Genomic DNA, 414670 nt, shown 5'->3' with positions numbered 1-414670 from the left:
CCCTTGCTGATTCTAATCTATGGACTGGAAAAGTGAGATGAAGCTTGTTAGCACCGGTAGCTCCACTCAAGTCTGGGAAGCATAGTGCTGGACTTTGTTCTGCCTGCTCAGGCTATTTTAACCGCGTCTCTCCTTTGGTTCTGGATGGGTGAGCTTGTTGGAAAGCAGTATATCGCGGGCCAGATGTGCTTAGCAAAGGAGAGCTTCCTACAAGAGTCCCTTCCTGTGGCACATTTTTCCCCCTGACGTTTTGTTCCTCATGGTTTCCCTGTTTTTAAAATAAGTGTTTTGGGCCCTGTGCTTGCCCGTCCTCCCTCTGGCAGTGGCCCATGAGGCTTGGGGAGACTGGGCAGGCAGTGTGGCTCAGTTGTGGTAAGGAAGAGGCAATGTGGGGAAAAGGCAGGCTGGCTGACGTCTGGCCCAGCAGGGGGCGGCTGGTCAAGGGCCAGGAGTATGTCCCTGGCTGACTCACTCCTGTGCCCCTCTATGACTCAGCTACCCCAGGTGTGACCAAGGCTGCCAGCTGACAGAGCTGCTCTGAGAGCCTCAACAGTTGTGATTAAGAAATAAAGAGGCTTGTAGCTTCAGTCATCCTTTGTAACTCCCTTCTAGGTCACTCTGTGTGTAGACACCTCTGGCTCCTGCCTCTCCTGCATCAGAGCACCCAAGGCAGGGCTGAGGTTGGGGCCAGAACTGGCTGGCGGGAAGGTGGGCACATTGGTCAGACAGGCTACCAGCCACCTTTTCCTTCTGTCTCCTTTGCAGCTGCCTTGGGGTTGCGGCGTGGGGGGCACAGAGCCATGTCGGACCTGCTACTCCTGGGCCTGATTGGGGGCCTGACTCTGCTGCTGCTGCTGACGCTGCTGGGCCTTTGCTGGGTACTCAGGGCTGCTGGCCGGGGTGGCAGTGAGTGCTGGCTCACCCCCTGTCCGCAACGTCACCGTGGCCTACAAGTTCCACGTGGGGGCCCTATGGTGAGACTGGGCGGCTTTTCACAGAGAGCTGCAGTGTCTCCCCCAAGCTCCGCTCCGTTGCCGTCTACTATGACAACCCCCGCACGGTAAGGAGCCTCCTGGGCGCTGGCTGGGGTTCTACCCCATGGACAGACATGGGGCAGGGTTTGTTGGGCAAGGGGGTGTTTTGGTTTCTGAGGAAGGGGTGGGAAAATCGTTGAGCTGGCTGTGCACACCACCTCCTCTCTGAGCTTGAAGCTCCTTCCAGATTTAATCTGGACTTCTGCTCCAGACATCCATATGCTGGCTTTCTACTTGTCCCGGTCTAATTTTCCTGGCTTGTCTCTGCCCATGGACTTCTGAGTGCAGGTGGCCACACCACTGTGAGTCCCTAGCCTCTGAGGGGGCCTTGGTCTGTTGCCTCCTCTTCTGTCCCTCCCTCAGCCCCATTTGAAGCCAGCACTCTAAGACCAGGCCATTTCAGATGCTGCCCTCTCTTTGGGGTCATATTTTGTTTCTTTGCCTTCCCTCTTTCAGCTCTCATGCTGAAAGAAGGTGGAATCTTCCAGCCATTATGGTGTCCCCTGGCCCAAGGATAAGGCATTTCTTTGGACATCAAGCTGCCTGGTTGGGAGAGTGCTTTGGGGGCAGGTGGAGCCAGGTGAGCTGTCCAGAATGTCCAAGATGCTGGGGTCAGAGACTAACCTGACATCAGTGGCACCCTGTGGGCATATGGCTGTATTTACAGCCTGTGGTGAATCAGGACTCACCAATGTAGCCTCCTGCCACGCCATGAAGTGGTGCTGCCCACAGCTGCATGGGCTGGCAGCTCTGCCAAGGGTTCTCCAGCCTCCAGCTGGAGCCTCCAGCTCTGAGCCTTGGCACACCAGGCATTGAGAATCCCCAGCTCTGGTTTTCTTGCCTGGAGAGCTCAAGTGGGCAAGGCCTATAGCCTCCATACCATGTGCTGAACAGGCCTCAATGGGGTACTCAGTCGAAACAAGGCTGTGCTGACTCCCTCTCTGTGCCAGGTTCTGCTTGACACCTGCACTCTGGAGATGAACAGACATGGCCCTGCCCTCAGGAAGCTTTGTGTGGTTGGCAAGTCAGCCCTATACAGATGCATCTCCAGCAAGATACTGTGTTCGATGCTCACAGAACTTTGAGCGAGCTGTGGGTTTGCCTCAAGTCTGCCATGGAGGCTCAGAGAGGAGGTCTTCTGTCATAAGTAGAATTTTGCTCTACTGGGAAGGGCCTCCTGGCTAAGGGGAACTGCAAAGTGCAGGCCTGCAGATGTCGGATGACAGAGGAAATGTGGCAAGTGAACACGTGGTGGGCAGAGAAAGATGTAGAAGGGTTTGCTGGGCCAGGTGGTGGGAGGTACAGTAGGTTGGGAGGAAAAGTACAGCACAATTTGCCACCTTTGATTTAGGGAACTAAGCGGATGGCAGGTGGAGGAGAGAAGGAGACGAGGCAGGGGGCCATCGAGGAGATTGGGCTGGGTCTGGGTGAGAGGTGATATGGCCTGGTTGAGGGATGAGTAGGCATTGAGGTTTTGAGGTCACATGGCTCGGAGGTGGCACTAAGTGACAGTCAAGAACACTGGGACCCAAGTGGGATGGGGCAGGCACAGGGCTATGGGAAGCTCCTAGACCAGATGCCGGGCCCCCACCCTTGCAGGGGTCTCTTGTGTAAGTCCCTGTCCCTCCTCTACCCTCCCCTGGTCCCTGCCCCTCCTTCCACATCTGACCCAGTTGGAACCCTCTGCAAGACCTCAGTGGGAGGGATGAGGGTCCTTGCAGCTGCCTCTTTCCTCACCAGCATGTCCTGATCCAGAAGCAGTACATCACCTCTTGAATTGGAGGTGCTAATTCCAGAATGGGAAAGGGCCAAGGCAGCACCGTACCTTTGGGTTATTGCTGGAGGCTGGCTCAGGGAAGAGTGAGATAGAAAAATCCTGGCATGGGACACTCTCCCTATGGCCTCCTGACCCAGCCACCTCCAAGCAGCCCACCATACAGCTCTCCTGGAGGTGTGGTGGACTGTCTGAGATGGTGGGACTTGGGTTTCCAGGGTTGGCTGGGCACAGCCCGACTTGGATACCAGTCTGGGGGCCCATGGCCTGAGAGGACAGACTCAAGGTTAGTAGTCCTGGGTTTTGATTCTGTCTCACCACTGTCCTGCTGTGTGATATTGGGCATACCACATACCCTCTCTGAGCCTCCATTTCCTCATCTGCAGAGTAATGTTAAAAATACCTGCTTATAGGTAGGCTGGCAAGGGTTAAATTAAGTGACATAGGTGAGGCATTCACCCCAGTACCTTGCCCTCAAGAAGTTGTTGTAACAACAACAAAAAATGTGTGGAAAAAACACTCATGCTAATCAGGTGTGATGAGGGGTTGTTAGGCTGGGCACTCATAACCCAGGCTTAGACCCTAGGCCTGGCTGTGACCGTCTGGTTGGCACAGAGAATGAATATATATGTTAAAGTGGCCCCTCTGATCCTGTCCATCCCAGTCCTGGGTCACTCTGGAAGAAACTTGTGTCCCTATTCAGAGCTGGGTCACACCCTCACACCTGCGATGGCTCACCTGCCTGGCAGAGATCCTAAAAGGTTCAGGGAACCCTGGACCCCCAGGCTTCAGGTGCTCATGGCTATCACAGACTATCTGGTCCATAAGGACCTGAAGCCTCTGGGTCCACACTGCTGATATTATAGAGGAGGAGACTTAAGGAGCAGTTAGCAGGAGGTGCGGTACTATCTGAGTTTACTCATGCTTTTTTATTTTCATTTAGCAAATATTTGAGCACCTTGTCTGTGCCACTCTGTCCTGGGTACTGCTGCACAGTGGGGACCAAGGGGCCCAGCCCTCAGGCCGTCTCAGTCGGGGTGGGGGGTGTCAGGGAAGCCTGAAGGACAGGCCTCATCCAGTCCTGGGGAAGGCCAAGAAGCCAAGCTTTCTGCTCCCTAGCTGCCTCCTACAGCGGTGTCCAGCATGGGGCCCTGCGTATTATGGTTCACAGAAGGAAGGGACAGGATATAGGCTGAGCTGTGGAGTGTCCCATCCCCATTCCACCCTCCCCAGCACAGCACAACAGGAGCCAGAACCTGCTTCTCTGAGTGTGGGAGGAAGTGAGGCTATTTCAGGTTCTGTGAGTGGGGCAGTGAGTGACCAGGTGAGAGGTGGCCATGTGCTGTGGGTGCCGCCCACCCCCGTGAGATATAAGACTGACAGCTCCCCAGCCACACCCCTTCCAGGTCTCAGCTGGACAGAAGGAGGCTGGTTCCTGAGAAAGGCCTGGTGAGGCTCCCCTGGTCTGGCTCTGGGCTCAGGAAGTGACACAGAAAAGGGTACCAACAAGGCAAGATTGTGGCGATTGCAGTGGACCATTTCATATGAGATGCTGCTTGAGCATATATATCCTGGAGATGCATATGTATGTCTGTATGTCAGCCAGCCAGCCCTATATTTTGGAGTTCTCATGGGATAAGCCTGTAAGATCTGGGCGAGTGGTTCTTGTGGTGCAGGAGGAAGGATTCCGTTCTTCATCCCTGAGGACCTTGGTGGAGGTGGAGGGAAGGAAGGAAGGAGCATGTGGCAAGAAGTTGACAGACCCTGGCAGTGGCTCATAGGTGTCCCTCTCCTCTCCAGGACACCGCCTTCATGGAGTGTGGCCATTTCCTCTTTTTTTTTTTAAGTCAATGATTTTTTTAAAAATATTTATTTGTTTGTTTGGCTGCACCAGGTCTTAGTTGCGGCACACAGGCTCCCAGTCTCAGCATTCAGGATCTAGTTCCCTGACCAGGGATTGAACCCGGGCCCCCTGCATTGGGAGTGCTGGGTCTTAACCACTGGACCACCAGGGAAGTCTTGTCATTTCCTCTTCTAAGTGCCAAGGGAAGGGGGTGATTCCAGAGTCAGTCAAGGATCTGTCCCCACCTCTCCACCCCTCTTCCCTCAGCGCACGCACACACACACACACACACACACACACACACACACACACACACACACACACACACACACACACACACACACACACACACACACACACACACACACACACACACACACACACACACACACACACACACACACACACACACACCCAGTTCTGTCCTGCCCTTGTATAGTTCTGCCCTCTCTCTCCTGCTTGGACAGTGACTTTTGCCTCTCCTCCTGGGCCTAGTTCCTCTGGGAGCCTTGGGTGTTGGGAAGGAGGTGGAGAGGACCCTGAGCACCTTATTTGATCCTAACCAGTTCTGACCTGTGAACAGGCCCTCGTGGCTGGGCTTCTGTTGCCGTGCCCATGGGTGTGTCCTGTCTGCCAGCCTGGCCCTCCTCCTTCTGCCCCACCCTCTGCTGCCACCGCCTCCACTGCTGTGTTTGGGGCTTAAGTAACCTGCCTGCTTGCCTGCCCTTGTGGGGAGCTCGGCTGAGGCCGGTGGAGCATGGCAGCCTGTTCAGCTCACCTGGGCAAGGCCTAGGAGGGGGTGCTGCCTCCAGGCATGGAGGGGTTTGGGGAGGGGACTGGTGGCGGTTGGGTACTGCCTTTAGTGAACTAGACCACACTGAAGTTTCTTTTTCCCCCTAGTCCACTGAGAATTGGTTTACGGTCACCACGTCTGCAGGGGCTGAGACCAGTAAGAGTTTTCTGACATAGGCCTGTGCCGTACTTCCCCTTCAGTATATGTGGGGATGGTGCCCCCTCCTCTCCCTGGAGGCACTGAGGTCACATGGAGCCTGGGAAGGGGTGGGGTGAGGGAGTAAGATTTCCCAGGATTGAGCCCTCAACTAAGGGCAATGGGAATGTGAGCTGAGCTGATGCTTCCTGGAGGCCCAGGCCATCGCCTACCCCAGGTACCCCATGATTATTTTCTGCTAGATGGAGTCTAGGTTTCTGCTCACAGCAGGTTAACTGTGGGCCCCTGTGGAAAGGTGGGCTGGGTAGTCTGGCCAGGGGGGAGTCAAGGTATCCCTCTGGGTCTGGGATTGGCAGACAGTGCAGCTGTCCCAGTCAGATTATGCAGGTTATGGACCTGGGGTGGCCCATTTCTAGTGAACCCAAAGGCTGGGTTTGGTCTGGGCTAGCTGACACCATTTTTTTCTTCCTGGACCCTGGAATTTATTGATCTTGTCCAGTTTCCAGATTCATTGAGGTCTTGGCCAGGCAGAGACCCTCTCTTCGCTATGACCTCACACAGCAGGGTCAGCAAGGTACTGCAAGGCCTCTCCGGAAGGGGCAGTAGGGCCAGCTTGTACCCGGAAGCTGTAGGTTCCAAGTAGATTGTCCTCTTCTTAGAATGCTAGGACTCAAGAGGCCTCACAGCCTGAAGGAGATAACTCTGGTATCTCTTTCCTAGCACTTTTGCTCTGAGGGCAGATTCTGGATGGGCCTACCTTACTGAAATTGGTGGTGGGTCTGGCCACTGCCCTGTCTCCCTGGTATGGTTCCTTGCTGGTGCTAGTTCTGGTCCAGCTCTTGTTCTGGTCATAGGTACCCAGAGAAATGACTGATACAGGGAAGAAAGGGAGAAGGCAGCTAGAACTAGAAGGCCCAGCCTGCCCTTCGAAGGTCAGGCCCAAATAAAGACATTGTATTGAACCAAGGTGGGTGGGGTTTCTAGCCATCAAGACGCTCCTCCTTTCTGGGCCCTTGACCATCTCATTGGGCCATTCCCCTGGAGGTAGGCCTGGGCTCTCCTGGGAGCCCAGGAAAGCCTTCCCCTGCTCTGAGACCAGCATTGCCACTCCCCAGCCTGTCTTAGGCCCTGTCCTATCTCTTCCTTGCTGGTGCCTGGTTCAGCTGTCTCCCAGCTCCCGCTTGGTATGGGGCTGCTTAGCAGGTGGTGGGCTTGCTGGGTAACCTCTGAGTCTGCCCCTTAGCCACTTGGACAAGGGAAGGGGCAGGAAGTGTTCTCACTTCTGGAATTGAAAAGTTGCTCAGGCAGGAAGGGAGTCCCCGTGCCCAAGATCTCAGGAGCCCTGTCTTCTTATTAGCTGCTTCCCTCCTCCATGACAAGAGTTCCTCCTTTTTCAAGGTAGAGGGAGAGGAGGTTTGCTCATGATGCAGAGCCTGTGCGAGCAGGTTTATGCATGCATGCCTGTACTATCGCTGAAGAACTTATGTGCACAGGATCCTGGACCTTTCCCCCTAGAGGCCTGGAGTGGTGGGGAGGAGGAGAGGCCACCTCCTTACAGTGCAGCACAAGACTGCTCCCTCTGGTGGGCATTTTGGGATCAGAGGGGAGGGGCTGCTTAGTGAGGAGCAACAGAGGCTTTCAGGAGGAGGGTTGAGCTGAGTCTTGAAGGATGGTTGAGTTTCCCAGGCAGAAAGGACTCTGCGGTAGGGTTACGAGGACATTCCAGGCAGAGGAAGTAGCCTACGCAAAGGGAGGAAGCATGGGAGGATGTGGCATGTTTGGGGAGCTGCAAATAGTTCTGTGTGGGGGTGTGGTAGGAGAGGAGGCTGGTAAGGCTGGCTTGCCAGAGCCCGGATTTGTCTCTCCCTCTGCCACTCACATGATTAGTGGGCGCCTGCCCACCTGGGTCTTGGCCCCTACTCAGGCCTAGGGATGCAGAAAAGGAGTGCTAGGTGAGTGTGTGGACAAATCCAGGCAGTGTGTTGTGTGGGCCACCCTGAGACAGCCTTGCATGCTGGCCTCGGGAGTTTCGTCATAGAGGTGAATTGGGATCCATTGAAAGGTTCTAAGCAGAATGATCACAGGTGTTCTGATGCCTTTGGGGGACTGAGAAGGATGTGGAGCTGGAAGGTCTGTGAGGGCTGCTGAGGTGATCAAGACCCTGGGACCCAAACCCGGGCAGGCCAGGTGTTGGAGAGGAGATTATCAATTGACCTTCCATCCATTTCTCTGTTTAACCTGTATTGGATGTTTTGTATAGCATAGGTCGCTAGGGTTAGTTAGGAACATGAAGATGGGCTTTGCCGCAGACACTGTCCCTTGGTCTGTCAGCAGGAGGCCTGCCAGAACCACCTGCCTCTCTGGCCATCCTCAAGTCTTGGGTGTGAATGGGGCAGTTGCACCATCTAGAGACAACAGGTGGTACTGCAGTGCTCTCCAGCACCTCTGGGTAGGGTGGGAGGAGCGTGAGGTTGAGAGAAGTGACTGAGCTGTAAGATTGACTTGATGTGGGTAAGAGTTTACAGCACAGTATTGGAGTCTGTGGGGGTTGCCATTGAGCCACCCTGAGAGGCTCTCCAAGAGGGTGTTTGGACCTGAAGGATGGGCAGGGAGGAGCTACATGTTCAGAGGTTTGGGTAGATGGGCATCCTGGGCCAGTGGTTACTTGTTTGGCCGGTGTCATAGCTACTAATAACTGACAACAAGTATGGAGCACTTGCTGAACCATGATCAGTCCTCATGTGAAGCATCTTACAATTCTGTAAGTTGATATCAAGGAACTGGGGCTTCAGGAAACCAAGGGACTCATCCAAAGCACAGGACTCAAGATTCACACCCAGGCCTGCCTCTCCCAGAGTTGTGGTCCTGACCACTGCACCATATTGCCTGCCACGAAAGCCCTGAGTTATGCTTAATGACATAGGATTCAAGGGGATCAGGGCTGCAGAGAGTGGGAGGTGACCCCCAGGAACTACGCAGAGGTGGGAGTCAGTTCCCAAGTTTCAGGCAAAGTGAGACTCCAAGGACAGGGCTGAATTGGCCAGAGTAGAAAGGCAGAGCAGGGCTGAGACACCCCTGGGGGATTGTTGACAGGACTTGGAAAAGGCCAATGGGAGGGCAGAGACAGGTAAAAATGACTTCACGGTACTGGGAAAGTATGCTGAGGAGAAGAGCAAGTGGAGGTAGAAGGAGTTTAAATTTAGGGATCAGTGGCCCCTGAGTAGGGCCTTCAGATTGAGGAAAACCCAGGATGGAGAGCAAAAGGTCTGTGGTAAGTCTCTTGGATTTAGGAAGAGATACCCCTGGGGGCTGGTACAGATTCAGGTGGCAGGAGGTGAGACAAACTGGGACCCCTTGATACCAGAAGGAAAAGCAAGTGCTGGCCCTTTCAGGCCTGGAGTCAGGCCTAGGAAGTGTTGGAGACTCACGTAGGAGCCCTTACCTGGCTGGGGTTTGTGGGAGCCAGGGGAGGGAGGGGAGCAGAGTGAAGTGAAGTGTAGGTACTAGGGGTCCAGGGAGACTTAGGGGCAACCAGCAGTCTCAGCCAAGAAGGGGCTTGGGAAGTGGGGCAGGGTTTAGGATAGGGTGTGGGTTGGAGAGGAGGTATTGAGGCCCTGTTGATGATGGCTGGCCCTGCCTAAGAGCCTGGGGAAGAGGATCTCACACAGTTTGATCAGCAACCCAGAGTTCAGTTCTGCTTCCTGACCAGCCCTTCTGTGGCCCCTCCACAGCCGGCAGGGGCCTGCCCTGTGCAATGGAGGGATGGATGAGTCCTGCAGCGGGATGCCACAGGCCGGGTTTCAGCAGGAAATTGTCATCTCCATTATGGTGTCTGGGGCTGCGTGGCTTGTTGGAGCTAGTGGTTCTGCCAGGCCCACGCTGGCAAGAAGCCAGGAAGCAGGAGGTCTGTGGGCCTCCTTCCTTTGCCCAACCCTGACACCCCTGCTCTGCTTCCCCAGGTGCCCCCTGAGAAGTGCCGCTGTGCGGTGGGCAGCATTCTGAGTGAAGGTGAGGAGTCACCCTCCCCTGAGCTCATCCGACTCTATCAGAAATTTGGCTTCAAGGTGTTCTCTTTCCCGGCACCCAGCCATGTGGTGATGGCCACCTTCCCCTACACCACACCCCTGTCCATCTGGCTGGCTACCCGCCGTGTCCATCCTGCCCTGGACACCTACATCAAGGTGAGACACAAGTCTGGTGTGTGTGTCAGGGGGCAGCCAGTCCTTTGAGTGGGTTCTGGGGAGGCCTGCCTAGCCTGGGAGGAAAAGGCCATTTTGGGAGGGCAGCACGTCATGGAGCAGGTGCCTGTGGAGCTAGGAAGATGGGCAGAGGCTGCTGGCATTTCTTCCATACACCTGAGACCTCCTGGGCCCCAAGCATCTCCCAGGAGTACGGGTAGTTTGTTCAGAAACCCAGTCCTGTCATTTAAGCTCTGACTTGGAACAAAGACATCCTTAGTGCTCAGCCCCCACTCCAGACCCACCCTGTCCCTATCCTGCTGGGCCCTGCAGAGCAAGGGCCCTGAGACAAACTTTCCCTGTTGTAAATTACTCCTCCTCTAAAACATTTTGTAAACTTGGGTGCTAGGGAAATGACCCCAATTTGGGCTTGGAAGTGATTGTTTATTCATCTGTTCAGCTTGTATTTATTGAGTGTCTGTGCTAGGTGCTATGCTGGATGTGGTGTGAGATATTGGTGCATGAAATAGGCATTTACAGTGAGGTGTGGAGATAGGTAATAACGTCAAACAAAAACGGGACACATGCTAGGAAAGTACAGGGTGAGAAAAGGCGGGGAACCAAGTGCACAGAGTGGTCAGGGACAGCCTCTCGGAGGAGGTAACCTCTCAGGCAAAATCCTAGAAGAGCCCTTGGAGGGGCGGTAAGAATGTTCTAGGCAGAGCTAGGGTGAGGAGCGTGGGTTTGATCTAAAGGCAGTGGGAAGTCACTGCAGAGTTCCAGCCAGGATCCGAGCTGTGCCTGTGCAAGATGGGCTCTGCTGTCATTGGGCAGGGTAAGGCTGGACCGTGGCTCATGGGGGCCGGGTGGAGGTGCTTTGAAGCTGTTATGAATCCTGCCGTGCATGGCGGCAGCTTGGGCTGGGGCAGTAGCTGTAGAGATGCAGACGAGGGTGGAGACTGACAATTTGTTTTGGAGGTAGAACTGATGGATTTATGGATGGGTTGGATGATGGGAAGGGGAAGGAGTGGGAGGAGTCACAGGTTGCAGTCCCCTCTGGGCAGGGCAGGTGGGTGAGCATGTAGTGGTGCTTTCTACTGAGGTATGGAGGACGGAGGGAGGAACTGGTTTGGGGGGCCAGCTCTGTGGGCTGTGTCGGGGGATCTGCCTGAGGGACATCTTAGTTGGGGTGTGGAGTCCACAGTGATGTGTGTAGTCTGGAGCTCAGAGAGGATTGGGCTGGTGAATATGTTTGGTGACATGAACCTATTGACAGTATTTGCCCTGGAGGATGGCTGAGGCAGCAGAGTGTACAGAGGGCATGGCCATTGTGGCTGGGATCAGGGAACAGGAGAAAAAAGTTAGCAAGAATGTGAACTTGGCGGTTTTGGAAGAACCTGGTGGCTTGTTCTCCAGAGCAGCTTGGGAAAAGGGACAGGGCCTTGGTGATGGAAATGGGAGCTCAGACATGTCCTGGTTAAGTGTCTGGTATCAGGGCTTGGGAATGAATAAATGGGGCCCTGGGTCACCAGCTGTGGCCTTTGTGGGCAGAGACAGGAAAAAGAAACAGGAGGGCTGCTGTGGTAGGGAAGGGGCATGGGGAGGATGGAGGAGGATTTCCTTTGTGAGCTGGAGGTTGGCAGCCAGAAGGGTGCTGGGTGTGGGGTCGGGCCGGAGGCTAAGGGTCAGGGTGAGGCAGGAGGTGGGGGAGCTGGCTGGTGTTGAGGGCAGGAAGAGAGACATCAGTGCCTAAGGCCTGCTCATCATTTCACCCAAGGAAGGGCTGGTGTGTGGTGTCTCTGGTCCTGTCTGTGTCATCCTCAGCTTCAAGGGCCAGTCTGGAGGAGCACCCCTGGGAAGAGACTTTCTGGGTTCCAGACCTCAGAACAGGACATGTGGTGTGGTGGCGAGCAACTCAGCCACCACAGCCTTTTCTTGGCTTCAGGGATTTATTTTTAGACACCTTTGTCCAAATTTCCTGGCCCCTGACAGCTTCACAAGTTGCCTGGTTTTGACGTCACCTCTTTGATGAAAGCCCTTCCTCCTACCTCCTCCTCCCGTGGGAGCTTGTCAGCTGTGCTCTGGGCTTGATTTTCTTGGAGTTGGGGCTGCAGCAGGGGGCGTACCATCCTCTCTCCTGCCTGTGATGAGGAAGCCACAGGTGCGGGGCAATGCAAGGGGCTTCTCAGGGATGTCTGCGAGGCGTGCTGTGTGGGCTTGACCACCAGCTGGGAGAGTGAGACAGATGCCGGGCTGCCCTCAGTGGAGGCATGGCCCAGGTGCTCTGCTGGTTTTGGGGGTGGGGAACAAACCCAGGTGAAAGACGAGGAAGGGGCCGGTTCTCTTTGTTGGTCTCAGCCTGCAGTGGACAGGGGGTGGCCCTGTGCCTCTCTTGGCCTAGGTGACAGAGAGAAGAGAATGTAAGGCTCGCTCTCACACCTGCCCTCTTCCTCACTGCCCTGAGACCAGAGAAAAGAGGCTGCTAATGAGACTCTGGGTGCTCCTGACTCTCCCAACCGTGACAGCTGGCTGCCTTTAACCATGCGTGCGTGCGTGTATGTACATGTTACGTACATGTGCGCGTGTCTTTTTTCTCCACCCCACTGGCTTCTCTCTGGATCTGAGGCTGGGTCTGCTGTGGAGTTGCTTCAAACGCAGTGACAGCAGCCCGTCGGCTTTCTATTTCAGGAGGGGTGAGGGAGGCAGTAGCCAAGAGGAGGGGAGGGAGGACTTGGCAGGCTCACCTGCTTCCCCAGAGGCTGGGGCGAGGGGTGGAGGTGAATGATCTCAGAGCTTTGGATGAGGGCGGTGGAGAGCAGCTGCTGTTCCGGCAGTGGCAGATGTCTGAGACTGGGACAGGATTGGTCTCACGGGACAGCAAGGTCCTGGGGGCTCTCTGTGAGGAACCAAAGACAAGCATTTGTCAGGGCTCTTGTGGGGATTCTGGAAGGATGGCTGGATCCCAGCTTTGTGGTCTGTGTGGCAGCCCCTGGCTCTCTGGCCAGGCTTCCCCAGCTTGGCAGCCTGGCAAGCTATAGGGGCTGGAACTCTGCCTTTCTCCATGTAAACCACTGGGGGCCCCAGGCCAAGCACTCTGGGACAGCAGGTGTGTGAGGGTTCCCTGCGTTCTGTGTGACTGTTCGTCTATGTGGAAGATGCCCCAGCTTTGTCAGGCCGCTCCACCAGGGTCCAAGGAGTTAGCCTCCAGGGCAAGAGGAGACCACTCCCTGAGCCCCAGGAAGGGGGTTCTTCTGGCAGCTGAAGGAGGGAACTGAGCTTCCTTGAAATTGCAAGGCCACAGAGGAGGTGGGACCCAGATGTCAGCCCAGAACAATAGGCAAAGGCCTCAAAATTCACCACAAGGTGAGACCAGTCTTAATGAGCAGCCAGGGAAGTCTTGGGGTACATGGAGCAGACCAGAGCTGAGTGCGAGGCCTGGGGTCCCACATGTGAGATTGTGTGTGAGGTCCCTGAGCTCGGTACTTGGCTCATATCTGTCTGCAGTTGGCGAGGAGATCACTGAGAGTGTTAGACTGGCCAGCCAAGACCCCCGTGCCTGACTTCCTTCCAACAGGATCTATGATCTTTTCCATAAACCCCCTTCCCCAGGGTCTCTGCTTTCCCCAAGTTTTCAACGGAGGTCTCCTTGTGATGTTTGGGCATCTCCTGAGTTTAGGGAGACACAGGGCATTGTCTGTGTGGAGGCTGGTTGGCTGGGTAAATGCAGGCAGGCCCTGGAGGTCAGATAGTGGCTCTTTCTCCATAGAATTGGAGAGGTGTGGTAGGCAGAGCAGGTACAGTGAGCCAGTGGGGGAACCTTGGTGGTAGAGTTCAGGGATAGCTGGGTTGATAGGGCTGTTCTACTAGGGACAGCTGTGAGCAGGGACCCCAGACCTTAGTTCTCAGACTGCTCTGGGGGCCGGAGCCTAGGGGCTGTGCTAAGGTGCCCCCGTGGCTGGCAGCCAGGGATAGGGGGCTGCACTCAGACCTTTACCTGCCTCAGCTGGAGTAGCTCTGCGTCTGGGTTTTACACATCAGATGACCTCCTGAGCTTTTGTTTGGAGGAGGATGTTTGAGACTTAACTGGTTTGAAAACCTCTGTCCTAAGAGGGGTACACCATTGGGCAGATGCCTCCTCCACCCCTGGCCAACTGTATGTCTGTTCTAGATGCTGAGGACGCCGTGGCAGTTGCAGTGTGAGTGGAGCTGGGAGGTGCCAGGGCTCATCCCTTGTGTAGGCAGGGGCAGGAGGGGTTCCCAGAAGAGGCACTTTCTGGGGGAGCTGGAAGCTGGACCTGGAGGAAGCCCTGGGGAGTGTCACGGTGGAGATTTCCCTGGAGTGGATGTGACTGAATTCCCGAGTGGTGGGTGATAGGCTGGCAGTGTCAAGGGACAGCCAGCTGGAAACTAAGGAGCGGGGGCCTCAGCTGCCTCAGCAGGGTGCCTGCAGAAGTGGGTCATCCTGTTGAGCGTGAGCGGGGAGGAAGCTCCCAGTAGCATGGTCAGAGTCTGGGTCCTGCCCAGTGCCTCACAATCTCCTGTGTTTGTTTTCCCTCAACCTGTCTGGGTGACTTTGAGGGAGTCAGTGATGGGGGTGGTTTGAGTCCACACTGAGGCCAAAACACCAGTAGGGAGCAGGATGGTCCTGGCAGTGGGAATGCAGGTAAGGAAGCCCCCATGGGATATGAAATTTGGGGTCATCTCTTTCCCTGCCCATCACCTTTGCTGAGCTAATGTGGGAGAGTTCCCGAGCTTTATTTTTTATTTTTTTAAATTTATTTATTTTATTTATTTTTGGCTGCGTTGGGTCTTCATTGCTGCGCGGGCTTTCTCTAGTTGTGGCGAGCGGGGGCTACTCTTTGTTGCGGTGCGTGGGCTACTCATCGCGGTGGCTTCTGTTGTTGCAGAGCACGGGCTCTAGGGCGCACGGGCTTCAGTAGTTGTGGCACGCAGGCTCAGCAGTTGTGGCTCGTGGACTCTAGAGCGCAGGCTCAGTAGTTGCGGCGCACGGGCTTAGTTGCTCCGCGGCATGTGGGATCTTCCCGGACCAGGGCTCGAACCCATGTCCCCTGCATTGGCAGGCAGATTCTTAACCACTGTGCTACCAGGGAAGCCCCCCGAGCTTTATTTTTAATAAGGAAGGCTTTCCTGGTATCTCAGCTCAGTCACTTACTCTGCAGTTATTTACTGGGCCCTCTTTTGTGTGGCATTGTTTGGGGCATGGAGGAACCAGCTAGGAGGCAGGCATAGGGTCCTAATCAAAGCCAGCATCCCCATTGTTTTACCAGTAAGGACAGTGAGACCTAGGGAGGGGAGGTTACCCAAGGTCAAGGGTTGAAGCAGTGGCCAAGTCCAGACTGGATCCCCTGGGCAGAGAATCACTGATGGCTACATGCCTTTTGCCACTCTGCCCTGTCCATGATTGGGGCTGGGCCCAAGAGGCTGAGGACTGTCATGAACTTGGGATGCACTGGGAGTGGTACCCAGAGTGGGCCTGGGATAGCAGCACTGTGTCCTAACACCCACTTGACCCTCTGTTTCCAGCCCTGCTGGGCAGAGTCAGGGGCTGAGGCTGTCGATTTGGGAGCCTGCGGGGGGAGCCAGAAGCAAAGGGCAGGAAGAGCCTGGCTGCCCATTTTCCCAGCAGGGACTCATTAAGGTTTACCTTGGCAGCTGTTCTGGGCACAGGAAACAGCTGCTGCAGGTGCCTTATTGGTCCTCATGTCCTTACCCTCAGTGAGGTAGAGACGGCTCCAGGGCCAGCTTACCTGCCAGGGCTGTGACCTGCTAATTGGCCTGCCCCAGTTCAGGGAGGAGGGTGTGCTCAGTAGCACCAGGACCTAGGGCTGAATGATAAGCCCCCAGAACTCTTTCCTCCCACCATCTCTCCCAGCCACAGGGCTTAGCCTAGGGGGAGTGGGGTGGGGAGGGGAGAGATGGATTCACTGGGAAAGGCAAAGCAACCTTTGGGGGTGGGGAAATTTGGGCTGAGCCTTGAAGGATGGATAGTGTTCTCCAAGTAGGAAGGCAGGTCAGGCAGAGGCACTGACGTGGGCATGGCTTTGTGTATCCATTGTGGCTGGAGTGCAGGGGAGGAGCAAGAATTTGGGCCCAAGAGATGAGGCTGGGTCCTGCAGGTTTTAGGGAGCCACTAATGGTATGTGATCAGATGAGTGACAGCATCCAGGCTGGCTTTGGAACAGGACTTGAGCACTGGGGGATGGAGAGGAAGAGCCAGAGGCCACAGTCAAACTCTGAACGAGAGTAACAGAAGTTAGCAGAGAGTAGCAGTGACTCTCCATTCCCAGATTTCCCTGGGCCAGGAGGAGACCCCCCACCCCAATTCCACAAACACACACCAAGGCTTGGCTTCCCTGACTCCCCTTAGGAAGTTGCCCCTGGATGTTGAGGTGTGGGGACCCGCACAGGAGGCTAAGGCTTTCCCCTCTGCCGGCCTGGGGCCCTGGATCTTGTTCCTCAGCCTCTCAGGCTTCACCCCTCCCCACTCCCCTATCCCAGTAATGAAAGCACAAAGCCAGCCTTTGCTGGGGCGGGCGTGGGAGCCACCACTCTCGAAATACCAGCTCAGATATGGTAGCTTGGCAGCCCTGCAGGACCCTGGGGGCTGAGGCTTGTCTGGATGGTGCTGTGGGCTTGGGCCATCACCAATCCAGAGAGAGCCTTTTTCCCCAGGCAGATGGGCCTTACCAAGGAAGGATTCTTTTGCTCTTTTCCAGAGAGCTTGGGATTTCAGGAACAAGGAAGGAGGAGAGATTCTGAGGAGGGAGATCCCTCCAGAGCAGAACAACTCTGCCTTTTAGTGGAGCCCTCAGATCGGGAGAGGCTGTCTGTCTGGTTATGCAGACAGGAAACCTAAGGCTCCAGAGGGAAGGTCTTTCCTGAGCAGCAAGTGGAGGTACCAGTCAGAGATGAGAAGTTCAGGGCCTTCTCCTCCTCCCCTACCTTCTGTCTTTCTCCCCACCTCTCCGTCCCCACTTGCCCAGCTGTCCTTCCCTCTGGCACTTCCTGATTCCTCTGGCTCCCAGGTGCTTGACTTCATGGCTCCATCTGCACCAAGCAGCCTTCCTGCTGCTGGATAATCAATCAGCAACATTTTCGTTGGCTTATAAGCCGGACTGGGCTCAAGGTCCTTGACTGCACAGATGCTGCAGACAGCAGCAGGATCTCAGAGAGGGATGGGCTGTGGAGCCTGCCATGGCAGCAGTGTCGTCTGGGAGGCTGTGGCTCCCCTTCCAGATTTGGAAGGGAGAGTGTTAGGATCCCAGGTCTGAGCCCCCGAGCTCCCCGTGTGGGTACTCACCCCCACACTCCCCAGCCCTCTGCTCTTGCTCCACAAGGGCTCAGAAGGCCAGAGCAGGGCTGAGCTGGGGTTGAGTATTGGCCTTCTGGACCCTGGGGAAAGGCTGGGTATGGCTGCAGATCAGGACCTGCCCGGCCCACCCAGGTATTAGGATGCTTAAGGGCCTGTGCCCCCTGTGCCTGCTTAGAGGGAACTACTCTCCCCCCTTCTCAGTGCCCCAGCCCACCCTGGTCTCCACTGCTGCTGAGGCCCCCCTCTTGGGCTGCCCAGGAAGCCAGGGCCTGGGTGAGCAGGAATATGAGCAGAGGTGTAAATTGCATGGCAAGCTGCCGGCTCTGAGGTGAAAATGAAAAGTCTTCAGGCAGCGGCGGCAGCAGGCACAGCAGCTGGGGTGCCAGGCACAGCGCCCTGCTCTCCCTCACACCTTCCCCCTTCTGCAGTCTTCCCCAGACTCCCACCCAAGCCTTGCTTCTCTGCCATCCCCTCCGCTGCCATTTGGGGTTGGGGTGGGCTCCCAGTTCGGCCCTGGGCTAGACCTGACCCCAAGAGGGCCTTCATCTCTTTCTTCCATTATATCTTCTAACTGGCTGATCAGTGCACAGAAAAATGGGCTGTGCTTTTGTTAATTTTGTGAGCTTAATATTTTTGGTAGTTTCTCCGTTGATTCTGTTTGGGTTTTTCAAGTGTACAATTGTTTTATCTTTAAGTAATGGGGGTTTTATTCATCTTTTCCAATTCCTCACTTATTTTAAGATCATCTATTCCAATCTCTTTATTTTACAGTTGGGGAGATTGAGACCCAGGGAGAAGCCACCCATTTGTCAATAGCTAGGCCAAGGCTCTGGGCTCCTGCCTGGAGCTCTTTCTGCCACTTCCTTCCCCCTCTGTCCTGTCCCTGGCAGCCCCATCTCATTCCTTTTCTCCTTTGCCTCTCATTTGCAGAGCTTTGGGCCGTCCTGCTCCAAGGGGGAAGGATACTCACCATCCCTTCTGCAGGCTCTCCCTTGCTAGCACTGCAGCATCCCCAGAGCTGTCTCCTGCTGTCACTTCCTGCCCCACAGACAGGCTTAGGTTTTGGTCCAGAGGCTGTTGAAAGGCCCGTTGGGTATGAGAGGGAGTCTGGGAGAGGGAAGTTGACGGAAGTTCCTGGGCAGAATAATAACAATGTGCCACATTCCAGCAGCAGCCCCCGCTGCGCCTCCCCCATCACTTTGCACATTCGATGCAGACCAGCTGCCTAAGGGGCCTCCAGGGTCTGAGCCCCCACTTGCAGGGACTGCTATGTGCAGGCGGGTGCACATCAGTGTCTGTGTAATTAAAAATGAGCATGCCTCACTTCACCCAGTGAAGAGATGCCATCACCTCGGGTGGGATGCAACAGCTGTTTGCTGGCTGTGTGGCTGCCCAGCTCTCCAGCCTGGCGTGGAGGGACAGGTAGGACTGGGCCACTCAGAGTGAACAGGAAGACCCAGGACCCCTCACTTCAGTGAGACAGGAAGTAGAGGGCTGTGACGGGGTGGAGATTGATAGAGCAGACCTCATCCCTTTCTGGGCCTAGAGCTCATCTAGGAGATGCATGACCCAGACCTTGGCCTGCACCCATTGCCTTGTCCTTTTGGGGATTTGAGGCCACATAGCTCTGAGCAAACCCAGGATCTGGGCAGCCTGGGAATGGGATCCACCCTGTCTCCCGCCCTGGGTCTGACCTCTTCTGCACGTCGCACTCTCCCCACCCCTAGTCCAGGCCAGGGCACAGGTTGATGGTTTGAGAGCAGAACACCAAACGAGAGTAGTTCAAGTCCTCTCTCTTTCTTCCCTCCTCCCCTCTCCTAATTCAGTAAGAACTACCAGGGGAGGCACTGTGGGTCCTGTAGGGAAACCTTGGCTCGGCATATGCCAATCTGGTGCCTTTGCAGGAGCCCTGAGCTGCACCCCACCCAGGACATGAGCTCAGCCTGAGGTGAGGAGGGAGTGTGTGGTGTGTTCCCAAGGTAGCCAGGGCAGTGACACCATGGCAGCCTTTTGTGTGCTGCTCCTTCCCTTGTCTGCCAGCACCCCTGTGGGGGGTGTGAGCTGGTGTTGGTGCAGGAGTGGCAGGGGGAGTGCTGGTGACTGAGGTCTCCTGGAAATCCCTGCATTATGGGTGGGTCCCAAGTCCAACTGTTGTTTCTGTTTGTGGAAGCCCCGGGGGGAGGGAGGCCTTGGAGCTGTGTCTGAGGGACTGGAACTCTGGAATCCAGTTTCTGGCAGTTCCTAGTGGCACCTTGGCATGATTAGCTAACTTCTTCCTGTCAGGCGGGGAGGATTATAGACATCTGCATCTCTCCCACCTTGGAGCAGGGCTTTGTGATCCCCTTGAGTCTGCGTGTGGGAATGAGTTGCCCTGGCTTGTGGCCTCATCAGATAGCCCATGGCTTCAGTGGCCAGAGCAGGTTCCCCTGTCCTGGTGATGCTTCCTCAAGCCTCTGGCTGTCTGGTCTGTGGGAGGGGTTGTGCCCAGGGCTGGGAAGACTCCAGGCCCATCCAGTCCCCTTTCCCCAGCAGTACCAGCCCAGTGTGGCATTGGCCTGGTGTCCTTGGCAGTCAGTTCTCCAAGGGCTCCCTGAGGCTAGCTGAGGGAGAGGCAGCTGGCCTTGCCTTACTTCGATGATTTTCCAGTATTTACCAGGTCATCAACACGCTGCCCGGGCCACAGCTCCTGCTGTGCAGAGAGGACCTGAGAGCTGGCCCATGGCTATCCTCTCTTCCCTCAGAGACTGCACCTGGCTGGGAGGGAAAGGGCTTGTTCTCTCCGCCTGATCACTTAGGGACAGGGCATATGGCTAGTCCTGCCCCCACGCTCCATCCCCAGCCCCGCACTGAACTCATTCTTGGTCAGTAAACAGAGCGTGGAGAGGGATCTCAAGGAGAGGCTACAGGGACAGTTATAAGCCCCTCCCCCTGTCTATGGGCCTGGGTTGGAAGTTTCTGCCTTTGCCTTCTTCCTGCCCCTTCTCTGCCCCTGAGTCTGAATTTTGACAGGATCCGGCATGTGTTAAAATGATTTGGGCTGAGCTGTCAATGAGATTTTAATTAGCTCCATGCCTCTCTCCAGTAGGGAGGGCCAGGGTCCCCCAGGTGGCTTGGGTAGGACTGGGCTGGGCTCAGATATTAGGCTGCCCCTCCAGGGGCCTGGGGACAGGCTTGGGCAGCTGGCATTCTCTGTGTGGGATGCTGTGAGGAGGAAGGGCTGGGCAGGGAAGGAAGGGCTGGGTAGCCCCAGGCCACAGTTTTCTCTCCCTCCTCTGTCTCCCCTGTTCCTCTGTTCTCCCGGATGGCTTTGAGATGAAGGCGACGGCAAGGATGGAGGATGCAGTTTCCATGGCAACGGGGCTGTCCACAGCCAGGCAACTTCAGAACCGGGCTCTCCGGAGGAGGCAGATGCACAGAGCAGCCACAGAGAGCTGCCTCCCGCCTGCCAATGAGGGGGCTGGCAGAGCAGTTGGCAAGGGTGGCTGCTTGGTGCTACCCACCCTGATGCCTGGCCTCCAGGAGAGGGTGGAAAGGGCACTGCTCCCTCTTATCATCCCTGTTACTTCCAAAAGGAAAGCTAGGCAGGTGGCTTGAGTGTTGGCGAGGGTTGTCCCTGGAATTTCTGGGTGGGCACAGGCTCTGATTCCTGGAAGCATCCCCAAAAGCCAACTGTCTTCAGCCCTTGAGAGATGGGCCTCCGGGTAGCTGATCGCCTCTCAGCAGCTTCCTTTTGGACCCTTTGAATGCCCAGAACATGGAATGCTGGTGAAGGCCATGCCCTGATTGGGTTCGGGGGCCCTTTCCCTCTAGCTATCAGGGAATGACCTGGACCTTCTTCAGGGAGCCTCCCTGACCCTGGCCTCGTGACCCAGTTCACTGAGTGGGGTTCAGGTTTGGCAGATGCTCGCTCCCAGGTGCTGGCATTAGAGGGGCCCCAGAGCCTGGTAGCTACTCATTCCTGACGTCGTGTTCTTGTTCACCCTCCTCCTGAAGACCAGGGCTGGGGTGGGTGTGTGGGCAGGTGGAAAAGCAGAGGCAGCCATTGATGTGTTTGGAGATGGGAAGAGCTGGGGGCATGGCCTCATTAGATGGCCAAAAGAGCACCCATGTTAGCAAAGAAGGTCAGACTCAAACTATCAAAAATAATGACTTTCCTTCACTGCCCCTGGAGGTGTGAGGGCTAGGGTGTCCCACTCTGTTCGAGCGCACAGAGACTTAGGACGAAAGGCCTTGCCTCGGTCACCCGTGGAGTCAGAGGCCGAGCTGCAGCTAGACCTTGGGCCAGGACATCCACCCCCATGTGGCCTCCAACCGACTGCTGAGGGCCCTGGCTGGATAAAATAAACCTTCCTTCCCTCTCTCTCCCGGGGGCTCATTTTTCTCTCTCTTCACTTGCTTCAATTGGAGGGGGGTTCCTCAACCCTAAGCGTGGCCAGGCAGGCAGACAAGTGGAGTCCTGGAGTGGCTTCTCCCCACCAGGCAGTAAGTCTCTCATTACCGCTAAGTGGAAGGCTCATTTCAGAGCTCTTGGTGAGAGCCGGGCGGGTGCTATAAATAGCCGTGTTGTGAAGGTTGGCGGGTGAGCAGTGACAGGGCAAGGTCCTTGCAGTCATCTTAGTGGATAATTGTGCTCCATTGCAGGAAGAGGGGCAGGCTCAGGAGCAAGATGCACTTGACCCCTGTTCTGGTTTGTCTGCCTGTCTCAGGGCAGCTCTGGCATGTGTCTGTGCCCCTTTCACACACACTGGGGGCTACAGAGCACTGGGTTCTGTGTTCAGGCAGAAGGGAGTGGAGTGCCTGTCTACACGTGGGGCCCTATAAGCTGGCACTTCAGCCCATGGGGAGTTGGGCAGTGTCCAATATTAGATCTACTTGTCTTGTCTGTTCCTCCAGCCTAGAGTCTGCCACCTCCCCCTCGGCTGAAACTCAGGACCCAGGTCTGAGAAGGGGTGGGAACCAACCACATCTGATAGTCTCGGAGGTTGGAATAGACCTGAACCAGCAGGGGAATGGGAGTAAGAGAGAGGTTTAGCTGGCCTGGAGCTGCTATTCAGGGTTAGTCAGTAACATGTCTGCAAGGGCAGGGGCTAGAGGCCTGAGAGGCAGGGGCACTGCCTCTCCTGATATTGGCGGGTCAGTCAGCATTGTCCAGGGCAGAGAGGAGGTCAGGGCCATGGGATCCTGAGATGGCAAGTCTGGCAGGTCAGACCTTGGCTTGGCTTGGGTGCCTGGGGCCAAAGACTGTGGGGTCCCTGTCCTAGGGTAGTCTGGGGTACTAAGCTTCATGGCTCTGTGAGACCAGTGCTTTCTGGAACAGCCTTTTGGTCCCAGGATTAGCAGTGCCAGGCTCCTGGGTTCTTTTAGCACCTGTCCTAGGACTCCCAGGTCCTCAGACCACTGCCCCCTGGAGTATGAGGCCCTGCCCTTAGGATGCTGTGTGGGTGCCTCCGGGAGATTGGGGCAGGAAGAGGAGCCAGCCCCCTGGGAGGGAATAAACAATAGACAGTTCCTGGGGCCACTCAGGGACGTGTGGGTCAGAGGCCATGTAGGGCTCATTCCGCCTTTCGCGCTCTCCCACAAGGAGCGGAAGTTGTGTGCCCACCCACGGCTGGAGATCTACCAGCAAGACCAGATCTATTTCATGTGCCCACTGGCACGGCAGGGAGACTTCTATGTGCCTGAGGTGAAGGAGACAGAACGGAAATTCCGGGGCCCTGCGGAGGCCAGTGATGCCCAGGTGGATGGCACAGGTACGGGGCAGGGGTGTTGCAGGGGGAAGAGGGTGGGGCCTCCTCCCTGGCTGGGTGGCACTGTGGGTGTCCAGGCAAAGCTTGACAGAGGTGGAAGAAGGGACCCGTCTACCCACGTGCTGAGTTACCTGTTCTTAGACACGCAGATCCATGTAGGTGTGGCTTCACACGTTACCCCTGGCAATGCAGATACAAAGACCCTGCCTGGATTCCCTTCAGATGCAGCAGGAGTACCCTTGGAAACACAGATCACAGACAGCTGGATGCTCATGGGAGGGGGCTGAGGCTGCTCAGGAAAGGCATCACTTGGGTGGGCTCATCAGGAAGTGAGATTGGCTCTGGATATGGAAGGTAAGGAGAGGAACAAGGTGTCCCCCAATATGGGGCCCCACCCAGAGCCAGCTGCTTTCTTCCTTCCAAAGAGGAACAGGGGGACTTCCCTGGTGGCCCAGTGGTTAAGAATCCACCTGCCAATACAGGGGACATGGGTTCGAGCCCTGGTCCGGGAAGATCCCACATGCCGCGGAACAACTAAGCCCATGCGCCACAACTACTGAGCCTGCGCTCTAGAGCCCACGAGCCACAGCTACTGAAGCCCATGTGCCTAGAGCCCGTGCTCTGCAACAAGAGAAGCCACCGCAATGAGAAACCTGCACACCACAACGAAGAGCAGCCCCTGCTCGCCACAACCAGAGAAAGCCCACGCGCAGCAGCTAAGACCCAACGCAGCCAAGAATAAATAAATCAATGAATCAGTCAAAGAGGAACCAGAGAGCATGCAGAGGGGAGCCAGGAGATCAGCGCCCTGCCCCTTCCATCAGAGCCAGCCTTCCTACCCCAGGTCCAGGCCAGTAGGTTGCTTGCCTGCTCTCAGCCCACCCCCTTTCGTGACCTCTCGTGACCCTGAGCTGTCCCCAGGGGCAAGGGGACCTGCTGGTAACATCCCAAGTGGTCTTAGAGGGTCTAAGGCTTGGCCATGCTTCTGGAGCCTCATGTCACTCTGGAGGTCCATGACCTGTGGGAGTGGTACAGGGCTGGGAGGAGAGTGACTGTCCCTCTTCACCTCCTGCTTTAGGAGACTCCCTCTGTCCATCCAATCTTCAACAGCCAAGGTCACCCTGAGAGACATGTGTTGGTGGGGGCAGGGGGCGGGTACTGGGAGGCAGCCTTCACTCCCTAGGGGCCATGTCCAACAGAGTTAACTTCATCTGCCACTTAATTACCTCCATGGGGCACTGCTTCCACCAGCCTGGTAGTGCCTGGCAGACACTCTTCAGTGCCCCTACTGTGGGCACAGGACACGCTACAAGGTCAGCAGGCCAAGGCAGTCCCCAGGGCAGGAGGGGAGCACCTTGACCTTCTTTCAACCTCCCTTGGCTGCCTGCACCCCCTTTCTTGTCCCCCCCCCCCCAGCTCCCCTTCCAAACACCACCTGCCAGGGTGTTGAAGGACTGCTTGGCACCCACTACAGCTGGCTGCAGCCTAGCTCCCATGCCCCCAGCAACTTGGCCTGTCCTACCCACCAGCCTGCCCATGCACTCCCTGGAGTGGAGGCAAGGGGTCTGCCCTCCTCTGATAGGGTCTGCCCTGGCACCTGGGGTGGACTCTGGGTGTCTGCCTGCCAGGTGCATGCCACTTGCGCAGCGGTGTACGGTGGATGCCTGTCTGCCCAAGGCTTGGCCTGTCCCTGTCTGCCTCCCTGCTGTGGCCCCCGCTTGGGCTGGAGGTGAAAGGGGGTGATTAGCTGCCTTGCGCCTGTTATTACATTGATGTATTATTTAGCTCCAGAGAGACGATGAATATTTGATCTTCTTGCACTGGCTGTGGGCAGTGGAGGAGGGAGGGACTGGGGTGAGGTGGCAGCTTCATTCTCTGCCTCAGCAGCCTTCGAGATGTAGGTGCTACCCTACCTTGCCTGGCCTCTTCTGCCCTGGGACACAGACCCAGGACTCTGGACTTCCTCCTGTGCAGACCTTGATGGAGCTGGAGGGTTGCCACTTCCCTGCCTTGGACTCCTTTGCCAGAAGTGTCCACATGTGCCCAGGGGCTGTCCTCATCCCAGCATGCTGGTCCCTGGCCTGAAGGGGCACCCCTGGGCTCCTTCCTCTGATCATTCCTAGCCTAGGAACTGGGAGAGGGAGGAGGCAGCTAGCTGGCAAGCAGGCAGGTTCCCATACCTGGGTCCCAAGAGAGCCATTTGGGTGGGTGGGAGGATTGAACTTAATGGGGCCAGGGAGAAATTATCCCCTTCCTTTGCTCCTTTCAGGCCTGTAGCCTCTGGGGCACCAATCATTATTTAAGGCAAGAAAGAGGGGCTGGATTCCTGCCCCAGGGTCAGAGGGAACCACCTATAATTCAGGGAGTAGTCCTGGCTCACTCTTGAATACCTCCACTCTGGGAGCCATGACTGAGGCCCCAGCAAGAAGAGGGCCCTGGGCCAGCAACCTGGCACTTACAGGGCTCATCTCATCTCTGTCAGTAGGTCCCAGAGGTAATCTTGGGGCCGAGGAGGCTGAGGGAGCAGATCCCACCCCACCCCACCCCACCCCTCACCCTGGGCTCCAGCTGAGGTTCAGTGAAAGTTCCAGGCCAAGTCCCAAATGCCAAGCAGTCCCCAGCTGTGCCGGGCTCGGGGCTCAGTCACCATGGAGACAGGATCTGAGGAAGCTGGCCCACCCGTCACTTTCTGTGATGTTTGATAGCTGCCCCCTTCCCTCTCACACAGGAAGGAAGGCATATCCACCTTCTCCCAATCTGGATTCCTACGCACAGTAGGCCTGAGCTCTTTGCTCCTCCTTGCCACCCCCAACTACTGTCAGTGCCTCTGACCTGAGGAGGTGAATTGAGGGGCTGCTCCTGAACAGGGCAGATGAACCTGCCCTGGAGGACGTGTTGGGGGTGGGAGGAGCAGGCTGGGAGAGATCTCAGGGCTCTCCAACCACTTGCAGAGTGCTCCCATGGTCCCTTCTGCTGCTTTGTGGCTCAGGAGCCACTAGTGGTTGGGGATGGGTAAGGACTCCTCTGGGGTGACCCAGGCATAGAGGAAGGAAGTCCTTAAAATGCTTTGTCCCAACACCATCCTCCCATGTAATTGGTCGAGGATTTCTCAGGACTTCTCCATCCCACTCCTGCCCCAGCCTCCTCCTCAAACTGGGGCTCAGTGTGGGCCAGAGGCAGGGATATGGCTGCCCCTTGGGGAGCCCTGCATGGGGGAGGGACACAGGAGAGCAGTCCTCCTGGTCAGTTCTGCTGTCCTCAGGCCTTATGGGCAGTGTTCTGGCCTTGGAGAAACCTCTCTCCAAGCCTGAAATGGGGGATGGAGGAGGGGACACTACTTAAATCTCTTTGTCCTACCCTCAGCTCCTCAGGTTGGGGCTGAATGGTCCCTAATGGACTGTTGGGGGCTGGGGGGCAGCAGGCTTTGTGGGAGTGCAGGGAGCTGAGGCTAATTCAGCGTAGGGAGAGGAGTATACAGCAGGCTGTCCTCCTCCCTCCCTCCCTGTTCTCTCCCTCTGCCCTGCCAGTGCAGCTCAAGTCAGGGCAGAGGGCAGCTGGAATGAGCCTCTTGAGCCAGGGGCAGCTTTATTATTCATGAGCACACTGTGTATGCTGAGTTGCTGGGCTGGTGGGAGAGCCTCAGTCCTCTCCCTGGAGGAGGGGGTGGGGGCCGTAGCTAACCTGTGCTCCCTCTTCCTCCAGGAACTGACACGATGAGTGACACGAGTTCTGTAAGCCTGGAGGTGGGTCCTGGCAGCCGGGAGACTTCAGCTGCCACACTGTCCCTTGGGGTGAGCAGCCGTGGCTGGGATGATGGTGACACCCACAGTGAGCACAGCTACAGCGAGTCAGGTGCCAGTGGCTCCTCCTTTGAGGAGCTGGACCTGGAGGGCGAGGGACCCCTGGGGGAGCCAAGGGTCGGCCCTGAGGCTGAACCCCTGGGGGTTGCCAAGTGGCCCCGGGAGCCCAGTACCCCTGAGAAGGGCGAGGAGTAACCCACAGCCTGCACATTCCTGTGGTGCAGTTGCTAAGGAACTGAGCAGCCTCTTCAGTCCTCTTCTTCCTCCACCTCCCGGGCTCAGGCTGGGGCCAGGGGTCTCAAGCGGACCTGACTTCTACTGCCCTGGGCCTCTGGCTAAGCCTTCTCCTCACTGCCCTCTCAGCTCCCAGAGCCAAAGGAGCTGGGACTGTTGTCGGCACCCAGCCCCCGGGCCTGCCACCCCTGTTACATCTTTTTTTCAGATTCACATTGGAGTTTCCAGGACCCAGAATAAAGCAAATGCTTTTCTTTGTTTCACCTGGATTTGTACTGTGCATTTGTTTGTTCCACCTTGGGGAACCCAGAGTGGGCAGGAGCACCCCCAACCTGAGGAGAGGAAGGAACTTGGCCAGGTACCCTGGGGTGGGGTGGGGTAGGGGGAATTGGAGGCCTTTCACTCCCTGTTCTTTGGCCCCACTTGACAGCTGCCCCTCCATTGCAGCAGCCCCAGAGGCTCCCCCAGGCTGCTGGAGAGCAGGCAGATCAGGACAAGGGGTGTGAAAGCTGAGCATGGGGTGCCCTCTGGGGCTTAGGAGTGGGGAGCTCACAGCCTGCCTCAGTCTGCTTCCAAGGGATGCCTTTGTGTCTGTGGCTAGAGTGTGCCTGTGCTGACACTGTTATCTGTCCAGCCAGTGAGGACATCCCCACCGTGCCTGCCAGTGGCTGTGTATCTGTGTGTGTGCATGCGAACACACGCATGCCTTTGGTCTTTTATGTGTAACCATGGATGGGTTGGGTCATGGTGGTCCTGGGTGAGGCTTTGCCCAAGTGGGCATCAGGATGTGATTGTGGCTGGGCGTGGCTGTATTTGTGTGGATGGCTATGTGACTCTGTGCACATGTTGCTGTGCTTAGTGTCTAACTTTGGTTGTATTATAGGGGTGTGAGGCTGGCTATCTGGGAGCATCACTCGGGGGGCTTTGTCCATATACAGCTGTCTGTGTGTAGTTATGTGTCTGTGTACAACTATGTTTGGCGGGATGTGTTCATGTGTAAAGCTGTGTGTTTTTCTGTGTCCATATGTAAAGCTATAGGTCTTTGCAGCTGTGTGTCCATGAGTATAGCTATATATGTGTGGACATGTTCACCTGTACAGCTACGTATATGTGTCCATGTGTACAGCTGTGTGTCCACGTGTAGAGCTATGAATTACGGCTGTGTCTGTGTGTACAGCTGTGTGTGCAGTTGTGTGTTTATGTGTACTGCTATGTGTGTGGCTGTGTCCACATGTACAGCTCTGCATGTAAGGCTGGGTGTGTGTTTGTGCATAGCTGGGATTGGTGGCTGCATAGCTGGGTGTGTAACTGCATGTCCATGTGCTGTGGCGGGACCATGCAGCTCACTTGCTGCCGGCCATATAATGGCCACTTGGGCTTGTGCTGTGTTTAAAGCCCCTTGTCTTTTGTGAGGCTGCCTTGGTGAGTGGGCTGGAACTGCTGTGCAGCTCCTCTCACCTCAGAACCCTGCTACTGTCAGCCCCTCTGCTCCAGGGGCCCAGCCCATCACTCACCTATCCCAGGGAGCAGTTGCTCTGAGACAGCGGAGAGGGTGGGAACAGCAGGAGCTGGAAGACAGCATGTCTGTCTCTCCAGCCTTGTCTGACAGCTCTTAACCCTCATCCTGCTGCCACCTTGCCTCACATTAGTGATGGAGTTTGTTTGTGTTTGATGTCTTGGTCTGTTGTACAGCTGTGCTCTTTCCAGAGCAGTGGAGCGTCCAGTTTCTGTGTCCGGGGAAAAAGCCTGTCCTTCCTTGGTGGCAACCCCCTGCTCCCCAACCCCCAACGCCAAGCCCACATGTAGGTGTGTGTACCAGAGGGACCTGGGATTAGCATGTGCTCATTGGCATGCGTCTGAGCTAGCCTTACCTCTACTGACACCTGTGGAAGAAAGGGCAGCACCAGGGGAACGTGTAGAGATGCTGTGCCCCTTAGTACATGTTAGTGTGTGCGTTGTGGCTCGGGGGCTAAATCTGGGTGCAGCCCCCCTCTCCAAATCCCTCAGTACAGTGTGGCGATGCAGATTATCCACCACCCCTACCCAGGGGTATCCTTCCTCACTCTGCTGCAGGAGGGAAGAAGACTCAAGAATATCTTCTCAGAGCTGTCCTCCCTCTGCTGGGGCTCCAGCTCCCGCTCCCTCCTACGCAGCAGCCAGTTTCAGGAGCCTCTTCCCCAGCCCCCTCCCTCCCAGATCCCCCTGCCAGCCCCAGCCTGTCCCTCAGGGTTGACCCTGAGTCCCTGGTCCTGCAACCCCACCCCCCACCCCAGATTGGTATCTCTTTGCCATTAATGCCCTTTGCACATGAGAGTGGAGATTAATGGAGGGGTGGGGGGAGGTCAGGGCTGGATGTGTGGGGGGTGTAGTGGCTTTAAAGGTCATCTGCAGGAAGGAGGAGAATGTCCCATCCTCCTCTGATCCTTCTCCCTCCCCCCCACTCCATCTCTTCCTTCTAGTGACTCAGGCCCCAGCTCGCACTTGGGGCTGAAGACACGTTCCCCCACCCCAGGCCTGGCATGTGGATGGAACTGCAGTTCATGGATAGGGAGAATCAGTGTGAGGACAGGGATGCAGCAAGCTAAGCGCTCCACCTATCTCCTACGTGCCCCTTTACCTATCTCCCAGTGGACCCCACTACCCTAGGGCCAGCCCTCCCGCTCTCGTAGATGGGAACCCATAGCACTGTGCGCACCTCCCGGGGCTCAGTGACCTTCCCAGCCCAGTGCCTCATGCCCGCTGCTCTCTGGGATGCAGTCTGACTTGGGGCGGAGGGGGCCAAGAGACACCTGCTCCAGCACAGGGCGGGAGAGCCCGAGGATTCAGCACCACGCGGCGGACAGCGCCGAGCCGGTGCGCCTGAAGAGGGGAGCGTTGGAGGAGTCTGGAGGGAGGCGGAGGCCCGGTTGGGCGCGGGAGATCGGGAATGGGGAGGAATGGAGGAGGGGCTGAGGGCGGGCCGGGGCCAGGGGCGGGGCGGGCCGCGATTGAAAGCTGCAGGTTGAGCGGGCGGGCAGAGAGCGCAGAGCTGCCGAGCCAGCCAGCGAGCGAGCGAGCGCGCTAGCGGGAGCTGGAACCCCGCGCCCCCGGCTCCTCTCCGTTTTTCTCCGCACCAGAGCCGGGCGCGCAAGGTAGGGTAAGCCTGGTGGTGCCGCGGCCGCCACCGACCTTATCGATCCTGACCCCACGTCCTGGGGTCCCACGGGCCCTCGAGTTCTGGGGCTCCTGGGGCTGCGACTGGCCAGGGCGTCCAGACAACGCTTGCCAGGAGCTCCGGGAAGCGGGAAGACAGCCCTAGGCGTCCCGCCTTTCCTCCCCAAAGAACGCACGCCCTGCATCTCGATCCCTCGTTCTTCCTGCTTCTCCGTCCTTTGGTCAGTCTTTCTGTCTGTGCCTCTGTCTTTGTCTCAGCCTCTCAGGCTCCATGGCTCCCTCCCTGAATTTTGTGGCCCAGGCCCCCAGGTTGCCCCCTTCTAGGGTTCTCTCTCCCTTCAGGGTTCTGTCCCTTGTTGGAGCTTTGGTCCCAGCCACCCCTGTGGGAGTATCGTGGTCTTGACCAGTTTGGGCCTCAGCCCCCATCTGGGTCCGTGTCCCCATCTGTGTTGGTCTTCATGCTTACCTCTCTCTCCTGTTTGCCTGCTTGAGCTGCTTCTTTCTGGGTATGCACAGGATCGCAGTTCTTCTGTCCTAGCCCCAATGGCAGATTAACCCTGGGGAGCTGAGGGGGCAAAGTGAAGAGCCCCAGTCTCTGTGGCCAGGATATAGGGTCCTTCAACTAGTACTGCCCTTCTTCAGGCTCAGTTTCCCTCTGCTAGCCTTCCCAAGCCTGTGTGATTGTGAGAGCCTGTGTGGGATGGGTGTCTGGGAGGGCAGCTGGGGCACAAATATAGGGTGCAGAGTGGAAGAGGGAGGCAGGGTCTCTGAGGGCCAGGGCCAGGATGGACAGGGCCCTGAGACCAAGGATGGGGAGACTGGAGATGGTGACTTTCTCTGCTTGGTTCTGAGCTGAAGAGAAAACGAAAGCAAAAAGTCCCAAACGGCAGTCTACACAGTGCTAGGGTGTCCAAAATCTCACCTTGAGCCCTGTTTTGAGATTTTGACCAGATGGACTGCCCCACCCCCACCCCTGACACACACATACACTCACATCTACTTTCCCTGTTGACTTCAGGACCTGTGGTCACTTCGGTGTCCCTCCCTAGGGCCAGCCTCTCTACCTTGCTATCTAACTTCCAAAGCCTAGAGTCTATTACTTCCCCAGTCAGGGGGCGTTGGGGATGGCTTTTTAAGAACAAGAGGCTGGGAACCTTGGGTGCTCACCTGGGCTTCAGTTTCCCTAGAGGTTGGAGACTAACTACCCTTTAGAGACTCTTCCTTCCCTCTTCCCTGGTGGGTTCTCAGCCAGCAATGGCTCCTCTCTGGAAATCCAAGGCTCAGGATAGGGACTGGACTCCCAAGTTTGTAACTGTGACCTTCTGCTGCAAAGCTGTTGACTTTGGAGTCCCGGGAGGTTTGTGCAGGGTGTTGGACATTCTTCTGGGTCTTCTGTTTTCTGTTTGAGCCTCTACTCTCTGTAATCCTCCATCTCTGCTAAATTTGGGATGAGCACAGAGCCCATCTCCAGCCCCAGATCTGGGCAGGGCTGAGAGACAGGCCAAAGGAGTGTCCCAGGAGTTTCTCATCCTAGTTAGGGGCACCACCTCTCCCTGGCTCCTCAGTCCCTGGGAAAGGAGTTTGCGGGAGGCAGAGTCAGAAGGGGTAGCCACTCTCAGGTTCCACTGTTCCCTACCTGTTTGTCTGTCTGTCTGTCTGTCTCTCTCTCTCTCTCTCTGCAGGAGCTGGGTCCCTCCTCATCCTTTTCCTGTCTGTCCTTTCCTGGTCTATTTACACCTCTCTTTGCCTTTGCTGCTTCTGCCCTCACCCCCTGGAGGCCCAGGTCTGCTGGACCCATCCATCCCCTTTGGGGCCATGGGATCACTGCTTGGGTTCCTGGCTCTGCTGCTGCTGTGGGGCGCTGTGGCTGAGGGCCCAGCCAAGAAGGTGCTGACCCTGGAGGGGGACCTGATTCTGGGTGGGCTGTTTCCGGTACACCAGAAGGGCGGCCCAGCAGAGGAGTGTGGTCCTGTCAATGAACATCGTGGCATCCAGCGCCTGGAGGCCATGCTTTTTGCACTGGATCGTATCAACCATGACCCGAGCCTGCTGCCGGGCGTGCGCCTGGGTGCGCACATACTCGACAGTTGCTCCAAGGACACACATGCCCTGGAGCAGGCACTTGACTTCGTGCGTGCATCACTCAGCCATGGTGCCGATGGCTCACGCCACGTTTGCCCCGATGGTTCTTATGCCACCCATGGTGATGCTCCCACTGCCATCACTGGTGTCATTGGCGGCTCCTACAGCGATGTCTCCATCCAGGTACATGGGGGCTGTTTAAATGGGGGCTGGGGAGGGAGGCCAGAGGTGGGGACCTGGAATTCCTGCTGAGCAGGGGCTCTGGGCTACCATGCATTAGAAGAGGGACTAGAAGCTTCCTTTGAGTAGCTTTTTACAGAAGACTAAGAAAGTGCCCCTGCGGCAAAATGGGAGTAGAATTTTAGAGACTGTGCAAGGAAAGCATCCCACTTCCAACACATACACACACGCACACACACGTCTGATGTTATACAGCCCTAAGAAACTTAATAGGCGTTTTGTGTCAGAACTCTAGTTTTGAATCCTGGCTCTCCCACTTACTGTGTGACTCTGGACATTATTTCTCTCTTCTGTGCCTCAGTTTCATCCTTATAAAATGGGACTCATAATACTTACCACTCTTAGGGGTGTGGTGGAAATTTAATGAGGTAATACATGCAAAGCATGAATCGGGGCCTGGCAGATCGTAATGGCATAATCAACATTAGCTGCTATTGTTATTAAGCCATTTCATAGATGAGGAAACTGAGGCTTGGAGAGAGGCAAGACACAAGTCCAGGTGCTCACAAAGTGGAGACGTGAACCTAGGGCTCTCAGCCAAGGACTTCCGGGACTGTCAGATCATCTCTCTTTGGATTGGAAAGGGGTGGAAGATAGAAGCCAAGAGCAAACCAGAGAAGAGAAACAGGGGTTGGGGGCCCAGAAGGAAGAGAAGCAGGATGTGTGTGGAGGTGAGGAGGAGGGTACCCAAGGGTCTTCAGTGGGTGTAGGATTTGAAGGGGTGGGAAGGGGAGGGAACCAGGTCCTCCCTCCTCCTGTTCTCCCACAAGGGGTCAGCAGAGGGTACTGGCTCAGCTAATGTCCCTTGCCACACCTGGCTGCTTTAGCCCAGGTGGGATCCTCCCTGTCCCTGACTGGGTTCCTCCTCTTGCTTGGACCCTTACCATCCTGGTGCCTGACATAGGCTGCTGGAAGGTGAGGCCAGAGCTGGGACTGGGGTTGGGAGTTGCAAGGAGGGCCTTGTCTGGGGCCTCAGCTTCCTTTAGGAGGCCAGCAGAGGGCATTGCCATCAGAAGCAGGGCCAGGACCCCTGACCTGGAAGGCTTGTTTAGGAGAAAGGAAGCAGGAGTCTAAACCATGAAGGCAGCTTCTGTCCTGGGGTTGGGGAGGCCTGCTCATACCCCTATTGCAGGGAATGAATTACCGGTCCTGCTAGTCCCAGCTACTGGAAGTGGCCAGCAGTAGCTTGGACAGGTGTGGCTGTACCAGCACCTACATCTGCAGCCCTGGGGTGGGGGCAAGGATGGGTAGGCAGCCTCCCACCTGCTGATGTCTGCAGGGGCCTCTGGGGTGCTTTCCCAGCACCCGCTCTTCACAATTCTCTTCAGGGCCCCATGTATTCATCTCCAGGAGCCCAATTACCTCTCTCCAACCCCAAGTTGCCTGCCTCCTGCAGCAGGGCCCACACCTCAACATCAGTCTGCTTTTTCCTTGTCTGGGTCAAAGCAGAGCTCAGTCCTTTATCCATAGGCTGCACCTGCCTGTTAATGATTCCTCCATATTCTGGCCTCTTCTCTCTTGCCAAAACCCCTATCATCTTCCAGGCATTGTGGCTTCACATACATCATTTTTATCTGCTCATCAACCTTGTAAGGCAGGAATGAGAAACTGAGGCTCAGGGAGGTTTGCTAACTTGCCCAGGGGCACAGAGTTAGAAAGTACAGGGAAGGCATTGACACTGTCAGAGTAAAAACCTGTGTCCCACTTGCAAATACAGGACCTAACTCCCGCTTGTGGAACCTGGGCCATGCCCTGCTCTCACCTACCCACCATCCCACCTGGTCCTTGGCTGGACCCCACTCTTAGGGGCAGGTCCCAGGGATCTGGGGGTGGGAGATCGGCTGCCAGGCAGGCAGTGGTAGGCAGGAAGCCTTGTTTATTTCTGGCTCAGGCATCCAGTGGAGACCAACTCTTGGGCTCTCAGGGCTATGAAGCCCTCAAATCTGGGTCTTCCTGGGGGAGTCTTTTCCTTCTTTCTCCATCATCCCATCAGAATTGACTCCGGGGTAGAGAGCTTAAGAGCCCTGAGCATCCCACTTGCCATCTAGGGACTCCTTTTCCCTGTGCAGCCAGTGGCCAACCTCTCTCCACCCAGGACTTGGGCCTTCCCTTAGCTCTCTCTTTTTGTTACTGCCATGAGTCTGAAGGGAAACAGCAAAGGGGTTCAGGTGTGGCTCAGGACCCTGGTGCCTTGGCCCTGGGTCTTTCTCAGCCCTTGGGAAGGGATAGAAAACTCCCTGCCACCAGGGGGAAGACACATCAAGACAAGATATAGGTCTTTTGGGAGAGGGAGACCTCAGGGCCAACCACATGGGCACTTGTTCCCAAGGTCCGATAGCTGTGGGGGCACATCTGTCTCCAGCATTTGACTTGGTCTCTATCTTCGCCCTCTCTACCCCTCCCCCAGGTGGCCAACCTCCTGCGGCTATTTCAGATCCCTCAGATCAGCTATGCATCCACCAGTGCCAAGCTGAGTGACAAGTCCCGCTATGACTACTTTGCCCGCACGGTGCCCCCTGACTTCTTCCAAGCCAAAGCCATGGCTGAGATTCTCCGCTTCTTCAACTGGACCTACGTGTCCACTGTGGCATCCGAGGGCGACTATGGCGAGACAGGCATCGAAGCCTTTGAGCTAGAGGCCCGTGCCCGCAACATCTGCGTGGCCACCTCGGAGAAGGTGGGCCGTGCTATGAGCCGCGCAGCCTTCGAGGGCGTGGTGCGAGCCCTGCTGCAGAAACCCAGTGCCCGCGTGGCTGTCCTGTTCACCCGTTCCGAGGACGCCCGCGAGCTCCTCGCTGCCACCCAGCGTCTCAATGCCAGCTTCACCTGGGTGGCCAGCGATGGCTGGGGGGCCCTGGAGAGCGTGGTGGCAGGTAGCGAGGGCGCTGCTGAAGGTGCCATCACCATAGAGCTGGCTTCCTACCCCATCAGCGACTTTGCCTCCTACTTCCGGAGCCTGGACCCGTGGAATAACAGCCGGAACCCCTGGTTCCGTGAGTTCTGGGAGCAGAGGTTCCGCTGCAGCTTCCGGCAGAGAGACTGTGCAGCCCACTCCCTGCAGGCTGTGCCCTTTGAGCAAGAGTCCAAGATCATGTTTGTGGTCAATGCGGTGTATGCCATGGCCCACGCACTGCACAACATGCATCGTGCCCTCTGCCCCAACACCACCCGCCTCTGTGATGCAATGCGGCCTGTCAACGGGCGCCGCCTCTACAAAGACTTCGTGCTCAACGTCAAGTTCGATGGTAATGGTGCTGGCCAGTGTCCACCAGGCAGCTTGCCCTCGGAGGGTGAAAGGGAACAGGCCCTCATGTTCTAGTACATGGCTAAGAAAACATAGCCCATAGCAAATAAGGGCATTACCCAAGGGGCTGGTGTCAGAGCCAGGACAAGGACAGCTAGGCAGAGAGGACTCCAACAGGAGCCAGGACTAAGGTTCCACTTTCTGAGTTCCTTCCAGAGAGTAGACGTCTGGCCTGGTCCTTCACTGTGAGGATCTCTGGTTCCTGCTTGGGCCTTGCCCTTTATCTCCTGTCTCTTTATCATGCAGAGAGTAGGGATCAGGAGACCTCAAGCCTATTGTCAGGCAGCAAAATATCAGTGAGAGTCAGAAGAAAAGTGCATCAGTATGACACTCTATTTTCCAGGAAAATTTCTCTCCCTAATCTTGGTTTTCCACTCAAGGTGGCCACAGTCTCTTCAAACCAAAAGTTATTTTAATAGAAGTTCCAGCTTCAAGAAAAATAAATGCCTCAGAATCATCGTTGTGCTTCAGGAAGAAACACTGTGGGAACAGTGAGAGAGGGTGCCAGGGCTGACAAAGCTTGGAGTACTGGACCAGGATCAAGAGGAATAGTAATTCCAATAAGACTGACATTCAGGGTTGGGAGAATCAGAGTGGGGGTTAGTGTTGCATTTGGGTCTGATTGGGTTGACATTAGAACAAGGCTAAATTTAGCCCGCTGGGCTAAGTGGAATTTACGGTAGGGCTCAAGTTGGATTTTGAGGACTTTTTTGGGTAGAAAGGGTAGGGGCTGTGGGGGACCTGCATTCAACACCAGGCTGCACCATTCACCACGGGGCCTTAAGTACATGATCTGCTAACTTGAACACCATTTCTCACTGGGACCTGGGATGACAGGGGTACCTGCCTTCTGAGCCTGGCTGAGAGATGTGAGGTTCACAGGGGAAGGGGGATGGGGAGTAGAGTGATTTGTGAGCTGCCTGCCAAGCATATTATGGTGAACATTGGTGGTCCCAGGTGACCACTGAGGTTGGGATTCAGCTTGCACTGGGATCCGTGTTAGGATTGCCCAGGGCTGGAGCTGGGGATGTCATTGATGGGATTAAAAGTAGGACCAGGACTAGACCTAAGGTCGAGTTTAGCCTTAGGGGGTCTCCATGGTAGGTTTGGGGAAAGGGCTGTGGTGTGTGTTGGGATAAAGTTGGGGTCTGGGGTCTGGGTTGGAAGGTCTAAGGCTGGGTTTTGGGAGTCATGGTTGGGGATTGGTGTGGGCATTAGGTTTGTGGAGGTGCCTGGATTTTAAGGTTGGGGTTCTATTTGGGGCTTAGGGTTGGGGTTTGTTGTAGCCTCTCATTTAGAAAAATGGCTGGGGTTAGGCTGGCTTTAGTGCTGGGATGAGGATCAGAAGGATGAGGACTGACCTAAGCTTTGGGGTTTGAGTTCTATGTTAGGGTTGAGGTCACATCAGGATGACCCACCAATCCAACCCTCTCTTCCTTCCCTCCCCGACCCCAGCCCCCTTCCGCCCAGCTGACACCCACAGTGAGGTCCGCTTCGACCGCTTTGGGGACGGTATTGGTCGCTACAATATCTTCACCTATCTGCGGGCAGGCAGTGGGCGCTATCGCTACCAGAAGGTGGGCTACTGGGCAGAAGGCCTGACCCTGGACACCAGCCTCATCCCATGGGCCTCCCTCTCAGCCGGGCCCCTGCCCGCCTCTCGCTGCAGTGAGCCCTGCCTCCAGAATGAGGTGAAAAGCATGCAGCCGGGGGAGGTCTGCTGCTGGCTCTGCATCCCCTGCCAGCCCTACGAGTACCGGCTGGATGAGTTCACCTGTGCTGACTGTGGCCTGGGCTACTGGCCCAATGCCAGCCTGACTGGCTGCTTTGAGCTGCCCCAGGAGTACATCCGCTGGGGCGATGCCTGGGCCGTGGGACCTGTCACCATTGCCTGCCTAGGCGCCCTGGTCACCCTCTTTGTACTGGGCGTCTTCGTGCGGCACAATGCCACCCCAGTGGTCAAGGCCTCTGGCCGGGAGCTCTGCTACATCCTGCTGGGTGGTGTCTTCCTCTGCTACTGCATGACCTTCGTCTTCATTGCCAAGCCGTCCACAGTGGTGTGCACCTTACGGCGCCTCGGTTTGGGCACTGCCTTCTCCATCTGCTACTCGGCCCTGCTCACCAAGACCAACCGCATTGCGCGCATCTTCGGTGGGGCCCGGGAGGGAGCCCAGCGGCCACGCTTCATCAGCCCTGCCTCGCAGGTGGCCATCTGTCTGGCCCTTATCTCGGGCCAGCTGCTCATCGTGGCTGCCTGGCTGGTGGTGGAGGCACCAGGCACGGGCAAGGAGACAGCCCCTGAGCGGCGGGAGGTAGTGACATTGCGCTGCAACCACCGCGATGCAAGCATGCTGGGCTCGCTGGCCTACAATGTGCTCCTCATTGCGCTCTGCACACTCTATGCCTTCAAGACCCGCAAGTGCCCTGAAAACTTCAATGAGGCCAAGTTCATCGGCTTCACCATGTACACCACCTGCATCATCTGGCTGGCCTTCCTGCCCATCTTCTATGTCACCTCCAGTGACTACCGGGTGAGCTACCTGCTCCAGGGTGGGCTGAGGCTGGGGGGGGTGGGGGGCAGGGTGGAGTGGGACACAGGACCTTCTATTTCCTGATATCTCATTTAATCTTCTGGTAACTCTGAGGCTCCAACAGGTTAAATCCTCACCCAGGAGCACACAGCTTGTGGTGGCCCAGTTAGGAGTGGACCCCAGGGGAAGGTGGGAAGGCTGAGTGGGGCCTGGGGAAATGGCCATGGAGGTGGAGGAATTAGAGCTGAGAAGAGATTTCAGGACTCAGATGTTATCTCCTAACCTGGGTGGAGGTGGAGGTGCCGAAATATGTCCAAATGAGCAGAGGCTCTACCCTGCTCCACTGAGGGCTTGGCTGCAGAAGGGCAGCCCTGGTCTCTGCTCTTGTGGAGCTCCGGGCTAGCAGGGTGATTGACCAAAGAGCTGCTGACTGGTTTAGGTTGACAAAAGGCCCCAGTGAGAATACAGAAGAGGGAGGTGTGTGTGTGGTGGTGGTGGTGGTGGTGGTGTGTGTATGAGTGTGTAGGAAGTCAGAGAGGGCTTTTTGGAAGACGGGTCCTTGAACTGGACTCTGCAGCACAGGCAGGTGGGAATAGGTAGGGTGGAGGAGGTGGGGAGGGCAGCCAATACGGAAGCTGATTGGAGCAGAGGGTCTGCATTGCCCTCCCCCTCACCTGGAGTTGAGGTGGCGGGGTGTACATGGTGGAAAGGTAGGCAGAGGTGAGAGTGAAGCAGGAATGGGAATGGCAGGGCTATTAAACCAGCAGCCCCAGAGGGTACAATGCTTTGATGCCCCTTGGAGCTGTGCAGTGTGGCATGGTGCCCCCAGAGCTGTGCGACTCTGGGGTTGAGAGATGAAACCAGGGAGGTCAGGAAAGGTGAAGCAAAGAGGGGGAGGAGATCTGGGGTGTAGGGTTCAGGAAGGTCAAAGCAGGTGAAAACTGTACCCCAGTTGGTGGCTTCCTAGCAAAATTCCAACTGGCACTGAGTGCTCCATGGGTCTCCTCAGCTTCAAGGGGCAATGGCTGCTTCAGATGGAGTGGTCAGGGCAGGCCTCCCCAAGGAGGTGACAGGTGAGCTGAGCTCTGAACAATCAGAGGATAATCTTGGGTAATCCTCACAACTCTGGAGTAAATTCTGTGGCTCTCCCCATTTTACAGATGAAGAAATGGAGACTCAGGGAGGTTCAATTCCTTGCCTAAGGTCGCTCAGCTTGGAAGTATAGAGCAGGGTCTGAGCTGACAATTTTAACAATTAAAGGAACAGGAAAATAGAGGCAAGAGCCCCTGCAAAAGCCCTTTCCCTCAGGACAGAAGTATGGTGGGCAGTGCCGGTGGCCAGGGACGGCTGGGCTTGGCTGCTCTTGCACCTGCTGGGCCACCAGCCTGGGCAGTGGAGGCCAGAGCTGGGGAGGGAATCTGCTCTGACTCAGCCTGCATTTGCATATGATTTGCATTTGCATGCCAATCATAGGTGGCTAAGGACTTACCTGGCATGTACACACACAGTACCCACACACACATACGCGCACACACGTATCCCTACACTCACACACGTGCACATACCAGCACACCTGGCAAACATCCACATCTTCCCACACATCCATATACATGCATCCTATACTTGCACACACAGCTGCACACTCTCACCACCCCCTACATACACACCCCCCGTACAGATATTCATGCCCTTACATGCATGCACTCCATACCTGCACCCCTACACACACCCGCACACACACACATGCCTGCACACGCACTCCCACATGCACCCTGCATGTTCACCCCCACAGCTAGAACTCTGGTCGTCCTGGAAGACAGTGCACTGGGGCTGATGCTGGGACTGTGCCCAACCTTCCTAAAAATTCTTTGGAGCTTGGCAGACGGACCAAGGTCCAGTGTTGGATGCTTACGGTCTCCCCTGCTCCTTACCCCACCTCCTGGGCAGGGTTCCTGGGTCCAGGCCCAGGCCTGTGGGATAGACTCATCCTTGACCTCTCCCGTTACAGGTGCAGACCACCACCATGTGCGTGTCGGTCAGCCTCAGCGGCTCTGTGGTGCTTGGCTGTCTCTTCGCGCCCAAGCTGCACATCATCCTGTTCCAGCCACAGAAGAACGTGGTTAGCCACCGCGCACCCACCAGCCGCTTCAGCAGTGCAGCTGCCAGAGCCAGCTCCAGCCTCGGCCAAGGTCAGCGTCCATCTATTTCTAAGACCCCTCTCCACCTGTGCCCCCTCTCCCCACCTTAGTTCCTCATCATGGGGGCAACTCCCTGGGTTGCTGAGATTCCTTGGCTGGGGGTAAAGTGCCCCCTAGATGAGGCTGGACAGGAGAGGGTGGGGGGAGGTGATGGTGAGCTGCTCTCCGCAGCCCTGCTTCCCCGCTGCCTGCCCTACTGTATAAGGGACCTTGGGACTGGCCCCAACCTCCAGCTTCCTTTCCCTAGGGTCTGGCTCGCAGTTTGTCCCCACTGTTTGCAACGGCCGCGAGGTGGTGGACTCAACAACATCATCGCTTTGAGGATCCCCACACTCCTGCCCCGACATGGCTGCTCCCCAGAAGCCGGTGCAGACCCGTGTCCAGGGCCAGGAGGAAGATGGCTGGAGCACTGCAATAATGCCAACCCCATGCCCACCCCCAACGCCACTTACCAACCTATTCACTCCAACCCTTCAGAGTCAGAAGTCAGGGTCCTTGGTCTGGGAGCCTCTATAACGACCACCAACTGCCCTTGCAGCTGTGTCCCCTCCTTGCCTGGCCCAGGACTTGGAAGGGAGCAAGCCAGGGTCCACTCTGCACTGGAACCGGCTGGCTGAGGACTGAAGGCCCCAATCCCCAATCAGCAAAGGTGCTTCCAGCCCTGCCCCTCCCTCCTTCTAGAACCTTTTAAATTTTTTATATAAGTTATTCTGGGATGGGGAGGGGGGTCAAAATGGGGGCTGTCGCTCCCCCTGCACAGTAGTTTGTCCTGTGGTTTATTTTGTATTATCTGTAAATAAAGTGTCTTTATTAAAAAAAAAATCACTCTTTGCCTCTGATCCAGGGAGGCCCCTCACCCCCACCACAGCCTCTCAACCTTCATTTTGCTAGTATTTGTTCACTCTGCTCTGTGCCTATGCTAGGAGGATCTGGTGGCCACAAGACAGACACAGTCCTGCCTGGTGGAGACACAGAAAATGAGTAAGCCATCCTTCCTTGAAAGGAGCTGCTACAGACAGGCCAAGGCACTACTGGGGTGAGGATGGGAGATTTAAATGGACACAAGCTCACCTGGCAGTCTGGGGGAGGACGTGGACGATGTGGGTGATGGAGCAGGCGAGGCAGCTGACTGTGACCTTGGGAACTGTGGGCTTTTCCATTGTCTGCCCTGCCTGGCACTTGGAGGAGCCTTTGGTCAGCTCAGAGCCAGGCTGAGCGTTTGGGGTGGAGGGAGCCAAGAGGAGGCACAGGCTGGAGCATCGCCTGTTCACGTGGCGCGAACAAAGCCAGGAAGAGGGCGTGAGGAGGGAGGAGGTGAGGTAGGGAGGGCAGTTGGAGAGACCATCTGCTGTCGGACCCGGTGAGAGGTGGGAGAAGGGGACCTTTTTCCCATCCCTGGAGGCGCTCGCCCCGCCGTGGGATTGTGGAGCCCGGCGCCCTCCAGCAGCCCCCGCGTTTGCAGTCTGGGACTCACCAGCAGAGGGCGCCGAGGCACAGGCTCGGACACGACTCAGCCAAGCAACCGCTGCCCTCCTGTGGCCTAGCGGGCAGTGGGCACCCAGCTACCACAGGAGCAGAGGAACCTGACTTTTTGGGCGAGGCCCCAGACTGCGGTATCTTAGAGGGACGAGGTCCTGCACTGGGAGACGGGCAGACCAGGGACATTTGTTTTTTGTTTTTTAAATTTATTTTTACTTTGGCAGCGCCGGGTCTTAGTTACGGCACGTGGGCTCTTCTTTGTGGCATGTGGGATCTTTTAGTTGCGGCATGCACGTGGGATCTAGTTCCCACCGAGCCCCCTGCATTGGAAGCGCGGAGTCTTACCCACTGGACCACCAGGGAAGTCCCGACATTTGTTATTTTTAAGTGAATTCATTTGCATCTATAGTCTGGTAAGGCTGTGGAAATTTGGGTTAACAATTTAAGAAATGAAAACAGAAAACTGAAAAAAGAAAATTGCAAGAGTGGCTTTTCCTCTCCAGCCAATATTTGGGGTGTAGGGATGCCAAATAAAATACAGAATGCCCAGTCAAGTTTGAATGTCATATGAACAATGGAAACCTTTTTGGTATAAGTATATCTCATGCGATGTTTGGGACATAGTTACACTAAACATTTTTATTGTTTATGTGACATTCCAATTTAACTGGGCAGCCTGTATTTTCATTTGCTCATTTTGGCAACACTACTGGGGTGTCTCTGCCCCAGATCCCTGCCCTGAATGACCCAGGCCTGGGTGCAGCCCCTAGTGACCAGGCATCAGGGCGCTGCGCCCCATGGGACCTGTGGTGCTGTTCCCTGCTTCCAGTGTGGCCTTTTCTGGGTCTTCATGCTAAACTGGATCCAAGGAACATTTGCCCACCCTCCCAGGCCCTGGGCAGGCCAAGACAGGGCTCTGCAACTGAGCAATTCTGCAACTCCTCTTGCAACTGAAAAGCAACCCTCCTTCGCATGGCTCAAGTGTATTTTCCTTAAAATGTAATAATAATAATAATAAGTTTTAAAAGGTAGTAATTAACATGGTTCACAGCTAAAAAGGTACAAAGTGTATTCAGTGAAGACTCTCCTTCTATCCCTGCCACCCATCCAAGGAGAGGGCCCAGAGGCCTGAGAGCTGGGGAGGAGAGCAGGAGGTGGGTGAAGACTTCCTAAAGGTCAGTCCTCAAGTCTGTGGACCACATCCCTTTCCCCCCTCCCTCGCCATCCCCACTCCCCGACAGTGTTGAAGGTGGAGAATCTCTTGTCCTTCACTCCTTAGCTCTCAGTCCTTATCACACATTACTAAGACCAAGCCCCCAGTTCTCCTCCCAATCCTGAGTGTTCTGGGTTTATGTCCCTGCTCTCTTCTCCAATGCCACATTCATGTCCACAAAGCCCTGAAAGGGATGGGGGCTCAGAGGTCCCTGCCCTTTCCGGATGTTACTGGAGAGTAGGTTCTTGTCTCATGGCAGAAAGAATTCGAAGACGAGACAGGGAGGTCAAGAAAGCAAAGCCAGGATTTACTTAAGCAACAGAACGCTCTGAGAGCGAGCAGGCTCAAGTGAGTAGCTGGGCTGAGCTTCTTTGGCAAGCCAGTTATGTGGGGTATAGAAATGAAGGAACGGAATATTCATTGGGGAGGATTCCCTGATTTTCATCCCAGCTCCACATTCCCGAGGGGAGGAGGGATTTTTGTCCTTTAGTCTTGATCAGAAGTGTCATGGTGTTGGTGCATGATGGGAACTTCTTATCTGCAAGGCTAATTTTATTGTAATGAGAGCATAATGAGCAAAATGTTACCTTCAGACTCCAGAGAGTCACGCCTTTTCCCACCTTTCTTTGTCTGGCTTCAGGACACTTATCACCCCAAATGTGTGGTTTCCTGTCAGTCCGGAAGTTCCTGCTTTTCTTTGTCTGCCCAAGGACCCCCACTGTTTACAAGATGTATGGTTTCCTGCCATTTGGCCTGTGTCCGCCTTTCTCTGTTCACATCTAGCTATCTACCTGCTCTAACATTCCCCCTTCAAGGAATCTGGACCCTTAAAGTCTTTCAAGGGGCAAAGGGTTGATGGTCCATCTCCTGTAACTGCTTCAAGCTGAGCATGGGTGTTGTCCCTACCTATGGGTCCAGGTCTCCTTGCTATCTGTCAGAGATAGGGGTTTGGGGGTTGTTTACAGTGGCGGATATGGAGAGTGGGGAGTAGGAGGCAGCATGCTTATCCAGTGGATGTTGATAGTCCTCATCTTCAAGTGGGATGGTTTGAAATCGCTGACGTATCATCATTTGAAGCTGGAGTTTTCTGAAGCTGTGGGATCTTTTCCCTTGGCACCTCAGGTTTTGATATAGCAGCTAACAGGGAGAAACTGGAGTATATCTGAGTGTATTCATTATATTAAACATTAGTCCGGAATATTGTCCAATCCCTCTGCTGGCCTTCTCTTGTGTATTGTTAACTATTATTATGCTTTTATTGTGAGTTTTAGATTTATTTATTCCAGTCACTAGGTTCTTCCACCAGATAGTGACGCTCCCCACATATTAGATATTGGCAGTCTGGTTGGTGTCTGTCACCTAACTGTGATTACTAAACATTAGAGTGTGATTGTAGTATGTTTCATTAAGCCATCGTAATTCTTGTCTCCAGATGCTAATACCAGTAAAACAGAGGCTAACTTTGTCTAAGAGCTGAAATACCTTCCCTCTGATTTGGAGGAGGGTGTCTGTTCCAGAGAGTTTGGCCTCCAACTGGTTCCTGCCCCAGTCCTTCCTTCCTTACTGCACTGGGTGATAAATGAGAACCCAAAATATCTTGCTGTTAGCCCCATCAAGTCCCTCAAGGAGGTAGGGAGTCCTAAAAGATGTAGGTCCTCTGGGGAGGTACAGCTGTGGGGGCAGATCCAACAGTCAGAAGAGTTAGTAACTTTAGCAATGGCATTCATGGTGTCGGATAGCGGATGTTTGTAAGCTGGAGCTGTGACTATGTGAATAACAAGGGACTTCCCTGGTGGTGCAGTGGATAAGACTCTGGGCTCCCAATGCAGGGGGCCCGGGTTTGATCCTGATCAGGGAACTAGATCCCACATGCATGCCGCAACTAAGAGTTCACATGCCACAACTAAGGAGCCCACCTGCCACAACTAAGACCCGGTGCAACCAAATAAATAAATATTAAAAAAAAAAAAGTGACGCTGGGTCTGTCAGACCTCATGGTTGGAAGTTGCTAGAAAGATGTGAGGGGATGTTTTTTTAAAAAAAAAAGGAGGACCATTAGGATGGGTGTGGTTAAAGGAGACATGACTTCATGAGAAGCAAAAGAGCAGAGATGCAGGGAGTTTACTGGAAAGGGAGAGTATTGACACCTGGAAGGGAAGCCATTAGCCTCCTTTAAGGTGATTTTTTAAAGGAGTGACAAACTTTGTTTTCCCTGGGATTCCCTGATTCGAGACCTGTGGATCTATAGGTTTTTTTGTTTGTTTTTAATTTGGGGGGAATATTTGGGGCTGGACTGTCCATAATGCATAATCCAGCCAAAAGTAGGCCTTGCTTTTGGTTTTCAGGGAGAGTAAGAGTTGCCCCCAAGGCTGAGAGAAAATCCCTTCCCAGTAAATGGACTGGGTTATTTAGGCATGAAAAGAAACTTGTAAGTTATACGGGTCTTTCCCTGGGTGCAAGTGAGAGGGGTGGTGAAATGCTTTAGCTTAGGCATTCCTTCTACCCCAACAATAGAGCAGGTTTCAAGGGCAAGGGGCCCAGTGTGAGAAGTCAGGACAGAATACGCGGCTCCCGTGTTCACTAGAAACTGGACAAGCTTACCTGCCACATCAGTGGTCACCCGCGGTTCCTCCCATGTGATGACTGTCTTCTAGGAAGCCTTGGGAGGTCCCAGATCCCATCAATCAACCACTGCCATGACTGGCATGGGGGAATTTCCTCACTCCCTTCAGAGCTGGGGGCATTCCCTTCTCCAGTGGCCCATCTTCTTACAGATTGGGCATGGCGTCTGGGTAGAGGTTGGGACCTGTTTCCTGGCCATTCCTTGCTCCAGTGTTTGGAGCTCCCACAGGTAAAACAGGCTCCCTTTCCTGGCAGGGGTCTTCTGAGAGTACTTTTGGGGTGACCAGGAGGTGGATTAGATCTTGTCATGACAACTGCCAAAAGCCTGGCTTGCCATTTCTTTTTTTTTTAAAGATGGATTTTTTTTTTAATTGTTACTTTTATTTATTTATGGCTGCGTTGGGTCTTCGTTGCTGCACGTGGGCTTTCTCTAGTTGTGGCGAGTGGGGGCTACTCTTCGTTGTGGTGCGCGGGCTTCTCATTGCGATGGCTTCTCTTTGTTGCAGAGCACGGGCTCTAGGCGTGCAGGCTTCAGTATTTGCGGCACGTGGGCTCAGTAGTTGTGGCACACGGGCTTAGTTGCTCCGTGGCATGTGGGATCTTCCCAGACCAGGACTCGAACCCGCGTTCCCTGCATTGGCAGAAGGATTCTTAACCACTCTGCCACCAGGGAATTCCCTGGCTTGCCATTTCTTAAGTCATGCTGTTCCTTCCTTTCTTCCTCTATTAAAGACACTGAAAACCCTGTATCAACAAGAAGGTTGAGAGGGGTTTGGGGCCCCATGGCAAGCTTTGAAGCTTCCGACGGATGTCAGGGGCTGATTGCCTAGTGAAGTGGGTTGCAAACACAATGTGTCCCTCAAAAGTGTTTGGGTCTACATTCGTATACTTTCTGAGGGCAACTGCCAATTGGGCCTGAAATAGGGCTGGATTTCCATCTTGGCCTTGGGTGATCTCTTTAACCTTATAGTTAACAGGTTTAATTATGCATCCCTTCAATGAGGCAAAGGCTCATGTGGCCCCCTCTAGTGATACCAAGCTGGCCTGGCTGATAGTCCCAATTGGGATCCATTAGGGGCACTGCTGTCATGCCCACAGGGTATTGATGAGGTTGGGCAACGTGTAATACATCAGCATATGTTTGATGCTGTGCCCAAATACAGGTCTTTTTCTCAGTGGTGCAGCAGTGGGAAAGAACAATATTTAGGTCCTTCCAGGTAAAGTCAGGGGAGAGAGTCAGTCCCTGGAATTCTTGGGTGAACCGGCTAGAGTCCTCCCAGAATCCACCCAAGGGAGCGCGGCACTGGTTGAGGTCAGACAAAGAAAAAGGAAGGTGGACTCTGGTAATTTCCTGAGGCCCACCTACTACTTCCTGAAGGGGGCAAAGAAGCTCTGGCTGTGCTTTTGGTACAGAAGGGTAAAGAGGCTTTTAGGTCGGGGGAGGGGCTGACGATGGTGAGTGTTGGGGCTAGGGTCTTCTTTTTTTTTTTTTAATTAATTTATTTATTTATTTTTGGCTGTGTTGGGTCTTCGTTTCTGTGCGAGGGCTTTCTCTAGTTGTGGCAAGCGGGGGCCACTCTTCATCGCGGTGCGCGGGCCTCTCACTATCGCGGCCTCTCTTGTTGCGGAACACAGGCTCCAGACGCGCAGGCTCAGTAGTTGTGGCTCACAGGCCTAGTTGCTCCACGGCATGTGGGATCCTCCCAGACCAGGGCTCGAACCCGTGTGCCCTGCATTGGCAGGCAGATTCTCAACCACTGCGCCACCAGGGAAGCCCCGGGGCTAGGGTCTTCTGCCTGGGGGCTTGGGTTCCTCCAGGAATGCCAATAGAGAGGGCTTTTGTGTAGCCTGAAGGGGTCCCAGCCAGCAAGGTTCCCTTACATAGGACTTGCATAGCTCCGGGTTTTCTCTTATGGTCATAAAAGCCTGAACATAAGGAACTTCTGTCCATCTTCCCTGCCTTCTGCAAAAGTGTCTAACTGTAGGATGGTATTATAGTTGAGGATTCCATTCTCTGACCAGGCCTGATGGTCCTCAAGTTTATGTTGGTGTCAGGCTGTTTTACAAAAGAAAACGAGATTTCTTCGTTTTAAAGAATATAGAGGGACTTCCCTGGTGGTCCAGTGGTTGAGAATCCGCCTTCCAATGTGGGGGATGTGGGTTTGATCCCTGGTTGGGCAACTAGGCCCGAGTGCTGCAACTACTGAGCCCATGTGCTCCGACTAGAGAGCCCACGAGCTCTGGTGCCAGAGCGCTGCAGCTGGAGAGAAGCCCGTGCGCGCTGGGAGAGATTATGCATGCTGCAGCAAGGATTCCGCCTGCTGCAACTAAGACCGGAGGCAGCCTAATTAATTAATTAACTAATTAATTTTAAAAAAGAAAGTAATGTTAATTTCAAAAAAAAATAATAAAATAAAAACGTTTGCATTTAAGCAATTGATGTTGTCTGATACCGATATCATCTTCAATATTTGTAATAATAATAAAAGAAATCTAGAGAAAACTTGTTCCATTGACTCAGAATGATCCCAAGGGGTTAGGCCTTGGGGATGGAGGAGATGTTTCCCATTGTTCCTTCAGGGAGAGAGTGCTCCTGTAACAGAGAGGAGCACTAGCGTTAGGAGGTCCTGTGGGGGCTCCCTAAGACAGGATTGGTTCCAGAGGTCCCCGTTCACCTAGTCCCCTGGACCCTAGCCAAAATAGGGGTTATCTCCTTCCCCATATGGCGGTCCTGCTGGCCCCAGCGTCCTGAGGCCGTGTCCTAACCTGGCGTCCATGGCACCCTGGATGAGCAACCTTCCTGAAGGCTTCTCTATAGCTTCTATGGCCAATGATTAATTCCTGTGTTCCAGGGTTTGCTCCCCTGGAACGGACATCCTCATAGTTCTAGGACGTATTTGGTCGGGGAACCACCCTTTCTCGAAAAGCGTGATAAGTTTCTGAAAACAGGCATTGGCTATTAAGGGAGGTGGTTTGTGAAAAAGCTTCTCTTTTCCCTTCCTTATTGTGGGCGGCGCCCCCATCGCCAGGCTGCCCTCCCTTCCCCGCCGCGGGCTCGCACCGGCAAGCGGCGGGGGGCGGGCGGCGGGCGGCGGGCGGGGCAGGGAGGGGATACCGCGGCGCCAGGCGGAGGCACCCTGTCTGCACTTAAGCAGACGGAGAGTCTCGGAGCCTCCCAATCCCGCAACCCTGGTGAGCCAATGGCACCAGCAGACGCGGGTTACCTCTGGGGCACGTACGCCGGGGGCGTGGCCCCAAGGGCAACGCAGCCCCGCCCGAGCTCCCTTGCCGTTAAGGCGAGGCGGGGGCGGACCCCCGCCAAGAGGCAGCTCACTGAGGCGGTGCGCAACTAATGATGGCGGCCTGGGCGCGGTCCCACCACCCTGGGCCCTGACTGAGGGGCGCGGGACGGCCCCCCCTCCCAACACGCAGACCGCTTGTGGCACGAGGGAACTCGCGAAGGGACCGCGGCAAGACCACAGCACGAAGTCTCTTACAGTCTATTTAAGTAAGGCTACATTTTATATTTCCACACGGTTGTAGCTGATGACTGTTAATTAAGTGGTGGATAAGCCAAACCCCTGAGGGCAAAGCTCCTGTAGTTGCGGTCTGTAGCTGCCTCTGAGAAGGGCTGGAAACTTTTCCTGACGTGCCCTGCGCAATGAGAAGTTCCAAGCGGGAGCGGCGAGGTTGGAAAATGTCTGGCAGAGTTCTTTTCCCCCATTTCCAGCGCAGTAAGGCGCGAAAGTAAGAGTGAGGTAGGGACGAAGAGAGGAGACAAGGATAGTGAGGCATAGATGCACCAGTAAATCTGTAAGGGAAGCCGGGGGTGGAGGTGGGGGCGGTGTTATCCTTTTAACTGTGCGCCTAAAACGTTGCGTGGAAGTTTCCTTGAGGTGGGTGGGCAGACCTATCGTCTCTCTAGTCCAGTCCACGACCCAGCCCTCCTCTGGAGGGAGATTTCTTGTGGTAAACTGCAGGTAGCCCTCAGCCTGTCTGGGTGGTCCTGGAGCTCCCTCTCAACAGGGGGTCCCTGGGCTTGGGCGCAGGTGGTTCCGGCCACTCTGCTCACTGATCCTCCTGGCGCGGCGCAGGGGATAGTGAGTCCTCTGCAGAGGCAGACCCTTGAGAGAATATCGCAACCCAAGAAGTTGGGATGTATTAAGCAAAGGTATTGGGGGCAAAAAATGGAGCTGAGGGGATGACACAGAGACGGGAAGAAGATTCAAGCTCGCCCACAGGGCGGAATCGTGTGGAGAGCCTTGCCCCAGAGCTCTATTCAGCCAGAGCGCTCTCTCTCCGTTCCTCCCGACCCACTGTGGCTGCTCTCACCTCCTTTCCTGGTGTGGGGGGTCCTGAGAGGTTGAGGGGTCGCTGAGGGTCTGAAAAGAATGTGCCCACCCCAGCCTCCTGCAGAAAAAGGGAAGGAGCCTACCATTGCCACCCCTGTGGGCCAGCGGGGCATCAGCAGTCTGGGGAAGAGGGACTGGAACTGGGGAAAGCAAGGGAAGGAGAGAGGTGGGGGGTTAAAGGGAAGTGAAAAGGGAGGGAGGAGGGAAATGGAGGAGACTTGGGGTGGGGGAGGGGGGAAGAGGAAGAGAGTAAAACAGAGAAGTTTTATACCTGAGGACTCTTGCCAAGATATCAGGGTTTGTTTGTTTTTAAGAAAAATCACTTTATTCTTTCTGTGAAAACAGTACATGTTCCCCATGAACAGTTTAAGCAGAAAAGTACAAAAAGAAAATAAATTACCTCTTGGACTTCCCTGCTGGCGCAGTGGTTAAGAATCTGCCTGCCAATGCAGGGGACACCGGTTCTATCCCTGGTCCTGGAAGATCCCACATGCCCCAGAGCAACTAAGCCCGTGCCATGCGCCACAACTACTGATCCCGCGTGCCACAACTACTGAAGCCCCCATGCCTAGAGCCTGTGCTCTGCAACAAGAGAAGCCACTGCAGTGAGAAGACCGCGCACCACAATGAAGAGTAGGCCTCGCTCACCACAACTAGAGAAAGCCCGCGCACAGCAATGAAGAGACAATGCAGCCAAAAAGAAATCAATAAATAACCTCAAGTTTCATCATTCAAATATAACCATCATTGACATTTCTGGTATAGCATCCTAGACATATTTCTATGCGTTTTTACAGAAAGAATGGGAGATAGAAATACTCTCATAAAAATGGGATCATGCCATATGTTTATTGTTTTTAGTTAAGATTTAATTTTACTTGATTCTAATTGAAGAAAATGAATATGAAGTGAAACTGAAGAAACAGAACTTCACATACATTTCTTCACCACTAAAGATATTTTTTCCCCCTGAAAGATCCCTGTACGTTTAAAAAAAGAGACAGTGACATTTAGAGGTAAACATTCCTTTAGTCTCAGGGAATGGGAGGAGAGTTTGACCTGTGGTCAACCTTCTTACAACATGAACAAGAGGAGGGTGAGCTGATGCTAGCTCTTCCTGAAGCACACTGCACCTGGTCTGGGGGTTGCTGACTAATGCGTCATTGATGCACTGCCAATGCACGGATGGGTGCGAGGCAGACACCCACAGGTGCTAGGGGGCTAGCGAGGTATTTCAGGGGAGGGAGCCCAGGCGCTGCAGCTTCTCTGTGGTGATGTGGTCTGCACTCATGTCGGTTCCCATTCCTCAGGGATGGTGGCTTGACAGACTGTGTCTGGGTCTCACAGGCCCTGGGACACTGGGCTCCCTGTTCTGGATCCTTTCTCCAAGCGAAATAACTTTGGTGCTGGGACAGCCTCTTGTGTCTCGTAAGTTTGATTCACAAAATGTAAAACTCACACTGGTGGTCTTGCAGCATTATGCTTCTTTTTATTAACCATATTTTCATTGTAGACCATATTGATTGATTAATTCCTTGTTGAGAAATTGAGAATGTTTCTCATTAATTAATTAGTATTTTTACACTGCATTAAAATGGTAATTAGAGCATTGATTAATAGTTTTACACTGTCCAATTTCATCAATTTAATCATGTTTAAATTCTGTTCTGTAACATTAATTTACTTAGTTACTTAATATTCATTCCATATCTAATGCATGCACAAGACACCACCAGTCCTTTTACGTCAGCTTTTTCATTCCTGAGCTTAAAGTTTTTTGGTTTTTTTTTTAAAGATTTATTTATTGATTGATTGATTGATTGATTGCTATGTTGGGTCTTCGTTTCTGTGCCAGGGCTTTCTCTAGTTGCGGCAAGCGGGGGCCGCTCTTCATCGTGGTGTGCGGGCCTCTCACCATCGCGGCCTCTCCCGTTGCGGAGCACAGGCTCCAGACGCGCAGGCTCAGTAGCTGTGGCTCACGGGCCCAGTTGCTCTGCGGCATGTGGGATCCTCCCAGACCAGGGCTCGAACCCGTGTCCCCTGCATTAGCAGGCAGATTCTCAACCACTGCGCCACCAGGGAAGCCCCTGAGCTTAAAGTTTTGATTTACTTTTTTTTGTTTGTTTGTTTGTTTTTTTTGCCTCCCTCCCTCCCGAAAGTTTTTTTTTTTTACATTTATTTTATTATTTATTTATTTATTTTGGCTGCACCGGGTCTTAGTTGCAGCATGCAGGATCTTTATTTATTTTTGGCTGCGTTGGGTCTTCGTTGCTGTGCGCGGGCTTTCTCTAGATGCAGCAAGCGGGGGCTACTGTTTGTTGCGGTGCACGGGCTTCTCACTGTGGTGGCTTCTCTTGTTGCAGAGCACAGGCTCTAGGCGTATGGGCTTCAGTAGTTACATCATGTGGGCTCAGTGGTTGTAGCATGTGGGCTCAGTAGTTGTGGTGCACGGGCTTAATTTCTCTGTGGCATGTGGGATCTTCCGGGACCAGGGCTTGAACCTGTGTCCCCTGCATTGGCAGGTGGATTCTTAACCACTGCATCACCAGGGAAGTCCTGTAAACGTTTTAATGATGGCCATTCTGACCGGTGTGAGGTGGTACCTCATTATAGTTTTGATTTGCATCTCTCTAATAATTAGTGATGTTGAGCATCTTTTCATGTGCCTACTGGTCATCTGTATGTCTTCTTTGGAGAAATGTCTATTAAGGTCTTCTGCCCATTTTTTGATTGGGTTGTTTATTTTTGTTGTTGTTGAGTTGTATGAGCTGTTTGTATATTTTGGAGATTAAGCCCTTGTCTGTCACATCATTTGCAAGTATTTTCTCCCATTCCATAGATTGTCTTTTCGATTTTTTTTTTATGGTTTCCTTTGCTGTGCAAAAGCTTGTAAGTTTGGTTAGGTCCCATTTGTTTATTTTTGTTTTTATTTCTATTGCCTTGGGAGACTGACCTAAGAAAACGTTGGTACGATTTACGTCAGAGAATGTTTTGCCTATGCTCTCTTCTAGGAGTTTTATGGTGTCATGTCTTATGTTTAAGTCTTTAAGCCATTTTGAGTTTATTTTTGTGCATGGTAGTACCACACTTTTTATTACTGTAGTTTTGTAGTAAATTTTGAAACCAGAAAATGTGAGCCTTCCAAATTTGTTCTTATTTTTTTAAAGATTGTTTTGGCTATTCAAGCTTCATTGCAATTCCATAATAATTTGAAGATCTGCTTTTTCATTTCTGTAAATAAGATTATTGGAATTTTGATAGGAATTGTATTGGATGTGTAGATCACTTTGTGGAGTACAATTGTCCCTTGGTATCTGCGGGTGATTGGTTCCAGGACCTCCCTTGTATACTAAAATCCACAGATGCTCAAGTCCCTTATATAAGATGGCAAAGTATAGTGGATATGTAGTGTATCCATGGATATATCCTCTGTATCCATGGATGTGGAAACTGTGGATAGGGAGGGCCAACTGTATCGCCATCTTAACAAAAATGATTAAGTCCTCAAATCCATGAACACAAGATGTTTTCCCATTTGTTTGGGTCTTCTATAATTTCTTTCAGCAATGTTTTGTAGTTTCCACGTACAAGTCTTTCACCTCCTTGAGTAAATTTATTCCTAGATGTATTATTCTTTTTGATAGTATTGTGAATTGTGGAATTGTTTTCTTAATTTCCTTTTCAGATTGTTCATTGCTGATGTACAATAACACAGCTGGTTTTTTTTTTTAAACAGTTTTTTAAATTTTTATTTATTTATGGCTGTGTTGGGTCTTAGTTTCTGTGCGAGGGCTTTCTCCAGTTGTGGCAAGCGGGGGCCACTCTTCATCGCGGTGCGTGGGCCTCTCACCATCGCGGCCTCTCTTGTTGCGGAGCACAGGCTACAGACGCGCAGGCTCAGTAATTGTGGCTCACGGGCCCAGTTGCTCCACGGCATGTGGGATCTTCCCAGACCAGGGCTCGAACCCGTGTCCCCTGCATTGGCAGGCAGATTCTCAACCACTGCACCACCAGGGAAGCCCCCACAGCTGGTTTTTGTGCATGGATTTGGTATCTACAACTTTGCTGAATTCATTTATTAGCTCTAATAGTTAAAAGAATTATTTGGGATGTTCCTTTTTTTGGCCACGCCACATGACATGCCAGATCTTAGTTCCCTGACCAGGGGTTGAACCCATGCCCCCTTCAGTGGAAGCGTGGAGTTCTAACCATTGGACCACCAGGGAATTCCCTATTTGGGATGTTCTATATGTAGGATCATGTCATCTGTGAACAGAGATAACTTTACTCTTTCCTTTCCAATTTGGATGCATTTAATTTCTTTTTTCTTACCTAATTGCTGGTTAGAATTTCAATACAGTGTTGAAAAACAGTGAAGTGGGCATTCTTGTCTGTTCCTAATCTTGGTGGAGAGGAAACCCTCAGTCTTTCACCTTTGAGTTTGATGTTAGCTGGGGTTTTTTTCATAAATGCTCTTTGTCATGTTGAGGATCTTCCATATTTTGTTTGTGTGTTTGTTTTCTGAGTGTTTTTATCCTGAAAGGATGTTGGATTTTGTCAAAAACTTTCACTGCATCAATTGAGAGGATCATGTGAATTTCCCCCCTTTGTTCTATTGATGTGTTGTATTACTTTGGATGGTTTTGTATGTTGAACCTTAAATCCTGGGGGAAAACCCCACTTGGTCATGGTGTACAATCCTTTTAACATGCTGTAGGATCTTCTTTATTAATATTTTGTTGAGGATTTTTGCATCTACATTCATAAGGGATATTGATACGCAGTTTTCTTTTCCTGTAATGTCCCTCTCTGGCTTTGCTATGACGGTGGCCTCATAGAATGACTAAGAAGTGTTCTCTCCTATTTTCTGGAAGAGTTTGAAAAGGATTGATATTAATTCTTCTTTAAATATTCATTTAGAATTCAATGGCAATGGCACCTGATCCTAAACTTTTTTGGTTGGGAAGTTTTTGATTAGTGATTCAGTCTCTTTGTTATAGGTCTATTCAGATTTCCTGTTTCTTCTTGGGTCAGGTTTCATAATTTGTGTGTTTCTAGGAATTTGTCCATTTCATCTATGTTATCCATTTCATTAGGGTACAGTCGTTCCTAGTATTCTCTTATAATTCTTTAAAAAACCACTATATTGAGACATGATTGACATACAAAAAGCTGTACATATTTAACATATACAACTTGATGAGTTTGGAGATAAGTATACTCCCATAAGATCGCCAGAATCAAGACCATGAAGGTATTCATCAGATCCAAAAGATTCCTTCCATCCCTTTATTTATTTATTAAGTTAAATAATTTTTTCTTTTGTGGTAAGGGCTCTTAACATAAGATATACCTTATTAGCAAATTTTAAGTATACAATACAGTATTGTTTAATTAACATAGGCTCTATGTTTACAGTAGACCTCCAGAATTTACTCAGACACTTCTCCATTTCTCTCTCCTCCCAGCCCTGGTAATCATTATTCTACTCTCTGTGAGTTCGACTGGTTTAGATTCCTCATAAAGGTGGGATCATGCAGTATTTGTCCTTCTATGTCTTGCTTATTTCATGTGGTGTAATGTCCTCCAGGTCCATCCATGTTGTTGCAAGTGGAAGGATTTCACTCTTTTTCATGACTGAATAATATTCCAATGTATATATATGTGTGTGTGTGCACACATTTTCTTTATATATATCATTTTCTTTTTTTTTTAATTTTTAAATTTTATATTGGAGCATAGCTGACTGACAATGTTGTGATAGTTTCAGGTGCACAGCAAAGGGACTCAACCATACATATACATGTATCCATTCTCCCCTAGACTCCCCTCCCATCCAGGCTGCCACATAACATTGAGCAGAGTTCCCTGTGCTGTACAGTAGGTCCTTGTTGGTTATCTATTTTATTTTATTTATTTATTTATTTTAAAAACCAGTTTATTGTTTCTATTTTTATTTATTTATTTATTTATTTATTGGCTGTGTTGGGTCTTCGTTGCTGTATGCGGACTTTCTCTAGTTGTGGCAGAGTGGGGGCTACTCTTTGTTGCGGTGTGCGGGCTTCTCATTGCGGTGGCTTCTCTTGTTGCAGAGCACGGGCTTCTAGGCATGCGGGCTTCAGTAGTTGCAGCATGCAGGCTCAGTAGTTGTGGCTTGCCGGCTCTAGAGAACAGGCTCAGTAGTTGTGGCGCAGGGGCTTAGTTGCTCTGCGGCATGTGGGATCTTCCCGGACCAGGGATCGAACTCGTGTCCCCTGCATTGGCAGGCGGATTCTTAACCACTGCACCACCAGGGAAGTCTCTGGTTATCTAATATAGCAGTGTGTACATGTCGATCCCAACTCCATAACTATCCCTTCCTGCATCCTTCCCCCCTGGTAACCACAAGTTCTGTCTCTAAGTCTGTGAGTCTGTTTCGTTTTGTAAATAAGTTCATTTGTATCCTTTCTTTTTAGATTCTACATGTAAGTGATATCATACTTGTATATATAATTTTCTTTATCCATTCATCTGTTGATGGATATTTAGGTTGTGTGTATATCTCGGTTACTGTGAATAATGCTGCAATGAACATGGGAGTGCAGATATCTCTTTGAGACCCTGGCTTCAATTCCTTTAGATTATATACCCAGAAGTGGGATTTCTGGATCAAATGGTAATTCTGTTTTTAATTCTTTGAGGAAACTTCATAGTGTTTTCCATAGTGGCTGCACCAATTTACATTCCCACCAGCAGTGCACAGGGGTTCCCTTTTCTTACATCTTTGCCAGAATTTATTATCTTGTGTTTTTGTTAATAGCCACTCCAACAGATGTGAGGTGCTATCTCATCATGGTTTTGACTTGAATTTCCCTGAGCGCCATATGCAGCAATGTCCAGCACATCAGTGTACTTCATCACTGGGCTTGTTGCCTTCATGGATGCTCTTGCTCTTTTTGTGTTTTTTTCTAGGCAGAGACAGAACTTCTTGCCACCCTTCTCAGCCCCAGGGTCTCTCTCTGGAACAGCCTGGATTCTTCTTTTTAACAATCAGTCCTTGCTCAAAGTTAAGGAAAGTTAGCAGGACACTGACTTGGAGCCAGGACACCTGAGTAGTAACCTCTCTCCCCCTAAGGGCATATCACCTTGTTCTTTGAGTTTGGGCTTCCTGTTCTTTTTATTTTTTGCATGTTACATCTGGAGGATGCCATATGAGTTTCAGGAATTTCCTTGTGCCAGCCTTCATAATTTCAGGTCACATCCCTTCCCTCTAGATTCCACCCATGTAGTGACCCTCCTGCTCTTTTATGGCTAACCCTGCCAGTCCCAGCCCAAGGCTTGTGGCTTCCTATATGCTGCCACCTCTTCACCCAGAAGACTTTGGGCCTTTCTTATCTTTTCTCCAGCTTCTCTTTTCTTTTCTTTTTTTTTTTTTTAATTTATTTATTTTATTTATTTATTTATTTTTTATTTTTGGCTGTGCTGGGTCTTCGGTTCGTGCGAGGGCTTTCTCTAGTTGCGGCAAGTGGGGGCCACTCCTCATCGCGGTGCGGGGACCGCTCTTCATCGCGGTGCGCGGGCCTCTCACCATCGCGGCCCCTCCCGCTGCGGGGCACTGTGAATAATGCTCCAGACGCGCAGGCTCAGCAGCTGTGGCTCACGGGCCCAGCTGCTCCGTGGCATGTGGGATCTTCCCAGACCAGGGCTCGAACCCGTGTCTCCTGCATTAGCAGGCAGATTCTCAACCACTGCGCCACCAGGGAAGCCCCCAGCTTCTCTTTTCTTGATCCTCACCCGTTTACTCTTATTCCCTAACCATGTATTTCTAGTCCAGGTTTTCCATATACAGCTCCTTCTAATCCCTAGTCTGGTCCTCCCCTCCCACTCCTTGTTCACACTTTGCTGATTCTTCTTCCCACCATTCATTCTCCATCTCTCATCCAGAAACTACCCTCCCCCTAGTCTGGAAAGGGGAAGATAAGAGGGAGCAAGAGAACAATGTCAAGCTCTGGATATGGAAGACTCTGTATCCAACAAAAAGACCAGATTCTCTGCCCTGGGATACCAAGGGTTCATATTTAAATAGTTAAGATTCTATTTATTCCTGTGGAGCTCCCATGTATCTTTTGCTTCTGTTTTAATAAATACGCTTACCTACTCCTGCTGCCATAGGATTGTGTCTTTGATGTCTTCAATTCTAATACATTGGCCACTTTTCTGTTCTTATTACATGGATGAGTAGAAGATGTGGTGTTTTATTCCTTGTGGCTTCCTATCCTATCTCAGGACATATGAAGGCACATGATACCCCAAGTCTTGTGGAAACCACCAGAGTGGATCTGGCCATGGCTCTGGATGACAGCTAACACTCATGTGGTTGCTGAGAGTCCTGGCACTGGTAGGAAGGGAGAGGTGAGTTACAAGATCATAATCATAACTGTGACATAGGGGGTTTTATACCTACCACACAGCTGTGTCTTCTATAACAAGTGCCATGGAGCAGGTTGTGACAGCTGTCCACTCCACATCCATCAGAGATAGAGCAGAGCCCAGGATGGAAATATAGGGTCTCTGAGTCCCATCCACACCAGGATTCTCTTCTTTTGTAGCCCATCTATAATCCTTCCCTGTTACCAGCTACTTAGAAGAGCAGGGATATTGGTGCCACATATCCTCTCTCAGGCCTTATTAGGCTCAGGCCTTTTCTGTCTCCTCTCGCTCTGGGTTTCACAACTTGCATCTGTTCCTTCCTCCTTCTGTGGCTACCAGCACCCTCTAAGTCTGTGTCCTTATATTTGTACAATAAATTAATGACTTTTTGTTTTCTGGATTTTGTACACTGCTATGTTGGGGGTCCTCAGGAGCATCCTCAGATTTAGTGGTTCCCTAGGATTCCACATATAGATGTAACTGTGGCTAAGATTTATTCCAGTAAAATGATATAGGCAAAATCAGCAAAGGAAAAAGACAAAGTAGGTGAAGTGTAGAGGAAACCAGATGTAAGCTTCTAAGAGTGCTCTCCTATTAGAGTCAACACAGGAAGTGCTTGATTCCTCCAACAATGACTTATGACAACACATATGCCAGGGAGGATAACTTGAATCTAGGAGTCTAGGGTTTTATTGGGGTTCAGACACATAGGCACCCTCTGGATAGCATATACCAAAATTCCAGAGCCCCATAAGAAAAGCGGGTATTCAGCATAAACTACATTGCTTGTACAAACAGTTTAGATGAAGTAAATGACCTTATCAGTTAGGGAATTGTGGGAATACTGTCAAAATCTGAATTCCTTGACACCAGTGAATGGCTGACTTTTCAAGCATGCCTTCCTAAGGATAAGATTCTCAGGGCTGCTATGTTAACTCTTCTTCACAACTGGGAATAAAAAGATAGCAACCTAGGGGACATGTCAAACATATAGTGTTCATATAGCATATATCCCAAGACTTTGGGTTATTAGTCCCCTTGATATAGTAGCAGGACCTAAGACTTCTACTTGCTTGTTTAATCACCTTATGGATGGTGCTTGCATTGCCTTCCAGAGGAAGTGAAATCATACCAAGATTATATGTAACTCAGCTAGTTCAGGTGGAGGGACAAGTCCTGCAAGGACTTCCTTGCTTACCATGTTCTCCTGGACTTTTATGTGCTCAACATAAAAGTTGTATTACATCATGGCAGTGATGAAGTAGTCAGGAGGTTTTTACTGTTTCCATTAGCTTCAAGGAGTGTCACAAAAGGTAGCATGCATGATGAGAGACCATTCCAGGGATCAAGGAGAGGGTAGATAAGTCCTGGGGATCAAAGTAATGGAATTGTAGAAAGACCGGCATCCCAGAAACCTGAACTGGATGGGATGCTTCTCCAGAACTCAGGACTTTGTGGACCTGACCTCTTGGGTTCCTGTGGGTTTCTCTGCTTCTGTTACCTTCTCCTCCTGTCAACTAACTAGTGTCCTCATCTTCTCTCTATGGGCCTTCTCTATTTCATACCTTTTGTTTTCTCCAAATGTTCATGTTCTGTTCTCTATCTGATGGACTCTAAGACATGTGAAGCCTCAGCACATGTTCAATGATTTGCTCCCTATTTACTGTCAAATTCTAGCTCATGAGACTTTGACTGATTCAGATCTTCCTTGTTGGGCAGAGGTTTTTCATGCCATGCCATCTCGTAATGGATCAGGTTTTATGTGCTCTGATTGACATGAGAAATATAGCACAGAATGTAGATGCTGTGGGATATTTCTATCTGCAGGGTCTATTGACCAAGATATATCTATTAAAAACAGTTATGGATCTGGCCAAATTGGGTTTAAAAATGATGTACATTAGGCTATTAGGTTTCCAGCAATCTAGTGGCCTAGGAATCCTGATCAGTCTCCATGCTGAAAACAATTTAAAATGTTGAATAAAATTTAAAAACTATATTTTAAAAGCATTGATAGTATGGCAAGATGGAAAAGAATACTGAAACTCAAAACCAAATCAAGATGGGAGTTCAGAGAGTAACTGGAGTTCTAAAGTTTCCTTTTTGTCTTGAGGACATTTGCTAAAGTATGTGATTTTGAGCTCTGGTTGTCACAGCATTACAGGGATCAGGGGACAAGAAGACATGCCCAAGGTGGGAAGTCAAATAGGAGATCCTCTCCCTATATCTGGGACCCCCCAAATACCATCCCCCCCTCTCCAACCCTTGAACATGGCAGAGAACATTTCTTGAGTAGATTTTTGGGACTGTATAGAGGAAGAAAAATAGCTCCTGAGGATTTAAAACCAAAGACATCCCTCTTGCAGATTTTCAGCCAACCTCTTGCAGGTTTTCAGCCAAAATTCACACTACATAGATTATCCAAAAACATGCAAGCTGAGATTTTAGTTTGCAGTCCTTCTGGACTAATTGTCTGCCCAACCATCTGAGAGGAAAACCAAAATCCTCTCTGTAGGAACCTATATTCATCCCAGGAATCAAGTAATTCTCACAGGTAAAATGAGCAGATCACATTTTAAAAACCCTACCAAACACAAAAGGAAAGAAGGCACCATGAGAGTGAGAATTAGCAGGAATGGATCTGCAGAGACTTAAGATATTGATATGGTCAAGCCCAGAAATGAAGTAACTATTGCAATATTTTGAGATAAGTGAAAGACAAATATAAAAAATTCATCAGGAAACAAGAAACTATGCATAATAATCAAGCAAATTTAGAAACAAGCCAAATAAAACTTATAGAAATGAAATACAATAACTAGAATAAAAAATTAATGATAGGATTTATGGTTTCCAGTCCATCATGTGAGGACTTTAGAAGTCTTCACTCCATCCTAACAACAAGTAAAAAACTGAACAAACTAAAAAATCAAAATCTCTTCTTATTCTGTCAGAGAAGTAAGGTCACAGGGCAAACCATTGCCCCCCAAATTGAAGATACAGATAGATGGATACAGAGAATCATAACTTATCAGAGCAGAAACCTCCATGGGAACCAGTGTGAGTGTAGGAAAACCTGAACTATAATTGAGGAATTGCTGGAGGTTCAGTGTGGACAAGCATGAGAGATAAAAACACCAGAGGGGCCTAGCCATAGTGGAGCTCTCACATTTTGTGAGTTTAATCTCCAGAAACTCTACCAGGCCCTCACAGTGAATATCAGAGAAATATACCCTTGTGCTTCTGAAAGGGGGAGGGGAAATAAATCATTTTGAAGTATGTAAGAGCATTCTGTTTCCTTAACAAGGCCTGTCCTCGGGAGAAACTATTTTTACCAGAGCCTAACCTGCTGGCATTACATCACAGTCTAACCTACAAGGGGGAAGAGAAACACTCAACTCTGGTTGGCTCTGCTAACACATGTGGGAAGAGAAATACACAACTCCAGTCCCTCCAGCCAATCTGTTCCATGCAAGGAGGAAAAAACTTAGAAGCACTGGTGAACTTTACAGTCCAGGGACACAGCATCACCAAAAGACTGGGACATAATCACAGAACTATAGAATGCTTTACCTCCCTCCACACCTTACCACTACATTACTAAAGCCCTATTTACTGCAATTCCTTTTACCCAATACATCACATCTATCTTTCAACAAAAAAAATTACAAGGCATGCTAAAAGGCAAAAACAAACAAAAAAAAACCCCAAAGAAACAACAACAAAAAACAGTTTGAAGAGCCTAAACAAGCATCAGAACCAGAGCCAGATATGGCAGGAATGTTGGAATTATCAGACCAAGAATTTAAAAAAATATATTATTAATATGCTGTTGGCTTTAATGAAAAAACATCCAAGACAGATGGATAATGTAAACAGAAAGATGGAAATTCTAAGAAAAAATTAAAAAAAGAAATTCTAGGCTTCTGGGCTGGTGAACACATGAAGATTCTTGGAGAGTGGTACCTGAAGAGAAAGCTCCACCCTCCATCCCCCTACCTCACCCTGTGCATCTCTTCCATCTCTTCCTGAATTATATCCTTTTATAATAAAGCAGTAATCTAATAAGTAAAAAAAAAAGAAAGAAAAATTCTACACATTAAAAAAAAATTGTAACAGAAATGAAGAATGGCTTTGATGGATTCATTAGTAGAATGGACATGGCTGAGGAAAGAGTCTCTGAGCTTAGGATATGATAATAGACTTTCCAAACTAAAAAGCAAAGAGAAAAAGTCTGAAAAGAAAAAAACCAGAAAATTCAAGAATGGTGGGACAACTACAAAAGGTGTAAAATACGCATAATGGGAATGCCAGAAGGAGAAGGAACAGAAGCCATATTTGAAGCAATAATGTCTGATAATTGCCCCAAACTAATGTCAGATACCACATTAATGTCATCATTACAGATACTATGGTCATTAAAAACACAATAAAGGAATACTTTGAACAACTCTGTGCTCCCAAATTTGAACCTAGATGAAACAAACCAATTCCTTAAAAGACACAATCTGCCAAAACACACAGAGGAAGAAATAGATAATCTGGTAGGTCCATATCTATTATTTAAATTGAGTCAATAATTAATAACTTTCTAAATATAAAGTACTAGGCTCAAATGGGTTCACTGGTGAGTTCTACCAAACATTTAAAAAAGAAATTATATCAATACTCTATAATTTCTTCAGATAGAAACAGATGGAATACTTCCTAACTCATTCTGTGAGACCAGCATTACCCTAATACCAAAGCCAAAGACATTATAAGAAATGAAAAGTACAGACCAACATTTTTCCCAAACATAGATTTAAAAATTCGCAACAAAATATTAACAAAATCAAATCTCACAGTGTAGGGGCTTCCCTGGTGGTGCAGTGATTAAGAATCCACCTGCCAATGCAGGGGACATGGGTTCAAGCCCTGGTCCGGGGAGATCCCACATGCCACGGAGCATCTAAGCCCATGCGCCACAACTACCGAGCCTGTTCTCTAGAGCCCACAAGCCACAACTACTGAGCCTGCGTGCCACAGCTACTGAAACCCACGTGCCTAGAGCCTGTGCTCCGCAACAAGAGAAGCCACAACAATGAGAAGCCTGTGCACTGCAACGAAGAGTAGCCCCCGCTCGCCACAACTAGAGAAAGCCCGCGCGCAGCAATGAAGACCCAACACAGCCAAAAATAAATAAATTAATTAATTAATTTTAAAAAAAATCTCACAGTGTGTAAAAAGAATTGTACCACAATTAAGTGGAATGTATTTCAGCTATGTAAGGCTGGTTCAAATTTTAAAATCAGTTAATGTAATTCATAACTTCAACAGGCTAAGGAAAAAAATCACGTGATCATATCAAGATGTAGAAAAATACTTTGACAAAACCCAACATCCATGATGAAAAACTCTCAGCAAAATATAAATAGAGGGAAACTTCTTCAACTAGATAAAGAACAGCTACAAAAGAACCACAGCTAACATCATACTTAATCAAACTCAAAGCTTTTCTGCTAAGATCAGGACCAAGATCACTGCTTTTCAACACCATTAGCTAAAGCAACAGGACAAGAAAAGGAAAGAAAAGGTATACAAACTGGGAAGGAAGAAATAAAACCGTTTTTGTTCTCAGATGACATGATCATCTATGTAGAAAATCTGAAAGAACGAATACAAAAGCTCCTGGAACTAAGTGATTATAGGAAGGTTGACGAATACAAAGTTAATATACAAAGGTCAATTGTTTTCCTACGTAAAAGCAATAAAAAGCGGGGATTTGACATTAAAAGGACATTACCATTTACACAGCATCCTCCAAAGTGAAATACTTGATATAACTCTAACCAAATATGTACAAGCTCTATATGAGGAAAACTATAAATCCCTGATGAAGATATAAACGATAATAATAAATAGAATATGTATATGAATAGAAAGACACGATATTGCAAGATGTTAGTTCTTCCCAGCTTGATCTACAGATTCAACACAATTCCAAACAAAATCCCAGAAAGTTGTTTTGTGGACATCCACAAACTGATTTTAAGTTTGTATGGAGAGTCGAAAGACCCAAAATAGCCAAAACAATATTGTTTTTATTCATTCATCTGTCAATGGACACTTCGGTGGTTTCCATGTCTTGGCTGTTATGAATAATGCTGCAATGAATATGGGGGTGCAGATATCTCTTTGAGATGATGATTTTATTTCCTTCCCAAATATATCCAAAAGTGGGATTGCTGGATCATACAGTAGTTCTCTTTTTAATTTTTTGAGGAAACTCCATACTGTTTTCCATTGTGGCTGTAACAACTTACATTCCCACTAACAGTGCACAAGGGTTCCCTTTTTTCCACATCCTCACCAACGCTTGTTATTTCTTGTCTTTTTGATAATAGGCATTCTAATAGGTTTGAGGTGGTATCTCACTGTGGTTTTGATTTGCCCTGATGACTAGTGATGTTGAGCACCTTTTCATGGACCTGATGGCCATTTGTATGTTTTCTTTGAAAAAATTGTCTATTAAGCCCTTGGTCCATTTTTAAATCAGGTTGCTTGGTTTTTACGCTATTGAGTTATGTGAGATCCTTATAGATTTTTTATTGTTTGGATCCTTAGTATAGTTTCTTTTCTTTACACTTTACTAGTAATTTTTTTAAAAATGAGAATGAGTGCTTAATTTTAATCATATGATCTTTTTCTTCTTTGAATTAATCAGTTACAATGATGGATTTTTCAGTGTTGAACCATCATTGGTTTCCTGGCCTATTTTGTCATTATGTATATACATTTAAATATTGATGTTTGGGGAATTCGCTGGTGGTCCTGTGGTTAGGACTCTGCTTTCACTGCTGAGGGCCAGGGTTCAATCCCTGGTTGGGGAACTAAGATCCCACAATCCACATGGTGTGGCCAAAAAATACAAACACAAACACAGACAAACAAATGAAGAAAAAAAAATTGATGTTTGTAATTTGCTAATATTCTATTTAGGGTTTTAACAGTCCACCATTATGGACAGTGGTCTTAATTTACCTCTCTGGGGGTTTTTTTTTTTGAGTAAATTCTCATCATATTTTCCATTATAACTTTATTATTAAAGCAATGTTTTATACATCATGCTTACCTTCTTGGGTTTTTTTTTAACATCTTTATTGGAGTATAATTGCTTTACAATGGTGTGTTAGTTTCTGCTTTATAACAAAGTGAATCAGTTATACATATACATATGTTCCCATATCTCTTCCCTCTGCTGCTTCTGTGCTGGCCTTCCCCAGGGGCTGGCTTTGGCTGGCCATCCCCCATTGAGGCACAGTGCCTGTCCTGCTGTTACTCAGCTGGGGTACCCTGTCCTCCTGGCTCCCTGCTAAGCTCTGTGCTGGCCCTGAGGGCCCTGCCAATCACAGACCTGTGGAATCCTGGCCTTCCCAGCTGGCTCTGACTGCAGCCAGTCCTACCCTGAACGGAGATGGCTAGGCAGGGGCTGCAGAAAATAAAGCCCAATGCCTACCCCAACTTGTGGAGGGAGCTCTGATCAGGCTGGCTGAGGTGTCAGAGACTGACCTGGGCCCTGAGGTTTCTTTTGGGTGCAGGATTGGTCAGGTTTGCATTAGGAACAAGGGCCTAGTATGAGTTGCCCTGGCATGGGCTTTAAGACGATGCCAGGAAATCTTTTTTTTTGGGTGAAAGGCAGGAAGATAAGGGGCTGATCCCTCATCTATGGGTCTGATTTCCAAAGGGCAAGACCATGGTCAGTAAATGTCTTTATTGGAAGAGAGATCCAGTCTCCTTGGCTCTGCCAGCACCCTAGGTCATGAGGATTTCAATGTCGAGCTCCAGCCGGCTGGCTCTGACCTCATAGCGGCCCTGGATCAGGCCTCGGGTTTGGCTGGCATGCCAGCGCCAGTGAGACTGGATGATGCAGGCCGCTTGGTGTGCCTGGAGAAACCGTCTGCGGGCTTGCCACGTTCGAACCTGTGCCTGCACCTTCACCACTGCCCACTCCTGGCAGGTGTAGAGTCTTAGTGCCAGGCGCCGTCTTTGCTCCAGCATCTTGGCCTGCATCGACCTCCACCAGCACTGGATGACCCAGGCCCTGAGTGCTGCATGCAGTAACGTCCAGCGTACCATGTTGCCACGCCACCATGACTGAATCTTTATGGCTGCCTTCTCTAACTGATCGGGGGAAGGAAGAACATGGAGATGCTCAGTGGGGTACCCTCCCACTCCTAGACCCACCTCTGGTGCTGGGAGGAAAGGGGGCCTGGCCCAGGTAGCCCTGGCCTCTCATTTCTGGGCCCCATCCATCTTATTTCCAAACCCCTACTCACCTTTAGACACTGCTCATTATCCGCTGGGCAGATCCCTTCTATATGGGCCTCACTCACATTTTGTGTGTCCATGGCCCTGGTCTTTAGGGTCCACTCATCTATCACTTAGGCCACCCTAGTCTTTAGCCCCGCCCTCAACTGTTAGGCACCCCCATCACTAGACTCCGCCCACCTGCACACAAGGCTCCCCTCATCAGGTCCTGTCCATCCACATTTTGCCCACATCTCTTTCTCCTCTTCTTTTGTTTGTATCTCCTTAGGGATTGACCAGTCACCTTATTTATTGATTCCCATCATTTTGGGGGGCCTGCCGTTATCTCTTGCTTTCAGTTTATTTCTCAGACTTAACTGGTGTCTTAAGTCTTGCTCTTTCTACACCTTCCAGTCACTTATGTCTGTTCCTGCTGGTGGCAGTGAAGAGAGAGATTCATGCGGCTTTCCTTCAAGTAAGGGATTTTACTTAGGACTACTCATCACCAGTGTGGATTTATGGAAACTTAAGTGTCAGAGCCTTTGGGAGGGATCCAAGCAGTGTGTTCATGGGCTAGTATGTTTTTTGTTAAATTTGTGAAAGCAAGATACTTTAGCTGCAATTGGAGGGGGCCTCTGTCTCCACCTCTCTGACCCCCTCTGTCACCCTTTTCTTGTCGGGTGCCATGGAATGGCTGCAGTTTCTTTTGGAATGTGACTGAGGGGAAGCTGAGTTGGAATATACTTAGTTTGGGTTAATGTGATAGATTTATGTGGTTCACAGTCACCCCTGGGAATAGGTAAATTCTTGCTAGCGATTCTGCTAGCAATGGCTTCCAGGAGTTCTCCTTCCAGTTACGTCATCCATTCACCTGTATCATGGTATGAGGATACTGGCACAGAAGTGCTGCTATGGTGATATGGAGACTCCCTACTGTGCCCGGCAGCAGAAGTATACGTACAGGGGAGGAAAAGCAAGATTTGAAAAGTATGGAGACAAAAACCAGTCTGTAGAAAATTCTTCCTTTTATCAGGCATGTTAAACCGTAAGAGGTAGATTCTGTTCTCATTGATGCCTGATTAAAATTGAAGTTTTGTCTTGTCAGGAATATATTTGATAATGCAGTGACACAGTTATAAACATTCTAAGCTTTTTTTTCTTTTTTTGGTATAAATTTTCTGAAGTAGAATTTATCAGAATTCCAGCGATTATAGGGAACCAACCAGAACCGCTGTGAATGGTGCATATGTTGGCACAAGAAATCACATTTTATATATCTCGAATGTCAATAATAAACAAGTTTCTATAGAAAATCATATTGTAAAATCATCATACGAAGAAGTAATCAAAGGTTATGCAGCAAAAAATGTAGGAAAAATATTATAGAGGTAGGACACTTAAGTAATATATACATTGTTACGTTTGTGATATTTGCCAACTTTTTAAAATGTGTAATTTGATGTGATTTCTTTACTTGTCCTAAATATTCACTTGCCTAATTTTAAGTCTGTAATTTTGTATTCTTTTTCTTAAAGTAGGCCTTCCAAATTATATAAGCTTCAGTTCCCACAAAACCTGGGTCTGCCCTGCTGTGCTGTAAGAATGCAACTGTGTGGCAAGGGCCCATGGGAGCTCACAGAGAGCTGTGTTTCTAGGATTCAGAGTTAGGACTGGAACTGCAGACGCAGGTGATGCAGAGATGCTGTGAGTCCTTTGGGATTTGGGAGGCCATTCTGGCTCTGCCTTTAGCATGTATGGTATTGCTCATTTTTCTGCATGAGGATTTGCTGGGTGCCCACTGCTCGTGGGGCCACGCGCTGTGGCTCCTGTTTATGTGTTTTCGAGCCCTCTTACCATGACTCATACTAGTTGCCATGGCACTGTCCATTGGCATGTCTTACAGGTTCTGGCCCCATTGTCAAGCAAGCAACCTCTTTGCATCACATTAAAAGTCCTCAAGAGTGGACCCTGTTGCTTCCTTTAACGTCTGCAATCTGGGTGAGCAGAGTGCTAGTATCAGCCATCTCAAAGGCCTCTATCACTGCATTGAACCTTTGCTCCTGTTGTCAGATGTCTACTTCCAGCCCAATCTGCTGGATTCCGAAGAAGGGATCACTTAGAAGGGGGCTGTGGTTGTGGCCAGCACAATGAGGCTCAGTCCATCCAGGCTGGGTTGCCATGGTCAGAACACTAGATCCCACTGTTCCTTGTGGATCTCTCCCCTGCCCCACTCTGGCCTGGCTGTTTGTTGCCAGAATATCCTGGCTTTGTCTCCTTCTTAAAAGTCCCTGAAAAAACCTGCCAGCCCCTTTTATGTTCATGCTTTTGTAGTTATTCACAAAGTGGCAGCATATGGGGCCAAAGGGGAAGATGCATTCCCTGAATCCTACTAAGCATTCACAGACGGCACTCCTTGGTCTCTATTTCCTCACTGCTCCCCTCTCCAGCTTCTGCTTTTCTTTTTCTTGCTTAATTTTTTCCCCTGATTATAAATATAGTATGTCTGTTTCTAAAATTTCAAAAAATGCAGAGACATATAAGGTGGAAAGGGAATTTCCCTTGAAATTTACCCCCAGAGCTATTCTTTCAGACCTTATGCCATGCACAGACTTAAATTTTTTATTAAAAATTATTTACTTTTTTATTGAAGTATAGTTGATTTACAATGTTGTGTTAGTTTTTGGTGTGTAGCAAATCGATTCAGTTTTATCCATATATATATTCTTTCTAGATTCTTTTCCATTATAGTTTATATAATTTATTTTTAATTCATACATTTCAAAATAAATTTTGCTTGGCAATCAGTGTTTTCTGCCTTACATTATTACCGCTCCCAGCTTGGAGGGTATCCTGGACAATTAGCTGTGCATTTATGGACACAGAATATCCATGTACCTAAAGAAATAGAAAACTGTGTGTTTCTGTGTATCTTTTTTTTTTTTTTAATTTTTTTTAAAAAAGTAAAGTGTCTATTTATTTATTTATATTTATTTTTGGCTGTGTTGGGTCTTCGTTTCTGTGCGAGGGCTTTCTCTAGTTGCGGCAAGCGGGGGCCACTCTTCATCGCGGTGCGTGGGCCTCTCACTGTCGCGGCCTGTCCTGTTGCGGAGCACAAGCTCCAGACGCGCAGGCTCAGTAGTTGTGGCTCACGGGCCTAGTTGCTCCGTGGCATGTGGGATCTTCCCAGACCAGGACTCGAACCCGTGTCCCCTGCATTGGCAGGCAGATTCTCAACCGCTGCGCCACCAGGGAAGCCCCTGTGTATCTTTTTAAATTAATTGAGGTAAAAATCATATAATGTAAAATTAACCATTTTAACTATTTTAAAGTGTACAATTCGGTTGCTTTTAGTGCATTCACAATGTTGTACTACCATCACTACTATCTAAGTCCAGTTTCTAATTTCATCTAATTTTAATTCTAATTTCATCATCCCCAAAAGAAACCCTGTACCCGTTAAGTAGTCACTTGCCATTTTCTTTCCCTTGCCCCACACCCTTGCAGCCACTAGTCTGCTTTTAGTCTCTATGGATTTGCCTATCCTGGACATTTCGTATAAATAGAATCATATATTATATGGCCTTTTGTGTCTGGCTTCTTTCACTTAGCATGTTTTCAAGGTTCATCCATGTTGTAGAATGTATCAGTAACTTCATTCTTTTTTATGGCTAAATAATATTCCATTGTATAGATACATTTTGTTTATAAATTCATAAATTGACAGATATTTGAATTGTTTTCACTCTTTGGTGATTGTGAATCGTACTGTTGTGAGCATTTGTGTACAGGTATTTGTTTGAACACCTGTTTTCAATTCTTTTAGGTATATACCTAGGAGTGGAATTGCTGGGTCCCCTGGTAATTCTCTGTTTAACTTTTGAGGAACCACCAAACTGTTTTCCACAGCAGCTATACCATTTTACATTCCTACCAATCTCTACATCTCCACTTGTTGTTTTCCATTTATTTTTTATTATAGCCATGCTAGTGTGAAGTGGTGTTTCATTGTGGTTCTGATTTGCATTTCTCTAAGACTAATGATGTTGAGCATCTTTTCATGTGCTTCTTGGGTATTTATATATGTTTCTTTGGAGAAATGTCTATTCAAACAATTTTCCACTTTTTAATTGGCTTATTTTTAATTGGCTTACTTGTCTTTTTTGTTGTTGAATTGTGAGTCTTTTATATATTCTGGACACTATATCCTAACCAGATATATGATTTGAAAATATTTTCTCCCATCCTTCTGGTTGTCTTTTCACTTTCTTTGTTATGTTCTATGATGCATAAAAGTTTTAAATTTTGATGAAGTCCAATTTATCTATTTTTCTTTTGTTGCTTGTGCTTTGGTGTCATAGCTAAGAATCCATTGCCAAATCCAAGGTTATAAAGGTTTACCCCTGTGTTTTTTATTCTAAGAGTTTTTTAGTTTTATCTCTTACACTTAGGACTTCAGTCGATTATGCATTAATATTTGTAAATGTTGTGAGGTAAGAGTTCACCTTCATTCTTTTGCATGGGCTTTTCCAGTTGTCCCAGCACCATCTGTTGAAGAGATTATTCTTTCCCTTGTCTTGGTACCCTTGTTGAAATCAATTGAACATAGATCTGTAGGTTTACTTCTGGTCTCTCAATTCTAATCCATTGATTTATATATCTATCCTCCAACTTTATCTTTTTCAAGACTTTTATTCTGGGACCCTTGCAATTCCATATGAACGTCAAGATTAGCTTGTCCATTTCTGAAAAAAATAGGGGAGGCAGTGGGAATTTTAATAGGATTGCATTGAATCTGTAGGTCAACTGGGGGAGTATTAAGTCTTCTGACACATGAACATAAAATATCTTTCCATATATTTAGGTCTCCTTTAATTTATTTCAACAGTGTTTTATAGTTTTAAGTGTCCAAGTCTTGCACCTGCTTGGTTAATTTTTTCCCTAAGTAATTCTTTTTGATGCTATTATAGAATTGTTTTCTTAATTTCATTTTTAAAATCTCCATTGCTATTGTATAGAATTACAAATGATTTTTTAAAAATATTTATTTATTTATTTTGGCTGCACCGGGTCTTAGTTGCGGCATGCGAGATCTTTGTTGTGGCACATGGGATCTTTTAGTTGCAGCATGCAGACTTCTTAGTTGCGGCATGCATGCGGGATCTAGTTCCCCGACCAGGGATTGAACCTGGGCCACATGCATTGGGAGCGCGGAGTCTTAGCCACTGGACCACCAGGGAAGTGCCTAATTTTTTTTTTAATGAAGAATTTTATTAAATGTTTTTCTTTTTGCAACTGTAGAGAGGATTACATGGTTTTCCTCTTATATCTGTTAATATTGTACATTACATCAATAGATTTTTTTTACTGTGGAAATTTCCTCACAGTGGTGGGCCTTGGCCATATTTAAGACTACCTGGCACCTGAGCCCCTTCCCTGTGTTTGGGGACTACCTTTCTTATCTCTCTTGGTGGGAAACAGCTTGCTTCTAATTATAGAGCTGTAAATGCCAATTTCTTGCTTTCCCAGCTTCCCTGGCTGCTGGGCAGACATGTGACAGGTTTGGCCAGTCAAATGTACCCACTAGGGATTTTCAACTTGCGGCTTGGGATCCAGAAAACCAAGAGAGCATCTTTTGTGCCCATGGTGGAGTCTTCATCAGGCTGGTTCTAGGGTGAGGCGTTTTCTGTGGTTCTGGATATGTAGCTTTTCTTTGCTCTGTCTGTTTCTGAGCCTACTGTTCAGGCTTCCTGAAAATCTGGTGAGCTAGTAAGTATTGTTTCAGTACCTTTATTTTCTGCTTAAATGAATATGAATCAGCTTGTGTTGTTTGTAGTTAAGGACAGTGATTGGGCTGCCTTGGTGGTGCAGTGGCTAAGAGTCCACCTGCCAATGCAGGGGGACAGGGATTCGAGCCCTGGTCTGGGAGGATCCCACATTCCGCAGAGCAACTAAGCCCGTGTGCCACAACTGCTGAGTCTGCCCTCTGGAGCCCGCAAGCCATAACTACTGAAGCCCTCGTGCCTAGAGCCTGTGCTCTGCAACAAGAGAAGCCACCGCAATGAGAAGCCCACGCACTGTGACACAGAGTGGCCCCTGCTGGTGGCAACTAGAGAGGGCTCGCGCGCAGCAGCAAAGACCCAATGCAGCCAAAAATAAATAAATAAAATAAATAAATTTAAAAAAAAAGAACAATGATCAATACACTTGCATTCATGAGATAAATTCTACTCATTTAAGTATTATTTGAAATCATCACTGGATTCAGTTTTTTAATATTTGCCATGTGGGTTCACCAGTCAGATTGGCCTGTAGTTTTCTCATCCTGTGCTGACCTAATCTGATTTTGATGTCAAGTGGATGCTAACTTTTGGGAGTATTTCTGTAGAAAAAAATTCCCAGAGTAGAATTGCTGGATCAAGGGGTCTGTGCATTTTTTGTTTTGATGGATTTTGTTAAATTGTTACTCAAAGAGAGGTTTTGCCAGTTTACATTCTAACCAACAACATATAATAGTTTCTCTTCACCCTTACCAACCTGGAGGACCTGTCATCACCAATCAACTTTTTATTTCTTTTTTATGTGTGAGTTGAGCATCTTTGCATATGTTCAGAATCTGCCCCCCCCCACCCCCCGCTGCCCCACTGTTTCTTTTTCTATGACCTGTCTGTTCATGTCCTTTGCTGGGTGATTGGTTTTCTTATTTGGGCGAAGTCCTGGTTTAACCTTTTGTCCTGCAGTGATATGCTGGTCTGGAATTTAAGCTCACTTCCCTCTGATGTTGATTTTAATGGCTGCTGAAACTGGAAAAGATCATCACAAAGCCCTGACGCTTGGAGGGAAGTTGGCATTCTTGTTTCTGCCTCCTAATTCAATACACTTTCCAGTTGTATCCAGCAATTATGCAAAGGTTTTATTGGCTTTAAAATGTCTATATTTCCTAATGACAAACAGCTATTCTACAAACAAATCAGAAGGTGTTGCATTTTAATATTTTTAACAAATAGATCCAAAACCAATACAATTTGGTGGGGGGAGGGGAGGATAAGTAAGTGACAAGTAGGTGAGGAAATTATATTTCCAAAGTTTTAAGTGTTAAAACTATAAGAATTTTTATGAGTGAACTACTTTCCTTTTTGCAACCAAATCACATGAAGAAGAAAACGTTTCAAAACAGGTATTTTAAAAGCATTTTCCAAGGCGTTGTATTTTGGCTGATGAGGAGCTCCCTCTAGAGGGAGGAAAAATATCAGCACCAGAGTTTCTTTTGGTTCCACTAAAATACTGTTATAACTAATAAATGAATTCAGCAAGGTAGCAGGATACAAAATTGAAGACAAAATCAGTTGCTAACAATGAACAATCCTAAAAGAAAATTATCCCCCCAAATGTATTTACAATAGCATCAAAAACAATAAAATACTTAGGAACAAACTTAACCAAGAAAGTGAAAGACTTGTACAATGAAAACTACAAAACACTGCTGAAAATAATTAAAGAAAACATAAAAATATAGAAATATATCCCATGTTAATGGATTGAAAGACAACATTGTAAAGATGTCAGTACTACCCAAAGTAATCTATAGATTCAGTGCAGTCCCTATCAAAATCCTGATGACGTTTTTTGTGGAAATAGAAATTTCCTAAAATTCATATGAAATCTCTAGAAACTCTGAATAGCCAAAACAATCTTGAAAAAGAAGAATAAATAAAGCTGAAGGACTCACACTTCATAATTTCAAAACTTACTGCAACATTACAGTAATCAAAACAGTGTGGTACTGGCATAAAGACAGACATAGAGACCAATGGAATAGAAAAGAGAGCCCAGACATGGGCTCTGTTCAAGTTATTTTTTACAAGGATGCCAAAACCATTCAGTGGGGGAAAGGACAGTGTTTTCAACAATTGGTATGGGGAAAACTGGATATCTACATGCATAAGTATGAAATTGGACCCATATCCAACACCATATAAAAAATAAATTCAAAGTGGTTCAAAGACCTAAAACTCTTAGAGGAAAACATAGGGCAAAAATTGTACAGCATTGGATTTCACAATGATTTCTTGGATATGACATCGAAGGCACAGGCAACAAAAGAAAAAATAGACAAATTGGACTACATGAAATTAAAAAATTTTTATGCATCAGAAGACACTGTTGAGGGCTTCCCTGGTGAGCAGTGGTTGGGAATCCACCTGCCAGTGCAGGGGACATGAGTTTGAGCCCTGGTCCGGGAAGATCCCACATGCCGTGGAGCAGCTGGGCCCGTGTGCCACAACTACTGAGCCTGCGCTCTAGAGCCCGTGAGTCACAACTACTGAAGCCTGCGCACCTAGAGCTCGTGCTCCGCAACAGGAGAAGCCACCGCAATGAGAAGCCCACGCACCACAACAAAGAGTAGCCCCCACTCGCCACAACTGGAGAGAGCCCGCGCACAGCAACGAAGACCCAACACAGCCAAAAATAAATAAATAAATTAATTAACTAACAACAACAAAAAAAGACACTGTTGACAGGGCAGAAAGGCAATCCACAGAATGGGACAAAATATTTGAAATAATATATCTGATAAGAAATTAATATCCAGAATACAGAGAAACTTCTAAATCTTGACGACAACAACAACAACAAAACAATTAAAAAATGAGCAAAGGACTTGAATAGACATTTGTCCAAAGAAGATATACAAATGGCCAATAAGTACATATAAAAATGCTCAGCATTACTGATCATTAGGGAAATGCAAATCAAAACTACAATGAGATACCACCTCACACCCATTAGGTTGGATACTATTTTTTTTAAAAAACCCAGATAATAACAAGTGTTGATGAGAATATGGAGAAATTGGAACCCTTGTACACTGTTGCTGGGAAAGTAAGATGGTATAGCTGCTGTGGAAAACAGCATGGTGGTTTCTCAAAAATTAAAGATAGAATTATTATATGGCAATTGCATTCCAGGTATATACTCAAAATAATTGAAAACAGAGTCTTGAAGAATATTTGTACACCTATGTTCATAGCAGCATTATTCACAATAGCTAAAATATCAAAGCACCCATGTGTCCATCGATGGAAAATTGGATAAGCAAAATGTGGTATATACATACAATGGAATATTATCTAGCCTTAAAAAGGAAGGTAATTCTGATTTATGCCACAACATTGATGAAACTTCAGGACGTTATGCTGAGTGAAATAAGTCAGTCACAAAACAACAAATACTAAATGACTCCACTTATAGAAAGTACTTAGAGTAGTTAAAATCATAGAGGCAGGGCTTCCCTGGTGGCGCAGTGGTTGAGAACCTGCCTGCCAATGCAGGGCACACGGGTTCGAGCCCTGGTCTGGGAAGATCCCACATGCCACGGAGCAACTGGGCCCGTGAGCCACAATTACTGAGCCTGCGCGTCTGGAGCCTGTGCTCCGCAACAAGAGAGGCTGTGATAGTGAGAAGCCCGCGCACCGCGATGAAGAGATGGCCCCCACTTGCCACAACTAGAGAAAGCCCTCGCACAGAAACGAAGACCCAACACAGCCATAAATAAATAAATAAATAAATAAATAAAGACTTTAAAATCATAGAGGCAGAAAGTAGAATTGTGGTTGCCTGGAGCTGGAGGTGGAGGAATGGGTGGTTATTGTTTTAATGGCACAGAGTTTCAATTTTACAAGAAGAAAAGAGTTATGGAGATGAATGATGGTGACAGTTGTACAACGTTATGAACATATTTAATAGCACTGAACTGTACACTTAAAAGTGGTTAAGATGGTAAGTTTTATGTGTATCTTATGTCAATAAAAAAGTAAACGGTAACTAGAATTAAAGCTGAGAAAGTTGAAGAAACATTTTAGGGAAGCAGAAGATAGACGGATGTCCTATATAAATGAGAGAAACTAGATTATTGAGGTCACAAGCATCCAGTGTTCTGGACACAGAATTCAAAAATTAAAAAGGTCAACTCAACATTGGCATCTTATTATTCACCTCCCTGGTTAGTGGTAGAGGTGGTGCTAGGGATGGTGAAGAGGCAGTTGGAAAGTCAACAAGCTGAAATTTTGAGCAGAATTTTTTTCTTTTTAACTTTTGGGTTTATTTAATTTATTTATTTATTTATGGCTGTGTTGGGTCTTCGTTTCTGCGCGAGGGCTTTCTCTAGTTGTGGCAAGCGGGGGCCACTCTTCATCGCGGTGCGCGGGCCTCTCATCGCGGCCTCTCTTGTTGCGGAGCACAGGCTCCAGATGCGCAGGCTCAGTAACTGTGGCTCACGGGCCCAGCTGCTCTGCGGCACGTGGGATCCTCCCAGACCAGGGCTCAAACCTGTGTCCCCTGCATTGGCAGGCAGACTCTCAACCACTGCGCCACCAGGGAAGCCCCTGAGCAGAATTTTTGACAGTTTCTTTGTGAGGAGGCACAGAATTTGGAGACCAGGACTGCCAAGAATGAGGGCATCCTGGTAAATCCCCAATGTTTAGTGTTGGAAGGCAAGAGGGCTTACAATACTCAGAAAAAAGTGAATTAGAAATAGACTAGCATTTCCAATGATGGAAGGTCAGTTTCACATCATCTCAATCTCTGAAATTAGATTAAGGCAACCCAGGATTTCTAATGCTCCAGTCACCTACCAGAGCAAATGTAAATCATCTCTGAAGAAAGAGAACTTCATCTCAGACTTCAACTTATTTTGAAGAATCTTCTTATACAGCATCCATCACTCAATAAAAAATAGCCAAACTCAAGACCAAAAAAAAAAAAAAAAACCCCACCTTGAAAACAAGAGAAATAGCTGACAACAGAAAGAAACTCACAGAGACTTCCCTGGTGGTCCAGTGGCTAAGACTTCATGCTCCCAATGCAGTGGGCCTGGGTTTGATCCCTGGTCAGAGAACTAGATCCCACATGCTGCAACTAAAAGATCCCACATGCCACAACTGAAGATCCCAAATGCCACAACTAAAGATCCTGCATGCCTCAACTGAAGATCCCACGTGCAGCAACGAAGACCCAGCGTGCCACAACTAAGACCCGGCACAGCCAAATTAAAAACAAACAAAAAAAAGACAGTGGAGACAGATAACGAAGGTACAGATACAAGTTTTAAAATAAATATTCTTAATATGTTAATGAAAATAAGAGACAAAATGAGAATTCAGCAGAAAACTGAAATTTATTTTAAAACTATCAAACAGAATTTTAGAACAGAAAAACACAACAACCAATTAGAAATTCAATGCATAAGTTTAACAGAAGATTGTACAAGGATGAAGAGATAATTACTTAACTGAAAAATCAAGAGAAAATATATACAGTGAAGCACAGAGGGACATAAAGATGGAAATACAAAAGAGAGGATTGGGAACACTGGGGATACAGTGAAAAGTCAAATATATAATTAGATTCCTATCCTAGTAGAAGAGGATAGAGAATGAGGTGAAAGCCACATATGAAGAGAGAACAGCTGAAAACTTTCCAAAAATGAGGAAAGATAGAAAACCACAGATTCAAGAAGCCCAATAGGAAAAAATAAAAAGAAAACCACACATAGGCACATAATTGGAAAACTGGTGAAAACCAAAGACAAAGAGAAAACTCTCAGAAAGAGAACAAGATTACTTCAAAATAGCAACAGTTAGACTAACAGCTGACTCCTTAGCAGAAGGAATGGAAGACAGTAAAATTATATTATTAAAGTATTGAAAGAAAATAAATAACTACTGACTTACCTGTTGAAACCATCTTTCAATAGTGAGGGATATACAGAACTTTTTAGACAAAAACAGAAAATTGATCACCAGCAGACCAACACTAAAATAAATACTAAAGGGTATCCTATAGGCAGAAGGAAAATGAGCCTAGGTGGCAGGCAGAGATGCAACAGAAATGAAAATAGAGAATATTGGGGAAATCTAAATGAATGTGGACTGTGCAAAACAGTAATTATTTAACTTGCAAAGGGAGTTAACCAAAGTTAAAATGTTCTGAAGTCCTTGAATTGTCTGGTACTAAATTTATATTACACTTTGATAAGTTAAGGATATATATTGTATTCCCTAAGGTTGCTCTGTTCAATGTGGTAGCCAGTAACCACATGTGGCTGTTGATGCTTAGAAATATGACTAGTCCTAATTGAGAAGTGCTATAAATGTAAAATATACATCAGATTTCAAATCCTTAGTGCAAAGAAAGAGAAAATAATACCATTAATAAATACACAAAATGTCAGGCCACCCTGTGTGGATATCCTCCTCATTGTATTCAAATTCAGACTTGAATATACCACTAAGGATGCCCTCCTCATCCCACTAGTTATGATGCACATCACTGGCATGACTTTGGATCCCTGTGTGGACTCTTCCTACCCCTGCCTGGGTTCCATGCTGGGTAGACCTTTCATGCCAACACCTTCCTCATCCTCTTGGGATCCATGTCCTGCTCTGTGCCATGGGGATTCTCTTCCCCACTCCCCCCAGTACACCTATGTCGCACTGCCCAGCCTAATGACTTTCAGACTGAAATGTTCAGGAGAGAAAGTGAGGAAATAGAAAGGAAGAACAAGAAGAAACTAAGTTTACATTTTTAATTTTAAAAAAATAGAGACATACCATCTGTAGAGGAAATTCTTCATCACTGGCTAAAATCTACTTCAACATTTTTACCCCAAACTTCAAGGAAACATGAACACAAAGAAAACTCAGAAAATGTCCATAAGAAAATGGATTAAAATATTTGAGCACAGGTTCAGATCTTCCTCTCCCACTGCAAATTCCTGGGAATAACAGAAAAGGAATACTTTTTTTTTTTTTTTTTTTTGGCTGCTTTGGGTCTTTTGTTGCTGTGCCCGGGCTTTCTCTAGTTATAGCAAGCGGGGGCTACTCTTCAGTGCGATGCACGGGCTTCTCATCGCGGTGACTTCTCTTGTTGCAGAGCAAGAGAACGGGCTCTAGGCACACGGGCTCAGTAGTTGTGGCTCACGGGCTTAGTTGCTCCGCAGCATGTGGGATCTTCCCGGACCAGGGCTCAAACACGTGTCCCCTGCATTGGCAGGTGGATTCTTAACCACTGCGCCACCAGGGAAATCCAGGAATACATTTTAAAAAATCTCTAATAGTACCTTAAAAAAATAGGAAGAGATCTTCAGTGGACAGAAATTATATGGACACTTTAAAGCAGGGGTCCCCGACCCCCAGGCCGCGGACCAGTAGCGGTCCACGGCCTGTTAGGAAATGGGCCACACAGCAGGAGGTCAGTAGTGGGTGAGTGAGCGAAGCTTCATCTGCTGCTCCCCATCGCTTGCGTTACCTCCTGAACTGTCCCTCCCCAACCCCTGGTCTGTGGAAAAATTGTCTTCCATGAAACTGGTACCTGGTGCCAAAAAGGTTAGGGACTGCTGCTTTAAAGGACAGAGGCAGATATGAAAAGACTGAAAGAAAATGAATCAAAGCTCTAAAAAAGATCTCATACAAAAGTGCAGAGCCGTGCAGTCCCTTCAAGCTAGGAGGTAGGTCGTGCAGGGGGCAGCAGAGGCTGTGGGCTACCACAGGGACTAGTTAGAATATATCTGTAGGAGGAGGAGCCAACTTTCCAGTTGAGTCATGCAGTTGGCAAGAGAGGGTCCGTCATGCAGTTGGCAAGAAAGGGCCTGTCTTCAGGGAGGAACTGTGACTGGCTTGGGAAGGAGAGGCAGGGCCTGCTACCATGTGACACTCTTGTACAGGAAGACTCCTCCCAGGTGACCACCGACTGACACCTCACCCCAACAGTTTATCCCACACCGCCCATGTAATCTGTAGAGTCAGGGACTAAGCATTCATCGACAGGCTAAAGAGAATCTCAGAACAAAGATGAGTACGCAACCAGGAGTCATCAAGCTTTAGGGGAAACCAGCAGCATGAAAAAACCTCCCTAAACCCAACAGGCAGAAGCACAATAGCTAAAGGGAAGATTTAAGAAGACAATTTAGGGCTTCCCTGGTGGTGCAGTGGTTGAGAGTCTGCCTGCCAATGCAGGAGACATGGGTTCGAGCCCTGGTCTGGGAAGATCCCACATGCCGCGGAGCAACTAGGCCCATGAGCCACAACTACTGAGCCTGCGCGTCTGGAGCCTGTGCTCCGCAACAAGAGAGGCCGCGATAGTGAAAGGCCCACACACCGTGATGAAGAGTGGCCCCCATTTGCCGCAACAAGAGAAAGCCCTCGCACAGAAACGAAGACCCAACACAGCCATAAATAAATAAATAATTAATTTTTTTAAAAAAACAACCAAGAAATAATAAACCAAACAACCAACCAGCCAACCAGCCTACCACCACCACCAACAGCATAACTGACAAACAAACCTAGCTCACAGGGGCTGGGGAGCTCCGGAAAAAAAAAAGAAGAAGAAGACAATTTAAAGAAATAAAGTTAATATTTTTCACAGAAGACCACTTAGCCTTAAAAAAAGAACAACACATTATTTGAAAGAGCCACTTATGGATCTTCAAGAGGAACAACATAGTTATCAATATTAATACCTGCGGGGTGGGTTTAGGCCAAGATAGCAGAATAGGAAGACCCTGAACTCACCTCCTACCACAGGCACACCAAAATTACAACTACTTACAGAGAAACTATCTATGAGAATGACCTGAAGACTAGCAGAAAGTATTTTCCACAACTAAAGACATAAAAGGGAAACCACAACAAAATGGGCAGGGGGCCAGAAATGCAGTATAGTCAGAACCCAAACCCCTGGGAAGGTGACCCACAAATGGAAGAAATATCACAACTGTAGAGGTCCTCCCCAAGGATCAAGGAGTCTCAGCCCTACATCAGGCTCTGCAGACCAGGGACCCTGCACTGGGAAGATGAGCTCCCAGAACGTCTGGCTTTGAAAACCAGTGGGGCTTATTTTGGGGAGAGCCAGAGGTCTATAGGAAACAGAAACTTCACTCTTAAAAGGGTGAATGCAAAATCTCAAACATTCCAAGTCCAGGTACAGAAGCAGTAGTTTGAAAAGAGCCTGGGTCAGACCCACTTGCTGATTTTGGAGAGCATCTTGGAGGGGCAGGATGCAACTGGGGATCTTCTTGTGGATGGAGATGCTGGCAGCAGCCAATTTGGGGAGCTAATTCTACCATGATAATACCTGCATTGGTAAGTGTCATTTTGGAATCCTTTCTCTAGCCTGTTAGCACCAGGAACCCAGCCCCCTCGGACCATGTAGATAGGCACAGTTAGAATTTCAACAAAGAGTTAGAAAATATAAAGAAGAAACAAACAGAGCTGAAGAATACAGTAACTGAAATGAAAAATACACCAGAGGTATCAACAGTAGATTAATGATACAGAGGAATGGATCAGAAAACTGGAAACAGATTAGTGAAAATAATCCTGGTGAGACTTAAAAAAAAAAAAGAATTTTTAAAAAACGAGGATACTTTTAAGAGACCTCTGGGACAACATTAAGCATACTAACATTCACGTTATAGGGATCCTGGAAGGAGAAGAAAGAGAAAAGGGCAGAGAACTTATTTGAAGAAATACTAGCTGAAAATTCCCCTATCTTGTGAAAGGAAACAGCCAGCCAGGTCCAAGAAGTACAGAGAGTCCCAAACAAGATGAACCCTAAAATGTTCACACCAAGACACATTATAATTAAAATGGCAAAAATTAAATATAAGGAGAGAATCTCAAAAGCAGCAAGAGAAAGCTACAAGTTACATACAAGGGAACTCCCATAAGACTATCAGCTGACTTTTCAGCAGAAACTCGCAGGACAGAAGGGAGTAGTAGCACAATATATTCAATGTGATGAAAGAGAGAAAGAAAAAAAACTTACCACCATGAATACTGTACCCAGCAAGGCTATCCTTCAGATTTGAAGGAGAGATAAAGAGTTTTACAGATAAGCAAAAGCTAAAATAATTCAGCACCACTAAACCGGCTTTACAAGAAATGTAAAAGGAACTTCTCAAAGTGGAAAAGAAAAGGCCACAACTAGAAATATGAAAATTACGAAAGAAAAATCTCATTGGTAAAGGTAAACATATAGTAAAAGTAGTAGATCAACCACTTACAGAGCTAGTAGGAAGGTTAAAAGACAAAAGTAGTAAAACCATCTATATCCACAATAAGTAGTTAAGGGATACACAAAACATGTCCTCTGAGATCAGGAGCAAGACAAGGATGCCCACTCTCGCCACTTTTATTCAACAAAGTATTGGAAGTCCTAGCCACGGCAATCAGATAAGGAAAATAAATAAAAGGAATCCAAACTGGAAAGAAACCTAGACAATAGTCACTCAAACAAATGAGAGAATTCTTTTTTTTTAATAAATTTATTTATTTATTTTTGGCTGAGTTGGGTCTTTGTTGCTGGGCGCGGGCTTTCTCTAGGTGCGGCAAGCGGGGCTACTCTTTGTTGTGGTGCGCGGGCTTCTCACTGTGGTGGCTTCTCTTGTTGTGGAGCACGGGCTCTAGGCGTGCAGGCTTCAGTAGTTGTGGCGCACAGGCTTAGTTGCTCCGCAGCGTGTGGGGTCTTCCCGGACCAGGGCTCGAATCCGTATCCCCTGCATTGGCAGGCGGATTCTTTTTTTTTTTTTTTTCACACACACACACTGTATTTTATTTTTACAAGAGATAAGTAGACTGACACCAAGCATTGTACATGGATGACCACAACAAAAGCAACAATGATTGCAATTACCAAATATGAAACACACTCATACTATGTCATAATATTGACATTCAATCCAGTAATCCTCCACTGTAACAGCTGCTTTACTTTGCAGTGAAAATTGATTTGTATATTCTTTGGGCAGGCGGATTCCTAACCATTGCGCCACCAAGGAAGCCTGAGAGTTCTTTTTGTCTCACATACAAAAAGCCTAGATGTGGGAAGTCCCTGGCTGGTATTCAGACTTCTTCTATTACTCTTCTTTCCCATGCTCATGATTGGTCCCTTTTCCTCCTACTCTCAATATGGCTACCAGAGTGCCAGCCATCATGTGAACATTTCCGGAAAGAAAAGAGGTAAAGGCAAAGGGCAAGAAAGCCATTCTGTCCTGAGCCAGCCTTTTTATAAGCTTTCCCAAAAGACCCACCCTGTGACTTATGCTGACATCTCATTGGCCAGTGAGTGCCACATGACCAGCCCTAGCTACAGGTGAGGCTTTGGAAGGTTGTCTTTTCCTCCTCCCTGCTCTGGACACATTGCTACTCCAAATTATCACAGTTCTGTTAGTTAGGAAAATGAATACTGGCTAGGCAATTAGCAGTCTCTGTCTCAACTTCGAGATAGTAAAAGGGGGCTTCCCTGGTGGCGCAGTGGTTGAGAATCTGCCTGCCGATGCAGGGGACACGGGTTCGAGCCCTGGTCTGGGAGGATCCCACATGCCGCGGAGCAACTAGGCCTGTGAGCCACAACTACTGAGCCTGCGCGTCTGGAGCCTGTGCTCCGCAACAAGAGAGGCTGCGATAGTGAGAGGCCCGTGCATCGTGATGAAGATTGGCCCCCGCTTGCCTCAACTAGAGAAAGCCCTTGCACAGAAACGAAGATCCAACACAGCCAAAAATAAAAATAATAAATAAGTAATAAATAAAAATTAAAAAAAAAAGATAGTAAAAGGGATAAAATTTCAAAGAAAATTCAACCAATCCAAAAAAGAAAGAGAAACTAAAAAAAAAAAAGATAAATGGAAACCATTAAACAATACGGCAATATATTCAGGCATAATAGAAATCATAATAAATATGAATTTGCAGTATTCATCTATTAAAAATACATAGACTTTCCTGCTGGATCAAAATGGACACACCTGAATTGTGTTAACAAAAGGAGATAAGAAGTTGAATATAAAGTGGTAGAAAAAAATATAGCGTGGAGAGAGCCCCCGCTTCTGATGATGGTGTGCTAAGTAGTTAGGATTAATCCTTTAAGAATAACTGGAAAAGCTGATCAAAATATTTTTTAAATTTCTGATTGAAGGAATTGAAAAGTAATAATATAGTAGTAAAAATTTTCTGGGCCATGGTCTGAACTAAGAAACAAATCCAGAGATGCAAGCCTGGCATCTGGGGATTGTCTGACACTTTTATGTTCAGATGCTTCCCATGCCTTCACTGTCCCATGCATTGCACCCATCACTTCCCCCATCTTCCAACTTACTCTTATCTTCCCCACTGCCTTAATTCCATTAACTTCACACTTACACCTTGGCCGTAAATAGCCTCCTCCTCTTCTCTACACACCCCCTGTAGCTCATACTGGCCTCCCCCATACTCACCCTCCTCACTCCAAATATGCTCCTTAGTGACCCTTGGGTCTGTGCCTCGGAGAGGGAAACAGGGCCTCTCAATAACTGCCAGGGCTTGGCCAGGGGCCTCTCTGCTTAGCATTGATCTTTTGGCTCCGGGTGGGTCCTCTGAGGCCAGAAGTAGGCAGAGGTGGGCCCTGCTTGTGCAGTGGCTGGCCCTCCCCCATCTCCTGATTGTGACTTCCTCTTCAGGTGAAGAGGAAGACAGGAGAGTGCTTGAGGCCACTAGAGCCTGAGATGGGTACTCTATGTGGGTCTGTCTCTCCCAGGAGGCTGATAACTGGGTACCTGGCAGAAGGGCCAGACACAGGGGATTCAGCCACAGTGAAAGAGTTTATTCTGTCTCCCCAGCTACACTATCCTCATCAAAGATGATTGTTGCTAAATTTTTATAGTGTGAGGACTTCCCTGGTGGTCCAGTGGTTAAGGCTCTGTGCTTCCAATGCTGGGAGCGCGGGTTTGATCCCTGGTCAGGGAACTAAGATCCCACATGCTGCGTGGCACAACCAAAAAATTAAAAAAAAAAATTTTTTTTTTAATTTTTTTAGTGTGTAACTCCCTAATCCCCTCCTTTTAAAAATAATGCCTTTATAGCAATACATATAAATATGTACCTAGATAGGGATGGTATTGTTCTTCAATTCAATTGGTTTTACTTTCACCTTCCATGTCGGTACATAGCAAACAAACTCATTCTTTGTAGTTTTATTAAGCGCTTTTTTTAAAATTGAAATATAGTTGATTTACAATGTTGTGCCAATCTCTGCTGTACAGCAAAGTGATTCAGTTATACACATTCAGACATTCTTTTTTGTTATATTCTTTTCCATTATGGTTTATCACAGGATATTGAATATAGTTCCCTGTGCTATATAGTAGGACCTTGTTGTTTATCCATCCTATATATAATAGTTTGCATCTGCTAATCCCACACTCCTAGTCCTTCCCTCCCCCACTCCCCTTCTCCTTGGCAGCCACAAGCCTGTTCTCTATCTCTGTGAGTCTGTTTCTGTTTTATAGACAGGTTCATTTGTGCCATATTTTAGATTCCACTTGTAAGTGATACCATATGGTATTTGTCTTTCTCTGTCTGACTTACTTCACTTAGTATGATAATCTCTAGTTGCATCCATGTTGCTGCAAATGGCATGATTTCGTTCTTTTTTATGGCTGAGTAGTATTCCATTGTATATATGTATCACATCTTCTTTATCCATTCATCCATCAATGGACACTTAGATTGTTTCCATGACTTGGCTATTGTGAATAATGCTGCTATGAACATAGGAGTGCATGTATCTTTTTGAATTATAGTTTTGTCTGGGTGTATACGCAGGAGTGGGATTGCTGGATCATAGGGTAATTCTATTTTTAGTTTTCTGAGGAACCTCCACATTGTTTTCCATAGTGGCTGCACCAACTTACATTCCCACGAGCAGTGTAGGAGGGTGCCCTTTTCTCCACATCCTCTCCAGCATTTATTATTTGTAGACTTTTTAATGATGGCCATTCTGACCAGTGTGAGGTGGTACCTCATTGTAGTTTTGATTCACATTTCTCTAATAATTAGTGATGTTGAGCATCTTTTCATATGTCTACTGAGCATCTGTATGTCTTCTTTGGAGAAATGTCTGTTAAGGTCTTCCACCCATTTTTCGATTGTGTTCTTTGTTTTTTCGTTGTTGAGTTGTATGAGCTGTTTGTATATTTTAGAGATTAAGCCCTTGTCTGTCACATAATTTGCAAATATTTTCCCCACGTTCTGTAGGTTGTCTTTTTTTTTTAATGGTTTCTTTTGTTGTGCAAAAGCTTGTAAGTTTGATTAGGATCCATTTGTTTATTTTTGTTTTTATTTCTATTGCCTTGGGAGACTGACCTAAGAAAACAATGGTATGATTTATGTCAGAGAATGTTTTGCCTATGCGCTCTTCTAGGAGTTTTATGGTGTCATGTCTTATGTTTGAGTCTTTAAGCCATTTAGAGTTTATTTTTGTGCATGGTGTGAGGGTGCATTCTAACTTCATTGATTTACATGCAGCTGTCCAACTTACCCTGCACCACTTGCTGAAGAGACTGTCTTTTTCTGATTTTATATCCATGCCTCCTTTGTCGAAGAGTAATTGACCGTAGATGTGTGGGTTTATTTCTGGGCTCTCTATTCTGTTCCATAGATCCATATGTCTGTTTCTGTACCAATATCACACTGTTTTGATTACTGTTGCTTTGTAGTATTGTCTGAAGTCTGGGAGAGTTATGCCTACTGCTTTTTAAAAAATATTTATTTATTTATTTGATGGCATTGGGTCTTAGTTGCAGCAGGTGGGCTCCTTAGTTGTGGCTCGTGGGCTCCTTAGTTGTGGCCCACAGGCTTCTTAGTTGTGGCATGTAGGCTCCTTAATTTCGGCTCACCAGCTCCTTAGTTGTGGCATGTGAACTCTTATTTGCAGCATGCATGTGGGATCTGGTTCCTGGACCAGGGATCTAACCTGGGCCCCCTGCATTGGGAGCATGTAGTCTTAACCACTGTGCCACCAGGGAAGTCCCACCTCCTGCTTTGTTTTTTTTCCTCAGGATTGCTTTGGAAATTCTGGATCTTTTATGGTTCCATATAAATTTTTGGATTATTTGTTCTAGTTCTGTGAAAAATGTCTTGGGTATTTTGATAGGGATTGCATTAAATCTGTAGATTGCTTTGGGTAGTAGTGCCATTTTAACAACATTAATTCTTCCAATCCAAGAGCATAGGATATCTTTCCATTTCTTTGAATCCTCTTTAATTTCCTTTATTAATGTTTTATAGTTCTCAGCATATAAGTCTTTCATCTCCTTGGTCAGGTTTATTCCTGGGTTTTTGTTTCGTTTTGTTTTGTTTTGTTTTTGGTGGTATTTTAAAAGGTAGCATGTGGGATTAACCAAGATGGCGGAGTAGAAGGACGTGCTCTCACTCCCTCTTGCGAGAGCACCAGAATCACAGCTGGCTGCTGGACAATCATCCACAGGAAGACACTGGGCTTCACCAAGGAGGATACCCCACGTCCAAGGACAGAGCAGAAGCCACAGTGAGATGGTAGGAGGGGCGCAATCAGAGTAAAATCAAATCCCATAACTGCTGGGTGGGTGACTCACAGACTGGTGAACACTTATACCACAGAAGTCCACCCACTGGAGTGAAGGTTCTGAGCCCCATGTCAGGCTTCCCAACCTGGGGGTCTGGCAACGGGAGGAGGAATTCATAGAGAATCAGACTTTGAAGCCTAGTGGGAATTGATTGCAGGACTTCGACAGGACTGGGGGAAACAGAGACCTCACTCTTGGAGGGCGCACACAGAATAGTGTGCGCATCGGGACCCAGGGGAAGGAGCAGTGGCCCTGGGGGAGACTGAACCAGACCTACCTGCTAGTGTTGGAGGGTCTCCTGCAGAGGTGGGGGCTGGCTCTGTTTCACCGTGGGGACAAGGACATTGGCAGCGGAGGTTCTGGGAGGTACTCCTTGGTGTGAGCCCTCCCAGAGTCTGCCATTAGCCCCACCGAAGAGCCCAGGTAGGCTCCAGTGTTGGGTTGTCTCAGGCAAAACAACCAACAGGGAGGGAACCCAGCCCCACCCATCAACAGTCAAGTGGATTAAAGTTTTACAGAGCTCTGACCACCACAGCAACAGTCAGCTCTACCCACCACCAGAGCCTCCCATCAAGCCTCTTAGGTAGCCTCAACCACCAGAGGGCAGACAGCAGAAGCAAGAAAAACTACAGTCCTGCAGCCTGTGGAACAAAAACCACATTTACAGAAAGATAGACAAGATGAAAAGGCAGAGGGCTATATACCAGATGAACAACAAGAAAAAAACCCAGAAAAACAACTAAATGAAGTGGAGATAGGCAACCTTCCAGAAAAAGAATTCAGAATAATGATAGTGAAGATGATCCAGGACCTCGGAATAAGAATGGAGGCAAAGATTGAGAAGATGCAAGAAATGTTTAACAAAGACCTAGAAGAATTAAAGAACAAACAAACAGAGATGACCAATACAATAACTGAAATGAAAACTACACTAGAAGGAATCAATAGCAGAAAAACTGAGGCAGAAGAACGGATAAGTGACCTGGAAGACAGAATGGTGGAATTCACTGCTGTGGAACAGACTAAAGAAAAAAGAATGAAAAGAAATGAAGACAGCCTAAGAGACCTCTGGGACAACATTAAACGCAACAACATTCGCATTATAGGGGTCCCAGAAGGAGAAGAGAGAGAGAAAAGACCCGAGAAAATATTTGAAGAGATTATAGTCGAAAACTTCCCTAACATGGGAAAGGAAATAGCCACCCAAGTTCAGGAAGCGCAGAGAGTCCCATACAGGATAAACCCAAGGAGAAACATGCCGAGACACATAGTAATCAAAGTGGCAAAAATTAAAGACAAAGAAAAATTATTGAAAGCAGCAAGGGAAAAATGACAAATAACATACAAGGGAACTCCCATAAGGTTAACAGCTGATTTCTCAGCAGAAACTCTACAAGCCAGAAGGGAGTGGCATGATATACTTCAAGTGATGAAAGGGAAGAACCTACAACCAAGATTACTCTACCCGGCAAGGATCTCATTTAGATTTGATGGAGAAATCAAAAGCTTTACAGACAAGCAAAAGCTAAGAGAATTCAGCACCACCAAACCAGCTCTACAACAAACACTAAAGGAACTTCTCTAAGTGGGAAACACAAGAGAAGAAAAGGACCTACAAAAACAAACCCAAAACAATTAAGAAAATGGTCATAGGAACATACATATTGATAATTACCTTAAACGTGAATGGATTAAATGCTCCAACCAAAAGACACAGGCTTGCTGAATGGATATAAAAAAACAAGACCCATATATATGCTGTCTACAAGAGACCCACTTCAGACCTAGGGACACATACAGACTGAAAGTGAGGGGATGGAAAAAGATATTCCATGCAAATGGAAATCAAAAGAAAGCTGGAGTAGCTATACTCATATCAGATAAAATAGACTTTAAAATAAAGAATGTTACAAGAGACAAGGAAGGACACTACATAATGATCAAGGGATCAATCCAAGAAGAAGATATGACAATTATAAATATATATGCACCCAACAAAGGAGCACCTCAGTACATAAGGCGACTGCTAACAGCTATAAAAGAGGAAATTGACAGTAACACAATAATAGTGGGGGACTTTAACACCTCACTTATACCAATGGACAGATCATCCAAAATGAAAATAAATAAGGAAACAGAAGCTTTAAATGACACAATAGACCAGATAGATTTAATTGATATTTATAGGACATTCCATCCAAAACCAGCAGATTACACTTTCTTCTCAAGTGCACATGGAACATTCTCCAGGATAGATCACATCTTGGGTCACAAATCAAGCCTCAGTAAATTTAAGAAAATTGAAATCATATCAAGCATCTTTTCTGACCACAATGCTATGAGATTAGAAATGAATTACAGGGAACAAAATGTAAAAAACACAAACACATGGAGGCTAAACAATACGTTACTAAATAACCAAGAGATCACTGAAGAAATCAAAGAGGAAATCAAAAAATACCTAGAGACAAATGACAATGAAAACACGACGACCCAAAACCTATGGGATGCCGCAAAAGCAGTTCTAAGAGGGAAGTTTATAGCTATACAAGCCTACCTCAAGAAACAAGAAAAATCTCAAGTAAACAATCTAACCTTACACCTAAAGAAACTAGAGAAAGAAGAACAAACAAAACCCAAAGTTAGCAGAAGGAAAGAAATCATAAAGATCAGAGCGGAAATAAATGAAATAGAAACAAAGAAAACAATAGCAAAGATCAATAAAACTAAAAGCTGGTTCTTTGAGAAGATAAACAAAATTGATAAGCCATTAGCCAGACTCATCAAGAAAAAGAGGGAGAGGACTCAAATCAATAAAATCAGAAATGAAAAAGGAGAAGTTACAATAGACACTGCAGAAATACAAAGCATCCTAAGAGACTACTACAAGCAACTCTATGCCAATAAAATGGACAACCTGGAAGAAATGGACAAATTCATAGAAAGGTATAACCTTCCAAGACTGAATCAGGAAGAAACAGAAAATATGAACAGACCAATCACAAGTAATGAAATTGAAACTGTGATTAAAAATCTTCCAACAAACAAAAGTCCAGGACCAGATGGCTTCACAGGTGAATTCTATCAAACATTTGGAGAAGAGCTAACACCTATCCTTCTCAAACTCTTCCAAAAAATTGCAGAGGAAGTAACACTCCCAAACTCATTCTATGAGGCCGCCATCACCCTGATCCCAAAACCAGACAAAGACACTACAGAAATAGAAAATTACAGACCAATATCACTGATGAATATAGATGCAAAAATCCTCAACAAAATACTAGCAAACAGAATCCAACAACACATTAAAAGGATCATACACCACGGTCAAGTGGGATTTATCCGAGGGATGCAAGGATTCTTCAATATATGCAAATCAATCAATGTGATACACCATATTAACAAATTGAAGAAGAAAAACCATATGATCATCTCCATAGATGCAGAAAAAGCTTTTGACAAAATTCAACACCCATTTATGATAAAAACTCTCCAGAAAGTGGGCATAGAGGGAACCTACCTCAACATAATAAAGGCCGTATATGACAAACCCACAGCAAACATCATTCTCAATGGTGAAAAACTGAAAGCATTTCCTCTAAGATCAGGAACGAGACAAGGATGTCCACTCTCACCACTATTATTCAACATAGTTCTGGAAGTCCTAGCCACGGCAATCAGAGAAGAAAAAGAAATAAAAGGAATACAAATTGGAAAAGAAGAAGTAAAACTGTCAGTGTTTGCAGATGACATGATACTATACATAGAGATTCCTAAAACTGCCACCAGAAAACTGCTAGAGCTAATCAATGAATATGGTAAAGTTGCAGGATACAAAATTAATGCACAGAAATCTCTTGCATTCCTATACACTGATGATGAAAAATCTGAAAGAGAAATTATGGAAACACTCCCATTTACCATTGTAACAAAAAGAATAAAATACCTAGGAATAAACCTACCTAGGGAGACAAAAGACCTGTATGCAGAAAACTATAAGACACTGATGAAAAAAATTAAAGATGATACCAACAGATGGAGAGATATACCATGTTCTTGGATTGGAAGAATCAACATTGTGAAAATGACTATACTACCCAAAGCAATCTACAGATTCAATGCAATCCCTATCAAATTACCAATGGCATTTTTTACGGAACTAGAACAAATCATCTTAAAATTTTTATGGAGACACAAAAGATCCCGAATAGCCAAAGCAGTTTTGAGGGAAAAAAACGGAGCTGGAGGAATCAGATTCCCTGACTTCAGACTATACTACAAAGCTACAGTAATCAAGACAATATGGTACTGGCACAAAAACAGAAACATAGATCAATGGAACAAGATAGAAAGCCCAGAGATAAACCCACACACCTATGGTCAACTAATCTATGACAAAGGAGGCAAAGATATACAATGGAGAAAAGACAGTCTCTTCAATAAGTGGTGCTGGGAAAACTGGACAGCTACATGTAAAAGAATGAAATTAGAATACTCCCTAACACCATACACAAAAATAAACTCAAAATGGATTAGAGACCTAAATGTAAGACTGGACACTATAAAACTCTTAGAGGAAAACATAGGCAGAACACTCTTTGACATAAATCACAGCAAGATCTTTTTTGACCCAGCTTCTAGAGAAATGGAAATAAAACCAAAAATAAACAAATGGGACCTAATGAAACTTCAAAGCTTTTGCACAGCAAAGGAAACCATAAACAAGACAAAAAGACAACCCTCAGAATGGGAGAAAATATTTGCAAACGAATCAATGGACAAAGGATTAATCTCCAAAATATATAAACAGCTCATGCAGCTCAATATTAAAGAAACAAACACCCCAATCCAAAAATGGGCAGAAGACCTAAATAGACATTTCTCCAAAGAAGACATACAGACAGCCACGAAGCACATGGAAAGATGCTCAACATCACTAATTATTAGAGAAATGCAAATCAAAACTACAATGAGGTATCACCTCACACAAGTTAGAATGGGCATCATCAGAAAATCTACAAACAGCAAATGCTGGAGATGGTGTGGAGAAAAGGGAACCCTCTTGCACTGTTGGTGGGAATGTAAATTGATACAGCCACTATGGAGAACAATATGGAGGTTCCTTAAAAAACTACAAATAGAATTACCATATGACCCAGCAATCCCACTACTGGGCATATACCCAGAGAAAACCATAATTCAAAAGGACACATGCACCCCAATGTTCACTGCAGCACTATTTACAATAGCCAGGTCACGGAAGCAACGTTAATGCCCATCGACAGACGAATGGATAAAGAAGATGTGGTACATATATACAATGGAATATTACTCAGCCATAAAAAGGAACGAAATTGAGTCATTTGTTGAGACGTGGATGGATCTAGAGACTGTCATACAGAGTGAAGTAAGTCAGAAAGAGAAAAACAAATATCGTATATTAATGCATATATATGTGGAACCTAGAAAAATGGTACAGATGAGCCAGTTTGCAGGGCAGAAGTTGAGACAAAGATGTAGAGAACAGACATATGGACACCAAGGGAGGAAAACTGCAGTGGGGTGGGGATGGTTGTGTGCTGAATTGGGCGATTGGGATTGACATGTATACACTGATGTGTATAAAATTGATGACTAATAAGAACCTGCAGTATAAAAAAACAAAGAAACAAAACAACTAATACTAAACTTTCATTGGGTTATTTGTATGGAAATATGTTAATATAAATGTTTCAGACATTACATGAAATTTCTAAAAATCTTATATATTCTGGTATAACGTTATAAGTCATAATCCTAGTTATTACTTTAAAATGTATATCTCAGAAATAACTAATTTTCATGTCAACTGCATTATTATGAACTTTCATCAAATCTTTAACCATGGTCATTTTTAAGTCTTTTGTCATTTACAGACAGTTCTGGGTGTACTCTGATGCTTTTGCAAATATATTCCTATAAAAGGGTTTCATCTTCAAGAAATTCATGGAAAAGACTCTGACAAGTACAGGTTTCTGGTAACTGACTGTACTGCTGGACTGAATGAATAAGCATTTTCAGAACTCTAATGAAAAACTGATGGACTCATAAAAGTGCTAACAAAAGATCAAGATAAAAAAAAATTAATTACATGGGACTGAGTGAACTGATGAGGATGAGTATAATTTTTGTGACTTTCTGTTTGAATTAAAAAAAAATCCCACAAGGACTCAGAGGCAAAGAATATACAAATCAATTTTCACTGCAAAGTAAAGGAGCTGTTACAGTGGAGGATTACTGGACTGAATATCAATATTATGACATAGTATGAGTGTGTTTCATGTTTGGTAATTGCAATCATTGTTGCTTTTGTTGTGGTCATCCATGTACAATGCTTGGTGTCAGTCTATTTATCTCTTGTAAAAATAAAATACAGTGTGTGTGTGTGAAAAAAAAAAGTAGCGTGCGCTCACCCCTTCTTATCAGAACACTGGAATCACAACTAGCTGCTGAACAACCATAGACAAAAAAACACTGGTACCTACCAAAAAAAAATACGCCACATCCAAAGACAGAGGAGAAGCCACAATGAGACAGTAGGAGGGGCGCAATTGTGATAAAATCAAATCCCATGCCCGCTGGGTGGGCGACCCACAAACTGGAAAACAGTTATACCACAGAAATTCTCCCACTGGAGTGAAGGTTCTGAGCCCCACATCAGGCTTCCTAGCCTGGAGGTCCAGTGATGGGAGGAAGAGTCCCCAGAGAATCTGGCTTTGAAGGCCAGTGAGATTTGATTGCAGAACTTCCATAGGACTGGGGAAAAGAGAAACTCTGCTCTTCGAGGGCACACACAAAAGCAAAGTCTTGTGCACACCAGGACCCAGGGGTAAACCAGCGGTCCTACAAGAGACTGGGCCAGAACTACCTGCTAGTATTGGAGGGTCTCCTGCAGAGGTTTTGGGCGGCTGTGGCTCACTGCGAGGATAAAGACACTGGCAGCATCAGTTCTGGGAAATATTCATTGGGGTGAGCCCTCCTGGAGGCCGCCATTAGCCCCATTAGTCTAGGCTGTAGACTTCAGTGCTGGGTCACCTCAGGACGGACAACCAACAGGAAGGGAACACAGCCCCACCCATCAGCAGGCAAGTGGATTAAACTTTTACTGAGCACGGCCCTGCCCACCAGAGGGACAAGACCCAGCCCTACCCACCACCAGTCCCTCCCATCAGGAAGCTTTCACAAGCCTATTAGGTAACCTAATCCACCAGAGGGCAGACAGCAGAAGCAAGAAGAACTACAGTCCTACAGCCTGCGGAATGAAAAACACAATCACAGTAAGTTAGACGAAATGAAACGGGAGAGGATTATGTCCCAGATAAAGGAACAAGATAAAACCACAGGAAAACAACTAAATGAAGTGGAGATAGGCAACGTTCCGGAAAAAGAATTCCGAATAATGATAGTGAAGATGATCCAGATCTCAGAAAAAGAATGGAGGCAAGGATTGAGAAGATGCAAGAAATGTTTATCAAAGACCTAGAAGAACTAAAGAACAAACAAACAGAGATGAACAAGACAATAAATGAAATGAAAAATACACTAGAAGAAATCAATAGCAGAATAGCTGAGGCAGAAGAACGGATAAGTGACCTGGAAAACAGAATGGTGGAAATCAGTGCCGTGGAACAGAATAAAGAAAAAAGAATGAAAAGAAATGAAGACAGTCAGAGACCTCTGGGACAACATTAAACACACCAACATTCGCATTATAGGCATCCCAAAAAGAGAAAAGAGAGAGAAAGGACCTGAGAAAATATTTGAAGAGATAATAGCTGAAAACTTCCCTAACATGGGAAAGGACAGTCACCCAAGTCCAGGAAGCCCAGAGAGCCCCCGGCAGGATAAACCCAAGGAGGAACATGCCAAGACACATAGTAATCAAATTGACAAATATTAAAGACTAAAAAGATTTTTAAAGCAACTAGGGAAAAACGACAAATAACATACAAGGGAACTCCCATAAGGTTATCAGCTGATTTCTCAGCAGAAACTCTGCAGGCCAAAAAGGAGTGGCACAATATATTTAAAGTGATGAAAGGGAAGAACCTACAACCAAGAATACTGTACCCAGCAAGGCTCTCATTCAGATTTGATGGAGAAATCAAAAGCTTTACAGACAAGCAAAAGCTAAGAGAATTCAGCACCACCAAACCAGCTTTGCAACTAATGATAAAGGAGCTCCTCTAGGCGGGAAAGAGACCAGCAACTTAAAACAACCTTGTACACATATACACTGCTATATCAAAACCTCATGGGAACAGCAAAGCCAAAAACTACAGTAGATAAACACATAAAAAAGAAAAAGCAACCCAAACACAACACTAAAGATGGTCATCATGGATGATGGTGAGAGTTGCACAACAATGTGAATGTACTTAGTGCCACTGAACTGTACAGTTAAATATGGTTAAAATAGTATGTTTTATATTATGTGACTTTTACCACAATTAAAGAAAAAAAATTTTTTAACTGGAACTTCCCTGGCAGTCCAGTGGTTAAGACTCTGCATTCCATTGCAGGGGGCCTGGGTTCGATCCCTCGTCAGGGAACTAAGATCCCACGTGCCCCATGGTGCAGCCAAAAAAAAAAAAAAAAGGAAGAAGAAGAAGAAATCAACTACAAGAAAAAAACTGTAGAAAACACGAACAGGTGGAGGCTAAACAATATGCTACTAACAACCAATGGATTGCTGAAGAAATCAAAGAGGAAATAAAAAAATACCCATAGACAAATGAAAATGAAAGCACAACGATCCAAAACCTATGGGATGCAGCAAAAGCAGTTATCACAGGGAAGTTTATAGCAATACAAGCCTACCTCAAGAAACAAGAAAAATCTCAAACAATCTAACCTTACACCTAAAGGAACTAGAGAAAGAAGAACAAACAAAACCTAAAGTTAGTAGAAGGAAAGAAATCATAAAGATCAAAGCAGAAATATGAAATAGAGACAAAGAAGACAATAAAAAAGATCAATGAAACTAAAAGCTGGTTCTTTGAAAAGATAAACAAAGTTGATAAGCCTTTAGCCAGACTCATCAAGAAAAAAAGGGAGAGGACTCAAATCAATAAAATTAGAAATGATAAGGGAGAAGTTACACCTGACACCACAAAAATACAAAGGATCATAAGACTACTACAAACAACTGTATGCCAATAAAATGGACAACCTGAAAGAAATGGACAAATTCTTAGAAAGGTACAATCTCCTAAGACTGAACCAGGAAGAAATAGAAAATATGAACAGACCAATCACAAGTGCTGAAATTGAAACTGTGATTTAAAAAGTCCAAACAAACAAAAGTCCAGGACCAGATGGCTTCACATGTGAATTCCATCAAACATTTAGAGAAGAATTAACACCTATCCCTCAGAAACTGTTCCCAAAAATTGCAGAGGAGGAAATCTCCAAAACTCATTCTATGAGGCCACCATCACCATGATACCAAAACCAGACAAAGATACCACACACACAAAAAAGAAAATTACAGGCCAATATCACTGACGCATATAGACGCAAAAATCCTCAACAAAATACTAGCAATCCGAATCCGACAATACATTAAAAGGATCATACACCATGATCAAGTAAGATTTATCCCAGCGATGCAAGAATTTTCCAGTATCTGCAAATCAGTCAGTGTGATACACTACAACAACAAACTGAAGAATAAAAACCACATGATCATCTCAGTAGATGCAGAAAAAGCTTTTGACAAAATTCAGCACCCATTTATGATAAAAACACTCCAGAAATTGAGCATAGAGGGAACATATCTCAACATAATAAAGGTCATATGCAATAAACCTACAGCTAACATCGTACTTAATGGTGAAAAGCTGAAAGCATTTCCTCTGAGATCAGGAACAAGACAAGGATGTCCACTCTTTCCATCTTTATTCAACATAGTTTTGGAAGTCCTAGCTATGGCAATCAGAGAAGAAAAAGAAATAAAAAGAATCCAAATGGGAAAAGAAGAACTTAAACTGTAACTGTTTGCTGATGACATGATACTATACATAGAAAATCCTAAAAGATGCTACCAGAAAACTACTAGAGCTCATCAATGAATTTGGTAAAGTTGCATGTTACAGAATTAATACACAGAAATCTGTTGATTTCTATACACTAACAACGAAAGATCAGAAAGAGAAATTGAGGAAACAATCCCATTTACCATCACATCAAAAAGAATAAAATACCTAGTAATAAACCTACCTAAGGAGACAAAAGACCTGCACTCCGAAAACTATAAGATGCTGATGAAAGAAATCAAAGACGTCACAAACAGATGGAAAGATATACCATGTTCTTGGATTGGAAGAATCAATATTGCCAAAATAACTATACTACCCAAGACAATCCACAGATTCAGTGCAACTCCTATCAAAGTACCAATGGCATTTTTCACAGAACTAGGACAAAAAAATCTTAAAATTTCTATGAAGACACAAAGGACCCCGAATAGCTAAAGCAATCTTGAGAAAGAAAAACAGAGCTGGAGGAATCAGGCTCCCTGACTTCAGAGTATACTACAAAGCTATAGTCATCAAAACAGTATGGTACTGGCACAAAAATAGAAATATAGATAAATCAATGGAACAGGATAGAAAACCCAGAAATAAACCCATGCACCTATGATCAATTAATCTATGACAAAGGAGGCAAGACTGTACAATGGTGGAAAGACAGTGTCTTCAATGGTCCTGGGAAAACTGGACAGCCACATGTCAAAAAAATGAAATTAGATCATTCTTTAACACCATACACAAAAATAAGCTCAAAATGGATTAAAGACCTAAATGTGAGACTCAACACTGTAAAACTCTTAGAGGAAAACATAGGCAGAACACTCTCTGACATGAATTGCAGCAATATCTTTTTCAATCCATCTCCTAGAGTAATGGAAATAAAAACAAAAATAAACAAATGGGACCCAATTAAACTCAAAAGCTTTTGCATAGCAAAGGAAACTATAAATAAAACGAAAAGACAACCCACAGAGTGGGAGAAAATATTTGCAAATGATGTGACCAACAAGGGATTAGTCTCCAAAATTTGCAAACAGCTGATGCGGCTTAATATCATCAAAACAAACAACCCAATCAAAAAGTGGGCAGAAGACTTAAATAAAGATTTCTCCAAAGAAGACATACAGATGGCCAAGAGGCACATGAAAAGATGTTCAACATCGCTAATTATTACAGAAATGCAAGTCAAAACTACGAGATACCACCTCACACCAGTCAGAATGGCTATCATCAAAAAAATCCACAAACAGTAAATCCTGGAGAGGGTGTGGAGAGAAGAGAACCCTCCTACACTGTTGGTGGGAATGTAAATTGATGCAGCCACTGTGGAGAACAATATGGAGGTTCCTTAAAAAACTGGAAACAGAGCTACCATATGATCCTGCAATCTCACTTCTGGGCATATATCTGGAGAAAAACATGGTCCCAGTGGATACATGCACCCCAGTATTCATTGCAGCACTGTTTTCAATAGCCAAGACATGGACACAACCTAAATGTCCATCGACAGAGGAATGGATAAAGAAGATGTGGTACATATATACAATGGAATATTATCCAGCCATTAAAAAGAATGAAATAGTGCCATTTGCAGCAACATGGATGGCTCTAGAGCAGTGGTCCCCAACCTTTGTGGCACCAGGGACCGGTTTCGTGGAAGACAATTTTTCCTCAGATCAGAGTGGGGGGGGATGGTTTCCGGATGATTCAAGTGCATTACATTTATTGTGCACTTTATTTCTATTATTATTACATTGTAATATATAATGAAATAATTATACAACTCACCATAATGCAGAATCAGTGGGAGCCCTGAGCTTCTTTTCACTTGCCACTCACTGATAGGGTTTTGATATGAGTCTGCTAGCAATCAATTTATTATGGTCTCTTTGCAGTCAAACCTCTCTGCTAATGATAGTCAGTATTTGCAGCTGCTCCCCAGCACTAGCATCCCTACCTCAGCTCCACATCAGATCATCAGGCATTAGATTCCCATAAGGAGCACGCAACCTAGATCCCTCACATGCACAGTTCTCAGTAGGGTTCACACTCCTGTGAGAATCTAATGCCGCGGCTGATCTCACAGGAGGCAGAGTTCAGGTGGTAATGCAAGAGATGGGGAGCAGCTGTAAATACAGATGAAGCTTCACTCGCTTGCCCACCACTCACCTCCTGCTGTGCGGCCCAGTTCCTAACATGCCACAGACCGGTACCAGTCCATGGCCTGGGGGTTGGGGACCCCTGATCTAGAGACTGTCATACTGAGTGAAGTAAGTCAGACAGAGAAAGAAAGTATCATTTTATGCAGAATCTAAAAAGAAATGATACAAATGAACTTATTTACAAAACAGAAACTCACAGACTTAGAGAAGAAACATGGTTACCAGGGGGAAAGGGTGGGGGGAAAGGATAGTTAAGGAGTTTGGGATTGACATGTACACACTGCTAGATTTAAAATGGATAACCAAAGAGGACATACTGTATAACACAGGGAACTCTGCTCAATATTATGTAACAACCTAAATGGGAAAATGTATAACTGAATCACTTTGCTGTACACCTGAAACTATCACAGCATTGTTAATCAATATGAAATAAAAAGTTTTTTAAAAATAAGAGGTTTTTTTTTTTTACATTCCCTTTCTGATGTTTCACTGTTAGTGTAAAGAAATGCAACAGATTTTTTTTTTAATTTATTTATGGCTGTGTTGGGTCTTCGCTTCCGCGCGAGGGCCTTCTCCAGTTGCGGCAAGCAGAGGCCACCCTTCATCGCGGTGCGCGGGTGTCTCACCATCGCGGCCTCTCTTGCTGCAGAGCACAGGCTCTAGACGTGCAGGCCCAGCAATTGTGGCTCACGGGCCCAGCCGCTCCGCGGCACGTGGGATCCTCCCAGACCAGGGCTCGAACCCATGTCCCCTGCACTAGCAGGCAGATTCTCAACCACTGCACCACCAGGGAAGCCCCTGCAACAGATTTTTGAATGTTAATCTTATATCCTGCTAGTTTGCTGAATTCATTCATTAGAACTAGTATTTTTTGTGTTGAGTCCTCAGAGTTTTCTATATAAAGTATCATGTCATCCTCATGTAGTGACAATTATACCTTTTCCTTTCCAATTTGGATACCTTTTATTTCTTTTTCTTGTCTGATTTCTCTGGCTAGGACTTCCAATACTATGTTGAATAGAAGTGGTGAGAGTGGGCATCCTTGTCTTGTTCCAGATATTAGTGGGAAGGCTAAAGCTGTTCACCACTGAGTATTATATTGGCTGTGGGTTTGTCAGAAATGGCTTTTGTTATGCTGAGATATGTTCCCTCTATTCCCACTTTGGTAAGAGTTTTTTATAATGAATGGATGTTGAATTTTGTCAAATGCTTTTTCTGCATCTATTGAGATGATCATGTGATTTTTTAACTTTTCTTTTGTTAATGTGGTGTATTACATTGATTGATTTGCAAATGTTGAACCATCCTTGTGAACTTGAGATGAATCCCACTTGGTCGTGGTGTATGATCTTTTTTGTGTGTTGTTGGATTTGGTTTGCTAATATTTTGTTGAGAATTTTTGAATCTATATTCATCAAAGATACTGGCCTGTAATTTTCTTTTTTGGTGGTATCTGTCTGGTTTTGGCATCAAGGGGATGTTGGCTTCATAGAATGTCTTTGGGAGTGTTTCCTCCTCTTCAGTCTTTTGGAATAGTTTGAGAAGAATCGGTGTAAATTCTTCTTTGTATGTTTGGTAGAATTTGCCTGTGAAGCCACCTGGTCCTGGACTTTTGTTTGTAGGGAGTTTTTTAAATTACAGATTCTACTTCTAGTGATCAGTCTGTTCAAATCATCTGTTTCTTCTTGATTCAATTTTGGTGGGCTGTATGTTTCTAGAAATTTGTCCATTTCTTCTAGGTTATCAAATTTGTTGGCATATAATTGTTTATAGTATTCTCTTATGGTTTTTTGTATTTCTGCGGTATCAGTTGAGATTTCTCCTTTTTCATTTCTTATTTTGTTTATTTGGGGTTCTCTCTTTTCTTCTTGGTTGAGCCTGGCCAGAGGTTTGTCAATTTTGTTTACACTTTCAAAGAACCAGCTCTTGGTTTTATTGATCTTTTCTATTTTTTAAAAATATCTATTTTATTGATTTCCTCCCTGATCTTTATTATTTCCTTCCTTCTGCTGACTTTAGGTTTTCTTTGTTCTTTTACTAACTCTTTTAGATGGTAGGTTAGGTTGTTGACTTGAGATTTTTCTTGTTTTTTTGATGAAGGCCTGTATCACTATGAACTTCCTTCTAAGAACTGCTTTTGCTGCATTGCATAGATTTTGTATGGTTATGTTTTCGTTGTTGTTTGTCTCAAGGTATTTTTAAATTATTTTTTTACTTCCTCATTGACCCATTGGTTTTTTAGTAGCATGTCTATTCTCCATGGAGTCCTTTTTTTGTCTGGTCTCCATGTAGTCGTTTTTTTCTCATTTCTTTTCCTGTGGTGGATTTCTGGTTTCATGCCATTGTGGTCAGAGAAGATGCTTGAAATAACTTCAGTACTCTTAAATTTGTTGAGGTTAGTTTTGTGCCCAAGTATGTGGTCAATCCTAGAGAATGTTCCATGTGTCCTTGAAAAGAACGTATATCCTTTTTTTTTTTCTTGGATATAATGTCCTGAAAATATCAATTAAATCTAACTGTTCTGTTGTATCATTTAGGATCTCTTTTGCCTTATTGATTCTCTCTCTGGAAGATCTATCCATTGATGTGAGTGGGGTGTTAAAGTCTCCTACTATTATTGTATTCCCATCAATTTCTCCCTTTATGTCTGTTAGTATTTGTTTTATGTATTTGGGTCCTCCTATATTAGGTGCATATAAGTTGATGAGTGTAATATCCTTTTCTTGTATTGATTCTTTTATCATTATATAGTGTTCTTCTTTATCTTTCTTTATAGTCTTTACCTTAAAGTCTCTTTTGTCTAGTATGAGTATTGCAACTCCCGCTTTCTTGTCATTTCCGTTTGCCTGAAATATCTTTTTCCATCCCCTCACTTTCAGTCTATGTGTGTCCTTTGCCCTAAGGTGGTCTATTGTAGGCAGCATATTGTAGGCTCGTGTTTTTTAATCCAGTCTGCCATGCTGTGTCTTATTTATTTATTTATTTATTTATTTATTTATTTATTTATTTGGCTGTGTTGGGTCTTCGTTGCTGCACGTGGGCTTTCTCCAGTTACAGCAAGCGGGGGCGACTTCTCATTGCGGTGGCTTCTCTTGTTGTGGAGCATAGGCCCTAGGCATGTGGGCTTCAATAGGTGCAGCACGCGGGCTCAGTAGTTGCAGCATGTGGACCCTAGAGCACATGGACTTCAGTAGTTGTGGCACGTGGGCTTCAGTAGTTGTGGTTCGTGGGCTCTAGAGCACAGGCTCAGTAGTTGTGGCACACAGGCTTAGTTGCTCCATGGCATGTGGGATCTTCCCAGACCAGGGATCAAACCCGTGTCCCCTGCATTAGCAGGCGGATTCTTAACCACTGCACCACCAGAGAAGTCCCACGCTGTGTCTTTTGATTGGAGCATTCCGTCCATTGACATTTAAGGTAATTATGATACATATGTATTTATTGCCATTTCAAACCTTATTTTCCAGTTGGTTCTTTGTTTCTCGGTTGTTCCTTTCTTTTCCTTTTTGTTTTTCTTTTTGTGGTTTGATGATTTCCTTTTTTATGCTTGTGTTCTCTTTTTAGTTTTTGTGAATCTATTGTATGTTTTTGATTTGTGGTTGCCCTGGTTTTCCAAGTATGTTAACCCCTTCCTATATCTGCTTGCTTTAGACTGATAGTCTTATACGCTCACATTTTAGAAAAAGAAAAAGAAAAAAAATCTGCATTTTCTTACTCTCCTTCCCCACATTTTATGATTTTGATGTCCCTTTTTATATCTTCTTGTTTATCCTTTTGCTGTTCCTTGTGTTTATCATTGCTTTCACAAGTAGGTTTTTCTTTTTTTCTTTTTGATCTGTATACTAAGTGATTTACTTTCCAATTTTTATTTCCTTCTTCCTATATCTTCTTGCTTCTTTTTTATTTAGAGAATACCTGTCAATATTTCTTTTAGGGTAGGTTTAGTATTGCTGTATTCTTTTGGTTTTGGCTTGTCTGAGAAATTCTTTATTTCTCCTCCTATTCTAAATGATAATCTTGCCTGGTAGAGTATTCTAGGTTGCAGATTTTTCTCTTTCAAGACTTTGAATATATTTTGCCACTCCCTTCTGTCCTGCAGTGTTTCTGTAGAGAAATCAGCTGATAGCCTTATGGGGGTTTCCTTGTAATTAACTCTTTGTTTTTCTCTTGTGGCCTTTAGAATCCATTTTTAACTTTTGCCATTTTTATTATAATATGTCTGTTGTAGGTCTGTTGGTGTAGGTCTGTTTGGGTTCATCATGTTTGGGACCCTCTGTGCCTCCTGTATCTGGATATCTGTTTCCTTCTTTAGGTTTGGGAAGTTTTCAGCCGTAATTTCTTCAAATACATTTTCAATCCTCTTTTCTCTTTCTTCTCCTTCTGAAATCCCTATTATGCATAGATTGGCCCGCTTTACATTATCCCATATGCCTCTTATATTGCTTTCATTTTTTTTCATTTGGCTTTCTGTCTGCTCTTTTTTTAAACTAATTTTTTTTCTTTTAATGTGGACCATTTTTAAAGTCTATATTGAATTTGTTACAGTATTGCTTCTGTTTTATGTTTTTTTGGCCACGAGGCATTTGGGATCTTAGCTCCCCGACCAGGGATTGAATACACACCCCCTGCCTTGGAAGGTGAAGTCTTAACCACTGGACCACCAGGGAAGTCCCCTGTCTGCTCTTTTGATTGGGTAATTTCCATTCTAGTTTCCAGTTCACTTCTTCTTTCTTCTGCATTATGCATTCTGCTATTCTTTGCTTTGAGCTCAGCTTTCATCTCAACAAATGAATTTTCTAATTTTTCCTGGCTCCTCCTTATAGTTTCTAGTTCCTTTTTACAGTAATCTGCATTTCTGTTGATAGCTTTTCTTAATTCCTTCAGTATTTTCATTACCTCCTTTTTAAAAAAAATTATTTGTTTATTTATTATTATGAAAAATTATTTTATTTATTTATTTTATGGGCTGTGTCGGGTCTTAGTTGCGGCACGCAGGACCTTTGTTGCCACTTTTGGGATCTTTAGTTGTGGCCTGTGGGATCTTTGCTGAGGCATGTGGGATCTTTTGTTGCGGTGCGCAGGTTCTTTGTTGTGTCACGCAGTCTTCTCTAGTTGCAGTGCGTGGGCTTCTTTCTAGCTGTGATGTGTGAGCTCCAGAGCGCGCAGGCTCAGTAGTTGTGGTGCGCAGGCTCCAGAGTATGCCGGGTCAGTAGTTGTGGCATGCGGGCTCTCTAGTTGTGGCGCACGGGCTCAGTAGTTGCAGTGCGTGGGCTTAGTTGCCCTGCAGCATTTAGGGTCTTAGTTCCCCTGCAGCATTTAGGGTCTTAGTTCCCCAACCAGGGATCAAACCCATGTCCCCTGCATTGGAAGGCCGATTCTTAACCACTGGACCACCAGGGAAATCCCTCATTACGTTCTTTTTGAACTTGGTGTCTATTAGACTAAAGAGGTCTGTTTCATTGTTTGTTCCTTCAGGGGAATTCTCTTGGTCTTTTAACTCAGAGTGGTTCCTCTCCTTCTTCATTTTGCTTATATTTCTCTTACTCTGTGAGTTTAGGAGAAACAAATACCTACTGTCATCTTGTAGGGCTATTTATATGTGGGAGTGTCCCTGCATAGCTTGTGTGGGTTTAATATTTTTTTGGTGTGAGGGCTGTTTTTGGTTTGGATGCTTCCTGTCTCCTCAGCATGTGCTGCCCGGTATCCCCTTGATAGGGGGTGTGCAGGTGCACAGCCCATGCACACGCTTCTAGGAAGTCAGGGGCAGCGGTTGGCTCCTGGTCACAGATCCCCTGTCAGAGGGAGCTGACTGCATATCCTCCAGGAGAGGCGGGGACAGCAGTTGGCGCCTGTTAGTGGGACCCTTGGCACTGGCGGGCTGTGCACACTCCTGGGAAGTTAGGGACAGTGACCTACATCCACTCACAGAACCCTCAGCAGGGTAATGGTCAGCGCCTGACTCTGGAGTCCAAGATGGCAGTGGTGGCTTGCACCCCACCCCTCGCCCCCACCCCCGTAGCTTGTGTAGGCGGTGTCCTGCCCCCTGAGAGCGAGCGAGACAGAAGCTCCTATGGTGTGCCCACCCCTCTCCTCACTCGCCCCTCAACAATGGCGCCTTGCCTCTCTGGCGGTCCCAGGCTTCTTCCCGGACTCCTTCCGTTGTGGCGCACCACACCCTAGCCCCCTCAGGCTGCCTTCGAGCAGCCAACCCCAGTCCTCTCCCCAGGGTCTGACCTCCAAAGCCCGAGCCTCAGCACCCAGCCCCCACCAGCCCCAATGGCCAAGCGTCTCAGGCTAGGGAGTGCCGGTCGGCACCGAATGTCTGTACAGGTCTCTCTCTACTTTGCCCTCTGCAGGCCTGTTGCCATGCTCTCCTGCTGTCCTCTGAGGCTCTGAAGCTCCCCCTCTGTCCTGTCTGATCTCCCCTCCAGTGAGAGGACTTCCGCATATGTGGAAACCTTTCCTCTTTCACAGCTCCCTCCCAGGGGTGCAGGTCCCGTCCCAATTCCTTTCTCTCTTTTTTTTTTCTTTTTTCTTTTGTCCTACCCAGTTGGGTGGAGATTGTCTTGCCCTTTGGGAGGTCTGAGGTCTTCTGCCAGTGTTCAGTAGATGTTCTATGAGAGTCGTTCCACATGTAGATGTATTTTTGATGCATCTGTGGGGAAAAGGTGAGCTCCACGTCCTACTCCTCTGCCATTTTGATCCTTCCCCTTTAAGCACTTCTTAATAGATCATTTAGGTGAATTTTCACAATTCAATATTCCACAGTAAGCACCACCCAAAACAAGATACAGCACATTTCTCTTTGTTTCTGTGTTGTTTGCAAGCAGTACATCTTATACCTCTACTCTAGGTGTAATCTCTGTTCTGAATCATTTCACCTATATTTTAATTTTGCTTGTTTTAAAATTTTGTGTAAATGAATCATCCTGTAAATACTCTTTTATGTCTGGCTTCTTTCGTTTAGCATAATGTCTTTGAGATTCACCTGTGTTATTGTGTTTCAGTAGTTTGTTCATTTTTATTACTGTATATTATTTCATTATATAAACAGAGTACAGTTGCTTTCTCTAGTCACCTTTGGTGAACATTTCAGTTGTTTCCAGTTTTGACCTATCTGAATAAATTTGCTATGAACATTTTTGCACAAATCTTTTGTAGACACATGTTTTCATTTTTCTGTGTAAATACCTAGGAGTAGAATTGCTGAGTTATAGGGTGGAGATATCCTTAACTTTATTAGAAACTGCCAAACCATTTTCCGGAGTATTTCTTCTGTTTTATATGTTACCACCAGCAGTGTATAAGAGATTCAGCTGTTGTACATCCTTGTCAATATTTAATGTTGTCAGTATTTTTTATTTTAGCCATTCTCTAGGGTGTCTAGAAAATATCTCATTGTGGTTCTAATTTTATTTCCATCATGAATAATGATGTTGGGCATCATTTCATGTGCTTCTTAGCCATCATAAATCTTTTGTAAAGAACCTGTTTAAGATTTTGCTCCAAACTCATTCTTTCTGTATATTACTTGGTTCCATTGTTTGATTGAACTAAAGTCGATGAAATTGAATTCCCTATTGACGAATATTTAAATCGTCTCAAATTTATGTTTTTATCAACCAGCCTGATATGACCAACTTCATACAATTCTGTGCCAATGGGCCAGTATTTTCAGTGTCCTGCCATTTTAGCCAAATTTTGGTCATTTATGGCAGGAAGAAGGGACAGGATTTCCAGATTCTCACAAAAAGGGCTCAATGGTGGGGAACCATTCTGATGCCTGAGTCATAGGTGCCCTTATGACATCATTTCTGTCTTCGCTTCCCTCTTCCTGCCAGAGCTGTGGCTGGAAGAGTACAGACCTGAGAGCAATGGAACCATCTACCTCCTAACTATGGGAAATTTAAGGGATCACAGACCTGAGGGATTTGAACCATCTATTTCCAAGTCATGGGCATTCAATGTTGTGTAAGAGAGAGCCAGTCCACCCAAAGTTACAGCAGGGGAAGGTGGATTTCCACAGTTGTTAAGGATATAAGTCCTATATCTGTGGTCTCTGGGCAAGGCAGGAGGTTGAGCATGTGGTGGACTCGGCACACAATTTACAGAGAACAACCTACCTATATCTTTCCCCTCTGAACTCTGATTATAGAAAGATGGCCACGTTTGTCAAATCGTGATAGAAGACCTTGATGAAACCACATTAGTAGAAGAGAGAGAGAAGAAAAAAGAGCGTCCACCTTCACCCTCTCCGTCCCCTGCACCAAAGGTAGGCCAATAGAAAGCCTCAAAGTTGAGGGGCACCCCAACCTGCAACATGTCTAAACAAAGTCAGCCAGGAGTCACGGTTGTCTTCGCTATGGTCCATAGCATGGGATGATCAGGGAATTTGTCATCCAAAGCAGGATACATTTGTGAGTGAAAGATAGTGCTATGAATTATTGCTCAGGAGCAACAGTCATGAACTGATAGTGTGTCCCAGGCCAACCAGGGTGAGTGGTTGTCCTATCCAGAACTGGAATGAACAGGAATTGACTCATCCTTGTTGTCCTTTTGTCCTAGTTCCTTCTCGGCCTGAGAAAGGTGGGTGTGACTGAGATATGGAGATTTGGTTGTAGGGAAAAGAAACCCTGACAAGTGGGAACCAGACTATGCCAAAGTTGGGGAGCGGGGTGGGAGGGCTGTGTTTGGGGGATGCAGAGTCAACTACAGGGAAACCCAAGTCTAGAACTGTGTGGCAGTGTGTGTGTGTTTACATGAGTACATGTATGTGTGTTAACTGAAGTTCAAGATGTGAGAACCAAAAGAAGTGAAAGTGAGGAATAAATGAGAAAGGTTCCAAACTGTGTGGGGCAGACAAACTTCTTTATTTATTTATATATAAATTTATTGATTGATTTTTGACTGAATTGGGTCTCTGTTGCTGCGCCCGGGCTTTCTCTAGTTGCGGCAAGCGGGGGCTACTCTTCGTTGCGGTGCGCAGGCTTCTCATTGTGGTGGCTTCTCTTGTTGCGGAGCACAGGCTCTAGAGCGCAGGCTCAGTAGTTGTGGCAAACAGGCTTAGTTGCTCCATGGCATGTTGGATCTTCCCGGACCAGGGCTCGAACCCGTGTCCCCTGCATTGGCAGGTGGATTCTTAACCACTGTGCCACCAAGGAAGTCACAAACTTCTAATCCTGTGAGTTGACAGAGGGAGACAGCAGGTTGTGCATTGGAGCTGGAGTCAGGCATGAAAGGAGAGCAAAGGATGTCCTTTCTCCAGCCTGTGGGTGAGGTCTGAAGGGAAGTGATATGCTTCCCAGGTAGGTGGTCAGGCCCAGGCACAACAGAATAACCCTTTGACCCATAGATCGTGGTGTTCTTGTTCTAGACTGGCCAACCAGGTCCAAGGAACCAGGTGACAGCTAGGGCAGTTGTGCCCCATGTTACAGTTGAGGACCCTGAGACTCAGAGTTCAACTGTGATGTGTCTGTTAACCAAGAGTGGCAGAGACGGGAAACCTGTCTGGTCTCTGGCTCCAGCCAATGGTCTGCCCAGTGCCCACAAACTTCTGAGGAAGGTGCCATTGTTGATAAAGGATCAGGACCCCTTTCTGGCTCACACCAGGGCTCAGGTGGGTCGGGAATGTTTCCTAAATGTCCCTTCTTTTTCCTTGCAGCCCCACCCCCCGGTGGAAGCGCCCCCCTCTGACAAAGAGTTGCAAGCAATAAAGATCCAGGCCTGGTGGCGGGGCACCCTGGTGCGCCGGACGCTGCTGCATGCAGCCCTCAGAGCATGTATTATTCAGTACTGGTGGAAACAGAAGCTGGCAGAGCTGCTGGAGAAGAAGCGGCGGGCTGTGCTGGATCATTATGCTCAGCAAAAATGGGCAGTGGTCAGGCTACAGTCTTGGGTCCGCATGTGGCGCGTCCGCCTTCGTTATTGCCGTTTGCTCCATGCTGCCCGCATTATCCAGGTCTATTGGCGCTGGCATAATTGCCATACCCGTGGCTTTTTCAGGGGCAGCTATGAACTCACAGCAAGCCAACTAGGACTTGAGCTTGAGATCTTTCTGGGGTCACAGGTCTGTCGGATTACAGACTGCATCCCCTTCCCAATAAAGAACTGATTGGGTCTGCTCCAACACTGTGTCACAAGATCTCAGACAATCTTCAGGAGGTCACTGTCTCAGTGAAGGGTCACGGTAAATGATGGCAGATATTGGGCATCTCACAGGTCAGCTCTGAGGTTGTCTGGGGTCGCATATAAAGGAGGATTTTAAGAGCCAGGTGCTGGATGACTGGGGTCTGTGGTTGATTAGTAATGTCTGCCATGGGTAGGAGACATGAAGTTGCAGAGCTGCCAAGGCAGCCAGCTCCAGGGAAACTCCTTCATAGTGTGGTGTATGGTTGTGTTTTCATTTTGCTCATGGTTTCCTTTGCTGTGCAAAAAGCTTGTAAGTTTGATTAGGTCCCATTTGTTTATTTTTGCTTTTATTTCTATTGCCTGGGGAGACTGACTTAAGAAAACAGTGGTACAGAGAATGTTTTACCTATGTTCCATTCTAGGAGTTTTATGGTGTCGTGTCTTATATTTAAGTCTTTAAGCCATTTGGAGTTCATTTTTGTGTATGGTGTGAGGGTGTGTTCTAACTTCATTGATTTACATGGGGCTGCCCAACTTTTCCAGCACCACTTGCTGAAGAGACTGTCTTTTCCTCATTATATATTCTTGCCTCCTTTGTCGAAATTTAATTGACTGTAGGTGTATAGGTTTCTTTCTAGGCTCTCTATTATGTTCCTATGATCCATATGTCTGTTTTTGTTCCTATACCATGGGTTTTTTGGGGGGTTTTTTAAGATTTTTTTTTTCCATATGTGAACCATTTTTAAAGTCTTTATTGAATTTGCTACGGTATTGCTTCTGTTTTATGTTTTGGTTTTTTGGCTGCGAGGCATGTGGGATCTTTGCTCCCCAACCAGGGATCAAACCCACACTCTCTGCATTGGAAGCCAAGTCTTAACCACTGGACTGCAAAGGAAGTCCCCATGTGGTTTTTTTTTGTTTTTATTTTTTAATAGTAATCCTTTATTTATTTATTTATTTTTATATTTATTTTTGGCTGTGTTGGGTCTTCGTTTCTGTGCGAGGGCTTTCTCTAGTTGCGGCAAGCGGGGGCCACTCTTCATCGTGGTGCGTGGGCCTCTTCACTATCACGGCCTCTCTTGTTGCGGAGCACAGGTTGCGGAGCACAGGCTCCAGACGCGCAGGCTCAATAGTTGTGGCTCACGGGCCTAGTTGCTCCGCGGCATGTGGGATCTTCCCAGACCAGGGCTCGAACCCGTGTCCCCTGCATTAGCAGGCAGATTCTCAACCACTGTGCCACCAGGGAAGCCCCCCCCATGTTGTTTTGATTATTGTAGTTTTGTAGTATTGTTTGAAGTCTAGCAGGGTTATGCTTCCTGCTTTGTTCTTTTTCCTCAGGATTGCTTTGGCAATCCTGGGTCTTTTATAATTCCATATAAATTTTAGGATTATTTGCTCTAGTTCTGTGAAAAATCTCATGGGTAATTTGATAGGGATTGAGTTAAATCTATAGATTGTTTTGGGTGGCATGGCCATTTTAACAATGTTAATTCTTCCAATCCAAGAGCATTCTCATTCAATTTAGACCAATTCCAAAATACCCCCACCCGCCTGGGGACTACATAAGCCTACACAGTCTGGCCTTGGCCGTCTCACTCTCTCAATGCCCTCCCTGGCAGCTCTGCTAATATCAAAAAAAACCCCAGCACCCTCCCATCGCAGCACTTTGCTCTTGCTGCCACCTTTCCTTGGATTGTCTTCTTGCAGGTGGAGCCCTCACTCCATTCAGGTTTGTCTCTGCTCCATGTTCCTTCCAGGGAGGCCTCCTTTGATTTGATCACCTTATTGAAATAGCTTTCCCACCCACTACTGTATACTCTAGCTCCTGACTCTGCTTTCCTATTTCAGTCCTCATCCCTACCAAGGTTATCTTACCTCTCTGTTTTCTGTCCCCTCCCCCACGAGAGGTGAGCTCCAAAAGAGCAGGGACTCTGGGTTCAGTGCTGTGTTCCCAGGATCTAGAACAGTTGGTTCTCTCTCCCTCTCTCTCTCTTTCAATATGTTATTGGCTATACATTTTAACTTTCTGTATATTATGACATTTTGACATCATTTTTGAACATTCCTTTCTGGCTTGGGTAGACTACCCCTCCCAGGGCTGGCCAATTCTTTGAGATGGCAAAGGACTCAGCCTGGAGCATGCCTACGATTTGCAAACCAACCAATCCAGAGCCTTACCTCCTCTCTCGGGCCTGTGCACCCCCAGAGGGCAATATTCCAGTGCCTTAATCATCGCAGGTCCAGATTCCAGATCCAAGGTCCAGGTACCGGGCATCTGGGGACCACCCCTATAACGTAGAGCCCACCTGAATTACTCAAACTAGCCAATCCTGAACTGTTTACCCTGCCCAACCTTGTCTTTCCTGCTTCAAGAAAGACCATGGCGGGCTTCCCTGGTGGCGCAGTGGTTGAGAGTCTGCCTGCCAATGCAGGGTACACGGGTTCGAGCCCTGGTCTGGGAGGATCCCACATTCCGCAGAGCAACTGGGCCCGTGAGCCATAATTACTGAGCCTGCGCGTCTGGAGCCTGTGCTCCGCAGCAAGAGAGGTCGCGATAGTGAGAGGCCTGCGCACCGCGATGAAGAGTGGCCCCCGCTTGCCGCAACTAGAGAGAGCCCTCGCACAGAAACGAAGACCCAACACAACCATAAATAAATAAATTAAAAAAAAAAAAAGATCATGGCAAAAGTTCTTTTCTCACCCCTGTCTTCTGCCACTTGCCCAGTACCTGATGCTTCTCCTCTGACCCTGTGTGACATGAGGTGGTGACCTCTTCTCCAGCATCTGTAAGTACATTAAACCTTGTTTCCTGTGCCTCTCCTATTCTCATGTGGCCTCACCTGACTGACCATCACATCGCACAAATAAGTGAAATCCACATAACCATTTTTATATTAACCACATAACATTCAGTGGCATTTAGTACGTTCAGAGTGTTAAGCAACCACTATTATGTATATCAGTTTCTAAAATATTTTTATTGTCCTAAAAGAAAACCCCATACCCAAAAAGCAATCACTCCCCAGTACCTGCTCCTCCAGCCACTGGCAGCCACCAATCTGCATTCTGTCTCCATAGATTTACCTAGTGTGGAATCATGAGATATTTTGTGTCTGGTTTCTTTCACTTAACATGATGTTTTCAAGGTTCATCCACGTTGTAGCCATGCATCAGTACTTCATTACTTTTTATAGTAAAGTATATATCCATTGTATGGATACGCTACATTTTGTTTATCCACTCTTGATACGTATTTGGACTGTCTGCACCTTTTGGCTGTTGTGAATAATGCCACTATAAATACTTAGTAGCTACCGCATTTTACATCCCATCAGCAATATACAAGTGTTCCAATATTTCTATATCCTTGCCAACTCTTGTTATTTTCCTTTAAAGAAAATTCTAGCCATCCTAGTGAGTGTGAAGTGGTGTCTCATTGTGTTTTCTTTTGCATTTCTCTTATGATGAGTGATGTTGGGCATCTCAATGTGCTTGTTGGTCATTTGTGTATCTTCTCTAGAAGAAAATTCTATTCAAATTTTGAAAAAAATTTTTAATTGGGTTGTGGTTGTCTTTTTGTTGTTTCAGTAAATATTTAGGTAATGAATGAATACACAGTTCTATCCAGGCCCTGGATTTGTGGCTTTACCATGACTCAAGTCTTTCTCCCTAGAAACAACTGTCCCACCATCCCTGAATGAATGGTTCTCTCATCAACCACCCCAAATCCCTCATACCCAAAAGACATGTCTTTCTCAGCCTCTTTGAATTTTTATTTCTCTCTGGCGGTGTTTCTCTGTGTGTGTGTGTGTGTGTGTGTGTGTGTGTGTGTGTGTGTGTGCTGGGTGGTGGAAGGAGGAGCTGTTATTGTGTCTCCATTCATCTGGGCATACTGTTCTCTAGCTTTGTTGGTCTTCATTGCTGTCTCTGTGTCTCCCTCTCTGTCTGTTCTTCATAATCTTATCTTTCACTGTAACTATAATTATCTCTTTATGTTCCCCAGTATCTTTCTCCCTCAGTCTCTGCCTTCCTCTATCAACTCTTATAATGTCATGTCTCCTTGTAGCTGTTTCTCTAACTCACGGGATTTTCTGATCCGTAAATTGCTGGCAGAGATCATTTTCTTTAACCTGTCCATCCTCAGACACAGCTCTGCTCTTCTGAGCCCTGATTACCCCTCATCCCTAGAAGCTCCACAAGGATGGGTGGAGAATTCCCATGCAGGGCACCCACATGATTGCTCCTGGGTGATGGAGGCACCAGCCTAGGATGTACAACTACTTAGAGGAATGTTGGAATAATTTATGTATATAGCCACAGTGATCGGTTCAGAGATGTGCACATGATGCAAACCAGGCCCCTGAGTTTCAGTTCTCATGCCATGGTGGAACTACTAGGATTGATGACTGTGAGAATTACGAAACCAGAGCTGCTGGGGGACACCACATGGAAATAGCTTGCTGAGAATGGAGCCAACACAGAGGAAAGTAGAACCAAAAGATGGAAAGAGAGGGACTAAGTCCTAAAGATTCCTTTGGGCCTCTGAATCCAGCCATGCCTGAAGCTACCACCCACTATACTATGGGAATTCTTACTTTTGTGAGCCAATAAATCTCCATTTTCACTGAAGTCGGCTTGCTAAGACAGATAGCAAGAGTAGGAGATCTCTGCAAATTAAGAAACACTTAAAGGAGATTGAATTTTATGTAAGTTGCTTTTCCGGAATGGGTTTTCAAAAATTGGTTTTTGAGTTAGAAACTTGGCAGAAGGTATGCCTAGGAAATTCTTACAATAAACATAGGATTATCTCTCACTTAATGCACCCAGAAGATCAGAACATTCTTGTAATGCTGTGTAGTGTGGTGAAAAAGGAAAGTGCTGTGGAGTTATGAATAAATCAGCTAATCATCTATAATTAGAATGGCCTGAGTGTGAATCTAATCATGGATTGGTCACCTGTGAGCCAGTGTGGCATTTTATCATTTGCGTAGTTCAGCAAGTCAGCAGGAGGAAGCCATGGGCAATAATCATCAGTCATTCTTGAAACAACTGTGTGAGGAATAGATGAACCAGTCAGGTCCTTCTCTTGCCCTCTACTCCACTTATGCAAAGCATATGTGTGGCAGCCTTTACTCCAGGATGACCTCTGAGCTCTGCCCCCTAAAGAAATCTTCCCATGAAGAAATTCTATTGTGGGTGTTGAACCTAAGAGGGAAATAGGGTAATGTTTTTCAAACTTTATCAACAGTCCCAATGAGGTGGAGGGTCTCATTAAAGCAGATTGCTGGGCCCCACCCATCATTTCTGATTCAGTATATCACGTTCCCAAGAATGAGTATTTCTAACAAGTTTCCAGGTGATTCTGTGACTACTGCTTTAGGGAACTCCACTATGCGAATCACTGGGGTAGAGTTTAGCTATATGGTGGCTGTAAATGAAAGCAGAACCAAAGTAGCAGTGGTTTAAACAAATTGAGGTTTAAGTTTAGAAACATGTTCCAGGCCTGGCATGGTACCCACAGATTAAGAAATCCTTTCCCCTTCCAACTTTTTACTTTGCTATATATGGCCTCTAGTCCCAAGGTTACTTCATGATCCAAGATGGCAGCTTTAAGATCAATAATTACATCCCTAATCTAGCCAGTAAGGATGAAAGAGAAGGAGAAAGGCATGCTACTTCTCTTTAAGGGCATGTCCTTGAAGTTACATATACCACTTCTGTCCACAGCTCAAAAGGGCATAAAAGAAGATCTAAATAAATAGGAAAAATAGTAAATAGTCATTGATGAAACAACTTAATGTTGTAAAGTTGTCAATTATTTCTAAGTTAATCTGTAAATTAAACTCAATTCCAATAAAAATCTCATTAGGAGTTTTTGGTAAATTAGCACACTGAGGCAAGAGAATCATAATGAAGAATAAATAAATATCCACAATTAAGACAATTTTGCAAAAAGAGACTGAGATAATGATCAGTCACATTAAAATGCATTACAAACCTGTAATAATAACATCTGTGAAATTGGGGCACCAGCTATTAAGAATCTGTAGGTGAGGATTAAACATTTATTTAAGGATTTGTTGGAATTCCCCCTTCCTTTGTGGGAATTACCCTATTCCCCTCCTTCATGTGTACTGCTGGGCAATAGCCCCTGCTCCAGGCCTGGCAAGAGATTTATTTATTTTCCAGATAAGTTAAAGCAAAGGGCATCTGGACTCAGGGATTTCAGGCATGCTGAAGGCAGAGGTGACGTGCTATACTAAAACGGAGGGATTGATTGGAAGTGTGTAGGGTGAACATTGAGACCTCCAAACCTCTTTGCCAACTCAGCTCCCTGAAGGCCTGCAGTCAAGTTTCATTTTCCTACTCTCTGGCTCAAGGTTCTGGGATTCTTCTCTGGGGAATCAGTCCATTATTGCTACACAAATGCTGCATAACAAACTGCCACAAGCCTCAGTGGCATGCAACAGTAAGCCTGCTGACCTAGCCTGCGTTGAACTGGGGTGGCTTGGCCGGGGAAGCTCTGCTCCACGTTTCTCTTCCTCCTCCTCATACCAGCAGGCTACTTTCTCTTCCTCCTCCTCATACCAGCAGGCTACCCGGGGTTTTTCTTGTCTTGGCAATGGCAGAAGTGCAAAAGGGCAAATATAAATGGGCAAAGCCTTTCAAAGCCAAAGTCAAACTTGCATGTCATCATTCCACCTTATTCTACTGGGCAAAGCAAGTCACATAGCCAAACCCAAGACACAGGAAGATAGATTCTGTTCCCTTATGGGAAGAAACTTCAAAGTCCCATAGCAAAAGTTGTCAGTATAAGGCCACTAATGCAATCTACCACAAGCTCCAAAGAATAAAACAAATGAATACTGATGTTTGAAACAAAACCCAACTCTGCCTTATTAACCCTTACTGAATGGCATCATAAGCTCCACCCATGGACGCTGAGCTTCCTTTCGATTTTTTAGCATTCTCCTCTTACACTTAAATACGGAACATTTAACGTAAATCGTTGACATTTGCATAAAGCTTCTAACATGAAAGACTGAAACAAAAACAAAAACAGGAAAAAAAAGGCTTAAAAGAAATAGAGGCAATACTGGGAACAGAAGAAAAATGTTAAAAAAAAACAACCCCAAACTAGCAACTATAACTAACATTCTAGACTGATAAGAGATGATAAATCAGTGAAACAAGAATGGTGTGCCATTAAAAGAATATTCAGAAGACAGGAAAGAGCTCTTGAAAGTTAAGACTCTTAAAAAAATGGAGAAAATCTTCCAAAAAAGTAGAACAAAAAAAGTTAGAAGATAATGTAGAAAATATTGAAAAGTTAGAGGATCAATCTATGATCTTACTAATAGGATTTGTATAAGTATTAAATAGAGAAAATTGAAGGGTAGAAATTATTTTTTTTAAAAAACGAATACAATAAAGTTTTCCAGAGTTTGATGACATGAGTTTTCTAAACTAAAAGGCTAATCAAGCACCCAACACAATGAATAAGAAAAAAAATCTTGGAGAGGTTGAGAACAACATGTCTATTAGGGATGAGGGACCTGGGATGGTTAGCTGAGAGAATCGTCAGGGATGGTGGGACAGTCATTTCTAGAGAGTAGGATTTGAATCATCTAAGACCTGGATAGAATCGTGTACTAATTACATAAGTATTTATTGAAACAACAATAAACTCATAACATCAGAGATAAAGAGAAGATTTTAAAGCTTCCAAAAAGTAAAAAAATAGGTTACATCCCATGGACTAAAGAATCAGAGTAGCATTAGACTTCTAGAAGAAAGTGGAACAAAGTCCTCAAAATTCTGAAGAAAATTATTTTCAATCTACAATTCTATACTAAGCAAAACTATCAATCAGATTTGAGCATAAAGTCATTTTCAACCATGCATCTCTCTGCAAATTTGTGTCAATGCACCTTTTCTTAGGAAACTAAGATAGGATGTGCTCTATCAAAATGAGGGACTAAATCCTAGAAAGAGGGCGACACGGTGTGCAGAATCATGTTCCTGTCACTTGGTGAAGACCTCAATGTAAAACATAAACCAGAATCTAATAGAAAAAATGTGTGAGTTTGGATGAGAAAGCACGATTATAAAGGGGGAAATGAATGGAAAGATATCTGTGCAATGAAAGACACCATGGGAAAGGTTAACAGGCAGATGATGTCTGGGAAGGATATTTGCAACATTTCTGTCCAGCAAAGGGTTATCCAAGGAAGTCATACAAGAGAATGCTGGAGGTCCAGGGACTTCCCTGGTGGCGCAGTGGTCAAGAAACAGCCTGCCAATGCAGGGGACACATGTTTGAGCCCTGGTCCAGAAAGATCCCACATGCCGCAGAGCAACTAAGCCCGTGTGCCACAACTACTGAGCCTGCACTCTAGAGCCCACAAGCCACAACTACTGAGCCCACGTGCCACAACTCCTGAAGCCTGCACGCCTAGAGCCTGTGCTCCGCAACAAGAGAAGCCACCGCAATGAGAAGCCCGTGCACCACAACAAACAGTAACCCCCGCTAGTAGCCACTAGACCACGAAGACCAGTGGCCAGTGACAAGGCCCTGGCCCGTTGGCTTTGTAGAATTTCCACAAAGAAATTTCCACAGAAAGTAGTGAAACAAGTAAAGTGTTTATTAGGAGGAAAAATGGTATGTGTGAATAGACATACTCTCACTCGGGCGGGCTCCAAGAGAGTCATGCCCTCGTGGTAGTTTGAATCACTTATATGGAGCATACTTCCAGGTTTCCTCTGGCAATCATCTTGCTTTGCTTGGCTCTGAGTCTGCATTTGGTTTAACTCAGGGTCCTTCCCTGTGTGCGCATAGGAAGAGGCCTATGGGTAGGTTGACATCACCTATCATGGGGTGATGCCCCCTCTGTTTTTGGCACCCAAGGAGCCTTTCTGCACATGTGTAGTAGAAAGGTCTCCTTGACTTCAAGAATGAGAAATATGGGGCTTCCCTGGTGGCGCAGTGGTTGAGAATCTGCCTGCCAATGCAAGGGACACGGGTTCAAGCCCTGGTCTGGGAAGATCCCACATGCCGCGGAGCAACTAGGCCCGTGAGCCACAACTACTGAGCCTGCACGTTTGGAGCCGGTGCTCCGCAACAAGAGAGGCCGCGATAATGAGAGGCCTGTGCACCGCGATGAAGAGTGGCCCCCACTTGCTGAAACTAGAGAAAGCCCTTGCACAGAAACGAAGACCCAACACAGCCATAAATAAATAAATAAAATAAATTAAAAAAAAAAAAAGAATGAGAAATATGTGGTCTCTATCTTTTATCTGGGCAGGGCTCAGCTCCTCTCTTGTTCCTGCTGTTATCTTCATCTTGGAGTATCTGACCACAGGGGACAAACTCCAGCTACTCACCCTGGGGCCCATCTATCTCCTGCCTCAAGTTCACACAGCCAGAAAGGGTCTGTGTCAAGACTGGAACCCAGGTACTCACTCTTAAGAGTCACACTCTGCTCAAGTCTCTTTTCAGAGAAATGCAAAGTAAAATAGCAAGGCAACACCACTTTACATCTTTCAGTTCAGGAAAAATTAGTAAGTGATTGACATAGGTTAAACTTGGGGCTGCCACTTTGGAGAGCAGTTTGTCAGGATTTAGTGGCGTGGAGGAGCCAACTGTCCTATGACTCAGCAAGCCACCCTGTGTGTATCTCTGGAGAATGCCTTGCACAGCTGCAAAGAGACAGAAAGATGCTCCTTGCAGCATTGTCTGCTGTAGAGAATCATTGGAGGTCACTTAGAAATGAATTCAGAGGAGGAAGACAGGTTATGCTGGGTCATGAGTACATTTGGAGTCACTGTTATCAAATTATATATATTTTTAACATTTTCATAATAAAAGCTTCTATGAAACTGTGCAGGGAGAGGAAGGGAATCAGAGTTTGCTCCTTGGCACGGCTGTCAGTAGCACTCACATGGTCATGATAATGTAAACACTAAATCATGATTGGACCTAAAGCAAATAACCTCATGGGGAAGATGAGGAGAAGAAAAAGTGGGGTTGTTTGGAGTGGGACAGAAAAATTAAATCCTCATCTTCTTTGGTGGGAAGTTGATAGATAATGCCTTAAAATGAAGAGGCAATGTCAGTGTCAGCATGTTACTGAGATCTGGAGGGAGAGAGAATGTGAACATAGCTGGGAAATGGTGGTGGGGACAGCTAGAAGACAGCTGGCTTTTGAAGCAAGCCTGAATACCTAATTGACTTTTTTTTTTAAAGATTTTTTTTGATGTGGACCATTTTTAAAGTGTTTATTGAATTTATTACAATATTGCTTTTTTTTTTTTACATCTCTGTTGGCGTATAATTGCTTTACAATGTTGTGTTAGTTTCTGCTGTACAACAAAGTGAATTAGCTATATGTATACATATATCTCCATATCCCCTCCCTCTTGAGCCTCCTTCCCACCCTGCCTATCCCACTCCTCTAGATTGTCACAAACCATCGAGCTGATCTCCCTGTGCTATGCAGCACCTTCCCACTAGCCATCCATTTTACATTCGGTTTGCTTCTGTTTTATGTTTTGGTTTTTTGGCCGCGAGGCATGTGGGATCTTAGCTCCCTGACCATGGATCGAACCCACAACCCCTGCACTGGAAGGCGAAGTCTTAAGCCCTGGACCACCGGGGAAGTCCCCCTAATTGACTTTAAAGTATGACCACTGCCACTACCAGAGGAGTCTGGGATATTACCTGTCTCCTAGGTAATGACCATTTGGGAAATTCCTCCAACCCACTGTTTCAGACAGGATGAAAAGTCTTGTTTTGTTATAAGGAACATATATTGACTTGCTAAGTGGAACCCAACAGCTACAGAAGGACAGGGGATTACAGCAGCTGGAGGGAGGGAGTAGAAATTGGCTGAGGTACATCCATCCCAAACCTTCCTTGGCCCCTTCTGCTCACCATCCATACCCACACTGCTCCCCATTAAAGAAGGACTTTCTCACCCACTGAAGAAGGGCACCATGGCAGAGAAAGCAGGAGGGCATGGGGAGCAGCCTGAGCCCATGCACCTTCCTCTGCACTGTGTGAGCTGCTCTACTCAGCGGCTGAGGACAGGACAATCTTGTGGGTGGACCAGACCAGAGATCACTCTTGGGACAAGACAGACTCTCAGGGGCTGTGGTTCTACCAAAGACCCTGGTCCATCCCTGGCAGGAGGGAAATGGGCAGGTGTTTCCACTTTATCCAACAAGTTTGAGCCTGGAGAAGGCAATATGGTCCCTGGGTCATAGTTGCCCTTGTGACATCATGGCTATCTTCTCATCTACCATCCTGCCTGCCTCTGCCAGGGCCAATGGAGCAGCGACCAGAGGGGGATGTGAACACCTGAACCACTGCCCCCAAACCATGGGCAGTAAATGCTGTGTAAGACTTAGACACTCCCTTCCCCGGGCGTGGGGAGTTGTCCCATGGCAGAGGGAAGCACTAGATGACTTCAAAGGACCAAGGGAAGGAACGGGGAGCTGGGGCTATGGAGACTTTGCCCAGAGGCTAGTCCTCACTCATGCTTTCTCCCTATATTCTGATTGCAGAAGTCTGAGCCAGATAATGATGCTCTAGAGAAAGAGAGGCAAAAAAAGGTAGGTGGGACCCAGGAGCATGAGAGAACCACAGATCATTGGCCCTCTGACCCCAGGGTCCTTGGAAGTAAAGGCTCCATCGCTAGTCTCATAGGAGTCAGCCCAGTGTTGCCCTCCTGTCCTTGTAAATTCCTTCCCTATTCTGGGTGATCTGTGTTAAGGATGCAGGGGAGAGAGACAGCAGAGAAGCAAGGAATCGGGATACCCACAGGCAACCTGGAAGGTGGGACACAGCACAGTGAGAACTGGAGAGCTGGAGAAAGGGCAGTCTGGGCCTAGAAGTATATGAGGGTGACTGAGAGATAGTAGTGGAAGTCAAAAGAATTGAGGATGGGAAGACGCCAAGGGGCTGTGACATGGTGTGAGACGTCAGGAGGCAGCATCACAGGCTGGAATTTGGGCTGAGGTGCAAGCTACAAATGCACAGGTTCATCCTTATGAGGACCCTTTGGTTCCTCACATCCATGGTGGGTCTCCTGGATCAGAAAGTGTTTCCACTGATTCCATGAACTTGTGAAGACCACAGGGCAAGCATATGCCCATTTTATAGACAAAAACACTGTGACTCAGAGGGTGAGCAGATGTGTTCATGGCCACAGACAAGATAGAATTAGAGCCAAAACCCCACCCGGGTCTCCTGGGTCCTCAGAACCACCAGGGAAAAGGCTGATTGTTAAGAGGGGAGATCAGAGGTCCTTTGTGGCAGACACCAGAGCTGTGGTTGATGGTGACAAATTCACTGGGAGTCCTCTGCTTTGCTTGGTTAGTTGCTTCTTGCAAAACAACGCCAGAGAGCAAGAGAGAAGGCGGCTGGGAAGATCCAGGCCTGGTGGCGTGGCAACCTGGTGCGTAGGACCCTGCTGGCAGCCGCCCTCAGGGCCTGGATGATTCAGTCCTGGTGGAGAACAGTCCTGTGGAGGCAGGTGTATAAGCGGCGGCAGATCTCATTGAAGATCTATGTAATCCAGGAGCAGGCGGCAGTCAAGCTCCAGTCCTGGGTTCGCATGTGGCAGTGCCATCAACGTTATTGCCAAGTGTGCAATGCTGTCTGCATACTCCAAGCTCCAAAGAGCTGCTTCACCTTTCAGACCAGTGATGTTTCACAGGCACAATATGAAGGCACTTTCAACCAGCTGGAGTTCCATATTGAAATCCTATCAGTCTAAGAGTACTATAAGGTGGAGAGCTGGTTCCACCGCCCCAATAAATGTCTGACCAGGTTTTGTGTGTTTCAGTGACTCCCACAGGATGGGGACCCCAAAGATTCAGGCCCTGCCCCTCCTCTTCTACTTGGGGAAATACTTCAATATAGGTGTCTCTCCCTCCCATCCCCACCCCGACCCCTCAGTACCTATGGCCCCTGTTCTGGACTCACAGTGGCCGTATGCCACTCACTCTATGCAAATCAGAAATTGCTGCCTGAGGCTGACCTCATATATGCAGAGCCAGGTGTCTCATTCCACAGTCCCAGCATCAGTCTTGTCTCCTAAACTTGCAATTGGGAGGCATTGGGCTTTATATTCCTGAAGACTCTGGATACCTCCTCTTATTGAGAGTGAGGCCATGCCACACTCTCTCAGCCTACTGTCGGGGCCCAGCTGGGGTTACACCCACTGGCTTTCTGTTTGGCAAGCCCCAGACAGAAGTTAGACACTTGTCTGGCTCTCCTGGGAACAGAGAAAGCACAGGAGGCTGGCCTGAGTGATGACTGGACACAAGGTTTTGCAACCTTCATGCTAATTTGGATGCTGTTTTCTTTGGGAAATAGCGGATATCGTTATCTTAAGGAACCTCAGTTCTGTCTCCATCCTCCCTCCTCAGTGCTAGCTTCTCTAGGGTGCTGAACACAAATAGGGCTCCCACTGATATCAACCACCTCCACCCTATGTATGACACCATTCTTAGTGACTTCAACATTGACCGGATGATGCCCCCAAGCCCCTTGCCTTCACCTCCAGTGATTTTGACTTCCACCCTAGCTTAGTCCTTCACTCCTATGATCGCACTAAAGACCATTGCTTCTGAAGCTGTCTGTGGGGAAGGACCATTTTTTTAAATGTCCAATCCATCATAGACTGATTGTTTTGTAAAACAAAGAAATAAATTATGATAAAAATAAATGGAAAAGGCATACAGAATACAAGGCTTGTTTTTAATTATTAAAACAGACATAAAATTACTATTTCAAATTGCTTTAAAAGTGTCTAAATGCTTATTCTCAATCTCTGTGCTTATCTCGGTGGTAACAAATGCTCACCACACTTGGGTGGTATTCCCCTAGTGCTTGTGTTATCAAACTTAGGTTCAGCTGCTTGTCGTTTAAAAATCCAATACTGAGAGACAAGGGACTTCCCTGGTGGCACAGTGGTTAAAAATCCACCTGCCAATACAGGGGACACGAGTTCGATCCCTGGTCTGGGAAGATCCCACATGCCGCGAAGCAGCTAAGCCCGTGCGCCACAACTACTGAGCCTGCACTCTAGAGCCCGCAAGCCACAACTACTGAGCCTGCACTCTAGAGCCCGCAAGCCACAACTACTGAGCCTATGTGCCACAACTACTGAAGCTCACACACCTAGAGCTGGTGCTCTGCAACAAGAGAAGCCACCACAATGAGAAGCCCACGCACCGCAACAAAGAGTAGCCCCCCTTCCCTGGTGGTGCAGTGGTTGAGAGTCTGCCTGCCAATGCAGGGGACACGGGTTCGAGCCCTCATTAGGGAGGATCCCACGTGCCGTGGAGCGGCTGGGCCCGTGAGCCACGGCTGCTGAGCCTGCGCGTCTGGAGCCTGTGCTCCGCAATGGGAGGGGCCGCGACAGTGAGGGGCCTGCGCGCCGCGATGAAGAGTGGCCCCCGCTCTCCACAACTAGAGAAAGCCCTCGCACAGAAACAAAGACCCAACACAGCCAAAAATAAATAAATAAATAATTTAAAAAAAAAAAAAAAAAAAAAAGAGTAGCCCCTGCTCGCCACAACTAGAGAAAGCCAATGTGCAGCAACAAAGACCCAACACAGCCAAAAAAAAAAAAAAAAAAATCCAATACTGAGAGACAAGTGTTAGGTAAAAAGAAAGATAGCTTTACTGAGGAAGTTTGCAACCCTGGGGGGAAGGTGGACACATATCCCAAAGAACCAATTCCCCACTCTTTAGATTTTGTTCAAAGACAGTATGGGGAAAAGAGGAAGGGGCTACATGCTGAGGAGAGGGTTGCAGGGTACATGATCAGATCATGGGCATTCTATTGATTAGTTGGTGGTGAGAAACCAGGAGTCAACCTCATGAACCTTTTGGTTCCAACCAGTCTGGGGTCTACGTGCTTGTGGGCAGCATACAGTTAACTTCTTCCACCTGGTGGGGGTTTCAGTATCTGTAAAACAGATCAAAAGATATGGCTCAGAATATTATCTCTAGCCCTGGAGGAGGAACTAAAGGCCCTTGACTTTGTTTAATGGCTAAACTATTACTATTTTGTCTTGTTTGACTGCTTGCCTTTGTTTTTGCATTTTTAAAAATTTTCTGATTAAATTTATTCTTTTTTTAAAATAAATTTATTTATTTATTTATTTATTTATTTATTTATTTATTTATTTATTTATTTATTTATTTGGCTGCGTTCGGTCTTTGCTGCTGCACGCAGGCTTCCTCTGGTTGCAGCGAGCAGGGGCTACTCTTTGTTGTGGTGCGCGGGCTTCACATTGCAGTGGCTTCTCTTGTTGCAGAGCACAGGCTCTAGGCGCATGGGCTTCAGCAGTTGTGGCACGCAGGCTCAGTAGTTGTGGCTCGTGGGCTCTAGAGCGCAGGCTCAGTAGTTGTGGCGCATGGGCCTAGTTGCTCCATGGCATGTGGGATCTTCCCAGACCAGGGCTCGAACCCGTGTCCCCTGCATTGGCAGGCAGATTCTTAACTACTGTGCCACCAGGGAAGCCCTAAATTTATTCTTTAGCTAAAGTTGTTTTTACAGACAAGAGGCGGGCAAAGGACATGGGTGTGTGTGGGGGTCTGTCCCAGGAAGGCCCCAGGGGGTCCTGTTTAGTGACACTTGTCATCACTCAAAACTGATCACAGCAATAATAATAATTTCAGTCACCCCGATCTCTGAGTTTTGCCTTCTATCCTTTAGAGCAGAGGTCAGAAAACTATGACCTACATTTGAGTGGTTTTGACAGAGACTGTACAGACAACAAGCCTAAGATACTATTTGGCCCTTTATAGAATAAGTTTGTCAACCCCTGTGTTAGAGCCATTGATTCTTATGCATCACTCCAAATGTTTCTTCAGCCCTAAGAACTTCCCAGAGATTGACCTTACCAGTATTTTACTGCCCATCATGCCGTCATGCTCTCACCCCTTGCCCCAGCTTAGATCCATTGTCTATTAAGCATTCTTTTACAATTTTACCACCATTTGCCCTCTCTCTCTCCACCTTTGGATGAATGCAACCCTTCACCTGCTTCATCTTGCACCAGAGGAGCTGAACTTCCCTGAAGATAAACAAACCACCATACTGCATGGTTGGGGTTTCTATTCAGGACAACAGATGGACAAACTTCTCAAGATACTTCTCTATAAGCTTGCCTTTTTTTTTTAAATTAATTTTTATTGGAGTATAGTTGATTTACAATGTTGTGTTAGTTTCTGCTGTACAGCAAAGTGAATCAGCCATACATATACATATACCCACTCTTTTTTAGATTCTCTTCCCATATAGGTCATGACAGTATTGAGCAGAGTTCCCTGTGCAATACAGTAGGTTCTTATTAGTTATCTGTTTTATATATAATAGTGTGTATATGTCAACCCCAATCTCCCAATTTATCCCTCCCCCCCTTACCCCTTGGTAACCATAAGTTTGTTTTCTATATCTGTGACTGTATTTCTGTTTTGAAAATAGGTTATAAGCTTGCTTCTTGACCTGAAGATCTTGCATTCTTGCATACAAGTCTCTTCAAATGGTCAGTTCTCCCTCTTTTTCCTCTTAACCTCAAATGATGATGTTACCACACACTTAACCGAGGAAATAGCAGCAGACTGGAACCCCATCTTCCTATCCTCTCATCCTCCACCTCAGAATCATTTGCACCACACTTTTTGCCTTTCTTGAGTTGAAATGAATTCTTTGCCCCATCTGAGGCCACCCTCTCCACTTTGCTCTTCTTGCACTCTTCTTTTACTTTTGCTCCCTATCACCTCTTCCCTTTACAATGATGTCATCCTGTAATTTCATTTCTTTCTCTAAATCAGTTTCCCATCAGCGTACAAACTGTCCCCCATATTTAAAAAGTCCATCCTTGACTAACTCCTATTCCAATTCTTATATCTCCTCATAGCAAAATATGTTGTCACTGTCTCCCCCTCCACTCCTCCCATTCTCTCCTAAACTCACTTCAGTGGGCATCCCTTACCCCCAACTCCACAGAAACAATATTCATCAAGAGTACTTAATGAGAGACTGTTGGCAAAAATGACCAAAATTAGGGACTTCCCTGGCAGTCCAGTGGCTAAGAATCTGCACTTCGACTGCAGGGGGCACAGGTTTGATCCCTGGTCAGGGAACTAAGATCCCACATGCTGCGCAGTGCGGAAAAAAAAAAAAAAGACCAAAATTACTTCACTTGACCATTCACCCAATCTGTTTGATTCAAATTCCTCTCTGAATACTCCTTTTTACTTACCTCCATTCATTTCCCTCCCACATCAATCCATCATGAAATGCTGTTGGTTCCATCTCTGCAATACAGCAATATCTATGATATAGCAGATAGCGAAGATTGGAAAAACTAGATTTCTCACACATGGCTCATAGGAATGTAAAATGGGGTAACTGCTGTGGAAAACAGTTTAATGGTCTCTTAAAAGTTAATTATAGAATTACCAATAACCCACACTTCTAGACATATACCCAAGAGAATTGAAAACCTATGTTCAAACAAAAACATGTACAATATTTCAAAGTTGGATAATAGCCAAAAACTTGGAAACAACCCAAATGGGTGAATGGCTAAATAACTTGTACATTCATACCATGGTATACTGCTCAGCAATAAAAAGAAATGAACTGGACTTCCCTGGTGGTGCAGTGGTTAAGAATCCACCTGCCAGAAAGAGAAATTAAGGAAACACTCCCATTCACCATTGCAACAAAAAGAATAAAATACCTAGGAATAAACCTACCTAAGGAGGTGAAAGACCTGTACTCAGAAAACTATAAGACACTGAGGAGAGAAATCAAAGATGACACAAACAGATGGAGAGATATACTATGTTCTTGGATTGGAAGAATCAATATTATGAAAATGTCTATACTACCCAAAGCGATCTACAGATTCAATGCAATCCCTATCAAATTACCAGTGGCATTTTTTACAGAACTAGAACAAAAAATCTTAAAATTTGTGTGGAGACACAAAAGACCCCAAATAGCCAAAGCAGTCTTGAGGGAAAAAAACGGAGCTGGAGGAATCAGCTGACTTCAGTCAGGAATCCCTGACTTCAGACTATACTACATAGCTACAGTAATCAAGACAATATGGTACTGGCACAAAAAGAGAAATATAGATAAATGGAACAGGATAGAAAGCCCAGAGATAAACCCATGCACCTATGGTCAACTAATCTATGACAAAGGAGGCAAGGATATACAATGGAGAAAAGACAGTCTTTTCAATAAGTGGTGCTGGGAAAACTGGACAGCTACATGTAAAAGAATGAAATTAGAACACTCCCTAACATCATACACAAAAATAAACTCAAAATGGATTAGAGACCTAAATGTAAGACCGGACACTATAAAACTCTTAGAGGAAAACACAGGAAGAACACTCTTTGAAATAAATCACAGCAAGATCTTTTTTGACCCACTTCCTAGAGTAATGGAAATAAAAATAAACAAATGGGACCTAATGAAACTTCAAAGCTTTTGCAAAGCAAAGGAAACTACAGACAAGACAAAAAGACAACCCTCAGGATGGGAGAAAATATTTGCAAACGAATCAAAGGACAAAGGATTAATCTCCAAAATATATAAACAGCTCATGCAGTTCAACATTGAAAAAACAAACAATGCAATCCAAAAATGGGCAGAAGACCTAAATAGACATTTCTCCAAAGAAGACATACAGATGGCTAAGAAGCATATAAAAAGCTGCTCACCATCACTAATTATTAGAGAAATGCAAATTAAAACTACAATGCGGTATCACACCAGTTAGAATGGGCATCATCAGAAAATCTATAAACAACAAATGCTGGAGAGGGTGTGGAGAAAAAGGAGCCCTCTTGCACTGTTGGTGGGAATGTAAATTGATACAGCCACTATGGAGAACAGTATGGAGGTTCCTTAAAAAACTACAAATAGAATTACCATATGACCCAGCAATCCCACTACTGGGCATATACCCAGAGAAAACCATAATTCTCTGACACATGCACCCCAGTGTTCATTGCAGCACCATTTTACAATAGCCAGGTCATGGAAGCAACCGAAATGCCCATCGACAGATGAATGGATAAAGAAGTTGTGGTACATATATACAATGGAATATTACTGAGCCATAAAAAGGAACGAAATTGGGTCATTTGTAGAGACGTGGATGAAACTAGAGACTGTCATGCAGAGTGAAGTAAGTAAGAAAGAGAAAAACAAATGTCATATAAACGCATATATGTGGAACCTAGAAAAATGGTACAGATGAACCAGTTTGCAGGGCAGAAATAGAGACACAGATGTAGAGAACAAATATATGGACACCAAGGTGGGAAAGTGGCGGGTCAGGTGGTGGTGGTGGGATGAACTGGGAGATTGAGATTGACATATATACACTAATATGTATAAAATAGATAACTAATAAGAACGGCTGTGTAAAAATAAAATAAAATTCAAAAAAAAAGCAAGTAAAATAAACAGCATGTTGTAAGACAATAGAAAATGTCTGTATCAATAATCACAATAAATGTACAAATAAATGGAGAAAAAAAAAAAAGAATCCACCTGCCAATGCAGGGGACACAGGTTCGAGCCCTGGTCCAGGAAGATCCCACATGCCATGGAGCAACTAAGCCTGTGCGCCACAACTACTGAGCCTGCGCTCTAGATCACGCGACCCACAACTAGTGAGCCCACGTGCCACAACTACTGAAGCCCGCATGCCTAGAGCCTGTGCTCCACAACAAGAGAAGCCACCGCAATGAGAAGCCCGCGCACTGCAATGAAGAGTAGCACCCACTCTCCAAAAGTAGAGAAAGCCCACATGCAGCAACAAAGACCCAACACAGCCATAAATAAATAAATAAATAAATTTATTTTTAAAAATGAAATAAACTACTGATATATACAACAACTTGTATGGATCTCAAGGAAGAGTACAGCCCTCAGAGCGATAGAAGCATCTACCTCCTAACTCTGGGAAATTTAGGGGATCGCAGACCTGAGGAATTTGAACCATCTATTTCCAAGTCATGGGCATTTGATGTTGCATAAGAGAGAGCCAGTCTACCCAAAGTTGCAGGAAGGGGAAGGTGGATTTGCACATTTGATTAAGGATACACAGCCTACATCTAGGGTCTTTGGGCAAGGCAGGAGGTTAAAGTATGTGGTGGACTCGGCACAGAATTTTACAAAGAACAACCTACCCATATCTTTCCCCTCTAAACTCTGATTACAGAAGAATGTTGATGAAACCCCACTGATGAACAAAAAAGAAAAAAAGACAAAGAGAAAAGAGCCTCCACCTTCACCCCTTCCATCCCCTCCACCAAAGGTAAGCCGATAGAAAGCCTCAAAGTTGAGGGGCACCCCAACCTGCAACATGTCTAAACAAAGTCAGCCAGGAGTCATGGTTGTCTTTGCTATGGTCCATAGCATGGGATGATCAGGGAATTTGTCATCCAAAACGGATACATTTGTGAGTGAAAGATAGTGCTATGAGTTATTGCTCAGGAGCAACAATCATGAACTGAGAGTGTCCCAGGCCAACCATGATGAGTGGTTGTCCTATCCAGAACTGGAATGAATAGGAATTGACTCATCCCTGGTTGTCCTTTTGTCCTAGTTCCTTCTCAGTCTGAGAAAGGTGGGTGTGACTGAGATACGGAGACTTGGTTGTAGGGAGAAGAAACCCTGGCAATTGGGAACCAGACTATGCCAAGTTGGGGAGCGGGGTGGGAGGGCTGTGTTTGGGGGATGCAGAGTCAACTACAGGGAAACCCAAGTCTAGAACCGAGTGGGAGCGTGTGTGTGTTTACATGAGTACATGTATGTGTGTTAACTGAAGTTCAAGATGTGAGAACCAAAAGAAGTGAAAGTGAGGAATAAATGAGAAAGGTGCCAAACTGTGTGGGGCAGACAAACTTCTTTTTTTTTTTTTAATAAATTTATTTATTTATTTATTTATTTATTTTTGGCTGTGTTGGGTCTCTGTTGCTGCGCTCGGGCTTTCTGTAGTTGCGGCGAGCAGGGGCTACTCTTCATTGTGGTGCGCAGGCTTCTCATTGTGGTGGCTTCTCTCATTGTGGAGCACGGGCTCTAGAGCACAGGCTCAGTACTTGTGGCACACGGGCTTAGTTGCTCTGCGGCATGTGGGATCTTCCCGGACCAGGGCTCGAACTCGTGTGCCCTGCATTGGCAGGTGGAGTCTTAACCACTGCACCACCAGGGAAGTCCCAAACTTCTAATCCTGTGACTTGACAGAGGGAGACAGCAGGTCGTGCATTGGAGCTGGAGTCAGGCATGAAAGAAGAGCAAAGAATGCCCCTTCTCCAGCCTGTGAGTGAGGTCTGAAGGGAAGTGATATGCTTCCCAGGTAGGTGGTCAGGCCCAGGCACAACAGAATAACCCTTTGACCCATAGATCGTGGTGTTCTTGTTCTAGACTGGCCAACCAGGTCCAAGGAACCAGGTGACAGCTAGGGCAGTTGTGCCCCATGTTACATTTGAGGACCCTGAGACTCAAGAGTTTAACTGTGATGTGTCTGTTAACCAAGAGTGGCAGAGACAGGACACCTGTCTGGTCTTCAGGCTCCAGCCAGTGGCCTGCCCAGTGCCCACAAACTTCTGAGGAAGGTGCCATTGTTGTTAAAGGATCAGGACCCCTTTCTGGCTCACACCAGGGCTCAGGTGGGCCGGGAACATTTCCTGAGTGTCCCTTCTTTTTCCTGAAGGCCCTCCCTCAAAAGGGAGGCGAAGAGCAGAAAACCATAAAGATTCAGGCCTGGTGGCGGGGCACCCTGGTGCGCCAGACGCTGCTGCACGCGGCACTCAGACTGTGTATCATTCAGTACTGGTGGAAACAGAAGCTGGCAGAGCTGCTGGAGAAGAAGCGGCAGGCTGCACTGGAGTATTATGCTCGGCAAAAATGGGCAGTGGTCAGGCTACAGTCCTGGTCGCATGTGGCGCATCCACCTTTGTTACTGCCGTTTGCTCCATGCTTCCCACATCATCCAGGTCTACTGGCGCTGGCATACATGTCAAAACCGTGGCTTTTTCCAGGGCAGCTATGACCTCACAGCAAGCTAGCTAGGACTTGAGCTTGAGGTCTCTCTGGGATCACAGATCTGTCGGATTAGAGACTGCATCCCCTTCCCAATAAAGAATTGATCAGGTCGGCTCCAACACTGTGTCACAAGATCTCTGTCAGAAAAGCTTCAAGAGGTCCTTATCTCAGTGAAGCGTCAAGGTAAATGATGGCAGATATTGGGCATCTCACAGGTCAGCTCTGAGGTTGTCTGGGGTCCCATATGAAGGAGGATTCTAAGAGCCAGGTGCAGGATGAGCGGGGTCTGTGGTTGATTAGTAATGTCTGCCATGGGTAAGAGACATGAAGTTGCAAAGCTGCCAAGCCAGCCAGCTCCAGGGAAACTCCTTCATAGTGTGGTGTATGGTTGTGATTTCATTTTGCTCATGGTTTCCTTTGCTGTGCAAAAGATTGTAAGTTTGATTAGGTCCCATTTGTTTATTTTTGCTTTTATTTCTATTGCCTGGGGAGACTGACCTAAGAAAACAGTGGTACAGAGAACGTTTTACCTATGTTCCATTCTAAGAGTTTTATGGTGTCGTGTCTTATATTTAAGTCTTTAGCCATTTGGAGTTTATTTTTGTGTATGGTGTGAGGGTGTGTTCAAACTTCGTTGATTTACATGGGCTGTGCAACTTTCTCAACACTGCTTGCTGAAGAGACTGTCTTTTCCCCCTTATATATTCTTGCCTACTTTGTCAAAGATTAATTGACCTTAGGTGTATGGGTTTATTTCTGGGTTCTCTATTCTGTTCCCTTGCTCCATAGGTCTGTTTTTGTGTCAATACCATGTTGGTTTTTGTTTTTTTTGGTTTTTTTTTAATTTTTTATTTATTATTTATTTATTATTTTTATTTTTGGCTGTGTTGGGTCTTCGTTTCTGTGTGAGGGCTTTCTCCAGTTGCGGCGAGTGGGGGCCACTCTTCATCGCGGTGCGCGAGCCTCTCACTATCGTGGCCTCTCTTGTTGCAGAGCACAGGCTCCAGACGTGCAGGCTCAGTAATTGTGGCTCACGGGCCCAGTTGCTCCACGGCATGTGGGATCTTCCCAGACCAGGGCTCGAACCCATGTCCCCTGCATTGGCAGGCAGATTCTCAACCACTGCGCCACCAGGGAAGCCCTACCATGTTGTTTTGATTATTGTAGCTTTGTAGTATTGTCTGAAGTCTGGCAGGGTTATGCTTCCTGCTTTGTTCTTTTTCCTCAGGATTGCTTTGGCAATCCTGGGTCTTTTATAATTCCATATAAATTTTAGGATTATTTGCTCTAGTTCTGTGAAAAATGTCATGAGTAATTTGATAGGGATTGAGTTAAATCTGTAGATTGTTTTGGGTAGCATGGCCATTTTAACAATGTTAATTCTTCCAATCCAAGAGCATTCTCATTCAATTTAGACCATTCAATTCCAAAATGCCCCCACCCGCCTGGGGACTACATAAGCCCACACAGTCTGGCCTTGGCCATCTCACTCTCTCAATGCCCTCCCTGGCGGCTCTGCTAATATCAAAAAAACCCAGCACCCTCCCATCGCAGCACTTTGCTCTTGCTGCCACCTTTCCTTGGATTGTCTTCTTGCAGGTGGAGCCCTCACTCCATTCAGGTTTGTCTCTGCTCCATGTTCCTTCCAGGGAGGCCTCCTTTGATTTGATCACCTTATTGAAATAGCTTTCCCACCCACTACTGTATACTCTAGCTCCTGACTCTGCTTTCCTATTTCAGTCCTCATCCCTACCAAGGTTATCTTACCTCTCTGTTTTCTGTCCCCTCCCCCACGAGAGGTGAGCTCCAAAAGAGCAGGGACTCTGGGTTCAGTGCTGTGTTCCCAGGATCTAGAACAGTTGGTTCTCTCTCCCTCTCTCTCTCTTTCAATATGTTATTGGCTATACATTTTAACTTTCTGTATATTATGACATTTTGACATCATTTTTGAACATTCCTTTCTGGCTTGGGTAGACTACCCCTCCCAGGGCTGGCCAATTCTTTGAGATGGCAAAGGACTCAGCCTGGAGCATGCCTACGATTTGCAAACCAACCAATCCAGAGCCTTACCTCCTCTCTCGGGCCTGTGCACCCCCAGAGGGCAATATTCCAGTGCCTTAATCATCGCAGGTCCAGATTCCAGATCCAAGGTCCAGGTACCGGGCATCTGGGGACCACCCCTATAACGTAGAGCCCACCTGAATTACTCAAACTAGCCAATCCTGAACTGTTTACCCTGCCCAACCTTGTCTTTCCTACTTCAAGAAAGACCATGGCAAAAGTTCTTTTCTCACCCCTGTCTTCTGCCACTTGCCCAGTACCTGATGCTTCTCCTCTGACCCTGTGTGACATGAGGTGGTGACCTCTTCTCCAGCATCTGTAAGCACAGTAAACCTTGTTTCCTGTGCTCTCCTATTCTCATGTGGCCTCACCTGACTGACCATCACGTTGCACAAATAAGTGAAATCCACGTAACCATTTTTATATTAACCACATAATATTCAGTGGCATTTAGTACATTCAGAGTGTTAAGCAACCACTATTATGTATATCAATTTCTAAAATATTTTTATTGTCCTAAAAGAAACCCCATACCCAAAAAGCAATCACTCCCCAGTACCTGCTCCTCCAGCCACGGGCAGCCACCAATCTGCATTCTGTCTCCATAGATTTACCTAGTGTGGAATCATGCGATATTTTGTGTCTGGTTTCTTTCACTTAACATGATGTTTTCAAGGTTCATCCACGTTGTAGCCATGCATCAGTACTTCATTACTTTTTATAGTAAAGTATATACCCATTGTATGGATACGCTACATTTTGTTTATCCACTCTTGATACGTATTTGGACTGTCTGCACCTTTTGGCTGTTGTAAATAATGCCACTATAAATACTTAGTAGCTACCGCATTTTACATCCCATCAGTAATATACAAGTGTTCCAATATTTCTATATCCTTGCCAACTCTTGTTATTTTCCTTTAAAGAATATTCTAGCCATCCTAGTGAGTGTGAAGTGGTGTCTCATTGTGTTTTCTTTTGCATTTCTCTTATGATGAGTGATGTTGGGCATCTCAATGTGCTTGTTGGTCATTTGTGTATCTTCTCTAGAAGAAAATTCTATTCAAGTTTTGAAAAAAATTTTTAATTGGGTTGTGGTTGTCTTTTTGTTGTTTCAGTAAATATTTAGGTAATGAATGAATACACAGTTCTATCCAGGCCCTGGATTTGTGGCTTTACCATGACTCAAATCTTTCTCCCTAGAAACAACTGTCCCACCATCCCTGAATAAATGGTTCTCTCATCAACCACCCCAAATCCCTCATACCCAAAAGACATGTCTTTCTCAGCCTCTTTGAATTTTTATTTCTCTCTGGCGGTGTTTCTCTGTGTGTGTGTGTGTGTGCGTGTGCGTGTGTGTGTGTCTGTGTGTGTGTGTGCTGGGTGGTGGAAGGAGGAGCTGTTATTGTGTCTCCATTCATCTGGGCATACTGTTCTCTAACTTTGTTGGTCTTCATTGCTGTCTCTGTGTCTCCCTCTCTGTCTGTCCTTCATAATCTTGTCTTTCACTGTAATTATAATTATCTCTTTATGTTCCCCAGTATCTTTCTCCCTCAGTCTCTGCCTTCCTCTATCAACTCTTATAATGTCATGTCTCCTTGTAGCTGTTTCTCTAACTCACGGGATTTTCTGATCCGTAAATTGCTGGCAGAGATCATTTTCTTTAACCTGTCCATCCTCAGACACAGCTCTGCTCTTCTGAGCCCTGATTACCCCTCATCCCTAGAAGCTCCACAAGGATGGGTGGAGAATTCCCATGCAGGGCACCCACATGATTGCTCCTGGGTGATGGAGGCACCAGCCTAGGATGTACAACTACTTAGAGGAATGTTGGAATAATTTATGTATATGGCCACAGTGATTGGTTCAGGGATATGCACATGATGCAAGCCAAGCCACTGGAACTTAGTTCTGGTGCCGTGGTGGAACTACTAGGATTGATGACTGTAAGAATTATGAAACCAGAGCTGCTGGGGGACACCACATGGAAATAGCTTGCTGAGAATGGAGCCAACACAGAGGAAAGTAGAACCAAAAGATGGAAAGAGAGGGACTAAGTCCTAAGGATTCCTTTGGGCCTCTGGACCCAGCCATGCCTGAGGCTACCACCCACTATACTATGGGAATTCTTACCTTTGTGAGCCAATAAACCTCCATTCTCACTGATGTTGGCTTGCTAATAAGACAGATAGCAAAGGAGTAGGAAAGGAGTAGGAGATCTCTGCAAATTAAGAAACACTTAAAGGAGATTGAATTTTACGTAAGTTGCTTTTCCGGAATGGGTTTTCAAAAATTGGTTTTTGAGTTAGAAACTTGGCAGAAGGTATGCCTAGGAAATTCTTACAATAAACATAGGATTATCTCTCACTTAATGCACCCAGAAGATCAGAACATTCTTGTAATGCTGTGTAGTGTGGTAAAAAAGAGAAGTGCTGTGGAATAATGAATAAATCAGCTAATCATCTAGAATTAGAATGGCCTGAGTGTGAATCTAATCATGGATTGGTCACCTGTGAACCAATATGGCATTTTATCATTTGCCTAGTTTAACAAGTCAGCAGGAGGAAACCATGGGCAATCATCAGCCATTCATGAAACAACTGCATGAGGAGAATAGATGAACTAGTCAGGTCCTTCCCTTGCTCTCCAGTCCACTTATGCAAAGCATGTCTGTGGTAACTTTCACTTCAAGATAACCTCTTAGCTCTGCCCCCTGAAGAAAGTGGTCAATCTTCTCATGAAGAGATCCTATCGTGGGTGTTGAACCTAAGAGGGAAATAGGGCAATGTTTTTCGAACTTTATCAGCAGTCCCAATGATGTGGAGAGTCTCATTAAAGCAGATTGCTGGGCCCCACTCACCATTTCTGTGTGTGTTTTTTTTAATTAATTAATTTATTTTTGGCTGCATTGGGTCTTCGTTGCTGCGCATGGGCTTTCTCTAGTTGCGGTGAGCGGGGGCTACTCTTCATTGCGGTGCACGGGCTTCTCATTTTGGTGGCTTCTCTTGTTGTGGAGCACGGACTCTAGGTGTGCGGGCTTCAGTAGTTGTGGCGCGCAGGCTCAGTAGTGTGGTGCACAGGCTTAGTTGCTCCATGGCATGTGGGATCTTCCCGGACCAGGACTCGAACCCTAAAACCAGACTCCTAAGCTCAGTCCCAGAGAGAGGACCAGGGTTAGGTGCAGAAAGAGCCTGAACAGGTTGGGCCACAGCAACTGAGGGTGTACTAGGAAGAAGCCTGGGCCCACCAGAGAGGCAAGGGACCATTATTGGGAGGCGCATGAGAAGAGGAGAGGGAACACCATAAGAACTTATATCCCTGTGAGCGCTCCCAGGCAACAGCACACCGCCTACAGGAGTTCTGGGGGCAGGTGCGAGTAGCCACCGCCATCTTGGGCTCCAGAGGTGGGCACTGGCTGCCTCTTCCAGACCCGCAGGCAGACAACAGGCCCCACCCCTACTGACCCAGGAGCGCGCGGACAGCTCCCAAAACTAGGAATTCTGCCAGCGGGTAACAGAACCCGCCCCTGCTGACCTGGAAGGGTGTGGACAGCTCCTGAAACTAGGAATTCTGTCAACGGGCCACAGGACCTACCCCACTGTCCCAGGAGGGCACGGATAGCTCTCGCTACTAGGAAATTCACCAGTGGGTGTCAGGACCAGCTCTGCTGTCCCAGGAGGATGTGGATAACTACCCCCACTAGGAAATCCACCCAGAGGAGGGGCTGAAACCACAGCTGATCCCCAGGGGCTGTGTGACTAAGGAAGAAGAGCTAAAATTTCTCCTTGCTGCTGCACAAACTGCGGAGTTACACCTCCACTGATGCCTTCCCTAATTCAGTGTCTGTGAAACATCCGAAAGGACAAGTGCTCTTGCAGCTGCGACGGGTCTGGCTTTAGCAACTGTGGGCTCTGTGGGCATGTACTCATGGGGGTTGGGCCAGACCAGAGTTTGAGCTGCCTCCTTAGCTCCCACAGCAGGTCCAGGTGCACAACTACTGCAGTCCTAGGACCTGACTTCAGTGGACCTGTGCCGGTGGCCGGGTGAAAATGACACTTGATAGTCAACAGGGCTGATCGCCGGCGTACCCACAGTTAAGGTGGGACTGAGAGCAGTGCCAACAATATACTTTGTGAGCCCTCACAATGGGCAGAAGGGGATACAACAGAGCATACTCACAGGTAAACAGCTTCAGAGGAGGAATACACAGTGACTTCTCTCCCAGTGGGACTGCTCCAGTCCCACATACCTCGCACTGCAGATCAGAATCACAGCTAAGAAACAGATCTTTGGGCCTCTACGCAAACAGCTAGGGAGCAGACCCCATCCCTGACAGGTCAGTGACAACCACAGAGCAAAGGGGAGGCCCCGCTCAATTTCTAGGGCAGGCTCTGATCACCACAACACCAATCAAACTCCCTATCAAGGGGAAAATGGCACAAGCCTCTGGACCAACCTCACCCACCAAGGGGGCAGACACCAGAAGCAAGAGGAAGTACAATTCTGCAGCCTGTGAAAGGGAGACCACAAACACAGTAAGTTTGACAAAATGAGATGACAAATATGTTGCAGACGAAGGAGCAAGATAAAAACCTACAAAAACAACTAAGTGAAGAGAAGATAAGCAATCTACCTGAAAAAGAATTCAGAGTGATGATAGTAAAGATGATCCAAGATCTCAGAAAAAGAATGGAGGCATGGATAGCGAAGATACAAGAAAATTTTAACAAAGACCTAGAAGAACTAAAGAACAAGCAAACAGAGATGAGCAATAACTGAAATGAAAAATACACTAGAAGGAATCAATAGCAGAATAACTGAAGCAAAAGAACGGATAAGTGACCTGGAAGGCAGAATGGTGGAAATCTCTGCCATGGAACAGGATAAAGACAAAAGAGGGAATTCCCTGGTGGTTGAGTGGTTAGGATGCCATGCTTTCATTGCTGAGGGCCTGGTTTGGGAACTAAGATCCCACAAGCTGTGCAGTGTGGCCAAATTTTTTTTTAAACATAAAAAAAAAAAAAAAGAAGAAATGAGGACAGTCTCAGAGACCTCTGGGACAACATTAAATGCACTAACATTCAAATTATAGGGATCCCAGAAGAAGAAGAAAAAGAGAAATGGCCTGAGAAAGTATTTGAAGAGATTATAGTCAAAAATTTCTCTAACATGGGAAAGGACATAGTCACCAAAGTCCAGGAAATGCAGAGAGTCCCATACAGGATAAACCCAAGGAGGAATTCTCTGAGACACATATCAATAAAACTAACAAAAATTAAATACAAAGAAAAACTATTAAAAGCAACAAGGGAAAAGTAACAAATAATATACAAGGGAATCCCCATAAGGCTATCAGCTGATTTTTCAGCAGAAACTCTTCAAGCCAGAAGAGAATGGCAGGATATATTTAAAACGATGAAAGGGAAAAACCTACAACCAAGAATACTCTACCCACCAAGGCTCTCATTCAGATTCGAAGGAGAAACCAAAAGCTTTCCAGACAAGCAAAAGTTAAAAGAATTCAGCACCACCAAACCAGCTTTACAACAAATGCTAAAGGAACTTCTCTAGACAAGAAACACAAGAGAAGAGAACAAAAGAGGAAGGGGGAAAAAAAGACCTACAAAAACAAACCCAAAACAGTTAAGAAAATGGCACTAGGAACATACATATCGATAACTACCTTAAATGCAAATGGATTAAATGCTCCAACCAAAAGACATAGACCAGCTGAATGGATACTGAAACAAGACCCATATATATGCTGTCTACAATAGACCCATTTCAGACCTAGGGCCACATAGAGACTGAAAGTGAGGGGATGGAAAAAGGTATTCCATGCAAATGAAAATCAAAACAAAATGAGAGTAGCAATACCCGTATAAGACAAAATAGACTTTAAAATAAAGACTGTTATGAGAGACAAAGAAGGAAACTACACAATGATCAAGGATCAATCCAAGAAGAAGGTATAACAATTGTAAATATATATGCACCCAGCATAAGAGCACCTCAATATATAAGACAAATACTAACAGCCATAAAGGAGAAATCGACAGTAGCACAATAATAGTGGGGGACTTTAACACCCCACTTTCATCAATGGACAGATCATCCAGACATAAAATTAATAGAGGAACACAGGCCTTAAATGACACATTAGACCAGATAGACATTTTTTTAACAACTTTATTGGTATATAATTGCTTTGCAATGGTGTGTTAGTTTCTGCTTTATAACATAGTGAATCAGCTATACATATACATATATCCCCATCTCCTCCCTCTTGTGTCTCCCTCCCACCCTCCCTATCCCACCCCTCTAGGTGGTCACAAAGCACCGAGTTGATCTCCCTGTGCTATGTGGCTGCTTCCCACTAGCTATCTATTTTACATTTGGTAGTGTATATCTGTCCATGCCACTCTCTCACTTCATCCCAGCTTACCCTTCCCCCTCCCCGTGTCCTCAACTCCATTCTCTACATCTGCGTCTTTAGTCCCGTCCTGCCCCTAATTCATCAGAACCATTTTTTTTTAGATTCCATATATATGTGTTAGCATATGATATTTGTTTTTCTCTTTCTGACTTACTTCACTCTGTATGACAGACTCTAGGTCCATCCAGCTCACAACAAATAACTCAGTTTCGTTTCTTTTTATGGCTGAGTAATAATATCCCACTGTATATATGTGCCACATCTTCTTTATCCATTCATCTGTTGATAGACACTTAGGCTGCTTCCATGTCCTGGCTATTGTAAATAGTGCTGCAATGAACATTGTGGTACATGTCTCTCTTTGAACTATGGTTTTCTCAGGGTATATGCCCAGTAGTGGGATTGCTGGGTCATATGGTAGTTCTACTTTTAGTTTTTTAAGGAAACTCCATACTGTTCTCCATAGTGGCTGTATCAATTTACATTCCCACCAACAGTGCAAGAGGGTTCCCTTTTCTCCACACCCTCTCCAGCATTTATTGTTTGTAGATTTTTTATAGGGTTTTTTTTGAACTTTTGAATTTATTTTATTTGCTTTTTTATACAGCAGGTTCTTATTAGTTATCCATTTTATACATATTAGTGTATACATGTCAATCCCAATCTCCCAATTCATCACACCACCACCACCACCACACCCCACTGCTTTCCCCCCTTGGTGTCCATACATTTGTCCTCTACATCTGTGTCTCAATTTCTGCCCTGCAAACTGGTTCATCTGTACCATTTTTCTAGGTTCCACATATATGCATTAATATACGATATTTGTTTTTCTCTTTCTGACTTACTCTGTATGACAGTCTCTAGATTCAACCACATCTCTACAAATGACCCAATTTTGTTCCTTTCTATGGCCGAGTAATATTCCATTGTATATATATGTACCACATCTTCTTTATCCATTTGTCTGTCGATGGGCATTTAGGATGCTTCCATGACCTGGCTATTGTAAACAGTACTGCAATGAACATTGGGATGTGTGTGTCATTTTGAATTATGGTTTTCTCTTGGTATATGCCCAGTAGTGGGATTACTGGGTCATATAGTAATTCTATTTTTAGTTTTTTAAAGAACCTCCATACTGTTCTCCGTAGTGGCTGTATCAATTTACATTCCCATCAACAGTGCAAGAGGGTTCCCTTTTCTCCACACCCTCTCCAGCATTTGTTGTTTGTAGATTTTCTAATGATGCCCATTCTAACTGGTGTGAGCTGATATCTCATTATAGTTTTAATTTGCATTTCTCTAATAATTAGTGATGTTGAGCAGCTTTTCATGTGCTTCTTGGCCATCTGTATGTCTTCTTGGAGAAATGGCTATTTAGGTCTTCTGCCCATTTTTGGATTGGGTTGTTTGTTTTTTTAATATTGAGCTGCACGAGCTGTTTATATATTTTGGAGATTAATCCTTTGTCTGTTGATTTGTTTGCAAATATTTTCTCCCATTCTGAGGGTTGTCTTTTCATCTTGTTTGTAGTTTCCTTTGCTTTGCAAAAGCTTTTAAGTTTCATTAGGTCCCATTTGTTTATTTTTGTTTTTATTTCCATTTCTCTAGGAGGTGGATCAAAAAAGATCTTGCTGTGATTTATGTCAAAGAGTGTTCTGCCTATGTTTTCCTCTAAGAGTTTTATAGTGTCCGGTCTCACATTTAGGTCTCTAATCCATTTTGAGTTTATTTTTGTGTATGGTGTCAGGGAATGTTCGAATTTCATTATTTTACATGTAGCTGTCCAGCTTTCCCAGCACCACTTATTGAAGAGACTGTCTTTTCTCTGTTATATATCCTTGCCTCCTTTGTCATAGATTAGTTGACCATAGGTGCGTGGGTTTATCTCTGGGCTTTCTATCCTGTTCCATTGATCTATATTTCTCTTTTGTGCCAGTACCATATTGTCTTGATTACTGTAGCTTTGTAGTATAGTCTGAAGTCAGGGAGTCTGATTCCTCCAGCTCTGTTTTTTCCCCTCAAGGCTGCTTTGGCTGTTCGGGGTCTTTTGTGTCTCCATACAGATTTTAAGATTTTTTGTTCTAGTTCTGTAAAAAAAAATGCCATTGCTAATTTGATAGGGATTGCATTGAATCTGTAGTTTGCTTTGGGTAGTGTAGTCATTTTCACAATATTGATTCTTCCAATCCAAGAACATGGTGTATTTCTTTGTTTGTATCATCTTTAATTTCTTTCATCAGTGTCTTATAGTTTTTTGCATACAGGTCTTTTGTCTCCCTAGGTAGGTTTATTCCTAGGTATTTTATTCTTTTTGTTGCAGTGGTAAATGGGAGTGTTTCCTTAATTTCTCTTTCAGATTTTTCATCATTAATGTATAGGAATGCAAGAGATTTCTGTGCATTAATTTTGTACCCTGCAACTTTCCCAAATTCATTGATTAGCTCTAGTAGTTTTCTGGTGGCATTTTTAGGATTCTCTATGTATAGTATCATGTCATCTGCAAACAGTGACAGTTTTACTTCTTCATTTCCAATTTGGATTCCTTTTATTTCTTTTTCTTCTCTGATTGCCGTGGCTATGACTTCCAAAACTATGTTGAATAATAGTGGTGAGAGTGGACATCCTTGTCTTGTTCCTGATCTTAGAGGAAATGCTTTCAGTTTTTCACCATTGAGAATGATGTTTGCTGTGGGTTTGTCATATATAACCTTTATTATGTTGAGGTAGGTTCCCTCTTTGCCCACTTTCTGGAGAGTTTTTATCATATATGGGTGTTGAATTTTGTCAAAAGCATTTTCTGCATCTATGGAGATGATCATATGGTTTTTATTCTTCAGTTTGTTAATATGGTGTATCATATTGATTGATTTGCATATATTGAAGAATCCTTGCATCCCTGGGATAAATCCCACTTGATCGTGGTGTATGATCCTTTTAATGTGTTGCTGGATTCTGTTTGGTAGTATTTTGTTGAGGATTTTTGCATCTATATTCATCAGTGATATTGGTCTTTAATTTTCTTTTTTTTTTAGTATCTTTGACTGGTTTTGGTATCAGGGTGATGGTGGCCTCATAGAATGAGTTTGGGAGTGTTCCTTCCTCTGCAATTTTTTGGAAGAGTTTGAGAAGGATGGGTGTTAACTCTTCTCTAAATGTTTGATAGAATTCACCTGTGAAGCCATGTTGTCCTGGACTTTTGTTTGTTGGAAGATTTTTAATCACAGTTTCAATTTCATTACTTGTGATTGGTCTGTTCATATTTTCTATTTCTTCCTGGTTCAGTCTTAGAAGGTTACACCTTTCTAAGAATTTGTCCATTTCTTCCAGGTTGTCCATTTTATTGGCATAGAGTTGCTTGTAGTAGTCTCTTAGGATGCTTTGTATTTCTGCGGTGTCTGTTGTAACTTCTCCTTTTTCATTTCTAATTTTATTGATTTGAGTCCTCTCCCTCTTTTTCTTGATGAGTCTGGCTAATGGTTTATCAATTTTGTTTATCTTCTCAAAGAACCAACTTTTAGTTTTATTGATCTTTGCTATTGTTTTCTTTGTTTCTATTTCATTTATTTCTGCTCTGATCTTTATGATTTCTTTCCTTCTGCTAACTTTGGGTTTTGTTTGTTCTTCTTTCTCTAGTTCCTTTTGGTGTAAGGTTAGATTGTTTGAGATTTTTCTTGTTTCTTGAGGTAAGCTTGTATTGCTATAAACTTCCCTCTTAGAACTGTTTTTGCTGCATCCCATAGGTTTTGGATCGTCGTGTTTTCATTGTCATTTGTCTCTAGGTATTTTTTGATTTCTGCTTTGATTTCTTCAGTGATCTCTTGGTTATTTAGTAACATATTGTTTAGCCTCCATGTGTTTGTGTTTTTTATGGTTTTTTTTCCCTGTAATTGATTTCTAATCTCATAGCGTTGTGATCAGAAAAGGTACTTGGTATGATTTCAATTTTCTTAAATTTACTGAGACTTGATTTGTGACCCAAGATGTAATCTCTCCTGGAGAATGTTCCATGCGCACTTGAGAAGAAAGTGTAATCTGTTTTGGGATGGAATGTCCTATAAATATCAATTAAATCTGTCTGGTCTATTGTGTCATTTAAAGCTTGTGTTTCCTTATGAATTTTCTGTTTGGATGATCTGTCCATTGGTGTAAGTGAGGTGTTAAAGTCCCCCACTATTATTATGTTACTGTCAATTTCCTCTTTTATAGCTGTTAGCAGTTGCCTTATGTATTGAGGTGTTCCTATGTTGCGTGCATAAATATTTATAATTTTTATATCTTCTTCTTGGATTGATCCTTTGATCATTATGTAGTGTCCTTCCTTGTCTCTTGAAACATTCTGTATTTTAAAGTCTATTTTATCTGATATGAGTATTGCTACTCCAGCTTTCTTTTGATTTCCATTTGCATGGAATATCTTTTTCCATCCCCTCACTTTCAGTCTGAATGTGTCCCTAGGTCTGAAGTGGGTCTCTTGTAGACAGCATATATATGGGCCTTGTTTTTGTATCCATTCAGCGAGCCTGTGTCTTTTGTGTGGAGCATTTAATCCATTCACATTTAAGGTAATTATCGATATGTATGTTCCTATGACCATTTTCTTAATTGTTTTGGGTTTGTTTTTGTAGGTCCTTTTCTTCTCTTGTGTTTCCCACTTAGAGAAGTTCCTTTAGCATTTGTTGTAGAGCTGGTTTGGTGGTGCTGAATTCTCTTAGCTTTTGCTTGTCTGTAAAGCTTTTGATTTCTCCATTGAATCTGAATGAGATCCTTGCTGGGTAGAGTAATCTTGGCTGTAGGTTGTTCCCTTTCATCACTTTAAATATGTCATGCCACTCCCTTCTGCCTTGTAGAGTTTCTGCTGAGAAATCAGCTGTTAACCTTATGGGAGTTCCCTTGTATGTTATTTGTCATTTTTCCCTTGCTGCTTTCAGTCATTTTTCTTTGTCTTTAATTTCTGCCACTTTGATTAGTATGGGTTTCGGCGTGTTTCTCCTTGGGTTTATCCTGTATGGGACTCTCTGTGCTTCCTGGACTTGGGTGGCTATTTCCTTTCCCATGTTAGGGAAGTTTTCGACTATAATCTCTTCAAATATTTTCTCGGGTCCTTTTTCTCTCTCTTCTCCTTCTGGGACCCCTATAGCGCGAATGTTGTTGCATTTAATGTTGTCCCAGAGGTCTCTTAGGCTGTCTTCATTTCTTTTCATTGTTTTTTCTTTATTCTGTTCCATGGCAGTGAATTCCACCATTCTTTCTTCCAGGTCACTTATCCGTTCTTCTGCCTTCGTTATTCTGCTATTGATTCTCTCTAGTGTATTTTTCATTTCAGTTATTGTATTGGTCATCTCTGTTTGTTTGTTCTTTAATTCTTCTAGGTCTTTGTTAAACATTTCTTGCATCTTCTCAATCTTTGCCTCCATTCTTTTTCCAAGGTCCCGGATCATCTTCACTATCATTTTTCTGAATTCTTTTTCTGGAAGGTTGCCTATCTCAACTTCATTTAGTTGTTTTTCTGGGGTTTTTTCTTGTTCCTTCATCTGGTACATAGCCCTCTGCCTTTTCATCTTGTCTATCTTTCTGTTAATGTGGTTTTCGTTCCACAGGCTGCAGGATTGTATTGTTTGTAGATTTTTTGATGATGGCCATTCTGACTGGAGTGAGGTGATAACCTCATTGTAGTTTCGATTTGCATTTCTCTAATGATTACTGATGTTGAGCATCCTTTCATGTATTTGTCGGCAATCTGTATATCTTCTTTGGAGAAATGTCTATTTAGGTCTTCTGCCCATTTTTGGATTGGGTTGTTTGTTTTTTTGATATTGAGCTGCATGAGCTGCTTCTAAATTTTGGAGATTAATCTTTTGTCAGTTTCTTCAATTGCAAATATTTTCTCCCATTCTGAGGGTTGTCTTTTCGTCTTGTTTAGGTTTTCCTTTGCTTTGCAAAAGGTTTTAAGTTTCACTAGGTCCCATTTGTTTACTTTTGTTTTTATTTCCATTTCTCTAGGAAGTGGGTCAAAAAGGATCTTGCTGTGATTTATGTCATAGAGTGTTCTGCCTATGTTTTCATCTAAGAGTTTTATAGTGTCTGGCCTTACATTTAGTTAGACCAGATAGACTTAATTGATATTTATAGGACATTCCATCCGAAAGCAGCAGAATACACTTTCTTCTCAAGTGCACACAGAACATTCTCCTGGATAGATCACATCTTGGGTCACAAATCAAACCTCAGTAAATTTAAGAAAATTGAAATCATATCATGCATCTTTTCCAACCCCAATGCTATGAGATTAGAAATCAATTACAGTGAAAAAAAACTGTAAAAAACACAAACACATGGAAGCTAAACAGTATGCTACTAAATAACCAATGGATCACTGAAGAAATCAAAGAGGAAATAAAAAATACGTAGAAACACATGACAATGAAAACACGATGACCCAAAACCTATGGGATGCAGCAAAAGCAGTTCTAAGAGGGAACTTTACAGCAATACAATCTTACCTCAAGAAACAAGAAAATGTCAAATAAATAACCTAACCTTACACCTAAAGGAACTAGAGAAAGAAGAACAAACAAAACCCAAAGTTAGTAGAAGGAAAGAAATCATAAAGATCAGAGCAGAAATAAATGAAAGAGACAAAGAAAACAATAAAAAAAAAAGATTCGTGAAACTAAAAGCTGGTTCTTTCATAAGATAAACAAAATTGATAAACCTTTAGCCATACTCATCAAGAAAAGAAGGGAGAGGACTCAAATCAATAAAATTAAAAATGAAAAAGAAGTTACAACTGACACCACAGAAATACAAAGGATCATAAGAGACTACTACAAGCAATTATATGCCAATAAAATGGACAACCTGGAAGAAATGGACAAATTCTTAGAAAGGTACAGCCTTCCAAGATTGAACCAGGAAGAAATAGAAAATATGAACAGACCAATCACAAGTAATGAAATTGAAACTGTGATTAAAAATCTTCCAACAAACAAAAGTCCAGGACCAGATGGCTTCACAGGTGAATTCTATCAAACATTTAGAGAAGAGCTAGCACCTATCCTTCTCAAACTCTTCCAAAAAATTGCAGAGAAAGGAACACTCCCAAGCTCATTCTACGAGACCACTATCACACTGATACCAAAACCAGACAAAGATATCACAAAAAAAGAAAATTACAGGCCAATATCACTGACAAACATAGACACAAAAATTCTCAACAAAATACTAGCAAACAGAATCCAGCAACACATCAAAAGGATCATACCCCATGATCAAGTGGGATTTATCCCAGGGATGCAAGGATTCTTCAATATATGCAAATCAATCAATGTGATACACCATATTAACAAATTGAAGAATAAAAACCATATGATCATCTCCATAGATGCAGAAAAAGCTTTTAACAAAATTCAACACCCATGTATGATAAAAAACTCTCCAGAAAGTGGGCATAGAGGGAACCTACCTCAACATAATAAAGGCCATATACAACAAACCCACAGCAAACATCATTCTCAATGGTGAAAAACTGAAAGCATTTCCTTTAAGATCAGGAACAAGACAAGGATGTCCACTCTCACCACTATTATTCAACATAGTTTTGGAAGTCATAGCCACGGCAATCAGAGAAGAAAAAGAAATAAAAGGAATCCAAATTGGAAATGAAGAAGTAAAACTGTCACTGTTTGCAGATGACATGATACTATACATAGAGAATCCTAAAAATGCCACCAGAAAACTACTAGAGCTAATCAATGAATTTGGGAAAGTTGCAGGGTACAAAATTAATGCACAGAAATCTCTTGCATTCCTATACACTAATGATGAAAAATCTGAAAGAGAAATTAAGGAAACACTCCCATTTACCATCACAACAAAAACAATAAAATACCTAGGAATAAACCTACTTAAGGAGACAAAAGACCTGTACTCAGAAAAGTATAAGACACTGACGAAAGAAATCAAAGATGACACAAACAGATGGAGAGATATACCATGTTCTTGGATTGGAAGAATCAATATTGTGAAAATGACTATACTACCCAAAGCAATCTACAGATTCAGTGCAATCCCTATCAAATTACCAGTGGCATTTTTCACAGAATTAGAACAAAAAAATTTTACAATTTGTATGGAAACAAAAAAGACCCCAAATAGCCAAAGCAATCTTGAGAAAGAAAAATGGAACTGGAGGAATCAGGCTCCCTGACTTCAGAGTATACTATGAAGCTACAGTAATCAAACCAGTATGGTACAGGCACAAAAACAGAAATATAGATCAATGGAACAGGATGGAAAGCCCAGAGATAAACCCATACACCTTTGGTCACCTAATCTATGACAAAGGAGGCAAGAATATACCATGGAGAAAAGGCAGTTTCTTCAATAAGTGGTGCTGGGAAAATAAGACAGCTACATGTAAAAGAATGAAATTAGAACACTCCCTACACCATACACAAAAATAAACTCAAAATGGATTAAAGGCCTAAATGTAAGGCCGGACACTATAATACTTTTAGAGGAGAACATAGGCAGAACACTCTTTGACATAAATCACAGCAAGATCTTTTTTGATCCACCTCCTAGAGTGATGAAAATAAAAAACAAAAAAAAATAAATGGCATCTAATTAAACTTAAAATCTTTTGCACAGCAAAGGAAAGCATAAACAAAACAAAAAGACAACCTTCAGAATGGGAGAAAATATTTGCAAATGAAGCAACCAACAAGGGATTAATCTCCAAAATATACAAACAACTTGTGCAGCTTAATATCAAAAAAACAAGTAACCCAATCAAAAAATGGGCGGAAGATCTAAATAGACATTTCTACAAAGAAGACATACAGGTGGCCAAAAAGCACATGAAAGGCTGCTCAACATCACTAATTATTAGAGGAATGCAAATCAAAACTACAATGAGGTATCACCTCACACCAGTCAGAATGACCATCATCAAAAAATCTATGAACAATAAATGCTGGAGAGGGTGTGGAGAAAAGAGAACCCTCCTACACTTTTGGTGGGAATGTAAATTGGTGCAGCCACTATGGAGAACAGTATGGATTTTCCTTAAAAAACTAAAAATAGAACTACCATATGACCCAGCAATCCCACACCTAGGCATATACCTGGAGAAAACCATAGTTCAAAAAGATACATGCAAGGACTTCCCTGGCGGTTGAGTGGTTAAGACTTTGCCTTCCAATGTAGGGGGTGTGGGTTTGATCCCTGGTCAGGGAACTAAGATCCCACATGCCTCGCAGCCAAAAAACCAAAACATAAAACAGAAGCAATATTGTAACAAATTCAATAAAGACTTTAACAATGGTCCACATCAAAAAAATCTTTAAAAAAAAAAAAAGATACATGCACGCAACTGTTCATTGCAGTACTGTTTACAATAGCGAGGACATGGAAGCAACCTAAATGTCCATCAACAGAGGAATGGATAAAGAAGATATGGTACATATATACAATGGAATATTATTCAGCCATAAAAAAAACAAAATAATGCAATTTGCAGCAACATGGATGGACCTAGAGATTGTCATACTGAGTGAAGTAAGTCAGACACAGAAAGACAAATATCATATGATATCCCTTATATGTGGAATCTTAAAAAAAGGGGGTAAAAGTCACAGATGTAGAAAACAAACTTATGGTTACCAGGGGATAAGGGGGAGGGGAGGATAAATTGGGAGATTGGGACTGACATATACACACGACTATATATAAAATAGATAATAAGGACCTACTGCATAGCACAGGGAACTCTACTCAATACTCTGTGATGGCCTATATGGGAAAAGAATCTTAAAAAAAAAAAAGGAGTGGGTATATATATATGTATAACTGATTCACTTTGCTGTACACCTGAAAGTAACACAACATTGTAAATCAACTATACTCCAATAAAAATTTTTTAAAAAAGAAATTCTCTGCTTAGAAATAATCATAGTAATAAATAACTCAGGCAATAAACATTAAGAAATGCTAATCTGAAGGTGTGACCAAGATGGTGAAGTAGGAAGACCCTGTGCTCACCTCCTCCCACAAGAATACCAAAATTACAACTATTTACAAAGCAACTATCTATGAGAATGACCTAAAGACTGGCAGAAACGATTTTCCACAACTAAAGATATGAAGAAGGAACCACAACGAGATGGGTGGGAGGAGTGGAGTCAGTATAGTCAAGACCCACACCCCAGGGTGACAACCCACAAACAAAAGGATAATAATGATTACAGAGGTTCTCCCCAAGGAGTGAGGGGCCTGAGCCCCACACTGGGCTCCTTCGCCTGGGGATCCTGCACCGGGATGATGAGCCCCCAGAATTTCTGGCTTTGAAGTCCAGCGGGGCTTGTGTGGGGGAAAGCTGGAGGGCTGTGGAAAACAGAGACTGTTCTTAAAGGGCTCACGAAAAATCTCACATGCTCTGAGACCCCGCACAGAGGCAGTAATTTGAAAAATATCAGCTTTTAAATTTATCTTCCACCACTCATTTTTGTTTTCTATTTAATTTTAAGCTTTTTTTAAAAAAATTTACTGCTTTCTAGATTCATCTAGTCTCTCTAGTTTCCTATGGCTCACTGAGGTACTGAAACTTGAATCCAGGGAAGACAGGAAGTGCTAAGTCTGAGGGGACACTAGAGAGCTGTATGGAGCTATCCTGCCATGGTCCCTCCTGCCCTCCTGTGTGACTGATAATGAGAAAGGATGTGGATGGGCCTCACTGGAGGAACGGCACCCAAGTGCCCTATCTTTCCACTCTGAGCTCAGATACGTCTCTGACAGAAGGGAAGTGGACAGGTAATACAAGTTCCCATGGAGCTTGTTTGTGAGGAAGACTCAACTTAGGTGGCATATATCCTAATCCTGATGTCATAAAGCAATTGTTAACTCATAGCTCTCCCCCTCATATTACTCATGTCAGACCTTGGGAAGTGGAGAAATAAAGGAACCATCTAGAGACAAGCCATGGGGGTTCGATTTTGTGTAAGAGACATGGCCATATCCACTAGGCAGGCTTGAGGGTGGGTGGGAATCACTCTGGACTTCACAGCTTTTGGGAAAAAAGAGGATGCTGAGGCAGGGGTATCTTTGTGCAGAGCCATAGAGAGAAACAGTACTCTTAGCTCATCCATTCATTTCCCGTTTAATTCTCATGACAGACAGACGGCAATTTAATTTTAATTGTGGTTGAGGATTCCGAAGAAGAAATTAGGTTGAAGCAGAAGCAGCAGCAGCAGAAAAAAGAGGTAGGTAAAATCTCCATATAATTAAGATATCCAGAACATTTATGTCAGTGTCATGAGGGTGTGGAATTGTGCCTCTTAGGGATCCAGAGTTTAAAGTAATCAGGAGTCAATTCAATACTGGCTTATTTTTCCTCCACTTCCTTCTCAGCATGAACTCTGGGTCTGGGTTTGACTGTGACACGAAGAGTGAATAGAGAGAAGGAAAGCCATCAAGAAATGCATGAGCTGGGAGATGAAGATGTGAGGACTCTGAATTAGAAAGTAGAATGTTCACAGTACGGGGAGGCTGGGAGTAGAATATGTGATGAGGGTGTTAAAAACTCACCGCCATATTGAAATACATTGTTGTGGCAGAAAGAAATCAGCCAATGGGACTAGAATTAGCAGAGAATACCAGGCAAAAGCATTATGAGGCCAAACCTCCCAAACCCAATAAGCACTGAAGAGGCAGAGTATACCTAAGTCCCTCACATTCCTAATGCACCCTCCTAGTTACTAATGGTTCTTCTCTTGATCCATGCACCTGTGAGGTAGTCAAGAGGAGGATGCTATGACCTGAGGGCAAGGTGATGTGTCCGTATTGGCAGAGGAGGACTCACCACCCAGGACTTCTGCCTCTTAGTCAGTGTCCTGCTAATCCCCTGGAGTCTCCAAAGAAGGGCTGACTGTTAAAAGAATCTAGGCCCTTTCCAGGAATATCCTAGAAGTTGGTGGCAGGAAGTTCCCTGAGTGGTCTCTCTTATCTCTGCCTAGAAAAATATAAAAGAAAGAATAAAAGCAGCCAAGAAGATTCAGGCCTGGTGGCGTGGCACCCTAGTACGCCAGACATTGTTACACGCAGCCCTCAGGGCCTGGATCATTCAGTGCTGGTGGAGAATGACAATGGACAGGCTGCGGCAGAAGAAGCGGAGGGCAGCCCTGATTTCCTACGCACACACAGAGAGGGCAGTGGTCAAGCTCCAGTCTTTGGTCCGTATGTGGCGCATCCACTGGCGATACTGCCAGGTGCTCAACGCCATTTACATCATCCAGTACCACTGGCAATGCCACAACTGCCAGACCTGTGCTCTTCTCCGGGGCCACTGTGTAGTCACAGCCACTCACCTGCAGTTCCACATTGAAATCATCAACCCCTAAGGGATGGCAAGAAGCGGCACTGTCTCCTGTCCTCAGTAAAGGTCTAACCTGATCTGGTATGTCTCATGGTCTCCCGCCAGCTAATGGAAATTTTAGGACTTAAGCCATGCTGCCTCCTCTTCTCCCTGGCAAAGAACTTTAGTGAGGTTTTCCCCTTGTGCCCATGAACCCTGTTCTGGACTGACAATTCCATATGCTACTTACTTAGTTGTCAAAACAGAAACCGAGGTCCTAATCTAATATAACAGAGCCAGAAGTCCAAGTTCCCATCCCCAGCCCCATTCCTTTCTTCTCGCCGGGAATCTGCGAGACAGGTGAGCTACATCTTCCTGAAGACTTTGGGTACCTCTGCACATGAGAACAGATAGTGAGGGTCTTCTCTTTCCGCCTGCAGTTGGGGATTGACTGGGATCTCAGATGCCTCAGACAAGGTATCTTTGGCAATCACCTAGTGAAAAGGCCAGCATGTGGCTGACTCTTCTGGTAGCAGTGCAGTGCAGCCCCAGGTAAAGGACAGGAGGCCGGCCTTAGTGACAGATGTGACTGGGCATGCTGACGAGCAGGTGATGACCCTGGGGACTGGTAGAAAACAGGAGTTCGTGGCACTTCAACTCCATCTTCACAATTCCCTTACCAGAACTCCTCTCCCTGAGGGCTGTGTAGCAAACAGGGCTCCCCCTGATATTACCCCCATCCCTACTCTTGTCTCCATTCTCACTCCCATGGTCATACTAAAGCAGTGCTATACTCGGTAGCAATTTCTGTGATGATGGAAATGTTCTGTATCAGTGCTGTCCAATGTGCTAGCCACTAGCCACACATGGTTGTGGAGCACTTGAAATGTCCCTGGTGCAACTAAAGAATTGAATTTTAAATTTTATTTAAATTAATTTATGTTTAAATAACCACATATGGCTAGTGGCTATTCCATTGAATAGTGTGGCTCTGGACCTTACCATTACCAATCAGTGTACTGTTGCCCAAATTGCTTTTTCTAGAGTTCCATTCTCTTTTTACTTTATTCTCTCCTTCCAGTTCACCTTTCAAATACCCCTAATAGGATGTTTCTTCAGATGTGATAAGGTCTTCCAATCTATTGACCCTACCAATTTTTTTTACAGCCATCACCCCTGACAAACCCTTGTATCTTTCTTTACCCAGTTCAGATTCTATACTTAATTATTGTAATCTCTCCCCTGAACAACTTGACTTCTCTTGGCCCTCTCTCTGCAATTGTGTGTGGGATGAACTTAATTATCTACCTGCTCTGTGCCTGCAGAAGAGTGGCATGGCTAGAGCAAAACAACCATGAGGCATGGTCTCGGTTCGTATTCATGACTGCAAATCTCCATTGGACAAATTTCCCAATAAATTTCTCTGGTGTGTTTGCATTTCTTTTTTCTGAATTGAATAATTCATACCACCTCCTCTCCAAATGCCCAATTCTACTTCTCCCCTTGAACTCCATAATGATGATATATGTCACCACACACTTAACAGAAGAAATGGAAGCAGACTGGACCTCCATCTTCCTACCACCTCATTCTCCATCCCAGCTCCGTCTGGACCACACTTGCTGCCTTCCCTCCAGTTGAAAAAAATGAAGGGTCTTTGATCCCGTCAAAGGTTAACTCCTCCATTATCCTGCTGCCATCTCAAGGTGTTTGATCCTGCATTCATAACCCCACTATCCAAATTATCAATGTCTACCTCTTCCATCTTTAAAAAATACGATCTTAATCCATTTCTTTTCCAGTTCTCTGTTTCTCCTCATAGCAAATCATGCCATCACTGTTTCCACTTCTGTTCTTACTATTTTCTCTTCAGCCCATTCCAATCAGGCTTCTACTCCTCTTACTTCACTGACACTGCACTCATCAACATCACCAACATTCCAACTGACCAAATCCAATGGTTATTTCTCCATTCTTATGCATTCTCTCTACATTAGGCTACAGAGTTAATTACTCCCTTCTTATTGAAATACGTAATTTTTTAAAGGCAAACAACAAAAATCATACTACTTAATCCATAATACTTTAATATATATCTTTAATAGATGAGACCTTTGTAAAAATATAACCTCAATATTATCATATCTATCAACAGCCACAATAATTCATAGAATATATATGTAACATCATATATCTTAATATCATAGAATATATATGTACCTAATAACTGAGCTTCAAGATACATAAAGTAGAATTCCCTTGTGCCCCTTTGTGGTCACCCACTACTCTCCACCAAACCCTAGCAACCACTGGTCTGTGATATGTACGTATTGTTTTCCCTTTTCCAGAATGTCATATAGAAGGAATAATAATTTGTAGCCTTTTGAGTCTGGCTTCTTTCATTTAGCATAATGTGTCTGAGACCTGTGATGTTGTGGGTACTCATTTGTTTTAATTGCTGAGTGGTATTCCATTGTATGGATGTTATCAGAAATTTTTACCAGTTGAAGGGTCTTGGAGTTGTTTCCAGTTTTGGGTGATTACAAATTAATCTGCTATGTATATTTGTATGTTTTTTTGTGTGAACCTAAGTTTTGCACTTTATTTGGTTAAAAACCTAGGAGTGAGAGCTTCCAATTATGGTACAAGATGGTGTCAACTAATTTTCCCTTCTCCTCCCCTCTAAATACAAACTAAATACTCTGAAAATAATTCAACAATCATAATAGGACTCTGAAATATGGAGAGATGGCGGATCATCTAGGAGTCTCAAGATTTTAAAAGGTACACCTAGATGAATTCTTGTTTTATCTGTCATACATCTCAGACTGGACACCAGATATGTCTGCAACCTAGAACCAACAACAGGCATAGGGAAAGCTAAACAAAACAAACAAAACGGGCTTCCCTGGTGGCGCAGTGGTTGAGAATCTGCCTGCCAATGCGGGGGACACGGGTTCGAGCCCTGGTCTGGGAAGATCCCACATGCCGCGGAGCAGCTGGGCCCGTGAGCCACAATTACTGAGCCTGCGCGTCTGGAGCCTGTGCTCCGCAACAAGAGAGGCCGCGATAGTGAGAGGCCGGCGCACCGCGATGAGGAGTGGCCCTCGCTCGCCGCAACTAGAGAAAGCCCTCGCACAGAAACAAAGACCCAACACAGCTAAAAATAAATAAATAAATTAAAAAACAAACAAACAAACAAACAAAACAAGAAAAGCATGCTCTCTCTGGTCAAAAGAAGGGGAAGCCCAGCAGAGACTAAGCAGGGAGACCCATGCCTAGTGGCAACAGCAGACTGAATTGCCTACGGTACCCTTATAAGCCAACCCATCCCATGCCCCACACGCACTGGCAGCAACAGGCATGATCTGCTCACAACAGCAGCAACAGTGGAACCCAGGCTTATCCACCCACTACGCACCCCACATCCGCTAGCAGTGGTGACCCAGTCTGTCCTCAGCAGCAGTAAAAGCAGAACCCATGTGGGCCAACCCACTTCATTTCTCATCTGCTAACAGAAGCAGGCTTGATCTACCCACAGCAGCAACAGCAGAACCTGAGCAGATCAACCCATCTCCTACCCCAAACTAAATGGTGGGAGAGAGGGGATCCTCCTGTACCTCAGCTCCAACAGGCCTAGTATCTCCTGGCCTTCAGTCAGTGGCAGAGGCAATCCAGACTAGCAGCCCCTGGCCATCCAGCCAGCCACAGAAGAAGATCCAGAACAGGAACTTCCTGGCCCTCCACCCAACAGCAAAATGCAGTCCAGGTATCCCTTCTCTCCTCCAGTGGCACCAGCAGAGACAGAGTGGGAAACCCACTGGCACCAGGTGGCCAGTGAACAGGCCAGAGTATTGCTCTGTACCTCAGAAGTCCAACATCCTAAACACTCCATCTAATGGCAAGAGGGAACCCAGGAAAATGGCTTCTACCTTGTAGGTGGCACCAGAAGGGATCCAGTGGAACCAAAAGAATAAAGCAGACCAGAATTGCATTGAAAGAGCCCAGAAAAGAAAATTCTCATTGGAAACAGGGCCCACAAAAGTAGGCCAGCATCTACATACTAAACCTAAATAGGATGCTGCCTTCTAGAATAGAAGATTTAAATAGCATCGAGAGCCTCCTAATATAATATCCAAAATGTCCAGCATACAACAGAAAATCACTCGTCATACCAAGAACCAATAAAAGTATGATGTTAGATGTGGATTCTCTTTATCAAGTTAAAGTTAGGTAGTTCCCTCTATTCCTAACTTGCTAAGAGTTTCCTTTTTATCATGAATGGGTGTTGGATTTTGTCAAATGGTTTTTCTGTTTCTGACTATATATAGTCATATGATTTTTCTTCTTTAGCCTGTTGATATGGTGGATTGATTAATTTTTGAATGTTTGAAGTAGCCTTGCTTACCTGGAATAAATTTCTACTTGGTGCTAGTGTATAATTTCTTTTGTACCTTGTTGGGTTTGATTTTTACCTCTAAGTTCCTGAGAGATACTAATCTACACTTTTTAAAAAATTCCCTTTGTCTGATTTTGATATCAAGGTAATACTGACCTCATAAAAATTGGGAGCATTCTCGCCTTTTCTATTTCCTAGAAGACATTATGTAAAATTGGTGTGAAAATTCTTCTTTAAATATTTTGTAAAAATTATTTAGTGAAGCCATCTGGGCCTGGAGATCTCTTTTTAGAGAGCTTTTAAATTACAAATTCAATTTCTTTAATGGCCAAGGGACTATTCAGGTACCTGTTTCATCTGATTGGGTTGGTATTGTGTAATTTTCAAACAGTTGATCAATTTGTTTTAAGTTGTTGAATTTATGAGAATAAAGTTGCTCATAGTGTGTTCCCTTATGCTTTTTTAAATATTTTTTTAATACAGCAGGTTTTTATTAGTTATCCATTTTATACATTTTAGTGTATATATGTCAATCCCAATCTCCCAATTCATCCCACCACCACCACCACCACCCCAATTTCCCCCCTTGGTTCCATACATTTGTTCTGTACATCTGTGTCTCTACTTCTGCCTTGCAAACCAGTTCATCTGTACCATTTTTCTAGATTCCACATATATGCGTTAATATACGATATTTGTTTTTCTCTTTCTGACTTACTTCACTCTGTATGACAGTCTCTATGTCCATCAGTGTCTCTACAAATGACCCAATTTTGTTCCTTTTTATGGCTGAGTAATATTCCATTGTACATATGTACCACATCTTCTTTATCCATTCGTCTGTCGATGGGCGTTTAGGTTGCTTCCATGGCCTGGCTATTGTAAATAGTGCTGCAATGAACATTGTGGTACATGACTCTTTTTTTTTTTTTTTTTAAGTCAGTGATCTTTTTTTTTTTTTAATTTATTTATTTATGGCTGTGTTGGGTCTTCGTTTCTGTGCGAGGGCTTTCTCTAGTTGCGGCAAGTGGGGGCCACTCTTCATCGCGGTGCACGGGCCTCTCATTATCGCGGCCTCTCTTGTTGCGGAGCACAGGCTCCAGATGCGGAGGCTCAGTAGTTGTGGCTCACGGGCGTAGTTGCTCCGCGGCATGTGGGATCTTCCCAGACCAGGGCTCGAACGCATGTGCCCTGCATTGGCAGGCAGATTCTCAACCACTGCGCCACCAGGGAAGCCCTGGTACATGACTCTTTTTGAATTATGGTTTTCTCTGGGTATATGCCCAGTAGTGGGATTACTGGGTCATATGGTAATTCTATTTTTAGTTTTTTAAGGAACCTCCATATTGTTCTCCATAGTGGCTGTATCAATTTACATTCCCACCAACAGTGCAAGAGGGTTCCCTTTTCTCCACACCCTCTCCAGCATTTGTTGTTTGTAGATTTTCTGATGATGGCCCTTCTGACTGGTGTGAGGTGATACCTCATTGTAGTTTTGATTTGCATTTCTTTGTTCCCTTATGCTTTTAATGGCTGCCAGATCTATAGTGGGGGGAATGGGAGAAAGTCTAGGCAAAAAGTTCTTAGACTTGACTGCAAACGTACAATCCATAAAAGGAAAATTGATACATTAGACTTGATCAAATTTAAAACTTTTGCTCTATGAAAGACCCTGTTAAGAGAATGAAAAGACAAGTTGCATGACAGGAGAAAATATTTGCAAACCACATATTTGATGGACTTGTATCTAGAATATATTTTTATCATTTTTCCAGTTTTATTGAGGTGTAATTACAAATAAAAATTGTATATATTTAAGTTGTACAACATGATGGTTTGATATATGTATACATTGTGAAATGATTACCACAATCAAGTTAACACATCCATTACCTCGCAGTTACCTTTTCTTTAAAACAAGAACCCTTAAAAACCACTCTCAGCAAATTTCAAGTATACAGTTCAATATTATTATTATATTCACCATGCTGTCCATTAGATCCCCAAACTTATCATATAACTGAAAGTTTTTACCATTTAATAAACAGCCCCCCATTTTCCCCACCTCCCAGCCCCTAGTAACCACTGTTCAACTCTGTTAGATTCCACTTTGTGAGATTGTACAGTATTTGTCTTTCTCTGTTGGGCTTATTTTACTTATGTCCTCCATAAGGTCCTCCAGGTTCATCTATGTTGTCACAAATGTAAGGATTTCTTTCTCTTTTTATGGCTGAAAAATATTTCATTTTATATGTGTATCCATTCTTCCTTTGATAGAAAGAGGGTATTTCCATAGCTTGGCTATTATGAATAATGCTACAGTAAACATGAGAATGCAGATATCTCTTTGATAAGTGATTTTATTTCCTTTGGATATATACCCAGAAGTAGGATTGCTAGATCATATGGTAGTTTTATTTTGAATGTGTTGAGGAACCTCCATACTGATTAACATAATGACTGTACCAACTTACATCCCACCAGCAGTGTATACAAGGATTCCCTTATCTCTACACCCTCACCAACACTTGTTATCATTTGTCTTTTTTTTTTTTAATTTTTTTTTTATTATTTATTTATTTATTTATGGCTGTGTTGGGTCTTCGTTTCTGTGCGAGGGCCTTCTCCAGTTGCGGCAAGTGGGGGCCACTCTTCATCACGGTGCGCGGGCCTCTTCACTATCACGGCCTCTCTTGTTGCGGAGCGCAGGCTCCAGACGCGCAGGCTCAGTAGTTGTGGTTCACGGGCCCAGTTGCTCTGCGGCATGTGGGATCTTCCCAGACCAGGGCTCGAACCCGTGTCCCCTGCATTGGCAGGCAGATTCTCAACCACTGCGCCACCAGGGAAGCCCCATTTGTCTTTTTGATAATAGCCATTCTAACAGGTGTGAGGTTATATCACATGTGGTTTTGACTTGCATTTCCATTATTAGTGGTGTTGAGTAATTTTTCATCTACCTGTTGGCCATTTGTATGTCTTCTTTGGAAAAATGTCTATTCAGGTCACTGGCCATTTTTTGATTAGGTTTGGTTTTGTTGTTGTTGTTATTGTTTGTTTTTGTTTTTCTTCATTATTGGATTATATGAATTCCTTGTATATTTTGGCAATTAATCCCTTATCAGACACACGTTTTACAAATATTTTCTCTTGTGCTGTAGGGTGTTTTTTTATATTGCTGATTGTTTCCTTTGCTGTGCAGAAGTTTTTAATTTGCTGTAGTCTCACTTGTTTATTTTTGCTTTTGTTGCCTGTGCTTTTGAGGTCATATCCAAAAAAATCATTGCCAAGACCAATGTCAAGCAGTTTTTCCCTTGTTTTCTTCTAGGAGTTTTGTGGTTTTAGGTCTTGCACTTAAGTCTTTGATCCACTTTAAGTTGATTTTTGCATGTGGTGTAAGGGAAGGGCCCAATTTCATTCTTTTGCATGTGGATATACAGTTTTCCCACCAGTTGTTGAAGAGACCATTCTTTACCAATTGTATATTCTCAGCTCCCTTGTCAAATATTAATTCACCCTACATATATGTATGTGTTTATTACTGGGCTCTCAATTCTGTCCAGTTGGTCTGTGTCTGTTTTTATGTCAGTTCCATACTGTTCTGATTATTATAGGTTTGTAATATATTTTGTAATCAGGAAGTGTGATTCCTCCAGCTTTGTTCTTTTTTTCTCAAGAATACTTTGGGTATTTAGGGTCTTTTACAGTTATATACAAATTTTAGGAATTTTTCCATTTCTGTGAAAAATGCCATTGGAATTATGATAGGGATTACACTGAATCTATAGATTGCTTTGGCTGGTAAGGATATTTTAACAATGTTAACTTTTCTGAACCCTGAACATGGGATATCTTTCCATTTATTTGTATCTTCTTCAATTTATTTAGTTTTCAATGTATATATCTTTCACCTCCTTGGTTAAATTTATTCCTAGGTATTTTATTGTTTTTGATGCTGTTGTAAATGAGACTTTTTAAAATTACTTTTTTCAGATAGGTTATTTTTATTATATAGAAATGCAACTGATTTTTGTATGTTGATTTTATATCCTGCAGCTTTACTGAATTTGTTTATTAGTTCAAACAGTTTATTGGTAGAGTCTTTAGGGTCTAATTGAAGGCATCATTCCAGAAACTTGGACAGTAAACTGTCATTAATTTTGGTTAATTTCAGCTTTTATGGTGCTGGCTATCCATCCCTGACACCCTAGCCCCCAGCGCTATTCCAGGAAGCTGTGAATGAGTTCTGGAGAAATTTGTATGAAGCTTGCAGAATCCAAGGTGAGCAATAAAGAATCTGTCCTTCAAATATTAGGGATCTGTGCTCATTTTGCTGATGACTGCTTGTGATCACAGAGGTGCAGAAACAGAGGCAAGGGCCATTGTTGCAATCCCCACCACAATTGTTGCAACACCCTCCCCTTCCAGCTGAAGTGGCTTACAGGGGATTTAAAGAGATGGAACCTCTCCTTCCTCCCCCACCCCTTTTCTCTTTTTCCCTTTTTGGGAGCCAGACACTTAAGGACTAGGACACTTAAAAGTAACCACATATACAGGGGAATTTAAAAAGTCACCATGTATGCCCAGGGAAAGGTGGAGGCCCAGAAAAGACCAGAGAAGACCTTAAGTTTACGCCTATACAGATCCCCAGCACAGAGACACCCTACAACGAACCAACAACAACAGCAAAAACAGCAAAATCAGGGAAAGAGTGAAAAATTGACCTCTAGAATAACCACATTATGAGATTCAAATGTCCAATCCTCAACAACAACAAAAAAATTACAAAGCATACAAAGAAAGAGGAAAATTATGGCCCATTCAAAGGAAAATAGTAAATCAATAGAAACTGTCCCTGAGAAAGACAAGATGGTGGACTTAATGTAAAAATACTCTAAAACAACTAAACCTTGAAGACCTTATGTTAAGTGAAATAAGGACAAATATTGTATGATTCCACTCATACAAGGCATTTAGAGTAATCGAATTCATAGAGACAGAAAATAGAATAGTGGTTGCCAGAGGCTGGGGAAGGGGAGAATGAAGAATTATTGTTCTATGTGTACAGAGTTTCAATTTTGCAAGATAAATGAAGTTCTGGAGATGGATGGTGGTGATAGTTGCACAACAATTTGAATATGCTTAATGTTTCTGAGCTGTTTACTCAAAAATGGTAAATTTTATGTTATGTGTATTTACCACATTTTTAAAAGACTTTGGGGAAAAGAGCGAAAGATGACACAGGACTTCACGTTGCACAACTACATCGGGGCACCATTTACATAGACCACACTGTGAAGGAGTCTCCCTGGAGTTGGAAGACTTGACAGCCCTGCAACCCCAACTCTCCTACCCATGGCAGACATTGCTAATCAATCACAGGCCCTGCTCACAGAGCACCAGACTCTCAGAATCCTCCACACTGGACCCCAGGCAACCCCTGCCACTTCCTTAGAGCTGATTTATGAGATTAACTCAATGACCTCCTTGAAGTATGTCTGACAAAGAGCTGGGGACACAGATATAGCAGACCTGGTCATTCCTTTATTGGAAGGGATATGCAGTATTGTACTCTACAAGCTTGCGAGCCCAAAGAGATTTCAAGTTGAAGATTCAGTTGGTTTTCTTTGAGGTCGTAATGGCCCTGAATAAAGCCACGGGTGTGGCAACTATGCCAGCGCCAATAGACCTGAATGATGCGGACAGCATGGAGCAAACGGCAGTAACGAAGGCGGATGCACCACATGCGGAACCAGGATTGTAGCTTGACAGCTGCCCATTCTTGCCGCGCGTAGAATTCTAGGGACGTCCGCCGCCTCTTCTCTTGCAGCTTCACCAGCTTCTGTTTCCACCAGCATTGAATGATCCACACTCTGAGAGCCGCGTGCAGCAGATTCCTGCGCACCAGGGTGCCCCGCCACCAGGCTTGGATGAAAACAGCCGCTTTCTGTTCTTCCATCATCATGATTCTTACTTTGGGGCCTTGCAAGAGAAAACAGGGGATACTTAAGAAACTCATACAGGGACTTCCCTGGTGGCTCAGTAGTTAAGAATCCGCTTGCCAATGCAGGGGACATGGGTTTGAGCCCTGGTCTGGGAAGATCCCACGTGCCGTGGAGCAACTAAGCCCCTGCACCACAACTACTGAGCCTGCGTTCTAGAGCCCGCGAGCCACAACTACTGAGCCCGAGTGCCACAACTACTGAAGCCTGCATGCCTAGAGCCCTTGCTCCACAACATGAGAAGCCACCACAATGAGAAGCCCGTGCACCACAACAAAGAGTAGCCCCCACTCGCCCCAACTAGAGAAAGCCTGCCGACAGCAACGAAGACCCAATGCAGCCAAAAATAAATAAATAAATAGATTTATTTAAAAAAGAAAGAAAGAAACATACATTTCGGCCCTAAGGTGTGGCAGGAGAGCTGTTGTGGGCAGCAGCTGGACCTCAGAGATCAAGTAAGTGTCCTGCTTCCGCACACATGCGCGCACACACAAAGATACATGTGCACACATGCGCACATGCACACAGGATCCAGTCTTCCTGTACCTTGGCCTTTGCATTCCCCAAACACAATCCCCACTTTGTAGCTCTCAACCGTGTGTGGTCTGGGTTCAAACTCTTTGCGCTTCTCCTTGGCACACACCTTGGCTAGACCCACAGCTCTCAGCCTAAGGAGAAAATAGGGGGAAAGGACAGCCAAGGAGGAGTGGATCCCTGTTCATTTCCTGCTCTGTGTATGTATGGTGGCCATTCATCCCAGTTTGCCTGGCACACCCTGGGTTTATGCCTGTTGTCCTGGTATAATTTTGATGTGTCTCTTTCACTCCCTGAAGCATTTCTCTTTGGACAATAAGTTGCATGGTCACAGACCTTTGGGTCACTCCACTGGACCACAAGGGTCAGAGATGTCACAAGTCAAGGCTCTCCCCAACACAGTACAGCCTGGATCCATCTACCCAGGGAGGGGTGGGAAGGCAGAGGCAGTGGTGTGGGTAGGGAGTTGGAGGTGGAGTCCCTTGCTCTCCTCTCCTTTGCTCCTTCAAGCTCTCTTCTATCAATGCGACTTCATCATTATCTTTGATTATAATTTGGAAGGTTTGCTGTCCTTATCAGAGTTTAGAGAGAAAAACATGAAAGTAAGGGTGGTCTCCCCACCACCGGGTGCCAAGTCAACCACACACTAGGCTTCATGGACTTTCCTGGGATCTCAAACATGAGAAGGGATCCCCTCCTGAGGAAACTATGGGAAATGTACTGCCCTCCAGAAAGCTTGGGTAAATCTGACTGTCTCTTTTTTTTTTTTTTTTTTTTTTTTTTTTTTTTTTTTTAAAGTTTTACTTGATTTTATTTATTTATTTATTTTATTTTTGGCTGTGTTGGGTCTTCGGTTCGTGCGAGGGCTTTCTCCAGTTGCGGCAAGCGGGGGCCACTCTTCATCGCGGTGCGGGGACCGCTCTTCATCGCGGTGCGCGGGCCTTTCTCTATCGCGGCCCCTCCCGTCGCGGGGCACAGGCTCCAGACGCGCAGGCTCAGCAATTGTGGCTCACGGGCCCAGCTGCTCCGTGGCATGTGGGATCTTCCCAGACCAGGGCTCGAACCCGTGTCCCCTGCATTAGCAGGCAGATTCTCAACCACTGCGCCACCAGGGAAGCCCCTGACTGTCTCTTATAAAACATTAAATGCCCATGGCCTTGGGGGGATGCTCAAATCCCCTCAGGTCTACACTCTACTAAATTACCCATGGTTAGGGTCTAGATGTTCCCATCGCTCTCAAGTCTGTTCTCCTTCAGCCACTGCTCTGGCAAGAAGAGAAGAGGAGGGGAGAGAGCCATGATGTCATAAGGGCACCTATGACTCAGGCACCAGGATGGCTCCCAATAGCTGAGCCCCTTCTAAGGAAAACCTAGAGGACCTGTCCTTTCTTTCCTATGTAAATGGCTACAAAGAAGAATACCCCAAGGGCTTCCCTGGTGGCGCAGTGGTTGGGAGTCTGCCTGCTAGTGCAGGGGACACGGGTTCGAGCCCTGGTCTGGGAAGATCCCACATGCCGTGGAGCAACTGGGCCCGTGAGCCACAACTGCTGAGCCTGCGCGTCTGGAGCCTGTGCTCCGCAGCAAGAGAGGCCGCAATAGTGAGAGGCCTGCGCAGAGCGATGAAGAGTAGCCCCCGCTTGCCGCAGCTGGAGAAGGCCCTCGCACAGAGACGAAGACCCAACACAGCCATAAATAAATAAATAATTTAAAAAAAAAAAAAAAAAAAAGAAGAATACCCCAAATACTGACCCATTGACACAGCTGTGTATAGTGATACTCATTAAAGCCTGGCTGGTATTCATTAAAGGGATTTCAATTCATTTATTTTATTGAAGTATAATTGATTTACAATGTTGTGTTAATTTCTGCTGTACAGCAAAGTGATTCAGTTATATATATATATTCTTTTTCATATTCTTTTCCATTGTGGTTTATCACAGGTTATAGACTATCCTGTGCTACACAGCAGGACCTTGTTGTTTATCCATTCTATATATAGTAGTTTGCATCTGCTGATTCCAAACTCCCAGTCCATCTCTCCCCCACTGCCCCCTCTTGACAACCACAAGTCTGTTATCTATGTGAGTCTGTTTCTGTTTCATCGATAAGTTCATTTTTGTCATATTTTAGATTCCACATGTAAGTGATACCATATGGTGTTTATCTTTCTTTCTGACTTACTTTACTTAGTATGATGGATTTCAATTCATTTAAATAATGGTATACCAAATTACAATTAGAAGGAATGGGTGTGCTCTCTATCTACTAATATAGAAGCATGTACAAGATTTAGCAAGATTAGCAAGTTCATCAAATCAAGATCAACTAAATATAAGCATAGATTTACACACATGTCTTATAAAGTCATTATTTTAAAAGGCGGTGGAAATTCGGAAGATATCCACAAAAATTAACAATGATCATCTCTGATGAGGATATCAGAGTTGGGGGAACAGAGTAAACTCCCTTGCTGTGGCTAAACCTCCTATGTCTTGCCTATCTGTAAGTCACCTAGTTATCAGGCCCCTGGGAGAGCAAGACCCACACAGGCCAGAAAGCCCATAAGCCCCCAGGACCAGCCCAGGACCCCCATCTCAGGCTCAAGTGGACTTAAGCACTCTCGTATCTTCTTCCCCTGAGGCCTCAAGGTCACAGTGAGGAGATGGGTGAAGGTCAGCCACTGCACAAGCAGGACCCCACCTCTGCCTGCTCCTGGCCTCTGAAAAGCCACCGGGCTATCGTGAGGCCCTGGTCCCCTCTCAGGGTCGCAGCCCCAGGGGTCACTGAGAAATGCATTTGCAATGTGTAGAGTGAGTATGGAGGAAGTCAGTGTGGGGCTAGGGGAAGAGCAGATGTAGAGAAGAGGAGGAGGCCATTTAAGGCTGGAGGGGGGTGTCAATGTGAAGTTAATGGGATGGGGGAGTGGAAAGGATAAGAGTAAATTGGAGAATGGGGAAATAGTGGAGTACAATGCATGGGACAGTGAAGGTACAAGAAGCACCTGTTTGAAGATAAAGGTGTTTGGCCAGGCCCCTGGGAGACCCACATCTGTTTAATGCCCCCATTAGTCTGGCTCCAGAGTCTAGTCCCTAGTCACCATTGTCCCTGCTGTCCCTGGTAATAATCATGGAGTGATGACATTCATCCCACTTCACAGATGAGTAGACTGAGGTGCAGAGACCTTACATGGCTTAGTCTGATCTCACAGCAGATTAGGGAGGATGCCAGGGACTGGGGTGTTGGTGGATGTGGCGACCCTAGGGGCAGGGAGGGTGCTGAGGCTTTGAATGCCACCAGGACCTGCTCGGACTGAAGCCAGTGGGAAGGGAGGAACCTCCCCGGGGGCTAAGGAACAGAGGGGTGACACCATCCAAGGGAATTTTTTGTGGGTATGCTGGCCAAGGGGCCTGGGGTGAGCATGATGGGGTGCATCTCCTGGGGCTAGAGTAAGGGACACAGGGAACAAAATACAAGCACCCCTCATGATCACTGTGGGTGACCCACAGAAGTACCAGCATTCTGGGGTCTCCCTATTCTCCCACCCCACCCCACCATTCTCTGCCACCTCTACCAGAATTTCCCCCTAGAGGTTCTCAGTAGACCCCTTCAGGGAGGGACGGAAAGAAGAAAGGAGGGGTCAGTGAGGGTGTCAATGGGATCAGCCCTCTGAATATTCTCCCAGCCCCAGAGTCTGCAGGGGAAGGAAAGCAGGTCTGCTGGGAGTGGCCTGTGCTGAGAGAGCCCTTCCCTATCAGCCCCTGCCTGGGTCATTTCTTTGGCCTCCACCCCCACACTACAGCTAGGTTACCCTTGAATGAAGACCCCACCACAGCTGTCTTCCTTGCAGCCCCTAACGGAGTGACTTGGTAGATCTGCACCCTGAGAAATCCCAAACCCCCTTATAGATCTCCACTATGGTCCTCATTGGATCCTACTGTAGTCACCTGTTTACTGACCAGCCTCTTTCCTCACTGGTTCCTAGAGGACAGAGCCTGAGCCGCTTTCACGTTTGTGACCCCAGAGGCTGCACAATATCAGGACGTAGTAGGTTAAAAATAATTGTTCATTGAATGAGTAATAAATGGATGAATGAATGGACTCCACCCCTAGCCCACTCCTCTGGAGACCCAAAGGCCTCAGGGCCTGCAACCCTTCTCTTCATGACTAGGGACAGATCCTGCCATGCCCTGCCTTGTCCGCTCTGCTTGGGGTGGGCTGAAAATCCCCAGGTCTGAGACGAGGAGCCTAGAGCGTTTGGGGGCTAGGAGAGAAGGGTAACACTGGGAAAGCCTGGAAGAGAGAAAGGGAGAAAACTGGAGGCGGGGCAGGGGGCACATGGGGACTTGGAGGCTGAGAGAGAAATGTAGAGAGAAGGGCAGAAGAAACTGAGACAGAATGTGACTTTTTCAGGTGATACCCAGTGGCAGCCCTGAATCCTCAGGCTCTCCCCACTAAACAGTCTTGTTGCTGCTCTCTTCTGTCCACGAATGTCCACTGTCCCTGTGAGGAGGTCCTGACAGGTGGATTCTGAGAATGAATACAAAACCCCTTAGTGGGGCTTCCCTGGTGGCGCAGTGGTTGAGAGTCTGCCTGCTAATGCGGGAGACACGGGTTCGAGCCCTGGTCTGGGAAGATCCCACATGCCGCGGAGCGGCTGGGCCCGTGAGCCACAGCTGCTGAGCCTGCGCGTCTGGAGCCTGTGCCCCGCAACGGGAGGGGCCGCGATGGTGAGTGGCCCGCGCACCGCGATGAGGAGTGGCCCCCGCTTGCCGCAACTGGAGAAAGCCCTCGCACGAACCGAAGACCCAGCACAGCCAAAAATAAATAAATTAATTAATTAAATAAATGAATTTAAAAAAAAAAAAAAAAAAAAAAAAAACCCTTAGTGGCCCAGCTTGGATTCTTGCTCCAGGGCTGTGGGTGGGATGGTTGCCCACAAAAGACTCTTCTTCTTCTTAGTGGTCCCCAGCCCAACTCTGACCTCACCGTGGGCGTTTAAGACCTGGAGCCACAAGAGAACCCCTGAGTGTACCTCAATGAGAGGCCCTGGTCCAAGAGGCACATTTGCTTTCACCCTGGGTCTCAGATCTGGGAGTTCTGTAGGGTCTCCATATTGCTTGTTCAGGGTATTGTGGGGTTGGGGAAGTTCAAGACTGGATAATCCTGTGTGGCTGGCGTAATTCAACTCATAACACCAATGATAAGTCACTAGCTATAGGCTTCCCCTTAGGAAAGGGCATGCCTTGGTCAAATCCCTTCCCTATGGCCAAAGGCAATTCCTAGTACGGGACATAGCAGTGACCCAGCAGTAGCCAGTATTCCCAGTAGCTGTGGGATGAGTCATCAGCTAAGAAGAGTGGATCTACTACGTCCACATATTCACTACAGCCCACCCCTTCATGTCACTCACATATACTTGCTTCCCATAGCAAGCTTTTACCATTAAAAAATAGCTTCTTCAGGATTCATGTAGGTCTTTTCTCCTGGGAAAACTTAAAAGAGAAGGGTCAGAGAGACAAACTTCAGTCCCTACTGCTACAGTTTATTCTGAGGCCATTACTCACACTCCTCTCCCCCTTCCTCTACCACCCTTTCTAAATTCCTTTCACCTTTGACTAGCATGTCTGCTGGTCTAGGCAGTTTGCCTGAAGGGAAGCAGCAATTCAGACCCTCATCCTTGAGGCACCTGGTTCTCTGGTTAGCATGTACTTCTCAGGCCATGATTGTGTTCATCTACCATTATACCTGGGCAGCAAAGCAACAAGACATCTTCCAGTGAATCACCCAAGCAGCACTCATAGTCTTCCCTGCTCCCATAGTGTAGCAGCAGGCCCTTCACCTTCTCCTCATGATATCAGGGTTAATTATCCCTGCCAGAGTGGTGACCCCTTTCATCACCTGCTTAACTCTTGGCAAAAGGAGTCAAGTGACCAGATCACAGCTGTAGCTTTAAGTTTAGTGGAACTCTTACAGTGACCCCTGATGTGTGCCTTCCAACTCTAGAAACTAGAACCTCCAGTGACATGGAGCCTGAAGGTGCAGGGACAGAAAACACAAACACCCAAGCATGTAACTAGAAGGGGTGGTCACAGGTGCAGTACCATTTCCACACATTGGTTCTGAGACGCGTACATTGTACCTACTGGGGACTCAGAACCATGTAATGGACATTGATTTAGGGCTTGGGTTGGCAAACTACAGCCTGTGGGCTACACCCAGCCCACTGTTTTTGTACATCCTGCAAAGAATGGTTTTTACATTTTTCAGTGGTTGAAAAAACTCAAAATAATAATATTTCATGACACATGAAAATTATATGAAATTCAAATTTCAGTGTTCATAAATAAAATTTTATTGGAACACAGCCATGTTTACTTGTTGATATGTTGGCTATAGCCACGTGTACACTACAATGACAGATTTGAATAGTTGTGACAGACTATATGTGGCACTCATCACTTCCCACTGCTGCTCAGCACACAACAAATTGCAGTGGTACAGTTATAACTGAATGGTGTTTTGAGTACCACACATATTGCTGTGCTGTGACTTATTTTTTATTACCAGTACATATCCATAATGTCAAAACAATGGAAAAAGGAGAAAAGTGGACTTTAAGTATCGCACTTTTAAGAAAATGGCAAAGCATTGTGCTCATTATGCAATGACGCTATATAGCTGTGCTAAAAGAATATAATATTGGGACTTCCCTGGTGGCGCAGTGGTTAAGAATCCGCCTGCCAATGCAGGGGACATTTAAATTTAAAAAGATTTAAATGGAGTATCTCATCACAGCAGAATTTCTCCACAAAAATAAAAAAAATGAAAATGAGGCTGCAAGCAAAGTACGTTTCCAACTTGCTCATTTGTTAGCCAAGCAAGAAAAGATGTTTACTAATGATGAATTAATTAAATCAAGTTTAATTGCAGCAGCTGAAAAAAATGTGTCCGGAGAAAATAAATTTAACTGTTAGCCTTTCAATGAGAATAGCTGCTCCAAGAGTTGAAGACATTGGGAACAAAATCAAAAGTCAATTAAAGACAGGGCAAATGACTTCAAGTGGATTTCCTTGGCTCTTAATGAGTTGACAGATGGTACCAGTACAGTTCAGCTGTTGTTCAATGAAGGGGTAAATGCCAAGTTTGAAGACTGAAGAATTGAGTTCTATGAATAGTCTGCATGAAACAAATACAGTTGAGAGTATTTGTTAAAGTTGAGAAAACACTAATTCAGTACAACCTGAAGTGGAATCTGCTAAGATGTGATAAAAATGATAGTGGTGAAAATATGTGTGGAGCAGGGGGAAAAAAGGCTTTGTTGAACAAATTTACAACGTTTATGAAAATATAAAGTGCTTAAAGCCTGTATTTATTCATTTTATTATTCATCACTAGGTACTCTGTGGAAAATATTTGAATCTATCGTGTTACTGAACCAGTAATGTCAATGATAAATTTCACTTGCCACTATTGACAACCATCATTGGTTCCATGAATTTTGGTCAGAAATAGAAGCTGAATATTCTGACTTATCAACCGCACAGCAGTTCTATGGCTTAGCAGTGATAAAGTTTTATTGAGGACTTTTAAGCTCAGGGTCAAGATTGAAATTTTTCTGAGCAAGAAAAACTGCCTTAAACTACTATTATCAAACACTGAATGGCAGGGACTTCCCTGGTGGCGCAGTGGTTAGGAATCCGCCTGCCAATGCAGGGGAAACGGGTTCAAGCCCTGGTCTGGGAAGATCCCACATGCCGTGGAGCAGCTCAGCCCGTGCACCACAACTACTGAGCCCGCGTGCCACAACTGCTGAAGCCTGCGTGCCTAGAGCCCATGCTCTGCAACAAGAGAAGCCACCGCAGTGAGAAGCCCGTGCACCACAACAAAGAGTAGCCCCCTGCTCGCCGCAACTAGAGAAAACCCACGTGCAGCAACGAAGACCTAATGCAGCCAAAAATAAATAAAATTTAAAAAAAAAATCCTGAATGGCATTGGAAATGAGCTTTTGCTGCAGTCTTCATGTTTTTTAATGAATTAAACCTGAAATTAATGAGCAAAGCAATGTTTTATGTGAAACATACTGAAGTAAAGTCATTTTGGCAAATAATTTTATTTATTTTTTTAAGATTATTTTATTTTTATTTTATTTTATTTTATTAAAAAATTTTTAAAATTTATTTATTTTTGGCTGCATTGGGTCTTCGTTGCTGTGCTCGGGCTTTCTCTAGTTGTGGCGAGCAGGGGGCTACTCTTTGTTGCGGTGCACGGGCTTCTTACTGCGGTGGCTTCTCTTGTTGTGGAGCACAGGCTGTAGGCGCGCAGGTTTCAGCAGTTGTGGCACACGGGCTCAGTAGTTGTGGCGCATGGGCTGAGCTGCTCCACGGCATGTGGGATCTTCCCAGACCAGGGCTCGAACCCGTTTCCCCTGCATTGGCAGGCGGATTCCTAACCACTGCACCACCAAGGAAGCCCCTTGACAAATAATTTTAAATCATAAGTAATGTCAAGCTGCTTTATGCACTTCCTGAGCTGTCAAAAGTTAAAACAAGAAGCAAGATAACCATTCTCATACAAATTTTCAGTGGATATATTCTCTGAGTTCAAACTAGAGTTCCAGCAGCAAGCACTTTTCAGACTTCCATGTAAGTACAAGAGGAGTTTCCGTATTTCTAAACTTTTTTATCTAAGCAATTGAGGAACAACCACCTGAACTTCAGTTGGAAGTAATTAATCTGCAATGTAATGACATGCTTAAAGGCAAATATCAAGAAAAGAATCTCATAGAAGTCTACAAATATCTTCCAAGTGATGACTAGTCTCGATTATAATCCTATGCTCAGGAATTTATATCAGTATTTGGCGGTGCCAGATATTTCACTTCATACCTATGTGAATGAAAAGACATTTTCAGAGATGACATTTGTAAATTTTCATTACAGACAAGCATTAACAGATAAACATTTGCAATTGATTTTGATGGTAGGGAACACTAACTTTTGGTCTTCTTAATTGGGCTAAACATTATTCCCCTCCCACCCTGACTGCCAATTTTTAAGGTTTGTGGGTGTGACCCCTCTTTCCTTGTTTTGTTGCTGAGGCTGAATTTTTATGCTACTTGACATTGACACTGAAAGATAAGGATCATTAGCCCCACTTCACAGCTCAGGAAACTGGGGCTCAGAGAGGGAAAATGACATGTCTGCAGCCACACAGCAGTGAGTGGGGAAGCCAGGGTTGGTGTGACCTAGCTTGGTCTGGCTCCAAAGTCCTTGCTCTTTACTCTGAGACACTGAACACAAGAGAGAGAAGCAAGGAGAGAGGAGACAGAAGTCCTTCAGAGCAAGAGCGAGAGACTAGGACCTGAGTGAGACAGGGCAGGACACAGAAGGACAAAGCAAGAAAGACAGAGCTCAAGCCCTAGTGCAAGACAGAGAGCTGGAGCATGAGATCTCTGGGCAATGTGAGCTGAGGGACCAACTTGCCAGGGCAGAGGAGATGGAGCTGGGCTGGACATAGGGCTTCTGAGTTTGCAGCTTTGATGGGGAATAACCCAAGACCTCAGACCCCTCTCTCTGCAGGAAACCATGGAACAGCAGTGCCCAGATGGGCAGAAGGACAGCCTAACCTTGACCTCTTAATTGGCCCTTTATCATCACTTAGGCGCCAGTCTCACCCCAGGTGGCAGCTTTTCACAAGAAGGGACTGTCAGAGGTCTCAGCTCCACCTGGATCAGTTCTTGCAGAGACTGGGGAGAGGGAGAGGGAGACACAACTGATGGCTTCTCAGCTCTAGGTCTGTGATAGCCTAGGGGATGACACTCACCAGAAGGTTTGGCTAGAAGCGGGTTGCCTTCTTTCCCCACCTCCACACCTGTGGAACCTCCCACACCAACCAGGTCTGGAGGGGAATGAGTCCTAGCCTGCATTCGGGGTCAGAGAGTGAGGGACAGAGTTTGAGGTAGGAGTGAGGACAGGGGCTATGCAGTCTAACCATTTTCAGTTTGGAGCTCAGACTCTGACTTGGAGGTCAAGTATGAAGATACAGCAGGGAGCTGTTGGAGGTCACTGAAAGGATGTGACCGCCAGCTGGACTCACAAGCTAGACCCAGACAATTAGATGCCCCTCACCCCCTCCCCTGTCCTTGGAATGTATGTTCTGCCTGCCATTCCCACAGTGGGAGGCATTTTCAGGGATGCAGCCTTGAGAGAGTAATGTGTTCTCGAGAACATCTGGATGGTATATGTGGCTGAACCTCATTAAGGCCTCTAGATAAACTTTCAAGAGTCTGGCAAGCAAGTACGGAGATCTACTTGTCTGTGGCCGCCCAAGACAAGTCTTGTAAATAAGTCCCCTTGCTTACTAAACCTGCCACCTACTAATCTGGTGTAGTCTGCCTCTTTCTTTGGTCTTTTCTTGCCCTCCATGTACAGGGGCCAGTTTACGAACCAACAGGAGCCAGGATCAAGAGCTTGGGGTGGGTGTGCCCCTCTCAGCCATGGGGGTGGGAGATCACTCCCAGAGCAACTAGACCTGGTGAGTGAATTCCTGGCAAAAGTGCTGCTGTGCGCAACAACCCCACCCCTGCCCCAGGCTTCCATTATACACAGCCTTGGGGAGAGGCACCATTTCCATAGACTGAACATGAGTGATGCTCCCTGAGTTGGCAACATGGCAGATCTGTACCCCCAACTTTCCTACCTATGTCAGACATTGCTAATCAATCACAGTCTCTGCTCAGTCTGGACAGTGGCTCAAAATTCTCCTCCTCAGACAACCACTGCCAATTCCTCAGAGCTAGCATATGAGATGCTAACTATTTGCCATCATTGGCCCTGACCTCCTGGAGCTTATCAAGCAGAGAGAGGCTGGGGAAAGACCACTTCACTGCTTTATTGGAAGGGGAACACACTCTGTCACAATGCAAGGCCCTGAGCCCAGCAAGACCTCGAGTTCGAGATGCAGCTGGTTGGCCGTGACTCTGTAGTGGCCCTTGGTGAAACCCTGGGAAGCGCAGGATTGGCATCTCCAGTAGGCCTGGATGATGCGGGCAGCGTTGAGCAAACGGCAGTAGCGCCAACGGATGCGCCACATGCGGACCCAGGACTGCAGCCTGACTGCCGCCCACTCCTTCCGTGTAAAGTTCTCCAGAGCTGTCCGCCGCCTATTCTCAAGCAGCTTCACCAGCTTATGCCTCCACCAGCCCTGAATGATCCACACCCTGAAAGCCACGTACAGCAGTGTGCTACGCACCAGGGTGCCCCGCCACCAGGCCTGGACCTTTACTACTTCTGGATTACTGATGGGAGGCCTATTTTGGGTTCTTGGGATCTAACAAGAAAAAAGACGAGACATTTGGAGGATATTCCCCACCCACTTCAGCCCCCGGGTGTGCCAGGAAGGGACCCTGATGCCCTATCAACAATCACCCCTTCTTCTGAACCTCAGGAGCACTGGGCAAGGCACTGGCTAGAACCAGAAGACCAGGTAGGTGTCCTTTCTCTGCCCCCCTCTGGTTAATGGACATGGATACATCACATTGACCTCTGAATCTCAGCGCTCCCATCTGTAGAATGGTAGTATATCTGTCCTGGCTACGTAGTTTTACATGGGTCAAGTTGGCCAGCCTAGAGCAAGAATACCGTGATCAAAGGGTTATCATAGTCCACCTGAGCCTGTCCACCTGACCAGGATCCACGATCCTTCCCTTCAGACCCCGCCCACCTACTGGAGAAGTGGCTTCCTCTGCTAATCCTGCCCTTTCATCCCTGACTGCAGCTCCAATCCACAACCTGCTCTCTTCCTCTGTGATATCAGTGTTAAAAGTTCCCACATCCCATAAAATTCTACCTCTCTTATCTCTTCCCCATCTTCACTCCTCTTGACTTTCAAACTTTAAATCTTAATTAGCAAGCAAACATACATGCACATGCTCAAACACACACACACACCATTGATTAAGCCCAGCTTCCCATATGTTGGCCATTCCACTCCACAAACACGACTCCCACATTCCCACCCCCAGCCCCGTGTCATCTGGGTGGGGGGATCATACTGCTCTGGGTCTCTTATTAGCATCATCTACTCCCTTTGTCGCAGCTATATTCTCTTGTTTAGCCTAGAAAAAAATGGGGAAAGAGGACAGACAAGAATGAGTTTATTCCTGTTCTTAGCACTGGAACATACAAAAGACACTAGCCACAAGCATTAGGACACAAAGACCAGAGACATCCAAGTCCAGGCTCCTCCTACCTCTGCCTTCTCTAAGTTCGGTGATGGTGCTGGCGGTAAAGATTTCAAGATCAGCTCCTCATTCTGCTGAGGCTCATTTTTAGTGTGTTCATTAATTGTTTTGGGCTGGTCCTTCTCCTGCAATCAGCAGTTAGGGGAAAGGCAAGAGGGAGGCTGCTCTCCCTCCCTCTCCATTAAGTAACCCACACATCCCCAGCGTACAGGGCTTCCCAGAGTAGTCAGATGTCAGGGAGATCCCCTCACCCCGAGAGATTTATGGGGACATCCCTAAAAAAGCCTAGTGTGTCAGTCTCTCTCTTACTCACCATTGGTCCCACATGGATTGGGTGTAGATGGTTCAAATCCCCTCAGGTCTGTGTTCCTCTAGTCATGGCATGGAGAGAAAGAGTGGGGAGGGAGACCTGTGATGTCATAAGGGCATTTATGACTCAAGCACCAGGATGGCTCCCAATAGTTAAGCCCCCTCCAAAGAAAAGACAGAAGTGCTGTCCATTCTTTTCTGCTGGAAATGGCCAAAGCCCTAGCTACAAAAGCAAGACACCAGAAATAGTGGCCCATTGATGTAAAGGTGTATAAAGATAGTCATTGGTGATATCCCCAATGGGTAAAATAGGGCGTTGCTTTAATGGTTTATAGTCCATTCAAACTATATAATACAACATAACTGTTGAAAAATAATGAATTTGATCTATGTGTACTGATGAGAAAGTATACCCAAGATGTATTTGTAAGTGAAAAAGCTGAACATCATTATGATCCCATTGGATGGGATATAAAACCATCATTGGATGGGATGGTAAAAAACCGTCAAGATATATAATCATACACGTACGCTATAAACGCAGATAAAGAGGGAGAAAGGTATATAGACCAAACTGCTACCAACCATTACCTTAGGAGAGAAGAGTTGAATTGCTGACCCATTCATACAATACCAGGGAACTCTGTGAGGCCCCCAGGACGAGCAGTACTGCTTTCCTTCCCCAGCAGGCTCTGGGGCTGGGAGCATATTCAGAGGGCTGATCCTATTGACACCCTCACTGACCCCTCCTTTCTTCTCTTCTTCCCACTCTTCCCTGAAGGGGTCTACTGAGAGCCTCTGGGGTGAAACTCTGGTAGAGGGGGAGAAGAATGGTGGAGAAGAATGGGGTTGGAGAAGGAGGCTCACCCGCATCATGCTCACCCCAGGCCCCTTGCCCAGCACACCCTCAAAACCTTCGCTTAGATGGTGTCACCCCTCTGCTCCTCAGCCCCTCGGGCAGCTCCTCCCTGCCCACTGGATTGAGTCTGAGCAGGTTCTGGTGGCATTCAAAGCCCCAGCACCCTCCCTGCCCCTAGGGTCACCACATTCACCAACACCCCAGTCTCTGGCCTCTTTCCTGTCTGAGTCTGCCTCCATCCTGGGACCCAGCCCAGGCTCATTTACCCAGGCTCCATATGTGGGATCTTTCCTGTGCCCTTAGAGTGCAGGGACTTTAATTTCTCCCTTCACTCCTCAAGTGCTCATGGATCCAATTATGAGGAGCATGTGTTTAGTGGCCATTCGTATATCTTCTTTTATGAAATATTGGTTTAAGCCTTTTGTCCACTTTTATTGGATTGTCTTTATTACTGATTTCTAGAAGTTCTTATACTCGATATGAGCCCTTTGTCAGATACATGTATTGTAAATACTCTTTTCCCCGGCCTGTGACTTTTTAAAATGCTGTCTTTTGATGAACAGATGGTTTTAATTTGGATGAAGTCCAGTCTATCAATATTTTATACTTAGTACTTTCTCTGTCCTAGGAAATCTTTGTCAACTCCAGGGTCACAAAATAATTCTCATGGGTTTTCTTCTAGAAGCTTTATATAGGTTTAGCTTTAGTTTTTGTTTAGGTCTGTGATCCATCTTGAATTAATTTTTTTTTTTTTTTTTGGCTATGATGTTAGGGGTCAAGATTTTTTTTTTCCATTGAAAAATGTATTTCCTTTCTGCATTGAATTATCTTGGTACATTAAAAAAATCAATAGACTGTGTAAATGCGAGTCTATTTCTGGCTTCTCTATTCTGTATCATTGATCTGTTTGTCTCTTCTTACTCTAACACCACCTGTCCTGATTACTGTAACTTTATAGTTTTTCAAGACAGTAAGTCTTGAAATCAGATAATGTAAATCCTTCAACTTTGCACTTCTATATCAAGAATTCCTCAACTGCTCATACAGTTGATTTTTGTGTATTGCCCTTGAATCTTTCAGTTTCGGGGGTGCTTTTGATTTTTATTTATAAACAGCTTTGTTGGAATATAATTCACATGCCATACTATTCACCCCCTTAAAGTGCACAATTCAATGGTTTTTAGTATATTCAGATATTTGCACACAATACCATAGGTATCTTGCCTGCTTGCTAAATTTTCTTATTCCAGTAGTTTTTTGGGTAGATTGGGGGTGCCTGTATGCCAGTTGCGGGATCTGGAGGTGAGGTATCCTCAGTGGCTTGCGGTGGGCTTCCTGGTGGGGTCTGCAAAGTGGTTAGTAGGATCCGCATCCCTTTGATGTTTTGAACCCTACCTGCTGTTCTCTCAGTTCCTCCCCACTCCTCAGTCATGCTGCTCACCTCAGTGTTTTGAAAGGAGTGAGAAATGCACACCTCAGTGACCCCTGGGGCTGTGACTCTGAGAGGGTACCAGGGCCTCATGATGACCAGGGGGTCTTCAGAGGACAGAAACAGGCAGAGATGGGGAGGGCCCCACCTAGTGTCTTTGCATGGTTCAGAGCTACGAACAGAGCTAAGCGCTTCTACAGTGGCTGCCCCTCACCCATCTAATTGTGGCCTTGAGTCCATCAGGCGAGAAGACAGGAGAGCACTTGAGCCCACTGGAGTGTGAGGTGGGAGGTGTAATTCTGCACCCCAGAATCACATGGCTTCATATTTGTTATAAAACATATAGCAGTGAGCTCATTGCCTACTCAACTTCCCTACATCTACTAGACACTGCAAACTAAACTGTTGATCCTTCTCATCCTGCTTTCCTCACCTGGTCTTTCTCATCTTGGTAAATGTCACCACTGTCTATGGTGGCCACATTCATCTCATCCCGCAATCAACAGATCAGCAAGATCTGTTGGCATCACCTCCAAACACAACCCAACCATAGCTCTGCCTCCCCACTTCTGCTGCTGGCCCTCTCACACCACCATCACCTCTTACCTGCTATTACTATAGCTTCCTAAGTGGATGCCCTTCTTCCCCCAAACCTTTGCTAATTAATTCTCCACAGAGCAGTGACTTGTTTTTTCTTTTTATTGTGAACCAGATCCTATTACTTTTCTGCTTTCAACCCTCTCATGGCTTCCCATTGCTTGGAAGGAAGGGAGGAAGGGAGGAAGAGCCCAACTACAGCGGAAGTCTCAGCTGACCAAGGCTGAGACTAGAAGCCATAAGAGGGATTATTTTCAGTTTCAATTCCAAAGGCATTTATTTTCAAACTTTCCTTTCTCCCTGGGAATGTGCTAATGGAAAAGGGGTTTGTGTATTAAGGGGCATTTCCGTGTTACTTGCAATATTATTCAGGAGGTATGTGTGTGCTGTCGTTGAGCTCAATTTAAGGCGGGACATAGGGAGTGAATTCTAGTAACATCCTCTGATCCACAACAGGGTTTTCAGGGGTTCAATCTGAACCTGACCCTTCTGGCCCCAGGATAATGAAGGTAGGAGCAGGTCTGTCCAAGGGGGAGGCCTCATGAGCAGGGGAGCAGGAGGGAAGCCCTGTAGCTTCCTCCCCCAAGGGGACCACGTTGCTGCTTGAGAACCATCGGCTCAGCTGTTGGGTCCAAGGCATTAAGGGAAAGTTCAGAGCAGAATCCTTAACACACCTTGCTCATTTTCCATTGAGAAGAGGACACTTCACTGCACTGCTACCTCTCCAATCAGCCTCTCCACCTCCTCTTTACTTCACTCCATGGCAGAAGCTGAATTATCCAGTTGGTGGAATCAGGAGAACACATTAACCTGGCAGGGTCACTGCTGTGAGGAATCGTGCAGCCTGGCTGTCATTCGGACCAAGGGCAGAGCTGTTCCCACCTCTGACCCTGTCCCCAAGCAGTGAGCAATGCAGGGTCCCAACTCCACCCCGACCCCCACTCCAAGGGCAGTCTGGCTCCTAAAGCTTCCTAACCTGGCCTGGGTGGTGCAGGTCAACCTGACTTGTAGGTCTAACTGTCTTCCTTTCGGTCCTCAGACCCCGCAGCCAGCCCTTACACACACTGGACAGCCACAGCTTCTTAGCTGAGGGATCAGCAGCTTCCGACCCCAACCAGCCCGGAGCACTGGGTGGAAAGCTGGCCTAACAAAGTCGTAGAGGATACTCAGGGTCTAGGAACCAGAAGCCAGCTGAGGGCTCCATCCCCAAATTCGCTGCAAAGGATAAAGGCCCCAGGCCTTTACTAAGCCATCCCCTGCCATCCCCCTGCCCTCCCCAATCAAGAAGCTAGAGGAGACAAGGCCCAAAAGAGGAGGCTTTTAATACAAAGAAGGCAGGGGATGGCCTGGGAATAACTTAAATAAAGGGGATGAGAGTGTCAGGAGCCAGCAGCAGGGGGCCTGGGGGCCCTGTGGAGAGGGATGATGCAGACGGAGTTCCGGGCCTCTTTGATCCGCCACCACCGGCCAAGCCTGCAGGGGCGAGAGGAGCAGCTGAGGGCGGGCCCAGCCCCACCTGGTATCCACCCCATTCCCAGCCAGCCACCCACCCTATGCCATTTGCCCCACCCGCACCCCTCGAGAAGTGCCTCATACCTGTGCTCCTGCCCTACCCCAGCCACCAGGAAGTCCCCAGCACTGGAGAACTTGAGGCTATTGATAAAGCCCACCTAAGAAGAGGGAGGGACAAGGCAGTAAGATGTGAGAACAGATCCCTCACCACAGCCCCAGCTTCACAGTCAAAGGCCCAGCCTGGGTTAAATCCCTGCTCTGCCTCCTGCCACCTGGGCCGGCGCTCTACCCCTCAGGGCCTCAGCATCCGCCTCTGTGAGATGGGGAAAGTAGAGCGCAGGCCTCACAGAGAGTTTGTGGGGATGGAGGAGACAGTGTATGCCAAGCAGGGCCTGGCTCCTGGTCCTGGCTCTGGAGACTCTGTGACCATCACCATTGACCCAAGCCCTGAACTGTCACTAGAAGTCACTGACAGATCCTGCCACTCTGCCCTAGGTTGCACCAAGTCCACACACCCTAGCCTGGCATTCAGTCTGGCACCAGTCATGCAGAACCCATCACAGGGCCAGGCCCTCCATGCCTTTGCCCACACTTCCCTGCCTTGTATCCCAGTAACCAGGACAGGGCCTAGGACAAGGAGGGGAGTGGAGGCGGGGAAGGGAGAGGAAGAAAGGAGGGTTCCTGCAGGCCCTGTGCTAGAAGCTGGGGCTAGAAAGAGAAGTCATAGCTGGCCCTGCTCTGAGGAACCGCCCTCTGGCAGGAAAACACTGTAACGGGCCCTGGGAGTGTGGTAAAGACAGGCTGGGTATTCAAGCCTCACTCACCAGGGGGATGTCGCAGAGAAGGTCAAGCTGCCGGAAGCCCTCCCCGCATTGCCAGAGCCGCACAGAGTTGCTGTGAGAGCCTGGGGGACAGGGAGACAGTGAGCACCCCCCCCCGACCAGCCCACCCTGAGATCCCCTCCTTTCTGCCACACAGGGCACCCACCTGTGGCCACGAGGTCTGTGTTGAGCAGGGCTGCCACCGATGACACCCAGAAGGGCTGCTCCAAGCCCAGCTCCCCCCGCAGCCCATGGGCCTCACGCTGCAGGGCAAGTGGCCGCTTCTTAGAGAGGCCCCACAAGGCTACAGAACTGTGGACAGGGAGCAGGGTCAGTGAGGGGGCCAGGGGAGGGCAGAAGGGCCACACGGCAGGAAGGGACCAAGTGCACACCAGCCACAGGAAGGAGACAAGGTCCCCTGCGCTCTCTGCCTCAATGTCCTCATCTATGGAAAAGGGTTACTACAGCTCCCGAGCAGGAGGATCCTACGTGGCAAGTCCAGGGGCAGTGGCGGAAGGCAGCTCTTACCCATCATCTGCACCTGACACCATGTGCTCCTCATTGATGAGCTGGATGCTGTCGATGGAGCCCCTGGAGAAAGGCACCATGAGGGGCGTGGCCCAACCTCACCCCTAGCCCATGCGGGTGGCCCCCTCAATGCCTGGTGCAGCAGGCCGCCTTACTGGTGGCCGTAGAAGACAAGCTGGGACTCCTCGGGGATCTTCCACACACGCACGGTCCCATCCCGGCCCCCGGCGGTCACGCAGCACTCCCTGCTCAGAGCATCCAGTGCAGCCACAGCATCCTGGTGCCCGAAGCTGGAGAGGGGGACAGAGGGAGGATGGGGTCACCCGTGAACCTGCACGCGCACATCCGCGTGCCCTCTGCCCGCGCATACTCACAGCGTCTCCACGTAGGAGTTCTCCGCCACATTCCACACCTTCACAGAGCGGTCGTGGGACGTGCTGTAGAGCTGGTGGGTGCCTCTGCGGAATGCCAGCCCCTAAGAGTGCATGGAAAGAGGGCAAAAGGAACCTGGACTGGGCTTCCCTGGTGGCGCAGTGGTTGAGAATCCGCCTGCCAATGCAGGGGACATGGGTTCGATCCCTGCTCCGGGAAGATCCCACATGCCGCGGAGCAACTAAGCTCGTGTGCCACAACTACTGAGCCTGCGCTGTAGAGCCCGTGAGCCACAACTACTGAGCCCGCGTGCCACAACTACTGAAGCCCACGCACCTAGAGCCTGTGCTCCACAATGAGAGAAGCCACTGCAATGAGAAGCCCGCGCACCGCAACGAAGAGTAGCCCCCGCTCGCTGCAACTAGAGAAAGCCCGCGTGCAGCAACGAAGACCCAACACAGCCAAAATTAAATAAATAAATAAATTAAAAAAAAAAAAAAAAAAAAAAAAAAGAACCTGGACTACAGCAGGCAAGACAGAGGTCAGGCCCAGGGAGGACGTCCTGAAAGCAGGTCACGTGGCACAGGGAGCCAGCCCCCATCAAGAGCGCTCTGTGGGGCTCTACGTGGAGCCAGGGGCACACTTGCCTGCCCTCAAGCAAGTACAGACTTCTCAGAGGCCTCCCTCTCCCTAGGCAAGCTCGACTCAGTCTCCCCCAGCTCTTCCCTATTGCTTCACCCTGTTTCTGTCCTGTTCACCAAAGTGCAGATTCCCTGAGGATGGGGACCCGCTGCCTCATTCACACCATTACCCGGATCCCAGTACCATGCCTGGCCCACTCGGGTGCTCGAGAAACGTCCACTAAAGGAGGCCCAGCTTCTCACCGACACAGCATCCCGGTGTCCTGTGAAGGTGTACAGGTGCTGGCAGCTCTGGGCCTCCCAAATGAGAATGAGCTTGCTGCGGTCACCTGAGGCCTATGGAGACAAGGGCAATGGCCACGGGCACCCACCATGTGCCCACACCTCTCACCTACTCCCGGGGCCAACCCTGCCTTACCAGGTACTTGCCATCGGAGGAGATGGCCATGCAGAGGACGTGGCTACTGTGGCCGGAGGGCTGCCCCTCGGCACCCTTCTTGGCTCGAGGGATCACATGAAGCTTCCATCCACTTTCCACGCTCCCTGACACCAAGGGGGAAGAGAGATGCTACTGGGACAGAAGGTAGGACTATCTGGCAACCCACCTCAAGGGCAGCGTGGCACCACGGAAAAAGTCCTGGCCTCAGGTCAGAAGATCTGGCTCAGCCACTGTGAGCCCCTGGACAAGTCACCTCAGTTTCCTCATCTGTTAAGTGGTGACAATAATCCCAAAGGGCAGCCACGAAACCCGGAAGAAAAGGGACAGGAAAGTGCATGGGACTGATGGTATGGGCTCTTCCTGTTAGTACTCTGGGCGGATGAGGACAGCCCTCAGTGGTCAAAGGCCAGGAACCCAAGAGGACCAGGAACTCAATCCCAGGACTGTGCAGAGCCTCGAGTGTCCTCTAGTCCAACTGCCCACCTGAAGCATCAATTCCCATTAAATCATCATCCTGCCTCCACTCCATCATCTCCAATGACATTGACAGGGAGCTCACAAGTCCCACTCCTGGGCAGAAGCTTCCACTGTCATCCAGAAAACACTTCTTCGGAAGCAAACCTGTCTCCGGAAGCTTCCCCCATCGGGTCTCAGTTTTCCCTGATTATTCCCTCCTCCCCAGACCAGCCGGCCCAGATGATCCCTCGCGGCTGCACCCCCACCCAGGCACTCACTCACACTTAATAATGGTGCAGTCTTTGGAGGCAGAAAAGATGGCCAGGTCGTCAGGGGTGATAACCAAACATGTGATGGACAGCTGGTGACCCCGTAGGATTCGAAAGTCAGCAGGGTCTGGGGCCTGGATCTAGGCAGGCAGGGGCCGGGTCACCGTGACTGGGGGCAGGAAGGCCCCCCTCCACACACACGCATGCCATCCTTTCCCACCACACCGCCCAGAAGGAAAACCGGACCCAGGGCTGCCAGGACCAGGCCGTTACCTGACCCTGTCTGCCCAAGTGCCCACTATGTTCCACAGCAAAGACCCCACAGCCTGAGTCCCCAGTTGGGCCACCTGCCCACCAACCCAGGTGATTCCCTCCAATCTGACACCAAAGTGCCCTGTCTGCTCACCTCCTTTGCCACCGACTTCTGCAGCCTGCCTCTCTGCTCAAGCTGCATGGAGAGGAGAGGGGTGAGATCCCAGGAGCAGGACCAGCCCCATCCCTCCCCTCCCACCACCCTCCCTCCACACTCACCACGTCCTCCTTCAGCCTCCCCGCCACCTGGTCCTCCTCAAATTCGCGGGCCTCGGCCTTCTCCTCCTCTGTGTAGGACAGACCAAGCCAAGTAAACCCAGGCCAACACCCCACTTTTCCCTTCCCATCCCCACCCACCACCTCAGTCCTGGGCCCTGAACATTTGGGCTGTGTCCCATGGAAGTTCAGGCCACCTCAGCCAAAGGGAAGGGAGGGCTGTATGGTCTCCTCCTGCCCACCCCCTGCCTTTACTTATCAGATCAGTCTGAAGCCCCCTGAAGGCCTGGCCCACCCCAGGAGATCCATTAGAGCTCCTAGCCACCCTCCCACAGGGCCGCCAGCAGCAGCAGCCCCAGCAGCCCACCGGCTACCTGCATCAGTCACCCACCAGGTGGCTGGGGCCACAGCAGGCAGTCTCAGGCATAGGCCCCGCCCCTCACCTGCCCAGTCCACAGGCTCACCTTGCTGCTTAAGCTGTTCAAGGTAGAGCTTGGCCAAGCGCAGCTTCTTCTCCTGTGCGGTCTCCTCCAGCTCCTCCTCCTCCTCAGTCCTCCTGGGAACTAGGCTGTGAGCGGGAGGGGGCTAGGCTTCAGGGGGCTTGGCCCGCTCCTCTGGCCACTAGGACTGTGCTCCTCGCTGCTTCCCCAGCCACTTGACACCCCCATCCCTGCTAGCCCTCATGGCCAATGGTCTCACACACAGAAAACTGAAAGATGTGACTTACCAAACTGAAAGGGCCCACCCAGGGTCCAACATAAGGGTGAAAACAGACCCCAAACCCAAAGAGATCACTGTGAAATCTCTCAACTCTGGAGGGAAAGAGAAGGTTCTACAGGCTTCCAAGAAAAATCAGATCATATACAAAGGGTCAGGAATCAAAATGACTCCAGAAGTCTCAACAGCAACACTGAGAGCAGAAAACAAAGGAGCTGCACGTACAAAATTCGGAATAAAACGCTAACCACTGGAATGGCATGCCAGTTAAACCATTAATGATGAATGAAGACATTATCAGATGTACAAGGTGCCACAAAAGTGGTCCTTTCTCCTTCTTTTAAGGATGGAGGATGTGCTCCCTGAACAAGAGAGTAAGCTAAGAATGGGGAAGGCACGGGAGACAGGAAACAGAAGATCCAACAGGGAAAGCAGAAACGGTAGATCTCAGAACAACAATGACCCCCCAGACACAGGGGAGCAGCCAGCCCAGATCTGATGCAAGGAACCAAGAGGCAGACATGTTGGGACTATCAGCGTCCCATCCTCACTGCCATGGCACCATCCTCTACCCTGAGGATGGGATTCCAGGTGAAGCTTAACTGGGCCTGGCTTGACCTTGTGCTAGTGAAGTCCTTGCTTTCCCCTCCATGCCCTCACTCAAGATGAGTCCTACTTTGACTTGCTCCTGGGAGCTGGAGGTAAGTCACAGGAACTCAGAAGCAGAAAACCCATTCCCTCTGATCACGTGCCTGCAGATATCTAGTCCCTGTCAGGTAGCCCAATTGTTTCCTAGACTCATCCATGACCTTGCCCACAACTTCCCCAGAAAGGACCTTGGAAACTCTCAAGGAAGCCAAGGCCTGACCATGCTCCTGAGACCGGTTAGTACCCAGTGCCCAGCAAGTCTTCAGCCAACAGGGTTGGTGCTGCCCTTCCCTCATACAACCAAGGTCTTAACTTCTACTCAGTTTACCCAAGGAATCAATCTACTGTTTCGGGTTCACACATAGAAGACAGAACTCTAAAGAAAATCAAGGCAAGTATACAACCATTGTAATTCCACTCAAATAACATTCTGGAAAAGGCAAAATTCTAGGGACAGCAGTTACTGGTTGGAGGGGGGTGGGAACTGACTGCAAAGGAGCCATGGGGGATTTTGGTGGGTGGTAAAACCCTTCTATATCTTTACAGTGGTGGTAGTTACACGACTATATGCGACTGTCACAACTCACAGAACAACACACTAAGAAAGGTGAATATTACTGTATGTAAGTTACACCTGAATCAGAAGAGGGGAAAAAAAAAAAAAGAAGAGGAAGGAAAAAAAGGAAGGAAGGAAACCAAAGAAATGATTAACTTAAGGCAGGAATGGCAGTTGGGGCTTCTAAGTTTCTACAAATGGTCTAGTTCTGGTGGGTGCACAGAGGTTCATCATTTCATCATTACTCTCTATGGTACAATTACATTTCATTAACTCTTCTGTAGCTAATACATTTTACAACACATTTTAAAAATATTTAAAAGTGCTTAGCACAGGACCTGGCACACACCCACAGTAACCTTAAGACTATAAAAAGTATATATTAAGTCTTTCTGTGAGCAGGTTAAGGCCAACATGTACTCAACTTTTAGAAGTAGAATTTCTAAAGCCAACTCTTAAAGAAGGCACCGGGATTCTCTGATATGACAGCTTCCATGCCACAGGGTCAGGCCTGATACCTTGCTAGCCCCCTCTGAACTCTGCAACATGCTCCACCCCCATCACCTGCAGAATAGAGGAGGTACGCAAAGCCCTCCACAGTGCGGATGCACCCACTGCCTACCCTCCCATCCTCTCCATCTCCCATCTAGCCCGCTTAACCCCCACACTTTTCTCTGATCCCTGAATGCCTTCCCTACCTCTCCATGAGGAACCCCTCCTCATCTCTCCAGGCCCTATTTAAACTCCCCGTCTCTGTTCCGACAACACGCAGCTCTAAGATACACATCCCACCACAACACATTCCGTCTTCACCTGCCTGCTCATCTCTGTTCTCTCAACAGTGAAACTAGTGCCTGGCACTCTCAATAACTGTGAAATTGTGGGAGAACACAATGAAGAACTAGCAAGCATTTCTTGCATCCTTCTCCCCTTGCCTGGAGTTCAGCTCCCTGTCATGAAGGAAGGTCTCAATGGTCTCCCATTAGGACTGGGGGTCCTCCCCACACAGAGACCCTGCCCCTGCAGCGAAGGAAATGACAGTTCTCAGGGTGGAGGAAAGAATCAAGATCTGAGAATCAAGGGCCAGAGTCCTGGGTTCTAGGCCCAGCTCTAGCCCCCGTCATTGAGTACTCCTTCCATACACAATGGGCCCCAGTGTTCTTTTCTACTAGGTAGAAAAAAAGAGCTCACCTCTCACTCTCCGAGTCGCTGGAGATCTCCTCATTCATCTTGCCGCCACCCTTGGACTTGCCCTTGTCCCCAGAAGAGTCGCCCTAGAAATTATATAATACTTTCTTTGGTCAGGGGTCCCGACCACCCCGGCTCTGACCAAGGGCCCCTTAGGGTCCCTCGAGAGCCACTGGGAAAGGCGGTAGCCCCCGGCTCAAGTGAAAGGCTTTCAGTATTTGGCGCGCGGAGAAAGGGACGAAGCTGACTCCAGCTGCGGTCCCGGGGGCGAGGGGACCGGGGCCGGGGCCCCCGGATGGGGATGATGGTGGTCCCAGTAACATAGCAGGATGGACCCCCGCCCGCCAAAGCGCCATGCTCACCTTTCGCCGCAGCTTGCCGGCCCCCGCACCAGCCCCGGCCCCCGAGGCCGGCTTTCCCCTCTTTCGAGCCGCCCCTGTCGCCGACATGCTGCCCACCGTGTGTGTTGCGGCGGCCCCTGGAGAACTCACGTGGCGGCTGAACCCGGGCAGTCCCACAAGACTCCAAGCCAAGATAGGCTCCCACCGCCCGGTGGACCCCGCCTCCCACGGCTCCATTGGGTCCTTAGGTAGGTTCTGTCACGCCCCCAAGCGCCCATAGGATAACTGCCTGTGGTCCCGCCTCCTAGAACTCCTATAGGCTCCCGCGCCCGGCTCCACTAGGAAGCAAGCCTCTCCCTGGCGCTTCCGGCCAACGGCTGCGGCGCGTGCGCCCTGCCGCTCACTGACGTATGAAGAGGGGTCGGACCCCGACACCTTCTCTGTGTTTGCTCTCCTTGGACGCTGGGGTGCGCCAGAGACACGGGATTCCTTTTCCTGGAACGTGACTCCTCCCCGTCAGGGGCAGGGGCCAGGGTGAGAGAGTCTGACTCTAAATAACCGGGGCAGAGGGATCCGGCAGCCCCCGGGAGAGGAGGGCAATGCCCGCACGTGGGGCCAAGGTCACTGGACAACCGGTGGACACGTATTGCATGCCTCAGGCCAGATGAGCAATTCTAAGGGCGCGTCAGTCCCCTGGGCCTTGGCTGTGTCCGGATCAAGTGTCCACCCATCCATGGGACAGGCTGCCTGCCCGCCTCGGCCTGCCCAGCCTCTGACTCACCAGACTGGTGGCCAAATAGCTGGAATCCTACCCACACCCACTTCTTCCCCGCTCCCCTAAGGCTTACGGGAGGTTGTTAGAACTAGGACTGCTTGGGAGTTACTGACCTGGTGGCCACCACCGCTCCCAGGTCCCTGCTTCTCTTAGGTGAGTGCCCTATGGCCTTGCCCACAGCCCTCCACAGGGCATGGCAGGGCGGGTGTGACTGACCCTTGCCCTCTGGCAGTTCAATGCCACTGGTCTGGGACGGAGGCTGGCACCCCAGAACTCTTGAACCTGCTGGGAAGGGTTTCTGCGCTATTGGGTCCCAAGCTTTGGAGGGACAGATCTGGTCTTAGGAGTGCTGCCCCCCGGGAGCCACTGCCCACTCTCCTCCATAGCTGGGGTGACTCAGTCCAGCAACCATGCCAGGTCCAAGTTAGCTGAGATGGGGGAGGAGCAGAGAGTGCTCTGGGGAGAGGAGCCCAGAAATGGGAGGGGGGAGATGCTCCTTTCACTTTCCCTTCAACCTCAGAACACGCAAAAGAGCCATAGAGGGTGAGAGCCCATCTTCCTTGACCAGACTGGGCAGACTGGACAGGGGCCTGGCCTGGTCTGGCCCTGGTGACTGGAGAAAGGGGTGTATCTGGGGTACAGAGACCCGGTTTTGGTCAGGGACCGGGAGTGGGGAAATGGAGGCAGAAGGAGGTCACCAAAGGGCAATCTCAGGGTGGGGCAAGTTGGTACTGTTCCAGCCAGGTGGGACGCAAAGGCCATGGATGCCTGAGGGCCCCCTCTGTGCCCCAGAACAGCCATGGCTCCAAAGCGCAAGCCCCAGGTGCAGCGTGAGGGTCCTGAGAAGAAGAAGGGGCGTCAGGGGGCAGAAGAGGAGGACAGTTTCCGCTCCACTGCCGAGGCTCTCAGGGCCACACCCACAGAGAAGCGCATAGCCTAAATGGACCCCCTGTGCCCACTCAGCTGCAACCCTGGGACCCAGGTAAGCTGTAGTCCCCGGCCAGTCCCAGTGCCTGCTCCCTCTTGGGTACAAATACACTCAGACCTCCTCCCCTCCCACTTGGCTCTGGCCAAATAGCTCAAGGCTCCCAAGTAAACTGTGTTCTTGCAAGACCCCAAAGGTCAGGCAGGGCTATATCCCATCAGATCCAGGTGGGTCATGTCTGCTCTTCAGACCCCAGGACAGGCCCCTGAACTTCTCAGTTTTCCCCCCACAACACTTAAGTCAGTGTTCCCAGACAGGGCCTCCTCTGACACCCCAGTGCAGTGTGATTCCTGTCAGCGTGCAGCCAGGTACCCCATCCCACCCAGGGGCGGCCGGAGCCAGCCTGCCCTCCGCACACCCCCTCTGACCACAGGTGCATGAAGACTATGACTGTACCCTGAACCAGACCAACACTGGGAGCAACAACAACAAGTTCTACATCATCCAGCTGCTGGAAGAAGGTGACTGCTTTATCTGCTGGAACCGCTGGGGGCACGTGGTGAGTACCACCCACCCACCCTGTGCCCGCATCCTCCCCACCTCTCCCTGCTCAACGCAAGCCCCCTGCTCCCCGGGGTCCCCACAGCTTACTCAGGCCAAAAGGCCACAGCCTCTGACCGTGCCCTGCCCCACCTCTGACATCCAGGGGCGCTCGGCACAGGGCCTGCACAGTAGAGGCCAGCAAACATTTACGGCGGGCACTGTGGTAGGCACACCTCTGAAAGCTGTTGCTTGCCAGGAGAGGTGGGCCAGTCAAAACTCAGCCATTTCATGTCATTGGAGGATGCACAGAAGGACTTTGAAAAGAAATTTCGGGACAAGACCAAGAACAGCTGGGCAGAGCGGGACCACTTTGTGGCCCACCCCAGCAAGTATACACTTATTGAAGTACAGAGAGAGGATGAGGCCCAGGAAGCCATGGTGAAGGTGAAGTGGCCAGGGAGGGAGGGTGGGCCTGGGCCGAGGGAAGGGACGGCCACTGCCCAGCTGTACACCCTCAGGCACAGGCCTTCCTCTCTGGCCTCTGTCTGGCCAGGCCCTGCTCCAGGTGCAGGTGCCCTGCCCAGCTGCTCCTGCCCACATGTTCCCTCTACCCCTAGGTAGACAGAGGCCCAGTGAGGACCGTGGTTCAGCAAGTGCAGCCCTGCTCCCTGGACGCAGCCACACAGAAGCTCATCACCAACATCTTCAGCAAGGACGTGTTCAAGAATGCCATGGCTATCATGAACTTGGGTGAGGGGGGAGGAGCCAGGACGGGTAGCAGGGATCTGGGGGTGGCAGGGCTGTGGGCCTGACTCCCCACTCTCCCCATCCCCCCAGATGTGAAGAAGATGCCACTGGGGAAGTTGAGCAAGCAGCAGATTTCCTGGGGTTTGGAGGCCTTGGAGGCAGTGGAGGCGGCCCTGAAAGCCCCCGCAGATCGTGGCCTCAGCCTGGAGGAGCTGTCCTCCCACTTCTACACCATCATTCCCCACAACTTCGGCCGTAGCCAGCCCCCACCCATCAACTCCCCGGAGCTTCTGCAGGCCAAGAAGGACATGCTGCTGGTGAGGGTTGGCAGGTTGCAGGCAGTGGGGTTACCAAACAGATAGATGGGGCAAGGGAGATGGGGGACAGATAGATGGACTGCAATGGGCAGGCCGAAGGACAGGGGAGGGGAAGGCCAGACAGATAGATGGGGTGGGGCTGAATAAGGTGGGGTGGCCATGGTCCTATTTATGTGGGAAGGGGAGGGGAGGCCCAGGGTCAAGGGGACACACAAGCTGCCAGTGCCCATCCCCTTAGGTGCTGGCAGACATCGAGCTGGCCCAGACCCTGCAGGCAGCCCCCGAGGAGACAAAGAAAGTGGAGGAGGTGCCACACCCACTGGACCGAGATTACCAGCTCCTCAAGTGCCAGCTCCAGCTGCTGGACCCAAAGGTGCCTGAGTACAAGGTGGGCCGGTCCCCACAGAGGAGCCGAGCTAGCAGTGGGCACTGGCCCTTTGCCTGTCTGCCCTCCAGGTGCCCAGAAGAATCCCTCTCCTAGGGCCTTCTCTCGCTGTGTCTCCAGGGCCTGAGGAGAGCTCTGGGACTGCGGGGGACAAGTGGAGGTTAGTCCATACATTGCTTGATCTTGGCACCCAGCTTCTTGTCTCCCCGCAGGTGATACATACCTACTTGGAAAAGACTGGCAGCAAGTACAGTTGCCCTGCTCTTCAACATAGTTGGACAGTGAACCGAGAAGGGGAGGTGAGGAAGATTCCCTCCCCACGATCACTACCTTGTCCCTTAGGGAGATGACCTTGGCTTATCTTCTCTTTAGTGAGTTGGCTGAGAAACTCTGACCCGTTTCCACCAGGCCTAGGTCTTGTGCATGTGTGCACGAGTATGTGAGTGACTAGGGAACCCTTGGCCTTGGTCATACTCTCTGATGGCAGACAGAAACACCTGAGCTTGGGTGGCATGACTCTCCCGGTTCCCATCTCCCCCCCAGGGAGATCAGTTCCAGCCCCACGACAAGCTGGGTAATCGGAAGCTACTGTGGCACGGCACCAACATGGCTGTGGTGGCCGCCATCCTCACCAGTGGGCTCCGCATCATGCCACATTCTGGTGGCCGTGTTGGCAAAGGCATCTACTTTGCCTCGGAGAACAGCAAGTCAGCTGGCTATGGTGAGGTGTCCCTCGGGGCCAAGCCCTGATTGGGTATGGGGACACTAAGGAGCATGGGGCCCATTACTTGTCCCACCTGCGGTGGATCCAGGAGAGGACCCCTCGGATAGTTACTGACTAGAGAGCTCAGTGGGGCATCCTGGGGGTTGGGGGACTCAAAGGAGGCATCCGCTGGTCAGCGACAGCTTCCTGGAGAAGGTGATGCAGATGGGATGAGTGTGCCAACCTGACCTGGGAGGGGGTGAAAGAGGAGCCTTCAAGGTAAAGCAGCCAGGGAGTGGCACGAAGCCTGGGAGGCTGCGGCAGGTCAGCACCTCCAGGCACGGCCTGATGACAAAGCTTAGAGCAAATGCCTAGTGTGGGTGTGGGGCTTGGGGGCCCAGGAGGATCAAGGGAGCCTTATTCAGAGAGCAGTGGGCAGTACAGTTGAACGTGGCTGCAGCCGTTGGGAGGGTGGCAAAGGCCAGAGGCTGCAGGGAGGCTGTGTTCCCATCCAGGCCAAATGTGATGGGCCCCCAGCCCAGGGCAATGGAGGCGGAGGAGGAGAGAATCCATGAGAGGAGTATGTGGGAGGTGGGATGAGCAGCACTGTGGGAAAGGGTTGAGGGTGTCTCCAGTGACCCCCAAGTTTCTGTCCAGAGGTGTCCTCACTGAGGTGACCTGCCCCTACTGGCTCCTCAGCCCAGGTGGACCTCATTATTGGAGAACACTACCCGCCCCCACTCAAGAGAGCAAGGTCGGAGGATTCATCCAAGAGCAGATGGAGCTGAAGGTTGCTTAAGGCCAAGGCGTCCACTGGGAGGGCGGAGGAGCCTAAGAGGGAGTGGAGGGTGGCCTCAGGAGAGCATTGCAAGGGGGTCCCAGGGTAGAGGGTGAAGGATGCCGTGGCAAAATCAGCAGAGCAGGCCTGAAAAGCCCCCACCCCAGATATGGTCACTGGAAGGCCATTACTGACCTTGGTGAGGGTGGCAGACGCCTGGCCTCTGGGAGTTGAGGAGTGGAGGAGAGAGGGGGGAGGGAGCACAGCCAGGACAAGGGGCCTGGAGACATGGTTGGAGGAAGGATGGGTACTTTTCTGGGCCGGGGCAGCAAAGCCAAAGGAGATAACAGTGCAGCAGAGAGGAGCCCAGGGAGTCAGGCAGAGAGCCGGTCTGCCTACCCTGAGCCTCCCTGTGTCCCCCAGTTACTGGCATGTCCTGCGGGGCCCATGACATTGGCTACATGTTCCTGGGTGAGGTGGCACTGGGCAGAGAGTACCACATCACCGTCTATGAGCCCAGCTTGAAGCAGCCATCCCCTGGCTTCGACAGTGTCATTGCCCGTGGCCACACAGAGCCTGGTGAGTCCCATGAAGCTGGACAGGCCTAAGGATAGAGGTGAGGCTGAGATGGAGCAGGATGCTTTCAGGGAGGAGGTGAGCAAGGAAGGGGCGTGTGAGGAAGGAAAAAAAGACGCAGGATTCTTCACTGCAGTCATTCACTCTATCATTCAACAAACATTCACTGATTCAACAAATCTTTCCTGGGCATCCAGGAGAGCTTCAAAGAAGAGGTGTCATTGACTGAGCATTGAAAGATGAGCAGGCTTTTCCCAGGCAGAGAAATGGGGGAGGAGATTCCAGGCAGAAGGCCCAGCCTATGCAGTGGTTTGGAGCTTGGCAAGGTGGGAATGAGTGGGCACTCCCTGTGGTAGAAGTGGAGAGCACAGGGGGTAGGACTTACCGGTAAAGCCAAGGACCAGTGACCCTTGGGTCATCCATGGCCCTTGCTGTGCCCTGCAGTTCCAACCCAGGACACCAAGCTGGAGCTGGATGGCCAACGAGTGGTGGTGCCCCAGGGCCAGCCCATGCCCTGCCCAGAGTTCAGCAGCTCCAGCTTCTTCCAGAGCGAGTATCTCATCTACCAGGAGAGTCAGTGCCGCCTACGCTACCTGCTGGAGGTTCGCCTCTGAGTTGTCTGCCCGACCCGCCTCCCGTCCACCGCCAGGAGCTAGACCATCATCCTCAATCTTCCTCCCATCCCTGGTGCCCCCATATCACCCCTTCTTGTTCTCAAATCTCCCTCCTGTGTCCAGACAGTGATCCCCTCTCCCTCTAATCCTTGGTGGTCCTGGCATGGCTGTGGCCTCAGTCTCGCCTCCTAAGGTGATGGATGTGATGGACTGGCGTTATTACTGGGACACGGATACAGCAGCCTATTCAAGCCTGTGTAGTTAGAGAAGCACAGGCTGAGAGTGGGCGGGTTCCACATCCACCCGGGCCGTCCACCCTGGCCCAGACTGTCCATCCGAGAGAGGCGTGATCACCGAGGTGGGCCGAACTTCAGACATGCACAGGCAAGTGTATTAAACATTGTATTGGCTCACCCCCTGACCTCTGCTTGTCTGTGCCAAAGCTGCACCAGGCCTGCGCCTCCTTGCTCTCCACAGTGACCCACCACACCACATAGCAGTTCCAGCCCCACTCCAGGGAGTGACCACTCACACGGGTGGACGTGGGTTGTACACACACTCCCACCCACCCTGGTCAGTCTACATTGGTCACTGCAACGACCGGCCTCCTCTGATCATTGAGCCTCCAAAAGGGACCCTCCCCATCAACTCAGAACTGTTGGTCATGTGGGGATCCACCTGGTGATTCTGTCCTTTAGCCGAGACATGGCCAGGCAAATCAAGCGTTCCTTGTGTCTTGGCACCAAACACCCATGTGTGTCTTCTATGTGAATATCATAAATGAATTGAGAATATCTGCAAGGGGTGCAGCTCTGCTGTCATGAAAGGAATGCTAGTTATCACCCCAGGTTACCCTGTCCACAAACAAGGGGTGCAGATGCTAGACAGCAGGTCAGGGTCCAGTGCAGTGTCACACACCACATTTAGTTGTCATGTCTCTTTGGTCTCCTTTCATCTGAAACCATTCTTCAGCCTTTTTTTTTTTTCCTTCATAACTTTGACACTCTTGACACTACTGAAGAGTACAGGTCAGTTGTTTTATAGACTGTCTCTCAGTTCGGGTTTGTCTGATGTTTTGTAGTGATTAGATTCAGGCATTGTAGTTTGGGCAGGAACATTACATGAATGCTGTGTCCTCGGTGCACTATATCAGGAGGGACATGTCCCATTCTTGGTGATGTAAATTTGGTTGCTCAAGGTCGTGTCCACCAGGTTTCTCCACTGGGAAGTTACCATTTCCCCCATTTGTAATTAATCAGTAATCTGTGGGGAAATATTTTGAGGTGTGAATGTCCCATTCCTCATCAACTTTCACCCACTAGCTTTAAAATCCAATGATGATTTTTACCTGAAATCGATGACTTGAATCGATTTTTGCTGATGGTTGCAAATGATAGTTATCTAATTTAATTCCATCATTTCTTCTGTATTTATTAATAATAGCCCCCTTTGTTTATTATCAGTATGGATTTGTGGGTTCCTATTTTATGCAATGGGTTATAATCCATTACTGTTATTATTTTGATCCTCAAATTGTCCCAGCTTTGGCCAGCAGAAGGTCCTTCAAGCTGACTGTGTCTACATCATTTTATGAGCACTTCCTTATGTTCTGGTATCACACGATATTCCAGGCTCATCTTGCACAAACCTAGAATCAGCCATTTCTCCAAGGAGCCCTGGTTCCCTAGAGCAGGAAATGGTATTTAGAATCCAAGATCTGGGCAGTAGGTATGCTCTTTGGTACTGGGTGTCATTGCTTTTCAGTCCCAGTAGCAAAGAGGGCTAGGAAATATGTATATGTAAATAAACACATCTATCTGTGTCTGTTTCTCCAATTCCAATCCAACACCATATGGTCTTTCCATTCTTCCCCATATCCATAATTTTACTCCCTTCCCCAACTGTCAGAACTTTGGTTCTCATCAACATCAATATATTTACTTATTTGCTCAATCCCACACAAAAAGCAGTTTCAGAATTGCTACACCCAATACCATTGTGAAAAACAAACTTTCTAAGTAGAGCTCAAGATTTACTGAATCATTCAAGATTATCTTTCTGTCTTTAGACTGAGGGTCAATGGTCAAAGCAACAATTTGAACACAGGTTCAAATGTTACTTGGATTAGTTATTTATTTCCCTTCAGTGTGGTTATATTATTCATTTGAAATGCAGGTAGTTTCATTTGCTTCTATTTATATTCACTTCTAGGGTTTTTCTCATCTTTGTTGATTTATTTTTTTCAACACGTAGAGCATTAACATGGTTCTCAAAAGTCCAATCTATCCAAATCTATGCTCAGAAGAGTGTCCTCCTAGCCCTTTCACTCCATGCCCACCCACCTGCTGTAGTTTCTGGTTTATCCTTCCTGCATTTCTTTGGAAAAAAACGAAAAAACAAAAACAGACAAACTATAAAGTGTTTCGTGTGTATTTTTTATTTTTTGGCCGCACGGCATGCAGGATCTTCCCCAGCCAGGGATCGAACCCGCACCCCCTGCAGTGGAAGCATGTAGTCTTAACCACTGGACCGCCAGGGAAGTCCCAAGGTGTTTTGTTTTTTTAAATAAATTTATTTATTTATTTATTTTTGGCTGCATTGGGTCTTCGTTGCTGCGTGCAGGCTTTCTCTAGTTGCAGCGAGCAGGGGCTACTTTTTGTTGTGGTGCACGGGCTTCTCATTGCGGTGGATTCTCTTGTTGTGGAGCACGGGCTCTAGGCACGCGGGCTTCGGTAGTTGTGGCACACAGGCTCAGTAGTTGTGGTGTGCGGACTCCGTAGTTGTGGCACACAGGCTTAGTTGCTCCGCGGCATGTGGGATCTTCCTGGACCAGGGCTCAAACCCATATCCCCTGCATTGGCAGGCGGATTCTCAACCACTGCACCACCAGAGAAGCCCTTGTTTTGTTTTTAATTTATTTATTTTTGGCTGCATTGGGTCTTCGTTGCTGCGTGCGGGCTTTCTCTAGTTGCAGCGAGTGGGGGCTACTCTTCGTTGCAGCGTGTGTGCCCCTCACTGTGGTGGCTTCTCTTGTTGAGGAGCATGGGCTCTAGGCGCACAGGCTTCAGTAGTTGTGGCACGTGGGGTCAGTAGTTAGTTGTGGCTCATGGGCTCTAGAGCGCAGGCTCAGTAGTTGTGGGCGCATGAGCTTAGCTGCTTCACGGCATGTGGGATCTTCCCAGACCAGGACTCGAACCCGTGTCCCCTGCATTGGCAGGCAGATTCCTAACCACTGTGCCACCAGGGAAGTCCCTCCCGAAGTGTTTTAATTGCTAATTTAGTTGAATGATTTTGCAGGGAGCATGCACTCTCCAACCCACCATAGTCCCCATCCCTCCCTATTGCCTTCCCCAGTCCCCTGTTCTCATTTGCTTTCCCACCTGGCCTTGCTGAGCCCTCCCCAGACCCTGGTGGCTTGGGCGCTGCCCCAGGCCTGCAGGCCTAACTGGGCAGTGAGAAAGCCAATGCTCTCTCCTTTTTCTGAACCAAGACCTCAAGAATCCAGCTTCACCTCCTGGAGGCAAATGCCCACATTCAAGTTGTGGTCAAGTACAGGAAGTGGTGCCTGTGTGGACAGAGCTTAGGAAGCAGGCGACCTGGTTTCCAGGTATAACTTGGCTGTGTAATCCAGAACACATTCCTTCCCTCTCTGAGCACCAGTTTTCTCATCTGAATAATAGAGAATTGGACCGGGGCCCTTCGAATTCCAGCAACAGGTGACTCAAATCCAGAGGTTCATGCCCTGTTGTCTGCCACCCAGATCTGTGCTGATGCGGACTGCGTGCCTGTGAGGGGTTCTAGGGGCACAGGCACAAGCAAGACACAGACAAGGTCCCTGCTCTCAAGGGGCTTGCATTCTAATAAAACAGGCTCTAAACAAGTAGGTGCATAGATACGAAATACAATATCAGGTAGGAAAAGTACCAGGAAGAAAAATAAAGCAGGGTTAAAGGAGTAGTGATGGGAAAGTGGAACAATTTTAGAAAAGATGGTCACTGAAGGCAGAGACCTGAATTAGGTGAGGGAGCAAGCCATGGAGAGATCTGAGGCAAGGGTGTTCTGACAGGAAACAGCACATGCAAAGATCCTGAGGTGGAAACCAGTTTGACATGTGGGAGGACAAGCATGAAGACTGTACGGCTGGAGGTATGGGAGGCAAGGAGGAGGCGGGTGAGGTCAGAGAGGTGGGGAGAAGGCCATCTCAGCAAAGAGGAGGTGAGATTCTATTTTGATGATGGGAAGTTCTTGGAAGGATGAGTGCAGGATCATGACCTGATCTCATTTGTCTTTAGAGGGATCCACTTCAGCCAGCTGTGTAGAGAGTGGATCTGTGGTGTCAGTCAAGATCCAATCAACAAAAGAGAAATCACTCTATGTATTCCAGACAAGAGGAATTTGATACAGGGAAGGAATTGAACTACCAAAGGGGCTGGTAAGTCAACCCTGGGATTAGCAACAGCAGGAAGTTGCTACCACTCAGGCTGGAAGAATGATGGTATTCCAATGCCCAGAGGCCAGGGTCACCCAGCAGGCACCAGAACCCCAGAGGGGACTGCCTGAAGGGAGCCAGGGCTATGGAGAGAGAGGATGTCCTCCACAGAGGCAGATCCAGAGGTAGATCCAGGCTGAGCATGAAAGGGAAAATACCCTGGCTTCTTCCCTCCTGCCACCCTCCAGCCTTCTGCTGGTAACTTCCATTGGCTGAATTTACCCAAAAAACAAATGACAAAGGAGCCTGGGAAATCAGTTCCTTAGAAGGCAGAGCAGTGCTGTGGAAGATGGGAATGGATCTAAGGGCAAACAGACAAATGACCAGCACAAGGTGCAGAAGTGGAGGCCAGGACGGGTCTGAAATGGTCCAGGTGAGGGGTGATAGTGGCTGGGAGCATGGTAGTGGTGGTGAGAAATGGCTGGATTCAGACACATTGATGGATTGGATGTGGTGTGTGGAGGAAAGGGAGGTGTCAATGGAAACTTCTGAGATGGCATTTACTAAGAGGGGGAAGACTCTGTGGAGCAGATTGGGGTAGGGGGTCATGAGTCAAGTCCTGTTTTGGGGCATAGGACTTTTGAGATGCCCAGTAGTCCCTGTACTGGTGGTGATGTTGAAGAGACAGCTGGAAACCCAAGACTGGGGTTCAGGGGAGAGGAAGGAGCTTCAGACACAAAGGCAAGCCATCAGGGTATACATGGGGTTTTGCCATGAGACTGGGTGACACCACCTGAGGGGCATATGCCCCATTGGAGTCACATGGCTTTCCCTGAGACAATACCTTGGTGGTGGGGGGTGCAACACACTGACTGACCAGGACTGGGTTTCGTGCCTAGTCAGGAATGTAATATGAAAGGTGAGGGTCTTGCTCACCCAAACCACATGTGCTGAGTTGGGGAGAGGTGGCTTCCTAAAGAAAACTCAGAGTGTGCTTAGCAGAAGGGGACTTGTTTGCTAACAGCAAAAACAAAACAAAACAAACAGCAGTTGCTCCCTAAGGGTTCCTCTCATTAATTCCACAGTGTCTTGAAGCACCTATTCTGTGCCAAGCTAATACCAGCTGAGCAACCTACTATGTGCCAAGTCCTGTGCTTTTCCCCTCACTTTACCTAGAGAACTAGCCCTCCTGAGGACCAGAGGGTACCTAGGGGTCTCCCAGCTCCAGCTCTCATCTCACTGGTACCTCAGTTTCCCCTCAGTACAAAGGCTGAATGATCCAATTAACCCCACTGATGGGGATGGCAGAAGACAGCAGATGTGGGGCGTGGCACTTCCCACCCTTGGAAAAGGCAGAATAGGATGTGGCTGACTCCAAAGCCCACACTCTAATGTCCTGAGTCTCACTCCAGCCTGTGTCTGCTCTGGGCCCCCCTCCCGAAGCACCCACAGCACTTCCACAGCACAGCCTTCAGCCTCCAGCTGGCAGCTGCTAGGACCCAGGGGGCCGGTGCCAGGCCCTGCCCCTCCCTTGCCAGCTCTGTGTGTCTCCAAAGGGCAGCATCAAAGTGACAGCCAGTACCATCTCCAGCAGGGGCTGAGTTGCTGGGGTGGAGGAGAGAGCCACAGCCCCAGCCTTGCACACTTCCATGGGGCCGGCCAAGCCCCCAAGAGAATGGCAGCCTGGGTGTCTGAGCCAGCGCCTGGGCAGCCTGTGAGGTGAGAGGCTAGAGGACCAACAGACGGGTGATGGGAATGGGGCCGGGGGTGGCGAGGGGCGGGAGGGGGAAGCTCCATTTCGCTCTCTGCATCCCAGCACAGGGTGAAGCCTGAGCGCTCGAATGGCCAATGCCACAGGGCTGAACGCACCAGAAGTCGCAGCCTCGATGGGGTTGATCCTGGCGGCTGTCGTGGAGGCGGCAGCACTGCTGGGCAACGGCGCACTGCTGGTTGTGGTGCTGCGCACGCCGGGACTACGCGACGCGCTCTACCTCGTGCACCTGTGCGTAGTGGACCTGCTGGCTGCCGGCTCCATCATGCCGCTGGGCCTGCTGGCCGCTCCGCCGCCGGGGCTGGGCCGCGTGCGCCTGGGCCCCGCGCCCTGCCGCGCGGCGCGCTTCCTCTCGGCGGCGCTGCTGCCCGCCTGTACGCTCGGCGTGGCGGCGCTCGGCCTGGCGCGCTACCGCCTCATAGTGCACCCGCTGCGGCCTGGCGCGCGGCCTCCGCCCACCCTCGTGCTCACCGCCGTGTGGGCGGCGGCGGGGCTGCTGGGCGCGCTCTCCTTGCTCGGGCCGCCGCCCGCACCGCCCCCTGCCCCGGCTCGCTGCTCGGTCCTGGCCGGGGGCCTCGAGCCCTTCCGGCCGCTCTGGGCGCTGCTGGCCTTCGCGCTGCCCGCCCTCCTGCTGCTCGGAGCCTACGGCGGCATCTTCCTCGTGGCGCGCCGCGCTGCCCTGCGGCCCCCGCGGCCCGCGCGCGGGTCCCGGCCGCGCTCCGACTCTCTGGACAGCCGCCTCTCCATCTTGCCGCCCCTTCGTCCTCGCCCGCCCTGGGGCAAAGCAGCCCTGGCCCCGGCGCTGGCCGTGGGCCAGTTCGCAGCCTGCTGGCTGCCTTACGGCTGTGCGTGCCTAGCGCCCGCTGCCCAGGCCGCCGCGGCAGAGGCGGCCGTCACCTGGGTAGCCTACTCGGCCTTCGCGGCTCACCCCTTCCTGTACGGCCTGCTGCAGCGCCCTGTACGCCGGACGCTGGGCCGCCTCGCCCGACGAGCCCTACCCCGGCCCCCCCGGGCCTGCACTTCGCGGGCCTGGCACCCGCGGGCCCTCCTGCAGCACCTCCATAGACCTCCAGAGGGCCCTGTGCTAGGCCCTTCTGAGGCACCAGAACAAGCCCGGGATTTGGCAGGAAGGGAGAGCCTGAGCATGCCAGAGGCCACGTGAGAGATGTCTCCCAAGGTGAGCCGGGACTGGAGAAAGCAGGGTGGTATCACAAAGGGCCCATCCATCCTCCAGCACAGCTTATGGCAGGTAGCCTGCCTGCACTTCTGGCTCTGGAATGGGAGAAAGGGGGCCTGCAGCCTAGTGAGGCCCAGAGGCTTCTGGGAGCTAGGAATCCTGAGTTCTGGGCCCAACTCTGCATGGCCTTGTACACAGACCTACCCTTCCCTAGGCATCAGTTTTCCCATCTGTACCCTGGACCATCTCTAAGGGCTCCTCCAGCTTGGGTGATCTGGACACTCATGGATGATCCCCAGGCCAAGGAAGAAGCAGAGGTGGGCAGGATCACAGAGAAGAGGGCCCTAATGGCTCACAGCCAAAGGGAATGGGCCAAGTAGGGCAGGGTCTGGGTTACAGCCACAGCAGGAGGAACCAGTGAAGGGACATTCAGAAAGACCTCCCGCACATCTGCACCAAGGAGAGGCTGGACAAAACTACTGGAACGCCTCCATCAGCTTCTAAAAATGCCCAGAAAACAACTGGATCGCTTTGGTGCCAGAGGCAGGAGGCTGGACAACATGACCGCCCAAAGAGCCCTAAAGCCCCAGAACTGGCATGTGGAAGGGGCCGAGGCCCAGCTGGGGCTGATGGAGTCACAGATGGGGGTCCTCTGGGGTCTCAGCTACACCCGTTTTCTGGAGGTTTTGCCAATACCCACAGTGTTTCACAGCTTCCTGGTCTCTCAGAATATTTATTCAAAAACAGGAATTGAAAAAACTGTACAGAGTGTCTGCTGCTGAGAACTCGGCCCCTGCCCCCATGCCACTCCCCCAGCTGCCTGGCAGTGACCCCACTTCGGGTTGCCCTCTGCCAAGCCCAGCCAGTCCATTCCAGTCAAAAGGGTATCAGTGGAAGCAGCAGGAATCTGCAGGGAGGTGGGGAGAGAAGCATGGCCCCCAGCCACCCCCAGGCCTCCTCCCTGATCCCCACAGGGGGACAGGAGGCAGGGAAGCCCTGAGGGATGGGGAGTGCATGAGTGACCCCCCCCCAAAGTGGGGGCACTTAGGATGCTCCCTGCATCCAAGCACAGAGCTAGAGGGGATCAAGACCCCTACCCTGGGGCTGCTGCAGCTCCCCAAACCCTGGGCCAAAAACCGCCCCCACTCCGAGAGCAGGAACTCCCACAGACCGGGGCAGGGTGGGGGGTGCATCCATGCGTCTGGGCATTAGCGGTGTTTGGGACCCCCCCCCTCCCCGGGGTGGAGTCTCCTTGGGCAGATAATGGAGGCAGCCCCCTGCCGGCAGTCCTGCCTGCCCCCGTGCCTGTGCCTTGGCAGGCCTCAGTAGGGGGAGAATTTCTGCCGCTCAGCTTTCTTGCTCCCATTGGCCGCTGCCATCTTGGCAGTGTAGGCCGCCAAGCCCGGCGGTGGCCCTGGGGAGGCAGGTGGTAGAGCCAAGAAGGGTACAGGCTTGAGGCCGATGAAGTTGGAGAGGGAGATGGCATAGGGCGTGCCCAGCAGGCCTGGGGGAGCGGTGGGCAGGGCTGTCAGGGGTGGCGAGAAGGGGGCAGGCAGGTCTGTGGGGGCCGAGCCGGGTGTCCCCCCAGAGGTAGACTTGGCCGTTTCTAGACTGGAAAGAGGGATAGAGGGGGAAGATGAAGGGGAAGGTGGGGGGTGAGAAAGGAGGCAATGAGGGCAAATGTAAGGGGTGAGATTAGATGAAAAATATAGAGGACTTGAGAACAATGACCTGGGGTGGGTGTGTTTGAGGAGAAGACGGGAAAGGTTGGAAGAGTGCGGACGGGAAGAAAGGACAAGCAGATATAGCATTGGGTAAGGGGAGAAATGGGGAGGCCGAAGACCCAGGGAAAAGAGACAGGGTTGGAGAAACAGGACATGGGGGACAGATGTAGGGGGAAGATGGGGCAACACTGAACAAGTGTGGCAGGGTTAGGGGAGGCAGAGGACAGGTCCAGGAGAAGGGAGGTCAGCTCTCCCCACCCGACCTGTGCCTTTCTCAGGCACAAAAGCCCCATGACCTGTGATACCCCACCCCACACTCACCAGGCAGTGATGAGGTACTGGGCCAGGGCGATGGACACTGGTGAACCAGTGATGGTCACGTGCCGCTCACCAGCGCCCTCTGCTTGGTTCCCGATCTTGATATGTGCCCCTGACATCTGCCGGATCTCACTGATCTTGCTGCCCTGGCGCCCAATCACGCAGCCAATCAGCTGGAGAGAGGGTGGAATTCAACCCTAGGTGAGGCCCAGACCCCCCGGGTCCCCCTACCCACCCTCAAACCACCCCATCCCGTCCTCACGTCGTTGGGAACCAAGAACTCCTGTGAGCTGGTCTGTGTGCCAGGATCCAGTCCTGCTGGGGGGAGAAGAGGGATTGGGCATGAGTCTGGACCTTTGCTGCCTCCCCATGTCCTTTCGAGAGGGGCTGCCTGGCCCCTTGGGATCCGCCCCTGCTTCCTTCTGCAGGGACTGCTCACCTGGCACCATGCTGGGTGAGGCGAAGGGGACTGCATGGCCCGAGAGCTGCTGGAGCTTGGTGACCTGTGCCAAGAAGAGAGGTCAGGAGTCAGAGGCGGCTCAGTTCGGGAAGGGGTGCCTTGGGCTGCGGTCACTCACCTCAGCTGAGGTCACAGCCCCATACTGACCCTGGACAGAGAAGCCCTGTGGGGACAAAGTGGGTAAAAGGGGGTTACTGTGATAGATCAGGGCAGTTTGGCCAGAGTCACCCCTCCCCACCTCTCCCTGGACCCCCCATTCCTTCTTCCATCCCCTTCCCCTTCTCCAGTAACAGATCCCACCCCTCCTGCTGTTCCCCCTCACCTGGTTGGTGGAGAGAAGGACAGTACCTAAGGAGAGGCTTGGATGATATGGGATAGTGGCTCCTTTGGGTGGGGACTGGAAGGCACAAATGGGGAGGCTCTATCAGGACCTTCTCAGGCCCCCCGTGACCTCCCCAAGGGCCCTGTGTTCTCGAGGCCCTCCCTATAACCCCCAGGTAAATGCAGCCCGACATCCTGGAGCTTCTCACATCCATCCCTGCAGCCCTGCTCTATCCCCGCCTGGTGTCACATGCCTAGGGTTTGGGGGCCTGACAAGGCAGGCCCAGGGCCCATCCCTTGCCCTCTCTCCCTGCCCCAGGGCAGCACCTCCAGGATGACAGCACAGATCTGGCGCACACACAAGATGATGGCATCAGGCACCCCAGAGACGGTGACAGCACGCTCTGTGGAGTTGGGGAGCAGGTCCCCTGCCACCTGCACCTGGGCACCTGTAGTCTGCAAGCAGAGAACGGGGGCCACTTCCAGCTACTCCCATAACCCAGAGCATGCCCAGGCTCGGAGCTCCCCACAGGACAGGAAGCTGTAAGCCCAGGTCTCCCCTCGAAACTGAAGGGTAAGACTCTCTTGGGGTGGTATCCCCTTCCCCTCACCTCTCGGATCTCCTTGATCTTGGTGCCAGCCTTCCCAATCAGCGAGCCACACTGGCTTGCAGGGATGACAAGGCGCAGGGTCACTGGAGGTCTGGAGACATTCCCTCCATTTGCAGGAGCAGCGCAGAGGTCCTGGGCAGGAAGACTGGGTTGGCCGTGCATGCCCCTGCTGCTCCCCCTCCCCTGGAGCACCTTCCTGCTGGGGGATGAAGGAGGGAAGCCTGCCCGCGTCCCACTCCAATGAGAGAACCCTGCCCTCAGCTTGGCCTTCCGTCCCACCCGTAGCCACTCTGTGGAGTCAGAGTCCTGTTCCTCCCGGGGAACCACCCGTGGCCCCCAGCCCCTCAGACAGCCACAGACCTCGTCCAGCTTGAAGGCAATCATGGAGACTGCATGGAAGACGGCTGCTGTAGATCCGGTGATGGTGGTGATGCGCTCAGGGCAGGAGCCCTCAGAGATGGTGATCCGGGCGCTGCTCTGTGGGTGCAGGACAAGCGCCAGGCAACAGGGCTCCTTCTCTGCTTCCTGGCCAAGAACTTGCCTGCCCCTCCACTCACCAGGCCCCAGCCAAGGCTGGAAACGGCCACCTTCTAGGGGCACTCACTGGTCATCCCAGATGGTGGATTCAGGGACAAGGTGAGGCAGGCATCTCCCCTCCCCTCCAAACCAGGTGCCCTGGGCTCCTCTCCCAAACTCCGTCCTCACCTGTTCCCGGATTCGCTTTACAGTCTCTCCTTTCTGCAGGAGACAAAATAGGAGGCAAAATAGAGAATGGCTCTTAGGCCAAGCAGCCGTTGCTTCCTTTCCTGGACTGAGGTCTCAGGTTGAAGGGGACATACAGAATAGAACGAGGTACCTACCTTCCCAATTATGCTGCCCACTTCCTGCAAACAAGACAAGAGTGGAGTCAGCAGGGTATCAATACCCCAGGCCCAGTGCTTTCCCCTACTTGGGGTAGGGGCTCTGCAGGAGACAGGATACCCAAGATCAAACTCCCTCCCAGAGGACCAGGTCTTGCCTCGCCTTGCACTTTGCCCCCTCCTGAGCCACAGTGAAGCACTCCCCCACACGCACTTACTTTCCCATGCATCAGCATCCGCAGCGTGAGGGTGATGCTGAGCTCTGGCTCCTCCTCCAGCCCCGCATCTGAGCCACTCATCCTGTCAGGCGGGGCTGGGGCTGAGGCCACCTGGGAGTGCGTCCACACTGTGGCCTGGCTGGTTCTGCAGGGGCAGTGGGAGATGGGTTAGAGAAGAGCTCAGCTTTCTTTCAGGTCCCTTGCCCTTACATGGGAACCCCAGAGCCAAGCTAGACAAACTTCCAGAGCAGAGAGATAGCGTGGACCACAAGTTTCAAGTGTCACATTGACCAGTTGCTGTGTGCAGCTCACTAGCTGTGTAAGCCTGGCTGACATATTTAACCCTTCTGAGCCTCAGCTTCCCCATCTGTAAGAAGGAGATACCCAGTCCAGTACCCAGAGTTATGAGAATTAAAATGAGATAGGTGCATATGTGATAGGCACCCAGTTTCCACAAGTATCCTTCCCTTCCCCTCGTACGTCAGAAGAATTAACTATGGGAGTCCACAGAGGGAGCCTCCTACCTGACCTCTTGGAAGAGGGGACCCTTGTGGATTGGCCCTTGAAGGTTGGGTTAAAATCGAAACGTTACTTCAAACAAGAGGCATTTGCGTCCAGGGACCAGAGCCCCTGCTGGCTAGAGCCTGGAGGAGCAGCTGGAGAGGGAGCTGGAGCAGCCACGGGGGCCATGGGAGGTCTTGAAAGGCGGGCAGAAGTGAAGGTAGTGAGGCTCCAGGAGGGTGGGCTGCACCTGTCCACTAGAGGTCACTAAAGCAGAGGCTCCTGCGGACAGCTGTGAGCGAGGTTCATTCAGCACTGGGGGTGGGGGTGGGGGTGGTATCTGGAGACCAGCCGTGTGCACAGTGGTTTTCTGAGCCCTCTCCTATGTGCTGAGGAGGTTACAAGTGTCCAGGCTGGCTGTGTTCCTAGCCTGGAGCACTTTCTACTGTACCAGAAACAAATCACTTGGACTATTGAGTCTCAGTGTTCTTACCCGTAAAATGGAGGGACTGCTTCCCCCTTGGAACTGGGTGATGGGTAAGAAAGGGATTGGGGGGCTGGGGAATGTCAAGGCCGTTAACTGATGGAAGGAGGAGCTGGAGATTAGCTGCTGGGATTAGCCCAGCCGCCAGCCCTCCCCACCCGACCCCTTTTCATGCCCCAACTTAATCCTGAACCTTAATCCTGCTTGGAAATCCCTCTCCTCCAGCGGCTGTCTCCCACCCGCCAAGGCTCAGCCTTGATGGGGAGCTCACTGGGGAACCAGAACCCGAGCAGGAAAACAGGGAGGGGACCAACTGGTGCCAAGTCTGAGCCAAGAGCAAGCTCTAACCCTATGAATTCCTACTGCCTGGGAGGGGTGGGGGGGGGGATGAGTGTGCTGGGCTCGAGCACCCCAAAGACCCCTGGGCACCTTCCTCTTCAGCCCCCTGCCCTATCCTGACTCGAGGGTCAAGGGTATGGAGCTCTGTTCAATGCCCTCTTCAGAACCCCCCTTGCTAGCCTGAGCGTGGGCATGGAGGAGGCGGGGTGGGGCTCCCAGGCTGGCTGTCTCTGGAAGCCACTGTATGGCCTGAGATCTTTATTTCTTCATCTGTACCATGGGGGTGACAACCCTGACTCCCCAAACACCCAGTAACTGTTGCCTCCCCAGCACCTGCTCCTTCCTCCGCTTGAGTTCTGTCCATCCGCTCTCCAGATGTCAGAGGTCAACAGTGGATGCAGGGCCTGTGCTCTGTGAGCATCCTGGCCAGCCTCATGCTGGCTGCCCTTGCTAACATTCCCCCAGCTGCCGGCAGTTCCCCCAGCAAAGCACTAGTGATGACGTGCTTAGTTTCTGTTGCCCTGGCCAGCCCGGGAGCCCCTTAGAGCAGGAGCCAAGGCTGCCACTCTCTCCTTGTGTTCCCAGAGCCAGGCCGGAGAAGTTACTCAGAACACACTGGTTATCTGAACGGATGAATTCACCAAACAGAAGGGGAGCCTGGTGCCTAGAGAGGGTCTGTAACCTGCCCAAGGTCACAGAGAGGTGGGGCCTGGTGGGACTAGCAGGGCCCTGTCTGCTCGTGTGAGGGCCTGTCTGCTTCCTCTGTCTGGCTGTCCTGTCTGGGTCTGTCTGTCCTCTTCCGGGGGCTACGGGGGCAGCTCTTCAAAGGTGGGGAGCAGGCTTTAGTAGTCTCTCAGACCCCTGCCTGGTTAGTAGACATGGGTTGTGTTTAGAAAGGACTGTACTTGTCCAGAGCCACATCTTAAGCTCTGGAACTTTCTGGGGCTCAGGGACCTCTTTGGGGTGGTAACCAATGGGAGACCCGACATTGTCCCCATACCATTTGCACATCAACTTTTGTGGGCAAAGGCTCCTGGGAAAATAGGGCAGAAGGGTTGGGATGTGGCCAGAACTAGGGCTCCTCCCCTGAAAAAGATACCTGGGTTTACAGCAGAGCCCCACTGCCCCAAATTCAATGGGTGACCTTGGCCAGGCCTGCACCTGACCTAGACCTCAGTTTACCTACCTGTGCTATGTGTGTGTGTTTGCAGGAAGGGGGTGGGGGAGGGGAGTGGCTGGTCTCTCTGTGTCCTTCCTGTTTTGATAGACCCTCAAGGTCTTTCCTCTCTTTAGGGGAGAACAAGGGGTCTTGATACAGGTCTCTCTAATTATTCTCCTAGGAGCCCTAAGAACAAGCAGCCCTACTAGGCATATTGGCTCCCCTTCTACCCTTACAGGGGCTCTAGGGAGTTGCTTGCTGCTCCAGCTTGGTGGGCCCTAGGTCCCTGCTGGGCCACCCACATAGCAGCCACGCGTCATGCCACACTGACCTCCAGCTCACCTCTGGGGGTGCCCAGCCCCCTCTGGTCAGCAGGGCTCCCTGGCAGAACATACCAAGCTCAGACCAGGCCTCTGACCTCGGGCGTTCCCTTTTTCTCCCCAGACCCCCTCCCCAGATCCAGTGCCCACTCCTTCTGTCTCTGGCTTCCTGCCACTCAGGCTGGAGAGGGCTGGGGGGGGGGGTGACAGCTGTGTAAGCGATGGCGGCTGCCCCTTCCTGCCCCTCCCCCCCAGCTGTCTCTCTCTCATGACAGCTGCCCAATCAAAGGGCCGGGGGCTTAGCCAGCTCCCCCCCACACGCAGGGATCAAGTGTCCACCCTGGCTTTGTTCTGGAGCAAGAACAATCCGGGGGAGGGGAAGGCTCCTGGGGCCAAGCAACTCAAGTGGACTGGCCCGCCCCTTGGGGGATTCCCTTGGCTCTAATAGCTAGAGTGTCTGGACCAACTAGGGCTTGTAGACCCACCTGGGCTGGGAAGAGAGAGAAGGGTCCAGTCTCCAAGTTCATCCCCCACCTTACATCCCCCAACAGTCCCCAACCTAACAGCCTCCTTCTATTCCTACTCCAAAAGCAGCCATGCTGGCCACACCCAGTGATGCTGGAGAATAGCTCAGGGCATCAGGCAAAGCAGGGCATGGCGGGGATGGGGGGTGGGGGAGTGGACCCTGGGACCGGAGGGGTTCAGCACTGAGGGAACCTGACTCCTCTGCCCATCCTTTTCTCTGGGCATGCTCACCCTTTCTGATTAGCTAGGCCTCCAGAAGAATTGCCCCAGCATTGCCCTTGGATCCATATGCCCAGCCTCTCAGCCTTACAGCCTCCCAGGATGGCCATTCATACCTACTTTATGGGAGAGTTGGGGGAGGAGGGGCCTGGAGGGGAGCAGCCTGGGGTCCTTGAGCTCCAGCCTCTGGTTCCTTGACCTAGAACTGTCCTGTAGACTCAGTACTAGGCAGAGAAGGGAAGCTCTGACAAGCTGGCTGGTGCCAGAAATGCTACAGCCTCCTTAGAGCATCATTAGGCAACCCCTCAAGAGTCCTCACAGCCAAGGGAAACCAAGGCAGGCCCAGGCCCAGACTGGAGTCCAGGAGAAAGGGTACATGGTACAGCCCCACGCACTGGTACCCATCCCCTCACTGTCTCACCCAAATTGAGAAAGGTCTCTAGCTTCCATTCTCCATGCTGGAGACTGGGTCACTCTACTGCTCAACAGCCATCCTTGGCTCCCCAGTGCCCAATGAATAAAGCCTGATCTCCATAGATGGGCACTCAAGGCCCTTCGTGATCTGGTCTCTGCCAACTTCTCTTGTCTCATCTCTACCCCATCCCCCACACACACCAGACTGCAAAACACGCCTAGCACCACCAGGCCTCTGGGCCTTTGCCCAGGCTGATCCTAGCTTGAAATGCCCATCCTCCCCACTCAGTCCAAATCCTTCTCAGATGCTGCCTCCTCTGTGAAGCCCTCCCCAACCTTCCAAGTCAGATGTTATCACTCAGGCCTCTCTGCCCCTCCAAGATGCCTGCAACTCAAAGAAGCCCCATTTGGGCATTTCTGAGCCTGCCTTTCCACTACACAGAGTTCCAGGAGGGCAGAAGCTCCTCCAGGAGGGCAGGAGCCGGTACCAGTCTCAGCGTGCAGGGAGAAGAAAGGGCTCACAGGGCCCAGAGGCATTAGAGACCAGCGATGGGGCTAAGAATCCCAGAGAAGCAGTGACAGTGGGGTGAGAAGACCCAGGGCTCAGGGGACCAGCCCCATGGGAGAGTCAGGATCCGCCTGGACAGGGTTCCCAGTTCCCATTCCTTAGCACCCCCAGCTCCTGCTCCTGCTGTGTCTCTGGTCTAGGGGCTCCCCAGGCGTTATCACTGGGGCGGGGGATTTGCACTTTGCTTTGAGACTTCTGGAGGCCCTGAGTGGGTTTCCCCATGGCGAAGGGGGGGCTGAAGGAAGAACTGTGGTGTGGCATAGGTTTCACAAAATCGGGCTCAGACTGTCATAGCTGGAAGGGCCTCATCAGAGGGGAACCTGAGGCCCAGAGAGGAAGGGGCTTGTCTGTAAGGCTACATGAGAATGAGAGGCAACTGGCAGAGCTGGCAGAACCCCAGGGTCCACCTGTGCAGCTCAGAGCTCTTTCCTCAAGAGGTCAGCGCCACTAGGCAATGGGGATGGAGGCTGGAGGGGGGCAGTGATGGGAGTAGGGAGGGTGGGCAGAGCCTGTCTGGGGACAGAGGGCGGGGCAAAGCCAGCCTCCCTGTGGCCTGGGCCTGCCAGGGTGTGTGGGCCGCCTGCTCCCAGCCCCCCACCCTGAGCATGCAAGAAGAACAATCCCCTTGTGTTTGGGCAGCCTGAGCCTGCATGCTGATGAAGGCTGGGGGGTGGGGGCTGGGATGGGGGCGCCTTGGAGGTTGAGGGGGTTCCAGGGCCCGGAGGGGCTAGGGGACCTTCAGATGGGAAAAGGATAGGGTCCCAGGTGCTGGCTCTGAAGCAGTGAGGGTAACCCCAGGAAAGAGTGAAGGCTGCAGTTGAGGTTTAAGGTCCTGGGGAGTCACTGGGGGTCTAAAAACTCTTTGTAGGAGAAGAGGAGCCCCTGGGGACACATGCTCTATTGGTCCAGCATGAAGGTGATCATCCTGCACTTGGTGGGAACTAAGAGCCCACATTCTGGAAGGAGGGAATGCACCTGGCCCTGGGTGCATCCCCTTGAAGACCACTCCCCAGGGTGCTGGAGTCGGGCGGGGCACTGGGTGCCACAGGTCCCAAGATGGCAGGCCTGGGATAGGGGACTGAGGAGGCGGGCACCTCCCTCTCCTGGCCAAGCAGGCTCCAGGGCCAGGCTGAAGTGACTAGCCAGAGCCCCCGCACCTCCCAGGACTCCAGCTAAGAAGCTAGGTCAGAGCTGAGGGGCTAAAGAGCCACAGAGCACGAGGGACCACTCCGAGCCCCCAACGTCATCTCCATACACCCCTGGCCTGGAGGTCTGTGTCTGGCGCCCCCAAGGACTGCAGAGAATGGGAAGGGGTGTGTGCTGAGCCAGGAACTGCAGGGGAATGGCAGATGGGGACAGAGATGGAGCAGAACCAGAACCCAGGGCAGGAGGTCGAGAGAAGAGCAGGTCCAAAGGACAGAAACAGCAGGTGGGATGAGGGCCTCAAATCTGGGGTCTCAGGTCTAGGAAACCCCTCCCTGGTACTGGGGGCTCCTCTAGCAGACCAGCGCCCCCCACCTGTGCAGGCCTGGGCCCGTGTGGGACAGGGAACGTGTTCCTCGCAGTCTCCCAGTCTCCCAAACCCGCGACCCCAGCCTGTGGACTCAGGCGCGGGCTCCCCGCCCCCAGCCGAACCCCCAAACTTCGCGGCCCGCGGTGCCCCGCCCGGCCCGCGCCCTACCTCGCTGGGGCTGTCCTGCGGCGGCGGCGGCGGCGCGGCGGCTGGGCCGCTCAGTCCCACATTGTCCCCGGGAGAGGCGGCCGCTCACAACTGCGAGTGACATCAGCTGCGAACAATGAGGGGTTTGACAGGCGCGGAGCCCGGCCGGCCCGGAGCCCGGCTCCGCGCCCCCCCCCCCCACCCCCGGCCCGCCCGGCCCGGCCCCTCCCCGCCCCCTCCCCGGATCCGATTACAGCGCGGCGGGCCCGCCCCAGCCGCCCCAGTGCCGCAGCCGCCCGCCCCGCCCCGCGCGCCGCGGTGCGCCCCGAACGGCGGCCGCTTCCGGGAGGGCTGGGGCGACCCTACCCCGGCGGCTCCTCCAGCCCCCGGGAGTGGGGATCGAGGGGGTTGGTCCGGCCTGAAGCGCGGTCCCAGCCACGGTCCTTCCCGCGCCACCCGCGCCTGCGCCCCGCTCCCAGTCCCTTCGCTCTCGGCCAGCCGGTCCTTCCGTCCCGGGCCGCCCGCCCGGCGACTCTGCCGAGCCCCCTGCACCCCCATCTCGGCCTCGGCCCCGCCGCCAGCGCCCGCGCTGCCCCGCTCCGGCTCGGGTCCCTCGGAGCTCAAGTTTCGACCCTCCGCCGGGTCGGGTTCCCGGCGCTCCTCGCTTCTGCGCCATCCATCCCCGCGCGGGGCTCTCGCCCACCAAGCCCCGCACCCCTCAGCCACCCCCAGCTTCCGCGAGGCCCAGCCCTCGTCCGTCCAGGACAGGTTACCGGACCAGCTGGAGGAGGCGCCTGTGAGCGGTGTGACCCTGTGCACCCGCCCCGTGATTCCCCCAGAGCTACCCCCAGAATTCCTTTTTGGGCTAGGGTCGCGAGGGACGCGGCGCAGTTGAGTACTCGACTAGGGAAGGGGTAAGAGTAGGGGGAGGAGCTGGGCGGTTCCCAAGCTCTCGCTTTCCCGCACCGCACCCCCGGCTGCCGCGCCCCCTGGGGCGCAAATCTACCTCCCCCTCTCCTCCGTAATCCGCTCAGCCTGGTCCCACTGACCTCCACCTCCCCCTACAGCTGAGTCTCTTGGCACCTGGGTGTGTGGGGGTGGGGAGGGGAATCCAATCTCCCTTCCCCTCCATCTGGCCCGGTGGACAAAGGGCAGGGGGACCATCTGGTCCCGCCAGGGTGGGGGAGGGGCCTGCAGTGGCGGTCCCAAGGGGCGGGGGAGGGGCGGCGCTCTGGAGACAGCGAGAGCCTGCGGGGTCTAATTGCATCACTTTATTTCACAGACCTCCAATCTCTGTCTCCCCACCCCCCAAAGCTCAGCGCAGGAAACTAGCTTGGCTGAGAAGACCCAGGCCTAATAACCTGGGGAGCTGTGGAGCACCCAGAAGAAAGTGGAAAAGCTGGGAGATCTGAGGGTCGAAGTGGTGGCCCTTTCCTTTTGTGGGCATTTCTGATCTGGGGGCCAGCTGCAACCTGTGGGTGAGTGAAGTTCAGAGCTGGCCACACCCTAAGCCTGGTAGAGGGTCTCCTGCAAGGGCTGGCCTCATGGTGTCCCCACCTTCCCAGCCATGGGGTGCTGAATGGTTGGGGAGGGCAGCATGTGCCTGTGCGAGTGCTTGTGTGGGGACAGAGTATGCCTGTGTGCCTGTGCATGCAATGCAAAGCTGCTGTGAGAGTGTGCATATCAGCCCAGAGTTGCATGTACCTGTGTGGTTGCCCCCAAGTGAAGGATCATATTTGGGAACATAGATGACTGTAATGTGTATGCATGCATGTGGGCATGTATGTATTTGTGGCCTAAGAGGTGAAGGTAGGGAGTGTGTGTACCCAGCAGGGCAGCCAAAGGAGGTGGGAGGTGGGGGGAGGCTGGGCAGAGCAGAGGAAGGAATGCAAGCCGAGCAGGAAAGCCTATAGGAGAAGCTCATCTAATGGATTACCCTCCACCAGATTATGTCCCTTGACTCCTGAATTTTTTTCTCTTGATTTCACCTCCTCAGTCTGTCACTGCAAGAGAAAGAAGAGGAAAAGACAGACCCTAAAAGAACTCAGATAGAAAGACACACCTGTTGGATGTGCAGGATGAGCAGGAGCCCACGGAGGGAAGGAGAGAGAATGAGTGAGAGAGAGCCCAAGGCAGGCAAGTGGCCCACCCCCATCAGCAGGGCTGTGCCTCATGCTAGCTCCTGCAGGAAATCCAGCAGCCCTGTATGCCACTCCTCGGGTTTGTCAAGGTAACAGGGGTGCCCCGCCCCCTCCATGACCAACAGCCGGTGGTTGGGCAGCTGCTTCAGGTGCTCAAAGCTGGTCTGACCCATGGGGTCCTGGTCTCCATATACGATAAGAACCGAGGTCTAGAGAAAGGAAAGGGATGCAGAGTCAACAGGGACCTGCCCCACCAGCCTCAGGCTCCTAGAAGTCAACTCCAGCCCTCCCCATCACTTCGGTCTCTCCCTGGGGTCACCGCAAATGACAGAGAGAGACAAGTTGGCCCAGTGCAGGGATGGTTTGGAGAGGCATGAATTTGTGTATGCCCCAGCACACAGTTTAGCACAGGGCTTGCCACAGTAATCTTCTGCCAAGTACACCAAAAGGGCGGAGTTTGGTGGTTCAACTCCTCCCGAAAGCTACCCCTTTGGTTACCAGTACCCAGGGCCCCAGGATGGACTGTTCCTTGCTCCTGGCAGGGACATCTCAGCCTCCCACATAGGGGTACCTTCACTCTGGCATAGTCGGCAGCATTGATTTTGTCAGTGCAGATGGGGGCCACTGGCACATAGCCCTGGATCTGGGAGCCTGGGGCCATGAGGAAGGGCAGGGAGTACATGCCACTCAACGATGGGCTGATCACGACTGGGGGGCCCATATCCAAGGCATCCACCACAGCTGCCAGAAAGCTGCTGGGGACCAGCTCCCCAATAGGGGCAGGGGCTGTTGCTTCCTTGGAGTGCCCCAGACCTGCAGGGATTCAGGTGTGGGAGAGACAAAGGTGGTGAGTAGGAAAACAGGGGAGAGAGGGTCCCCTTCCTCCAGGAAGCCCTCCTAGGTCAACCTCTGTGCCAGGTTCCTGCAACAGGCAGTGTTGCATGCTGTAGTTATTCCTACAGCAACCTAGGTCTGTCATATCTGTGGCAAGCATAAGGCATTTCCTTCCATGTTTGTGCCCATCTCCCCCAGTACAGCGTCCTCAAAGAATCAGGCTCTGAAGCCCAGCTTGGCCAGATCCAAGTCCCAGTTGCCCACTATAGATTATGTAAGCTTGGGAAAGTCCCCTCAGCCCTCTCTCTACTGTTCAGTTTCCCCATCTGTTAAAAGGAGGTAACAAAAGTGTTTGCCATTTGAGATTGTTGTGAAAATTGAGTTAACTGCTTCAAGGCACCTGTCCCAGGGCTGGCAGGGTAGATGCCTCCAGGACAGTGGATGAGGGGCTGGCTCTGCACACATCCCTCCCCTCCAATTAGTCAGTCCCTACCTTCTGCAGAAGGATTAGTTCAAGGCCTTGGCCCTGAAGCTCAGCCCAATCCACTGTCAGAACCAATCCTGTCCCGGCCTGGAGGCCCGCCCTTGGGCACTGAAACCATACCAGCCATGGCCAGTGAGGGGAGCAGGTTGGCCATGCTGCCACCTTCACACTTGGCACCATGGGCTGGGGCCCGCCAGTTGAGGTTATGACTGGCAGTCTTGTGCTGCTCCTCCCTCCCTCAGGACCTAAATTAGGGCTTTGTACGTGGGATCATGACTGGGGGCTTAGCCACCCCCAAAGTTGCCAGGGGACTCAGTGTCACTCCTCAGGGCTTCCAACAGAGCCTGTGGTTTCGGCTCTTTCAAAGTATTTTACTTCCAATCGACTGAGCACCGATTATTATGTGTTAGGTACTGGCCACATACTCACATGGATAATCTCATTCCATTCTCATTAGAGCCAACCCCAGAATGAGTGTGGTTATCTCCCATTACAGATGAGGAAACAGAGGCAGAGACACTGAGACACTGCCCCGGGCAACACAGAAGCAGCTGGGCAGTGTCCAGACCACATCCGGATGGACTAGAAAAGCTCGAAGGCCCTTGTAGTGTACACTGCGCCCTGTCTAGCTCAGGAGTCAGCCTGGCTAGGTCCTCCCAGTCCCCCAGCCCCCAGCCCTGGGTCCCCAGTGAGGCTCCCACAACCCCTGTCCAGAAGCCTTCCCTGGAGTTACCTGGCAGGTCAATGGCCACAGCCCGGTAGCCAGCCTGGGCCAGCCTGTGCAGCGTGCCCAGGTTCTGCCAGGTCTCGGAGGAGAAGCGTATGCCATGCAACAGCAGCACGGAGAAGCGGGTGGCCTGCCCACTGCCCGGGTGAGCCTCTCGGAAGAAGAGGCTCTGGCCCTGCACCTGGATGGTGCCCTCGTGCTGCTCCACGCCCGCCATACCTCCTGCTGTGCTGGTGAAGCACCTGTGGTTCAAGGCCAGGCTGATGAGAAGCCACAGAACACCCTGCCCAGGTGGAGCAGGCAGGCTGCCACAGACAGGGCAGGGGTCCCTCCTGGAGCATCAAAACTCTAGGAACATGCTTTGGGGTGAGGAAGACATAGGTGTTATTTCTGCCTCTGCCACTACCTAATTGCCTTGGTTTCCTCATCTGAAATATGGGACATTAAAGCCTACCTCAAGAATTTATGAGTTAAAAAAAAAAAGAAAAAGAATTGATAATTGATGGTGCCTGCCTTTGGAAAGAACTTAATACATGGGTCTCCCATTACAATTATTGTTCCCATTGTTATTATCCTTTTCTACAAATGGGGATAATACAATAGTACTAGCTCCTAGGTGGTTGATAGGATTAAACGAGGCCAGGCATGTAAAACACTCGCCAGTGCCTAGCACATAGTAAGCATAGTAAATGTATCAACAGTAAGTAGCTGACTATTTTGCTTTTCAACATTTTCCTCTTCCAGGCACTGTTATAGGTCGTAGGTTGGCATCGCAGGCCGAAGAGGATAGGGGTTGGAGTAAAAAAATCTGTTTTCCGGAGCCGGAAACCGGAGCTCTGAGCAGGGAAAGGCTTTGAAGTTCCGGCGGGCGAGGGAAGAGAGGTGCTCAGCGCGCTGCCCGCTGGGGCCCAACGCACTGACGCCGCGGCCAGGGGCGCGGTCACCGGCGCCGCCACCACTCGCTCTGTCCCCTCCGAGGACCTCGGTTGTGGATCGCAGGGTCTGGTAGGGTGCATGCAGAGGGGGTGGGGGCAGACCCGAGGAAGGGAACCTGGGGAACCGTGATGGGCAGAGGAGAAATTTTGGGGTAGGTCGGGGTGGGTTCTAACTGGAGAGAGGAAGAGAGGGTTGGGGGGCGCAGGGCAGGTACCTGGGGAGCTGCATGGGCTCTCGCAAACAGGAGGCGGGCGAGTGCAGGCGGCGACTGTGGCCCGGGGCGGGGAAGCAGGGATGTGGCCCGAGGGCGCGGGCTGGGCCGTGCTCCGGGGCGCCCGCTTGTGGCCACAAGACGTCCCAGGGCCAACGGGTGCTGCTAGGCCCATCCTTCTTCTCACAGCTGTCTCAGTTTCCCCACACCCCTCGGCCCCACGTGCCCCAAGCACCGGACTGGGTCCGGCCCCGAGACCCTCAGCGACCTGCTCCACGTGCATGTGGTGTGGCTTGAGAAGGAGGGTTCCTTTGGGGTCTCATCCTTCCTGTTCCCTCCCCCTTCCTCCCCACCCCCTCATCCCCAGCCTGGGCTGCCCAAACCCAGAGTCGTCAGTCTGGCATGTGGTTGAGGCCCGACAGGTTTGAATGCGAAGCTTTGCCAATGCCCAGCCTTGATCGTTTTCCCAACGCCTCCGAGCCTATTTCCTTGCCTGTAGAATGGGTGTGATGTTGCCTACCTCACAGAGTGCTAATAAGGAGTGAATGCTGCGTGTTCCGTGCAGCCTCCCTGTTCCAGGCCTGCCCACACAGGCCAGGGACAGATCAGATGTTGCTCATATGTCACCAACCAGGGTAGGTGACATATAGAGACGTGAAGGAGCCTAGAGGCCACCCCGGGCTCTGACCGAGTGCTCGAGCGCGTGTGTATTTGCAGGGGTCAGGGAAGTGGATGGCCGGAGACCTGGGGCTGCTGCATAACAATACTAATATCTGGCAGTTACACAGCGAGGCTTCCGCGCCAGACAGTGTTCTAAGGCTTGACCGATCCTTCAGTCCTTAAGACAGGCCTCTGTGGTGGTGACAACCCTATGTGGTCCTTAAGACAACCCTTATCCTTAACCCTGCTGTACAGACAGGAGACTGAGCAAGGGTGGAGACGTGCTGGTGGGAAGAAGTCGGCTGGCCCTCCCCCGGCTCTCAGGCCGAAAACAATCCGGAAAATCTGAACGGGGGGAGAGGGGCGCCGAGCCTCTGTGCTTTGGGGCGCCGCCCCCAGTGCCCCCTCCAACTCGGCTGCTAGGCGGGGACCCGAGACCGCGGACTGCGCAGGCGCGCGGAGGCTCGCAGCCGCCCGCAGAGAGGCGGAGGCTGAGGCAGCGCCAAAGTCTAGGGGCTGTTTGGCGCTGGTTGCACCTGAGCGGAGCCCGCCCCGCGGTGGCAGACCCGATCATGCCTGTCGGCCCGGTGAGTGTCCCCGGGGAGTGAGGCCAGCAGGGTGTCCGGGGGCGGGCCATCCTTGCCCTGCCCCTTGCCCCCGGAGCCCTGGGACAGAGTCCTGCTGGGAGGGGCCCGCGCTGGGGCAGCGAGTATGTTTGTGTTCGTGTGTCAAGTGTGCGCGCCCGCGCGTTTGTCAGCGTGTGTTTGGGGGTCTGGGTGTATGTGTGTGTGTGGTGTGTCGGTGTTTCTGTGTGCCTGTGTTGGGGGGGGTATGTCAGCCTGTCTGCCCGCTTGTGTCTGTGTATGTCTACTGTGTGAATTTCTGTGTGCGTGTGATTTTAAGGGTGTATATCTACCTGTGTGTGTGTATTTCTGAGGGTCTGTGTTTGGGTGTCCGTCTGTTTGCCTGTGCCTGTGTATTTCTTGTGTGCGTGTGTAGTTTTGGGGTTGTGTGTATGACTGGGTGCTTGAAATATGAGGGTCTGCATATCGTTTTGAAAGCGTGTGTGTGTCTACCTGTCCCTCTGCCTTCCTGATAGCTGAATGTGCATGACTTTGAGGGTATTTCAAGGTATCGATTGTGCAGAGGCCCGTGCGTGTGAAAGGAGGCTGCGTGTACGTGCAGGGAATAGCTTGTACAAAGGAAAAGCGTTTGGGGACAAGAGTTTGTGTGCACGTCTGTACACCTGTGTGTCATTGTCGACGCGTATGCCAAGGACCTAACGCGGATACAGCGCCTCCCTCCCCTCCCCCCATATCTGTAGCGTACTGTTGTCTAGTGCTCCAGCTGCCTGGGTTGCCATAGCAACGGCTGAAGTCCTGTCCCTCCCTATCGGGAGAGGTGCCCCAGGGCACCAGGCCCACCAGAGGAGAGGTTCAGCGCGGATGCTCTGCCTGGTGGGAACCTAGGCTGCCGCGTTGGAGGCTTGTGTCCGAGGCTGGTCGTGGTCAGAAAGAAGAGAGGAGCGTGCTTTTCCTCCACTCAGCACCTGGTCCTCCATCAGCCCCAGAGGGGCTGCCACTGCCCAGTCACCACCTGACCCTTGAGCCTGGGGGTGGGGGCTTGGGAAACAAGCCTTCTCGTTCCGGGAGCGGTGGGGTATGGGGGGGTCCAAGGCGATTCCCCAGCCCTGAACTCCGGCCAGCGCCCAGCTGACACTCAATACAGACCTGTTTACTGGAATCTGGGAACAAGGCAGGCCTGCTCACCCTAGACCCAAGAAATGATAAGACAGCCCCTGGTCAGGTCCACTGTATTACCGAAATCTCACAGGAGTCTTGGGAGGGCAGCCGCCAGGTTATTCTCCCCGTTTTACTGACAAACAAGGCACACAGCCAGGAATTGGAAGAGCAGAGTCTCAAAGGCAGGGCTAACTGCTGTCTGGGTCCTGGGTACTGAGGTCTGTCTTCTGGGCTGGCAAAGGACTCAGACTAGAGGAGTCCATGAAGCAGGTCATTTGGCGTGAAGCTGAGGGGTGGGAGGCATTTGTCTCTCCAGCCTCCATGCCTCCCTTTCCACTTCTAGATGTGCCATGCTTCTCCCTAGCCCCATACCCCCTCATGCCTGGGCATTTCCTCCATCAAGGATATTCTCCATGAGTTCTCTTTCCACTTAATATCAGCTGGGGTAGAGCATTAAATATTCCCATCAATGGTAAAACACATTCTGATTTTAGCATTATTATACGCAGTGTGATAAAAAGAACCATTTCAAAACATGCCCTCAGTGGGACATCACTTTACTCTTTGATGTCTTTCATCTTTGATGACCCTCAGCACTCTGTCCACCAGTTCATCCGTCACCTCAGAGCTTTGGTTTCCTCCTTGGCAAACTGAGTGTGGCCTGGTGGTTAGGAGCCCAGCCCTGGGCTCAAGTTGCAGTTCCCCTGCTTGCTACTCTGCACTTTGGGTAAGAGAATTTACCTCTCTGAGCTTCAGTTTCCTCATTTATAAGAGACCTATAATATCTGCTCCCTAGTGTTTTTGTGTGGGTTCATGAGTTGTTACATGTGAAGGGCCAAGCACAGGGCCTGGCTATCATAAGCACTTGATGAATGGAAGTGGTTTTAGCTGGCACAAGGATGATGGTGGCCACTGATGCCAGGGGGACATCTCAGATGCTCCTCATGCTTTGGGGTATCTGAGCCCTTGCCCTGGCATGTGGAGTAGTTGGGTGTGAACCCTCAGACCCTTGCCCGGAGCAGAGGAAAGGGCAAGGGCTGAGCTTTTCCTCTGCTGGGAGCTCCTGGATGGGATTTGAGAATGGGGTCCAGGGGACCTTGCGGGGGCTCAGCCCTACCCTCTTCTCCCTCTCCTCTCCTCCTCCAGACTGTGGTACAGACCTCCATGACCCGGTCCCAGGTCGCCCTGCTGGGCCTGGGCCTGCTGTTCATGCTGCTACTGTACGTGGGGCTGCCAGGACCCCCTGAGCAGACCTCCTGGCTCTGGGGAGACCCCAATGTCACGATCCTGGCTGGTCTCATCCCTGGCAGCTCCCCCATTTTTTACCGCGAGGTGCTCCCACTTCACCGGGCCCGCAGGTGGGTGCTGACCCCAGGGTGTAGTAGAAGGACTAGGCCCAAGGGGAGTCCCTGTGTGGGTCCCCCAGCTCAACTCAAAGTGCTCAGGGCCTGGGAGGGCAGTGGGAGAAGCCTGGGAAGAAAGAACCCCCGGAACACACACTCCCCTGTGTGCCCACAGGGTGGATGTGGTGCTGCTCCATGGAAAGGCCTTTAACTCCCGGACGTGGGAGCAGCTGGGCACACTGCAGCTGCTGGCACAGAGGGGCTACCGGGCCGTGGCCCTTGACCTCCCAGGTGAGAGCCCCCACCCCTGGGTCTAAGGAGGTAACGTGCAGCAGGGACATGGGGACAGCATGCCAGAGGGGAGAACTGGAGGGGTAGGAAAGCCCTAAGGTATGGCTGGGGAGCATCTGGAACCCAGTGTCTGAACAAGCGGTGGCAAGTCACAACACAAAGTGTCAACACGAAAAGCTCTGTGTTTTTATTTTCTACCTTGAAAACTACAGTGTGGATTGTTGCATGTCACAGAGCAGTTAGCAACATGACCTGCCTCACAAGCGATTGCATGGGGAGATCTCACTGTCCTTTTTATGACAAACTAGGTAGCTTTTTGTTTTTCAGCTATACAAATGATTTTTGCTATTATTCTTGTCATTAAAAAATCAACCAAGAGTGATGCCCTCAGAGACCCATGCCATGTTTCTCTCCCTCTCACTTCTCTAAGCAGTTTGAGGGTGCCAGGCCCTCTTTGGACGTTTCCATACCTAGAGATACAGGGTTGTTTGGTGGGGGCTGTAAACATGACTGGTGTCCTGCCAGCTTAGTGAATCTATCTGCAGCCTGGTTTTCTTCTCCTCTACCATGTCTCATGGGTCATGCCAGGCACTGTGACCCTCCCTCTCCGTAGTGTGTGCCATCAGAGGGATGAACAGGTTTTATCTGGCCACTCCTCGACTGGTGGCTGTGTAGGCGCTTTAGAGTTTTCAGTGTCAGTTGAAATGCTCAAGTAAGGAAGCTGAAGCATCTTTGGACATGCTTCTTTGAGCATGTGGGCAATAATTTCTGTAGGGTAGCCATCAAGGCCAGTTGATGGGTCGAAGGACACACATTTAAAGTTTTTTGACAAATATTATCTTACCCTCCAAAAATGCTGTGTGGATTTACCCTCCAGTCATGTACAAAAGTGTCCATTTTTCCACATCTTCCTTAACACTGTGTATTACCAGTCTTTTTAGTTTTGCCAGCATGGTGAATGAAACATGGTTTTCTAGAAGCCCTATCACAGTACAAAAATAACGTCTAGGAAGTTTGGGGTAGCAGATGCTATATGCCACTGCCTCCCAGCTCTTTCCCCCACTATGGTGGGCAGGAAGTCCTGACCTCCTTCCCAGCCTCCCTCAGCTGGTGCCTTCTGCTGTTCCCAGGTTTTGGGAACTCGGCACCTTCGAAGGAGGCACGCACAGAGGCAGGGCGGGCACAGCTGTTGGAGCGAGTGCTGCAGGACCTAGAGGTGCAGAATGTCGTGTTGGTGAGCCCTTCACTGAGTGGCTGCTATGCCCTGCCCTTCCTGATGCAAGGCCACCACCAGCTGCATGGATTCGTGCCCATTGCACCTGCCTCCACCCAGAACTACACCCAAGAACAATTCCAGGCCGTGAAGGTACTGGGAGGAGGGTCTCCAAAAGTCATGGCTTCCTGTCCCTGGCTCAAGTCATGGGGGGAAAGGCCTCAGGTCTTACTTGGAGGACACATGGCCCCATCCTTGATCTGGATGGGAGAGATGGGGTGTATAGGGAAGATTTCCTAAGGAGGTGGCTTGAGGGCCAGTCCCCATCAGGCCCCAGGATCACAGCCCCTTGCCTTGCCCTGCAGACCCCGACTCTCATCCTGTATGGGGAGCTGGACCGCGTCCTGGCTTGGGAGTCACTGCGGCAGCTCCGCCACCTGCCTAACCACTCCGTGGTGAAGCTGCGCGATGCAGGCCATGCCTGCTACCTCCACAAACCACAAGACTTCCACCTCGTCCTCCTTGCCTTCCTTGACCATCTGCCTTGAGCTCACCCACTGTCCAGGCCCCAGGCCTGGCCTGAGCTTGGAGGATCTGGACCAGTCTCCACCAGGGAGGCAGCCCCTGGGGTTGGAGGGCAGAGGCCAGAGGGCCAGGCCCAGTCAGGACCTCTCATTTCATCTCAGAGGTACAATAAAAAAAGCATTTTTGTCATGCCTAGAGAGTGACAGGTCCTGTTTCCTGGCGTTGCTGCAGGTGGGGTTAGAGTTGGAGGCAAGACTGGGACTGCTTTGGGACTGAGAGCTGGAGGGATTGCTCCAGCAGCCTGGGAAGGCTAAGGACATGCACTACGTACTAGATGGCTGCTGAGTGGCTACTCTGACTCAGTTTCCTCATCTGTAAAATGGGCATGATGGTAACACCTAGCTCAGAAAGTGGTTTTAGGATTGAGTCTGGTTAAGCAGAGCACTTGGCCATACTGGGCTGGCAGCGTGGGAGTGTCATGGAGAGGGGGTGTTACTACTGCTGAATGACCACTGGGATTGATGGGAAATCCAGGGTCTAGCGGCTGAGTTGAGTGAGTCAGGAATAGAGGACCTATGGCTGAAGGGAGCAAGATTTGTAAAGGTGGGGTGGAGAATGTGGTTTAACAAGTAACACAGTATTGGGGAGAGGGAAATTTCCCCCTCTACCCCTCTTGAGTTCTTGGCTGGACTAACAATAAAATTGACACAAAACAGATTAATAGGAGAAAAAGAAATTTTAATCATGTGCAAGGAGGTCTCATAGAAATGGGACCTAAGAAGTGGCCAGAGCAGGCAGCTTTTATACTTTTTAGACAAAGAATAAATTTGTGAGGACTTGACAGGACAAAGAAGCATATTTTGGATGCTCAATTAGTAGAGAATCTAAACAGAATGGGCTTGGGGGTAGTAAATTAAAGAATTAACAAGGTTTGTTTATACAGACTTCTCAGCCTGAATTCCCTATCTCTGGAAATCAGGGTGTCCTACCTCCAGATACAGGGAGTGTACCTTTTGCATAGAGATTTATTTCTTGTTTTCAGGGAGACAGAAAGGAGGGTCAGAATGTCTCTCTTGCATTGGACATTTCTCAAGTGACTTTAATTCAAAATAATCAGCATGCCACTGAGGCACATGCCACAAGCACCAAGCCTGCTTGCCCCTGGGAATCTGTGGGTCAGCAGACTGACTTAAACCTCACGACGGTTGGATGGACCCTACCCTACCCTGCCAGCCTGCCTCCTCTGTGCCCAGAGGTTGAAGTCTTCAACCCCACCCCTCCCCAAGCTGATTCAGCCCCTGGAACAGAAGGCAGAACTGGCTGAGAGTACAAAGGACAGCCGGACACACAAATGGGCAGCTACAACTGTGTGCAGCCTGTGGGTGGCCAGTGGGACACCTGTGCCTCTTTATCTTCCCTCTCCAGTGGCTGCAGAAGAGCCAGGGAGGCTGGCACAGGGTCAGCCAAGAAGATGCCACACGTATGCTTTTGTGCAGTTTCCCACCTCTCATTCTGTCATACAGCATCACGATTACATCCTCTCATCGTGCCATCCTCTGTCACACCCAACCACCATCTCACACTCACATTGTCATACACACAGTCACCCACTGATACACAGATTTGCCTACACAGTGGTGCGATCACACATGCGCCCATCCGTTCATTTATCCTTCATTCCTGGCACGCTGTCCGTCTGTTCTGTGCCCTGCCAGGGACGGAATACTGCGGGTACATGGACCAGCCTCTTGGAGCTCACAGATATTAACCAATAACCTCTCCACACAGGGAGCATTGAGGCAGTCAGGGAGGCCGCCCCTGAGGAGCTGAGGCCTGAGGAGGGGAGAAGTCCAAGACTCGCGGGAGGGGGTGGTGGAGCAGGCCGGAGCCAGACCCAGCAGGACTTTTCAAAGCTGTACTCTGAGAGCGAGGCGGCGCTCAAGAGGGCAGCTGCGACGTTTCCGGTCAGTGCCCGCCTTCCTCCCTGCTGGCCCAATCGGGAGGTTGCAGGAGGTGGGGCCCGCTGCCCAGGGCCAAGGGCGGGGCCTGCGGGGGCGGGGCCAGCCTGTAGCTCGCAGTCGGCCGCAGGGCGGAGCCGGCGGCGGAGGCAGCTTCCCCGGGGCGGGCGCCTGAATTCCTCATGTAAGTGGCGGAGGCTGGAACCACTGGCTGGCGGAGACGCCCACGCTCGCTGGGCCTTAGAGATTGGGACGGCCCTGATTTGCAGTCTTCGGTCCCGCCCTGCGAGGTCCGGCCACGTGGTGGGCGGACCGCGGCAGTTCTGATCCGGAGACCTCGCAGGACCCGGAGTCCCGCCCACAGTCCAGGGCGGACGCCGAGAGGGGAGCGCGGGCCCAAGACCAGCAGAGAGCGAGGTGGGGGGTCGTGGAGAGGGGTAGAGGGATCTGGGGCTCCCTGACCTGAAATCCGGGCAACTGGGAGAATTTTTTTGAGGAGGGCGGGGGGAGTCAATGTCTGGGTTCAAACGTGGCTCAGCTACTTTCTAGGTGTCTCTGAATCTCTCTTAGCTTTTTCCTCTGTAATGCGGGCTTTCAGAGGCACGAACTTCATGGGGCTCCTTGGGGGATTAAATAAGGAAATGTGTTGAAAGTGGCCAGCACAGTGCCTGAAACAGAATGGGGGCTCTGTAACTGGGGGCTCCGAAACAAGGTGTTTTCTCCCTGTGGGGCGGCCGGGGAACCGCCCTGGGGAGGGACTGCGTGTAAATGGAGCCCACCAGCCCCAGCGGCGGGGAGGGGTAGGTAGCCACTCGCTTTGCCCCTAGCTCACCACGGCAGGGCAGCGCCGCGCCATGGCCAGCAAGCGTCGTGAGGGCGAGCACCCATCCGTGACGCTCTTCCGTCAGTACCTGCGCATCCGCACCGTCCAGCCCGAGCCCGACTACGGTGAGAACGCGGCGGTTCCAGGAGGACCTGTGGTGGGGCATCAGGGGCGGGGACTGTGCTCTAAACCAGGCGCCAACCCCTGTCACCCAGCTGAGCCTAATCTGCTGCCTCAAATGGCGCCTCCATTCCTCTAAGCCATTCCCTAGGTCAGCGGACTGCTCCGCATGCCCTCCAGGCTGTGCTGCTCCAAAAGTTACAACTGGCAGTTAAATAGGGAACAACTTCACCTCACTCTCCAGCACTTGGGCTTGGGGAAGGGAAGAAGAGGCCCCCGGAAGCCTACTGGGGCTGAACAAAAGCCACAGCCCTTTGGGGAATCAGGCTTGGTGGCTGGGAACTGTGTACCTGGGTCCAATCCAAATCCCTGCTCTGTGATTTACCAGCTGGGAGACGGTGGGTGAGCCTCATGTCTCTGCGCCAGTTTCCCCATCTTTAAGGAAGGTAACAATGACACCTGCTTCTCACTCTGGACTTCCCACCTGGCCTTCCACAAAGGGTCACTGGCCAAAAATGTCTTCTTCCTTGGGGACAGAGATGGAAATGTCTCTGACGGATGTGGAATTGTGTTGAGGCAGGGGTCTGCTCCCTTCTCTGGATGTACCCCCAGTTCTGCCTGGGCCCATGGGAGGTGTGGGGAGGCAGAAGCAGCAGCAAGGCTCTCTGTGTCCCCAGGGGCTGCTGTGGCCTTCCTTGAGGAGAGAGCCTGCCAACTGGGCCTGGGCTGTCAGAAAGTGGAGGTGAGCCTGTGGCCCTGCATGGGTAGGGGAGGTGGGCCTGGGGCAGCTCCTCACCGTGCACTGACGACCCCTCCTCCTGGCCCTCTCCAGGTGGCAGCTGGCCGTGTGGTGACTGTGCTGACCTGGCCAGGCACCAACCCCAGACTCTCTTCCCTCTTGCTCAACTCCCACACCGATGTGGTGCCTGTCTTCAAGGTGCGGGGGGTGTAGGGAGTGGAACAGCCCTTGGGGACAAAGATGGTACAGATCCCCCATTCGACTGCAGGGAGCCCACGATGCTGGTCCTGGCACTGATTCGACCTCATAGAGGATTACTCCACTCAATCAAGCAGCCTTTGCCCAGTAGCCATTCCATGCCAGGGGTGGGGTAGGCGAGAGGGGGGTGGTGGAGGTGGGAGGCAGAGATGAGGGATGGCTGTCAGCTGCCCTCTTCAGCCCTATGTGGGCTCCTAGGGCACCTGCTCCCTGGGCAGGGCCACAGTTGAGCAGAGCGGATTCATGACTACATTTGGTGCTTGGGTCCCTCTTCCTGCCCCTGCCCCTGCCCCCAGGAACATTGGAGTCATGACCCCTTTGAAGCCTTCAAGGATGCTGACGGCTACATCTATGGCAGGGGCGCCCAGGACATGAAGTGTGTCAGCATCCAGTGAGTGTCCTTCATTCCCAGTTTCCCCACTGGCCCGTTGGATTGACCCAGGACCCAGGTGTGATTGGAGAACGTCAAGGCCAAGGAACATCTTGACCCCTTACCTTGGGCGGGAATTCCTGCTATGACCATTGCATGGATGGGGAGACAGGGACAGAGACTTTCTGGAGTCACCTGCTAGGCTGTGGCAGAGCAGGGCCCAAGGCTGCAGCCTGCCTGCTCAAGCATCTGATGGCTCCCCACCCCAGCACCTGGCTTACACCCTCTCACCGCCCCTCAGGTACCTGGAGGCTGTGAGGAGGCTGAAGGCTGAGGGCCACCATTTCCCCAGAACCATCCACCTGACCTTTGTGCCAGGTAGGAGTGGCTTGAGGAGAGGCACCTTCAGGGGTGGGGAGAGTGTTGGGGCACCCCCTATCTCACATTCCTGCTGCTTTTACAGATGAGGAGATCGGGGGTCACCAAGGCATGGAGCTGTTTGTGAAGCGGCCCGAGTTCCAGGCCCTGAGGGCTGGCTTCGCCCTGGATGAGGGTGAGCAGGGTGGCAGGACACTGAGTGGCCAGCAGGGGATAGGGAGGCTGCTAGTGGGGGCTGGGCCGCTCCACCCTCTCAGGCCTGGCCAACCTTTTCCTCCTCAGGCCTGGCCAACCCCACTGACGCCTTCACTGTCTTTTACAGTGAGCGGAGCCCCTGGTGTGAGTATGCACTTGGACGTTGGGGGTCACTGTGCAGATGGGAGACTGGGCCAGAAGGGGCAGGGGGCCGCCAAGGGTTCCACAGCAAGTTGGGGCCTGAGTAGGCCTTGAACCCAGGGCCTCTGCCTCCCAGTCCCTTCCTACCTGGGCATCTCTTTCCTGAGCTTCTGAAGGGAGGCCCTAACCACGGGCAGAAACCAGCTCTACACTGTGCATTCTGAGGCGGGCAGAGACCTGGCAGAGGAGCCTGGAATGAGGGGAAGACCCCGGGCCCATCCCAGGGCTGGTTGCTTTTCCAGCCTCTCCCATACTGAAGACACCCCCTTCCCCCTGCCTCTCCCAGGGGTGCAGGTCACAAGCACCGGGAAGCCAGGCCACGGCTCACGATTCATTGAGGACACAGCAGCAGAGAAGCTGGTGTGTGGCGTACGGGGAGGGAGTTTGGGAGTTCCCAAGGCTCTGTCCCGGGGCCACTCTCACATCTAACCTCACACTCTCCTAGCACAAGGTTGTGAGCTCCATCCTGGCTTTTCGGGAGAAGGAGAGGCAGAGGTGAGGCAGCCTGGGTAAGGGCACGGGGCTCTGGGAGGCTATGCAGGAGAGGAGTGGGGCTGAGCCCTCTTTTTATCTGTTCTTCCCCCTTGCTGCTGCTGCCCCTGCCCCCCACCACAGGCTGCAGTCAGACCCTCAACTGAAGCAGGGGGCCGTAACCTCCGTGAACCTGACTAAGCTAGAGGGCGGTGTAGCCTATAATGTGGTCCCTGCCACTATGAGCGCCAGCTTTGACTTCCGCGTGGCACCAGATGTGGACCTGAAGGTGCCATCTCCACCTGGGTTTGGAGGAGGGGCCTGGGTCCTCAGCCCTGTCCTAGAGGCTCAGGGAGAGCCTGAGGGGTCAGCTCATCTCCCTTCTCACAGGCTTTCGAGGAGCAGCTGCAGGGCTGGTGCCAGGCAGCTGGCGAAGGGGTCACCTTCGAGTTTGCTCAGGTGTGGACTGGGGAACCTACAACAGGGGAGTTGTAGGAGCTGGGGAGGCTGGGCTTGCCGCATGTGTCATTGTAGGAGTGTACATTTGGTGTGCCTGCATACTTCCTGGCTTTAGCTGTGAGAGACATGTTTTGTTCACCAACAAGCGTTAGTTCTGTAGGCCACTGTTGGGTGCTGGGGAATACTAGGGAGTGAAATTAGACAAGTTTTTGCCCTCATAGTCCTTACACAATGAAGGGAGGAATAGACATGAATCAAAAAATTATGTATTACTTTTATATAAGTACGAACACATGTGGTCCAGGAAAGGGTGGGACCTCAACTGTGAACCTGTAATTGGAGTATCTGACCAGTCTGAGAGGTCTGGGAGTGCCATCTTGAGGAAGGGGCACTTGGGAAGGATCTGAGGATGGACAGGAAGTGGAGGACAGAGAAGGTCCCAGGCCTGTGACCTTTGAGAGACTGAAAGAGGGCCTGTTGCTGGACTGGCCAGCTGGATGTCTGGGTAGGTGGGTGTGTGCCCCACGCCAGGCACAGCCTACCCTATGAAGAATAGGGCAAGATGCCCAGGCCTTGTCCTGATCCTGCCATCCTTCTCCCCACAGAAATGGACAGAGCCCCGAGTGACATCTACTGATGATTCAGACCCCTGGTGGGCAGCTTTTAGTGGGGTCTGCAAGGACATGTGAGCACACAGGCCAGCCCCCCTCTCCCCTTCCCTCCCTCCCACCTCCCTTTGCTTCTTCAACCCTTCCCTTGCCCTCTCCCCTCTCTGCCTCCACATTCACCAGGTTCTTCCCTCTGCAGGAACCTCACCCTGGAGCCAGAGATCTTCCCCGCTGCCACAGACAGCCGCTATCTTCGTGCGGTGAGCTGCTTGCAGTAGGGTGGGCAGTGGAGTGGTCCTGGGTGCTGGCCTTCCCCCTAACGGCTCCTGTCGCCCCCTGCAGGTGGGGGTCCCAGCTCTGGGCTTCTCACCCATGAACCACACACCCGTGCTGCTCCACGACCACGATGAACGGCTGCATGAGGCCGTGTTCCTCCACGGGATCGACATATACACTCGGCTGCTACCTGCCCTGGCCAGCGTGCCCACCCTGCCCAGTGAAAGCTGAGCCCTGTGCTCTCCAGCCTCCACCCCTGACCAGTGCCAAGGACCCTTCTTCCCTCCTGCCCAACAATAAAGTCTGTGTGGACAGGGACCACTTCTGAAGTACTAACAGCAAGGATGTTCATGGAGCAGGGTTTCAAAGATAATAGTAACACCTACTTCAGAGATGAGGGTTCATACACCATGGGTTGCACCTGTTGCCCCAGCATAATAACAACTCTGAGCCTCCCCAGTGCCCAAAGTTGGACTACAAATGAAGAAGATCTAGTGTGACGAGGAACAGTACTTCACTGGCTGCTTTGAGGGCTAAGACTGCTGGTGAAGCAGCTGATCCACGGGGCAAAGAATACAGCACAGTCATGCAAGTAAGGCAGTGCCACCACTGCTTGGCCTCCCAGGAGCCCTAGAACTTGGGGGACTGTACAACTCAGCAGTGAATGCTGGCCAGGCACGCTAGGAACCTAGAACTCCTCAGGCCAGAGTGCAGAATTCTTCTGGGTCCTCCCCTTTCTTCTGGGTAAGCTTTAAGACCTGACAGGGATGTTTGGGGTTCTTCTCTGTCCTCACCAGCCTGCCCAGTCCAGCAAGCTATGTGCCCCAGTGTCCCTAAGGCACCCAACCACTCATTTACTAGGTCCCCTTCTGGTACTCCAAGGCCCTATTTCCCCTGACTCTCACCCACACCCTGCCATCCAAGGACGGCTAAACTCTTCACCCACACAAAATGTAGGTACCGACCCCACCTGAACCCTACTTTCAGCCCTGGGATCACAGACACAGGCTGACTGACAGATCCTGCCTCAGGTTTATTTGTACAAATAGCACAGGAGGACACCAGCCCCATGCAGACAGCAGCCCAGGGGTCACACCAGTCCTTCTGTCCTCACATTGGCAGATAAAGGTCTCTACTCTGGGGGCTTTGTGGGGGCCTGGGCACCTTTGGGAGCCGGAGCTGGAGCCGCAGCTGCACCTGCAGCCTTGGCCTTGGTTTGAGCCTTGGCCTTGGTTTGAGCCTTGGCCTGGGACTTTGGCCGGCAGAGCCTGAGACCCTTGGCGATGCGGGCACGAGCACGTTTCCCGAGCTTGGGGTGAGCAATGTAGGCAAGTCGACTGAGCTTGCGGCTGCCGCCCGTTGGGATCCTGGGCTTGACCTCCTTGGGCTTTACGGGAGCCTTGATAGCCTCAGCACGTGCACTTACGGCCTTGGCATTGTTGGCCTGCATCTTCTTCAGGCCCTTCTTGTTGTGCTTCTTGGCAAAACGCATGTTCCTCAGGAACTTGGGGTCCACCTGGAAGACAAAAAATGTACAGGTGGCTGTAAGTGCAGCATGTAGGAGCCCTCAAGTCACCCATGGTGCCCCTCTCCATAGCAGCACCCAGGAGACCATCAGGCTCCAGCTGAGGCCTACTGGGAGCTGAGACAGCATCAAGTCAACCTTAAATGCAGAAATATCTGACCCTTGGAGCCCAATAGAGCTCAGACAGGAAGAACAAATTCCTACAGCAGGATTTTGGTTGAGTTTTTCCTGAAACCCCCTCATGGACACCCCACTCCCTCCCCCTTAAAAGGTGCCAAATACTAAGGTTAGCACAACAGATTCACAGCAAACAAGGCAGAATAAGAGAACGGAGGGAAGGGGGCAGGGAGAGACCAACAGTACAGTGGAGTAGCGAAGTGGAGACAAGACTCAGTTCTGCTCAGACCCTACAGCCTCAGCCTTCTTGGCTAATCCTTAGAACTCCCTAGCATAGGAAGGGAAGCTGCCCCCTCCATGCCTGGCACTGCATCAGATCAAGGTCATATGGGTGGTCAAAGTGGAACGGAAGGCTCACAAGGTACCGGGTACACAGGCAAGACCACCCCTTCCCTTGAAAAGCTCTGGGTGAGCAAGGGAGATGATCAGACAAACTGCTCTCAGGAGGCAGGTTACACCTCGGGCCAGTAAAGGCCAAGTAAAGCTTTATTACAGGTCTGGCACAGCATGAAGTCCAGGCAAAACGAAGGACAGTTAAGCTACATGAAAGACCCTGACCATGCAACTGGAGCCAAACACACACACTTTTTTGTGATTCGGCGCACACACTCACCCCTTTAAGAGATTCATATCGTTGTGATCGGGGTTTCTTGATGCCATTTCTGTGCCATTTTCGGGCTGTGGGGAAAAAAGGAATTAGACCAAAAAAGAGATTGCCTCTAAAAAGACCACCATTACAGCTGGCAAGCCCAGGAGAACCATAATTTCTCCTTACTTGGGATCCATTTAAGAAACCCCTTACCACTGAATGCAAAGCACTGTGGGTTATATCAAGGGGATCCCTGGCTTCTAAATCTACAGCCCCATAGGTAATGCTGGCTGAAAGTAAAATCAGCCCCAGGCCCACTGTAGGAATGTGCCTCCTTTCCCTGCCCAGTATCCCTAATCTTTGCCAGGGTCTGGGGCATTAGATGAAGGCTGGGCCAGGGGAACTTACACTGGTTGTGCGTGGTGTGGTTCTTGGACTTGGCCATGTCTGCAACTGGAGGACGAGAGTGGAGATGAGAGCTGGGGGCTCGCGGGGCCGGGCCTACCTCTTCGCCCTTATCTAGAAGAACGTGCGGCCAGAAACCTGAATGAGCCTTCAGCACAGATGCCTTGCATCTGCGCCCTCCACCAGCCTGGATTCATTCTGCACGACCCGACGCCAGTCTTCCCCTCCCAAACTCAGGTAATGGTGCCTCGAAACCAACCCCCCAGCCGCAAGGTGCGCTCTCCCCCCAAATCCGAATTCTCCCCCTCCCATCCATCCCTTGAGAACCCACGAGCACCGTCCCCGCCCCGCGGCTTCCATTCCCCACAGCCAGGGAGCCGGTCTCCCCGTCCTCCCTAAGGCCACGCGCCCCGCCGCCGTCCGGGAGTCACGGATGGCTCCGGATACCGCGCGGCTAGCACTCACCGGGGCCCGCAGATCCCGAAACGCCTGGGACCGGAAGAGAAAGAGGAACGCCGTGGTGCAGCACGGGAAATAGGCTTGTCGCGGCAGGAAGGGACTACTGGAAAAGCTTCCCCCAGCGCCGTGAAGATAGGTTCCTAAGTCAGGAGGACACAAGCCAGATGGGAAGGTGGTGCTACGAGCCTGGCCTCGCTCTTTCAGGTTTTACCGACCCCCCCCCCCCCCACTCCTTTCTCCTCATATTCCTCCCGACTTGGGTCTCAGGTCTCGTTAAAGGCCATGAAAGCGAAGGGAGTCCTTGAGGAATACATGTTAGGCAGGGGGTGACAGGAGATTTGTGTTCCTAAAAATGTACCTCTGGCTACTGCGCGGAGAATGGACTGTAGCGGGCAGAGGAGGGAGAGCCGTGAGGAGTCTGGTGCAGGATGGGACAGGATGGTGCCTGGAGCTGAGTGGGGGCACGGGGGATGGATAGGAGTGGATAAGGAAAGAGGGTAGACTGGGCTTGGGATGCAGAAGATTGGGGAGAGGAAGAAGGCCTGTGTAGCCCCTAAGTTTTTGGCTTGAACAAGTGCGTGAAGATGGTGCTTTTTACAGAAATGGGGAAGATTGGGGGAGGGACAAGGGTCTTGTTGCTTTATTTTGAGGGGGCCAGTGATCCAGATGTTTCTTTTTATTTTTTTAAGATTTTTTTTTTTTTTGATGTGGACCATTTTTAAAGTCTTTATTGAATTTGTTACAATATCTTTTATGTTTTGGTTATTTGGTCACAAGGCATGGTGGGATCTTAGCTCCCCCACCAGGGATGGAACCTGCACCCCCCTCCAGCCCCCCACCCCCCACATGGGAAGGCGAAGTCTTAACATCAGGGAAGTCTCCAGATGTTTCTTTTTAGATGCATTAAATGTGATATGCCTGTTGTCACCCAAAATAAGTAAATGTTGCCTCCTAATAACTCTGTTGCCTTCTCCACCTCTTACCCCTATAGTTCATTTCCACACAGCAGTGGGGCCTGAGGGCACTTTTTAAGATACAAATCAGATCTTGTCACTTAAAGTCTGCAAGGACTTCCCCTTGCATTAGAGATAAACTCTTTACCTCCCCTAATCTTGGCAATGCTCTCCTTATCATTCACTTTTCTCCACACCCATGGACTTCTTTCTTTCCTGCCAAGCACAAATACCTGTTCCTGCTTCAGGGCCTTTACACTTGCTATCCCCTCCACCTGGACCACCTTTTCCCAGCTCTTTGGATAGTATGCTTGCTTGGAGAAGCCTCCCTAGCCTGCCCTATCTAAAACAGAGACCCTCTGCCCCATCTCCCCAGTTACTCTGCATCCTCTCATCCTGTTTGCTTCCTTCATAGAACTTTCCCAGACTCTAACTACGTTTTCTATTTACTTGTGTATGTGTTCATTGGTTCAAGCACCAAGAGTTCAGAACTGGTTTGGTCACCTTCATTTTCCCATTGCCTGACACAGCACTTGATGTAGAACAGGAACTTGAGAAACACCTACTGAATGGACGTTCCTTGGCAGGCAGGTTCATGGACTGACCGAAGCATTTTGCAGAGAGTTGGGGAGTGAAAGGGAAAGGAGGATGTGGAGGCAGGACACACAGGTGACTCCTTACTGAAGCATTCCTGAGGAGAGGGAGAGAAATCTGGCAGGTGTGAGTTAGGAGAATGAAGAGCAGGCTCAGATGCTCAAGGGGTGACCTAGTGCCAACAAAGAAACAGTTGAGGCCAGAAAGAAAGGTGTCTCTGTAGGAGCAAAGTCCTTGAGGGGTGCTGAGAACAGGTGGAGGAGCTGGTAGGCAGAGGTGGGGACTGTAGGAGGTGGGCGTGGCACGAGGCCCCAGGGTATGGGACAGGTGGCGCTGGAAGTTTGGACAAAGAGGAGAAGGCTATTTGTTCTGGGGGGTTTTTTTGGCCGTGCCACATGGCTTGTGGGATCTTAGTTCCCTGATCAGGGATTGAACCCACACCCTCGGCAGTGAAAGCGCAGAGTCCTAACCACTGGACCACCAGCGAATTCCCAGGGGAGAAGGTTTGACTGCCACACCTTGAGAAAGGGAAGCAAATGGTAGGGGTCGGCAAAAAAGGCTGTGACAGCTTTAAAGAAACCAGGCTGCCCCATTGTGTGGCCTTCCAACTAAGCAGTAGCTCTCACAGCTCCTAATAAGTGAGCAATGACATGTGCTGAGGACTTGGTGTTACCAGGTTGTTTTGACAGTGGCAGAGTAAGCAACGAGCAGAGAGCCATAGTCCGACAGGGAGGCAGATTCACAGATGATGGCCATGCAGTACTCTTGGAGCTGCTGTAGGGATAGGCCCAGGGTGAAATCCCAGCTGTCAGGCAAGGGAGGAGGCAGTGACAAGAATGAGGAGCTTTGGCTGTGACCTGAGGGGACCATTTGGGGGGCTAAAGGGAACCATGATCTGGAGCCATTGGCCTGCCATGCTTTTCTTTCTTTTCTTCTTTTAATTAATTAGTTAATTTATTTATTTTTGGCTGCATTGGGTCTTCGTTGCTGCGCGCAGGTTTTCTCTAGTTGTGGCGAGCGGGGGCTACTCTTCATTGCGGTGTGCGGGCTTCTCAGGGCTTCTCATTGCGGTGGCTTCTCTTGTTGCGGAGCACAAGTTCTAGGCGTGCGGGCTTCAGTAGTTGTGGCTCGTGGGCTCTAGAGCGCAGGCTCAGTAGTTGTGGTGCACGGGCTTAGTTGCTCCGTGGCATGTGGGATCTTCCTGGACCAGGGCTTGAACCCATGTCCCCTGCATTGGCAGGCGGATTCTTAACCACTGAGGCACCAGGGAAGTCCTGCCATGCTTTTCAAAGTGGGAAAGATGGTAGGGCCAGCCATATGTATAAAGAGATAGTTTTCCTACCTTCCTTCCTTTCTTTCTCTCTCCTTCTGTCCTTTCTCCCTTCCTTTCTTCCTTCCTTCCTCCCTCTTTCTTCCTCCCTTCCTTCCTTTCTTCCTCTCTTTCTCTCTTTCTTTCTTCCCTCCCTCTCCTCTCTCCTCCTCCTTTTCACTCTCTTTTGCTCCCCTCCCAATCTCTCTCTCTTTTTCTCTTCATAAATGTGTAAAGAGCTTATACAAGCTCTTCTGTAACTTGATTTTATTCATTCAGTAGTAACTCATGGACATCTTTCCCTTTTCATGAAAATCTTTTGTAATCCTATTTTATTTTACACATTTAAAAATCTTATTCTGAGGAGATGTCAGTAAACATCACCAGATGTCAAAGGAGTTTCTAACACAAAAAAGATGAAGAACTTAGCCCTTCCTCCAGGGCTTCCTCCAGCCCTTCCTCCTCACCCTCTTTGTGTCAGCAGTTCTTGCCCCATATCTGTCTGTGCAGAGGCCTGGGTCCACTTGCTGACCTCTGTGGCATAGCCTTGGGCAGAACTACTACCTGGACTCAGCAGAACGTCTGTCACCCAGGCTCCTTGTAAATGCCTTGGGCACAAGAAACAGAGATGTGAGGCCTTGGTGACCAGACAGACCTTGGACTGGGCGGGGCTGGATGTGATCCGCCTGAGCCATGTGGCCTGCAGTGGTATTGTCTTGTCCAGGCCTTGTCCAGAGCTACAGCCCAACTCACAGCCCGAGTAGGATCCACTGGGGCTTACTCATTGAAATTATAGGGTCAGAGACATCTGGGGTAATTTTTTTCTGTGCCTGGCACAGTGCCAGGTACATATGGGGACCTGATAAATGTTTGAGGAATTAAATGTACATACTTCACCAATCCAGGCAGATGGCAGAATCAGGAGGCAAGAGGTCAGTCGGCCTGGAGGGATTTCACAGAGACAAAAGTCAGCTTTTCTACTTGGTCCAGATCTCTGCTCTCTAAGCCTCAGTTCTGAGTGTAACCTGCAGATGAAAATAGTAATTGTCTTGTGGGGTTAAACCGGATAATTTTTTTTTAATTGAAGTATAATTGATTTACAATCTTGTGTTAATTTCTCATGTACAGCAAAGTGATTCATATATATATATTCTTTTTCATATTCTTCATATGGTTAATTACAGGAAATTGAATATAGTTCCTTGTGCTATATAGTAGAACCTTGTTGTTTATCTATTTTATATATAGTAGTTTGTATCCGCTAATCCCAAACTCCTAATTTATCCCTCCCCCACCGTTTCCCCTTTGGTAGCCATAAGTTTGCTTTCTGTGTCTGTGAGTCTGTTTCTGTTTCATAAATAAGCTCATTTGTGTCATATTTTAGATTTCATATATAAGTGATATCATAGGTGATTTCTCTTTATGACTTGCTTCACTTAGGATGATAATCTCTAGGTCCATCTATATTGCTGCAAATTGCATTATTTCACTCTTTTTATGGCTGAGTAGTATTCCACTGTGTGTATTCCATATATATGCGCATGCACACACACACACACACATGTGCGCGCGCACACACACACACACACCACATCTTCTTCATCCATTCATCTGTCGATGGACATTTAGGTTGCTTCCATGTCTTAGCTATTGTAAATAGTGTTGCTATGAACACTGGGGTGCATGTATCTTTTTGAATTAGAGTTTTCTCCAGATATATGCCCAGGAGTAGGATTGCTGGTCATATGGTAACTATATTTTTCATTTTTTAAGGAACCTCCATACTGTTTTCTATAGTGGCTGTACCAATTTACATTCCCACCAACAGTGCAGAAGGGTTCCTTTTTCTCCACATCCTTTCCCGCATTTATTATTTGTAGACTTTTTGGTTATGGCCATTCTGACCAGTGTGAGGTGATACCTCATGGTTTTGATTTTCATTTCTCTAATAGTTGGCAATGTTGAGCATCTTTTCATGTGCCTGTTGGCATCTGTATGTCTTTTTTGGAGAAATGTCTATTTAGGTCTTCTGCCCTTTTTTGATTGGGTTGTTTTATTTTGCTTTGTTTGATATTGAGTTGTATGAACTGTGTGTATATTTTGGAAATTAATCCCTTGTCAGTTGCATTGTTTGCAAATATTTTCTCCCAATCCCTAGGTTGTCTTTTCATTTTGTTTATGGTTTCCTTTGCTGTGCAAAAGTTTATGTTTGGGGGCTTCCCTGGTGGCGCAGTGGTTGAGAGTCTGCCTGCCAGTGCAGGCAACACGGGTTCGGGCCCTGGTCTGGGAGGATCCCGCATGCCGCGGAGCGACTGGGCCCGTGAGCCATAGTTGCTGGGCCTGCGCGTCTGGAGCCTGTGCTCCGCGGCGGGAGAGGCCGCGATAGTGAGAGGCCCGCGCACCGCGATGAAGGGTGGCCCCCGCTTGCCGCAACTGGAGAGGGCCCTCGCACAGAAATGAAGACCCAACACAGCCAAGGATAAATAAATAAATAAATAAATAAATAAATAAATAAACTCCAATCTCTTTAAAAAAAAAAAAAGTTTATGTTTGATTAGGTCCCATTTGTTTATTTTTGCTTTTATTTCTATTGCCTTGGGAGACCGACCTAATAAAACATTGCTGCAATTTATGTCAGAGAATATTTTGCCTATGTTCCTTTCTGGGAGTTTTATGGTATCATGTTTTATATTTAAGTCTTTAAGCCATTTGGAGTTTATTTTTGTGTATAGTATGAGGGTGTGTTCTAACTTCATTCATTTACATGAGGTGTCCCACTTTCCCACCACCACTTGCTGAAGAGACTGTCTTTTCTCCATCGCATATTCTTGTCCTCTTTGTTGAAGATTAATTGATCCTAGGTGTATGGGTTTATTTCTGGGCTCTCTATTCTGTTCCATTGATCCATATATCTGTTTTTGTGCCGATACCACTCTGTTTTGATTACTGTAGCTTTGTAGTATTGTCTGAGGTCTGGAAGGGTTATGCCTTCAGCTTTGTTCTTTTTCCTCAGGATTGCTTTGGCAATTCTCAGTGTTGTATGGTTCCATGTACATTTTAGGATTATGTGTTCTTGTTCTGTGGAAAATGGCACGGGAAATATGATAGGGATCACATTAAATCTGTAGATTGCTTTGGGTAGTGTGGCTGCTTTAACAATATTAATTTTTCCAGTCCAAGAGCATGGGATATCTCTCCATTTCTTTGAATCATCTTCAATTTCCTTTGTCAGGTAAACCGGATAGTTTGAGTAAAGCACTGAACACTGTGCTGAGTATACATTAGGTGTTCAATCATTGTTCGTCCCAGCCACGCTGTTCCCCACAAGGGCTCTGGGGAGGCAGAAATGGCTTAGGGGAAATGTCAGTGTCAAATGAATGCTAAAAATGAGCACAGGATCCAAAGAAGGGCCAGGATGGAATGACATGACAGTCCTTAGGGGTGCTGGTTCCCCTCAGTCCTGAAGTTCCAGAGGACAGGGACTACCAGTATGCCCAGATAGGAGCGACCAGAGTGGCTTATCAGAAGCAGGATGTTTTACCTGTGGGAGAGAAGACTGGGGGTCAGAGAGGAGGCCCCTAAGCACCAGGTAAAGTTTTGGATCTACTTAGAAATTCCTGTGAGAGGCCACTTGGTTCTTGTGGCCCCAGAGGGCAGAGCTATGACTGAGGGAGGCAAATACCATGGGCAAGGGTCATTTTTGCAGTTAGATTTTCTTCCAAACCATGGGCTGCTCCCAGAGGTAGTAAGCTCTCAGCTACGAGGAATTCCTGGGGATGGAGGTTGAAATATGGGATGGAGGGTTGGAAAATACAACTCTCAAGTTCACTTTCCTCCAGAAATCTGGGATTCGAAGCTCCTGGGAGAAGGAAAGGTGGTGGGCAGCTTGCAATGCCAGGCTGGGGTCCAGGATCTGTCGGGAAGAGAGAAGACAGGTCCCGCAGAGGCTTGGGGGTGCAGCGCATTCCTCCAGTCACTGGGGACACCTTCATAGCCCCAGGCCACTGATTTTCCCTCTGGGGGGCTCCTGGCCCAGAAGTGATGTGTCTCCACTGGGGAATGTGAGCCTGTCGTCCACATGGGGGCAGCACAGGACCGCAGATGGAGTGGGGCCACTGCAGGCCGCCTGGAGCTCCCCTCCTTTGGGAGGAAGTCCTTTGAGCCTCCCAGACCTCTCACACCTCTGCTTCTGGTACCCATTCCCCACCCCCCACAAGCCCCTGTCTGCCCATTCTTGGCAGGTTCTCTGGGTAGGTTGAGTCTCCCCTGGCTTCAAGCTCCTGGTAGTGGTGGTATAGGGTGTCTTCCCCCAGAGAGGGAACAGGGCAGAGAAAGTGGAGCCTGTGGGTATCCCTGGGCACAGCCCCTGCTGGTCCACATCAGAGTTACTAGAGGCTGTGTCTATTGGGGGTTAAAGGAACGGGTTTTTTTTTTTAATTAATTCATTTGATTTATTATTTTTTTGGCTGTGTTGGGTCTTCGTTGCTGCACACAGGCTTTCTCCAGTTGCGCAGAGCGGGCGCTACTCTTCGTTGCGGTGTGCGGGCTTCTCATTGTGGTGGCTTCTCTTGTTGCAGAGCACAGACTCTAGAGTGCAGGCTCAGTAGTTGTGGCGCACGGGCTCTAGAGCACAGCCTCAATAGTTGTGGCGCACGGGCTTAGTTGTTCCGCAGCATGTGGGATCTTCCCGGATGAGGGATCGAACCCGTGTCCCCTGCATTGGCAGGTGGATTCTTAACCACTGCGCCACCACGGAAGCCCAAGGAACGGGTTTTGACATCAGACTGACTCGAGTTCAAATTCCTTCCTCCTTCCCTCCCTCTCTCCCTTCCTCCCTCCCTCCCTCCCTGCATCGGGTCTTAGTTGCTGCACATGGGATCTTCATTGAGGTACGCGGGATCTTTTGTTGTGGTGCACGGGCTCTTCATTGCGGCGCCGTGCTTCTCTCTAGTTGTGGCATGCGGGTTTTTCTTTCTCTAGTTGTGGCACGTGTACTCCAGGGTGCATGGGCTCTGTAGTTTGTGGCACGCGGGGTCTCTCATTGAAGTGCACAGGCTCAGTAGTTGTGGTGCGCGGGTTTAGTTGCCCTGTGGCGTGTGGGATCTTAGTTCCCTGACCAGGGATCGAACCCGCGTCCCCTGCGTTGGAAGGCGGATTCTTTACCACTGGACCACCAGGGAAGTCCCTCGGGTTCAAATTCTGACCACTGCTCACCAGTGGAGTGACTTCATCTCTCTGAGCCTCAGTCTCTGCACTTGTGACAGTGGAGGGAGAGATAGTGGAGAGAGTGCCGAGCAGGCAGGAAGCCTCCTGGGGCCTGGCTGAGCATTCCCGAGACCACACAGCAGCCTTGGGAGCTGGCAGGGTTCCCATCACCCTATTTCACAGATGGGGAGATGGAGTCCTTGGGCATGACTTGCTAGAGGTCCCACAGCCAAATGGAGAGCTACTGTGGTCCAGATGCCCCCCAGGACCAGAGGAGCATGGGATGGATGGTGTGTGCCCAGTGAGGTCATGGAGGAAGCCCTGTGACACTGACCGGTGACCTGGAAGAAGCCCTGGCCCCTATGGCCAACAGATGCTCAGAGTGTGTGGGGGGGGGTCCACTGTGCTGGCTCTGCCTCCACTCAGACCCACTGGGCCCTCCCAGAACATGGCTAGAAAGGAGGGGGTGTTGGTGGTGGTGGCAGTGTCCCTGGGAGGAGGGCAGGCTCCTGCCAGTTTGGGGCGGGGCTGGGGTCTGTGGGCCTCAGGCAGGCAGGGACTGGCCAGGCTTGAAGGAGGGGATGCTCAGCAGTACAGAGGACTGACCTGCCAGGAAGAGAGGGATGGAGTAGGTGGGTAGGAGAGGGGGCTGGACAGAGCAGGACTGCACCTCCAAGGGGCTCCCCCAACTCTCACTCCTGCCTCTCAGGTGAAAAAAAGAGCATGTGAAAAAGAACAATGAAGGTGAGGATTGGGAGGGACCCCCTCTCTTCCCCCCAGCAGCCTCCAGTAGAGCCAGTAGTGTCACTGCCATGGCAACCGCAGCCCCTCCAGCTCCCCTTTCTCCTTTAGCCCCATCCTGCCTGGATGCCCCTATGGCCCGTGTGTGCCTTCCTAGCCCAGGGAAAGAGAGGCTGGGGGTAGGGGAGGGCTCCTTTCTCAGCCCCCGTTATGGCCCAGGGGCTGGATCCCAGGACCACCCCTGCCTCAGGATCAGGTGGAAGATTCTTTAAGTGGGGGAGAGGGAAGGGTGTAGTAGCTTTTGCAATAATTATTCTGAATGAACAAGGCGGCTATCACCTCCCTAAGGTTTCAGACCCCCAACTCTCAAAGTCCCTATTCTCTCCCAGGACACAGAGGCTGCGACCCAGGAGCCCCTGGCAGAGTTGAGAAAACCAGCATTGGGGCAGGGGCCTTGAAGATCATCTGGTTCCCGTCTCCAAGCCTATAGGTGGGGAAGCTGAGGTCTGGAGAGGAGCAGGGACTTGCCCAAAGCACACAGAGAGTATGTGGCAAAGTCAGGCAGGGAACCAGGGTGGTCAGACCAGGGGGCTTTGGGGCAGGCAATGAGGGTCAGGAGGGCTGTGTCCCACCGTAGGGGGTGGGGGCGGGTCTGGGGAAGGCTCTGGGCCTGCGCTTGCCTGCTCCTCATTTAGTGCTTCAGTAAACCCCCTCCCAGCCTCAGCACATAATGGACTGAGTGAGGGAGGAGGCCTGGCCCTGTTTAGGGAGGAACAGGGGACCCCAAAAAGAGCAGAAAGGAGCTGGGGATCTGAGGAGGGGCACAGTCAGGAGAGCTAGGGACCCTAAAGGTCACACTGAGTGCCCCTGAGCAAGAAGGGCTTGTGGCCCTAGACAACAGGCTTTGGCCCAAGCACCGCCCTTTCTAAGCTGTGGGTGCCTGGGCAAATCACCCAAATTCCCAGGGTCTGCACATCACTCTCCTGCTGCCCCTGCCCCATGTAAAATGGGGTCAGCCACACAGGCTGGGGGGAGATTCTCCGTGATGGAGCAAACAAACAGAAAGGGTGATTCCTAGCTCCACTTAGGAGATCGGTGGATGGGCCCTGTGAGGCCCTGAGCTTGAAACCCTTATGTCTGCTGGGCCAGGGCTACTGCCACGATCACCTGGAGCATCTATTATGCGCAGAGCCTGAGGGGCTGGGACAGGAGGAAGCTGTGGGCACAGGACCCCAAGATGTAGAACAGAGAGGGGTCCATCTAGGCAGGAGCCTCTGGGGTTTGGAAGAGGGACTCTGCAGCCTTCCTGGGAGAGGAGGGATGCTGCTGGGGCTCAAAGGCAGGCCGTGTAAGGTCAGGGAGAGGTGGGAGGGGCTGAGCGGGCACAAGCTGGCATTTGCTCCCTATGACTCTTTGGCACCGGACCCCAGCTGATCAGGGCCTCCCTGAGCTGTCACTGCACCCCCAAAGCCCCAGAGGCCTGGTCCACAGTGGGTTTCCTCACCTTCCAGCACACAGTCCTAAGTTCAGGGCCTGGGCAGAACAGGGGCATCCTGCTAGGGCCGGGAGCCAGGAGCTGTGCATCAGCTGTTGCCAGTGCTCGCCACACCCGCAGAGTGGCTTCTCTTGTTAATCCCATGTTGCTGATGAGGAAACAGAGGCCCAGAAAGGTAAAGTGTCTTGCCCAGGGTCACCCAGCTCCTTCTCCTCTGTCAAGGCCACTCCTGGAAGCTCGTCTGGGCTTGGATGCTGCCTGAGACACACACTGATGACAGCTTGGGAAAAGGAGGGTCACGTCCTAGCTGAGGAGCGCGCCTCTGAGAGAGTGTGCTGTGGCATCCACGGCAGGTGGGAACCCCGTACAGCATTGTCAGTCCTTCCTGTGTCCCCCGACACCTGTTCATGAGTTGGTCGTCACATTCTAAGGCCTCGCGGTCTGTCCACTGGTATAGGTTGGAGGGCATGACCCAGGTGCTGCCTTGACACTTAGCAGCTGGGTGACCTTGAGCAAACACTCTGTCCTTCTGTGGCTCTGTGACCTCCCTTTGAGATGGGGATGAGGGCACCACCTACTACACTAGGGGTTGTGGGGAGGCTCCAGGGACCCTTTCATGCCAAGTGCTTAAGGGGCCTGCCCACGGTCTCTGTTCCTCTTTTTTGTTTTTGTTTTGTTTCGCCACACCACGTGGCATGTGGGATCTTAGTTCCCCAACCAGGGATTGAAGGCGCACCCCCTGCAGTGGGAGCGTGGAGTCTTAACCACTGGACCTCCAGGGAAGTCCCTCTCTGTCCCATTTGATAGCCCCTCTGGGACAAGGCTTGAATCAGCCAGAAGGCCAGGCAGGTGATAAAGGGGTCCCTCCCTGCCCCCCAGATTCCCCTGGAAACACATAGGCTGCCCACCCCCAAGGCACCCCGCCCAGAGGGGGATGGGAGAGTGGGGATGGCTCCCCGGATGCCCTCTTCACCACCTGCAGGGATGACGGGGATGGGGCCAGGAGGGGGCGGGCTGAGGACAGCTGCTGAGTGGTGGCAGTGAGGGGCATGTGGGGGACCCCGGCCACACCTAACAACCGGGCCCTAGCACGGGGAGCTCGCGGGTGAGAGGCCCAGGGTCCTCGCTCTGTCTCAGAGCTGGCCCGCCTGCCTGGCACGAGCCCTCCAAGCGCTGGTTTTAATCGATCTTTTTTTGCAAGCAGCTCCTGGAGGTGCGGGGGCGGTTTCCCCTTGACTCGAGTCTCTAGGAGGATGCGGCTTGGCTAAAAATAACTCGAATTACTGTGCTCCCGCCCAGAGGCCCGAGGAGGGGCCCGGGGGGCTGTGGGGGTGGGAGCCCGGAGGGAATGTTGCAGCAGCAGTGAGGAGGGGGTTCCCTGAGAGGAGCTGGAGAAACGCGGGTGTTGGCAGGTGGGAAGGGGTGCAGGGCATTCAAGGGAACGGTTCTTTCTCACCCACTTCTCTCCAGGGCGGCCAGTGCTTCTGGAGCAGAGCTGGGGGTGAAGGCTGGCCCTGATCCTGGCCCCACACCATGGAGGGGGCCAGCCTTGCTGGGTGGTAGCAGTGGGCTCCTTCCAGCAGGAAGTCTGTGTTTGGAGGAGACCGCCCCACTTCAGCTCAACCCTGTTGAATGCAAGCAGTGACAGCAGGGGGCGCAGATCTGGGCTCGTGGTCCACAACTCTCCTACCCTGCGGCCTGACACTGAGCCCCAAATCCTCATCCAAAAACTGGGTGCGACTGCAAAATTAAGCACCTGACTCCTGGGCACTCCAAGGCCTCCTCTCCCAGCCCCACCTGCTCCATCTGTCTGGAGAGGCAGCATCAGGCTCCCTGTCACACCCTTGGTACAGGGCTGAGAGAGCCCATCACGTGACCACCCCTCAGAGCAGGGTGGAGGCTGTGTCAGGGTCCGGGAGGCCCTAAGCCAGGCAGGATCGGGGGTCCTCCGCACAAAGGGGGGCTGGTCAAGGAGGGTGGGGACTCCAGGTGCCCATGGGATGGGGGAGGTAACGGTGGGGCCCAGACAGGAGGCTGGGGACAGGCTGCACGATGGGCTGCTGGCCCTGGTGGCCTTCTGGTGCTGCCCTCCCTGCCATCCCCAGCTTCACACCACAGGGCTGAGACAGTGCGAGAAGGAGCACAAGAGGCTCAGTGGCAGGGCATGGATCACGTGGTGGAGAGGGGACAGCATGGCTGTCCTTTGCACGCACACAGACCCCGCAGAGGCAGTGGGAAATGCACGGGAGGGGGGCCAATCAGCCCTGCGGCAGGGAATGCGCTGGGACATACGGGTCCCTGGGTAGGGGCCCTCCATGCGCCGTGCCTCAGCTTCCTCATCATTAGGGGTGGCCATGGGATGCCTTGGAAAGCCCCTTAGATGGAGAGCAGAAGAAGCCAAAGCAGGAGTAGGGAAAAGGGCAACAGCAACGATGTCAGCTACCCCTGCCCACCACTGAGCACTCACGGGGCTCCCTGTAATGTTCTGTGAGGGCGGTCCTAAGATTACCCCCACTTTACACGTGAGGAAACTGAGGCTCAGAAAGAAGTGACTCACCCAAGGTTGTAGAGCTTGTGCGAGATGAACTGGGCCTTTGAACCCAGGACCATCCGACTACATAGTCTGTTTCGCCATTTCATCTTGTTCTGAACATGGAGCCAGATGTACTTGTGAGGTTGACTCAAGGTGGGGTGCACGGGTATTCATCCAGATATGAGATACACGGAGTCGCTTCAGCTGGACCCCTACCCAGACCTACCCATCCCCCGCCCCTCCAGGGTTGGCTCAGGTCACAGGGAGCCTCGTTCTGGGGCACCAGTGTGCCTGGGAAGTACCTGTGTGTGCAGGGGGGTGGGGGAGAAGAGGGAGTGTGTATTCTGCCGGGATGGGAACAAGACAAGTGATAACAATAATGATAATAAAATCCCCCCCAAATAATGATGTTTTTAGCAGCACTGTTCCTGAGGAGAAACTAAGAGCAACACAAACATCCAGTAACAGGAGAATTGAGAAATCAACCACAGCTCCCACAGCAGCAAGGGTGAGTCCTAAACCATAACGTAGAATGAAGAACACAAATTGCAAGAAACTACATTCAGTTCAAAGCCATTTTTATAAAGTCCCCCACCAGAGTAAAACTACACAATACTGTTTTAGGCATTCATATGTGTATGATAGAGCTCTTACAAAAGAGCAGAAGTGATAAACCAAGATTCTTGGTACACTGGGGGAGGCAGGAGTTGGGTAGGGGTGGCACACACAGGGAGGTTCCACCCATGAACGTCTGTTGCTGGCCCATGGGGTGCCAGGCGCTATTTGTGGTGCTGGGGGCGGGGCATGTGGGTACAAGCAAGACAGACGTGAACTCCAGGCCTCCTGGCACTTAGAGTCTCACGAGACACACTTCCTTCCTATTCTTGTGCTGTGCAATAGGTCACCAGTGTCCATTATGTTATTATGTATTGTCACAGATATTCCTTTACATTAATCAAATACTATATTTAAAGAGAGAAATAAGGAATAAACACAAATGTAATTGACCTCCCCCTCAAAAAAATCCCACCCAAGTGGGTGAGCTCTGGAGGCTGAGCTCCTCTCCCTGCCTCCTCTCATTGATACTACATCACATTGATCCAGGAGTCCCAACCCCTGGACCCCATCCCCCCTCCAATCTCCAGTCGCAGCTGAACGTCCCACAAGGTTATTCCCTCAGGCAAAGGTCAAATTGGCTTGGAGTGCAAGATTGGTAGACAGGGCTGGGTACTCAACCTCTGGGAGAGCCAGAGCCAGTTGGGGAGATAAAATGCAATGGAGGGAGATGCAGAGCCTGGGAAAGATCCCTCTTCTTTCTGGCCCAGGGCTCTGGCATGACATTAGTAGAGGTGGAGGGTGCAGAAGGTGGGAAGTAACAGGTCTGCTCTGTCTCAAGCTCTTCATCTTCACCTGGGGGGCTCAGTCTGCCATCCGTCTGTCCATCCATCCAGCCAACTATACACCATATAATGGACATTGGTGACCTACCACACAACACAAGAACAGGAACAAAATGTGCCTTGTGAGACTGTAAGCTGCATGAGGCCTGGGGTTGATGTCTGTCTGGCTTGTGCCTGCAGCCCTGCCCCCCATCCCAGCTCCCCTGCACAGCCCTCCTGGGGTAGGGCCAGTCTAGCCACCCTCACCTGATGGCCTGGTACATGGTAGATACTTGCTGAGGGGTACCCGGCCTCACTGTCACTGCTTTCAGCAAAAGCAGAAAAGGATGCACCTCCAGGCCCTCACATGTGCTGTTCCCTCTGCCTGGAACAGTGCACCCTCCAACCTGGCTCAGCCTAAAGGTCATCACCTCTGGGAGGCCTTCCAGGATCACCCCAGCCAGGCCAAGTCCCTCTCTCCACACCTCCCCCAACACCACAGGCTGTATCATGGTCATGCTTTGTCTAGGTCCATCTCTCCTTCTGAGTGGGGGGACTCCAAGGTCAGGCCCAGGTCCCCCAGCATCCCCTGGGCTGGGCCAGGGCCCACAGGAGGGCTCTGAGCTTCATCTTCTCGGCCATTCTTACACCTGAATACAGTCTGGCATTTTTTCCCTGGAGGAGCCAGGCCCAAGGGGGAGGTCAGCCACTTCATCAGCCCCCGCACCTCTTGGACTCCACTTTCTAGGTCTTTGCCCCTCCCCCAGCAGTCCACCCATCTTCCACCCTGAGGGCTACCGGGGCTCCACACATCCATCTCTTCTCTTCTAGAGCTGCCCTCGGCAGGAGAGATAGTGGGTGGGAAGTGTCCAGGGCTGGAAAAATGGGGCTACAGGAAGATCCCTGAGAGAACCCTCCACCCCCAGCTCTCTATGTCCACAGCCTGTGAGGGATGCAGGGTGGGCGATGGGAGAGATGGCAGTGGCTGGTCATCAGTCCAAATCCAGGTCACTCCCAGCCTGCTCAGCAGCCGTTGATAATTAGGGGCCAGCAGGACATGGGCAGGTGGGTGGCAGGAGACCTAATTGTCTGATTTTTCAGGTAATTAACGGGAGGCTGTCTGGTCTGTCCCCGCGGGGCCCAGCATCCGCCACCCCATCCCCTGGGCAGCCCCAGCCGCCTAACGAGGCCAATTATTGAGTGGTGCCCGGGCCCTCATTAGTCACCCGGAAGGGTCATGTGGGAATGGCACCAGGGGCGGGGCTCAGCCAGCCATGGTGGAGGCTGGGAGCCCCCAACGATCGGGATGCAGGATGTGCTGCCTGTAGGTCTCTGCAGCTGCACACTGAGGCTAGCCCGCCCACACTTGGGACCTCACTTCTTGCCTCTGCTCTCAGGGCGGCAGCTTTAGGTCAAATCCTCCCCCTGCCATTTCCCAGCTGTGTGGCCTTGGGAGAGTCACTCCCCCTGTCCTACCCTCTGTTTCCTGAATCAGAGATGATGGATGTAAAATGCCTGGGGCACAGTGGGTTCCCAGTGCACAGGTGCTCACCTTCTCCCCACGGGGCCAACTCCTTTCCTTCACTCTTGAGGAAATGTTGGCCCAGAGTGGGTAGGGCCTAAGGTCACCAGTGTGTCCAAAGCCCACTCTGCAGGGCCTGGGCACCAGGGAGGGCAGCAGGGATGCTGAGGGATGGCCCTCTGGGATTCGCCCAAGGGACCTCAGCAGCAGGGCAGAGGAGTCCTGGGAGGAGTCAGAGAGGCGATCTGGCCAAGGAGAGGGGGCGCCCAAGAGCAACTGGACTTTCCGGACACCTGAGCAGAGTGGCGATGGGGAAGCAGGAAATCTCCAGGAAATGCAGGGCTTTGGAGATCATGATGGAGCCGGAGGCCCTCCACTCGCTGGATGCTCCAGGACACTCAGGAAAAGCCCACAGGCATGTGACGGTGCCGCAGCCTGCTGTCCAAGGCAGGGATCCATTCTTTCTTGGTTGGTCCACACCAATCTTGGCCCAGAAGATCACTGTGCCTTCAGATGTTGAGTGTTTTTGGCTTCTGTGGCTTCTCTGTTTTAAGAATTCTGTGACCTAATTCCATGCGGACAAATTCCATGCTGTTCTGGCTCCTATAATCGTCAGCTAATGCTACTTTTGGTCCTACTGCCAGCCCAGAATCTTGGTCAAGGGTTTCCAAACTGTGTCCCCCAGGAGCCCTAGGGTGGGAGCAGAAGGGGGGGCTACTGACCCTCCAATTGGAACAGCTGGACTTTGATAAAATATTAGTAGCTGCTCCTTCATGAGCTCTTGCCGTGTGCCAGGCATGCACCGGGCCTCTGCCTCAGCAATTGCATTTGTCCTCAAAAAATCCCACGAGGAAGGTAGCATCACATCCCCATGTTACAGATCAGGCTGCTGACACTGTTGGAGGCTGAGGCTAAGCGGCATGCCCCAGGGCTCACAGCCTGTGGGAAGGAGAGCCGGGACTTGGACCCAGTTTCCACTCTGAGCTGCTGTGAATATGTGTTCTGTGGCTAAAAAGAAAACTAGGTGCAGGAGTTGAGGGGAGTGTCCCATTTATCATAATTTGTTTCCTCCAGAGCCAAGTGTGTGGGTGCGCCTGCCTCTCTGCCCCAGAAGAGCGTGGCCTCAGCCCCAGGTCGCCCAGGGCTTCTACGCCCCACCACGTGGTGTCTGTGTGCACGAGGGCCCATCTGCCCGTCTGTTTCCCTTCCCTCTGCTGTGGGCTCTGCTTTCCCGTGGTCCAAACAACAAGATCCAGCCCAGAAACAGCATATGTTTCCAGCCTCTGCTAGTCCAAGTCATAAATCGCCTGGTGTGATGTGCTCCTTGTGTCAGCTTGTTTCAAAACTCAGGGTGGAGGTGGCTGAATGAGTGTGAGGAGAATGCAGGGCCTCCTCCAGGCTGAGAAGCTGAGAGCTGGGAGCCGGGGTGAGTCCAGGACTGAGGCTCAGGAAGGGAGGCAGGGACTAGGCCTGGGGCTGGCTTAGGGGCTCAGCCTGGGGCAGGAACCAGCAGGTGGTGGCCTGGATTCAAGCTGGGCCTAAGGGCTGAGACTTAAACGGGAGCTGAGGTCAGAGATCAAAGGGTTGGTCTTCTTGTCCAATGGTCAGAGGTCCAGACTTGACTTGGAGTCAGGGGTCAGAGGGCAGGGGCTATTGCTCAGAACTTGATGGGGATGGAGAGCTAAGCTCAGTTTGGGGTCAAGGTCAGGCCTCAGGCTGAGGTAGGGTCAGAGGTTAGAGGTCAGAATCAGTCCAGTGCTGAAGGCCATAGCTAACTGAGAAGGAGGTCCCCAAAGACTCAGAAGCCTGCCTGCTGTATCCTGGAAGTGACGTGTGCCAGGACCGGTGACAGAGGGATGCCTGTGATAAATAAGACGGGGCTTCCAGGGATTGACCATGAGTTTGAAAAGGACTGGGTACAGATCTTATGTCCAAAGCCACTAGAGCAAGGCTGGGGGCCTGGCCTCCAGTCCCAGCTCCCTGCCCTCAGGATGGGAGCCTTGGTTGCTTATCTCTGAAACGTGGATGATCACAGCACCCGCCTCCATGTTGATCATACTCCATCGGTGTTGCTGATTTCTACCCTCAAGACTGCCCTGGAGTGGGGGTAGGTGAGTTAACACAGTGAGGGTGAGTGGTCGAGGCAGGTATGTGAGATGCTTCTGTGGCATGGGGGGCGGGGGGTCTCAGGAGAGGAACTGTGCCAAGACCCTAGATCCCCAGTCACCACCCAGGGCCCTGTCACTCCCAGGCTGCCCCAGAGAGGTGGCCCTGCAGCCAGTTCAGGCCTCACCTGCCCCCCCTGAGCCGTGTGCAAGCAGCACCGTCCCAGGCATTTTTTCCAGGCCTCCATTCTGCCAGCTAGGTTTTCCCACCTCTTCTCTGTTCTAGGCCCAGCATGGTCAGAGATCTGGGGACAAGCCCACACAGCCGCCGGTGGGGGAGCTAGGATGGAGGAGGCAAGCGGGAATGAGAGGCCAGCGGGCAGAGAAGGGTGCCAAGGAGGAAGCCTTATCACAGGCCTCTCTGTTCTTATCTCCCACAAGGCCTGGTCACGATCCAGCCTCAGCTGTTGACCCGCCGCTGGGGTCCTGACCCCAGAGGTCTCCCCCTCCCCACAGGGGAGCACAGGGAGATTCAACAAGGGGGGAACCAGGCATGTGTGAGGGGGTGGGGGCTGGAGGGAGATGAGAGAACCCCTGGGGGACAGGAATGGTGGAGAGCCAGCAGAGAACATGTGGACAACAAGAGGGCTGCCCTGCCTGCCCAGGATTTGGCTGTGAAAGTCCCGGTCACCTCCTCCAGCTGAGCTATTAATACCCAGCTAAGACCCACGCACCCTTGCTGGGAGGACGCCGAGTTCCTTGGGGGCTAAAAACGGTCTGCAGTGGGGGTGGGCCCGGTGTCCTCCCTCTCTGCTTGTCAGAGGAGCTGGGGCCAAAGTCCATGCTGGCCTGGAAGGGGGCCAGAGCCAGGGTTGGGGTACAGAGGGTGACTGAACCCTGGGGTGGCCTGAGGATTCCAGGCGGGAGCAGGAAGGCACTCAGCCAGTCCAGTCCCTGTTGCTCAGAGACCTGAGCGTGGGCCAGAGGCCTGCCAGTGGTCCCACCCAGGAGGAGACCCGCCTGGCTCTTCTGGCTCCTTGCCCCACCTAGGCCTTCGCCTTACCCCCAGGCCTCAGCTTGGCCTGCCCCAGACTGCAGTGGGGCTAGCGGCTGAGGGCTGCCTGCCTGTCTTCTGCCCAGAGGGGCCTAGAAGGGAAAGGGGGCCCCAGGGAGGGGGCAGGTTCAGAGCCTCTAGTGGGATCCTGGCCGCCTAAAGCGGAGCCATTCATGTTCATTGAGCTTCATGTGTGAAATTTCAATTATTCATAGCATTCTCTCAGGAGGGAGTTACTGGCAGCACCATTTTATAGGTGAAGAAACAGGCTTGGTCATCTCCTCAGAGCCTGAGCTGGCGAGACCTGGTTTGTCAGACTCCAGACCCTACCTTGTGTTACCTCCCGTTACGTCATTGCAAAAGGAGATTTCTTGGTTTGTCTTGGGGATCCATGAAACAGGTATTTCCATCAAAATGCCGTAATCACTGTAGTGTCTCAGGCCCACCAGGGTGGCCAAACCAAGAATGAGAGGCCTGCATGGGCACCTTTCTCCTGCATTGGTGAACCCCCCTCCCAGGGATCGTCAACCACTTCTTCCCTCATTCCTGGGGCTCAAGGACACATCCTGAGAGCCTGTGCTAGTCTTCTGGGCTCGAGGTCACCCAAGGCCACCTGCTCACTTCTCTGTCCCCCTCCCTTCCCATGACAGATGCTCCAGGATCCAGACACCGACCCCAGAAGAGCACAGACTTGGCCAGGAGAGTCCAGACGAGAAAGTGGTTGAGAGGTGTCAGCCCCAGAGGCCCCCTGAGCCGGAAATCCCGACAGCTGCCTGGCTCATGGGTCCTGGGCACTGGGCCCTGACCCAGGGCAGGCAGCAGCCGTGTCAGGTGTCCAGAGGAGTTGGGGGAGGTTATGGCTGGAGCCAGGGCTGTCTGCCTGTGGTTAGCGAGGCTGTTGACACCTCCTGGGCTGCCAAGGCAGAGCGAGGCCAAGGGGCTGGGAGAGGGGTCCTCGCTTAGCCTGGAGGGTCTGAGGGGAGAGACAGGCCCTGACTTGAGGGTCTGGGGAAGGAAGCACAGTCCTGTCCTAAGCTGAGAGAGACCTGGCCCTGCCTGAGAAATCTGAGGAGGGGGACAGACCTCTAGCTTTGGGGGCTGGTAGAGGGGGTATATTTCCAAATGGCCGGGGGGGAATAAGGTGTGGGGGGGTTGTCCCAGCCGGACACCAGGACTCCAGGGAAGGCTGCCCGTATCCTGGGTTCAGGGGGAAGCTCTGAATCTGCCGGTCTCCATTCCTGGCTGGGAGGCACGTGGCTCTGCAGGACAAGCAGGAGGCCTCTGGCCTCAGGCTGACCACACAAACAGCCCCAGGGTGTCACTTCCCCTGGAGAAAAGGAGAGGCCTAGGCTTGCCTGGATTTTCCTTAACCCCCTGGAGAGGGACTTTGCCTCTGCGCTGGTGGAGATGGGGGGACAGACTAGCGTCAGAGAGCCCGTTCCAGGGGAGCCCTCCTGGGGTGGGCCCCCCTGCTCATTTGATCCATGCACCTCAGCTCTCCTGATGCCCATGTGCTCACCCCCTCTGGAGCCACCTCCCCAGGCAGTCTTCCTGGATTGATAGAGATGAGGAGGCACTATGCTTCCAACTCCCACGCCAGGCTAGAGTGTCCATGGCTACCCCATCTTCTTGGGGCCCATGCCAGCCGAGCCTGACCTCATGAGGCTTTGGGCCTCCATCTCTCTTCTCTCACTTTCCTTTCAACACTCCTTCCCTCCTGGCTCTCTCCTAGACCGCCAGGCCTCTGGTTCTCTGGCTGAACCAGCCCCTTGGCCACACCAGGTCTGGGGTCCTCTCCCATCTCAGCTGTCCCTGCTGCTCAGTCTGGGGCTCAGTCCCCTGCCCTGTGTCTCTGTCTCTTCTCTCTGGGTTTATCTTTGTCCTCTGGGCTCTGACTCAGACCTGAGTCTGTCTCTCTGTTTTAGTCTCCATCTCTGCCCCTCTCTATCTGTCTGGCTCCCTGACCCAGTCTCAGATGTCTCAGTCATTCTATCACTGTTGCTCTAGGACCCGGTCCTGGCAGTGTCTTCTCTCTCCACCTGGCCGGGGCACCTGCTCAGACATCTGCTCTGCTGTCTGCTCACTGGGCCCCACGAAGAGCTCAGACAACACTTGTGGTCTCAACTCTGGCCCAGTTCCAGGGGCTGTGATTCCCAGAAGGTGGGTGAGGGAGAGACAGGCCAGAGGGCCATGTGCTTGCCTGTCTCTTGAGGGGCTAATGGCCCTGGGCTTCCCTCTGCTCAGGCCACGGCTACCAGTGCCACAGGCTTCACATTTCACCCCACCACTGACGGCTGTGGGACTCCGGGCAGGTTCTGAGCTCGTGTCCTCTTCTCCAGAGTAGGGCCAGTAGGGCCGACTTCAGCAGGTGTCAGAGGATGGAACGTCAGTGCACTTGGTGGACACTTGGCACTGTGCCCAGCATGTAGTAGTGCTCCGTAGAGTCCCCATGACTGTTACTATGACTGTAATTCCCCAAGGTCCCCGGAGTCATGGTAGGCAGAGTGGGGGATGGGCTGAGCTTCTGCTGCTTGAAGTGTCCCATGTCCACCTGCGTCCCATACCCATCTCTTCCTCTGTTGGACAAAAGACCTCTCCCTATACCTGGGACCTTCCTGTCCTCAGAGTCTGTCTGAATTGCACACTGGTGCTCACCAAATTAATTACTGCTGGCTTGGGGATGTATTTTTTTAAGAAGACATTTTTCCAGGGGGAAAAACACGCAGGAGCTATAATTAGTTGGGAAGAGGAAAGAGGTGCGGAGCGTGTGAATCATCAGCCCCAGTGATAGACGGTTAGAGGCTGAGCAGAAGTTTCGGGAGAAGCTGCTGGAGTGTGGGTGAGTTGGGGATGGGGTGCTGCCCCCAGGCAGGCCAGGGTCCTCAAAACACCAGGCATGTTCAGGGATGGGGACTTTATCTGTCACCCTGAAGTCTTTATGCCCTCCCCCCCAAGGCTCTGTCACCCATCACCCTCTCAAGGCCCCAGCTTCTCAGCTCCCCTGCGTGTCCTGCCTGCCCTGACGGTCCCTAGGGCTTTTGGCCACCTCATCCCAAGGCCAGTGCCAGTCCCGGCTGGCATGTACCTGGGCAGAGAGCCTTGCAGCTTGATTGAGGAGAGAAACTGTGGAGGGTTTGAGGTGCAGGGATTGCAGACCATCTAGACCAGCTTCTCATTCATTCACTCACGTGTTCATTGAATACTGAAATGCTGCTGTGTGCCTGGTCCACAGACAGGCAAACCAAGGACCAGAGAAGTGCCACTCCAAGGCCACACAGCTGTGAGTGGAGCAGCCTCTCTGCCTGTCCTGTCATACCAACTCTGCTGAGCCAGACCCTGGGCAGGGCTCTGGGCCACCAAGGGGACCACGACCAGGCCCCACTCTAACTGAGCCCATATTCTGATGGGGGAGGCAATCAGGCACCTATAGGGCAGAACGCCCAGTGCTGTGAAATGGGAAGCACAGCGCTGTGGGGGCTCGGAAGTGGATCTTGATCCAGCCTGGTGGTCAGACAGGGCTTCACAGGGGATGAGGTGAACAGTGTTCAGAGGCTGGAAACAGCATGATGACCCATCATGCTGGAGGGATGTTAAGTGACTCTGTGGCAGGGCTCAGGCAGCAGCAGGAGTGGGGGTTGCTGGGGACTGTGGCTTCTGGGCCAGGTGATCACAGTGCCCATTTCCCCAGTGTTTCTCCTGAGCAGCTGTCTGGGGCACTCTGGGGCCCTCGTCCTTGGGGACCCTCCGTTGGTTCTTTTTGACGTCTGGGGCCCACTGACCCAAGGTAACCCCTGTCTGGGCAGTCAGTGGCTAAGGGGACTGGACCCCAGGTTTCTCCTTCTCTCCCTCTCCTCTGGCGGAGGGCTGGCTACCCAGTGCTCTAGGGGTCTCTGCCCAGGCCTCAGGGGCTATGCGGGAGCAGCGTGGCCTGTGCCTGAGAGCTGAGGAGAGGACACTTCCTCCCCTGGGAGAGCATGGCATCATTCAGCACACAGAGCGCTCCCTTCTAACCCCAGACCAAATTAGCCTTCCAAATTACAGGCTGCATGTCCTCCAAATTGGGGATTGGGTGGGAGAACAGAGGCCCAGCTCTCCTTCCTGCTTCCTGCTCACAGAGGGCTCTCAACCCATCCCTAAATAACAGAACCATGTTAGGAAAGAATTCTGGGCACACACACCCTCCCACCCCAGGGTGCAGGGATCCCCAGGTCCCAGACCTGCATTCAGGCTCAGGGCAAGGCTTTTGCCCTCCTGGGGTTTGACAGTGAGCTTGGAACCAGAACATTCAGTCAAGGCCAGCTTAGGGTTCTGAGGGCATTTTGAGGATCATTCATTTATTCATCAAACACCTACTGGGCACAGTCTCTGTACCAGGCATTGTGCCTTGAGACACTGAGTGGCAATGGAGGTGACAGACATGTGACCAGAAAGGTACATGTCAGAATGAGCAGGCCTGTGGCAGGGGGTGTACAAGTGGCCCTGGGAACCCTTGATGAGGTCAGGGAGACCTTCCTGGAGGAAGGGGTATATAAGCTGAGTCCCAAAGGATGCATGTGTCCTTAGCCAGGGGAAGAGAGTTCAGGGAGAAAAGAACATCCAGTGCGAAGGCCAGGAGCAGAGAGTGAGGGAGGGGCATCAAGAAGTGGATGGTTGGTTCAGATCCAGGGGCCTTGTCAGCTATGCTGGGGGATTGGATTTCATCAGAAGTGCAAGGGAAGAGGAGGCCTGTGATCCCAGGAGTGGAGGAGGATGGGTGTGTGTGTGTGTGTGTGTGTGTGTGTGTGTGTGTGTGTGTGGGCAGAAGCACAGTTGGACCATGGCCCCACCCTGAGGGCTCCTGGTAGGTATGAAGGGATGTGGGGGCAGAGGAGGGGGTCCTGGACCTCCCACGTTGGCCTCCCTCCCACCCCCACCCCTTCCAGACAGCTTCGGGCCTTTGAAGAAACAATCCAGTTTACCACAAGGAAAATACGGGAGCCTGATGGTATTTCTTTGTGTCCTGAAATTAAGGTGCCTTCCTGTGTTTTCGCTAATTGGTTTGGAACTCTTCATGTTTTTGTTTTAGAAGAAAATTATTATGGATGTTGGGAATAAATGCGATCATTGTGTGGTGCTGAGAGCAGAGAATGAAAGGAAAACACCTCCTGAGCTCGCCCACTCTTGTGTCACCGAAGAGGCAAGTGAGGTGGGGAGGAGGGACTACGTGGCCACACAGCCACAGTGATGGTCCCCCAGGAGCAGGAAGGGGTGGCTTTTGGGGCTCGGTGGAGAGAGGATGCTTGGTGGGGGGTTCTCACAGCAGGGTGGAGAGAGGACCTGGGAGTTCCTCCAGCTTCTGGTCTTGCTTGCACACCTCCTGGGATGGAGAAATCACTGCTTCCCGTCTGCGTGTGGTGAATTGGCCCAGCTGTAGCTGGTGAGCAGTTTTCCCTGAGTAGGTAGTGCTCCTCCCCTCCAGTCTCACCCAAGGTTCTCTGCATCCCAATCTCTACCCCACCCAGGACCTCTGGTCTTCGCTTCAGCTGCCTGAAGTGAGGCTGGGGCCAGGGTGGTCTCTGTGGGTGGGACCCTGGGCTTCTGCAGGCTGCACGGCACTGGATCTGATCTGGCCCCAGTAGATGGTGCCTGCACTTCTGAGCCTGATGGCTGGGAGGGCTTCCGGGCTGGCGCTTCCCCGGCTGGCAGCCAGCGTGGGAGCGTGAGGAAAGGCACGAAGTCTGCTTCCTGGATGCACGGCCTGTTGTCCAGCACATCCTGCAGGGCCCGGCCCTGCTTGGCTGAGGACACAAGCTAGTGGGTAGAGTCAGGCCTGACAGACAGTTCCATGGGCAGCACTGGGCAGACAGGTGGGGCACCAGGTCAGTGCACGCCCTCACTCAGCAGGCTTCTGTTTAGCCCCTGCTATATGTCTGGCCCTGTGATGGCCGCTGGGCCCTCAGAAATGAATTAGACACAGACCCGCCCCTGCCCCCGAGAGCCCGTGGTCTGGACAGGCACGGAGGAGACAACAGAGAGCAATAAAAAACCTGTATCCCCGGCCGTACCAGCAAAATCAGCTCCAGACTTTGGGGAGTGAAATCCTACATAACCCACTTCTACCCAGCAGCTAGAAAGGGACCTCTAGAAGTCACCTCTGGCCTCCTGTTCCTTCTGCTTGACCTGCCATGGCTCCCTTTTGCTGGCCCCCAGAGGGCCTGTGTACTCTGGTCCAGCCTCTCCCTGGAGCTCAACTCCCTCCTCCACTTAGCTGCAGTGAACACTCAGGGTTTAATGGTCTCTCCAGCCATCTGGCCTTTGCCCAGGTTGTTCTCTCTGCCTGGAAAATGTCCCCTTCCTTTACCCTTGCTAACGCCTACTCACTCTTCAGAGTCAGCTTCCAGCCCTCTCCGTGGGTAGCTTTCCCGACCTCTAGATCATGACAGCCCCCTGGTACCTGTCCCTGTAGAGCCCCTTACACTGCTCCTCAGAGCATTCATGGAACTTGTGATCAGGTCTTTAATTGTGTGCTTGTTCCATTGGGGACGCAGGACCCAGAGCAGGCCAGGTTTCTCTTGGCCACTGCTGGATCCCGTCGTCTCACCCCAGAGGAGCCCAGAGGATGTGCTTAGTCAATATATGTTGAATGATGAGTAACATGTAAAACCCACATGTTTTTCTATTAATAGAAAGTTAAGTTCGGGCACAAACATCACAAAAATCTAGTAAGATTTAAATGCATGCTCATACCCACACACTGAGAATGTTGCAAAGATGGTTACACTGCCCCCTAAAATGTAATTACCCCTGCGCCTGCCCCCAAAGTCACTGGCATTGGCTGGTTCAGGGCAGCCCTGAAGTTAACAGCAATAGCAGTGACACTGGCCATGTGTGAAGTTAACAGCAATAGCAGTGACACTGGCCGTGTGTGAAGTTAACAGCAATAGCAGTGACACTGGCCGTGTGTGAAGTTAACAGCAATAGCAGTGACACTGGCCGTGTGTGAAGTTAACAGCAATAGCAGTGACACTGGCCATGTGTGAAGTTAACAGCAATAGCAGTGACACTGGCCGTGTGTGAAGTTAACAGCAATAGCAGTGACACTGGCCGTGTGTGAAGTTAACAGCAATAGCAGTGACACTGGCCATGTGTGAAGTTAACAGCAATAGCAGTGACACTGGCCGTGTGTTGGGAGCCACCTCAGCACTAAATAAGTGCAGATTTTTTTTTTTCAATGAAACATTATATTTGGATGCAAGAACCTAGAGTATCAAAGATTCATGTGGAGCCAAGATTCATTCATCAACAGACATTTCTTCAGAGCCAAGGGTTGGCTGAGCACTGAGGATCTGGTTGTGGACAGACGGCCTGCCTTTGCCTGTAGCGGCGTCAGGCTGAAGCCAGGAGGAAAAGCAGAATCAATGGACCCGACCTTTGGCCCTGGACCAAAGGGAAGGAAAGACATTTCCTCCTGTGGGATGTACAATCTCTGAGCGCATCTCTGTCAGCAAAGAGGCGCAGCCTGACCCTGTCCTGCGGGGCCCTGGAGATTCCATTTGTTCTGGTGGGGACCTGGGCCGGTCACGCCCCCCTCCCTGGGACAGCGTTCAAGCAGCTGTTAGAGCTGGGATGCGCCAAAGGACCTCGCAGAGACAGGCTCACCACCTTCCCTGCTCATGCTACCCTTTCCACGGGATGCCACTCCACAGCCTGTACGTGGGATCCAGCCCGCAGCCAGTGTCTGCCAGCCGCCACATTAGGGTCATGTGCAGGTCAAAGCAGCCCCTCTCTGCTGCCAGGTCATGGTTGGGTGTCCCGCTGTGTATGTGCATGTCAGGTGCGGGGCACGCAGAGGCTGGGGGGCTCTGGGAGAAAACGGTGAGCGCCTTGTGAGAACAGAGCCTTGCCTTCCCCTCAAAATCCCCAAGACCTGGCCTTTCACCCGCTTCAGACCAGAGTCCCCAAGGGCCTTAACCAGACAGACAACCGGCAGTGAGACAGCCAGCCTCCCTGGGTCCAGAGCCCCCATTCCACCTGGCAAGACTCTTGGGTCAGCGGCCTGGGATCTTCGGCCACCGTGCTGACGTGCTGAGGCCCAAGTTCGCACCCGGCTGTGCCCTGCCCGATAGAGAGGGCTCTGAAGGACACAGCTCTTCCTCTGTCAGGGCAGTGGGGCCATTTATCACGGAGATAAGCATTAGCCAGAGGGCAGAGTTGGCGGAAGGAGCTGTCTGGAGGAGATAATCTAGGGTCACTCAGAGGACATGGAAGAGCCATGTCCCCACTCCAGCCCCTGCCACCCAGACCCCGCCCCTATGCTTGCTGGCCAAGACATCTGGCTGTCTCACCTCATGGAAGACCTGATGCCCTCCGGGGACAAGGAGCTGGGCTATGGTTGGGCGTGGGGTGTGTTTCCTCTTCATGTTCCGTGCCATGGCAGGGCCCCTGTGATTCTGCCTCGCCTCTTCACAGATGGGGAAACAGGCCTGAGGGAGTGGGCTTTGGGCTGCTCTTGTCAGAGGGAGCGAACGTGGGGTCCTGACCCTGCCCTCGGCCTCCTGCACAGGGTAGGAGGGGAAATCCACGTGGTGCTGTGTCACTGGGCACTTCCTACGTCCCAGGTGTTGCCTGCATGGCCTGTGTCCTGTCCCCTCTACCCTGGGGACCAGGCATTGCCTTGTCCTCCTTTTCCAGAGGGAGGCAATGCCCAGAGAGATGAGGGTACCAGCCCATGGCCGAACCGCTGGAAAGTGGCCCAAGTAGGGTTTGAACGTGGGATTCTCAGAGCTGCATCCAGAGCACTGTCTGCCCAGAGGGGCTTTGGGTGCCTGGCAGAGGCCAGAACAAACCCACTAGATGGAGGACAGCTCTGGGATCCCTCTGCCCAGCTAAAAGCTGATACCCCAAACTGTCAGAAACCCCCAGGCTGCTCTGCTCACCCCACTTCCCTACCTTGGCGCTCAGTGGGGCTCAATAAATATTTCCGAACAAATTAATAAGTAAAAAATGAGCAAACACATGAGCATAAATCATGACATCTCCCCTCTACGAGTCCCTGGAGCTGGTCAGTCCCTCTCTTGGGGCTGTACACACTGGTTTTGGTATCTCCCTGCCAGGGACACATCTGCCCACCACCTACTGGCTCCTCACGGTGGTTCCATCAGAGAGAAGAACCCAGACCTTAGACTGCAGAGGAAGGGAGGAGGGAGAGGAAGGAGGGGAAGGAAGGAGCGAGGAGACCCCTCTGCTGGGCTGGGAGCCACACTTGTCATTACCCCATGGTGGACACTTGCAGCCCTGCAGCCCTCACCATCGGGGTCACTAAGTGTTGGTGTGTTCAGGGTGTTGCAGGGACCAGTGCTGGTCTGGGGGATGAACGCTGGATCTCCTTTCTCTGCCCCAATGTCCAGGGCAGTAGATTTGACCCAGAACCAGCCAGAGACTTTTCTGGAAAGTCTTTGCTACGTGAAGGGTAGGAGGGGGCACCCTGGGAGTCTTGGAATTCATCTGGCAGGCCTGGGGGCCTGGGTGGCTTTTGAGAGCCTTTCTGCCCATGACCACTTGCGGGGGTTCTGGGTACTATTTAGCCTGAGACATGCTGGGCAGGGAGAGGGGTCTGGATTGTTCAGGGAAGGGTCCCAGGGCCTGGGGAAGGAGCCAGTGAGCATGAACAGTTGTGCAGAAAGGAGCCCAGCCCCCGGGGCCTATGTTGGGGGGTGGGGGGCAGGAGGACAGACAGGTACAGCTGTGTCAGCCCCACCACTAGAGCCCCCTGGGAGCCCCCCACACCTGGAGGGGCCCTTCCTTGGATTTGGTTGGGGGCATTGGAACCTCAGGTGTGGAAGGGTTTTTAATTCTCGGACACTGGGTCACCTCATGTCAACCCAGGGGAAGATACAGACAGACCTCCAATCCTCAGGAGATAAGCTGAACTGGCTTGTGAACTGGCTGCCTCTGAACCAGTGCAGAGCAGCCCTGGGCAGCCTCCCCCAGAAAAGTCCCCACTCGGGTGGTTGGGAGGGGCATTGCCAGCAGCAGGACCCCACACTGAGCTGGTCCAGCCCCTCGGGGGACAGAACAGGCACACGACAATAATAGCAACCATAAAAGAAACCCAAGGAGCACAGCTCTTGCTGTGCCCCAGACAAGGCTAAGCTGGGCTTCCTGGCCACTCTCCCATTGCATTTAATTCTCATGACCCTATGAGGTGTACACAAGTATTATTCCCCGTTTTACAGATGAGGAGCCAAGGCCCAGAGTCACAGAGCATCAATAATCCTAATGGCACACGCGCACAACGCTCACAGAGGGACCTCAACACACTCCCAGGGTATGTCCTGCTGCTCGTGAGCATCCTTCTAGCAAGGGCATCTGTGACAGCAGAATCCCTAATGGGGGTGTCACTGGGTGAAGTGCCCACTGATCAAGTCCGTGTACAGGACCTCAGTGAGGTGGACATGGAAGCTGGTGTGGAAGGTGGACCAAGCCTATGGTTGAGGGAAGGTCATTTCTGCTGGTACAGATCGATCCCGTTTGTGTAACACATGTGTTACAGATATAAAACCTGGGGTGGCGCTGGGGCAGATGGGGCACCCTAGTACACACATGCTGGAGGACACCCACACAGAGCCCAAGGACCATACCTCCCGTACCTCAGCATCCAGCACCCGCACAGAGCTGATCACGGGAGACCTGCCAGGGCGCTCTCGTTCTCCCTCTTTCTCTCTCCACCTGAGCCCCTCTGCCCACCTGGCTGGGAATAAAGCACTGGAGGTGGGCTGGGCCCAGATCCCGGGCGCAGAGTCCTGGCTGGGGCTCCAGGCCTGGTGCAGACAATGGAGGCTTGGAGTCTTGGCTTTGCACTTCCTCAGCATCCCTACTATTCCCTCTCTTCCTCTCTGCTTCTCTCTTACTTGCTCCTGTCTCCCTCTCAGTGTTCTGAAGAGTCCTCCTCAGTGGCAGCAGATACACAGGTGACACGTCCTGCTGCCTCCGTCACACACAGTGCCTTTCCTCCTGCCCCAGGGACTCACGCTGTTTCTGGGCATCAGTCTGGGGTCAGGCTGACCTGTGGTGGCTACAGCCTCACTTGAGCTGTGCTCCCAGCCTGGCTCGGGCTGCACTTGAGCTGGACGGAGTAAAGAAGCCGCTGGCCTCGATGTCCCTGCCCACCCCTCCCCTGAAGCATCCCTGGGCCCAGTAGAGTCATGGGAGGACGGAGGCTTCTGGGACAGTGGCAGCGCCCAGGGCGGGTGTGGTGCCAGCGGACAGAGAGGGTGTGAGGATGGAGGGCTGAAATGGAGGATGGGATGAAGTGGGGGCAGAGCTGCACCCTTACAGGCAGGCCTCCCAGGGGCAGGTCTGTTCTTCCTCATCTCTGCCCCTAGCCCAGTAACTGCCTGCCTGTTCCCTGTGGCCCTAGGACACTGAGGGGCAGGAAGCTAGGCAGCTTCTGGTGCAGACTTTCCGTGGTCTTGGGACAGTCAGGGTACCAAGCCAGCCTCAGTTTCCCCATCTGTTATATGGGGCAAGGTGAGGGGAAGGTGCAGGCCTGGGCATGCCCACCAGGTACCAGGAAGACAACTACCAACGACTGTAGGGTATCCACACAGGCCCTTCTTGTCCATGCCTCCTGCCCCCATAGTCACCCTTTCGCTTAAGTACTGTTGCTCTCCCCGGCTTCCATGTGGACACCTGCCCAAGGCCACACAGACGGAGAATGCTGGTGTCAGGATTTGAACCGGTTGCCTCTCTTAGGCAACCTGCTGTCTGAGCAGAGCAAGAGGATGCCAGACACTGGCCCAGGATCGGGGCTGCCTGATCCCTGCACTGGCCAGAGGAGGCACCACAAATCCCACCTGCACGTCCACCCAGCCCACCCTGCTCAGAGCTGTTCTGTGCATCTTGGCTTGACGAGGTGTGGGGAATTCATCAACCTCCCACAGAGCCCACTGAGAACTGGCTATGAGTCCAGCCACCTCCCTGTCCCAGCAGCAACCCCCAAAGCCTGAGGCTTAATCCCCCAGGCATGTCCTGCCCCTCATCTTTCCCAGGCTGTGTTGCCCTTCTGCCCCTCTCCTCTAGGTGAAGCTGGTCACCTCACCCAATTCTTCCTCCTGGAAGCTCTCCCCGACTCCCCATCCTTCAGCATGTCTAGATTCCGTTCCCATGCCCAGAATTCCACCTCCTAGCATACAGGAGCCTCTCAGGTGCCTGGTGCCAGGCCTGGTGAGGCTCCAGATGGTGGCCAGCCAAGGGACCAAGGAGGACACCCCTCAGTGAGAGGAGCAGAAGGGCGGGAGTCAGGAGACCACTGTGGGCCTTCTCCGAGACTTAACGCAGGACACTTGCCCAGCAGGGTTTGCGGAAGAGAAGGTCTAGGAGGACCGACAACTTCTCTCCAACCTGCACATCAGAGCTGGCCGGGCTCCCAGGGAAGTCGCAGAGCATGAATGGACTCCTTGCCCCACCCGCAACAAGCAGAGAAACAGCCAACACCGGGGACCTCCTCCTGGGTGGCCTCCATGCTTAACCCTGCAGTTTCCACCTACAGAACAAGCACCAACTCCAGCCTGGAGACACCGAGCCAAGGGCCAACCTTGCCTTCTGTTCGCCCTGCACTGCCCATCTAAATCTCTGAGGTACTGGTCTGACATTCCCCATTTTCCCAATGAGGAATCTGGGGCTTTACAGGGTTAGTAACATGCCCAAGGTCACACAGCTTTAGGTGGCAGAGCTGGGGCTCAACCCCGGGCTGTCCTGCACCTGCAGGCGTAACTCCACTATGATGACCTGCTCAGCCCACACACAGAGGCTATCTGCGACCCTCAGCCGGAGGCAGCCTGTTTTGCACAGGGTTTTCTTTTTCTTTTTAAATTTTTTTATTAAAAAAAATTTTTTTTGAAGTATAGTTGATTTACAATGTTGTGTTAGTTTCAGATGTATAGCAAAGTGATTCCGTTATACATACATGTATTCTTTTTTTAATTTTTTAAAAATTTTTTATTTTTGGCTGTGTTGGGTCTTCGTTGCTGCGCGCGGGCTTTCTTTAGTTGTGGCAAGCAGGCTTCTCATTGTGGTGGCTTCTCTTGTTGCAGAGCACGGGCTCTAGGCTCATGGGCTTCAGTAGTTGTAGCACATGGGCTCAATAGTTGTGGCTCACGGGCTCTAGAGCGCAGGCTCAGTAGTTGTGGCGCACAGGCTTAGCTGCTCCGTGGCATGTGGGATCTTCCTGGACCAGGGCTTGAACCCATGGCCCCTGCATTGGCAGGCAGATTCTTAACCACTGCACCACCAGGGAAGCCTTATGTATATATATTCTTTGTCATATTCTTTTCCATCATGGTTAATTACAGGATATTGAATATAGTTCCCTGTGCTAAACAGTAAGACCTTATCGTTTATATATTTTATATGTAGTAGTTTGTATCTGCTAATCCCGAACTCCTAATTTATCCCTCTCCCACCCCCTTTCCCTTTTGGTAACCATAAATTTGTTTTCTTTGTCTGTGAATCTGTTCCTCTTCTGTAAATAAGTTCATTTGTGCCATATTTTAGATTCTGCATATATGTGATATATGATATTTGTCTTTCTCTGACTTATTCACTTAGTATGATAATCTCTAGGTCCATCCATGTTGCTGCAGATGGCATTATTTCATTCTTTTTTATAACTGAGTACTATTCCATTGTATATGTTGCACAGGGTTTTCTGTGCTGCACCTCAGGATGTCTGAGCCCACAGGACACCGAGCCCATCTGCGTGGATCTGCGTAGCCCTCAGTGGGCTCTGAGCCCAGGCAGGTGAGCTGGGCTCTGTAGGAGGCTCCCTGCCCCCAGCACCACTCTCTCAGGTCCAATAGGATCAGGTGGCCACAGCTGAATTCACTCCCCATCTCTCCGGGCAGGTGGAGGAGGTGGTCTCTGCGGTGGAGGAGAGGCTTCAGCGGCACGTGATGCGCCGAGGGGTGTGCCCAGCCTGGCGTGGAGCGGGGTAGGTGCTGGATAAGTGGATTCTGCTCCTCCGCTTTGGAGTTCCAGGAACATCCAGAGGCTACAGCGGAGGCTGCGGGGCAAAGCCAGTGCCAAGGCTGCAGGGCTGGAAGAGGCCAGAGCAGATACCCCCGTACCGGCTGCAGCACCAACAGGAGGGGCAGGTGCTGTGAGTGCCTCAGGGACCCCCACCTGGCCTACGCCCTGCTCCTGGGCCTCTGAGGGCTCCCTCCCCACCGCCTGCAGGATCACAGCTCAGCTTCCTGGCTCAGCGCCTTTTCCTCCCGGTAAGTCTCTGTTCCGTGTCCCAAAAGACAGGGAGAAAAACCCCTTCCCGTGAGGTTGATATAAGGTGATGTGTGCCTAGAACAGAGCCGGCACGCGGGAGGGTGAATCCCTGTAGTTTCCTCTTCCCTCACTCAGTTGGCCTGTGAGCTCCTGGGAGGCGGGTAAACATCCTGATGTGGCCCCTGGTGCGGACGGATTAATTACCGAATCACTGCGTTGTACTCATTGCCTAGCAGCTTGTGTTTCTGTCTCTTGGACTCACACAGAACACACAGGCCAGAAGTTCCACTTGCCTCCTGTTGGAAAAACAAAGGTTTGCAGGCAGCAGGGCCTGGAGGTGGGGGAGGGACAAATGGCCCCCTGAGGGCCTGCGGAGCCCTGACCTTCCCAGGGCCTGGACAGGTGTGTCCATGCATCCCAGGCTAATGCTGTACTGAGGCTGGGGAATATGAGGGGGACCCCATTAAATGGGTCCCTATGGGCTGTGCTGTCCAGTGCCCACTGGCCTGTCCTGGAGAAGGACCTCAGCCTCATGCCTTCCCAGAGACTCTTAGAATTTAGCAGGGAGTGGTAAACCAGAGCTGGGGAGAGAGCCCATCCCTGCCCCAACCCTAATCAAGATCCACGGGGAGGGCAGAGGCCTCTAATTGTTTCAGGAGAGGGAAATGTCACATCCTGGGACCCACAAGAGTCCTTAGGACAGACCACTGCCAAGTGAGGGTCCTTGGCTTCTCGCCGGAAAGAATTCAAGAACGAACCAGAGAAAAGCAAAGTCAGGTTTATTTAGCAGGATGCACACTCCATAGGTAGAATGTGGACCCTCTGGGAAAGTGAGAGCAGCCCCGGGGCATGGGGTTGTAGGTTTTTATGGGCTAAGTAATTTCATACGCTAAGGAGTGGGACAAATATTTTTGCTATTTCAGGGAAGGGGGGGATTTCCCAGGAATTGGGCCACTGTTCACTTTTTGACCTTTTACGGTCGTGTCAGAACTATCACAGTGTAAGGGGGAGTGATCTTGAGTATTATGATGACGTTATAATGAGCTAAAGGTCAATGACCAGACTATTCTCGAAGCCACCATGGTTTCAGCTGGTTCTATTCGGACTTAATTGCATCCCAACAGCTGTGCCCCCTCTTCACTTATCTAGTGTTTGTGTTCTGCCCCTTTCCCTCTTGTCTCATTCCCCCATCAGAGATTTTACTTCCATATTCTTATGGGAAGCAGAAGGGTGATGGTCTGTCTTCTTTGGCTGCTTCAGGGCTGAGTAGGGGCATTGACCTTGCCTGTCAGGGAGTAGAAATTTCTGGATGCCTAGTGTAAGGATCCCAGGGGCAGGACAGCTTCTTGTTTTAAGTCATAGGGCGGTATGGGCTGGAATCCTTGCCTAACCATCATTTTTTTTTTGGCTGCGCCATTCGCAGCTTGTGGAATCTTAGTTCCCCAATCGGGGATCGAACCCAGGCCCTCAGCAGTGAGAGCACAAAGTCCTAACCACTGGACCACCAGGGAATTCCCCTAACCATCATTTTGATGTGGAATTGTTGTAACCTGGAAAACATAAACTTTACCAAGAGGTGAAAGAGGCAGAATCCAAAGAGGAGGAGGAGTAGGAGTATGGCTGTTACTCAGGTTCCAAGTAAGGAACCAAGGCAGGCTAGGGAGGGCACTCTTAATGGTGGACCAGATGGCATTAGGGTCTGACCCCTGGTTGTAGCGGTGTAACCATGTTGCTTGTTCATAAATCTTGTTGATGTCCATCTCAATCTGGCCTGAATTGTTGACATAGGTGGAGCAGGTTTTGTTTATGACCGCACAAACGCCACCCTGCTCGTCCAGCAAGTAATCCAAGGCCAATCTATTGTCCGTAACCACATTGGCCACTGAGTTTAAAGAAGTTGAAAGTCTATTTAGGGCATTTCCAGTGGTCAGGGCTGGGTTCTCTAAAGTGTTGGTTAGGTTTTCTAGGGTTACCTCATGGTAGGCAAAGCCTCCCATGGAGTTGCCAGTCCCCCTGCCAGTCCTATTCTTGCCAATATTAATCCGATGGCCCTCCTGGGACGATTTTGAGTATTATGTATTGTGACAGTGATTGGAACCAAATGTCCTAATGTACAGGCTCCCTTATGCCACACATTATATAAGGATGAGTATTTACATAGGGGCCAAATTACCCTGGGGTGCCCTTGTCTTTGGGCCCTCATTCTGAGGAGTGCCACGTATCCAGGCTTATCTTGAAGGTGCAATAAGAGATCTGGGAACAGAAGAATTTAGCAAGGAAGCAGCCATCTAGATCCATGGAAGGGAAAAGTTAATGAACACAATGTGGGGACAAGAGCCCATTAGTATATTCAAAACAGTTAAGTTCCGGGAGTATTCCATGACCTCGGCTTAGGTGAGATGCTGTAGTAAGAAAGTTTTAATCCACAGTTTCCATAGAGCCTGACAACTTCTAGCCCAGTTTTTAGTCCATTCCATCCCTATCCCGTAGGCACCTGGGGTCTGGGCTTCATTATAAGCACAGAGAGTGGAGGCATTCGTGGGAATGCAGTTTGGGTCCAGGTTCCAAAACGCTGTGGTGATATTACCCTCTGGTGCCCAGGGATTGTTCCAAAGAGGCTCACCATAGCCAAGAGAACCATTAGAGGTGTAGTGACATTGGAAGCTTGACTGGTTTTCTGGATAACAAAAGTAGCCATGATTAAAGGAAAAGTTATGTCACCTTTTTAAAAAGAGTTAAAACGTAGGCAAGGTATCGGTCCTGATGGGGGTATCATCCGTCACACTCGTATCAGCTGTGGGGGTGGTTTCCATGTGTTTGAATTGGTAAAGCTCTTGTATGTACCTATTTGTACCTGTAACGACTGTTGTTAAGCCAGGGTTTTTATGGCAGGCCCAACAATTAACCAGTTTTTCGCCCAGGGCAACTATTTTTTTTTTTTTTTTTTTTAAATGGTTAAAGCATGCAAGGATTTATTTATTTATTTATTTATTTATTTTTTGGCTGTGTTGGGTCTTCGGTTCGTGCGAGGGCTTTCTCCAGTTGCGGCAAGCGGGGGCCACTCTTCATCGCGGTGCGGGGACCGCTCTTCATCGCGGTGCGCGGGCCCTTCTCTATCGCGGCCCCTCCCGTCGCGGGGCACAGGCTCCAGACGCGCAGGCTCAGCAATTGTGGCTCACGGGCCCAGCTGCTCCGCGGCATGTGGGATCTTCCCAGACCAGGGCTCGAACCCGTGTCCCCTGCACTAGCAGGCAGATTCTCAACCACTGCGCCACCAGGGAAGCCCGAGGGCAACTATTTTAGATATGTTTACTAAAGCATGATTTTCCCATTCCGAGCTGCAACCTTCGTCAGAAGTCCTACTAGTATGATGGCTTTTGACATCATATTACCGTATTTTTTCTTTCAGACCTAGCAGGGGCAAAGAAGATGTTTACCACGGGGAGGGGGTTCTGAAAAGCGGCAGAATAAGAGCGTGATAGTCAGAAACACAAGGATGACTAGGCCAACCCACCTCAGCCACGTGAAGTCACTTATCTGTTCTTGGAAAGGTATCTGAGGTCTTCCATGGGCTCACAGGAGCAGGTCTCTTCTGGTTCCTGTTGGGACTTATAAGATACAGGTTTTGTTCTAGACAGATGAACCCAATTAGTAACTCCCTATAGCTTGACAGCAGTTGGGGTACTTAGTAACACTTGATATGGTCCCTTCCATTTTGGTTGTATCTGGTCCTCAGGGGACCCTTCCTTCCAAGTTTTTAGTAGGACAGAGTGCCCTGACTGGATGGAGACTGCGACCTTTCCTTTGTGGGCGTGGGCAGCGCTTCGTTTCCGTATTCTTGGAGGACCTTTAGAACTTGGCTCAAGCTAACAGTGTGGGAGACCCGTTTGTGAGTTTCCTCATCAAGAGATCTGAAGTCAAAAAGGGCCTCCCAGTGGTCCTTCCCTGGCAGTGCCGTGGTGAAGTTAGTGGTTAGGCTGTTACTGCTGAGGGCCTGGGTTCAATCCCTGGTCTGGGAACTAAGATCCCACAAGCTGTGCGGCATGACCGGAAACAAAAGGCGGGGGGCTTCTCACAGGTCTCAAATGGGCTAAGTTTTAAAATTCTCTTTGAGGCCATCCTGGTCCAGAGAAGGGCTACAGGCAGGACAGAGATCCAGGTTTCTGAAGTCTCTTGGCATAGCTTAGCAAGTGTTTTGTTTTTGTTTTTGTTTTTTGCAAGCATTCTCTTTAGAGCATGATTTGCTTTTTCTACTTTGCCTAAGGATTGGGGCCTCCAGGAAGAGTGGAGGTGGTAGTGAATACCTAGAGCTGAGGAAGGCTGTTGGGTCACCTTGGCAGTGAAAGAAGGTCCATTATCACTGTAAGCTTTGGGGTAACCCGAATCTCGGAATTAATTAATTTCTTTAAGCAGAAATTTGGATACTCCTATTGCCTTTTCAGTCCTAGTAGGGAGAGCTTCTATCAACCCTGTAAAGGTGTCTATGAATGCTAATAGGTGTTTCCATCCCCTATGTGGGAACATTTGGGTCAAGTCCATTTGCCAATCTTCCCCTGGATAGGTTCTCCAATGTTGTATGGGCCAAGTTAGGGGTGGAGGTATGGGGTGGCTTCCTAGGGCATGGCGGGCACAAAGCTTGCAAGCCCTGGTGACATTTTTAACAGTTTGGGATGGTCCCTTTCCCAGGAACACCTGAGTAACTAGTTTGAATAGGGAGTCCGCCCTAAGTGGAAGGACTCGCGGAAGTGCTTAGTTATTTTGCATTGCTTGGCCCCGGGAATGAGAAGCTTGTTATCTTTTGTCAGCCACCCTGAGAGGTCTCTTTCCAGTCTCCTATGTTTAGCCCACTCAAGTTCTTCAGGTGTATAAGATGGCGCTGTTGGGGAGGGGGTGCTGTCAGGCCTGAGAGCTGCAGCTTGTAGGACCGGCTGTTCTTGGGCGTCAGTCTTAGCGGGCTTTTTGGCCAGGGTGTTTCCCCCTTGTAAGGGAGGTGTTGCCCCTTCGGTGACACCTGCAACCTCATTTGGAAGCTGGAACGCTTCTAGGAGTTCTAGAATTTCTGCCTGTTGTTTTATAGTGGATCCTTTGACTGTTAGTAACCCCCTTTCTTTCCATATGGCAGCCTGGGCAGGTAGCACTAAGAATCCATACTTGGAATCAGTATGTATATTGATTATTTTTTTTTAAATAAATTTATTTATTATTTATTTTTGGCTGAGTTGGGTCTTTGTTGCTGCGCGCGGGCTTTCTCTAGTTGCGGCCAGTGGGGGCTACTCTTCGTTGTGGTGCACGGGCTTCTCACTGCGGTGACTTCTCTTGTTGCGGAGCACGGGCTCTAGGCACGCGGGCTTCAGTAGTTGTGGCTCGCAGGCTCAGTAGTTGTGGCGCACGGACTTAGTTGCTCCACAGCATGTGGGATCTTCCCGGACAAGGGCTCGAACCTGTGTCCCCTGCATTGGCAGGCGGATTCTTAACCACTGCGCCACCAGGGAAGCCCTGTATATTGATTCTTAATCCCTTTCCTAGCTGGAGTGCTCTGGTCAAGGCGATCAACTCAGCCTTTTGGGTGGAAGTGTGAGAGGGTAGGGCTCCAGATTCAACAGTTGTCCACAGGCTGACTATGGCATAACCTGCCGGCCTTACCCCTTCATGTATAAAGCTGCCTCCATCGGTATACCATTGTTTTTATTTTTTAATTAACTAATTCATAAAGTGATTATTATTTAATTATTTAATTTGTATTTTATATTGGAGTATAGTTGATTTACAATGTTGTGTTAATTTCAGGTATACAGCATAGTGATTCAGTTATACATATATCTATTCTTTTTCAAATTCTTTTCCCATTTAGGTTATTACAGAGTATTGAGTAGAGTTTTCAGTGCTATACAGTAGGTCCTTGTTTGTTTGTTTTTTTTAATTTTAAATATAGTAGTGTGTATATGTCAATCCCAAACTCCCAATTTATCCCTCCCCCGCACCTTTCCCCTTTGGTAACTATAAGTTTGTTTTCTGTGAGTCTGTTTCTGTTTTGTAAATAAGTTCATTTGAATCTTATTTTTTTAAGATTCTGCATATAAGCGATATCATATGATATTTGTCTTTCCCTGTCTGACTTACTTCACTAAGTATGATAATCTCCAGGTCCATCCATGTTGCTGCGAATGGCATTATTTCATCCTTTTTAATGGCTGAGTAATACTGCATTGTATATATGTATCACATCTTATTTATCCTTTCAACTGTTGATGGATATTTTGGTAGTTTCCATGTCTTGGCTATTGTAAACAGTGCTGCAATGAACATTGGGATGCATGTATCCCTTCGGACCATGGTTTTCCCCGTATTTTTAGTTTTATAAGGAACCTCCATACTGTTCTCCGTAGTGACTGACCAATTTACATTCCCACCAACAGTGTAGGAGGGTTCCCTTTTCTCCACACCCTCTCCAGCATTTATTGTTTGTAGGCTTTTTGATGATGGCCATTCGGATTGGTGTGAGGTGATACCTCATTGTAGGTTTTTCTTTAAATTTATATATTATTTATTTTTGGTTGCACTGGGTCTTTGTTGCTGTGCACAGGCTTTCTCTAGTTGCGATGAGCAGGGGCTACTCTTCATTGTGGAGCACGGACTCTAGGGCTCAGTAGTTGTGGCTTGTGGGCTCTAGAGCGCAGGCTCAGTAGTTGTGACGCACAGGCTTAGTTGCTCCAAGGCACGTGGGATATTCCCCGACCAGGGCTCGAACCCGTGTCGCCTGTATTGGCAGGCGGTTCTTAACCACTGCGCCACCAGGGAAGCCCTCATTGTAGTTCTGATTTGTATTTCTCTAATAATTAGTGATGTTGAGCATCATTTCATGTGCCTCTTGGCTATCTGTATGTCTTCTTTGAAGAAATGTCTATATAGGTCTTCTGCCTATTTTTTTTTTTCTGCTTATTTTTTGATTGGGTTGTTTTGGTTTTGGTTTTGGTTTTTTTTTGGCTGCACCTGGTGGCATGAGGAACTTCCCCAACCAGGGATTGAACCCATGCACTCTGCAGTGGAAGCACAGAGTCATAACCACTGGACCAGGGAAGCATGTTTGTCTTTTTGATATTGAGTTATATGAGCTGTTTCTAAATTTTGAGATTAATCCCTTGTCAGTCGCATCATTTGCAAATGTTTTCTCCAATTCTGTGGGTTGTCTTTTCGTTTAGTTTATGGTTTCCTTTGCTGTGCAAAAGCTTTTGAGTTTAATTGGGTCCCATTTGTTTGTTTTTATTTACATTACTGTAGGAGATGGATTGAAAGTTTAGTTTTGAGTTTATTTTTGTGTATGGTGTTAAAGAATGTTCTAATTTCATTCTTTTACATGTAGCTGCACCATTTATTGGAGAAACTGTCGTTTCTCCATTGTATAGTCTTGCTTCCTTTATCATAGATTAATTGACCATAGGTGCGTGGGTTATTTCTGGGATTTCTATTCTGTTCCATTGATCTATATTTCTGTTCTTGTGTCTGTATCGTATTGTTTTTATGACTGTAGCTTTGTAGTATAGTCTGAAGTCAGGGAGCCTGATTCCTCCAGCTCTGTTTTTCTTTCTCAAGATTGCTTTGGCTATTTGTCTGTCAGCTATATAGAGGAGAAAGGGTTTTTCTAAGTTCGGGAGACCTAACACAGGAGTGGTCCCTAATTTTGGTTTTAGAGCTAGTAACGCCTGTTGGCAATTTTCATCCCAGTTGAGGGGTTTGTGGTCACCTCCTTTTAGGGCCTTAAAAAGAGGCTTTTCTATGAGCCTGAATCCAGGTAGTATCCAGATCCTGCAAAATCCTGCCATCCCCAGAAAGGCCCTCAGTTGCCTCTTAGTCAGGGTGGGGGGTGGTTGGAGGGTTACAGTGGTTTCCTTTTGGTCTTGGGCGAAGGCCCTCGTCCCATGGGTGAGCACATTTCCCAGGTACTTAACCTGTTGGGTGGAAATCTGGGCCTTGTGAGGAGAGACTCAATATCCTCGTTCCCCTAGGAAATTGAGGACCTGAGTGGTGTCTTTATCTGAATCTTCCCTAGTGGGACTGGAAATTAGGAGGTTGTCCACATTCTGTAGGAGAGACCCATTAACCAACTGTAATTCTCTTAATTCCTTTGCTAATGCGTTTCTGAACAGGTGGGGGCTATCCCTGGAGCCTTGGGGCAGCACAGTCCAAGTTAGCTGGGAAGTGTTACATGTGTCTGGATCTGTCCACTCAAAGGCAAAGAAATATTGGGAATCTGGGTGCAGGGGAATGCAAAAGAAGGCATCTTTCAGGTCTAGCACTGTAAGCTAGTTTGCATTTTCTGGAACTTGGGCAGTACGGTGTATGGATTAGGAACTATTGAGTGAACTGGGACCACTGCCTCGTTAACTGCCCTCAGGTCTTGAACAAACTTGTATTCTCCACTTTGCTTTTTTATGGGCAGAATGGGGGGATTACACAGAGATTGGCAGGATCATAACAGCCCATATTTTAAGAACTTGGTCATTAAGCCTGGATACCTCACTGGGCCTTGGGCCTCAAGGGATACTGTTTTTTCCATGGGTCATCAGCATTGGGTTTCAATGAAACCTGAACTAGGGGCACATTATTAGCTCTGCCAGGAACCTGTGTCCCAGACAGAGGGGTTTACTGGAGAAAAAATATGGGGTGGAGAGGAGACCTCCTCTGATGGTGACTGAGGCAGGCTCCCATGGCAAAGAACAGTCGTTTCTCCTGATGGGTGCCTTCTCTGAGGGGTCTCCAAACTGAACTATTGTCTGGAATTTAGTGAGCAACTCCCTTCCCAACAAGGGGATGGGGCACTCAGGCATGAGCAGGAACTGGTGTGCAAAGGTAAAATTTCCTAGTAAGCAGCTGAGCAGGGGGCGGTGTGAATCACTTGGCTTTGGGCCGTCCATCGATCCCTGTTAATATACAGGTTTGGGAGGACAAGGGTCCAGGGAAATCAGTCATCACAGAGTAGGTGGATCTAATAAAAAAAATACCTTTCCCACCTGCCATGTCAAGAGTTACCCGAGGCTCCTCCGGGGAAATGACCAGGTGACCTTTGGGAGGCAGGGAGACTCCTGGGCCCTGTCAGTCTTCAGTCCTCTTGGCCAGCATCAGTTTAGGAGCCCCGAGTCCCCTTCGGGACTGGGGGCAGCCTTGCTTCCAGTGGCCCTGTGGTTTGCATGTCAGGCAGGGTCCTGGTGGATTTTTCGCATACAGGGGGCATTCGTCCTTCCAGTGGCCCTCCTGGCTGCATTTAAAACAGGTCCTGGGCTTCCCTGGTGGTGCAGTGGTTGAGAATCTGCCTGCCAATGCAGGGGACACGAGCCCTGGTCTGGGAAGATCCCACATGCCACGGAGCAACTAGGCCCATGAGCCACAACTACTGAGCCTGCGCGTCTGGAGCCTGTGCTCCGCAACAAAAGAGGCCGCGACAGTGAGAGGCCCGCGCACCGCGATGAAGAGTGGCCCCCGCTTGCCGCAACTAGAGAAAGCCCTCGCACAGAAACGAAGACCCAACACAGCCAAAAATAAATAAATAAATAAATAAATTTATTAAAAAAACAAAAAACAGGTCCGTTCCCGACAGGGAGGGGCTCTGATCCAGACTTTCTAGATCCTGCCCCTGCCATGGGCTTTCACAAGGGAGAGGGGGAGGATGACCACAAGGTGGTGCGGGGGCTAAGGCTGCCACCAAGAGTTGTGCCTTTCGTTGTTGTCCTGAATCCTCCTTGCCTCCTCAACCCTATCTCTATTGTTAAATACTCCAAAGGCCAAGTCCATGAGCTGATTCATGGGAGTTTGGTGTCCCATGGCTGCCTTCTGTAATTTTCTCCTGTCTGGGGCAGATTGAATGATAAAATGGGTATTTACTGGGACTTGCCCTTCAGGGGTGTTGGGATTAATATTGGTATACTTTCTTTTTTTTTTTATCAATATCTTTTTTGATTGAACGGTAGTTGATTTACAGTGTTGTGTTAATTTCTGCTGTACAGCAGAGTGATTCACTTATACATATATATACATTCTTTTTTAAAATATTGTTTTCCATTATGGCTTATCATAGGATATTGAATATAGTTCTCTGTGCTATACAGTAGGACCTTGCTGTTTATCCATTCTATATATAAAAGCTTACATCTGCTAATTCTAACCTCCCACTCCGTCCTTCCCCCAACCCCCTCCCCCTTGGCAACCACCAGTCTGTTCTCTATGTCCATGATTCTGTTTCTGTTTCATAGATAGGTTCATTTGTATCATATTTTATTTATTTTTAAATATTTTATTAAAGTTTATTTGATTTCATAATTTTGCTTAGTGAAAATCAATTTTAAGATTATTTTTAATTTATTTTTTAATTGAAGTATAGGTGATTTACAATGTTGTGTTAATTCTGCTGTACAGCGAAGTCATTAAGTTATACATATATATACACATTCTTTTTTTATATTCTTTTCCATTATGGATTATCCCAGGAGATTTTATACAGGTCCCTGTGCTATACAGTAGGACCTTGTTGTTTATCCATTATAAATGTAATAGTTTGCATCTACTAACCCCAAACTCCCAGTCCATCCCTTTCCATCCCCCGCCCCTTGGCAACCACAACTCTGATCTCTATGTCTGTGAGTCTGTTTCTCTTTTATAGATAGGTTCATTTGTGCCATATTTTAGATTCGACATATAAGTGATATCATATGGTATTTGTCTTTCTCTTTCTGACTTACTTAGTATGATAATCTCTATTTGTGTCCATGTTGCTGCCCATGGCATTATTTCATTCCTTTTTACGGCTGAGTAGTATTCCGTTGTGTATATGTTCCACATCTTCTTTATCCATTCATCTGTTGATGGGCATTTAGGTTGTTTCCATGTCTTGGCTATTGTGAATAGTGCTGCTATGAACATAGGGGTGCTTGTATCCTTTTGAATTCTAGTTTTGTCTGGATGTATACCCAGGAGTGGGATTGCTGGATCATATGGTAATTCTATTTTTAGTTTTCTTAGGAACCTCTGTACTGTTTTCCATAGGAGCTGCACCAACTTACATTCCCACCAACAGTGTAGGAGGGTGCCCTTTTCTCCACACCCTCTCCAGCATTTGTTATTTGTAGACTTTTTAATGATGGCCATTCTGACCAGTGTGAGGTGGTAACTCATTGTAGTTTTGATTCACATTTCTCTAATAATTAGTGATGTTGAGCATCTTTTCATGTGCCTATTGGCCACCTGTATTTTGTCTTTGGAGAAATATCTATTTAGGTCTTCTGCTCATTTTTTTAAAATTAATTTATTTTATTAATTTATTTTTTATTTTTGGCTGTGTTGGGTCTTTGTTGCTGCACGCAGGCTTTCTCTAGTTGTGGCGAGTGGGGGCTACTCTTTGTTGCAGTGTGTGGGCTTCTCATTGCGGTGGCTTCTCTTGTTGCAGAGCACGGGCTCTAGGCATGTGGGCTCAGTAGTTGTGGCACGCAGGCTCAGTAGTTGTGGTTCACAGGCTCTAGAGCGCAGGCTCAGTAGTTGTGGCACACGGGCTTAGTTGCTCCGCGGCATGTGGGATCTTCCCAGACCAGAGCTCGAACCCGTGTCCCCTGCATTGGCAGGTGGATTCTTAATCATTGCACCACCAGGGAAGCCCGTTCTTCTGCTCATTTTTTTTTTAATGGTAATATTTGTTTAATATTCTTTTTTCACAATATTCTATTTTTCACAGACTGCGCTTATGATAGTAAACTAAAAAGGGGGAATAATTAATCATGATTCCTTTTTTTTTTTAAATTAATTAATTTATTTATCCTTGGCTGTGTTGGGTCTTCGTTTCTGTGCGAGGGCTTTTTCTAGTTGCGGCAAGCGGGGCCACTCTTCATCGCGGTGCACGGGCCTTTCACTGTCATGGCCTCTCTTGCTGCCAGGCACAGGCTCCAGCCACGCAGGCTCAGTAGTTGTGGCTCATGGGCCTAGTTGCTCCGCGGCATGTGGGATCTTCCCAGACCAGGGCTCGAACCCGTGTCCCCTGAATTGGCAGGCAGATTCTCACCCACTGCGCCACCAGGGAAGCCCTTCTGCTCATTTTTTGATTGGGTTGTTTGTTTTTTGTTTTGTTGTTGTTGTTGAGTTGTATGAGCTGCTGATATATTTTGGAAATTAAGCCCTTGTTGGTCATATCATTTGCAAATATTTTCTCCCATTCCATAGGTTGTCTTTTCGTTTTATTTATGGCTTCCTTTGCTGTGCAAAAGCTTGTAAGTTTGATTAGGTCCCATTTGTTTTTATTTTTATTGCCTTGGGAGACTGACCTAAGAGAACATTGGTACGATTTATGTCAGAGAATGTTTTGCCTCTGCTCTCTTCTTGGAGTTTTGTGGTCCATGTCTTATGTCTAAGTCTTTAAGCCACTTTGAGTTTATTTTTGTGCATGGTATGAGAGTGTGTTCTAACTTCATTGATTTACATGTGGCTGTCCGACTTTCCCAGCACCACCAGCTGAAGAGACTCTTTTCCACTGTATATTCTTGCCTCCTTTGTTGAAGATTAATTGATCGTGGGTGTGTGGGTTTATTTCTGGGCTCTCTATTCTGTTCCATTGATCTGTATGTCTGTTTTTGTACCAATACCACACTGTTGGGGCTTCCCTGGTGGCGCAGTGGTTAAGAATCCGCCTGCCAATGCAGGAGACACTGGTTGGAGCCCTGGTCTGGGAAGATCCCTTGTGTCGGAGAGCAACTAAGCCCATGTGCCACGACTACTGAGCTTGCACTCTAGAGCCCGCGAGCCACAACTACAGAGCCCGTGTGCCACAACTACTGAAACCTGCACGCCTAGAGCCTGTGCTCCCAACAAGAGAAGCCACCACAATGAGAAACCTGCGCACCACAACGAAGAGTAGCCCCTGCTCGTCACAACCAGAGAAAAGCCCGCATGCAGCAACAAAGACCCAACACAGCCAAAAAATAATAAATAAATAAATAAATAAAAATAATAAAATAAATTTAAAAAACACGCACTGTTTTGATTACTGTAGTTTTGTAGTATTGTCTGAAGTCTGGGAGAGTTATGCCTCCTGCTTTGGTTTTTTTTCCTCAGGATTGCTGTGGCAATTCTGGGTCTTTTATGGTTCCATGTAAATTTTTGGATTATTTGTTCTAGTTCTGTGAAAAATGTCATGGGTAATTTGATAGGGATCACATTCAATCTGTAGATTGCTTTGGTTAGTATTGCCATTTAACAATATTAAATCTTCCAATCCAAGACCATGGGATATCTTTTCATTTCTTTGAATCCTCCTTAATTTCCTTTATTAATGTTTTATAGTTCTCAGCGTATAAGTCTTTCATCTCCTGGGTCAGATTATTCCTAGGTTTGTTGGGGGTTTTTTTGATGCTATTTTATTTTTATTTTTTATTGGAGTATAGTTGCTTTACACTGCTGTGTCAGTTTATGCTGTACAGCAAAGTGAATCAGCCATACGTATACATATATCCCCTTTTTTGGATTTCCTTGCCATTTAGGTCACCACAGAGCACTGAGTACAGTTCCTTGTGCTATACAGTAGGTTCTCATTAGTTATCTACTTTATACATAGTAGTGTATATATGTCAATCCCAATCTCCCAATTCATCCCACCACCACCCCCGCCCCCTTGGTATCCATACATTTACATCCAGATGTAGAGACGTCTGTCTCTATTTCTGCTTTGCAAATAAGATCATCTATACCATTTTTCTAGATTCCACATATATGCATTAATATACGATATTTGTTTTTCTCTTTCTGACTTAGTTCACTCTATGACAGTCTCTAGGTCCATCCATGTCTCTGCAAATGACACAATTTCATTTCTTTTTATGGCTGAGTAATATTCCATTGTATATATGTACCATGTCTTCTTTATCCATTCCTCTGTTAATGGACATTTAGGTTGTTTCCACGTCCTGGGTATTGTAAATAGTGCTGCAGTGAACATTGGGGTGCATGTGTCTTTTTGAATTATGGTTTTCTCAGGGTGTATGCCCAGGAGTGGGATTGCTGGGTCACATGGTAGTTCTATTTTTAGTTTTTTAAGGAACCTCCATACTGTTCTCCATTGTGGCTGTATCAATTTACATTCCCACCAACAGTGTAAGAGGGTTCCCTCTTCTCCACACCCTCTCCAGCATTTATTGTTTGTAGATTTCTCGATAATGGCCATTCTGACCAGTGTGAGGTGATACCTCATTGAAGTTTTGATTTGCATTTCTCTAATAATTAGTGATGTTGAGCATCTTTTCATGTGTTTGTTAGCCATCTGTATGTCTTCTTTGGAGAATGTCTGTTTAGGTATTCCGCCCATTTTTTGATTGGGTTATTTGATACTGAGGTGCATGAGCTGTTTGTATGTTTTGGAGATTAATCCTTTGTCAGTTGCTTTGTTTGCAAATATTTTCTCCCATTCTGAGGGTTGTCTTTTTGTCTTGCTTATGGTTTCCTTTGCTGTGCAAAAGCTTTTAAGTTTAATTAGGTCCCATTTGTTTATTTTTGTTTTTATTTCCATTATTGTAGGAGGTGGGTCAAAAAAGATCTTGCTGTGATTTATGTCAAAGAGTGTTCTGCCTATATTCTCCTCTAAGAGTTTTATAGTATCTGGCCTTATATTTAGGTCTTTAATCCATTTTGAGTTTATTTTTGTGTATGGTGTTAAGGAGTGTTCTAATTTCATTGTTTTACATGTAGCTGTCCATGGTGAAATTTTAAAAGATACAGTTTTTTTACATTCCCTGTCTGATATTTCATTGTTAGTGTAAAGAAATGCAACCAGGGCTTCCTTGGTGGTGCAGTGGTTAAGAATCCACCTGCCAATGCAGGGGACATGGGTTCGAGCCCTGGTCCGGGATGATCCCACATGCCATGGAGCAACTAAGCCCGCGAGCCACAACTACTGAGCCCACATACCACAACTACTGAAGCCCGCGTGCCTAGAGCCCGTGCGCCACAACAAGAGAAGCCACCGCAATGAGAAGCCTGCGTACCGCAACTGAGAGTAGCCCCCGCTCGCCGCAACTAGAGAAAGCCCGTGCCCAGCAACGGAGACCCAACACAGCCAAAAATAAATAAATAAATAAAATAAATTTATAAATAATAAATTTTAAAAAAATTAAAAAAAAAAGAAATGCAACCAATTTCTGAATGTTAATCTTGTATCCTGCTAATTTGCTGAATTCATTTATTAGATCTAGTAGTTTTAGTTTGGAATTCTAGGATTTTCTATATATAGTATCATGTTATCTGCATCTAGTGACAATTTTACCTCTTCCTTTCCAATTTGATTACCTTTTATTTCTTTTTCTTGTCTGATTGCTGTGGCTAGGGCTTCCAATACTATGTTGAATAGAAGTGGTGAGAGTGGGCATCCTTGTCTTTTTTTAAATATTTATTTATTTATTTGGTGGCACCAGGTCTTAGTTGCAGCTCACAGGCTCCTTAGTTGCAGCACATGGGCTCCTTAGTTGCAGCAGGTGGGCTCCTTAGACATGGCTTGCCAGCTCCTTAGTTGCAGCTCACCAGCTCCTTAGTTGTGGCATTCAAACTCTCTTAGTTGTGGCATGCATGTGAGATCTAGTTCCCTGACTAGGGATCAAACCTGGGCCCCCTGCATTGGGAGTGCAGAGTCTTAACCACTGCGCCGCCAGGGAAGTCCTGGACATCCTTGTCTTGTTCCAGATTTTAGCGGGAAGGCTTTCAGCTTTTCACCATTGACTATTATTTTGGCTGTGGGTTTGTCAGAAATGGCTTTTATTATGTTGAGATGTGTCCCTTCTATACCCACTTTGGTAAGAGTTTTTATCATGAATGAATGTTGAATTTTGTCAGATGCTTTTTCTGCGTCTATTGAGATGATCATGTGGTTTTTTACTTGTCTGTTGTTAATGTGGTATATTACATTGATTGATTTGTGTATGTTGAACTATCCTTGTAAACTTGGGATGAATCCCACCTGGTCGTGGTGTATGATCTTTTTTATGTGTTGTTGGATTCGGTTTGCTAATATTTTGTTGAGAACTTTTGCATCTTTAGTCATCAAAGATATTGGCCTGTAATTTTCTTTTTTGGTGGTGTCTTTGTCTGGTTTTGGTATCAGGGTGATAGTGGCTTCATAGAATGTCTTTGGGAGTGTTCCCTCATCTTCAATCTTTTGGAAGAGTTTGAGAAGAATCAGTATAAGTTCTTTGTATGTTTGGTAGAATTCACCTGTGAAGCCATCTGGTCCTGGACTTTTGTTTGTAGGGAGTTTTTTTTTTTTTTTTTAACTACAGATTCTATTTCACTTCTAGTGATCGGTCTGTTCAAATTATCTATTTATTCTTGATTCAGTTTTGGTTGGCTGTATGTTTCTAGAAAGTTGTCAATTTCTTCTAGGTCGTCAAATTTGTTGGCATATAAAATTGTTCATAGTATTCTCTTATGGATTTTTTCTTTTTTTAATTTTTTTAAATTTATTTATGGTTGTGTTGGGTCTTCGTTTCTGTGTGAGGGCTTTCTCTAGTTGTGGCAAGCAGGGGCCACTCTTCATCGTGGTGCACGGGCCTTCTCACTATCGTGGCCTTTCTCGTTGCGGAGCACAGGCTCCAGACGCGCAGGCTCAGTAATTATGGCTCACCGGCCCAGTTGCTCCGCGGCATGTGGGATCTTCCCAGACCAGGGCTCGAACCTGTGTCCCCTGCATTGGCAGGCAGACTCTCAACTACTACGCCACCAGGGAAGCCCTGGATTTTTTTTTAAGGTAAGTTTTTTTGCTTGTCTTTATGGAAGTGAGGTTAGTTCTTTTTAATGTTTTATTTATTTTATTTTATTTTTGGCTGCGTTGCTGTGCATGGGCTTTCTTCTAGTTGTGGTGAGCGGGGGCTGCTCTTTGTTGTGGTGTGCAGGCTTCTCATTGCAGTGGCTTCTCTTGTTGCGGAGCACGGGCTGTAGGCACACGGGCTTCAGTAATTGTGGCACGCAGGCTCAGTAGTTGTGGTGCACGGGCTTAGTTGCTCTGTGGCATGTGGGATCTTTCCAGACCGGGGCAAAACCCATGTCCCCTGCATTGGCAGACAGGTTCTTAACCACTGCACCACCAGGGAAGCCCCTCTGTTACGGTTTTTTGTATTTCTGTGGTATCAGTTGAGGTTTCTCCTTTTTTGTTTCTTATTTTGTTTATTTGGGTTCTCTCTCTTTTCTTATTCATGAGCCTGGCCAGAGGTTTGTCAATTTTGTTTACCCTTTCAAAGAACCAGCTCTTGGTTTTATTGATTTTTTTTCTACTATTTTTCAATCTCTGTTTTATTTATTTCCTCCCTTATCTTTATTATTTCCTTCCTTCTGCTGACTTTAGGTTTTGTTTGTTCTTCTTTTTCTAATTCTTTTAGGTGATAGGTTAGGTTGTTTATTTGACATTTTTCTTGTTTTTTGGATTTTTTTTGAGGAAGGCCTGTATCACTATGAACTTCCCTCTAAGAACTGCTTTTGCTGCATTGCATAGATTTTGTATGGTTGTGGGGTTTTTTTAAGATTTTTTTTTAAATGTGGACCATATTTAAAGTCTTTATTGAATTTGTTACAGTATTGCTTCTTCTTATTTTTATGTTTTGGTTTTTTGGCCGTGAGGCATATGGGATCTTAGCTCCTCAACCAGGGGTCGAACCTGCACCCCTTGCATTGGAAGGCAAAGTCTTAACCACTGGACCACCAGGGAAGTCGCTGTATGGTTGTGTTTTCATTGTCATTTGTCTCAAGGTATTTTTAAATTTCCTTTTTGATTTCCTCGTTGACCCATTGGTTTGTAGTAGCACGTTGTTTAGTCTACATGTAATCATTTTTTTCTCATTTCTTTTCCTGTGGTTGATTTCTAGTTTCATGCCTTTGTGATCAGGGAAAATGCTTGAAATAATTTCTATACTTTTAAATTTGTTGAGGTTAATATTATGCCCTAGTATGTGGTCAATCCTAGAGAATGTTCCATGTGCACTTGAAAAGAATGTGTATTCTGTTTTTGTTTTTGGTCTTTTTTTGGATGTAATGTCCTGAAAATATCAATTAATTCTAACTATTCTATTGTATTATTTAGGATCTCTGTTGCCTTTTGATTTTCTGTCTAGAAGATCTGTCCATTAATGAGAGTAGGATGTTAAAGTCTCCTACTATTATTGTATTCCCATTGATTTCTCCTTTTATGTGTTAGTATTTGTTTTATGTGTTTGGGTGTTCCTATATTAGGTGCATATATGTTGACGAGAGTAAAATCCTCTTCTTGTATTGATCCTTTTTTCATTATATAGTGTCCTTCTTTATCTTTCTTTATAACCTTTGCTTTAAAGTCTGTTTTGTCTGATATGAGTATTGCAACTCCCGCTTTCTTGTCATTTCCATTTGCATGAAATATCTTTTTCCATCCCCTCACTTTCAGTCTATGTGTGTCCTTTGCCCTAAGGTGGGTCTCTTTTAGGCAGCATATTGTAGGCTCTTGTTTTTTTATCCAGTCTGACACTCTATGTCTTTTGATTGGAGCATTCAGTCCATTGACCTTTAAGGTAATTATTGACACCTATGTATTTATTGCCATTTTAAACCTTGTTTTCCAGTTGATTCTGTTTCTGGGTTGTTCCTTTCTTTTTCTTTTTGTGGTTTGATGATTTCCTTTTATTCTATGCTTGTGTTCTCTTCTTTTTGGTTTTTGTGAATCTATTGTATTTTTTTTTTATTGTATGTTTTTGATTTGTGGTTTCCCTGTTTTTCAGGTATGTTAGTCCCTTCCTATATCTGCTTGCTTTAGACCGATAGTCATATAGGCTCAAACACATTAAAAAAAAATCTGCATTTTCTTACTCTCCTTCCCCAAATTTTATGATTTAGATGTCCTTTTTTACATCTTCATGTTTATCCTTTTGTTGTTCCTTGTGTTTATCATCACTTTCACAAATAGGTTTTTTTTTTCTTTTTGATCTACGTACTGGCTAATTTAAGTGATTTATTTTCCAGTTGTGATTTCCTTCTTCGTATATCTTCCTGCTTCTTTTCTATTTAGAGAAGACCTTTCTATATTTCTTTTAGGAAAGGTTTAGTATTGCTGTATTCTTTTACTTTTTGCTTTTCTGAGAAATTCTTTATTTCTCCTCCTATTCTAAATGATAATCTTGCTGGGTAGAATATTCCAGGTTCCAGATTTTTCCCTTTCAAGACTTTGAATATATTTTGCCACTCCCTTCTGTCCTGCAGTGTTTCTGTAGAGAAATCAGCTGATAGCCTTATGGGGGTTCCCTTGTAATTAACTCTTTGTTTTTCTCTTGCTGCCTTTAGAATCCTCTCTTTAACTTTTGCCATTTTTATTATCATATGTCTTGGAGTAGGTCTGTTTGGGTTCATCTTGTTTGGGACCCTCTGTTCTTCCTGTATCTAGATATCTGTGTCCTTCTTTAGGTTTGGGAAGTTTTCAGCCATAACTTCTTCAAATACATTTTCAATCCCCTTTTCTCTCTCTTCTCCTTCTGGAATCCCTATCATGCATAGATTGGTATGCTTTATATTATCCCATAGGTCTCTTATATTGCTTTCATTTTTTTCATTTGGCTTTCTGTCTGCTGTTTTGATTAGGTAATTTCCATTATTCTATCTTCCAGGTCATTTATTCTTTCTTCTTCATTATTCATTCTGCTATTCATTGCCTTTAACTCAGCTTTCTCCGAGTTAAAGGCAGATGAATTTTCTAATTTTTCTTGGTTCCTCCATATAGTTTCTAGTCCCTTTTTACAGTAATCTGCATTTCTATCGATAGCCTTTCTTAATTCCTTCAGTATTTTCATTACCTCCTTTTTGAACTTGGTGTCTATTAGACTAAAGAGGTCTGTTTCATTGTTTGTTCCTTCAGGGGAATTCTCTTGGTCTTTTAACTGGGGGTGGTTCCTTTGCTTCTTCATTTTGCTTAAATTTCTCTTACTCTGTGAGTTTAGGAGAAACAATTATCTACTGTAGTCTTGGAGGGCTATTTTATGCAGGAGCATCCCTGTGTAGAATGTGTGGGTTTAATATCTTTTTGGCCCGAGGGCTGTTGTTGGTTTGGATGCCTGCCGTCTCTTTCCTCAGTATGTGCTTGCCGTTATCCCCTTAGTAGTGGGTGTGCAGGTGCGTGGCCTGAACACACTCCAGGAAGGCAGGGGCAGCAGTTGGTGCCCGGTCCCTGGACCCTTGGCAGCAGGAGCAGTCTGCACCTGCCTCTGGAGTTCGAGATGGCAGTGAAAGCTTACACCCACCCCTGGAGCACGTGTAGGTGGTGTTCTGCTGCCTGAGAGCGCACACGGAGAAAGAAGCACCTATGGCAGTCCTGCCCCTCTTCTTGTGCACCCCCCCAACAATAGCACCTTCCCTCTCTGGTGGGCCCAGGCTTCTTCCCATACTCCCTCAGTTGTGGTGACCACACCCTAGCCCCCTCAGGCTGTCTCTGCACAGCCAACCCCAGCCCTGTCCCCGGGGTCTGACCTTTGAAGTCTGAGCCTCAGCACGCAGCCCCTGACCAGCCCAATGCAAGCGTCTGAGGCTGGGGAATGGACTTCCCAGTGTGTGGAAAGCTTTCCTCTTTCACAGCTCCCTCCCAGGGATGCAGAACCTGTCCCAATTCCTTCCTTTCTCTCTTTTTTTTCTTTTGCCCTACCCAGTTACATAGAGATTTTCTTGCCCTTAGGTCTTCTGCCAGCGTTTAGTACATATTCTGTGAGAATCGTTCCACATGTAGATGTATTTTTGATGTATTTGTGGGAGAAGGTGAGCTCCACATCCTACTCCTCCACCATCTTGATCCAATCTTTTGTCATATTTTAGATTCCATGTATAAGTGTTATCATATGGTATTTGTCTTTCTCTTTCTGACCTATGTCACTTAGTATGATAATCTCTAGTTACATCCATGTTGCTGCAAATGGCATTATTTCATTCTTTTTTATGGCTGAGTAGTATTCCATTGTGTATATGTACCACATCTTCTTTATCCATTCATCTGTTGATGGACATTTAGGTTGTTTCCATGTCTTGGCTATTGTGAATAGTGCTGCTATGAACACAGGCATGTATGTATCTTTTTGAATTATAGTTTTATCTGGATATATGCCCAGAAGTGGGATTGCTGGATCATACGGTAATTCTATTTTTAGGGGTTTTTTTTGCCCCCTGCAGTGAAATCGGGGTGTCCTAATCACTGGACCACCAGGGAAATCCATATTTTTAGTTTTCTGAGGAACCTCCATACTGTTTTCCACAGTGGCTGTACCAACTTACATTCCCAACAACAGTGTAGGAGGATTCCCTTTTCTCCACACCTTCTCCAGCATTTGTTATTTGTAGACTTTTAAAATTTATTTATTTATTTATTTGGCTGCGTCAGGTCTCGGTTGTGGCATGCAGGATCTTTAGCTGCAGCAGGCAAACTCCCAGTTGTGGCATGTGGGATCTAGTTCCCCGACCAGGAATCAAACCTGCATCCCCTGCACTGGAAGGCACATTCTTAACCACTGGACCATCAGGGAAGTCCCCTGTAGACTTTTTTTTAAAATTAATTAATCATTTATTTATTTATTTTTGGTGTGTTGGGTCTTCATTGCTATGCGCAGGCTTTCTCTATTCTTCATTGCGGTGTGCGCACTTCTCATTGTGGTGGCCTCTCCTGTTGCGGAGCATGGGCTCCAGGCACGCGGACCTCAGTCGTGGTGGTGCGTGGGCTCAATAGTAGTGGCTCGTTGGCTCTAGAGCGCAGGCTCAGTACTTGTGGCACATGGGCTTAGTTGCTCCGCAGCATGTGGGATCTTCCGAGACCAGGGCTCGAACCCCTGTCCCCTGCATTGGCAGGTGGATTCTTAACCACTGCCCCACCAGGGAAGTCCCCCCTGTATACTTTTCAGTGATGGCCATTCTGACCGGTGTGAGGTGGTACCTCGTAGTTTTGATTTGCATTTCTCTAATAACTAGTGATGTTTAGCATCTTTTCATGTGCCTATTGGCCACCTGTATTTCGTCTTTGGAGAAATGTCTATTTAGGTCTTCTGCCCATTTTTTGATTGGGTTGTTTGTTTTTGTTGTTGTTGTTGTTGAGTTGTATGAGCTGCTGATATATTTTGGAAATTAAGCCCTTGTTGTTCACATCATTTGCAAATATTTTCTCCGATTCCATAGGTTGTTTTTTCTTTCTTTTTTTTTTTTTTGCTGTTTGTTTTGTTTTGTTGGTTTCCTTTGCTGTGGAAAAGCTTGTAAGTTTGACTAGGTCCCATTAGTTTATTTTTGTTTTTATTTCTATTGCTTTGGGAGACTGACCTAGGAAAACATTGGTACGATTTATGTCAGAGAATGTTTTGCCTGTGTTCTCTTCTAGGAGTTTTATGGTGTCATGTCTTATGTTTAAGTCTTTAAGTCATTTTGAATTAATTTTTGTGTATAGTATGAGGGTGTGTTCTAACTTCATTGATTTACATGCAGCTGTCCAACTTTCCCAGCACCACTTGCTGAAGAGACTGTCTTTTTCCCATTGTATATTCTTGCCTCCTTTGTTGAAGAGTAATTGACTGTAGGTGTATGGGTTTATCTCTGGGCTCTCTGTTCTGTTCCATTGATCCACATGTCTGTTTTTGTGCCAGTACCACATTGTTTTGATTACTGTACCTTTATACTATTATCTGAAGTCTGGGAGAGTTATGCCTCCTGCTTTTTGTTTTTTTTTTTCTTCAGGATTGCTGTGGCAATTCTGGGTCTTTTATGGTTCCATATAGATTTTTGGATTATTTGTTCTAGTTTTGTGAAAAATGTCATGGGTAATTTGATAGGGATCACATTCAATCTGTAGATTGCTTTGGGTAGTATGGCCATTTAACAATATTAAATCTTCCAATTCAAGAGCATGGCTTATCTTTCCATTTCTTTGAATCGTCTTTAATTTCCTTTATTAATGTTTTATAGTTCTCAGTGTATAAGTCTTTCACTTCCTTGGTCAGGTTTATTCCTAGGTATTTTATTTTGGGGGGCACAATTTTAAAAGGTATTGTTTTTGTACATTCCCTTTTTTTTTTAACATCTTTATTGTAGTATAATTGCTTTACAATGTTGTGTTAGTTTCTGCTGTATAACAAAGTGAATCAGCTATACGCATACGTATATCCCCATATCCCCTCCCTTTTGCATCTCCCTCCCACCCTCCTTATCCCACCCCTCTAGGTGGTTGCAAAGCACCGAGCTGATCTCCCTGTGCTATGCAGCTGCTTCCCACTAGCTATCTATTTTACATTTGGTAGTGTATATATGTCAATGTTACTCTCTCACTTCATCTCAGCTTACCCTTCCCTCTTACCGTGTCCTCAAGTCCATTCTCTACATCTGTGTCTTATTCCTGTCCTGCCCTTAGGTTCTTCAGAACCTTTTTTTTTTTAGATTCAATATATATGTATTAGCGTACGGTGTTTGTTTTTCTCTTTCTGACTTACTTCACTCTGTATGACAGACTCTAGGTCCATCCACCTCACTACAAATAACTCAATTTCATTTCTTTTTATGGCTGAGTAATATTCCATTGTATATATGTGCCGCATCTTCTTTATCCATTCATCTGTCGATGGACACTTAGGCTGCTTCCATGTCCTGGCTATTGTAAATAGTGCTGCAATGAACATTGTGGTACATGACTCTTTTTGAATTATGGTTTTCTCAGGGTGTATGCCCAGTAGTGGGATTGCTGGGTCATATGGTAGTTCTATTTTTAGTTTTTTAAGGAACCTCCATACTGTTCTCCATAGTAGCTGTATCAATTTACATTCCCACGAACAATGCAAGAGGGTTCCCTTTTCTCCACACCCTCTCCAGCATTTATTGTTTGTAGATTTCTCGATGATGGCCATTCTGACTGGTGTGAGGTGATACCTCATTGTAGTTTTAATTTGCATTTCTCTAATGATTAGTGATGTTGAGCATCCTTTCATGTGTTTGTTGGCAATCTGTATATCTTCTCTGGAGAAATGTCTATTTCGGTCTTCTGCCCATTTTTGGATTGGGTTGTTTGTTTTTATGATATTGAACTGCATGAGCTGCTTGTATGTTTTAGAGATTAATCCTTTGTCAGTTGCTTCGTTTGCAAATATTTTCTCCCATTCTGAGGGTTGTCTTTTTGTCTCATTTATGGTTTCCTTTGCTGTGCACAAGCTTTTAAGTTTCATTAGGTCCCATTTGTTTATTTTTGTTTTAATTTCCATTTCTTTAGGAGGTGAGTCAAAAAGGATCTTGCTGTGATTTATGTCATAGAGTGTTCTGCCTATGTTTTCCTCTAAGAGTTTTATACTGTCTGGCCTTACATTTAGGTCTTTAATCCATTTTGAGTTTATTTTTGTGTATGGTGTTAAAAAGTGTTCCTATTTCATTCTTTTACATGTAGCTGTCCAGTTTTCCCCGCACCACTTATTGAAGAGGCTGTCTTTTCTCTCTTACCTCCTTTATCAAAGATAAGGTGACCATATGTGCGTGGGTTTATGTCTGGGCTTTCTGTCCTGTTCCATTGATCTGTATTTCCGTTTTTGTGCCAGTACCATACTGTCTTGGTTACTGTAGCTTTGTAGTATAGTCTGAAGTCTGGGAGCCTGATTCCTCCAGCTCTGCTTTTCTTTCTCAAGATTGATTTGGCTATTTGGGGTCTCTTGTATTTCCATACAAATTGTGCAATTTTTTGTTCTAGTTCTGTGAAAAATGCCAGTGGTAGTTTGATAGGGATTGCATTGAATCTGTAGATTGCATTGGGTAGTATAGTCATTTTCACAATGTTGATTCTTCCAATCCAAGAGCATGGTATATCTCTCCATCTGTTTGTATCATCTTTAATTTCTTTCATCAGTGTCTTATATATTTCTGCATACAGGTCTTTTGGCTCCTTAGGTAGGTTTATTCCTAGGTATTTTATTCTTTTTGTTGCCGTGGTAAATGGGAGTGTTTCCTTAATTTCTCTTAAAAATATGGAACGCTTCACAAATTTACATGTCATCCTTGCACAGGGGCCATGCTAATCTTCTCTGTATCGTTCCAATTTTAGTATATGTGCTGCCAAAGCAAGCACTACATTCCCTTTCTAGTGTTTCATTGTTGGTGTAAAGAAATGCAACTGATTTCTGAATGTTAATCTTGTATCCTTGTTGAATTCGTTTATAAGTTCTCATAGTTTTTGTGTGGAGTCTCTAAAGTTTTCTATATGTACTATCATATCATCTGCATGTAATGCCAATTTTATCTCTTCCTTTCCAATTGGGTACATTTATTTCTTTTTTTGTCTGATTGCTGTGGCTAGGACTTCCAATACTATGTTGAATAGAAGTGGTGAGAGTGGGCATCCTTGTCTTGTTCCAGATTTTAGCAGGAAGGCTATCGGCTTTGCACCATTTAATATTATATTGGCTGTGGGTTTGTCATAAATAACTTTTATTATATTGAGATTTGTTCCCTTTATACACACTATGGTAAGAGTTTTTATCATGAATGGATGTTGAATTTTGTCAAATGCTCTATCTGCATCTATTGAGATCATCATGTGGTTTTTGTCTTTGTTTGTTTATGTGGTGTATTACATTGATTTGCGTATGTTGAAGCATCCTTGTGAACTTGGGATGAACCCATGTGGTCGTGGTGTATGATCTTTTTTATGTGTTGTTGGATTCGGTTTGCTAATGTTTTGTTGAGAATTTTTGGGGTCCCATAGCTGCCTTCTGTAATTTTCTCCTAATGTCTGGGGCAGATTGAGTGATAAAATGGGTATTTACTAGGACTTGTGCTTCAGGGGTGTCGGGATTAATATTGGTATACTTTCTAAAGGCCTCCACCAAACTGCCCTGGAAGAGGGCCAGATTTTCATCTTTTCCCTGTGTTACTTCCTGTGTTGTTCTTCGTCATAACTAACAGTCTTAACAACACACCTTTTCATCCCTCTATGAAGCAAGTTATCATGTGGTTCCTGTGTTCAAGCCCTCTACCTCCCTGTTGGTAGTCTCAGCGGGAATCTTGGTCAGGGATTGCATCCCCTCCGTAAGGTAGATTATATATCCTTGATTTTGGGCTGCCAGTTTGTTGGCATGTGCCCAGGCTGCACCTAGGATCCAGCTTTCCAAAGGTGCAGCAGGTAGAAACGAGGACCTGTGTGTCCCCCCAAGTAAGTTCATAGAACATTGTCAGCTGTGTGAATTCCTCTACGAACCAACTGGGGTCCTTTGGAAAAACGTCCAAATTTCTCTTTGCAAGTAGCTAGATCAGCCATAGGAAAAGGGACGTGGACTCTGATTGTTCCTCCACCACCAGCTGGCACTTCCCTTAAGGGACAGAGTTTGGTATTTGGAGGCTGGTAGGTAGCCCTGCTTCATGTAGTACTGGCAGGACTCACCTCCAGTAATGGAGGACAGGACAAAGCTAGAGGGATAAAGTGGTGGGATTTCCAGCAGCCCAGGAGGGGCGCTTGGGGCAGATGGTCTGGAAACTGTCCCCTCTCAGAACTGGGGGGTGGGGTGGGTAGGAGTTCCCAGTTGTGGACCTCGAGGAGGTAGACTCATAAGGGAATCATTTAAAACATCGAACTCCTGTGGGGGAAAAAGGCACTTTGAAGGGGTGTGAGCCAGGCACACCCAGCAGGAGTTTTTTAGATCTGGATCTTGGAATAGGGTCGTGACCATTTGGATGTGTGGGACTTCCCCCCATTTACCATTCCTTTTATAAAATACATCCAGCTGCAAGATGGATGTATTGTTTTGTTTTGATTTGTTTTTTAAATATTTATTTATTTGGCTGTGCTGGGTCTTAGTTGCGGCACTCAGGATCTTTTAGTTGTGGCATGCGGGATCTTTAGTTGCAGCATGAGGGATCTTTAGTTGCGGCATGTGGGCTTTTAGTTGCGGCATGCGGGATCTGGTTGCCTGACCAGGGATTGAACCTGGGCCCCCTGCACTGGGAATGCGGAGTCTTCACCGCTGGACCACCAGGGAAGTCCTAAGATGGTATGGTAATTCAATGACCCATTTTCTGGCCGGATCTCTTGGTCCCCTAGTTTGTATTGGGGCCATGGAGTATTGCAAAAGAAAATTAATTTCTTTTTTCTTAAACCATCCTGTCTAAATTCACCCCAGTTAGCTAATATGCATCCTAATGGGGAGTTCTTTGGGGTGTTTGTAGTTGCCTCCATTTTTGGTTAGGATGTCATGACCAGCTAGGGACTTCAGTGGATAGACCCCCTCAAGGGGGTGTTGCAGAATTAAGTTTTGAGCATGAGAGAGGCAGCTTCTGGAAGGACAGTTTTCTTCCCATAGCTTGCAGAGCTAGCCCCAGAGAAGGCCTGGTCTACTGAGTCCCCCAGATGCTTCTAGACCTCACAGGGCACCCCAGCTACAGGGCACTGGAGGGACTATCCTGTAAATAAGAGGGGGATTCTGCTCCATTGGTAGGGGTCATGTGGAGCCCGTTAGAAGACACAGGATTGATTGATTGATTGATTTAATTTTGGGCTGCTTTGGGTCTTTGTTGCTGCGCGTGGGATTTCTTCTAGTTGCTGTAAGCAGGGGCTGCTCTTCGTTGTGGTGCGTGGGCTTCTCATTGCAGTGGCTTCTCTTGTTGCGGAGCACAGGCTCTAGGCGTGTGGGCTTCAGTAGTTGTGGCACGCGGGCTCAGTAGTTGTGGCACACAGGCTTAGTTGCTCTGTGGCATGTGGGATCTTCCTGGACCACGGCTTGAACCCGTGTCCCCTGCATTGGCAGGTGGATTCTTAACCACTGCGCCACCAGGGAAGCCTGAAGACACAGGATTTAGACCACTGAAGAATTCTGTGATCAGCTGGCCATGTCTGCCCTGGGTGGAAGATGGGACAGATGAGGTGTGATGGCCGTATGTTTGCATCCCTTCGTTGTACAGTCGGGGAAACTGAGGTCCAGAAAGCAACTCTCCTAAGACCACAGAGCAAATTAGAAACTAACTGCTTCTCCTTTCCTTCAAGTGGTGATTTCCTTAGGGCAAATTCCCAGGAACAGGACTGCCGGGTTGAAGGTTATGCATATTTTTAGGCCTTTTAACATAAGCGGGTAAAAGGCCTTCAGAAAGCATCTCCAGGTCCACGTCCTTGGCGGGTTGTGAGGCAGTTATACTTGTGACTCAGCCCTACTCTGGAAGCCGTTATACTTGTGGCCTGGGACAAAGGCCCCTGGAATCCCCCTGAGATAGAAGGACTCACCTGTACAGACATCAAGCCTCACCCTTCCCTCTGTGGGGACTCAGGGGTAGGCAAGCAAGCCCTGCCCTCCTGTAGTCTCATGGGGGCCCCACAGGTAGACAAACCCTCACAGCACTGGTTAGGGGGTAGTGGGCACAGCGAAGGTACTTAAGTCAGTCTGGGGAGGGGCGGCTTCCCGGAAGAGGCAATGCTAGGTCAGGTAGGAGGCAGCTGGCTGGGGACAGAAGGGAGAGTCCGTGCAGTCAGGCCTTGCGGTAGCCTTGTCCTGAAGCCTCCCTGTGGCTGAGCCTGATCCCAGAATGAAACACTCCAATTCCATCATTCCTTCCCAGGCAAGGGTTGGGGTGTGGGCAGCCCCTCCCCCAAACTCCAAGTTATTAAACTTCTCGGGGCCTCAGTTTCCACACTCATAGTAAAATGGGAACCTGGTAGAGGAGTTTGGAGAGCTTGTGTGAGGTCTTCAGCTTCGAGCAGGGGTCATTACTGGCCCCAGATATCCAGGAGGCAGAATTCAACTTGGTGGGGGAGCGTGGCTGAGCCCACTGGCCGCTGGCTGAGGCCCTAGGACTCCCCCCAACCCAGAGTTCAGGCTCAGATCACAGCATTCAGAGTCCTACTGTAAGAGGAGAGAGGCCTGAGACCACCTTCCTGAGGGCTTGCCCACACCCCTTTCCCCTCTCTCTGCCCTCTGTCCCCTGAGACCCAGCCCCGGGGCAGAGTGGCCCAGCACCCTGCTCCTCGCACCCACCTGCAGGGTCACCAGACTGTGTTCCCCACCTTCAAGGCAGCACGTCCACCCCCTCGGTCCTCCTCCGGCCGGGGCACACCCTGCAGTGTGGCTGCTTGGGCAGCGCCTGAAGGTGCTTCCCGGGGGCCTTACCCCAGTGGGGTGAGGTCCTTGGAATCCACTCCCAGCCCAGGGCCAGCAGCTCTGAGGGTGTCTGGGAGCTGCCCCCCGCCCCCGCCCTGCCCAGCAGCCACTCCCAATAACAGCTGCTGCTCCCATTCTCCCCAGGGCCTGGTGGCTCAGACAAGTCACTCCCACAGCTGGTGAGACAGGTATCTTTATTATCCCCACTGAGTGAGGCTCAGAGAAGTGAGGGGTCACTTCTGAAGGTGGGACTGCAAACCAGTCTGCAAAGCCAGACTCTCTGCTGGGCCACAGAACTCACCCCACTGGGACGCGGCTGTATGTGATACCCCCCTGGCTCAGCTGTTACCAGAGCTATGGTTCATGAGACATCTCTGATCCTGGCCACAGCCCCCAAGGAGGGAATGGACTCATGGTGTAGAGGTGGCAGCTGAGGCCCAGAGAGGACAGAGCTGGCCCTGGATCACACAGCTTAGAGCCACTCACCGAGCCCAGGGCAGCAGTGGGGTGCACACCTACATAGAGGCTCTCAGGAGTCTTGGGGCCGAGGGATGGTGCTATCAGAGCATTGTGTGTCCTCCTCAGAGTGACCCTTCATGGGAGGTCAGAGGCTGAGGACAGAGTGGAGTCCCTTCCCAGAACCCTTGAGTCAGATGAGGTGACTATTTGGGGGCCTGTTGACTAATAGACCATGGTATGTCTGGCCTAGCAGGTGTTATACAAGAACTCGGGGTGTCTGAACTGGGAGCAGCCCTAAGTGAGTCCAGCCAGTGTGCGCAGCTGGGGAGACTGAGGTCCAGAGGGTGCAGGAACCTAGCTTCAGGCCCACTGCCCTTTGGGGCCAGAGCTGGAGCCAGAATCCAGAGCCTCGGCCTCCCAGCCCTGCTGAGGAACACTCGGGCAGCTGTGCCTCTCCCTTGAGCCTCAGTAGCTTAGTACAGGCCCAGCTTGGGCAGGTGCTGACCACTGCTGGGGCCTGAGCCTGGGGCAGAGCCTGGAGACTGAGGGCTGTGTTGGAGCTGCGACCCCACCTAGAGCCAGAAGTTGCCTGAAGCCCCATCCCCCCGACCCCCACCTTACCCTGATGGCAGCTGCAGCAGATCATTCAGGGATCCTAGGAACCCCCAGTGTCATCAGGCCAGGCTCCCACTTCTGTCCTCAGGCATCTTGAGGCAGCCTCAACCTCCATTCCCTGGAGGGACACAGTTCAGAGGCTGCCTTGGAATCGAAGGAGGTTGAAACTGTGATCAGAGCCCAGGTCTCGGTCTTTTGCGGCTGGAGTTATAGCAGGGGCTCAGCCCTTAACCCCCTCCCAGGGCCCTGGACTTGAGTGGGCTGGGGCACCAGGGATTCTGAGGCTGGAGGTCAACAAGATGCGCAGCTGGGACAGAAGGGGCCTCTGGCCAGGTTTGGGAGGGAGAGCATCCACCTCTACTCCCAGGCTGAGCCTGGCAGCCTCTACCCAGGGCAGTGGCCCCACCCCCACATGTTCCTGGGAGTCTAGACTGGGGTGGGTGGTGTGCAGGGCGGGCAGGCTCTGGAGAGGGCGGGGCCAGGCATTTCCTGCTGCTGGGTGCCAGGCTCCAGTCCCCTGCAGGGGTGATTCTTTAGTCTTAGTCAGAGGAAGTGAGGCAGGGCAAATGGGCAGTGTGTGTGCAGTGCCGCCGGGCCCGGTGGGGCAGGGTTGGGCGGACGGGCAGCTGTAGGAACCAGGGAACAGGCCTGGCCCTGCAGGTCCCCCGCAGCCATACACACAGTATCTGCCCTCGACAGCCAGCCTGTTGCCCAGCACCCAAGTAGGGTCACCGGGAGACCAGACCCCGGTGGTGACCAGCCCCAGACTCCGGCTCCCTCCTCCCCAGTTGCTGAGGCTCTGCCGCTTGCCTGCTGTGTGGCTTAGACTGGTCACTTCACCCTGATTCTCAGGGTTCTCATCTGTGAAGTGGAGAAAACTGTGGCACCCACGTGCCCCTGACTTTCTCCCGCCCCAGCATCAGGAACCCACCCTCCCAGTTTGTCCCACTCTTGGGTCCTGGGGAAGGAGCCCACCAGGGTAGAGCCTATCTCCTCCTTGAGCAGAAGGGGCGTTCCAGTCCCAGACTGGCTGCTTGAATGGTTTATGTCATGCAGATGTCCCCAGGGGTGACCCCCCAAGCCCCCTAGCCTTGGCTGAGCTACCTGCCTCCCCACCCTCAGGTGGCCCCCAGCAATTGGAGCCCCCCTGCACTCCACTGGGGGATGAGTTACCAACACCATGGCTGCCTGTGGGCACCCGCCACGAGGCCACCACCCTGTCCCACAGCCCTGCTTCTGAGGCTGTGCCTGGGGTCCCTGATGTCAGGATTCTTGGGCTTCTCTCTGAGACAGCTCTGACTTCAGCGGGTAGGAGGTGCAGTTTCTGTCTTGATCCCCAGACTGGGACCTCTTCCCTAAGGCTCCACTGCTTTCCCTCTTAGGAAGCCCCAGCAAACGCTGGCCAAGTGGAGAAGGGAGGAAGCCTGCTGGCTCAGGGCTCCAATTCCCCATTCCCTAATAAAAGGAGGCAGAAGACAGGGCTGTGTGTGGGGAGAGTCTGCCCTGGGTAGAGCCCTGGCCCCCCTGGCCTCTTGGCCAAGTGCTCGTGGAGGGGAGGCTAGCTGAAGGGTGAACAGAAGTAGCCTATCAGCTAGCTCCCACCACAGAAGGTCACTGAGCAGAGGCTAAGCAGGGGCCTGGTGAGGACTCAGACCAAGAGACCTCCTCTGCTTTCCCCACCCCATGGGCCAGGGGCTCCTCCCCACTTTGGTGCTCTCACTAGGGGCCGGCGCTGGCTGAGGGCAGGAGTGCAAGTGGAAAGTCTTACCCCTCAGGCTCAGGGTAGCAGATGGGGATGGAGCCTGGGAGACCATCTCACCCTGCCCCCTTCCCACAGATAGGAAGACCAAGACTCAGGAGGGGAAGGACGGGGGCAGAGCCTGGTGTCCTCGTAGGTCCTTAGAGCGTGGCTCTGGCCCAGCTTTTGCTGAGCCCAAAAGGTAAGGAAGGCGAGGAGGGTCTCCGGATGGATGTGGCTGGGCCGAACGGGGAGAAAGTGCTGGGCTCTGGCCGGGCTGGGCAGCCGGCCTCCCTGCCCGAGCCTGGGCTGGGTGGGGGCAGCAGGGCTCAGGCCGGCGGGCTGTTGATCCAGCCCAACAATGATGAAATGGCCCCTTTGTCCCACGGCGCCAAAGTTGCTGTGACTGGAGGAGGCGTGACGTGAAAGGGTCATTGTTCCCACTTGGGCAGCCACTCAGGGAGCTGGAGGACCGGCCCAGGGTCGGCTTCCTGCCAAGGCTGCAGCCCTGCCTGCTTCTGTGGCGGTCATGGTGTCCTGGGCTCCCGGCCTCCTACCCATGGCCAGCTCCCTCCCTGGGGCCATCCGGAGCACAGGTACCCAGCAAAGGTGTCCCCCTCCCTCCCCTCCCTCCTCCTCTCTCCTCTGGTCTGGAACCATGATGTTACAGTGTTGGGGGCTGGGCTCTGCTTTTCATGCATGTGAACCCTGCTGGGCAGGATGCCTGGGTGCCAGGAGAGCTTGCGGGTAAAGCAGGTATTTTGTCCTGGGGCGAGGAAACATGCCTGACTTCACATCCCAAGGCTCTGGCCTGCGGGGACCCCTCCCTGAACCTTGAATGGTTCAATCTTCTGTGCAGATTAGGGGAGAGAGGCCCAGAAAAGGGAACTGGGTGGCCCTAGGCCACACAGCATTAGCTAGTCTGCTGACACCCAGGCTAGACCTACCTCCGCACAAGTCCGCACACCTGATTGACCTCCACTCTCTCTGGACACCTGAAGCTCCCTTTTTTGCCAGCTCCCACCCCTTTCCTGCCCCTCTAATCCATTCTCGCCTGAGCAATCCATCCCCGACCCCAGCCCACGATCTTTCCAAAACCCAAACCTGATCAGGTCCCTCCTTGGCTTCAAACCTGCCGTGTCCTCCCACACCCAGAGAAAGTTCCAGCTCTTGTGCTGGCATTCAAGGCCCTCACTGTGCTATAGCAGCCAAGGGTGAGAGGCCCTTTTGTAGAGACTGGAGTCTCCCTCAGCCGGTGTGGGGATGCTAACCAAGTAAAGGCCCTTTTATCTTCCCGGGGTCAGCCTCCACTCCTTTGCTCCCACAGGTCCTGCCCCCTCCGGTGCACCTCTCCCCTCCTCCTCCAGGTCCAACTGCCCCTGGCCTCTGGGGTTCAGGTGAAGAGCCAGGAGGCTGGGCAGGGTGATCAATGGCTGGTTCAGGCCCAAGCTGGAGGCCCCTTATCCCCACCCCAGGTGGCCCCACTGGCTCCAGTGCCCAGAACTCCTCCCCGGCTCTCCACTGCCCCCAGCAGCTGGCATCAGGCTCAGCCTGACCCAGGCTAATTAAACCCTCCCCCAGCCCAGAGGAGGCTTTGGCTCCAGCTCTAGGCTTTTTTCCCTGGAGGGACGGAGCTAATTAACCGAGAGGGTTTAATTAATCAATTAGCGTGGCCTCCAGACCCCTCCACTTAGCCGACGTGGTGGCAGATATTTATAAACAGGAGCTCTGGCTGGAACTAGAGGGGAGGGCAGGCGACCATGGTGGGCACAGAGGCAGGGAGAACAGGGGCTGCAGAGGCCAGAGATCCTGTCAGTCCTACCTCCTCAGCATCTCCAGAGGCAGGTGCAAAATCAGCAACACCTGGACACGTGAGGACGTGTACTCTGGGGACACATGCAACATCTCTGTGTGCGCAGGTCACGCAGGCCTGACATCCAGAGCTGGGCAAATTCCCAGAGGTGCCTCAGACAGTGGCCAGAGGGATGATGATGCCCAGCTGGACCCAGCGTCCTGACAAGCAAGGCCTCCAGGGAATGGGGCTGCACAGAGGGCCATGGGAGCCAGAGGAGGTGCCAGAACCTCAGCTGGGGAAGAGGCTTGGAGGGCTTACTGGAGGAGGAGGCATTTGAGCCAAGCTCAGGGAAAGAGTAGGCAGAGTTAGCCATTTGAAGGGAGCGGTGGGTGATGAAGAGTATTCAAGGGGAGGAAATAGCAGGGGCAAAGGCCTGGAGGCAGGAACGGCAGAAGCTCCATCTTTACCACAAGATGTCCCCTTCTCTGGGAAGCCTCCCTGACACTTTACCTTTTAGAATTGGGTGTCCCTGAGTCTCTGCCCCTCCAGCCTTTGCACTCTGGGACAGCCCGGACTCAACACTCCCTCCCAAGCCTCCCGAGGTGATGCCAGCTCTCCTCCTCTGCCTCCCCTGCCCAGCCTGGCCCAGGGAACCCACAGATGCATTGTAATCCCTTCAGAAAGGGGGTTATAGGCTCCCTCCCTCAAGATGCTGCTCCTAGGGTTGGCACCGGTGGGAGCCCAGGTGGTGTTGGGATTGGGAGGGGTCAAAGACCCCAAAGCCACCATGGACCTCTCAGGCCTGGGATATTTGAGAGTGTTACTGAGTCCAAGCTTGTACTGCTCACTGCATGACAGGCCAGTAAATCGAGAGACAAGTTGTTGGGGCAAGGAATAATGACTTTATTGAGAAAGCCAGCATACTGAGAAGATGGTGGACTAACGTCCCGAAGAACCACCTTACCAGAGTTGGAATTCACGCTTCTTTCATGTTAAAAGGGGGAGGGGGTGTGGTTGGTTGGTGCAAACTTCTTGGTGTCAGAATCCTTCCTTCTTGCGTCTGTCCACGTAGCCCAGGTCATGATGTTCCTGTAAACCTCCAACAAGACAAATGTTATTCTCTGTTCTGCAACCTTTTATCTCTATATGAATGGGAAAGTGTTATACCTTTGAAAGTCAGAGCCTTGAGAATGGGCTGTCCTGTATATTTCAGGCTACAGGCAACATTCTTAACTTGTAGCAAAAGTAATAGAAGACAAAGGTTAGAGTAAAAGAAACAGGTCCAATATGGAGGCAGATTTGTTCTTCACTATGACAAGAGCAAGGATTCCAGAGTCAGCCAGACGTGCACCCAGACCCCAGTGCAGACCCTTCTCAACTTGCTTTTCTCGTCTGCCCATTGGGGACAATCAGCAGCCCCCTCCCAGGGCTGCAGGGAGGATTAAATGAGTTCATCATGTAAAGCCAGAGGGACTCGCACTGTTGATGGGGATGTAAATTGATGCAGCCACTATGGAGAGCAGTATGGAGGTTCCTTAAAAAACTCAAAATAGAACTACCATACAACCCAGCAATCCCACTCCTGGGCATATACCCTGAGAAAACCATAATTCAAAAAGAATCATGTACCACAGTGTTCACTGCAGCTCTATTTACAATAGCCAGGTCATGGTTTTCATATCTGTAAAACAACTCAAGAAATGTACATCAGATACCATTATCTGGGTACTTCAATGAGCAATAATCATGCCTCGGATAAACCTCATTGGCTACGATACTGCCACTGCGCAAAGCTATCTGGTTACTTCAGAGAGGGGCTACAGCAGAGGATATGGAGGAGGGGTCTGTCCCAGGAAGGCCCCATAGGGTCCTGCTAAGTTACACTGGGACCCTGTGCTCGCACCATGGGTCCTGCCTCCTATGAGGCTCAAGTGCTGCTGGTCCTGCGGTTGTGTCCGTCTCTCCCTGTCTCCTCCCATGCTACAATGGTCCAGTCCCCCCACCCACTGTGACCATCCTAGCCTCCTCAATGTCCCCTGTCCTGAACACTTGCCCCTCAGCCTATTCTCCACTCAGAAACTAGGGGATCTGTTTTTTAATTTTTTAATCAATATTTTAAAAATTGAAGCATTGTTGATTTACACTGCTATGTTAATTTCTGCTGTACAGCAAAGTGATTCAGTTATATATACATTCTTTTTTTTTTAATATTCTTTTCCATTATGGTTTATCATAGGATTTTTTTTTTTTTTTTTTTTTTTTAAATTTATTTATTTATTTATTTATGGCTGTGTTGGGTCTTCGTTTTTGTGCGAGGGCTTTCTCCAGTTGCGGCAAGCGGGGGCCACTCTTCATCGCGATGCGCGGGCCTCTCACTATCGCGGCCTCTCTTGTTGCGGAGCACAGGCTTCAGACGCGCAGGCTCAGTAGTTGTGGCTCACGGGCCTAGTTGCTCCGCGGCATGTGGGATCTTCCCAGACCAGGGCTCGAACCCGTGTCCCCTGCATTGGCAGGCAGATTCTCAACCACTGCGCCACCAGGGAAGCCCTATCATAGGATATTGAATACAGTTCTCTGTGCTATACAGTAGGACCTGTTGTTTATCCACTCTCTATATAAAAGCTTACATCTGCTAACCCCAAACTCCCACTCCATCCCTCCTCCAACCCCCTCCCCCTTGGCAACCACCAGTCTGTTCTCTATGTCTGTGATTCTGTTTCATAGATAGGATCACTTGTGTCATATCTTAGATTCCACATATAAGTGATACCATATGGTATTTGTCTTTCTTTGTCTGAATTACTTCGTTTAGTATGATAATCTCTAGTTGTGTCCATGTTGCTGCAAATGGCATTATTTCATTCTTTTTTATGGCTGAGTAGTATTCCATTGTGTATATGTACCACATCTTCTTTATCCATTCATCTGTTGTTGGACATTTAGGTTGTTTCCATGTCTTGGCTATTGTGAATAGTGCTGCTATGAACATAGGGGTGCATGTATCTTTTTTAATTCTAGTTTTGTCTGGATATATGCCCAGGAGTGGGAATGCTGGATCATATGGTAGTTCTATTTTTAGTTTTCTGAGGAACCTCCATACTGTTTTCCACAATGGCTGCACCAACTTACGTTCTGGGGGATCTTTCTAGTGACAACTATACCTTGACAGCCATGGGCTTAAAGCTCTCTAGGGGTCCCCTGTCCTCTGGACCACACCCCTCCACCACCACCACCCCGGCCCATCCAGCCCTGGAGAAGGGGCTGCGGCCCCTCTTTGCTTGCAGCAGGGATGGAAGGGCCCTGGGACTGGAGGAGGAGGTGTGGACGTAGAGGGGCGGATGGAGATCCTACAGATGCACAGAAGCCACGGGGTAGATGATGCCCCCTGGAGGTATGCGACGGAGCAGACCTGGGAAGGGGGCTGCCTTCCTGAGCAAAGGGGGTTTGGCAGGGGCCGAGTCCCCTGTTGCCTGTCAGGGCTCATCTGGCCCAGCCAGAGACAATGGGGCTGAGGCCTCATCTTACCTCTGGGGAGTTGCTAATGATGGTCTTTAATGGCCTTGCCTGGGAAGGGATGACCTCACCGGGCCACACCCTGATGAGAGGAGGCTGGAGTCAGAGGCGGGCGGCTCCTCCATCGCCGTGAGACCTGTTTGGGCTTGTCTTGTCTGAGGAATGAGGGGGCAGTGTGTGTGCGCTCGTGTGTCTGGTCCTTCATGCGGCCAGAGGGAGAAGGCTCCCAGCCCGATGGGGGAGGCAGGACCTGGGTGAAAAGTCTCAGGGCAGCAGGGTGGGGAGGCCTTGCTTCTACTCAGCGTCTCTGGCTTCTGTTAAGGGTTTGGGTGTGGGTGCCGGTGTTCCCGGCCACATCCGTGCTGAGGCAGAGGGTCTGCCCGCTGCACACAGAGTGTCCGGGGGCAGGCCTGCGTGTGCCAGGTGGTGGCGGCAGCAGGGCTGGGAGCAGGTTCCAGCACAGGCTTGCTGCCTGCCCCCGCCCTGCCCCATTCATCAGGGATGACTATGTTTGCACTCTGGGGAGGGGTCCTGTGGAGGTGGCCTCTCTCCTGAGGGCAGCCTCCCCCTCCCCCGGGCTCGGAGCAGGACCACCCTAGGGAAATGTTCATCTCTTTTGTGGAGTCCTTGTCAGACCCCCTTCAGGGTGACTCCTCCACAGTGCTACAAGTTCCTTCTCGTGTCCAACCTTAGTCACTCTTGCTGTTGCACCTGATTCATTTATCAGAGGACAAGTTGAGGGCCCCATTATCCTGCCACCCAGTCTGACATCACTGAACTTCCCTCAGGCATGTTCCCACTCCTGGGACAGCCCAGTCGGCACAGGAAATGGCTGCTGGATGAATGTGCAAGTGAGTGAGTGACTGAATGAGTGGCCCAGATCCTCCTCCCATGAGAATGCTACGAAGTGGCTAAGAAGTGGATGAGGGGGTCCTGGGGGCCTGGGCTGAGATGGAGACAGAAATGGGTACCCAAAGGGAGGCAAAAAGAGGGTCAGGAGGAAAGAGATGGGACTGAGGGCACAGAGACGAAGCAGGTGCAGTTGACAGCCAGGTGTCCTCGAGCTCCACTGGCATCCAAGGCCTCAGCCAAAGATGGCTTGGGACGCACAGGGCCCACGGTGGGGACAGCACGGCCAAAACAAGGTGGAATAACAGGAGCTCAGAGTGAGGGACCATGAGGCAGGAACCTGGGACCCAGGGTGGGGACAGCAGTCCAGAGTAAGCATGGCCTAGACTAAGGTCAGAGCAAGGACCCAGGGCCCCAGCCACCCAGCCATGACCTATCCCTCTGCCCCCACCAGCAGGAAGCTGAAGGGAACCTCAGCCAGGCATGGTAGTGAGGTGGGAGTTTCTACAGATGAGGAGACTGAGGGTCAGAGGCCACCTGGCCTAAAGTTGTATAGGAGGTAAAGCCCCTCAGTGCTGGGTTGGAGGAGCCAGCTCAGGAGGAGACTGCTGCGCCCACCCCCCACCCTGTGCTTGGGCACGGTGGCACTGCCAGGCACTTACTCGGCCTGTCGAGGGCCCAGCCCCCAGCCCAGCACCCGCGGGCTTCCCCAGCCCCGGCCGAGGGCAGCAAGGGAACAAAGGTCCAGTCTCTGCCTGCTCAGGCCCCCACCCCCTTGCCCGCCCCTGGCACAGAAGGACCAGGGCCCTGAGGGAGCCCAAGAGCAAAAGCAGCCCCCGCCCTTTTGCCGACACTGTGAGAACCCCCTTCCTCCCCCTCCCACGGGCCTGCTGGCCGCACTGCAGTGTTCCCCCATTCTAAAGATGGGAAGGCTGAGTGAGAGGGCTGAGGACCTGGCAGCCACACAGCTGGGATTCGAACCCACCTAGCCCTCATCATATGCGTGAGGGTGTGACTGTTCCGGTTGGACGTAATTCACAGGGAGAGATGGGGCAGGGACAGAGACACAGAGACGGTAGAGCCTAGATGACCCAAAGGGGAGTGCTGGGGAAGGGGCTGAATTGCTCTCACTTTTCCGGCCCTGCCCACCTACCTGCCACCCAGGGCCAGTCCAGTGCTGGTCACAGCAGAAGGGATAAAGCCAGGGGAGAGGCAGAGATGGGGAAACGGAGTCAGCACCCAGGTCCCCTAAGTTCATGACCCGGGCTCACTGTCCAGCCAGAGGTGAAGCCCCTGTGGGGCTTCTGTTTCCCCATCTGTAACATGGGGCTGTGGGGCCCACTGGGGGCCTCGCTCCCCAGGCCACGGCCGTCATTCTTCTCCAGGACCTTTGCCTGCCCCCTGCTCCCCCCAGGGCCTGGCCTTAAGCCTCCAGAGGGGCCTGCATGGAGGGCTGATGCTCATCTGCTCTGGAGAAGCTGGGCACAGCCTAGCCCCCCCTGCAGGCCCAGGTCCAAACCAGGAAATGAACATCAGGTGTTCATCATGCCTGAACGTGAAAAGCACTGGGTATCTGGGTGTGACTGGCTCCACTGTATAGAAATGGATACTGAGGCTCAGGGAGGCTGAGGGACCTGTCTGAGGCCACCCAGCTCCTGAGGAGCAAAGCAGGGCTGACCCGCTCACTGACCAGGCTTCACGTCCTATAGGCATCCCAGGGACAGAGGGGGAAGGAGGGAGGTTGATAAACGCACACCCCATGTCCCGTCCACAGGAGCAGCAAGAGAAAGGGTCAGGGCGCTGGGGCCGCAGCGGGGCAGATCAGGAGCCTGGAGCGCTTGGGCAGCCTGGGCAATGTCCAAGTGGACAGCCTTGGGCGGTTCTGGGCGAGCAGGGGCTCAGTTTTGTAACCTTGGTCCATAAAACCTCTCCAAGCCTTGATCTGTCAACCAGTGGGCCAAAGCCCACGGAGAAAGCCCAGATGCCCCTGCCTGCCTGCGCCTGAGGGGCTGGGGAAATGCCCACACCTCAGCCGCTCCTCCCAGCTTTGGGCACCTCCGACCAGTCAAAGCAAGTGCCCAACAGGCCCCAGGCAGGATCAGGCTGCTGCCTCTCGCAGAGCAGGCACTGGGATACTGGCCACAGTGCCCCTCCTCACTGCCTCCACCCCTGGCCCTTATCAGACACAACTCGTTTTAAAGAAAAAATAATATTTATTTGCAATATAAACAAAGTCCCGTTGCTGGATCGGGATATATATATGTATGTGTGTGTATATATATGTAGGGTCACAAATTTTCCTTCATAAGTTCATAAAGCAAAACTGGCCACCCTCTTGGCATACCCTCATTTACACAAATCTGATGCATCTTTCTGGGTTTTTCTTTTTAAAGGTAAAAAAGAGAGAGAAAGAGAACCATGTACAGCATGGAAGCTTTTTGTCAATTTCTTGACTGTGGCAAGATTTTAATCTGCTGCCTTAAAGAATCCCTGAAAACCACCCCTGTGAGGTAAGATGCAGTGGGGGCAGAGTTTCCGTGGCCTTGCTCACATGCTGAGTGCTGGCTCGCTCAGGGACCCCAGCCCGACTGCTCACCCCTCCCCGGGCCCCATGCAGTCCTGACACCTGGGAGAACTGAGGTTGGAGAAGGAACAAAACTGGAGGAGGATAACGGAATCCGTGGCTTTGTTCTGTGGATATGGGGGTGGGGGGATGGACAGAGCCTCACACCCCTTTCCTTGTCCATCCTCGCCGCCCACCCCTGCCCTGGGATTGAAATGGGTGCAAGTTTCTTAATAGAAGGCAGGGGCAAGATGAGCACAGGGCAGGCTTTCACGGGTCGAGGGGGCTGGGAGTGGCAGCTGAACCAAAGTAACAACCAGGGTGAGGGAAGAGACTTGGGGGAGGCAGGGCTGGGCGCCACCACCTACGCCCCCCCCCCAGCCACTGGGCCTGCACCCTCAGCTACAAACAGACAGAGAGAGGAAGAGACAGAAGTAGTGGGTACATATAAAAAGGGCCTGGGGCCCAGGCCCCCCTCGGGGCTGAGCCCGGAGGGTTAATGCTACTGCGTGGCAGCCCCCTGTGGCCCCACCTCCAGCAGGACAGTGGCAGGGCCTCCCTCTGCTGCCTGGGGCAGTTGGCAGGGACCACCAGAAGGGCAGTTGGGTGGGCAGAGAATGCAAAGGCCACCTGTCCAGCCCACCACTCACCACTCGCGGCAGTCATCACAGGCAAATGCAGCGCCAGGTCGGGCTGGGCCGAGGTGGGAGGTGTGGGCAGGCCTGGGAGTCCAAAGCTGGCGAGAGCAGCGAACCACCCCTTTAAGGGCCGCTGCGGAAACGGAGGCTTCACACATGTGCAAAACGCTTTTGGTCAAGATCAACGCAGGGTTTGTCTTTTCCATTAAAAACAAAAACCCAAGAATTGCTTTTTGAAATAATAAGAAGAACAAACTGATAACACTTCTCTCTCTCTTTCTCTCGCAGGATCAAGAAAGGGATGAAATACTGGTTTATACAATCCACTGTTGCATGTAGCCTGAAAATAACACTTTTCATTAAAAAAGAAAACTCAAGAAGAGCTTGAACACTCTCTCTGCTCCAGGGAGCTCGGATTTACCTGCCAAAAATAAAAAGTAAACTCAGGTCCATGGATGTGTCTTTAAAAAAAAAAATAGCCAAACTGGCTGGGCCATCAGCAGAAAGGAGTGTCCTGGGACAAGGACGAGGCCCCGCTGGACTCCCAAAGCCACATGCCTGAGAGCTGAGGGCCCCTCCGGAAAGTCCTGCCGGGGGAGGCCTGGCTGTGGGCTGCATCCTCCCCGGGACGGTGAGGGAAGCTCACCTCTGGGCACAGGCGATGTCCGGGTTCCTCACGCCAGAGGCAGCAGGCGTGGGCCCTCCCTGCGGGCCCTGTGGAGGCCCGGGAGGGGCTGGCCCGTTGCCCCGTGCCCCCAGCCTCACGTGGACTCGAGCGTGTTGAGTGGGAACAGGTTGTGGTTGGTGGGCGTGGAGAAGTAGAGCTGCTCGCTGGGGGTGTGGTTGTCACACGGGCTGCTCAACCCCAGCGTCCGCTCGAAGTCCAGCAGCTGCCCCATAAAGTTGAAGTTGGGTGAGATGTTGGACTTTTTCCTCTTGACAAAGTCGTAGGCATCATTGAGCGACAGGTTCATCTTCTGCATCAGGTAGGCCACCGTGACCGTCACCGAGCGGCTGATGCCTGCCAGGCAGTGCACCAGGACACCGCACTTCTTGGAGCGGGCCTCGTCTGAAACACACAGGCACGGGTCAGGGCAGCACCTCCTCCAGGGAGCCACCGCAGGTGCGGCTGGGGCACGGGTGGGGCTGGGGGCAGCATGGTGACTGGCTGGTGCCTCCCGACTCTCGAGTGACCTGGTGAAGTCCCAGGCGGGTGGGACAGCAACTTGGGGTCGAGGTCAAGAGCATGACTGTGGAGAGGGCTCTGCCACACAGTAGCTCCAAGTCACTGGACATTGCTGCGCCTCGGTCTTCTACTGTCAGAGGGCCTGCTTACTCACAGTGCTCTTAGAAGGACCGAGCCAAGGGAGGGCGCCACAAACACTGTGATCGCTGCTAGGCCTACTGCTGCTATAACCGTGTGCTACGACATGCCAAGGTGTCACCTGCATCCTCTCAAGTCATCTGCACCATGGCTACCAAGCTAATTTTATCAATGAGGACACAGGCACAGAGACCAAGTGATGAGCACAAGGTCACACAAAGGTTCCTCCTAACTCGTAGCACTCACCCCTGCTAGCCCACGACCTGGGGCTCGGGGCTGAGCTTGCTCTCCTGGGGCAGCTTCTATGGGTGCCCCCGAGAGCCTCCTCGGAAGCAGGCCTCGTGGAGGCTCCTCCACAAGGGAATGGCGGGCAGCACTCAGCTCTGCCCTGGGCCCAGCCAGTCCCTGGGGCCTTAGTCCTGCTCCGGAATAGCCAGGGACTGGGACCAGGGCCACGCCTAGTTTCACGAGTGGGGTTTGCTTATGTGGGGCCTACCCAGCCCACTTACTAGACTTTCCCTGGCCCATGTGCCAGTAACATCTCCCACCACAGCCAACCAAGTTCTGCCAACTCTCCCCTCCACGCCTCCTCCCAGATTCCCCCAGTGCGGTGCTCAGACTCCTATGCCTGACACGCAGTAGGAGCTCAAATACCAGTTGAGCCACTGGCCAACTCGGTCCTGTAATCTCTCCTCCCCTAGACCCAAGCACAGCTGCACCTCTGTGCCATAGCTGTGCCAGGGGTACAGATTAACAAGAGGCAGGCCTGGGGTCCCCAAGGTCCCCACCTGAGCTCACTGGGAGCCAGGTACACTCCTACAAGATGCACTCCTACAAAATGCCACAGGTTCACAAATTGTTCCTCATATGGCGCTCACTGCCTCCGGCCTGGCAGGACTTCCCTTCCCTAAGCCCACATGAGGGTTCCCAGGGCAAAGCATGCAGTAGGTGCTTAATCCAGACTCGGGGACCAACTGGGGGCCAGACCAGCAGGGGAAGAGACCGATGCCATGGATTCACGTGGAAACACGTTGTATGACCTTTAGATTTGGGGCAGGAGAAGGGGGTAGTGGAGACAAGCCTCCAGTGGTGACACATCAAGATAAGGGGAAGGCCTGGTCCCCAAACCCACTCCTGGGTGATCCAAAGTAAAACCACTTCTGCTGGCTTTATTTTTAGCCCTCTAAGGGTGTGGCTGAGCCTTGGGGGTGCTGGTGCTTGATCCTGCCCCACTGAGTCCTATGGGATGCTTGGGCTTCAATTCCTTCACTTGTCAAAAAGGGAGTATGGTTCCTCCCACCTCTACACCCTGTTCTGTCCCCCTCCCCAGATATAAAGGGACCTCCAAGAAGGATAAAGACACCTACAAACCAGGCTCAGCCCTGGGAAATCTGAGGGCCCCCTCTTCACCCTCCTCTTCACTGGGGAGAGAGCACGAATGCTGAGGCAGCACCCACAGCCCTCTTGGCCATGTCCTCCCAAGCAGAGCTGGGAAGCTCTGGATAGCCCCCGACACAGCCCCTCCCCCAGGCCTCAGCTTCCTTCCTTCCTCCCAGCCAGGCACCTACTTTTGGTTCCCAGTAAGCGGATGAGGCGGGGAAGCCTCCCACTTCCTGTTATTAACACGAGCCCAGCCCAGCTGACACCAAAACGCCCTCCACTGGACATAGCCGCCAGAGGGAAACGACTGCCGGGCCACCCCCTCCCTGCCACCGGAGGCTGGACAGAACACTGGGTCACCAGGCTCGGAGAGCCCAGGGTTTACATTCACCCTGATCTTGTGTCCCTTTCCTGAATCCTGGGTGAGAGCTGAACCCAAAGACGACCTGCCATCTAAACAGCCTCCAGCTGGCCAAGGAGAAAGCAGGATGGGAGGTCAAAGATAAGGAACCCGAGTCAGCTGAGGCTGCGGATGCAGGGGGCTCAGAGGGCGCTAAGCCAGACAGCAGAACACACTACTCTGGGGAGGGCTTCCTCAGCCTCTCCCCATACTCTCTGGATACCCCCTATATGCCAAGCAAGCCCCACAGGCTGCCGGGAGCATCTGAGGCCCCGCCAAGGCCCTTTGGGTCATCACGTCACAACAGCTGCCAGTTTTGGGTAGGCCTTTGGCTCCAGGCCACACTTTAGCCCCCTCAGGTACACAGTAAAGCCCAAAGAGGCTCCGTGACAGCCCCTAAAGAGACATGTGCGCTGAGGCGTGACACAAAGCAAGCAAGGCCCGTGGGAGGTCTGAGAGCTGGGATGTTTCAGCTTGCTGAGCCCGAAACAGCGCAGCCAGAAAAACCCAAGCTGGACAGCAGAGTCCACGAGGCTCCAACAGCTGCGGGGAGCCTGGGAGTCGGGGGACTGCTCAGGCCCCGAGGGCCTCGGTGACTCACAGTGGGCCTGGGTACACCCATGGGCACATGCTGGCACATGCAGGGCACACACAGGTCTTGACAGGCCCAGAGATACCCAGCCAGGCACGGGCAACACCCAGAGTCCCATACACACCTTGATGCGCAAGCCCACCCACCCTGCCCGAAACGCAGCAGCACTTACCGATGAAGCTGATGGCCTCAGGGAAGAACTGGGAGAGGTTCTGGCTCCAGTGGTCAGAGATGGGGATCTGCTTGTAGGTGAACTCGCCCCCGTGCTCGAAGGCATTGGGCAGGTTGGGCGTGACATTGAGGATATACTTGATGCCGTACTTGCCGAGCACATCCAGGTTGGTGGAGTCCTTGGCGCAGCCGAGGTAGAGGTAGGGCAGGATCTGGACGGGGAAGGCCGGTTGGCTGGATGGCACAGGGCTGCCGTCTGACTCGGTGGCACTGCTGGGCAGCTCTCTGTCCGACTCACCATCTGAGCAGTCAGAGCTGATGCGTAGGCCCCCCAGACCCAGCACTGAGGTGGGCGGTGAGCCACTTGGCGAGGACGAGCTGTCCACGTTGGTCTCGCAGTGTTCTGAGTACTCTGTCTGGAACTTGTTGAAACCACCTGTGGCCAGAATGAGACAGGGCCCGGATGAGAGACTGACGATGCCAGTGTCCCCAGACCAAACAGGCTGCACAAGACCAACAGCAGCCAGGGCGCCCCACGGCAAGCACCGTAACACCAACAATGGACAACACGGGCGGTGCTACATATTTACACATGTACCTCCTCCTATCTTCTCCACAACTATCCTACGACCCACTTCACAGATGGGGAAACTGAAGCCCCAAGTGATAAAGTAACATGCCTGAGCTCCATACCCTTACCCATAGGGCTTCAGGGCCCCAGCCATACAACCAACTTTAGGGCACTTGAGGACAGACTCCAGCTCATTCCTCTTCCACAGCTCCCATGCACACCTGGCACCCATGGGTGCTCAGCAACTTTTAAGCGGTAAAGGAAAGCAAACAACCCCATCTCAGGCCAACACCTGTGGGTTTGCAAACCCCTCTTATAGATGAGACCGCAGGGGCCAGAGCTGCATCTGGGTCAGCTAGAGGCAGAGAGGGCCTGGGCCCCCTGACTGGGAATCGGGTGCTTGAGCCCCACTCTCAACCACACGGGAAATAGTGTGAAGGTATCTGCTGGCTCTTTCCCACGGCACGGGCAAGTTCATAAAAGGGGTCCCAGTTCCACCTCTCCAGAACCCACCCCTTTATAACACAAGGTCCCCCCCAAGCCTTGGACCCACAGAAGGAGAGGCTGCTGGGGGCTTTACAGGGACAAGAAATGGGGAGCGTCTTGCAGCTAAGGATGGGCCCTGCGCCCGAGGGTGCCGCAGGCCTCCTCTCCCCTCCCGCCTGCCCGCCCCGCTGCCAGCAAGAGGCCATTTTGGAATGTTAATTGGAAACACCGGCTGCAGCCACTCGCCTCCCAGCGCTGCCTCCCCTTTCCACAATCTCTGGGGTGGCAGGCTGAGGACTTGGGGGTCCCAGAAAACCAGAGCTGGGGCAAGGAACACTGCTTACAGCCCTGCCCCAAGCGCCTCCAAGAGGCAGTGATTCCCAAGTGATGAGACCCACGCGGGGATGCCCGGAGTCCCCCAACCCAAATGATCCCTATTCCCTGGCGGGGGCGGGGACGATTATGAAAAGCTCCTGTCCTGACCGTGGCCTTCCAGGAACACGCATTCCAGGCTGTAGGAGCTGAACTTGGGTGCCCAGGAGGGGACCCTCCCTCCTTTGAGGGACTCACGGGGAACCGAGGAGCTGCCATAGCCCCAACAACACGAAAAAAGGAAAGCCCAGGCGGGGAGAAGTTTGTTCGACCCACTTAGATCGTGCCCAGAAAGGGGTGTAGAGGAGGCCCGCGTGCCAGCCTAAACCCGCACAGCTGGGGCCGGACGCCCGGGAGAGGAGAATGCGGGCCGGGGGCGACGTGGCGCCAGCCGGGCAGGCTGGGCACGGGGAGAGAAAGCGGCCTCCGGCTGGGGCACCCAGGAGCCGCGGGAGAGCCCAAATCCCAGACAGGGTCTCGGTGCTGCCCTCACCTTGGAGGTAGTAGGCCTGGCAGCCGTCGTCGCGCAGCTTTTGCAGGAGAAGGCCAAGCACCGAAGCGGGAGCGCCGGGCTCTGGCTGCCACTCGGCCGTGGCCTCGTCGTAGAGCAACACGGTGGCCGCCTTGCAGCGCGTAGCGAAACGCTCCTTGTCGGCGTGGTTGGGGATGATGGAGCGGATGGGCAGGTTGCCCTTGCGCAAGCGGCGCAGCATGAGGCCCGGGATAGCCAGGTTGATGGCCGTCTCGATGTGCGACGACTCGAAGAGCTCGTGCGGCCGGCAGTCGAGCAGCAGCAGGGACGCGCCGCCGCGCGCCTCCAGCTCCTCCTGCAGCCACTCGGCGCTCTTGCAAGGCATGGCCCCCGCACCCGCCGCCGCGCCTGCCCCGGTACCGGCGCCGGAACCAGACCCCGCACCGGGCTCCGACCCCGCCCCGGTGCCCCCAGCCGCCGACGCCCCCGAGGCCGACATGTGCGCCCGCGCTGGGGGGCCGCGGAGCTGGTTTTTCATGGGGAGCGCGGGCGGGCCGGGGCCGGGCAGCCCTGCCCTGGGACGGCGCCCCGGCCGCGCGGGCCCCAGCCGCGTCTCCGGGCGCCCGCCTCCCGCCGAGCTGCACGCCCGCCGCCCCGGCCTCCCGGCCTCCGTCCCGCCCGGCCCTCCGCGCGCGCCGCGGCCTGACAGCCCCAATTAAACGGCGTCTCGGACGGCCGCGCGCCGAGGCGTCCTCCGGGGGGCGGGGCCGCGGGGCCGGCGCCCGAGCTTAAAGGCGCCGTAACTCCGCCGCCCCTCCCCACGGGGTACGCGGGCGCGCGAGCGGTCCCGTGTGCCCGGAGACCTGCGCCCCGGCCTTCGCCCCGCCTCAGCGCTGCCGCCGTCTCGCCTGGCCCAGAACTGATTATGACTCGCCTGGGGGCCCGTCCAAGACCCTCTCGGGTCCCCTATCCCACGCTCCCAGCTCTTCTGTGCCCTACCCTGAAGGGCTGCCCTGGGGGCGTCCTACGCGTGGCATCCCCTTCCTACGTTCACGGAAGCAGAGTTTCCCCGGGGATGTGGCGAAGGGAAGGGGCGATCAGGCTGAGCCAAAGCCCCCTCCTCCTGTCAACTCCATTCATTCATTCTCAGCGAGTTCATTCAACAAATGGAAATTGAACGCCTACTACGTGCCATGACCTGTGCTTAGGCGGTCACCGTTTCTGGCAACTTGCATAGTCCCAATGAGGGCTACACGCTTGAAGACCTGAAGGTAGTCTCACCCCAGCAGGCCTGAGGGGAGATCAGCACCTAGGCGACTGGCGGAGTAGGACGGCCCAAGGCCGTGCCACCCTCCACGGGCAGGGGTGAAGAAATCCTGAAAGGACCTGGGAAGAGAGAGCGGGCCCTTTAAGGAAGCTTCACGAGCGGGGTGGTGACAGGCGCCGAGTGAAGCGCCACGTGACTTTTCCACTGGAGCGGGTGCTAGGGGGATCCTCTTTAATCGGCTCTCCTCCTCCCACCTCCCAACGCACCAATCAACTTCCGTGGTAGGCGGGAGTGCGCCACGCAGGTGGCCAATCGCGGCCGAAGGAGACGGTGGGGCGGAGAGAGGAAGGCGGGGCCCGCCGAAAGTTCCACCCAGCGCGGGAAGTGGGCGGGGTCTCAGGGAGCGCTGTGTATCGGCTCGCAGGCTGCCTAGGCGGAGTAGGTGAATGGATCCGCAGGTAGCGCTGGAACAAAGCGGCTCGACTCGAGCGGTGCGCGTGCGCAGGGCCTGCCGCACTTTCCCTACTGAGTCAGGGTTGTCTGCGTCGGGAGGGAGCTCGCGGCTGATCCTGCGGTTCGTCTGGTCCGTTCCCTGCTGGGCGGAGTGCTCCCACATCCTTGGGGTTTATCCTTCACACTCTGCCCGAGGCTGGTCGGCTCCCCGCCACCTTGCCTCTACACCCAGCTGGAGGGAGGTTAGCGTCAGAGATGAAGGGCGCTGGTGCTTGAGATTTGCCGAAGGGAGTGCTTCTGGAATCCGCAGGATTTGAGCTTTCCGCTGACAGGAAGGCACGAAGAGGGGCGGCCCTGGGTCAGTCCCCGCCGCCCACCTCCCTCCCCCCACCCCCCTTTGTCCATGCGAAGGATAGTCTACGTGAAGGGTTTCATCCCGCTGCAGGGCTGTGTCGAAAAGAAGCAGGGATCTCTCCCACAGTCACACTCCCAGCAAGATGACAGCATTGCAATCATAGGTGGCCTTATCACCCAAGATTCGATGCCCAGAGAGGTGATAGGAGAATCAGGTCTCTGGCCTCCCGCGCAGGCTTGTCCTAGGGTTGCTGGGCAGAGCCTACTTCCCTGGGGACCTAGGAAGAGTGGAAAGGGCTCCCGGGGCCTGAGGGGCCCAGATGTGGATTCTGCCCTGCCACCTGCTGACGTGTTGTGTGGCCCAAGTATGGTTCCCACCTCTCTGGGCCTCAGTTTTTCCCACGTGGGATCGTGCTGGTCTGGACAGTGCCCAACCAGTCCATCACAAATCTGTCAGGCTGGGAGGGTGGTTCTCTGAAGCCAGGCCCCTTGGCCGGTAGTCCAGGTGCTGGTTGTCAGGGATGGAGACAACCAGCACCTCACTCAAAAGAGAGGCCTGAGCAGACCCACAAGGGAGGGGACCTGCTGGCCACAGGCTTGTTGGGGGCCTGTTGGAGCTTCGCCTACAGCAGTGCCTGATGAGGAGTTGACCATTGTTCTCACTAGTGGGGGCACAACTGCAAGGGGACCCTCCACTGTGCCCCCCCAGTCTCCATCCCCCGTGCGCGAGGAAGCCCCTCCCGGAAGAGGGGAGGAGGCCTACCACCCCTCACATTAGCTTGTGATGGCTCCCTAGTCTCCCTCACCCTCTGGACTCCTCTAGCAGGGACAGCCACCCTGGAGGAGAGACCTGTGAGGATGTGTGGAATTGGGAAGACTCCCTGGGGGGTGGGGGGCATCCTCCCGCAGGGATGTAAAAAGAGGCAGGGTTTGACTGAGTACAGGAGAAGGGAGAGCATCTGGGGAGGGGGTGACAGGGGGAGCAAAGGTGTGGAAGAGAATTAGCCTGGCCATGGCAGATGCTGCAGTGGTCCTGGGCCCCCATCACCCTGGCCGGAGGAGAGCCCCAAAGCCTTGGTTCCTGAGTGGAAGCCCTGCCTCCTTTAACCGCTAGACACAATGCGTAAAGTGGATCCCAGCAGGGCTGCCCTTGGGTGTTAGGGGATGGGGCGAGGAACAGACACAGAACCCTCTGACATACACGGCTCAGAGCATAACAAGAACTTGCCTATGGTCAGACAGCAAGAGGCCAGAGCTGCCCCTGCCCAGGGCCTTGCTCTGCACCTGTGACCCTCCCTCAAGGATACTGGGAGAGGGGACCTGGTACCTTGGGTGAGAGCTTGGGATCAAAGACATTCCTCTTCCTCAGGAATGTGGCCTTTCCTGCCCTTCAAGGTTCAGACCCTCCCTCACCTGCAGCCCCTGGGAGAGGTGCCCCACTCACTAGGGTCTCCCTGAGGGGCAGGGGGGCCCCAGAACAGGTGTGGGTCCCTGGGGGTGATTGGGTCTCAGGAGGGGAGCTGCGGGTGGGGTGTATTTGAACTCTCTGCGGGCTGTACCCCTCTCCCACACCCCTCCAGGCCTTTGCACACACTCTTCCCTCAGGACATTTTTTTGCTCTCACCCTTTGCCTGCCTTCTAGAATATCCCAGCTCAGGTGTCACCCTCAGGGAGGCTTCCTCTGATCCTCCAGGCTAGATTAGCCCCCCTGATCTGTGATCCCAGGACCCCTGCCCCCCAACTTTGCTCTGGGCTCTATCACAGTCATGGTTACACCGCCCACCAGACTTTCTCCCTTTGGATGTCCAATGGTATGCCTGCCCCTCCTCAAGGCCATTTCTCCTCCTGCCGTCTCTGTCTCATCCCTCGTCCCCCAGTTGCCAGGCCCGAACCCATGAGGCACGTTTGAAGCTACCTTCCCTGTCTGCACACATCCAGACCCAGAGCCACACAGTGAAGGGAGCTTCCCAGACCAGCAAGGCTTAGCTGTGATGGTGGGATGTTTGATGTGAACTGAACAGATATGAACTGGTGTGTACCACCCCCCCCCAAACACACGTCCACATGGCATGGTGACCCAGGAGCTGTGTTACCAAGAATAGTTTAAGCATCTTGGAAGCAGACTTTCCTTTTCCCACTATTGCCCCTGGATTTCTTAGAGATGGGCCAGCATGTTTGAATGGCATATGCTGGAGGGGCAGGAGGGGAGGAGGGTCAGTTTCTTGCCCTCCTACCCTAAGGAGGCTAGCACAAATTTGGGATGAGCTCCTGCTTGCTTCCAGGAGGGCAGCTTTCCAATCAAGGTCTATTTCCCACTATGAGAGCTGAGCAGGGGCTGGGGCAGGGGCTGGGGCAGGGGCAGGGCACTCCAGTCCATGATGCCTGCTGCTGGTGACAGAGCCAGTCTCTGCCAAGGGCAGCTCCACTAGGCTGGGGGAGATGTGCCATCAGAGCCCTGCCTGAGACCCAGACTAGGGGTCACTCTGCTTGCCCCTGAACCTTGGGACAGCTTCTCCCGCATCCCTTGGTGAGGTGCCTGCCTGGGTTGCAGTCAGAACAAGTAGTGTCTAAGCCAGGCCAGGAGTGGACTGTGAAAAGCCTGGCAACTCTCCTGCCCTGCACAGAACTCCTGGCTGTACACATCCATGCATATGCACGTACACACACACACACACACACACACACACACACACACACACACGTAAGGACACATAATACAGGCCCAAACACACATAGATCTACCTATACATGCATATATGCTCACAGGCACATATGTGTGTGCATACAAATACAGACCTATGCACGAGTGCAGAAATGTACAGTACACATGCACACACACACTCACTGTGATATGCACACATGCAAACAGACCCTGTATGTGTGGGCACTTGCCACTCTTGCTGGAGGGGTGCCCACAGACAGATAACCCAGAGGGGCTGTTACAGGCTGATGGAATCCATGTTCTTCTCCCACAGCCCTCCAGTCACCTGGGCTCACCCTTCCATATTGGCCGTTGCTGGGATCTCCGCGGTGACTAGTTCTGGATGGAACAGAAGTCCATCCCGGCCTGCCTCCCAGCAGGGGGCTGCCAGGCCCTGGGTGATGGCAGCATGGCACAGGGAAGCTGTTGCCTGGGACAGCTCTGCTGCTGGGGGCCCAGCCTGTCCATCCTCTCCCTCCCCTGCCCAGGTGTTGGGGCAGAGGGGGTAGGAGGTCAGGGCCCTGGGGAGCAGGTGAGAGAGAGGGCCACACCCAGGAAAATCAGAGAACAAGACCTGGCAGGATGGAAGCCAGGGCCTAGAAGATCTGGGAACTCCCCAAAGCCACCTGGAGAAGGTGGAGGGGAAGAGCGAAGAGAGCCTTGCCTCTGGAGGAGCCTCCCCTCCCATTCAGGCTCATTTTCTGAGCACCTGCCCTGGGTAAGGGAGTGTGCAGGGCAGTGAAGTGGGACCTCAGAGGGGGAACTAGACAGATGTAATTCCTCTCTCCCTGCTCCCCACCCAGCAGTGACTGCAGGCCCTTGGCCAACCTCCCCAGGTGGACTCCCTGGGGCTACTCATTTGAGAGTGTGCCTTTCCCAGCCACACACCAGCCCACTGGGGCCTGCCTCAGTGTGGAAGGCTCACCACTCGGCCACGTTTCATCCCTGGCAGGCATTACTAGTCAATCACAGGACTTGCTGAACCATTCTCTGGCCTGAAAACCCTTCCAAGCAGGCAGGACCAGTTGATTAACTGTGGTAGACACGGGAGGTAAAACCTTTTTGCTAACGTCTCAATTCATAGCCAGACCAGCTATGCTTCTCTGTCCCCACCCCCAGCTCACTTCACTCTGACCTCCTCCTGCTTCCTACTCGGTGCCCCAGACACAGCACCCCTGCCTCCACACACTTCCTCATTCCATGCCCACCCTCGAAATTATCTCCAGCTTCTGAGGGGCCATGACCGCAGGAAGCCTGCCCTGCTTAACCTCAGCAGAGTCTGCCCCTGCTCCGAATCCTACCCTGCAGGGCCCAGCATTTTCCACTCTCTACCCAGTGGAGCCTCCCCTCTGCGACTTCCCCTGTGTGAGCCTCCCTTCATCACTGGAGTCCCCCACGTGGTCACACAGAGTCCTGGGGCCCAGCCAGGCCCTTCTCATGACCCCAGCTGCCCTCTGTTCCAAGCTCTCTTGGGCATGGGGTTCCCCTCAGAGTATGGGGGTCTGCTGGGCTGGTCAGCCTGGGCAAGTGAACATTTCAAGGCCTGCTCAGGGCTGGCTGACTTGGGACTGATGTCAAGCAGGCCTGATCCCAGCATAAAGGCCCTACCCCATGGCCCTCATGCCAGTGCAGTGTTCGCCAACTCAGCCCCGCATTGCCCCAGAGTCCCCAGTGAGGTGAGCAGAGCAGGGCTTGTCTGTCCATTCTACAGATGAGAAAACTGAGGCCTAGGAAGGGAAATGTCTTGCCCAAGGGCCTGGCTCCAGCCCCAGCCAGTTACTCACTTACCCATGAGGCCTGGGGTGAGTCATTGTGGCCCAGGTGATGGGAAGGAAACACATAAACACGAGCAAGTGGGAAGGACGGTCTGGTAGGAGGGTGGATATGCCTGCCTGGGGCTCCCACACACAGGCCCCTGTGGTCTTACTGATCAGGAGCCCACCTGACGGTTTCAAGTCTTGTTTCCTTCTGGCCCCATGTCCAGGCTTTGCACCAGCCCTGGGAGGGCTGTCAACTCATTTGACAGGTGGGGAAACTAAGGCCCATGGTTACAACCCCAGCTGTGGCAGGGGGCTGGGCCCCAGACTAAGAACCCAGAGCTCCTTTCCCCCAGCCCAGGGGTTTCCAGCTGGCTCTTACCTGGCTCCAGGCTCTACAGGGAACCCTTTGCTCTACCAGCTGTTTCCCATCACTGGGGTGGCAGGGGGCCAACATTGGCAGGGTGGGGGCATGGGCAAGCTACTCGCCCCATAAGGAGAGGGGGCTGTATCCTGCACATAGCATGTGTGCTATCAAATGCTCTTTCTACTTCCATGGCTAATCCTTCCCATACCCAGAATCTGTCCGCTGTCACTACATAGTCCAGGCCCTCCTATCTCTCCCGTAGACCACCTCACTAGCCTCCTTCGCAGCCCCCTGTTCCATCCCCACAGTCCATTCCCCACCGAGCAGCCAGAGGGATCTTTTGAGAATCAGACCTGGTCCTCCCCTGCTCTGAAGCCTCCCACCACCCGGGCACAGGCCAGCATGGCCCTCAGTGATCTGGCACGGCCCCTCTCCCCACCTCCTCGCCTCCCATCAGGGTCCAGGACTCTCTGGTTGCCCAGCCCAGGCCCCTACATCATCTTGCCTGCTCTCTCTTCAGGCCTTTGCACTCACTGGTCTGCCTGCTGGAGCCCTCCTGTCCTGGCTCTTTCCTTTGACTACCTGCTTATCCTTCCCCCCACACCAGCTCATCCTCCAGAGCCAGAGGGGACACCGGGAAGTGGATGAGTCAGAACTGGGATCCCGCCTTCCTTCTGGACTCTGTGTTGTCAGCCGTGAGCACATGGTCCTGTGATTTAAAATGCCTTTGGCCCTTCTCTGCCACACTGGAGGATTCCAGAAACCTCTCACTTCCGTTCCCCACTTGGGCCTCAGCCAGTCCTGCATGACCTGACCAGAGTCAGAAGGCTTCTTACCATGAAGGGACGGCTCCCCGCTCCCATCATGCCTGGCAGGGCCTCATCCCTGTCCTTGGGCTGCAGGCCTCAATTTCCCTGTTTCAGAGAGAGCACTCCATCCCCCAACTCTGGTGCAGCTTATCCTTCCTCTGCAGATTGAGCCCAAACTCCCACCTCCTGGTGGACCCAAGGGTCCCTCAGGTCCCAAGCCTGGGTTCCAGTCCTGCATACCACCACTCTCGAGCCTGGAAGAGGAGCTGGGATGGGTGGGGGAAGCCCCGTCTGCTGACACTGAGGTCATCCCTAGAGGGCCAGGAGAAACAGCTCAACAGCCCCAAGAAACCAGGCAGCTGGCTCTGATTTCCTTGGGGTTTGGAGGAAGGCAGAGGAGAGAGGAAAAGGACTCAGGTAAGTCTAGCTGGGCTGGTTCCCTGCCCCAAAGTCGTGGGTAAAGGCGAGCCCTTTCCTCTTGCATGCCCCTCCCCAGAATCTTTGCCCTGGGCTGATCTCCCCTCTGTTTTATGACACTTTAGGGCTTGTGGGCAGCACCTCATGAGCCCACCTGGGGCTCTGAGGGATGGAAGCCAGGGCTTTAGGGGAGCAGGGGTCCTTAGCTGCAGGCCTCTGGCCACCATGTCACCCTTGGCCTCCCACTTGAAGCTTCTGATCCTTCTGAAGCCACCTCTGCCAGGAAGGGCCTGGAGCCCCAGTGGTTTGAGCAGGGGTGGGGGGCAGGAGGGTGACTCGGGCAGAGATTCTCAGTTAGAGCAAAGGCAAGAAGCAATGATGGAGTCCGGGGTGGTGCCCTGGTCCGTCTTTGCCAAACCAGCTATGGTTTTTTGATTAGGAGAGCCACCAGTGGCAGGCTCCTGACAGTAAAGCCAATCCAACCTCTGAGGCTGGGAGGGCGAAGGAGGCTGGGAATTCCCAGGGCACCTGGCAGGAGGATGTGCCAGGGGTCTGGGCTGGGTCTGCTTCGGGTGGGCCAAGGGGCGGTGCCCAGTAGGTCTCGCTGTAGCTGCCAGGCCTAATTGCCTCATTAGCATCTGCCTACTGCCAGCCTGGGCCTGTCTGGTCCCCTCCCCATCAGTCCACACAGCCCTGTTTTTCAGGAATTCCTCCTATAAGGCCTTGATGGTGACAGTGATGGTGATCATGTGACCACGATGAGGTTGGGGAAATGGCCTGGGAGCCAGCTGGCCTGGCCCTGACACGAGGTTGCTGTGTTGAGGCCTCAGCTCTCAGCCCTATCCTAGGTTTCATGCCCAGCACCATCCCATACGGGCTCAGCTGTCCAGCGGTTGCCTGGAGCTCGATGTGCCATGGCCCCAGGTAGGCAGGCACGGGCGGCAGCACTAGGCAACAGTCTGGGGAACTCCCCTTCTTGATGTGCCCTCACCCAGCCCTATTCCTGCCACAGGGGCACATGCCCCCAAACCTGGGAAACTCCCTCCCTGCAAAGACTAGGGTCCCCTGGGAGAGAAGAGGGACCAGTGAACTCTCAGGGCTCCTAGTGGGGCCCTCTGAGGTTGTTACAGGGAGGACCAGGGATCAGCTCTGCTTAAGGCCCCCTTCCCACCTCCCTGCCCCTTGCCATGGGTTATGCAGTCTCTCATTAGAAGCCAGCACTGCCCTGACCCCCACTGCCAGATGGGACAGCCCTCTGGCCTGAGCCATAGGGGTGGCTCCGAGACTGGGGCTGGTGGGGGTGAGGCATTGAGAGGGCAGTTTGGCCAGAGCTAGAGCTCTCTGTCAAAACCTCCCCAGAAACAACAGGCCAGGCCCCAGAACTCAGGCTGGGGAGTGGCTGAATTCTCCAGGCCATGAGCACTACTGGGACACAGAGCCCCCACGTAGGAGGGAGCTGGAACCCCTGGATCTGGGGTGCTGCTGTGGACTTGGGTGGCCCCTGGAGGTGCCCCAGCCTCTCCATCTATAAAGTGGGGCAATACCTTCTGCCTACCCTAACTCCCAGGGGTGCGGGGCAGCTAGGCAGGTTCTGCCTCGGAACTGTCAGAGGGAAGGGCCTCTTTGGCCTAAGGGGCTGGGCACAGACTCCCAACCACCCCCATGCACTGCAGGAGTGCCTTGGCCTGACACCTGTACCAGACGAGGTCAAGTGCTGACCACCTGGCAGACCCTGCGCTGGACATAGCAGGACAACCCGATGTGGCCCTCAGATGACCAAGGTGTGAGTGTGCCATGTGTGTTGGGACAGGGCATGGGTAAGATGGGAGAGGTGGAGACTGGGGAGCCTGCCTGTAATGCTAACTCCACCACCAGCCTCTCCTCTCCAGGCCTGTTTCCTCCTCTATAGAACGGGGTACCGTACGCCATGCGAGGCTGCTCGAGGCAGGAGGAAACATGCTGTGTGAAGGCTCCAGTCCAGGGCTGAGCTCGTGTCCCCCTGCTGAGCCCTCTTATGCCTGGACAGTGGGGAGAGGGCCCCGGGGGCAGGCAGTGACCCCTGTGGGAAGGGGTCCTAGAGCGGAGGCCTGGGAAGGGGGCTTGTAAGCAGCTGTGCTGGGGAGCGTGGGCAGAACGGACTCTGAGCAGAGAGGCTGGCTCCAACAGGAAGAGAAACAGAGACAGAGGAGACAGCAACTCTTCTGAACCTGCAGCCGGTGGCTGCCCTGTCCTGAGGCTGACGTGGGGCCATGGACACGCCCAACACCCCACGGGGCAAGGCTCTGCCCACCAGCCTCATGCCTCTGCCTCTGTGTCCACCCCTGCCTACCCACCTGCCATGAGGGAGGGAATTGGAGTCACCAGGCCCTGGCCCAGCTCCAGCCTGGTCCTACCTCCAAGTCTCAGCCACACCAGCCCCCTGCTGCCTCCTGCTCACCCTTCCTTAGCTGTCACCACCATTCGATTCCCACCCTTTGCTCAGACCCAGCAGACAACAGCCCCTATTCTGACCCTCAGGGAGCCTTTCCCATCAGGGGGCTTTGACCCATGCCTCCTGCCTCCTCAGGGCTCTTCCTGTAGAACTGTCCAAAGTGGGATCCATAGAACGCTAGGCCCACCTCATAAAGAGGGTCATGTGGTCAAATGTCTGAGAAACACTATGAACTCTGTGGCCCCAGCTGCATAGCATAGGAGTGTGTTAAAGGCTCTGAGAAGTCCTGCAGGGATATAGCTGGTTTAATTTTGTTCATCTGGCATTTCCCAAACTCTGGTGACCATAGCATCAGTTTTTTGCATAATCTCCACTCCCAGCCCATGGGACTGTGCGCTCAGCCTGTCCTTCAGGAGAGAAAATAGCCTTGTCTTGCCCAGTGGCTGCTCATACCACGTTCTCTTCCCTGGACTTCCTTTCTCATTTTCAGATGAGAAGCTGAGGATCATCAAGTAACTGCTCAGAACCCCACACCCTCCCTCTGGCCGGCTCTAGGCTCCCTGAGGTCTGCTTTTCACCAGCAGGTCCGATGGCCATCCCAGCCCGGCTCCTGGGGAGGCTAGGATGATTAAACGGGCACCAGGCAGAGGTGAGCCGGATGCCTGGCCAGCTTCCCCCAACCAGCACCAGCCAGCTCTTGGCCATGACCAGCTCCTGTGGTCTCTAGCTCAAGGCTGCACAGGGCCAGACAGGGGCCAGACGGGGAGGCTGGTCCTCTCAGCATGGGGGCTGTGGACAGGGCCCCCTCCTCAAGCCCAGGCCAGAGTTGGGTTACAAGCTCTGAGGGTCTCCTAATGAGTTCCACATGCGAGTGAGGGCCTCTGAGAGGAAATGGGAAGGGGCTGGGGGAGGGGGAGAGGGGCCTGAGAGGGGATTGGAAACATGTGTTTGGAGGAGGAAGATGGGGGAGGGAGAGTGGAGGGAAGACTCTCCCCAGAAGTCTTGTGCCCACCCCCACAAGGTGGCTGCCAGGCTCCCAGCCCCTGCAGGAGGCCCCCAGGCCAGCAGTCTTGGGGGGAGACCCCTTAGAGGGCCCACTCCTCTCCTTCAGGCGGAAAAAGCCCCAAATCCTTGGCCCTGCTTGACTGGGGTTCTGAGCCATTAGAGGCAGGATAGAACCAGGTGGGTGGGAGGGCCCATGGGAGCATGATGAAGCCCCTCCACAGCCAGCCAGCTGGCCAGGAGCAAGATGCTCATTCAGATCCAGCCCAGGTACCCCTACCCCACCAGAGAGCCCTGGACGCAGCGAGGCCACTGACCTGTCAGCCCTGACCCCCACTTTGCCCCTCTCGGCTAGCGGGTGGGCAGGGAGGCCTGGCATGTGGGTTGGCTGCCCCACCCTCCCTCCCTGTCCAGTGGGGGCCGTGCCTGGCCGTTCAGATTGGCCTGGTGGCTGGAAGCCTCATTAGGAAAAGGCTGTCTAGGAGCCATGTTGGCATGTGGAGTGGGGTGTCCAGTGAGAGAGACCCATGGCGGTTAGGGAGCAGACTGAGGGCCTCATGGGGTACAATGGGTCTCCCTCCCAGGAGCACTGGTTGAACCTCAGGTTTCTAGTCAGCTGACCAAGGCTGAGCCTGGAGTAGGCCTTGTAGCCAGCTGGCTGGCCTGTAGGATTCTGATGCTGGGGGCCCAGACCTTCAGCCCCCACCCACCTCCAGCCACCTCCCCAGGCCATGGATCGGAGCCCTGCAGGCACAAAGCCTGTTCTTAGAGCTTTGTGTGAATTGTGAGAGCAAATCTTTCCCGCAGCCCTGTGAGGCCAGTACTACTCTTACCCCATGTTGTGGATGAGGAGGCCAAGGCACAGAAAGGTGAAGTCAGAGCATTCCTGGCAGTAGGGACAGCAGGTACAAAGGCCCTGGGGCTGGAATGTTCCTCGTGTGTCCAAGGAATAATCAGGAGGCTGGTGTGGTGGGAGGGGCATGAAGGGAGGGTGGAGGGTGGTAGGAGATGGGGGTGGGGGAATGGGCAGGATTGAGTAGGGCCTCTTGGCTGTGGTAAGCATTGTAGCCTATACCTGAAGGAGGCTGGGGAACTGCTGGAAGGGGTTGAGCAGGGATGGCATGAACTATCTTACAAGTTTTCTTTTTATTATTTATTATTTTTTAATCTTATGGCTTAGCCGACTCTGGCTGCTATGTTGAGAACAGAGGGAGTGGGCCAAGGGCAGAAGCAGACCAGGCAGGAAAGGAGCAGGCAACATCTCAGCAGGTCTTGGCTCCTTGCGGGGCTAGCTCTGGGATGGCCTGAGTGGTGGGCAGATTGGAAGGGCTCTCATCTGACCTGCCGCAGCCTAAGCCCCCTTCCCTCACCAGAGGGGCCTCCATAGCTGAGGTTCCCCCAAACCAGAGGCAATTATCCCAACAGGAGCTTTGGGAGTAAATACAGATGGCCAATAGGCACATGAAAAGATGCTCAACATCGCTGATTATTAGAGAAATGCAAATCAAAACTACAATGAGGTATCACCTCACACCAGTCAGAATGGCCATCATCAAAAAGTCTACAAACAATAAATGCTGGAGAGGGTGTGGAGAAAAGGAAACCCTCCTACACTGTTGGTGGGAATGTAAGTTGGTGCAGCCACTGTGGAAAACAGTATGGAGGTTCCTCAGAAAACTAAAAATAGAATTACCATATGATCCAGCAATCCCACTCCTGGGCATATATCCAGACAAAACTAGAATTCAAAAAGGTACATGCACCCCTATGTTCATAGCAGCACTATTCACAATAGCCAAGACATGGAAACAACCTAAATGTCCATCAACGGATGAATGGATAAAGAAGATGTGGTACATATACACAATGGAATACTACTCAGCCATAAAAAAGAACGAAATAATGCCATTTGCAGCAACATGGACGCAACTAGAGATTATCATACTAAATGAAGTAAGTCAGACAAAAAGACCAATACCATATGATATCACTTATATGTGGAATCTAAAATATGACACAAGTGAACCCATCTATGAAACAGAAACAGAATCACAGACATAGAGAACAGACTTGTGGTTGCCAAGGGGGAGGGGGTTAGGGGAGGGATGGAGTGGGAGTTTGGGGTTAGCAGATGTAAGCTTTTATATAGAGAGTGGATAAACAAGGTCCTACTGTATAGCACAGAGCACTATATTCAATATCCTATGATATGGGACTTCCCTGGTGGTCCAGTGGTTAAGAATCTGCCTTCCAAAGCAGGGGACATGGGTTCGATCCCTGGTCGGGGAACTAAGATCCCACATGCCGTGGGGCAACTAATCCCGTGGACCGCAACTACTGAGCCCGTGTGCTCTGGAGCCCATGCACCACAACTAGAGAGCCCGTGCAGTCTGGAGCCTGTGGGCCACAACTAGAGAGAAGCCCGCATGCCACAATGAAAAATCCCGCATGCCACAACGAAGATCCCGTGTGCCGCAACTAAGACCCGACACAGCCCAAAACAACAACAAAAATCCTATGATAAACCATAATGGAAAAGAATATTTAAAAAAAAGAATGTATATATATGTATAGCTGAATCACCTTGCCATATAGCAGAAATTAACAACACTGTAAATCAACTATACTTCAATAAAAAAATATTAAAACTGGAAAAAAAGGAGACTTTGGGACATGTCTCAAAGGGCATGGGCATCCTTGTAGAACCTCACAAACGGCCCTATTCCCAAGCACACCCCAACTATGAGGGGAACTGGACCCAACCCCAGAACCAGGGCACTCCTGGGAGCAAAGGTCAACTTCACAGTTGCAGCCAAGAAGTCCCACAGCAGCAGCCCAGACGCGGGCCAGCCCAGGCCTCTGCAACAGAAAGCACCTTCTGTTTCCAGTTAGCAGGCACATGTGAGCTGCTGCCTGGAGGGTCTGGGAAGACTAATTACATTGCTTCTCTAGCTCCAAGTTCCAGAGGCTTCTGGGGGAGCCAATCCAGCAGCAGCTGTCATGGAGAACGATCCTGGGGGCGAGGGTAGGGGTGGGGGGTGCGCTGGCCCTGGGGAACACGATCAGCACTCCCATCCCAACCCTGGGCACGAGGGCATGTCCTCGGGCGGCTCTGGCTGGGGTCAGTTTGAAGGGCTCGGTGCAGAGGTGGGGTGGGGCACCACAGGAGCTTCTGGGGGAGCTGGATGGTTCCAGAGAGGCCTGCCAGGTCAAGGCAAGGCCCTGGGTTGAGCCTAGCCAGGGAAGGGCAGGGCAGAGATCTGGAAGAGAGGCCAGTTGAGCAGAGCAGCTGCAGGGCACCTGTGCCCTTGGCCAGGCCTGAGACCAGGAGAACAACATGGACTGGGTGAACGTGGGCCCCAGGTGCTCAGGGACGGCCACAGCTCTGAAGTCAGTCTCCATACCTAAGCTGAGTCCAGGTGCCCAGCTGAGGAAGGATGGAGATGGCCAGGGGCTGATGTCAGTATGTTGGCTGAGTGACACTGCTGACACGGGCCCAACTCCTGCAGGCCAAGCCTCTGCCCACGGAGCACCCATGAGAGACACCAAAGTCCCACTTTGAGGAACAGGCACTTGTGCCTGCAGGAGCAGCTTAGGACTGAGAAAGGAAAGCTGCCGGAAGATGTGATTTCCTCTCCTGCCCAGGTCCCCCGTCCGATAGTGCTCAGATTTCTCATGGGTGGTAGGAGACAGTGAGGGCGGGGGGAGGCCTCCTGCTACAGGCAGCGCCCAGGCAGAAGGGGCTCGAGGTGGCCTCACCTGAAGTGAAACCACTCCTCAGCCTTGCTCTGTAAATAGGGTCTGGGGAAAGTGTTTCCACACAGCAGCTGCCAGCGGAGGAGGGGCCGGCACAGAAAGCTTCCTCATGGCTTTGCCCCAGGCTGTCTGGCCTGGGTCCAGTCTCATCTCGAGCACGGCTGTGAGCGCCCCACGTTCTGGGCCTCTAGAGAGACTTCCCCCAGAGTGGCCGGCAGAGTGAGCCCGGGGTGCTAGGGCTGGAGCCCCCTCAGCAACGGGACAAGGCCCTGTGTCAGGGCGGTGATGCTCACAGGAAGTGAGCTGGGGCCCGCCAGCCTGGCACCGCCGCCTTGGCAAAGTGGTTCCCTCCTTGGCAGCATGGGGCGGGGTGGGGTGGAGAGGGGGTGCTTGGAGAAAACCCCGGGGCCCAGTTCTGTCCCGCTTAAATGGCCACCCACCAGTTAAGGCTGGAGCCATCAGGGGCCCATCTTGAGCAGATCCTTTAAGAAGATGAGGTTAATGACAGGGAGCTGGGATAGTGTGACTCACCATGCTTGCGCTTGCTCATCGGGCTGGGTTTCCGGGATTCCCGGCAATCACAAACACCCACCCGCAAGCCTGTGCTGGCCCTAGTGGCGGCCTCGGCCTTGGTGACAGCAGAAGAGGTGGGCTTGGAGGGCTTGCCTCCTCAGGTGGGGCGAGGCTGTCTGCCGGCCCAACTCCCTCCTCACCACTGGGGATCCCCGTAGCACGGGCCATGGGGTCAAGAGACCGTAACCCTGGCCACCTAGAATTTCAGAGCCAGAACGACTCTGGGACCATCAGACCCCATCCCCATGGACATACAGGCCAAGTTCCAGGGAAGGAGTCGGACCCGCCAGAAGTCTCCCTCCAGTCACACACGGAGCACATTCTCGCTCTGAGCGCCTCGTGTGCCTGATGAGATGGGCACTAGCTCACAAATGGTCTCCACAAGGTTACTGAGCTCATTCAAGGTCATGGAGCTAGCAGGGGGCAGAGCCGGGATTTGGACTCTGGTGGTGCCCCTGACTCCCAGAGCGATCCGGACTCCCCTGCTCCGCCCTCTTGCCAGCCTGCCGTCACGCAGCGCGCCCCCCCGGAGATCATGGGACAGAGGACAAGGATGGTGCTGGGTGGGAGAATGGCAGTTTCCAGGACAGGCTGGCTCATGCCACTCAAGTCTCTGGAGGGACACAGGCCTGCAGGGACCCATCAGCACTTAGTCTGTCAGGTACCCCTGGGAGTGGTGACTCAGGAATGAAGGGCGGCAGGCTTGCCACGGGCTGGGGTTGGACTCAGCTGCTGCTTTCTGGCTTGGTCGTCCAGCCCACATGACCTGCCTCCCTCAGTATCTCTGGCAGGGAGTACAGATTCATCCCTGGAACCCTGAGAATCTGGCAAAGGGTAGGTGGGGGATTGCAATTTAAATCAGACACCTGTTCTTTCACTTCACATGTTAGGAAAATTAGGGGATGAAGGGATGGGGGTGGGGGCTGGGAACTGCCACTGAGATGTACTTCCTAACAAAACCCCACTAACTTAAACACATCTTCCTAGCACACACACACACACACAAAAAAATTTGCAATTTGGTTTTCTGGGAGCTCAGTTACCAAAATCCAAAATTAGGAGAGATGACGGCTGAGCTGAGGCATTTACATTTCCAGAGGGCTGCTTCTGAGCTTGGCAGCATGGGTGGGGGATCAGGAAGAGCCCCCGGCCACAGGGGAGCTGTCTGGGAGGGCTAGCAGGGAGTGTCATCTGGGGAGACGCCACAGAAAGGCCCTGTCATGTGGTCCCCAACTGGGCCGAGCCACCTCAAGCCCCGCTAGGCCTCCCCACTCCTCCTGTGCTTATAAGGCCCCCCCCGCCACACCATAGCCAGTCCTGCCTGTCACCAGCCCAGACCGTGTTGCCCAGCTCAGGGTCCTGCAGCACCTTCACGGGGGTGGGGCTTGGAACTGAGGCTAGACAGTCTCCAGAGCGGTCAGAGCACCCTAGGGTTTTCTGTCTCCCTCCTGCCAGGAGCAACCTGGCCCCTAGATTCTCAGAGCAGTGAGGTCCTGGGTCAGGCCCCACATGAGCAAGAAAAGGAACTCTTTGGGGAAGAATATGGCCAAATGTGAGCCTGAGCCCTCACAGCTCTGCCTTGGCGAGGTCATACACACTGACCCCCAGGCTTGGTGAATGGCAGGTCTCTGTGCTGTTTTAAAGACAAATGCAGCTCTCTAAGAACCATCCTTCTCCCCAGTTCCAGATCTGTCTGGTGGCTCCGTCAAGGCAGGTGTGAGTGGCAGGAAACCCCTCAGGAGGGCTTGGCCCGGGCCACTCGTGCAAAGCCCTCCCAGAAGCCCATGGCCACGGCTCTGGCCCGCCTCCATCTGGGAGGGCCCAGGTCGGACTGTCTCAGGACATGGCGATATTGTCCTACCAGACAAGGGGTGTGCTGTGTGTGTCGGGGGGTGGTGAGTACCCCTCTCCAGACTGTTTACATCTGACAATGGTGGTGGGACTTCCATGGGAAAACAGTACACCACTACCTCCCAGGCCATTTCCCAAATCCCTAGCAGACCCTCAAAAAAATCCTCATTTTCTCCCACAGAGAAAGGGAGATTTCAGAGAAAAATTCAAAATGTGATCCTGGTGTAAACTGAAGACACGATGGGTGGCAACCCTTGCCTGGCCTGTGAGCAGAGCTGCTACACAATGCCTTGGAGACCCTGCTTCTGTCCTGTTGCACCATCTGTGTCTTTGGAGAGGATCTCGCCTGGGCTGGCTGCTCGAATCACCAGAGCCCCAACACCTGGGAGCTCCAGCTCCACTGGCTGCAACAGGGCAGCCGATGTCTCATCACTGGCAGGGCAGCCAGCATGGGAGGGGATGACAAGCCTGGCCCCACAAGCTGTGTCCCCTCTGAGCAAGCTGACTCAGCGTTGCCCAGACTCCCTAAAAGCCTCCAGGGACGGGGAGCCCATGACCTCCCGAGACAGCCAAGGGTCTTACCTGCCAATTTAGACCAGTAGGACTTCCAGGCTCTTCTACACACTAGCAGGGCCACGTGGGAAGACTGCAGCAGGTTCCTGGGGGCCTCCAAAGCGTCTTGAGCCTGCAGCCTCTTCCCCACTTGCAGCAGCCTCCATCGTCTAGAGGGACTGATGGGGGCGGGGAGCCACGGGCCTCTGTTGAGCACCTACCTCATCGTCACCTGGTGGGGTGGTTACCACCACCACCTGACACAAGAACCTGAGGCTTAGAGAGGTTATGTCACCATGTTGAGGTCACACAGCTCGACCAAAGGCAGAGCCTGAGGCCTAACTGCAGACTACAGCTCTCACCCCACCCAGGTGGAAGAGGCAGCTCCTCCAGGCTTGTCGTTCATCGGTACTCAACATAGGCTGCCTCTTGTCAGCCCAAGCTCTTAGGCGTTCAGACTGTGCTCCCACCTGGAAGCTGCAGAGGCTGGGAACCTCATTAGCTGCTTGGTACTGACAGCTCCCGGGAAGGTCTAACACCGCCCTCCCCCCAGGCCCCAGGGCAGGGCAGGTGTGTTGGAGGGTAAATACCTCTCTGGCTGGCTGGACCCCAAGAAGCTGAATACAGAAGGCATGGACGACACCCAGACATATGGGAAACACTTGCCTGGCTTTCCTGCAAGGATGCAGGGAAAGCTGCCTATGGAACCCTCATGAGCAAGAGGAAAGGCAGGTGCCTGAGGCCTCCAGGTCCCAGCTGAAGCAGCCAGCCAGGCCAGCCAGAGGGACAGGGTGTAGGCAGGGGCTCTGGCTGTCCTTGCTCCTGAAGACCCCGAACGGCTGCAAACAGGGTGTGCTGGGCTTCGGAGGTGATCCTGGCAGGGGCCCTCCCAAGAAGCCATTTTCATTCTCCCTTTATAGGTCCTGGGGATGGGGGGACTAGGTCTCACTCAGAACAAGCCATTTCAGTGACGAGCTCCATCAAATCCGTTTTAATGTTCAGTTTCCTTTGCCCTCATGCATGCAGAGGAGGAAGCCATCAGGCCCCAGAGAACATGTGTGGGGCAGAAATCAAGGCCACTGCAAAGCCACCACCCTCTCCAGAGTGCTCGTTCCTGGGTAAATCAGACACAGATGGGCCCACTTTGGGCCTTTTGTCAGATTTATAGGAAACTCCTGGCTCATCCAACCAATGAGTAGTCCATTTCTACGCTGGGAAAGGTCGGTGGGGGGAAGCCAGTCATACGGCAGAAAGGTTGGTAAGGGAAAAGTGGACTCCACTTAGGACTCCAAGGTAGCAAACATTTTCCAGTGGCTCCTTCACATTAAACTAAACGTGGTCATCTGTGGGTATGTGGGGCCTCCCACAGCCAAGTGGAGAGTCTCCAGGTGCGGACAGCTTGGGTGGAGGGCAGAGGTGCAGGACCCCTGGGGCTCTGGGATGGATGTGATTCCCAGAGTTGAATCCCCTTTATTTATTTACCCAAGTTCCCCAGTACAAATCCCCGGCCTGTCATCCCCCAAATCGACCGAGCTCTTGATTCTTGCTCCCCTGATCATGGTGGTGTTCTCTGCATGATTAGCTGCTGGTTCTCCAGACACTGCTTCAGCTTGTCTTCTGTCAGTGTCAACCGCTGCTCCAGGATGGAGACTGTCTGCAAAATAAACGGTCAAGCTCAGAGGATGGAGGGGCCATTGGGCTGCCCTGGGGATGCCCTCAACCAGTCCCGCTCAGCTGCCTCAGTCCGCTGAACAAATGCCAGCTCTTCCCACCCAGGGCTCCTTCCTGGCGCCTTGTCTCCGGTCGTCATGTCCACTTCTGCTGGTTCGGGATAGTTATTCTCTGATGTTTGTTGGGCAGCCGGAAGGACGTAGTAAGGGAAAGTAAGCAGCAGGTCCCATAGTCCTTGGTCATTGCCCAAGACAGACAAGGGTCAGGAATCCCCAGCCCCGGTGGTCTGGCATTTAGACTGGAGTTCCAGAGCAGAACCACTTGCTCATCTGGGCCAGGCTCTGTCCATAACCAACCAGAGACCATCAAGCATCTCCATTCCAAAGGTGAGAAAACCGCATCCACAAAAGAAGGCGCCCCACCTGGGTCCTGCCCACACCTCAGGCCCTTTATCTCTACACCTGGAGGGGCTTCCCAGGCTGGAGGTGAGTCCCTTGAGCCCAGGAGGGCCTCTGCCTGTCCGAGCCCACTGAGGACCATTGCAGGAATGTGCTGTTTGGGGGTTAGGCCCTAATTCCCCATTTTTGAGCCCATTTTCTCCTCTGTAATGGGAAGGATAATGCCGAGCTCACAGCAGTCCTGGAGACTGAGAGGTGACAGCATGGTGCCCATGTTGTCCACCATGACAATGCCTGTCATGTTGGCTTCCAGAGGCAGAGCCTTTGCTCCCTGGCCTCTCCTGCATACCCAGCATGACGACTGGCCTGTGAACCTGGCTTCCAGACAAGGCTGCAGAAACCTGCCCCCTTCCTCTGGCTTTGGACAGAGTGTTGACAGAGGGGCAGTGGTGTCCAGGCACACACCAGGCCCTGGGCAAGTCCACTGTGAATGAAGCAGGCTTGGTTCCTGTGCCGTGCAGCCTACCGGCATCAGAAAGGGGTCAGATTAAGAAACAAAACTTTCTATTAATTTTACTCATTTGTGGGCTTTCCCAAGAGGTTTTGCCACCTTCCCTGAGGCTCCATGGAGGCTCTGGGCCTTGGTCCAGTAGAAAGGAAACTTTCCTTTCACATATTTAATAAAACATTGAAACATTTTGGGAGGGAGTTTCCCCCCTAAGATTGCTATAAATTTTTGCAGCATCCCGCACGGATGTCAGCCGCTCACGGAGGCTGCTCCTCCTGGCGGCTGGCCCCTTCTGGATGAGTTGGCCGGGCTGCAAAGGCTCCGAGCCCTGGGGCACAGGACAGAGCCTGAAAAGTTGCTGCCTGTGGAATATGAACTGCACCCTGAGAGGTAGAGCTGAGCTGAAAGAGACGGTCACATTCCCCTCTGCTGGCTGGTCAGCCACGGAGGGGGTCTGCAGCTCATAAAAGTGGCGGCGGAAACAGCCCCCGGCTGGCCCAGAGCAGCATTCCTGGAAGTTTCCACTGGCTGCTGCAAAACTCACACTGAGCCAAGCTCCAAAATCATTCCTCATCCAGACTTTTTCCGATGGCTCTGGACTCCGGGCCCCACTGGGGGAGCCAGCCAGCTTTCCCTCTTCTGCCCAGCACCATCCCCCCTCCCAACACACACACACACAACTTAAAAATTTTTTTTTCTTCACAGGGACCGAATTTCCAAATGTGGAGGCAGTGGGTGCTGGGCCAATGTCAATACCAGGGGTGCCACGCATTTCACGAGGCCTCTACTTAGTTCCATGGGGGGCCCATACTTCAGCTTGGTAGAAATACGGCATTAAATTTGATGATGTTAAATTTCTTTGAACAGAAAAGCATCACTTATTTCACCTCCAGCCCCCTGAATGGAAGGAGGGTGTTGGGGGTCCTTCCTTTGGGAGCTATGAGGGGATGCTTCATAGCACGTTAGAGACAAACAGGCTGAAAAAAAGTCCACCCTTCTCAAACCTGCAGCTTCTCCCCTTTCCCAGGCAAGCTTCTGGAAGAGTCATGTCATCTCTGTGTTTGGTGTCCACTTTCCCTACTCCCTGAGCCCCCAGCCTACTCTGCCAAGATGCTCGGTGGCGGCCACCATCCAGAGATTAAGTCCACCCAGCTCTTCCCCGTCACATATGATCCCTCCCAAACCCCTTTTGAGCTGGAAGGATGGGCCAGGGAGAGGAGGACGGACACTTTGGATTTCTGTGCATTAGAACACAGTCTCTGCTTCACAAATTTGTCTTAATAATCCCATTCCACTAAAGCATGGGACCTCATTTTCACGGGAAATTGTTATCCCTCCTGATAAAGTGAAGCCTGGAAACTCTGATCTCCGATTTGCTGATATGCCTTTCCTCCACCAGGAAAGGGCTTCCCCAGTGATGAAAAGGCTCCAATCGGGGAAGCCAAGTAGCAGAGGTCAGACATGCTCAGGGCTGGCGATACACACAGCGAGAGGGCAGGCAGGCCGGCCACCTGCAGGGAGTCAGCCAGGCCACCACAGCGTGCCACCGCCACCGTGCTTCCCCAGCTGCTGGGGCCCACGCGAGGAGGGAGCAGCATCGCTAGCAGGGACCAATTCCAGGCCATGTCACGTGGCCGTGTTTGCAGTGTGACCTTTACCTGTTGGTTCAGAGCAATATCCCCACAACCAAGTGTCAGGGGCACAGCAAGCCTCTGTGAGTATGTGCTGCCTCAGCACCCAGAGGGCAGAGCAGAGCCCGCAGCCGTGCCCTCCTGAGGCTCGGGGCCACGCCAAGCAGGCTGCTCGTGGCTCACCCCACCTCGTGCTTTGGCCCAGCCCTGGGAATTCTCCTCCTGCCACACGGTGCCCATGCTCCCCAGGCCCAGAGACAAGGCCCGCCTGCCCTGGAAGGTGAGGAGAAGCACTGGAAAGGCAGACACCTCTGCAGTCCCTCTAAGTCCACGCTCCCAGCCCAGTCACCTCACTTTCCTTTTATTCAAGGGCAAATGACCTGGTCCCAGCCTCTCACAAAGTCCCCAAGGAGTTGAAAGCTGGGTGTGGTGGCAGGTGTCAAAAAAGGAAATGGCCCTGCCCGACATGGGTGTCCGTGGGCCTCTGACTTAATTTTAAGTAGGGCAACGGGAAACTGGAGAAGGGGCTGAGGAGTCTAGGGTTCTGGCTGCTGGGCAGACCTGTCTGGGCAACGCGTCGGGGAAAGACGGCCATTAGCCGGAACTCCTTCATTCTGGGGTCCGAACTCCTCCATAGAGAGGCCCCTCCTGTCTGTTGACTTTGGAGAAACCAGGCAGCTCATGCCCTCTCCCTGGCCCTGTGCCATCCAGACACGAGGTCCCCTTTGTAATTGGGTGTGAAGCCCAGACTTGAGGGAGGACCCAGGACTGGGCTCTGGGGGGCCATCCTGATTCCTGACACACTCTGCTCCAGGGGCTGCTCCTGACAGCTGACCCTCACGGAGTGCTCACGGTACGCCAAGCATTCTATTCCATACAATGACCCCTCAGGGTGGGAGCCTGTAACACCCCCATTTTTTCCGATGAGGAAACCAAGGTACCAACCAAGTGATACTAACTTGCTGGAAGTCACACAGCATATAAATGACAAACCTGGACTGTGAACCCTGGTGGCCTGGCTTCAGAGTGCTGGCTAAGGCACCGGGAACTGTGCACCTTTGACCTGTCCCCATCCACCACATATAAGGAGAGGCCTAACCTACTCCTCCCCCCACCCCCACCCTGCTCGCTCTGGCATCACCTGAGGGCCACTGCCCTGTGACCCAGCAGACCTGCTTGTCCCCCACCCTATGCCCAAGCTCAAGCAGCCTGAGAACATGCTCCTGGGTCTCTGTGCTCACACAGCGGCAGCCACCTTCTGTCCTGTCCAAGCCACTTGGCCTGGTGGCTCTGGATTAAATGAGCAGGAGCGGTTGGAAGGGCCACCCCTCAGGGTCACCCGGCAGCGCCCTTACACTATCAGGCCCCTCTCAAAGGCAGTTCCCAGGCCTCAGACACCTCCAATGCCCATGAAGTAGAGTCTCTTATCTGGCTAAACATTTAGGTTTGGAATTATCACAGAAGTCACAATTCTGAGCTATGAAAAGGCAATATTATAGGGTTAAAAGGGACATACCGACAAGAACCTTATAATAGATATGCAATGAGAAACGACCCTAACACCTTAATTTCAGATGCCTTCTCTCACTGGGGCGCTTATGCTGCTAAAGCGTAAGAGATCAGCCTCTAGACACGCTCTGGTACTCACCCAGGTCACTGCTGGCGCCCCACCCCTCCCAAGACTGGGCTCGACTTCAAACAAGGCACCTCCCTCCCTGAATGGGAGCAACAGGAAGCAGAATTCAGACTCCACGCCTGGACACTGTTACCCCTCGCCCAACACTGTCTGCCTCCCAGGGTCATAACCGTCACCTGCAAGCCACGCGGGAGCCTCTTGGGGCAAGGTCATAGGGAATCCAGAAGTTTCACCTTCAAAGTCACACCTGTCGGAGGGTCACCTGGGGGCTTGTTTCAAAACCACCTTCTCCTGCTGTAACCAGCGATTTCCAGGAAGCCACAGCCCTTTCTCATGGAAAATCGTTTCCTTAGAAACACTCCCGTTTGCTGTTGAATGAATTCTGTTGTTTCTCTAGACCAAGGGTTGGCACATTCGGCCTGCTGCCTGTTCTTGTAAATAAGGTTTTATTGCTGTGCCCATTTGCTTACATATTGTCTATGGCTGCTTCCTGGCTACAGTGGCAGGTTGAGTAGTTGTGACAGACTCTTATGGCCCACAAAGCCTAGAATATTTATCATTAAGAAAAAGTTTGCCAACCTTGGCCCTAGACTCTTCACTCACTCAGATCCTCCCCGGGCACCACGCCGTACAGGCCTGTGCCAGGCCCGGGGTGACAATGGCGCAGAGCAGACAGACTCAGCTGGGCCCGCAGGGTGCGCAGCGGGTTGAAGAGGCAAGCACTAAGCAGCTGCGCAGACCAGCGGGGTGCGCTGGGAAAATGGAGGGCGCTGCGTGGTCAGAGCCAGGGGAGGTGGCCCTAGGAAGGGAATGAGCTAAGACTGAGGAGGAGTTCACCAGGAGGGAGGGGCAGGAAGGCCCCGAGGTGGGAGGGAAGGCAGCGAGCAGGAGAGGGGCCTCGGAGGAGGCAGGAGGTGGGGCCGGGCCCTGCAGGCCATGCCTGGCAACCTCATCTTCAGCCGCAGAGCAGCAGGAAGGTGCTGGGGGTTCGAGGCCAAGCGGGGATGAGAGCCCTCTGACTGCTCCATGGGGATGGCCCGGGGAGTGGCTGTGTGGCTGTGACTAGGCATGATGGAGGCAAGAGAGAATGAGAGGGGATGATGGTGGCTTGGACTGGGGGAGGGGGCTAAGGAGGAAAGTGGACAAAATCAGAGATATCCATGAGGTATGAACCACCACCATCTGGTGGTGAGTCAATTGGGGGACAAGAGAGAGAACACGTTCCTGAGGCCGAGAACACAGGCTGAGGATGGGCCCCGCAGGAGAGGCTGAGGATGGGCACCACACTGGACAGGCTGAGGCCCCTCTGAGAGGGATGGGAGGGTCAGGCAGCCATGAGGCGGTGTCAGAAAAAGTCTGGTTATTCTGCATTTCTCAGATCATCCTCATTAATAGGGGGAGAGGGGGCTGGGGGGAGACAGGGAGAGGGACAGGGCAGTGAATCCACAAGCCCCTGGATACTGGAGAGGAGAACCCGGTGCGGGTGAACTCGGGGATCCGGCCAGGGCTCAGGACCATGTCAGTGATGCTGCTGAAACCCCCTGGAAAGCAGCCTGGCCCCTCAGTGGGCACTGATGGAGGGACAGCCCAACCCAGGGACCTAATAGGGAGGAGGATGCTGGAGGCATTGGGGAACAAACCCAAGAGCATGGAAGAGGCCAGCTCAGGCCAGGGGGCGGGGCTCCCAGCATGACTCCCGCTGGAGCGCTCCAAGGAAAATCCCCCTGGGAGAGGCTCAGCAAGTGCATCTCATTCAGATCCTGATTTTCCTGCTGAGGGGGGAGAAGACGTGATCTGTCTCCTATTGGGGCAACATTAACAGGGCGAAAGGCTTCTCTTGCTCACAGTTCAACAGTGTAAGACGTTTTATGAAACATCCTGAAGGGCCTTCTGAGTGGTGTAAAAATAACCAATTTTAAAGCGACAGGCTTTTATTTTTAGTCCCCTCTGAATTGTAGTGATGCTCGGAGAAGTTGCACCAAAATGCCTGTCCGCAGCGATAAGTCTGGTACCTGGGGCCCCCAACTCCAAGTGGGAGGGAACACAGCACAGGGGATATTTTGACAGAGCCACGGGTCCCAACTTCGCTGCCTCAGATGCCTTTTCTCTACTGGCATTGGGTCATCAGGTGTCTGCACCCCATGGGGCCCAAAGTGGCCTGCGTGGGACAGAGCCTGGGTTTGTGTATCTCCACTGGCCTCCGAGGTGGCCAAGGGGAGAGCCTTTCACCCCTGATTCCTGCGACGGGGCCTCACGCATCTGTGATGCTGGGAGAAGGCAAAGTGGGTCCGCGGGGCCTCCGCCTGATGCTACAGCCACGAGGGGCCGGGCCGCGATACTCCCGTGGGCTCCACGCGGGTCCAGGGAAGAGTTCTGCGGGCAATGCATGGAGGAGGCGAGAGTCCAGTGCTCCCTGGGAGAATAAATCCCCCACCCTCGTAAGGAGTGGAACAGAGCAGAAGCGGGGCGGTGCAAGTTGCCCACAGCCTTGTGGAGCAGCGCACAGTTCTTTCAGGCCCACATGCTCTCCCTGGGCTCTGTGGGCCCTTCCTTTGCCCCCCCTTTCTCCTGTTGACTGCCCACTTCCCAGGCCCCCACTTCCTCACGGTGTGCCCTCCCCTTCTTTCAGCCCTGCCAACCTCTTTTTTCTCCTCAGCCTGGTTTCCTCTTGAGGTGGTCTTGTCCTCCATTTTTCCTCGGCTCTTTTCCCCCCAGTACTCATTTCTGCCTCCTTTTCATCCCCTTTTCACTTTGTGTTTGGGGGGAAGGCAAAGAGAAAAGGAGCAGGATGTGTTGGTCCGGCCCACAGGGACTGAGCTCCGCGTGGAGTCCAGGCCCCTGACTTGGCTCACGTGCTCTGGGGCTGGCAGACCTGGGAAGGACAGTTCCAACCCTGACAGGAGGCCCAGAAGGCCTCTGTGAGGAGATAGCACAGGACAGGCCAGAGAAAGTGTGTTCCAAGCACAAGGTGCAAAGGCCCTGAGACAGAGAAGAACACAGCACACTCTTGGCACTGTCAGGAGGCCAGTGTGGCGGGTTTGGAGTGACTGAACAGGGAAGAGAGTATGGTGGTCACAAGGAAGGTGGAGGAGGGGTCCCAGGGCCCTTACCCAAAAAGGGACAGGAATGGGGACGCCTCCACTCCCTAGCACTGCCTCACCAGACTCACAAATCCGAGCAGGTACAGGCAGGGAGGATGGTGCTCCTGCATGCCCGTGGCCACTTTTCCAAGCGCTGGATCCAGAGTGGACTCTGGGAGAAGGGGCTCAGCCTGGGAACTGATCATGGCTGCCTAGTTTCACAACAGGTGGTGAAAGCAGAGGGAGTGAACTGGCACTTCAGAAACGGACCAAGGCGCACCCCCGGAGCCAGGTCCCTTCCGGCAGCTGCTCCTCCTTCCAGAGCCACTGCTGCCGCCACTTTTATTGAAGGTCTCTTGCACGTACTGGTGTGCAAATGTAGCAGGAAAACTGGAGCCATAACTTCTACAAAGCTCTGAGGGGCCACAGAACCCTCACGAGCCCTCCTGACATCATCATCCACTCTCACACTTGTCAGCTGCCCATCACATGCAGCAATGAGGGACTCTGGCTCTGAGGGGCTTCCAGGCACTGATGAGATGCAGTACCAGTCCTATCTGGGCGGGCTTCTGGCAAAGCTGCCACGATTGATAGTGAATAACATTTTGGAGGAAGGGAAAAGAATGAGGGTGACCAGCCAGCCGTTCTCTCCACATTTCTCAGTTCTTTGGCTAGTTCCTTACGAAATGCTGCCACGTGTGCAGGCCTCACTCACTCCAGGCCTTCCCACCGCACTCCCCAACGCTGTTCAGCTCTGCGGGCAACCCTTCTTCCCAGCAGCCCCCACTCCCCCAGCCAGGGCACTTCCACATCCACTTCCTGCTCTAAGCAGAGCCCCACAGGGTGCATGGGGCCCCTCTTAGGTGAGTGGTATTGGTTTCTTTGGTTGAAAGGCCCTCCTGGTTCTCCCTGGAACATGGAAGACAGGTGGCACAGAGGTGAACAGGGTGGCTGGGCCAGAGACAGACTGACGATGGAAGCAGAGAGCTGACATCCAGCCACGTGCCCCTTCTAGCACTCTGCCTTGTGGCGAGGGGGAACTAAAACTGCTCTGGGATGGCAGTCTTGGGAAGCCAGGAGACTGGGACCTCAGTGTCTGAATGGGGCAAAAGGGGCAGTGGGGCAAGAGGGCTGGAACGGCTGGGGGTAGGAGTGCCACACAAGCACACACCTGCTACAGCGTGGGGAGAAGGTCAGGCTGAAAGAAGGGACACGTGTAGGGCAGAGGCAGCGCCTGGGAGAAGGCCGGGGGAGGGCAGTGGGAATGGTGAGCACGGAAGGGCACTGGAGCGGGTTGGGGAGGCTGCAGGAAGGGCTGACGAGGGTGCAGGGAATGTCCAAGCCCCCTCTGGCTGCTGTGTCGGGCTGGGCGCGGTAGTCGCGTCAGGGCTCTGCCCAAGGAGTCTCCTCGCCTGACCCAGGACCCCAGGGCCCCCAATATACAGTCAGTGCTGCGGACCCCAGGCACGTCCCACTTGGTGACTGCCTCCTCTCAGTCCCCATCCTTTTGCCTTGGCTTCCTGGTGATTTCTCACCCCCTTGCCCTCCACGCTGCTTCTGCTATATTCCTTTTCTGTTCAAGAGCTCAGGAAGAAAGGCCAGACTCTTGGATGTGGCATTCACATGGCACTCAAGGCCTGCGTTGCCCTGCTCCCCCAAGAAGTCCCCCTCATCCCGCCCCCCACCCCGCCCCAGCGCTCGGGTCCCTGCCCTCCTCCTCTCTCACCATGTCATGGCTGTGACACAGGTGTGGGCCTTAGAAAATGCTGTCAGAGTGACTCCTGGTCCCCACCTTTGTCCCAGGTGATAAGAGCACAGGCTCTGCAGCTGTACTGCCTGGGCTCAAATCTGAACTTGATCACTAACTTGCTGAGTGGTCTTGGGCAAGTTACCTGACCAGGGCTTCAGATTCCTCATCTGTGCAACGCATCTCTTGTGGAACCATCGTAATAGGGTTGGCCAAAAAAAAAAGTTCATTCGGGTTTTTCCATAACATCTTACGGAAAAACCCAAACGAATTTTTTGGCCAACCCAACACTTTGTTAATAGCTACTATTTACATGGCACGTGCTCTGGGCAGGGGTGCACCGTGGGCAACATGGCTCCCCCAGCTCACAGGGGCCATGGCTGAGCTCTGGGCTGTTTGAGGGGGCGGCCCTAGGCACAGATGGGGCTTGATGAGGCTCCAAAGAAGGTGGCCTGTGGTCAGGCCTCGTAGGGCCTGAGCCATCAGGGCACGTGGTGGTCTGGCTGCTTCTTAAAGTTCTCCAGTGACGGAAAGTTCCTTTTAATCATTTCCAGGCTTATGGTTGATTCTGGCTCCTCCAGGCGGTCTCCCCAGAGGGGCTGGGGCACCCCAGCCCCCTTCCCCCAACACAGGAGCCAGATTCCTGGGGGGCAGGGGGTCCCAGGTGCCCTGGGTCTCAGGGCGAGGGCACAGTCACCCAGCCATGCCGCTGGGGGCACTTGTGCCAGGCTGCGGGAAACATCCAGGGGCTGGCCATTGGCTCAACGCCCCTGTCTCGACAGTGCCGCACAGAATGTCTAACTTTCCTATGGTTCCACTGCAAAGATGGAACAGTGTGGAATTAATCTCCCTTGTAGAAGGTTTTTGACTTCATTCAGATTCTAAAGATCTAAAACAGATGCAAGAAAAGGGGAATCTCTCTGCTGTGGGGTCTTGTGAGCTATCAAAACAAAGTGGGGCTGCTGGGCTCAGCGCCTGCCTGGCTCTGCCTTGTCTCCTGGCAGCTCTGTCTCCAGCTCTCGGTGTTCATGCACGTGTGTGTGCACACACGCAGGGCCCTGGCTTGCTGATGGTGCCCTGGCCAGCCTGCTGCCGCATGTCAGGGGTGAATGGGGGCCGGAGGGGCCAGCCTGTCTCCCTGGGGACAGGGGTTGCTGGTCCGGGCCCAGCTCTTCCTACCACCAAAGGCTCTGTCTCTCAGCCCCAGCCTCGGCCCAGCGCCTGAAGGTCTGTGGCACAGGGGCCTTCGAGTCAGAGGTGTGAACGCTGGCCCTCGAGCGGCCTGCTGACAGCCATCAGAGTGCCAGCCCCACGAGGACAGGGGTTTCTGTCTATTCTCGCTCACCACTGTCTTTCTGCTCCCAGGCCCAGCTCCTGGCGCATCACATGTGCACACTGAGTGCTGGATGGACACATGCCAGACCCTGAGTGCCATGGGGGATGCAGAGGAGGCAGGTCCTGCACCAGCCAGTCCAGGTCCCCCGGGCCTGGGGCAGCCCTACTCTGGGGATGAGCCTGGCTGGCTGGTAAGGAACATTCCCCCCAGCTTGGGCCTTGGACCTGGTGGGCTTGAGGGGCTGGCGGAGGAGGGAGCGGAGGGTGGGCAGGCTGGAGCCCGAAGGGCCACCGCCAGCTGGCCTTGGGAGGGAGGAAGCCTCCTGGCCTCAGCAGGAAGTAGGGGTGCGTAGAGTGGGGTAGGAATCCAGGAAGCAGCCCAGTTCCTCCCCTCCCCACCTCACGCCGATCTGATGAGGACTAAAAGTTTCGGGGCCTAAACTTTAGAGGGGAAGGAATGGAGATTCCCACTCATGCTGATGTCTGACACGTTAACTTGTCCAGCATCACACACAGCTGATGCACAGAAAAACAAGTTTCTACAGAAATTCCTCGCAACCTCTCTGGGCTCAGTAACTGTCTTTTTAACCACCTCTCGTCACCCCACAGTCTGCTGCCAACAACACAAAATGAGCTTTTGTCCCTTGAGCCCAGAGGTCCGTGTTTCTGCTTCACGTTGTCTCAGGGATATAGGATTTCTCGGGCGTTTCTGCATCCCCCAGCCCCCACCTCTAACGAGGATTAGCTCTCTTCGGGAAGTGCATGAGACGCTATTTTCTATTGGTGGATTAGCTATGACATTAAGGAATCTTGGCTAATTTACTTTCCTTATGGCTTTATAGCAACTCCTTTTAAATAAACACAGGCTTTTCCACATTACTGCTTACCCCCAAAGGAGAGGCCATTAAAAGTGGGGCCACTCACCACCATCCATTAAAACCGGATGCTGCGGGGACCCGTGGGGTGCTACCCACACCAGGAGGAAGACCTGAGCCACACCCCCTGCCACGCCGACCCTGGCCTGGGTTCAAGCTCATCTTTCTGCCAGCCATGGGCACACCACCAGGGAAGGCAAGTCTGACAGGGATAGGCCCCAAGGTGCAGGATGCCAGTCACTGCTCAGCTGTACTCTGGCTCCAGGGTAAGTCCAAACAGGGCTGACAGTGGGGCGTGAACCTTGGCCTTGACCGCCTTCGGTATCCCCTTTCTTCAGATGCTCACTTTTTCAGCAATCCATATAAAATAGTTAATTTGCCAGCACCCGATAAAACACAACCATCACAAGTCAGAGAGACTGCTTGGTAGCTTGTTGGAGGCCCGGAAAAACTCAGTGCAGCCGGGCAAGTTAGGCTGTGGCCCCTGTCCAACAGGCCCACCTCAGGGACGAAGGCTCACAGGCTCCCCTTCCCCTGTGGAGTGCCTGCTGAGCCACAGTGGGAGACCTAGCCTCTCATCTTGGCCGGTTTCCTGGAGCTACCACCTAGGCCCAGATCAGAATGGGGGGAACAGAATCGCTCCCCCAAATGCCACGCTCTGCTGAGTTCAAAGCTCCTTTCCGTTTTTTCTCCTCCCCCAGAGCTGAGGCTACTGTGGGTACAGTGAGGGTCTGTACCAACAGTCCAGGCCCAGACAGGGCCCTCTGCAGAGCGGGCGGAGGGAAATGGCAGGCCCGATTGCAGTCTTTCCTGACCCAGCTCTCACGGCGCTTCATGCAGGCCATGGGGCAGCTGGGGCTTGGTTAATCTCAGAGCCATGTAGGCCCTTTTGGGGCTGCCTGTCACAACCAGAAGACTCGTAGGCCCCTTCTTGTGGCCTGTGCTTGACCTTTCTTTGGAGGGCCCTTGGGTCCCCAGAGCAGTGAGAGCAAATCACCTGGGTCCCCTTCCTCCCTCCTCTCAGAACCATCCAGAGTCAGTCTGAATGAGATGTCCCTCCATGGGCCTAGCTCTCCTAGATCTCCCGCTCCAGCCCCTGCTCCCCAGCCCCCAGCTCCAGGCCTGCTCTGGGCCTCACAGGGGAAATCTCATAAGACCGTGAATGTTCCCAGGCCCCAGAGGTAACCACAGCCATCCCGAGCGCATCTGGGGGCAGGGGCCTTCCATCTGCAGCTTCTTTGGGGAGAGAGTGCTTTCTGCCACAACCGCAGACAGGATAGAAGACGGAGCTGCCATCCAGCCCCTCACGCAATAATAAACACAAGCTCGCCCCATCTTTGACTGCTGCCAGCACACTGGCCCTGACTTGGTATTCCCCATGCCTCTGCATTTGCAAAGCCAGAGAAGCCTTTGGATAAACTGCCAAAATGAGCAACAGGGCTGGGGAAGGGTCAGGGCCCAGACCCTCTGCAACCGGCTAGAGTCAGACCCCAAGTGTCTAATAGACCAGAGTGTCTTCAGTCCCTTGTCCCCAGGAAGCAGGCTCTTAACAGAGGAAAAACAAGTCTCCAAACCCCAAGTGGCACGAGGTCCGGCTGTCCTGAAGTCGACAAGGGCAGCCCTTAAATATCCAGGAAGAGGAGGCTGGCTAAACCAACTTGGGATTATACACGGTCAAGGCTAAGTGGCGAGACAGGCTGCTGTGGAGGGAGGGCCCGCTCTTGCGGAAACCAGCAACAATCACCCCTGAGGCCCTGCCTGGGTGCGCGAGCGCCGTGGGGAGGGCTGCACACACCCCACAAAAGGGGATTACTTGGTGGGGGGCGGGGAGGTGCTTTCACTGCACACCTTCCCGACAAGTTCCATCTGGGCACACCTGGGAGGACCCGCCCCCAGGGAAAATGGCAGAACTGCTCTAAAGTCTGGAGTCTCTTTCCACAATCAACAGCTGGTCCGTCCGGGAAAGAGGGACCCCGAGAGCCCCTGAGATTGGTCAGGCAGCTCGGCCCACACTGGGCCTGCCCAGTGTTCCCACCTTCCCTGTGTGGGATGCCTCACCCGAGCAGCCCATCAGATAGGAAACTGCCAGGACCTTCGGGGGCAGGGGCAAGGTGTCTTGAAGCAATGGGTCACTCTATCCAACTCCCCAAAGCAAACAGGCCCAAATCCTTATCCTTGTTGAGTTTGGTCAGCAGAGTTGCAACAACCTGGACCTTTAAACCACAGGGCTGGGTGGCCTGCCCGCGGCTGCTTCCCACGGCGCACATGTTCTGGTCCCCGAGCCCAGCGGCCCCCAGTGAGTCACAGGAACCTGAATGTGTGACATCACAGCCTTGCTGTGGCCAGCCTCAAGCACAGCTGCCATGAGAAAACACAGTTGGAGCAGGAATTTCATGGCTTGGTATTTTTAAAAAGCAGCAAGACGTGAAATCGGAGTCAAAAATAACTTTGCTGTGGGCTTCTGAGGCGAAACCACCGGCCGCCTGCCAGGCCCAGGCCCCTCACTGCAGCCTCCCTAGCTCCCGGGTACTGCCCACATTGCCGCGCCGCGCCCCATGCCCACGGCCTTGCCCTCGAGGAAGACCCAGGGCCCCTGCAATTTCCAGACACCACCCAACCTCTGTCACTCAGGAGTCCGTGAAGGAAGTGAAGGGAGCCAAGGCGGGAGGTGAGCTCCCAGGGGACTCTGGCTGTGAAAACAGCCTCTCCCTGCTCACTGGTGAGCATCCCAGCACCTGCGAGAGGGACCCTAAATCACTTGGCAGAACCCCCAGAAGAACACCAGGGGAAAGGTCAGGGCCTCTGAATGCCCATCACCAAGCAGGCAGGCCTGGCAGGGGTCCACTCTGGAGCCCCTCCTCTTGGAGTGGCCACAAAGGGAGGGGCCCAGCCAGGGGTGGAGGGGAGGGGCGACTCATGGAAAGAAGGCCCTGAGAGCAGTCCTGGCCCCACCTGAGACGCTGACCTCTGCTGCCCACCCCAGAGGACAGACAGATGGGCAGGGCCTAAAGTTTCCCCTCTATGGAGGAGGAAACCATAGCTTCCTCAGAAAGAGGTAAGGCTGTGCCAGAGCATCTGCGGCTTCTGACTCCTGGTCTGAGCTTTGCTCTGACTCCTGCAGGCCTCTGGGATCGAGCCATCTATCTCAGGAAGAGAAGACTGGGGCAGGCCCAGCAGCACAGTGACCAGGGTGGCCGCAGGACAGGTGTGTGTTCTCCCCAGACGGGGAGGGGAGAGGGGCCCAGGACAGGCTCCCGAGAGGAAGAGGGGGGGCACACACATGGCTCCCAGCACCCATACTTGTGACCTCAGCCCTAGTTGCTTTTGAGAATTCCCATGAGGGGTTTTGAAAACCAAAAAGTTACCCAAAGAAAAACCTAAATCCCATCGTTAGGAAATCTATTTCCCCCACAGCCATTACGGTAACTCAATTCAGAGGATGGCTGCCACAAGATATATATACAACTTTGAAGAGCTTCAATCTTGGCCCCAATGCCTGGCTCTGGGTTCAAGGACCGCATCTAATGGGCCCCACGACCCACCCCTGATTTTCAACAGTCCCCAGGCTCCCAGTCCCTCTTGTCACCTCCTGGGCCCTCCTCCTTCCTGGACGTGGGGAAAGACCTCCTCTTTGTCTCCCTCTCATCCTAATGCCTAGTCAGACCACTAGAGTCTCACTGGCAGCTCAAAAGCATTCCTGGGACTCCAGCAGTTACAGACATGCGTGGAATGTCCACTCCTGTGTCACCTGGCCACCCTGTTTTCCCACACTGACCCTTGGAGAACATCGACCTAGCCCACCCAGGTAACCCAGAGCTTCACCATAGTGCTCAGAGGACACGAGCAGGCTCGGCTGTCCCCACTTTACACGCGAGGAAGCTGAGGCTCTGGGGAGCAACATCACCTGCCCGAGGTCACCCAGGTGATGAGCGGTGGAGTTGGCCCTCAAGACCAGGAGGGCAAGTACGCCCAGGCTAATGGGCAGTGGCTCACTGGGCTGAGCAGAGCAGCCCTGACACCCAAGGGAGGTACCTCTGTTCCCCACAGCTGATAGGGACGTGTAAGGCCAAACACACCCTGGCTGCTCAGGACACAGTGTCCAGCTGGGATCAGGGTACTGAGGAGCTCAGTGAGGCCCCAAAGAGCAATCTCACAGGGGCAAGGGGGGGCTTCCCCCACACAAAGAAGGGCCAGGGCAAGGGGGTGTGCTCTCTGGCTGGTGACCTCAGGGGCCGGGCTCTGCTGGGTTCTGTGATCACAGAGGGCTGAGCAAGAGCTTCTGGCCTTAACTTTCAGAAAGGTCAAGTTTGGTTTGCAGATAAACTTCTCAATGAAGCCATACCTAACTACACAGAAATGGTTAGCAAGGGAAGCTGGGGAAGCTCTGACCTACAGCGGGTCGAGCTCAGGATCACCTGGTATCCTGGAGAAGCCCCAGGCTGAGTGGACCCCAGAGCTGGTCCAGGCACAAGCCGTATCTAGGCACAACACCCTATCTGCACCAGGCATAAGGTGACCTGTGGACACCAGGCAGGAGGATAACACAGGGCTGCAGAGGAAAGCCCTTGGAAAGTTGCAGGCCTCAGATAAACATCAGGAGGAAAATTATGATGAGGATGTGACCCCCACACTCTGAGGACTTTCCATCTAAAACAACACTGTGGGGAGACCCGACAGCCCGGGACAGCCCGAAGAGGGAACCTGTTCGGGCGTGAGATGCACGAAGGGCTGTGTACCTTGCAAGGCCATCCCATCCTATTTCCCTGAATAAATACACTTTTGAAAAACAATGTATGCACTTTACTAAAAAGGTATTCCCAAAAAAATAAAACCACACAACCCCAATTCAGGAGTTAAAGGGCTGGATGCAGATGCCGCACATGTCCCTGGGGCAGTCTGCTTTCCGTGGGGGCTAAAGGAAGCGCCTCACTCCCTCGGGAGCCCAGCGGCATCGCAGGGGCTGACTGCTGTGCTGTCCTGCCCGTCTCCTCACCCACTTCCTCCCTCCTGCGGTGAACCTGAGCCAAGGAGGCTGCAGAACTCGCCTCCTGGGGGAAGGGCCCTGACAGCTCCACCCCCGGCCCAGGTCCCAATCTCTCTGTGTCCCTGTCCCTACTCCATGCCAGACCCTCAGCGTGGGTCTGGCCCGACTCTGCCCTGCTCAGTGGCCGCACCAGGAGCGCAAATGCCTATGGTGCTTCTTCTGTTAGCCCAGGCCAAAGGACTCCGTGGCCCTCTCCACCTGGCCCACTGGACTCCCATCTGGCACGCTCTGCCCAGCTGTCTCCCACGGTCCTGGTTGCCTGCTCTTCCTAGGAGGCCTGGCTCTGACATCAGCAGATTCAGTCCTGGGCCCTCCTAAGTGTGGGACTGGGTCTCGCTCAGGGCCCTACACACAGAAAAGACTCAGCGAACTTGTGTGCACGGAGGGAACCCTCCACGCCTGCTGTGAGGGTGGGGGAATGGCTCTCCTGGGCAGAGAGGCAGGGGGAACTGGGGAGCTGTTTCTGGTGCCGTCGTGAGGATCCCCCTGCACCCATGCCAGCCAGGCCCTGAATAGTGACAAAGTCAGCAGCAGGAGCAGCATTGAACCCATCAGCAGCACATGGCATTGTTGGGCACCGTTCAAAGAGCTTCACACAGGCTGACAGACCCCATCCGCACAAGAGGCCCGTGAAGTGGATGCAATTATCAGCTCTGTGTCCCAGATCTGGAAACTGAGGCACAAAGAGGTTAAGTGACTTGCCCAAGGTCACTGAGCTAGAAGTGGGAAAGCCAGGACTTGCACCCAAACAAGCTCTGAGCCACATTTTCCCCAGGCCCACTCAGCCGCCTGACCTCTGGGCCTCTGGTTTGCACAGAGCGGCCACAGACGAGGACTGAGGCTGGGTCCTTAGCCTTCAGATGGGTGCCAAATGGGCCACACACCTCCAGAGAGGATTCGATCATTGGGCCGCATCCAGCCTGCTGAGCGGGAAGGCAGGCTCTGAGGACAGTGAACCTCCACAGCGGAGCACCTTCTGTCACCCGGGACTGGAGCCTCTGTGACTCGCTCAGTAAACATCCTGGCCGCTGCCCACTGCAGCCCTGGGCTTCTTCCCTGAAGGATGTTCTTCAGGACGGAGGCCCACAGGACCTAGAAGGCAGTGTCCCTCTCGGAGGCCGCTTAGAAATAGACTTCCTTGTGGGGGAGGGAAGGGGCAGTGATGGGGCAGGACGGAGGAGAACAGCATGATTCAGACAGAGAACTCTGAAGTAGGTGTCAGTGTCGGGGTGGCCGCGACACCCCTGCTCCTCCAGAGCACAGGCGCACGCCGGAAGGGTGAGGAGCGCCGCTGAGGGGAAAGCATCCAAGGCCAACACCCACAGGCCAAGGAGGCGCAGAGCCCCAGCTGAGCTACCCGCATGGGGAGAAGGACGGCGGTGGTCACCCGGCTCTAGGTCTCAGGGGAGCCTCCAGAGAGGGGACTGCCCGCAGCCAGGCTGGTCCCAACAGGAGGGGCCAGGGAACCTCCAACCCCAGCGGGGGCAGCTCTGGCTGGAGCTAAACACCTCAGCTAGGGCCCCAACTCCAGGAGGGGAAGTGGGCCTGGAAAACAACCGGCGACCAAGCCCGAGGTAGCACGCAAATTCGTGCAGACGCCTCCCCACACCATTTTGAAAACAGGTTGCACTCTAAGGTCTCAGCTGGGGGCTTCATCTGTGGAACCCAAGTTGCCTCAAAATATGTTGACTCTATCAGGAACACGGCACACTTTGTGGCCTTCAGGAATGCACACTGTCTGGCAAAGCGGGTGACTGGTTGATGGGCTTGGCCTTCGGTGGGGGGCAGTGCTGTCTGGATTTGCAAAGGGGCTGAGCGGTGTGACCCCGGCCACAGGCCAAGGTTTCACTTATTCCCTGTGATGCCAGTTTCTTACAAAGTTACTACCAGACCCCTGACTGCTAACACATGAAAAAACCTTCCATGTACGCCCTTAAAACACAGTGACAGGAAATGTTTCTAGTGTTATACTCCTCTGGATCCAATGAGGCTATTTTTAACTACCTTCTCAGACTTAATTTCCAATTTTATCCTATAAAGTTCTAATTCATTCCACCTCCCCTGAACTCTCACTTGACGAGGCTGTGAAGAACATGAGGCAGTCTTGGCAGTTTCTGACGGCTCTGAGGTGGGAGAAGTTTTCTAAGTCTTTGCTCATCTCCCTCTCTCAGCACACGCCTCCTCCTCCAGGGCTAAGAGGCTCTCGGCAATGTCTGTATGATGTGCGCATAGTCCCACCATCCCCTAGTCACCGACACCTGACCTTTCCCCTCAAATGCCCTTCCTTCAGTGGGTCCAGGGTGTGCAGTACCAGCTGAGATGCTGTGACACGCCGTGGACCACGGGACACAATGTGGAGGAGGTTTTCGCACTTAGCCCCAGATCCAGAGGTAGGGAAGGGACGCCATGCCGCTTCACCTCCATCTCCGTCAGAGACTCAAGGGTCCTTGGCCTCCCTCTTGCATTCCCCCTCTGCCATGAGCCAGCACAGGCGGGGGTGTCTGCACCCAGAGCCCAGGAGGGAAGGGGCCTGAGGACCTTTAAATCCTGCCTCGGCCCAGCTGCCACCACCACCTACATGCCCCATGTCAGCTGTGCTGGGCTTTGCTTGTTGCCTGGATGTGCCCATGGCCCCCCTAGACCTGCAGGCAGGCTGTTCCCTCTGCGGGACTGCTCTTCCACCCCAGGAGAAGATGCCCCATTGGGCATGCCCGCAGTGCTGGCTGCCCCCTCTCGTCAGGGCGCTTTGCTCTCACTGGGATTGCTGCAATGCAAGTCTGTGTTATGAGCTGCCAAATGCACTGACGCTCCTGGTGGTGATGGGGCCACACTGATCTCCCTGATGAGGGTGGTCAGTGCCACAGCTAACAGCTACTGAGCAGCTACCTAGGGCCAGGCACAGGTCAAACACTTCCTGCAGACTCATCTCCTTTAATCCTGACCACAAACATGGCAGGCTCATCACAGATAAACACACCAGGGCTTGGAGAGCCGAAGGGATGTCTCCAAGGTCGCTCAAAGGATAAGGAGCAGCCCAGAGCCTGGGCTCTCGTATGCTTTGACTCACTGCACGCAGTTCCCTGGCACGTCTCTGGAGTGCCCACCCACAGAAGAGTCAAATGAATGGACAGCGTTTCTTTCAAAGCTGTTGTGGCCCAGGCCAGCACTGGGTGGGCACTCCCTGGCAGGATTCAGTGTTGGTGATTTTGGGGTCCAGTGGCTTGGCCAGGGATCGGATGGCTCTGAAAGCCAGGATCCCAGGGCAGGCACTGCTATTTCATTAATTTGGGCTGGAAAATAGGTACATTATATTTTTTAAAAACCCAGCACCCGGAGGTCGCGGTGCTGAGAGCTCGGTGCGGGAACAGGCATCAGGAAGAGCGGTTGCGGGGGACCTGGGTGGGCCGGGCTCGGGAGCCAGTTGCAGCTCCCAGCCCTGCCAGGAGACGCAGGTACCGCGGGGGAGGGCCGGGGGTGCAGTGCAGGCAGCTGTGTCAATCGTTTCCCCTCCAGGAACTCGTCGGTGTCTGGGGACGGTGGGCTGTTCAGTTGCACAGGGCCTGCTGGGGTCACCGCCTGAGAGCCAGGAGGCGAGGAGCTCGCGGCTCCAAGCGGGCCTCGACCTGGCCTGGCTGGTGCTGGCCTGGCGCAGTTAATGACAGCAGGAACGGGGAGGCCCGGGGAGCTGGGCACCCGATCCACGGCCGCAGCCGGGAGCGATGTCGCCTCGGCTCTTTAATGTGCCGCCTGCATCCCCTCGGTCCTTACCTTCATATTTCTTTCTCCCTCTGTGCGTCCTGAACCCGTTAAAAGTGACCCCTGAGAATATTGGATGGTATTGAGGAATTATCGTTAACCTTGTTGGGTGTGATGACAGTAATGTGGTTAGGTTAAGGAGAGAGAGAAAAAAAAAAGACGAAATACTAAAAGTTTTGACAGATTAAAAAAAAAAAAATCCAGCACCCGCTGGCCAACTTCAAATGGTCCAAATGCCAGGCCAAGTGCAGACGATGGGGTGAATTCACGTCACGGCCTACCTGGGTGAGGACGTCCAGCTGGCCTACAATGTGCTCCAGCGTGCTGGTCAGCGTCTGGGGCATGGTGACGGACTCCTGGGGCTGGCTCTGCATCGACTCCTGACTCCTGCCCCTGCCTGGTAGGACGGGGGAATCCACTTCTGGCTAAAGACAATGAAAGGAAAGAGAACCCTTTAGTCTTGAGTCAGTGCTTGAGGAAACACCGAGAGGAAGAGCTCCTTTAAGGATCAAGTGGAAAACCACCAGCAAACTCGAGAAGACGAGTTCCAAATGTTGGTGAGCAACGGCGGTGTGGCGGGACTCCCACATCCGGGCTTGCGCGCTCCCTTCCAGCCCCCTTTTCTGAGCAGAGGCCGTGAGTGAGGAGCGGAATCAAAGCACCTGGCAGTCCGGGCTGCAGGGGCCTGGGAGGGATGTGCAGGTGGGCTCTTGGAGGCCCACAGAGAGGCCGGGGGTTGCCAGCTCTTCACACGGCATGCCTTCCACTAGGCCTGTCAGAGTGCGGGACCCCTGAAGCCCAGCCTGGCTCTGAAGTCACCCTTCCTCCTGGTTAGCTTAAGGTCAATTCCCCACCCCGGGAATGGGGATGGCCCAGAACCATCGGGAGGTTCCAACCCTGCCCTGGCCAGATCCCCCGGGAAAACAGATTCTACGTGAACGTCCTGGCCTGATGGCTGGCGGGAGTCAGAATCCACAGGACAGGCGCCCCAGGCTGCTTCAGACAAGACTCCAGGAACATGAGGGGGACTTGGTGTTTCTGCCTAAGATCCTCAGTCCCCAAATGAAGAAGCCATCCTCCTCCACCACCACTGAGGGCAAGTGATTTCCTAAGGGGGCTCATTCCAGTCCAATGCGTGTCCCCCAAAAGTCAGGCACTGCTCTGCACACAAAGGCTTCTCCTGACCCCAGAAGCATCGTGCACGTGTTCAGCAGGGCAGAATGCCGGGAGCCTCCCAAGGACACGGTGGGCAGATGCTCAGGAACCTACTGTTCCTCTGTGGACTCGCCCCCTGTGGGAATGACATGCTCAGTGAGGCCGACACTCTCGGCCAGCCCCCAAACCCCAGTAACCCATAAATGCAGCCACGCTTGGGGCTCAGTGTTTTCAACCACAGCCTCACTGATGGACATTCCAAATGTTACCACATCATTCCCTGGCTTTGCCGGTCATCCAGGGCTCTCTACCGGCACTGGGAGAAAATTCAAACCCCTTGACGGGGCACCCTGCTCCAGCCTGCCCCCTTCCGCAGCTCCGCTCCCACCTCAGTGCTCCCGTGCCCAGCTCCCAGGGCCCCTCATCTACCCTTCCTTCCCCCTGCTCCGAGCATCCTGTCCTCCACTCACCTTGCAACCCCCCATGCCCAATCAGAAGCTCCTCTGTGCTCCGCACCTGGGCCTGCCCCATCCCTGCCCTGTTCCTCCAGCCACTGCGTCTCCAGGGCTAGGACACATGAGTGGGATGAATCAATGCCAGACCACCCACAGGGCCTGCCCCCTGCCCATGTGCCTGCGTCCCTATTCCTGTCTTCTGCCTGCACTCATCGCTCCTCTCCCCTCTAAACCCAGGACATCACTAGGCTCAAAGCCTGTCAACTCCCCATACACCACAGAGCCAGGGTACTCCACCCACCCAGCACTCCTTCACCCCTCAATGCCACAGCCACTGGAGAATACTGGCTATGACTGGGGCTCACCTAGGATGCCTCACACCTGCCACTGGCAGCCGGCTTGCATCTCCTCTGAGTTGGCCCATCTTTTGGATAAATCCAGTGGCCTAGCCCCAGGAAGATGCTCTGCCCTAGACATGTTCACCTGGGCAGGCCTCAGAGTCCTTGAGAAGAATCAGCCCGGAAGAGGATTCCCAACCATCAAAGAAGGGCAGTTTAGCACGTGGACCCTACTTGCATATTTTCCTTTATTAGGAAAGTGTTCTAATCTCATAGATAACAAACTCTCAAGTGCATGTCAATTTGAACTTGGAAAAATGCAGGCCCTGGTGGTTAAAGAGAAATTGAATGTGAGACACAAGCCTGAGGAGGATTCTTGAAAGCAGGAGCAGTGCCATGTCCACATGCCCACCGTCGGCCTGTCTGCTTGCGGCACTGTGGCCATTTTGTAAGACCTCGGCCCACTGGGGCTAGGCTCTTCCAGTCCTCCAGGTATCGATACACTTCAGCTCTCAAAGCCCATTCCAAAAGGAAATGTTCCAGAAGCCCTGACTGGCCTTCACCTCACCGCAGCGGCCCCCAGACCCAGGCAGTGCTGTCAGGAGACACAGCAGAGTGCAGCGGGGAAGAGCAGTGACTCGGACAGGCCGTGGTCAACATCTGAGCTCTACCACTGACCAGCTAGGTGGCCCTGGGCAAGAGGTTTAATTCCTCTGGGCCTCCACTTCCTCATCTTCTATAAAATGGGGGTGACTACTGGGCCTGCCCTCCCAAGGGCTGGGCTGTGAGAGGCGCTTATCTGAACATCACCCACAGGCCTTTCTTGAGAAGCCAGTGCCTACTGCTTCCAAAGGACCCCCTTCGAGACACGCACGCTCTTCCTCTGGACAGAGTCCCCCTGGCTCCCTCAGGAAAGGCCACCAGAGGGAGGGTGGGAACCTGGCAGCCCTCTGTCCTGACAGCCGGCGTCCTCAAGGAGTGGCCAGATGGGCGCTGCCTGCTGCCTGGGAGGGGATGGAAATTCTGAGTGTTTCTGCAGATCGGCCCAGAAATGGACAGTGCCGAGCCGAGTCTCTGGAAGCCGGGGTGGGGGGTGAGCGCCGCTGACTTTACCAACAGGAACCCTCCTTCTGAGCCCAAGCCCAGCCAGCTCCAAAAGAGTACTGAGGACCGCAGCCACATGCCCGAGGCAGGGAGGTGGCCTCTGGAAGAGAGTGCCGTAGGAACCTGAGGCTCAGACAGGAAGTGACTGTCAGAAGGTACCCAGCCCCCAGCCTTGCTCACAAGTCCAGGGTTCTGCCTGCCCTGGGCTATTCCTCCAGCCACAGCATTCGCTCCTGCTCTTACCTTCACCAGGACACAGCCCTTCTCTGCAACTTTGTCCGCTCTTACCAGAAGACATTACAGCACTTGACACACCGCACGTAAAGATGGCTATCGCTGTGGTTTACTTGCCACCTATGTGCCAGCATTTTATACGTCACTTCATTTAATCCCTACAATGACCCCTCACAGCAGGCATTACTAACCTTAATTTTCAGATGGGGAAGCAGGCTCAGGGAGGTTAAATCACTTGCTCTAATATAGGAAATGACGGCTGGGATCTGAACCCAAAGTACAGGCATTTCCTGACAGGAAGCAGCCTCTGACAGGTGACATGGCCTGCGGATTTGCTTCCACACCCCCAGCTCCTCTCTTCCATCCTTGTGGAGGCTCCTGGCTCCTGGCTCTAACACTTTTTGCGTCATTCCTCCACCCCACCTGCCCTGGAATGCCTGCCTGGCACAGAGCTGAACACAGAGCAGGCCCTCCACACACACTCGATGCCTCAAAGAGCCAAGCCCATCATGGTGACACTCCTGTGAAATGACACCTCCCCAAGGCAAAGGGCCAGCAGTCCCGCCCCGCACACCATCACACCATCGCAGGCACTCACCTGCACTCCAGCACTCTGCAGATGTGGCATTTCCCCGAGAGCTCGAGAGCTCGGCAGATAAGCGATAAAGCAGAGATAAGAAGATGATGGGCAAGAGCAGGAAGAGACGCACGCACGTGCGAGGGCTGTGAGTAATGACAGTGGCGGGATAACAGGAGCAGTGTTTAAGGGGAGAAATCCTATCAGTGCTTTGTCTGTTCAACATCCAAGGGTACTAGGGGCCCTGCCTGGTGGTCCTCGTTAGTTCTCTCACAAGTAAGATTACAACAACATTAACCCAAACATACATACCTAGAAAGTCGCACCAAGTCAACAACTTTCACTTGTACCAAATATAAACATCTTAACATCAAAAGAAAAAAAAAAAAGGTCAAACTCAGAATAGATGAATCTATTTAACTTTGCGGCAATCTCATTTGGGGTCTGTAGGTGTCCCCACCCTGGTGTGGGATCCCAGGCTCTCACAGTAGGTTAATCTACTTGCCTCAGTTTCTGTTGCTGCCATCCTGTCATACGCCACCATGAGCTCAGCACTGCGCACAGTAGGAATTGTGTAAATATCTGTGGTTGCTTTCAGCCACTCAAACACATGGGTAACCAACCCATACATTTTCATTAAAAAACAAAAGAGCAGAGCTTGCAGGTCTTCCTTGTGACAAGAAATCAATCCATCTGGGATAACTTCTTTTTTTTTTTTTTTAATTTTATTATTATTTATTTATTTTTGGCTGTGTTGGGACTTCGTTTCTGTGCGACGGCTTTCTCTAGTTGCGGCAAACGGGGGCCACTCTTCATCGCAGTGCGCGGGCCTCTCATTATCTTGGTCTCTCTTGTTGCGGAGCACAGGCTCCAGACGCGCAGGCTCAGTAGTTGTGGCTCACGGGCCTAGTTGCTCCGCGGCATGTGGGATCTTCCCAGACCAGGGCTCGAACCTGTGTCCCCTGCATTGGCAGGCAGACTCTCAACCACTGCACCACCAGGGAAGCCCAGGGATAACTTCTTGACTGGTCTCTGGATTGCCTGTGGTCTCACCTTTTCATCATCAAGATGCAGGTATGGATAAGAAGCTTCTGCCTAAGGTAGAGAAAGTTGGGGGAAGTGTTAATCCTATCCTAACAAGAAAAAGAGCAACAATCTAAAAGGATCTTAACTTTTCTTAAATCAGAGAGCTGAGATCACAGAGCAAACAACTAGCCTGAAATCTAAGGAAAGGCAGACTCTTCCAAGGAAAACAGGAAGTGAGCATCGGCTCACCTCTGGCAAAGCCTGGGAAGAAGGGACACTGAGTGCCATATAAGTGGGTGAGAAGACCTGAGTTATGCATGTTAACAAGTTGCAGAGGCTGAGAGTGGCCAGGGTGAGAGTGAAGAACCCCTGGGAGCCACAGATACAAGGGGAGTTTGCACCTACTCACAGGGTCTTCTCCACAGACCTCCACTGGACATTCATGAGAAAGACAGGGTGGGGGGAGAAAACCATCCTTGAGGGTGCAGGCCTGGAGGAGAGGAGTAGACGTGGAAAAGGCACAAAGCCCTGCCAAGACCCTTCTTGCCTACGGAACAAAATCCTTAATCTACTGGGGGAAGAGCAAAAAGAGATAAAAGCCTCTCTTGCCTTGTGGGAGAGGCAGGAAACCATCCTGAGTGGAGATCATTGAGGTATTCAAAGGCTGAGGGAGGGGCAGGACTACTGAGAATGCCCTACTTCTGAGACCCAGGGACACAGGGCCTAAGACTGAAACTGGCCCAGGACAACAGAGAATTCCTCCAACAAAGCTAGCAAGCACCAGGTAACAAGCAACAGCAGCCTACTGCTGGGGGAGGGACAAGACCGTGGACACAGACATCCTCTGAGGGGCAGGACCCCAGGGTAGGCTGAAAGCTGGGGGTGGAGCAGGAACACTGCGAAAAATCCTCCAACACCCAGACCTCACCCTAAGTTCAAGGTATCAACTCCTGATAAGACTATTTATCCCAGTCTCTGCTATCCTGAACATGATGTCTGGCATTCAATAAAAACTTATGAGACACTCAAAAAGGCAAGGAAAAAAAACCCCACTGTCAAGAGACAAAGCAATCAGCAGAATTAGATTCAGATGACTTAGATGTGGGCACTATCAGATGGAGAAAAAATAATTATGATTAATATGTTAAAGATTTTACTGGAAAATGTGGACAACATGCATGAACAGGTGGGGAATTTCAGCAGAGAGGTAGAAATTGTAAGAAAGAGTCAATGGAAATGCTAGAAATAAGAAACCCAATACCAGATATGAAGAATGACTTTGTTGGGCTACTACTGTGTTGGCCAAAATGTTCGTTTGGGAAGAGGTTTTAGAAAACCCCGAACGAACTTTTTGGCCAGTCCAACAGTAGGCTCAGCTCAACTGAGGAAAAGAAACCAATGACCCTGAAGACAGATCAATTCCTCAAACTGAAACATAATAGGGAAAAAAAAACCCAGAACGGACTACCTGTAAACTGTGGGACAATATCAAATTATCTAATACATGTGTGACTGGAATCCCAGAAGGAGAAGAAAGAGAAAAGAGACATTTCTCATAGTACAAGTTTACTGGTAATGAATTCTCTCAGCTTTGGTTTGTCTGGGAAAAAAAAAGGGGGAGTGTTTATTTCTCCATTTTTAAAAGATTTTTTTTCTGTGTATAGAATTCTGGGTTGACAGTTTTTTCTTTGGATACTTTTAAAATGTTACTTCCATGTCTTCCAGCTTGTGCAGTTCTATGAGAATAGTTCTGTAATTCTTATCTTTGATCCTCTGTATATAACATCTCCTTTCTCTATCTACCTTTAAGAATTTCTCTTAATCTTTGGTTTCAGAAGCTTGAATATACTTTGTGTAGGGTTCTGTTTTGTTTTTGTTTTTTCTTCAGCCTGCTTGTCATTTCTCTGAGCTTCTTGTATCTGTGGTTTGATGCCTTTCATCATTTTCCAAAAATTCTTGGCCATTATCTTTTCAATAGCACCAAAAAACATGAAATGTGTTATCAGTTTCCTATGGCTGTTCTAAAAAAAAATTGTCACACTTGGTGGCTTAAAATAACAGAAATTTATTCTCTCAGAGTTCTGGAGGCTGGAAGTCTGAAATTAAGATATCAAAAGGGCCCCACTCCCTCTGGAGGCACTAAGAATCCTTTCTTGCCTCTTCCAGCTTCTGGTGGCTCCAGAATTCCTTGGCTTATGGCTGCATAACTCCACTCTCTGCTTCCATCTTCACATGGCCTTCTCTTCCCTGTGTGTCTCTTATAAGGATGCCTGTCACTGGATTTAGGGCCAACCTAATAATACAAGATGATCTAATCTCAAGATCCTTAACTTAAGCACATCGGCAAAGACCCTTTCACCAAGTAAGGTCACATTCACAGGTTCTGGGGGTTAGGATGTAGACATATTTCTTGGCAGGGGGGGGGCACCATTCAACCCACTACAAAATACTTAGATATAAATCAAACAACATATGTACAAAATCTATATGCTGTAAACTAAAATACACTGATGAGAAAAGACCAATATCAATGAAGAGATATACCATGCTCATGTACTGAAGGCTCAAAGTTGTTAAGATGCCAATTCTCCCCAAAATCATCTATAGCAATCAAAAAGCTTATTCCAAAATTTATATGGAAAGGCAAAGGAACTAGAAAAGACAAAACGTTTTTGAAAAAAAGAACAAAACTAGAGGACTCACATTACCTGATTTTATGACTTAGTCTAAAGCTAAAGCAATCAAGACGGTGTGGCATTGGTGAAAGGACAGACACATAGATCAGTGAACAAATAGAGTCCAGAAATATACACACAGATATATGGTCAATTAATTTTTTTAAATGGTTCACCACTTACCAGAGAGAAGATAAGATAGTATTTTCAACAATTGCTGGAACAATTGGAATCCTTATGCAAAAAAATGAGTTTCAGTACATATCTCATACCATATACAAAAAGTAACTCAAAAATGATTCATAGACCTAAATGTAAAACCTAAAACTATAACACTGGTATGAATTTTTCTTCTAAAACATAGGAGAAAATCTTTGTGACCTTGGGTTAGGTAGATTTCTTAGATATGACAGCCAAAGTATGATCCGTGAAAGAAGAAGCCAATAAAATGAACTTCATCAAAATTCAAAACTTCTGCTCTTTGAAAGGCACTGTTAAGAAAATGAAAACACAAACCACAGACTGGGAGAAAATATTTGCAAGTCACATATCTGGTAAAGGACTTGTATCCAGAATACCTAAGAACTTTCATAATTCAATAAGACAACTAATTTAAAGAATAGGCAAAAAGATTTGAAGACACTTCACCAAAGAACATATAAATATGACAAACAAACATGTAAAAAAATGTTCTACATCCTCAGTCATCAGGAAAATGCAAGTTAAAATCACCACGAGATATCCCTTATACACCTATTACAATGCTTTAGCGTTAAAAAGACTGACCATCCCAAGTGCTGGCGAGGAGGTGGAGAAACTTGAACTCTCATACACTGCTGGGGAGAATGCAGGATGGAACAACCACTTTGGAAGACAGTTTGACAGTAACATAAAAGGTTAAGCATATACCCATTACACGTCTCAGCCATTCCACTCCTAGATATTTACCCAAAAAGAATGGAAGCATATGTCCATAGAAAGATAGGTATGTAAAAGTTAACAGCAGCTTTATTTGTAATAGCCCCCAAATTGAAAATAGCCCAAGTGTTCACAAACAGACAAACAAATTGTATATCCATTCGATGGAGTAGTACTCAGCAATAAAAAGAAATGAACTATTGATAAATGTAACAACATGGGTGAATCTCAAAATAATTAAGCCGAAAGAAATCAGACTAAAAAGAACATATAACTATATGATTTCAATTATATCAAATTCTGAAAAATGCAGAAAAAAGACTCGTAGTTGCCTGGGGCTGGAGGTGGAGGTACTGGATTGACTACAAAGAAGCACAAGGAAATTTGGGGGGATGACGGAAATATTCTATAACATGATCATGGTGGTGATTACATGATTGTTTGTCGAAACTCAGAGAATGGTTCACTTTTTTAAATGGTGAATGTTACTATTTGTGTACTAATAAGTCTGACTTGAAAAAGAAAAAAGATGCAGTTACAACCGAAATGCCCCTAGGATCCCAACAGGCCCATCACATGACACTGCACTTGACACTACCCATCACTGCCACTCTGCACTCAAGGTGAAAATCACTGCCTTGCCACAGGACATTACCAGTGGGCAAAACCCAAGGCTAAAGACCGCAGGTTAGGCCCGTGAGGTCCACCATTGGTCTGGGGATGATGGTTTCCAAATGCAGAAGGTCAGAGTCACATTTCAGTGACTCCCCAGTCATTAGCAGATGTCCCAAGCAAGGTTTTCCAAGCAGCAGCTGCCCAGTCTATGGAACTTCAGGTCTCAGCTGCTTAGGGGTCCATACACAGCTTGACAGTCATGAGCAAGTGAGGTCTACATACACCTGGCCAGAAGCCAGGAGTGGCTGGAGTTCTACAATAAAGATGTCATGAGCTGACTTGACAGAATGCCCCCCTCTAGTTGGGCGGGGTGGTCAATTATTAACACCTGCTTAAGACGGAAATTTCTCCTTCTCTTTTAGTCTCTAACACCGGACCTTGCCCCCTGCCCAGCCTGCTCCAGAAACTAAAACTCTGTAACAGACAAAAACATCTAGGAACTAACTGGTCCAAGGCTTGGGTCTGGCCAGAGAGGGGAGCCAGAGGTGACCCAGGCCCAAGATCTGGACTGTCTCACCAGTTACCCTCCTAGTATAGACCCTGAGTGCAAAACGAAGAAATGGACAGACACACCACACACCACAGTTGAATCTTTTCAACTTAATCTTTCATCGAACTGCTCATCACATAGTCTGCTAAGCAAGGGTGCAGATTCACAGACACAGACGTTCCTTGGTTTTCACCTCAGGCCTTTGGCTTTGACAATTTGCCTCATGGAAAGTTAACAGGCATCCAGTTCGCCTGCCTCCCTGTCTGCTAAACCTGGCCCTGGCGAGGAGAGCAGGGGACAGAGCAGAGCTCACTTGGGCTCTGCTCAGCTCCAGCTTCTCAAGTGGAAATAGACACAGCTGTTTTCTCAAATCAAAGCTCAAAAGAAACCTGGTACTGTATTCCCCACACATATTTGTGGACTACATCTACTACAGCCTTGTCTGCCCTATAATTTAGGGTTCCGGCCCGGACTCCAACAAGAGAGGAAACTTCTGGTTCTAAACATAGCCTTGAACCCAAGAGGAATTCTAGTTTCTTAAAATCATCTAATTGTTTGGCAATCTTGCCAATGTTCTTCCAAGCCAGCCCAAGTATGTGTGTGGGGTTTGGTTACTGCTGCTGGCTTTTGTCTACAGTATGAATGTGCAGGGTGCCTCCATGTGTTCCCCACACCAGGCTCCCAAGCAGAGTGAGCCAAGAGGCTCGGGGGGATGGGGCTGGACAGCTTCCTCTGAACTCAATCAGACTCTCCAAGATGACAGATTCCAATTCAGTGTAAGAGCCACCCTGTGACCCCAGGCTCCCACCAACGGGAAGCAGACAGGGTGTCCTCTGAACTAAGAACTGTGAAGCGGTCAGAGGATGGGTCTAACCTGGAGGATGAGGGATCCACGTGCCTGACCCAGGCCTCCTCACACAGAACCAGTGCCGTCCAGGCACCAAGACCACAGGCAGCTTGGCCCACTTTCTCACCTCACAGTCCTCTCCTGAGAGTCCCTCTGAGGCAGGGGCCACAGCTGCCTCTGTCATCCTATTACACCTGTGTGGGTCACAGGCCTCCCTGGCATGTGGGAGATGTTAAATGCACAAACCACGGAACCCCCGTCTCCTCACTCAGGCCCAAAGCAAGACCGAGGCTCCCACCCCCAGGGCTATGTCAGCCACCCCTGGGCTCAACCCCAGCCATCTCCTGCTGACTCCCCAGCCGTGCTCTCCAATACTTGGTCTCCAAGTATTCCTCCCCACACAAGAGGGCTGATTTATACAGCCAAATGTGTTTCAAAGGTGTGAAAGGACGGCCTTGGTAAGAAGCAGGAAACAGGAAGTCATTCCAATGTCCAGATATGCCCCCAGGAGAAAAAAGTAGGGCAGGGGAGGACTGTCCTAGTGAAATGACACGTGAGGGAAGCTGTGGGGAGAAGCGGGGGAGGACGAAACGGGGAGAGGAAGGCTAAGCGTTGCAAACTGGTGGCAGCCATGAGAAAGCAAGCAGACCATCATGCAGCGAGAACTTTCCTGTGCCCAGGGGAGGTCCTGGCCCTCCTGGATCTGAGCGTGGAGGAAAACCAACCCAGGCTTTAGGGGTGGAAGCCCTCCAGGTCATCACACCTGGTACAGCCAGAAACACGCTGACAGGCAGCAAGGCAGAGCCCAGGGCTCAGGGACACGGATGAGAAGGAACAGGGCAGGGCAGAGTGGTGGGGTCCTCCACGCAGCCCAGGGAAGCCTCAGGAGGAGGCGATGCGCAGAGCAGCTGCTGCCAGTCTGCCCAGAGTTCCTGGAGAGGGTGCACCTCCGGAGCATTTCGAGAAACGACAACGTCCACAAGCAGACAACACCGCCCTGCGGTCCCCATGCTGGTGACCAATACCTTTGTAAGAACTCCCTTTGAACACGACCTGTTTCCTGTAGGGCCGGCTCTTGCTCAGTTCAGCTCCACACACGTCACTAAGGGCCCACTCCAGGCTGGGTGCTAAGTAGCTCGGGTTGTTACCTCCTACCTTGAGACAGAAACACCTGCCCTCCCCAACACAAACACCTGAACCGAGACACCCTGGGCGGGAGATCAAGGCTTCTGATAAAGCTTAAGTGTTGACTGTAGTTTTTGTTTTGTTTTTTTTAAATTAAACTGCTTTGAACTAACTTTAGACTTAGAGAAAAGTTGCAAAAAATAGTACAGAAAATTTCCATATATCCCTCCCCAAGGCTCCCCCAGTGTTAACATCTTACATAACCATTAGTACAATGGTCACGCCAGGAAATTAACATTGGGACAATTCCATTAACCAAACCAAGGAAGGGCTCCATTTGAGCTTCACCAGTTTACCCATTAATGTCCTTGGATCCTGATGTTCCAGAATCCTATCCAGGACCCCACACTGCATTCAGTTTTTTCTTAGTCTCCTGAGATCTGTCCAGTTCCTCAGTTTTCCCTTGTCTTTCATGACCTTGACATTTTTGAAGAGTACAGGTCAGTTTTGTTGTCAAATGTCACTCAGTTTGGATCTGTTTGATGTTTTCTCACAACTGGGGTGAGGTTATGCATTTTTGACAAGAGCACCACAAAAGCTATGTGCATGACACCACAGGGCTCACACGGACAGGTCTTATATACCAGACAGGTCTTATATATCTTATATATCAGTGATGTTGACCTCGATCAATGGTGATGTTGACCTCCCTGCCAGGTTTCTCCAATGCAAAGTTACATCTTTCCCTGTGTAGTCAATCATGGGGCACTGTGGCTTGGCACTGTGGCTCTTTAAAAGGGAACGTGTGGCTGTCATTACAAACTCTGCGTGTCAGCCCGGCTTGCTGATGGCCGCAGCTGCCCCACAGATGAGAGGCATCTAATGAAGATGAGCGGCAGAGCCGACGTCTCTGGAAGCCGCCGAAGCTCTCGGTGACAAAGAGGAACAGTAGCAGTTTATTTATAGATCCACTTGAAGACAGCTCATTGTAACTACTGGAGTTGAATTTTTAAAACCTCGGGAACAAAGGCTGGCTATTTTAAACTCTCCTTGCACTTAGTTCAATGGAGAGTGTTCGAGGCACCAACCATCCCCGGGCACCACTCCCACCACTCGGCAATTCATATTTTGTGCAGCATCTCAGGACACGAGCAGAGCCTGCCAAGACAGATAACCAGGACTGGCTCTGCCTACCCCGCAGAGGCAGCGGGCCTCCGATGAGCCAAAGCCCTCACCCTGGTGCTGCCCAGGGAGGAGCCGAGGGAGGCTGCCTCCCCCCCCACCCCCCCCAACCCCGGTGTCTCACAGCCTCCCTTTCCTGGAAGATGAAGTTGCACACAGCTGTTGTGAATCAAGGTTACATCACCCCTCTCCCTCCCTCCCCCTGTAGGCTGTGAAGAGGGACAGCGCACCCCAGCGGACGCCTGCCCCAGGACAGCTGGCAGTAGCTGGCCCACCTGCGCTGACACATCTCCAGGCTGGGACAAGGGCGTCCTGGAGCTCAGAGTACACAACTCTCCCTTGTGGACAGTGGGAGGGTGGAGCCCCAAGGCTCTGCCTGGCCCGGCCCAACTGCAGCTCTAAGCTAAGAGCGCTCAACCTCTCCACGTAGCAGGACCATGGTGAGGAGGGGAGACGTGGGCTTTCAAAGGCTCCCACGTCCTTATTTGAACAAAGAGCACAAAACAATATTCTTGACACAATGCAGAAAAATGTGAACATGGACTAGGCATCTGATATTACGGAAATATTAATTTTGTTGGATGCGATAAGAGCACTGCAGTTATTTAACCCAGAAAAGTCTTTATTTAGGGTAACATATCTGGATTAAACAAAAATATTCCAACTCTTCTAAAAAAGGGTGGGAGGAGATGAACAAAATAAGATCGGCAAAATGCTAAAGCTAGGTAAAGGATACATGGGGGGGGGTGGTTCATTATATTATTCTCTCTACCTTTTGTGCTAGCTTGAAAATTTCCACAATACAAAGGGTTTTTTTGTTGGTGGTGGTAAAAAAAAATAAAAAAATAAAAAAATAAAAGCTCCAGGCTACTTGAATGAGCTGTGGAGCTGAGGCCAGGCAAGCGGGACCCCAGGAGGAAGGTGAGGCACAGGATCACCCCCACTCTGGTGTTCTGGCACTTTCAAGCACAGGAGGCAAATTAGGCTGAATCCACAAACGTTCAGACCAGCCTTTGGCACTGCCATAGAGAAAGCCCCGATGGCACCAAGAGCATTCAGTGAACCCTGCAGCAATGTCTGGACCTTCAAAGAAACTAATTTTAAGATAATCTCCATGGAAACCATCTATTCTGATTTTTTCCATGGTAACCAATGAGAACATAAACACAAGCATTATCCAACACCCTTACACCACATGGACAACGCTGCCATCCAATCTGGAAAATACAAGCTGAAAAGGGATTTTTTCCATTGAAATCGAAAGAAGGACTAAAACTTCTAGTCCAGACATGTAGATTCTCCCACCCTCCACTGCCCACACCACCCCTTGCCACCTGCCCCCAAACTGACAAACCAGGTCAGAAAGTGGTTTCCTTCACTTAGCCTGGGACCATCAAACACGGCAAAAGGAAAGCGCCAGAGCCTGCCTCTAGCCTCACACACTCAACCCACGATGCCCACAGACAGCAGAATGTGTCCACTGAACTCTGATTTCCTGAGCATTCTGCTCAGGTGTCCAGACACATGTTGGGCACCCCATGGAGACCAAGGCCCCAGGCCTCCAGGGCAACAAGTTAGGCCTGTGAAAAACTGACTGTGGCCGAGAGGGGCTGCTCCACCAAGCAGAGTGCTCTGGGTAGGTGGAGCAGGAAGATTTCACAAGCTGCTGCCCTTCCTGGGAAGGCTGCATGGAGGAGGTGCCATCTGGAAAGAGACTAAAAGGAGGAGCGCGGCTCTGCTGGGGAACAGGGAGGTGGAGCCAAAGAATCACAGTCAGATTTAAGCAACTGGGTCTATTTCCACTTGTGGCTCATTTCTTCCATTTTCAGGTTTCTAGGTTTGAAAGCAGCATGGAAGGAAGGAAGGAAGGAAGGGAGGGAGGGAGGGAGGGAGGCAGGCTAGCTCTCAGATGCCACCCTCTCTACTTCACATGCATGGCCTCTGCTGGCTCTCTGTGGAGAGGGGACTTGTCAGCGTGGCCTAACCAGGCTGTGGATGTTTATCATCACTGTCACCAAAATGGTAGCATCACTGCAGTGGCCCCAGGGCTGAAACAAAGGCACTCTGAGGCATGCGGTGTGCGCTGTCCAGGGCTGTGTGTGCCTTGGAGTAAAGCACCACAATGTCAGGACCCCACTGTCCTGTGATTTGGGCTCGATTCCCCATGTGCAACTGTGGAATCTCCACTGACCTTGAACCCACGCTTTGGCTGCCAGGGGGAAAGGAAACCCAAAACAGCTCTGAGTCCCTTGAAAGAGATGAGAGCTCTCACAGGTGTGTGTGAGCGCCCAGGTTCACACACCAGGTGTGTCCCGATGCATGCAGAGCTGGACACAAGGGTGTCCAGGCTTTGTCTGGATTCCACACTGTGACTACCTTAATACATCTTGCCCTGGATTTCTAAGACTACGTCCCCGGTTGGTTTAAGTCATTAATAGGCCTTCCTTCCTAAGAATTGTGCCATTCTCCTCTGGATAGGGACCTTGTGAAAGGGATGGGAATTTTCCAGTGGCAGGAAACTACCATCAGCCTCTCAAAAGGGCAGCTCAGAGAAGGGAGTTCAGTTACTGCCCCATCCCACAGCCCCATCCTCTTGGTGCCACTGCCGTCATCGCTGTTTCAGGGCTTGTTCCTGCTCTTGCTACCTGGAGGCACTTCCCCAAAAGGCTCTACAAAGAAGACCTCTACCTGGGGGTTAAAATGTTGGGCCACAAGCACCCAGGCCGTCTCAAGCTCAGGTGTCAGAGACTCACCCGCCAGCTTCCCTAAAGGCCCATTAGACTCTGGAGGATGGGAGGTGACCTAGGCACCCCCATCTGCAGGGTAAGAGGTGGACACTGAGGACAATGCAGGAGGCAGGTGGCCTGGAGAACATGGATTCAAGCACTGATGACGGAACTGATGCAGCAGCACTAATGGCCAGGACAGGAGCTGAGAGAGGATGACAGGCCCGGCAGAGGCCCACGGAGGGCTGCCCTGGGTCCCATCCTCTAACTGATGTCCTTGGCTGGTAACAAAACCACACATCTGCCTGCCCAGTTGTAAACAGAGCACAGTGGGTTTAAAGAGTGCCTTTAGGTCTAAAGAGCCTAAAGGGCAACACCGGGATTTCTTTTAACACCACACCGAGATCAGAACCAACCACACCGCTTTTCCTCTTCTGGAAAGAGGAAGACTACAGTGCTCCAAACTGGGCTGAAGGGACACCAATTCTCCAGGTGCCTCTCCCAAGCGGTAGCTCCCGTGAGCCATAGAAACTTCCCAAGATGGACAGAGACTCACTCTCTCTCTCCAGCCACCTCCCTGCTCGCGATGCCAGGGTGTCAATCGGCTAGACTCTTTTCCAACCAACCAGCAGCATCAGCACCACCTAGAAATTTGTTAGGAATGTAAATTCCCTACTGAATCAGACACTCTGGGGATGGGGCAAGCTGAATTTTAACAAGCCCTTAGGGTGACTCTGATGCACACTGAAGTTTGAGAACCACTGCAAGAGGCTTGCTGCAATAAATGTCAAATGTTAAAAGGCCTGTCTCCTCACTCCACTGCCAGGAAGCCCAGCAACTCTGCCTGATTCGTTTCTGCAAACATTGTTCTCGTGCTTGGCAAAGGCAACCCCTCCCTTCTTGTAAACACAGTAATTATTTAACATGTGCCTGGTAGCAGCCCTGACCCACCTCCCAGTAAGTCAGTTGTAGCCTCTGGAAGGAAAGGAGAGGGCATCCCGCCTGCCTCCCAGTACTGGATACAACAGGTCAGCAGGGAGGGCTCAGCCCCTCACTCTGATCCCTGGGCCCAGGAAGCCCCTCTGCTAGGGGCGTCAAATATCTGGTGCTCCTCGACCATGCACAGCCACGTTACCCATCAGCTACTGTCTAAGGGTGCTCTGTTTCAAGCAGGAAACTTTCTTTAAATATCGCAGTTTGGTGACAAATATTGAATCTTCTATATTTCTAGTCTCCTCTGTCTTCCCATGGAAACTAAGAAACCTATAGCACTTTCCACGACTTCCATTCAGGTAAAGGTGGGGAAAATGCAATCTGAGTGTGGAGTGAGGCATCTGTCTGAGCACCTCTATCGCCCAGGGTCAGCAAAGGCTGCGGCGGCTGCCCTGCCCTGCCCTCACCCCTGCAGGATGGTCTTTTGCAGAGTGAGCCGGTAAAATGGAAAATGCCCAGAGAAGTAATGTACTCTGGGGGGAGAAATCAGGACACAGAGAATCCAGATGACCCGTCTGAGGTTACAGGAGAGACGTGCCACATCCAGCCAGGCCCCAGCCTCGGCTTGGAACAGGATACAGGGGCAATACTGCCAGCCAAGCTCTTAAAGTGGCTCCCAGAGCCAGAAGTTTCCAGCATCATCCACCTCCCTAGTAGGGCTGCCCAAGAATCCTCTCCGGGGCAGCCATCCTTGTAAGACTGCTGTCCTCACCGCAGGAAGCACCCGGCCAGCGAGGTCTCTTATTGTTCCCCTGTACTGTGCCCAGCCCCAGGCCATTCCAGGTGACCTGGAGACACCTCACAGAACAGGAACCTCGGGGTCTTAGTGGGGGGAATAACGGGGACCAGCAACGGGGAGTCAAATTTCACCAAGGGTGAGGGGCATGCAGACACCAGAGGCCCCAAGGCGGTGCTGCCAGGACTCAACACAAGCACACACACACAAAAGTGACCAAGAGCTGTTTCTGAGTCACCAGAGTCTGTCCTGTGCTGGGCTTGCATATCTGTCCCAGGGGCTGAGGAGGCTAGGATGCCCACTGAGAAATGGGGAGAATACCTCTTGATCGTTTCCAGTCTAGGGTCTCTTAGTTTTGCTAACAAAAGGGCTGAGACCCAAGGGCACAGGCTTGATTGGTACCTGGGCCACTCACCAGCAGGTGACCTTTGGGCTCAGGTTTCTCCTCTGTGCAGCACAGCGGGCAGGAATGAATTATCCCATGGGAGTCATCCACTAAGTCCCAGGAAACATGAAAACAAAGTCCCCACTGTTCCTAAGTCAGCCCCCAAGGCCCAGGCCCTGCCAGGCCCAACAAGGGCCAAACCAGGCAAGAAGGTACTGAGAGGGGCCAGGGAGCGTCTGCTTTCCTGTGTTTCTCGCCAGGCTCTCGTTCACATGGATGAAGGAGGCTGTGGGAGGCCAGCTATTCAGCCAGAGGGTGCAGCAGAGCGAGAGCCCCCAGCACATTAAGAGGCACATCTCGACCCCCACAGATGCCCCGAGCCTAAGGCAAGGTCAGCCGATGTGTTAGGAGTCTGGGTCCCATGAAACCAACACTTTTCCAAGATGCCTGTGTGCCTGGCATCCTCTGACTGAGGATCTGCTGTCAAGAGCCCCTTGCAACAGCTTGGAGAACTCAGAGCCAGAACTGGCCTCAAGTGGAGAAATGAGAGGCTCCCCTCTAAGATACTTGGGGTTCACAATGCCCCATCTACCAACCCACACTTCTCCTCACTACGAAAAGCAAATGCCAGCCAGAAATGTGTGTTCTCAGTAAAAGACCCAAGTCATCCAAGTTCCCAAGCGAGAAAGCAAATCTATGAGGCAGGTGGAAACGGGTCCCTTCCCCAACCTTGACCCAATGACTCCTCAGTCCAGGTGCCTGCATGAGAACCCAGATCTTGAGCAAACTCCACCTGGGACTCCCAGATCCTCAGCGCGCGGCAAGATCCAGTGCCAAGACTCTCTGGGCCAGGGATCAGGGCCCAAGAATCCCTAAGTCAAGCCCACTCTGTATAACACCCCAAAATGGAAATGTGGGAGCTGAAGGGGGGCACAGGGGGGTGTCTGGGGCTCCCCTTTCAGAACCAGAGAAACTAGGAAGAAGAAACAGGCCATCCTTAGGGAAGGCTGAGGCCTTGGACCAGATATCCTCGGCTAACCTGGCCTCCTCTTCCTGGGGACAGTCCTAGCACTGAGGCTCAGGGGGTCCTGGGCACCATGCCCTGAGGAGTCAGGGGGTGAGGGGGGAAAAGAGGCCTGTTTCCACCCACCTCATGGATTTGCTTTTGTGTCTGCGAGCAGAGAGGACTTGGGCTACTCATCAGGAAGCACAACTGACGCCCGCAAGAGTCCAGAAGCCACAGTGGACCTCACAGGGACAGTCTGCTGAGCGGAGTCAACCTCAAATGTGACCCGGTCAGAAGGGCCCCCACCCCCGCCTGCTGTCCCTCACCGCAGCAGGTTTGGAGCATTAAGTCCCCTGCCCGGGCAGGGGACTCGCCTAGCTCTGTTGGACAGAGGAAGGAAAAGGAACATTTTAAAAATAGCTAAAGCTTGGTGAGCACTTGCCACATGCCAGGCACGGTTCCAAGTGCCTGCTTGGCATGTACCACCTCGTGAAATCTCCCGAAGGAGGACCTGGCATCTCCCCATTTGAGGTGAGTGGAGAAAAGCCCTCGGCCCTAGACCTCAAGGTTCTCTGAACTGGAGGGCAGCCAGCCCAGAGAACTCAGGAAGTGGTTTTTTAGTTTTACTGAATTACCTAGAATTCGGCCTTCTTCCACTCCTGCCCCACCCAGCACAACTTTCCTTCTCAATTGCGTAACAGGCTCTCAGATGTTTGAAGAGAGGGCAAGAATAAGATTATATCAGAATAGATGCATCTTTGCTATTAAAAATGGTTTTACGGGCTTCCCTGGTGGCGCAGTGGTTGAGAATCTGCCTGCTAATGCAGGGGACACGGGTTCGAGCCCTGGTCTGGGAAGATCCCACATGCCACGGAGCAGCTGGGCCCGTGAGCCACAATTGCTGAGCCTGCGCGTCTGGAGCCTGTGCCCCGCAACGGGAGGGGCCGCGATGGAGAAAGGCCCGCGCACCGCGATGAAGAGCGGTCCCCGCACCACGATGAAGAGTGGCCCCCGCTTGCCGCAACTGGAGAAAGCCCTCGCACGAACCGAAGACCCAATACAGACAAAAATAAAAATAAATTAATAAAAAAAAAAAAATGGTTTTACGATGCTTCTGTGGTTGAGGCAGAAGTCAGCTATAGCAGCTGGGACTTGCGGGGCACACGCCAAATCCAAGGTCAGCCAAGACACAGTGGTCCATAGCCTCAGGGACAGACCAAAAAGCAGAGACAGCAGGAGGGAGTGAAAACGGTGAGGATGAGCGCAGAGAGGGCGAGAAGACGAGGGCTGTAGCAGGAACAGAGCTAAACAGGAGCCCCTTGAAAACGCCAGCACAAGCCCCTGACACAGACAGCTCGTGGGGCCCCACACAAGCCCCTCTGGGAGGCGGCTCATCTGCTTGAAACCTTGCAACCTTCCTCCAGCCATGCAGCGTGTCGTGCGGCAGACCATGGAGTTTCCTGCCCACCCTCAGCCCAGTGCATGGGCTGGAGTCCTTCCTCTGCAGGCTTCCAAGCAGAGAAAGCTCCCCAGCCACAGCCCTGAAATCCCTCCTCATGGCAACTCAGCCAAGAATAGAGGGAAAATGGAACCCATTATTCTCATTCTGAAGGGCTGGGAAATGGCTTTTGCTTTTCAACATGAAATGTGTCTAAAAATAAGCCGTGAATTTCAACCAGAGGTTGAAAATAGCTCCGGCAGTGAACAGAGCTCTGTTCAGAGTGGGCTCAAGGATGGCCTTCATTCCAAGAGCGGGAGTTGAATGCCACAGTCAGGGCAGGGGTCCAGGGCAGGGGCTGTCACAGGCTCACAGGGCTGCCCTTGCCATGGTCTGCCCCTCTGGCTTTAAACTGCCAAACTCTAATAGGCATGTGGTCCAGAATTCAAGATCCAGCACCTGGTCCAATGCGCTTCCTAAAATCCCCAAACGCACAGGAGTGACTCATGTGGCGTTAGAATCTGAGACCCAGTGTGTAGACAGCGCTGAAGGGGGAGGGGCCTTCAGGTCTGAGAGCTCCTTGGGCACGGTGGTGGTGCTCGTGGGCTCTCTGAGAAGCCAAGCCACCAAATCACTCACCAGGTACTACCGCAGAGCCCGGGAAGCCCGCAGGCAGGAAGGGTAAGAACACACTCCAAGTGTAGTGAAGAAAACCAAGTTGCTCAAGGTCTTTTCTTGTTGTTTACCATCACCCATGGAAGATTCCACAGTTCGATAAGCCAAACGACATTTCTACAAAGTGGGCTTGTGCTAGAAAGTCAGGCTGAGAGACCTGGGCCACAGCTGCTGGTGGGGAGCCCAGATCCGGCCCATCAAGCAGGAGCACAGGCTCCAGAGTCCTCAGTGCCCCCCCCTAAGCTCCTCCCACCCTGACAGCCATGCCCGCATTCCCACCCTCCTCCTGCTGCTGCAGCAGCCCCCTTTCTGGGCTCACTCCGAGGCAGGAGTTACTGCAGTGATTCTCAACTGGGAGCAGTGCTGCGCCCCAGGAGACATTTGGCAATGTCTGAAGACATTTGTGACTGTCACAACTGGGGGCGGGGGATGCTACCGGCAGCTAGTGCGATGCTCCTAAACATCCTACAATGAACAGGATTTCTTTGGGCCAAGATTCATCTGGCCCAAAGAATCGACGTGCCGAGGCTGAGAACCCCCAGGCTGCTGGAAGGATGGTAATGTGGACAGAGCTAGACGGGTGGGGGCTCCCTGAGGAGCTGAGACACCCTGGCCGGCCACAGAATCGGTCATCAGTACTATCTCGGCGCCAGGGAAGCCCTGGGGCAGGACGGGCAAGACCATACTGTCAGCTTGCCTTCCCAACTCAGGGGAAGACCTAGTCACTGAGCCGTGCTATACTGACTAGCTTGCCTCAGTTTGGGAAGACGAAAAAATTCTGTGTATGATGGTGATGATTGTTGCCCAACAGTGTGAATGTACTTAATGCCACTCAACTGTATGCTTAAAAATAGGCAAAATGGTGAATTTTATGTTACGTATATAAAACAAAACAAAACAAAACAGCCTCCCCAGCGCTCCTCTTGACCTGGGAGTCCTGAGATCAGAGCAGCCCCTGAAAGGGTACTCCGGTGGTATGCGTGTGTGGACATAGTGCGTCTGGAGGAGGACCTATAGGTCAGTTCAGAGTCTCAAAGGGGCCTGAGACACATGAGGAAAAAGCCCCAAATGAAGAATGATTTTAGGATTAACAAGTCAAGTCACTTCATAGGTTAGCAGAGGTCACCTACATCACACATGGGGTCCTCAGAGCCTGTCTGTGAGTGTATTCGGGCCCCATCGTGGAAATAGAGGCTTGCAAAGAGTGGGTGCTTTACCTGGGACCACACAGCCAGAGACCACACCCCTTCCCCAATTTGAGCCCCACGTGGTGATGCCCACTGGGCATAGGGCCTGAGGGGAATACGGGAACAAATGGTTTTCCTGAGCCCGGCTGATGGTTCGAGCACCCAGGCCCTACCCTGCCCTGTCCTGCTGGCTTTCCCCACCCCACATCCTTCGTCCTAGATGATCAGGTCCCACAGCTATGGGAAGCAAGGGTGCCCCACACCCCGTCTCTGAGCTAGGGCTGAAGGGACAAGAGGCAGCTTGTCCAAGTTACTTTCTCAATAGCTACAAGAAAAGGAGCATGGGATTCTCCCCTTGCTGGTGATTACTAACCATTTCCAAGAGACAGGTGGCAGGGCCCTCCCCCAGGGTGGGAAAGAGCTTCCAGGCAGCCCTCTGCCACCTGCAGTTTCTAGCTTACTCAGCCCTGCTCAGAGGGACCAGCATGGTGGGTCCCCAGGTCCAGGCACCAGGGCAGGCAACTAAGCCCCAGGTGTCTCCTCTGTGAATGAGAGCAGTAACTTTACCCACCCATCCCGATGAGGTAAGGAATATACAGGGCAGTACACGTAAAGGCCTCGGCAGGGCCTGGCTTGCCGTAAATACCCAAGAGACGGGAAGCTGTCGGGGAGTGGGCATGGACCCCAGAGGATCCCAACTCCACAGTTTGGAAGATGCCTTTCTAGGTGGAAGATGAAATGGCAGCAAGCACACCACCGTGCAACCCAGCAACCCCCTCCCCGCCCCCCAACAAACCCAAAAGCTGAGAACAAAACCTCTGGGCCAAGGGCAACCCTTGGAAGAAAAGCTTTAAATCCCAACCTGGCCTGTTCCTAGAGGGAGCCCCAACACACAGGATGGGGCGTGGGCGGGGCGGGGCAGGGCCCTCTGCTGGAGCCAAAGAAAGCCCCGGGATGGACTCAGAGGCTTCCTGGTTCTATTCTGGGCCAACCTTGACTTGCTGGGGACCTTGGGCAAGCCGCTTCCTGTTGTTCAGGCCAGTTTCCGCGTGTGGGAGAGGCCACACTGCCTCTAAGATCCAGGAGGGAGAGATTTAAGCAGCCTGCGGCCACTGGAGCTTACAACCCTCACAGTTCCACCTCCTTGGCTTCACCGTTTATTTTAGCCAAAGCTGAATGTGACCTTATTCAGTGAGACGGTATCAGTTATCTTCTTTTCCCCAAATATTTGTCCAAAAATATTAACTATTTTAATTCAGGAACACTGAACGCCCTTTTACCAACAAAGATACAAAAAATGGTTTGTGGCTGAGGAACTTCCTTTCCATGGTTAAAAAAAAAAAAAAAAAAAAGGAAGTAAGAACAACAGGGCTGGGGCCCTTCCCATTTGTCTCAGCTGTGGCTTCAGGCCCCGCACCCTCTAGGAACCCGACATCGAGCCCAAGGCTCAGCAAAGGATGGGTCCTTCCTTTCCTCAGGCCTCAAACAACCAATGGCCTACAGCATGGAAACAGTCCCCCACCAGATGGTACGGGGCCTAGGCACCCAGCAGTGTGCGCTAACGGCCTCTTCATGTCTTATGTGTTCATTCTAGATTTGAAACAAAGCACCACAAGCACTTAAGTTTTTGGTAAATGATGAGATCTGACCAGGGTCTCTTCCCTGTGACCAGCCTAAGCCTGCAGCACCCCTACCATCCCCGAGCCCAGTGCTATTCACCATGACCCAGCCCACCAGTCACAGGGCTCAGGATATGCCTGTCAAGCCACTTACCAGAGTTCTGGAGGAGCTGGCCAGCGAGGCTGCGGGCCTCTGCACTCTTAGGACTTCTCCATAATTGACAACATCAAAGTTACTCTTCCAAACCATCACCTGCCGAGACCAATAAGCACACAGAATCAGGGGAAGAAAAACCCCTTACCAGTCCTTCTCCACGGAGAAAATGGGCCCAGAGGCCACCCCCAAAGTTCTGGGCCAGTGGTGGGATTGTGGTCCCCACCTGGCACCCCACTCCCTCTGGGACCTGCACCATCTCTGAACAGGCCCCAAGAGGATCGGGTGCTCCACCAGGACGGAGAGTCACTATCACCACTGGGCCTCTGCACTGGCTGCTCCCTGGGCCTGGGATGTCCCAGGCCCAAGCTCTGTGTAGCTGGCACCTCAGGCTGAAGTGTCTGCTCTAATACCACCTTCTCAGAGAGGCCTTCCCTGGCCCTCCTGCTAGTTTTTATCATAGCCCTCTATTTATTTCCTTCAAGGCATCAGAGTCGGTAGTTAGTTAATCTTTGTCCCTTTTCCTTGTCTACCATCTGTTTCCCCACTAAAATACAAGTTCCTTAGGGTGGCGGCCTGGCCGGCTTCACTGTGAGAAGTGGTTCAGATACAGACTCCAGGCCAGACAACTAGGGTTAAGATCCTGGCTCCACCCCTTACTGTGTGGCTCTAGGCAAGGGACTCACCCTCTCTGTGCCTCAGTTTCCTCATCTGTGAAAAGGGGATGGTCATAGTTCCCACCTCACAGGGCTGCAATGAAGCTCACAGGAGACAGTCTGGCACAGACACTGGCCCCGAGGGAGAAGTCGGTAACATGTCCATTATTCTACATCTCACTGGGAGGATCTTCATGCCCTGAGGCTCCTCCAACAAAAGCTGGGCAAGAGCGCTCCCTGCTGGAGTGTGCGGGCCACCCGTGGCTGCACTTCTCTAGGGCCACTTTCAGGATGGCAGGAATTGTGAATCGTGGCCAGTAGTCAACTGAGGCCGCAGAAAAACCAACGAATCCACATAGGATGGAAATTCAACGTGCCCTGGATGCATGCCCCATCGGGATGCAGCCACGAGCCTGGTTCTTTGGGAGGCTGCTCGCCACTCCCAGAGCAGCACCACTGTTCATTGCTCCCCAGCTGATGAGCATCTAGGGTCTCTCATTTGTCCCCTTTACAAAAAGAACATCGGCACACACCCCCTTGTTTATAGGGTCCTGTGTACTGCACAAGTCTAACTGTTGAATGGTCCTGAGCCGGGGAATGGCTATCAGGAATGTGAAGAGAATGTCAAATGTCATTCCCAAAAGGCTCTCAGAGCAGACAATCAGAAGGCAGCCAGGGAGCTGACAGCAGCGGCTGCCCCAGGAGGGGCCAGGGTCGGGGAAGCCCTACTTCCTACCAGGTTGCCTCTTGTGCTATGTGAATTTCTTTTGCCAGGACTTTATTTATGGTGTGAATTTACTGTACTAGTTTCCCTAGTCTTCTGAGCAATGAGCCAGGCCTTCATGCCCAGGCAAGGCTCAGGGGTTCCCTCTGCCCTCCTCCTGCCTTGTGTGCCGGTTCAGCACAGGAACCGGTGCTGGTATGGGAAGATGCCTGCCAACTCTTAGCCATGCTGTGCCTCCAACCGTCCTCTGCTTTACTGGCAGAGACTCAACCAGAATCGGTCCATCAGGCCGGGGCTGGCGCTCACTGGGAGGCCAGCAGCACTTTCCTGGGCAGAGCCGTCAGAGCTGTGAGGCCCGGGAGCAGTGGGATGAACATTCTAGGTGACACACCAGGTCACCAGTGGCTCGGAACAGCCACCCCTTCCTCCCTGCCTCAGGGAAGTGTGGTTTTCTGGACAAGCAGCACTGCGCCAGAACCCGGAGAAAGATTTCCAGCGGGTGACTCTTCAACGGCCCTGGAGCCTCCCAGGTGCCAGACTCTGGGCCAGACCCCAGGGACAGGGTGCCCCGCAGGAGGCAGGTAATCAGGGCTGAGCAGTCTGGGCAGGAGGCACCAGGGTGACAAGGCAGGACAGGACCTCCTCACACATGTCCTCGCTCCGCAGCCTGGAGTTGGAAAATGCTGCCCCCTCAGACAGCGCAGGAGCAAAGGACGGCAGACGACAGAGTGCAGGCTCTAGCGCAGGCTCCAGCTCTGCTGCAGCCGAGACTCGGTTTCCTCACCCACAGAACAGCTGAAGAGAAGCCTTGCCCCACGCGGCTGCCCTGAGGACTGAATGAGGGGTGACGCTCTTGCCATGTTGCCCTCATTACCAGGCCCGCAGTAAGCATCCAAGAGTTATCTAATTATTCACCTATAATCAGGAGAAAGAAGTTCCTAAAAAACCATTTTAACTTTCTCATGGCAACAGTAACCCAGACTTCCTACCCAAGCTGGTTTGAGCTGTAAGGGTTTTGAGATGCTGCCACGGGTCGGCACCTGCAGCACTCCTGCTCTGCGGAGGCCAGGGCCCAGCTCTGGGGGCCCCACCCCAAGATCCAGGCCTCAAGATTGCTGAAAGCCACCAAGGAAGCTGGTGAAACCCAGCCTGTCCATCCCCAAGACACCTCGGCCCCCTGTTCTGTTCTGCTCAGTATCAGCTGAGACCCCTCAGATCATTCTTTACTTACTTGTTCATCAGAACCTCCAGAAGCAAAATACTCCCCCGTTCTTGAAAAGGCAACAGTGGTGGCTGGACCCTAGGAGAACAAGCCAAAAAGAGCAAACACCAAAGGTCACTCTAGATTCTCAATGCACAGGAAGAAACCAGAAGCTCGTGAGTGAGAGCGGCAGCAGGACTCAGGGCTGAGCACCTCATCCAGCCCATGCCCTCCCCAACCTTTGGCGGAGGAACTGGCAGGTGCCCAAGCATGAGCACTACTGCTGAGACTCTGGCCCCAAGCACCACTGACAAAAGCCGGGCCATGAGGTCGAGCGTTGGGCCGACAGGAATGAGCAGGAAAGGCCGCGCTGACAGCCCTACCGGACTGACATCACTGCCCTCACTTCCCAAGGAGAAGCCGGACGTCAGAGAGGTGCACTGACCTATCCCAGGCCCAGCACTGGGGCCAGAACTCGGTCCCCTGACCCAGACCATGCCCCCCTGCCAACACCACACTGCAGCTGACCAGAGAAGCGTGGAGCCCCGTGGAGGAGCCAATGAGCAGAGGCAGGGCGCTTGGGGAGCTCAGGCGACCCAAAGGGCCAGAACCAGGGCAAGAAGGAGGATGGGGTGGGGTTACTGAAGGGGCCTGGGCAGCGGAGCAAAGTGACGTGTCCCTCTAACGGGCACATCACTTCCCTCATGTTGGGGCCTTGGGAGGAGACATGCCACTCTGGCTTCTCACGCGCTGAAGGTCCACTGAACTGTCCAAAGGGTGATGTCAGGCCTGCACCTGGCCGCACCAGTGAGCACATTCAGGCTTGGGGCAGGGGGCATGATCTCCTGGTAAAGAGGGGGGCTCTTCCCCACACGCCTGAAACCCATTGCAGAAAGATGCACAGAGCAAGAGTCTGCTCGGCACACCACCACACTAAAAGTTTGGCCAAAAGGAACCATTGCTTCCTTTTGGCCAAACTGTTAATGCGGCAACACCTGGCATTCCCCAAGCAAAGCCAGATATAAGAGGTTCTCGCCTAGATGATGACAGTGCGGCCTCCATCAAAGGCCACCTCAGTTCCTCCAGAGCAGGACAGGGAGCAACAGGAGCTCCAACAGCGAATATGAGGGGCCGCCGGCAGTGGGGCTGACACAGCGGTGGACCCGTGGACGACAGGAATACTGGGAAGCACTTCCACTCGGCGGCAGAAAAGACTAGACAGGTTGTGGGCTGGAAAGGGACCTGACATCAGGGAGCAAGGCCAGCTTCTGCCTGCCCAGAAGAGACAGGCGGGTTAGACAGAGTTGCCCCCTGGGCCCGGGCACACTGGGCAGGAGGCAGCATGTCTGCCCATGCTTCTGGAATCTACCCACGGCTCCTCCTCTCCGAGCTGCCCATAGTGGGGGTGATGAAGAAGTACAAGGGGCCCGAAGGGGCTGGGCTCACAGCAGCCCGGGAGTCCTCTGCAGCCATCCATCAGGACAAAGGAGATCCATTCTCACTGACGGGGAACAATGTCCACTTGCATAGGTGAGTGTGCAATACCAGGAGCGCAGCATCACGGGCTGCAGACGCAGGGCCTGGGGGTAGGATGGGAGCAGGTCGTCTGTCACCCAGATACCCTTCCAGGCGGACAGTCACCACACACTGACAGGACTTAAGTGGGGGGAGGCAATTTCACGTGACTTACTTGAGTCTTAGAAATCTCTGTAATTTCCCATACTTTGAATTTTTTAACGAGTATATAGCATCGTTACATTAATACAAAAACAAAACAAAACTGTTTTCATTTTGAGGAAAAACAAAGAGGGAAGACAGAAAAGGGAAGGAACACAGTACGTGGAGTGTCAAAAAAGCCAGGCTCTCTGCCTGCCCAGAGCTCATTGAGGAATGGCAGGTTTCCAAGAAGTCACAGCAACTAAGGAACCAAACAGATATTCGTGGGTCAGTCTCCTTTCCTGTTGACACTCACCACCAGATGCCAAGTTGCGGACAAGATGTTGGAGGCCAAGCAGCAGCAGGACCACTGAAGAATGCGGCCGGCAGCCCAGTTTGGCAGGGGGATCAGGACCAGAAAGCAGGTGCTAGGAGCCCTCCAGGCAAGAAGAACTAGAGCCTTCCCCAGAGTCCAAGTCCCAGGAAACTCCAGGGAGGGCACGAGCGACAAGGGCGCTCAGAGGAGCTCTTGAGGGTTGAGGCCCACAGTCCTCCCCAACAGTGCCCGTTTACCAAGAGGACTGCATGGCTCCTGCACCAGGTACCTCGGTGTTCCTGGAAAGAGTGGTTTCCACGAAGGCTCCTACCCATCCACCCCGGGGCCCACAGAAGCAGTCCAGGGCGGTCAAAGCACAGCCCAGAGAATGGCTGGCCCTGGGCTCTGCTGTGGGCCAAAGTCATCATGGACTGCAATGCAGACTCAGCTCTTCACTGCTGACAATCTTCAACCCAACCCTTGGTGGGCCTTCAGGGCCTCAGACCACCCAGACCCCCAGAGACCTCACCAGGCCCTCTCCTCTGCCCTTCCCATCAGCACTCTGGCCCCACTGAACCGCTCGCCGCTCTGCAAAACTGTGAGCTCAAGAAGGCCTCTTTCCGTGTTCTTTCTGCAGCCTCCTACATTGAGCTCTGAATTTGGTTATTTTTGATCTTTCTTGGTTTTAAATAAATTCATTTAAGGCTACAAATTTGCCTCTGACTGCCATCTTGGAGCTTAGATCCCCAAAGTTTCCCATATGCAGTATTTTCACTGTCCTTCATCTCCAAATGTTCCATTTCCACTGGGATTTTCTCTTTAGCCCAGCAGTTATTTAGAAGTGAGTTCTAGTTTCCAAACCCTGCGGGCTGGGGGAGTCTCTTTTATCACCGGCAGGGATCAGTTGTGATCAGGAGTGTTCTCTGAGACTGTCCCGCCTTCACAGTGGCTGATTCCTTTCAGTCAATTAGTCACTCTTGATGCATTCGTTCACCGGCTAGGGTCAGGCATGCGGCCAAGTTGTTTCTTCCCACAGGCAAGGCCCGGGGCCTCTGCAGCGCTTCCTGAGCGGGACTCTGAGCAGCAGCTCTCAGCTGGGCCCTCGGCAGCGTGGGTCTGACCTGTCCCTGATCGCCAGGGGTGCCCACCTGCCTGAGGTCCTGGTCCCCATCTGGCTCCAGGCCAGGTCCACTGGCAGGGACGCTGCCTAGCCTCAACCGGATCCTTCCTCCCTCCCTCTCTGGATCTGGCCAGTTGGAGCCCTTTGTGAGATGATCATCGTGAGCACTGGATGCAGCCCGGTCCCCCACCTCTCTCTCCCCCCTGACCCAGCTGCACGTGGCCCTCGAGCTCAGCTGGACTCACACCCAGTCATTTCACCATACACCGCCTCTGCCTTGCCAACCTCCAGACCCAAGGGACCCATACTGGCTGGTTCCTTCACTCTCCAACAGCAAGGCGTCAATGAAGGGGGGGAAAAAAGGCAAAACAAAGGATGCCATGGTGTTTAGATCCCACAGCTCCTGACGACTCTCACTCCACAGCCCCTGCAGTTTGTCCAGACCTCTCCGCTGGCCTCACCCCCTCCGGCCTGACTCCCTGAGTCCCTGCACACCTGAACTTTGACCGCTGTGGCCACAACAGCTACAGGGGCAAAGGCTCAGCCAGGTACCCCCACCCCCACCATGCAAGGGTTTTGATGTTTTTCACTGGCTGCCAGCGAACAAAAAGCAACGTCACACCACATGCCCCATGTCAGAGGTAAAATAAGAGCGGCCATCAAACAGATACACGGAGACCAAGGAGGCCTCTGGAGTGGGTGCTCTGGACTCTGACCCCCGCGCTCAGGCAAAGACACCGCAACCCAGTCCACCAGGACGATTCTTCCACAAATCCCCGCGAGGGAGGCTCGGCACTCACTCGCTAGACCTGTCGTGGGCTGGTGCTTATGTCCCTTCGTGGGGCCCCGCGGACAAGGAGCGGCCACCTAGGCTGCTCCTGACCTTGGCCAAGGACACCTGTTCCCAGCCCTCAACTCTGGGCTGCCGGCAGGGGACAGGGGGTCAGGCTGAGCTCTTGGTTACTTCAGTTGGAGTAAGTGAGCTCCTCTCCCTCTTAATGTCCCCTCACTTCTCCCGGGAGCTGCCCAACCATCCAAGGCAGATCTAAGCCTCTCAAGCAGCAAAGCGAGTCTCCAAAATGAACAACTACACAAGGGCCACAGGGCGCAGAGAAACGAGGTGGGAGGGGCCCATTCTGAGAGCGTCCTTCCTCCCGGGGCAGCCAGGGGCGGCCCACATGCCCAGGCCGCTCTGTCCCCCTGCTGTCTCTCCTCCTAGAGGGTGAGTCCCCCTTGTTGCCACTTCCCCAGCCCCAGCCCCAGCCCCCGGCGCAGCACAAGCTGCCAGTAGCATCGGCCGACCCCATGCTCTGAGCCTGTGATTTCTCGACAACCGAGCACAGCCCCTCACACAGCTGCCCCAGGTTTGGGGATCTGGGCCCTGGGTGATGGGTGCTCGCTCCACCGTGGGCCAGCTGAGGTTCGGGGAACCACGTGCCCGCTGGTCCCTGTGCGGTTCAGTCACTCCACAGAGACACGAACGTCAACTGCACAGCCGCAAACACCAGATTTAACGCCCCACCCACGCCCCGCCTACCCTCCTCTCCCAAATAGCTCTGGGGACTAAAACCAAATGAGCATGTCTCGAGATTACGTTTCGGAAAATACAGAAAAATAAATCTGTATTTCTAGCACGATGCCCCCACATTTGCCACACAAAACTATGGGGGCCTTGCTCAGGGCACAAGGCTTTGAAAGACAGCTGCCTTTGGTGGGAAAGCCCTCCCCTCTCCTGGTCTTCCCTGCGGCAAAGTGAGGGGTGAGCGGGGTGAGGAGGCTCCCGTGCAGCTGACACCCCTAAGTCTGTACAGGATCCAGCGAGAAGCAGGGTCTCCCTTTCCTCCTGCTTCACTGTCCCGGTCGTGGCGGATCCCCACAGCAAGACTTCCCAGAGCCTCAGAGAGGGCGCTGGCACCCCTACCCAGCCCAGTGTCATCAGATACCCGGCCTGTCCTCCAGGAGTCAGGCCCTGGAAAAGACCCGATGGGCGGGACTAATGAAGGGCAACGGAAGCAGACCTGTAGACCAAGGCAGCAGCAGGCCGAACCCACTCAGGACAGCTGGTGGGGACAAGCTGTCGGGGAATCACTACAGCCCACCCATTGTGGGACGGATTTTAGGAGTTGTGTGACAAGAGAGAAGCCAGAGCAAGAGGATGTTCTGGGGCAGACGAGAACAACCCTAAACAAAATAAGAAGCCAGATAAACCCTGCAGAGACTCTGTGGGTGAGTGGGAGGAGGGGAAATGGGTGAGCCCCATCCCAGAGGGGGAGGGGCCGACGGCTATGGCCCTGTGCCCATCAGTGGGCGTTAAGTCATCAGAGCCCCCTAATATGTACTCAGTTTCCTAACAAACATTACCCATCCATGGTGCCAGGACCATGCCCATAACAGAAACTTTAAACAGCCTTTTAAAGAGCTCTCATCTAGAACAGCATGGGGTCATTTTCCAAGAGCTGCGCAGGACAGGGACTGGCAGCCGTGAGGACGTGTCCTCTCCCAATATGACAGATATGGGCATCGTTCTTACAAAGGAGGAAAGGCTTGGCAAAGTCAAGGTCTTGCCCACTGTCACAGGTTAAGAGGTGGAGCCAGAATGGTTTGACCCCAACGTCCAAACCCTTTCCTCCCATTTGTGGCCCCCCAAGGCTCAGGCTTTTCTGGCTGAACAAGATAGGAGAGTGTCCATCATTTTTCTAAACCAGAAACAGGTGGGTACAAGCTGTTCGTCCCTGGAAATGTTGGGGTGTTTCCTTAGAAAGCTGGGCATCAGACAAGGCTGCGAACCCTCCCCAACCGAACGTATCCAGCACTTGGTCTCAGTCAAAGCAGCTGGCAAAGGTGACCGGTGCAGGCTCTTTTCCAACCCAATCACTGAGAGAGAAATCACTCCGGTGTCCCCATGGCGGAGGAAGGAGGACAGTGCCCCATATCCAGGCTGGCAGTGCCTCCCTGCTCTGTCCACTCTCCACCCAGATGGGCAGATTTGTCTGGAAGCCGAGGGCTACCCAACCTCTCAGCCGCAACAGGCTCCTCAGTCTGTCCCACCCCCCTGCCCTGGCAAAGGCGTCAGTGTCTGCTCGGCTTGAGTTTGGAAACCTGCTGCCCCTGCGCAGCAGGGGCAGCAGGGCGGTGAGGGGCCAGGGCCCGTGTGGGGTTGGAGCCAGCAAAGGGCCTGCCCAGCTCTCTGGCCTGCTCCCCAAATCACCTGGGGACATCCACCCCGTGGAAGCCTCTGAAGAGCCACACGAGCCCCAGCTGCAGCCAGGGAGCTGTTTCTGGGGTGCAGCACATGTGGTGTCAAGCTCCCACGGGGCAGGAGCCTCGCTCAGTCACCAGCCACACCCCCTGAATGGCCCTTTGTGGCTCACCCAAAGCCAGGACTGCAGGGGAGAAGCACCAGAATCCTTCAGGCTCACAATAAACTTGTAACATGTCCATCCCCAGCCCCACAGGTAAGCCGGCCTCACATGGGCCGATGGAAGTGTGACCAATCACTTGCACGCCAGAGAACCACCAAACTGCCAGCCTGGTCAGACTCCTGGGGGCACAAGCTGTCCTCAGTGCCAGCACATGGGCCCAGCCCAGGAGACCCAGGCCACACTGGGTGATCCTGATCTTAGCTTTGCACTTGGCATGTGCCTGTCCTGGTGCCCCTATGCCTTTAGGAAACAATAAGAGACTTTTGGCCTCAACTCAGGCAAGAGAGCTTCTACCCAACAGCATGGCCTCCCCTGACCCTTCCTCACTTTTCCTCCAGTGGGGCTGGCTCAGGCCGGCCCTCTCACAGGACACGGAGACACTTCCCTGCCACACGCAGAGCCCCCTCTCCTGCTCAAGGTCTGGCTCCCCGCAGCACCAGCTCCCTGTGGCAGGCTCCTCTCGGCTGGCCCCTGACCCCCGGCCTGCACTGTCCCTTCTCATAAGTGTGGATCTGGAGGCCTGAAGGGGCGGCTGCTCCACGTGGCAGAACAACTCAATAGCCCTCCCTCTACGGCTCCCTTGGGGCTATGCCTGAGGGTGGTCACAAGGAGGTCCTCCAAGTCCAAACCAAAGCTTTCTGGGGATCCCTCTCCTGCTGGACCAGAACACCATCACCTAGCAGCAAGGCTGGAACACAAGAAGCCATGAGGCCCGCTGGCCTCCTACACAGACCAGTGATCTGAAAACAAGAGTGAGATCACAACTTCTAAAAGCCATACATATGAGGTCAATGGGTGTGGTGGAAACTGCAGATGTGGGTACTCGTTCCAGGTCGACAACCCTAAGCTGCATGAGACCCCCTACAAGTCCAGATCATTCTCTGGACCTCGGTTCCCCCACCAGGACTCAAAGGTGCTTTCAAATCTGCCTTCTCATCTGGGGGACAGAATCCCTGGGCATCTGGGACCACTTGGGAGCTGTGGGCGCCACAGGCTTCTGGACGTGGTTGGTGACAGCTGTGCTTGGTGAGGCCCTCACTACCTCCTGGAACAGAATGTGGACGCTCAAGTCACCAAGGAGTGCAGCTGTGCATCCTCCTGGAAGGACGGGACAGGGAGGGGACTTCACGAGCGGGGGAGCCTGAGAGGACCAGACACTGCACAGAGCATCTGGGCGGGCTTCAGCCCACTCCTCAGCCCGTGGTGCAGGCCCTCTCCCTGGGGCTTGGCAGGGGCAATACATCCTCCAAAGGAGTCAATACATCCTCCAAAGGGGTGTCAAAGAACTTCTTCCTGGAGCTGAGCCGCTCTGGCCCGACAGCATGTCACAAACCCTCACAGGTCAGGGACATTTTCGGAGCACATTGGCTCCCAGTGACAACACAGGCCCAATTCCACAGATTTGTCCCCTCGGGGAGAGCAAAGCCGCTCCCGCTCCCGGCCCAGATGTCCGCCCACACTAGGTATCTGGTCCAGCTGGCGGACTGCTTTTAACAACTGCCCGAATCAAGGCTGCTCAACCGCACTCTCCTTCCTTAGGAAGCCACCCTTAGCTGACTTTGAATCGCCCCAAGCCCAGGGGCAGAGTCAGAGCCAACAAGGAGCCACAGCAAACCCTGGCAGACTGGGGCACAGAGGGGGGGCTAGGTTTTGCAGCCCCCCTCACACACACACACCACGTACTTGCCCTCCGACATCAGCCCAGAGACCAGACTCTTCAAGAGTCTTTGCCCAAAAGAAAGCACCCTGGAGGCAGAGAGGGCAAAGGAAGTGGGCCAGGTCTGCCCACGTGGCCCGCTGGAGAACCCAGCACTGAGCTGCCACCGGTGAGTGCACAGTGGTCTCACCACAGGTCTTGAGGAGGAGGAAGAGGAGAAAGGGAGAGATCAGCTCTCCAGAAAGAGGAGAGGGGTTAAAGCTAGCGCGGGGCTCTGGCCAGCTCCTTCCTCCCAGAATCGGTCTGCGGAACCCCGAGGAAGCCAGGCCCTGGGGCTCCCACACCCTGCGCCCCACAGTGGGGCTGTGTTATGGGTACTCCAGGAAGAAGAGCCCCTAAGACCCATGGCACACCAATGCTAAGTTTCTGTACTTGATAGGGACTTTGGGGGGTTGGAACAGAAACAAATGTGAGCCTCACACTCCGACTCCCACTTTCATCTGAGCGGGGAGAAGCCTACCCTGCTTCACCCAACCCTCCAAGTACCACCCAAGACTCAACCTGCCTCTCCTGGTTTCCTAACACATCTCATGCCACCTCGGCTCTGATGTCCCCAGAGAGTCCCCTGCTTCCCAGGCCACGAGCCCCAGTGGGTGGGACCACGACATCCATTTCATACCCCTGGTGCCCAGCCCGGTGAGCTGGGAAGCGGATGACGAATGGACAAACGGACGGCAAGATGAACAGAGGTGAGCTTGCTTCTCCTTCCTCCCCCTTCCTCTGGGCACTGCGAGTTTGGTGCCCTGAGGAAGAATTGATTTCTAAAGCCATTTCCCGTTCTCCACACCCCCAAACCACCGCTGTCCCTCAGCCTGTCTCCCACATTTCCAGGTTCAACAGCAGATAAGCAACTGCGCGGTTTCTCTTGGCCCCTGTCTCACTTCTCCAGGAGAACAATGTCCACAGGTTTCCCATATGTGCTGATGCTGGGCCCGAACACAGGAAGAGCCTTTTAGATGCCGCATTCAAGGCTTCTCAGGCTGAGAGGTGAATCAGCTGTCTAAAGAACGTCCACAAGAAAGGAGAAAGTGCTCGGTGATCACTTGGTATGCACCTGCCTGCACGGTGTTTCTGTGCATTGCTTTTCCTTCATTTTCGTGGGAGCAGGAGAGGTAGCAGCGTTCATGTGGTTTTCAAATGCCCTCCTGGTTATAAGATCCGAAACTGGTTACGTGTGAATCTAAGTAACTACTTGCCAAAGGGCTAACAAAGGTGGCTCCCCCACAGGCTGACAACAGGAGCAGCGATCACGCCAGCCCAGTGGCCATACGTGACACCTAGATGTGTCGACACCAGGGGAACAGGCCCGCTGGTCCTGCACACCAGACATTTCTCTGACAGAGAGGACCAGGGGTCACCATGGGCTGAGGGCAAGTGGCCTCCAGGTCCCAAGGAAACAGAAGAAAAGGCCCATGCCCCCACTCCAAGCCATGGCCAAGGCCCCTTGTGCTCTGACTCAGATGGCAGTGGGATCCAGAGAGCGCTGGGTTAGACGCCTCACACCTAGCTGCTGGCCCAAGAGACATGAGCAGCCCAGGGCCTCCCTCAGCCCTCAAGAGCCTGTCCCCACTCTCCGTCCCGTCTGCCCCTGATCATGGGTGGAGAAGTGGACAAACTGAAATGCTCTGGTCTCTGCACCCGTGCCCCACTTGGATGTGGCGACCACGTCCCAGCAGGAGACACTCTGATGACCGCTCTGCTCAGCAGGAGACAGCTCAGCCGCACCCAGGCCGGCTGCAGGGGAGAACTGCAAGCAGCCCACCGCCCACTGGGGCCCGTGCCCAGCTACTGCCCACATAGGGGGCCAGGGCACCGGATGTGTTGGTGAAAGACGCTCAGAGAGAAGGCCTCTCTCCCTCGTTTCAATTCTAGGAATTCCCCAATGAATGTGCGGTAAGATTTCCCTCCTTCACACCCGCCTCTGCAAGACACCTGTTGTTTCTGCCTCCAGAGGGCCCCAGGAGGCCTGATGGCAATTCAGGGCATGAGTTCCAGGGCTCTACTCAACTGCTGGACCAAGTGATGCCTGAGGTCATTGGGGACAGATTCCATTCAGCCCCTGGGAAAAGTCTGTCAACCATGTCCAGAGGCCTCCGTTCCGACCCCCCACCCAACTGAACCCCTGTACTCCCTTCTCAGCTGCAGCACCAGGCCCAGCACTTCTGCCAGAGGTCACAGGTCTTGTGGGTGGGAAACCTGCTTCTGCACCTCACCTCAGCGTGCAGGCTGCAAGGGGATCACAGAACCCCTCCATCGGGCTCCAAGGGAAGGGCCACCTCAAGGCAGCACCTCCACCCCACTCCATGCCACTCAGCCCAGGCTGACGCCCTCACCTGATGTCCATGGAGCGTGTAGAGCAGCCGGCCCTCCATGAGGTCCAGGATCTTCAGGGTTGAGTCGCTGGAGGCCGTGACCAAGTAGTTTCCCGACGGGTGGAAGGAGAGGGCGTTCACCGCCGCACTGTGCACTGGAGGAAGGATGTCACTCAGATGGGCTGGGAGGCCCACAAAGTCAGAAGACGGGCCAGAAGACTCGGCACAGGTCTGGGCTGGGGAGGCCATTGCCCAGAGTTGCTATGAAGAGCCCCAGAAGGACTTCCCAGGAGGGCAGCACAAACAAAGGACAGGAGGAGACTCATCCAGAGATGAGGGCAGGCAGCGGGAGACGCAGGGCAGGCGGGAGCACGTGCGGCAAGGCCAGAGGGATCAAGCCATTCCTCCACCTCTCCCTCCTCACCAAGCAGTCAAGCTAGAGCTGTACAGAGTGCTCAAACATAACGCTCAATCTGTCTCACATGCTGCTACTTCAGGGAAACCAAATGGAAAAGAAAACCCCTGCAAATGCCAATATGATGCCCCTGCCCTGGGGGAAAGGATGGGCATGGGAGTGGGCAAGAAAACAGCTTAAGACACGCTCTCAGGAGCCAGTCAGGCCCGGGTTCCAACCCCAGCCTCCTGACTGGCCCGCCCTGGGACCCTGAGCGAGCATCTTGACACACTGAGCCCGTTTCTCCTTCTGTGGCACAGCACCTACAAGTTAGGGTGCTGTAGGCATGCTGCCAGGTGAAGCCTGTGAGGCCTCTGTACAGAGTGAGCCCTGATGTCCCTCTCCGCTACCCCAGGCATCCCATGCTACTCCAGGTCCTGCCATTTAACTCACTTGACAGCTCAAGCCCATCCACGATTCTTCCCCACTGCTCCAGCCCAAGCCCCACCATCCACACTGGTGTCCCTCGCTCTCCAAGATCTGGCCACACCAGCCCTGTCAGCTCCCTAGCTGTGGGACCTTCCCACCCCTTGTTCCCCCTGGGCCGGGAAGACTCTTGCCTGCCTCTTCCCCAGACCCTGCAGCTCACTCACTGCTCAGAGTCACCTCCTCAGGGAAGCCTCCCCTGACCTCGCCATCAGGGCCACCCCCTTGTTTGGTCCCTCCTGAAGCACCGTGAGTCTCTTCACAGCAGGGTTTTTACATTTATGTGCAGCTATTTGGTTCCCAGCTGGGTCCCCCATGAGACCATGTGCTCCATCAGGCAGGGGGCTTTGTTGGGTCCTTGGCTCCTGGCTCAGTGCCTGACACTGAGCAGGACTCGAAAAGCAGTTGGTGAGTAGGTGAACTGGACCCAGGCAGGCCACATGGGGACATCAACGTGTGGACCAGCCATATCACAGCTTAGAGTAGCTGCTGAGGAAGACCCAGGTGCCTTCGTACCCATTACCACAGGCCTCGTGAGTGAAACCAGAGGGGCTAGGATAACCATGACCCCGCCAAGTCAGAACTGCCACAAACATAAAGGCAAATTCTAAAACCAACCCCTCATCCTGGCACCGTGAGACTGCAGGAAACACTGCTGGACCAGTAAACACACCCACCATGAAACGGCCCTCAGTAGAGCCGACGGAGGTGCACGGAGCCCCTCAGACACCAGGCCAGCCGATGTGCAGACGTGCCGGGGAGTGTGGATTCACGTTCCCAAGCACACTTAGGGGAGATACCAGGGCTTTACATAACACGATCTTTAGGTCTAAACACTCTCTCAGCACCAGGAACTCCAAGAGACGGCCTGGAGTGGGGCTGATGGGGTCTCCAGAGCCAGCTCCTGGAGGCGGAGTCCAGAGCCCCACGGCCAGACGCTCTCCCACACTCAGGGCGATGAGGCAGGGGGTGGCACCCTCAGTGTTTACCAGAAATGGGGGCATGGAGAGAAGAGGAAAAAAGCCAGAGCCGACCCCAGCAGAACCGAACAGGCACCGGCCACAAGCAGCAGCAGAAAGAACGTTAGTGGCACACAGGGTGTGCCCGTGACTCCCCACATGTGGGGGGCACACCCACGTGTGCAGACCCAGAGGAAGGTGTGGACAGAAGCTCCAGACACAGAGCAGGGGTGCTCTCTGGGGAGGACAGGAACAGGGGGACTTCTAATTATTACTCTACATACTTCCAGAAAATATTTTTTCAGCGTTAGAATATAGTCACTATGATTATACAACTGAGCAAATGATAAAAAGTGAATCCTTCCCTCCCCCCAAACGAGTGTGTCACGCCTGGGGAGAAGGAGACCCAGGCTCTGCAGGCACTTCAGGCTGTGCTTCTATAGGCTGCGAACCAGTGTGAGCTCCTGAGGGGCTGGCTGTGCTCGCCAGGACGCTGGTTCACACCCGCGGCGAGTGGGGGTGGGAGAGGGGCACAAACACTGCGAGATCCCCCTGAGGAGTCCCGCCCACCCCTGACCCCTCGGCCCACAGTAGGACAGCTTTGAGAGGCAGCTGCCCTCCTTCTGTCTCACCACGCCCCAATCTCCCCTTGGGCCTCCTTAGATGCTGCTCCTGGCGCATCTGCCTCGCTGAGCCTGGAGAAGGGCACGCTATTCTTGCTTCTGCACCCCCTGGCAGCCTGTGCTGGCATGAACGCCCCCCAGCCCCTCCCCGAGACAAAGCTGGCAGGGGAGAGCCAGCAGCAGCGTGGATCGGGGGAGGCGAGCTCAGGGAACACAGGGCTTGCCCAGCACCAGCAGGGCGGCAGGGGCAGGGCGTGGCTACCACGCCAGGTTCTCCCACCTGGTCAAGCCCACCCAAGGGAGGGAACTGCCATCCACCCCCTCACCCGGCCCAGGGAAGGGTGCCCGAGGCCCTGCTCCACTATAAATGGCAAGAATAGCTAAGGCCTCTTGGCTGGGGTAGAAATATCTGGAACCATTTACTCCAAAACAGGGCTCAGCCTGGCAAGCCAGGCTTTTGGGAATGTGCCAGCCCCACCTTTCCCGACTCGCTCTCCTGCCTCACCCACCAGCCCCACCAGCCTGGAGCAGCCTCTCTGGCTCTGCCGAGGGTGGGGCCGTACCAGGGAGGCCTCATAGAATCAGCCCTGCATGACAGTCTCCCACGGAGGCCCGGCTGCCCCACGATGGGGTGAGCCTCCTGTCACGAAGCCCTGAGCAGTGACGGCACACAAACAATCCACTTTTCACCAAGCCCAAAGTTGCAGGCCCTCCGCCTAGCTCCATGGCAGAGATGGGTGACGGCTGATGGCAGGCTGCCATTTGGGCACAATGTGGGCTACACCCCTCCCCCACCGCGACCCCAAAGAAGGGACTCCAACTCAGGGTCAGAGATGTACCAGCGTCAATGTTCTGTAGGTCACCAGGATGCCAGGGAGGGTGGGACTGAGGCCACTGCAGACCCTGCCCCCAAGTACTGGGAACGGGCCACAGCCTGCAGGCAGCAGGTGGCCTAAGGAGAGACCTGGCTATCCACAAGCTGCCTGCACAGCTCTGCTTGTAGAACCCTCAGCAAATCTGGCCCACTGCCCAATGGGTTCCAAACTGGCCATGGGGCCCACAGAGACCCCAGGTGCCCAAGCAGGAGGTCTCCTTCTGGGGCAGGCCACGCCAGCGCCGAGCCCCACCACATGCCCACCACAAGGGGCTCGGCTCGCTCTGCCAGGGTGGCCTCTCACAACGCTCAACTGGCGTTACCGGTGACACAGTGGCCGTGGGCTCACAAGAGGCTGTGGGTTCACACAGTGAAGGTGCTCTGACACCAGCAGCTAAGGACACTCCGAACAGTCACCTCGCGAATGTCGTAGGAACACCTGCTCAGGGACAGCAGGCGAGAGCCGGTGAGTTGGCCAGAGCAGGTGGGACAGTGCACTGCCTCCTGATCAACCCTTTCGGGCTCCGAACACCAAAAAGGGTGCAGGCCTGCCCTGCTGGTTGCACAGAAGCTTTAAAACCCTCCGTGACCGTGTCTGGAGTAGGGAGGGGGTCCAGGGACGTGCTAAGGACCAGTGGACAGAGAAGCTGGGACTCTGAGCTTCTAACTGGAGTTTCTGGAGAGAGCCAAGCCAAGCCCTCTCGGGGGCCTCGGGCAAGTAAATGACTAGAATCAACACGGTGTGAGGAACCCATAGCTTCCCAGCTGCGTGACCTGGGCAAGCCTCAAACACCCCATCTGTGAAATGGGGAGTAGCCCTGCCCTGTTGACCACTCAGGCCTGTCCCTGGATAATGAACCCACACGTGCCTGGAAACCGCAAAGCACATTAAGGGATCGGGGACAGAGCTGCTGCTCAGGTGTCTGAACAGTCTTAGTGTGGCTCCGAGCATACGGAGCCTAACCCACCTCCGTGGAGACTGGCACTCCCGGGGCTCCAGTGCCCCACCAACTCCGTGCTGAATGGGGAAATCAGAACTGCTCCTTGCAGTGACAGGCCAGAGCAAGAAACTCCTCGCCTGAGACAAATGGTGCCAGCTGCCTGCTGTAGCCCAGAGTGATTCCAACAACCCAACATGGGACCGGAAGTGCCCTCCACAGAGCAAGATCATGGTGGCTGGCCACAGGCTGGCTGGGCTTGCTGGCCACACATCTGCAGTATCATGAACCAATTTCTCTCAGAAGAGCCCAACAGCCTTATGCGCCCAAAGCCCAATCAGGGAAGACACTGGATGTCACTGTCCTTAAACACTTCCCCCTGGGTGTCCTAGGGGTCAGGGACAGAAAACAGCTCAGGTGCCTGCTACCGGGGGGCTGGGAGCCCTACTTGGGGAATCAGCTTCCCAAGAGATCCCCCGGCACCTCTTCTGGGTAGGGGGACAGCTGCTACTCAGGGGCTAGGAGGGTCTCTCAGGTAGAAGGTTCTGCCACGGAGCTCTCTAGGGGAGCTGCTGAGCACACCTGACCAGGTCCCTCCCCAGCAAACAGGGTGAGGGCTGTCCCCCAAACCAATGAGCTCAGACCTGCCAGGCTCTCCTTGAGCCCTGGAGGCTGAGCCCAGAGGTGGTGGGATGAGTCTGCTGCCTTGCGAATACCCACTGTGTGCCATGCATTGGGCAGAGGGAACCGGGTTATTTATGGGGTACTCCAGGCCCCCCGAAGCCTCTGGTCTCTATTAGGGGTGGCTTAGGAATAAGAGGCTGCAGGCTCGCTGAGTGGCTCTATCACAAGAGGAAAGGACAGCAGCAAAAACAGACTGAAATCTCACTGTGGAGCCTGTCAGCCTCACGCACCTCAGGTCCCCTCAGGACTTGACCTCTGATGCTATCTGAGTCCACCCCCACCCCTGGGCCCTGCCAGTCACTGATCTCCCACCCCCACCCACTGCCAAGCCTGCTCCCCCAGGAATCTCTCCCCAGCATCCTCCACTCTCAACTGCTCTGCATCATGCCACCCACTGACCGCCCTCTTTAGGAGACCCTGCTTTCCTTCAGTCCCCTGGCTCTGCTCTCCTCAGCCCTCCATCACGGGAAAAGCGGGCTCCCCCTGCTCACTCTGGCTGCCTGTGGACCTTTTTCTTCCACAGCCCCTCAATCACAGGGATGCAGGATGTGGCCTCAGCCCTTCTCACACTCCAGATCCCTAGGCCCAGCTGGCCCCTCCACCCCATAGCATCACCTTCTGCCTCTATTCAGTCTCCAAAACCCACCCCCTGGGCCTGACCCCTGACCCACTCTGATGTCCAGACCTCACCCGACATTGGGCATTGACGACAGGCCACCCACCAGTCACCTAGGCACATGGCTTCCTACCCAAGCAGGCTCTCAGCACTGCTGTCCTCTCAGATGCCCCTCACCCTTTCGCCCCTGTCCCAGCACTTCCAGCCAGGCTGCATCTTTGGGACCCTGGGCTAGAGCATGGCATTCAAGGCCCTCCCCTGAAGGTACCTGTTGCTGCACCCCACCAACACTAGACCTAGGTTCCTGATCCATCAGAGGGAGGCCTGGACTCTCCCAGGGTCACCTGGAGATTCTCTTCACCAGTATCAAGATTTATGTGGTACAAACCATTGTACCCAGTAGTGTACTGTAATCCTCATGTGGATTCTCCCATCAGATCCTCACTAACCCCATAAAGCAGGCTACCACCACCCCTTCACAGACAGGAAACAGAGCCCGTACTCCTAACTACTGCTCTGCCTCATCACCTCCCTTCCCGTCTCTCCCTGTCCAAGTCCTCCCTCCTGACCCCACACTCAGAGGTGGCCTTCCTGCCTAGCATTCCTCTGCGCCTCCCACCTTCCGCCCAGTCAGCTATGCAGATGTACCCAGTCTCCATCTCAGGCCTGGCCCAGAGCAGGAGGAGAAAGGCCTCTGAGCCTGAAGGAGAGGAGAGAGAGGCATGGTCTCCAAGTAGAGGGCAGACCCCGCTGGGGCTCTGTTCAGGAAGCCTCTGTCTGAAACAGCATCAGTGACAAACCCCAGGGCTCCCTGTTGAGGAAAGAACCATTCTCGTGGCTGGCCCCTGCCACCTGGTGGTGATGTACAGTACTGCAAGCCTGGACCAACTGGGCCCACCTTGCTGGGAGACCAGACCTCCTGACTGAGACTCAGCATCACTGTCATTGTCACTAACACGGTGCCTGGTTCCTGTTTTGTGTGAGGCACTCTGTAAGTTCTTGTCATGGACCAACTCACTACCCTCCCAACACCACCTAAGAAACAGGCCTTATCATTGTCCCGGGGGCCCAGAGAAGTCAAGTAACCTGCCCAAAGTCACACAGCTAAAAATGCTGAAGCTGGGTGCAGAGCCACCCTCCACCATGTGCTTTTCAAGACCAGGATCCACTCCCCCTTCTTGGAAGGTCTGTTCCCTCAGTTACCCCAAGAAATTCCTGGCCTCAAACATCAGAGAATTGGAAGGGCTTGTGGGGGGTGTTAAGGGGAGAGCTCTGAACCCCACGTCCCACACCTTTCTCCAGATATGTCCTTCCCATTTTCAGGTGTGAATTTTGGAAGTGAGCCCATGGACTTGAAACTTAGTCCCAAGTCAACAACCACAGTTCTTCAAACAACGCCAGCTCTGACTCTCCCTGGTCTCAGCCCTGAGCCCTCAGGCCTGCCCACCCATTCTGCCCCCTGCACAACTCCCAGTTCCTCCTGTGGCCCTTCACCAGCTCCCTTCCCTGGGCCCCATCCCCACAACTGGGGTGACTTAGGACTCTGCCCAGTCATACCTGCTCTGAGGCCAGTTCCATATCCCAGTACCTTCAGCTCTCTCATCATAAGCTCACCCAAGTCTGCCCCCACTCCCACCTCCCTCCTGCAACCCGATACCAGCCCACGTCGACAGCCCGCTGCCCTGCCTTCCAAGGGCTATAATTAAATATATATATAAATAAGGGGACACGGCACCGGGGCTGGCTTCCAAGCCTGGCCCCCTACCAAATCGACCCTCCATATGGCTCGTGGCTCCACATCTGTGGAGGACACCGTGGAACCAGAGGTGGCCAAGGTCCCACCAACACTGACCTCTTTTGACAGACCTGTCTCCTTCACCACCTCCAGGGCTGTCACCGTGGCCCTGGAGGACAGAGCCTCCATTACAGGGGGAGGTGAGTGGCATGGGCAGCCCCTGAGAAGTGCCCCTCAAGAGGAGCCCTGGCCAGAGCCCCACTGAGGGCCCCCATCTGGACCGCAGTGTGCATGAGGTTCTGCCACCTCATAAGTGGGCACCAAAGGGCTGGTGGATGCCAGTTAGCACCACACTGTATCTCCGGGCCAAGGTTCCAGGACAGCCACGCCATAGACTACCCACCCCTGAAGATCCCAACAGACCCAGGACTCCCCCCTAACCCCAAGCTAGCCCCAGCTGTCCTCAGGCCCATTTAAGCCCCGCAGCCAAGAGCCGGACACCCGGCATGGCACAGTCCCACTACGGCCGCTCGGGGACACTCACGCTGATAGTGCTGCAAGAGCCGGTGAGTCCGCACGTCCCACACCTTCACCGTGTTGTCCATGCCGGCGGCGGCGATGCACGTGCCGCTGGGGTGGAAGTCCACGTAGGTGACAAAGCTGGAAAGGGGGCCACCGCATGCTGTAGGAGGTCTGCCCCGGCTCAGAACAGACCCCTAAACATCCAGCACATCCCCATCCCCACACACCTGCTCACACTCTTCCCTCAGCCCAGAATACCTCCCTACTGCCCTGTATCTTTACCAGGCAGCCAAGGGAGAACAAGAAGGAGAGGGTGAGAACAGCGGCTAGCAGTGACCTGAGGCGCACTTACCAGGGAGCAAGTCTCAGCACCAACTTCTAAATGAGAGCAGAGAAAGTGGTCTTCAGACCAAAGTTCAGCCAGCTGCTCGGGTGCTTTCAGTTAGAGCTGGTGCCCCTACCAGAGCAGGAGGCAGGGCAGGCCCTGCCAACTGAGGCCCAGACATGAAGGGCCAGCAGGGTCCCAGAGCCACTGGCTCACCTATTTCTAGAAGACAAGCCAAGGGCCCTCAATATACTCATATGTGACACCCAGGCTGGTATCGTGGCCAGCCCTCAGGAGGGACCCTTACCTGGGGCTCCCAGCCGAACAAGGGGCAGACGCTGGGGTTCATCTAGGAACCCAGATTGGGTTAGTCCCTGCTCAAATGCAGGTTCATCCCTCTCAGTGATGCAGCACAATATGAACAGCCACCATCCACTACAAGAACCTGATTAGCCTTTCATTTATAAAGTCATCACCAAGGAGAACATCCTTTTGGGGGTCTGGGTTCAACTTCTTTAGACAGACGTGTCACAATTTTGAGAACTAGAAAGTGAAGGGAAAAGAGAGGCCTCGAGAGTTTCATGCCTTTATCTTTATCTTTATTCCTGTCCTGCCCCTAGGTTTTTCCTTAAAATTTTTTTTTTTTTATATTCCATATATATGTGTTAGCATACGGTATTTGTTTTTCTCTAAGACGCAGATGTAGAGAATGGACTTGAGGACACGGGGAGGGGGAAGGGTAAGCTGGGACGAAGTGAGAGAGTGGCACTGACATATATACACTACCAAATGTAAAATAGATAGCTAGTGGGAAGCAGCTGCATAGCACAGGGAGATCAGCTTGGTGCTTTGTGACCACCTAGAGGGGTGGGATAGAGAGGGAGGGAGACGCAAGAGGGAGGAGATATGGGGATATATGTATAGCTGACTCACTTTGTTATAAAGCAGGAACTAAGACACCATTGTAAAGCAATTATACTCCAATAGAGATGTTTAAAAAGAGTTTCATGCCTTGAGGTTAAGCACTCTTTACTGTTCGTGGGGATGGGGATGAGGCAGAAACTTCCGCCCACATGCGAAAAGATACAGAGCCAGGGAGCAGCAGAGACATGGCGGTGGGCCCCAACTGCCGCCACCGGAGGCCACTAGGGCCTCTTCGAGCCCAGGTCTATGCTTTTCTCGAGCGCCTACAGGTGGAGGACAGGATCTGGGGACTCACCCGCCGTGCTCACAGTACGAGTGCACACACTCCCGGCTGGTCTTGTCCCACAGCTTGACAGTCTTGTCATCACTGGCGGACACGATGAGCCGCCCATCCGGGGAGAACCTGAACCAGGCGGGGCACAAGTCACATCACCAGTCAACAGACATCATGGGCACCACACACCATCTTCCACAGTCACCCTTCCTGAGCTGCCCACCACCTGACCTCAGGAACCCGCCTGGGCCACATGCCCTGCTCTGACCCTGAGTGATCCTGGGCAAATGCCTTTCTCTCTGCAAGATGGGTCAGAAGAGTGCCTACCTCCTGGTAAGCAGGTAGGCAATAGAGTCACACACGAGGCCCCCAGCACTGCACATGGAAACATGCGTGCTGACTGCTAGTACTTGGCATCATTATCCTGTTCCCAGGTGCCCTGAATCCACATCTAACTCTGAGAATGGGTCAGCAAAACCAACCTGCTAACAAAAAAGGGGTGGAGGTTCTGGGGACCCACCACCAAAGGCCTGGTGTGAGTTCAACACTTGTCTGCTGGCGGGGCCCCTCCTATTCTCAGGAGTCCAATGGTGAGGGCCTCTCAGAGCAATCAGGGACCTCCCAGGACAGAGGAATGAGGGCCCTGGAGAATAAGTAACTTCATGGGGTCCCCAGAAGAACACAGCTCAACAGTCCCCAACCTCTGACTCCCATGGTTTCCCAGTGTCCCCAGACACCCCAACCTCTTCCTCCAGAGCACAGAGATTCGACATGTGATATCTCTGTTGAAAGGAACAAAATAAGCTAGAAGCAGGCACAGCTGTGTCTGCAATTCTTAAGACTTTGAAAGGTGCTTTGAATCAGCTGGCCCCCATCCCCAAAGCACCGGCCCCCACACCAAAGGGAGAACCGGCTTCCAGACCAACCCCTCTCAGAAGCCTGGGCCCCCATCTGGCACCTCTGAAGCAAAATCAACCTCTGAGGAGCAGAACGTTCTCAGAGAAAAGTAGGCAAGCCTTAGTGCCAGACACTCGGCTTCCAACCCCAGCTCTGCCACTTACTCCCGATGTGCCCCGCGGCAAGATACTACACTATTCTGAGCCTCAGTTTCTTCATCTGCAAAATGGCAACAATGCCACCTACTTGCGGGACTGCCATGAGGAGTTAGAAGAAAATTTCTAGTGGTGGTACTGACGTTCTCTTGTTGTTGTTGCTATTGCTAATAAGTGGCCCCGATGACTCACCTTGGGCTGCATCAGCACAGACGTCAGGGGTCAGTCGTGGCTGACAATGGACTAACTTACTTGTCATGCATTAGCTCAGTGAAGCTTGGACAACTTACAATGTGAGAACTATTATTGTTCTTTTTCACACATAAGGAAGTTGAGGTTCAGGAAGATAAAGAGTAGCTAAGTAACTTGTCCAAGGTCATGGTGCTAGCACCTGGCAACTCCTCTGTGCCCTCCAACCCCCGGGGTCCCTCCAGCAGTCTCCAGGTAGGACACTACTCACTTGGCACAGCGGACCCAGTTGATGTGCTGGCTCAGGGAGAACAGGAATTTCTGGCGATGAGTTGACCACACCTTGACTGTCTTGTCGTCGGAGGCTGTCACGAAGGACTGGCCATCGCTGCAGAAATGGACGCTCCTCACTGTGGCCGTGTGTGCACGAAACATGGTTGACTCGCCTTTGCTGCAGGGATGGGTATGCAGAGTCAGGAAACCCATAAACCCATAACAGCAACATAAGGGCACATCGAAGCCCTCCCCACCCCTCAGAACCCTCCCAAAGTCAATCCAGGCATGAGTGCCCCAGTCCCCAAAAAGGGAAGCCAGAGCCTCACCCACGTGTAAGCAGCATCAGGTGGGATCCCTTCCAGGATGGCCGAGGTCAGCCCAGAATCTCCCTATTGGCCCTGAGGGGAGGGCCCCGACTGAAGCCCCAGCTTCTGATGGTACCTCCTCAGAAGTGGGGCAGATGTCCCACTGTGACCAGTCCAGTACTAGGGCCCAGACTCAGACAAGCCCCTCCAAGTCTTTAACTCACACGTTGGGTACCCAGATGCGGACAGTCTTGTCGCGGGAGCCCGAGGCAAGCAGGTGTCCCGAAGGGGAGAAGTTCACACAGGTGACGGTGTCCTTGTGGCCAGCAAAGCGGTAGGCACGTGACTGGGGCTTCATGTGCCACACCATGAGGCACGAGTCCATGGAGCTACTGGCTGAGGAGAGAGCGGATGCCATGACGCTCGGCTCAAGCGGGCCCGGAGCCTCCACCAGGACGCTGGAGACAGGCGGGGCATGGGGTGCGTGCAGCAGGGACAGCCCAGCTCTGCCTTCCCCATGGGGACAGGCCACACCTCCAGTGACTGCTGAGCAGGAGTTCGGAGAGCCTAGGGCCTGTCACCACTCCAGGCAGCAGGCCCACACAGCAACCAGCCCTGGGCTGTAACCGAGGGTCCCAGGTCTCCCCACAGACACACTCTGCAGCTCGAGAGAGCAAGTCCTCGCAAAACTGGCGAGCCAGCTCAACCCAGTGGCCTTTTTACCATTAAGAGGACCCATCCGAAGCCTAGTGGAGGTCCCCAGAACAGACCAAAAATGACTTCAGTTTCCTCTTAATCTCCAGTGTATCACGAGACCAGCAGCTTCTGACAGGGGACCTTGACCATTGGATGAAGGGGGAGCCTCGTCCATAGAAACAAGAAAGCTGCAGCCGTGACAGCTGTGTATGAACCCACAGGTGGCCAAGGAGTGAGCACTCAGCTGCAGCATAAGGGCAATGGAGGGAGGGAAGCACCCGGCTCTGCTCCCCATCCTTCTCAGTGGTGGGCGTCTTCAACAAGAAGGTGTGCCCATGGTACTGTGGACAACAGAATCAATAAAGACCCAAGGAAAAAGCCACTGTTTAGGGCTCATTCTGCAGGCCAGACCTGAGAGGTGGATGGGGTGTGCAGGGAAGAGCCCAGAACCGGGTCTTAACCTCAAAGGCTGTGTGACCTTAGCAAGGCCCCCAACCTTTCTGAGCCTCACACTCCACATGCAGAATGGAGCTCATAAAGCCTAGCGCCCAGAGAGCTGGCCGGCTGAAGCAGGAGGTAGGTCTAGACAAAGCACCTGGGTCCTCGCTGTGCCCTGCTCCCCCCACGCCACACCTCCCGGGTAGAAACACGACCTTCTCAGCTCATAACCTAGTGCCTAGGACAAGATGCCTCTTCTTACCCAGCTGCTTCGTGTTGAGACTGAAGTCCACACAGGTAACTGCATCCCGGTGGCCCTTAAAATGCCTCTCCAGCGAGGGGTCCTCCTGAGGGAGAGCCAGGGTCAAATATGTGAAGGCTGGAGGAGGAAGGGGCTTCCCCAGGGGCAAGACTCTTCCTATAACAGCCAGCAGCATTTAAAAATGCTCAAGGCATGATCTTGTATATAGAAAATCCTTAGGAATCACTAAAAAATCTATAAGAACTAATAAACAAGCTCAGCAAGCTTACAGGATACAAAATCAATATACAAAAATCAAGTACACCAACAATGAACAATGTGAAAAATAAAAGTATGATAACAATTCCATTTATGATACATAAAAAAGAACAAAATACTTAGGAATAACTTAACAAAAGAAGTGCAAGACATATGAGAACTAAAAAACATCACTGAAAGAAGTATAGAAAGACCTAGATAAATGGGAAGACATCCCATGTTCATAGTTTGGAAAACTTAATATTGTTAAGATGAAATACTCCTCAAATTGATCTACAGAGTGAACAGAATTCCTTTCAAAATCTCAGATGCCTTTTTTTTGCAGAAATTGACAAGCTCATCCTAAAATTCACATAAAATGTAGAACAGCCAGAATAGACAAAACAATGTTTAAAAATAAAAACAAATACCAGTCACTGTAGAAAGCAATTTGGTAGTTCTGCAAAAAGTTAAACACAGAGTTATCAAACGATCCAGCAATTGTAGGTAAATACCCATAAGAGTTGAAAGCATTTTCACACAAAAACTTGTACACAAATGTTCATAGCAGGATTATTCATAATGGCCCAAAAGTGGACAAACCTTAATGTTCATCAACAGATAAATGGATAAACAAAATGTGGTATATCCATACAACAGAATATTATTCAGTCATAAAAAGGAATGAACTACTGACACATGCTACAACACAGATAAACCTTGAAAACATTATGCTAAGTGAAAGAAGCCAGACACCAAACGCCACATTTTGTCTGATTCCATTTATATGAAATGTCCAGAATAGGCAGATCTATAAAGATAGAAAATAGATTAGTGGTTGACAGGGACTGGGCGGGGGCAGCGGAGGGGGGGGCAGTCAGGAAGGGGAGCGACTGCTTAATGGGTATGGGTTTCTCTTTGGGGTGACAAAAATGTTCTGGAAATAGACAGTAATGGTTGCACAATATTGTGAGTGTACTAAAAACCACTAAATTTTACACTTCAAAAGGGTGAATTTTATGGTATGTGAATAATATCTCAATAAAGTTATTTTTCAAAAGACCCAAGAAGAGAAAATGGGGACTTTCAGCACCCCCATCTCAGGAATCAGATCCCATACCTTCAATCCCACTGCGGACCGGCCAGTGAACCCAAAGGTCAGCCCTGAATAAGCCCCCAGTGGCTTTACGACCACCTCCACTCCACCCAACATCAGAGAAGAAGTAGCTTAGGAAGACATGGAGATAATATTCCAGAGATTCTCTCCATCCAACAGCAATTCATGTTGGAGAGTTACAGTCCAGCCGTGCAGACATCTCCCCCTACCCCAAATATCTTAAACCTCAAAGAAGCATTTTGGGGGCACCAGGGAGCCCAGCAAAGCCTCCTCTTGAGGAAAAAACGGCCTTGGGGCAGAACAAGGGCTGCAGGGAGCTGTAACCAGAACAAAGGCTCCCGTGGCCCCTTGCCCAGCTCCACCCCCCAACACACCAGCCCGAGTCCTCCTTTCAACAAGAGAAGGAATGGCAGCAGGAGGAGGGCGGGGAACTAAGCAGAAACTGCTCCACCTGAGCTTGTTGGAAGAATAAGGGTAAAACAGTACACCCTCTAGAGGCAAGTTCAGATCCGCCCCTAACCAGGGGACGCCTGAAATCTCCCGATACCCTCTCTTCCAATCCCACAGGCTTGTTGGTTCCTCATCTCCCTCAAAGGTGGTTTATATATTGGGGTGGGGGGTGAAACACCATTAGAGATCAAAAGGCCTAGTTCCTAGTCTGGGCCCTCTGCTCACATGCCCAGACACCCAAGGAAGCCAACAGGCCACCACCCAGCGTCCTTGACTTTCAACCCAGCCAGAGGACCAGGCAGGTTCAGGTTCAAAACAACCTCTCAAAAAGAGGGGCTTTGGAGTGCTCCCCTCTGGCCTCTGGAAGAACCTGGGACTCATCAGAGACGGCAGTCTGGCCCAGGTCACACTGCAGGCCTGGGCCGTCCCAGGCATCCTGGGGGCCTGTTGTTCCCACACGTCGGAACAGGGTGCACCCTCAACAAACCCCCATTCAGCCATCCACTGCTCAGGATAAGGAGACAGAAGCCAGAGAGGCCCGGCGCTGGCCCCAGGTCACACCTCCAGTCAGGCCATACAAGTGTCTCCCCCGCTAGGGGAAGATGCAAATCCTGGGGGCAGAGGCTGGTTTGTTAGCCCCGGTAGCCCGAACAGAGCCTGGCTCGCAGGAGGCGTTCACCAGGTGCCCCGACTCAGCGCCCCCTGCACAGACGGTAAACTCGGGCCAGAGAAGACCGGCCCGGAACCCTCCGTCCGACTAGGCGGGGAGACTAAAGCCCGGGCGGCCGCAGCTGGCAGGAACTTACCGTGTAGGGAGCGGTCATGGCGGGGCCAGAGGCGCCCAAGGCGCCAGAGGAGCCGGAGGAAGCAGCGGCTGCAGTTGCGTCCCGTTCAGTTTCCGCGCCCCCAACCGCCGCCAATAGCAACGCGGGTCGCTTCGCCTCGCCCCGCCCACCGCGATTAAAGGAGACGCGGCGCCTCGGCTTTTTGCCCCCCGACTGGAAGGAGAGCTGTATGGCCGGCTCCATGGTCTCCGCGTCCAGCGCCCCCAGGCCAGGCAGCCTACAGACGGCGCCGCCAAAGGCCTCTGTCCACCGTCACTCATTCCCCCTGAGAAATTAAAAAGCCCAGGATGAGAGGTTCGCCCCGACCCGTAGCCCGGCTAACGAGACGGCGAGCACAGCCTTCTGGGAAATGCAGTTCCAAGACGCCCTCATCCTTGTGTCTGGAGGAAAGTGGGACTACATTTCCCAAGATGCCATGAGAGCGGGGCCGTGACTAACAACCCGAAGTGAACGCCTTAAGGATCCCGGAAGTGGAGATCCTTAAAGCGTTCACTTTTGGTTGTTAATTGTGGCTCGTTGTGTTTGTGTCCTCTTCAAGCGCCCGCGAGGCCGGCTTTTCTCTCAGTACCCCATTAAAAGCCAATTATTCACCCTTCGGGAATTCTTTAAGTAGTTCGTTCCTCCGAACGCGCTTAAAACAGGTGTCGATTTAAAAGAACACTAGTCACTCGGAATCACATCCTTGGAGTGGAGAGGCCTGGGTTCTATTCTCAGTTCTTGCCCTGATTCGCTGCGTGACCTCGGGAAAAATAACCTTGCTCTGTGGACCTCAGTTTCCCCATTTGTGACATGAGAGGGTGTGACGCAGCCTGGCCCTCTCAGGACCCTCAGCCCTGAGCAGCCGTTGTAAATTACGTGTTTAAAAGAGAAGGAAATAATCCAAGGGCCTGGCCGCCAGAGGTCGTCCTTGCTCACTTTCTGGGGTCTCTAGACCTTCCCGCTCGACCCCCCCGCCCTCGCCACAGCACACATACACACACACACACACACACACGCCTCACTCTGGGCATCTTCCCAACCTGGACCTGATCTGGACTGGACATTTGTAAAGATTTGGGAACCTTGTGTCACCTCTCTGGTTAAGTGTGGATTGGCCATACTTCAACACTGATTAAGATCTGGCCAGGCCCTGAGGTTTCTCAGGACATCCTGAGACCTAAGATGGTGTGTCCCTAGACCTGCAAACCAGAGCCCAATTCAGTGAACTCAGAGACTGGCAGTGGGGGGGAGCTGGCATGTGGAGGAGTGAGTCTCTTCTTTGGACCTGGAAGGTTTGGGGCCAGACCCAAGAAATAGATACATTTAATCCCATCTTCACTGTGGTTTGGCTTAAAACTGGTTCCTGTGTGTTAGAAATGTTCAGGCTCACTTAACTTATACAATATAAAAGTCCACTTAGGGCTTCCCTGGTGGCGCAGTGGTTGAGAATCTGCCTGCTAATGCAGGGGACACGGGTTCGAGCCCTGATCTGGGAAGATCCCACATGCCACGGAGCAGCTGGGCCCGTGAGCCACAATTGCTGAGCCTGCGCGTCTGGAGCCTGTGCCCCGCGACGGGAGGGGCCGCGATAGAGAAAGGCCCGCGCACCGCGATGAAGAGTGGCCCCCGCTTGCCGCAACTGGAGAAAGCCCTCGCACGAACCGAAGACCCAACACAGCCAAAAATAAATAAATAAATAAATAAATAAATAAGAAAATCCTTTAAAAAAAAAAAAAAAAAAGTCCACTTAAAACATGTATAGTATCGCTTACACACACCCGAAATTGTTCAGCACTGTTCAAATGACAATTTTCAAGCCTTCCCACCAATGTTTGCATCTTATTCAGCTATTCTCTTGCCTACTGGACAAACATTTAAAGTTAAAACATTAAGGAAGAAAAAAAATTAAATACAGAAAAATATATCTATTACACATAAGGGTTCATTCATTCTTGTTGTTGGGTGGCATTTTTGGTTTTGTTTTGTTTTGTTGTCAATTTTAGCTATAGAACACCCATGGTTTACAGGAGTTCATAATCTACATAACTAAATTTATGAAACCCTTTTGTAAAATGATTTTCAAATGTCAGGTCTGCTCAAAGCGAGAGGCACTGGAAGATTTTACTCATCCTTGCTGGTCTTTCCAGATCCCACTGTCTGCTATCCTTACCCCTCAGGGAGGAGCAGCTGGGGATGCCCCACTCCATCTTGCTCATTTACTCACCATAAAAACACAGAGTTCAGCTCTACCAAAACCACATAGACAACCTAGGATACAACACTGGCACAGCCTGCATAAACCAAGATTGGTGCCTCCATGTTCTGATGCAGCAGTCCCACCCCATGCCACCTCGACCAGATTGAACTCCATTTCTGACTGGGGCCTCCATGGGAGGGGGAACGCTCAGTGCTGGAAGAGGTTTAATAGTGGGGGGGGCTCCATGTTGAGGCGGCTCAAAGAGAGCTTCTTTTCCAAGCCCCACTATGGCAGAGATGTCTCTGTCCCGGTACAAAGCCCACACTCAGGGCCCCCTGTGAGGGCCTCTCACCCTGTCATCACTCCCAGACCCCCTGCCCAAGGGCCACATGTCCCCTCCTAGGGCTGAGGTGAGCCAAAAGAGACCTCTCATAGATGGAGCTCTGGTACCAGGTCTCCCTGTTGTGGAAGTGACCCCTGCAGGATGACCCTCCCCAGGAAGACCCATTGTAATTCTGGGCCTCAGGAGAACCTGCTGTGAAATTGGCGTGCCCCTGCAGGTCAGCCTTCTATATGGCAGGCCCACCCCAAAGTGGGGAGAGGGCCCATGGAGCCCCAAGCCTTCAACCTCACCTAGCCCTGCTCCTCCATCCCATAGCAGTGGCCACTCTGGGTAAGCATCCAGCTTGGGCCTGTCCTTGCATGTTGCAAACAGTGGGTAGCATGACTAAAGTTGCCATGGCAATTCCTGGGACAGTGATGTCAAGGGACCCAGGGGTCCCTGGGACCAGTTTCCAGAAAGACACAGAGCTGGCCAGTAGCCACATTCCACACCATCCACTCAAGTCAGATAGGGATGCCTCTGGGTACTTCTACCCGCCTCCCATAAGCATGACAGGCATGATGCATGGCCTCTCTCCCATAGCCTCAAGCGACCCCGTGAGAGATGCTGGGCCTCCTTTTCACATTGTTCAGAGAGAGGGGAAGGGGCCAGGGCAGCCCAACTGTGGTAAGAGAGGGAATTCCACAAAACTGAGCCCCACCCCCCCAACCTTGGCTCTGCACACATGGGCTGGAAGTGGGATGCAGACACTCACAAAAAGTCTGAATTCAATTTGAACCGTTTAGAGAAACCTTTCCAGTAGACAATGCAAGCAGGGCTTCGGAGCAGCAGTTCTCAGCCCTGGCTGCCATTCAGAACCTCTGCAGGTGGGGCCAGGCACCAGTGTTTCTTAAAAGCTCTCCAGGTGAGTCTAGTGCGCAGCCAAGGCTGAGAACAGCCCCTCTAGATCAGTGTGACCGAGAGAACTTTCTGTGACGATGGAAATGTTCTGTATCCACACTGACCAACTGGTCACATGTAACTATCAGACACTTGAAACGTGGCTATCATGCCTAAGGAACAGAATTTTAAATTTTATTCAATTTTAATTAATTGAAATGTAAACAGCCACATGTGGCCAGTGGCTACCGTATTGGACTGCACAGCCCTAGGCTATGGACTGGCTCTGTGGCCCTGGGCAAGTCATGGAGCCTCTTGGACTTCAGTCTCCTGGTGAGGCCGGTAAGGAGTTCAGTGTCCTGTCCACAGTAGCCAGAGCAAATCTTGGTCCCCATGTCCCACTGCCCACCTGAGGGGGGTTGGGTGACACCAGCCCAAACCTAGGGAACTTGGTCAAGGTAGAAGAATGCAGGCCACAGCTCCTCAGGCTCCCTAGCAGATCTTTGCTGGCTGCCCCCAGAGCATTTGGGGTGGGAAGATAGGGCCAGGTACCCATGAAACCAGAGGATAATCAGATTTCCCTCCTCCAGGGAGCCCTGAACTGTGGTGTGGTGAACCAGCCTGGAATAGTGCCAGCAATAAAATAACTGACAATTTTCATTTACCAAAGAGTCACTGTACACCAAAAGCCATGTGAAGTTTTAGCTACAACCCCAGGAGTAGTACAATATTATGCCCATTTTACTGATGGGGAAACTGAGGCACAGAGTTACTAAATGGGGAGCCAGGATTCGAACCCAAGTCTGTCTGTCTGCACAGCCTGAACCCTTAATCCTAACAAATACAGGAAGAAGAACTAAGAATCCTTAAATAGTTCAGGGCCCGGTAACACTTAAGGGGACCTCAAGACTTTACCCCCAACAGCAGGGATGGAGGCCGAAACAGTCCCAAGGCAGTGAACCCCACATTAGAAAGTCCTTTGTTGTCTCATATTTTATCTTAAACTGTCAAGTAAGTTTAGCATCTACTCTACTTTTCAATATCTTTTTAATATCAAATCAATGTTTTAATGATGGACCAGTTAATGCCAAGTCACACTGATATTCAGGAAGATGCCCCAGTTTATCCTGAGGTTTTATGACCCGCCCCCATCCTCAGTTTGAGAAGCAGGGCCGTAGAAGGGTCATTCAGCTGTTTATCAAAGGGAGTGGGACTGCCAAGACCAGGACCACAGGGGGCCTAGGGCACAGGGTTTCCAGAGTCTAGGTGCAGCTGGTTTAAATGCCAATTCCCAGACCAGCCATAGAGTCTGACTCCATGGATCTGGGTGGGGCTGGGAGCCCACATTTATAACAAGCCCCTGGGATTGTGATATGGTGGTCCCAGGACCTGATAAAGAAACCCTGGGCACCATAGTGCCTGGACAGCTTCATCCTGCCCTCGAGGAGCCAGGGGGCTGTCACTCAGCTACAATGCCTTGGCCAGGGACCCAGACTCGACAAGTCCTAGCTCTGATCCCAACCTGCTCTGTGATCCCATCTCAGGTCTCAGGTTCCCCAACGGTACAACAAGGATATCCATAGGTGACCTGTAGGGCACTTCTGGCCTCAATGGGTGGTTGTGGTCAGCTGGAAGAGAAAGGGCTGGAGGCAATCGTAGGCAGGCCCCCTTGGTCTCCCCTTCCTCATCATGCCACACTGGCCTCCCTCGTGCTCAGACCTTCCTGAGGGCCTTTGTGCTGCCTGTTCCCTCTGTCTGGCTACTCTTCCCCCAGCTCATTGCTTTGCTCACTCACGGTCTTTCAGGCCTTGGCCTGGACATCACCCCTTCAGAGACACCTCTGCCGGCCCCAACCCAGACACTCCTCATGCCTCCATCCCCTTCACTGCTTATATTCTGGAGCTTTCTCATCTATCTCCCCCGGGCTATGAGCTCTGTGCAAGCAGGGACCACACCCTGCTGATCACAGGGGGGTCCTGGGCACTCATCCCTGGCTTGGCACAGGAAAAAAACCAAACTTGTGTGACAATTCAATATCTGGAACCACCACTGGGCCTGGGGAACACCAGGAAATCCTTCCCAAGGTCCCCAGTGATGCTGGGACTCAGGGAGGGGCTTGCTATGGGGTCAGGAGCAGACAATTCTATTCCACAATCGTCTGTGGAATGCCAGCTGCATGCCTCACCTTGTTCTGGGGTCCCCAGGCATTATGGAGGGTCATGGAGGAGGCAGGTGATGAACCAGAGCCTCTGCTCCAAGGGAACCAGAGAGGGAAAGGGCCACCAATCACGCTGAGCCCTCTGTGTGTCCTTCCAGGTGTTCCGGCTCAGCACTGATGGTGTCCCTCTGTTGGCAGGATTGGGGGGCTTCCAGGAGAAGGCGTGTGTGGGGATTTGAAGTACAAGCAGGACAGGGTTTTCTTCTGAGGATCCAAGTGCTTTCAGAGGGAGGGTCCTGTCAGTTCATTCTGGTCCCCTCTCCAGAGCATATGGAATGGATGAAGGTGTGTGACTGTGTGTCTGTGTATGCCCACGTGTGCCTCTGAGTGCTTGTATGTGCTTGTGTGTCTGTTGCACATGTGCGCATGCCTATGGGAGATACTTGACGTGTGTACCTGTGCCTGTGTATCTTGGTTCGGGTTCCTCCGGAAGCTGAGAAAGGATTCAAGATTAATTCATTTATTTGGGAGGTGACTCTAGAAAACACCAGTAGGGAGTGGGAGCGTGAGACAAAGGATGGAGAGCAGCCAGTGAAGGGCATTATTAAGCAAGTTACCACCTCAGGTGACCAGAGCCCAGGGTCGCTGGAGAGCCTGTGACCCAATACAGAACGTGCCTCAGGGTCATCTCACCTGAGGTGAGGGAATTGAGGGTTTATCCAGCCACACTCGACAGCCTGGCATTTCCAGCCAGTCCTACACCAGGCCTAGGGTCTTCTGGGGCAAAGAAAGCCCTCAGCACAGGGTCTCTGGTACTGGCAGTAAGAAGTCAGGCTTGTGTGCCCCAAAACGGTAAGTGGGAGGGAGCAGGTAGAGCGCCAACACCAGCTGCTACACCACATGTCTATGCTCCTGTGTATGAGCCGCTGCCCGGTTACATCACATGGATGCATGGACTCCAATGACCTTTCCTTGTGCAAACCCCCCACTGGGCCAGGCGAAGGCTATCACAACATCAAATGAGCTATGTATGGCCTTGCTCTCCTTCCCTTTCCTGAACAGGCTGGCTCAGGATTTGTCAAACCATGCCAGGCCTCCGCCAAATTTGGCTGAGCAAACCTGGACCTGCTTTGGGCAGTGGCAGCTTCTGCCCTTGCGCCAGGGTGGAGGTGGCGGAGCGGGGAGTCAAATGGGCTGGGGGCAGGGAGATGGGGGAGGCCTTCTCTACTGCAGAGAAGGCAACCGGGGCCTCCTCTGTCTGAACCTTGCTGCCCACAGGGGCCTGGACAGTGGACTCAGATGCCACTCAGGGGCAGTGGGGCCTGCTGGTAGCTTGGGGTGCCAGGGAGGCGGTGCAGTCAGCGCTCCCCTTTAGAGGGTCCATCCTGAACAGGGCTGGAGCGGGAGAGGTCTGGGGACAGAGGCCTGGCCGTGGAGACCTGGGAGCAGCAGGAAGAAGGGGTGTGGCCACGAGGAGATCATGACTGCACAGAGATGCACAGGAGGATCAGGGGTCCGGGCTGTGGGGAACCAGAACTCCCACGTGGACAGCTGAGAGCAGCACCAAGGACTGAGGCTACGTGGGGTCCGGGGGGACAGTGAGGGACACCCCTGAAGTCTGCTGGGGAAGGGAAGACTGGAGCTTGGGGAAGCCAGGACATGGAGGAGTTTTAGGACCTACTGAAGAAGACCAGCGGCCCCCAGCTGGGAGGGAATGGGGTCTCCCCTGAGGCTGCAGGGGGTGGGGTGCTGTAGTGGGTCAGGGAATGGAGCCAAGGGGGGTCCGTAGGGGAGAGGCTGAGCCCACAGGCTTGGAGTTGTGCAGATCTGGCTTCCAATTCCATGTGCAATACTGACTTGTTTTGTACCTGTGGGGAAGAGCTTAACCTCTCTGAGCTTTATTTCCTCGTATAAAATGGATATCCTAACAGAAACTAGGTGTATTAGTTTCCCAGGGCTGCTGTAACGAGACACCACAAACTGGGTGGCTAAAAACAGCAGAAATTTATCCTCTCCTACTTCTGGAGGCTAGAAGTCACAAACCAAGGTGTTGGCAGGGTCCTTCCAAAGCCTCTAGCGAAGGACCCTTCCTTGCTTCTGGTAGACCCACGGGTTCGGCTTGTGGAGCGTAGCTCCAATCTCTGTCTCCTTCTTCACATGGCCTTCCTCTCTATGTGCCTCTGGGTCCAAATTTCCGTCTTCTTGTAAAGACACAGTTATGGGATTAGGGCCCACCTTCATCCAGTATGGCCTCATTTTAACTTCATTACGTTTTTAACGACCCTATTTCCTAATAAAGTCACATTCACAGGTACTGGGGAGTTAGGACTTCAACATATCTTTTGGGGGAACACAACCCTACAGCATAGGGTTGCAGTAGGATTAAACCACAGGCCTGGCACCTAGTCAGCTCTCAGTAAATGGTAGGGACTTCCCTGGTGGCGCAGTGATTAAGAA

The 414670-nt window shown here is 50.8% G+C and overlaps 15 protein-coding genes, 1 long non-coding RNA gene, 1 other non-coding gene and 1 pseudogene across 35 annotated transcripts; 7 read left to right on the top strand and 11 right to left on the bottom strand.

Annotated features, from left to right (window-relative positions):
- Positions 1–781: 781 nt before the first annotated feature.
- TEX264 (testis expressed 264, ER-phagy receptor) lies at positions 782–27155 on the top strand. The gene is given in 6 exon segments (XM_057555421.1): positions 782–866; positions 868–969; positions 971–1060; positions 9560–9781; positions 22693–22861; positions 26561–27155. Coding segments are annotated over 6 exon segments (942 nt in total). The 5' UTR covers positions 782–800; the 3' UTR covers positions 26854–27155.
- Positions 27156–29966: 2811 nt separating this feature from the next.
- On the top strand, positions 29967–41120 carry GRM2 (glutamate metabotropic receptor 2). The gene is made up of 6 exons (XM_057555091.1): positions 29967–30023; positions 31728–32310; positions 34775–35612; positions 37127–38202; positions 40211–40391; positions 40648–41120. The coding sequence occupies exons 2-6, from the start codon at positions 31861–31863 to the stop codon at positions 40719–40721; spliced, it is 2619 nt and encodes an 872-aa protein (XP_057411074.1). The 5' UTR covers positions 29967–30023; positions 31728–31860; the 3' UTR covers positions 40722–41120.
- Positions 41121–48936: 7816 nt separating this feature from the next.
- Positions 48937–154520, top strand: LOC103005338 (IQ domain-containing protein F2-like). 3 transcript variants are annotated; one of them, XM_057555716.1, is made up of 5 exons: positions 48937–49222; positions 108576–108692; positions 130823–130918; positions 152323–152409; positions 153163–154520. In XM_057555716.1, exons 3-5 carry the CDS (start codon positions 130847–130849, stop codon positions 153544–153546), a joined length of 543 nt encoding a protein of 180 aa, XP_057411699.1. In that variant the 5' UTR covers positions 48937–49222; positions 108576–108692; positions 130823–130846; the 3' UTR covers positions 153547–154520. The 3 variants fall into 3 exon arrangements, 1 of the variants encoding a protein (XP_057411699.1); XR_009009618.1 differs by lacking the exons at positions 130823–130918; positions 152323–152409; positions 153163–154520 and adding an exon at positions 113274–113876; XR_009009619.1 differs by lacking the exons at positions 130823–130918; positions 152323–152409; positions 153163–154520 and adding an exon at positions 110082–110104.
- Positions 66270–66865, bottom strand: IQCF6 (IQ motif containing F6). Of its 2 annotated transcripts, none has more exons than XM_057555717.1 (2): positions 66851–66865; positions 66270–66638 (listed from the first exon to the last, which is right to left on the bottom strand). In XM_057555717.1, the coding sequence occupies exons 1-2, from the start codon at positions 66863–66865 to the stop codon at positions 66270–66272; spliced, it is 384 nt and encodes a 127-aa protein (XP_057411700.1). The 2 variants fall into 2 exon arrangements, with proteins under 2 accessions (XP_057411700.1, XP_007168704.1); XM_007168642.1 differs by lacking the exon at positions 66851–66865 and adding an exon at positions 66748–66766 and having other exon boundaries at positions 66270–66643.
- An 8912-nt stretch (positions 154521–163432) lies between the features above and the next one.
- On the bottom strand, positions 163433–170281 carry LOC103005616 (IQ domain-containing protein F5). Its single transcript, XM_057554973.1, has 3 exons — positions 170271–170281; positions 164445–164566; positions 163433–163878 (listed from the first exon to the last, which is right to left on the bottom strand). Exons 1-3 carry the CDS (start codon positions 170279–170281, stop codon positions 163433–163435), a joined length of 579 nt encoding a protein of 192 aa, XP_057410956.1.
- Positions 170282–175312: 5031 nt separating this feature from the next.
- Positions 175313–179756, bottom strand: IQCF1 (IQ motif containing F1). The gene is made up of 4 exons (XM_057554972.1): positions 179703–179756; positions 176681–176797; positions 176484–176546; positions 175313–175759 (listed from the first exon to the last, which is right to left on the bottom strand). The coding sequence occupies exons 1-4, from the start codon at positions 179754–179756 to the stop codon at positions 175313–175315; spliced, it is 681 nt and encodes a 226-aa protein (XP_057410955.1).
- A 1413-nt stretch (positions 179757–181169) lies between these two features.
- Positions 181170–189064, bottom strand: RRP9 (ribosomal RNA processing 9, U3 small nucleolar RNA binding protein). The gene is made up of 15 exons (XM_007174707.2): positions 188904–189064; positions 188545–188627; positions 185897–186000; positions 185436–185503; positions 185311–185352; positions 184918–185044; positions 184159–184283; positions 183984–184076; positions 183102–183202; positions 182883–183017; positions 182728–182790; positions 182366–182511; positions 182203–182282; positions 181463–181536; positions 181170–181339 (listed from the first exon to the last, which is right to left on the bottom strand). The coding sequence occupies exons 1-15, from the start codon at positions 188988–188990 to the stop codon at positions 181246–181248; spliced, it is 1422 nt and encodes a 473-aa protein (XP_007174769.2). The 5' UTR covers positions 188991–189064; the 3' UTR covers positions 181170–181245.
- A 378-nt stretch (positions 189065–189442) lies between these two features.
- PARP3 (poly(ADP-ribose) polymerase family member 3) lies at positions 189443–195658 on the top strand. The gene is made up of 11 exons (XM_057555679.1): positions 189443–189810; positions 190450–190639; positions 191016–191141; positions 191426–191569; positions 191743–191875; positions 191963–192189; positions 192428–192577; positions 192787–192873; positions 193118–193295; positions 194479–194634; positions 195076–195658. The coding sequence occupies exons 2-11, from the start codon at positions 190598–190600 to the stop codon at positions 195243–195245; spliced, it is 1413 nt and encodes a 470-aa protein (XP_057411662.1). The 5' UTR covers positions 189443–189810; positions 190450–190597; the 3' UTR covers positions 195246–195658.
- A 3387-nt stretch (positions 195659–199045) lies between these two features.
- Positions 199046–203342, top strand: GPR62 (G protein-coupled receptor 62). 3 transcript variants are annotated; one of them, XM_057555572.1, is made up of 3 exons: positions 199046–199391; positions 199538–199677; positions 201491–203342. In XM_057555572.1, the coding sequence occupies exon 3, from the start codon at positions 201516–201518 to the stop codon at positions 202605–202607; it is 1092 nt and encodes a 363-aa protein (XP_057411555.1). In that variant the 5' UTR covers positions 199046–199391; positions 199538–199677; positions 201491–201515; the 3' UTR covers positions 202608–203342. The 3 variants fall into 3 exon arrangements, with proteins under 3 accessions (XP_057411555.1, XP_057411554.1, XP_057411556.1); XM_057555571.1 differs by having other exon boundaries at positions 199046–199677; XM_057555573.1 differs by lacking the exons at positions 199046–199391; positions 199538–199677 and adding an exon at positions 201233–201393.
- PCBP4 (poly(rC) binding protein 4) lies at positions 203340–213513 on the bottom strand. 3 transcript variants are annotated; one of them, XM_057555568.1, is made up of 13 exons: positions 213345–213513; positions 207135–207279; positions 206917–206940; positions 206762–206794; positions 206417–206533; positions 206057–206188; positions 205773–205901; positions 205447–205521; positions 205243–205287; positions 205104–205167; positions 204927–204982; positions 204668–204837; positions 203340–204233 (listed from the first exon to the last, which is right to left on the bottom strand). In XM_057555568.1, exons 2-13 carry the CDS (start codon positions 207213–207215, stop codon positions 203945–203947), a joined length of 1215 nt encoding a protein of 404 aa, XP_057411551.1. In that variant the 5' UTR covers positions 207216–207279; positions 213345–213513; the 3' UTR covers positions 203340–203944. The 3 variants fall into 3 exon arrangements, with proteins under 3 accessions (XP_057411551.1, XP_057411553.1, XP_057411552.1); XM_057555570.1 differs by having other exon boundaries at positions 203340–203529; XM_057555569.1 differs by having other exon boundaries at positions 204927–204979.
- A 1066-nt stretch (positions 213514–214579) lies between these two features.
- ABHD14B (abhydrolase domain containing 14B) lies at positions 214580–218817 on the bottom strand. The gene is made up of 4 exons (XM_007174713.3): positions 218660–218817; positions 217516–217751; positions 216036–216277; positions 214580–215673 (listed from the first exon to the last, which is right to left on the bottom strand). Exons 1-4 carry the CDS (start codon positions 218671–218673, stop codon positions 215494–215496), a joined length of 672 nt encoding a protein of 223 aa, XP_007174775.2. The 5' UTR covers positions 218674–218817; the 3' UTR covers positions 214580–215493.
- LOC103005903 (aminoacylase-1) lies at positions 218257–231618 on the top strand. 7 transcript variants are annotated; one of them, XM_057554002.1, is made up of 19 exons: positions 218354–218509; positions 219572–219903; positions 222205–222416; positions 222577–222692; positions 223823–224058; positions 227216–227336; positions 228009–228073; positions 228164–228268; positions 228625–228719; positions 229000–229076; positions 229162–229251; positions 229359–229415; positions 229759–229832; positions 229918–229967; positions 230088–230232; positions 230334–230402; positions 231008–231087; positions 231210–231270; positions 231353–231618. In XM_057554002.1, exons 2-19 carry the CDS (start codon positions 219889–219891, stop codon positions 231515–231517), a joined length of 1833 nt encoding a protein of 610 aa, XP_057409985.1. In that variant the 5' UTR covers positions 218354–218509; positions 219572–219888; the 3' UTR covers positions 231518–231618. The 7 variants fall into 7 exon arrangements, with proteins under 7 accessions (XP_057409984.1, XP_057409983.1, XP_057409987.1 ...); XM_057554001.1 differs by lacking the exon at positions 219572–219903 and having other exon boundaries at positions 218257–218509; XM_057554000.1 differs by lacking the exon at positions 219572–219903 and having other exon boundaries at positions 218257–218514.
- Positions 231619–232295: 677 nt separating this feature from the next.
- RPL29 (ribosomal protein L29) lies at positions 232296–234586 on the bottom strand. 2 transcript variants are annotated; one of them, XM_007174714.3, is made up of 4 exons: positions 234448–234586; positions 233986–234096; positions 233602–233666; positions 232296–232802 (listed from the first exon to the last, which is right to left on the bottom strand). In XM_007174714.3, exons 2-4 carry the CDS (start codon positions 234020–234022, stop codon positions 232419–232421), a joined length of 486 nt encoding a protein of 161 aa, XP_007174776.2. In that variant the 5' UTR covers positions 234023–234096; positions 234448–234586; the 3' UTR covers positions 232296–232418. The 2 variants fall into 2 exon arrangements, with proteins under 2 accessions (XP_007174776.2, XP_057409988.1); XM_057554005.1 differs by having other exon boundaries at positions 233986–234030; positions 234448–234513.
- Positions 234584–308151, top strand: LOC103008515 (uncharacterized). 4 transcript variants are annotated; one of them, XR_450371.2, is made up of 6 exons: positions 234590–234645; positions 247689–247779; positions 265666–265948; positions 267013–267110; positions 267215–267586; positions 308046–308151. It is a non-coding gene; the product is annotated as an uncharacterized LOC103008515 (long non-coding RNA). The 4 variants fall into 4 exon arrangements; XR_450372.2 differs by having other exon boundaries at positions 234591–234645; positions 247692–247779; XR_450374.2 differs by lacking the exon at positions 247689–247779 and having other exon boundaries at positions 234584–234645.
- On the bottom strand, positions 292565–292671 carry LOC114236806 (U6 spliceosomal RNA). The gene has a single exon (XR_003622663.1). It is a non-coding gene; the product is annotated as a U6 spliceosomal RNA (small nuclear RNA).
- LOC114236803 (U4 spliceosomal RNA) lies at positions 302962–303085 on the bottom strand (annotated as a pseudogene).
- Positions 307846–315349, bottom strand: DUSP7 (dual specificity phosphatase 7). The gene is made up of 3 exons (XM_007174715.3): positions 314643–315349; positions 312722–313156; positions 307846–309922 (listed from the first exon to the last, which is right to left on the bottom strand). The coding sequence occupies exons 1-3, from the start codon at positions 315157–315159 to the stop codon at positions 309615–309617; spliced, it is 1260 nt and encodes a 419-aa protein (XP_007174777.2). The 5' UTR covers positions 315160–315349; the 3' UTR covers positions 307846–309614.
- An 18530-nt stretch (positions 315350–333879) lies between these two features.
- On the bottom strand, positions 333880–406932 carry POC1A (POC1 centriolar protein A). 2 transcript variants are annotated; one of them, XM_057554991.1, is made up of 11 exons: positions 406619–406932; positions 404009–404093; positions 402837–403008; positions 402303–402482; positions 400812–400919; positions 399290–399405; positions 391458–391591; positions 380924–380992; positions 378313–378411; positions 354874–355017; positions 333880–334565 (listed from the first exon to the last, which is right to left on the bottom strand). In XM_057554991.1, exons 1-11 carry the CDS (start codon positions 406838–406840, stop codon positions 334467–334469), a joined length of 1428 nt encoding a protein of 475 aa, XP_057410974.1. In that variant the 5' UTR covers positions 406841–406932; the 3' UTR covers positions 333880–334466. The 2 variants fall into 2 exon arrangements, with proteins under 2 accessions (XP_057410974.1, XP_057410975.1); XM_057554992.1 differs by having other exon boundaries at positions 402837–403004; positions 406619–406640.
- Between the last annotated feature and the right edge of the window lie 7738 nt (positions 406933–414670).

Source organism: Balaenoptera acutorostrata, chromosome 10, assembly GCF_949987535.1.
Source record: "Balaenoptera acutorostrata chromosome 10, mBalAcu1.1, whole genome shotgun sequence".
Classification (NCBI taxonomy): domain Eukaryota; kingdom Metazoa; phylum Chordata; class Mammalia; order Artiodactyla; family Balaenopteridae; genus Balaenoptera; species Balaenoptera acutorostrata.
The sequence above is the reverse complement of the archived record's forward strand: the minus strand, read 5'-3'. Positions and strand labels throughout refer to the sequence as shown.

Excerpts from the sequence above, each read along its gene's own strand:
- ABHD14B (XM_007174713.3), bottom strand. Across the intron at positions 216,278-217,515 it reads TGTGGCCATTGACCTGCCAG|GTCTGGGGCACTCCAAGGAA; the intron begins GTAACTCCAGGG and ends GAATCCCTGCAG. Across the intron at positions 215,674-216,035 it reads CCGACTATGCCAGAGTGAAG|ACCTCGGTTCTTATCGTATA; the intron begins GTACCCCTATGT and ends TCCTTTCTCTAG.
- GRM2 (XM_057555091.1), top strand. The coding sequence starts at position 31,861 with ATGGGATCACTGCTTGGGTTCCTGGCTCTGCTGCTGCTGTGGGGCGCT. Across the intron at positions 32,311-34,774 it reads ACAGCGATGTCTCCATCCAG|GTGGCCAACCTCCTGCGGCT; the intron begins GTACATGGGGGC and ends CCCCTCCCCCAG. Across the intron at positions 40,392-40,647 it reads CAGCTCCAGCCTCGGCCAAG|GGTCTGGCTCGCAGTTTGTC; the intron begins GTCAGCGTCCAT and ends TCCTTTCCCTAG.
- LOC103005903 (XM_057554002.1), top strand. Across the intron at positions 222,693-223,822 it reads CGTGGCCCTTGACCTCCCAG|GTTTTGGGAACTCGGCACCT; the intron begins GTGAGAGCCCCC and ends TGCTGTTCCCAG. Across the intron at positions 229,077-229,161 it reads CCACCTGACCTTTGTGCCAG|ATGAGGAGATCGGGGGTCAC; the intron begins GTAGGAGTGGCT and ends CTGCTTTTACAG.
- GPR62 (XM_057555572.1), top strand. The coding sequence starts at position 201,516 with ATGGCCAATGCCACAGGGCTGAACGCACCAGAAGTCGCAGCCTCGATG.
- IQCF1 (XM_057554972.1), bottom strand. The coding sequence starts at position 179,756 with ATGAATGTGGCCACCATAGACAGTGGTGACATTTACCAAGATGAGAAA. Across the intron at positions 176,798-179,702 it reads ACCAAGATGAGAAAGACCAG|GAGAAGGACCAGCCCAAAAC; the intron begins GTGAGGAAAGCA and ends TGCTGATTGCAG. Across the intron at positions 175,760-176,483 it reads CTAATAAGAGACCCAGAGCA|ATCCCAAGAACCCAAAATAG; the intron begins GTATGATCCCCC and ends TTTTCTTGTTAG.
- DUSP7 (XM_007174715.3), bottom strand. The coding sequence starts at position 315,159 with ATGAAAAACCAGCTCCGCGGCCCCCCAGCGCGGGCGCACATGTCGGCC. Across the intron at positions 313,157-314,642 it reads CCAGGCCTACTACCTCCAAG|GTGGTTTCAACAAGTTCCAG; the intron begins GTGAGGGCAGCA and ends TTCTGGCCACAG. Across the intron at positions 309,923-312,721 it reads TGAGGCCATCAGCTTCATCG|ACGAGGCCCGCTCCAAGAAG; the intron begins GTAAGTGCTGCT and ends TGTGTGTTTCAG.
- LOC103005616 (XM_057554973.1), bottom strand. Across the intron at positions 163,879-164,444 it reads TGGGGAATGCAAAGGCCAAG|GCCCCAAAGTAAGAATCATG; the intron begins GTACAGGAAGAC and ends TTCTCTTGCAAG.
- RPL29 (XM_007174714.3), bottom strand. The coding sequence starts at position 234,022 with ATGGCCAAGTCCAAGAACCACACCACGCACAACCAGT. Across the intron at positions 233,667-233,985 it reads CCACACCACGCACAACCAGT|CCCGAAAATGGCACAGAAAT; the intron begins GTAAGTTCCCCT and ends TTTTCCCCACAG. Across the intron at positions 232,803-233,601 it reads GATATGAATCTCTTAAAGGG|GTGGACCCCAAGTTCCTGAG; the intron begins GTGAGTGTGTGC and ends TTTGTCTTCCAG.
- POC1A (XM_057554991.1), bottom strand. The coding sequence starts at position 406,840 with ATGGAGCCGGCCATACAGCTCTCCTTCCAGTCGGGGGGCAAAAAGCCG. Across the intron at positions 400,920-402,302 it reads AACTGGGTCCGCTGTGCCAA|GTTCTCCCCGGATGGGCGGC; the intron begins GTGAGTAGTGTC and ends CGCCTGGTTCAG. Across the intron at positions 355,018-378,312 it reads CCAGCTCCTCCAGAACTCTG|CCAGAAGTGGATTCCCCCGT; the intron begins GTAAGTGGCTTG and ends CATTGTCTTTAG.
- PARP3 (XM_057555679.1), top strand. The coding sequence starts at position 190,598 with ATGGACCCCCTGTGCCCACTCAGCTGCAACCCTGGGACCCAG. Across the intron at positions 191,142-191,425 it reads GGAACCGCTGGGGGCACGTG|GATGCACAGAAGGACTTTGA; the intron begins GTGAGTACCACC and ends ATGTCATTGGAG. Across the intron at positions 194,635-195,075 it reads CCGTGGCCACACAGAGCCTG|TTCCAACCCAGGACACCAAG; the intron begins GTGAGTCCCATG and ends TGTGCCCTGCAG.
- PCBP4 (XM_057555568.1), bottom strand. The coding sequence starts at position 207,215 with ATGAGTGGCTCAGATGCGGGGCTGGAGGAGGAGCCAGAGCTCAGCATC. Across the intron at positions 206,795-206,916 it reads TGGGCAGCATAATTGGGAAG|AAAGGAGAGACTGTAAAGCG; the intron begins GTAGGTACCTCG and ends TGTCTCCTGCAG. Across the intron at positions 204,234-204,667 it reads CAGTACCTCATCACTGCCTG|TCTAGAAACGGCCAAGTCTA; the intron begins GTGAGTGTGGGG and ends CCCTCTTTCCAG.
- RRP9 (XM_007174707.2), bottom strand. The coding sequence starts at position 188,990 with ATGTCGGCGACAGGGGCGGCTCGAAAGAGGGGAAAGCCGGCCTCGGGG. Across the intron at positions 184,284-184,917 it reads AGACTGCACCATTATTAAGT|GGAGCGTGGAAAGTGGATGG; the intron begins GTGAGTGAGTGC and ends CCTTGGTGTCAG. Across the intron at positions 182,512-182,727 it reads GTGTCAGGTGCAGATGATGG|TTCTGTAGCCTTGTGGGGCC; the intron begins GTAAGAGCTGCC and ends CCCTGTCCACAG.
- LOC103005338 (XM_057555716.1), top strand. The coding sequence starts at position 130,847 with ATGAACAAAAAAGAAAAAAAGACAAAGAGAAAAGAGCCTCCACCTTCA. Across the intron at positions 130,919-152,322 it reads TTCCATCCCCTCCACCAAAG|ACAGACGGCAATTTAATTTT; the intron begins GTAAGCCGATAG and ends TTCTCATGACAG. Across the intron at positions 152,410-153,162 it reads AGCAGCAGCAGAAAAAAGAG|AAAAATATAAAAGAAAGAAT; the intron begins GTAGGTAAAATC and ends ATCTCTGCCTAG.